Source organism: Nasonia vitripennis (genome assembly GCF_009193385.2).
Source record: "Nasonia vitripennis strain AsymCx chromosome 3 unlocalized genomic scaffold, Nvit_psr_1.1 chr3_random0010, whole genome shotgun sequence".
Taxonomy (NCBI): Eukaryota; Metazoa; Arthropoda; class Insecta; order Hymenoptera; family Pteromalidae; genus Nasonia; species Nasonia vitripennis.
In genome coordinates, this window is record NW_022279630.1 from 347,054 (window position 1) to 899,956 (window position 552,903).

The 552,903-nt window shown below is 37.3% G+C and overlaps 8 protein-coding genes across 13 annotated transcripts; 4 read left to right on the plus strand and 4 right to left on the minus strand.

Annotated features, from left to right (window-relative positions):
* Positions 1 to 8,950: 8,950 nt before the first annotated feature.
* LOC116416870 (probable kinetochore protein NUF2) lies at positions 8,951 to 448,061 on the minus strand. The gene is made up of 5 exons (XM_031927120.2): positions 447,816 to 448,061; positions 403,113 to 403,208; positions 245,301 to 245,432; positions 67,773 to 67,917; positions 8,951 to 10,400 (listed from the first exon to the last, which is right to left on the minus strand). The coding sequence occupies exons 1-5, from the start codon at positions 447,909 to 447,911 to the stop codon at positions 10,222 to 10,224; spliced, it is 648 nt and encodes a 215-aa protein (XP_031782980.1). The 5' UTR covers positions 447,912 to 448,061; the 3' UTR covers positions 8,951 to 10,221.
* On the minus strand, positions 149,106 to 152,627 carry LOC116416871. Its single transcript, XM_031927121.1, has 2 exons — positions 152,475 to 152,627; positions 149,106 to 149,531 (listed from the first exon to the last, which is right to left on the minus strand). Exons 1-2 carry the CDS (start codon positions 152,610 to 152,612, stop codon positions 149,121 to 149,123), a joined length of 549 nt encoding a protein of 182 aa, XP_031782981.1. The 5' UTR covers positions 152,613 to 152,627; the 3' UTR covers positions 149,106 to 149,120.
* Positions 208,643 to 211,282, plus strand: LOC116416872. Its single transcript, XM_031927123.2, has 2 exons — positions 208,643 to 208,967; positions 211,085 to 211,282. The coding sequence occupies exons 1-2, from the start codon at positions 208,670 to 208,672 to the stop codon at positions 211,231 to 211,233; spliced, it is 447 nt and encodes a 148-aa protein (XP_031782983.1). The 5' UTR covers positions 208,643 to 208,669; the 3' UTR covers positions 211,234 to 211,282.
* On the plus strand, positions 274,336 to 279,905 carry LOC116416869. The gene is made up of 4 exons (XM_031927116.2): positions 274,336 to 276,728; positions 277,003 to 277,429; positions 277,506 to 277,748; positions 277,826 to 279,905. The coding sequence occupies exons 1-2, from the start codon at positions 275,573 to 275,575 to the stop codon at positions 277,041 to 277,043; spliced, it is 1,197 nt and encodes a 398-aa protein (XP_031782976.1). The 5' UTR covers positions 274,336 to 275,572; the 3' UTR covers positions 277,044 to 277,429; positions 277,506 to 277,748; positions 277,826 to 279,905.
* Positions 448,062 to 501,902: 53,841 nt separating the features above from the next.
* Positions 501,903 to 503,325, plus strand: LOC107981301 (uncharacterized protein F54H12.2-like). Its single transcript, XM_031927092.1, has 3 exons — positions 501,903 to 501,960; positions 502,293 to 502,771; positions 502,843 to 503,325. The coding sequence occupies exons 1-3, from the start codon at positions 501,903 to 501,905 to the stop codon at positions 503,323 to 503,325; spliced, it is 1,020 nt and encodes a 339-aa protein (XP_031782952.1).
* A 5,749-nt stretch (positions 503,326 to 509,074) lies between these two features.
* On the minus strand, positions 509,075 to 535,788 carry LOC100680162 (serine/arginine repetitive matrix protein 1). 6 transcript variants are annotated; one of them, XM_031927115.2, is made up of 6 exons: positions 534,281 to 535,788; positions 533,479 to 533,570; positions 533,184 to 533,243; positions 532,172 to 533,105; positions 531,861 to 532,012; positions 509,075 to 509,617 (listed from the first exon to the last, which is right to left on the minus strand). In XM_031927115.2, the coding sequence occupies exons 4-6, from the start codon at positions 533,102 to 533,104 to the stop codon at positions 509,209 to 509,211; spliced, it is 1,494 nt and encodes a 497-aa protein (XP_031782975.1). In that variant the 5' UTR covers position 533,105; positions 533,184 to 533,243; positions 533,479 to 533,570; positions 534,281 to 535,788; the 3' UTR covers positions 509,075 to 509,208. The 6 variants fall into 6 exon arrangements, with proteins under 6 accessions (XP_031782975.1, XP_032457748.1, XP_031782973.1 ...); XM_032601857.1 differs by having other exon boundaries at positions 533,885 to 535,788; XM_031927113.2 differs by having other exon boundaries at positions 533,808 to 535,788.
* Positions 535,789 to 540,180: 4,392 nt separating this feature from the next.
* Positions 540,181 to 542,603, plus strand: LOC116416868 (ras-interacting protein RIP3-like). The gene is made up of 4 exons (XM_031927096.1): positions 540,181 to 541,359; positions 541,447 to 541,887; positions 541,973 to 542,062; positions 542,149 to 542,603. The coding sequence occupies exons 1-4, from the start codon at positions 541,317 to 541,319 to the stop codon at positions 542,382 to 542,384; spliced, it is 810 nt and encodes a 269-aa protein (XP_031782956.1). The 5' UTR covers positions 540,181 to 541,316; the 3' UTR covers positions 542,385 to 542,603.
* Positions 542,604 to 542,868: 265 nt separating this feature from the next.
* LOC116416862 lies at positions 542,869 to 544,147 on the minus strand. Its single transcript, XM_031927086.1, has 2 exons — positions 543,147 to 544,147; positions 542,869 to 543,067 (listed from the first exon to the last, which is right to left on the minus strand). Exons 1-2 carry the CDS (start codon positions 543,536 to 543,538, stop codon positions 542,869 to 542,871), a joined length of 591 nt encoding a protein of 196 aa, XP_031782946.1. The 5' UTR covers positions 543,539 to 544,147.
* Between the last annotated feature and the right edge of the window lie 8,756 nt (positions 544,148 to 552,903).

Genomic DNA, 552,903 nt, shown 5'->3' on the forward strand with positions numbered 1-552,903 from the left:
GTTTATCATGATAATCTTTGAGGTGGTAAGTTACTGGATCTGTTTTTACAACTCGCGTTATTGTGAAAATTTCCGTAGACCAGTTAGGCGTGTAACCTTTTTCAAAAACATTTTTTATCCTACTTATTCGTACTTTATCTCCTACTTTGAATTTCGGTTTTTTCACTGGTGACTTTTCAGTAGGAAAACGTCTCTTGACTTCTCGCTCATTTGCCTGTGTAACATTTTCAGGCTCGATTCCTGTCGTCCGATGTTTTCTCGAATTGTATGCTTTGAGCAAGTTAGGTAAAATATCCATCCATTTATAGCTTCCTTGTTTGCTGAATTCTAACCACATTGCATTTTTTAACGTTCTATTGAATCGTTCGCATATGCTTGCATGAAGATTACTATGTGAAGAGTATAAGTGTATATTGTGCTTCTTCATAAGTTTTTGAAAAATTGAATTGTAAAATTCTTTTCCTTGGTCAGTTTGTAGATTCTTCGGTACTCGACCTTCTTTCAGTATTGACTTCATAGCTGCAGTAACATCCTGACCACTCTTCGACTTGACTGGCACGGCCCACGCGTACTTTGAAAATACGTCTATGACAGTGAGTAAGTAGCGGAAATCTTTGTTCTCGCTAGCGTAAGGAATCATTTCCACAAGATCACCTTGCCAAGTCTCATCTATTCCGCGTATATCATATTTTCTTCGCTTGTACCTGCGGCGTGCAGCTTTATGCAGCTCTTCAGCTACTTTTTGCTTTTCCATCTTCTTTGATTATAAAATTATTCAATTGATCAATAATATATTCAACGCTTGCGAAATTACGTTGAGAAATATCATTAAGATATTTTAATTTTTTGTCCACTTCAGATTTAAGGCTTTCAACTTGCTCCCTATATTGGTCTATAAGTTCACCAATTCCAGTAATTTTAGAAGATATATAATTTACTTCCGTCTGCAGGATAACTTGCAGTGAATGCAAAGTGATTGCATCTTTTGGATTGCGTGGCTCTCCGAGATTACAAAGTCGCTTCTCTTCTAAGTCAAAATCGCCGTCTGATGTAAAATTAAAACCATTTCCTGGAGGTCCGCGACTCACTTGCTGCGAGCTCCCAAGTTTTCTTCCGAACACATCGAGACTCATTTTACTACTGATACAAATAAGCAATTTGTGTGTGTTAATATATACGCCCAGCTTCACGCAATTCTTCAATAATTGAATGAATTTCGTTCCTGTGATTGTTATTTCCAGCAGATCGTTCGGCAATCAATAATCGAAGTCGTTCGACAAGCTCATTTGGATCGTCCCAGTAGACAAGATCTATGGAAGAATTTTTCTTAGCTATTTTATATTTAGGTACAAGTCCTCCTCCACTGCTGTTGTTCTTTTTATTTGGAGTGCTGCGGAACATGGGTGCTAAGATATTTTTATATTTATTACTTCTCGACATTCTTATAGATTCATCTTTGCTGAATTTTTTCCGATGAGCATTTGATGCTTCGAGAATCTTGCGATAATTTTCACGATCTGCTGAACTCAGAAGAACATCATCCGGATATTTTTTAAATAGCAATTCCATCAGTCCATTCGTTTTAGGATAACTTTCATTTCTGACTTTGACATATTTATCATCAAACTCTATTTCTGAATCACCAATCATATACACTCCATCAACCTTTCGCACTCCGTATATATTGTCAATTGTTCTACGGCTTTTATCTAACAATGATAAAAAGTCTTCAGCTGATTCATTTTTTCCACTCGCAGATTTAAATGTAGAATTGGTTATTGTGTCAAAAGCATCATCTTCATCATCATCATCATAATCATAAACAGTATAATCCAATAAACTTGTTTTATTATTATTTTGATCGTTGAGCAAACTTGATCGATCGATTCTTGTTCGTTTTTTCATTTTCTTACTGCTGTTTTTAACAAAACTGTGATTGGATGGTTGCTGCAGTGGACTTTCACTTTTCATCTCAACAAGTTTTTCAAGTGGTGTGACGACTGGTTTTAGAGTATCGCCGATGACTTTTTCAAAATCATCTTTCTCCTGTTTTAATAAAGTGTATTTTTTTTTAATAGCCTCACGAGCTCGCAAGAGCTCACTAAGAACATACTTCTCTTTCTTGAAGTCTGACATGCTGACGTGGCGATGTCTACAACTGAACTGTAAGTTTGAGACTCATAATTCCTTTTTTATTGCAAAACAGTCAAATCCTTTTCTGTATCTACCCTCATTCATCGGTCTATCTTTGTCAATAACGATGAATCCATATCTATCATTCTTCCAACATTCAGAACAAAGATTCCGAAATTCATTGAAAGTTAAATCGGTATTCACATGATCTTCATAGATATGTTTAAGATTTACATCATCTTGTCGATAAATCACCAACAAATTAACATTATCCCTAATGAGATGTTTACCTATATGAGCATACGATTGACATAGATAGAAACTGTCTACACTTTTGTGTCTCCCCATGCAGAAAAATGCTCTGACGTTATCCTGCTTCTCACAAGCAACATCGTCAAATATCATAATTGAATTTGGAAGGGCTTCATCTGGAGATACTACGGACTCATGCTCACTGAATGGAAGATATGATACTCCTTCAATCGGCTCCAAGACATTTTTGAGAAACTGATACTTTGGCTGATTCAAGGATTTTGAGTATACATACAAATTCTCGAACCTAAGACCATTGGGATATGTAATTAAAGCCAACAAACTATTTGTTTTTCCACAGTTTGATGGACCACAGAATACTACAGAATACACTGCTCGTATACTATCTGGTAGTAATTCCAGCTTATTTCTCTTCTCTTTTCCAAAATCGAAATTCGTCACGGGAAGTTTGATGTTCTGCTCGGTAAAATCCATGTTCACGTAGCAGAGTCAGATTCAACATTGAGCTCAAGAAATATAAACGCTCGTTTTATACCATGCACGTCAGTTGTGAATCAACACTCGAAGAGAGATGATCATACACAAATCTCAGAAACAGCCGAAAGGCAATGGACTGCTTGATAAAGTGATCAATAACTTACCTGTTGAAATGCATCTTCCTGGATATCAATACTGCGGTCCCGGAACCAAATTGAAAAAGCGAATGAAAAGAGGAGATCCTGGTATTAATCCGCTTGATCAGGCATGTAAAAAACATGACATAGCTTACTCTGATAAAAACGGGGATCGTAAAGCTGCTGACAAGAAGCTTGCTGAGGAAGCTATGCAACGTGTCAGAGCCAAGGATGCGAGTCTTGGTGAAAAAGCGTTTGCTTTTGCTGTTAGCAATGCTATGAAATTAAAAGAAAAAACTGGAATGGGACTGAAATTTAATAAGTTAGTGACTGTAGCTAAAAAATCAATGACAGCAAGTAAACATTCTCGCAAGGTTATTCAATCAGCGTTGAAGGGTGCACGTCAGGCTGTTAAAAGTGTAGGTGGAAAGAAAAAAGTTATCATTCCACGTGTTCTGCCGCTTCCAGCAAAAATTGGTGGAGTTCTTCCTTTTCTCATTCCATTGTTCGCAGGACTAAGTGCCACCGGTGCTCTAGCAGGAGGTGCTGCTGGAATAGCTAAAGCAGTAAATGATGCCAAGGCGGCACAGAAAAATCTTGAAGAAAGTAAGAGGCATAATAAGACCATGGAAGCTATTGCTTTAGGGAAAGGTCTCTATCTCAAACCATATAAAACTGGAATGGGATTATTCATGAAACCTCATGTTGGGAGTGGTCAAGTTATTAGAAAAAAAAAACTTCGATTTAACTTTGCCAAATCGTCCATTGACTGACTATGATCTCATGAAATACGCTCGTATGCTGCAAATCCCATATTTCCGTGGTGTTTTTATGAGGAATAATCTGCCCTCTGATGGTCCGTGGTGTAATGAATCCGCTATTGTCAACTTGGATGATTTTCAGAATAGAGGCTCTCACTGGGTATGTTTTCAAAAACGAGGCAACGCAGTCATTTATTTTGATAGTTTCGGTGATCTGAAACCTCCCATAGATCTCATGATATATTTTAACGTGAAAGAAGTGAAATATAACTATACAAGATATCAGTCTTTCGACTCATTCATTTGTGGGCATCTTTGTCTACAATTCTTGGCTGGATCACTATAAAACAGGAGCTCACCAGACAAACAAATCATTCTCTTCCAATCAGTCATGGAAGACAGTTTCACGCTGAGTCTAACGGGAAAATCTTCTGTTCTAGAAGCACAATATTTCCCTTCAATCGAACTACCAGAGCATAAAAATTTTGTTTTGGGCTTAGTTGAACTTTTAACATTCAACTCTATTCCAAACGTTGACTCATCAAACAATAAAGTTCATTTGAATGGTGAATTTATTACTATTCCAACGAGATTGATGCTCTTGATCAATTTTTACAAGCAGCTTTGAAAGCTAAAGGAATTAATTTTTCCTTGAAAGCTAACAACAATACTCTCAGAAGTGAAATTACTTGCAGTCATCCCTTAGATTTCAGACCACACGATTCAATAGGTCGTCTCCTTGGCTTCACTCCTCGTATTCTCAAAGTTAAAGATCTTCACAGCTCTGATTTACCTGTCAAAATATTGAAAATCAACGCACTGCGAGTAGAGTGCAACATCACTGCAGGTGCTTACATCAATGACAAAAGAGTTCACACAATCCATGAGTTCTTTCCCCGCGTGCCTCCAGGATATAAAATCATAGAAGTTCCGTCTCATGTCATATATCTACCGCTCAGCGTCAAGTGCATAGATCATCTACAAATTTGGCGTTGCTAGAGGAATTACGTAGGCGGGGTTTCATTCTGGCTGCAGGACATTGAGATGACCTTCAGTGCCGCAACCGAACATACCATTCTGAACGTAAAATTTACCGCTCTTTCCATTCCCGCAATAAAAGAATGGGGTTCCTATTTAAAAATCCAAAGTTGACCTTCAAATGACTACAACTTTGGTCTCTACCATTTTTTCGATTGTGGCTGTCCCTGACGAGTTATGAGCGGTGCCCGTTTAAATTGGGTCACCCTGTATAAGTCAGCCATCATGTCAACCAGTCATCAGTCGACCGAAGAAACTCAAACCGTTAACACGCAAGAGCATTCAGTTTCTGAAAAGCCTAGGAGTTCGTGGAAAAAATTCACGTGTGTAATTCTTTGCTGCTTCCAGAAAAATGGACGAAATTCTAAGCATTCAATCAGGTGTCGTATTCGATGAGTCTATTGCTCATTACGAGGTACACGCCCATCAACCATACTCATCATTAAGCTTTGATAATAGTGATGAAATTCGTATTTCTATACAACATCAAGATCTATGTCTCCTGCCATCACGTAGTTCTATCCATGTATGTGGAAAATTGAAACTCAAAACTGGTTCAACAGCTCCAGCTAAAACTACATTCGTGAACAATGGCATTTGTCATCTGTTTGATGAAATTCGTTATGAAATTAATGCTGTGGAGATAGATAAAAGTAAAAATGTTGGTTTGAGCAGTCTTATGAAAGGATGGACTTCATTTAATTCGAATCAGAATAATATGCTAGAAAATGCAGGCTGGCTTGGCAATGAAGAAAACGACAAATCGTTTGTCGATGAAAAGGGAAACTTTGACGTTGCGATTCCGCTGAGTATGATCATGGGCTTTGCAGAAGACTATAAAAAGAGATGTTAAGAAGCTTGTCTAAGCTGCACCGGAAAAATGGAGTATGCAGTAGACATGACTGGTTTCAAGCAAACCGAAGAAGATTATATTCTAAAGGAATTAGCAATCATACTTCTCAAGGAAAATAGTGCAGATCCTATTGTTCTAATATTTAAAAATCCCTTCCCCTGGAAAAAACTCTCAGACAAAATGCAAAGGGAAAACAACTGGCTTAAACATAATCATCATGGCATGAACTGGAAAACCGATGGACATGACTACTCTCAAATTGGAAACTTGCTTCGTGACGCTTTACACGATGCATCAAAAATTTTTGTCATCGGTGCATTAAAACAGAAATGGCTTCAACGATTGAAATTTCCCGTCTACAACATTCAACAATATGGCTATCCATCAAAACCATCTTTCAAGTGCGTCACAGTATGCATCAACCATAATCCAATCTACAAGACTGCCTGCGCACTTCACACTGTCAAACTTATAAAATTATTCTATCAGTCATGCAAACATTTGTAAGAAAAAAATAAAAAAATAAATAAATAAATAAAAAAATAGTAGAGAACACTATAGGCATACTGACTCATTTACGGTTTCTGGCTCACTTTGAGAAAGGTGGTGAGCCAGAATTCGTACGCATTCTGACTCACATTGAGAGAGGAGGGGGTGAGCCAGAATCCGCATAAGCCAGTATGCCTATAGCCTATCTACTCAAATGCAGTACGCGTTTGCTACAGCGCACTATTCGACTGGCTAACTCAAGTGGACGCAGAGTTTTAGAGGGAATGTCTTGCACAATTAGTTTAAAATTTAATTTTCACTCGTTTTTTCTATCAAACGTATCATTAAAAAAATTTTTACAATAACATACATCTTATGATATTCATTAAAAATGCGGTCACTTATAATTTTTTCACTACACTTTCATTCACACATCACAAAAATTATTACAATGAGATAAACAAATCACGATCACGCGTGCGCGTAGGCGCGCTCCGTACAACTTATATACGCAAGTTCAAGGTTAGTGCACACATAAAAGAGGGATCACGGCCTTGATTGCGCGCGCATTTGATTCACGCGAAAAGAGGGGGAGGTGGCGCGCGGCCTTCACCATGTACGAACGCTGGAGGTGGCGGATGACGCGAGAGCGAGGAGCCGTGAGTGATCTCGGATGTGTGCGTGAGTAGGAGATGGCGGGTGACCTCGCACGAGAGCGGGAGGTGTCCTTCACTGCGCGCGCATAAGATTCGCGAACGGGTGAGATTGACCTTCGTCTCGGCCTATAAAATCGGCTGCAGACCGCCAGTGTGCACACTCGATTTTGTGCGTTCAGTGAATTCTCTTTTGTGATATATAAAGTGTAAGTGTTTAATTCTATATGTGCAGTTATAGTGAATAAAATAAAATTAATTGTTTCATACAATTATATATTCTTTTTACAGATCAACACAACCATGGATGTATTAAATCAGGCTGGAAAAACTCCAAGTTACCTTCCAACTAAGAAATTAAGAGACTTGGAAGTTAAAAAATCGTATTTGATTACAGACGTGAAAAAAGTTGCTACTAGGTTTGGCATGAAAATTGTGTTACAGCTAGATTCTTTGTTTGATGTTTTCTTACCAACTAGAGTTAACGCTATACTCGTTGAAAAAGAAGAGGCGTACAATAATTTTAACGAAGATACTAAAAAAAGAGAAGTTAGATTAAAATATCTAGGCAATTGTCTAATTGAATTTATTTGATGGACGTTTAAAAAGAATAAAAAAAACAGCTTAGTGAATTTAAGACATTTTATAAAAGAATACTGATAATTTTATAATTTTTGTTTAAATATATGTATTAATCTTACTTGCAAATTTTATTTATTTAACCTATACTCCTCTTCATTCCAAATTCAGTTGATGAATTATTCGTTATATTATATAAAACAGTGTTATTTTATAATTAATATAAAGTGAATATAAAAAAAGTGATCGTGAAAGTGGGGAGCTAGCCTCGCAAAAAAATTCAGTGATTAATATTTTAATAAACATCAAGTTTGTAGTGAGATTCGGCCCACGGACAACAGCCTGTAATCGTGAAGAAAAATTCGGGACGCGGGATTCGGGCATCGGGCCTATGGATGAAAAAAATATATAAGCAGCGAGTTACAGACGTCGGCATGGCAGGAATAATCGTTATAGATCATCGATTTTTTTTACTTAGGGAACGCGGGCTGCTGAAAATGCAGGGTGCCGCTGGACGCGAGATGACACAGGGAAGGGGGCCGATAAGGCAGAACTGCCATACCAACAGTTACCGACGTCGGTATGGTAGAAATGCCAGATCGGATGGTAAGTGACGCAGAACCCGTATAGCCCCTACTACTTTTACGGTTTGAAAAAAAGGTTATTCTACAAAAATAGCAATGACAGCGTCAATGAGTTTAATGAATAAACTATTTGAAGAACTTTGGCTTGCAGTTCAGAAACTTTAGCAATATTGTTGAAAGGGAAACATCTTTTGATGCTGTCACTACACCATCTTCAGTCTCTATTTTCATTTCTAAAAAAATGAAAGAATTATTAAGTTCAGATAACATTGATTTAGACGAAATCATCAGATCATGGAATAGCTAAATTATATGCTATAAGTTTCTGAACTGTAAGCCAAAATTCTAAATAGTTTATTTATTAAACTAATTGACGCTGTCATTGCTATTTTTGTATAATAACCTTTTTTTCAATCCGTAAAGTAATATGTTACATTTCAATTAGCAACTAGTTGTTTATTTTTTATTATCTATTATTAATATTATAAGGATATCCTAAGCATCCCTTTGGACGAACCCAAAAAGCACGTCGACCAAAGGGAAAAGGCTGCAGGGACGACGACAACCACCAAACGGGCCAAGGCTGACAGCAACTCACACGTCAGCACCAAACGGCCGACTACCGAAACACCAATGGTCAGACCGCCATGTCGGTAATCAGCCGTAAGGACCACGCGGGGCCGGTATATAAGCGCGCGGGCAATTCAAACAAACCAGTGACAAATCAACTGCTCTAGTGAACAGAGCTTCCTCACATAAATATTAATAGTGGTACAGGCTCGTTAACGCTGAGCGTGATTGAGCTCCGCATTAACAACGCGATACTTTGTTAAAACTAATTAATCTATAAATGTACAGTTTATTAATTATTGATCAGAAGTGTTCTCCATAATCGACCTTGCTTTAATATTCCTGAATAAGTAATATCTGTCGCAGCAGCCATTATCGAAGACATTCTATTATAAATTATATTAAGCATGAACACTTTTTCTCCGGTTCTTCGGTCCGTCAGGGTCACACTATCTATATTTTTTAATTATATCAGTATTAGAGTGACCTCTTTGTAATTCGCATCTCATTTGAACCTCTTTTATAGTGCGTTTACTTATGTAATTATATTATATTCTCCGGTCCTTCAGGGTGACGCTTTCTATATTTCTTAATTTTATTACTATATATTAGAGTGACCTCTTTGTAATTTGCATCTCATTTGAACCTCTTTTACAGTGCAATTACTTATGTAATTATCTTATATTATTATACATACATTATATTAAGTATGAACACTTTTTCCCCGGTTCTCCGGTCCTTCAGGGTCACACTATCTATATTTCTTAATTTTATTAGTATTAGAGTGACCTCTTTGTAATTCGTATCTTATTTAAACTTCTTTTACAGTGCGTATATTTATATAAATATATATTCAAATAACTTATACAATGTAGATATACAACGTTTATAACATCTTGAATGATTCAATTTAAAAAATGCATTACTTTTTTTTGTCTAATCAATCTGCCTGGTATTTAACATCATTCAAAATTTTCTTTTCTTAAAACATTAATTTTAAATGTATGCTACTGTTTAATTAAATTTAAAAATACAGATTAAAAAAATTTAATTAAAGATTCATTTTACAATTGTTAAAATATATCTGTTCCCTTGCAGAATCTTATGACACAAAATTTACAATATTTTTAAAATATCAACTTTCATATAATTGAAAATTCAAATCCTAAGAAATTTATTTTAAATGCACTTATTTATAATGTACATGTTGAAATAAATCTCCATTGAAACACAATCGAGCGAGCGTTAGCGTGCGAGATGATTATTGCTAGTACTTCAATTAATTAATTAATAAACAAGTTTTTCTGCTTGTACGTAACAAGCAGGTGGCGACCGTAATTAAGGGTACGAAGAACTTAAGTAGACAATCACTAACATCGCACTTCACACGGAAAGTGCTTGAGTTGCATCGATTGTCCGCTTACAATATATTTGTTGATATATCCCCCAATAACACATTTAACGTTCAAAACGAGTTTTCTCGCGGCAATGATAATACGAGATTTGAATTTCGCGCCACGAAGTCTGTTCGTGGTTTTCCCAGCTCAAAGTACAAAATTTTAAAGACAGGATACTAGTGCCACGTTACAAATCTCGAAATTGACAAGCGATGTTGCTATTCAGTTTGAAACGTTCTTTGAGAATAATCTACCACCGAATGTATGTGTTTTGAATTCATACCAAAATATTGTCTTGATTTTCTTTTAAGATTTCATGTATTCGTTCCTTGATTGCATTTTCATTAGATTCTACATATCTATTAGGACAGCTTATAAGACTTGCAAGGGATTCCTGTAGTTGGTTTAATTCATTTAGAAGCTCTTGTATTTTTTCATCACGATTTCTCAACTCATCTGAAACAAAGAAAATAAATGTTATGTTATTACAATTATAAAAGTGATCTTGTACTTCCTTTGTCAAGAAGTTCAAGTATTATCAAATAGTTCACAATTTAAATTTAGCTGTTTCCTGATAATAGTATATTTCGATCCAAGTGCCGCAAAATTAACTTGACGCAAGTTTAAGATGTTGTAACAAGGTACGAAATCGGATAGATTCGCGCATCGTTCAAACGCGACGTTTCGCAAGAGCAAGGCGAAATTCGGGGCCTTGCATATGAGTCGTAGTCTGATGGACAGACAGATAGCTTCCGGCCATAGATACGAACGCGTCACCTATATATCATCGTCACCTATAAACTGCTACTTTAGGGAAGGACGACCCTGCATATCGATCAGCGACCGAACGAGGGGACGTCGCACAGTGGAGCCAAATAAAAAAAATGAACAAAAATCTGCTTCACTTCTGGTTGCGACCAAAATAACTTCTACAGCAGTGAAAATGTACGTTTTTAAGTATATTTTAAGAATCTTTTTCCCCGCAGTAAATCCTATTGATTTGAAAAAGTTTCACAGACGCTGAAAATCGTTAGAATTTTATCAATTTTACCCAATTTGCAGAAAAATAAACTAAAACGCGCTTCGACCGTGGTTGCGACTAAAATAACATCTACCCGGTAAAAATGTTCATTTTTAAGTATATTTTATGAATCTTTGTCCCCCGGAGTGATTAATTCTAATCATTATCATCATCATCATCAATTATTATGAATTTTACCTAATTGGCATAAATATGAACTCTTCGAGCGGGGGAGCAACCAAAATAACATCTACCGTGGTAAAAATGTTCGTTTTTAAGTATATTTTATAAATATTTCCCCCCCCCCCCCGCAGTCATTCCTATCGATTTGAAAAAGTTTCAGAGACGCTGAAAATCGTTAGAATTTTATACATTTTACCGAATTCGCAGAAAAATGAACTAAAACGCGCTTCGAGCGTGGTTGCGGCCAAAATAACATCTACCGCAGTGAAAATGTTCGTTATCAAGTATATTTTATATGTTATTTTGGTCGCAACCACGCTCGAAGCGCATTTTAGTTCATGTTTTTGCAAATTAGGTAAAATTGATGAAAATCTAAAGGTTTCCAACGTCCGTGTAATTTTTTCAAATCAATAGGAATGACTGCGGGGAAAAAAGATTCATAAAATATACTTAAAAACGTATTTTCTCCGCAGTAGAAGTTATTTTGGTCGCAACCAGAAGTGAAGCAGATTTTTGTTCATTTTTTTCCATTTGGCCCCACTGTGCGTCGGCTTCTGCAAGTGAGCCATCAACATCACCAGCGCAGAGTGTGTGTGAGTGTGTGATGCGCACCTACCAAGAACGGCGACTGAGCCCTATTGCGTCAGATGTATCAGCAGCTATAGCTTTGCGACTTGGTGTAGCAGCAAAGTTTTCAAGTTCCAATTTCGGATTTAGTTAGCATTCTGTCGTCTCTTGATCTTCCTCTTTAGGCTAGTTATAAAATCAGTTAGTTTCATAGGTACTAAGGTTCAAACATTTTTTTGCTCACTCGGTATACTCTGTATAACTAAAAACTTCATCGCTTAGTTCAATAACTAATAAGTACATTTAAAATATTTTTTTTATAATTTGAATCTTTAATTATAACCATTTGTACACTTGGAATCCTACGGATAGTGAAAAAATTCACAAAACATTTCACCGAGTGTCACAATGTGCCAGCAGGGATAATTAAGGTTTTAGCAGAGAATTGTGTATCAATAGCTGCCATCTGCCCATCAGGCAGGCTGTGTATGCTAAACCATTACTTAATAGTAAGCCTAAGTTTTACACTAACCCAAGATATTGTTATTGACTAATCCTGTACCCTGCCACGTTCGCGGACTGCTCATTCTGTCCTCGTATTTTAAAGCGAGAAGGTCGATGAATATTGTAAAAATGTTGAATCATAAAGATTTGAAACACAAAAATTATGCATTGATATATAATGGATGGTAAAATTTTAAAACTTGAATTAAAGAAAATTGAATTAATAAACTAGAATAGTTGAAAAAATAAATTTTTAATTCTAAATTAAAAATAAAACTACTCTAAACTCTTGTTATTTTCTATTTCATAATATTTCAATTCAATATTTTTGTTTCAGAAATTGTTGAATTTCATAATTTCAGTTTTATAATGTTTGCCTATCATGCTTTAATCCTTTATAATTTTAATTTTTGCAGATTTTTACCGCCAAATTAAAATGATTATTTATTCACTGATTATCATAAATATGAAGATGCTAAAATTTTAGTAAACAAATAGAAAAATATGATATCTCATTATTATCTAGTAAGCGACGTCAAATTTTTATATTATTAAAAAAGTTATTTATGTGTATATAGTTATTTATCTCTCTAATTTTCTTCGTCCATTTGTCACTGTCGATTTTACATTTGTTTGAGAAAGAGGACAAAAAATTTACGCTGCAAATCACGTAAACCAATTAATTAGTGCAGAAATACATAATGAAAATGAAAATGAAAATGAAAAATAAATTATTTGCCGTTGAACGACAATTTATGATACATGTGTTAAGTCGCCTAAACACATGTTCGCTATGCATCATGGCGGTTCAGCGGTAGCCCCTCGGGCAGCCGGAAGTCGGATGGAGAGACCGCTCTAATAGAATTCGGCCCTCGGCACCAGGAGCTATTTTCTCCGTCGACCTCGGTAGTGGTTGGCGTGAGCCTCCACAGTTACTCTTATAAAACTCCACCAGTGGCGAGTGTGGGCTACAGGAGAAACGATACCAAACATTGTTGATGCCTGTTGAGGGGATGCTTCTGGCTTGACTAGTCTGGCTGGTGTGACGAGGCAGGCGCTGATGTTGGCGCGGCCTGCGCCGGGGAGGGCTGTAGGATGGGCAGCGTAGGCTGCTGGCGGATCGGCGAAGGACCAGGCGGGTCTGCTGATGTTGGAGCGGCCTGCACCTGGGCTGGCTGTGATGCGGGTAGCGTAGGCTGCTGGGGAGTTGACGAAGGCCCAGGTGGGCCTGCTGGTGATGGTGCGGCCTGCGCCTGGAGCGGCTGCGAGGCGGGCAGTGGTGGGCAGGCTTAAGAGATGTGGTGGAAATGGCTTTGGATGCGCCATTTATTTCAATGCGGTACACTTGGTCGTTCAGGAGCTTCAGCACCCTGTATAGTCCTGTGAACGGTGGCCGCAGCGTTGTCTTCACCGCCTTGACTCGCCTAAAAACATGAGAACAGGTACGAAGGTCTGGATGAAAAAAGGGAGCGGGGGATGTGGAGTGTCTGAAACCAGGGACGGCACGAAATTGCTGCATCAGTCATCTCAGCTCGACGACTGAAGCCAAAGCGTTAGCATCTGGGTGGCTGCTCGGTACGAAGAAGTTACCAGGGATTTTCAGCGTTGTGCCGAACAGTATCCCCGCGGGCGAAGCTTGGAGATCCTCCTTGTACGTTGTACGTAGAACTACCGCTGGGAGGGCGATCGACCAGAGCTGCTTTGAGTGTTTAATGCATGCGCTCCACCATACCGTTAGACTGCGGGTGATACGGCGTCGTGCGGACCCGGTTTGCTGCGATGATTTTGGAGAGTGTTGAGAAGAGTTCTGCCTCTATCAAATAAATCTCTGGCGGTGGTAGCTGCTTGCTCGTCTGGGATAAGGATGGCTTCAGGCCACCTCGAGAAGCGATCTATAATGGTTAGACAATACTGTAATCCGGAGTTAAGCGGCAATTTTATCAAATCGAGGTAAATGTGGTTGAAGCGTGCGTCTGGTGCCTCATTCCAGTGCCGAATTCTCCCAGAGCTAAGCGGTTATGATGATGCACCTTCGATTGCTGGCATGGCACACAGCTGCGTGCCCAGCGCGCGACGTCTTTCCGCATACTCGGCTAGAAGTACTTCTGTGCGGTCTGACGGATTGTTGCTCGTACGCTCGGGTATGAAAGGCCGCGTGTGACGTCGAACATAGCCCTCTCAAGCTGCCGAGGTACGTATGGCCGGACCTGATTGTCGTCGACTGCGCAGTAGAGCGTCGCATCGCCGATTTAAGTGTGTGCAGGGCGAGCGCTGGCGAAGGCGAGGCCAGGATGTGTGGCAAGTCTTCCTGCTGCTGCTGAGCCAGGGTGGCGAGATCGCTGTTGGCTGGCATGTCGATGGCCTCGACCCTGGAGAGAGAGAGAGCGTCCGCTGTCGTGTTGTCTGGGCCTTTCGTGTATGCTAGGGTGATCTGAAATTGTAAAATATAGTCGAGTTGTCGAGACTGACGCGGTAAGACCTTTTCTGGGGCCTGGTGCGCCGCGTAGGTGAGCGGTTTATGATCCGTGAGTAATGTGAATGGGCGCCTTTGAGAATACCCTTGAAGTATTTGACTGCTACGAAAGTGGCGAGAAGCTTTCGATCGTAGGTGCTGTAGTTTCGTTCTGCAGCCGACAGCTTTCTTGAGAAGAATTGAAGGGGCCTCCATGAGCCATCAGATTCCAGAGCAGTGCCTATAGCGTGGTCCAATGCGTCGGTTAACAGACGTCTGGGCGCGTCATCGCGCAGAAAGGTGGTGCTGGCGGCCTCTGCGGCGGAGTTTTATGAGCGTCTTCGGGAGCTATGGGTACCTGGTAGAATGTCTCCTTGAGGTCAATGACCGAAAATATACTTCCTCTTAGGCTGAGCAGCAGGTCGTCTATTATTGGCAGCGGATAGCGATCTGGGATCGTGCGACTGTTGAGCTGCCTCTAGTCTCCGGTTATTCGATACGTGCCGTCTGGTTTAAGAACTAGGCAGAGCGGGCTGGCCCAGTTGCTGTCAGAGGGGCGCACGATGCCCAGCTCCAAAAGGACACGGAATTCTGCCTTAGATGCTTTAAGATGGGAGCCCAGGAGACGACGGGATTTGGCTGCTGCAGGCGGTCCGGTTGTCTGGATATGATGATGCGTGTCGAGGCCTGGCAGAGCGATAACTGAGCTTTCTGGGGATGCAAGGTCGCTGTATTGCCATAGAAAATCTGCGAAGATGCCCTCTGCTACGTCAGCGGAGATGATGACCTCGATGGAGTGCACTTCTGCTGGTCTCATGGAGCCGTCAGCATGGAGCGAGATGTCAGCGTCTATGATGCGTCGTCGCTGCATATCTACGATGAGGCCAACGTGTGCAAGGAAATCAGTGCCCAGGATTGGGTGGCTGACGTCTGCTACTACGAACTTCTAGGCGAACGAGCGTCGTAGCCGCAAGTCCAAGTTTATACGATTTGAACCGTACATACCGATGGACGTGGCGTTGGCTGCGCTGAGCTTGAGTAGAGCGCGCTGTGAAGGTCACTTGATGTATGAGCGAGGCAGCAGGGAGACAGCCGAATCCGTGTCAACCAGGAAGCTGAGCCCGGATCCCTTATCGGTGACGTGCAGCCGTTGCTCTTGAGGGGCACCAACCGCGTCTGCCTACAGGAGCGGTGGCGCTGCTAGTTTCCGTGCGCCGGGAAAACGCAGGTCGTGACTGACTGCTGCTGTAGCATCGTTGTGATCTGGGCGAGACCAAGCCGCAGCGAGACGAATTCTTGCGTTGAGATGGGCGACGCAGTGCCTGAAGAAATGCCACTAAATATTGTAACTAAGCTGACGAGCTGGGGCGTAAGACTGCGCTGACCGTGATGCCTGGTGACACAAGTTTATCTGCCAGGGTTTCGAGCTCGTCCAGGGAGGTCGCTCTTAGCACCCTGCATATATGGCTAGCTGGAGCTGGCAGTTGGTCGAGCCACTTGCCCCGCAGAGCTTTGTTCGTGATGACCGTCCCGGCGAGGCGCTGCATGTAGCGTAGGTTTGCGGTTGCCTAGCAGGACCTCGTTAAGGAGTTGGTGCAGCTTGTCAAAAATTTTTCAATTATTTATACGCTCATCATTTTACACTGTATACAGATCACAAGCTATTGACACAGATTTTTCATCCTGAAAAATCACTTCCCATTCTTTGTACCAGTCGAATGGCTAATTATGCTGATTACTTAGCTCATTTCAACTACGATATTAAGTTCAAACCAACTAAATGCAGATTATTGTTCACGTGCTCCACTTCCTTCAACGGTTTGTAAAGACCGTACTAGATAGTAGGACGGGCTCGGGAGCCTGTTCTGTTACTAGAGTTACACGCGGACTGAATTGAGTATGTCCCGCTGTACTAGTCTGTGTGGACACGTATTTGCGTGCGGTGTTCTGTCCGAGACAACGTTTGGCGGATGTGGGAGTGTCCGCTGTACTTACGATCGTTGTAGGCAAGTCGCTTCTGAAACTTCAGTGTCCTGCGGACTCCGCGTTATGTCCGCTTAACTCATCTTGTGTGTGGACGCTGATGGTTAGTCCACAAGTAAAGTACTCTTACCTGAACGTCGTGACTGCGAAGCTGATTCGAATTTATTTGTTCTGATTGAGGTTTAGTTATTATTATCAATTTAGTAAACAATGGTTTTATTTATATTGATTGTTATGTTTTATTGGCCCAGAGCACTTCACAGACGTTCAGTTTACAGAGTTGACGGAGATTCGCATTTAGCTTAGGATGTTGTCGTTTTACAGTTGTATTTAGTAAGTTTAGTTTTATTTATTTATTAATTGTAAAGTACCTATGATTTATCTTAACAACTTACTATTATTATAATCCTGCGCACTCTAGATGGTTCTAATCACCCTTCGTGGCAGATACTGACTGTATTATCTACACGCGTTCACGTGGCAATTTAAAATGGGGATGATCAACTGCTCTTGCTAACGCCGAGGATTCCACTCGACGGACCTTAGCTTGTACTTCTCTCTGTGTCACTGATCTGTATTCAAAGGGCTCTCCGGTGTATGATATGCCAAGGGACGGATTTAGCACGCTCCCAAGGTGTTGGACGGATTTAGCATGCTCCAAACATTAACACTAGCGAACACCGCCGCTTCACCTTAGAATCGGTTGTAGCCGCTAGTGAGTAAGTCACTACGCAAAAAGGCCCTGCGTGGATTGGCTTAGGGGTTTTTAAAGTCTCGGTACCGATTCACGCAGTTATGAAATTTAGATGACAAAGATCGCGGTAGTCCAATCAGCATTCGCCACAAAGGATCGACGCGTACGCCTTGTAGTCGTATTTCCCGCGCACGAGGAGTGCTGACACAGAGGTCAGAGCACTCGCTCCGATTTTCGGCTCTCAGTTGTGTAATGTCGCAGTCGGATGCACCTACGATCCATATGCCTCTCTACGTGCTCACACGGTTGCCGGTTCGCAGGATGTACAAATATATAATTTAAGAGTATAAACGCGGGACATTACACGCTAATCGAAAGACGCTATTGAAGAAATGACCAAACTTGATTCTTTTGACACATTTATTATCAACAAGAACAATTAGTTTCCTGTACGTGCAGAGCAGATTGCAAAGAAAACTCGTAAAGATTCTAACCTAAGTAAAATTATTCAACTACTCGAAGTTGGTCAAGATCTATCTCGTCATGGATACAAAGCGCCTGAATCTTCTTATGATCTATCTTCAAAATTGCTTGATTTTTGAACATCGAGTTGTGATTCCATCATCTCTTCGTCAAGCAATTTTAAACGACATTGAATCAGCACATTTGAGCATTGTCAAAACGAAAGGTTTGGCACGACTTTTTGTTTACTGGCCAGGAATTGATGCAGGTATTAAACTTATTGCTAACTCTTGTGCTAAGTGTGCCAAACATGCTCATGCTCCACCCAAATGCAACACATATCATTGGAAATGTCCTAAAGGCCCATGGGAACGTATTCATATAGACTACGCTGGACCAGTAGCTGGTAAGGTGCTTCTAGTTATCACTGATGTTTATAGTAAATGGCTTGAAGTCAAGTCACCAGTTCCAGTACTAGCACTGCTACAATCGATATTCTTGATCAGTTATTAGCTACTTATGTTGTACCTAGCATTGTTGTTTCAGATAATGACTGTCAATTTGTTTCAGATAAGTTTTAAACATTCCTCAAGATAAGTGGAGTGAAATATCACAAACTTACTGCTTCTTATCACCGTTCGACAAATTGTCAAGCAGAAAAATGTGTGGGTACAACAAAAAGAGCCTTACTCAAAATGGATACGACAAAAGGTTCATTGCAACAGAACTTGAATAAGTTCTTGAGACAATATATTATTTATTTATGTATTCATTAAGAAATTTAACGGTCGAAATGCCCTTTACAAAAATACTACAGGTAATAAATACAAGTTTAGAGAAAGAGAAAACAAATGATAAATACTTCATTAAATGCGAATGTACAAAAATAATTCGGAAATACATACATCTGGCTAGTAGGCCAGGGATAACGAGCGGATAGAGGACTTAAATTGAACAATAGACTCATTACTTTGGACGTTATTCGGGATAGAATTCCATTGGCATTTCATTTGGTTAATAGAGCTGTAGAACCCGAGATTAGAGGAGAAGTTGCTTTCACGAAGATCACGAAAGTTACTTAACGGATACGCAACCGTTCGACTAACGTAGAAATTACTCAGTCTCTCAGAGTTAGTTAGACCACGAAGAATCTTTAAGGTCATAACGCAGTCATGGAGATAAAACGTTGAGTCCACCGTTGGGATGTCGCACCCCTCTGCAATTTCTGAGTAGTCGTGACAAAATCTATGTAAGGGTTTACCCATTTTAAACGCAATATAGCTAAGGAAAGAATGACGTACCGATTCAAGTTTATAAATTAGATATTGAGAGTGTGGTCGCCAAATCTCTGGACAGTATAGTAAGTGAGGGAGTACCAGAGTCTTATATAAATAAATGATCGCAGAGGAGTCCGAAAAATTAACAGTGGAACTCTTAATGATGCCCAGTATTTGGAGGGATCTGGACACGACTGCGTCAATTTGCTGTGTATAAACGTCAATGATGATTCAAAGATCACACCTAGATCCTTGACTGCATCAACTCTCTGCAGCCTAGATCCATTAATGCAATAATCAAAGAAAAGCAACGACTTGGAAAATTAAATCACCGAGCATTTATTGGCATTCAAAGATAGGCCGTTCTCAACTGACCAAGCTACCAGTGTATCCAAATCCCTCTGATGCTTCACGGGTCATCCCAGGTGGGAACCTTGCGGAACTCCGGATGGTACGTCCACGGGAGACGACACTGCCTTGTTTACTCTTACCGCTTGCGAACGGTTCGTTAAATAGGATCTCAGAAGATCCAACAATTTCCCGCGTATACCAATATTGAAAAGTTTCGAAATAAGACTGCTGTGATTGATGGAGTTAAACGCTTTTGACATATCGGTATAAACGGCATCAGTTTGCTCGTGGTTACAATGAGATTCTGACAGGAAAACGTTAAATACAAGGAGATTAGTAAGCGTGGAGCGCCTGCTGATAAAGCCGTACTGCTGTTGAGCGAATTTAGATAGAAGAGAGTTGGACAGTTCTGATGCCAGATAGGCATCAAGAATCTTGGGAATGCAGCTTAACGTGGATATTGGTCGATAATTTGCTACGCTATGCCTATCTCCATTTTTATAAATAGGTACGACAAAAGAGTATTTCTAAAAGGTAGGGAAATAACCAGAGCGAAGCATGGACTCAAAAATATGAACAATTGGACGCTCCAATAATGACCAACATCTCTTTATCAAGTACGGTAGAATACCATCAGGGCCGCCATTGATGTTGTCGTCCAAATTGACTACTATACTACGTAAGGTTTCTATGGACAGTACGATGTTGGGTAAACTAATCAGAGGCTCGTTATTGGACTCAATCTCATGCAGAGAATCCGTTCTATAAACGGAGCAAAAATACCCAGAAAAAAGATTGGACACTTCAACATCACTGGCGGCCCCAGTGGATCCATGGTACATTTTGGACGAAATACTTGAATTGTTTCTTAAGTTTTTAATGAAGGACCAAAATGCCCGCATATTACGCTTCAAGCCTAATTCAACCGAAGAGATATACTCACGATACTTAGATCTAGATAACCTCACACACACTGCTCGCAACCTTTTAAATTTGATGTCGTCCCGCTTGGAATTCGACGATTTCCATGTGGTATAAGCGATTTTCTTTTTACAAATATCGTTGATCAATTCCGAGTCGTACCATTTCGGATACGAGCTGAGAGACTGATTTGTGATAGGTACGTGCTGTTCAATTACACTGTTAAGAATTTCATAAATCTGGCAACACCAGCGTCAGGATCATGTGAGAACAAATTCAAAACAGTTGCCGAGTCCTTCTCCGAAAGACGAGCCCTTATTGCCTCAAAATCTGCAGAGTAAAATTTTCACTTACAAAACGTAAGCTTACAGGACGCAGACGGCGCTACACTAATATTACACAAAATAATGCCGGGAACGTGGTGATCATCGCAGAGCAGAATGTCTTCATTGAAGTCTATCGGTGAGATGAAATACTTCTGGGCAAAGAGCAAGTCCAAAGAGTATCCTTTCTTCGGATGATGCTTGAAGTGCTGGATCAAATCCATGGAAGTGTAGTAGCCACTGATGATATTTGCTACTGACCTCAATGCTGGGCTGAGGTAGGCCATCAGTGAGTAAGCCGAACTGTCTGAGATCCAGGTGATGTGATGTAAATTGAAGTCCCCTAGCAGTACCATACGGTGGTCAGGAAATTTGATGTTTGCATCTTAAAGGTTAGATACATGGCTGGAGAACACCTATACAGAAGAGTCAGGGCATAAATAAGAGGCTGCAACAATAAGTTTATGAGAGAAAAGAGATATTCGAATAATGAGTTGCTCAATCACATTATCAACATGGACAAGTTCAGACTGTAGGAACTTCTTTACTCTAATCAGGACTTCTCCACCCCTCTCGACTCCATACGATGACAGGTCACGGTCACACCTGAACACATCGAACTGATGCATTCCGAGCTCAGAAGACAAGACACAATCCTGGAGCATAACACAATCCGGCAACATAGAGAGTTGAAACAGTTTTGCCTTAAAGAGATGAAGCTTACCGTACATAGAACAGGCGTTTAGTAGTGAAGCATCAATTTGTTGACTGGCTTTAAGATGCCTGCAAGTTTTTTGAAGGTTGCTCGCTGAGCGGAGCCGTAAGGGCTCTCCTAAGATCCACCAGGGTTGGCGTGCCCTTGACATAGATGACCTTTTTGAGACTGTCAGGATGGGAGGTGTTGTGTAATGAAGCCTTTAGCTTCAATTTTTTGTATATATCCCTCTGATAAGCTGTGTGGTCTGCAGTGGCCTCGACTGAATTGGGTGAGCATAAATATTTTGAAAAATAAAAATTAGAAAAGGTAAAGATTAACAATTTAAAACTTATATACTGAGATTCTAGAGGTGAGAGCAGAACTAATTTTTCACACTATTTTTACATATTTTCACGCATGCGCAGAAGTCATTGACAGACAACAGGAAAGTATTTATATAAACTCAACCTGCGTTGTTTTCCAAACGTTTAGTCTGCCTCTGATACTGCAATAAATTCGTGAGAATAACTATAAAAGTATATTTTAGACAATTTTAATAATTAAAATAATGGGATTCACCGATGTTACTGCTTTCAGAGGTCAGAGCAGAATGAGCACTGGAACTAATTATTCACGATATTTATACATATTTTTGTGCATGAGCAGACTTCATTGATAATCAAGATAAAAGTATTTATATAAACTTAACCGGCGCTGTCTTCCAAACGTTTAGTCTGCCTCTGATACTGCAATAAATTGAAGCGAATAACTATAACAGTATATTTCAGACAGTTCCAATAATAAAAAGAAAAGGATTCACCGATATTACCGCTTCTAGAGGTCAGAGCAGAATGAGCAGGAGAACCAATTTTTCACGCTATTTATACACATTTTCGCGCATGCGCAGATGTCATTGATAAACAACAGGGAAGAAAGTTTATATACTCAACATGCGCAGCCTTTTGAACGTTTAGTCTGCTTCTGATACTGCAATAAATTCGTGTAAATAACTATAAAGTGTCTTCCAGATAATATTTATAATCAAAATAATAGAATTAGTAGATGTTACCGCTTCGACAGGTCAGAGCAGAATGAGCACTGGGTCTAATTTTTCACGCTATTTATACATATTCTCTCGCATGCAAAGACTTAATTGATAAACAACAGGATAGTATGTATATAAGTTCAAAATGCGCAGCCTTATTGAATAAAATACTATGATCAAATTATCTTAGTGCTTTGAAAGGTTAGAGCAGAATGAGCACTGAAACCAATTGCTTATGCTATTTACTTATATTTTTTTGCATGAGCAGACATCATTGATGAAAAACAAGAATGTATTTATATAAACTTAACCTGCGCAGCCTTTCAAACGTTTAGTCTGCCTATAATTCTATTCCATATAGTTTGACTTACCTATTTATAAGTATAAACAAATTTTCATTGTTGGTGTCTCGTAGAAGGTTGTGATGTCCGATATTCTTGCAATATATAAGAAAAGAAATAATCGAAAATAATGTTCTTTATCCTTTCAACGTTACCCAACTTTATTATGTTGTTACCCGACTTTCACGGCGAGGATGTGCTGGTAAGGTATATTTTCCGAAAATTAAATATATTTTTTTCGTTCATTTTATTAATTTTCAGTGCATCTATTTATTTAAATTCTGCAGCCGTTCTATGAAAATTTTTATTATGGTTTTTGCGGATAAAAACAATTTGCAGACTATATTTACAGCAATGTTAAAAAATGCAAAGTATATTTGTACATAAATCCTTTAATCTATGTAGATATATTGTTAATTTCAAACATATACATGAAATGTAAATATAAAATTAAAAAAAATAAATGCTTTATTACTATTTAGTGTTCTAAATTAAAATAAATCGAATGTATATTGAAACATATTCAATGTTTTTTTCCTGAAAGTATTATTAAAAGTAGATATGTTTAAAAAAACTCTTAAAAATTATAACATAAATTATACACTCGATCATAATATTTTAAAGTCAGTGGATAAGTAAGTTAATTTTTGTAAGAGATATAATATATTCACGATTTCTCGACTCTGGTAAGAATATTTGTAACAATAAAATTAAGTTCTATGATTATTTTGGCGATGATCCAAGTGACGCAATTTATTTCTATAAGCAAACATGTATTTAAATAATTCGTCACTAAGCTTTGAATTTTTAGTTAATGATGGACATTGAGGAACAATTTTCTCCTACGGTGACTTTCCTAATTTTGTTGTTTGCTACCTCTGTGGTTTTTTTAGGAATGCTTTAAGCAATTCCTAATCTGTGTTACAGGCTTTAAATATGAATTTTAATCATTTTAGCACGAATTTATGAATATCTTTATTTTTAGCTGAAGATACAGGGTCTCTGCCATTCTGGGGCCCATACAGGAACTTTGCACTATAAAAAGGTATCTCCATTAATTATTTTGTGATCGTAGTCCGGATCAAACTCTTACTTTCACCAATATTAAGGTTTAAATGGCTTATAAGATAGGTATAACATATATATGACTTTAAGGATATTTTTATTGAAAAGGTGAGAACATTTTACAAAAAAAAAATGTATCCATGTCTATAGTGAAAAATTCTTTCCTGAGGAGCTATGAATTAATTAATTTGTGCTGAAAACCCAAAAATTGCCAAAATTGACTTCTTTGGCTCCCTACCATTTTAGTAAAAAGTAATTTAAACATTTTAAAAAATTCAGGTGCATTGGGAACTGTTTCTGAAACATATTTACCGTGGGTTGAAAAAAGAAAAATATTTCTGATCTTCGATTTGACAGAGAACCATATATATATATATATATATATATATATATATATATATATATATATATATATATATATGTATGGGTGGTTCTCTGTGAAATCAAAGATAAAAATTTTATTTTTTGTCTAAACTGTATTTATATGTTCTATGTGTTGTACCTGACTCCCAAAAAAAATTTCAACGCGATTCCTTTATTTAGCTTCGGGTTCTAGCTGGTCAAAGGTAAGGTTCCAAGCAATTTTTGCATTTTTTACCTATTTTGAATGATTTGTAGCTTATAAAGGATGCATTTTTAACTAAAACTACCTAAATACTTTTTTTGTGAAATTTTCTGAATTTTTTAATAAAAATACTTTATCAGCCCTATATATATATATATATATATATATATATATATATATATATATATCTTCCTATATTATATAGATGCATGTGTAAATTTATGTCAATAACCCCTCCGCCCCCCTCCGCACCCCCTCCGCATCCCCTCCGTTGGTCCCTGTTAAATCAATTTTATTAATATTAAAATGATTATTATAAAACTTAATCAAAAAGATTTCAAAAGTTCCATTTTTTTAATAATGGTACAATGATGTTTTATAATCAAATTAAGAAGATCGACAAAATTTCCTTTGTTGGAAAAATGGTATAACGTTGGGTTAAAGTTTAAATTGAGAAGATAATAACGACAGATTTCCACACCACCTAAGAGGTACTGTCAGAAGCACATTATAATATGGATATACAATGTGTTTCAGGCGCGTTGATTTTTTTTGTTTTTCTTAAATTATTATTTAAAAAATTCGCCAATTATTTTACGTAATTATATGACATGATATAATTATATAAAATAAAGGCTACTATGAACAATAGTTTCATTTAGTAAATAAAATTATACTATTGATTTGGATATATATCAAGTTAGAAATTATCTATTGTCGTTTCAAAAAAATTCCTATTGAATCAAAACTTTGGCCTTGTGATTTATTTATCGTTATGGCAAACGCTAATATGATTGGGAATTGTTTTCTAAAAAGAGTAAATGGAAACGAAGATGAATTTTCGATGTTTAGTGTTATTCTTGGTATAAAAACTTTCTGTCCAATGTTTTCGCCTGTAATTATTTCTGCTTCAATGTTATACTCATATAATTTGGTAATCTTTAAACGAGTGCCATTACATAAACCATCTGTAATACTTAAATTTCTAATTAACATCACTATTGCATTTACTTTCAAATTAAGTTTATGTGGTGGAAGACCTTCTCTGATATTATTCAACATTTCAACTGGATAATTTAAATGAATATTTTCCTCTGTTTGATCTACTCCTTTATGTGTTGCATAATCTACACTATAATATGTCTTTGATTCGCCATGTAATAATTTTAGAACTTTGTTATTTAAAATTTTGATGTCTTCATTATGAGGAGCTAAGATCACGCTACTAACGGAAGCACCTAAATTAATATTTTTATAAATTTCATTGCAAACATCGGTAGCTTTCCATTTTTGAGGAATTTCAAATGTATCGACTTTACCTTCTCCTATTTCTAACAAAAAAGAGGAAAATTCTACATTATTCGAACGTATATTTTTATTGAGCTTCAAGATTTTAAAAAGAGGCCACAAAGTTGAATATTTAATTGTTTCTTCTATGATAGAGTTTCGGTATCCATGTTTAATTACTGGAAGAATTTGTCTGAAATCTCCTCCTAATACTATTAATTTTCCCGCAAAAGGAATATCGTTACGACATACATCTTGTACGATTAATAATTTCTAAAGCTTTTTTAGGTATCATCCCAAATTATTAAATCTGCCTCTCTTAATCTTTTTTTGTCAGATTCTAATTTCAAAAAAGCACTTTCAATATTATTTAAATCTAAAGGCAATCTGAAGGTTCGATGACTTGTCAATCCCCTAGGTAACAAAATAGATGCGATACCAGTCCATGCCATTAATAAAACTTTTTTGTTTAATGACATGTAATAATAAATTAATGTTTTATATAAAAACGTTTTTCCCGAACCTCCAGGTCCATCAATGAAATAAATTTTGTATTCATTGTCAACTAACTTTTCAAAAATTGCCTTTTGATCATCGGTCAATTGATCAAACGTACATTTAAAGATATCGGTACTTTGTAAGACATTATCTATAGATGTTGCATCATCATTAATAATACTATTTGGTTCTGGTAAACTGAAATCTTTGCAAGATTTTTCTTCATTCTCTAATATAATTTGAATATGAGATAGAGCATTATTTTCTTTATTTGTCTTAAAATCTTCTGTGAAATAATTTTTAAATTTGTTCCAAATTGTATTACCCTGTATGTTTTCTGCTAAAATAAACCATGCAAAAAATTTACGTAATTGAAATGGTAACATGATGTGACAAGCTTCTTCAAAAATAATAAAAATATGTGAATCATCTTCTATTAAGCCCATTGCAAGTGCTGCGTCTTTATATGTTTGATACTCTATATCTTTATGATTTTTCAAATCTTCAAATGAAGTTGGACCTCTTGCTCGATTTAGTATCAATTTAAAAAAAAATCTCTCAGTATCTTTTGGTGATACGATATTAAGTCGAGCAATAGTATTGTATTGAGAAGAACGTGAACGTTTTATCCAAGATTTTGATTTTTTATTAAATCTATAATATTCAGGCAGTTCAACATATTTAAGTGTTTTTGCAAAATCATCAATTTTATTTAATTTAAACCATGCTGTTAAAGTAGTTTCTTTATTGTTTAAGGCTTGCAATTCTTTATTTTCTTCGTAAACTATATGTTGTTGATCTTTTGTATGGATTCCTAAACGTTCTACAGCGGGTATTTTATCACAAAGAGGATATCCTTGTAGACGCCAAGCAGCTTCCATTGGGCTTAAATATCTACCATCTACATACTGAGTGAGTTCATCATGTACTATGGGAGTTTCTTCGCTAGAATTATTTGGATTTTCAATCTTACATAATGCTCTATCTCCACCTTTGTGAATATAATCGAATATGTATTTAATACTTTGAATTGATGCACAATATTCGACATTAATATGACACTTATACTTTTTCAATAAAAAGTTATTATAAGGAACAACCATTGTGTTGTCAACTGGAATAATTTTTCTAAATTTTTTAATTCGATAAGTATAGTTTTGTGAAATGTTATTTCTTCTTCGATATTCAGGATAACCATTTTCTTTAAGAATGGTGATATCGCGGAATGGTTTTGAAAATTTTTTTTTTTACAAATAGTATTATTTTTGATGATGCAATGAGATTTATCTGTATGTGGTCCATGTAACATATGTTTAATTACTAATTTTTGTAAACCTTTATCTGAATTATCAGGAATTTCAGCATAAATGTATTTGTCAATAGATTGAGGTGTCATGAGCTTGTTTTTTGGATGTAGCGTAACTACAATATGAGCGTGTGGTAATCCTCTCTTTTGAAATTCTATTGTAAAGACATAAGTTATTACTTTTTATCATAAAGATAACATTTTTAAATCATCTATTATAAAATATTTTGGTTATTAAGTAAAAAAATGAATTTCTATTTGAATACCAAATTGATTTATTTACATTAATTTCAGAATATATCAGACAATAAAAACGAGAGTTAAAATATGATTTCAAGATTAAATTCCAAAAAAAATCTACTATCTAAATTGACTATCTACAGATGAACTGTCCTTTTTTAATTATTTACAATACTTTTATATAAATAAATATTTACATTTTTTATACTCAATTTATTATTTACCAATACAATAAAATAAAAACCAAAATTTGGGGGTTGGCGAGCGGAGCGAGCAGGGGGGTACCCCCCTAGTATATATATATATATATATATATATATATATATATATATATATATATATATATGGGACGTTTCACGTCAACCGGACCATCAGTGCACCCAAAATTTGGGTTAACCTAACAAGACGTTAGAGGTCTCAAAATGATCGTCTGGTCAAAGGCTTTTGAAAAAGTTCTGGCCTTGTCAAAAATCCAATGTGGCGCATAAAATATGGAGCCTGAAACCCGCGTTTTCATAGCACATTCAACAAAAACAATAGTAAAAATGTTCTAATTTGTGAAATATCCCACCAAAAACCATGTACAACTCATGATAGGACATATTATTGACAATGCTGACGGAATTCCAAAATCAAAAATGGCGGAATCAAAATGGTGTACATTATACCTCCACCAAACCCATTTTACCGCAACAAATGATTTTTGATCAGTTTAAAGTATCGATATGGGAGTTTTCAGGGTCACTGAATGTTATTTTAACTTCGACATTTCAAAATTCGAAATGGTGGATCCAAAATGGCAGACATTATACCACCACCAAACCAATTTTACCGCAACAAATGATTTTAGATCAGTTTAAAGTATCGATATGGGGGTTTTCGGGGTCACTGAATCTTAGCTTGACCTCGAAATTTCAAAATTATAAATGGTGAATCCAAAATGGCGGACATTATACCGCCACTAAACCAATTTTACTGCAACAAATGATTTTAGATCAATTTAAAGTATCGGTATGGAAGTTTAAGGGGCCGCTGAATCTTATTTTAACCTCGAAATTTCAAAATTCAATATGGCCAATATAAACTGGCGGATATTTGTCATAACCCACCCGCAGGTTCTCTCGCGAAAAGACCCTGCTAACGCGCAACCCGCCGAACACGCCACGCACGCTGCAGCGCTTACCACCGCGGCGCCAGTACCGCGGCGCGCCGCTAGGCGGCTGCGCATTACCCACAAGTGAAGTAGCATCGCGGAGGGCACATAAGGAGGCTGGGTCCAGCGCTGTACCTTGCCCCTCTTCCAACAGCCTAATGCTGCAAGTACACGGTTCGTGTCCAATGACAACTTGTGCAACGACTTCAGCAAATAAAACTGTTTTGTGGCAAAGCAATTTATTGCTTTCAAGTGATTTATTTCATCCCTCTTTTTTACCTACACCCCCAACCCCTTCCCACGTTTAGCAACCCATAGAAAGGAATATTTTCTTCAAGGAATGCTTTTTTCATCGGCGACTTTTTCTCCAACAGTCTTTTTCAGGATAGTTGGTGAGCAAGTCCATCAGAGGCTTTATTCATAGGCAACTTTTTCTCCAACAGTCCTTTTTAGGATAGTTAATAAGTACATTAATAGATACATTGGCGACTTCTTCTTCAACATTCTTTTTAAGGCAGTTGTTGAGTAAGTCTTACTTTATCGGCAACTCCTTGTTCAACTGTAATAGCCGTAATTTTGTTATTTCTAACATTTTTTTTGTTTTGGTTGTGCTTTCTCATATCCTACAACAATGTCTTCTCCTGCGAAAAAATATCGTATCGATAGATGCGTTAATCCATTTGATATTAATACAGGACACAGCAAATCTCTTAGGAAGATCTCCAAAGAATTTCAAGATGTCTATCCTGATTATCCAACATCTTCACTGATTTGTGATACATGTAGAAAATCCTTTTACAAACTACATGATTTGTCATCTCCAAACGTCAGTATGAGTGTTGATTTTGAATCAGAGACTGACTCACCTTCGGTTTCAAACACGGATGCACCTATGCAAGATGATCTTACGGATATTTTAACTGGACTTAAAAAGAAATTCCAATCCCTGCCGGAGAACGATCCATTACGTGTCAGTATTCTTACTATTTTGCCCGAACACTGGGCAATACGTAAAATTATGAACCAATTTGGTGTGTTTCACAGAATGGCTCGTAAAGCCAAACAGTTAAGAGAATCAGATGGAGTTTTGGCTTCTCCTGTTGCGAAACGTGGAAAAATATTACCTGCAGAAACTACTCAGAAACAATAAAATAAAAAAATAAAATAAAATAAAACAATAAAAAAGATACCGTCAGTATTTATTTATATGGTGAAAAAATAAAAGTGCAGAAAAGATTATTACTTACTGATATTAAGAACCTTCATTTCAATCAATTTAAAGAACAGTTTCCTGAACATCCGATTGGGCTCACCAACTATCCTGAAAAAGACTGTTGGAGAAAAAGTCGCCGATGAAAAAAGCATTGGTTGGGCACGTGGGAAGGGGTTGGGGGTGTAGGTAAAAAAGAGGGATGAAATAAATCACTTGAAAGCAATAAATTGCTTTGCCACAAAACAGTTTTATTTGCTGAAGTCTTTGCACAAGTTGTCATTGGACACGAACCGTGTACTTGCAGCATTAGGCTGTTGAAAGAGGGGCAAGGTACAGCGCTGGACTTGGCCTCCTTATGTGCCCTCCGCGACGCTACTTCACTTGTGGGTAATACGCAGCCGCCTAGCGGCGCGCCGCGGTACTGGCGCCATGGTGATAAGCGCTGCAGCGTGCGTGGCGTGTTCGGCGGGTTGCGCGTTAGCAGGGTCTTTTCGCGAGAGAACCTGCGGGTGGGTTATGACAAATATCCGCCAGTTTATATTGGCCATATTGAATTTTGAAATTTCGAGGTTAAAATAAGATTCAGCGGCCCCTTAAACTTCCATACCGATACTTTAAATTGATCTAAAATCATTTGTTGCGGTAAAATTGGTTTAGTGGCGGTATAATGTCCGCCATTTTGGATACACCATTTCGAATTTTGAAATGTCGAGGTTAAAATAACATTCAGTGACCCTGAAAACCCCCATATCGATACTTTAAACTGATCAAAAATCATTTGTTGCGGTAAAATGGGTTTGGTGGAGGTATAATATCCACCATTTTGATTCCGCCATTTTTGATTTTGGAATTCCGTCAGCATTGTCAATAATATGTCCTATCATGAGTTGTACATGGTTTTTGGTGGGATATTTCACAAATTAGAACATTTTTACTATTGTTTTTGTTGAATGTGCTATGAAAACGTGGGTTTCAGGCTCCATATTTTATGCGCCACATTAGATTTTTGAAAAGGCCAGAACTTTTTCAAAAGCCCTTGACCAGAGGATCATTTTGAGACCTCAAACGTCTTGTTAGGTTAACCCAAATTTTCGGTGCACTGATGGTCCGGTTGACGTGAAACGTCCCATATATATATATATATATATATATGCACGTTAAGGCAACCTCATTTGCATTTTAAACCTCAAAATATGAAAATCTAAATGTTTGATCCAGACTCCGACAACCTCAATACAGTAAAAAGATACCTTTTTATAGTAAAAAAGTAGCTGTAAAGTTTTATAATGGGCCTGACCTTCTACTAGAAGATATGTAGAAAACAAACATAATATGATGGCTAATAAGTGGTTTTACATGCAAATTTGACACTTATAACCTAGTACATTTCATGACTACTGATACCAACATGTGTTTGTATCGGTAGATGTTATGTATCCAGAAAATTCCAGATTAGGTTAGAGTACATACGCATACGTACTCTCGTGCATGCACTTGTACACACACGCGCGCGCGCGCACACACACACACACTCTCTATTTGCTCAATTTCCCTGATTTTCGTTTTCACGTATACTATTGTTCATATCACGTGGCCTCTGACGGACCAACCAGCGGCACACGCGTAGACACCCGTCTTTCCTCGCATAGCGGCGCGAGGTTGCGACGTTCTATTCTCCACGGATCGTCCAGCGCAACACACTAGAACCCCTACCTCGCGTATACTTCGTTGAATAATCGAGTGCTTTATCCAACAAAGTTTCTTTACAAAGCAAGTGGGAAGAAGTCATATCTCGATCATATGATCCTCAAAACCCTCCGAAATTTGATAAGCTGATCGAATTTATGAAAAGCGAAAGGCTATCTGCCATTCAAGCGCCAAACAGAGACAATGTTTGAATAGTTTTAACTTCCAAGATAGTGAATCAGATCGTACCAACAGCAAAGTCGCTGTAAAATCTAAATCCACTAATATCGCACAAACCATTCAAAGTATTTCATCGTGTAGCCTTTGCAAAGGTACACATTTCATGATAAATTATGAGACTTTCAAAGCTAAATCGCCGTATGAGAGAAAACAATACGCAGTTAAGAAAAAATTGTGCTTCAATTGTTTAGGAAAGCACAATGCACAATATTGTAAAAATAGCAAAAGATGTAAGCAATGTTCGGGCATACATCATTCGCTATTGTATTTCGACAATAATAGGAAATGAGATAATCCGCCTATTAAGGATTCGGTTAACTTTGATAAGTCAAATTCTTCGAGCGCTCATCATTTATCACTCAAACCTTCGAACATCGAACCTGTACTCAGCGAAATAAACATGCACAACACTGATTCAGTGTTACTTGCTACGGCTTGGATTCAAGTTCAATCGGTTGATGGTGTTAGATATCTAAGTCGAACGCTTATTGATTAAGGTGCTCAGTCCTCTTTCATAACGGATTCATAATGTCAGTCTTTAAATCTCAAAAGAATATCGGTCAGAGTCTCGATAACAGGTATAGGCGGTGATAGAGAACGCTTGTGTAAAAACACCGTAGAGTTAAAGGTGCAACCACACTTTGAATCTAATTTTTCTTATTACGTAAAGGCGCATGTGATACCGAAAATAACAACATACAAACCTCTTACAGATTCATCAACGGACTGGCAACATCTCAAAGGCCTCACACTAACTGATCCCAACTTCGGGGGATCAGAGCAGATCGATGTTTTACTTGGAGCACAAGTACATGCACAAATCGTCGAAGAAGGCATCAAGAAGGGCAGCTGTTCAGCACCAATCGCGATGAAAACATCACTAGGCTGGATAGTCTCTGGGTCGACATTAACAATTCTCCAAAATCGCCACGCGATTTCCATCAACATTTCTAACGCGAAAGTCGAACTCAACAAAGCACTACGCAGTTTTTGGGAAGTAGAAGAAGTTCCACGCAAAAGGTATATCACGGCAGACGAACAATTCTGCGAAGAGTTGCACGAGGCTACAACCAAGCGAACTGAAGAGAATAAATACGAGGTCAGACTGCCGAAGAAGCCTGACACACCGAAAAATTGTAATAATTCCTACCCATTAGCTGTCAACGCATTATTGAGTACAGAAAGAAGATTCATGAACAACACTAAGTTAAAAAAGTCGTATGTAGACTGCATGCACGACTGTATCATAAAAGGACACTTGAAGCTCATATCAAATCAAATCATAGATTTGGATCGTTGTTATTTTTCTCCGCATCGTGCAATCTTCAAAGAAAGCAGCACAACTACTTAATTCCGTATCGTCTACAACGCATCGAAAAAGTCAAACCTTGGGTTGTCAGCCAACGATTGTCTCTACACAGGACCGAATCTATTACCCGAGATTATTGTCATACTCACTAGATGGAGAATGTATCGAGTTGTTTTTGTAGCGAATTTAGAGAAAATGTTCCGACGAATCTGGGTCAACGAAGAAGATCAGCATCTCCAAGCTATTGTTTAGAGAGACTAAACGGATCAAGAAATACAGACTTATTTCTTAGCAACGGTAACTTTTGGCTTTACGTCATCACCCTACCTAGCTAATCGTACAATCAAGCAATTGAGTCGAGATGAAGAGTCAAACTACCCACTAGCAGCTGAAGTACTAAGGAACGAGATCTATATGGACGATGTTTTATCCGGTGGCCAAAACAAACAAGAAGCCAATTTTAGAAAATGGATGTCAAATGAAAAATCATTGATCGAGTCGCTTCCACAAGAACTACGAGCATCAGCTGCCTCATTAAAAATTGTTTTTCGGTCTTAAGGATTGCTTGGGATCCGGACCACGATTGTTTCTATTTCAATATTGCCCTCGGAAAATTGGTTGGTCACGAAACAAAAAGGTCGGCTCTGGCTAAAATAGCAAAATTGTACGATCCATTAGGATGGATCGCGCCAGTAATCGTAGCGTTGAAAATATTTATGCAGTCACTATGGATGTTGACTAGAGAATGGGACTCAAGATTACCCGAGGAGTATGAATCACAGTGGAGAGAACTGTATTCTTCTTTACTTCCAATTGCAAATATTCGGATAAAGCGATGGATTGACGAAAGTTCTTCAAATCAAAGATACGAGTTTCATGGTTTTGCTGATGCATCTAAATTAGCTTATGCTGATGTAGTATACCTCAGGGTGTTAGGAGAAAATACAGGTTTTCATTCTAGGAGCTAAAACAAAAGTAGTCCCTACTAAAACTCTTTCTATTCCTCGACTGAAATTAAGAGCTGCTTAGCTTGTTATGAAGCTGACTAAACACTACGTAGATACTCTACAATTAACAGGTTCCATTCATTTATGGTTGGATTCGAGAGATGTTCTATACTGGTTGAGAGATATACCTTCTAAGTGGCCAACGTTTATAGCAAACAGGTGCTCGGACATCACTACGACATTACCTGACGCATATTGGCATCACATAAATTCATCTGATAATCCAGCAAATATTGCTTCATGGGGATCGGCAGCTAGTGACATAATCAACAATTCTTTATGGTGGAATGGTCCTAAACGGTTATTGGAGAGCAGTCTCGATTGGTCGCAAGTTCACGATATTGAACCTCGATCAGACAAAAGATACAACTTGCTACGCTTTTAGCAATAACAGTATCGATTTTAGTTGCTTCTCCAAAAACTCAAGAAAATTGGGAACTCTTGGACAAATACTCTTCCATACACAAATTATTACGTGTCACATCATATCTATTAAGATTCGTCAGCTGCACGATAAGAAATACATCATTCAAGAACAGAGTTTCTCATTGCTTACAACTATCGTACGTTCCATCCTCAATTAATTTGACAGCAATCGAATTAAGAAATGCAGAACTAGTCTGGAGTCAATTGAATTAATCGGCTTGCTATGCAAATCAAGTGAGAATTCTTCAACGGGGGGAGGAACTCGGTAAATCAGATCAACTAAAAAGCCTCAATTCGACGCTCAGAAATGGATTGCTCAGGGTTAGCGGTAGGCTAAAGAACGCTCTACTGATCGAAGATAAAAAATTTCCAATTACTTTACCAGCTGATCATAGATTCACGGATTTAGTCATCACGCAAGCACATCAACAGACGTTACACGGTGGAACACTGTTGACTTTAACACACATTAGAAGAAGATATTGGATCATTAAAGCTAGGTTAAAGGTCAAAACTCTCATTCACAACTGCATAACTTGCAAAAGCAAGAAAGCTAAAAAATAGGCGATCTACCTACGAAGAGAGTTCAGCCTGCACGACTATTCGCCAACTCAGGAATGGACTATGCAGGGCCATATTTATTACGAACATCGAGACATCGAGGGTAAAAATCATTCAAAGGGTATTTTGCTTTATTTATTTGCTTTAGCACTAAATCTGTTCATCTCGAAGCTGTCTCGTCTTACGACACTGAGTCATTCCTAGCTGCGTTCAAAAGGTTTATCGCTAGAAGGGGCCCTTGTGTCAGTCTCCGAAGTGATCAAGGTACAAACTTTATCAGGGCTGATGCTGAATTAAGAAAAATGTTTAAAAAGGGTTCGGATCACTCTCACACAATTCAATCTGCATTGAGTAAACTTGGTTCCACCTGGTCCTTTAATCTACCAGGATCTCCTCACTTTGGAGGAATATGGAAGCAGCAGTTAAATCTGTCAAACGTCATTTAAAACGGGTTGTTGGAGATACAATTCTTACCTTTAAAGAATTCTCCACTATTCTTTTCGAATTGAGGCATGTCTCAATTCTCATTCAATCATTCCACTCACGGATGATGCGTCAAAACTTTTTGTTTTAATTCCAGCACATTTTTTAATTGGCGAATCGTCACTATTAATTACAGAGCCTGACGTCAGTGACGAAAAGGTTGGTCCAATGCAGAGATGGAGGAGAACCACACAACTAGTACAGAGGTTTTGGCATCATTGGTTGCATGAGTACCTACACCAACTGCAGAGACGATCAAAATGTAAAGAACAACAACCCTGGCTCAAAGTCGGCGATGTGATGCTCTTACGTCACGAAACAACATCTCCAACGCGCTGGCCTCTAGCTTAAGTAAAGGAAATCATCACAGGAAAAGACGGCTTGGTTCGTGTCGCCACAGTGAGAACAGCAACTGCTCTTCTTCGCCGCCCCATCGTCAAGTTGATTAAACTCCTGGATAGTTCGTCAATCGAAGGGTGAAGATTAAGTAGTTAATTTGGTACAATTCGAGTCTGTATTTTTAAGCTCTAGGAATATTATTTTGAGATATTTTTTTTTTTTTGATCATTTTTTTGTAACGTCGTATCGACCGTTAGGTTTCGAAGATTGTTACACGTCGAATTTGAATATCTGTAAATGATGTTACTGCTTTACTGTATGTAAAGTCGAAATAGCTAAATTAGGCAAAAACTAATTACGGTTAATTCTTTTTTACAAAGATTCTTAGTTTATTAATTTTAAATGCTTGCTTGCTATATTTAAGTTGGCAATTTGAAGTGGATTATTTGGTTTAGCGTAATATACACTTCGGTTGGAATCAATGTGTATCCTTATTGTTTTGGGTTTATGGATCTTGCGTCAGATACAATTAATCCTAAAGCGCACTTCATTTTGTAAAATTTCGATCTTTTTAATACGTTAAAACATGGTGGGCGGAATATTATGTATCCAGAAAATTCCAGATTAGCTTAGAGCACATACGCATACGTACTCTCGTACATACACTCGCACACACACACACACTCTATTCGCTCACTTTCCCTGATTTTCGTTCGCACGTATACTATTGTTAATATCACGTGGCCTCTGACGGACCAATCAGCGGCACACGCGTTGACACTTGTCTCTCCTCGCCTACCGGCATAAGATCGCGACATTCTATTCTCCGCGGATCGTCCAGCGTAACACAAATACACCTTTAACACGAGAACCCCCACCTCGCGTATACTTCGTTGAATAAATGAGTGCTTTATCCAACATAGTTTAGACTTTCTTTTCTCTAAGTCCCTAAATCCACCACCTTACATCCCTACTAAACAGTAGACATGAAATTTACTAGGTTATAAGTATCAAATTTGCATGTAAAACCACTTATTAGCCATTATATCATGTTTGTTTTGTACATAACTTCTAGTAAAAAGTCAGGCCCATTCTGAAACTTTACAGCTAATTTTTGTACTATAAAAAGGTATCTTTTTACTGTATTGAGGTTGTCGGAGTCCAGATCAAACATTCAGATTTTTATAGTTTAAGGTTTAAAATGCAAATAAGGTAGCCTTAACATATATAGGACTTTAAAGTATTTTTATTAAAAAATTCTGAAAATTTCACAAAAAAAGTATTCAGGTAGTTTTAGTTAGAAATGCATCCCTTATAAGCTACAACTCATTGAAAATAGGTAAAAAATGCAAAAATTGCTTGAAACCTCAACTTTGACCAGGTAGAACCCGAAGCCAAATGAAGGAACCGGGCTGAAACATTTTTGGGGGTCAGGTACAACATATAGAACATATACATATATACAGTTTGAGCAAAAAATAAAATTTTCATCTTCGATTTCACAGAGAACCACCCATATATGTGTATATATATATATATATATATATATATATATATGTATATAGTGTGAAAAAAAAATGGATAGCAGCGTTCGTATTCTATAATAAAAAAACAGAGGGGTCTGCAAGCTTTTGGACAATCAATCATCCGAAACTTATATATTAAATTATGTATCAAAAACCGCCTTATACATTAGCAGGCAGATATACTGTATATTAAAACAATATTTAATTTATTACACCTATAAATTTAGTTGGAGGAAGCTATATGCCAATGAATTGGCAGCGGTTTTTTTTAACTGTCATAGTTTTTTAATATTTTTAGCTTTAAAATTATATCTTGCATCATAAATCAATGCGCTGTGTTCAATGTTTGGTGTTCTACATCTTTATTGGTTAAAATTTTTACTTAAACCCTTATAACGAGTCGACAGTAGGAAAAAAGATCTCAACAAGACTTGAATTTTATCATTATTGGAATATGTTTTAACCGAGCGACGTGAAAGTTAAATTCCCATAAGAGAATGTAAACAAGTAAAAAAGTTTGGCAAGCGATCGGCGATGCATGCGGGCATTTTCTCACTCCAGACGTCCCAAAGAACCAAAAAAAGTTTGTCTGGTAGGTGTGCCCTCAATTTAAAATTTTTAACTTCTAACACCTGAGTTGTTTCCACTCGCTCGTGGATTTGCTCATATAAGGATATAGAATATGATTTTGTCTAAAATTATATAATTTTCCATACTTATATTTATCCTTAGTGGAACAAAAATTCTGCACATAACAGTTTCCACCTGAAGATTTCAGACTAAAACAGAAGATAACTCAACAAAACAGAAATTTTTAGCAGAATAATGTCGGAATTGAGACAAAGACAACAGTTATTTACAGGTATTATTAGTTTTTTTCCCGGTTTTTTTTTAGTTTACTGCAAATGTTACCAGATTTCAACAGTTTTCAACAGTTACGTTAATTAGATTTCATTTGTTATTAAAGGCGTGTTTTTAAAAAAGTTAAGAAAAATGTGTAGAAATTCGAAGATAGTTGTTTTGATTGGGAAAAAACTAGTGAATGTAGAAGACAACAATTATAAAATAAACAAAACTGTTTTGAACTATGAAAAAACTGTTGTCTTCACTTATTAATAGTTACTGTCTGTTGTATTTTTTTTTATTTATTTTAAAAATCGTAAAATTTCATACCTAAAAAAAATAAATCTAGCTGAAGAATCTAGCAAACTTAACAAAACTGAAGACAAAAAAATATTACTGTTGTCTCTGTCTCAATTCCGATATTTTTCTGCAAACAATCGCAGTTCATGACTTTTTTTCAGTTGTTTTCATTTGAGCGGCGATGGCTCAGTAGGCAGAGTGTCGGGATAGTAATCCGAAGGTTCTGGGTTCAAGCCTGACTCTCGGCTTTTCGGACATCGGGATACCTCTATTTTTAGATACGTCTGTATATTATATACATAAGTGTCTTAGAACGGCAAAGCTCCAGTGGTTTGGATCATTATATCTGGCCGGTACCATTGTATGGTATAGGGCAAAGGGAAGAGCCATATAAGACTTTAAGAGGACTTAAAAAGGCTATAATATAACAAAAAGTTGTTTTCATTCTTCTTTCTCGCTAGGGATTTCAAATATTGTTATCATTTAATATAAAAGTAAATATCGTATTATGTATAACATTATAGTACAGAATATAAATGTTATGATTGTTATAATCTCACAATTTACATTATGTTATAAAAGTAAATAAAAAAAAAATTGTTAACTAATATTATTTTATTGTTAGATTTTGTTAATATAATTAATACTGTCATCAATTAACTACAAAGAGTTTGAAAACATTTTTGAATATTCAAAATTTATTTCTATTTTATTCTATAATTTTAAAACCGCCCTGTGTACTTGTAGCTATAACTACTTTTATAAAATGTTGGCTGTATTGAATATATACATTTATACTCGACGGTAATTAATTCTCGTAAAACGTTTTTGAAATCGTGCTTTTGATTGGTTTCAATTTATCAATCTGGCCAATCTGGCAAAAGATTGGAGCATTTCAAAAACGTTCCACAAAAATCAACTACCATCGAGTGTACATCCAATATTTAACAATATATTCAATCATGATATGTCAAATAATTAAATATCATTTTAATTGATTTGTAAATCGCGAGAAAAGCTCGTAAAAAATTGCTAATAATCAAGTGGCGCGGTAGCACCACGAAGGCGAGTTTGAGAAGCCTGCGGCGACCGCGACACTATTTACTTCTATATTAGGTTTTCAAATTTTCAATTCAATAAATACAAATATTTACATTATTGTATCTAACTTTTTTGGCGTATAATCATATTTGTATGCTTAACTACGATTTCCAATTTAAATATTGACAAGAAAGCAGCTTTTTTTACAATAAACAAGCATGTCTCAACAAAAATGCTAAAATCCGTTAGAGATTCTTCAGCCCAACATGTTCAGACCATGAAGTTGGCCGCACACGGCTAGTGTTAAGACCGTGAATTTAGCCGCACATATTGCTTTCCCACATACTTATACAGACCAGTGGGATTACTGATGTGATCACACATATACCGACCAGCAGGACTATGGATATGATTTCATTTTTTTTTATTGTTTGATATCAAGTGGCGCGGTAGCGGTAGCCAGGGTAACTGCGATGACGACCTCTAGGTGGAGTGCACTGTGGTTTTTTTATGTCTAGGTGTACAGGGTGACCGATGACGTGGTCAAGGTGGAGTGCACCATGGTTTTTTTTTGTCTAGGTGTAAAAATCTTTCGTGGGCGATGTCTAGGTGTACAGGGTGGTCAATGACGAAGTCTAGGTGGTGCGCTTTGTAGTTTTTTGTGTCTTAGTGTAATAATAATATTCGTTGACAGCAAAAATTTACATTTATCCAAATTTTTTCAACATACATTATCAATCATAGCCACTATACTAATATTTTGTTACAAAACAATCAGTGTTTTCATGTTAATAAAAAAAATGTTACAAAAAAAAACCATGATCAAAAGGTGCTGAAGATGCTTATATTTTATTCTTAGGACAAATATGAAATATGCAAAAAAATTTACTTAAAAGGACTGAAATCTCTAAAAAAAATTGAATTTTACAAAAGTAAAAGGTTTGGCGAGTTTGACATATTCTGCAACGAAATTACAGATAAAGAATAACTAAGATTAATCGAACAAAGTCAAATTTAATCATCATAAAGCAGAAAAATAGTCTTGTTTAATCAAGGGCTTACTTAACTTAAAGTTAAGTTATATGTTGATCCATTAGAAACAACTCTCAAGATACTTACTACGTAACTTGCCATGGCCGTTTTATTTTGTTTATTGTTGAACAACTAAAATTTTCTTTTCATGTATAAGAACGTGATGCAAACACCACAAGTACAATAAAAAGGGAATGGCAAGTTACGTAGTAAGTATCTTGAGAGTTGTTTCTAATGGATCAACATATAACTTAACTTTAAGTTAAGTAAACCCTTGAATGAACAAGACCATTTTTATGACTTATTATGATTAAATATAATAAACTTGACTTTGTTCGATTGATCTCAGTTATTTTTTATCTGTAATTTCGTTGCAGAATATGTCAAACTCGCCTAACCTTCTACTTTTTTAAAAGTCAATTTTTTTTTAGATTGAATTACTAGCAATAATCACCTCGTTCGCTAACGCTCGCTCGGTTGTATTTCGATGGAGATTTATTTCAAAATAAGTACATTTGAAATACATTTTTTAGGATTTGAATTTTTAATTATATAAAAGTTGACATTTTCAAAATATTGTAAATTTAATGTTATAAGATTCTGTAAAGGAACAGATATATTTTAACAATTGTAAAATGAACCATTTAATTGAATTTTTATAATCTTTTTTTTTAATTTTAATAAAACAGTAGCATAAATTTAATATTAATGTTTTAAGAAACGAACATTTTTAATGGTGTGAAATACCAGACATATCGATTAGACACAATTACACGTGTCGACAAAATGCCGGCGGTTTTTCTGATGCTCTATTTTTTGTATAAGTAATACATTCTTATAAATTAAAAGATTTGAGATGCTGTAAACTTTGTATATATACATTGAATAAGTTATTTGAATTGAGGGACGCGGTAGCGCCTCGATGGCAAAAATAAGTTTTTATACACTGTGCCGTCGGGAGCACGCTGCGACCCATTATACTTTGAATTTACTAAATAACCTATTTACGTTTGACGAATTCTGTATATATTGTGACGTGTCGTTAGAATAAAGACACGCGTTTACAACACAAATTCGCAACTAGTTGTTTTTCGGATGTATTTGCGATGAATGCATCGGAGAATCACCAACATTACACATGTATTTTCTGCTGTCCTGTGCGCCGGTAGCTCCTAACCTCACCTGTCAGCGCCCGGAGCCAGAGGTAGCTCTCCGGTGCTGACAGGAAGAGCATTACCCGTAACAATAACGCCAATGCGGCCCAGTAGAAACCCTGGGTCGCTGCTATATCAGCAGAACTGTTGTGCCTGCTGCTAATGGCCCCTAATAGCACATAATATTTTAAAAGATTTGTATATTTTAAAATATTTTAGAAACATTTTTAAAACAATTTAAAACTGTAAAATAAACATTTTTGTAAAATATATGACCCACAGATTTATAAAATATTTGTAAATATATGATTGTAAATATTGTGAGGGAAATATTGAAAAATATGTAAGGAATATTTTTTTTAAATATATTTTCGTATAATTTGGGTATCATTTGTGAAAAATATTTTATAATTTTGCACAAATATTTTATCAAAATATTTGCATAAATCGCTATAAAATATATCTAAAACATATTTTTAAATATTTTGTAAATATTGCTAAGAACATTTTAATCTCGTTCACAAAAAATATTGAAATGAAATATTATAAAAAGGGTTGAAAACATTTTAAAATAATGTTTTGTAAAAATATTTCAAAAGGTTAGTAAAAAATATTTAACTACAAGAGTTTGATACAATTTCTTTCAAAGATTTTATAATGTTGCATTCATATTTTATTCAAATATGTACATAAATCGTTATAAAATGTATCAAAACACATTTTAAAATATTTTATAAATATTTATAAGAAACATTTTAATTTGGTTCACAAAAACATATAGGAATAAAATATTATAGAAAATGCTAAAAACATTTTAAAATTATGATTTTTAGACAAATTCGAAAAGCTAGTAAAATATTTTGAATAAATATGAAGCTACGAGATTAAGATAGATTTTCTTTTCAGAATTTTAAAATATTTTTTTTATACAGTGTGCGTTAAATCGTATTTTCAACCCCCTGCATAAAAAATAACGTTCGATATACGTGCGGAAAGTTGATTCTACTCTCGTGAGATTGTCACCCTCGCTTTGCTCGGGTGACAAACCTCCCACTCGTGTAGAATTAACTTTTGCACACTTGTATCGAAATATACTAATAAATATTACACAGATACTTTTTTTATTTGGGAGTGGCAACATATATTGATAAAATATTTTGATATATTTTTATAATCTTTCCAAGTCATATTACTCAGTATTATTTTACAATATTCATAAAACTATTTTTAGGAAAAATCGTTTAAGTAGGTAAACTATGAGAGTTCTGGATTATGAGAGTTCTGTATCACGAGAGTTCTGGATCACCCGAGAGTTCTGTATCACGAGAGTTCTGGATCACCCGAGAGTTCTGGCTCACCCGAGAGTTACAGCCCACGATAGTTCTGCCCCCCCCCCGCGAGAAACTGCGCGCCAAAACGTCCGATCTGCGCGCGCTTATCTGTGTACGAGCTTGACGAGTCGCGACGGCGGTGTCCGATCCCCGCCCCGACTTGTTCCAGCGCGCTCTATAGCTTCGTATGCGGAGCCCTCTCTAGCGAGCAAGCGTGGAGAGCGCGCGTTTGTCTATGCGAAACTTGCAACGGCGCCCGATCCCCGATGCCCGATCCTCTATGCAATAAGTATTTATAGTTTTAGAAGGATCAGAGCCCCATCCACCGCTCTCATCTGTGAGATGCATCATCGTGCATAGATCACCTCTCCATTGACTTCCTCAAACTTTTTTTTTTATGATTCTTTATCGATGGATCGAACTAGCACGTCTCTCTCGATCTTGACTTATTTTATTTCTCTCTTTAGCGTAGAACTCTAGTCGTCTGGGAGTAAGGATTGCTCTACTCTTCGCATCTGTATATGTCACAAGCATTTCTCCTCGAGGATGTTGAGATCTGTCTTCCAAACGAATAATCGCAGCGATGTCCTGTTGTAAACGGTGTCTAACCGGTAGTTGCTCTAGATTTTGCAGTGGTTGCCATTTCTTATCTCTCCGAATCAATTTCTCTTGCTGTTTAGCCTTTTCTTGTTTTTATCGCTCCAGACATTTTGCGTTCAGATATTTGGTAATACTCCATTCTTCATTGCAAGAGTAAGTAGTGATTGCTAGTAACTCCATTTGAAGTTTAGAATGATGCTAACTACCTCTAGAACATCCACATCAAAACTACTGAACTGACTGAGACCTATACGTCTAATTATACTAGTACCCGCACCACCACTATCACCACCAACGCTGCTCTATTTGCTTCTGTACAACTCAGTACTAGCTCTTCAGATAACTTCTTTCTACTCCCACTCCATGGCGAAAGTCGCATATGATCTCTTTAGAGGTATATGACTCTCCTTGAAAAACTTTTTCATAAGTCTAACGTTGTGAAGCGCACAGCTGGCTTTGTAAGCTCCATTGTGATGAGGACAAACCGTTGCAATTTTTATTCTATCCAGTGGTGGATATCCCATTTCCAAAGAATCCTCAACGTTAAACTTAAAACGATTCAACCACTCTTACTTCAATGAACCCATCACTATCACTTTCCCGACATCATGCATAGCTTCTCAAAGTATGTTGCCGATTTCTGTGTAGACCAACCAGAACTCCATTGTAGTCCATGATAACAATTTTCCAACCACAGGTTCTCCTTTTTATACTTATCGTTGAGTCTTCTCCAAGGAAAGGGTTCTCTTCAAAGACACCAGAGGTTCGCTGTTGTCTGCTATTGAAAATATAGCTAGCTCTTTGAGAATAAAGTCATTGCCCGACTGCTTAAAGCCTTGCATGTCTACTATGTACTCCATCTCGAAGAGGAATGATTCTATGATTATTCATAGACGTTCCTTTATACTGATATGCCCACTACTACAACCACCACCACTACCACTACCACCATTTCCACCTTGAAAAGTTTAAACAAGTTTAAACAAGTTTAAACTAACTTCACATCTCCATTCATAAGATTGTATTGAACAACTCGATCATGCAGAATTAAGCAGATGTTCCAGCCGGGATTAAATCTCTTGATTCGAATTCCAGTCGAACATCTACTAGTGCATTTTTCAAAGACTCGTTTTGCTTCGAGCAATCGATAACGACCATTGGTATGTGAGTGAAGTAGTGTGACTTTTTCAGCATAGGCTCAATACTTTTTCCATAGTATGCACTCTGAAAGTTCGCATATATGTCGTAAAGCAAAGCATACTGATTACGATCAATATCAAGATTGAGATTTCTGTAAGGATAGTACTGCGAGTTCAGGAATAGTTTCACATTACTTAAGTTGCAATGATCGAAACGACTAGCATTGACAACTTTCCAATTCTTTCGATTTGTTTGGAATCCTAATATAATGAAACGAGGCTTCTCCAACTGATTTGATGTTTTGACTGTCCAAACATGTATTGAAGTAGCTGGAAGCAGAGAATACTCGTACAACTCCCAACTTCGGAAACTCATATCTATCGAACTACCCTTTTGAATATAACTCAACATTCGTATTTTGTGTGGGTTGGATAACAAGACATATGGCATGAACCATTCGATTTTTGTCAACTGAATCTTGACCTTTTCGTATACTGCTGGAGTAGTTTCAGTTACAGCTCTGGTAGATGTCTGTATAACAGCATTCAAATCGTTTCTCGCTCTGGTGAGTATAAGTTCATGCTTGACATAGACTAAAATTTTACGATAGTCTTCAGCGAAGCCTAGAATCATACTCAGAGGTATAGAAATATCAAAGTAGCCGTCAGTGTTTGTCAGCTGAGTTGTCTCTTTAACGTCTAACCATCCAGCATTTTCAATAATCAAACTTTGACTAGGATTGATAGATGTCCAACCTTTCATGAGTGTAGTCAAACCAACATTTTTGCATTTATCAATCTCTATAGCGTTTATATTATATCTGATTTCATGAAACATATGACAGATTGCATTATTGACTAGCTTCGTATGTGTGTGAGCTGAATCACCTGCTTTATTTGAGAGTCTACCACATATGCGAAGTGAAATTCGAGATGGTAAAAGACACAAGTCTTGGTGTTGAATAGCAATACAAATTTCATCACTATTGTTGTACGATGAAGCGTTTAAGTTTGATGAGCGTGCATCTCATAATGAGCTACAGACTCATCGTAAGTTACAGGTGACTGTATGTTTAGAATCTTTTCCATTCTTTTGATAACAGCAAAAGAAAATGCAAGTTACTTTCCACCAGGGGGTACGACTTTTAGGCCGTAGCTTTTTAGAAACTGAATGTTTTGTGGTGTTAGCGCTCTTAATGCTCGCTGGCGACTGATGACTGGTCGACATTTTGGGTTTCTTATATACCCTCTACTAGCACTACCACTACCACCACCACCATAGACAATATCATCTCGCTTGCTTGAGATGTAATCTAATCGTAATAATCTCTCCTCGAAAATTAACTAGATTTCCGTCTTGATCAACTATGGGTAGTTATAAGTGATCTATTCTCTTGACAGTTATTGGTAGATAAATAATACTTTTTGGAATTTCAATGATCTTATATCCTGGTTCCACTGCTGGAAAGAACTCGTGTATTGTATGCACAAGCTGACCGTTTATATAGGCACCAGTAGTGATACTACACTCAACTTGTAAAGTGTTAACTTTGAGAATAGATGCAGGTAGATCTGAACTATGAGTAATATTTGCAGGAAGAAGTTTTTCAGTAAAACCCAACAATTGACCAATAGAGCCCTGAGGTCTGAAATCAATACTATGACTACACTTTATCACACTGCGAAGTGTATTATTGTTTGGCTTGAGACTTATGGATATACCTTTTGAATTTAACGAATCGTAAAGGTAGTTCTCTATATCTTCAATTTCGTAACTGCCCGTTGGTAGATTGACTTCTTCCCTACCGATGTAAAACTTTTTTTCACCTATATCAATATTTGGAATAGAATTGAAGGTTAAAAGTTCAACTAAACCGAGAACGTAGTTCTTATGAGGGGACAGTTTGATAGCTGGGAAATTGAGCTTCAAGTATAGATGATTTACCGGAAAGAGTTAAGGTAAATGAATCAGCCATGATAGTTTTACTAGTAATGACTTAACTCCCAGTAGTCAACTTCCTTATATAGTCTAGAGCTTTCTGCTCAAGAATTTTAGACATAGTTGACCACAGTTGAATGTGTCGAAGTCTTGATATCTTTCAGGGTTGTATTTTATCTGATCAACTCCTAAATCCATCATTAGCTCAATAGATGGCTGAAGATCACCAAAACTATCGAAATAAACTACATCACTGGCACGTTTACGATATGCTACCCAATGTGTTCCGGGTCCACTTGCACCATCAAAGTTTACTATAGCCGATTCTCGATAACGAGGCCCACTAGCTGGTAACGCGTTTCGCATGAATACACCTCGGAAATTCGAAATTTTTAAGATTTTAGCATACTTTATTAGATCAGTATCTGAGAGTGCTCTTTGAGGCAATCTTACTTTGAGGATCTTTTTTTTAGACCTCTGTAAGGCTTGAGACGAAGACCTAAGCCAGTTTTATATGGTTTCAAATATAGACCTTTACCTAACGCTATATCTTCCATGTTTCTATTATGCCTGCTACTCTCTTCCAATTGTCGCTTTGCAGCGCTCGCATCGTTGACAGCTTTCGCTATACCTGCAGCACCACCTGCTACAGCTCCTGCAGCGCCTAAACCAGCAAATATTGGTACAAGGAATGGTAAGAAACCACCTACTTTTGCGGGTACTGGTAAAAGTCGGGGAATTATCACATTCTTTTTACCACCTGCTTTTTTAACAGCCTTCCGAGCACCCTTTAATGCCTAAAGAATGACTTTACGACCATTCTTACTAGGAACAATCGACTTAGAAGCAGCCTTCACTATCTGATTAAATGTAGTACGAGACCACTTTAAGCCCATTCCATACTTTGACTTGGTCTTTCTACTCTTCCTTCGCCTCATCCTCACGCTTCTCTTTCCCTTAACACCCATTCCAAACATAGACTTTAACCTCATAGCTTTAGATACTGCGTAAGCTGCTACTTTTTCACCAATGTCAGCGTCTTTCGTTGAAACTCTTTGTGAAGCTTTATTAGCTAAAACTTTATCAGCGACGTTTCTTATGGCAACGTTTTCGCGATTCTGCGAGTAATATATATCGTGTTCTTTGTAGGTCAAGTAAAGAGGATTGATTCCTGGATCACCACGAGCTAAACCTTTAGTTAATTTAGTACCTGGTCCACAATACTGATATCCCGGTAAGTGAAGTTCAACTGGTAGCTTATTGATTAATTTGTTAAGAAACCCACGTCCTTGACGACGACGACGTTTGTAAATGATCATACAACTTACGGGTTGTTATTAATATTTGTAGTAGTCGTAATAAAACGATCGCCTCGCTTTGGCTTACGCTGACGTATGAATGTTGTGCCGGTTCGAACACGCCTTATCCCCCAAAACGCGACCGATACGCATAGTGCGACAAATGCACGGGATTCGGAAAGATTTTCCGTCTGCGTCTGCTCTCGACATAGGCGTTCAAGACACGCTCTTAATTCCGAGCTCGCTCGCTAGGTGGCTACAGAACTCTCGTGATACAGAACTCTCGGGTGATCCAGAACTCTCAGGTGATCCAGAACTCTCATAGTTTACCTACTCGTTTATTTTTGTGTTGTTAGGGGACGGTACCAGGAGGCTTTTGCGACGTCCTCGAGAATACGAGAGGATCTGCGCGCGAGAGCCACATGGCCGCAACTGACCGTTGCGCATTCTCTGAGCGCCGAGCCGCGAGCATAGCAGCCGCGGTAACGTATAGTCGAGGAGCGAGACAGCGATAGCCGCGGAGAGAGAGAAACGCGCGCGAGACTTGGTGAGAGAGAGAGAGAGAAAGAAAGTCGCACAGCTGACTGTACTCGCGTACAGTAGGCGTAAAGGCGCATCGACACTTGCGAGCGCTACTGGAAAATATGGTGCGTCCCCACTAGTATTTTCCGTGCTACGCATCATCGTCGCGAATGCCCGAGTTATATGACGCCGAAATTAGACAATAGCGCCAATTCGTAATTGGCGCCGCGAGACGCCATTAATATTGATTTTGAATCGCGTTCCTTCACGCGGGAAAGATAATAATTGAGGGCGTTCTGAATGCGTCTTTTTCGGGACGCGCAGGACCTCGAGCCGCAAGGAAGCTTCCTCCTTGTTCACTTTGTCGTCGACCCTGAAGCCGAGCAGTTAGAGAAGTCGAAGTAGTAGTAAAGTCGTACGTTGTAGAGTTCGTCGAGTCGCGAGTTCAAAAGTATCGCGAGTGAGATCGCCTCGGTATTCTGGTGTTTTAAGAACCGCGCGAAATAAGCTCACGATTATTGTACGGTTCAGTAGATGACGCGATCGCGGAGTCTGGACGGACAGAGGTAAGACGAATGAAGCAAGTCGTGTATCGGATTGTTGGAATTTGTAAGTCGAGATTGCAAGATGGACTCGCATTTTGAGACGCGGAAGTAGGTAGCGACTTCGTAAAAGAGAAAACTCCTAAGTAGTGCCGGCACCAAGCCATTGTGACCGGGGATTCCCTCCTCCTATTATTGCGTCACAATAGGCCTCCTAGTCCTGGTTGTTCTCGCGATTTCAGGAAATCAAGGGAAGTGAGATCAAGGTCCACGGCTATAATCGTAGACGTCGCGTTTCCCAGGATTTCTTCCACAGACAAGTTGTCGATCGCCATCTTGGTCGAGTCGCTTCAGTTAGAGGGACGCCACCGCCATCTTAAATCAGTAAAGTGTGAATATCGCGGAGAAGTGCTGAATAAAGTGTTGAGTCGGTTGTTTCTTAGAATATCAAGAATTCGCGTATTATTAAAGGTCGTTCTTTGAATTTAAAAGTCGCGTGTTGAATCATTCATTGACAGATTCGCCTATTATTGAATGTAAAATGCGTCTTCGCGACGAATTGTGCCGTAAATTATGGAGTAATATCGACCGCTGTTTTGCGAGAACGCGGAAACCTAAAGTAATTCTCAACTGTGACAAATCTTTGACCCGTGGGAGACATTGTAATCATATCGAATGCAACCGGGGGTTGAAGAATACATTATGACATCTAGTACAGTATAAACAATATTGAGTAACAAATTATTCAACCATCTGCCACGCCAGGCATTTATGTTCCTAAACCTACACGTTTGTCCCCCTCTGTAGATGTAAGTGTCTGAAGGAGGTAGATAGAAGTGAAATTGGTGTAAACTAACGGTTTGCTTAGCGACAATAAGATCATTCTAATTACCATATTATTTTGTTGAGAAAATTGCTCGTTTGTAAAATAATTAAGTTTAAAAATTAATTTTGCGAAAAAAAAATTAATTTTACGCCTCTCCGATTCTCTTTTTTGCTTTCTCCTAGAGGAAGCTTTGTAATAGTAAAATTTTGAGTTTCGTCAAAACTTATAGAAAATACTTTTTGGTGTGTTAGAAGTTCAAATCAAGTGTTTTTAGAAAATGTCCGTATGGATGTGTGTATGTATACCGTAATATTTCTGGAACTACTCCGCCAATATGAATAAAATTTGACATGCACATCTATTTTTGTATGAGTTCGGGAAAAACAGTTATTTTTTATTTACTTTTTTATGTCCATTTTTTGATTTTTGAAAAACACTGTTTTTGCGTTTTTTTCAATCATCTCATTGTTACAAACAATTCGGCTTAAATGTATTTAAAAGAGAATAAAATTACCTACTTTTCCTCGTTTGGTCCTCGGGATCTACCGCTCTGTTCGACAGATAAAATGAAAAAGGTGATTTTTTTTAAATTCATATCTCTGAAACTAAACATTATAACCTTACGAAAAAAATCATTTTAATATGTCACGTGTCAAACTATATTCCATTAAAATTTTAAGTGATTTAGCAACTTATTTTTTCAGAAATAAATCAAAAACTGAAAAAAATGAGTTTTTTTGTGCCTTGATTACGGACGTAAAAAGACCGTATTGCACTGGAGATTTTGGGAAAAGGTAGATATTTTATGTGGTTTGGCTAAGTTCATTGCGCAGTTTTTAAATCCCTATGGTTCTTAAGATATCAAGGTTTAAATTTTTTTTTGAAAATTTTTTGATTTCTTATATCTCTAAAACGATGTAGTCAAATGCTTAAAAATTTTATTTTGTGATACATCATAAAAAAAGCTATCTGCTGTTAAAATTTTAAATGATTTTGTTAAGCGGTTCTCAAGGAAAGAGCTGAAATGTAATAACCAATTTTTCTCAAAAAGTTTTCTTTCTCTTATAGGGGTGTCGTTGCACGTCGTTAAAGTACCTCCCTATGAATTTATGTCATACTGATATAATAGCCCAGACAATTACAAAATGCATGAAAACATCTTATATTAGAACAATATATTACATATAGAGACCATAAATTAATTTGGAAGAAGCTACTCGCCAATGAATTGGCAGCGGTTTTCTTCTTTCAGTCAGTTGTAGCTATAGGTATACATAGATTATTTTTAATTATTACAACAACAAAGTAGTAGATATTACCAAGGCTACTTAATTTAAATCATTATTATAGACATAAAGAAGCTTGATCGCTGTACACGGGCCAACGGTAATAAGTTTGAACCACCACGCCATGTCTTATCAAGTTAAGTTAATTGATCAGCTTATACGAGTAAATACTCTGCGCCGAGCACGAGTGCTCGAGTTTTTTTTGTATCTTACGGCTCGCCGATGTTTCTTTATCACTGCAAGGGTCGAATACAACTTTTCCACCAAATGCAAATGGAACTGACTACCCTGCCAGAAGATGATGCCCAACGAGCTGGCATCGGATGCAATTATACTCAGAGGGAAAAACCTACTCGTTCACGATGGTACTGGGGTTCCCTTTGGTAAAAACTGCAATAACAATGTGTACACATGCAATGTGAAGGACAGTGAGATGCATATTATTCCTGTAACCGGTGAGCTGGCAATTTCGCAATATGTACAGGCTGTGATCTGTTATAGACATTATTTATATACTGTTGGTGGCACAACTTATTTGGAATACACATGCGACATTCACGGATTCGATCTAAAAAACCAAGTGTGGAAATCAGTTTACATATTTGTTGGCAGAGACTAGTGTGAACCTAATTATTTTTACTAAACTACTTATTATTATCCCTAGGTGGAATGTCTGGACTGCAAGATATGATGAAACAACTGCGATTGTGCTGCTAGGCTGCAGAGATGGCTCCTCCGAGAATACTCCGAGTCAGACTTTTGGGAGATGACGTCTCAACGAAAGCTGCGAAAGTCGTTCATCGAGAAAACGGCAGAACAAGTATAATCACGCTAGATTTATATGGGCGATTATGACGCCTATCAGCCACACCCTCTGAAGCTGTTGCAACAAGCGATTGAGGCCAGTAGAGTCGTGATGACACCGGCAATCGAGTTGAATTACGGTTAATCGGCGCAAGGATTAGGTCAGCCGACAGGACCTAGTCTACAACTGCTAAACGCAATGGGAATGAGAGACGCGTTTGCAGAAATGCCAGTCACCGACGAGGACAGACAGACACAGGCGCTAGAGTCGACGCCGGAAAACCAGGACAGGTTACTGGCGTAGGAGGCGCAAAGTCGAGACCAGAATAGAGCCATTGCGACGGAGGTGCTGACAGGAAATCTGGTCACGACCACTACCACGACAACGACGACAAAGGCGACAACGACAACGGTATAAACTCGTCTTCGTGTAAAGGTCACTACGCCAGGCGCAGACAGAGGCGCAGCAGCAGCGACTAACGGATGGGATAACAGATCTAATCAAAAGACTGTACCAACAGGTAACTGACCGCAAAACAGCGGATACAGGGAAGGCGAGCGTTGGAGTGCACAATATGCCCAACGTCATGATATATCAGCGCAAAACTTGGTAGCTCAGAAAGAGTAGCTCAGCCAGTCGATAGCTGAGAATACCGCAGTGATGAGGAGGCCTATGTGCAAGATGGGGGCCATGATGTCACAATGGCCAAAAAACATAGCGTCCAGTACAAGGGTGGAGCCACCAGCGGGCAAGAGTTCCATCCACGCGCGGTGGCTGGTGGAGCCTCGAACACTTGGATCACGACGATTCGCAACCCCTAGTAGTTGCTAGGGGGGAGGGGAGGGGGAGGAATGCGAACGCGACGAACGCGTATACGCAAGCGTTGAATGACAGTAGCAACTACGATGGGTCGCAAAGGCAGAATAATAGACCCATCGGTCCTGCGGTAAACAAACGGGGGATTAAGTTAACCGGGGACTCCTCGTTAAGCGTCAAGAACTTCTTGCAACGCATAAAAGGACACAAAAGGTTGGACGACCTGTCCGATGCGCAAATGCTAGCGTCATTACAAGAGGTACTGACGGATAATGCGTACGAGCTGTTACAGAACCGACTCTCTGAACAAGGAGAATGGTCCAGCTGGGGCGATTTCTGTGAGTGAATTAAACGATGATACGGGCAGAAGCAAGGCTACCAGCAGAAGTTGCTAAGCGAAGTAATTTCGACAACGCAGGAGCCTGGCGAACGCGTACAGGTGTACGTAAGCAACCTGCAAGGTATAATGCGGAGGATAGATCCCCGACCAGACGCTAGCCAGAAATTGAATCGGATTTTAAACGTGGGCTCCAGCGGAAAGATTTATCGTCCGTGGAGCAACTGCTCGAGGCTGCAGTCGAAGTTGAGGTCGCTCTAGCCCGCGAAGCCTTATACAGAGCACCTCCGAAGCCCAGCGTAGCAATCGTTCCCGAATATGCCTTTAAGGGCGAAACGCCAAAGACTGGCAGTAAAACGCCGGTAGCTGCCGTAGGATTTACGGAGCAAACCTACGGCAGTTACCTTATTGATTGACGCTACAAGCAAGCTTCTCGATTCGAAGTTTGCGGCTATGTTGCAATAGGCGAAACAAGCCAACGCTGATGGGAGCAGCAAAAAGTCAGCCCCTTAGCGAGGACGCTTCGGACCTAGAAAAGAGGGAGGCAAGTCTCCTACGAAGCGCAAAAGCCAGAAGCCAGGCGATAGTTCCGGAAAGGCAGACCGGAAAAAGCCAAAGAAGCCAATAGAGTGCTTCAACTGCCGCGGAAAAGGGCACCTTGCCCGACAATGCCCTTCGGATAAGGAAAACGGCAAAAAAGGGGGAGTAGGTGAGGTCACTACTCCTCTTGAACAGTCGCGCGAGGAGTCTCAGAGGGCTTAGCCGATACCTCGCGCGAAACCTCAGGCTTTAGATCGCATGGTCGCACTGCTGTCCAGCGAATCTAGCCAGCCGGCGATATCACTGAATGAAGATGAGTCGCACTGGTGGGTACAAGTGGGCATTGGAGGGTTTAGAGTAAGAGCTCTCTACAACCCAGGCGCCGCTATGACAGTGATGGGGTCATTGAGACTCCAAATTGCTAGCGCCTACGGTCGACCTTTGCGATAACGCGATGGCCGTCGAGCACAGTGTGAAAATGGTCAGACGTCGCCGATCGTCGGATACATGGACTTGCCATTCGACGTTGCAGGAGTACAACGCGACGTAACTGTGCCAATCATGCTTGAAGCGACCAACGAGTGTTTGGATGGAACGAATTTGGGCGCCTGTTCGGTGCAGTCCACGATCCAAACGTAAAGATCCTGTATCTGAAGAAGGAGCGTAAAATCGTCCAACTTCAGGTGGGTACGATAGCTACTGCAGGGGCGGTAGAAATTGCCGCTTTTGGGCTCGCGTACGTTAGTGACGACGAGCGCGAGCAGATTCGCATAATGCTAGACAGCACTCTGCCTAAATCCAACCGCACGATGAAACGGGCTCAGTTGATCAAGCACGGGATAGACGTTGGATCGGCCAAGCCAATAAAACAGTGATATTATCTCGTGTCACTAAAGATAGAGGAGGAGATGTACCAACAAGTACGAGAGTTACTTGCTGCAGGCGTAATTGAGCCCTCTGATAGTGCTTCGTCAAGCCTGGTAGTGATGCGCTGTCAAAGGCTACCGCATATTGTAGCTGCTAACGGAGCAGTATCGCGCTCGAAGTTTGCACTTTTATTTAAATTTAATAAAACTTATAAAAATAAAATTTAAACTAATCAGAAAATATATTAGAATAAAACAAAATGATTAAATTACTAACGAAGGAAAAAACTCAAAATAAAACTCGGGAAATAATAAGGAAAAATTATTATTCAGCGGAAAATTCTACAAGAGAAGCTTTCGGCTCCGAATCTCATTCGAGACTGACCCTGATGAGCACGCGAAGCGACGCTCGTCCCCGCTAAGTCCCCGAAAACGGTCTCCCTTCCCCAGGTCCTTATTTTCATCGTCCGCTGGTCTGGATCACCAGATGCCGATGTATCCGATATCCGAAAGTTTTTCCCTCCGCGAAAAGCTATCAAAAAATTCGGACGCGACACCGCGCTTGGGGCGCGCTCAGCGCTGAGTAAACACGGTGACGCGCTCGCTCTCATAAAGTAATAAATCCGGTCCCAATGCCGCGCTTGACGTTGAGCTAAAACATATTATGCGCACGCTCTCGCTGTACCGAAAACTGACCCCGGGCTTAACCTAGAGCGCGGGTGCCAAGCCATAAAGCCCCTTGACGCGAAAAAGAACCATTTCTTTTCGATCGCGCATGTGCTCGTCAGTCGGAGCCGTGATTCCGGATTCACTCGGGATTTCGCTCGCGACGCATGGAAAAACTCTTTAGAGGAAAACCTATGCCAGGAACAGAGCTCATACATAAAAAATTTCTTAGTTTAAGCACGCACACAACTCGTCGTTGACCATAAATCTAATACTGAAGCTCCCATCCGCACGCCCGCTCGACCGAAGCTACTTAAGTATACTCAAGTGGCCACACATGCCACGAGGCCTACGCGACATTTTGCATGACGCGCTGGTGCATTTGTCCGCCGATCTTTACTCTCGCTCTGATCCATGCTCGTACGTCGGGAACACATATCCATTACTTAACATGGATAATATCCTTCGTAAGCTGCAGCAGAGATGAGAGGAGAGATTGCCGATGAGCATGGGCGAAAGCGTGCCGTGCGATATGCAGTCGTAAGCTAGCGCCGCCCTGCGGTTTTCGCTCCGAACTATACGCATCTAGAAGCAGCGGAGGAGAAGTAGGGGCGGCCGTACGCAACTAGCTTCCCCACCAGCAACAGCGGCGAAGAGGGAAGTAGAGAGTACACAATCACATCGAGGCGCGGCAGAGCAAAGAGGAGAAATAATATAAGCGGCGGTAACTGTCAAGGATTCGGGCTTACGCGGTGAATATGATTCATAAACAATGATATATTTATAAACAATCACCGATAAACTCTATTACAGACTAAACTCTAAGCCCTTAATGTCAGTGGCCATGATCGTCTTTATGAAATCAACCCTCATAATTAAAAACTTTAATTTTTTAGACGGATTATGGTTAAACCAACACAAACACGTTAAGCTTAAGCTTAAACAAAGCTAAATTAAACTAATAAGCCACCCCAGCCTCCCGATAAACATACGCTACTTTCAGTTTTCATATGCCAACGATGATTGTGGTGGCGCGGTCTACGTTGTTGCTTGGTATTCTTATGCACTCGGGTTCGAGTCCACTTCTCAGCAATTTTTTTTTTTCTACTTGCTGATAAAATATACAGTATACAATAATAAGGCAATATGCCATTCTGCTTCTGCAATTATATTTCAATAATAATATTTCACTCCAACATTTTATTTATAATGTCCCCTACCGTTTCTCTGTCATTTATTGAAATTGGGTAAGGTGGCACAAAAAATTGTGAATCGTCCTTTATCTTGATTCGATATTTGTAACCTTTTAATAAACTCGGTTTTTTATTGAATACCTTTTTGTGCTTCCAGATAAACTCTCTTAGTTTGACTAGTGTAGTTAGATTTTTACAACACTAGTCAGGTGCAGTCTTTTAATTTTTTGTCTACTTCCTGAACTGTAATGTCATACTTATTGTTGTTTTCTATTGACTCTGAATTTCCTTGAAACTTTTCTTCTCGGAACGTTTGTTCGTTTGGAAATTCCATAGGCACTTCTGAGAGACAACGAAAGTCTTTACTTTTATCGTATTTACACTCCTCTGGAATCCATTGATCTTTACGTCATCTTCATAGTCAGCGATCGCTTCAATGAGATGATGATTAGTTTCTTCAGGTTTGATTTTTTTATTCGTATAGAATAAGATTTCTTCATCCTTCTGTCTCTCTCTCTCTCTCTCTCTCTCTCTCTCTCTCTCTCTCTCTCTCTCTCTCTCTCTCTCTCTCTCTCTCTCTCTCTCTCTCTCTCTCAATTCGATGATTCCCATATTGAAATGTATTAATATTTCAAATTCTTGTAGAGCGTCCATTCTAATGATGCACTCTCTTGATAGACGAGGAATTAAAATGAAATTGAGATTTTTCTTTGTTGCCTCCATTTGTACTTCAGCTTGGAATTGCAACTTTAATCTGACTGATTGAGCACCAACTTCTCCCTTTATTATCTGTCCAACAATTGAATGGGTTGGGCAATTTTTTAGTTTCTCCAAGTGTGTGCTGTAAAATTCTTCAGACACGCACATTACCGGACTTCCTGTATCTATCAGAGCACAAACATTAATTTTTTCCAATAAAATCTCAATCTCGAGACAATTTGCTACTCGTTTTGATTAAATAGTCTTGTCATCTGAATTGTCGAATAATGCACCTCTCGGGTCTTCAAAAATTGTCTGGACCAATTTATTTTTCAAAGTCGCATCATAACTCTCTTCTTTTGAGATTTCATCCGTGGCACATGCTGCGACTGAAGTTAGTTTCCCAACGTTAATCCACATGCTTCTTAAGGATTGTATATGATTTCTTGATTTAAAGCGTGAATGTTGTTATTGTTCTTTGGTTTGGTTCATGTACCCTGGTGACCAAAATTACTTAATGCGGGATTGATTGTCTGATGCGGGGCCACTGACCAATTTCCTTAGTTTTTTTTTGCTCCTGTTGTTGCAAATAACTGTTAACTTCATTATTTGGCCAAACGTCCAAAAGTTTTTTGTGGATTTTGTGAGAATTTTGGCTGCCCTGTACTCTTCGCTTCTTTGGACGCATCCTCATCTTTACAACTCAATAATTGTAGCAGCTCGAATTTCTTTTCAATCTTATAAGTAAAAGCTGCGAACTTGATGTCAAAGTCATGATGTGCTACTAATTTTCTGACCAGTTCTTTCTCGGTCAAGCCCCCAACGTCTATTGCTTGACTTATCAGTTCGGTCTTGTAGTCTACTCGGCTTTTTCATATTTGGATCATATTTTCTTAATTCGATCTTTGTTTTTATTTGATCTGTGATCTTGGAATTCCAGAATCTCTCCCGAAATTCTTCCTCGAATTTCTCATACGAGGTTATCGAACTCTCGATCATATCCCACCAACTAGTGGCTGAGCCTCGCAAGGATCTCGCTAGCAAATATTTTATACTTTCGAGTGCTGTTTTGTCGGGATTTGCGTAACTTTGCATTTCTCTGAGATATTTAATTGGTTTCTCGTGCAATTCACCCTTGAAAATTAATATGATGATTAAGTGAGAAAACGTGCTTTCTGCTGGAAATTTGCTATTAACTAAAGTCACACCAGAAAAACGACTCCTCCAATATTTTCTAAGTGGCGGGTCCTTTTATGTGTTGATGTCCTCCTAATTAGAGATGGTGACGAGCTGCTCGATGATCTTTTTCAAGTGGATGCTCTTATATGCCTCATATCCACAGATTTATTAAAATGAACCGAGCCAGCTCTGTTTTTTCTGCTGGATTTGGCTGAACGTTCAATACTCCCGGGTTTTTTTTTTTTTTTTAACAATAAGGCATCAATTTCATGAGCATTTTCCACTTTCTTTGAAATTCTTGACCATTCTTGCTGGATCAACTAAATTATTCTCATGCTTGTCTAATTTATTCTCGACTTTTCCCATCCTGCTGTCCAAAGTATTAATGCTTTGAGTGAGGTCGAGCTTGGAGATCCTTAAATCTTTTTGTTGGATTGATAGTTAATTTCAGCTTCTTCAATACTTTTGTGCACTTCTGTCTTCACTTTCTCGTTTTTCACATTGCATGTTTTTATGCAATTGTTCACTGAAGCCGATTGCTTCAGGGTCCAGTGATGACTCATTTTCGGCATTTCCTTTTAGTTTGACAAGGGACTGTTTGATTTCGTTTTGTCGTTCTGTCATTTTATCGGCTGCTAGTTCTAATTATTTCTTCTTACGCGTTTTCACTTTGCTTTTATATTTATCTATCTAGTATGCACAGTATCAAAATCACTACTGATTGCAATTATGATTTGCAAGTACGTAGCAATTTAGATAGCATATGTAGAGAGCTAAGGTGTGGCTCTCTAGACGCTTCATATAGTCGTAAGTTTTTACATGCGGGCTACGCACTAGGCTTTCCCACATGGCCTCCTCACAACTCCGGGAGCACCTTTCGCCGTTAGGCTCCGGTACTAGGCACTTGGCGCTGGTTTTCGGTATTCGTCCACGGCCTCTCGACATTCATAATTCTCCTTCTTCTACAAGCAGTCGGGCTGGGCGGGCCATCACATTTATACGCGGCTCGATAAGCCGTAAACTTTTCCTACTCACCAACGCCGCCTACCTCTCCCTTCGCTTCGCAGCTTCTAGTGCATCCGTTCGATTGCTTGAGCATGGACCAAGATACGCTCGGATCAATGCAGCATCCGGGTCCCGGGCCCGTGTTCCGCTTCGTCACCCGGTATCCTACTGATTCGTGCTCGTTAAGTGTGGAAACTTACACCCGCTCAGTGGGCGGCGGGACCAATCCAATCCCTGCGCGCTCTGTTAGGCACATACCCAAGCCGTCGCATACTATGCAGCTACTCACGACCTCGAGCTCCTCTCAGGCATTACTTGGGCCTATGCCTGGCTAAGGATCTTAGGTCCACCACGAATCCGTTAACCTGTCGGGATAGGTTCGAAGCCCTGCGGCTCCCCGACCCCGTAACCCGAAACGATCCACCGGGAGGGCCGCACCTCCGCGGAGTTCATCCGTTCTAGATGCTCCAGCGCCAACTGCCGATTACAGATCATATAGGCCAGTCGTTAATTCATTTCGACGCTGATTCCCAAACCGCCGTGCGAATGTCTCCTGCTCTCTCTCCCCACGCACTCTCTAGACGTTCGCAAAAGTCTTCACTCTCCTCACTTCATACTCCTTCTCTTTCTCATCATGCGAACGCATTCCTTCTCCTCTCTTCTCTCCCTTACTCTTTCTATCTCTCGCACTCCTACATACATATGTCACACTTATTAGCTCGCGTCTCTCACTATCTGCGCACGCATTTCATATGATTTAAATCGAATAGTAGCGGTCCGTTACGATTTGAGAAAATATAAGAATTAAATAAAAAAGTTAAAATTTTTGGTACAACCCCGCCTTAAGCATCAAAAAATAATAAAAATTGTTTTCCTGGTCAAGATTAGAACCTGGGTTTTCTGGATGGGGATTCGCTATCCTACTACCTGAGCTATTTTTGCACTTATAGGTGATATCGAGTTTTTATTTGACTTATATCCTGAAATACATAAGATAACGTATATTTCATTTATTGAAGTTATTTTTCCCAAATTGTTTAAAGAATAAATTAAACTATTTAATATATTTAGGTATAATGTAAGGAACATAAAACCATGTTTATATATGCCATATTAGTAATAAATTTTAAGTTAATATCCAGACAACTTTTTTAAATAATATTTCTTTGTAAAACCCCACACTTACCTGGAAACTATATGTGTTTGGAGCATATCTATTAAAATAAAAGTGCCCCCCAAATCTTAAGTAAGTCTGCAATAGCTGAAAAATGAAAATTCTGAATTTTGGCCTTTGGAGAAATGTCATTCCTGATAATATAGCATATATAAACATGGTTTTATGTTTCTTACATTATACCTGAATATATTTAATAGTTTAATTCATTTTTTAAACAATTTGGGAAAAATATAAACAAACAATTGAATTTGTCATTTTTTGACCATTTAAGGTGTATCCGTCCCCTTAACATCAATGAACTGCTTCCCCCGGACATCCACGAGCTTCGTTCGAAGGCTAGGCTAGCGGCCAAGAAAAGGCCGAACCTACGTAAGGGATGGGAAACTGTACATGCGCTGCAATGATAACAGCAAGCGCGCCACCGCCCTCACCACCGACGTCGAGCTAAATGCTTTTTTGCTTGGATTCCGCCAGCTGTCATCACCATTAAACACTGAAGATTCACCGTACACGTATCATTCCACTACATCCACCATCAAGCTCATCTGCCATGTCTTCGTCTAATTCTAAGGTATCTCTGTCTAAAGGTCTAAGGGTCTGCCATTTTCATGCAAACTCTCTTATGGGTCACATTAAGATGGTCAGACTCTTTTTGTCCACTAGATCTTTGTTTCACGTAGTAGCTGCCACTGAAACCTGGCTAAACGACAAAATAACATCCATCCCTTCACTGGATGATTACTTACTGTACAGACGAGACAGAAATAGGAACGGAGGAGGTATAGCTCTCTTTATACATAAATCACTAACAGTAAGCGTTATTTTGTCATCTGTTGGTGACTGGTCGGGCAAGCCAGGCAGGCCTGAATACCTTTTCTGTGAGGTATCGGCAAAGGGAGTTTTACACATCTTTGTGGTGGTTGTTTATCGTCCACTCCTTTCTTTTAAGGCTCTAATTTTATTGACCACTAACAACCGGGATGCACAATTACTCAACAATAATCATAATGGGTGACTCCAACTCAGACTAACTATCTTCATCTGAAGACACTAATTTCATTAGGGCCTTTATTAATAAAAATTCCCTCTCATCGGTTCCCTATAGTGCTACCCACCACAAACAGGGTACTGATACTTAACTTGACCTATGCCTAATTGATGAGCAGAATCGCCTGCTATGTTACTGGAAAACAGACTCACCTTTCATCAATGGACAAGACGTTATCACAGTTACTCCCGACATACAGATTCCACTCCACGCACCTAACACATACTCTTACAAAAAATGTGGCTGTCTCGGGGACAGCCGATAAAAATAAATACTTAAATAGATGGTCTGGAATTTTGGAAAATTTTGAATAATTTCGTTACCAAAGAATCAAACGTATACGAAGTGAGAAATGTACTAGTCTTCGCAGCGGGACTGCAAATGTACTTTATAGTCTTCGACGCAAGAGTTTAAAATATATATACTATATTCTTCGCGGCAAAACTGAAATGAATTAGTCTTCGACGCAAATTAAATGCGTCTTCATTGAGTGCAAAGTAGTAATCTACGAGGATAGATTTAATTGTGACTTTTTTGATAAATTTTTATAATTTTTTGATTAAGTTATTTTGATGCGTAAATCGACGCCATTTTCTTATTTTTCCAACTTAATCGCAACTTTGACAAAGGTGTAAACATTTTAGTTGAAGTAATCATTGAGCAACTAGTAAATATAGGATAGGCAAAATATAATACGAATAAAGAAAATATAATAAGAATAATAGTATCGTACGATATTTTATGACACAACGTGCGTAAACCGAGATTTAGCGAGTGCATTTTTGCATGAGCGTGTGGTAAATCGAGGTTTACGCCACGGCGTGTCATAAAGTAATAATGTTTACCAGCAAACGTTTCGCGCATATTAAAAAGGTCACGTCGTCTAGTTGACGCAAAAAATTTGAAGCGCCATAAAAGGCACCGCTATATTAGCGCGTCAGGAGCCTGAAATCCAGCGGAAAAAAACAAGAAAACCCGATAGCCGCTTGCAGCGTGTGTAAATAAGTGCGGCTGATATGTGCAAATCCAGAAAAAACCGGACACTTCAGGGGGTCTGAGTGAACAAATTTGAAATTTGGGAACACACCTACCCGACCACTTTTTTCGTTCTTTAGGTCATATAGAACCTCAAAAACCTTGGGTTCCCAAGATTAAAAAATACCTATTTTTTTGCCAGATAGTTGAAATTCTCTTATGGGAATTTAACACGGGGAAAATGACCGAAAATCAGAAAATTGCCACTTTTTTTCTGGAGGCGCAATCCAAAAATGTGTTTTAATAGAATCAAAGTATTAAAAAAAAATCAATTTGAGGGCTGGTAAGTTAAAAATGACTGCCTAGGTCAAAAGTTGTCTAGACTTGAAAATAACAAAAAATCACCAATTTCTCGATTTTTTACGAAAATCAGCGATTTTTCTTATTTTCAAAATCCTAATAACTTTTGATCTGAGCAGTCAATTTCGACGATCTCGGGCTCGAATTGTAGCTCTTTTCTTCCCCTTTCGGTTTGAAAATTTAGGTTACATTTTTATTTTATGATCAGCTATATATGACGATGAAAACGGCCAAAAAACGGCCATAATTGATAGGCACACACACACACACACACACACACACACACACACACACACACATATATATATATATATATATATATAACATCTTACTCTCCGTGACTTTTTACTATTTTCAAGCCTAGACAACTATTTACCCAGGTAACCATTTTGAACTCACTAGCCTTTAAATTCAAGCTCTCTTTTAATACTTCTATCGTAGCAATACACATTTTTGAATTGCGCCTTTATACACTGAGTAGGTAAAGTTGAATCGTGGCTTGTTTTTGATAATTTTCCCCGTGTTAAATTCCCATAAGAGAATTTAAACTGCCCGGCAAAAAAATAGGTATTGTTTAATCTTGGAAACCTAAGGTTTTCCGGGTTCTATATGACCTAAAGAACCCAAAAGTTGGTCGGGTAGGTGTGCTCTCAAATTTCAAATTTGTTCACTCATACCTCCTGAAGTGTCCGGTTTTTTTCTGGATTTGCACATATGTAAGGGGAGAGCTGAGCTGTGCGAGTATGCTAATATGCGCGGCGAAGAGGACCGGTAGGAGGAGAGAGCTGCCGCTGCTTTTGTGACGATCGGTCTGTCGCACTGCCGTATCACTCCCTAGTAAAATGTATACCCGGCGAGCCTATAGATGTATTCACTTCAAAACTATAAAGGAATCAGCGCCGAGAAACTAAGGGACTTACTTAGCGCATGTAACTGGTCACTCACTATTTCATCACTAGACAAATGCAATGCTTAACGTTAACCTAACGAACGCCATTAACCATCTTGCCCCATAACGGACCGTGACACCAAGACGGAAGCGTCACCCATGGTTTACCACGGCTCTTCGTGACCTCGTATCGGAAAAGGATAGACTTTACAGGTCTTTCAAGGATTCTAGGCTCGATTCTGATCTTCGAATCTATAGACTAGCTAAAGACAACGCTCACAGACAGGTCGAGAAAGCCAGGCTGAATTATTATTATTTACGTCTGTCAATCTTGACTGATGTTGCAGAGAGTTGGAAAAATTTGGAATGCCTCTAAGGCCCCCTCGCCATCACGCTTTTCTTAAGATGACCTCAACAAGCACTTTAGCTCAATTTCCAATGACCCGCTTGCTCCTGGTGTTAAGGATTATCTGCACACCCTGAAAAGTCTAGACCTCCCTGAACATTTCAAGTTCAGCACTATAACTGAATTGGACGCGTTAGCTGCGGTATCACATTTCGACACTCAGGCCAGGGGGAGTGACAGCATTCCGCAGGTTATTATTTCTAAGGTATTGCCAGTACTACTTCCACCAGTCCGATTTTTCTCCTCTGCTTGTTCTCCAAGGCCCTGGAGTAGCTGGTGCACAGGCAAGCCTTGAAATACCTTGAATCAAGGATCCTGCTCGACAATCTGAAAACACTCAGTCTAGCTTAAGCGGATGTGGGAGCTAAAAAACATGGTTTTTCTGGTCCATGGAACTTTTTAAATAAAGCGTGCAATGAAAAATTAAGATCAGAGCGCAATAGTGTTTTATTCAAATCATTTTATCGAAAGAAATTGTCAATTGTACAAGTTTTTCTAACAAGTTTTGAAATACGAATGGGTGTTTACACGATCTTAGCGCGATCTCAGCGCTAACCTTGAAACTAAGTAGTACCAATAAACTTTTTATTATTTTAATTTCTATCAATATAACTAGCACAGCGCCATTCTATTAAGTTTAATTAATCATTCTACCAAAAGAAAAAGTTAATTAGACTTTTACTTTTTTTGGCATTTAAAATACGAAATACCTTGTGGCGTATTTTGGAAGCTTTAGCTCCCACAGCCCCTTAATTAAGCTAACTGATAATGTCAGAACCGGGATTAACAAAAAGAAAGTCACTTTCCTTCTTCTTTTCGATTTCAGCAAGGCGTTTGACACTGTGTGTCACGTCAGGCTTCTGAGAAAGCTATCCACTTTTAGCTTCTCAAAGCAAGTCATTCGCTGGTTTGCCTCCTATCTTACTGGAACAGAGCGAGCCATCGTTTGTGACAATAGCGAACGTTCTTCACCTCGGCACCTTAACATTGTCGTTCCGCAGGGTTCTGTCCTGGATCCTTTGCTGTTTACATTGTACATCAACGACATCAGTTTCTGCCTAGATTTCGATGTCTCCCATCTGATCTATGCGGATGACCTGTAAATTTACTGCCAATGCCACCTTGAGGAGCTCGATTCTTGCTCTAACAAGATGAGTGCTAACGTTGAGAGGATACTGGGCTGGGATGCACAAAACCGTTTAAAACTTAACGTTATTAAAACTCAAGCAATCTTCCTGGCCTTCCTCCACTATATTAACGCTTTACCTTTAGCAGCTAACACTTTCATTAATATTGGGGGTGCCTGAGTTAAGTTTGAATCTTCTGTGCATAATCTGGGATTGGTGCTTGATTCTAAACTCACGTGAAAAGAGCATGTCACAAATGTGTAAGCGTGCTGACTCACTAATGTACAGGCTTTGTCCTTAGAAAGAGTACCAATCTGAGACTGCGCAAGCATCTTGTGCAAGCCTTCCTTTTTCCAACAATCGATAACTGCTTATCTGTGTACTGTGGCCTCTTTCAAGAACTTTACATCTATTACAAATTGATCTGTTACATCTATGGTGTAAGAAGAGACGAGCACATCCCCCCGTACAGGTGGGAGTTGCAATGGCTGACCAAAGCTCGACGCAGGAAGTACTTTCCTGCGTAAAATGTTTGACTCGTCTGTGCCATCATATCGTTGATCCCCGAAGAGTAGTACGGTTCAGATTTGCTACGAAGACAAGGACGGTTCAGATTTTCCGCGAAGACTAGTACATTTCAGATCTTTCCCACATGAAAAAATCTAATTGTTTTGGAGAAAAACAAATAGTTATTTTGGTTAAAACTAATAGTCTTCGCCGGCAAATCTGAACCGTACTACTCTTCGTAGGGACCGACGATATGTACTGTTCTACTTTGATTTCCGCGTAGCATTCTGACCTGTCAGGGGGAGATGACACCCCTAGATATCCCTATTTTCACAACGAAGACGCTGAGGAACTCGTTTCATATCAGCGACTCATATCTCTGGAATAATCTACAATTACACATTCGCAACACAGCATCCATCACTGGCTTCAAGAAACTTGCTAACGAACATTTTATCACACTCGAAAATCTGTAAACATCTTCCACACTCTCACACATATACACACACCCATGCTCATTCTGGCTTACTCCATTGTCTCATCTTACAGATTCTCACTAAACACAAACTCTAAGAGATGCACTTCTACTTATTTTATTTATTATACTTTATCCATTTATATCTTTACTATTATATTCTACAACATAATGTACTTGAATAAAAATACTATCTAATTTAATCTAATCTTTTTGGTCCATGCAGTATAAGATCTGTGCTTTCCTCTGAAACCAATTGTCAAAGAAACTTTTTAAATAGTCTTCGTCGGGGATGACGTTGATTTCCTTCTCCAAGGCCTTCAGGACCTTCTTGCCAAAGTTTTCGCTAAAGCGCTTTTCTGGGTAACTGGTTGAAACGATGGCCAGTTACCAAGATGATTGGTGATGCTTCTGTAGATATTTATCAGTTACTTGATGCCTAGGATGGGTCAAGGTATGGAACGTTTATATGAGTAGGTCGTCATTAGACTAAAAAAGATCAACTGAAATCAAAACACTTAAAGTGATTAAAATGAAATTCTAGATTGGTGAAAAGACAATATGGCAGAAAGGGAACAATATTGGGATCTAATTCAAATATCAGGCGATTCGAACATTGAAAATAGCAATTCCCCGCAACCTAGTTAATGACGCCGCGAATTTTATGATTTTTATTGGTCAGAGTTTGATAGCTATTGTGAAATGACGTATTTTTGTTGAAATATGGTACATTTATATTGTACATTGCCAAGTTGAAGCCAAATTCAATATATATTGTCAAGTTCAGACCCAGTTTAGTATGTATAGTATAGAGCGCGCGATAATGAGTGAGCGCGCTAATGAGTGTGGGAGGGGACGCACACCTGTAAGCCTCCCCTCTCCTCGGCATGTGCATGTGAATCACGTGACTGCAAGAGATGCCAAAATCATGCGACGCTACGCGACTACGACTAAGTCTGCTCGTTACTCTACGCTCTAGCAGAGCACACGCATGCTTGGCATGTTTTGTATATGTCCACTACAATAAACTTCATTGTTATAAACAATCCTCCCGTCTACCTCACTCATTATTCTATAAATTTTTAACAAAGACAAGTTACAATTCCGTTATTGTAAAGATCGAGATGTTATTTAAAACCTTATCTTAACAATATGATACAAATATAATATTTTGTCAAACCTTTCAACTGACAAATAAGAACATCCTGCAAATTTATGGTTGACGATAAATTATCAATTTTTCTCTTATAATTAACTATTTTATCCCGAAATTCAGTAACTTCTCGTTCAGAAACTTTGTATTGCATTTCCAAACATTCTTTTTCCTAAAACAGAAAAAAAATTATTTTTACATTGAATTTATGTAAAGAGACGACAATTAATGTACTGAAAATCATTTTTTATTTGTACAAGAAGGGTACCGCCCTGCTCGCTCTGCTGGATACACTGCTGGGAACCACATGTGTAGAATTAGTGCCAGAACGCTTAAAGAATGATTTATGTACAAGTAAAGTTATAAACATACAAACATATAAAATATTTTATTTAATTATATGCGGTGAAAAGGAGTAAATAAGCTTTGCTTGCCAACCCCGTGTGTAAAAGAAATTTCAAGAGGCAAATCTGCCTAAGAGTTTAAATAATTGTTGAAAAATTTTATAAAATTGTTACAAATTTAAAAATTGGTAGTGTAAAAAAAACATCTAACTTACTCCTGCTTTATAGCCATAAAAATGGAAAAATGCATGCATGCGTCGCAAAAGCTATGGTGTGCATCAAATGCTAAGTAGACGTTAATAAAGCTAAGCGTTAAATGGGCTTTTTCAAAAGCCCACTTTGAGCCCTTAAAACACGACTAGCACAAAACGCTTGCTCCGGTCGCGGTTAACATATGTCAGTTGTTATATTTTATTGTAGACTATGTTTGGGAAGAAAAAAGTAGTCGAAAATGATATTTGTTCGTATAAAATATCTTAATATAATGTCATCATTTTAATGCAGTCTATACTGAAATTAAATGAAAAAATTTCTTCTCAATATATTACCATCATCAATCAAATATTTAAATTAATTTATGATAACAGTTGTTACAAGGCGAATACGCCGAGAGATCGTAAGATGCTCTCTTTGGCAGCCGACCTTAAACAATAAAGCGGGACAACGGAAGTAAGTTCTATGTTAATATTCGATTGCACTGAAAAGGGCAAATTAGTAAATCGTGGTAGTCAGAGAGCGTGAATGACAAGCCGTTGCTTGCCGAGTCGTGGCTGTAGGAAGCCTACGTTAGATGGGGGGGAGGTGAAAGAACTGTATGTGAAAGATGAAGAAATGTCGTGAATGTGGAGTGGTGATGACCTTGAACTCTAGTCCGCAGACACGATTGCCAAGAGGTAGGGAGGTCTACACCGGGCCGAAGCCGGCAGATGACTGATGCTCGCGTTCTTTTTTTTCTTGATGGACCGAGGAGGGGAAGCTTCTAAAGATACCCAAGAGAGTGTAGTGTCGGATTCACCTTGCGGCGCCTACCGACTAAACCACCTCCTCGTTGGTTACCAACCTGGAGGTTATAAAGCTTGAGCAAAATAAGAAGGAGAAGCTAAAAAGCGTATTTAGAGATCGTTTGTGTAACGGTCTTTTGCGCTATGGGATGAATGAGAGGGTAGATAGAAGGGAAGAAAGGGGGGAATTCAGTTTTTTGTTTGAGAGCATGGTCTGAGGACCCTGTCTCTAGGTAAACTGACGATAGTGGCCAGGGTTTTAATCGTTGGATTTTTGTGGTTTGCGCACGAGTTTCTGAGATTGTTAGCGTACGTAAGAGACGCTTCGTGAAGGGAAGGGAACCCTGTTTCTTTCAGGATTTGTGTGTTTCTAATGTACCACGGGATGTTGAGAAATCCACGGAGGATTCTCATGTAAGTGCTGTTGAGTTTAGACAGTCTTTTGGCAGTGCGCCATACAGGGATGGCATAGGTGCATATATTTCTAACGATTCCGTTAAGAGTGCGCACTTTCGTTTGTGAGGAGACTTTTCTTGTTCGCGAAGAAAGGTTTGAGAGATCTATGAACGCCCATAAACTATCTATAAAGCGCTCGAGCGCGCCCCATACTTATAGGCGAGCAGCGCCGATACGCTAGTAGGAATGGGGGTACTTGCGCGCAAGGGACTGTGGGAGAGAGAGAATCGGGTATGGAAGCAACTGCGCGCGGCAGTCGTTGAGAGGGGGGGTATTACAGTTTAGTTAACTTTTACATAGTTTTATTAAATCACTATTTCTACCAATATTATATATGTATTTATTTTGGAGATACCCCCCTCCCTCAACCCCCTGCAGCCCCTCCCCACTAAATAACGTAAAAATTATTTATTTTTACGTAATTTTTAAAATATGAGAGCCCCCTGCAGCCCCTCCCCCGCAACCCCCACACTCCTCCGCAGCCCCCCACAGCTTCACACCTTTTACCGATTGATACAACAGTACTCATAAATTATGACAGTTTCTACAGTTACGGAACAGTAAAGTATGATAACAACTACATTCTGTATAGATTTCGAAAATGTTTTATATTAAAATTTTATATTAAATAAATGTACTTAATTAAATTACAAAGTCTAGGTAAATGCATCATTCGAGGGCGGTGTCTTGGTGTACGGGGTGGCCGATTACAAGGTCTAGGTGGTGCGCTTGGTGGTTTTTTGTGTCTGAGTGTAGAAAGAATTCGAGGGTGGCGTCTAGGTGTACAGGGTGGCCGATGACGAGGTCTAGGTAGTGCGCTCCGTGGTTTTTGGTGTCTAGGTGTAGAAATCATTCGAGGGTTGTGCATCAGAACAACCAATGATTTCATTTCCTAGTGGTAAAAATGTTACAAAAAAGTCATGGTCGAAAAGTGCTTATATTTTATTTTCAGGAAAAATATGAAATTCTCAAAAAAAAAATTCCTGAAAAGGACTGAGATCTCTAAAAAAAATTAACTTTTAAAAAAGTAAAAGGTTAATCGAGTTTAATATATTCCGCAACGAAATAACAGATAAAAAAGAACTGAAATCAATCAACCTAAGTCAAGTTTATTATATTTAATCATAATGAAGCAACTAAATTTTTTTTGGTCAACAAAGGACTTACTTAACATAAAGTTATATAATGATCAATTATGAACAACTCTCAACTCTCTACTACGTAACTTGCCATGACCGTTTCTTTTTGTTTATTAGTGAACAACTAAAATTTTCTTTTCGTGTATTAGAATGTTATAAGTAAGCCCTTCATTGACAAAAAAAAAATTTGTTGCTTCATTATGATTAAATATAATAAGCTTGACTTTAGTTGATTGATCTCAGTTCTTTTTTATCTGTTATTTCGTTGCGGATAATATATCAAACTCGCCTAACCTTTTAATTTTTTATAACCATATACTTGTAACAGCATTTCAAAATTTTACTTTATTTCTGATATGCAATCTACAGTTAATTTTCAGAGGTTGTCTAATATTCAACCTATTGATAGACATAAAGAATGTATTCAAATAGTTTTTTCGGAATACATATATTGACTTTATGCGCCCAAATTGTACAGACGTTCGATTTGATATAACTACTAAAATTTTCGCAATATTACGAGTCGCCAAAGTGCATACAAAATTTCGATACACTTTAATGTGTGTGTATATATATATATCTTCCTATATTATATAGTCATTTTGGCAAGACTCCCCCCCACCACCCCCCCACTACCCCCCCCCCCACCACCCCCCCACCACCCCCCCACCACCCCTCCACCACCCCCCCACCTTGGCCCCCCCACCAAAACACGTAAAATTCTTTCATTTTTCTGTTATTTTCGAAAATCTCAAAACCCCCCCCCCACCGCCCCCCCATCGCCCCCCACCACCCCCCCCCACCAAATAACATGACTGCTCTCTGCGTTATCGGGCTTGAGACCGTCATACTTTCACAACGCTATTGCGTAGTAAAATAAGGCCGCATTAACAGTCCAATTAAATACAAATTTATAACATATTATGATTAAATAGATTTAAATTGGATAATATTAAATAGAATTAAGGTTTAGGTTAAGGTAAGAAGTATCAGTTCCAAGAGAACCAGATATTGAAGATCTCTAATTTTATTTAAGTTATAAGATTAAAGTTAATTATTAATAACGTGTAAATAAGTTAGGGAATAATTGAGTTCAAAGAACTCAAAGAACCATCATAAAGTATAATCATTATAGATGATTCACTGATTGAATAAACAACAAAATGGACAAGATAAGCGAGATCAAAGACCTCGATGAATTTTCAGGTAATATGAGTAGTCAGACAGAACTAGAGAGACAGAATAAAGAGACAGTTTTCCAAATAATTTAATTTTCAGGATCACCTCACGTCTCCCAATGGCGCGCAACTCGAAAAGTCTATCATTTTATAGATGCCTTTTGCGGCACAAAGATTTAAACATTAAGAACATTAAAAAAAATTAAAATTAATTTAAAAAAAATATATATATATAAATTCAAATGATGAATTTCAAGCGTCAGAAAACTTCAAAAACTAGCTAAAACTATTTTAAATGCCATTAATAGTAGAAGTTCAATGTTAAACAATACTTTTACTTCCAGTAACAGGTTTTCTTATACAATAAGATCGATCATTTTCAACCATCCAGAACATAATTATCAGTTCATGAAAATAAAATTTTGAAGATAAAATCACACAGAAACTACAATAGGGGGTTGGCGAGCGAAGCGAGCAGGGGGGCGGAGCCCCACTAGTATATATATATATATATATATATATGTCTGTTATTAGCCGGTTTTGGCGACTTTTTTGTATATACTTGATCGGTTTTGACGACTTTTACCCATTTCGGCGACGTCGCCAAACTGCTTTTGCTCTTTGAAGCGGAGAGGTCGGTAAAACATCCGTTATAAACTATAGCAGACTGAACATTAACAAGTCAGTTCAAACTATACCTATTTCCATATTCCATACATAATTTAGTTGTATACTGTTTTACATTTGATTCGTCTTCCAGTGCTACAAACTTGTTGTTACTGGGACGACTTTATGGGTTTCAGTGGAGGGGCGTGGTTCGCTTCGGCGATCTGTGAGACGAATTTAAACCGGTTATCTTTCAGTCGATATTGTTAGATAAGTAATCACACTGTAAAAGATGTTTGAAGGAGATGCGAATTACAATGAGGTCACTCTAATACTAATAAAATCAAGAAATATAGACAGTGTGATCCTGAAGGACTGGAGAACCGGAGAACCGGAGAACCGTAGAACTGAAGAAAAAGTGTTCATGCTTAATATCCCCATAGAAAAAAGTCATGATCGGATGTTGTGAAGCCGAGATAGACGTTTTGTGATTGACTCATGTAGTGCGCATGCGTCTAAGTCAGGAAGTCTAAACGTCCTTTAGGTTAGGGTGCGCGGAGCGCGCTGTTCAAGCTCTAGTAATGTATAATATTTGACACCACGCCTAGACTAAGTTTTCGAAATAATAAACTTTTCCACACTTTTTGTATTAACCTTTAAATTTGAACTTAGTAAACATTTACTCTTAAGTGAACCAAACACTTAAACTTATAGTATATAATAGTTTATGTCGTCCACAAAATTTGTGCTGCAATTGGTGAACTTTTTATCATACTCTTGCGTTTACAAACACGTATCCCTATATGTATAGATATGCAGAACAAACATATACAACCGCATAGAAACACAAAGTCTAAAATGATAAAACTTTAATCTTGCTTGCATTGAACGTAACACTATGCCTCATGATTATAAAAAATACAAATGTAAATCGTTAACTCAATGATATATGATTACTGCATCACAAAATCGACTTTTCAAACAAATATTGAACAAGGTACTTTTACAAAATTATAATTTATACATTGATTAAATTGTAAATATATTATGCATAGTAAATTATAACAACCATAAATAACAATCATTATTGCATTAAAAAATTAATAATAATAATAATAAAAATTAAAATAAGAACAATATTTGAATAATAATTTTGACCGTAAACAAATTTTTACTCAATTTTTTATTATAATGAAATATTAATGACATTATACTTAGCAATAAAATGCAACAAAATTATTTGTATACAAGGTAAATAATAATTTCAATAAATTAAAAATAATATACTTTACTCGTCAAAAGGCTGATAGAAAAATTCATCTGCTACAAACATCATAAACATTAAAGAACCGGCAACAATGGAATAAATTCCACAAAGTAAATGCTTAATACAAAAAGTTCTAAACAATAATTTTTGTTATTAATTTATAATAAATCACTTATCTTATAATTCTATTGAAGTACTTTATTAAAGTCAGGATACACATACATGGAACACTTGTGCAATTTGACAAATCATATACATTGTCACGGGTCAACTGGGCTTTAGCGCAACAGCCGCGAAGATGCTCTCGCGTCAACGAGGGGGATTACTCACTCTTTTATCTCCGCACGGCTATCCCTCGATGATGCTGAAGTCGGCGACGGACGTTAGCCGTCGGTGCAATGCCGACTCCGTACTATGCAGCCGGGTTGCCTCGGTGTACAACTGCGCGTCGTACGAAGCTCGCCGCGCTTTCTTCCCGTATAGAGTCTCCGTCCAGGCGCGCGCTCTGCAGCCGCGCCGCGATGTAACCGGCTTTACTCTACCGGGTTCGTCGGAAGGACGCAATAGGTTTACGGAAGAAACAGACATGCGTTCGTGTTCAAAAGTAAGATGTCTATATTCACTCAAGATGTTAATACAATGTAACACGTGTCGCGAGAGGACGAGTTCGCACTCGCGGCTCGCACTGGAGACGAGCCGACGACTCGGTGGCAGTGAGCCTCGGCCTCGGTGTTTGCAGCCGATTCGGTGATCTATAAATCGCGCAGTAGTTAATGTTACGGACTTACAGTTTCGACGCGCGCGTTGGTTACTCGGTCGCCGCGTATCCGTCGGCTGCCGACGGGGAAAAATTCGTGGATGGCCGGGAGGCGTCCCTCCTGGCTGAAACAGTGACGTGCTGGGGTACCCCGGGTGCTCAAGGTGATGGTGGCTCGGGTGTTCTCCTGCAGCGGATGATCCTGGTCGTCACTGCTCTCTCTCTCGTCTCGGAGGCACGGAAAATCGTGGTCTCCGAGTTGTTGAGATAAGTAAGAGACTACATTCAGGAAATGCATGTTTTATTTGCTTCCTACCTTAGGAAGCCTTGTAATAGTTATTTCTAGAGTTTATGTAAACACATTCAAGAAGTGTGTTTGTAGAATGTGTAAAATTCCGTACGATCATGTGTGTGTGTATGTGTAAGACAATGTCTGTGTTTTCGTTTGCAAACGCCTACTATATCTCAGCTTCTACTCATCAGTGGATTTTAATCCACGAAGTGTAATTTTCTTTGTTTTTCACTGTAGCATAATGAAAAAACAGTGCGTTTTGCTTTCTCAAAGAAAAAGCTTTGTAACGGTACAAATTTTCGAATCGAAGATTTTGATGAATTTCGATATTTTTGAGGTTCCAGAGTCCGAAAAATTCGGTTAAAAAAATGTATGTATGTATGAATGTACGTATGTATTGTAACGGGGTACTATTTCTGCAGAAAACTCTGTGATATTCGACGGATCACAATCCCTCGGTGCGGCGGAGAACTCTCTCAACGCCTGTGACTTATCCGCGTTGCAACGCAGCTCGCTGCGAGAGCTGCTTCGCGAACGTGGTGTGCGCAGGTGTGTTATTCCTCCACACTCCCCTGTACGGAGCCGGCTTCTCAGTTTTGCGTTGCAACCGCTCGTTGTAACGCCCACGGAGGCGGTTGTATTCGCGATGAGGACATAGGGAACGGGATAGACCAACTCGGGAAAATGAATCTAGTCCCGATTGAAATAAAATAACAAAATCATATATTGTGCGGCCAATATTGTCTCTTTAGAAATGTGCGTCGAGTCACCTCAATGTCGACTCAGCGTGGAGAGTATCTCACGAAGCTTACGCGCGAACGAAAAGACCGTTACTTGGTGCCGCTGCACCAAGTCGCAAAGCTGTAGTTGCTGCTACTGCTGACGCGATACAGGTGAAAGGGCTCAGCCTTACTTACTCGCTGTAGCCGTGAACACACTTTGCGCCGGTGGTGTTGCTGGCTCACTCGCAGGAGCTGACATCCTCTCGTTCGGTCGCTAGTCGACAGGCCAAGTCGTCCTTTCTTCTCGTAGCAGGAGTTGGCTTGGACGTCTTCTTCTCACGATTACACACACACTCTCACTTTCTCGCATGCTATCGGTCGTCGCTCGATGCAGTCGGTCTCACACACAAGAGCTGACGCGTTCGTACCTATGGCCGGAAGCCATCTATCTGTCCGACGGACCACGACTTATACGCGAGGACCCGAATCTTGCCTCGCGCTTGTGCAACGTCGCGTTTCAACAATGCGCAAATATACCTAATTTTGCACCTCGTTACAGTATGTATATATGTACGTATGTATGTATGTATGTATGTACGTATCCGTTTACTAAATTTTGTCCTCATTATAACTCTGAAACGGATTGATATAATAAGCTAAAATTTTGCATGATATTTAACTACGTCTCAACTTAGAACTGATCAAATTTTGAAGTTAAACGACTGACTCGTTTCGATTTTTTATAATTACCGATTATCTACATTTCATAATCTTTGAAAAAGCATACTGCTAATTTAGTTACCAGCGGTTTTTACATTTTGATAACACGTTTATTTTTATAAAGATTTTTTATTGTTCGGATTTTAGTTTGTAGGCACGACCGGGACACGGAAGTGCATTATAGTTTTGTCATCGAAAAATGTGAGATGCGTGAGATGCAATATCTCACGCAATTTTCGACCGATCGGGCTGAAATTTTAGGAGGAGTCTCCTCTCGCACAAACCTAAAAAGTAATTTTTTTTATACCGATTGTCTACGTTTTTTTAAAATGCGGGCACAATTTGTTCAATTTTGACGTGTTTTTTGAATACAAATTTTGATGTTACACGATTATCTCTGACGGATTTAATCAATCAGGCTAAACATTTGTGTACGAACTCCTCTCTTAATTGTAAGGTGCCAAATTTATTTTGGGCTTGATCCTGCACAAATGCACAGATCTTAAAGTAATTCGCCAATATGCAGGAGAAAGTACCAGAAGCTACAGACTACGCGTTCAAACATTGCACAATCGATTGTTAAACATCTATGACGCAAGCCGCGACATGCGCAACTGGGAGAGAGCTACCTATAAAAATAACGTCGATAAGAAGACCCTAGATGAATTTTTATTCGGGCTAAATGGAGAATTACAACACCAAGTTCGTTCTAAAAATCCATTATGTCTCAGAGAAGCTATTACGGAGGCCGTAGCATTTGAACACCGTACTAGCGGACCACACATACAGTCAGCGACCGGATCCGATTCGCGAAGACAGCACTAAAATTCCGTCGTGGGTATCCGAGCTTATGAGTATCGCAAATACAGCATATGAACCGAAGGCCACGATAGTAGCCAGCGAAGCCGTCAGATACACTAAGGGTATGAGCGTTTACAACTATTGTCGGCAACAGGGACACATAGAGAAAGATTAATGATAACAACAATAACGGGCACAATAATCGAGACGATAATAGGAATTATAACAATAATAATGGGTACAATATTCAAGACAATGACAGGAATTATAACAACAATAGGTACAACAATGATCGAGATAATAATCAAAATTATAATCGGCGCGACGATGGGGGATACGACAACAGGCGTAATGACCATGGGTTTAAAAATCGTCGAAACAACCGGGATTTTGATAATCGGCGAAATGACAGAGGATTTGACAATAGGCGCAACGACGGTAAAAGCAACAATAATAACAATCATTACAAAGACCAGAATAACGGCAATTATAACAATGATCGTAATAGACAAAATAACAGAAATGCCAGAAATCAGTCTGGAGATTCCTTAAACTACCAGGATGCTCGTTACCAGTCGGGAATATCGGGCAATCAATAAGCAACAATCAACCGAATCCGAAACCGACGCCAACACAAGAAAAGAAAGTAGAGGGACAAATCAGTAAAAAGCAGGAGAAAATCGAAAATTCAAAGGGGCAAATAAAGGAGATAGCCGTGCAGTTTAAAAAGTTAAAAGAACAGTCAGAACAGGAGAAAGAAGCCAATGTGTAGGAGAAAATTAATAATCGGAAGTACTTAATAAGATTTGCTACATCAGGACGTAAACCACCGATCATAGAACTTACGAGCAACAAGTTAGAGGGGAGGAAAGCGAGTAATGTCACTAGTAGGACGATAATTGATAAACAGTACGTAATTGTCATTAACGGAGTTACACCGGGCAAATGTTTAAGTTTAGGTAGGATAAATATGAGTTAAGAGGGATTAGAGTGCAACCTGCACGTGGTTCCTAACGAATTTCCCATTGATACCGATGGAATCTTAGAATGGGATGTGTTTTCAAAATACGGTGGAAAGGTCAACGCTGCGGACAAATGTATAGAATTTGGACAAATTATTATACCATTTATCCGAAACGAAAGATTTATTATACCTACACGTACGAGACAAGTGATTTAAGCAAGAGCAAGCGATATATCAGAGCAAGTAAGATTTGCCCCTTTACAAAATTTAGGAGAAGGGTTATACTTTGAAAATTTTATTGGTATTAACCAAGAAGGCAAAATATACGCCTTATGCGTTAATACTACAGAACATGAGGTAGAGTTAAATCCACGACGCCGGACAAACTCTACACAAAAATAACACTACACGCTACACAAAATAATCCTACACAGGAAATTACTACACGGACAAATTCTACACAGATATTTACTGCACGGAAACTTCCGACACACATTTTCGATAATTTTACTACACCGCACACTAAAACTCTGCACAATCGTATAAGTTATTGTTGTCAACAATGTATAACAATAGGTTATATGATTGAGTATAGTTTTGCGGTGTAGTAAAATTACCGAAAATGTGTGTAGGAAATTTCCGTACAGTAAATATCTGTGCAGAATTTTTCCGTGTAGTTATGTACAATGGAGTACTTATGCAAGAGCTATGCAAAGGGGCAACGGTTGTAGGGTTTGCAGATGACATTGCAGTAGTAGTGTTAGTAGCAAAGCAAAAGGAAGAGGTGACGGAAATCGCTAACGAGGCAGTAGGTATAATCGACGATTGGCTAGATCAGACAGGACTTGAGTTTGCTAGTCATAAAACGGAGGCTATCCTAATATCTAGTAGGAAGAAAATAGAGACAATAACGCAGTCAGTGGAAGGACACGAAATAGACTCTCAGCCGAGCATTAGGTACCTGAAAATCAGCATGGACGCCAAACTAACGTTTAAGCAGCATCTCGAGAGGGTGAGCAATAAGGCAGCAAAAGTCAGTGCTGCACTATCGCGACTAATGCCAAACTTAGGTGGGCCAACACAGGGCCGAAGGTTACTCCTAGCCAGTGTAACTACATCAATTATGTTATACGGTGCCCCAATATGGGCGGACGCTATGTTGGTGAAGTCCTATGCACGAAAGCTGCCAACAGTTTATAGGAGAAGTGCATTGCCGGTCGCTTCTGCCAACCGAACAGTATCAGAAGATGCAGTGTGCGTTATTTCAAGTATGCCGCCTATTGACCTTCTAGGAACAGAACGAAAGAATATATACAAAGAAAGCCGGCGTGGTGACAATACTCAAAAAGAAGTTAGGAAATCCGCAAAGGAACAAACCCTAGCTGAGTGGCAAAGACGATGGGACTCCAGTAGAAAGGGACGATGGACGTACTGCCTCATACCACGTATTGTTGGCTGGACCAATAGACGACACGGGGAAGTGAATTATTACCTTACGCAGTTTTTGAGCGGACTTGGGTGCATTTGAGTCTACCTACACCGCTTCAAAATAGAGGATAATCCCAATTGCCTAGTATGTTTGGAAGCTGCTCGAAGTAGACGACTGGACGATGCAGAATGAAGAAGACGGCAGGACGATGCAGAATGAAGAAGACGAGTTTGATCTTGAACCCCTAATCACCTTGGTGGATGGGGGATGTATGGAAATGTCAAACTTCAAAGGAAAAGCCAAAAAAGGCTAGTTAACGGGCCCCACGGAAGTACTGTTCAACGATAGTACCTGTGGGGATCCGGTATCGGAGGGCCACTTATGCAGAGCTTGCTCTGCCTACACCACATAAGAAAAAAACACACACGCACAATCACAAACACAAACACACACTGACACACGCACATATTTACGCTAACACGTGCACATACTTACACATACACAGGCGCACGCACAGATTACATTTTATTAATGTGAACACAGATACGATACAATAATTTTATGTACATATGTGATTTATTGTCATTTATTTTGATGTTTTTATGTACATACCTGTATTTATTTGGTTATTGATAAAACGTATTTTTGTGTATGTCCCTACTGAAAAAAGGCAGATGACAATGGCGGTCTTAGCGATGTCTTCCTCGGTGACCAGGATGTGGTTGTACGCTCAAACTTAGTCGATTTCGGAGAAGATCTGTTTACCTCGGAGCGTTTGGGCGAAATCGCGGATGTTTAGCACGGGGTAACGGTACGGTATAGTGAGCGACTTAAGTCCCCAGTAATTGCGGCACGGCCGTTGGTCTTCCTCGCCTTTTGTTGGCGTGTGCAGAGGCGCCGCCCATTTGCATTTGCCTCGTCTCGCCGTGCTTAGCTGCACCATAAAAATGAACTTTTTTTTTTTAGATTAGAAGTCTTAGACTCAGTCTCAGCTAGTATTTCTCTTCTCATTTCTTCAGTAGCCTTAGATTTAATCTGAGCAATTAATATCCTTGCTGGTTCAGTCAGGCTTTTCTCCTCAATATTAGAGGTTATGTTCTTCTCAGTGTGTTCGGGGCAAATGTTTCCGCAAGTGTTTGTAATTGTCCGATATCTGGTACAAAGAATACCTTACACTTATTTTAACAAGATTAATGATCGCATGAAGCAGCAAGAATTAAAACTGACAGATGATACTAAGATATTTATCCATCTATACATTAAGATATATAGATGGATAGTTTTTAATATTATAAATATTTTTGGATAAAATTAATAAAAACTCCAAAAATTGAAGTACATATAACTTTTTGTAAATAATTTAAGGTGTCGAAATACTTCTTTAACCTGAATAAATGAATGATTTTTGTTTTTAGATGTTGTAACGAGCGGTCGCGGATTTGTATTGGCTCGGCAGGCGGGCGCGGCGTTGCCAAGTCGTGCGAGAAGACGCGCGCGAGATTATTGTTACTGTTGATAGAATTTATACACGAATCTTTATATCCCATAAGTGTTCGCGTTTTGGTCTCTCGAACCCCGTTCTTTCGACCTTCCGTTCGCGGACTCGACACGGTTTGACCGGAAAAGAGCCGTGGCATCGTCGTCGCCACCGGCAGTCGAGAAACCCTGTGTGCGTAGAAAGAGTTTTACACGCCGTGCATTTTTTATTCGCGGGCAACCCAGCTGCATTGCACGGAGTCGCTATCGCAGCGACGGCTAACGTCCGTTGGCAGCTCCAGCGTCATCAAGGGAGAGCGGTGGCATAGTCGATTATTTAATTTATAAATCGCTTGGTGACACCGCGGCATCTTCGCGGCTGCCATGCACAAATCGTAGCGTCGCAACAGCACTCATAGCGAACAACGGCGAGAGGACGGCAGTGAGCAAGCATCACGGACATAAACAGCGTTTGTTTAGTCTAGTAGTAGTTTTCATTATGCAACTAGAAAGTCTGTAAAATAACGCGTCAACGCTGAGAAGTCGCACACGCGAGTCAGACTAAAAACGCCGGCAGAAAGGTAGTGTAGAGGCGCGCGACAATACAGAGTCGCGCGCGGTTGACAACAGCTGCGCTATCGTCTAAAAGTCAAACTTGTTGCTCTGAGCAGCGAGCTTAACAGAAACTGCCTGCCTGCCTGACGATCGAAGCGAGTCGGTTGTGTTTTATTTTTTCTAACGTAATAATTTTAAAACATTATTATTTTTTATCATTGTATTTCCGGCTTTATTGTTAAATTACTCCTTTTTTGATTTAATCAAGATTTTTAATAGTTTTATTTTTTGTTACAAAACGACCAGAGTCACGAACGATAACGATTAACTAGCTAGGAACTGCGAAAAGTGAACGCACGCACGTGATCTTGCAAAGCGTTAATTGTTGTTCTGCGTGCGGCAAAGAAGAAACCCAGATAATGTTTAACGAGAAAGAAGGCCCTGTCGAGCCCTCGTCTAAGACAAGACGGGAGCTATGAAAACAGAGTAATGCGCCTGCACAAATGGCTGATGTGAGAATACAAGCCAGTCAATTTTATATCGTCTGAAGAACAAAATCCAGGCAAGGTAAAAGAGGAGCGCATGGAAGCGCGACAAAGTTTTATCGAGACATCAGGAGGGCAGGCGGGGGGGGGGGGGCGAATACACCAGCATGCACCTGTTAGCAGGCATTATAAAAGACGAGGTAGTAGCGACGCGACTGCAATGGATGCTAAACGTACCAGCTCATTTAGCAGGAAATCAAGGCACGCCGCAAGGATCGGAGGCGGCTGAGGTCGATAAAGTAGTTGTAAACGATAGGCTCATCGCACCAGATGGCACAGTATACAAGCTGCCGCCTGAAATAGCTGATTACCTCGAGAAAATGCATTAGACAGTCAAAGAACTGCAAGAACAAACAGGCCAAATCAAGGACAAGTGCGAGGAGGCACTCGGATAGATCAGGGAACGGGGCAGGCGCCCGCAAATGTTAACTCATTCTTGGCTTCACTTCATCCGGTCATGACTTTTTTATATAGGGATAATCCCTTCGACGAATAAAAGAATGTTTTGCTTTATCTTTATTATGACTACATATAATAAACTTGACTTTGTTTAATTGATCTCAGTTATTTTTTATCTGTTACTTAGTTGCTACAAGTCACAATTAATTTTGACAGATAGAAGAATTGTTGTAATCAATCAATTCCCACCAAACTCGCCTTACTTTTTACTTTTTTAAAAGTTAATTTTTTTCAGAGATTTTAGATAATTGTAGTGAATTTTTTTTCAAGTGTTTTATATTGCGCAACATCTAAACTTCGCCATCAGCCACCCCGTATGCCAAGATACTACCCTCGAATAACTTTTACACCTTGACATTAGAAACCACCAAGCGCCCCACCTAGACCTCGACATCGGCCACTCTGTACACCTAGATAGCGTCCTCGAATGATTTTTACACCTAGACACCAAAAACCACAGTACGAACTACCTAGACCTCGTCATCGGCCACCCTGTATATTTAGACACCACCCTCGAATAATTTTTACACCTAAAACCACGGTGCGAATTACCTAGACCTCGTCATCGTCTACCCTGTACACCACTTGATATAGAACAAAGATTTAGAATACTCTAGCGACTTCACGACACACGGCCCTCTGTATGAGTACGTAGAAAACTGTGGGAAAGCAATACCCAACTATATTACACACATAGCTTGTGCGGCTAACTTTACGGTCCTACCACTTTCGGTCTAAAGAAGAAAATTTGATATGAGAATATACGCATTCTTGAATTACACAGTCGTTTATTCTGACAAAAAAGGGCTTTCTTGTAAATATTTTTATTGGAAATCATAGTTTAGCATTAAAACATGCTAATAAGTCAAAATAACTTACAAAGCGATAATTATTTTTTTTGTAAATCAAAAATCCGAACACCAATATAGAAGTAAATAGTGACGTGGGCGCCGCTGCTCCGTCTGCTTCTCAAACTCGCCTTCGTGGTGCTACCACGCCACTTGATGTTGACTTCAAGGTTGTTTTAGACTCAACGACGTCAAAACTATATTTTAAGAAAAATAAAGAGCATATCGACGTTGAGTTAGCCGGCATGAAAGGAGGCGTGCTAAAGTTGGTTTTGGTGGGATTTAGCGAACGTAGAGGATGGGCAGTGAGAAGTTCTTTGAACACTTCTCTACAAAATCATAGGCCCGGACTCAGAAAAGATCGGCTGCACGACGTGGGCAGGTGCAGACAACCAGGCCGATCAAGCGAAAATATTTCCCAGTATCGAGGAGAATCGAGGAGGAAATGTACGAACAGATGCGAGCTTTGCTTGCAGCGGAAATAATTGAGCCCTCGAACAGCGCTTTTACGAGCTCAGTGGTTATGGCAAGAAAGGCGAACGAAATATCAATTTTCCGTGGATTTTAGGAAAGTGAACGCGATCACACGTAGTGACGCGTATCCACTGCCGCAAATAAACGCGATATTGAGTAAATTACAGCAGACACGCTACATTTCGACGATAGACCTAAGTATCGCGATTCCGCTCAGCGAAGATGGCAAGCAGTACACGGCTTTTACGGTGCCCGGAATAAGGCTATTTCAATTTAAGCGCCTAGCTTTCGACTTGTCTGAAGAATTAGAAGCCAGCCACACGCATTCTCATATTTAGACGACATCATAGTAGCAACGGAAACGTTCGAGAATCACGTCAAAGTCCTCGAGCGCGTGTTACAACGCATTAAAGAAGCGGGTTTAACTGTCAACAAGGAAAAGAGCATAATTTGCAAGGAGAGGTAAAATACCTCGGCGCGTTATTCAACAAAGATGGCTTCGACAACCGAGAAACGATGGCAGGTATTGCAAGAGTGCCACGATCAGCCGACGGCAGGGCAGCTTTGAAATAACATACAGAAGAGCACTCGAGAAATACTTTCGGCCAAGAGTATACCGGGATGTAGCGAAGTATGTTCAACGCTGTCAGCTCTATCAGCTGAGCAAAGTAGAATAGCGCGCGCCACTAGATTTCATGGGAAAACACATGGTGCAAAAGCTATGGCAATGGGTAGCCGGAGATATCATATGTTCCTTGCGGAAGTCAGTTTGCTGAGTATCTGCAAAAGAAGAGGGAGAAAAAACCGCGGTGCTACGTCTGTGGTCACCCGGGTGTAAAGTGATCGCACCAAAGCCCGGAGCAGGCCACACATAAGAAGATCTTGGTTCAAATTCCATGGAACCGTAAGAAGAACTTGGGGCGGAAAGAAGATGGAGGAGAGATAATTGCTGGAGGGAATAAAGAGTACCTCGTTTCCCCTATAGCCTGTATGTAATCCGCTATTAAATTTTAAAATTCAAAACTGCGGAACCAAAACTGCGGACCTGAATTTTGAAAAATAGTAATTTTTTTTTAAATTCGGTATATAAAGGATTTTGAGGTCGCTGATTACGAATCCGCTATAAAAATTTCATAATTCATGGTACTTTAATTTTTTTGCGTTAACTAGACGACGTGACGACGTGACATAAATATGCGCAAAACGTTTGCAGGTAAACATTATTGACTTATTGCGTTAAACATTATCACTGTACAACACGCCCTGGCGTAAACCTCGATTTACCGCACGCTTGTGCAATAATGCACTCTGTAAATCTCGGATTACGCACGTTGTGTCATAGAATATTGTACGATACTTTATTCTTATTATATTTTTTTATTCGTATTATATTTTGCCTATCCTAAATTTACTAGTTGATCAATGATTACTTCACTTAAGATTTTTTACATCTCTGTCAAAGTTACGATTAAGTTGGAAAAATAAGAAAATGGCGGCGATTTACGCATTAAAATCACTAAATCAAAAAATTTTTTAAATTTATCAATAAGGTCACAATTAAATGTATCCTTGTAGATTAGTACTTTATTCTTAACGAAGATGCATTTAAATTTGCGTCAAAGAATAATTCATTTCAGTTTTGCCGCGAAGACTATAGTATATATACTTTGAACTCTTGCGTCAAAGACTATAAAGTACATTTGCAGTCGCGCTGCGAAGACTAGTACATTTCTCACTTCGTATACGTTTGATTCTCTGGCAACGAAACTATTCAAAATTTTCTAAAATTCCACACCGTCTATTTAAGTATTCACTTCTATCGGCTGTCCCCGAGACTGCCACGTTTTTATTTTATTATAGAATACGAATGCTGCCGTCAATTTTCTTCACAGAATATATATATATATATATATATATATATATATATATATATATTATATCAGTATGACATGAATTCATAGGGATGGACTGCAACGACGTGCAACGACACCCCTATAAGAGGAAGCAAAAGTTTTGAGAAAAATCGGTTTTTACATTTTAGCCCTGTTGAAAATAATGACGTCATTTAATGACGTCAGTCAATGACAAATACGGACATTTTCTACTAACAAATTATTGTACATATGCACGAAAATACTTATAACTCGAGTTTACAGCCCAAAATCGATTTTTTACAGCTAAAAACCAATTATTTGCCATAAAACATTACGGATTTACGTTTTACATGAAAATGTTAAATGTAAAAGTTGTAGAGATCTTTGAAAAATACAACTTTTTTCTATTGACATCAAATCATGAAAATGCTTATAACTCAAGTTTACAGCCCAAAATCGATTTTTTACAGCTAAAAACCTATTATTTGCCATAAAACATTACGGATTTACGTTTTACATGAAAATATTAAATATAAAAGTTATAAACATTTTCAAAATACAACTTTTTACCGTGGCAAACATTTTTTTGAACACTTTTTGACATACACAACCCTAAAAGCGATTTTTTGATACATAAATTCAATAATAACTTCGGTGCAACATGCCCCATCCAACCCAATTATTTTCAGCAATTTTCCTATATTATTAAAAGCTGAAAGTTATATTTTGGCCTTTATCTCATACATATATACAAAATTAAACCACTTCTTTAATTAAATTATAAAAAATGCATAATTTAGGAAATACGTAATCGCCGAATACAATCCGTGTAACTTGGCATCATATAACGACGTACGCTATATTAATTAAATCTTTTAAGCTGAATCAGTACAATTCACTTTCAAAATTTGATATCACGTGTATATACTGAACTAGAAAAACCTAAACTCAATAAAGAAAATTGCTTAGATTGAAGAAAAGCTTTAAGTAGCTTACTACATCCCTCTAAACTATGCTAAATACCTAAAGAATCAATTTTCTAATATTCTAATTGAAATCCTACAAACGAAATATCATCCTTTTGTTTACTTCCTCTTGAAAACTACGATACAAAAGTGTTGTATTATTTATCTGAAATTACAATAGAATAAAATTAAAATAAGATATATTTTAAGAATATCTACAATCAAAAATAAATAATTGATACAAATACAAATTATCTGCCCAAACCACGAGGATGTCAACCTAACCTCAAATGTAACTCAAGATGTGCTAAGCAAAGAAGTGAAAACCGTATTAGCTCAACTTAAGAAAACTACAATAAGTGAAATTAAGAATCAAATACTAAATGAATTCAATGATAGTAAAGATGGGAATGAATCTGAAAGTGAGGATGAAAAACTAAGAATGGAAAATGCATTACTAAAAGAACTAATCAGCGAATTAAAAGAGAAGAACCAACTCTTAAGAGAAAAGATTAATACGGAGAAATCTATCATTCCAACGCTAAGAACAAAAAGTTTTGCTGAAATGACAGCAGCTAATGAAACGACGCTTTAGAATCTGATATCAATACTAGAAATTTCAACGAAATGAAGAAAAAGAGTTCAGTCCTATACACATACAAAAATCCTAGAACTGACCTCCAAACGCTCATCCTAGAGGTAACCGATGAAATCTACAAGAACATCAGAGAAAACAATAACAGAGTTTTCATAGGGCATCAAAGCTGCAGAGTCTTTGATCACATTAGTGTAAAACCTTGTTTTAAGTGTGGCAGATACGGTCATAAAGGAACAAAGTGACGGAATGAAGTAACATGCCTAAAATATTCTGGAAACCACCAATCAAATGAGTGTCAAACAAATAACTATAAATGCCCAAACTGTCTACATAGTAATAACAACTATAATACAAAATACAATACAGAACACTTGGCATTTGACAGTCACGAACGCGAAGTGTTATAATCTAAAATAAGGAAAATGATTGAAACAACTGACTACAGTGTATTCCCTATCATTCCAAGATACCTCGGTAAAATAGAACAACAACATTACCAGACCACGACAACACTATCAGCTGGATTATCGACTACAAGTCTGCATAGCATAAACTCAGGAATAGTGAGCAAAAGGAACAATAAAGCGCATAATGGAAGACATTGACTTTATTGAAATAAGTAATAGTGAAATAGAATATAATAACATACGGACCCTCAATAAAAGTCTTAATGATGATAACACTGAAAACTTAATATTATGTATAAATGTAAGAAGTCTAAATGCAAATTTTGAGAAATTTTAGACTTTTATTGAGCGACTAGCTAGGAAGCCAGTGATTGTAGTGTGCACGGAGAAATGGAAGCTAAAACATCCAGAGTACTTTCACCTAGGTGGTTATAAGAGTTATTACAATAATAGTGTAATCAATAAATCTGACGGGGTAATGCTTTATATAAAGAATAACATATTTGAAAGTACTAGTATAGATGAAATAGATAGACTAAAGATAATAAGCACAAATATAAAATTAATAACTGGTGAAGCCTTTAAAGTCTCCGCGATCTACTGATCACATGACTTACCAAAAACAGAATTTATCCATAGCATTAAAAAATTCATGTTATCACAGAGAAAGATAAAAAAACCATTGTATAGTGGGTGATTTCAATGTGGATATACTGGACGGTAATTTTAGTACAAAAGACATATGCGAAAAAACATTTAGCCAGGAATATATAAATAATTTTTTGGAATTCAAATATAGTCCTTGTTTCACAACGATAACTAGACCCTCCACCAACAATGATGGGGGTACATGCATAGATAACTTCTTTGTTAAGTCAAATAATATTTTAATAGATTCATACAAGTTAACAAATCCTTTCAATGATCACTACCCTCTGATGATAAATATTAAATAAGAAACTGCACAGATAAATGGCCATAAGTTTCGAAACGTATTTCTAACAAAAAACTAAGGAGAGAGGCTAGTATAATTGATTGGAACTCTATCTTGAGCATAGATAACCCAGATTGTGCTATAGAATCTTTAATAGAAATAATACAACACTGTATTGATAAAGCTACTATTACAAACAAAGCAAACAAAAACAAAAAGAAAGATTCTGTACCACGCAAAAACTGGATAACAAGTGCGATATTAATCTCTTGCAAAACAAAAGAAAACTTGTATAATTTAATGAAGAGCAAACCAACGTGTTAAATTTTGAAACAGGACTATATTAATTATTCAAAAATATTAAATAAAGTCATCAAAGATGCTAAGTTAAAATACGATCGCGAAACCATAGAGCGAAACAGTGATAATCCAAAGAAACTGTGGAAAACAATTAAGGCTAAGTTAGGTAAATAAACTGTACAAAAAAAAGGAACAAATAAAATATATATATATATATATATATATATATATATATATATATATGACAATAACGTAAAGTTTGAAAATAAGGCGGAAATAGCAAACACTTTGAATGAGTATTTCTGTACAATAGGAGTAACATTAAGTAATCATATTGTCGTACCGGACGAAAATGAGGTAAAACTTCTAATCAGTAATAATCAATCAATGTTCATCAGACCTACGAATGCGATAGATATACATGAAGTAATATGCTCCATGAAAAAAAAGCAGGTGGAGTGGATGATATAAGTGTAGCTACCCTTCAAACTATAGCAGATTACATTCTTTCAGATTACATTCACCATTGGAATACATCTATAAATTATGCATTGAGAAATCAGTATGGCCTTCAGCCCTCAAGAGGGCTGAAGTTATACCTATTTATAAAGCTGGGGTTAAGACTCTGATGTCTAACTACCGGCCGATATCCCTCATTTCAAACATTGCGAAAATCCTTGAAAGAATAATTTTTATTAGGCTCTACAATTTTATGGAAATACATAATATAATATCAGACAAACAATTTGGTTTTGTTAGTAATAAAGGCACCACAGATTGTCTAAATTATATAACAAACTTAATTTACAACAATTTGGATAAAAGCAAACCTCTGATAACTGCTTTTTTAGACCTATCCAAGGCTTTTGATAAGGTAAAGCACAAAATTCTGCTGAAAAAATTAGAACGATATGGCGTAAGAGGGGCTGTTTTAGATTTGTTTATCAGCTATCTCGACAGTAGGAAACAAAGAGTAAAAATTCCTAATTGTATGAGTGAAGATAAAACCGTAACAACTGGAGTTCCTCAAGGAACTATACTAGGACCGTTACTATTTATAATATACGTGAATGATCTACTGAGAGATATGCCAAATGATTCTATCCTGTCCTACGCTGATGACACCATCGTCATCTCGAGTGACGATACGTGGGCTAAGGCAGAGGAAAGGATGAATGAATATTTAAAAACCGTAGCGAAATGGCTAGCAGTAAATAAATTGTCTTTAAATGTAGAGAAAACGGTTGTCATGACATTTGGAAATTACTGTGATAGTGTGCCATTAATAGTTGATATAAGGCTAGATAGCAAATCATTAAAAAGAGTTGAATTCCATAAATATTTAGGATTAATCTTCGATTTTAATATGAAATGGGATAAACACGTTGATTATATTATAAAAAAAACAAATATTTGATATTTATATTTGCTAAAATTAAGAACATCATGGACACTAAAACACTACTTACTATTTACTACGCTTTCTTTCACAGCATAATTAATTATGGAATAATTGCATGGGGCGGAGCTTATGGTACTTGCATTAAACTAATTCAAGGAGTACAAAATAAAATCATGAAAATTATTTGTAAAAGCAAATTTATAAAAGAAAAATACCCGCTAAACGTAAAACAATTATTCCTTTATCAATCAATCTTGTACCATCATAAAAATCTAAGACAAAAATATATTAACTCGACGAGCAAAACAAGAAACAAAAATATTCAAATACCTAAAATATCTAAGACAATAGCTACAAAGAATAGTTACTATGTAGCAATTAAAATTTTTAACAACTTAACAAGTGATCTGAAAGAATTATGTGGTAGTAAGCTAAAAGTTAAAACAAAACTCAAAGAATATATAAAAAAAAATGAATGCAATATATTATGGTAAAACTCTTAAATTTTAAGTACTAGTATTTTACAATTAACCACCGTAATGTAAGAGATCTCAAATAGACATTTTATGTAAATAAGTACTTTTGAAAGTTATAGTATAAACTATATAGAAATGTATTATTAATAAGTATTTTGTTAAACATTGAAAAGTTTTATCATCGTTATTTGGGTATTCAAATTCAATACTTTATTCAATTACGTGTATTTTTGCAATGAATATTAGTAGCTAGAAAAGACAAATAAACACAATCATGAGTATCAAATTGTACAACAACAGTATGAAAGGGCTGGAAAGGTGGGGAGAACAACGAGTATGCAAAGTACATATTTGTTTTGTTTTTCTACTTTTCTTTCTTGTTTTAGTTTTAGGTTAGCTTTTAAGCTTTTCTTTATACCATTTCCTATGTACAGGTCATTTTATTTACCTCTATAGGATGCCTTCTAAAGGCATTGTAAGTGGTTTGATAAATAAATAAATAAAAATAAGATACTAATTTTCCAGTAGTTTTGATGAGAGTGTTGATGACCGCCAGAAGAATACCAATCAAAACTTTGACAACAATATTGCAAAAAAACAGGATAATACTGTATAAGCACCGATAGGCATTACGAACGCAAAGCGCGAGCGTAGGGCGGCATGGGGCGCGAGGCGCGAGGTCATGCCTTATGCACAAAACGCTTCGCGATGCAAGGCGGCAAGCCAACGCGGCCGTAAGGCTGCGTCCAGAATTGAACGTATACATTAGGGTTTACGTAGAACATAACGTTTTTGGCAGTACTGCCAATCCACTGTAGCAGACTGCAGTTGAAACGAAGGAACACACCTGCTCAAAATTTAACCTATAAAAATGTTTAAATTTGAATTTTGGGCTAAGTTGTATAAAACATGCTCTAATCTAAAATAATAAACACAAATATTTTATTTACTGACTTAAAAAACTACTGCTGCTATAATAAAAATTATCTACCTAAATGTGTAGTCTAATAAATGATCTGCATAAGGTAAAAAATAAAGAGTTTTTGCTGGTAACTCGCATGCAGCACAAAGATTAGAGCATATTTTATACAACTTAGCTCAAAGTTTTAGCATGAGCAAAATTTCAAGTTATTTTAAAATAAAATATGATTCGTCTTTCAGTTTGAAGCTATTAATCGCCTACTTATACAATGAAGAACATAATCATACAATCATTTCCTATGCTATTTAACTAATTATAATAATAAAATTTTCATTTGGAAATGTGCGTTATTTTTTATTTTCCTTTCCTTTTTTGAAACAGTGGTAGACCTTTTTTTTAATCAGAAACTAATTTATTATAATATATTCTCTTACAAAATTTTATAATTTTATTTGAAAAAAGAATTTTACAATTTATTGCCATACAATTCAAATTTAAACATTTTTATAGGTTAAATTTTGAGCAGTGTGTTCCTTCGTTTCAACTGCAGCCTGTTACAGTGGATTGGCAGTACTGCCCAAAACGTTATGTTCTACGTAAACCCTAACGTATACGCTCAATTCTGGATGCAGCCTAAGGCCACGCGGGGCGCGCTAGTTATGCGTGTGTGTGTGTATATGTATGTATGTATATTAGGGTGTCCGTTATTTTCCGACTTTAAAATTATTAGAAGCTCGGTAGTTATCTCGGTTCTAGGACCCTAAAAACGAGCTTTCCCCAAGTTTAAGCCCGATTTGTTGAAAATTTGCGCTTTTCATTGGCTTTTAGAAGAGATTTACTATCGCTTTTGAATAATTTAAATTCGTTGAATTCAGCCCGAGATAGACGCATTTGATTTTTTTTTAAATTGGCTAATTTTTCGAAATTTCATGTTTTGAGCAAATCGGTATTAATTTGAATGTTTTATTGTATGCACAATGTACACTCGGGGGACAAAATAACTTTGAATATTCCGGTTCGTCCAACGTGGCCCGCCATGACACTTTTGCCCGATATGTTAGCTGGGTTGTGGCGCGCGCAGCCGGACGCGCAGCAGCTGCTCTTTTTTGCGTGCCTTTTGACTCGTCGCGCGAGCTCGGGAGAGAGAAAGTGTCTGTCGCGCAGTGCTGGGGTGACAGTGACCCGCTTGCTGGACTCGCTCGCGAAAACGGAGACCTGCTGCTGCTGCTGCTGCGCGGGCGGCACGCTGTCATCATTTTTCACTGCCGTCTGTCGTGTAGTGCTGTGGTGACCCGTGTTCTGGAGTCGGTCGCGCAAACGGAGACCTGCTGCTGCTGCTGCTGCTGCTCCGATAGAAGGTGCTCTCCAGTCCAGCTACTCCTCGACTGATATGCTGTGTGGGCATGAAGGTGGAATTCGCGAGTTATACTTTGAGGTTAAGTTAAGCATAACTCGCAGTATACGTGTGTAGCGGCGGCGCTTCTGCGAAAGCTGTGGGAAGACCAGTGCGCACTTATTTTGAATTGGAAAAACAAATGCAAGCTACTTACCAACTCCTGCTCAGCAACAGTGCATCGCTTGTCATTTCCATCGCAATCTTCGCAGCGTCGACACCTCCCAGTGGAAGGAAACGGGATCACCCCGAGTTTTATAGGCATGGCAGCATCTACTAAAATTTTTGGTAAGTAAAACTAAATCCTATTTCAACCGTGTTCGGCCTCATTGAACGTCAGCAAGATAATTTTATTGCATTCTAATTCAATGCGCAAATTTTGGCACTTCTTCATCACTATAACTGTTGTTTTGCTCCTTTTCTTTTCCAACTTTCAATTTATAATCTTTTTTACGTGGTTAGTTTTGCTCCACTTTCAATTGGTAACCTTCGTCACCATAAATTGCTAAGTTTTATTCCTTTTCCAATTTTCAATTTGTAATCTACTTAATTAATCATACTGAATCGCACGTTTACCTCTTATATTACAGACTACAAAATTGAAATGATGGACTTGGGGAACCAGGACGAGCAGGACATATGCGAGCTGCGACAAGTGATACCAATTTACATGGCCAGAGAAGTGAATCGTCTCCACGAGAGTGGCATTTACTTTGCAAGTCTCGTCTCAGAGGTTGAAGTGGATGCAATTTTTGGCAGAATCACAGCAGAACTGAACACCCGGCCATGTATTCCACTTACAAGTAAGTCTCTTTGTTTAAATCTCACATCTTGAGAGTTGAAAGCCGTTCAATCTTGTATTATGGTTATAATCATTCAGCATAACAAAAAATTTATTGGGAAATGTGCAAATTACAATAAAAATTAATCAAACTAAAATTTTAAATAGAAATAACGCCAAATAAACCTTAAGAAAACATAATAAAACATTACTAATAATTATAAACTCATTTTTTTGTTGTGCAGGCTTGCAGGTAAAAAGGATGTGGAACTTCATGAGGTCTCAATACATCAAAATAGCCAAATTTTTAAAAAGAGGACTCGTCAAGATCCAGCAGCTTGATCCAATTGACTGGGCCCTCTACAAGAATCTACGAGAACTTGCCATGCTGATATAGTAATTCCATCTATTTTTCAATTTGTTTCATTCAGTGATAGTGCGCACAATTCATTAACTATAAGTAAATCTAAAAATTGATTAAATCAATGTAAAACTGACTAGACTCGGTGATTAATTTTGTAAAGTAATACTATTATTGTAGAACGCTATAAAAATTGTAAAATTTACTAGATTGTAACTTGTAAAAATAACTATATTGCAAAATGTAATATGAACGATTAATTTAAAAAAATGATTCTATTGTAAAATGAGATTATAAGCGCTAATAAAATGTTAATGAAAAATGAAATGCAAAGATGTATTTTGTAAAAGTATTTATGTTGCATAAAATGAGATTATAATAAAAGTTAATAAAATTTAAATGAATAGAAATTGTAAAATGATAATATAATGTTTTAGATAAAGTCTTCGAATAAATAGATAGAAAATTAAAAAAAATAGATAACTTGATTAATTTTGAATAAATATGTTAAAATTGTACATTTTTAAAACTGTTTTCAAATAATACGAATCGAATGCATCCGGTTAGGGACTAGCTTGATTTTCAATTGTTTTCTTTATAGTTATACACTACTCGCACCGTGCTTCACACTTCATTTGTCAAAGTGTCAAGCAGTTTTTGGTGTGATTGCTCTTTTAATTAAAAGTTTAATTATGCTGTTTTGCCTGACAGACGCGAATTTAAATCAAATGCGCTCGTTGTGGAGTCGGGGAGAAAGCTTTTACGAAATGGCAGAATATTTTGATTGCACGGAGATGACTGTGCGTAAGTGGACTGAACGGTTTCGGGAAGAGGACATTGAGAATCCTGCGCACGATCTTCGCCATGACAACAGTGGCAGGCAATACAAAATCTCCGATGAAGAATTACAACAAGTTGAGGATGCTCTCCGGGTCAATCCTTTCGTTCCCGCTAATCGCCTACCAGATGCTCTGGACTTGGATGTTTCGCCGAAAACATTGCGTCGATCAATTAAAAAAAGGCTTAATTATAAGTGTCGGAAAGCAGCACGGAAGTCGCAAATACGAAATCCTATTGATTATGCAGTAAGACTTGCTTATGCAAATCAGCATCGATTTCGTTCCAAAGCAGACTGGAAGAGAACGGTTGCTGTCGATGAAAAAGTTTTTCCACCGCTAAGGATGGTAACGTAATTCATTTACGTTTTAACTTTTGCTATTTTTATTTGGAGTTAAATTTATACTGCAAGTATTTGACGGTCAGTGATATTGTCACCCGCGCGCAGTTTATCTACGGTGCCATGTGTCAGGTCTCTATGTGTGTTGTGCTCTCCTATAGTCTGCTACTATAACCTACAATTGTCGTCACCTGTTGCTCCAATGCTCCAAAACGTTTTTGTATAATTTCTGTTGTTTATTTTTTCTGTCAGTTTGGTAATGTTCAACATATATTTAAACTTGATAGGCAAGTCATTCATTTATTTATTTATTTATTTAACGATTACTCTGTGAATTGGATTTTTGACTAATAATTATTGATTTTTGACGAATATTATTCGCCTCGAGTCTAGACTTTAGTCATTTTGCCACTTAATCAGTTAATTTGTCAATTAATTTATTTTCTATTTTCAGGAAGACTGTGTGTTTGGCGACAGGACGGAACTCGGTATAATCCAGAGAATGTTATCCCAAAAAGACAAAATGGCAGATTTACCAAGTCTGATTGGGCATGGATTTCTGGCGATGGCCCAGGAAACTTGGTAAAAATTACCAGAAAATTGACGTCAAGGACTTATGTCCTCATATTGGATAACATTTTGCTTCCTGGTATCGAGAGACGATACCCTGGGGATGCTCCAGTTTACATCATAAAAGACAACAGCCCAATCCATACTGCACAAATCATCAGAGAATGGTATACAGCACATCCAAAGCTGATCAGACTGAATCATCCGCCAAGGTCACCAGGCCTTAATTACATTGAAAACATGTGGGCAAAAATGGTTAAGGACTGGATTCCACAGAATGCCAAAAATCAAGAAATGCTCGAAAGAAAAGTGACTCAAAGTTGGCGGGCATTGCATGCTGACCTACAGTTTTTTGAAAAACTTGCTACATCCATGCCAAAACGTTTATCTGCAGTGATCGACGCTAATGGAGGTTACATGAACTATTAAAAATAAGGTAAACATTGCTATAATTTAACTATTTGATAAGGTTATACATTTAAATAATGCTGATTTTATTTTTCTAGATGCAGCAATTGTAAATATTTTGTTCTTTGTCGTTGTTTTTTGTTCTACAAGTTTTTTGCTTTCTCAAAGAGAAAGCTTTTTTACATCATTATTCATTTTTGGATTGGTCTACTCTGGAGCCAAGCTGTTTGTAGCGAAAAATAGAAATCAGAATAATGAAAAAATATTGTAATGGATAGTGCGGATGGATTTGTTTTGACAAAAGCATTGTGAAATCTACACTTAGTAGAGATTATTCTCCATGCAGTGTCGACAGTTTTTGCAAGTGAGTATTGGGAATAATTACGTATATTATTGTTGACCAGTGGAAAATGTCTAAATAATGAATTTTGTTGCATTCAGGAAAATGGCATCGATCTTTCCCCAGTATACATGATTAGAAGTAAAGAAGTAGTGAAAGATCATGATGAACCCAGATGGGCGAAAAAGAAAACTCTTCCAGAGGTCACAAAATCTTGGTTACAACTATATGGTGAAGAAAGTTCTGCAGGGCTTCCAAGCAACTTGTTTACAAGTCTCTGAAAGTCATTATGATGAGAAGCGACGACAGGGCAGCTTCTACAAGATCTACAGTCTGCTGTTTGAATTGACTCTTAGTAAATCTAAATGTCTGAAAATCCATCGCGTGAAACTTATGATCAGTGTTATAAAGGCTCTAGTTTGGTGAATATCAATTATAAGTTCGACGAGTACAAAAACTGTACAGCTACATCTAGTTTTCACAAGCATCATGAATACAACAATCCTAGTTTTGTTATTAATGCCAGTAATGCGAGTGAAGAAATGTATGAGCTGTTGGATAACCATTGCAACATCGATCATTTGACAGTAGATGGTGAACTGAATAAAATGTCGAAGATTTCTTACGAGTGGGGCAAAGAATCAGCTGATCCATCGATTGTTGATAGCATTCAATTGAAGAGTATGAAAAATACAATGCGCATAAATCAGCTAAAAAATCATCAAGTGTGCAAAATACAGGAGTGAAAAACCTTTGTAAGCTTTGATCTTAATTAATATTAATAAGATTTAACTTTATTTTGTATTTTAATTCAAAGTTATTGACTTGTTTCAGATGTAAACGAATCATCACCTTTTGCCTCATTGGAATGGATCATTGACACCAGAAAATGACATTTTAGTTTTTGTTGGAGTGTAGTGACATTTGCCAATCGACACAAACAAAATACAGGTGCTTTTGGAAAACTACGATGCCCTGGTTTCTGCAAAAGTAGAGATTCTTGCAGTTCTCGGTATAGGGGAAGATGCAAATTGTAATGCAGCTAAGGGCTATTCATTAGGGTAACAGGCTTAGATCTGGTTAGTGGCTGTAAACATTCAGCTCCAAACATTCCTTTTACTTTTGAAGTGAATGATGATGTTTTTTTTTAATTTAAAAAATGTAACAAATCTCAAGTTTTTGTAAATAAATAAATAAAACTTTATTGTGAAACTTAAAAGTTATTATTTTAAAAAATTACAATTTTTGTAAGTGCAACGAAAGCTGTGACTGCAACGAAAGCTCTTCTAGGTTAGATTCCTAGGGAGCTGGTAATACCCTCCTTCTAGAGGAATTGGGATGTGTTTCCGCCCTGAGTCCGCTGAACCGATTCGGTTCAGCGGACCCAGGGCATCGACATCGACTTCAAATTTAAAAAAGAGTGGAAGTTGCATTAAATTATTGCGTTATTAAAAACAAGTTGCATTATTAAAAATCGATAAAAGTGAAAGTTTAACGTTCAAATATACTAAATTTTTATGTTTTTTTATTGGCTTATTTTTATGAAAATCTATCTAAATTTTTTTGCAATTTTTAGGCGAATCTAACTTTTGGTAATCTAAGGAAAAATGAGAAGTATGTAGTCACTCAAGAGGACACGAAACCTTTAAACTTTAAAAAAATCGATTTTTTTATTGCTTATTTTGACAGGAAATGTTCCGTAGAACATGCTCCTAAAACCCGTTTATCAAAAAAAATTTCCCGCAAAGTTACAAACAAAATACTAAAACAAAATTTTTATCGTTTTTTTTCGTAAAATTGCGCATTTTTCATTTTTTGTCTAATACGACTAATAATTTTAATTTTAAATTTTATAAATTCAATCGGAATAAAATTTTTATTGTAAATGTTAAAAATACTATTTTTTTACCGTAGTATACACGTATATTATGCTCCACATACCTACATATTTTAGTAAATAAATTAGTGCGTATCGATAAGATTTATTTGCGTTATTTTCAAAATAAATTTCTAGTTTCGCTTCTTATACAAGGCTCCAATGGATACGTAGGGACATTTATTTGAATTCAAATATCGCGCGCCTGCGCGCCACCTGTGGGCAGGTTAGAATCAATGTGTCTGAGAAGGGCAGAGCGACCGTTCTGCTGTTCTGCTAGTAGACAGCAAATATTTCAAAACACAGCTGATGTCTTAATACATAAAAAAGCTGATATTTCTTAAAAGTGTTTTTAAATTAATCTAAGTAATGTTTTTGGGATTATAGCTTACCCTCGTCAAAACGATCAACGTTGATTCAATGCTGATTTCAATATTGATTTCAGTCTGAAATCAGCGTTGATACAATATTGAATCCACGTTGAATCAACATTGAATTTGTCCGAAAACGCAACGTGGATTCAGCGTTGATTTCAGACTGAATTCAGTGCTAGATTTCAAAGTTCAATCAGGGTTGAAATAAATAATTGTAAAAAAAATATCGCTAAAACCTGGGCTCGAACCCAAAACTTTTTGATTAGTAGAGGAACGACTTGACCACTAAGCCATTTCGACACTTGCAATGTATATCTCATAATGTAACATACACGGAAACCTATAGGTGGTAAATAGTCTCGAATCTGGGTACCTTCCCGAGAGCACAGAGAGGTCCAGTTGAGGGTCCAGTTCAGTATTATTATAAAAATCATGATAGAGCAGGTTAATTTTCGGTTATTCTCTATAGGATTCCGTTTATGTTACATTATGAGATATAAATATAAGTATCGAAATGGCTAAGTGGTCAAGTCATTCGTCTACTATTCAAAAGGTCTCGGGTTCGAGCCCAGGTTTTAGCGATATTTTTTTTACAATTATTTATTTCAACTCTGATTGAACCCTGAAATCCAGCACTGAATTCAGTCTGAAATCAACGCTGAATCCACGTTGCGTTTTCGGACAAATTCAATGTTGATTCAATGTTGATTCAACGTGGATTCAATACTGAATCAACGCTAATTTCAGACTGAAATCAATATTGAAATCAGCATTGAATCAACGTTGATTGTTTTGACGAGAACAGTTTATAACCCTAAAAAGAAAAAAAGTGAAGTTTTTGTGTAAAAGCAGAGCAGTAAAGTTATTTAAAAAAGTGTGAAGTGTAGTGATTTTAAAAATATGTGTGATTATCGAGATGCCAAGGGGAGATTTGCGAGTATCTATCCTGACAAGAAGTACTCTGGAGGAAGAGGCAAGAAGCGGCCAAGAAGATTTCTTGGAGCAACACGCGAGGATGAATCTGCCAACAGGACAAGACTTTCAAGTTTAGCAAAAAAGATACAAACTCCAGCAGCGTAAGGAACCTCTGTGGTCAGGAATAGATTGATATCAACATTCTATTTCCTGCTCTGGAGGAACTTTTGATTTGCAAACAATGCCATGGTCAAGTTAAACTTGGCGAATCTGAAGCTCAAGGATTAGAATTCAAGATTGAAGTAGTGTGCATTAAGTGTGGTCAGCTGGCAGCAATCAAGTCATGTAGAAAAGTTGGCGTCTAGAACCATGCTTGGGAGCACAACAGAAGAGCAGTGGTTACTTTTCGTGCTCTTAGACTTGGACACGCTAGTCTATCAACATTTTGTGGGTTGATGGACTGCTTGAAACCCATGGCTTAATCTGCATATGATACAATCAACGAACAATTTAGTGAAGTATGTTAGAAAGTTGCCAAGGACTCTATGAAGACTGTAGCAATAGAAGAAAAAGCCAGTACAGAGACTGGAGCATCCGGAGCAAACATTTGGAGGTTAGACTAGTAATTTTCTGCAGTTTTAACTTGAAGATTCTACACAGTGACTAAAAGAAAAGAAAAGTATAGAGTGTTATTATTATAAAGGATAAAATCACCTTTTTATCACATTTTATAAAAATTCATAAAATGCTTTTTTTTTGGTTGCAGGTAAGAAAAGCTGTACAGAACCCAGAGGTATAAGTGACTATACCTCATAATTGCTGAGAGTCAAGGTCTATGTGTGTGAAACATAGAAAACTTGGTTTCAAAGGATTTGGTAAGCACTAATTTAAGTTACACTTTCAACAATTTTCATAAACTTTAAAGTTGATTTTCTCTAAATTTCGTTTTTACTGATTTCAGCTCACTATCCGTAGGATCCCAAGTGAACGCATGATTCTTTTGGGCTCAAACTCAAGGAGGATACTTTGTACACCTGTAGTTCTGCTATGAACGCAGGGATTTTGATTTTAATGTTTAGAAAATGTTTTATACAGAAAAAGGTGCCAGAATAAGCGAAAAAAAGAAAAAGAAAAAAATTGCAGTTTTTTCATCGCCAAATCATTTCTAAACATTCAAATTAAAATCCCTGCATTCATACTAAAACTACAAGTGTACAAAGTATCCTCCTTGAATTTGAGCCCAAAAGAACCATTCGTTCACTTGGAATCCTAAAGACAGTGAAAAAGTTCACAAATGCTTGCACCGAGTGTTACGATGGGCCAGCAGGAATAATGAAGGATTTAGCATGATTAAATTAAAGGTATTTATGCTAAATATATCTATAAACAATTTCAAATAATTTACTTAAAATTTATGAATTTTTCTCAGAGTTCTTTTTTTCAGGGTTTAAATGTGTTGTGTTCCCTTAAATAAAAGGTTTTAAGACCAGTTTTCATGTTCCTAGTAGACTTCCTAGTACATTGTGCATACAATAAAACATTCAAGTTAATACTGATTTGCTCAAAACATGAAATTTCGAAAAATTAGCCAAATTTAGAAAAAAATCAATTGCGTCTATCTCGGGCTGAATTTAACGAATTTTAATGATTTAAAATCGATAGTAAATTCTCTTCTAAAAGCAACAAAAAAAAAAGAAATTATTATGCCCTTGAACCACCAAAAATTTCCTAATGGATGTATGTTTGAAAATACCCAAAAAATAGCAAAAAGCTGATTTTTCAGAGCACAAATAGATTAAATACAATTAAATAACTTTACGAATGGGCCAAATAATTGTTCCTACATGTGAATATATCACTGTAGAATTGTATTTAACAGTTATTAAACGGATTGTCTGAATGAGTATTTTGTAATCCCAAAAATACCAAGAAAAATGTCCTTCTCCATTTAAATAACATGAAAAATGAAGTTTCGTGTGGCACGCGAATTTGCAACGAATCGGGCTGAAACTTGGGGAAAGCTTGTTTTTAGGGTCCTAGAACCAAGATAACTACCGAGCTTCTAATAATTTTAAAGTCGGGAAATAACGGACACCTTAATGTATACTGTTGGGCCGTGCGACTTCTAACACAATTCAGATTGTGATGGAGAAGAGAAAGAGACAACGAAATTTTACTATGAGATACTGAACGACTCTGCTTTTTCAAGCAGGCTGAAAAGAGCGTTATCGATGCACTGATTATAAAAAGCACGGTACACAACAAAAGGCAAATTGGCTTTATCAGATTTGGATGATGATTGAGCACGCGTGGAAGTTGAGGGCGCCGCACGCTCCCACTCGTGCTCAATCATCATTCTCGCTTGAAAAAGCCAACTCTCGCCCATAGTTGTGTATGTACTATTTCTTTTTTTTCAAAAACTAGGTTGAAATATAATTTTACGGCATAAAAATATTATCTAATAAATGGCTTTGAAGCGTTCGCCAACTGCAAAGCGTTATTTCCAAACATCGCAGATCCAGAGGGCGTGACATTAGAGGCGCTGGGCAACCGGATTAATCAAATATATATTTTTTAATGCACAGTAAGCTTACGAGGCGCTGTGTGATAATTGAAGCATTTTCATAGTTACGCAGAAATCTATAGAAGCGCACGTTTTTTAAAAAAAGCTCGCACAGAGGTTGATTTTTCACGTTCACTATTTGTTTGGCATATGGGGGGTGTGAAGGAGTGACTCATGTATCCGTAGGTCGGCAAGATGAAATAAACGATGCAGTTTAGAAGGAAGTTGTGGAAGAAATGGCGTTAAGCGGAGGTCCCAATGAAAATGGGAGATAGTGTTGATTCTGGAAAATTATGTAGAGGTTGATGTGAAAGAGTAGGATAATTATTAGGGTGTTTTTCGATGGTTACGGTTCGGCAAACGGCTAATGGGGTCATTAAAAGACCTACGAAAGAGTTAGTTAAATTCGTAGAGGTACAAACACGGTAGAGTTTGTACGGGGGGAGGATGTTTTCGACGTGCGTAGCAGATAGAAGCGAGCACAAAATCGGCGGATAAGTACTCTAGTGCGACATGCTAAATGTTGCGTAGGCCTCGTGGTATGTGTGGTCCCTTGAGTTTATTTCTCTTCCTCGGGTGGATACACCCGGTAATTGGACAGACCACGGGGCGAGGAAAAGCCGAGATTTTCCTGCGCGGACGCGAATGGGCTGAGAAAAAAGCGATGCTTGTTGGGAGTATCTTGTCCCGATCGACTACCATGAGAGATTAACTTGGGTCATTGTTCTGTGCTTTGGTCGAGCGAGCGTACGGGTGGGAATATTAGTGTAGATTTATGGTCGACAATGAGTTTCCGTGCGTTTAGAATAAGGAATTTTTATGTATAAGCACTGTTTCTGACGTACGTTTTCTCCTCAAGAGATTTTTCCTGCGTCGTAGGCAAAAGCCTGAGTAAATGCGGGAACAGTGCAGGGCTCGAAAATTTGAGGACGGCTACGACTGCGGAGCACGTGCGCGTTTGAAAAACAAGGTCTTTGTTCGCGTCCCGGCGTTTATGGGGTTCCGAGCGGCGAGAGCACGCGCGTCACCGTGTTGAATTTTATACTTCGAGATCTCAGATGTATCGGCATCTGGCGATGCAAATGAATCAGGCGAGAAAAACAGAGAGCCGGGAAGGGGAAGCCGAGTTTCGGGGACTTTGCGGGGGCGAGCGTCGCCCCACGTGCTCTGCGAGGTCAGTCTTGATCGCGACACGGAACTGAATGCTTCGCTTTGTAGATTTTCTGATTAATACATTTTTTTATTTTGCTCAATTCTTAGAGTTTCAATTTTAGTATTTTAGTTTTCCTTCCGATTATATTAGTTTTAATTAATTTGTTGTATTAGTTAAAATCGATTCTTTAACTTCAATTTGTTTTTGTTATTAGTTTAAATAAATTTTAATAATTTTAATTAGAGGTGCGAACTTCAAGCGCGACACTGCTTCGGTGAGCAGCCACATGAAGTCTTGGTACGACAAACGAGATCTCATCATCGAATATTTTCAAGGCCAAAAAGTTTGGTTCTTTAATCTTCAAAGAAGTAATGGAGAAGCGCCAAAAATCCAGTCAAATTGGGTAGGGCCTTAAGAAGTTGTGAAGAAAATCAATGACGTTGTTTACTGCATTTGTCGCTTACCAAGACATAAACCCAGGATAGTCAACATCAATTGTCTTCGAACTAATACTGAGAGAAACACCCTTTTGAGCTGTGGTTTTTCCTGTAGGCGTGAAGGTAAATACCGGAGCAGGGACTCGAGGAGAGATTCCACAGCATGTCATCTTCTTTCACGGCCTTAAGCCACGTATAGTTCTTTCACGGCCTTGAGTCGCTCTGCGACGGGGTAACCGTCTGTGTAGAAAAGTCCTCTCTCTCTTTTCCCCATGTTGCTCTCTATCCGAACTGCCCATGAGTTGATACTCATAATTATTGGTATGCATTTTAGATAGAAAAGAGCCGAGAAACAGCCGAGTAGCCGTAAGCCCGCACGGGAGAGAGAGAGAGAGAGAGAGAGAGATACCAGCCGTAGTCGCCGCCGGGAGGGGGAAAACCTCGCGCCAGGCCGCGGCAGCAGATACTATACTGCTACTTGTATGTGTGAGGCGTTGAGTGTGTGTAAAAAGAATATTCACCTATGTAACCTAAAGAATTATTTATTTGTAATGTATGACATGAGAGGTGGTATGATACAGTGTGAAAACCCAACGATCGCACGAGAAAACATATGTAAATCGCCAAATGTAACGGCACTAGACCGATAACTATGTATTGCGTTTGTGTGAGTACTCTAGGGAGGTGTACCGTCGCGCCTCGGCCAGAGAATTCGCCCACTTGAATTTTCGTCGCAGCCCAGAGAACATCCCTACGGTTTGACTATTCACTTTTAATTTAGAGTAGAGTCAAGTATAAGAGTGTGTTATTTTGTCGTGATTGTTATAAGAACGAGGGAGAGGTACGAGAGAGAACTTCAGCCGGAAGGTAGCGTTTAATGGTAATATTTATAATATATATTGAGAGTGAGAGGAATAAGCCGGACATTGCAAAAGTCGGAGCTTTACTGCCTCGTGGCAGCATTTTTGACGAGCCAAGATTTTGTAGCACCGGATAACTGTGTGAGCGTTGTGTGCGAAAACGGAAATTGGAACTAGTTGAAAATATCACCTTAGAGCCTCGCGTTTATTATATTACAGCCGGTTTTGTTTAAGTAAAAATTTGTGAAGTGATAAACAGCCGAGTGGTCTAAGCTTATTATTTCCTATTTTCCCGATCAAACTCCCTCGGAGAGTAGAGTCTCGTAACTAGCCGGAGACGCGACCCCAAAACGTTCACAGATAAATCGTCCGACCTGGCGCCTTCGAAATAAATACGGCCGGGCGTTAGTAGCTAATCATTGTTGCAAAGGAAAATAACGAGAGAAAATCAACCTCGTTACAGCTCTTATTTTATCAAGTGTCTTGCCATACCTGTTGCGTGCCGCCGTCGCCGACGCCGCGCTTCACGCAGTCGGCCATCTTGCCGACGCGCGTCGTCTCCCGCGCTTTTTTGCATTTCCACCCTCTCTGCCCTCCCGCGCGAGCGGCTATTTTGAAGGTAGTGTTGCGCGCGGCGTAGAGCCAGCGCTTCGACCATCGCGCGCGTTCCGCTGGGCTCCGCTGGGCTCCGCTACCGCCACGCGTGCCGCGCCAGGGCGCCACCCGTCATCCTTCGGCGGTACGCCGCGCACACAGCGTGCCGCGCCCGGGTTCTCGCATCTCTCAGCGCCTCGCCGCCCGCCGCGCACTTAATTTCGTGCACGCTGAAAACAGCGATATGGTGCTGCACACACCTACACAGCCGAACATCAGCACAGAAAATCGGAGCACGCTGGCTGATGCGAATGACTCTGGCGGTATACCACCTTCTCCGCCCTTGCCCACCAGCGGGCTGTTGACGTTCCCTCGGCCGTCAACAGAGGCCACGTGCTGCGAATTACATACATACTGGAATGCTAATCCAGCTTTGTGGCTCGCACAGGTTGATGCAGCGCTCAAGGCCAGCGGAGTACGCAGCGATCGCCACATGTTCAACCTGGTAGTGGCTGGCCTCCCGCAGGACGTCGCCCAGGAGCTGTTGGACATCATCCTGTATCCGCAAGTCGCCAACCGCTACTGGGCCCTCCGAGTCGCACTGCTGCAGCGCGTGGCCATCTCCGCCGACACGCAGCTACACCAGGTGCTGAACGAGGTGCGCCTTGACGATCGCACACCATCGCAGCTACTTCGTCACATGAGGCGCCTGGCCAACAACGCCATCTCCGATGAGGCCAGACGAATAAAACCCCACTCTCTGTTTCCCGTAAGAGCAAGAGGAGCGAACCCCAACGGCGGGTCTAAGGAGGGGGCAAGCTGGCGAGAGCGTTCTCATGGATGCCCAAAGAGCGAACCCGCTCACTATCACCTCTGATCACCCTTGAGTTGTTCCAAGAGTTCCGGGGTGCAGTCAGGAAGGATTTAGACCTCCAACCATCGAATACATGACCCAAATTCGACGCCTCCTACTGTAAGGAGGGGGCGTTAATCCTCGTAGCCAGCAATCCAGAGGCGGAGGAGTGGATGGCCAACAAGCTAGCCACTTTGGACTTAGCCTGGGGTGCTAGGCTCAAAATGGGGGGGAGGCAGAGCTGCTCCAACAAAGGATCAAGGTCGCCAGGTTTTCCTGGTCCGACAGAGAGGCCAGCAGTGATGTTGGAGAGGTTGGAGGGCTGCAACCCCTCCCTAAAGATGAAAGCGTGGAGGGTCGTCGAATCCAAGGTCGGGGAGGAGGGGGAGGCCGGCGCGCAAGACAGGCAGCTTCTGGTGCTAATCATCCCCGAATTCTACGCTGGGACGCTGGTGAAGATGGAGGACAGGCCCTGTTATGACCTCGGAAGGGTGCACATGGAAGTGCACCGCTGAAAGACGTAAGGAACCGTCGAGAGCGGGGTAGAGACTAAGGAGAAGGTGATGCAGACATAAATGGCTCCATCATCCCTCTCTATCTATCAGATTCACTTTCAGCACGGTGAAGACTCCTCAACTATCCTACTGAGTAGGATGACAGTGGCGCACACAGGCATAGCACTCATCCAGAAACCTTAGGTAGTGAAGAGTGCCATAAGGGGACTGGGTAATCTAGTATGTTTCAGGGACCGGAAGGGCAAAGGCCAAGGGCTTGCATAGTAACCAAGGGCATCAACGCGCTGCCACTGCCAAACCTTACCACAGGGGACCTCACCTCTACACCTTTACACCTCAACTCTATCGTGTTTGTACCTCTACGAATTTAACTTTTAATGACCCCATTGGCCGTTTGCTAAACCGTCACCACCGAAAAACACCCAATTAATTACCCTACTCTTTCACATAAACCTCTACATAATTTTCCAGAATCAACACTATCTTCCATTTTCATTGGAACCTCCGCTAAGCGTCATTTCTTTTACAATCCTTCTCAACATCGCATCATTTTCCCTCCTCGCGAACGCATTCATGTGTCACTCCTTCACTCCCCCCATATACCAAACAAATAATGAGTGTTAGAAAAACTATCGATCTCTGTGCGACCCTTTTTTTTCAAATAATCTGCGCCTCTGAAGATTCGTGCGTAACTAAAAATGCTTAAATTATCACACAGCGCCTCGTAAGCTTACTGTACATTTAAAAAATATATATTTAGTGAATCTGATTGCCCAGCGCCTCTAAAGCCTACTGTGCAACTCGATTACTGAACGAACCTACTTTTAATTTAATAATTTACAATAAAAAAAAAACAATAATAACTATCTGCGGAATAAACTTGTGTAAATTTTTGGCTTAATCGCACAGTGATCGATAATTTTCATATCCACACTTGCTCGAACTATGACAAGCACTGGGAATTCTAGGTTACGATATTTGCAAGAATATGTTTCTGTGCCTCGTTATAGACATATTGAGCAAGTTTTTATTAACCCGGCGTTCTCACATTTTTCCGTGCTTCAGCAACAGCATAATCAGTAAATTTATAAGCCATTGTACTACGTAATTTTTTAATCAACCGATCTACAAGTTCAGGGCTGTCTAAGTACCCCCGGCTATTCTTTAGTGATTTGATCGTCAAAACTGAATTTCTTCATTTAGTTGCAAATTCAATCAATCTTATCTTTCCGTTTTCTACACTTGGTAGTAATCTAATATCATCTAAAATCAAGTGGCGCGGTAGCGAACAGTAACGAAGCCACGGCGCCCGTGACACTATTTACTTCTATATTGGTGTTCGGATTTTTCATTATACAAAAAAAAAAAATTTATCATTACTGTTAGTAAGGTTTTTTGGCTTATAAAAATGTTTTCTGAGCTATACTAATCACGTTTTTCTTCTTCAGCCCGAAATGTGTTAAGACCGTTAAGTTAGCCGCACAGCTATATACAGATGTGAATTGCTTTCTCAAGAAAATATAATAATATATTACGATATTTAGAATTAAGAGGTTGCCGGTGCATACTCTGCATTCCGTAGCAGTAACAGTAACTAGCCGATGACAAGGTTCAGGTTGTTTTCGGTGTCTTGGTATAAAAATCATTCAAGTACGGTGTCTAGGTGTACAGGGTGCCGATGACGATGTCTAGGTAGTGCGCTCCATGGTTTCTGGTGTCAAGGTGTAAAAATCATTCGAGGAAGGTGTCTAGAGGTACAGGGTGGCCAATGACGACGTCTAGGTAGTTCGCCCCGTGGTTTTTAGTGTCTAGGTGTAGAAATAATTCGAGGGTGGTGTATATCAGAACAGAATCAGTGATTTCATGTTAGTAATAAGAATGTTACAAAATAGCTTTCGTCGAAAAGTGCTAAAGATGCTTATATTTTATTTTTACGACGTTGAATATAAAATGATCAAAAAAATTTACTAAAAAGGATTGAAATTTCTAAAAAAATTAACTTTTAAAAAAGTAAAAGGTTAGGCGAGTTTATTATATTCCGCAACGAAATTATAGATAGAAAAGAACTGAGATCAATCGAACAAAGTCAACTTTATTATATTTATTACATTACATTACATATTTATTATATTACAACTCTCAAGATAATTACTACGTAACTCGCCATGCCCGTTTTATTGTAATTATGGTGTTTGTATGTCGTTCTAATACATAAAAAGAACATTTTAGTTGTTCACCAATAAACAAAATAAAACGGGCATGGCGAGTTACGTAGTAATTATCTTGAGAGTTGTAATATAATAAATATGTAATGTAATGTAATAAATATAATAAAGTTGACTTTGTTCGATTGATCTCAGTTCTTTTCTATCTATAATTTCGTTGCGGAATATAATAAACTCGCCTAACCTTTTACTTTTATAAAAGTTAATTTTTTTTATCCTAATTACAATCAGTTTCAGATTACCAAATCGCATTTATAAAGTATCCATAATTTCTTTTGAACTATGACCTGTCATAGATAAAAGCTAAACTGACAGGCGAGCTTCGCGAGACAACGCGTCGAATAATCTTAACACATTTTCGCGGCCCGAATAATTTTCCAGTTTAGTAGCTAATTCTAAAGACTGCTTGAATCTACTCCAATCAAGTGGTTTCCCCCAATATGGCTGTAACTTTTTCACTGATGTCATTCTACTGACCAATGTCACATTGCCGCTTACAGTGCCTGTTTGCCAGGCTGACACAAGACCATTTCGAATAGCTTTCGCTAAACGTTCTTCCTAATTCGCATCCAATCGCTCACGATAAGCAGAATCAGAATTTCGGCTACTGCCATATCGTTCATCGTTAGTTAGCACAAGACCATTTCGAATAGCTTTCGCTAAACGTTCTTCCTAATTCGCATCCAATCGCTCACGATAAGCAGAATCAGAATTTCGGCTACTGCCATATCGTTCATCGTTAGTTAGTACTATTTAAACATCCGGAATTATGTAAACTTGAATTAAAATCATTAACGTATCTATCTCGAATTTATCGATTTGGTCGTTTGTTCCTAGCAAAATTTAAAGTTAAATCATCTGGAAGTCGGTCTCGAAAATACAGAGAAAGAGTTTTGCTTATTAAAACTGCTGATACTTCTACGTGTTCTTTTAAGAACGTCAACACCTCTCTTCCTACCGCTTGATGCAGTACCGCTTAAACTCTCTAAATTGTCCTCGTGCAACTCAATCTCACTACTAGATTCTAATTTTTTTCTGCTTACACTGTTTAACTTTCACGGAGAAGTCGCTGTTGAAGGTGGTGTGCTCGTAAGCACCACCACTTGATGTTGGAAAATCTTGAAGCTCGTTGATGTAGGCGGTGGCGTGCTTGTAATCATCACCGAACAGCGTATTGGCGCGTGATTTCTCATTGTTGATTTCCTTTGGAGCCGGGGAGTCAGCGTGCTCGAAAGCACTACTTGACGTTGAGTCTTGGCGTTTCCTTGCGCTGCCGGCTTCATTTGGACCTGGGGATTAGGCGTGCTCGAATGCACCACCTGACGTCAAGCCACTCATCGCGCTGCTGCTACCCACTCTCTCTGCTTGGCTGGGGACGGCGCGGGCGGCATGCTGCCAAGCACGGCTGCTGCAGATACAGGCGCCGCTCGCCTGCACTTGGCTGTAGATAGACTGCCTCGGCCAATCCTACTGATCGGCCGCTACCTGTCGTTGACCTCTTGCCCTTCGCACTTGATTGCTTTGGACCTTCAACAGGTAGATCAAAAGACGAATTCTCCCTTTTCTGCGAGCGCGTACGCCGACGATCATCAGCATACACTTTACCTAAATTTGCCATTATTGTTGGCTTCTAAAAAACTTCACTGCACAATCACATGCAAGGCACAACACTCCGACGCAGAAATGCGGGTCACAAAAAGTCCCGGGTTTCGGCACCAAAATGGGGAGCACTCTGATCACATACTTGGTCAGTAACCCTGTCAAGGAAGAACCCGAATAGGTAAGGAACCCTAGTGAAACAAACTGGGAAGGATATACGAAGAACGAGAAAGAAGCCATGCGCGAAATACCACTCGACATTCGGGATAGCACATCCCTGGATGAAGCAGCTGAGAGATTCGCCAGAGACATCACCCAAGCCTATGAGGGTAATTGCAAACCCAAACAGGTGAGGTCCAAAGGTGAAGTCAAATGGTTGAATCAAAGGCTAGAGCAACTAAAGATGAAAACACAAAGGGCCCTGGAAAGAGCCAGAAAACACGGTACACGCTCTCTCTAGATCCAATATAGAAACGTCTGCGAGAACATCAAAAAGGGCAAAGAGACAGCTCCGGAATGGGCATTACGCTACAACAGAGGAGGAGACGCTAAATCTCCTCGTACAAACGCATTTCTCTAGCTTCGTGGGGGCGGAAACGGGCGACCTGTAGGGCGGGGGATCTGGTCAGGGCCGCAGACCGACGTACACCGTGCTGAGCAAAAATGGACTGCTGGCCGGACGGATCGTCACGCCTGAGAGGGTAATGTGGGCTATAAGATCTTTCGAGCCATTTAAGTCACCGGGACCCGATAGCATTTTTCCGGCCCTGCTTTAAAAAGCGGAGGACGTTACCATCGGCCCACTGACATGAATGGCAAGAACAAACATCACGCTCGGCTTGGTCCCCACGGGGTGGCAAAGAACTAAGGTGGTATTTATCCCAAAACCGGGGAAAAATGGATACACATCCCCGAAAGCCTTTCAGCCAATCAGCCTGACCTCCTTTGTACTTAAGACCGTTGAACGAATAGTCGACAGGTACATTCGAGAGAAGGTTTTGGGTGACAAGGGACTACACAAAGAGCAATACCTCTACAGAGCAGGGAGATCCACGGAGACAGCACTCTTCAGGGTAGTATCCACGATCAATAAACAGCTGGAGGCCAAAGGATATGTTATAGGCGCACTATTGGATATCAAAGGGGCATTCAACCACGCATCGTGAGAGGAAAGGGCCATGAACAGGCTCGTGATCCCCTCCACAATAGCGGGATGGCTTGACCACATGTTGGGAAATCCCAATTTAGAAGCGAGCAAGGGCAGCACGACACTTAAAGGTACGGTGGGGTCTGGATGCCCTCAAGGCGGCCTTCTTACACCACTAATATGGTGCCTGGTAGTGGCAAGCTGCTAACTGAATTGAACAACACAGGCTGCACGGCAATAGGATACGCAGACGACATACTCCACCTTAAACATCCTTCTTGAACGGCTGAGGATGTAGAACATGTAGCTGCTTAATGTAGAACCACTCAGGCTGACGCTGGCTGTAGCGGATGCGCAAGCCCTGCACGGGATTACCAACTAGCTTAAGGAAGGCACTATGCAGAAGCTACTACAGCTCCCAAAAGGATTAGATTAAAAAAGGACTTTGCGGATGAACCCGGACGCCATAAACAAAGCCTTCATGTTTGACAACAAATATAGAGTAAGCATCATCTAAAGGAGAATTGGATGACGAAAGAATAAACATCCAAAATGATGGAGACCTGTGGTATACAGATGGATCCAAAAGGAAGGATGCTGGGAGGATCAACGACAGAGCGGCAAAGGAACAATCTTGCCGCTAGGTCGACACACCACCGTACTACAAGCGGAGCTGACAGCGATCATGTGGGCGGCGCAAGCGGCACTAGCTGAGAGCACGCGCCCGCGGATCTATAGCTGCTTCGACAGCGGAAGTGCTCTTCAAGCAGTCAACCACATTACCACCAAATCTAGGCTGGTATAAGACTGTTTTCAGTCCTTAAAAAGACTAGCACTCAAGGCCATGTTACACTACTATGGGTTCTGTGGCACTACGGGGTCGAGGGAAACATGATAGTAGGTGACCTGGCAAAGTTAGGCGTAAAGAGCAGCCTAATAGGGCCAGAGCCGACTGTCGGACTCTACTAAAGTATGATCAAGGGGAAGATCAGGCAATAGGTGGAGAGTAAAACAAGCCAAATCTGGAGTCAAATCGCCACGTGCGACAAAACCAAAGCCTTCGTGACGACTAAAAATGCAAAAAACTGGTCCAGAGTAATCCTTGGACTTAAAAGAGCAAAACCCAAGCTGCGTGTGAAGATCCTTACAAGACACGGCAGCCTAAATGCTCATAGGCATGTAATGGGACTAAGTAGGGACCCATTCTGTAGATTCTGCTGCACAGAGGAGAAGACACCCGAGCACCTTCTGTGTAACTTCCCCGCTATAGCGTTGAAGAGGTGATGCCACCTAGGTGCCCTTCTTTTAGAAACGGAAGAGGTTCAGACCAAGCACGCCCCCGAAATTTTCTCATTCTGGGAGGTGATTGACGCTTGAAATAGCGACTGAACTAATCTGAGGAACGCCGAGGGATTACCCATGCGTTCAGTGGTCTGAATAATCCCGACTCATATACAGTAATAATAATAATAATAATAATAATATAGCCAGGGAAATGACCAAAAACCTGGATAAGCAGAAGGGCGTGAACTCCAAGATTAAAGATGGATTACCCTTAATAGGATCCATGTTGATCGAAGCTTTCACGCTTCTTGACCAGATGGAAGATGTTGCGAAGAGGCAGTCCCCCCAACAAGCTAGGAAGGACAATGCAAAGTCCCAAAAAACGGCAATGTCTAAGAAGAGGGTACGGGCATCATCCAACGGAGGCGGCTGTAACCCCGCCAAAAAAGACAAAAATAATGCAAGTGCTCCCTCGACAAGTAGGGACAGCGAGGAAAACGGACAGACTTCTCATGGTCAGATACAATGGGACGTAGCTGCCAGCAGGAAGGCAAAAAAGAAACAAAAGGTCAAACCGGAACAGACCCAACCAAAGACGAGAGAAGAGGAGGCTCCACGTCAGAGGACGGACGCCATTCTGATAAAGCCGGAGAGTGGCAAGACCTATGCTGACATTTTGTCTCAGATGAAGGCACAGGTAAAGCCGGATGAGCTAAAGACGGTGGTTAAATTTGTTCGCAAAACAAGAGAAGGCGCCGTTCTGGTCGGGGTGGGCAAAAGCAATGACGAAATGAAGTCATTTCAAAAGGCCATCCAAGAGGCAATTGGACAAGCAGGCACAATTAAGGGCAAGATCTCCAAAACAATACTACAGATCAGAGATGTCGATGGACTTACGACGAAGGAAGAGGTTAACAGTGCTATCACAGCCGCACCAGGCTGCGGCAAATAAGATGCCAAAGTCCATCTGTTCGAGCCAAACACGGGAGAGCAGAGGATGGCTGTGGTCGAATTGGCATTCCTGCGGAAATGCTCAGGATCGTCGCGTCGCAACGGCCTGAGCTGCTCTTGGAGATGTACAACCAGTGCCTGGTGCAGGGAGTTTTTAGCTCGCGGTGGAAAAGAACGAGAATTGTACTGATTGAAAAACCGAAAAAAGAAGCGGGTACGGTTACTTCCTATAGGCCACTGAGTCTTTTAGACACAATGGGAAAGACGGTGGAAGGACTGGTTAAATCGCGAATACTAAGTGCTGTACGCGAAGCAGGAGACCTTTCCGATAAGCAGTATGGCTTTAGAAAAGGACGATCCACCATAGGGGCTGTTAGAGAGGTAACAGACACGGTAAAAAAAGTAGAGGAAGTTAGACACGCGACTAGAGACATTGTGATTCTGGTATGCTTATATCTCGAAATGCCGGGGGACGTGATGTTCGTTGGATACGCCGACGACGTAGCCAGGGTTATAACAGAACGGAATGTGGGCATCGCGCAAGCGAAGCTAAACGCGATCATGAGCAGAGTGCTATGGTGGATGGCGAACCACGGATTGACTTTAGCACTTGATAAGACCGAAATTGTCCTAATCACAGGAAAGCGGATACCGACCATCATACCCATGAAGATAGGCAGCGAGACTATAAAGACGAAACCATCAGCAAAGTATCTAGGGATAACTCTGGACACGAAGTTGAACTACGGAGAACATCTAAATCGCGTCTGTAAAAAAGCCACGACTAGAATAGCGCAACTTAGCCGAATCATGGCTAACGTCCGTGGGACTAGGCCAACAGTTAAGCGGCTACTCATGGCGACCACTAACTCTTTCCTGTTATATGGAGCAGAAGTGTGGGCCGACGCTATGACTATGAATAAGTATCGGAAAAAGATTATGGCGGTACAGCGAAGGGGGGCCCTTAGAATAGCATGCTCCTACCGGACGGTCGCGGCCGAGGCATCGATGGTAATCGCGGGGGTAATCCCCGTAGATCTTCTTGCGATTGAACGCAAGCGGATCTACGAGGCTCATTTAGCGTCGAATAGCACCTCGATTACCGCGGAAGAAAGAGAAATAACAATGCGCAATTGGCAGTCTAGGTGGACCGATTGTCCAAAGGCTAGATGGACTAGGACCCTTATAAAAGATGTGGGCCCGTGGGTGGACAGGAAAGGGGGGGGAGGTCAACTTTTACCTTACCCAGTTTTTCTCCGGTCACGGATACTTTAGGAGCTACCTGTTAACACCGGGGTGTAAGTACTGCGGTGACGAACGGAACGACGTGAGACACACGTTTTTTGACTGCCCTCACTGGGCTGAAAAGCGTGGAGCACTGGAGCTGACGATAGGGGCGTTCAAGCCCGAGACTAGTCGAAACGATGCTTGACAGCAAGCAGAACTGGGACGAGGTAACGACGTACGTGGAGACGGTTCTCCGTGCGAAAAACAATGACGGTTGTTTACAAGTCTAGTTGACGGCTAGCACAGCTTAAGACAGGCAACCCCCCGAAGGAATGTGAAAGCGGTTACCGGGGGGGTTTTCGCGCCCTATGAGAGGTGGAGTTTTAGTGAGTATGCCTGGCGTTGTCCCGCGTCAGGAGAGTCTCACACACGGCGAGCCTCGCACCGCTCCTGTGATGGTACATTAATCATTTCTCCAACTCTCCGGATAAAAAAAAATCCTAAAAAACTTTTAGTATTATAAACAACAAAATGGGAAAACAGAAAAACAGTAATACCAGAAGTTATATAAAGGTTAATGATGATAAAATTGCGGATAAAGTAGAGATAGCAAAGAAAATGAACAAATTTTTTTGTAATATTGAAACCAAATAATGTCAAATTTAAACAACCAGATACAAGGCCATATTCAATATTTCTTAAACCTTCAAGTACCAATGAGATAATAAATATAATCAACAACATGATGCTAAAAAGCGGTGGTGTTGATAAGATAAATAGTAAGACTTTAAAGATTCTTGGAAGTTGCATCTCGGTACCATTAACACATATTTTCAACATGTGTATTAAAATTGCGTTTAGGCCGGATGCTTTGAAAAAGGCTGAAATCGTAACAGTATATAAAGCAGGTGGGAAGCATAACATCAACGATTTTAAGCCAATTTCACTTATATCTAACATTGCAAAAATTTTCGTAAGAATAATTTACAATAGATTGTATGAATTTTTTCATAAAAATAATATTTTATCTCATCATCAAGTCGGATTTAGAAAGAATATTGGCTCTAGGAATGCGTTAAATTATATTACGGAAGTATTGTATAATAATTTGGATACCAATATACCAACAATTGTTACTTTCCTTGATCTGGCCAAGGCTTTCGATTCGGTTGATAATAAATTATTACTTAAAAAACTTTATTGTTTAGGCATTATGGATCAGGCTTTGGATCTTCTTTCAAGCTATATTAATAATAGATACCAGGCAGTTAAAATCGAGGAAAGTAAAAGTGATAATTTGTTAATAAACACAGGTGTCCCTCTGGGTACTATTCTGGGGCCACTACTATTTATAATATATATTAATGATGTCTTGAAGGAGATTCCCCTGGAATCTATGCTGTCCTATGCAGACGATACTGCCATAATAGCCACTGGCGACACTTGGTTAGAGGCGAAAAGTAATATGAATTCCTATTGGTGATAAATAACTAGCTGGCGATGAATAAATTATTACTGAATGTAGACAAAACAGTCTGCATGACTTTCGGAAGCTATTGTAATAGTATACCAACACACATTGAAGTTAAAATCCTGGATAGGATGTTGACTAGAGTAGAAAGCTGTATATAACATGGAATTATTTTTGACTATAATTTGAAATTGGATAAACATATTCAATATATAATTAAAAAAACGAAGTACTTAGTATCCATTTTTTATAAGCTAGCAAACCATGTCAACGGTAACACTAAGAATGATATATTATGCTCTTTTCCATAGCATAATAAGCTATGGAATCTTAGCCTAGGGTGGACTGTATAAAAATAATCGAGATCTGGTACAAAAATTGCAAAGTAAAATATTGAAGATAATTAATAAAAATAGTTTTAACGTACATGACAGCCCTCTAAATCTAGATCATGAAAGATTTTATTTTTTGCTCGAATTCAAATTTCTAATTCAAATAAAGGCTATAGCCGGGTTACTATGGTGAAATGGCCCCCTTGGAAAATGTATATATGTTATATACCATTCGATGGGGGATAAAAAAAAACTCCCATAGCCAAATTTTTAGCTCTCTGCCTAGTGCGCATGCGCAGTAACATCGATAAACGTGTTTTTTTGATTTTATTTTTTTCTGAAGTCCCTATAGGATAAAAATTTTTTTAAAAATTCACATTGGTGTATTTTTATGTCATGAATAAATGCAATTTTTTTGGGATTACATAACCTCAAATATCGGATCTAAAAAAATTATTAAAGTTTTCAATCGATATTTTGACCTCCTTGTTTTTGAGGTGCAACTTTTTAAGTAGACTTTTTTTGTGTACTTTTTCCCGTTCTTTACGATGGCACTAACGTTTTTTCCTTAAAAATGGTGGCACAACTCGATTTGAGCCAAAAACTGATATTTTGCCATTTTTTCACGTTTTTAGCTGGTTATGTTACAATTTAGTTACTAAAGTGACTCCTTTTGAGTAGTTTTGCATATCTTCCCATGAAAACATAATCAAATGAAATATTTTGTTCGCTCCAAGCCGTATTTTTTATATTATCTTACGTTTTCAATGATGGTCTTATCAGAATTGTGATATCACCTTATTATAAAACTGATGGCTAATGTTATGTTCTTTTTAAACGTTCTGTGATTGGTCGAAAGTATTGTCTCTGTCGCACTTTTTTGTTTATTGTTTATTTTTATTTATAATAAAAGGTTATGCTTGGCCGCGCGGTTGACGCGGCGACTGCAATGCAGACGATCTGCGTAGTGAATGGTCAATCATAAAATTAAGAATTATCAGGAGCATAAACAAATAAAGTATTTTGATTTCTTAATTAATTAAACGATGCGCAAACCAATGGCCAACATTGTTTTTTTCAAAACTAATTTTTTTTTTTCTTACAATTGTCTATATAAGGGAGAAAGTACAATACGTCCCGTCCCGTCCCGTACCGACCCCGGGACATACCGTCTGAAATAAGTCACTTTTATATTATTGGCTAATTCTGTTCGATAACCCAATCGACGGTACAGAATTAGCCAATCCCGTAAAAACAGCTTATTTCAGACGGTATGTCCCGAGGTCGGTACGGGAAGACGGATTCAATTGTACTTTCTCCATAATATACTAATACAAGTGAATGGTGAAAACGCTGTTAGTATAAGTTTATAACTTTTAAAGTAAATTAAAATCTAGCAAATAAAAATTGTTTCGATTTTTCTTTTTACTATTTCGGCTTTTGACTGATAATTGATAGAAATACTAGAAAAAATAATAAAGTAGTTAAGTATTTATTTTCAAATACATTGGAGTTAGTTGGAACCGAAGGCTGACGCGGCTACTTTAAATCTTTCTGCTGTTTACTTCAAAACTAACAATCTTGTATATTTAAAGTGAGTACTATATATTTTACATATCTTTTCAAAAAATGAAGATTTAACAAAGTTTTTCAAAAGTTTTGACATCACAGATTATATGCTTTGATATTAGGGTTATATGTATTTCTAATACATATTACACAATAAATTAATATTTTGTTAAATAACTTCTTTAAAATCAAAACCTATTATTAATATCTAAAATGTTATTTTTATGCCGACACTTTGAGTTTTGAAAAAAATACTGTAACCAACCTACTGATAAATAAAAAATCTCCCATGTATTTATAATAAATACACTTGTATTTTACCGGTATATGCAGAGTAAGACTTATTAATGGGTAGAAAAATAAAATTTTTATTATAAATTCTGTAGTATTAAGAGTAATTGTATCAAAAATAATGACAGATAATATAGTAATATAATAATATGATATAATAATATAATAATATGATATAATAATATAATAATATAATATAATAATATAATAATGTAATAATAATAACAGATAATTATTAGACCTTTTTATACGCTAAATAAGAAAAACATGTTGTGTACGTTATTAAATTCTTGCATAAAATCAAAAGTTTAAACCAACATTAAATTATAAACTGTTTTAGTACTCGCATAAAGATCCGATCTTATCCTAAAACAAAAATAGCAATCAGATTTTAAATCAATAAGCTAACAAAAAAGTAATTAATAAAAATGAATTTTCAATCCTATAGATATAGATATACGTACAATGCATGTAAGGGGAACGAGTCTTTATCTATTTAACTTAACCAATTTAGGCTAATCACATAAAGTAAAATGAGAAATTAGTTAAACATAAAGTTGTTGAAACTATTAACTAAATAAAATTAAGAAGGAAAAACATTTGAATAAAATATGACAATAAACTTTTGCTAGAAACGGATTTGACGATTGATGAGTTGCATGTTTTGATGTAATGCGGTATATTAATTATACAAGTATGATTAAATTGATAAAATATAGAAAGTCTTGAACAATAATTAATTTGTTTATGTATAAAATACTGTCAAATTAATAAAAAATGCACATAAATATCTGCATATGACTATATATGATGTGATTTTTACTATAGTTAATTATTATGAGATGAGAAAAAATATTTGGTTTTACATAAAAACAATACATGAGAAATAATAAAAATGAAAAATAGAACTAATAGGATGCGAACTTATTAATTGTCAATTAACTTTTAAGTTAAAAAAATGTAAAATGAATAAAGTAAACACAAGCTAACCTATGCTTTAAACACATACGTATATGAAACATCATTAAAAACAACATTATTTATTTATTTTAAAATACACTATTATTCATGTCTAGATACAAGAACATATTTTTACAAAAAAACAAATTGAATATAATAATTTCATAGGTTTGTTGATTTTATAAAATCACTAGGTGCAAGCACTTCAATACAGTTTTTATGACAAAAAAAAATTATTTGCTTAAAAAACTTATAAATGAAATACAACTTATTTCACTTTTACTAGGCAATATTATTTTTTTACTTTTCATGTAAAGCTACTGAGAAAACTGGATTATACAAGAACTTAGATTATAATATTTTTGTAATATTTATTATTCATTCTAGTTTTTAATTTAAAAAAAGGCAAACAATTTTTTTAGATTTTTAAAAACTAACTAACAGCATTTTTAAATGTATTGTAAAATATTTATATTTTATTATTTCAGAAGTGATCTTCTTGTCTAATGGTTAAATAAATATGGCATCTAATAGTAATGAAGAGTCAGATAACATCAGGAAACGCGATGATCGAAGATGTGCCATGTGTAATATTTATATTAGAAAATCAATTGGTCGAGAAAAGGAAATCGAATCTGAAGTTGAAATCGAATATGCTAAACAATTATCAAATAAAGATATTTACATCCATGATGTAATTTGTGATTCATGTAGAAAGCGATTAGCCAAATACATATCAAGCTCTAAACCTAAAAAGGTTAATGTTCCAGCAACTGCTTCGTCTCAAGATTCAAATGTTTCTGAATCATTTTCTCAGCTAACTGTCACTTCATCATCTCAGGAAAGTACACAATCATCTGTATACACAATAAAGGAACAAAAAGTACGAGCAACCACGGAATTACTTATTCAAAGGACGATTGCGGCACATAAATATTGCTTTGTTTGTGGGTACCAAAAACAGACTAATAATATATTAGTTCCTTTAGAGGCCCGAATTCAAGTTTATAGTAAAATGAATGTTTTTATTCCACATGGCAATAGATGCTGTTGCACACATTTAATTAAAAAAAGATTTTATGAAGATGAACTAAATAAAATTAATATTTTTTCCACTACAAGTACGGTATATATTGATGAATTACTACAATTTTTGAGTCAATTATCAATGAAAGCAGACGAAACTTTATTAGATACAGTAGCTGAATTTTCCATGCCTGAAAAAAAAATTGAAAGCTTTTACGGGATTAACGTGGGAAAATATTAATTATCTTAAAGATCAACTCACTTCTCTGAAGAATTCCTGTGTAAGGACAGCGACACAAGCCATTGTCGTATTTTTATTCAAAATGCGCTCTGGGAATTCTAACTCGCTCATCTCTACAATATTTGACATTGAAAGCGAACAACAAGTATCTCGTTTTTGTCAATCAGTATTATTATCTTTCGAAAAAGATTTACTACCAAAACACTTTGGATTAGAAAATGTAGACAGAAATGAATTGATTGAAAATCAAACTTCTAATATGGCAAAGAAATTACATCCTGGTAAACAACTTATTTTGATTGCTGATGGTACTTATATAAGGCATGAAAAAAACTCTAATAACGAGTACCAAAGAAAATCTTATTCAGGCCAAAAAAAAGTTCCTCTGACTAAACCATTTACTATATGTACTACTAATGGTTATGTTGTTGACCAGTTAGGTCCATATCTTGCAAATAAAAATGATGCTACAATACTGATTGAAATATTGGAAGAGAAGCAGAATATTTTACAGAAACTTCTTCGCCAAGGGGACATTTTTATACTGGATAGAGGTTTCAGGGACATTAAACAAAAATTAGAAAATATGGGTTATATTGTTTTGATGCCTGCACTCAAAGGTTCAAAATCTCAACTTTCTACGCAAGAATCAAATGAAACAATATTCACGACAAAACTGCGATGGGTTGTTGAAGCAGTGCACGGAGTTCAAAAGAAAAAATATAGGTTATTAGATCACAAACTTGATAATAAAATGGTGAAAAATACTGGATCTTATTGTAAAATTTCTTGCTACTTAAATAACTTGTTTGGCAAACGCCTAGATTCTGATGAAGACATGCAAGATGAAATATTTAGTGCTATGCAATCTAGAAAAAATGTTGAAAATACATTAGCAGTTTTAGTAGCAGACAAAAGATGGAGTCGTCGGAAACTACCATTTAAAATAATAACTTCGGATGATTTACCAGACTTTCCTGAATTAACAATAAAAGATTTGAAAATTCTGTTTACAGGAACATATCAGCTTAAACAGACAATATCTTACTTAGCGGAAATGCTTGACGCAGATAATAATTTGAAGATTGGATATTCAAAAGAGACTAACAATATTCTCAAACTTGAAGTTCAATCCAGGCATATTAACAGAAAACAATACAAATGTTTCGTTGAGTATAAACCAAATGGTATTGGTTATTCTAGCATCTTAAGACACTGTTGTGATTGTGCTAACGGTAACCGTACTATAGGATGTTGTGCGCATATTGCTGCCATAATCTATTATCTTTCACATGGAAGATATTTATCAAAAATCATACGACCAGCTGAAATTCTGTCTAAAATGTTTCTTAATGATCAAATTGAAGTGTGTATTGATGAAGATAGTGACAATGATGAGTGAATCATTTTTTTCTATTGTGAACATTCATTATTTTTAAAAAGCTACTTGTATACGTTCCATAATTTATTTTAAATAGCCTATGAAGATAATAAATTATACTTTGTACGAATTGAACATACTTAACTTCAATTCCTTTTTACCTGATAATTATTACTGTCAATAGATTTTGAATAATCAATTAAGTAGAGGCAGATAAGCCAAATATGGCCTTTTTAAGACCACAAGACGCCAAAAGTACCCTCAAACGATCGATTTCATGGCTATGTTTAGCTAAAAACAGGCTTTTTTGCGTGAAAACCCTTGCATTATGACATTTTTAGGTTAGTTTTGGGTTACATGGTACCAAAAATGGCCTTTTTCGGCGTTAAATCACTCAAATGAGGGCATTTTTAGGTTAAAGAGAAAAGCAGACACTGACAGCGGCGATATTCTTTTTATATATAGAGAGAAACCCTTTATTACCTCAAATTCTGATAAGACCATCATTGAAAACGTAAGATAATATAAAAAATACGGCTTGGAGCGAACAAAATATTTCATTTGATTATGTTTTATATTATTTATATATTTAAAAGTTGTCTATTTTTCATTGATCTCATTACCTTTTTGATCAATGGTTACAATTATTACATTTGCTTACAGCATTTATTAGGTCACAATAAGCTTTGACCAATATAAGAATTATTGTAATAAATATGTATGAAATGCTACGTGATTGTTATCTATAATAATTTTGCGGAATCAAACTGCCTTACCTTGTACTTTATTAAAAGTAAATTTTTTTTTACATATTTCAGTTCTTTTTAGTACATTTTTTTATTAAGTATTTACCACCCAGACTTCGTCATACCTAGACACCAAAAACCACGGAGCGCACCACCTAGACCTCGTCATACGCCACCTCATACATCTCGATACCGCTCTCAAATGATTTCTACACCAAGACACCGAAAACTACGAAGCGCACCACCTATACCTCGTCATCGTCCACCCTGTACACCTGGACACCGCGTTCGAATGAGTTTTACACCTAGACACCAAAAACCAACGTGTGAACCACCTGGACGTCGTCATCGGCCACCCAGTACGTCTAGACACCTTCCTTAAATGATTTTTACACCTAGACACAAAAAACCACGAAGCGCGCCACCTAGACCTCACCTCTACTCCGTGATCACACTATACAATGGCTCGACTGTAACAAAAAAACTTGAGAAAAACCTCGACGCCTGCGTCAAAGCTGCCCCTGCGTTAATCCGTACAGCCATAAAAACAATAATTTAACCCCGAGCCCAAACACCGCGCGCTTCTTAGCCGCAGACTCGACCGTAAAGGCCTTGTCCGTACGCTCGGCTCCGCACTGTAGCCAGATGTTTGCGCTGGACAATCGAATCCGAGCTGATACACTTTCTCCTAAGAAAGTCATATAATCTCCTCGGCATCTCATAGAGTCTCGCATTCATCTTCACGAAGCGAGACCCTTTTCCACACACGCAGTCAAAACGCACGACAAAGAAACAGATGATTCGACCATACGTGAATACAATCGATTAGAAAATTAAATAAAGAATCTCAGTTCTTATAAATTTAGTCTGTCCAGTGGAAAAAAACATTTGCGTTTCTTATGAAGTTACACAAACTCTTTTTGATGGCAAATGTTTAAATGTAATAGTGGGAAATAGAGCAACCAGTAGATATCCAATTTGTAAGATAACGTCTCATCAGTTTCGAGAATTTGGCAATAATTTCACCCCTGTTGCTGAATCACTGAAGTATGGTTTGGGATTATTGCACGCGGAAATTAATACATTTGAGCATCTCCTAAACATTTCTTATAGAATGCCATTCAAAACGTGGGATATTCGAGAACCGCCAAAAGGTGCATCTATAATAATTATGTGCATGATGTTTTATTTAGAGCCTTAAGCAACTACCTCATTAATCAATAAATGCTATTAATGTTTTTTATTAATTTATACATTCTACGATTTTCAGAGCGACATCAAATTCGAAAAAGAGATGTGCAGAAAAAAGTTTTCATTGATTTCGGAGTTAGAGTGAACCAAGTATTACAAGGCCATGGAACAACAAATACTGGAAATATAGCTCGTAGATGTTTTGAAGATCCGAAAAAATGTGCAAGGTCATTGGAAATTAATGAAGATTTGGTTCAAAATATTGTAACTATATTAACTTTATTTAAATGCAAAAAGGAGCTTAAATTAGACGAGTTAGAAAGGTTCTGTATAAATACATATCAACTATACTACAATACGTATCCATGGTGTCGAATGAATCCAACGCTTCATAAAATTTTAATGCATGGGTGTCAAATTGCCAGGCAATTTCCTATGCCTTTAGTATACTATGCCGAAGATGCTAATGAGTCTTGGCATAAGTTTTATTGCAGAAATATGACAGAACACTCCAGACAGACAAGTAGATTAGCACGAATTACGGATGTATTTAACAGAACAGTGCATATGAGTGACCCAAAACTATCTTACGAATTTTATTTTGTCATGAGCTCAGAATTATGATTTCATCCTCAATCTATTTTATAGGCATATTATGAACGAAGAAGAGTGGGAAGAAGAAAACCAGAACACAAGTGATGATGAAAGTAATATGACTTATGATAATTCTGATGAAGAATCTATAATGTAATTATTATGAAATAATAGAAGGTTATCATATTAATTGGAAATGGAATACTTATATCACATAGTTATTATTTCGTTGCTAATTGTTACTATATAACGTGTAAATACTATAGCGTTAACATGTAATGTAATGCCAGCTGCCCCTATAGACAGGGGGATCCGGGTGGTCGGACACATGCCGGGATGAAGAAAACTACTAAACATGGAGACCAATAACGAACATCAAGATAATACACAGGAAATCCTGGAATTGGAAACCCTAAGGATTCCAACAGCACAAGACGGTGGATATCCAATCCACAAAGCAAGCAGCAGTACCAGCATAACCAGCGCCATGAGCGCAGTAGAGTACCGGTTCGAGAAGAAGGCACCGGAAGATGAAGAGAGCCAAACCATAAAGGAATGGCTAAAAGATCATGCCAGCCTGCGAGACAAGCTACTGGAAATAAGGCGCACGATCAGAGAAATGATGAAAACTCTGGAGAAGCAGAAGAACGTGAATATTACGATTAAGGATGGATTACCTATTATAGGATCCACCATAATCGAAGCTCTCATGACCCTCGACAAGATGGAAGATGCTGCAAAGAGGCAGTCCCCCCAACAACCCAGAGCGGACAATCAAAAGCCTTAGAGGACGACAAAATCGAAGAAGAGGGAACGGGCATCATCCGACGGAGGAGATGGTACCCCCAGAATCACACTGGAAATTAGGGACATCGACTGTCTTACGACGCAGGACGATGTCCGCAGTGTTATCACAGCCGAGACGGGCGAAGAAGATGCCAAAGTCCATCTGTTCGAGCCGAACACGAGGGAGCAGAGGGTGGCAGTGGCCGAAATAGATCAGATTAAGGCCACCGCTCTGCTCAAAAAAGGGAAGATCCGTATCGGCTGGATAAACTGCCGAGTGAGGGTTCGCGCGAACCCCACGTGATGTTATCGCTGCCTCGGTTACGGACACGTAAAGGCGAGATGTAAAGGACCCGACAGGAGCGCCAACTGCTGGAAGTGTGGCGCGAGTGGGCACAAGGCAGCACTATGCACTGTGCCAACCCAACAAAGGAGGTGTTTCTTATACAAAGACGCTAAGATGGCCGAGGACAAGACGATGCATGCACCAGGCACCGGCACGTGCGCGGTCTTCCGGGCGGCCTTAAAAGCGGGAAAAACGCAAGGATAATGGCGCGGATACTTCAAGGCAACCTGCACAGAAGTAGGCTCGCCCACTATCTCCTACCGCAATTTGTCGCAGAGGAGAAAGCGGACATCCTCCTGATAAGCGAACGGATCGAGACACACCCGACTGGGTGTCCAACGATGCAAGGACCGCCGCAGTCTGGGTGCCCAGGCGCGGAATCGCAGAATCAGGGACGGGGGATGACTACGTACGGGTAAGGGTGGGCCGCATCACTTACTTCAGCGTATATATCTCACCGAACCTTACTGCGGCGGATTTCGCGATACGACTAGTGGTGCTAGAAGACGCAATAAGAGACGTATCCGGGGAACTCGTCATTGGGGGCGACTTCAACGCGAGGGCCACGGAATGGGGTATGACGACAACGAAATGCAGAGGCAGGGCCATCCTCGAGATGGCAGCTCAACTAAGCTTAGTGGTAGCAAACGAGGGAAACACCACTACCTATCGCAGACCAGGTGTTGGGGAATCCATACCGGACGTAACTTTCGCAAGCGAAACGACAATCCGCAAAATCAGGGATTGGCATGTCATGGAGGAATATACTGCAAGCGACCACCACTATATACTTTTTGACATCCAGAATGACCACAGAAACAGGACCAGAGAAAGAAAAAAGCAGACGCCATGGTGGAATACCCGGCGCATGAACCGGGACAGACTTGCTGAAGAGATGCAAAGGACGGAGCTCCCATCAATTGGGCTCCCCTGTGCCTGATACAGGGTGTATGCAGCTCGAGATGGAAAAGGTCAAGATTAGTCCTTATCGAAAAACCGAAAAAAGAAGCGGACGCGGACACTTCTTATAGACCATTAAGTCTATTGGATACGATAGGAAAGACGGAGGAAGCGCTGATTAAACCGCGAATACTTAGCGCCGTACGCGAAGCGGGAGACCTCTCTGATAAGCAGTATGGCTTTAGAAAAGGACGATCGACCATAGGGGCCATCAGAGAGGTAACAGACGCGGTTAAGAGGGTAGAAGAGGTTAAACATGCGTCTAGAGACATCGTGGTTTTGGTAACGTTAGATGTAAAAAACGCGTTTAACTCAGCAAGATGGACCGACATACTTGATGCCTTAGAGTCTTTCGGTGTGCTGCAATACATTATGCGTCTTACGGAAGATTATCTGAGAGATCGGGTTATAGAGTATGACACGAAGCAGGGACGTAGAAGAAGACCTATAACTGCAGGAGTAGCACAGGGTTCGATCTTAGGGCCGGACTTCTGGGGCATCTTGTACGACAGGCTTCTAAAACTCGAAATGCCGGGAGGCGTGATGCTTGTGGGATACGCAGACGACGTAGCCGCGGTTATAAGGGCACGTAACGTGGACATCGCGCAAGCGAAACTAAACGCGATTATGAGTAGAGTGCTATGGTGGATGTCGAAGCACGGTTTGACTTTAGCGCTTAATAAGACCGAAATAGTCCTCCTGACAGGAAAGCGCATACCTACCATCATACCGATGAAGGTAGGCGGCGAGACTATAACGACGAAACCATCAGCAAAGTATCTAGGGATAACTCTGGACACGAAGCTGAACTACGGAGAACATCTAAATCGCGTCTGTAAAAAAGCCATGACTAGGATAGGTCAGCTTAGCCGACTCATGGCCAACGTGCGCGGGCCTAGGCCAACAGTCAGGCGGCTACTCATGGCGACCACCAACTCTATCCTATTATACGGAGCAGAGGTGTGGGCCGACGCGATGAGTATGAATAAGTATCGGAACAAGATAACGGCTGTACAGCGAAGGGGGGCCCTTAGAATAGCATGCTCCTACCGGACGGTCGCGGCCGAGGCATCGATGGTAATCGCGGGGGTAATTCCCGTGGATCTTCTTGCGACTGAACGCAAGCGGATCTACGAGGCTCGCTTAGCTTCGAATAGCATATCGATCACCGCGGAAGAAAGAGAAAAAACAATGCGCAATTGGCAGACTAGGTGGACCGAATGTCCAAAGGCTAGGTGGACTAGGATCCTTATTAAAGATGTATGCCCGTGGGTGGACAGGAAGTGGGGGGAAGTTAACTTTTACCTTACCCAGTTTCTCTCCGGTCACGGATACTTTAGAAGCTACCTGTTCGCGATGAACAGGGTGGCATCACCGGGGTGTAAGTACTGCGGTGACGAACGGGACGACGTGAGACACACGTTTTTTGACTGCCCACGTTGGGCCGAGAAACGTAGAGTACTGGAACTGACGATAGGGGCGTTCACGCCCGAGACTGTAGCTGAAACGATGCTTGATAGTAAGCAGAACTGGGATGAGATAACGGCGTACGTGGAGACGGTTCTCCGCGCGAAGAACAATGGCGGTTGCTTGCAAGACTAGTTGTCGGCTAGAATAGCTTAAGACAGGCGACCCCTCGAAGGAATGCGAAAGCGACTACCGGAGGGGTTTTCGCGGCCTTCTGAGAGCGGGAGTTTTAGTAAGTATGCCTGGTGTTATCGCACACCAGGAGAGCCTCACACACGGGGAGTCTCGCACGGCTCCTGTCATGGTGCATTATGCATTCCTCCAACTCTCCGGATAAACAAAAAAAAAACATGTAATGTAATAGTCTAAGTTACATAATTATATATATATATATATATATATATATATATATATATATATATATATATATATATACATATATATATATATAACAATTTATGTACGTTATATGTGGTGAGAATAATAATATTTTATTTTATCAACAATTTTATGTGTGTTGTCTTTGAAATCTTTCATGCTACAGAATGAAACTTCTCAGATTTAAATTTCCTCTAGGTTAGAATACTTTAAAACAACATGTTTTCTTGTTTATATAGTGCCGTATTATTAGAATATAATATTCGAAGCTAATCAAATTAGAGGTCCGTGATTTATGATAATATTAAGTCCCGGATTCACGTTTCTTAGCACAATAGGTCGAAATAGATGAATTTTTAGGTTATGTAGGTAAAAAAAATCATTCATTAATTAAAAAAATAGTATATGATTGTCTTACAAATTCTCAATTATTTTAAAATACATTTTTATGGCGTATTAATGCATTAACATTGCTAACAAGTAGCTAAAATATAGTTTTCTTAAAATTTCGTACTTTTCATAGGTGCCCCGGCTCGACATCATCAGAAAACAATATTCTGATATTTTTCCCTATATGTGAGAAGTATAACCTTCATTTAAAAAAAAAATTAGGTCCCTAGCACTTTCCTGAGAGGCGCAATTTTATTTTGACAATACTTTTCCTGAAATCGCCCATAGTGCGACGGCGCTCACTTCTCAGTGTGCTCTTGAGAAGAAAGACACGTCCGCGCTAACTAGTTTTCTATATTTCTATTATTTAACAAGCTCGATCCGATCTAACTTACTTTTGTATAAATTTGCTGGAAGGTAAGCTCGACAAATAATAAACGGTATTATGATCACAACAAAATAGTGTACACTTTATTCTCTTAAGTCGCGCTAGGGTTAGCTAAGTCTCAACAGTTATACTCTGTACTATTTCTGAAATAAATGAAATATATAAATAAATGTAAGTAAATACTCATAAGAAAATAACCTGCAAACAAATCTACAGAACTTTTCACAAGCATTGTTGTATGCCAACATACAAGTAATGTGCAGAATTATGTGTAAGATAATGTACATGACCGTCTGTAGGTAGACCAGTTGATAGTTCAGCAGGATGACACGCAACAAACATGATACATATAATCCTAAAGAAAACCTACATGCAGTGTGCACGTTGGTTTATAAGCAACTTGCAAAATTCTGCAAAAATTCGCGAAATATTTGACATTCGCTTACGAAATAAATGTGTAGAAATTTTTGTAGTACTTCCTGCAGACCTCTTTGCATAGATATCTGCAGGAAATTTGGACGCAAGCAATATGAAAGAAACTCTAAGTTCCATAATAGTTTTTGATAATATATAACTTTTCATCATACGTGCACGAAAAAGGCCACTCTTTCCATGCATGTAAAATCAATGAAAAATCGAGTTTTTCTTAACAGCGGGAGTAGTTTTTTCCCCTTGGGAGGAAAAAACTTTTTTATAGTACGTGCATAAAAACGACCATTTTCGCTCCTCTCGCTATTTTTTACCATCTCCTTACTAAAGCTTTAAATCGTTAAAAACTTTTCAAAATTTATATATATATATATATATATATATATATATATATATATATATATATATATATATATATATATAAATTTTGAAAATTTTGAAGAATTTTATATATATACAGGGTGACCCAATTTAAACGGGCACCGCTCATAACTCGTCAGGGACAGCCACAATCGAAAAAATGGTAGAGACCAAAGTTGTAGGATATCGAAGGGGCAACCCGATGGTGACCTTGGATTTGACCTTGAACGCGTTTTTCAAGGTCATTTGAAGGTCAACTTTGGATTTTTAAATAGGAACCCCATTCTTTTATTGCGGGAATGGAAAGAGCGGTAAATTTTACGTTCAGAATGGTATGTTCGGTTGCGGCACTGAAGGTCATCGCAAGGTCATGCAGCCAGAATGAAACCCCGCCTACGTAATTCCTCTAGCAACGCCAAATTAAAAAAATTGGTAGAGATTAAAGTTGTAGGATATCGAGGGGACAACCCGATGGTGACCTTGGATTTGACCTTGAACGCGTTTTTTCAAGGTCATTTGAAGGTCAACTTTGGATTTTTAAATAGGAACCCCAATTCTTTTATTGCGGGAATGGAAAGAGCGGTAAATTTTACGTTCAGAATGGTATGTTCGGTTGCGGTACTGAAGGTCATCTCAATGTCCTGCAGCCAGAATGAAACCCCGCCTACGTAATTCCTCTAGCAACGCCAAATTAAAAAAAAGTGGTAGAGACCAAAGTTGTTGTATAGGGGGGGGGGGGGGGAGAATTGTGACCTCGAATTTGAGCCAGTCCTACAAGGTCATTTCAAGGTCAAATTATTTTTTTTCAAACTTTACTTTTACTTTGTATCCGAGATAAAATCCCTTCTTAGATGTTATCTGTCCAGCGGCCAAGACGCAAATGAGCCCTCGCTAGCGTCCAAACATAAGTCTCGCTATTCCCCGAATGATCCCTTCCGACGGTTAACTTGCGAATGACTCCTCTAGGTGGTCGCCACCTACCTACCCGAACTCCTGATGTGCGAAAAATAAAAATGGCTCCCGAAATAAGCCTTTTAAAATAAGTCCCGCGCTCAGTCTTGCCACCGCGACTCCGTCGAACCTTCCCCTACGACGCTTAACTCACGAATGATTTTCAAGCAGGCGCCCCGGCCCCGCGCCGTACCTGCCGCCCGAACTTTCGATTTGCAAAAATAAAAATAGCCTCCGAAAATTGTCGAAAGAGTCTCACACTCGGCCTTCCGCCAAAAATATTATTTTTTTAATTTGGCGTCGCTAGAGGAATTACGTAGGCGGGGTTTCATTCTGGCTGCAGGACATTGAGATGACCTTCAGTGCCGCAACCGAACATACCATTCTGAACGTAAAATTTACCGCTCTTTCCATTCCCGCAATAAAAGAATGGGGTTCCTATTTAAAAATCCAAAGTTGACCTTCAAATGACCTTGAAAAACGCGTTCAAGGTCAAATCCAAGGTCACCATCGGGTTGCCCCTTCGATATCCTACAACTTTGGTCTCTACCATTTTTTCGATTGTGGCTGTCCCTGACGAGTTATGAGCGGTGCCCGTTTAAATTGGGTCACCCTGTATGTGTATATATATATATATATATATATATATATATATATATATATATATATATATATATATATATGCATCTATACACGCACACCGTAGTGGACGACTCAAGAAACTATTCTCGATCTATTTCATAGGCGACAAAAATGGTCTTCCTTATACACTTGTTATAAAAAGTACGGTGAACAACGAGGGGCGAATGTGCTTTTCCAGATTCGGATGATGTTTGAGCACGAGTGGTAGTCGAGGGCGCCGTAGGCATCATCCTCGCTTGGAAAAGCCCATTTTCGCCCCTTTTTGTACAATGTACAATGTACTATTTCCTCCCAAGGGAGTAGTTTATTCCTCACTCTGCAACCTATCTGATGGATGTGTGTGTCTATATAAGTATTTTCAAAATTTTCGAAATTTTCAGTTTCAAAATTTTCAATATATCATTGTTCCACTTTGAAAAGTCCTCGAATTTCCCATTCTTTTCATATGCATGATAAGTGGCCTATTCGTGCACTTATCATAAAAAGTACGGTGTGCAACAAGGGGGAGTGGCTTTTTAAGACTCGCTAGACATCATAACATTCATATTCTGTACTGAAATGTAATACATGATACATTATTAACTTTTATATTAATTGATAACTATATCTTAAATCCCCAGCGAAAAAGAAAACTAAAAACAACTGAAGATAAAAGTTATTAACTGCAGATGATAGCAGAAGAATGTTGAAATTGAGACACAGGCAATAGTAACCTTTTGTTGTCTTTAGTTTCATTTAGATAGCTAGATAGTTCAGTTGGATTTATTTTTTTCAGGTATCAAATTTCAAACATTCTTTTGCTAAAAATTTCTGTTTTCTTTAGTTATCGTCTGTTTTAGTCTTTGGATGAAAACTATTGTGTGCAGAATTTTTTTCCACTAACAAGGAAAGGTACCCAACCCGAACTCACCGATTTTGATGATTTTCATATATGTTGTAGAACATAAAAAAATAAGAGACACGTATTTTTTTTATCGGCTAATTTTCACTTTTAAGGGGTAAAAACCTCCCCTAAAGTTAACCCCCAAAAAGCGTTTTTTTTAAATATCTCGGCTTCAAATTAATATTTTTCAATGAAACAAATTGGAGGTTATTTCTTACAAAAAGAGCAAGTATTTCATGGTGATTTGAAGAGTAAGAGTAGCATCCCCTATTTTTTAGGGGTTGAAAACATATATTTTTTGGCATAATTTTATAATAAAAATGTTTAAACCGACTAAAAAAAATTGGAAAAAATGTTTAAACATCCTTAATAACAAAATGTAGTTGACGTCTTTCGGTGTTTTCATAAATATTACCCCTAAGGGGGTAAACCACCCCTAACACAAAATAACTGTAAATATGTAATTCAATACATAATATTTCGAAGAAAGTTTGTATATAGAGGTTTTCGAGGTCGCTGATTACAAATCTGTTATCAGATTTTGAAAATTCAAAATGGCGGAACCAATAGGACGGAAATATCGAAAAAAAATTTTATATAATAAAAAAGTTTTAAACGACTAAAAAAATTGGAAAAAATTTGTAAACATCTATAATAAACAAATTAAGTTTTTCGATTTTTTCATAGATACTACCCTTTAGGGGGTAAACCACCCCTAACACAAAATAACTATAAGTATACTTCAATCCATAATATTTTGTAGAAGGTTTGTATATAAGGGTTTTCGAGATCGCTCTTTGCAAATCTGATATCAGATTTTGAAAATTCAAAATGGCGGAACCAATGTGGTGGACGAAAATGTCGAAAAAAAATTTTAACTTTCATAAAAACTTGTTATAAATGTGTTATCTTTGTAGCCTGTACATGTGAACTAAAGAGCCTTAAACCCTAAACCCCTAAAGAACAAATAGGCTAAATGGTTGTGCTTTTTAACCAAACCACCTCAAATTCCTAAATTCCTAAAACAAGAAAATTCTGTGTGTGAAGCAGTTTTATAATTTCCGTAGAAATTGTTATCAGAATGTTATTGAAATTCCTTTATTGTAAATTCAACATATAATGTATTTTTGTTTATAATATTAGAGTATAATAATAATCTACAATCTTTTATCTTTTGCCATAGTGCATTTTTTGTATTGAGCATAAAATATATTATTTTACGATGTTTTTACAATAATGGTAGTCCTCATAAAAGTGTTTAAAGCACAATGCTTTTTTGCACCAACCACATCGTACAATTGCAATGTTTGTGCACCCTTCTATTTCACAATGTGTTGCACAAGACTTTCCAAAACTGAAATCTATAGGATTATCAAATTTATCTGGTTTTTCATTGACGTAACCGCTTTTATACCAGGAATATTTAAACAAATCTATATATCTCGGTGAAGACAGTTGGTTGTGAACCAATGATTGAAGTTTAATTATATTATTTCTCACATGTAAATTCATATCATGATCCATTAACATTACATTATCAGAAAATGTTCGGACAAAGTTTTTCCAAATACGGAATCCATAGACATCAAGTGGTTGTATTTTTCCTGTGGTTCCAGTTGGAATTTTTTTATGTTAATAATTTTATTTTGTGGCATTGTTTCTTCTATAACTTTGTCACAATGACCACTCCAAGAATCAAGTAATAGTATTGAGTGATGGCCTACATAGGGATAAAATATTTTTTCCAACCAGATTTTGAAGTGATCTGCAATTAAACGACTTACTAATTAACTGATTAACGATATTACAATGTAAAAATTGTTATTAGTTCCCTTACTTGTTGTTAATTTTCCAGATTTGGATGCTTCCACGTACACGTTTTCTGGTCTAAATATGTTTTGTTCTACAATAGGGCCAAACTTGCCACTTGGTTCCTTTAAAACAAGAAATAGCGGTGACAACAGTTGTCCAGTAGCTGATATTAGTGGCTATATAGTATAACTATGCGTTGTTGCTGAAATTGACTGTACCAGACATTGCACTTGCTTTTCTCCTTCTACTGCTAATGTTCTTCCAGAATGCATTTCTAGCTGAAATCCGCTCTGATCTGTATTATACAAATTTTCGAGTCCAATCCTTGGTATACACGATTTAACGTCATCGATAAATGCTTCAGCTTTAGCCGTAAGTTCTGCACTACTTTCTAGTGTTTTTCTTGTTATGAACTTATTTATTTTCCTAGAAACTATTCGGTGTGCTTGCTTAAATTTGAGTAACCAATGTTTAGAAGCTTTGAATCTAATATCATCAAAACCAATTTCTTTTTTAGCTTGTAAGGCCCATCGAATTATATCTTCATCATGGATAATTGAACCACTGTCGAGAGCTGCTTGAAAATTATCCAGGGTATACTGACAAATTTGTGCTACTTTTTCTCTATACGTGCCACCTTTATTAATTGAATGAGCCCAACGACGTAGCTGACTAATAGATGATACTTTTTTGAATCTGTTTTGCACTGTTTTGAGACTTAAATTTTGCTTCGTTTTGCTACTTCTCCAAAATTCGACAGCTCTTTTTTTGTATTCAAAATCTAGTTCTTCATTATCTGCTGTACATTGATTTGTTGGTGCTATATCCGGATCAGGAAAATGATGTTGCACTTCATCTTCAATTATTTCCACATGATGGTCTTTATACTCTTCTTGAAAATCCAAAGAGTCATCAGTAATCATTTCTACATCGTTGAAATCATGTGTTGCATCTATTAAAATTTCTTTTATTTTTTCGGCCAACTCTGTTTCGTGATAATTCGTGACACTATCTGGTATGTTTAACGCTTGAAAGTATGCTAATAATAAGTTTAGAACGTTTAACGGATTAATTTTCATTTTTCAATCTAAAATGAAAACAAGCGGTAAAATTTATACAAGCTGTGCTTTTGCATGTAAGGCACGACTGCTACATTTCTACCAGAATAAAACGAGTGAATGTAAATTGAATCAAATCATTAATTTATGCATTGGAGAAGAATTCTCGTTCCACTTTGTGATGTTCGGAAAACTCTATTTTTGGTTTTATTCAACTTTTATTCACTTTGAAATTGAATAATGTAAATCTATATAAAATCACTAAAGAAAATTTTCTACAACTGTATGATACCACTGACAAACAAAAAAACGTACTATTCGTACTTTCCGGCATCGAACTAGAATACCCACAAAACTCACTCACTGCCTAAAAAATAACACAGGCAGCTGAGGTAAACACTCGATGAAAACAATCTAAAAAAAGAACATACTGATTCGCACATATTGTCAACAACTTTTATGAGTGAAAGACATTTATCTGTGGAATTATCATTGAATGTACGATAACATTCATTAAACTAATGAATGCATGTAAAATTCCCTTTCAATAACAACGTGTTCTTTAATTGCAAATGAAGTTCGAGTATTAATATTCTTTTATGTATTTTTACCAATAACAAAAATTATCATAGTAATATAATAATAATAATAAGAAGAAGAAGAATAAGCATAATTGCAATAGCAATAATAACAGTAATACTGATAATAGCAATGATAATGAAAAATAATAATAATAATTAGAATAATATTTATTATTAAATTTAGATTTTTTGATAAATTCATTAAATCGTATCAAATAGTATTATTATGGAATTCCAGACTGTAAATATTTTACTATAGATACAATAATCATTACTTCGAGAATTCATCTAAAAAACGTTTGGCTTACGAAATAATTGTAACAATGAAAAACTCCCAAGTTTGACAACATTAAATTTTATTACAAAACGCAAAAGAGTTTGATAAACTAATTTTATTAACCTATGTTTTTTCATTTGCAAAAAAGTGTGGACTTTTTGAATTTATAAAATTATATAATTATGCAATTTATGAAATACTTTATAATTTATGAAATTATTTTTGAAATTATGCTAATTTATAAAAGCAGAAAAATAAATAATCTTTGATTGAAACATAAAACGAGACGTTATTTGTTACATACAAAATGATAGAATAAAATATCGGTAATATGTCTATACTCGTGTCTACGGTAAAGCATAGGCCTTCGGCTTGTCTGGAGGTTAGGGGTTTGGAGTCGTTTGGTTAAAATGCACAACCATTTAGCCTATTTGTTCTTTAGGGGTTTAGGGTTTAAGGCTCTTTAGTTCACATGTACAGGCCACAAAGATCACACATTTGTAAACAAGTTTTTTTGAAAGTTAAAATTTTTTTTCGATATTTCCGTCCACCATATTGGATCCGCCATTTTGAATTTTCAAAATCTGATTTTGTAATCAGCGACCTCGAAAACCTCTATATACAAACCTTCTACAAAATATTATGGATTGAAGTATACTTATAGTTATTTTGTGTTAGGGGTGGTTTACCCCCCTAAGGGGAAGTATCTATGAAAAAACCGAAAAACTTAATTTGTTTATTATAGATGTTTACAAATTTTTTCCAAATTTTTTAGTCGTTTAAAACTTTTTTATTATATAAAATTTTTTTTCGATATTTCCGTCCGCCATATTGGATCCGCCATTTTGAATTTTCAAAATCTGATATATTTGTAATCAGCGACCTCGAAAACCTCTATATACAAACTTTCTACGAAATATTATGTATTGAATTACATATTTACAGTTATTTTGTGTTAGGGGTGGTTTACCCCCTTAGGGGTAATATTTATGAAAACACCGAAAGACGTCAACTAAATTTTGTTATTAAGGATGTTTAAACATTTTTTACAATTTTTTTTAGTCGGTTTAAACATTTTTATTATAAAATATTATGCCAAAAAATATATGTTTTCAACCCCTAAAAAATAGGGGATGCTACTCTTACTCTTCAAATCACCATGAAATACTTGCTCTTTTTGTAAGAAATAACCTCCAATTTGTTTCATTGAAAAATATTAATTTTAAGCCGAGATATTTAAAAAAAACGCTTTTTGGGGATTAACTTTAGGGGAGGTTTTTACCCCTTAAAAGTGAAAATTAGCCGATAAAAAAAAATACGTGTCTCTTATTTTTTTATGTTCTACAACATATATGAAAATCATCAAAATCGGTGAGTTCGGGTTGGGTACCTTTCCTTGTAAGAATCAATATAAGTATGGAAAATTATGTAATTTTATACAAAATAATATTTTATATCCTGAGATAAAAATAAATTAATTTCATTATAATTTTATTTAATACTTATCTGAATTATTAAATAAGTCAGTATTTAAAATATATTTCGATATAGCGTGCGTAAAATGCACTATTACGCACGCTCCGCGTGCGTTTAAGCACATTTTCTGCCCCCGTATCGGAAATTAACGTTTAATAAACATGCGAAAAGTTAATTTTTGGAATTTTATAAATAGATAAAATTCAGTTGTCAATAATCGAATAACACTTTATTGATTGCGGAATCACTATAAGTTTCTCACCTGAAATTTTCATGTCTAATATTTTAAAATCAAAATATTGTCTTAGAATGCTTAAATGCACCTATAATTGAATACTATTTTACTATTTAAAAAATAATTTTCAACTATAACAAATTTTATAAGAGTATTTAGAAGTAAACCTAATAGAGCAGTATACCTAATAGGAAAGATCGCATTTGAGATTTATCAATAGGGATGACTATAGATAATTAATAAAAACGTTAAAATATTAAAAATTCACATCAGCTTGTAGTGTGCAGTCGCACGACTCGCAGGAAAATATAAATTTGTATAACATATGTTTAAATATTATTGTAAACATATACATCAATCAAAGTATAATACATCAATCAAAGTATATAATTTATTGTAATGTTTGTTTAAAACATCTATTTGATTATAAGTTACGGTTCATGTAACGAAATTTATATTGTTTAATATTAATTTAACTTTCCTTACTGATAAACTCATGTAAGTGTTCTTTATATAGGGAAAATGATTACATGACGATTTTTGTCATTTCATATTCACAAACGCATAGCTTTAAAAAAAAAGTGCATCCCTGCACAAATAACTATTTGCAGCATCCCTTTAATCTGGACCAAATGTGCAGATTACATCTTGTGATATGCATGAATACATATAGCATTCGTTTTTCTTATATTCACAAACACATAGCTTCAAAAATAAAAGCTTCAAAAATAAAATTCATCTGACAATAGGTTAAGTGATTGTGTAAAGTTGTGCAGTGTAGTAAAATACTAAAAAATCGGTGTAGAATTTTCCCATGTAGGAAATTATGTTAGTGTAAAGTTTTATGTTTATAGTTTGTTCAATGTCAGTAAAATTATTAGCAGTATCCCTTTCATCTCGACCAAAACTGCAGATTTCATCTTCTGAGATGCATGTGTGTCATTTCATATTCAAAAACACAGAGCTCTAAAAAAAAGATCATATCTGCACAAATATTTAATCGCAGCATCCTTTTATCTAGACCAAATCTACTGATTACGTTATGACATGCATGAATACATAAAGCATTCGTTTTTACATATCCTCAAATAGATGGCTTAAAAAATAAACAGCATATCCACGCAAATAATTATTCGCAGCATCACTTTCATCTGAACTTATCTTAAAATAATCTTCATTTATCCATGTGTATGCATATATCATGCGTATACACACACACACACACACACATATATATATATGTGTGTGTGTGGGTGTGTGTGAAAAATATAAAAAAATACATTAATTACGTCCATTTTCTTTTCATTGTTTTCACAGCATCCAATTCACCCGGACCAAATCTTGAAAATATTTTTTAGTAGGATCGTATATTTTTATCATATGTACCTGTCTATAACATTTAATAGTTTTTTATTTATAAAATACATCAAGTTTTGTGCAATAAATGCAAACGAAAATCCGGATGGAGATTTTTTAAGTTCTCTTTTACTGCTCAAAACTATTTGAAATTTCATATATTTGACATTTTTTTCGGTAACCTAAATTATTGAAGTTCAAAGAAGATTTCTACCGTAAAAAATATTTAATTTTTTTTCTTACGATATTTGGAAGGTTTTCACCAAATCGACCAAATATAACATTTTATTGTAGTGTAGAAGATACATATCTTTATTGGTACTACGATCCGGATAGTAACACCAAAACTGTGGGCCTGAGCTCCAAAATTTTAATTTTTGATTAATTCAATTTAAACAACATATTTTTGTTAAAACTAAACATAATGAAAAATTAACATAAGACCTCATAGGTTTAATTATTCTTCTAGAGTCAAAAATTAAAGACAAAATTTTCCTTCTTTAATTACAGCTGTTTTAACCTTGGTGTGAGAGTGACTGATGTGACGCTATCTCAATCATTATCAACTCCTCGAACTCGATAATGCATCATATACATATCTTTAAAGCATCAGAGTTTGCCACAGCTGATAAGCGCCATAACGTTGACTGCCGGATACGCTACATGGCTCTAATGGCCAGCAAGCGACACTTCGCGTACAAGGCTAAGTAGACAGAGAAGTACGTGCTAAAGAAGAAGCGTAGCAGCTTTAAAGTATACCCGTAATACCCGACGGTAAATAAGCATTAAAATTATAATCTTAAAAAGTACAATCATCTTTATTTTCATAACTAATAGTCAGCAGATTCTATTTACCTGCGCTGACACAAATCATATCTTACTCCAAGAAAAAATAATCTTACTATAGATTAAAGATGAAAATTTGCTTTGTATTAAAATAATTATTCTATAGTTAACAGGAATTTGCTGGATTTTTTATATGGATGATTATACTCATATCTTTACACAAGATGATTTGGATGAGTTTTAGAAGATTCAGATTAGATGAAGGAAAATCATTAAACACAAAACGAATTTCCATCCTAAAGCTATAGTGATATAAATTCTTCTTGAAGTAATAAGAACCGATTGTTGTCAGCATGCTGATTTTTAACACTTGACATTTTTAGAACTGATTTCACTACATTCATTAGCGTGTATTAATAGAAATACAAAAAAAAAAATTGTAAATTGTACATTGGATTATTTTTTTAAGGATTTCATAACTTTTTGAAAGAAAAAATATGATTATAATACTAATATACAGATTGGTGAGGGTGACGCATAACTTACGGTTGCCAATTTTAAATAAAATAGGGTACCCATAACCTCATCACTCGATAAATATTGATGGAAATAAGTCCAGTTTTGTTAATCAGGAGTTTTTGGGGCCTCTAAACACAAATATCCTGACGGCAAAGGTCTCCATAGTACTTGGTCTTCAGGGTGGACAGTATTGTTATGTTATGCGTTTCACGACATATATTTTATCATCACATCATTTTCGCAAATCGCAGGTGTCTAAATTCAAACTTTTGAAAAAATGCATAGCAGTTCCTAAGGATTGACACGCTTTTCAGATTTATGACACCTTTAGCATCTACAGTTAAGATTTCTAAATCTGCATAACTAAAATTGAGAGTGTTAGGTACGAGAACTAATGAAAGGAATAGAGCCGCCACGCCGCTACATCATGTTATTTCCTTCCAGTAGCTCGGATGTAACAGAATCAATGTTGTCTCCAGGGATCATCTCAAGTATTACATCTTTTTTACCTTTAAATTTATAGTACATTACGATACATGTCACCTAAGTAACAGTTTTTGCACGGCGTGAGGTTAGAATTTGAGTGTAGCGAGAGTCCTCATTACACTATGCAGAAGTGTAACTTCTCGGTAGCTTTTAGCGTCTAGGTATGAATACAGTTTGAAAGCTGGGTATAGGCGTATAGGTTGGCTAATGACGAGGTCCAGGTCGTGCGCTCCTAGGCCAGTCAATAGAGATATTTTGTTTGACAAAAATACGTACAGCAATCCGCCTGTGCGATCATTTACAATACAGTCCGTAGATGTTTGCTGATGTGTTTCCAACTCACAACTCGCATTGCTAAATTTGTTATTAACAATTTAGTGAATAAAACGTGTTTTTTTTTAGTTTTTTTGCTTACAAAAGAAAAACTACTTGATCAATACGAATTGTGTAAATAGAAAAGTTGTAGAGTATTAAATTACGAAGAGAATAAGACGTCAAACAATCTGATCGGCTGATTTTAACTTGAAAAATTTCGAAAAATTTTGCATTTTTTTCGAAAATTCATAACTTTGTTATTTATACAGATTAAGAGCTAAAATTTGACACAGAAGTAGATAGTTATATTAACATTAAGTGTGCAAAAATCAGGCACTGTCGGACTAATAATTTTTGCGTAATTGCAATTTCAATTTTTTAATGCATTTTTTTGTCGGGAGCCTTCTTGCTCTACAAATGGTCAGATCGTGTGAAAGGGAAGTGACAGGGAGTTATAAAAACTACAAAAACGAGCGAAGCTGAATTCAAATATTTTATTTCTGTTCAGATGTAAAACTGTTATGCACGTCGTACAATCAGGCACGAGGTTAACAGCTTCGTGTCCTGAACAGAACTGAACGGTCGCTGCAGCCACCCTCGCCGAGCCGAGCCGCTGCTCGAATCTATCGTCGCCGATCGTTCTAAAAACACACACATCCCACTCCATACTTTCATGCATACAATGGCTTGATTGTACTAGAAAAACTCGGGAAAAACCCCGACGCCATGTCGGAGCTGTCCCCGCGCTGATCCGTACCACCATAAAAATCAAAACGCCGCTCGAGTCCAAACAACGCGCGCCATCCGCCCGATCCGGCCGTGCGGGCCTTGTCTGTATGCTCAAAACCGGACTACGCGCTGTCAGATGTCCGCACTCGAAATCCGAACTCGAGCCGATTTACTTTCCTCCGAGGAAAGTCATAAAATCGGCTCTAGAACTCGCCTCTACAGGGCGAGCCCTTTTCTCGGGCACACATGCAAGCCACTCACTCTCAATTCCGCTGTTGACACAAAAAATACAACGCGCTCTCTGTTCCCGCATTTGCCCAGGCCGAAGTCTGCGATGCAGGAAAAACTCTCGTTTTGATTCACGAGTAGAAAACCTGCGTCAGGAACATCGATTACATTTTTCGAATTTTAAAACTACGCGCGCGAGCCTTGCTGACCAACTTTTATACTCATTCAAACACACTGCTTTGTACTAAATACATGCACTTAGGCCGCTATCAAGCGTACCTATTTCGCAGATAGGACGCATCTGCGGCCCTCTAAGCACAAGAGCGACACTTCGCTTCTCCCCACACAGCATGAAAGATTTCAATGAAATATTTCGAAATATTTCAGTGAAATATCCACGGAATATTTCTGAAACCTTCCAGTAATATTCCATAGAAGAGCTATCAACCGACTCAATGGAAATATTTCGTGAAATATTTCAGAAATATTCCATAAATATTTTGTTGGAATCTATGAAATTCCTTTTTAAATATTTCAATATGTTCTTTAGGAAATCTTACATAAATATTTCATAAAATATTGCTCAGAATTATTTACTTAATAATACACTGAAATATTTTGCGGAAGATTTTTGGAATCTTTTTTAAACATTTCTTTGGAACTTTTGTAACGAATTTTTAAACATTTATCAAAAAATTTATGAAATATTCCATAGATATATCTTGTAAACTTTTATAATTATTTCTTCATTATTACAATGGAATATTTCTTAAAATATTTATGAAATAATTCTTTAATATTTTATTGGAACCTTTCAAATAAATTTTGGATATTTCTTGAAATATTTCAGGATTATTCCATACATATGTCTCGCAAACTATCATGTAATTATTCCGGAAATATTCCAATGGAACATTTCTTGAAATACTTATGAAATAATTCTTTAATATTTTATTGGAACTCTTAAAATAAATTTTAACTCTAGCTGCCTGCGCATGAATTCACACTGGATCAATGATGTGTTTGTACCTGCTGTCAAACTATGGAGTTATTCTTTATATTCAAAAACAAAAGGGGTTCGAATTAAGGAATTAACAGTTTATCCGCTTACATGATTTCAATTATTTTTCGTATAATTTGATCCAAAAGTTTAATATTACTAACATTAACTAGTTTACGAAAGCCGATGGCGTAAAAGCAAAGATACAAACTGTTTGTGTATTTACTATAATTATATATATATATAAAATAAGATATATTCACGGTGTCGTGGTACAGTCGCCGGACACAATAACTTTGCTTTACGCGCCACAACATGGCGGCGGGTCTCTTGTTGATTGGGCTTTCAGAACAAGGTGGCGCATCGGCTTCGCAGTCGCATAGACAGCGAACCACGGCCATAAAAAGAAGAAGAAGAAGAAGGTTAGTACGGTCATGACGTCAGATATCGCTTTCCTGACAGTCATGACCGATCTAAGGAGTCCAATTAACAAGAGACCCGCCACCATGTTGTGGCGCGTAAAGCAAAGTTATTGTGTCCGACGACTGTACCTTCAAGCAATTCGGGAACATTTGAAGAATATTTCACGGAAGATATGTGGAATATTTCTGAATTATTTCAGGTGAAATATTTTATTAAATTTTTCAGAAATATTTCTGAATCATCATTTCACTAGTAACTTATAGTGATTATTAAACTTAGAAACATTTCAGAAGTGTTTCTCAAATCTAGGAAAGAAATATTTTATGAAAGCATTCTTAAATATTCCGGAATTATTTTACTGCAAATTTTCCAGTAAATATTAAACACAGAAATAATTCTGAAAGAAATCAGAATTATTTTAAAGAAATATATTTTGGAAGCTTGCTTAAATATTCCAGAATTATTTCAAATACAAATTCCAGGAGACTACGGGCTAAGAAATAATTTTGAAATGTTGCTTAAATCTAGGAAAGAAATTTTTATGGAAGTTTTCTGGAATATTCCGGAATTATTATACTGAAAATTTTTAGATGAATATTGAACACTGAAATAATTCGGAAATAATTCCGAAATATTTTAAAGAAATTTTATGGAAGTTTTCTGGAATATTCCGGAATTATTATACTGAAAATTTTCAGGTGAATATTGAACACTGAAATAATTAGGAAATAATTCCGAAATATTTTAAAGAAATTTTATGGAAGTTTTCTGGAATGTTCCGGAATTATTTTACTGCAAATTTTCCAGTAAATATTAAACATTGAAATAATTCAGAAATAAATCAGTAATATTTTAAAGAAATATGTTACGGTAGCTTGCTTAAATATTCCAGAATTATTTCAAATATAAATCCCAGGAGACTGCGTGCCACAAAATAATTTAGAAACATTTCAGAAATATTTCAAGGAAATATTTCATGAGAGATTTGCAAGGCGGGGCATTTTATGAAATGATATTATTGCAGTAATATTTCTGAAATATTTCGTCGAAAGATTCCTGGAAGATTTCAAATATTTCGTTCCAATATTTCCGAAATATTTCGGAAATATTTCATGCTGTGTGGGTCTTGTCTTAGTGCTACATGGCCAGTGTAGCCTCTCCTGCTTATAAGTCATTTCAAGAGAAAGCAGCACACACACACACACACACACACACATATATATATACATATATATATATATATATACTAGTGGGGCTTGGCTCCCCTGCCCTGCTAACAATATGCGATTGAATTCGATTAAAATCGATTAACATTTAATCGAATTTAATCGTTTTAAATCCATTCAATCAACCAGCCAAATTTCGTCGATTAAATTCCTATCGATTCAAATCGTTTTTAATTACCATCGGTTTTAATACGAAAAATAAGTATTAAATTTAATATATTTTTATCGGTGTTTATGTAGTAATTATTTTAGTGCAGTTGAATTGTAATTTTTTTCACTAATTTTAATCGATTTTAAAATCTCTAATCATTACTAAATCGTCTATCGAACTTAATACTAGTTTTATGAATAGCTTTGAATATATTTTAATCGACTTTAATAACCAAAACAATTACTATTCTTGTTATATCATATAAATGTTATTTTGTCAATATATTTTAATCGATTTGAAAATCACTATTTATTACTAAATAGTTTATCGATCCCCAATACTAATTTTATGAATAGCTCTGAATAAAGTTTAATAGACTTTAATAACCGAAACGAATACTATTCGTGCAATATCATTTAATTGTTATTTTATCAGTATATATAAATCTGTTTGAATGGTACTTTATGAGTAAAATATTAAATCTATCCCAATCTATCTTTCAAGGATTAGCTTTTAATGTTACTTTAATCGATTAAAATGATCAAAACAATAATGATACTTTTAATATTTATTTGTAATTTTATCAACAAACTTGAATCTTTTTGAATGGTAATTTATAAGAATAATATTGAATCGACCCTAATCTTTGTTATTTAAGGATTGGTTTTAATATTACTTTAATTGATTCAAATAATAAAAATAATAATAATTTTTCTAATATTATTTGTTCGTGATTTTATCAATAAATTTGAATTAATAATTCGTTTATGTAATATTTAATCAACCTCGATACTTTTTTACGGTTAGATTCAATTATACTTCAATCAATTTAAATAATCAAAAAAAGAATCCCTGCTAAAAATACTAGATTGATTTAATCGACGTTTTAAATTATCGATGTGAATTGGTTTCAATCGCAAGTAGTAAGTAAGCCGGTATGGGGAGACATAACAAATGACGTTATCACTGGCGCATCCTTATCTTATCATGTAAACAAGTCATAAAGATAAGGTGTCATGTTTCTAAACAGGTAATTAAGATAAAGATATCATGTTTACATAAACAAAGAATATATCTTTACCACAATAATAAACAATGACGGTACTTTACAAGTAATAAAAGATAAGATAAGGTATCATGTTTATAAACAGTTAATTAAGATAAGGATATCTTGTTTATACGTGTGTAATTAAGATATCATGTTTACATATACAAAGAAGCTATCTTTACCGCAATAATAATCCATGATGATACTTTTTTTATTGTGAAAACAGGTAATAAAGATAAGGTATCGCCAACGTCTTAAGCATTTATCTTGTAAACAATTAAGATAAATATGGATTGTTACTGACGTCATGTACACCTCTTATGACGTCATAAGATAATGAGATTTTTATGTATGATGAGTTTGTAGTACGTTTATAGAAATATTGTGGTCCTAAAAAGGACCGATTTTAATTGATAAATAAAAGTCTTAGAATAAAACTTTATTGTTGCTATCCCCAATCAGTGTTGTTGTGTCCTTGATATTTGGAATCTTTATTTGCTTCCTTGTCAGGACAATAACTCCTGTACCCTTCTTTTTTCGGGAATGATCCAGTATTGGAAGAATATTGAGGTAGATACTTTTGGAATCCAGAAGCCGGTTTATATTTCACTTCCTCTCGACCTGAACCTTCGTTCTTCTTCTTCTCCATATTGTGTTTGTCTATATTACGATTATGACTCGTCAAGTGTACGCGAAGCAATGAGAACATACTTATGCACAGTTGATATTTATAGAGAGTCGTAAGGAGTGGCAGTAGGGTGGGAGGTTTAGATGATGTCACAAAAAGTGAATTTTAATATTTTCTGGTTTATTACAAGATAGAAAGACATATGTACAAAGCGTAATGACAAAAAATAACATGTATATTTATACTTTAATTATGGCAGTATAAATGTCTTTATATATATCAAACAATTGAAAAGCAGCTATTTCACATAAGATTATATTTAAAATTATTTCCTCAATAGTATCTTTAAACTTGTCGTGAATTATAATTTTAATATTTTCAGTGTATAAAGTATAATATTGTTGAAACATCTCATACGTCTTTAGTATAGAATTAGGGTCTTTCTCAATACCATCATTTTTAATACAGTCAATTATAAACTTCTTAATATGAGAAACAATTTCATTCACTTTATCAACACACTCTTCAAGTTTACTCATACGTTCGTCAATACACTGTGAGACAATTTTTAACCCGTTAAAAGTGACTTGCTGCATGCATATCGATGGTTGATGATAAGCTGTTTTTTGTTTCTTTGCTCGTGGTGGTTGATGACGTAGATTCTCACCAACAGTAACAGTAGCAGCAGCAGCACCACCACCACCACCACCAGTGTAGTCATTGAAATGGGAAGCACTAACTGTATGTAGTACATTATCGTTTTCTTCGTCAATCAAAAGATTTGGAAAGATTAATGTTCCGACAGGTCTTTCTTCTATCAATATGGATTTGGTATTGTATGAAGAAGTAAACATCAGATCATGATTTTCCATGTACACCTTCGTTGGTCGAGCTTATTCACTTTGGAATCTGTACGCATTTTGGAAATAGCAATTTATACGATCAAAGTAATTCTTGAAGACCTTCCAGCCAGATGCATCAAATTTGACGGATTTAAAACATGTTGTAGACGTTGAGAGTTTCACCACTGGTCGATAGCTTCCCTGGTAACTTTCTAAGCCAAGAGTAACGCGTTTCGAGTTTGACTTATTAATGGCGTAGGACGTGGAGAGCAGCATATTTGGCAGAACGTTCTGCACACGAGATGGAGCACTGACACTTGATTGGGCCATGGTACGAAAAACAAGAGGCACAATATACAGAGTTACACTTAGCAAAGGATCTCTCAAACTTTCACGAAAGAACTGATGGAGCTCCTCACTCTTCAATCTCTTTTATACATTTTACCCCCCACTACCTCAAAGTAAAATGATCGAATGCAGTGGGGAGAGATTTTCTGCGCGTGTATTCTCAGAACTTCACAAAGGAAATATCATATTCGTTAACCGTCAAAGGCTACGGTTACATTTCTCCGAGTTTTTAAGAACAGGATGTTTACTCTACTACTACTACAACCGTCAGTTTTATCAGCTTCTCTTTCTCTTACAGATAAAGATTGAAATGGAATATAAAACTAAGCAGTAAATATCACCGGATGTTAGTATTATAACCGTTAATAAATACCGATGTATATGTACTTAGAACTATACAGCGAGGTGTGATGCAACAGGAAAAAATATATCATAGTACTACAGTATGGAATTAAAGGAATGAGTAAGGCTCTATAAATGAAAACATTTTTTATATTATGAAAGATTACACTTTATTCATATTTTTTACTACATGATATCTGACAATTATTATTATTACTTTACATACATTCTCGAAGTACATGTTTGATTACAAAATCCTGAGCCGCGCGAGGCTTCACTTCCAAACCTTCTAACATCTTTCGAGCGTACACGATGATTATTATTTCGTAACAGCTTTTTATAGAACGATACAACTACGGCATCATTTTTTCGTGAATCTAGCGAGAACTTATGACAAAACGCGCGCAAGTTAGGTAGCCTAACCATATGGTAAAGGAACATAACACAATACTGGCCACACACCTGTGAATCAAAACTTTGCAACTTATTTTTATTCCACTGATACCGCTTGCAATTTCTTTTGAGTCGTTTAAGATGATGTTGGGACATTGGTGGTAGTCCGTAACTGTCAAAGTATGTTCCATAACCGTTTGAGTCTATGTAGATAGCAATCCAATGTGTTCCTTTTGCGACGTTGTACGTCGCAGCCGAGCAAATCGCGCTTTGCTGTTTGCGCGGCAACCTCACTCGATGCGAGGAAGAAAAGGCGATCGGTTCCAGCGAGGCCCGCGTTTTCTCGGACGCGAGCTACGTCCCGGGAATTCGTGGAATTCGCTGGCCGACGTACCCAAGGGGGGAGCTCGCCGGTTCGAGCTGGCGCGAAACGAGCAGCCAATTAGCACGTCTCGCGCCTCGCGCAGCCAATCGGGCTACGTTATCAGCCGGGCCCGACGGACGACGGCGAGACGCCGACCGCGCGCGGCGGAGCGGCTCGGCAGTTCCTTTCCGAGCCTTGTCGATAACACTTCGAAGTGACGAGAGCGCGCGAAAGGGAATCACGAAAAGAGTGAGAGTGAGAGATAGAGAGCAGCAGCGCCACGACCTGGACCATCGCCCCGAGGAAGAGATCCCTCCCCGGAGACGACTATCCAGCCGTTCAGCCAGAGGAAGGAAGCCGGAACGGGAGCCAGGCCTTCATTCCCCTGTCTGCAGAGAGAGAGAGAGAGAGAGGAGAGGAGAGAGAGAGAGGAGAGAGAGAGAGAGAGAGAGAGAGAGAGAGAGGAGAGAGAGAGAGAGAGAGAGAGAGAGAGAGAGAGAGAGGAGAGAGAGAGAGAGAGAGAGAGAGAGAGAGAGAGAGAGAGAGAGAGAGAGGAAGAGCGAGAGAGAAAGAGTACGGGAAGCCAGCACCTCCTGGGCTAGCGAGGCTTCCACTGAGGGACGAGAGACTGGTGTTCGTCTCTCCTACACCAGGTAAGAATTCTTGGGTTGCTCGGGATACTCTCGGTGCGAGCCATTAGGCCGCCGAGAGAAGCGAGAGAGAGAGAGAGAGAAAGTCGCGAGTGTGTACGAGAAAGAGTGAGTGAGACGAGAGAGCGGTGTACGGTGCGGGCGTACACCTCGACGTCGTCTACGCGGGGCATCGGGCCAGTGTACACGAGAGCGGGAAAAGAAGAGAACAGCGTAGCGTAGAAGGATCGCGGGAGAGTGTGTGTGTGCGAGAGCGAGAGAGAGAGAAGCATCGGGGCGTCCGAGAAGTCCTCGCTGCTCGGTAGCAGCAGGTCGGGCTTGCTGCCAACGCGCGGCAAAGTCGGTGCGCGCGAGCATCGAGAAGAGCGTGCGACGGGGTAACCGTCTGTGTAGAAAAGTCCTCTCTCTCTTTTCCCCATGTTGCTCTCTATCCGAACTGCCCATGAGTTGATACTCATAATTATTGGTATGCATTTTAGATAGAAAAGAGCCGAGAAACAGCCGAGTAGCCGTAAGCCCGCACGGGAGAGAGAGAGAGAGATACCAGCCGTAGTCGCCGCCGGGAGGGGGAAAACCTCGCGCCAGGCCGAGGCAGCACATACTATACTGTTACTTGTATGTGTGAAGCATTGAGAGTGTGTGGAAAGAATATTCACCAATGTAACTTAACGAATTAATTATTGTAACTTATGGCATGAGAGTTGGTATGCTATAGAGTGAAAACTCAACGATCGCACGAGAAAGTGTATGTAAAATCGTCAAAATAATAGCACTGAGCCATTGACTATGTAGTGCGCATGTGCGAGAAACTATGCGAGGCTTCACGTCGCGAGTCGGCGAGAAGACTCGCCCACTTGGATTGCGGACTCAGCCCAAAAAGCACGCTAGCTTTGGGGCTCACAAAAAGGTAGAGTTGTATGCGGTATGATAGAGACTTGTATTTCCGCAGTAGCCCAACAAGCAGTCCTCCGGGATTTTCGTAGTAATTTGAAAGGTCGTGATATAAGTTTAGTTTTTGCGTTGTGAGTACGAGAGAGAAGGACGAAAGAAAGTGTGGTTCAGTCTGCAAGCCGGAAGGTAGTACTTTGTACTAAATTACCACAATCCTTGTGATATTTTGTCTACTTAAGAAATAAAGTCGGAAGTCGTGAAAGTCGGAGTTTCTGCCCGTTGTAGTTAGCTGATCAGCCGAGATTAACATTACCGGAATTGTGAGAGTGTTATGAGAAAAGCAAGCTTAGCGAGTAGTGCTTAATTATTGCCATTGAGTTACGTTCCCGAATAATATTGACAGTCGAGATTACCGCCGGAGTTATTTCATTAAAAGTCGTAAAGTGTTATCAAAACGAGGGATTTGTACTTATTTTTCCTTATTTTTCCCACGACCGAATCTCCTCAGAGTACAAGAGTGCTCTAGTAGCCGCGGCAAAGCGGTTAAGAAGGTAAAGTAGTCCGACCTGGCGCCCCTTTTTCCTTCGTATAAATACGGTCGGACGTGAGTCAGTATTAATTAATTAACGTAAAATCTACCTCGTTACAAGCGGGAGAGAGTAGAGAAGGGAGGGGACAACCGATAGCTACGCCGGCGTCGGTTCAGGCATCGCCAGGCCGGGACCGCCGGCGCGAGCTGTTAGTGAGCGCGCCGATACGTGTGTGCGTGCTCGAGAGTAGAGAGGGGGGGCCGCGTTGGTTCGGCCGACAACGCTGCCGTGAGCGCGCGCTGTGCTCGCGAGTATCCGTGCGGGAGAGAGAGAGAGAGAGAACGAGAGAGAGAACGAGCGCGCCGGCCGTATCGCTACTCGAGCGGGTCGCGCCGAGCCGAAATTCGGGTGTGTGAGAGAGAGAGCGCAGACGGGTCAGACTGCGCGACGTCAGAGGCGAGAGACTCGAGGCGTGCGCGCGTATATGAGAGTAGAGGTGTGACGGCGAGCCCTGCGTGGCTATTGTGTGTGGGCGGCTACGGCCACCACGTTGTAAGGAAGGGCTGGGATAAATATACGTGCAATACAAGTTAATAAATTGTGTGATTACTTCCTCCTTCTTTCCTCCACGTTCTCCCAAACGTCGGCGATTACATTAAATCCCGAGATTAACGAAAAATCTTGGCGCGTACGAGGCGTCAAGTGTTGCGCACCTGTGTTGGGAGGCACAGCGTCGCACTTTCTTCGTGTGATCATCTGTATTAGCTATGATGGCCGCGGGGTATTCCAAAACGTTTGGAATTCTATCCGCAGCATACACGCCAACTGTCTTGACGGTTAACGGGTCAAGAGCTTTTAGTAATTCTTGTGTATTCATTCTATTATTATTATTATTTCAGCAATGATCGACTACGTCCTCTTCGTGTGTCGCGTAAATAGACGAAGAAGTAGCTGTACGTACCCGCGAGTTTAGTTTGCAGTACAATGCATCACTCAATTTCTGTGCAGAATCTCGCGTTATACCTTCAGCTATAGAGTGTAACCACTTTCGTAGCACATATGCATGATTGAGAGCACAATCGCGACTGGAGTTTATACCTTGAATGCCATGATTTAAACACATGAAGTTACCTGAATAATTTATTTTCAATTCGTCAAAATTCGGGGCATACATTTCTTCAACGTTCACAACTTCTCGACACATTACAGTCTCCAGGAATCTCCAATTGTCATGACCGCGTGTAAAAATACGTATAGCCACTTTTGCTATTTGTTGTAAATGAGACTGTAGTTGTTCAATGGTGATGTCACCTTCATGCCAACGAATTCCATGAAAATGATTAGAGATGTAGTCGTTAGTTCTTTTAAGTCCAGATGCAAGTTCTTCAAATCTATGGGGTTCCTTAACTATCCAATGTTGGACGACTCTGTGCTCTAAACCAAGTACACCAACTTCTTTAGGTGTAAACTTGTTGTTACGGTCTCTCAAACCCTGAATATTGATAACGTAATCCATGATACTATAAAAAATTGACACAGTCGATCCAAACTCGCTCACTTCTCAAACGTCACTGAGAGTATGACGTTTAGCTTTTTTGCTCATCTATAGCATAGAGGCGCTGCTATTGCTTCTTTCCCCATCCCTCTTCTCCTTCTCCACATCCACCTTCTCCTCTTACTTTTCCATCGCTTTAACGGTATTATGCATTAAAATCCGTTATTATTTGCCTACTTGAATCTATTTCCAAGACATTGTCGTATTCGGCGTAAATTATACAATTGATTGTAGATTCAAGTGCTCTTTCAAATTTTACCTCTACACGAACACTGCCGTGCTTGATTAAATTCCAATGAGAAACTGAATTTGCTGATAAATCAGGCGTTATATCAAAAGCAAATAATGTATACCCTTCATCGTAGTCCGATCGTGAGATAATTAATGCTTCGTTTAGAAAATGAATTCCAGTCTCAGAATATAGTGTATGAAACGAGTCGATAAATAATTGACTTTCACCCGTAAATCGAGGCTGCAATGGTTTGCTGGGAATCTGGACACCATCCACATAAAGAGAAATATAGTTTATATTAAAATGTTGGAAATTAAATGGATTAAACTTTCTATTTCCATTGAATGCCTTGTTATCCACAAATCCAATGATTATTCTTTTGGGTATTTGACCGAGAATAACGTTGTCCAGTGTATCTCCAAGAATACCTCTATGCATTGTAAATGCCTTCACCTCCATACGATTGAATGGGTATTTAGCAGTGGCTTTTGTAAGTGCATTAGCATGAGCTAGTATAACACCTGGACTTATTTTAACTCGACGCACAATCAGTGAAGCTTCTTTAATGCGTATAGTAAATTTATCATCATCTGTAAAATCCATCAAACAAAAAGCATCCTTACTCCTAACCAATCGTAATCGCAGTTCAACACCATTTAACAGAAAGGCTATAGCCGGGTTACTATGGTGAAATGGCCCCCTTGGAAAATGTATATATGTTATATACCATTCGATGGGGGATAAAAAAAAACTCCCATAGCCAAATTTTTAGCTCTCTGCCTAGTGCGCATGCGCAGTAACGTCGATAAACGTGTTTTTTTGATTTTATTTTTTTCTAAAGTCCCTATAGGATAAAAATTTTTTTAAAAATTCACATTGGTGTATTTTTATGTCATGAATAACTGCAATTTTTTTGGGATTACATAACCTCAAATATCGGATCTAAAAAAATTATTAAAGTTTTCAATCGATATTTTGACCCCCTTGTTTTTGAGGTGCAACTTTTTAAGTAGACTTTTTTTGTGTACTTTTTCCCGTTCTTTACGATGGCACTAACGTTTTTTCCTTAAAAATGGTGGCACAACTCGATTTGAGCCAAAAACTGATTTTTTTGCCATTTTTTCACGTTTTTAGCTGGTTATGTTACAATTTAGTTACTAAAGTGACTCCTTTTGAGTAGTTTTGCATATCTTCCCATGAAAACATAATCAAATGAAATATTTTGTTCGCTCCAAGCCGTATTTTTTATATTATCTTACGTTTTCAATGATGGTCTTATCAGAATTTGAGGTAATAAAGGGTTTCTCTCTATATATAAAAAGAATATCGCCGCTGTCAGTGTCTGCTTTTCTCTTTAACCTAAAAATGCCCTCATTTGAGTGATTTAACGCCGAAAAAGGCCATTTTTGGTACGATGTAACCCAAAACTAACCTAAAAATGTCATAATGCAAGGGTTTTCACGCAAAAAAGCCTGTTTTTAGCTAAACATAGCCTTGAAATCGATCGTTTGAGGGTACTTTTGGCGTCTTGTGGTCTTAAAAAGGCCATATTTGGCTTATCTGCCTCTACTTAATTGATTATTCAAAATCTATTGACAGTAATAATTATCAGGTAAAAAGGAATTGAAGTTAAGTATGTTCAATTCGTACAAAGTATAATTTATTATCTTCATAGGCTATTTAAAATAAATTATGGAACGTATACAAGTAGCTTTTTAAAAATAACGAATGTTCACAATAGAAAAAATGATTCACTCATCATTGTCACTATCTTCATCAATACACACTTCAATTTGATCATTAAGAAACATTTTAGACAGAATTTCAGCTGGTCGTATGATTTTTGATAAATATCTTCCATGTGAAAGATAATAGATTATGGCAGCAATATGCGCACAACATCCTATAGTACGGTTACCGTTAGCACAATCACAACAGTGTCTTAAGATGCTAGAATAACCAATACCATTTGGTTTATACTCAACGAAACATTTGTATTGTTTTCTGTTAATATGCCTGGATTGAACTTCAAGTTTGAGAATATTGTTAGTCTCTTTTGAATATCCAATCTTCAAATTATTATCTGCGTCAAGCATTTCCGCTAAGTAAGATATTGTCTGTTTAAGCTGATATGTTGCTGTAAACAGAATTTTCAAATCTTTTATTGTTAATTCAGGAAAGTCTGGTAAATCATCCGAAGTTATTATTTTAAATGGTAGTTTCCGACGACTCCATCTTTTGTCTGCTACTAAAACTGCTAATGTATTTTCAACATTTTTTCTAGATTGCATAGCACTAAATATTTCATCTTGCATGTCTTCATCAGAATCTAGGCGTTTGCCAAACAAGTTATTTAAGTAGCAAGAAATTTTACAATAAGATCCAGTATTTTTCACCATTTTATTATCAAGTTTGTGATCTAATAACCTATATTTTTTCTTTTGAACTCCGTGCACTGCTTCAACAACCCATCGCAGTTTTGTCGTGAATCTTGTTTCATTTGATTCTTGCGTAGAAAGTTGAGATTTTGAACCTTTGAGTGCAGGCATCAAAACAATATAACCCATATTTTCTAATTTTTGTTTAATGTCCCTGAAACCTCTATCCAGTATAAAAATGTCCCCTTGGCGAAGAAGTTTCTGTAAAATATTCTGCTTCTCTTCCAATATTTCAATCAGTATTGTAGCATCATTTTTATTTGCAAGATATGGACCTAACTGGTCAACAACATAACCATTAGTAGTACATATAGTAAATGGTTTAGTCAGAGGAACTTTTTTTTGGCCTGAATAAGATTTTCTTTGGTACTCGTTATTAGAGTTTTTTTCATGCCTTATATAAGTACCATCAGCAATCAAAATAAGTTGTTTACCAGGATGTAATTTCTTTGCCATATTAGAAGTTTGATTTTCAATCAATTCATTTCTGTCTACATTTTCTAATCCAAAGTGTTTTGGTAGTAAATCTTTTTCGAAAGATAATAATACTGATTGACAAAAACGAGATACTTGTTGTTCGCTTTCAATGTCAAATATTGTAGAGATGAGCGAGTTAGAATTCCCAGAGCGCATTTTGAATAAAAATACGACAATGGCTTGTGTCGCTGTCCTTACACAGGAATTCTTCAGAGAAGTGAATTGATCTTTAAGATAATTAATATTTTCCCACGTTAATCCCGTAAAAACTTTCAATTTTTTTCAGGCATGGAAAATTCAGCTACTGTATCTAATAAAGTTTCGTCTGCTTTCATTGATAATTGACTCAAAAATTGTAGTAATTCATCAATATATACCGTACTTGTAGTGGAAAAAATATTAATTTTATTTAGTTCATCTTCATAAAATCTTTTTTTAATTAAATGTGTGCAACAGCATCTATTGCCATGTGGAATAAAAACATTCATTTTACTATAAACTTGAATTCGGGCCTCTAAAGGAACTAATATATTATTAGTCTGTTTTTGGTATCCACAAACAAAGCAATATTTATGTGCCGCAATCGTCCTTTGAATAAGTAATTCCGTGGTTGCTCGTACTTTTTGTTCCTTTATTGTGTATACAGATGATTGTGTACTTTCCTGAGATGATGAAGTGACAGTTAGCTGAGAAAATGATTCAGAAACATTTGAATCTTGAGACGAAGCAGTTGCTGGAACATTAACCTTTTTAGGTTTAGAGCTTTATATGTATTTGGCTAATCGCTTTCTACATGAATCACAAATTACATCATGGATGTAAATATCTTTATTTGATAATTGTTTAGCATATTCGATTTCAACTTCAGATTCGATTTCCTTTTCTCGACCAATTGATTTTCTAATATAAATATTACACATGGCACATCTTCGATCATCGCGTTTCCTGATGTTATCTGACTCTTCATTACTATTAGATGCCATATTTATTTAACCATTAGACAAGAAGATCACTTCTGAAATAATAAAATATAAATATTTTACAATACATTTAAAAATGCTGTTAGTTAGTTTTTAAAAATCTAAAAAAATTGTTTGCCTTTTTTTAAATTAAAAACTAGAATGAATAATAAATATTACAAAAATATTATAATCTAAGTTCTTGTATAATCCAGTTTTCTCAGTAGCTTTACATGAAAAGTAAAAAAATAATATTGCCTAGTAAAAGTGAAATAAGTTGTATTTCATTTATAAGTTTTTTAAGCAAATAATTTTTTTTTGTCATAAAAACTGTATTGAAGTGCTTGCACCTAGTGATTTTATAAAATCAACAAACCTATGAAATTATTATATTCAATTTGTTTTTTTGTAAAAATATGTTCTTGTATCTAGACATGAATAATAGTGTATTTTAAAATAAATAAATAATGTTGTTTTTAATGATGTTTCATATACGTATGTGTTTAAAGCATAGGTTAGCTTGTGTTTACTTTATTCATTTTACATTTTTTTAACTTAAAAGTTAATTGACAATTAATAAGTTCGCATCCTATTAGTTCTATTTTTCATTTTTATTATTTCTCATGTATTGTTTTTATGTAAAACCAAATATTTTTTCTCATCTCATAATAATTAACTATAGTAAAAATCACATCATATATAGTCATATGCAGATATTTATGTGCATTTTTTATTAATTTGACAGTATTTTATACATAAACAAATTAATTATTGTTCAAGACTTTCTATATTTTATCAATTTAATCATACTTGTATAATTAATATACCGCATTACATCAAAACATGCAACTCATCAATCGTCAAATCCGTTTCTAGCAAAAGTTTATTGTCATATTTTATTCAAATGTTTTTCCTTCTTAATTTTATTTAGTTAATAGTTTCAACAACTTTATGTTTAACTAATTTCTCATTTTACTTTATGTGATTAGCCTAAATTGGTTAAGTTAAATAGATAAAGACTCGTTCCCCTTACATGCATTGTACGTATATCTATATCTATAGGATTGAAAATTCATTTTTATTAATTACTTTTTTGTTAGCTTATTGATTTAAAATCTGATTGCTATTTTTGTTTTAGGATAAGATCGGATCTTTATGCGAGTACTAAAACAGTTTATAATTTAATGTTGGTTTAAACTTTTGATTTTATGCAAGAATTTAATAACGTACACAACATGTTTTTCTTATTTAGCGTATAAAAAGGTCTAATAATTATCTGTTATTATTATTACATTATTATATTATTATATTATATTATTATATTATTATATCATATTATTATATTATTATATCATATTATTATATTACTATATTATCTGTCATTATTTTTGATACAATTACTCTTAATACTACAGAATTTATAATAAAAATTTTATTTTTCTACCCATTAATAAGTCTTACTCTGCATATACCGGTAAAATACAAGTGTATTTATTATAAATACATGGGAGATTTTTTATTTATCAGTAGGTTGGTTACAGTATTTTTTTCAAAACTCAAAGTGTCGGCATAAAAATAACATTTTAGATATTAATAATAGGTTTTGATTTTAAAGAAGTTATTTAACAAAATATTAATTTATTGTGTAATATGTATTAGAAATACATATAACCCTAATATCAAAGCATATAATCTGTGATGTCAAAACTTTTGAAAAACTTTGTTAAATCTTCATTTTTTTAAAAGATATGTAAAATATATAGTACTCACTTTAAATATACAAGATTGTTAGTTTTGAAGTAAACAGCAGAAAGATTTAAAGTAGCCGCGTCAGCCTTCGGTTCCAACTAACTCCAATGTATTTGAAAATAAATACTTAACTACTTTATTATTTTTTCTAGTATTGCTATCAATTATCAGTCAAAAGCCGAAATAGTAAAAAGAAAAATCGAAACAATTTTTATTTGCTAGATTTTAATTTACTTTAAAAGTTATAAACGTATACTAACAGCGTTTTCACCATTCACTTGTATTAGTATATTATGGAGAAAGTACAATTGAGTCCGTCGTCCCGTACCGACCTCGGGACATACCGTCTGAAATAAGCTGTTTTTACGGGATTGGCTAATTCTGTACCGTCGATTGGGTTATCGAACAAAATTAGCCAATAATATAAAAGTGACTTATTTCAGACGGTATGTCCCGGGGTCGGTACGGGACGGGACGGGACGTATTGTACTTTCTCCCTTATATAGACAATTGTAAGAAAAAAAAAATTAGTTTTGAAAAAAACAATGTTGGCCATTGGTTTGCGCATCGTTTAATTAATTAAGAAATCAAAATACTTTATTTGTTTATGCTCCTGATAATTCTTAATTTTATGATTGACCATTCACTACGCAGATCGTCTGCATTGCAGCCGCCGCGTCAACCGCGCGGCCAAGCATAACCTTTTATTATAAATAAAAATAAACAATAAACAAAAAAGTGCGACAGAGACAATACTTTCGACCAATCACAGAACGTTTAAAAAGAACATAACATTAGCCATCAGTTTTATAATAAGGTGATATCACAATTCTGATAAGACCATCATTGAAAACGTAAGATAATATAAAAAATACGGCTTGGAGCGAACAAAATATTTCATTTGATTATGTTTTCATGGGAAGATATGCAAAACTACTCAAAAGGAGTCACTTTAGTAACTAAATTGTAACATAACCAGCTAAAAACGTGAAAAAATGGCAAAAAAATCAGTTTTTGGCTCAAATCGAGTTGTGCCACCATTTTTAAGGAAAAAACGTTAGTGCCATCGTAAAGAACGGGAAAAAGTACACAAAAAAAGTCTACTTAAAAAGTTGCACCTCAAAAACAAGGGGGTCAAAATATCGATTGAAAACTTTAATAATTTTTTTAGATCCGATATTTGAGGTTATGTAATCCCAAAAAAATTGCAGTTATTCATGACATAAAAATACACCAATGTGAATTTTTTAAAAAATTTTTATCCTATAGGGACTTCAGAAAAAATAAAATCAAAAAAACACGTTTATCGACGTTACTGCGCATGCGCACTAGGCAGAGAGCTAAAAATTTGGCTATGGGAGTTTTTTTTTATCCCCCATCGAATGGTATATAACATATATACATTTTCCAAGGGGGCCATTTCACCATAGTAACCCGGCTATAGCCTTTAGTGTTACGGTCAACGTCCCGTACTCGAATGGTATATGATTCCCATTTTCATCTCTTATATCTATTATTATATTCTGAAATGTGTTATTTAACAAAGGTAGATAAATTCCCGGTGCAAATTGTTTGACCACTCTCGCACCAAATTTATATTTTGAATTATCGAGTGTTACTATGCGCAAAAGGGATGCTTGAACGTCACCGACTGTGTACGGAATACAAATATCTGAGTAAACGAAAAATTGATCAGCTATCGCTCTTGCCAAATAACCAGGTCTGTTTCCTACCAATGTTGCATTTTTTTTCAACTCTACAGATGGAATCATGGGTATAAATTTCTGATTTCTATATTTTTCATTCTCAAAGCCAAATATTCGTTTGACCTTTTCGCTCAAGCTGAAAAAATGAGTTTCCTTACATTCACACTTTTTATGTAAATTGTAATAACCACTTTTTTTCTTTGCCTGTTCAATACGTAAGTGAGATTCAGGTATATTGTTTATAGCTTCTGTGAGATTGTTGAGATTCTCGTAAACACCTGGTCGAAATATGGCATCGTTGTGTTTGTCGTTTGTCCAATCCGGTAAATATTCAGATATGTCTCTCTTTCTTGCAACTGCTATTCTACGTGCGTTAACAAACTTTATATTACATTCGTGTTTCTGAATATGCATCATCGTGCATGGTATGCTGATTTCCGTGAGAGCAACACTCCACTTACCATGCAGACGTACTTCGTGCGATAAGTGCGTGGTGAAGCAAGATGTTGTATTTTCAGAAAAATATTTCATACTACTGTTACTCGGTAATATCAAATAAAATTCGTCCTCAGCCATGTTTAAAGTGTAACGATTTCGCTTGCTTTAATCCACGAATTAAATTTATCAGGATAGCCAAGCCACTTTACAAAAACTTGTTTTTTAACACCACGTCCCCTACTCTTGATCACACGTTCCACTTTGAATTCCTTATTTTGTGACAAACGATCATCGCCAACTCGAGCTAGTTCTTCGGGATAAAAAAATCCGTCGATTATTTCACCTTCTAAATCAGTCAATTCATAGGTGAAGAGATTTTGACGACGTAAGACACGGGTAATCTTAAAGATCTCTTCACTGTAATTCTTTTCGTAACCTTTATCGAAGGTGCCTTTCAACCGACTGATGCGAACATGATCACCCACGCTGTATATATGTGCTCTAGACTTTTTTCTCTGACTAAGAGCTCTTTTTTCTAAATTTTTTCTTGCCACAACTGCATTACGAATATCTACCACTACTGGAACCATTTTAGTACCACTATGCATAGTGTGATTATACGCGTAAACGATATTTTCAATAACATCGATATACCTATGAGTATTTTTGTGAGTAAAATATCTAAACATACGTTCTTTGAGCGTGCGATTTAGACGCTCGACGACGGCTACTTTAACATCGGGATTACGTGCTACTCGAAAATTAATCTTGTGTTGTTTTATATAATTTTGAAAATCTGATCCGACAAACTCTTTGATCGATCAGTTTGTATAAGAATTGGGCGTCGCCCATCGGCTCTTTTTAAGATTTTGTCGAAAGCAGCTACAACACTTTTTGTACTTTTGTCACGTAAAGGCTCGACCCAAGCATATTTACTGAGAACATCTATGACTACAAGTAAATACGCAAAATTATCGTTATACGTTTTGAGAGATTGCATGTCACACAAATCCATTTCCCAACAATCATCCACATTAGTGACATTGTACATCAATCTAGGAAACTTTCATCTAGTAGGTTTGTGTAGTGTGTATGCATCTTGATTACTTAACCACTCATTAATCTCGCTTTTATTCTTCTTATTTTTACCATTGATTCGTAACAGATTACGTGCACCAGCGTATCCAGTCTCGTGTCTAGTGTCAAAGTATTGATTTTCATAAGACATGTTAAATTTTATAAGCCAGCCACTTGTTGTCTGCTTTTTGCGGTATGGATTTTTTCTTATTCAAACGTGCACTATAGCGTTGTGCGGCCGCGAGTCTAGTACCTTGTTCCAAAGTCTGAACGCTCTCGGAATTATTTCTCTTGGTTGAAGGAATTTTATTTAATGCACGTTTCAAACTTTCACTTATTTTTATCACCTCTGGATTACTTATTAATTTGGGTGGAGTGTCAGTTGTTGCTATAAAATTAGCTAATTGAAATCTTCCTACAGGTTCTTCAACAGGTCTACTCCGTACCACGTCTCCTAGTAAATCTATAATATTTGAGTGTGGTATAGCTTTATCATCAATGCTAACTGTACCTGAATTATCCCATTTAAAACGATGCGATGCTGATTTCCAATGTTGAAGCAATAAACGTGCTTTTCTCGCATAACCCTTGGAAATGCTTGCAAGTATCGCTTCATCGGACAATGGACTCGATATATCTTCATTTTCATGCTCTACATCAAGTATATTTGCATCTGATAAAAGTTCCTGACGTTCCAAATTTTTAAAATGAAGATATCTTCTTAAAATTTGTAAATATTTTTGACATTTTTCACGTTCATCGGTGATACTTTTTGAAAAAAGTATATCGTGCATCTCAGCATCGAGACGACTTAAATTATCACCCTTTGTCTGTATCGTTGGCTCTAAAGCATTACTCGACTCTTCTACTATATGTTGTTGTTGTTGTTGTTGTTGTTGTTGTTGATGCTGTTGCTTCGTTACTCTCTCGTATGTTTCCTCTGGTACAATGACCATTTTACGAGCGTGCTCCATATTTTAATTTCCAGAGACTCCAAATATTTTTGACACAAGTGCACCTATAATTGGTGCAAGTAACATTGGTAAAAAAGCACCACCGTTTTGAATAAGGACGCGTTTCTTTTTTTTCCACTCTTTTTCACTGTTACTACTACTGGATATTTTAATAATTTTCTCAAGACACTTTTATGTTTTTTTAACTTTGACTTGTGTGATTTTTTTTATTTTAATGACTCCGCGCAATACATTTAACACGCACTCGCATATGCTTTTAATGAGTTTTTTATCAGCTACACGTAACAGTGCTAAGCGCTGTTGGCTATCTGCATGACAAAGAGCATTCAATACTGCAACACACTTTTTTGTAAAATGCTTTGGTAGGCATCCACACCTTGTATCTTCTTCTTCTTCTTCTTCTTCAGTAGCAGCAGCAGCACCACCACCCCCACGCTGTCTTCTACGCTGTCTACGACTATCGGTTCTCGCAGACGCTCCTCTCCCTGCCATTGTTTCAATCAGACTGAAGCTTTAATCATAGAATACTCTACTTTTATCGGAATTTCTTATTCTTCTTCGGTACATATGCGTAACTCAATTTATCATCGGGAAAAACAGAGGTACGGAAACGAAATTCATCCTCGGTCGACTGTTTCAAATCCAGCAAAAGATAGCCATGAGAAGTTGACGTACTATCGAGATACGCTTCTTGTAAAAATTTTGGGTCTTCGGGATAGACTTGACGCGCTAGATATTGTATTTGCGAACGATCACGTGGATTTTTAAAAATAACGAGGTAATTTGCATTTAATGAGATATCGCGTTGACCAGCTCCTTTGTGAAAAAGATTTTGTGTAATAAAAATCACACTTAAATTCTTATGATGACTTCCCTTTGTAAATAAATCGAGAATAATGTTATTCGAAGATTCTCTCATTAAATCATCGATAATTAATAATTTATTCTTTTCATTGTCTTGAGAATAATCTGAAGGCTGAGGTAATCTCTAGTGAAATTCAACAATGTTTTTTCTACTCTCCCTACTTATGCCTCCTGGAACAAAGTCTGTCTCATACGTAGACTGCCACTCGGCATAATACCCGATCAAAAGTTACACTGCACATGAGTGGAAGATGTCGAAGAAACCTTTTGACAAAAACTGTTTTACCACATCCCGTGGGTCCGTTAACGATACACGTAAACGGATGTTTGAATCGCATATCCAATTCGCCGAGTACTCACACACACGCACGCACACACACACGAGAGATTTTCCTTAAAATAAGCTTATGGCACGCGGACGGTCGGCAGCGGCGGCGGCGGCGCGGCGCGGCACACGTAAAAATAAGCTAATTTTACGTGTGCTAACACAAGCTGTTATTACCGCTGCTTAAGCTGATGTTCGTGTCCAACAAGCTAAATAACACCGCGAGTAAGCTGAATTATGCGTTAAAATGAGCTAAATTTCCATAAGAAGCGTTCTCTTCGATGACAGAAGCTATACTGAGGTTATAAAAATGTGTTAGGGATCTTTTAAATGGAAAAATAGAAAATTATATAAAAATTTGTGTTTATTTTTATTTACAATAAATACATCCAAAAAGTTAATTATTCTTATATCCAAAAGGTAGAGACTTACGTGACGTAAGGTATCGTCGTTTTTTCAATACAACACAACATGTTTTCGATTCTTCACGCGTTACAACTTCATGCATTTTAGTTCTTCTGATAGCTTTGAATTTTAAGCGTATTTTACTACATTCATCATTCATTTTTTCAGATTCGTGATCTTCGTTTGCAAAGGCATCGTTAATCAAATTCTTAATGCTATCAAAATTAATTTTTACACCGTTTGAGAAGTTTAATGAGATACCTTTTACTTTACAACATTCAATTTTATCATCTTTATTGGGTGTTACAGCTGTGTAAGCGTAAAACTTTGGTCCTCCCGGAACAAAATTACTTATATACGTATTCTCACCATAACCACAAAGTTCATCTATCATATCACCTAGTTTAGAGCCAATAAAAGGTTTATACTCATCCGAAGCATCGTCATGCGAAACAAATATACAAGAATCTGTGTCATAACAAAGAACACGATCACCCAACCTTCTCAAGTAATTATATAGTTCTAAACGAGCTTGAGCAGTGGTGTAAGCCGCAATCACGACACTCGTATGCGGGGCAGGAGTGACAGCCTCATCCTTGTATTGCCAATTCACGTACAGTATCTCATCATTAATTGCTAGTATATCATTAACATCTCTTTCCGGACAAGTAAGAAGTTTTAAAAGAGATTCACGTGATTTTACAACTTCAGTTTGTTTCAAATTACTCCGTTGTCCAAACTTACCCCAAAACGAATTTAAGCAGAGCTTAGCAACAGCTCGTAACCCTGAATTTTTTTTGATATTATTTTTATCCAAAGTTATACCCTCATCGAGTCTATACTGTTCAATGTATTGTAATTTAGTTGCTTCATCAGTACACCATGAGGGACATCCGCTAGCCTCTTGCTTGACTTTTAAGAAAGTATTTACGTATTCAGCAAAAAGACCTCCGCTACCATCAATTTGATTATATTGTGTCATCTCATATTGCCAAATAATATAAATTTTCGAAATACTGTAACCGAGTTCAACAGCTTTACGCAACTCATCAGCAACCCAGGTGCCCGTGAATTCACGCATTTTTGGGTCTTCGTGATTGCAGTCATACTGCTGCATTTCTTCGCAGCATGAGCGGCAAAGAACAAAAAGAAGACGTCCGTGCATTTTAATTGGTAAGAGTGGAATGTGCAGGTCGCGCGGTGGTAAGATACTACATTTAACTAATCCTTCAATATTGTTGAGATTATTGTTATTCCCCTGCGTTAATTCGTTGCAGTCTTCACCAATTAAAATTCGCGGATGTCTCACGGGAAATCGACCTCTTTTACACACGTACGGATAAAGAGAGCATATATCTGTATATTGAATTTTTTCGTTATTTCCGATCGTATACTCAGTAACTATATTCTCCGTTCTACCTCCAAAAAAGCATCGCGCGCATTCAACGTTATACGACTCATAAGAGGATGCTGTGTTACATATTCGTAGATTTCGCGATTCTCTGCTTTTGTCCGATCAAAAGTACATTCCCATATCTCTCGAACTTCGTAACCCAGGGCTTTTATTTTTTGAATTTTCCGAAAAGTATTCTCGTACGACTCATCCATAGTTCGGCCATATGACATTATTTTATCTCGTCGTTTATTAAAGCAAATAGGGCAACCGTGTGTGTAACAGCCTTGATATTCAAAGACAATACCTTTATTTGCATTATCATTTTCCGGAGGTAAATAGCCATCTACAAGAAACCCTTCTGGAAGCATAAATTCACGTGCTCTACCCGCGTGTATGATTTCCCGACCAATCTCACGTTCACACTGTAACAGCCACTGTATTGACTTTTGCGAATGATTATCAGCACGTCGATATCCACCTGCTGGAATGATACCGATAGTTTTTTCGCGTAAGAAATTTTTTCTATACACAATGGAGCATGCAGAAGCTATGGTCGTTGCCTCTGTAAACGGACAAGTATTCCCGCACTTAATGAAAATTTTCCGAAAAGCCATGCATGCAAGTCTTAAAATTTCTACATCCATACGGCAATAATCGAGTATTTCACGTTGAAAATCAAACTCATAAGTATTTCGGTTCTCCTCATACCATACAATAAACTTTTCCCTCTCAGACGTCGACATGGCATTAGGCGCATAGAACGATGCTTCGGGTAAAGCCCCGTATAATAATTTTGATTATCTAAAGTATTGAATAGATGAGGAAAATATCCTTTTTTGCTAGCTGGCGGTAGAGAAAAGGTTTGTGGTAAAGCACTTAATTTCATGTGAAAATAGTTTAAGCTATCAATAAATTTTGTTCGCCCGCATTGAAGCATAATTATATTTTGTCCATTCAATATTACGTTCGGTACTATTGAGGTATTTTCAACGATTTCTCTCAAAATAAATTGCGCATCAAACCCACGAGAGTTATGAGCAATACAAATTATTTGACCGAAGGTAGTTTTCTCGCGTACTCTCAAACCTATTAATTGTTTAACTGGATCATCGCGAAATATATGCTCTCTTACACCACACGTATGGCATAGTATATTTATATTTTCATCATCCATGCAATCATCGCAAGCCTGTTGTACAACACATAGATTTGGAATGTGTATTTTTATCTCTGTATGTTCACGGTAAGCAGAATCTTGACGCGTCTTAAAGTAATAAAAAATAAATAAGTTTTTCTTTGGGGATTTACGATTAATCTGTGCGTTAACATTACGTCCAATGGGTTGAATATAACAGAGCTGATTTACATCATGTTTTTCGCGACATAAGTTGCACCAATTGATTCCACACTCGTGCTTTGACTTGTAGATATTAATTCGTTTGCAACACATATTACACACTTTTACTACATCGCATATTTTTTTATTATTTTTTTTGTATGACCCATCTATTTTGTGACGGTCGAAACATATTTATCCGTAAAATTCTCGGTTACATTCTACACACTTTATAATATCTATATTAGAATTACACGTTGGCGCACAAAAACACCTGTCACATTTGGCTGTGCATCTATGCTCATCTACGTATCTATAGCTTTTATTACAATGTTCGCAGAAAAAACGATTGTATGCAGCACCGGTTAGATTTAATATTGTATCGAAATGACGCCTTCGCGCGTCGTACAAAAGATTTATAACGTCAAAAGAATTTGAATTTAACAGAGGTCTTCCATCGTAAAAGGGCGGTTCTCTACTTCCAAAAGATAAACTATCGTATATTACAATAGCGATATTTTTTGCAACATAATACCGCTGATACGTCTCTATTTCTCGTATACCGCACCCGTTTGCAGGAATTACGACGTTTGCACTAATAGTAAGGAGATTTGCGCGCTCTTTTTGAATACCACGCCTGCTATCTCTGACAATATTCCAAGTATCAATGGCTTCGTTTGAAAAGAATTTTTTATACATCATAAAAGCCTCCCCGACAATTAAAGCTCTTGGCAAGCATAAATTATCGTTATTTCTTATAGATACAACCGATCTCTGAGATAAGCTATCAACACTCATCCTCTTTCTACTTCCACCTCGGCCACCATTAGGTATATTAACAAGGGTTAATGTTAGAATAAAGCTCTCATCTATTTGAAAATCCTCATTACTCTGAGCTAATCCGCTTATTAAATTCCATAAATCATTGTAAAAAAAATTATTTACTAATCGTAAAGATAACCCACCCGGGCCTCGTGCAAAATTTAAACTTCTAACGGAGACGCCAATCATGTCGTTTACATTACATAATGAAATTATATAAGAATAAATATCGCGAATAACTAACTCCAACCAAACTATCGGTTTATAGATCCATCCTTCGGTGGAGATCTTATTTTTAGCACAATACGTCTACCTTCTATTTTATACTTAGATATATAATGCGAATTTTGTTGGAAAATATCAAAACGATTACCAGGAGACTGGATATCCTCATCCTCTTTTTCCTCATCGACTCCTTGATAATTCATATTATCGTCTGTTTCGCTTCTCTCCTCATCCTCCTCGCTGATCTCCTCCTCCGCCTCCCCATTCTCCTCACTGGGCTGATTATCCTCTTGTTCGTAGTCAGACAAATCATCATTATTGCTGCTTGAATTTTCAATTCTTCTTCTTTGTCCTCTACCAACTTGAATAGAAAAATTACTTTCATCGACCTCGTAATCCTGCGATTCTACAGAAGTATTGGTGTTCGAAGATGATGTAGATAAGGGAAAAATGGTTGTAGAAGAAGAACAAGATGAATCGTCAGAGTGATTATGTTCTGAAAAAATTTATTGAATACAAAATATTTGAATACCCTATTTTACACTTTCTTATTTTTAAATTATTCTTCTGGTGGTCCTGAAAAACTCTGTCCCAGGCGATTAAACACTTCAGGTAAATTTTCAGTGTCTAACAGTATGGAATTTTTATCTTTACAAGCATTGAAAAACCAACGTATTTCTTGTGCTCTTCGAACATACATGATACGCATGATATCTTGTTTCAAAGCCCTGGGGTACTTTGCAAATCTTTCGAGACCACGTCGAATAACTTAAATAATATTTAAAAATAAGAATTTATTTCAAGAAAAATGTATATTTAAATACAGCATAATACTCACGTTCATTAATTTGACGATCGCATGCTATGTAATATGACAGATGTAAGAAGCTAATATCCCTAGCGCTGAAGTAGACGACTTGAAAACACTAGGCGTCATACGTAGCAGTCGATGCGTTCTACGTCAAGAGCAGACGACACTGCGTTACGAATGTGTGTATGCGCGCGCGAGCGCGAGTGAATGAAACAGAGCTTGTAGCAGCAGTAGCAGACGACGCTATCAGCTGTGGCACCGTTTACCTCGTTGCCAAGTACAAGTGCTGTTTGATTTTTATTAATGACAACGCGATATAGTGCAGAAAAATTGCAATCAATAAAAATGTACTCACCATTCTTCTCCTCGAATGCTGTCATTAACCGCGTCAACATAGGTAAATGCGCAAAATTTTGTTGCATACAAAATTCTGCTGCGCATCGCACAGCTAAGTTGCATTTTTTAAAAAAGTGTCTATGAAGCTGTACAATTTTCCGTGGCCCACAGCATCGTAAAAGACATGAAAACTCGCGGCATAATTGGCACGCTACCATGCGTTTCACGCGTAGACACCAGCTTCTTGTACACCTGCGTCTAACAACACTATTCTAATAACACTATGCTTGAAGATTGCCCGCGATGCGAAGCACTACACTGCGTAAAGACTCCTCGGCTAAGTTATACATGCTTGCGAGCTCTTGATTTAATGCAACTACTCTGATGACTACTGAGCTCCTGAGGTCAACGTAGGGTTTATATAGTATAAAAAATCTCTTTTGCTAGTGGGGGGATGTGTGGACTCGCGCAACAGTATAAAGCACAAAAAATAACATCCTGTGATAAGTTTTGCCTCAGCTTTATCATTCGCGAGTATCAAAATTTCGCCGAATGTCACTTACACGGTAAGAGGATCGACTGATTAATAGGTATTATATTACCTACGCTCTCACGGGTCCAAGATGCATAACAATCTGAAATAATGATACCGTCGACGATTCTCGCACGATACAAGGCGGCTGAAAGCAATGCTCTATCACATTTAATAGCATTCGACTTCCTGTGCAAGCGATGACCATAGCGATTCTCATACAAGCAGTATCAAATATACGGCTCCGAGAATCCACGTGTTAATTACATTTGAGATTACTCTGAACCGTCGTTTTGTCACACTGATCCATTTTTTCCGCGCATAGGTATCGACTGTAAAGACTCTTGCCGCCGAGTAGATACTAAAAATATCAAGTTCACGCTTAGAGCAGTCGAGAGTCAAAGATCATGCTCTCTCTCTCTCTCTCACACACACACACACACACAATCGTAAAAAAAGTATCCCGTGTTCGTCGAGCAGCAAGCAGTATCAAACATGTATAGTTGTTTTGTCACACTAATTCATCTCCGCTGTATAGGTATCGCCTGCTAAGACTCGTGGCAACAAGTGGATACTAAAAAATATCAACTTCCTGCGAAGAGCACTTGAGAGTCAAAGGTTATGCTCTCTCGCGCTCGTAAAAAGTATCCCGTATCCGTCAAGCATTTCGCTGCAGAACGCGTCAGCCAGCTCGTTCGGGTATCGCGTGTACGAGCACACGTGCGGTATCGAACAATAATCAGTACAAGTCTAAATTTTTCTCCTTCGTCCCTCCTTCTCCTCCTAGGCCCTACAGATGGCTGCTTCGACTAAAGTCGTCAGTTCCAAGTTGATCGTAGTTCCACTAGGATGTCTGTAAAAAGTGTTGTTTTACGTCAGTTGGAGGAGAAAAGCTCTCTCCTAAAATCATGGATGGAGCGTACGTCGCGGCTCATACAGCAGCACCGCGACACGTATGCTGAGCTGTATGAGGAGCGTGAAGAAATCAAACGCACGCTGCACATCATGAAAAGTTCACCTTCCAACGGCCCCGTCATTTACTACAAGCGGAGGAAGTGGAGGTGGAGGCCGTGGACGATGCCGCCATGCAAGATATAGGAGAAGAATTTTTTCAGTTCGACTCGCCTGCATCTCCCGACAACATAGCTGACAGGGGAAAGCTTGTCATCGTGAAAATAGAGGCGAGTGCTGAAGAAGAGACAATCGACGTCGTATCGTGAAATTTTGTGTTTATGTGCGTGAGTGTATAGTGAACGCGTAAGTTTTATCATTAATTATATTTACCCGTGTATGTGTGTGTGTGCCTAGATTAGTAATTAAGAGTAAGGACTGTGTGCGTAAGAGAGAGAGAGAGAGAGAGAGAGAAGTAAAGCTTGTGCGTGAGAGAGAAAGAGAGAGAGCGAGCGTGTGCGTAAGAGAGAAAGATAAGTAAAGCTTGTGCGTGAGAGAGAAGGAGAGATGGAGAGAGAGCGTGTGTGTAGGAGAGAGGGAGAGAGAGGAAGAGCGTGTGCGTAAGAGAGAGAGAAAGAAAGCTTGTGCGTGAGAGATAGAAGAAGAGAGGGAGAAAGGAGAGCTGGAGAGAGAGTGTGTGCGTGAGAGAGAGAGAGAGAGAGAGAGAGAGAGAGAGAGAGAAAAGGAAAGCTTGTGCGTGAGAGAGAAAGAGATAGGAAGAAAAAAGAGAGCGTGTGCGTAAGAAAGAGTGTGTGCGTGTGAGTAAGAGAGAGAGAGAGAGAGAGAGAGAGAGAGAGAGAGAGAGAGAGAGAGAGAGAGAGAGAGAGAGCGCAGTGTAAGAAGCTAGTGTCCCGTGTGTGTGTGTGTGCGTGCGTGTGCTCGCGTAAGTGTACGTATGTGTACACATGTGTGATTGGATTTATATTGTTTATGATAATTCGAATAATAATATTTTTTATAATAAAAACCATTATACATTGTAAGAAATGATTTTTTTATTTACTAACTTGGTGTGTGGAGACAAATGACATCATTACTATTGTATCCTTATCTTATCAATGTAAACAAATAATTTAGTTAAGGTATTGTTTGTTTACATAAATAATTAATTAAAATTATCTATATTACATGTAATAAAGATAATTTTAATTACTTGTTTGTATAAACATGATACCTTATCTTTATTACTTGTTTACATTGATAAGATAAGGATGCGCCAGTGATGACGTCATTTGTTATGTCTCCCTATACCGGCTTACTTACTACTATCGCAATCTGAATATTAAAATGAAGATATTTTTATCGACTTTTATGCGATGATTATTTTAATGCAGTTCAATTGGGATTCTTTTAATAAATATGAATCAAATTATTAGTCGATATTAAATCGGTTTAATTTTACAAATAATTTTGATAACCGTTTATGTGACCTTAATGATCAAAGTTTTGTAATATCCCTTATGAGAAAAAAACTTTTATATTTCGATTAGAATCGATTAAATTGATTGCGAAACTAGTCGATTTTAATCGACCCTATGTTTCTTAATATAACCGCTTGGTGTCGCTTCAAATGTTCATACTCGCAAGTGACAAGATTTCTTCTCCGTTACTATATAAGAAAGTTCAAATGCAGTAGAAGACAGAATAGATTTATTAACTACAATCTATTTGAATTGAAACTTTATTAAAATCGATTGACTTTATTAAACGACACATGATTAAAAAAAATTCATGTTAATTCAAATCGATTAACACCGCGATACACACATCGATTGCATAGTTGACTACAGTACGATTGAACAATATCAAATGTTATTCTAGATATAATAAATCATTAAAACCATTTTTCTAGTAAACACAGATACAATGGTTCCGATTTAAATAAGCATTGAATCGATTAAGTGAATATCCTATTACTTATGTATTCTAATCCGGTTTAATCGATATAATATTATCGTTTTAAACCGATTTTAATACCATCAATATATTGCACACGCAGCAGCCTGAATATAATCTCTTTTAAATGTAAAACGCAGGATAAAGATATAGACTGGAAATCGATTCATTTTTTGTCCATCGATGTCAATCGCATATTTTTAGCAGGGTGTTCTCTTGCTCGCCAACCCCCCATTTTAGTTTCTGTGTGATTTTTATTTTGAAAATATTATCTTCATGATCTAATGATTATGTTCTAGTTGGCTAAGAACGATCTTATTGTATTATATAAAATTTGTAAATCATAAAAAAGTCAAGAATTTAATGTTGGTCGAAATAGAGAAAATCAATAGAAAAAAAGTGAGAGTACTGAATTAACGTTGAACTTCTACTGCTAATAGCATTTAAAATATACAGATTTTTTCCATTTTTTCGGAAATTGTTTTAAAATTAATTTTGATTCTTCTTATTTTTGATTATATGTTACAATTATAAATAAATCTAGTCCGCCACTCTTTCTTATAATAACCATTGCGGCTTTGTTGTATGACCTGTGGGACATGTTGTTTATCATGCACATAAGGATTGTGCACTTAATGATTGTGCACAGAAATTAATGACTTCATTTATTTAAAATCGAGTATTCAAATACTGTTAAGACGCGACTATTATTTTAATTTTATTGTTAAAGGTCCTACTTTCAGAAACGTTGAGTTTTTTATATAAATATTTGCAATTTAATTTTTTATTTCAAGTGTTTCACAATACGTACACTCCGATTTGAAATGTCCGTATTTATGAAACGCGGAACAGACTGTTCCATAATCCAGGGACATTCGTGTGCACGTGAACGGCTTTATGAGACGGAGGTGTTTAGTGCTACTTATTTGTTTAAATAATTCCATTAAATTAAAATAACCACTATTTTTGACTTGCAACTATTAAATACTCGTGGATGTTTACGATTATTTAAAAATTTGTATTCAGGTAAGAGTTTGTGACGTTATATGGGTCAATTTCGAAATCTAACCTCAAATTTTGCATAAGTTTGCTCAAAAATTTAATAAAATAATTATTTCAGCCTGATTTGTTAAGTAATCCGAGATGCCAAAGAGGAAAAAGAGGATAGCTGATAAAAAAAATTCTAAATGGAATTCAAGAAATTGTGCTGAGCAGAAGCCAAAGAGGAGCAATGTAAGACGGCAATCTGCAGTGGCTATTGGTGGCAAAGAAGTTAAAAGAAAAAAATTGAAAAAATAGTTGTACACCTCTGAAGCTCTGAAGAATGCTATCCAAGCATACAGTGCAAGCCAATCGTCTTTACGAGCCGTTGCAAGGACCTACGGTGTCCCCCCCGCAACGCTGGCAAGAAAAGTGAAAGATCCTTCGATTCAGGACAAAAGAAGTGGTCCCTCAACAGTCCTTGATGCTGCTGAAGAAGAAGACATTGTACAATGGATATTTGACAGGGCAAAGATGGGCTTGCCCGTGTCAAAAGATGACTTGATAGATGCAGTTGAAACGTATGTGTCATCATCCACAAACAAACCCAATCCTTTTATTGCCAATCGTCCGGGCAGACATTGGTATGAAGGTTTTAAGAGGCGATTTGACATCCTTTGACGATCCTTTGGCGATTTGACATCCTGATTTGACCATCAGAACTCCACAACATCTAAGCCACAAGAGAGCTGACGTCACCCAAGAAGATCTACAAGATTGGTTTGAAGAGCAGAAAAACTATTTAAGCTGTAAAAACTTGCTAGATATCAGCCCTACTCGTGTTTTCAACTGCGATGAAACCAACGTAGCCCTTTGTCCAAAATCGAATAAAATTTTGACGAAGAAAGGAAGTCTGACAGCGTACAAGATAACAGATGATGAAAACTAGGTATCACAGTATTATTTATGTACAGTGCATCAGGGAAACGAGCTCCTCCAATGATCTTGTTTCCGTATAAAGAAAAGCTACCAAGAAATATAATAGCTAAAATTCCAACTGGCTGGGGTGTTGGAATTTCAGATAATGGTTGGATGACCTTGGAGTTATTCTACGAGTACATGACAAATGTATTCTATCCCTGGTTATTGCAAGAAGAAATCGAATTCCCTGTTGTGCTGTACCTGGATAACCACTCGTCTCATCTTACAATGCCATTGGTGAAATTTTGTAGAGAGAAGAAAATAGAAATTATTGGCTTGTACCCGAACTCTACTCATATCATGCAGCCACTTGACATCGCCTTCTTTCATCCCTTTAAAGAGGATTGGATGAAAACTGTAACTAGATGGAAAACGGAGAAGAATATGAAAGAGTTAAAAAAGGAAGATGTAGGTACAGTTTTAAAACAAACGCTCGAGTCAATGCAAGAAGAAGACATCATAAAGAATGGCTTTAGAGCAACAGGCTTGGTACCGTTCAATTCCAATGCAATGGATTACGATATCCTTAACAAGAAAAAAGAAAAATCAAAACAACCAGTCTCTGCCAGTCATGGAGAATCCATAGATTTACACCTACAAAAGTTTCAAGATAACCTGAGTGAAGTATCACCTGGTTTATTACATAGATTTGAAAAAGATTTACTTACTGGCTCGTGGACAGGAAATTTGGAGAACAAAGCTTTGTTTGAGTATTGGTATCGGTTGAAGTCTTCGAAAACTGGTTAGAACTATTATTTTTACCTTTTTACTTTTTAAATTGACTAAATATTTAAATTTTGATTTTTATTTATATATACAATCAATCCTTATACAATTGATAATGAATTGAATTGATTTTCTATGAATTTTGGAGCAAATTTTGGAATTTACAAAAACACTTGTTTTTAATGCTTTTAAATCAATTTTTAATCAATCTATTGCGTATTTTATAATCATCCATTTATTATATTCTTTTAATAGTAACTGTAGTTATTAGATACCTTTATTATATATCTAGATTCGTGTAATTTAAAAAAAAAAACCTACGATCAAGAGTGATATCCTGCTAGGTGATAAATACACTATAGTAAAACCTGGTGATACAGTGAATGCTAGAAGTAAGTCTACAGTAGAAAATCATGAACTTGTTACGTAGTCTAATGAACTGGACTTTTCAAGTACGTGTGATGATACTGGAAATGCAAGAAGCCACTCTACCTTAGAAAATCATGAACTTGTAACTAAAAATGAGCTGGACTCATCAGTTACTTGTGACAACGGATCAGCTGTGTGTACAGAAGAAAACAATAATGTAACAAAAAGTATTGAGCCTTTTGAAGAAAATGTACAAGTCGAATTTCCAGACGATATAGATTTATCTCGTGCTATAATATTCTGTTTACCTATCGTTATATTTTATACAAGTTATATTGTATAAGTATGTTTTTAAAGTTATATGTATTATTTGTACATAAATAAGAATACCATTTAAAAGAATTCATTCAAGTTTCACGATCCTAAAATTATCTTTTTTACGAATCAGAAAAAAAATTAATTCATAAATTATAATTTTAAAATCATTCGCCTATAATATACCTATGTCTATCTCTGATGTCTATATATGTAATAAAAGCCCGCGTGCGTACAGTAAGTACACGGAATCACCGCCAGGTGGCGACTTACGTAATACATCCTACCAAGGAAATAATCCACTAGTAAATCATCGCCTCAGACTGTATATAGCCAGCTGGTTTTAATTTATGTCAGGACATTGTCTAAGTTAATTAAACCATTATTATATTTAAATATGTATTTTGAACATTTATTAGCGAACGAACTGTGGTATGTAATAACCGACGATATCCTTCCCCTGGTATCGAAGTTTTTTGCATAGTTACTGTACCTTGGCAGAAGACCGTCAAAAGCATAATTAGGGAAGAGAACGACTGTTGATCAAAAGGTTTCGTTTCCTAGGTATACGTTTTAAGCTTCTCCGATAACAGTTCCTTTTCTCGTTTCGATTACCACTGTTTAATTTATTCCTAACTACGGCAAACGACCTCAAATCGAATGAGCCCTTTTATGGATCTCTAAGCGATTTTTGCGTATGCATGAGCTTGGATCCATCTGATCTGTTTCAATGTATATGATGACGAATAACACATGTACACGTTATATATTTTATCTATATATGTATTTATTAACAGTATGTCGATACGTTTAAGTAGATTACTATATAAAAATGGATGTCGGTGAATATGACCATTGCGAAAACATTGTGAGCTTAACATACCTAGATTTACTTGTGTTACAAAAACCATAATGGAGCAGGATAAACAGGTCAATATCATACATCATTGGCGAATTTTATCAAATGTAATGAGAAGAATGAATACTTTTAAGGTAAGTAAATGGTAATGTGAATTTATATTTGCATATTTATTAAATTGTATATTTACTTTATTACTTCAAAAATTTCTTAACAATACTAAAATATCTTAAAAAATAATTTCTTTTAACAAACATGAAATATATTTCTCTTACGTATGCGAGTAAGGAGAAAAATTCGACATTTAGAACACACTTATAAACAAATGTAATAGTATTCGGTACCAAATGATAAAGAATTCTATGTATATTTATAATTTAAGATCTAAAAATAAATTCGAGGTTAAGCAAAGTAGAACATTTCAAACAATCAGCGTGGCTCTGATACGCTCTTAATGCCTCAGGGAATTAAATAGTAAAAATAAACGAAAAGTATCCATTGTTCAAAATGATTGTATACTTTATTCACTGACAAAAAAATTATTATACAATATTAGGAAAAGTCGTAGACGTAAAAAAACTATAGTAAACATAGATTCTCAACTGAATATTCATACGCATTTAATACAGCGGAAAATCTTGAACTTCTCTTATTTCTTTACAAAAAACAATGATTTTTAAAATTTAAAAACTTTCTTCTCAATATACACGGATAGAAATAGTATGGTAAATTTTATCATACTATTTGGCAAACCTATCACAGACCTGCCAAAAACACAAAAATTATCATACTGTCTTGTAAATTTTAAAAGCTAAAACTATAAAATTTCCTATAAAGTTTGGCAAGTTTTTGACTTTTGGCAGCTTTGTGATCAGTATACCGACCAGTATCGTAAAATTTTCTATATTATTTCGCTCATTGTATATGATTACCTTATTGTTTTATCGTACGATTATCATCTGTGGTAATAGATGTGGTAATCAGTTACAGCTGTTACGTGCAATCGTTCATTATCTCTTTCTTTCTCTATTCGAACTGTCAGAAAGCGCGGGTGGCAGCGGAACCGCCGCAGGACCAAACATTCAAGACTTGGATAAGACACGTTCACGTGAATCTATAGAGACCCTAGCGCCGACGCCCAACTATCCCCACTATACCGGCCCCTCTCTCGCGTACAGTGGCCATCGAGTCTTCACGAGAGAAATTTCTCCCGCCTGCATACGTAGATCTCGAAATTGTTACGCGAATAATATTACATTATCAAGACAGCCCCTCGCCTAGGAAGAAGAGGCAGCGAGAGAGAGAGAGAGAGAGAGAGAGAGAGAGAGAGAGAGAGAGAGAGAGAAAACTGTTTGTTTCCGACGATCCTTGGGCTTGTGGTGCAAAAGTTTTACTGGATTGCCAACATTTTTTTGCGGCGAGCAAGCCAGCAAGCAGCGGCTTTGTGTGGTTGTATTTTCTCTGGGGAGGATCATCACTACTTCCACGGTAAATTTTAAGTTGTTTTTGAAGTGTTATAATAGTGCGCATGCATAAATAATGTTTGATGTCTTGCCGGGAAAGTGGGCACAGTTGTCTACGTGACAGTTGAAATCAATCATAAATCGTTGTTTCTAGTACAGTTGCAATTCTAGAATTTTTTTTTTTTTTTGCGTTTTACGTAGAGTCAAAACAGTGCGCGATTATAAATAAAGTTCAATCTCTTGCCGCGAAAGAAAACACGATGCGTCAGTTAAATTAAATCAGTGTTCGTTGTTACTAGAAAAGTCACGATAATCAAATTTTTTGTAAATTTAAAAACGGGTGAATCAAATTAATTTTTTTATCAAAGCTAGAAGATGCATTGTTTCAAAATAAGTTTTAATAAGTTTATCTGTATAAGTACAAGTCTTTGGAAAAAGCTAAAAATTTTATGACGTTTGATTTTCATAGTTCGAAGTTTACTGCATAGTCAGATGATTTCTTTTTTTTTCGATTATTTTACGACTACGATTTTTTACAACATGGCCGAGCCTTTGCGAAGGTCCAAAGCGTGCACGAGCATATTCCCTACATTGTGAAAAATATTTTGTTTAAACATAAGCATCGCCAGACGACAAGTCGTCAACATGCTTATACGCGCCGCACCTATAGTCGGACGGCAGATTCTCAGAATTCGTCGTTCGTTCGTTCTCTCTCTCTCTCTCTCTCTCGCTCGAGCTGTCAGAAAGCGCGCGTAAGCGGCGCCGATGCCGCCGGCTTATTCCTCAGCTTCTAGAGACATGTTTGCACGCATCCATACAGACCCTAGCGCCGACGTACAAATATCCCTACCATACCGGCCATAGTAGACATAGTAGATATGCAAGACGTTTTTTTTATAGTGTAGAAGAAAAGGAAGCTCTGGCTTAATCTGTATTTTTATGTATCAGTATAGATTAATAGAAAATTCGCCGTAAAATAACGTATATGCGAAACCAAAATGCTTATTTTTCCCGATTTTGTTATAAAAAAAAATGAAAAAACTTACCTAGGTAGATTAAAATCCATTAAATACAAGCTGAGATATAAGCAATGCAGTTTTCAGGTATACAGAGTATACAGGGTGAGAACAAAAATTTTGAATTTTAATATCTTTAAAACTATCTGGTCTCATAAACAGCTTATAGAAAGTTATGAAGATGCTGTATAATGCTAACTAAATGCTTAGTTTAAACTTGATTATTGGCCTTTCTACTTCAGATATCGCGCCCCATATAATATTTCTGGGTTGTAATTGTATATTAAAATAATGTTTTATATATTTGTACAATACATTTGATTGGAGGAAGCTACGTGCCAATGAATTGGCAGCAGTTTTTTAACGAAGCACTACGTTCGATTCAAATTAAAAATACTACTAACTCGTTTAATGTTTATTACTACCTCAAAATAATTTTTATAATAAATAAGGTAAAATCTCCAGTACTTGTACAGATATTTAGAGAAAATCTGAAGATCATTGATTTCGTATGGATAAATTGCATAATATCAAAAACTTTTAACACCAATGTTTAGCCAACACAATTAGCTTTAAATTAAAAAAACTGAACCTTCAACAATTAGTCTTTATATTAAAAATAAATTTTAATGTTTTGCATAAAAAGACCGTATAGTTGGACGTCATTTGACATGATTGGACCAGTACATGGACGCGATTTTAACCCAGTAGTTGGAAATTGTAATTAAATATGTCCGACTACTGGTTTAAGGAAATCGTGTGTTCGGTAAAGTTGGAAAATAGTGAACAAATTTTCTGTTATGGGTCTCAAGTTCAAATTTTAAGTCATCCTTATGAATTAATTTTTGTTAAAAAGTAATCAAAATCATTAGTTTATTATTAGTAATGATGTTTACAATGCTGATACACTTTAGTTTTTGATGTAATGTTTTTAAATTTATCACAATAGCAAATACTTGAGTGTCCAAATATACGTCTAAATTTTCATTTTGTCCAAATACTGGACATTTTACGTTATTGTGTGAAGGAAAAAAATAATTGTTTTCATTTTAAAATCGTAATGTGTGTCAAGTTAATATTTTACTACAGTTACTTCTACAATAATTTTGATTAAAATGATTTATTACAATCTATTGTCAATTCATATTTGCTACACGAAAAAAATTACATACAGATATTTACTACAAACAAATACTCCACACGCATTTTCGGTTATTTTACTACACCGTAAAACTCTTACACAATCGTATACCTTATTGTTATCCATTGTTGCAACAATAGATTATACGATTGTGTAGACTTTTGCGGTGTAGTAAAATAATCAAAAATGCGTGTAGGGTATTTGTGTGCAGAAAATATTTGTGTAGAGTTTATTCGTGTAGCAAATATGTGTGTAGAGTTATTTTGTGTAGGGTGTAGGGTTATTTTTGTGTACAGTTTGTTCAGCGTCTAGATACAGTATGTTTATGATTTATTTTAGATATGTTACTTAAGAGGGTCCCATAGTTATTTAAAAATTTTAATTTCACGCTACAAAATTGCAAACGAAGAAACGACTAATTTAATTACGAAAAAAATAGGAGCAATATGTCCTCGAGAAAACCTTGAAAAATGCGATTTTTTATATTTTTCAAGGTTTTCTCGGCAATATATTGTTATAATAACTTGAAACTTTGTTAAATGATAGATAATTACATAACGGAGGGCAACTAACTCCTGGTTTTTCGTAATTTTGTTTTTATCAATTGTTATAAGTAAATTAGTTGTTTTTTCGTCTGCTATTTTGTAGCGCGAAATTAAAATTTTTAATTGACTGTGAGCCCCCCTCTATTATCTGAAACAAACTTTACTATTCGCACCTCCTAGTACCGTATAAGGGTGCTGAAACAAACCTATTAAGTTATACTTGGTCACGACATATTCCTTGGCAATTATGATCTTCGAATAAAAAATATCAAAAATTTGTAAATCTTTACACTCTAGGAAAAGTATGACACACAAATATAAGTTTATTCCATTTTACTATTGCCTATACTATACTTTTAATTGGTTTTATTTTTAACTATGGTTTGTTTACGGTATAACAGCAGTACCGAGCTAGTTGAGCTGCTAGGTGTGCCACTTTTGCTTGTACGTGCGAATAGCTAATATGAAAAGTTTTTTTCCAAACTGAAATAAAACTTTTATATTAAAAGATTTTGATTTATTTTGCATTAGATAATCGTTTATTTATTGACATTTATTTATGCAATGCGGTGAATGAAGTTGATTATTTCAAACATCTTTTTATTATACTTTGCTTATTTTCTTAAAGAGATGTCGGAGCCACACTAATTGTTTTAAATTTACTAATAAGTACCTTAATTCATTAGGTAATTAATAATAAATATGGATATTTGTTTATTGCCCATTAATACAGGTTTTCGAGATACTTATCATAAAAATGTATGTTCGGAGACTGTAATATATATATATATATATATATTGTAACGGACGGAGAGGAGACGAGTCGGAAAGCGAAAAAGAGTAGACGCGGGCTTGAACCGCGGACCCCGAGATTAACAAGCGGGAGCTCTAACCACTGAGCTAACGTCTACGATACAAGCGCATGCTATGCATCGTAGGGCGGACTCTTATCGCTGACTCGTCTCGCAGCTCGTGTTGCAGACGTGTGCGTCTGTGACAATATATATATATATATATATATATATATATATATATATATATATATATATATATATATATATATATATATATATATATATATATATATATATATATATATATATATATATATATATATATATATATATATATATATATATATATATATATATATATTATATATATATATATATATATATATATATATATATATATATATATATATATATATATATAATATATATATATATATATATATATATATATATATATATATATATATATATATATATATATATATATATATATATATATATATATATATATATATATATATATATATATATATATATATATATATTACTACGAATGAAGGCGCGCATCGCGCGCTCCTTATTGTATTGTATATCTCTGTCTAATAACCCTGATAGGAAATTCACCATAAGAACACTAAATTCTGCCCATATTTTTTTATAAGCATATAATCTTTTACCATATTCTGTAATAGTTTATAATAAATATTTTAATATTGTTATAAATATATTGTCTCCAGGTCCAAAGTCGTCGTTGGTAAGGTGCGAGAAGTAAATTTGAAGAAAAGTACAGTTAATCCGAAGACTGGAGTGACTATTTTAGGTCCCCTCAATATTATGACTGTTCTTTATGTTTTGAAGGGGTGAGGGTTCCGAATTTCTTGGTTATCAAGCCCGTCGTTGGTCCAGTTTTTTGTTATAAACAAATTACAGATTTGCAATCAACAAAATATCACTATTTGCAATTTAAAAAAAATTGTGTTACATTCTTTACGTAATTCTTAATTGAAAGTGTTCTTACACATTTTTTCGTGAATTCTATAACATTTGAGTAAAAAATCCATGTTTATTCTGATTCACTGCAGTCATTAAAGATGAAAATTTTCTGATTTTTTACTAAAATTGTATACATGTTACAAAAAAAATTTTTAAGAACACTTTCGATTTAAAATTACCTAAAGAATGTAATACATGTTCTTATACTGCAAATAGTGGTATTTTGTTTATTGCCAATCAGTAATTTGTTTATAACAAAAAATTGGACCAAGTACGGGCTTGGTAACCAAGAAATAGTTCTGATTCCTCGCCCAAAAAAAGATAAAGAACCGTCATAATATTGAGGGGACCTGAAATGGACACTCAGACCCAGTCAGCCCCCGGATTAAGTGTAATAACAGTCAGTGAGTCAAAGCCTATCATTACAATGCCATCCATTTGCATTGTAAAAAAGCTAGACAACTGAAATTTTAAATAGATACTGCTATGTTACCTAAAAATATGTAACCTCGATGATTTTCATTTAACTGTTTTCGTTCATGTTTTTACAGCGAAACCCATGTGAATTTTTACATTTGGCGGGTCAAATTTTGCTTATAGACAGTTATACAGAAATTAATATCTCTACCATACTGTCTTTCTGGATTTCGATAAATATTTTTCATTTTTTTTTTGTCAAGGCATTAATTATAATTTTGACTGTTAACAGTTGTGAGAGATTTTGAGACGTATGCCTATTTTTCATTTTTGCATTTGCTCTTATTCGAAAACTAAAAGGTTTAGAGAACTCATTTTTGACCTTAACTGAAAGACTTTTGATTTCGACTCCAACACCCATGATACTTATTTAGTCGTATAGCATAAGTTATTTACATCAGTGTTGGAATCGAAATTAAAAGTATGAGTTAACGTCAATTCAGCGTTGTATTTTGTTTCATTTACACAAAAGACATCTATATGCAAAATATGAGCTCTCAAGATCTGTCAGTTTTTGAGTGAGAGCACATGCAAAAATGGAAAAACAGGCATCGGCCTCAAAATCTCTCACAACTGTTAAAAGTCAAAATTCTAATTAATGCATTGACAAAAAAGGCAACATATTTACCGCTTTCTTCATGTAAAAATACACTGGAAACCACATACTCATACAATTGAAAATACAATGTGCTAGAGTAGTAGTTTCTGCGTAACTGCCTATAAGCAAAATTTGACACGCCAAATTAAATGATTCACGTAAGCCTCGATGTGAAAATATGAACGAAAACAGTTAAATCAAAATCATCTAGGTTCCATATTTCTAGGTACCATAACGAAACTATGTCCAATTTTAGTTTTCTAGCCTTTTTACAATTCAAAGGGCATTGTAATGATAGACTTAAACGCACTGACTCGGATACTGAAGTTTTCTTCAAATTCACTTTTTAAATCTCACCGAGGGTGATTCGGCACAGAGATAAAATTTTTATACTTTTTATTCTTTTAATTGCACTTCTCATTGACATAAAAAAAAAAAATTAACATACACACACTTAAATTATTACTACTTTAAATAGGGTTATAGGTTGCCAATTTTCTATATGCATGTTTTAATACTATACTCTTGGTAATGATTATTATACCAAGGTTTCTTACTAGTAGTATTACATATATTTTTTCTGGGGGGATTGGGAATGGGATATTTAATCTCATTTCATTTTAAACACCTCAAATATTTTCTACCAGGGTTATGGCTGTTATGAGGGTTATGTATTTAAAGCGCGGTTCTGATCTCGTTACCTACGCAACGAACCAGCAACCAATCAGAATCACGTATTAAATGCTTCACAACAAAGCCCATCTTTTTTTAGAGAGTATTACAAAATTTGAACAAACAATGAGTTACGACACGAGGTGATATCATCGATAAAACAAAGAGATGGTAACGCGATCAGTTTTACTTCCGTTTTCTTACAATATATTTAAATAAAAAAAAAAACATTTTTTTTTAACGCACGCGTGACTTCTGGGTTTTTTTAAAACCATTAAGCAGAGCTATACTGATCCATTCACAATTGAGAATGCCCGCAATAAATACTAACCCTTTTTTCCTTTTAATAATCAAAAATACGCTGCAGCCGTGTCAGAAACTAACAAAATTTGTCCAGCTTTTCATGTTTTTTGTCTTTAAAAAAGTGATGACTGATTTTTTTAATTTAGTTAATAAAGCGATTTGATTGGTTAAGAAACAAATATCCGGTCTGAATGTAGTTAAGATTTTTAACTTCTAACCCCAAAAAATGTTGCTCGCGAAGCGATATAATTATAATAAAAAAGAACTTATTTAACGTGTCAGAAAACGGTCACAACAGCCCCCATCAATGTGCCACAAAAAACGCCTTAATCAATATAGTGGTCACCACAGTTAGGGTTCGTTCCCATGTCCCTTTATGAAAAATGAAACTTAACGCTTTTTTCTTATCTTAGTTTTATTTATATAATATCTAATAATATTTTGATGATTTTTTTGGAGATGATACGTTTACGAGGAAAGCAATCAAATACTGCTAAGTACTATTTTGATGGTTATATCTATTACCACGATGGCAGAGGAAGTAGTACCATCTTTCGCTGCAAAGAAAAAAATTGTTCTGGCTGTGTAGCAAGGGTCTATGTAAAACATTTTAATATAATTTGGATCACGCAGTTGTTTATGAGCACAACCATGATAGAGATGATAATGTATTGTTAAAAGAAGATTTTAAGGGAGAACTAGAAATGTTGGCTCGAACTACATTCGACGATTTCAGAGATATTTTTGATACAGTTCGTAGAAAAGAACAGTAAGTATAATCTGAATATTATAATGTATTTGTTGTATTATTTTATAATAGTGGTATAATATGTATCGTATATTTTGTCTAACCATCCCTCATGGAAATGTCGCCATAAAATATGGCCGTACTTACTAACATATGACCATATTTTATGGAGTTGTGCAAAATTTCCCTAAAAGTATATTTAATCTATTTGTACAATAAACAATGACTTGGGATTATTTAACACATCTTATTAGTCAAATGACCTTTGGTGCATAAGTTTTTATTGAAAATTGCGCTTTGCCTTAAGTGAAATATATCTATTAATCCAGCAGCTTCAATAGTGGTTCGTCTCACTTTCATGTGGCCGCCTACACCAAACTTTTTTTTATGTATTTTGACCCGCTGAATCGAAATAAGTTGGGTGTTTTTGCCGCAAGTGGTCACATTAATAGTTATTAACAATGTTTATAAACAAATTGCTAATTTCGAAATTTGAACCTGGGAATAACATTTCTAAATTAATTGGCACATTCTAAACAAAATAATCAGAGAAATTTTTTCTTAAAATGCTTATTTTTCTAGATATTTTGTTAGTCAAACAAACCGTATGAGTGCTAATTATATTCTTTGTTTGTATAAATGGTGGAATTGAAGGACTTCTCCTGAACTCCTTAGCTTTCGTATTATATACATGTAAATGTAAATGTATTAGCAATGGATGAATGTAATTCACCAATTAAAATTCAGGTTTTCCTGTACAATAAAAACCGATTTTTCGTTTAGTCGATATTTTTGACAGCAATTTTTAGATTTTGGTAATTTTGTTTTTCACGTGTTTTTCCTTAATATACTCGATAAAATTAATTCAATGAATATGCATTCAAAAGAATATAAAATTACATATTTTTGTATATGGAAAATTGCTGATGATAACACGCTTATTAACAGTCCTTTAATAGCTCAGCGTTTAACATAGACGCATTTGGCCCATATTTTATTAGGCCGAAATTATTTTATAAATTTATTAATTATGGAAGTTCTGAACCTACTGCGCTAGTCAAAATCGGTGCATTTTTTACTTTTTATTTGTTCTCAAAATATGCAATGTTGATGAAGCTGTATGGGTAAACCAACAACAAATAACAATTTTTCGTGTAAAGTAAATCTCCCAAAAAAACTTTTTTCAAAAGTGAAAACCTTGGCCAGAAAAAGATCTATAAAACTAGTGAAATTTCTAAATATAAAAATGTCAATGTTTTTTTGCTATACGCATTAAAATATATTTCTTTGGGAAAACTAATTTTAACTTTAATTTTATCTTAATGCTTATATCAAAAAAACATTTACTTGACATTTTTATATTTAGAGATTTCACTACTTTTATTAGTCTTTTACTTGCCAAGGTTTTCACTTTTGAAAAAAGTTTGTTTGCGAGATTTCACATCTTTTACAAAGCATATTCTCCTTGCTATTGCACTTCATGAAATCTTGATCTATTCGATAGACCACAAGCTACTGTTGCTTCAGACATTGATCGCATCACGTATAGAATCGTATTATATATATGTGTGTGTGTGTGTGTGTCTATATATATATATATATATATATATATTAAACCAAGATAATAGCTTACATAGTATACCTTAAGAATACGCATACCAGCAAGCCTTGTAGAGGTAAACTAAGTTACCTGTGTACAAGCTTGGTATATAACAGAAAAATAAAAAACTTAAAACTAGTACTTAAGACTAAAGATAGTTACATTATCAAAATCATTTCAACAACAATAAACACTATTTACATTTTCTTTTCTTAGAATTGAACAAATTTAACAATTTAAAACTATCTGGAAAACTAAGTATTGGTTTTAATCCAATACTTAATTTTACTTTTTGCGGCGGTTTTGCTTATATCTAATTCCTTGAGCTCATTTGGTAGTGCATTGTAAATTATAATAGCATTATTATAACTGCTTTTATCACTGACTCGTTTTTTGCTCTTAAGTATAATTAAACTTTTCTTTCGAGTAATACTTGTTGACATTTGGAATTGAGTTTTGAGATCTTGATAATGGATTTTAAGGGATTCGAAATTAAATAGTTGCTCTAGGTTTAATGGACTATTTTGTATACTAAAAGTATTTTTGTTGATAATCTTGAGAATTTTTCTCTGTAAACTTTGTAATAAATCACGGTCATTTCTATATGCACCACTCCAGGCTACTATTCCATAGCTAATTATGCTGTGGAAGAAAGCATAATATATCATTCTTAAAGTTTCTGTTGACATAGTGTGTGATAGTTTGTGAAAAATATAGACTAGATACTTTGCCTTTTTTATTATATATTGGATGTGTTTATCCCATTTCAGATTGTAGTCAATGACAATTCCCAAGTATTTGTAATACTCAACTCTAGCTATCTTTCTATTTTGAATTCTTACATCAATAAGTTTCGGTACACTGTCGCAGTAACTTCCAAATGTCATACAAACTGTTTTATCCACATTCAAAGATAACTTATTTACCGCTAACCATTTGTGTATCACAGTAAGAAACTCATTCATACTTTTTTGCGCCTCTATCCATGTATTGCCTGTTGCTATACTTGCAGTATCATCTGCGTACGATAGAATTGATTCTAGTGGAATCTCCTTTAGCATATCATTTATATATATATATATATATATATATATATATATATATATATATATATATATATATATATATATATATATAATAAATAGAAATGGACCCAGTATCGTACCCTGTGGAACACCCATACTTATTAGTAAACTATCACTTTCTACACCATCAATTTTAACAGTTTGATATCTGTTATTCAAATAGCTTCGAAGGAGATCCAATGTCTGACCTCTAATACCAATACAATACAGTTTATTTAATAACAACTTATGGTCGACTGTATCAAAAGCTTTAGCCAAGTCGAGAAAAGTGACTATTGTTGGTATCGTTTTATCTACGTTATTGTACAAAATTTGTGTGATATAGTTTAAAGCATTTTTTGAGCCAATATTTTTCATAAAACCAAATTGGTGTTTTGATATTATGTTATTTTTTTGGATAAAATCATATAGCCTGTTATAGATTATTCTTTCGAAAATTTTAGCAACATTGGATATAAGTGAGATGGGCCTATAATTGGTAATGTTACGTTTTTCGCCTGCTTTATATATCGGAATGATTTCGGCCTTTTTTAGTGCATCGGGCCATATAGCTTTTCCAATGCACAAATTAAAAATATGCGTCAATGGTACCGCAATACAATTACTAATTACTTTCAAGGACTTAGCGTTTATTTTGCCCACACCACCATTTTTTATTTTCAATGTATTGATTATGTTTTCTACTTCATTTATATTTGTGGGTTTTAGAAAGATTGAATTAGTATTATTATCCGGTAGTCTGATTTCAGTATTATTGGGTTGCACGATACCATTACTCAATTTGGCCGATCTCACAAAAAAACTTGTTCATGTTTCTCGCTATCTCAACTTTCTCTGTAACTTTAATATCGTTTATCTTTATACAACTTATGGTTTCATTAGACTTTTTTTTGCCCAGTTTATTGTTTATAATTTCCCATAGTTTTTTGGGGTTATTTGCATTTTTTTCGACTAATTTTTTATCATATCTAATTTTGGCGTCTTTGATAACTTTCTCTAAAATGTTGCAATAGGTCTTGTATTCAATTTTAAGTTGCTCATTATTTATATCCAACTTACATAAGTTATACAAAAATTCTTTGGTTTCGCACGATTTAATTATCGCATCAGTGATCCAATTTTTCCTTCCTATCTGTCTAATCCTTTTTTGATTCATTTTGGATAACTCTATACATTGTTTAATCTCATACAACAACTTATCTGTTGCTAAATTAGGATCCTGAATTGTGATAATTTCATTCCAGTTTCTTGTTTCAGCACTATTTTTTAATTTTTTATAATTTAAAACTATTGTTGGTTTGTTATATGTACTATTTTCATTTTATTGAGAGCTATAAATATAGGGTAATGGTCTGTTATTAATAGTTTGAGTTTGTAAGTAATTGTATGTATGTTATCAGTTTTTATGAAAATATTATCAATGCAGGATCCCTTAGTAATGCCCACAGGTGGCCTTGTAATTCCAACAAATCCAGGAATATATCCTTTATCGAAAAAATTACACAGGAATTCTTGGCTCAAATGATCGCAATGCAATAAATCAATATTGAATATATATATATATATATATATATATATATATATCTTCCTATATTATATAGTCATTTTGGCAAGACTCCCCCCCACCACCCCCCCACTACCCCCCCACCACCCCCCCCACCACCCCTCCACCACCCCCCCACCTTGGCCCCCCCACCAAAACACGTAAAATTCTTTCATTTTTCTGTTATTTTCGAAAATCTCAAAAACCCCCCCACCACCCCCCCACCGCCCCCCCCCACCACCCCCCCATCGCCCCTCCACCACCCCCCCGCCTGGCCCCCCCACCACCCCCCACCACCCCCCCACCAAATAACATGACTGCTCTCTGCGTTATCGGGCTTGAGACCGTCATACTTTCACAACGCTATTGCGTAGTAAAATAAGGCCGCATTAACAGTCCAATTAAATACAAATTTATAACATATTATGATAGATTTAAATTGGATAATATTAAATAGAATTAAGGTTTAGGTTAAGGTAAGAAGTATCAGTTCCAAGAGAACCAGATATTGAAGATCTCTAGTTTTATTTAAGTTATAAGATTAAAGTTAATTATTAATAACGTGTAAATAAGTTAGGGAATAATTGAGTTCAAAGAACTCAAAGAACCATCAGAAAGTATAATCATTATAGATGATTCACTGATTGAATAAACAACAAAATGGACAAGATAAGCGAGATCAAAGACCTCGATGAATTTTCAGGTAATATGAGTAGTCAGACAGAACTAGAGAGACAGAATAAAGAGACAGTTTTCCAAATAATTTAATTTTCAGGATCACCTCACGTCTCCCAATGGCGCGCAACTCGAAAAGTCTATCATTTTATAGATGCCTTTTGCGGCACAAAGATTTAAACATTAAGAACATTAAAAAAAATTAAAATTAATTTTAAAAAAAATATATATATAAATTCAAATGATGAATTTCAAGCGTCAGAAAACTTCAAAAACTAGCTAAAACTATTTTAAATGCCATTAATAGTAGAAGTTCAATGTTAAACAATACTTTTACTTCCAGTAACAGGTTTTCTTATACAATAAGATCGATCATTTTCAACCATCCAGAACATAATTATCAGTTCATGAAAATAAAATTTTGAAGATAAAATCACACAGAAACTACAATAGGGGGTTGGCGAGCGAAGCGAGCAGGGGGGCGGAGCCCCACTAGTATATATATATATATATATATATATATATATATACACATATACACACACACAAAATCACGCGTCGCCGAGTAGCATACGATTGTCGGTCAAGTAGATTATCTATACTGTAACCACTGGTATTATAATTATATACCTAATATACTCACCGGAAGTCACGTGACCGGAGGAGACGAAAAATATCGAGAGAGGATGGAAACTCTGAACGAAAAGGATTATAACGAGCAAATTTTCAACTTGCAATATTAAGTTAATATTTTTGGATGAATCTTTTTAATAATGAAAGATTAGGTTAATATATTCAAGTACATACCAACAGATTGCGCATACGCGCAATAGTAATGATTTAAATGTAATCGAGATTTTTTTGAAAGTTAGGAAACCCAAATTTCAAAGTATATAGGGTTGCGCCGTCGACAAATCGTACTTTTTCTTGCCAACGCGGCGCTGTCGCACCCCTTGATTATGATATTTGTCTTGATTAACAATAAAAATTTCCCAGCAGAAGCTGATTAGACTAAATTTTTGAGGTTAAATGTGCGTTTTTGGCTTCCAGGTATTCAATGGGAATTTTTAAGTGCTCTAATTGTTCATCAGATATTTGACTTGTTGACAATTTTTTTCACAAAAATTTTACCGTCAAATACTATGCAAACTTATCCCTTCTTCGCTTGTTATTCCCTACAATATGAAGTTTTACAAATTAGTGTGCTTATTTAAGTGGACAAAACACTTTTAAAACCGCAAAAAAAGAATGATTTTTAAATTTTCATGGATGACTTCGATTAATTTAAAAATTTTTACACTGAAATAACTTCACTTTACCTACATTTTAAGATTTTTGCAAGTCCTTTTTGGGCCTACGGTAGCCCGATAACAAATAAAACACTGATAAAAATCCTTCAGCATATGCAAAAAAAGTCATTAAACTTAAATTTTGGGAAATTATAGATAATTACATTACGTAGGGCAACTATGTCGTGGTTTATCGTAGGTTTGCTTTTATTTTTTGTTATTGGGAGTTTCAAATAAGGTTCGCGGGCAAAGATGGCGGCGCTCTACCTATATAATAAGTTAATTTACATCCGATTTTTATGAAGTTAGCTGAATAATTGTTAAATTTTAAAATTTGAATTGAAAGAAAATATTAATATAATAATTTAATAATTCTCCAGCTAAATTCATACAAATCATATGTAATATGTATGTAGGTAGCAGAGCGCCACTATTTATTTTAAATTCCCAATAAGCAATTCAGCTCATTTTTTTTCCTATTTTCAGACGCGAAATTGTAATTTGTAATTGACTTTCAGACCCCCTTCAGTATTAAGCTGGCACCACCATAGCTGTGAATTTCAATCTAATCGACCGTTTTAAACGATTCAGACGTCAAAACGTGTTGTTAATTTTTTTACTAAAAGATTTAGAAAATTAACCGGCATCCAGTACAAACATAATCCGAAGCCGTTAATTTTTCTTTGCTGCTCTAAAAGCTACGGCCGAATATACCATTTCAATGCTTTTTATTGCTGCAAAAGTTAATTTCTACAGCTCACTCCTTTTTCCCAACTAACGTGATGTGCTGATACTATTTTTTTTTTTCAAAGTCGAGATCCATATGAGTAAATCTACAACTCGTAAAATTTTTAATTTGCTCTATACGCATATCACCTAAACGCTATAAAATATATATATATATATATATATATATATATATATATCGTCCAGTACAGCACACATGATGCATGAAGTATATCCTTTTTCAAAACTAAACTATAACTTTATTTAATTTTTTATAGCATCATTTTTAATATAATTTAACATAATTATAATTAATTTTTAAATCAACATCATTTATTTCACGTCATATGTGATGAATCATCATTTTGAAATATATACTTTCTGCGTATTGTTCGCTATTAATCTACTTAACAAACAGATTCACACATGCTATATTTTTTATAAATCAACTGGAAAGTTCATCGCCTCATCTACGCCAGCTCTCCATGCCACCATCTCCTGCGCTGCCTCCATCCACAGTGTACCCTCCCTCCTAATTTCTGCCAGATCCGTTTTTATGTTGTCTTCCCACCTACGTATGGGTCTGCCAAAAAGTCGCTTTACCTTTGATTTTAATGTTAATATTAGCCGACGCGTACAAATTGTGCAACTCGTGGTAGTGTAGTTTCCTCGGTCTCCTCGTCTTTCTTTGGTCCGTATGTATTTCGCAGTACCTTATTTTCGAATACTCTGAAGCGGTTTTCCTCTACCTTAGTAAGAGTCCATGTTTTGCACCCGTATAAAACTACTGGCAGTATTATAGTTCTATAGATCCTTACTTTGACGAAGTGCTAAGATACTCCCACTCCGGACACCTCACTCCACTACCTCCACTACACAGATAAAAAGAATCATTTCAGCCAAATACCCTATTTCTTAGTAGTTAATGCTCGAAGTTAAATACTATTTTTGAGATGCAATTGCAATTTTCAATGTGCCACAATATGTACAAATGTAAATAAATGTATCACTAATATAACCCTATACTTTAAATGCAGCCGTACAATTTGTAAAATTAAAAGATTGTCATGTAAAAAAAAAATAGTTTAAAAGACCCATTTGAAGAAAAAGCAATTTTTGATTAAATAATTTACTCAATCAGAAGGCCTTGATTTATGGTAGTAAACGTAATATTAACATTTGGAAGTTGTATTCGAGTGAATTACTAATGTTGCAATACTTACAATACTCTATGACACGGTGACTTGTATCAAATACATATTCATTAACTGTTAAGTCGGCGACTTTATGCCAAAGAATTCTTTTTATCTGTGTACCTATTCCCCCTCCCGGCATAGAAGTGCTATGATACTGCCACCTATCCCACTATACGCATGGAACAATAATATCTGCTGTGAGTGGGTGCCTATCACCACGTAGCGCGTACTCAATCTGCAAATAGAGGAACGGCCTTTGGAGAAAAGGTTAGCTGCGAATAAATTGAATAAGCAACCGTGGACAGCCGATAGGCCCAGTCGTGAGTGTGATGAGCTCACACTGGCTAACGTACTAGAAACAATACGCAAGCACCACCACTCGTACACTCTCTATATATCTCCACTACAAAACACCACAAACTGGGCCAAAAATCGTGGCCCTATAAGGTAGTTGGCCAAATTCTCGATAACGTAAGAAGATGATCGACTTATTACGCATTTTAATGATTAATGTTTTCAAAATAAGTAACAAATAATGTTTGTAGTATTTTATTAGGGTCTTTCTAAATAAAATTTAAAAAAAATGAATGCAAACGAGCTAATATTTAATTAGTAAATGGAATTTGAAAAAAATATCGCGATGTAGCAATTGTCGATAGTGATGTTAAGGTTGGGAGCAATTGTCGATAGCTGTGAGACCCAATTGTCGATAGACGAAAATCATTAATGTTGAGCATTATTATTTCACACACAACCAAAATTTGAGTATTATTAGGCCTTAATAACAGGAAAGAAAGTTCAAATTGGGTTTGGATACGAAAAAACATTTTAAAACTTACAAATTATTTCTAAAGACGACAGAGAGCTCGCATTTGAGGTTAGGGAGAGGTTAAGTTTTATGTTACGTTAAAAGACACGTACTTTTACTGTCGTAAATACAAAAGGGTGCGTTAAAAGTTGACATAACTACTTTTAAAAGTTGAAGAGAGACTGAGAGAGGCATTTGGTGAAAAATATGTACGAATTTTGTACACAATTGTTAATTATCGACAATTGATTCCTATACGCATAACGGAGACGGTATTCTCGATAGTCTAATTAAGACGATCAAAATAAAAATATCACAAATTGTACATAAAATGTTGCTTCATTTGTGTAATATGAAGTTGATTAAGGCTTTAATGTTCCATAAAATATTTATTTTATGAATGAAAACGCAATTTCAATGTTATCTGTCAGATGCGCTCGTAGATAAGCAGACCTCAACAAATTCATTGGATCTGACTTAGACATATCGTATGGATGATTATTAAAAAAATAACGCTATTTTAGCATTTATAAGTAAAGCTATGTTTTCGTTGATGATGTACGAATGTATTTTATGTATTTTTGTGAAGCAAATTAATTCAAAACAACTCAAAAACGTATAATTTCTTGAAGTTATCCACAATTGGGTCGCTATCGAGAATTGGGCTAACTACCTTATACTTTGAAATTTGGTTTTCTAACCTCAAGAAAAATTTTGCGAATGCATTTATATTATTATTATTGCACTTATGCCTGTTCTCCTGATATCTGTTTGAAAGCTATTAACCTAATCTTTCTTGACAAAAAAAGATTCATCTTAAAAGATTACTTTATTAGCGAAATATTGCGGGTTGAAATTTATCTCGGTATATTTCTTTTCGCTTAGAGCGTTACTTCTCTCCCCTGAAATCAGATCCTATCCGGTCATGTGACTTCCGATCATTGATAGCGTGAACATTTGAATGAAATTAAAACGGAGATGTATTCGTGCAGATATTATTTGAATTTGTAAAAAGCAATTTTTTTTATTTGATGTGGACTACGGACTAGGCCTTTACTAGACCATTACTCTATAAAATTGGTGAAATCTTCTATAAAAATAACCTTTTCAAAAGGTGAAACGTTGGCGAAAAAAAATTTCTTTATAAAAGTTGTAGTCCGAGAGCTAGGGTGGTTTTCGTAGCCGATGGGGTTCCACGGCAACACCAAATTTTTTCTTATGTACTTTTGCCCGTTGAACACGAATTTCGAGGTTGCTCAGCCGGAAAATGCGCAGGATAATTTTGACGGCCGATTTTCCGGCTCCCTGTCTGCAGCACACCACGCGGCGAGAGCAGCCGTACCACCGAGGACGAGGCTCAGCATTAGAGCATCACGGTGGCGCGGACCAACGCACCAGGGTCCCAGCCGGGAGGTGTCTTCAACATCGGCGGATCAACACCGGCCGAGCAGCAGTCTAGCGGCAGCGCGGCGTCCACATCTCATCATCACCATCGGCAGCGTCCGGCGGCAGTACCAACACAGCAGGTTTTTCCGCTCCGCAACAGGTTAATGCAGCTTTTGAGGCCGGAGGAGTGCGGAACGAGCGCCACAAATTCAACACCGTGGTGGCGCGGCTTCCCCAGGACATCGCAGAGAAGCTGTCGGACCTGATTTTCCAGCCTCCAGCCGTCAACCGCTACGCAGCCCTCTGCCAGGCGGTACTACGTCGCCTCTCCACCCCAGCCGACACCCAGCTTCACCAGGTCCTGAATGAGGTGCGCCTGGAGGACCGCACTCCCTCTCAGCTGCTGCGTCACATGAGACGTCTCGCCAACGACGCGATTTCTGATGAGGCCTTGAAGGTCAAGTGGCTTGATCTCCTGCCGCCGCACACCGGCCGGCTCTGCCGAGTCCTGCAGACCAGCTCTCTCGAGGAACTGGCCCACCTGGCTGACCTCGCCATGGTTCCGGAGCCGCAGGTCCACGCCGTCGCCTCTCGACTCTCAACACCTTCGTCGAGCGGCGTCTCGTCTCGTACGGCGTCGCCCCAGCCGGATTCGGACATGGCCACGCTGCAGGCCACGCTGGCGCAGCTCCTCACCACCTCGCAGAAGCAGAGCAAGCTGCTCGAAACCCTCGTGCGCAACAACACCAGCAATAACACCAGCAACAACATCAGCAATAGCAGCAGCAACAGCAGAGGCATGGTACCACCGGAAATTCGGCCAGCAGGCCGTACAGTGCAAGCAGCCTTGCTCCTTCACCCCGGGCTCGGGAAACTAAAGGCGCCGCCGCCCCTGCAAGCCGAAGCGGTAGGCGTAGTCACGGAGAGACGCTTGCACATCACCGACCAGTCAACAAAGCTCAGGTTCCTGGTGGATACCGGCTCGGCCGTCTCACTGCTGCCTCTCGCACACTTCAAAGAGACAAGACGACGTAGCCCTCTCACACTCAGTGCAGCCAACGCCTCAGCGATTGCTACCTACGGCACTCACTCGCTGACGTTGGACCTCGCTCTAGCCAAACCTCTCAACTGGAAGTTCATCGTAGCCGATGTCAGTGATCCCATCCTAGGCGCGGATTTTCTGGCACATTTCGGCCTCGCTGTCGACCTTCACCACAGACAGCTCATCGATGCCGACCACTCACACCATACCACCGGTGCAGTCCTTCCAGCGCGAGTCTTCTCCGTTGCAGTCAACATCACGGCCGACGTCGCTGAGGGTGTGTTTGCTGACCTGTTGAGGGACTACCAAGATCTAGCTACTCCAGGCAGCACCACCATGGTACTACCGAATCTCTCCGCCCTCCACCACATCGCGACGAACGGGCCACCAGCTGCAGCACGGCCACGCCGGCTCCACAGGGAGCGCCTCGAGGCGGCGCGCGCGGGTTTTCGAGCGCTTTTGGAGATGGGCATCGTCCGCCTATCAGACAGCTCCTGGGCGAGCCCTCTACAGCTGGTCAGGAAGGCCGATGGCTCATACCGCATCACGGGCGACTATCGCCAACTCAACAGTCGCACCGTCCCGGACAGATACCCGCTTCCAGTGATAGAGGACCTCTTACTGGAATTACAAGGCGACACCTTCTCGGTCGTGGATTTGAAGAAGGCCTTCTACCAAGTCCCTATCGCTCCCGAAGACGCACACAAGACGGCAATTACAACCCCCTTTGGGCTCTTCGAGTTCACCCGCTCTTCGATGGGGCTCCGCAACGCAGCACAATCTCTCCAGCGCGCAATGGACCACCTTCTGCGCGACCTGCCGTTCGCGCGAGCATATCTGGACGACATAGTCGTTGCCTCCTGGGGTCGAGAGCAGCATTTGGAGCACCTCCGGGTCCTTTTCGCCACGCTACGCAGGGCACGCATCAAAATCAATCAGGACAAGTGCGTCCTGGCCAAGGAGTCAGTCAACTATCTCGGGTACTGCATCTCTAAAGATGGCTGTAGTCCACCACCAGGCAAGGTCGAGGCTATCCAGGTTTTTCCGCAGCCGGCCGACACTTCACAACTTCGTCGTTTCTTGGGGCTGGTCAACTACTACAGGCGATGCATCCCTGGCGCTGCACGCCTCCTCGCACCCCTCAACGATCTGCTGATGCTCTTGCCGCAGTGCAAGAAACCGTCGCCTCTCGCCTGGACGAAGGAAGCCCGAGATGCATTCGAGAAAACGAAGCGGGCGCTCGCAGACGCAGTCACCACCACCTTTCTGCGTCGCGAGGCCCCTCTACGGCTCTACACCGACTCCTCCGACGTCGCCATCGGTGCTGCCCTGGAGCAGTTCGAGAAGGAGGACATCTGGCGTCCACTAGGCTTCTTTTCCATAAAGCTCTCGGACACCGAGAGGCGATACAGCACTTACGATAGAGAGCTTCTCGCCGCATTCGCCTCGGTTAAGCACTTCAGCAGCATCCTCGAGGGGCGCCCTTTCACCCTGTTCACGGACCACAAGCCGCTGTCCCTCGCAGCTCAGCAGCCTCCGGAAAAAGCATCGCCTCGCCGGTCCAGACAGCTGGACTACATATTCCAGTTCCCGATCAAGCTGGCGTACGTCAAGGGCCCCAACAACATCGTCGCAGACGCCTTGTCGAGAGTTAACTCCATCAAGATGCCGGCTTGCCTGGACCTCACCACCCTCGACCGGCAGCAAGCGAGCGACCAAGACCTGCCGCACTTGCTCGACGCCGGAGACGGAAAACTTCAGCCCCTCAACATCGAGGGTTCCTCCCTGTATTGCGCAGTGGACGGAAACGTAATACGGCCGTACATCCCCAAGGAGCTGAGGAAGACCGTCTTCGAGGCACTGCATGGGCTCTCCCACCCAGGTATCTGCTCCACGACGAGGACGATCGCCCAGAAATACTTCTGGCCACACATGCGGAAGGAGATTGCGCGCTGGGCGCGCTCCTGCGAGCCATGCCAGCTCTCCAAGGTCCACCGGCACAACCGAGCAGCTCTGGGAGACTTCGCGGCCCCGGATGCGCGTTTCGACCACCTGCACCTGGACCTAATCAAGCTCCCGTCGTGCTCGGGTTTCCAGTACTGCCTCACCATAGTCGACAGGTTCTCCAGGTGGCCGCACGCCATCCTTCTTCCGGATCAGCAGGCAGACACGGTCGCGCGAGCCTTCCTCGAGCACTGGATCAGCTCGTTCGGGACGCCACTTACCATCACCACGGACCAGGGCCCGCAATTCGAGGCGCGCCTTTTCGCCGCCCTCGCCAACGTCATCGGCGCAGCCCGGGTGCACACAACACCTTACCACCCGCAGGCCAATGGGCTGGTGGAAAGGATGCATCGCACTCTCAAGGCGGCCCTCATGTGCTGCGCTCCAACACCATGGCCGCAGGCCCTTCCAGCCGTCCTGCTTGGTCTCAGAATGACCTTCAAGGAGGATCTACAGGCTTCCCCTGCCGAGATGCTCTTCGGCACAACTCTCCGAGTCCTAGGAGACTTCTTTGTTTCAGACAGTCATCCAGGGGCTAACGCCCCGGCTTTCGTCGCCGAGTTGCGTGGTCTCATCGGCCGGTTGCGGGCAGCCCCGGGGTCTAGGCACCTTCCGCCTCGCACGCCGTTCTTCCACGGCGACTTGCGAACCTGCACGCACGTCTTCAGGCGTGTCGACACGGTCCGCACGACGCTGCAGCCGCCCTACACGGGGCCACACAGGGTGCTGCGACGCCTCGATGACCAGCGATACGTGGTCGAGGTGAGCGGCGAGGCCAAGACTCTCTCGACCAGCTCCCTCAAGCCGGCGTACCTGGAGGTAGCCGATCAGCCACCTGCCAACGCCCCGCTCTCTGCGCGGGGCTCACCAGCTGCAGCGGTTCCGGCTCCTCCACCTGCCGCGCCATCGGCGCAGGCAGCTCCACCAGCCGCGCCATCGGCGCTGGCAGCAACATCATCAGCGTCCGAGGCACGGCCACTCTCACTGGGTCATCCAGCTGGGCCATCCACACAGGCGCATCCAGCGCCCACGCCGTCCACCCAGCCGCAGCCACCTGTGTCTCCGCCTGTCCCGGCGCCTTCAACATCGCCGCCGCCGCCGCCGCCCTCCGCCAGTCCATCCCTCAACAGGCCAAGAAGAACGGTGTCGTTCCGGACGCAGGACACGTCCGGCACTGGCGGGGGAGTAGCTGTGGCGCCACGCGCTGGACAGCGTCGGCGCCGGCGTAAGCAGACGCTGCAGCCGAGGCCTGACTTCGACTAGCGGGGTACCGCCGGAGTCAGCCTCAAGATGTCGTCCGCCCGACGCTACGCTGTGGCGAGCGGGGAGGACGGAACCGGTCGCCATTCTGGGACTGGCCGCCAGACTGAGCACTCGCTCAGATTTCCTTCAGTATTACTAAGTTAAATAAAGTCTTCAGAGTAGAGTAACAGTACATCAGAGTGTGCATCTTTTCCTCCTGTACCCTCCTGTGCCCACGCGACTCGCGTTCAACAGTAAAGTTCTTAACCTCTAAATATATTTTAACTCGTAAGCATACATTTCTTCCTATAATTAATTATTTAATCAATATAGGATTACAAAAATGTTGATGATCGTAGAAAGCCATACAAGGAAAACATTTTGTTTTTGGATTTTCATTTTGTCTTATTTTATCAAAACTTACAGGCAGAATGGTTATCTAATTCAAATATCATGCTACATTAATGTTTCTTTCAAATTTTCATCCCTCGTAGAAATGTTCACCATTTATTCGCCAATCGTTGTTCAGTTTCATCTGTGTTGGACAACGGATTCAGCATTCATTCGTCAATAAACCCCCTTATTACGTCACGTTTTTACGTATCCGTTGGTAAGCAGTCGGACAATTTTAAAAATCGTACAAAAAGAAGATAAATCATTATTGTCAGCACAAATAATTTATTTATAAGATTTCATTATTAATAAACAAGCATAGGATCGAAAAAAGATACGCTTTCGAGATCGTAGACTTAAATTACATGTATGTAAACTTTGCTCTATTTTGGGGTTATGTTTGAAGGTATACGCAGGAGTAGACTATTGCGCCAGCTATTTAGTGCGCATGCCCGGCCACATGTTTACTAGCAGGCTCACACTAGACTTGCAATGCATAGATTTAGTTTACCACAAAAATAATGTATGACCATACTTGACGGACACGTTTGTTTAAAGTTTGTAGGTGAACTATACCAAGTAAGAAACAAGAACGTATATTAACTCATTTATAACTATTAATATATATTGACATTAAATTGTTATAAACTGGTAATTTTGCTTCCTCCTAGAGGAAGCTTTGTAATAGTAAAATTTTGAGTTACGTCAAAACTTCTAGAAAATACTTTTTGGTGTGTTAGAAATGACCGTATGGATGTGTGTGTGTGTATGTGTGTGTATGTATACCGTAATATTTCTGGAACTACTCGGTCAATATCAATAAAATTTGACATGCATGTATATTTTTGGATTCTAAATTCGGGAAAAACATTTATTTTTTATTTTTCAAACTATTTTTTATTTTATGGCCAATTTTTGATTTTTGAAAAACACTATTTTTCATTTTTTTTCAATCATCCCATCATTACAAACAATTCAGCTAATATGCATTTGAAATAGAATAAAATTACCTACTTTTCCCCATTTGGTCCTCGGGATCGACCGCTTTGTTCGGCAGATAAAATAAAAAAGGTGATTTTTTTTTTTTTAAATTCATATCTCTGAAACGAAACATCATAACGTTACGAAGAAAATCATGTCGATGGGTCACGTGTCAAACTATATCCCATTAAAATTTCAAGTGATTTGACTACTTATTTTTTCAGTAATTGTGCCTCGATTAAGGAAGTAAAAAGGCTTTATTGCACTTGAGATTTTGGGAAAAAGTAGATATTTTATGTGTCTTGGCTAAGTTCATTGCGCAGCTTTCAAATCCCTATGGTTCTTAAGATATCAAGGTTTCAATATTTTTTTGAAATTTTTTTGATTCCTCATATCTCTAAAACAATGCAGTCAAATACTTCAAAATTTTAGTTGGTGATTGACCATAAAAAAAGCTTTTTTCTAATAAAATTTTAAACGATTTCGTCGAGCGGTTCTCAAGTAAAGAACTAAAATGTAAAAACTGATTTTTCTAAAATCTTTTTCTTCCTCTTACAGGGGTGTCGTAGCACGTCGTTAAAGTCCCTCCCTATTAATTTATGTCAAAATGATATGTATATATATATATATATATATATACACACACACATCAGTATGACATATAGTACATGAGTACTGCCAATCCTTAGGCAGATGGCTTGTTGAAACGCATTCCAACTTATTCAGATCCACAATATTTTGTATTATTTTTTATTTTTTTATATTTAAATAATATTTTATCTATTGGAACTATACAGTTAGTTGCACGCAGCATAAACCTTAAACAAACCTGTCCGTCCAGTATGCTCATACATTATTGTTATACAAATATACAGATACCAACAAAGAATACACTTTTCAGAAGCTAAATTTCCATTACTAACATTTTTTTGTGTCATAATAAACTAATAGCAATAATGATAATAATACAACTCGACAATTTTGTAACTGATTTCACAACTTTCTTTGATTTGAATTAGTAATAATATAAAACTTGTAATATTGGAAAAATTGTCATGGTTTAATACAAAGTTGAAAAGCTACACATAACATGTTCTCCACCTTTTTGTTAAACTACAAGAATTTATTTATATATTTATATTATTAAAATGTTAATCAGCTTATATAGTAATAATTATTCTGTAGCGATAATATGAAACTTATACTCGCCAAGTTTTTACCTTTCAGAAAGGTTTATTACAGATATATAGTCTTATATAGTGACTGCCAAAATAAGCATGACTGCATTAAGGGGACAAAACACTTTTAAAACCTTAAAAAAAGAATCATTTTTAAATGTTCATGCTTAATTGCGATTGATTTGAAATTTGTTAAACTTAAATAACTTAACTTTACCTAAATTGTAAGATTTTTGCAAGTCTTTTTGGGCCTAGTGCACCCCGATAAAAAAATTAAACACTGATAAAACTTTTTTAGCACTGTCCTCACGATTCCTGAACAAGGCATGGATGAAATAGGATGAAAATTTGTTAACATACTTCTGAAGCCATTAGTTTCGAGATGAATGATCAGGAAATTTAATTTAAACGATTTGTCTGGGAATCGTGTGGACAGTGCTAAAAAGGTTTTATCAGTGCTTCATGTTTTATCGGAGTGCATTAGGCCCAAAATGACTTTAAAAAATCTTAAAATATACACTGATAATAAAGTTAAGTAAAAATTACAATACTGCCGAGTAAAACAGCCATAGACTTTAAAAAAAGTATCAAAATTCCTAGACCACCATATAAATTTTATTTTTTAGTATTGTAATTTTTGTACAACTGGAATTTTTACAATACTAGGAAATTTAAGTGCGCTTCGCGCACTCCCTATCATGTCATACTTACCATTTAAATTTTGCTGCCTGCTTAGCGCTAACAGCTTGAAGCGTTTGTAGGTTATGTAATAAAATCCGTGTTTCTGATTCACGTTCCTTAATTCTTGTACCAGGCGACCGATTCTCAATTAAATGCTTCACAACAAAGCCCATCACTTTTTTAAGGGAGGATCACTTTTTTAAGAGAGGACTTATCATGTCATAATTAACATTTAAATTTTGCTGCCTGGTTAGCGCCAACAGTTTGAAGCGTTTGAAGGTTATGTAATAAAATCCGCATTTCTGATTCATGTTCCTTAATTCTTGTACCAGGCGACCGATTCTCAATTAAATGCTTCACAACAAAGCCCATCACTTTTTTAAGAGAGGACTGCATATGAGTTTTCGCCCTAACTAAATAGGTCTGTTCCTTTATTAATATATAAGGACAATTCGAATTATTCGACACAAGTGAATCGGTGGCGCAGTCGGTAAAGGCTTTGCCTATAAAACCAAAGGTCGCCCGTTCGATCCCAAGTCAAGTCAGATTTTTTCAGAATAAAGAATTAAAATATAGGTAATTCTAGAAACATCCCAACAAAAACACTGGCAGTTGACTAATAATAATTAGCTAGGAATTAATCATTTTTCGGCATTTTAAAAAATACATAAAAATTACTTCACAAAAAATTACAATACTGATTTGTAAAATTTACTTGACCTTTTTCTCAGTGTAGGTAAAGTTAAGTTATTGAAGGGTAAAAAATTTCAAATCAATCGGAATTATGCGTGAAAATTTAAAAATGATTCTTTTTTTTCAGGTTTTAAAAGTGTTTTGTCATCTTAAACAAATTATTATTCCTCCGGGCCTTCGGCAGACGGACGGTTGAATTCGACTCGAATTACGTGTTTTTGTATATGAAGGGTATTTACGCCCGTGTAGCAGACGAAATTGTTTCTCTGTCGCTCACTCGATAAAGTCAGTCGGTTCACATGACTGTTTTATCGCGTCTAACCTAACATTAATCCCACCGAAAGTCGCGTGACCGGATGAAGGTAGAGGATGATAATACTAGGGTTACCCTGGGTCCGGAATATATAGTTTATAAACTTTTGGAAACGTAGAATAATTGCCCGCAATTTGCCCGATCCAAATATATCATGGTTTATATAATTTTCTTGATAATAATGTTGATAACAAATAATTATGTTATTTGCAATAATCCTAGTGACATTTGTCTAGTGACTTAAGTTCGTATGCGTTTGAGGTTAGAAAATATTCAACTAAAGGAATGAACAGATAATATAAATATCATTGCTTTATATTATTTATAATGTTTATACTACTCTAAAGCAATTATATTCATAATATTAGCTCATTGCTTTAGTTGAATATTTTCTAACCTAAACGCATACGAACTTAAGTCACTAGACAAAAGTCACTAGGATTATTGCAAATAACATAATTATTTGTTATCAACATTATTATCAAGAAAATTATATAAACCATGATATATTTGGATCGGGCAAATTGCGGAAAAAATTGCTAGCCCTATACAATTTAGAAATGCAATGTCAAAGCTGTGATAATCTCGGAAAATCAAAATGCATATTTAATTTAACACTTCTACTTGCAAAATATCGCTATTAAAGTAATCTCTTAGGATCAATCTTTTTCTTCAAGAAAGATTAGATCAATAGCTTTCAATTAGGTAGCGATATTACCAACATAGGGGCAGTCATAATGATATGAATGCATTTGGAAATTTTTGTTGAGGTTACAGAACCCAATTTGAAGTATATAAGAGTCGCGATCCGCGCCGTTGTCGTGTCGTACATACTTCGTATACTTTTACTCGCCAGCGCGGCACTGTCGCACCCCTTGATTAGACATTTTATGTTTACTAGAGCATTTTATTGTTTATTGCCTTCGATTTTATTTATCGCTGTTTATTATTTTTTACTTTTCTCCATGTAATAATTTGTGATAATAACTATTGTTTAATGAACTTAGATATGCCCCGATACGTGTCGAAGTGAAGTATTCGACTTACCAACCCAGAATGCGGACCGAACGATTAAATAACGTACCACCCGTTCCTCGAACTTTGGCAGGATTAGCTAATGTTTTGGCAGATTATCCACCCGTGAGAAACTATTATAGAGGATGTGCACGGGGAACAGATGGTTCGATTGGTCTCGTTTTTATTCACGATAGTATGCTTGAGCCCCTATCAAGGTGCAGACAATTATACGCTGATGGGACCTTTAAAGTAAAAGTTTATACTAATGTTTATTACACTAATATGCAATTTATAACAATTTATAAATTATAGATAAGGCCAAGGAACCCCCACTGTGCGCAGGTGTTTATCGTTCACTTTCGAAAGATGAATACAGTAAGTTAATAAATAATTGTTTAAAAATGACTGGTATATATACTCGGTGACAGTTGATTCTCGTGGAACGTTTTTGAAATCGTACTTTTTGATGTTAGGGTTTGTAAATCCACCAATCTGATTGGAGCATTTCAAAAATATTTCATGAGAATTAACTACCGCCGACTGTACGTGATACATGGAGAAAAATATTTCCATAAATGTTAATATCCTATTCTAAGAAACGGAAGAGCATTGTACATGAATGTGTGTAGTGTAAGGGACCCATTCGGCATTTAATTGCGAATAACTTTAAGTATCTTTATCGTCTAAGCAAATTACTAATTCAAAATAGCAATCGCTACCTCTTTTGCTACTTATTTCTCGACACAATAGAAAAGCATGATATATATTACACTAATTTTGCTTATTATGATTCAAGTGCATCTTGTATTTATGTTAAAAAATGTTATTCGTAGGGATTTCCTGCCATTTATGTTCTTGCGAGTTCAAGAACCACTGCCATGTACAATGCTATATGGGATAAAGTTTTTGAAATCGTTCCCAACTTAAGAAGAAATGTCCTATCTGTAATGGCTGATTTTGAAAGATCTCACATAAACAGTGGTCGTGAGAAATTTCCAACTGCAACTATTTCCGGTTGTGAATTTCACTATAAGCAAGGTGATTATTTATTTATTTCCAGTAGGACAAATTTTTAAAATGATTTCTCTGTAAAAATATCGAGATTTTTGCTATTAAATTCAAAATTTCATTAAGGAAGTTCTATAGGTACTGCTCTAATTAAAATGTGTGCCCTTTTTATTTATGGTTTATTCGTGTGATCTACTTTGCTAAAAAGCTGCACATATTAACTATCATAAAATAATGATTAATTCCATTTATACAATTCTATGTATCCTAATTATTTATGAAAAATTTCCTACCGGCGTTGATTTGACTCATTTTTTTTTTTTTAGGTTAAATGTACGTTTTTTGTATTCAATAAATTTTTACTATAACTTTGTCACTTAGAGCCCATGAACGATACTTTGTAGAAGTAAATAATAACTTTAGAAAAATAAAATCTTTAATAACTTCTATTATATGCCATGTGCCTTCTGAAATTTATATGGATGTTTTTGAGATATATACCAACTTGTAAACGAAATTCTAAATATATCGTTATGTTAATTCCATTACCGATAGAACCTCCTTAAATATACAAATTTATGACAGACTTCACAAAAATTCACAAGTTGCAAGAATAGGAAAAAAATTCTAAATTATATGGTTCTACTTAGCATTTTTATGTTATCTTGAAATTAATAGCGAATATAATTTGGCTTTAGCGGTACTGATGTGCTACTGAGAGGAGGGCAGGTCACGTCGAGATCCGTATGATTCGTCTGCATTTAATTCGTTCTTATTTTCAAAAAAAAAAAGGATTTTGTACCAAAAAAATTTTTTTTTTCATCACTCATTAAAAATTCAATCCAAGTGGTTAAAGTATAAAACATAAAGTACGGTTTTTTCAATAGCCAAGATAAAAATACATCTTAAAAAACCAATCACGCCCCATTGGTGGGACGTAATGGGTTTCACAGTAGAGCATGATAGGTTTTTGATATATCAAACAATAAACAGAATATAGTTATATTTTTATGAATGTAATTTGAATGTATACGAATTTGAAGAAAAGATAAATTTTATAAAAGTTATCGACATCTCAAAATAATTGGGTAAAAAGGCGAGGTTAAATCTGTTTATATTTTGCTCTTAAAAATGTAATTTTCTTCATTTTTTGCATTATATCATGCAATTACAGTTTAATATAAAATACTATTAACAAAACAAGTTATTTAAATTTCTATTCTATCATCTTGTTTTCAGTGATTATTTATTGCTTAATAATCCACGCGCAACAGGCTAAAAATTTTATCTGCAAATTTCAATACTTCAAACGATTTTGAATGCTCATGGCGATAAAGGAAGGATATATTGTATCCTTATATTCCAATCCGTTAAAGAATTTGCAAGTCAAAAGTCCTTTATGTTTAAATAAATCGAAAACTCATTCCACCCGGCAATCCCGTCGGCCCTGCCGTCCCCTATTAAGTCGAACAGTTAAACTCTTTTATTTCATACCAGATTGTATTGGTTGTCTTAAAAATATTATAATAATGTAAAAATAAATATTATTTATTAAGGCTTTAGCAAAATCTTGGAACGAAAATATCCTTATGGAATTCGAGTACATCCAGGAGAGGGCTTATGCGGTAGCACATTTGCCTCCAGACAAAGTTGGAGAAGGATTTATCACTAGCCATGTTGATAATGTAGCAAATGGAAATGGCGTTAATCCAGCTATACTACAAAAGCTGCAAGATTTTGTAGCTTACCTAAGAAGATATTGGCTACCACTTTCTGACGTATTGTCAGTCTTCCAAAAACCCGTTAGGTCCAATAATACTTGTGAGAATTTTCACTTGTATGCAGCAAAGAAAATGGGAATACGTTCCAACGTTTATAGAATGTTAGGTAAATACAATAATTATTGATATACTGAAAACAATATTATATTACGGAAGTATTTTCTTTTTATTGAAATGCTTATTAAATAATTTATTGAACAAAATCCTAGTTTATTAAAGGTTGAGTTTTAGTTTGTTATCAAACTTTAATTTATTAAGATTTTCTTAAAGTTTGCCTACTTATTTTTATACGAAACTCCTGGTTAAAAATTTCCAATATCTTGTAGACGGTAATATACAAGCCCGATAGATTCGTTTTTTCACAAGAAAGTATAACAAATTCTACTTGGAATCTCGATATCGTGTATAACAAATATATTAGCACACACATTAGTTTGCTTACAGCATAGTACACTACATTTGACTATAATTGCAGCTAATAAATCAGTCGAATCCATTATTATTAATTTGTTTTATTTTAAAATGATTCTAATAAACAATATTTAAAACAATTGTGCGATACTCTTCATTTCACTTAAATGAACCATCAATCTCAATTTACTAATCTATAGCTCAAAAAAAATATTATTGATAAACTGTACCATTATATACTAGAGCAAATGTCTCATTTATCAAGTATAAACTTAATATGAACATATTAAATCATTTATTGTGGCTATCCGATTACTTGAAATAATTTCAAATTTTGCTTGGTATCGGTCATTGGACAAAATATCAAATCCACTAATTACAATGACAATATCCTAAATTTTATTTAAACTTTTTCATGAACTTCGTACGTTGCCAAATAACGTAATAATGAGTAACTATTGATTTATACTTACAAGCTAATAAAAAATCAACAAAATTTAAACCATCGTGACGTAATTCTTGATTTTGGAGGATTTCAATTTTTGAATAGCTTCTGAAGTATAAATAAAAATTTACTTATTATTACTCTTTTTGAAAATGCCAAAAGTTAATGAATATGTTTAAAGAAAATGTATGGCATTATCATTGTAATTAAATTGATAGATATTTTGGGGTCCAATATTTAAAATTTTTATATAAAATAATCGGAAAGCTATAATGAATGTTGTAAAAGGTTTATATTAAGTTTATTCTTGTTATTTAAGACATTTGCATTATTATAATGGTAAAGTTTATAAATAATATTGAGTTTTTGGCTAAAGATATCATAAGTAATAAATTGAAATTGATGACTCGGTCCAGTTAAGAAAAATGAAGAGTATAACATAATTGTCATTGTAAAGATTGTCGTTATAGAGTCGTAAATAAAACAAAAAGGGGATGTCGTAGCTAAAAACACCTTTTTTAACACAGGCTGCGCGAAATCGCGTGCGTTCAATCGCATTTCGCGCCGCCTGTGTTAAAAAATAATGATCGATACTCGTGCGATAACTCTTTGGCACTAGTATCGAAATGTACTATTTTCTGTTCCCTATAACTTTTTGAATAAAGCTTGCAATGGAAAACTGACTCTGTATCGCTATAGGATTTGGTTTAATAAATCATTCTACCCAATGAAATTTCGATCGGACTTTTAGTTTTTCTAAAATCTTGGCGATACGAGCGGATGTTTATGCGTGTTCACGCGATTGCAGCGCCAACCTTAAAATCTAATTTTACTACTAACTTCTGAAATAAAGCTTGCAATGAAAAACCAAGCCTGTAGCGCCGTAGTATTAAGTTTAATAAATCATTCTACCAAAAGAAATTTCGATCGGACTTTTAGTTTTTCTAAAATCTTGGAAATACTAAATACCTAGCGGCGGATTTACGAAGCTATCGCTTCGACATCCCCTTAAGCTGTCAGCAAACCAATGTGTATGCTAATCTTAAACTCAAATTTATATATGTATTCCTTGTAAAAACTATGTATTAGATGGAATATTACCAAATTGTTGGCTCACTCGCAAAACCCGTATCCCAATCTTCTAATCTGAAAAAAGTTATATCCAAAAATTTATTCCACTAATAGAGTTTCTGTCGAGAAACCTTCAGTAGAATACGTTAACAAATCTCAGTGAATTCCGGGGATATTACCGGGAACGTTTTTTACCAGGGAACCACATAAGTCAAAACAATTATCATGTTCAATTTTGAGTCCATCAATTTAAAATTAATTTTAATTAATTAAAAAAAAAAAAAAAAAATTCGTAGACGGAATGGGGGCTCAAATGGATAAGACAGCAGCGAATTATGAAATGGCTGAACGAGGTCTTATAGTAACAGCTCAGCGACCAGCGCGTCTCGTAGAAGCTGACTTGGCTATACAGCGAACTGAAAATGAATTTCTATTGGGGCGGTAACTGATATTTTTGATCATACATTATCACTTATCTCTATGTAAATGTAAAAAGGTCCTTTTTATGCATAAAAACCAAAAATTAGCATAAGAATTTAGAAAATTACGATTTTTAAAAATATAAAAATATAGAAATTATAAAACATTATGACGAAAGTTTTGTTTAAAATTTAAAAAGGAATTTTGAAAATACATGAAAATATCTGACTACTGCAGTATACTAGTTCTGTCCTATGTTTTTCATTTGTTTTCATTTCATAAAAAAGGATCTGTCTCAATATTTTTATTAAAACAAAAATAATAAAATAACTAATAAGAAAAGAGAAGCTCGCGATTTGAGTATTTATGTTCGTTTTGAGCACATTAGATGACCTAGAATACAGCTAAAGCAACCTTGCTAGAAAAATATTATTTTCTCCCTTGATTGCACAATATACTATTTGACTTAAAGAAGGTTTCGGCATTTGGTATCGTATTAAATAAGGGTCACTGTGGGGACACGGATTACATGAATGGTCATCGCTGCTAATTTTTTTAACTGCACTATTAAAGTTATATACAAGTAGAGTAATAGAAAATCGCGAAAATGTCGCCAGGAAATAGCAGAAAGCATGCGGTAAATAGGATGACATGTCAGTAACAATAGCTGTAACAATAAAATATAACTTCATATTGTACACTTCTCGCATTTTTTGCGTGATTGAAAGTATTTATATATATGGATGGTTCTCTGTGAAATCGACCGGTCAAAGAATAAATATCGATATAACTCTGGGAATATCTTCTATAGGTTGCTAAAGGATCCTATGCATTTTTTCACATTTTTTTAATCTATATTCTTCGAGTCACAGGGGGTCAAAGTAGGTGAACCCAGCATTATTTTGGTTTTTTGCTATATTGATTCATTTATAGCTCCTCAGAGAAACATTTTTCACTGTAGACATAGATGTATTTTTTTTTTATACAATTTTATTACCTTTTCAATAAAAATAATTTTAAACTCATAGTAACTCATAGTAACTCATTGCATTGCGTAAACTCAAGTTTACGCAATGCAATAAATAAAAATAATTACATAGAATTATGCTATCTTTGCTTTGAATATCGAAAGCAGCTTTGATATCTGTCTTCACGTGTAAATATAAATAACAACAGATCATTTTTTTTTTTGGTAAAATTAAAAATTTATACCATACGTCTACGAAATGAGAAATAATAATAATAATATTGTTATTTATCATAGTTATGATGTGGAAGAGTATCTAAAGCACATTGCTGGTTTGAAGCGTTATCATTTTGCAAGAGGTTGGTAAAATTATTAATAGTAATGTAGATTATATAAAATTTTAAGAACAAACAAAAATACTTCCTAGTAGAAATATTGGCAATATCTGTACTTACAGAGATTTGCTACTTATAATGAATTGACTAGTTATAGTAAATTTCTGTAACTCATATGTTAATTTATTCCATAAAAACAATGGACTTTCTCAGCTTCAAAATATTGATCGATACATTGTTTTATTTTTGTAACCCACCTGAACTAGTTAGTATCTAAAAAATGTCAGAAAAAGCAGCGTTTTTGGTGTATTTATTAACACATATTAGCAACCAAAAAAAATTAATTTTTATAAAATAAGATTATTTACTAAATCACATTGTTAAGTCACTACTCCGATCTATAATTATTTACTGAATTTTACTTACTTGTGTTTAACTGCTTGGGCTGGAAACTCTGCTGCTGTACTGTAGTCAGGCTTATACAGGATGGATTTATTTAAATGAAAATACTTGTAATTAATTGACGTTCACGATTTATTCAAGATAAAGTTTTATAAGTATCGGAATCGCGACTTAAACCTGGATAACTCTTGTCGACGGATAGGAGCGTCGTAGAAGAGTCCAGATCGAGTGTAAAATTACAACTGTTCGCTCGACGTATTCGGGGGATACTCATTAACCTCGCTGATCTACTTATTAATCTGAGTCGTCAGTTTTTCGGCTTCGTAACGACACCGCTGATATTGCTTAAATGCAATATGTCGCAGGACGTCACACCCCAACAACTAGCTGGTTGCCCATTGATACAATGGCAACTTTATTGTAATATTAACTAAAATTAACTAGCGGTTTAATTTTATCCTTAAAATTCTAACATATTTTAACAATAATTTTATTCACTTAAAATTCCAACTCATTTACTTTAAAATTTCAAGAATAGTTTTCTTTTATTAATTATCATTTCTACTGTTTTATATTTAAATTACTAAATATGCTGGAATTTTATTTACATACTCAAATATCTTAAAGATATCATTTTACATAACATTCATTAAAAACATCAGTTTATTTTAACACATATATGCAGAATAATATAATCGGAGCTTTAACATTTGTCTTAAATATCTATAAACTACCAATATTCATAAAATATAAATTTTGTATACCTATTTTGTTGTATACGTAGAATAACATTATAGGGATTTTATATAATAGATTTTTTTTTATAATGGTGTTAATGAAAATAATGATATACTATCCTTAGATTGTGTCTGAATTTTCGGTGCTGTGATCTTGCTTGTATAGGTATTTGTATGTGGTGGGCGTAAAGGAATAGGTGGTGGCATTGGGTCGGATATTGGAGCGGTAATCTTTATTTCTTGTAATTCTGTTTCTTCATAAACTCTGTTCTTTCTTTTATTCATATGAATTTGCTCTGTTATGCTGCTTGTATTTTCCAGTGTTGTCAATAAATGCGTTACTGAGCTGAAAATGGCTCCACATAGATGTATTAACCATCCAAAAATCGTGTGTAACGTGTAGCCTCTAATAATGGTATCGATGATCAGTTTTCCAATATGCAGGATTATAAGTATCATGATAAACACAGATGAAAACGACCCACATGTGATCAGTTTTTCAATAAGCATGTGCCATGTACTTTCGGCTAAATTTCTTATTGTATTATCAGAAAATATGTTTTCAGATGTTTTCTCTCCCGCCATTTCTCTTGCAATCACATTTAAAAGTGATGCCTTCTCCATTGGAAACATTAATTGCTGTTGTAATTGGTCCAACTCTTCTTGAGAATATACTGCACTCGTTGCCAGTGTTTCAACAGACTCAAATGTCCATCCAATCTTCGTGTTTGGTTTCAAAATATGCGGTGATACTGTTTTAGTTGGTGTTGGTGTGAATTTTATCCATTCCTCCGAAATTCTGTAGTATGTGGGTACTATTGAGTTACAATTTACTTGAACTCCCTTTTTCACGAGGATATGCGTTTTTGGCGTTAAGAACCAGGTTTCATTTCCTGATGAAACTGGTAACTGATTGTAGCATTCATTTAGATGCAAAATTTTTACTGTTTTTGGTACATATTTTATTAAATGTACCACTTCTCCTGCAATTCTTGCTATGTATCCAGGTTTTTTCATAATACTGTAGGCAAATTCATCCGGGGAAAGAGAGGCAATGGCTAAGGAATTTTGGATTACTTTTCTTTCAATTTCACATTTTTCCGTTATTAAATTAAAATATAAATTATTTAGCTGCTTCCCTAAATGCTTTTCTACATATACAAATTTCGAATTAACATATGTAAATAAATCTAAGTTTACACTATTTATATTACTAATTTTATCGTTTTGAAAATGATACGCATTTAAATAACTACTTTTTTCTATGATTAGTAATTTTGGATGTTCTGTACGTATAAATTCTCTATTACAACGCATGATTTTATCCTTAGTAGCTAAAGCGAACGTTATTTCATTTGAATTTAATGCGTAAACAATTTCATGATTTGTATCGCTAAAATATTTTGTGGCTATTCCTTTGAAAAGAATATCAAAAGAGTTTCTAAAACACTCCCCTTGCGGTAAAACTTCCCAAAAAGTGTGTCCGCCTTCCATATCTATACAATGTTTTTCTGAAAATTTGCACACCGTTCCTAAGCTTAATCTTAATTTATCATTTTTTAAACTAACCTTAGCACTATTTTGAATTAATGTTATTTTAATTAAGCCATGAACAAATACATTATTCCATGATCCAAAACTATCAGCGTAAGATGCGCCTGAGCACGAGTTACCCTCTGCACTTCCGGCAAAATCTACTCCTTTTGTAATTGTTGAATTTACCTTTAAATTTGCTATTGTGTGAATATTATCATACTTAAAAATTCCTGTATCATGAATAAGTTTACATTGTTCATGACTTATTTCGTAAATATATTCTTGCTCTCCATTTTCTGTAGGAATAAGATGTCCGAAGATTCCACAGCTTGATACTGTTCGGTGGATTTCTATTTTACATTGTATTACCGTGACTTCTCGGAATTCAGCGACTTGTATTAGCTCGATGTTGACGCTTGTTGAATTTACTTGTGTATTGTGAAAGTCGCATTCTCCTGAGTCCAGTAGAGAGAATGTTGTTATGTTTGGTGTTGTTGTGCCGCAGTCGTATCCTATTATAGCGTGATTATTTCGAAAAAGCGTAAAAATTATAATCATTTGAGTAATCATATTGTCCATATTCCTAGAAAGAGAAATATTTTAGTGTCAAGTTTTGCAACGACTTAATTTATTTGTATGAACTGTTTTTGGTTTTCCATTGTAATTGATAGTTACATTACTATTTTCATGTACTTTCAAGATCTCATATGGACCCAAATTATGGTTTTTCTCTAATTTTCCTGGTTTTGGTTCTTTTATTAACCAGACCTTTTCACCAATTTTTAAGTCGATTGGGTTTATAAATCGATCATAATATGCTTTTGATTTTAATTTTGAATCTATCAAATTTTCTCGAGCTAATTTTGCCATCTCTTGCATTTTTGATACAAGATTTTCTAAATATCCATTAAACGTTGGCAATTGCTCTGATTTTTTTAATGTTTCGCTTGATGGAAGTCTAGCTGGATAACCAAAAACTAGTTCATGTGGTGTGAACTTATGGCTTGTATGAACGCTCCTGTTATAATGAAATTGTGCGAACTCTAGCAACTCATCCCATTCGATTTTCTTTGATGTAAAATTTTTTATATATTCGCACAGCGGGTGATGCGCTCTCTCTAAAGAACCATTCGATTGGGGTGAAAATGCCGTAGTTTCAATTTTTGTAAATTTAAATCTACGCGCTACTTGTTTTAATAGTTTACTTGTAAAATTTGCCCCTCTATCTGTTAGTACAAGCTTTGGTGACCCAAAAATACATATAAATTTCTTAACTAACGCGTCAGCTACGGATTCGGCCGTTTGATCTGACATAGATGCTATAATTATAAATTTAGTTAGTTGATCCTGTATTGAAAGTATATATTTATTATTATTTCTAGTAACATTAAATGGACCTACTACATCCATAAAGATTTTGTCAAAAGTTTTTAAAGGTGTATCCGTAATTACCATAGGTTGTTTAATTTTTATTCTTTTTAGCTTATTTCTCTGGCAATCCTCGCATGAATTTACTCTGTTTTGAATATCTACCTTAAGATTTTCCCAATAATACTTATCTTTTATTCTATTATATGTTCTATTTATACCCGAATGTCCTCCTATTTTAGTAGAGTGTAGCATTTCAAATATTTTATCTCTTTGATTTTCCTCTACATAAACTATATTATTTAGACAGATCACAACCTTTATATTTGAACCTTCAAATATAGTTTTCAAGATTTTCTCAATTTCCTCCCAACTTATATTATTTATTCTTATATCATTCGAGATGCTAAATATTAAATAATTTTTTTGCAAAAATATTGTTTTTAATAACTGAAATAACTTAATGATATTAGCTTTAACCGTAAATACTGATTCGGCTGTATTTAAACATAAAACAAAAATTTTATTTTTACCCTTATTTAATACTTCAATTTCATTATTACCCAAGTTTTTATTGCAATGAATATTTTCCTTTTTTAATAGTTCCCCTATATTGTCATCTAATGACTCTCCTTTATTATTAACTGTATGAATAATATTATTATTGCGAAATTGTATCGTATTCTTGGAATATACTATATTTTTCTGCTTATCATGTGGTTTTTCCTCCTCCAGTATACTTCTCTTTCTCAACTTTTGTACCTTAGCCCTTTTGCGTTTTTTTATCTGTAACTTCTTATTATGAAGTTTCGATCTTTGTTCATTAATAATTTTTATCTTCTCATCATTCGTCAAATCTTGCGACATCTGATTTTCTTCTCGCCTTTTCTGGGCTCTTGTTACTACGCATGTATCCATTGTTGTTACAGGATTTCTCGATAATGCATCCGCATTTGTATTTTGTTTTCCAGCTTTATACACAATTTCATAATCATAATCTGCTAGTTTTAATCTCCATCTCTGAACTCTTTCGTTATTATCCGCAGATTTCAACCATAATAGTGGTCTATGGTCGGTTACCATTACAAATTTATTTCCATAAATATAATTTTTAAATGTTTTTATAGCATAGATAATACCGAGAGCTTCTTTTTCATAGGTTGCATATCTAAGTTCCGCAGGCTGCAGTACTCTTGATGTATAGGCTATTGGTCTATCTTTACCTTTTTCACCTTGAGAAATTACACAACCTAACGCATATTGACTTGCGTCCGTCGTTATTATAAACGGTTTATCGAATTGCGGATATTGCAAGACCGGTGCTGAACATAATGATTCTATGAGTTTGTCAAATGCCGTTTGTTGCTCCAATCCCCACAAAAATGGCCTATCCTTTTGTAGTAATATTGTTAGTGGCTTGGTAATTTCTGCTAAATTTTTAATAAACCTTCTATAATAATTTACAAAACCTAAAAACTGTCTAAATTTTTTAACGTTATTGGGAATTGGGAATTTCTTTACTGCCTGTATTTTGTTTTCATCTGGGTTTATACCTGCTTCGCTAATAACATGGCCTAAGAAACACACTTCTGTTTTGCTGAATTCACATTTTTCCGGCTCTAGTTTGAGCCCTGCTTCTATTAATGCTTGAGCTATGAAGCCGAATCTTTCCTCTAATTCTTCAATCGTGTCACCGAAAATAATGATGATATCGTCAATATAATTAAAACATATTTTATCAATATTTTTGGCTAAAACTTTATTTATAACCCGTTGAAAAGTCCGGGCTGAGTTTTTAAGATCGAACGGTAGGACGACAAATTCAAATCTTCCTAATGGATGTAGGCTAAATGCAGTTTTGTGAATATCCGAAGGTCTCATCTTTACCTGATGAAAGCCAGATTTTAAATCTAATACATCAAAATATTTTCTCTTTCCAATTAAGTCTAAAATTTCATTAATATTGGGAAGCAAATATGGATCGGCTATAGTCACCTCATTCAAGGCTCTATAATCTATCACCAATCTATATCTTTTCTCTCCAGGAATTAGCTCTTTCTTCGGCACTACTAACGCTGGCGCATTGAACGCACTTTTAGTTTCTCTGATTGCTTTCTTTTCTTGTAATTTGCCCATTTCTTTTAAAGCTATTCCCTTAGATTTGTGTGCTAATGGATACTGCTTTACGTATATTGGCTTGTCTGAAGTTAAGTTGATTTCATGTTGTTCCACGTTACATGTACCTAATTTATCGCCCTCTATCCAAAAAACATCCGGATATTGATTTATCATTCGCTCGATTCTTTCGTTGTTTCTTTTACCTCCGTTTTTTAATTGCAACTTCTTTCGCAATATTTCCTTCCGACTCGGTTTTCTGGTTTTATTATCTTGGTTTTTATTTAAAAATTCAGTTTCTATATTTAGAATTAATTTCTCATCAATATTAAGTTCTTCTACTACTTGAGCCCCTTCTGGTATATAATCGACGTCTATTGAAACGTATTGATATTTCTTATCTTCAAAAATTATTTTTTTATCCGCTTTAGATAGTTTTATATTATTTTCCTTCATAATAGTTAATATCTTCTTATAATTCAGCTTTTTGGTTTGGATTGGCGTTTTTTCAGGCGTTACTTGCTCTTGCAATACTGTATTTACGTCAAGTATAAAATTTTCTATATTTTTATCATCATTTTTCAAAAAAATTTTCAAGTTACTAGGCTTGTTTTCATTTATCTTTTTTTGTTCTAAACTCTGTAATTCTGATTTGTCATTTATTTCGTGGATTTCCGATATTGTGTTTAAAATGGTACAAACATCATTATTAAATGTGTACTCTGTGTCACTATTATTTTCTAGTAATGGTTCTGCCTCATTTATCTCAGTATTCTGGTTTTCATGCCATTGTTCATTTTGCTTTAACTCATCCTCTATGTTACTGATTTTGCTAGTCCTACTCTCTTCAAAAATCTCTTGATTTGCTTCATCCTGCATTCTGATTTTATCAATATTATTTTCAGGATCCATTTCTTTTAAAATATTTTGTTGTTCGAGATTATATGCATCATTGTCACGAATAATTTCTTTTAAAATTATATTCAGAGTTTCTTTTTGGCTTAACTTCATTCCGGTTTTTGTAATCGGACCTCTCTGCAATTTTAATTTTATGTTATTGACCTCTAAGTACCCTTCATCTAAACGTAGTTTATTTCCTCTTAACAATTTAGTTCCTAATATTCCATCATATGGAATCACAAAATCATTAGGTGCTACGTGAAAATCAAAATATTTGCCATTTATCGGTAGTTCTACTATACCTAATGTTTTTATAGAATTATTTGCGATGCCGGATAGTAATATTTTTTTATCTAGCAGTTGTGTTCCTATAGGAATTTGATTTTGCTTTATTATATTTATTTGTGCTCCGCTATCGACAAGTAAATTGCATAAATTTTTAGAATAGGGATTTATTATTTCAACATATTCTAATAAATCATCCAATTTTAAATGATATATTTCTAGTTCGATTTCTTTTTCTTCGAGCGGTTGAACCTCCTGTTGATCGTGATCTTCATAATTTTCCCTGTTTTGATTTTGAGGCGCTATTATAAAATTTGTTTTGACCGTGTTTTCTATATTGCTGAGTGGATTTGTGTTGTAACTTCTCGGCCACTCGGTCCGAGAAGGCTTTATTCGTTTCCCGACTCTACGCTTTGCTGGTTTTGTAATCGAAAACATTCTCCTGCCATATGGTTTGTATATTTACAGAGACTGCAAAATTTGCTCGCGCGCATTTCCAATGATTTTACTTCGGTACAATTTTTTATGTTATGACCGCTTTTGTTACAATATGTGCAGTTTTCCTCTCTTCTAGCAATATTTTCTAAATTCTTCAATTTTCTACACTTATATACGGGGTGACCACGCATTTCGCAATAATCACACTTTATTTGGCTATTATTTGTATTTTGCAAATTAGTATTTTGATTGTTATAATTGCTATATTTTCTAAAGTTATTACTTCTAAAGTTACTAAAATTTTGATATTTACTGTTTGAATTATTAAAACTTTGCTGTTTATTACCTATTTGAGGACAGTTTTTAGCTGAGTGGCCTTTTTCATCACAGACTTGACATTGAATATTTGTTTGAAACGATTTTGTCTTGTGTTGCGCTACTAATATTTTGACTTGTTCACATTCTATGGCTTCATGGTCTTCTGCATTACAAATTGAGCACATTATATATCTGTTATTTGCAATCGGACTTCTCACTAACGGGCAGTACCTTATTGGATGTCCAAGTTGATTACATCCTTTGCATATAACTTCTGGGCATGCTTTTACCGTATGACCCGCGCTATTGCAAAATTCACATGAATTGCTAACATCTGCCTTTTTTGTACAGGCAGTTGGATCATGCCCACTTTCCTTACACTTCCAACACAATTCATATTCTATTATAAATGGGCATTGAGTTACTGTATGGCCCATAACTTGGCAATATTGGCAATGATTGCCTTTAATTTTATTCATTTTACACGCGTCTATAGAATGTCCTTGATTATTGCAAAATTTACAAATTAATTCAATTTTATCTTTAACTTTTCTGCAGTTGTTCGACAGAACAACGCTTCATGGCCATAACTGTCACAGATTTGACACGCGTATATAGTAGCATTACTTGTATTGTGATTATTTGAATTGCTATATATATTATTTATTTTATTGGATAAAATTCCTCTTTTATTGAATTTCGATTCTATTTCTATCGCTTTTTTAGTGGCTTCTGTTAAATCGGTTATTGCTCCCAATTCTATTCTGATTTCTTGCTTTAATCCTTCCTTAAAACCTTTAAAAGCATCATTATTTATTTTAGTTTCAAACGCGGCCTTATCTGCTGCTGTAAGACCTTGAACTTCTTTGCTGTCCTTAATCTTCAGCACTAACTCTTGCAATCTATTGGCAAAACTAAGAACCGATTCATCTGGTTTTTGCAAAATTTCTTCAATTTGCCCATACAACAAGTGCATATTCTCCGTAGATGGGTATATCTGTCGTATTGCTTTTATGAAATCTTCAATATTATTGACTGTTACATTCAACATTCCCTTGTAAGTTTCCCCTTTTAATTTAATTTTCAAAATTGGAATTAAATTAGTTTGATCTGCTGTTGACAACATATTCTTGGCATGTTTCAATTTTTCGATATATTCTTTTACCGAAATATTTTTTCCATCAAATTCTGGAACCAAATTAGCATATTATACATATTATACAGCAAATATTACATATTTTAACGATAAGCGTAGCGGATTCTCTGCCATGTTGATATCGTTGGCAGGATTGCCGTTCAACAGATTATCGAAATCAAAAGTAAAATTAAATTTTGAATTACTTGGGTTTCCAATTAAGCTAGGCTGGTCACTAATACCTTCTATATCTATTAGCGATGTCTCATCAACTCCTTGTAGAAATTTGGTGTTATTAACTGTTCTGTCTAGGCCTATTGGAATCGCTGTGGCTGGTGTTATAGGTGAAAATATTGAATGATCTGGCTTTTCCTCTGATTCGAATTCTTTTTGTTTTAAAGGTGTTATCGGTAAATTTAGGCTTAGATGGTTTTTATTAAACTGCTTGATTTGCTTTTTGATTGCTCCGGTAGTTCGCCCTGGTGTTGTATTTTCTTGCTTAAAATCCTGATTCTCTTTCAAAATTTCTTGAACTTCTTGATTCTGTTTACTTTGCTGATCTGTATCGAGTGCTACTATTTGTTGGCTATCTTCTAGCTTCTTATTATTTATATCAGATGATAGTACTTGCTGACTATCTCTTATCCATCCGCTGTATGTCGGCGGCGATCGAGTTATTTTCTTACTTTTCGTGAATGGGTTTTGGATTAGGGATTACTATGTCCTTTATTAATGCTGGATTTTCACGAAGAGCGTTTCTAGTTAATCTTGGCCTCTGTGTGTCGTTTTTATTTACTTCTTTCTTATTATCACTCATTTGATACTCTCATTTTTGTTAACTTTTTATTTATTACAAAATCTTATTTAGTCCGAATTTTAGAATTTCAAATCGCATACAAACAATTCAAACGAAATTTTACTATCCTACTTATATTTCAACACGCGACCTACTTTTTACGTTTTGCAAATTATGCACAGTCAGTTCGATTACTGTGGCTATACGCGTAACACCGAAATTTTAGTCGACTCTGCGATATAAGTATTCTTTAAACGGTTTTAGGATTCTACATATGATTCTACGATTTAAACTTATTTATTTTTATTCAATTCAGTAATAGCAAAATTAAACAACTCCTCAAATTTGTTACCGATTTCTATTTGAAACTCTGATCGTTCTACTTGTTTGTTTATTATTTTTGGCTGTCTAATTTCTTGCGATCGAAAAACTGAATCTATTTTCTTATTTAATTTCCTTAATTCTTCTATTAATTTAGATTTTTCATTTAATAGTTTTCGTAAAAATATCTTTTTACCGCCTCTTTTATGATTTTTTTTTACCGTACTTCCTACATTAATATTATCTTTCATTGAATAAAAATGACGCGTTTATATCGATTAATGAACCACTAATTACACGACAGATTGGGCATGCGCGTAATTAATTTCTTCACATATGTTTTGAATATTTTCGATTGACCTAGTGACACAAGCGCTACCGATTTGAAACGCTTCGTTCAATCGTCTTGCTGACACTGCAACGTAAGGTGAGCGCGATCACCGATGAGCGCAAGCAGGTCACTCACCCAATTTTTCTTTGAATTTGCGATTTTATATTTCTGTTTTAGTGATTGATTTTCTAATCCAACTACAGTTTTATTTGCAAATTTTATATATTTTTTTTTATTTATCTCTGTTTATTCAGATATAATTTTATAGTTTACTAAGTGAATTTCCCGACTTATATGGTTTTCGTTCGGATATTGATTTATGGAAAAGAGTAATCGCTATTTAAGCGATCAAAGGATAAGTCGCTTTTCTGCGTCTTTAGGATAGGTTTTTGCACAAAATTCTAGCACATACTTTTTTTAACACTTTGACTTACTATTGGGGTATGCATATTTATATACGTAATTTATATTTGTTTAAATTTACAAATGCAACTGTAATTTGATTAATTTGTTAAAATTTTTCTTTATTTTATATGTAACTTCTCTTTTAAGACTCTATAATTCGATTTGTATCGGAACCAATGTTAAGTAACTACTCCGATCTATAATTATTTACTGAATTTTACTTACTTGTGTTTAACTGCTTGGGCTGGAAACTCTGCTGCTGTACTGTAGTCAGGCTTATACAGGATGGATTTATTTAAATGAAAATACTTGTAATTAATTGACGTTCACGATTTATTCAAGATAAAGTTTTATAAGTATCGGAATCGCGACTTAAACCTGGATAACTCTTGTCGACGGATAGGAGCGTCGTACATTGATTTACCATTGAGTCCAGATCGAGTGTAAAATTACAACTGTTCGCTCGACGTATTCGGGGGATACTCATTAACCTCGCTGATCTACTTATTAATCTGAGTCGTCAGTTTTTCGGCTTCGTAACGACACCGCTGATATTGCTTAAATGCAATACGTCGCAGGACGTCACAACATCATGCTTTGCAAAAAATGACAACTTACTTTCGATTAATGGGATAGTCATTCTAGTAATACCTTAGAAGAACAAACGATTTAAATATACAAGAAAATGATTTCTTTTATTTAGTATACGAATACAATGAGCGGATTCGACGGCCTCAACGAAGAGCGAATGAAGAACATGAAGAAGACGAAGAAGAAGAAGAAGAAGACGAAGAAGATGAACAAGAAGGCAACGAAGATAATGTACACTTTGAGATAAATGACATCGCATATCTGAGAAACGAACTGAATCCTGACGCTGGACCTGGTAAAGACATACTTGTTATATGTATACTAGCAAAATCAAGCGCGCTTCGCGCGCTTAATATTGTACGATGCGCTTCTTTCGTCCATTCTAAAAAGCACTCGAACTTTAACAAATATTTTCACACTCTATACAAATATGGGGAATTCCTCAGAACTTTTAAACTCCTACGTAAGTGGATAAAAATTTTATTTACATTTACAATTTCATGTCGAATAAACGGTATTTTCATGTAAGAGTATGAAATATAGATGTCTATGAAGAATCAACCTCATAGGTGCCAGCTTAAAATGATTCTCAGAGGATATATAGACTAAAATCTGTAGATTTGGTGTCTAATTTGAGTAAACTTGTCTATTCTTGACAGGTTTTCTCGGACGCCGTTAAAGATATCGATTTTTTTCCACGTTAAATAGTAAGCTTTTATTATTACACAACTTCATCTAAAAGGAAATTCGTGTGCGATACTCGGAAAAAAAAAATTTTTCTTGCGCTGTATCTGTGTAAGTACATTTTTGCATTTTTTTTATTGTCACAAAGTTGAATAGTAAACATGCGCGCCGTCTTTTTAAATCTTAATCTAACTACATAGGATAATAGTTTCATATCAAAAGGAACATTGAGCCGAAGTCAGATTCATGTGCTGTAAATATCCTTGATATGGGAGCACTTGAAAGATTGATTTTTGAGACGTAACTCGTGTAAAAAAAAACAGTTTTTTTGTGTAGCACATGTACAGTATCATGTATATAGGCCAAGTTGTAGTTGTAATCGTTTTCTGGACTCTTTTTACTAAGGAAAAAAATATTCGCGTTTATAATATATTTATATTTAAAGTTCTAAAGGCTTAACTGAAGTTGAAGTTTAAATGTATGAATGTACGTTACAATTATATTTCAAAAACGGCTCAGCCAATCAATCTTAAACTTGGATGCTGCATTGCATTACTCTCAACGAAGGTAAATAGTCGAGTTACAGTGATATATATATATATATATATATATATATATATATATATTACAATTTTATAAAATTAACTATATGTTGAGAATGACTTGGCTAAACAATACAAACCTTAAATAATTATTATTCTCAACAAAGGTAAATAGTCGAGTTAAAGTGTTATATATCAGTATATTCATGTAATCAATATATTTTGATATCTAATATATCATGTAATTTTCCCGCCGTTTACTATAAATGAATTACGTCCACGGATTATCAGTACTAGTAGTCACCTGAACCTGTCTATCAAAAGAAAAAACTGTGCTCGCAAGTTTAAAAAGTTAGAATTTTTTTGCCTAAATGAAAAGTTCTGTGGAATTCCCCATATGTATTTGGTCAGGTATATTCTTCTTTCTAAAAATCACTCTATACAATAGGTTATGTGGTCTTCAAGTTTGAAGGTTAAATAATATATTTCATGGCATATAATTAATAATTAATACGAACCAATCAAAAAATGTAAAGCAATACAAAACTCAATACTATTGTTTTTATTAAACTCTTTATCATTGAAACTCAAATATTGAATTTGAAATGTTAGCGTAAACCGGATTTCTAATTCGCATTCCTACATTCCTAAACCAGAGGTCCAAACACGGCATTAACTAGCTTCACAACATCCGGCGATCACTTTTTGAAGAGATGAATGTCAATGAGACTTTAGTATAGTATTCTATTCTATACTTCCGTGTGTGTGTGTGTGTGTGTGTGTATATGCATAGGGTTAGGTTCCACTTTTTAATACACATATTTTAAAACTACTCTTGGTAATGATTAATATACGAAGGTCTCTTGCTAGTAATATTTCACATATATTTTCTGAATGTGCCATCCAACTTTTCATGTTCTTTAACCTTATTTTATTTTAAACACGCTAATTCTGGGTAAATAATCATCCTCAAAAATTTATACCAGTGTTATGGATTCAAAGCGCAGTCTGTGCGTGGTCCTGCTCTCGTTACCTAGGCAACCAACCAACAATCAATCAGAATCACTTAGCAACCAATCAGAATAACGTATGAAAGGGTTCAAATCAATTTCAATCAAGTCCATCATTTTTTTAAGTGAGGATAAAAAGTATTTATTCTCGTTTTTTTTAATCTTTACTTTTTGTTAGAATACAATATTTTTTAAAGTTTAGAAATTTCACTTTTGAAGGTTAGAAATTTAAACGTAAATATAGATCGCGTGCTAAAACAAATACTGAATCAGATTAAATAGAAATGTTGTAGAATGGCGCCATGCATTTTTTTTAGGTTGGATACTAACAACGTTAAATATACGCTCCCGTCTTCTCCCAACTTCTAGAAAAACAATTGCTTTCTCGACTCACAAAATTCACATACAGCATTCGCGAATAGGAACATGAAAAATAGATATATAATATAAAGATAAGATAAAATGTATTATTAAATTTAAAATTTTAGGAGGAGAATTTGAAAACGACCTGGTGGTGCGTCGACGACGAAGATTGCATCCCAGTAAGTTTAGAATATTCGTATAATTATATTGTAAGCAACCTGCTACAAATGATTTACTGTCATGCAGTCAGAGATAGAGAGCAGTTACCAGAACCCATAGATGAACGTATCGTGGCAGTTGGACGTCGACGTCGTCGGGCCGATGCTGCAGCAGTTCAGCCAGAACAGCGTGTTCGACTAGGCGCGCAACTAGGTTATGTAATAATATGGCAACCGTGAACCTATCCTCAAATTTCACAAGGAACAAAATGAACTACATTACGTTGCGATTGAACCAAAAATATACATTTGCATATTAGTTTCATGTTAGTGAAGTTTAATTGTTGATATCTGGGCTATTCAGCTGTCATTTCGTATTGAAAAAAATTTTCCTTAATTCATAAGTCTCTCCTCATTCAAATACAATTAATCCGGGTCCTTCATATATGAAAGACAAAATGTAAAAATTAATTTCAAAAATCCTTATTTTTTCCGGTGAAAGTCCTTAAAAATTTGAAAAATATCCATTCCTATTATTTTTTTGTATGAATTTGAACGAAAAATCGCAATATTTCACTAAACATTTTTATTCGTATATTGCGGATGATACCAACATTGGAGTCTCCAGGCTTCCAAATCTCGAATGTCGACTTTTTCGCATTGATACGCAAAGGCAAAAATACTACTTTTAGAGATTCCATAATTGTAGAACTTGCAAATTTATTGTTTAATAACAACGGTGCGAAATGCTGCTAATGCAAAATTGTGCGTAGATAACTAATTTGACAGAGCTGTAAATGAAATCCCAGAGCTGTAAATCTTAAAGAGATAAACAGACCTGAAATTGTCAAAAAAATGAAGTTAAATTATTTGTGTTTATATTCATCTTAAATTGTTTTAAGAAAGAATTAAATGGTGCTATATATTCAGGTACGGCGTAGAAGACAATATACATGTATAAATATATATGGTAGATATACAATTATAGCATGTCTGCAAAGGCTGAAATTCATCATTCTTATATTTGAACTCATCGCAGGCTTACTTTGGTTCTGGGGATCAAAAAGCAATTAAACATATGTAGGTCTGCTTAAAAACACGTTATGTTATGAAGTTAAAATTAAGTTGTGAAGCCAATGTGGAGATTTAAAACTAAATTTTATTTAAAAATGTTGTTTAGAATTTAACATTAAAAAATTGATATTATGTTAATTTCTAGACAACTTTATTAAATAACATTTATTATCACATCTTCACATTGATTGCATAACTGCATGTTTTTTAAGCAAATCTAGAAACGTAGAAGTGCTCCTGGATGTCAAGAACTAAAGTAAGCCTGTGGTGTATGACAAAATGAGAATAATGAATTTTGACCTTCGCAGGCATATTATAACATATATACCATATACGAAAATTATTTTGTTTTTCACAGTGTTCCTGAATACAATATATAGCACTATTTAATTCTATTTTTAAACAATTTAAGATGAATAAAAAATATATTTGTCATGTTTTGACAGTTTAAAATGTATCCATCTCCTTAAGATTGTTTAACTACAAGCATTTTAAGTGAAAAATGTCATATTGTTTACTGCATTTATTTTTCGAGTAGCTTCATGAAATGTTGTCGAATTTTTTCAATGTAGGTTGTTCGTTATAAAGTTACCTAGAAAAAAGTCAGTCATAGCTACTCTAATTACAATGGTTTGTTTACAGTATGGCCTTGAAGTAGGTACTCTAATTGCGCAAGTACAATTGAAAGCCACATTGTAAACAAAGTATCGCAAGCACCCATTAACTTTCACGTAAATAATGTAATGACGAACAACCTATAATAACAAAATGTTAATTACGACAATATTTAATGAAGCTACTGGAAAACGAGACAAAAAATGCAGTAAACTATATGAATTTTTTCACTTCAAATGCTTGTAGTGAAATAACCTTAAGATCTGCAGCTCTAGGATGTGAAAATTCTTGATCTGCACACAAATTTGTATTACATTGTTGTTAGTAAAAAAAGAGCGTTACATTTTTTTCTGTTCCGAATCAATGCGAGACAACCGACATTGGAGGTTTGACGGTCTAGAGACTCTATTAATGGTATCTCGAACCGAGAATATCGCAGTTCTCGACAAAACGATTTAGATTCAATATTATATAGTTTATCAAGTTCAGCATATACGAGGTTTTAAAATAATTTCATAATTTATAATTTTATAATTTATACGTATGTTTGTTAGTATATTTTATAGAAAATTTTCAAAAAGGTATTCTCATCTTATATAAATTATTTTATGTTTCTGCATTTATGAATATTAAAATAGAACATTATGCAATTAGTGAACAAAAAGATGATTCTCGCACTAGTCAAGTTTGTTGCAAAAATATATGCAACGCGTGCACATAAATGTATTCCGCACTCGTCTTTTGACAATAAGAGGAGTGTTAAGACATGTACGCGCACGTATTGCATATAATATTTTTTCTAACAAACTCCGCAAAATTCCCTTCGTTAAAAAAAGGAATTAAAAATACAATAAACTAAAAATCTATAAATAAATTAAAATGAAAGAAATTTAAAAAATGAAAAAAAAATTATAAATCAAGAAAACTACTATCAAAACTACAAAGAAATTTTAAAAAACAGATAACGTGACAAACAAAATTAAAATTAAAAATAAATAAATCAATCAACCCTAAATTAAAATATTAAACTCCAACTAAGAAAACTATAATGTTATAAGATTGCATAATTTTGAAAGATTTACTCTTGATGAAAAATACAACAAGGGAATATTCTATTTTGCGCGCAAGTGCGGGAATATACTATTTTGCACACTCATTTACAGTTTTCTAGACCTACATTACGATACGAGTGCGTAAACATAATGAGCGAGTGTGGGTACATCTACGCAGTGCACGTGTATCGTATATTATTAATTATTCTACCTCTTACGCGGCACAGCGTTAAATTTTGCGTACGCATTTGCCTGTAATGTTCCACTATCGCATACGCTGAAAAGAGTCAGTGTAGAAGTAGCTGAGCGTGCGTGAATGTATAAGAGTATGCGTGCACACACTGTTATACATTCCCGCACGCTCAGCTACTTTCCCACACGCTCTTGTATGCGTGTGAAAAATGGCACATTGCCAATGCAAAGGCGTTCGCTAAATCGAACTTTGCGCACGTGTAGGAAAAGTTCTATTATATTAACAGATAATGAAAATATTTCTTTTTAATGTATATAATATAAGTAACAGGGACAGACTATGTTTCGACAACCTTCAAAGGCTTACCGCTTACCAAAAATTGTGTGACTGTTCGCGAATATGAGAAACTAGTATTTATTAATTTTTATTTTGAGATGTGCCTAATTGAAACAATTAATTTTAATCAACGCGATACGCGTCATTATCCGGCGATCAAAATACAAGAGAAAGAAGTTATAAGTTATGACAAATATTAATTTCTATATATTTTGAGCTAAATAAGTCCTTGTCGTGTCCAATATTTACTAAGTTTACATTTACATATATTGTTCTTTCAATAAAATTAAAAAAAAGTGTAGTAGATTTTTTTAATGTTTAAATCAAGTTTATGATGCAAAAGAGTTATCATTTCTATAAGTACGTTAATCAGTGAAATTTGAGTGCTGACTAGCACCGATTTTTGCTGGTCTTCGAATTTCATGACTGTAGATTCAATATTCATCGATTTAAAAAATTACAAATTTAATACTTTCCTACACTGTGAGATTACATAAAACAATTGTACTAAATAACAATTGATCAACACGGTATTTTTGTCGAATTTCAGTAAAATAGCTTAATTGTTGGTTTTATCATGTTTGCGTTCTCACAATCGCGACCATTAGTGAAGAAGAGTGCCGACTGGCACCACTTTGATTGATATTAGCGATGTGTTAGGAAATAGTTACAAAAGCGTTGATCAGTAAAATTTGAGTGCTGACTAGCACCATATTTTGCTAATCTTCACATTTTATGACTGTTGAATAACATGAGTGCGAATAAACGCAAAAGTTTGTCAGTAATACGAGCGACATTTGAAATGAGTTTAGATTGAAAATAGTTTAAACGTAACAAGCAAAAATATAATATATTAAATATGTATAAATTGTCTGTAGATTGGCGGATCCGGATATTTGAAGTTAACTGAAGAAATGTTAGTGTAAACTTAGTAAATATAAGTGAAGACATATATTCGGTATAGTTCCAATATTTATTTGGAATTTGTAGTTGAATTTTTTTATTTCAGTTTGTAAAAACTATTTTTACATTTATCCAGAACGGAAACAAATGAAGTACAACTTGATTCAGAATCATAGAATTGTTAGATTTTGCCCACGAGATAAAGTCCTTTTTCTTAGCGTTGTGCATTTTTTTTAATAATAAAAAATTTACATTGTTGATGCATACATCTATTAATCAAATGAAATAAGATATAGTGCACAAAAATAAGATTAATTCAAATACATTAAACAATTTTGTAAAATAATAGAAAAACAGCTACATCGTTTTCCATGATTATTATGGTAGTTACTGTCGTGACCATACGTGAAAGCAAGTGCTGACTGGCACCTCTTTTACTGATGTTTGCGATATGTAAGGATGAGTTATCACGTCTATAAATACGTTGATCAGTAAAATTTGAGTGCTGACTAGCACCGTTTTCTGCTGATTTTCGAATTTCATGACTGTGCACTCAATATTACCTAAAACAATTGTACTAAATAATAATTTATCTAAGAGCAGCACGGTATTTTGTTAAGTTTCAATAGAATAGCTTTATCGTTTTTTTACGGTTTCGTGTTCTCTCAATCGCGACGATTAGTGAAGAAGAGTGCCGACTGGCGCCACTTTTACTGATATTCGCGATGTGTGAGAAAACAGTTCTTATCATGTCTATAATTACGTTGATCAGTGAAATTTGAGTGCTGACTAGCACCGATTTTTGCTGGTCTTCGAATTTGATGACTATAGACTCAATATTACCTAAAACAATTGTACTAAATAATAATTTATCTAAGAGCAGCACGGTATTTTTTTAAGTTTCAATATAATAGCTTTATCGTTTTTTTACGTTTTCGTGTTCTCGCAATCGCGACAATTAGTGAAGAAGAGTGCCGACTGGCACCACTTTTACTGATATTTGCGATGTGTGAGAAAACAGTTGTTATCATGTCTATAATTACGTTGATCAGTGAAATTTGAGTGCTGACTAGCACCGATTTTTGCTGGTCTTCGAATTTTATGACTATAGACTCAATATTCAGGGGTTACAATTATTAACATCACTTTAGCAATACATAACTATTATAAAGACTTGTGATTGCAAGTTTGCTCAATTGTTAACATTTATAATTATGATTCAGTAAATGTATGCTATCAATACGTAGATAACTGATTTCTAATCATAACTAATAGATTTACGCTACGTTATCAGCAAAATACTAAATTTTGTAAAAGCTATTACAAGTAAAATGGTGGCATTAAGTAAGCACCTGAGGGTTACGAAACTGAAACATTGCATTTTCAAGATGAGATATTCAATCTTTTCAAGGATGGGTAAAGACGAAAATTATTTTTTTTCTTTAACGCTTAGATGGCCAATACCATCTTTGTTAAAAATTGAAAACCTGTTTTATTGTTTTATTTCTTACTTCACTAAATATAAAATACAATCATCTTTAATGTTATATGAAAACCGAACAATAAAAGATATTCTCATTTTCTGTAAAAGTGGCATTGTCTATCAAAACCTTAAAGGAAAAAGACTCGTTATTTTTTTCCTTACCCTAGGCTAGAGAGAATCGATAGTCTGATCTTAAAGATGTAGTCAAAACTAAAATACCGAATGATAACGTCGTTTAAAAGAGAAAATTAGTTTTTCTTTAAATTGTTAAGAACTAATTATAATTAATTGCCTATTAAAATTACGACATAAAGTCATGTTAAATGATTGCTTTAATTATTTCTTATTTAGGATATATAATAATTACTGTAATTCTGTAATAAAATAGACGAATTAATAATTTCAATGAGATATGCAGTATATCTAATATACTTTTTTTCTGCAAGTGTGCAATGTATGCTACTCGAAGGAGCATCTGCATAAACTGCTAACCTGCCCTCACAGTATCTGCAACAATTGCGTACGGAATCTGATCAAAAGGGGATGTCCAAACTGTAGAACACCTATAACAACTTATTTACCTGAACATATGATGGGAGGCGAGGTATGGAATCAAAACATCCCGGCACAACTCCAGCACGAGTTCTATGAACAATTATTGAGAGATATTAAAGAGATGGATTCCAATTCTGACATAGATCTTTCTGATATAAATGATGTATGTCGATTATATAAATAAGTTTTATAAATCCGAATGTTTTTAAATGATTTTATTTCAATTATTCTTCATCTTTTTTAGTGAAAAATGAATGAAGAAGAAGAGGACTTACAGGACATCATGAACAACAAATAAATCCAGGATATCACGGACGTGTAGGAAACCCAGGACATGAAGGACATCCAGGAGATCCAGGCTATTAAGGACATCGAGGAGATCGAAAACAGGACATCAAGGACATCCAGAAGGAGATCCAGGGGATTAAGGACGTCGAGGACATCGGAGACAACATATAGGACATCAATGCCAGAGACGAATCGCTATTATCCGGAAGTGGCTGCCAAGATAGCGGCCTATCTTGGCAGCCACTTCCGGATACCTGTCACAAACATGTACATACATGCATGCACACGAACGCACGCACGCACACGCTCACACACACACACGATCAGACATACACACACACACATACATGTTCACATGCGCGAGCGCACGCTCCCAAGCATATACATGAGCGCTCATACTCACACGCGCTTACACATACACACACACACATTCTCACATGTACACGCACACACGCAGTCATGTAAAAACACAAACATGTTTTGATGCGCGCGCCCACGCTCACACACACATATATGACCGCACATCCATACATACACGCACGCACACACTCACACACATGCACATGCGCACTCATACACACACACATACGTACGCACGCGCGCGCGTAAACAGACACACACGCACATGTACACATACGCACGCACACATACGCGAGTGCACATACACACACAAGCGCACACGTAGACACATATACACACATGTATACGTAACACACACGCGCGTACACAGGGCTATTATACATCATTCCTTATATGTAGTATACGTGTGTATAAACTGTCAGGCGAAAAGTCAGTGGGGCCAATGTAAGGATTGTAAGTGACTGATGCAGGGAAGAGAAACGAAGTTGCAATACCTAATCTTCCGGATGTAAACAATGAAGGTATGCTTTCTGCAATTTCAAGTTATTGGAGTCGTTAGGTATAATTATTCAACAACTCCAAGAACTTGAAATTGCAAAGCAGAAGGCACACGTTTACTGTTTTCATCGTGGAAGGTTAGGTACTGCAAGCCTGTTCGTTTCTCTACCCTGCATCCATCACTAACAGTTTGTACGTTGGCCGCATTGATTTCCATCCCGTACGTTTACGTATGCGTATTATGCATACCGAACGATCTGGAATGGCCGACACAGACATATACGCCCATGCACACATGTCGCGCGCAGATACACAAGCACACTGTGGATTAGGCCTATACCTTGTTGAAATTTAATAGAATATTTTAAATAATTCAGTTTAATACATTTCTTTTTTGCACCCTTTTCGTTAGTTTCTTTAATTAAATTATGATTAAGATTTCATTTAAAATAAATAATTTCAGTAAGGCAAGGGATACCACATAAAAAAAAACGCGCCTATCTATTTACCTCACGGGTGGTGTGGAAAAGATAGAATAACACTTTAAAGCACACTTTGTATATTACAGTTTTGGTTATGTTTGTATAGAATCGTTTCAACTTCAAATGCTATGCTCATTATAAAATTACCCTAAAATAGTTCTTGAAAGTGTTAATGTTAACAAATCACATTACACATATCTATTTAAAATTGTAATTACAAAATTCATATTTATTAAAATGAAGTTGTTTGTAGCTCTGTAAAAGAAGAATATAATGATAAGTCTCGATGACTAATTTTTATAGTAATATCTTTCGTTTGTTGATTATATTAGTGAGAAATTGTGTACGACACGACCAATACCTTATTTAAGCTACTAATACAAATATTTCGTAAAATATACATTATTCAAATATACATTGTTGTAAATGAATAAAAATAATCCATTAAATTATAAACTTACGTTACTTTTACTTGCCTCATTTTTTCCTCTGTTCCTTTCCCCTTCCATTATTATTATTATCATAGAAACATTTTTTGTACTCATGTACTACCATTTCAAATTTCAATATTAATAAATGTTACTTAAACGTTAACTTAAATTAATTTTTGGATTTTTCAAGCGAGATAAAAAAAAATTAATAAGTATCTCAATTTTCATAAATAGCACATTTCCGTCTTGAATCATTAATTATACAAAATTGATAAATTAAGATATATAAAATAAATTGAAAGCTTAAAAATGATTTTGAATTAAGCTTAGCAATACAGTGATGAAAATCAAAAATAGGTATTTAGGGCGTCTAGAAAGAAGTCAAATCAAGTACAATCGAAAACTTTTAAGAGGTTGTCATTTCACGTGATTTGATTGTGCAATATTTATTACTATGGTTATCTAGTAAATAAATAAAATTTAATAAATGTGTACTCATTTATCACTAGTTACCTACCAGCTTGTTACCGACTCGCTTCTAAACTCAATTTTTTCTGTGTGACACGCTCTTAAATTAAGCAACTACATAAGTGTATGATCTTCATTCTTAAACTAATTTTTTAATAAAACGCAATGCGAAACGTGTAAGTAGCGCCCTCTATGAATGTTTGTAATAATTATTATAATAAAATATATGTTGTGCACAATAAAATATATTTTGTGCACAATCAAAAAAACTGTTGTGCACGATAATTTTATTATGTGCACAACAAATATACTAAATAGAAAAGTGTGCACAAAGATCTTGAACAGAATTGTTTACTTCAATTATTGGTTCTGTGCACAATATTTTGTGTACAATATACGAACTTACAATATCTAATTAAAGTTATGTGTATAATAAATTGGTTTGTACTTTGTGCACAATAGTTGACTCGAATAATTTACATTGTGCACGATACTTTGTGTACAATATAATACATTGACAGTTTAGTGTTGATATTATGTGCATAATAATTATATTTTAGTTTTTTAATGCAACTTAAAATAGTGTGCACAATTAAAAATGTATTGTGCATAAAATTTAAGTCATTAATTTCTGTGCACAATCATTAAGTGCACAATTCTTATGTGCATGATAAACAACATGTCACCTGTGGCCTCTAATATATGTTGATGATCGATCTTTTTGTTTTTACGTAGCATAATAAGGAGAAAAATCTGTTTTTCATTTTATTAATGTATTTTGGTTTCATAGCGATTCTTTGATTTACTTTTTTTGTGATAATTTTATCGAAAAAGTTAATAAAAATAGTAAATGTGTACCTAAAAGTGAATAATATTTCCTATCTTTTCATGGCGGATAATTTAGATTATCGTTTATCGTTCTTTTGTTATGCACCAAAAGTGAAATTTTTTTAAACCGTTATAACTCGATCACTACATAAGTTTTACGAAATCATGATTGTTATAAATGGTGCTTACCGCGTAAATATCAAGTTATTTCACTAATTATTTCCTGAAAAAAAACTCAATTATTAAAAAATAAAGATTTGTTTCCTAGCTATGGAAACTTTGCATTTTACAGACCAAGTAAATTAAAGAAAGAAGGCATAAATCATATCAAAAATTTTTTATACTTAAAAAATCTTTACTTGTAGCTGCTTATTAGCTGTATTCGATTTATTTTTTGTCAATATTTTTTCGAAAACTAGAGGTTAAATCTTACACCAAAAGTACATGAGTTACGATTTTTACTCCAATATTTTTCAAGTGATATTGTTTTGTAAATTCGGTTTTATTAATGATACATTTAAACAATTGAGAGCTCACTTAATCAATATGGCGGCACAAAATATAAAAATACATATAGATGTATAAATGCATATAAACTTTAATACATAACATATAACCCCTTTTATTTTTTCCAAAATCATAATACAGATTAATGAGAGAGACAATGATTCAAAATAAAAATAGATTCATGATGAGTAAATTGATGTACTTAAATGCCCGCTGGTTAGATCTTGATACTTCAAGCCGCCATGCATATTAAAAAACTTCCGTTTTAATAACTACTTAAACATTAAATTTTCAATTAATCATATTAACCCATTAAAGCCCATGCTAAGACTGGTTGAGATAGCGACAAACAAACTGTGCTATCCTTTGCATAAGTGAAAAATAAAATATACGTATTTTTTCTTATGTCATTTGCAATTGTTTATAACAAATTATTTAAACAAATTACAAAAAAATGCATAATTTTCAAAATCTGAATGCGGGAATCGATTCTGGAGGTAAAATCGAGACGAAAACCTATATTACACTTTTATGTCAGAGTTCAATTTGTTAGTGTAATGTAGGAATAAACAATTGCATGTTGGGGAGAAAAAGTGACCATGTCAAGTCCCAAGCAAAATCTATCTGGAATAGCAAAAAACAAACTGTGCCATCCTTTGCATAGCTGAAAAATAAAATATACGTATATTTTCTTATGTTATTTGCAATTGTTTATAACTAATTATTTAAACAAATTACAAAAAAATTCATAATTTTCAAAATCTGAATGCGGAAATCGATTCTGGGGGTAATATTGAGACGAAAACCTATATAACACTTTTTTGTCACCATATTTACAATATATTGTCAACATATTTACAATAATTCATGTGAATATTGATGGATAAATACAATAATTAGCTTCATTCTATATGATTTTTTGAAACACTCTCAGGAGGCCGAATGTTTCTTCCTACATTACAATAACTAATTGGCCTCTGACAGAAAAGTGTTATATGGGTTTTCGTCTCAATATTGCCCCCAGAATCGATTTCCGCATTCAGATTTTGAACATTATGAATTTTTTTGTAATTTGTTTAAATAATTTGTTATAAACAATTGCAAATGACATAAGAAAAAATACGTATATTTTATTTTTCAGCTATGCAAAGGATGGCATAGTTTGTTTTTTGCTATTCCAGATAGATTTTGCTTGGGACTTGACATGGTCACTTTTTCTCCCCAACATGCAATTGTTTATTCCTACATTACACTAACAAATTGAACTCTGACAAAAAAGTGTTATATAGGTTTTCGTCTCGATTTTACCTCCAGAATCGATTCCCGCATTCAGATTTTGAAAATTATGCATTTTTTTGTAATTTGTTTAAATAATTTGTTATAAACAATTGCAAATGACATAAGAACAAATACGTATATTTTATTTTTCACTTATGCAAAGGATAGCAGTTTGTTTGTCGTTATCTCAACCAGTCTTAGCATGGGCTTTAATGGGTTAAGGCCTAGAGACTTACCCTACTGGAAAAAAAATGTAATGAATTGTAATAAATTGTAATAAAACGTAAAGAAATGTAAGAAAATGTAAGAAACTGTACCTTTTTGTTGGAATTTGGACCTTTTTTCACCTACGTTTTTGTACACTTTCTTACATTTTCAGATTTGTTAACTTTTTTTTACATTTTATCAAGTGGCGCGGTAGCGCCACGAAAGCGAGTTTGAGAAGCAGACGAAGCCGCGGCGCCCGTGACACTATTTACTTCTATTTTGGTGTTCGGGTTTTTCATGATACTGAAAAAAATGCTTATTGTTACTGTTCGTAAGATTTTTTGGTTTATTAGTATGTTTTCTGAGCTAAACTATGATTTCCAACAAAAATATTAGTGAAAAGGCTGCTTATTTTTATAATATGTGAGTGTATAATCCACAAATGCTAAAATTACGTTTTTCTTCTTCAGCCCGAAATGTGAAAGGACCGTTAAGTTAGCCGCAAGAAGTGTTATGACCGTGAAGTTGGCCGTAAAGCTATATAGAGATGAGAATTGCCTTCTCAAGAAAATATAATAATATATTACGATATTTTGAATTAAGAGGTTGCCAGTGCATACTCTGCATTCCGGAGCTGTAACAGTAACTAGCTTGCCAGGGTAGCCGATGACAAGGTCTAGGTGGCGCACTCCGTGGTTTTTTGTGTCTAGGTGTAAAAATCATTCGAGGAAGGTGTCTAGAGGTACATGGTGGCCGATAACGACGTCTAGGTAGTTCGCACCGTGGTTTTTGGTGTCTAGGTGTAGAAATAATTCGAGGGTGATGTGTATTAGAACAATCAGTGATTTCATCTTACAAGGAAAGGTACCCAACCCGAACTCACCGATTTTGATGATTTTAATATATGTTGTAGAACATAAAAAAATAAGAGACACGTATTTTTTTTATCGGCTAATTTTCACTTTTAAGGGGTAAAAACCTCCCCTAAAGTTAACCCCCAAAAAGCATTTGTTTTTAAATATCTCGGCTTAAAATTAATATTTTTCAATGAAACAAATTGGAGGTTATTTCTTACAAAAAGAGCAAGTATTTCATGGTGATTTGAAGAGTAAGGGTAGCATCCCCTATTGTTTAGGGGTTGAAAACATATATTTTTTGGCATAATTTTATAATAAAAATGTTTAAACCGACTAAAAAAAATTGGAAAAAATGTTTAAACATCCTTAATAACAAAATTTAGTTGACGTCTTTCGGTGTTTTCATAAATATTACCCCTAAGGGGGTAAACCACCCCTAACACAAAATAACTGTAAATATGTAATTCAATACATAATATTTCGTAGAAAGTTTGTATATAGAGGTTTTCGAGGTCGCTGATTACAAATCGGTATCAGATTTTGAAAATTCAAAATGGCGGATCCAATATGGCGGACGGAAATATCGAAAAAAAATTTTATATAATAAAAAAGTTTTAAACGACTAAAAAATTTGGAAAAAATTTGTAAACATCTATAATAAACAAATTAAGTTTTTCGATTTTTTCATAGATACTACCCTTTAGGGGGTAAACCACCCCTAACACAAAATAACTATAAGTATACTTCAATCCATAATATTTTGTAGAAGGTTTGTATATAAGGGTTTTCGAGATCGCTCTTTGCAAATCTGATATCAGATTTTGAAAATTCAAAATGGCGGAAACAATGTGGTAGACGAAAATGTCGAAAAAAAATTTTAACTTTCACAAAAACTTGTTATAAATGTGTTATCTTTGTAGCCTGTACATGTGAACTAAAGAGCCTTAAACCCTAAACCCCTAAAGAACAAATAGGCTAAATGGTTGTGCTTTTTAACCAAACCACCTCAAATTCCTAAATTTGTAAACAAGAAAATTCTGTGTGTGAAGCAGTTTTATAATTTCCGTAGAAATTGTTATCAGAATGTTATTGAAATTCCTTTATTGTAAATTCAACTTATAATGTATTTTTGTTTATAATATTAGAGTATAATAATAATCTACAATCTTTTATCTTTTGCCATAGTGCATTTTTTGTATTGAGCATAAAATATATTATTTTACGATGTTTTTACAATAATGGTAGTTCTCATAAAAGTGTTTAAAGCACAATGCTTTTTTGCACCAACCACATCGTACAATTGCAATGTTTGTGCACCCTTCTATTTCACAATGTGTTGCACAAGACTTTCCAAAACTGAAATCTATAGGATTATCAAATTTATCTGGTTTTTCATTGACGTAACCGCTTTTATACCAGGAATATTTAAATAAATCTATATATCTCGGTGAAGACAGTTGGTTGTGAACCAATGATTGAAGTTTAATTATATTATTTCTCACATGTAAATTCATATCATGATCCATTAACATTACATTATCAGAAAATGTTCGGACAAAGTTTTTCCAAATACGGAATCCATAGACATCAAGTGGTTGTATTTTTCCTGTGGTTCCAGTTGGAATTTTTTTTATGTTAATAATTTCATTTTGTGGCATTGTTTCTTCTATAACTTTGTCACAATGACCACTCCAAGAATCAAGTAATAGTATTGAGTGATGGCCTACATAGGGATAAAATATTTTTTCCAACCAGATTTTGAAGTGATCTGCAATTAAACGACTTACTAATTAACTGATCAACGATATTACAATGTAAAAATTGTTATTAGTTCCCTTACTTGTTGTTAATTTTCCAGATTTGGATGCTTCCACGTACACGTTTTCTGGTCTAAATATGTTTTGTTCTACAATAGGGCCAAACTTGCCACTTGGTTCCTTCAAAACAAGAAATAGCGGCGACAACAGTTGTCCAGTAGCTGATATTAGTGGCTGTATAGTATAACTATGCGTTGTTGCTGAAATTGACTGTACCAGACATTGCACTTGCTTTTCTCCTTCTACTGCTAATGTTCTTCCAGAATGCATTTCTAGCTGAAATCCGCTCTGATCTGTATTATACAAATTTTCGAGTCCAATCCTTGGTATACACGATTTAACGTCATCGATAAATGCTTCAGCTTTAGCCGTAAGTTCTGCACTACGTTCTAGTGTTTTTCTTGTTATGAACTTATTTATTTTCCTAGAAACTATTCGGTGTGCTTGCTTAAATTTGAGTAACCAATGTTTAGAAGCTTTGAATCTAATATCATCAAAACCAATTTCTTTTTTAGCTTGTAAGGCCCATCGAATTATATCTTCATCATGGATAATTGAACCACTGTCGAGAGCTGCTTGAAAATTATCCAGGGTATACTGACAAATTTGTGCTACTTTTTCTCTATACGTGCCACCTTTATTAATTGAATGAGCCCAACGACGTAGCTGACTAATAGATGATACTTTTTTGAATCTGTTTTGCACTGTTTTGAGACTTAAATTTTGCTTCGTTTTGCTACTTCTCCAAAATTCTACAGCTCTTTTTTTGTATTCAAAATCTAGTTCTTCATTATCTGCTGTACATTGATTTGTTGGTGCTATATCCGGATCAGGAAAATGATGTTGCACGTCATCTTCAATTATTTCCACATTATGGTCTTTATACTCTTCTTGAAAATCCAAAGAGTCATCAGTAATCATTTCTACATCGTTGAAATCATGTGTTGCATCTATTAAAATTTCTTTTATTTTTTCGGCCAACTCTGTTTCGTGATAATTCGTGACACTATCTGGTATGTTTAACGCTTGAAAGTATGCTAATAATAAGTTTAGAACGTTTAACGGATTAATTTTCATTTTTCAATCTAAAATGAAAACAAGCGGTAAAATTTATACAAGCTGTGTTTTTGCATGTAAGGCACGACTGCTACATTTCTACCAGAATAAAACGAGTGAATGTAAATTGAATCAAATCATTAATTTATGCATTGGAGAAGAATTCTCGTTCCACTTTGTGATGTTCGGAAAACTCTATTTTTGGTTTTATTCAACTTTTATTCACTTTGAAATGGAATAATGTAAATCTATATAAAATCACTAAAGAAAATTTTCTACAACTGTATGATACCACTGACAAACAAAAAGACGTACTATTCGTACTTGCCAGCATCGAACTAGAATACCCACAAAACTCACTCACTGCCTAAAAAATAACACAGGCAGCTGAGGTAAACACTCGATGAAAACAATCTAAAAAAAGAACATACTGATTCGCACATATTGTCAACAACTTTTATGAGTGAAAGACATTTATCTGTGGAATTATCATTGAATGTACGATAACATTCATTAAACTAATGAATGCATATAAAATTCCCTTTCAATAACAACGCGTTCTTTAATTGCAAATGAAGTTCGAGTATTAATATTCTTTTATGTATTTTTACCAATAACAAAAATTATCATAGTAATATAATAATAATAAGAAGAAGAAGAAGAATAAGCATAATTGCAATAGCAATAATAACAGTAATACTGATAATAGCAATGATAATGAAAAATAATAATAATAATTAGAATAATATTTATTATTAAATTTAGATTTTTTGATAAATTCATTAAATCGTATCAAATAGTATTATTATGGAATTCCAGACTGTAAATATTTTACTATAGATACAATAATCATTACTTCGAGAATTCATCTAAAAAACGTTTGGCTTACGAAATAATTGTAACAATGAAAAACTCCCAAGTTTGACAACATTAAATTTTATTACAAAACGCAAAAGAGTTTGATAAACTAATTTTATTAACCTATGTTTTTTCATTTGCAAAAAAGTGTGGACTTTTTGAATTTATAAAATTATATAATTATGCAATTTATGAAATACTTTATAATTTATGAAATTACTTTTGAAATTATGCTAATTTATAAAAGCAGAAAAATAAATAATCTTTGATTGAAACATAAAACGAGACGTTATTTGTTACATACAAAATGATAGAATAAAATATCGGTAATATGTCTATACTCGTGTCTACGGTAAAGCATAGGCCTTCGGCTTGTCTGGAGGTTAGGGGTTTGGAGTCGTTTGGTTAAAATGCACAACCATTTAGCCTATTTGTTCTTTAGGGGTTTAGGGTTTAAGGCTCTTTAGTTCACATGTACAGGCTACAAAGATCACACATTTGTAAACAAGTTTTTTTGAAAGTTAAAATTTTTTTTCGATATTTCCGTCCACCATATTGGATCCGCCATTTTGAATTTTCAAAATCTGATAACAGATTTGTAATCAGCGACCTCGAAAACCTCTATATACAAACCTTCTACAAAATATTATGGATTGAAGTATACTTATAGTTATTTTGTGTTAGGGGTGGTTTACCCCCCTAAGGGGAAGTATCTATGAAAAAACCGAAAAACTTAATTTGTTTATTATAGATGTTTACAAATTTTTTCCAAATTTTTTAGTCGTTTAAAACTTTTTTATTATATAAAATTTTTTTTCGATATTTCCGTCCGCCATATTGGATCCGCCATTTTGAATTTTCAAAATCTGATACCGATTTGTAATCAGCGACCTCGAAAACCTCTATATACAAACCTTCTACAAAATATTATGGATTGAAGTATACTTATAGTTATTTTGTGTTAGGGGTGGTTTACCCCCCTAAGGGGAAGTATCTATGAAAAAACCGAAAAACTTAATTTGTTTATTATAGATGTTTACAAATTTTTTCCAAATTTTTTAGTCATTTAAAACTTTTTTATTATATAAAATTTTTTTTCGATATTTCCGTCCGCCATATTGGATCCGCCATTTTGAATTTTCAAAATCTGATACCGATTTGTAATCAGCGACCTCGAAAACCTCTATATACAAACTTTCTACGAAATATTATGTATTGAATTACATATTTACAGTTATTTTGTGTTAGGGGTGGTTTACCCCCTTAGGGGTAATATTTATGAAAACACCGAAAGACGTCAACTAAATTTTGTTATTAAGGATGTTTAAACATTTTTTCCAATTTTTTTTAGTCGGTTTAAACATTTTTATTATAAAATTATGCCAAAAAATATATGTTTTCAACCCCTAAACAATAGGGGATGCTACCCTTACTCTTCAAATCACCATGAAATACTTGCTCTTTTTGTAAGAAATAACCTCCAATTTGTTTCATTGAAAAATATTAATTTTAAGCCGAGATATTTAAAAAAAACGCTTTTTGGGGGTTAACTTTAGGGGAGGTTTTTACCCCTTAAAAGTGAAAATTAGCCGATAAAAAAAAGTAAATATTTTCATGGTCATTGTCACATTGGGTTTGAATATTCATCATAAAAGTACATTAACTACGATTATTCTATCAGAAAATGCGATTAAATAGTATTTCTTAACATTTGACCTTGAAATGACCTTGTGAAGGTCATGAAAAAAATTTTGAAATACCGTTTCGGGCGTAAAATTTCCTGTTCTTTCCGAATCTGCTATCAAAAATAGGGGTTCCTATTAAAAAAAAAAAATTTGACCTTCAAATGACCTTGAAATTTGAGTTCAAGGTCAAAACTAATTGCACAAAAAGATGTCCCCCTTGATCCTGGACAACTTTCATCTGAACAATTTTTCTGTTGATGGCTTAATTTAGGAGTTATTAGACTGGTTTGATTAAAATGGCCCACCCTGTATATAGCAATCTTACATGAAAAAATGATTTGCGAAAAATACTGAAATATTCAAAGAAATTCTCATGTTACCAGGCTCCTCAAAGTTTTCGCATCACGCATCTTAACACGTACTTACCCACTAAACGCGCCATTAAAAGTTTCACGTCAAAAGTCAGTACAATTTTTGTTCTGTATTTCATTATTAACAGTTTAATCATAATTGAAACAATATACCTGTATCTGTTTTTTAAAACTGCAAAGTACTGCATTTTGTCTTACAGCTTGTTCCCGCAAGTAATCAATTTCTTCTTGAAGTTGAGTGATTTCTGAATCTCGCAATCTTAGTTTGCTTTTTATTTCTTGAATCTAAAACATTATTGTATCACAGTAAAGGTTTTAAAAACAAGAAAACAGAATTCGTACATGAATACAGTGTCAATTAATTGACTACCAGAAAACGCTCGTTTCGCTTAGACATATATGTATATTATGTTATCTATTATATTTATTTGTAGAGCATATTTTAGAGGAATAAAATATTCGAAAATAACAATATATATAAAATATGTTAATATATAACCAGCAATGATAATATAACCCTGATCCCTGACGCTCACTCGGTTGTTATTTAATCCTGACTGTCGTAACGAGGTAGACTTTCTCAACAGAAAGTCATCACTAGGCAACGAGATCGCAATCTCGCGATGCGGCAAAGAATATTCTCAACGTCTGCAAAAACTCACGTTAGTAGAATACCCCTCGCTATGGACAAGATAAACAATACGCCCACCACCTGCGCAGAGGTGGTGGTGTGATAGATGTCTGGTGCCACAGCGAGGAGTGACGTCATGTGATAGTGGGGGAAGGCGCTTCTTTCCCCTCCCCGTTCCCTCTCTCCAATTGACGTCATACGGTAGTGGGGAGAAGTCACCGCCTTCTTTCCACCTCCCCGTTCCCTCTCGCCAATTTATCTCTCTATTTATTTACTTATTTTTTTTTACGAATGTTTCTATGAACAATGTAATATAACTAGATATTTTCTACTATGGGAATGGGCAAGAAAAGATAGCAATAAATTTACAACAAGTATAGTAGTAAAATTAATAAAAGAAAACAGACATAATTAATCACCTATTTCATTTAATATATCGACAAATCTATGGAGATGATGAGATACAAGTTGGTAAAATATATCAACAATATCATTACGACTGAGCCGAATTTGATCTTTCACATCGCACGGGTCTGCCCAGTTGTTGTGACACCATTTATCATCAATAAGATTAATAATTGCTTTTACAAGAGTTATCGTATAAATACCAAATTGTCTTACTGGTATATTGTCTGGATTAACACTCTTAATGTATTCTATAGTCTCTCTAGCAACACAACTTACACTACCCGCTACAAACTTAAGATATTCTAGACGATTATTGACCCGTCATCGCTGCTGCTGCTACTGTGGTCGCAAAGATACATGAAAAAGTCGTTGAAACACTTTGTGAATTGCAACCACTGATCGTGGGTAAAAGTAATTCCTTTCGAGTCATCGCCTAATAGTCGCACAGCTGGTCTGTAGTACTCGTCTTACAAGTTGCTTTATTCCAGGCTGACAATGATTTCCGTTGTGTACGACTTGTTCAAAGTTTGCAGAATGCTTAGGAGTTGAATTAGACGAAGTTTGTTTTCCTCCTGGTACGCCATTGTGTAAGTCTTTCACGATCACCACCGCCACCTTCGAACGACTAACTCTGACTCTTAGCACGAAGTCTAAAGATGGGAAAATATGGTGGGGATAAGGATTGTGGTAGTAGTGACTGTGGTGGTAGTAGAATCAGCCACGTGTGAGATAGATACGGTATCATTATCTCCTCAGGTTACAATAACGACATCTTAAATCTACAGCTTTGTATGCACCTGGCAATGCAACCGCCATTTCCAATGAAATCATCGTCATCGCCTTTTTTTTTTTTTTTTGTTTGTTTACAGCAGACATATCGTCTTAGCACGTCATCATTTTTTTGCAGATTTTCTGAAAAATTTTCGAGAAATTTCTTGAATCCCAGACCATTACTCATGTTATGCAAAAACATGATGCAATATTGCCTGCAAACATCGGAAGAACGCTCTGTAGCCGAATATTATTCCAGCGAAAATGTTTACAATTTTTTCTCAATCGATTAATATAATCGGGAATAAATGGGGATAATCCTAAACTATCTAAGTAAAAAGCGTTACAAGATTCGTTCGCATATACGGTGACTCAATGCATAGCCGATCACGTATGATCATCCGTATTTACAACAGACGCTGTCGGTTTCGTCCACACTCTCGGTATCTGATCGGCTGGAAAATCACCGATAGTATGCGAGCTAATTTTCGATAGATTCTTTAGTATCTGAAGACTGTCCATTGCATAGATCGCTTAAAGTGTTCCGAATTTCGGCTTTTTTGGAAGCACGCACAGACAGCCACGATTTTAACCTGTAAGCGTTATTCAAAGCGCATCGATAATTACTATGACAAGTTTTAACAGCGTGATGCATACAGTATATATCAGACGATAATTTAGCGAAAGACGGACATTCCTGATCACACTCAAGATTAAAAATTCGACGAGGTATTATTTTGCGTAACAATATCCATTTATCATTACCTCTAACATATATTTTTCGCACACTTTTTTAAAGTTCTCTTAAAATTTTGTTCACTGATTTAAACGACACCTTGCCATCAAAGTAATCCAGACCATGATGATATTGGGTCAGCCAATCGTTCTCGTTTCGTGTATCTTTACTCAGATGATCAAGCGCTATGTCAGTATTTAATGACTACTAAAGTTCCCATCAACGGCCACAACGGCAACCTCTTTTGACACATTCCGATGTTTGCCGCCCTTGAAGAACTGCATGTCAATGATCACATCCATGATTAAGTGAAGCGTATATGACATTGCTGGATTGTCCAAAATCAGAGAAAGAGACTGACTGTAGAAGTCACATGCACGGCGTTTATATGCACAGTAGAGAGTAACGACATCTGTGTGCATCACGGATGCATTCTAAATTATTTATTTCCTCAACCAGAGTGAGAATATTTGTATAATTTCCCGGACGAATCAATAAATCAGTGATTGTAAAATTTTTCTCTCTCGTCTCATTCATCTCGTCTTGTGGGTGGTATTTGTTTTAGGGAAATTTTTCTCTCCTCTTTTTTAGATGGCACGTGTTGGAATGTCAGAGGTATTTGAACTTCAGTGAGCGCGACCAACCATGAACCTTGTAATTTGATCTGCTGCGGCAACTGTGTAATATAATGCGTTGTAGTGTTCTCCGAGAAATAATTCATGCTGCTGTTGCTAGGCAAAATAATGTAAAATTGATCTTCCATATTTGCGAAAGTTGGCTAGCCTTGGTCCAGGAATTGAACTTTTTTTGATAACCGTTCCAGCTGACGTAATACTCCTTCGAACGACCCTTACCTCTGCTGCGCAAAATATTTTTTATTTCAAAAGATGCACCTTCCAAATCCTTTCGAACTATGCTCAATTTCTCAGCGTAAAAACAACCGTCTATGTCTTCACCCGACAGATCTTGCAAATGATAGACAGGTGGCTGCCGTGTCAGAGAAATCCGTGCGACTTTAAATAGCTCCAGTGTCCAGCCTCTCTCGTTACCTTTGTCAAAGACAGATCTTGCCTGACTGACGCGAACCAACTCACCGACTTTGAATTTAGGTCTCATCACCTCATGCTCATTCTTATCGTAAAGACGCTGTAAACAGTTGTACACAGTCACAGATGCCGGTGTCATCTTTGTCACCGAGTGCTTACTGTCGGTTGTACGCCGCTATTATGTTCTGCAACACATTGATGTATTTCCGTGTATTTTTGTGGGTAAAATATCGCCAAATTCGCTTCTTGACAGTTCGTATCAGTCTCTCTGCAATAGCTGATTTGTATCCGGGCTGCGTGCCACTCTGTGAACAATGTCGTTGTCGCGCAACTTGCTGTGTCTCACGACCAATGAATTCTTTGCCCTTATCTGTCTGGAGGCATATTGGTTGACGCCCATTGCTTCTCGACAACACACGTGAGAAAGCCTCAGCGACGTTCTTCGAAGGATTTTCCTTGATCAACTCCAACCAACTAAATTTACTGACGACGTCGATCGCCGTCAGAATGTAACTATAGCCGCCATTGTAAGTTTTGAGAGATCTTAAATCCATCAGATCAGCATCCCACACATTATCTAAATTTCGCACATTGTAACTACGTTGTGCAAATCGCCGTCTAACGCGTCAATGTAGATTAAACGCATCTTCACTCTCGAGCCACTCCACAACTCTTTCACGATGAAATTTTTCTTTTAGCGTGTAGTTTGAAAAAGTTTTTTATCACTGGCGTACGCTGCTAAGTGTGGAGGTGCGTAATAAATGTTCTCAAATTTTTTTCCCCCTCATCTCACTACTCATTGTGCACCTTTTTTCTTTTTTTAATTTTTGTTTTTTATGCTCTTTAACTGTTTTCAACGATGCTTCAACTTTGCTAATATATTTCTTCTTTATTTTCTTGTCATTCTTTTTTTCTCCTTATTTGCAAGCATTCGCGAAAATGCGTATTCAGCTTAGACTAAATCATGCTGACAACATGCCTCATTCAACGGATTGATGCCGACTTCACCACGTTCAAAACGTTCTGTTCAGTTCGTTTTATTCGTTCAAGTAGTGTCGGTGTAAATTTAGGCTTTTTGATTTTCGCGCCGCTGCTCGCTCTCCGTTGCGACGTTGAGAGCGCGCGCGCATGCGTCGAGTTGCGCGTCGCCGGCCCCGCTTGCGAGCGTGCGAAGGGCCCGCGCGCGCGGATTCCTGTTCGGACTGCCTAGCGCTTCGCACGTTTGGCTTCCTTACGCTTTTCGATTTTTTTGTCTTCTGACGGTGAGCCAGTGACTTGTTCTTCTCAGAGCTATCACTGTTCACCTCGTTCTGCGCCGTATTGGTAGTGTTTAGCGGAAAATTCGCGATCGCGTCGTTCGCGTGTGTGTATTTGTGCGAGTGTGTGAGTGTGCCTCGAGGCGATAGTCTTAAGGTTTGTTGGCGAAGGTGTCCACGTGTTGTACGTGACTCCTTCGGGGCGAGCGAACAGCGGCAACACCCCTTGTTGCCCTCGTGCCAAGCGTCTGGCTCCCCGAGACGTCGGGGCGCGCTTGGTGCACGGTTGCGGACCATCCTTTCGCTCCCCAGGCCCGGCTTCCAGACCTCCAGGACCAGGACGGAAGTAGCGGCGGACTACGACGAGGCCTGCTCAACGCCCTCTTCAGCGGCGGTTTTTGCGTTCGTCTTTGCGGTAAGAGAGCTCTCTCTGCGTGCGGAAAAGGTACCTCGCGTCTTTGCGTTTGCGTGCGTTCTTTCACTTGAGTTTTTTCTCTTTTAGAGTCACTGTTCTCTTTCTTTTATTTGTATAGTTTCCCTTCCCTTATTTTCAATAAAGCTTACACTTGCTGAGGCTTTTCCCTCTAAACCGTGAGGGTTTTTACGCCAAAGCAAGTGCTTTTTGTGTACCGCGAAATCGTGTGTGTTAATTAAAAAGAACCCTTCACTCACTCAACCCTTTCCTTTTGTCGGAACTCACTCTGAGTTCTTTCACTCGTTCCAAGATTAATATTCACGTTCCGCTAGTTTTGTACCTGGACCACATAATCTGTATCCGGGCACGTGCATTTCAAACCATAGTAGATCGATCAATTCATCTAGTGCACTATTTTTTACACTTGCTCGTTCTTGCTCTTATTCTTCGTCTTCTGTGATTTTGGTCTCTTGCTCGGGCTGAATCACCCGCTGAAACGTCGCCATGTTGTAACTTCAGAAGTGGATACTGCTACTTTTTTTCGCACTCGCTTGACCGGCGACTGTTTCATTTTTCGCTTGAGTGCTCGCGCTGCTACCGTACCACTACTCCTTTCGTCTGCTTCGCTACTGTCAATAGCACTGCTATTTGCGCGACCACCACTCTCAGCACGAAGAGGTGCTGGTGTTCTAAATAGATGATTGATGCCCTCTGGTGTCAAAACCCGTCGTGGAATAACACCGCTAGCACCACCTAGTGGCACTAGTGTAGAATTCCCAGGTGATGTACCAGCCATCATATTCTTCATCTCATTACCGATGAATTCGCGCGATATAAATGATTCACGGAGAGCGACGACGAATAGCGTATGTCCAAATAATGGTGGACATTTTTTATTTATCAGATCAATCATGTTGGCGCGGTGTATACGCACACTACCTATTGTCACACCAACGTTTGCATCCCAAGTGATATTAACACTTACTCGTAATTTACGCAATACATGGCCGGCTTTACGTTTGTACTTTAGAGGTACACTCTCTATGATACTCGCATCGATCCGATCCTCTTCTTCAATGCGCTGTATATCATTGTCATCGTTATTGTAATTGTCACCAGCGCCTTCGTCGAAGTCGTTGTCATTCTTTTTCTTTATCTGTTGCTGCTCTTTATCCTTCTCCTCCTTTTTCATGACCTTAGCATAGCTATCAACATCTTTGAATTGAAGAAGCGTTGTAGTACCGATCGATATTGACTCTATTTTACTCGCTTACATTTGCAAGTAGACGAATTCAGTATATTGCTCATTTTAGCATCCAACCCGTCATTACGTTACCCAGTCTCTGAACTGTCTTTAGTATAGACCTAATATTATTATCGCACACACCACTTGCTAACACACTCTGGAGACGTTCAACGTTCTCGTGAGGTACAAGAACCATCTTTTTGGCGTGTTCCATATTATCTACTTACAAATGATACTAGCCAACAGCGTGCCGATAATCAGTGCTAATAATGCAGGCGAGAAAACACTACGCTGTACAATAATTTTTTTCTTTTTTGATAGACTCACACAAGTTTCGGCTAGTTTTCGCAAAGTTTTTGCGTACCTGCGTAAACGTGACTTGTGAGACTTCTCCAGTGGAACGTTATCAATTATCACATTTATGACGCACCAGTTTTGAATCAGCCGTCTGCAAGAGATCCTTTCGCTGATTATTATTTAAATAGAAAAGCGCCTTCAGAATGACAGCATCCTTGCGAGTAAAAGGATGTCGCTTCTTAGCCGAACCCAACACAGGGAGGCGATTGGTACAAGGTTCAATGTATCACCACCTTTTATCTTTTTATTGCGTGACACATAGACGTAGTGCACCTCATCGTCTGGAAATATACAGGTGCGAAATCTGCAGTTGTCCGGTGTATTTTGCTTCAAATCCAGCAGAAGATAACCGTAGGGTCTCGAGGTGGTGTCCCAGTAGGCTTCTTGCAAGAATCGTGGATCCTCCGGACACAACTGACGCGATAAATGTAGTATCTGAGATCTGTCGCGCGAATTCCTGAAAATCACAATGTATTGAGCGTTCAGAGATATGTTGCGTTGTTCTTTACCCGATAGAAGACGTTCTGCGTGATGAATATCACCGAGAGCGAGTGATGATGGGACGCTTTAGAGAATATATCGACTATACTACCACTGGATAACGATTCACGTATCATATCATCAATGATAACAAGTTTAGGTCTAGAATCAGCAGCCCAGTTACTAGTCTGTGGCAAACCCTCGCAAAATTCCACTTTTCTGCTCTATTGCTCCTTGTAGCTTGGCTGCCACTCTGCATAGTAGATAATCACACGCTCGATTGTTGTATCGCACAGACGATCGAGATCCTTGAGAAACTTTTTGACAGATGACCGTTTTACCACAACCTGTGGGGCCGCACAGCATAGAGGTAAATGGATGTTTCCATCGTGTGTCCATAATTGCTACTGACGACTATCAATCACAGCACTTCTACTTCTACTACTACTACTACTATTTTTCTCCCAACAAACACCTTATAGAATGCGAATAATACAGGATAATCAAATGGACCGATCAGCTTACATGAAAAGCAACGCCATCTATGGGTTCAGGAATTAAACTAAGGTCGAAATACACAACACTTTTTTTTCGTATTTATTTTTGTCGTGTTCTCTTTACAATCATTCTCAAATTGTTGTAAATTTAATTGCATTTTTTTCTTTATAAGTTAAAAATAATTGTAGTTTGTTCAGCCAGACTATTAAAGAGCTTCTCGTCTTTAAGCAGTGCAACAGATAATCTTGACGGGAGAAAAATTTGGAACTCGTCGAGAATGCCGATGATTTTTGAACCGAAACGGGTCTTAACCTCTTGAAACGACAGCACAATACGATGATGGTCAACCTCCATTTCGGCGACTTTCTTGGTGGGTAGGTATCCCCCACTAGCAATCTTGTTGAGAGCCTCTAAATTTATCTGGAAAATATAACAACGGTATTAATTATAATAATAGTAGATTACACAACACTAATAACAATTATAAATATACATACTTTTATTTATTGAAGAAGAAACTTGTAGTTATCGTTGTTAATGTCTCTCGTTCTCGAGAACCAGTGACTAGTCCTCAGATAACTTTTTTGCGCTCGCCGGACACCTTATATACTCTTTCCAGATCTTCCCACCTCCATCGCTACTGCTATCCCCGCCGCCACATCCACTACTGTCACCGGCGTTTTTCAGAGAGGTGAAGTCAGCATTACTTCAAACAGCCAATCAGGTTACATTATTGGTGTGGCAAACGACCAATCAGTTTCATGATGATAACACCACCAGGAGCGTCCAATGAGAAGCATGTCTTATAACGCCATCTGTGCTTTGACTTTCGCTACATACCCATCTTATACCCATATCGGTAACTTTTGTCGAGCGCTACAAATCTTCTTTTGTTATATACGGGTTTGCATGTCTTTGTCTCTTCCTGGGTTATTGCATCAGGAGATACCGTTCTACGTATAGCGGTATTATTCATTACTATTTCCAAATTTGAAGAAGTGATCATCTCTCGAATTGAATAAAAATTGACTAGCTGACTATTTGCATAGTTCAATCGAATACCTTTTACTTTACACACACACTCCTCTTGGCCATTTTGATTTCTACACTTGTACGCATAAAACTTTGGACCGCCTGACAAAAAGGTCGTTATATAGGTTCCAGGACCCTTGTCGACTAGCTCATCCATCAGACTACCCAGTGATGTGCTGATCGGTAGCTCGTACTCGCCGTTTTCACCTTTACAAACATAAAATACCGAATCAGTGTCGTAGTAGAGAACTCGAGGATCCAAAGCATGCAGATAGTCAAATAGTTTGAGTCGTGCTTGTGCCATTGTAAATGCAGCCAGGACAACGTTTGTAATTGATGACGCTACTGAGGATGTCAGAGCCTTATCTCTGTAGCACCAATTGATGAAGGGCGTATCGTCATTAACAGGTAAAATACCATTAACCTCCACCTCTGCACTGGTAAGTAAATTTATCAATGTCTCTCGATTTTTTACAAGTGTTCTTGTCAAGTTCTTGCGTTGACCAAACTTTTCCCACAGAATATTAAGACAGAGTTTGGCTACCAATCGTAGTCCCGCATTGAAAAATATATCATGTTTATTCAAGCTGATGTGAGCTCACAGTGGCAGAAGGAGGCAGCAATGTGTCGGGATGTAGGTTAGGATTTTACGGTGGCACCGGGAGTCGTCCACGTGCGCTCACGTAGACGAGGCTCGATGTCGTTCGGATGTTTTGGGTTGCGTCGTGTGCTCACGATGGCAATTCGGAGTTTCGAGTTTCAGTTCGTCTACTAAATCGTCACGTGGGCTCACGAGACGATTTCGTCAGCGTGCGTCTATCTCTCGCTTTCCTTGTAGTAATGTGTGCGCACGGATTGGAGCTCGAGTAGAACTGCCAGTTCCGCTGCGCGGTCCGCCTTATGAAGACTCGCGGCGCGGATGTGGATAGGTGTGTTCACGGCACGCCGCGTGCGTCGCCGCTGAGTTGCTCGCCAGCTGCCGCGCTCCGCGCTCGTGTGGACTAGCCTTGCGAATGTTGCGCGCACGCGCGCTCAACCCGCGTCGTGCGGATTTGCCTTTCGTTCGTCACGGGCGCATGCTCGCTGCACATGCCGCGTCTATTGCGGCCGCCTTCAAACGTGTTTACATGTGCGAGATTCATGTCTCGTCACAATGTCATCTTGTACTGCCAAATTTTATGCACAAACTTGACAACGTAGCCCAATGTAACAGCCGCTTTCACCTCCTCCGATACTCACGTCCCCCGCAATACGCGCTCTTCCACATCCTCATGAGGACAGTCATCTTGAGTCAACTGTTCACAACACGTTCGACATAATGGAAATATTAATTTACCGTGCATTTTTACGTGCATTAATGGGTTATATAGATTTTGTGATGGTAATATATCGCACGAAATTAATCCATTTACTTGTGAAATGTCGTTGTTGATACCTATCAGCTGTCAACAATCCTCTTCACCAACAAAAATTTTTTGAATGATCCATGGGATACTTGCCATGTTTGCAAATGAACGGATACAGAGAACAAACATTAACATACTTGATTTTCTCCTGTTCTTAGCAATCAAACTCTTCGACCGTGTTTCCAGTGTAACCACCAAAAAACGCATCTCGTGGATAAAGCAGTTTTCTCTTGTGCGTCAAATCCTTGTGCATTGTGTGCTATGCATATAACTTGTTGAAATTGTTCCCTTGGAGCTATTGCAAGCTCGACGAATTGTTTCACTGGTTCGTCATCAAACACATCTTCGCGAATACCACATTTTTCACACCTTATTATAATGTATTCAATTTCTATGCAATATGTGTAGACCTGTTGTACAACACACAAATTTGGAACATGCACCTTTTTCTCTTTATCCCCTAGCACAGGTAGCGATTGCTGCGTTTCAAAATCGTAAAACAAAAATAGGACTAGATTTGTAGAATTCAAACTCTTGATCGGCTGTACATGACATAGGTGTCTAATGGGTACCCGTGACATGCACGTTATGCAAAATGATATACCATACTCGTGCGGATCTTTCCGGTTTATTTGAATTATTTTACAACAATTTTGACAGAATTTCACTTTGCTACACACACTACTGTTTCTATTGTACGTTCCTTTTTTCATATGATTTGCTCAACAATTATCGCCAGAAAATAATCTTAAACAGTCGTTGCATTTTTTAAGTACCTCTGTCACACTACAGAGAGGTGACGACATACATTTCTGTCACACTACAGAAAGGCGGCGACATACGACGAGCTCGAGTCGAGTACCGGGTCGAGTCAAGTTACTCGAATATTTCGAACTACTCGAATTTTTCAAGCTACTCGAATTTTCCGAGCTACTTGAATTTTCCGAGTTATTCGAATTTTTCGGGTTACTCGAATCTTTTGAGTTACTCGAGTTTCTCGCACTACTCGAGATTATTTTTTAACCATGTATTTATCAAATCACTCGAAATTTTATAATTATATTTACGCATGGCTTTAAGACAGTCTCAGTAAAGCAGCAAGCAATGAAAGTGAGAGCTCATAAGGCTTATACAAGCGAATTGCTTTTCGTTCATATATAAACTAAGCAATAAGCTTATAGGTTAAGCTGGTCGTGTTCAAGCCCTATAGAAGTCGCAAAAAAACGCACTGCTCTGACTGTTCTCGTAACTGCAGTTGTGAATCCCAGTTAGAAAACGCGCTAGAAAACCATTAGTCACTCGCTGTTTTTACTGAAAAGTCGCTACTGTTGCGACACTCGCTAAAACTGCCGTGTTCTACAGCAGAAATGGCTGTGTTTCTTTTTTAGTGTATGACTACTGGTATTACTAGTATTACTACTGCTGCTACTTGCGCTATTGGTACGGCTACGTATCTCTGAAACTAAAGTATTAGACGTTCCATATAATGTTGGAAAAATAAAATTCGCATTACAATGACAAGTGTAATACTTACGAGAATCCGGAGATGACGATGATTTTCTCGATGAATTTTCGATCCTTGACAGTCCAGCTTCTGAAATGTAGAGTGAGTCAGGTGACATAAATGTGTAAACATAACAAATTTTATTTCTTACTGTAAGAAAACGCCGTGAGTCCGAGGTGAAGAGTTCGTAGAATGCTAACAACGCAGATAGCGACGCCAGCGATACCAACGACGACGGCGGCGGCGGCAATGATGATAAACTTGAAACTGCGCGACAAAGAAACAGTCTGCAAGGTCAGCTGCACTTGTCAATGAGTCATCATCCCCAACTCGAAAGTTGGTGAAACGAGAACAATTTTACAAATATCACAAATGTGCAACTGTGTTGTATAACATAAGTGCATAAGTTTGTATAACAATAATAAGAAGCAAACTAATAAATAATAGCATATGTATGTATATTAACAACGACGCAGAAAAGTATTGATTGTCACATATTAATAAAACTAAGGTAAAATACCAACGCAAGTATCACAATAAAAAATCACATAATTAAAATATAGATAAGGTAAGATACCATAGCAACTATCATAGTTAAATATCACAATAGACTTTCTCTAAGTGGTACAGATCAAGGTTGGTCATAGACCTATCTACATTGCACATATGCTCGAGTTATACGACCGAGTTACTCTGTATAGTAAAATAGCCTCAAAGTAGAGCCTTCTCGAATTGATGCGAAGCCATTCAAGACGCCTCCGGTAGGGACTGATGTGTTACGTTGTTCGTTCGACGCGTCCAGGATGGTCACAGTACAGTTATCAATGTGTAGTTGTATCAGTGTCTCGACCAGCCTTCTGCGGAGGGCCTCGGTAGTGTAGCCCCTGATAAACCGCAGGCTGTACAGGGCTTTGTTGACTTTTTTCGTGATAGCATCCACCTGCGGTTTCCAAGTAAGTTTGCTATCCAATACAACACCGAGGCTTATGACTGTCTGATCGAATGAGACGATCACTCCGTCCGGAAACAAAACCCCAGGCAAGTTCCATGATTAAATATTATTAACGTTCTTTATGGACTCGAAAAATGTGGACTTGATTTTGACGGAGTTGAGAAAATGTTTAATTGTGGTACCGTCAAGTATGGTTTGCAGATCATTGACATAGAGACTGAATAGCAGGGGTCCCAGGACAGGACCCTGTGGAACTCCCAGATTGGATTCCAGCCACTCTGAGTTTCCGTTTTTATTCGAAATAGCCATCTGAGATCGCCCTTGTAAATATGATTTAATCCACAGGAGAGCTGCCCTAGAGAACCCCAGCTGTCTCAGTTTAGATAGTAATTTAGAAGGTGAGATGGTGTCAAAGGCCTTGCTGAAGTCAAACAGCAGCATAAGCGTCACCTTCTTTGTGCCAATTGACACGCGTATGTCGTTGGTCAATTTTAATAACGCTGTTTGTGTACTGTGCGCGCGGGGGAAAGAGAAATAGAAATAGAAATAGAAATAATTTTTATTTTCGTGGTTGAAAAAACAAAATATACATAGTATTATGCACAGTATTACAGTTTGTACCGTCCGATTAGCATTAGAATAGCTGATTAACGCAGCAGTACTTTGCATGCTTATCATTTCTTATTATAATATTAATATCACGTTTTATTACACTTATTTAATTACGTCATTACAATTAAAATCACAGTCGACAATAAATAAGATCGCAATTGTCGCAAAGCTCGCTTAAATCCGGCCAGCGAAGGCAAAGTTCGCACATCCTGCGGAAGGGAGTTCCATAGACACACACCATACACTGCAAACGAATGCAGTCCCGTATCAGTACGCAACCGCGAAACCGAAATATTCCTGGACACCCTACTGGAAATCCTGTACTGTTTTTTTTTAAAAAGGACCGCGTGGTACGGTAGTGCTTTATACTAGTACTGCTGCAAAATATGCCCTTCTTTCCTTAGTATCCAACTAGCCCAGTTTGTTCCTATAAGGAGTAATAAGCTCACGCCTCCCGGCACCACAAATGTAGCACGCACATGCATTCTGCAATCTCTGCAATCGTGTTTGGAGTCCATGACCACACTAAGGTTAGTAACTGTGTCGACAAATGGGACAAAGATGCCATCCTGCACCTCAACACCAGGCAAATTCAACCCCTGCAGTTGATTTATGTTATATTTCGACCCAAAAATTATCGCTTTAGTCTTGCCAGTATTAAGATGCAAAGCATTATCTGAGGCCCACTCCGACACAGCTCTCGCCACAGCCGACAGATGATCCATGCCGTCACGAAGATTGTCTCTCGTGCATTGAGTGTAGTTTTGCAGATCGTTCGCGTATAGCAAATGCGCAACACTATTCGTCGACAGTTCCCCCGGTCTCACTGATCTCTCAAAGTCTGTCGGTACGTCTCCGAGATCATTAATGTAAAAGCTGGACAGGAGAGGTCCCAGAATAGAGCCCTATGGGACGCCAAGGTTGGTAGTTAGCCAATCTGATTCTCCGTTTGTTTTAGTAACCACTCGCTGGTTACGTCCTGTAATGAATGACTTGACCTACAGGACAAGAGAAAAGAGAAGCTCTAGAGAATCCCATCCCAATCAGCTTACGGAGTAGATTTGAAGGGGATATCGTGTCAAACGCCTTGCTAAAGTCAAAAAGCAGTAAGATGATCAGCAACTGTTTGTCACTGTCAATCCATGTCTTTATGTCTTCTGTCAGCTTTAGTAGAGCTGTCTGAGTTGAGTTGTTACTCAGAGAGAGAGAGAGAGAGAGAGAGAGAGAGAGAGAGAGAGAGAGAGAGAGAGAGAGAGAGAGAGAGAGCGAGATAGATAGATAGATAGATTGTTTATTGAAGGGCTAAGGTCTCGGGGACCTTGATAGCCTTAGACATAATAATACAATAATAATACATAGTTATAATAAAAGCTTCGAATCAAGGGTGCGCTAACCCTCTATACATAATTTTCAAAAGGAAAATAACATAAATAAATCCTATAGGGAAAATAGAACTAATATAATTAAATAAATTTCTATAAAAACAAAACAAGAAGAAAAATAGCTTGAATCATATCTCACCTTCTCGATTAGCACTCCATCTGGCTTCGAGAGTATCAAGTCTCTGGCCCTGTCAATAACTTACCACTCACTACTATCCTACAACATTCTCTACGTTATGGACTGCCAGTAAGTTGTCGACGGAGACTCAACATCATTAAAAATGAGCGGAAATGGTGAGAAGAACGCTGAATCGCTCGTCATGTGTGCTCACTGCAGAAAAACTACAAGAAGAAAAATGAAGAGTTGCGAGCTGTGTGACCAACAATTCCACACCATATGTATCGCATGCAGATCTACAATGGTGAGAAATGTTGCCACACTTGCCTGTGCTGCTTGTGCGGATGAGTACGCCACCGGCACGCCCAAGTCCGTGCAGACGAGGGCAAAATCAGCGGCAGCAGCAGCAAATACATCTGCCAAGGGCACGCTTAAAACGGTTGTGCCGAAAAAGAACAAATCGGCACCCGCATCGCTCGCTGGCTCCAGGACTCAATCGCCTGCGAGGACACAGACGACGTCTATCGAGACGTCCCTGAAGGATATTTTCGCAGCGCTGGATGACATCTGGAAAATCTAGAATGGGGCCCTTCAGGCACAAAACGCCGTGTCTGAAAGGGTCTCTCGAATTGCGAAAAGGCTTGGCCCTCTCAAAAATCGCCTGAAATCCCTTGAAGACCTGCCTGCGCTCAAGATTCGACTAAACAATGTCGAGTCCTCCATCTCTAAACTGTAGGCACAATATCAAGAGCTGTCGTCAAGGAGCCCCGTAGAGCAGCAGAACAGCAGCATTGGCATCCGTCAGGACCATAAAACTTGATGCGACTACCACCAACGCGCAAGGTGACAGCAGATTCCCACCTTTATCTGTCACTCTCTTCCAGTGCGCTGGCCCGCTCCATCATCGTGGCCAAAGCCAGGAAACGCAAGCTTGACACTACTGAACTGGATGCTGCCCTACTGGAGGAAGCGAGAGCTCTCTGCCCAAACTATCAGGGACTTATTAACATCAATGAGCTGCTTCCTCTAGACATCCACAAGCTGCGCATCAAGGCCAGGCTGGAGGCAAAGAAGAAAAGGGAAGGCCACTCCGGGACGGAAGGATCTAATTCCACACTGGCGAAGACAGCGAACAGGCCACCATCATCTCTACTGATGCAGAACTTGAGGCTTCTTTAGCCCGTACGCCGCCAATAGCCAACACGGACATCGCACACTAGAACACACTCTTATCATCCCACCAAAACCACCATCTAAATGATCTAATTCATCCATATCTGCTTCTAAAGCGTCTCTGTCTGAGGGTATAAAAGTCTGTTACTTCAATGCGAATTCCCTTACAGGTCACATTGAGATGGTTAGGCTCTTCTTGTCCACTCGTGCCCCCTTTCACGTAATAGCTGTGACTGAGACCTGGCTAAGCGACAAGATAACATACATCCCTTCACTAGATGATTACATACTGCACAGACGGGACAGAAACAGAAATGGTAGAGGTGTGGCCCTCTACATACATCATTCATTGACAGCCAGCGTTATCTCGTCATCTGACGGCGAATGGTCGGGCAAGCCAGGTAAACCTAAGTATCTGTTCAGCTAAGGGAGTATCGCCCATCTTCGTAGGGGTTGTGTATCGCCCTCCGCACTCATCCTTTATCCAGGAATCTAATTTCATTGAACAACTAACAACGCATATGTGCAAATCCACGACCGACAGTACACAACTTGGGTGTTGGAAGTTGCAAATTTCAAATTGAGGACACGCTTACCAGACCAACTTTTTTTGGTTCTTTGGGTCACCTAGAGTGAGAAAATTCCCGCGTGCATCTCTGATCGCTTGCCAAACTTTTTTCGGCGCAGTTGAAGTTCTCTTATGGGGATTCAACATTGAGAAAAAACTAATCACGATTAAAATTCACCCACACAGTGTCTGAAAGCGTAATCCAAAAATCTACGTTCTACTAGGATCGGGGCATCTGAAAAGAGCTTCATTTTCAGGGGTGGTGGGTTAAAAATGGTCGCCTAGGTCAAAAGTTGTCTAGGCTTGAAAATAGTACAAAATCATAGAGAGCAAGACTTTTTACTAAAATCAGCGATTTTTTGTCTTTTTTTGTTTAAATTGTTATAACTTTCGATCCGATCAGTCAATTTTACCCACTCGGGGCTCCAATTGAAGCTCTTTTCTTCTACTTTTGTTTTAAAAATTTGGATTAACATTTTAATTTTACAATCAGCTACGTATATGCCTATCAATCATGGCCGTTTTTTTACCATTTCCATCGTCATATATATAGCTGATCTTAAAATAAAAGTGTGAGTTCGGTCACGCTTTTCTGACAACAAAAGTCTCTGCTTCTTCCACCGCAAATACGGTACAGAGGCAAAGAACTGCCAACTTCCCTGCACCTGGAAGCGCGCTCCTGGTCTGGACTACAGGGTGAAGAACCCTAAGAATCCTACAAATCAGGGAAACTAAATAATCCTGCTGTAACGGAGACTCACAGCTGGTCACATTTTGCCGCACGTCTCCACTCGAGAGATTTAATCTCAAATGCAGTGTTCCTAATAGATACTGGGGCAGACTTCTCGATGATTCCCAAACCAGCTAACTGGCAAGGCAAGGCAGCCGATTTTCAACTCTATGCTGTCAACGGCTCGACCATTGACATCACGGCTCAAATGTCTCGAATTAGACGTAGGCTTACCTTACAAGCTTGCTTGGAATCTCACGATCGCAGATGTTCCACACTCGATCATAGGAGTCGATCTCCTAAAGCATTACCATTTACTGTCAGATCTCAAGCTCAAGAGACTAGTAGATAGCAATCAATTCGCACACGCACCTAGCTTTACCAAGTCAGTGCAACCTGTGCAGATATCTTTCGTGGCACCGAGCCATAAATACGTTCAAATAGTAAACAAATACCCTCAAGTTTTTGGTCCTGATCAATTCCGATTGACAAAAAAACGAGGAGTACCTCGCAAAGAGCTCGTCCTTTTTCGCCTGCCAAACTCAAGGCAGCCAAGAAAGAGTTTTGCAAATGGTGCGAGCAGGGCATCTGCCACCATTCAGACAGCTCTTGGGACAGCCCATTACACATGGTACCTAAAAAAAATGAGGAATGGCGTTCATGCGGCGACTACTGCAAACTAAATCTGGTCACGATCCCAGATCGCTACTCCATACCTCACATGCACGATTGCATGACCTTTTGCCACGGCAAAAAAAATGTTCACAGCGCTAGACTTACGCCAGGCCTATCACCAGATACCGGTAGCTCCTGAAGACGTACCCAAGACGGCGATCATCACTTCATTCGGACTCTACGAGTTCCTAGTGATGACGTTCGGATTTCGCAACGCTTCTCGGACTTACCACCGCTACATCAAATCAGCGCTTGGAGATCTTGACTTTGTCTTTGTCTACTTAGACGACATTCTCATCGCCTCCACATCTGAGGACGAACATTAAAAATACCTTGACATAGTTCTAAGTCGCCTCAACGAATACGAGCTGCTAGGCCAGATGCTAGCCCAGCTGACTTAGTTATCGGCAAGCCCATGAGAATCCCTGGTGATTTCTCACCTTCCACCAACGAAGAACCAAACATTCGAATATTCTACAATGAATTTCGCAACTTCATGCATCAACTGAGGCCAGTTCCAGTTACGCATAAAAATGCAAGCAAGCCATTCCTACACCAGAACATGAAGACTTGCACTTACGTTTGGTTACAGGAGAAACCAATAAAACCAGCATTGACACGGCCGTACACCGGCCCGCACAAGGTCACCTCTCGCAACATAGAGAATCAGACCTTAATTATCGAAGTCAAGGGCCCACAGAAGAGAGTGTCTTTGCAACGCGTAAAGCCTGCTTACATTCTGCAAGAGGATTCTGACGGCGCTAAGGATAATACTAGACCTGAAACGACCAAGATTCCTCCATCAACCGATGTCAACCGCGTTCAACCAGCACCCAGTACCTCCAAACTACGCAGCTTCCATCAGATGACATTAAACCGGCACCTCCTACCCGTCCTACCGCAGATCCACCGCATCAACCGTCTCCTACTCCCCAACCTCCGGTCCCTAAACGCATTAGATTCGTTCCGAACATTCTTAAACAGAAAAAGAACGTTGACTCAGTTTAGTTACGCAAACGTGCTTGTAAAAAACGCAACTCTTGTGCGGGGTGCAGTGCCTAATAATACCTTCTACTCTTTACCAACTTTGTAATTTTGCTACCTATCTAACTAATGTATCATTTATTGTAAGAGGGTTTAACCCGTTTAGTCCGACTAGCAATTTTTTTTTCTTTTGCGTCTAATCTAGTTTTTAACTTTACTATTGTATTACGTACTATCTTTGCGTCATAGCTCCTCAGCTAGCAAATTATGGAGTCAGATGAAGCAGAACCATCAATACAAACATTGTATCATATTATATTACAAGAAACTACTTGTACCATCATCACACTGTGATTCTAGTTCTAGTACTATTGCAATACAAAGCGCAAATATTTCACATGTACGAACAACTAGCTCTAAGCAAAATGTAAACCATTGTAAATACTCTCCAGACCTGACAACTTTCATTTATAACATTTTGTAACACTTCGTTAAATTTTGTAAACTCTTCTCTCTTGCAACTTTACTTAAGTTTCTAAATTAACAAAAAAAAAAATGCTTCTCATTTTTTTTTCTTTCTTCGGGGGGAGTACTGTAGGTACCCCACCAACAGGTGGCGTACGTCCGACCGCAGAGAGGGGAGAGCGGCTTACGCCGCGAGCGAGCGCCGCTGGCGCAACGGCTCAGTTCCGTACATTTCATGACTAGCGATACCAACATGTGTTTGTATTGGTAGCCATGAAATTTACTATATTATAAGTGCAAATTTGCATGTAAAACCACTTATTAGCCATTATATCATGTTTGTTTTCTACATAACTTCTAGTAGAAGGTCAGGCCTATTCTGAAAATTTACAGCTACTTTTTTACTATAAAAAGGTATCTTTTCACTGTATTGAGGTTGTTGAAGTCCGAATCAAACAATCAGATTTTTACATTTTGAGGTTTAAAATGCAAAGAAGGTAGCCTTAATATGTATATAGAGCTTTGAAAGTATTTAATTAAAAAAATCAAAAAATTTCAAAAAAAATTATAAAAATATTATAGAACATATATATATATATATATATATATATATATATATATATATATATATATATATATATATATATATATATATATATATATATATATATATATATATATATATATATATATATATATATATATATATATTATATATATATATATATATATATATATATATATATATATATATATATATATATATATATATATATATATATATATATATATATATATATATATATATATACAGGGTGACCCAATTTAAACGGGCACCGCTCATAACTCGTCAGGGACAGCCACAATCGAAAAAATGGTAGAGACCAAAGTGGTAGGATATCGAAGGGGCAACCCGATGGTGACCTTGGATTTGACCTTGAACGCGTTTTTCAAGGTCATTTGAAGGTCAACTTTGGATTTTTAAATAGGAACCCCATTCTTTTATTGCGGGAATGGAGAGAGCGGTAAATTTTACGTTCAGAATGGTATGTTCGGTTGCGGCACTGAAGGTCATCGCAAGGTCATGCAGCCAGAATGAAACCCCGCCTACGTAATTCCTCTAGCAACGCCAAATTAAAAAAATTGGTAGAGATTAAAGTTGTAGGATATCGAGGGGACAACCCGATGGTGACCTTGGATTTGACCTTGAACGCGTTTTTCAAGGTCATTTGAAGGTTAACTTTGGATTTTTAAATAGGAACCCCATTCTTTTATTGCGGGAATGGAAAGAGCGGTAAATTTTACGTTCAGAATGGTATGTTCGGTTGCGGCACTGAAGGTCATCTCAATGTCCTGCAGCCAGAATGAAACCCCGCCTACGTAATTCCTCTAGCAACGCCAAATTAAAAAAATAATATTTATACAGTTGAGGCAAAAATTAAAATTTTCATATCTTAGATTTCACAGAGAACCACGCATATATATTTATTTATTTTATTTATTTATTAAACCAAGATAATATCTTACACAGTATACATTAACAGTACGCATACTATCAAGCCTTGTAGAGGTAAACTAAGTTACCTGTGCACAAGCTTGTTATGTAACCAAAGAAACTTAAAACTAGTACTTAAAACTAAAAGGTAATTTCCTTATCAGATCTTTACAACAACACTATTTACATTTTCTTTTCTTAAACTTTAACAAATTTAACAAATTAAAAACTATTTGAAAAACTAAGTTTTGGTTTTAGTCCAAAACTTAAGTTTACTTTTTGCCGCGGTTTGGCTTACATCTAATTCCTTCAGCTCATTTGGTAGTGAATTATAAGTTATAATGGTAGTATTATAACTGTTTTTATCACTTACTCGTTTTTTGCTCTTTGATACAATTAAGCTTTTTTTCCTAGTAACACTTGTAGACATTTGGAACTGAGTTTTGAGATCATTATAATGGATTTTAAGGGATTCAAAATTAAAAAGTTGCTCTAGGTTTAATGGACTATCTTGTATACTAAAAGTATTTTTATTGATAATCTTAGGAATTTTTCACTGTAAACTTTGCAATAAATCACGGTTATTTCTATAGGCACCACCCCAGGCTACTATTTCATAGATGATTATGCTATGGAAGAATTCATAGTATATCATTCTTAAAGTTTCGGTTGACATAGTGTGTGACAATTTGTAAAACATATAGGCTAGATACTTTGTTTTTTTTTCATTATATATTAGATGTGTTTATCCAATTTTAGATTGAAATCTATGACAATGCCCCAAGTATTTGTAATTCTCAACTCTAGCTATCTTTTTATTCTGAATTTTTACATCAATATACCTCGGTACACTGTCGCAATAGCTTCCCAATGTCATACAAACTGTTTTATCCACGGTTAGAGATAACTTATTTACCACCAAACATTTGTATGTCACAGTTAGAAAATCATTCATATTTTTTGCGCCTCTATCCACGTATTGTCTGTTGCTATTATTGTAGTATTATCTGCGTACGATAGAATTGATTCTAGTGGAATCTCCTTTAGAACATCATTCATATATAAAATAAATAGGAGTTGACCCAGTATCGTACCCTGTGAAACACCCATACTTATTAGTAAACTATCACTTTCTTCACCGTCAATTTTAACAGTTTGATATCTGTTATTCAAATAGCTTCGAAGAAGATCCAACGCCTGTCCACTAATACCAATACAATACAGTTTATCTAATAACAACTTATGGTCGACTGTATCAAAAGCTTTAGCCAAGTCGAGAAAAGTGACTATTGTTGGTATCGATTTATGGTATCGTTATTGTACAATATTTGCGTGAAATAGTTTAAAGCATTTTTTGAACCAATATTTTTTATAAAACCAAATTGGTGTTTGGAGATTATGTCATTATTTTGGATAAAATCATATAGCCTGTTATAGATAATTCTTTCGAAAATTTTAGCATTAGATATGAGTGAGATGGACCTATAATTGGTAATGTTTTTCCCCTACTTTATATATTCGAACTATCTCGGCCTTTTTTAGTGCCTTTTATCTAGCCATATAGCTTTTTCAATGCACAAATTAAAAATATGCGTTAAAGGTATCGCAATATAATTACAAATCACTTTTAAGGACTTGGCATTTATTTTGTCCACTCCACCATTTTTTATTTTCAATGTATTGATTATGTTTTTTACTTCATTCGTGTTTGTAGGTTTCATAAAAATTGAATTTGCATTAATATCCGGTAGTTTAAATTCAGCATTATTGGGTTGCGCGATATCATTACTCAATTTCTGGCCGATATCACAGAAAAACTTGTTCATGTTTCTAGCTATCTCAACTTTCTCTGTAACTTTATTAGCTTTATATAACTCATAGTTTCATTAGATCTTTTTTGACAAGTTTATTGTTAATGATTTCCCAAAGTTTTTTGGGTTTATTTGCATTTCTTTCGACTAGTTTGTTATCATATCTAAATTTAGCGTCTTTAATAACTTTCTCTAAGATTTTGGAATAGGTTCTGTATTCAGCTTCAAGATGTTCATTATTGATATCCAACTTCCACAAGTTATATAAGAATGCTTTGGTTTGGCACGATTTAATTAACGCATCAGTGATCCAATTCTTCCTCCCCACATATACATGTATGTGTGTGTATATATATATATGTATGGGACATTCCACGTCAAACGTAACAAAGCTCTGTCCAAAATTCCTTTTGATCTAAAAATTTTTTCAAATATTGAAAATTTAGCATTTTTTATGTACTTTCAATTAGTGAGGGGGGTTTTTTAAAATTTTATTCACAGACGGAGCTACGCGTTCCCTAACCTTAAAAAATTACTACTTTACGATATGATCAAGCTGTCAGAAATCAGAGGGGCTCAGAAAAATTCTAAGCAACGACTATTTTCATGTATTATGAGCTGCTGAACAAGAATCCGACGGTATTTTTTACCGATACCTCAAGCGTTCGTCCCTAACCTCAAAAAACACCCCCCAAAATTGCTTTTTACGCAGTTGAGAGGTTTATCCTGTGATCGACGGGAGGAAAATTATTGACAGAGAGTATTTTTATGTATTTTGTGCTGCTGAACACAAAACCGGACGTCTTTTTTACCGATACCTCAAGCGCTCGACCCTAACCTCAAAAAACCATCCAAAATGTATTTGTTACGCGGTTAAGAAATTTACATCTAGAGGAAAATCATTGACGAAGGCTATTTTTATGAATTTTGGTCCACTGAATTTGATCACGAAGCTAAATTTTATTTTTTACTTTTACTTCAGTGCACTTAAATAATGTAACAGATTACTGATAATATGGTTTATACTGTGTAATTTTTTTATTGGTTCCTATGAAAGCTCTCTGTTTTATAGGGTTGAGACTGTCTTTATTACAAAGCCCGCATTACTTTATTTTTTTAAGTATTTTAATTATTACTTTTATTTTTGTATATTTGTATTATTTTTTTTAACATATTTTAAATTCAACTATTAATATTGTACTATTGATAATGGACTTGGTGCATTAGAGTATCTAAACACAGTAATTTTTTTGTCGGGAGAAACTAAAAACGCATGTCCTTCTGAAATTTGTGTAACAGACGGTGCAGCCGAGAATCTTTCTTTAGTGATCTTGAAGTTTTTTTGTAATCTTTTTTGGAATAGTGAAAGAATGTTATTGTTTGGAACTTTTGTCTCGCCCAGTCATAAAGTTGTTTTGAATTTAAAATCGCTTCAGTAGCTTTGGCCTGCAAGCTGGTACGAGTAGCTTCTCTTTTTAACACGGCTCCTACTCAGTCACACGAACCCTTTCCATGAGCAGTAGCATGGAAATGCCAATCTGCCATTATTTGGAAATATGACTCATGATTAACCAAGTTCATCATTTGATATCTATTTTTATAGTGCTGCTTTGCACTATCTGTGACGTATATAATCTTATTCATTTTTGGAAATCTTTACTTTATTTCAGAAATAATTTCTTTTCTTGTAAAATATAAACTGTGGCCGTATCATGAGTAGTACATTCAGAAAGTGCTATAAAACTACAATGCCTTGTTTCATTATCTTCTCTGTAATATAGTACTGCAACATTTATTGTACAATGATCATTCTCTACTATTTTTCGTATAATTTTATAGCTAAACAGCTAATTTTCTTTTTTATTTTGGTAATTTTTAGAATATTCCAACTAAGGCTTTTCAGAATAAATTCAATTACAACGCGGGCTTTGTTCTGATTACTTTTGAAGTTTAGTAATATTTGGTCATTATGAACGCCTTATGGAATTAGCGTAATCGAGTTAATTAAATCGATAAATTTTCTAAAATGACAGGTATTTCAATCATTTTCCAAAAGGAATCAGTCCATTTCATCTATTTATTTTTTTTGAATCCATGAATCAGTATACACGATCAAAAATGTTTTTAACAAGTATAAAGTAAAGGTGCGTCCATCTAATTATTTAGTTTTTAAAGGCATTTGGTTTTAATCGAATGTAGTTAACTAATAGAAACCAAAAGAAATAAGCTTCGTGTTCAAAATCAGTGGCTCAGAATTGATAAAAATAGCCTTCGTCAATAATTTTCCTCTAGACGGGTGATTTTGGGTGGTTTTTTGAGGTTAGGGACAAGCGCTTGAGGTATCGGTAAAAAAGACGGCCGGTTTCGTGTTCAGCAGCACAAAATACATAAAAATACTCTCTGTCAATAATTTTCCTCCCGTCGATCACAGGATAATCCTCTCAACTGCATGAAAAAGCAATTTTGGGGGGTGTTTTTTGAGGTTAGGGACGAACGCTTGAGGTATCGGTAAAAAATACCGTCGGATTCTTGTTCAGCAGCTCAAAATACATGAAAATGGTCGTTGCTTAGAATTTTTCTGAGCTCCTCTGATTTCTGACAGCTTGATCATTTCGTAAAGTAGTAATTTTTTAAGGTTAGGGAACGCGTAGCTCCGTCTGTGAACAAAATTTTAAAAAACGCTCCTCACTAATTGAAAGTACATAAAAAATGCTAAATTTTCCGTATTTTTAAAAATTTTTAGATCAAAAGGAATTTTGGGCAGAGCTTTGTTTCGTTTGACGTGGAATGTCCCATATATATATATATATATATATATATATATATATATATATATATATATATATATATATATATATATATATATATATATATATATAGTGTATTGATCAAATAATTAAATAAACATTGTAGTATTCGTATTGCTTTTTACTTATTGTTATTTATAAATTAATATTTAAACTTACAAAATTATAAATAGTCAAGCATATTTAAAACATAATTTTATAATGGTCTTTAATTGAAGAAGGCAAAACAACCGATCGAAATGTAATAATATAATATTTTTTAAGTACGACTTGAATATATATTAGAATTTGGGAGATCAAAAGCAGTAAATTATGGTCATCTTTCATGAAATTATCATTAAATGAGAATTTAAGATTACAAAATAAAAATTACGAATTTAATAATTGGCTTCTTGATGTAGAGGAAATAAAAATACAAAAGATTTGAATTAGAAAATAATGTTAAAAGAATCCCACAAGAATTGATCTGTAATAATGATCTGACCACAGAAATTTTTTGTCATAAAATTGATACAAATGATTCATCATTAAAAAACGAACTAATTTTATCTCCTTTAAATTTCAATATATTAAAAATTGATGAAAATATAGTTATAAAAATGGAAAAAGCTTTGTCTTTTATAGTGATGATAAAATTAAAAGTGAAAATGATGACATCTTATAAACGCAATACCAACTAAATTTCTCAATTCGTTGTCACCAAATGGTTTACCACCACATAAATCAATTTCGAAAAAAGGGGCAATAGTTAGTTGTTTAAGAAATTTAGATATCGATGGCGGTCTTTGTAATGGAACATTTTTATTAAAAATATTAAAAAATATTTATTAGTTGGAGAAATCATAACGAAGTATTCTGGTAAAATCGTTTTATTGCCACGAATCAATCTAAGTCCATCATGAAATACCGTTTCATATGATAACAGGACAATTTACGATAAGATTCAGTTTTATCTTAAGGTTAATTTTTTGACAAAGTTGGAATCTATTTATGAATTCCAGTATTTAGTCATGGTCAATTATATGTTGCGTCATGAAGAGTGGCATCAAGAATTAACTTTAAATTATTTCTAAGTAAAAAGTTTATTAATGAATACAATGACAATTTATTAGACGATAAAAAAACAAACAAAATAAGATATTAATACGAAAATATATACAAGAAACATAGAGTATTCGAACATTTTTTCAAAACAATTAAATTTTTCAAAAATAAAAAGAATTAAATAAATTTTATGTATACTGGTAATTGTTTGTCTGAATTATCACTATTATAAAGTCTAAATATATAATACTAATATACAAATTGATTGGTTGACTTATCGTTATTATAAAGTCTAAATATATAATACCAATATAAAAATGGTTTGGCTTAGTTATCACAATTATTGATTTTAAATATATACTATAACAACAAGTTAATTATTTTTTTTGGCTGAATTATTACTATTGTCATTTTTTTATATAACAATATGATAACCGCTTAATAAAGATATATAAAAATGTATTACATATGATAGTTATGATACTGGCTGTATTATTATGATCATAAATTTTATTATTATTATTCAAGTGCGATGTTTCAACTATTTTTTGTATTATTTCCAATTATAAATTATGATATTTATAGTAAAAAATATTTAAACAGTATATATAATCACAGTACATATAATCGACAGATCCATTATTATATTTGTTTGATTTAAATATGTAATGATAGTGCATAGCATATAAAAAACATATTCATATTGTTTAATATATATCAAAACACTTAAATATTTCATTAACTTATTTTATTGAAAAATATAATATAATTTATAATATCACATTATTTCAAAAAGTGTTTCACATTAAAATTTAGTGAACAAAACAGATAATTCACCAGTAAAACTACCGTTTTTTACGTCAATTGTTTATTTAAAATATAGCACACGGAATTATGAATCAATTAATTAGTATAATACAAAAATTAAAATAAGGGGGTTCTTATTAGAACATCTATATCTAATAATTACGACAGTCTCAACCCTGTCATACCCAGAGAGCAAGTTTTATTTTTTGTAACGGGGTGAGACTTGACTTGAGAAGAGAAAATCACAAAAGGAGACGCCGGAACCGAGAATCGATCCGGCGCTCCCGAGATCTCTAGGCGCGCGTGCTACCACTTGAGCCAACGCCGCCCTATTTCGTCACTCTCTATCCTGCCTCGATTACCGGCGTGGCGAGGGACATTCTTCCTCGTTACATTATACTACAATCCAAAATTTATCACGAATTATTATAGTTTGAAAAAAATATATACTTTGGGTCCAAAAAGACCCTCACGATGACGGGATGTCAACTACAAATGAGTACAACAGATATTGATCGAAATTACCGTCAAATATCGTCACATCTCGTAGACGATGTCCGGGTACCAGGATGACTTCCTAAACAACGGGACGTCGTTTACAAGGAGGAACATCGCATATAAAAGCATCAGATATAACCCCAAATATACCAAAAAAACTTCTACATATATCATATAGTTTGAACAGTCCTTATCATGATTATCCTCAGCATCATTTGATATAGACCACATCCGGAAATTTTCATTTAGCATTTTTAAACATCTCAACTTGTACTATTAGTCTATAAAAAAAATTACGATTTTCTTTTTTAAATAAAAGATAAGTATGTACGCTACTTTGCTAATGTTTATTGTCAATGTTTGCAAAAACGAATTATTTAATAATTACATTTTTTGAGATGAATTTAGGCGTTTATATGCAAAGATTACAATCAATGTTGAAAAATTAATTTTTTCAGAATATTTTTACGAAATATAGGGATGTTTATAGATAACATCGTTTTCCAAAATAAAGAATTTTAATATTATGTAGATGAATGTTATAATATATTAGTTTTCATTTATTTCAGATTTGAACAATGGAATGAAAGACATAAATGCGCCAAGCTTATAAAAATGGTTAATTAAATACAAAAAAATACTTAGCGTATCTGTGAGTATGCTAAATATACAAGACATTACCAATTTTTCAGCAAATGCTAATTATCAACTTCCTCAAACTAGAAGATCAAACATATTGTATCAAATGTATGGTGTGAAAGAAGATAAAGACATTGAACCATGAATAGTCAAAAAATTGAACAATACTTTGTGGTTTAATCGAAATGAAATCTGCAATGAAATCAACGCAAAATCTCTAATAGTTCCTTAAATATTCATAATGAGAACCAAGAAGATTTTTGTGGATTCTCAGTAAAAGAAATAAGTATTGCAATTGCCAGCAGAAATATTTTAGATTCTGTTACAAATAAACGATAAATCCAAAACTATACCAGAGAAGATTAATAATATCAATAAAACCATTCAAGAAGCAGTACTAATACCTGACATATTAACCAATAAGACTAAATATTATTTAAAAAAGAAGATGCGTATAGAAGATCAGGTAAATTTGAACATATTTTATAAATAGATATACAATATGTGTTTAAAAAAAATAACTAAATTCAAATCTTCTTATAATATTTTGCAGTTAATTGTTTTGAAAAAGTATCTGAGGATGTACTTAAATTTTTTGTAACAGAAGGTTGAGTATTGAAAATGTTAAACGTATTGAAAATTTCGAAATATATTACAAACATTTAATAATTTTAAATTAACCATATGTACAAGTGATCAGCTTGAATTATTTAAAAATATGGTTATTTTGCATATGCATTCAAAGAATAATAAGGTAAAAGGCCCTATTATGAGGCAGCGTCCCCATTTATGAGACAGACAATTTAATATGTAAATTAAACCTAAAAAACAATATAATTAATACCCAAATCAACTTTTTTATAATTGTTAATATTAATATTTAATTTATAATATAGAATAGATAAGAGGTAATGTATATTTATAGAAAATAATTCGGTATACTTATACAGCCTCTGATCCTATAAGTACTTAAGCGGGTCTCATTATGGGACAACAAGGCGGACATTCATGATACACTTCATTTATTTAAAATCGAGTATTCAAATACTGTTAAGACGCGACTATTATTTTAATTTTATTGTTAAAGGTCCTACTTTCAAAAACGTTGAGTTTTTTATATAAATATTTGCAATTTAATTTTTTATTTCAAGTGTTTCACAATACGTACACTCCGATTTGAAATGTCCGTATTTATGAAACGCGGAACAGACTGTTCCATAATCCAGGGACATCCATGTGCACGTGTACGGCTTTATGAGACGGAGGTGTTTAGTGCTACTTATTTGTTTAAATAATTCCATTAAATTAAAATAACCACTATTTTTGACTTGCAACTATTAAATACTCGTGGATGTTTACAATTATTTAAAAATTTGTATTCAGGTAAGAGTTTTTGACGTTATATGGGTCAATTTCGAAATCTAACCTCAAATTTTGCATAAGTTTGCTCCAAAATTTAATAAAATAATTATTTCAGCCTGATTTATTAAGTAATCCGAGATGCCAAAGAGGAAAAAGAAGACAGCTTATAAAAAGAAAATTCTAAATGGAATTCAAGAAATTGTGCTGAGCAGAAGCCAAAGAGGAGCAATGTGAGACGACAATCTGCAGTGGCTATTGGTGGCAAAGAAGTTAAAAGAAAAAAATTGAAAAAAATGTTGTACACCTCTGAAGCTCTGAAGAATGCTATCCAAGCATACAGTGCAAGCCAATCGTCTTTACGAGCCGTTGCAAGGACCTACGGTGTCCCCCACCCCCCGCAACGCTGGCAAGAAAAGTGAAAGATCCTTCGACTCAGGACAAAAGAAGTGGTCCCTCAACAGTCCTTGATGCTGCTGAAGAAGAAGACATTGTACAATGGATATTTGACAGGGCAAAGATGGGCTTGCCCGTGTCAAAAGATGACTTGATAGATGCAGTTGAAACGTATGTGTCATCATCCACAAAGAAACCCAATCCTTTTATTGCCAATCGTCCGGGCAGGCATTGGTATGAAGGTTTTAAGAGGCGACATCCTGATTTGACCATCAGAACTCCACAACATCTAAGCCACAAGAGAGCTGACGTCACCCAAGAAGATCTACAAGATTGGTTTGAAGAGCAGAAAAACTATTTAAGCTGTAAAAACTTGCTAGATATCAGCCCTACTCGTGTTTTCAACTGCGATGAAACCAACGTAGCCCTTTGTCCAAAATCTAATAAAATTTTGACGAAGAAAGGAAGTCTGACAGCGTACAAGATAACAGATGATATAAAACTAGGTATCACAGTATTATTTATGTACAGTGCATCAGGGAAACGAGCTCCTCCAGCCATCTTGTTTCCGTATAAAGAAAAGCTACCAAGAAATATAATAGCTAAAATTCCAACTGGCTGGGGTGTTGGAATTTCAGATAATGGTTGGATGACCTCAGAGTTATTCTACGAGTACATGACAAATGTATTCTATCCCTGGTTATTGCAAGAAGAAATCGAATTCCCTGTTGTGCTGTACCTGGATAACCACTCGTCTCACCTTACAATGCCATTGGTAAAATTTTATAGAGAGAAGAAAATAGAAATTATTGGCTTGTACCCGAACTCTACTCATATCATGCAGCCACTTGACATCGCCTTCTTTCATCCCTTTAAAGAGGTTTGGAAGAAAACTGTAACTAGATGGAAAACGGAGAAGAATATGAAAGAGTTAAAAAAGGAAGATGTAGGTACAGTTTTAAAACAAACGCTCGAGTCAATGCAAGAAGAAGACATCATAAAGAATGGCTTTAGAACAACAGGCTTGGTACCGTTCAATCCCAATGCAGTGGATTACGATATCCTTAACAAGAAAAAAGAAAAATCAAAACAACCAGTCTCTGCCAGTCATGGAGAATCCATAGATTTACACCTACAAAAGTTTCAAGATAACCTGAGTGAAGTATCACCTGGTTTATTACATAGATTGGAAAAAGATTTACCTACTGGCTCGTGGACAGGAAATTTGGAGAACAAAGCTTTGTTTGAGTATTGGTATCGGTTGAGGTCTTCGAAAACTGGTTAGAACTATTATTTTTACCTTTTTACTTTTTAAATTAACCAAATATTTAAATTTTGATTTTTATTTATATACACAATCAATCCTTATACAATTGATAATGAATTGAATTGATTTTCTATGAATTTTGGAGCAAATTTTGGAATTTACAAAAACACTTGTTTTTAATTCTTTTAAATCAATTTTTAATCAATCTATTGCGTATTTTAATCATCCATTTATTATATTCTTTTAATAGTAACTGTAGTTATTAGATACCTTTATTATATATCTAGATTCGTGTAATTTAAAAAAAAAAACCTACGATCAAGAGTGATGTCCTGCTAGTTGATAAATACACTATAGTAAAACCTGGTGATACAGTGAATGCTAGAAGTAAGTCTACAGTAGAAAATCATGAACTTGTTACGCAGTCTAATGAACTGGACTTTTCAAGTACGTGTGATGATACTGGAAATGCAAAAAGCCACTCTACCTTAGAAAATCATGAACTTGTAACTAAAAATGAGCTGGACTCATCAGTTACTTGTGACAACAGATCAGCTGTGTGTACAGAAGAAAACAATAATGTAACAAAAAGTATTGAGCCTTTTGAAGAAAATGTACAAGTCGAATTTCCAGACGATATAGATTTATCTCGTGCTATAATGAATGCTGAGATCGTGTATGTGGACAATGTATCAAAGGACTTGGCTAAAAATGGTAGGTTAATATTGTATCATCATAAATCTAAACATTTGTATACATTAATAATAACTATTTACATAAATATTTACAGACCATTCTCAGCAACCTGAAAGCCATTGGATATATTCATCTTCGAATGCACAAGAACAGGAGTACGACAACACATTGGCTCATGCAGATTCACCAGTAATCAAACAAACCAAAGAAAACTGCAGTGTTCAACCTCAAAAAGACTGGATAAATTCATCTTCGAATGCACCAGAACAAGAGAACCACAGCTAATTGGCTAATGTAGACTCACCAGTGCCCGAACAAACCAAAGAAATTAATGAAGGTACTACAATACATTTATTAATAATGACTTTTATGTATCCATGATATAAACTAATAATTATATAATATTTTTTTCAGCTAAGGACATAAAGATGGAAATATTTAAAAATGTTTTCACTCTTCCAACCGAGTACCTGCCAAAGAAAAAGAAAGTTAAAGTGGAAGCCTCCGGTAAACCCAAACTGCCAGCAGCTGGCACCTCTGATGCCTGGTTCGAATGGCAACTGGAAAAAGAAAGAAAACAGAAAGAGAAAGAAGAGAAATTGGTCAAAAAGAAACAACTACAAGAAGAAAAAAAGAAGCTAGCACAGGAAAAAAAAATTGCTGCAAGAAAAGATAAAAGAAATCCAAAAGAAGATAAAGCTAGAGACGAATCCGCACTAAGTCATGCTCGTATTATCATAATTTATTGTTTTTTTTTTTTAAATTATATCTTATTGTTCATGTTCTTTTGTACACAACAGTATGAGTTGTTATTTATATTTATAAGATTAGTGTAATTTATGCCTTGTTTTTATATGTCTCATAACAGGGACAATGTATATGAGACACACGGACAAGCCATTTTCACTCTGTTTCATAATAGGGACATCAAAACAGCTGTAATGTTTTATTTATTCATTTATTATATTAACTTCTTTTGAAATAAAAAAAATCGTACTTATTCATGAAACCCAAAGCCAAATATTTCTACAAAAACTTGTACACTATTCAATAACTAATAAATTTATAAAATCAAAAACCCTCTTCAACCTGTAAAACGCTGTCTCATAATAGGGCCGTTTACCTTACTGCTCTGAAAAAGTTTATGACTGGAACAACCAGGATTAGTCATGAAAATAAACAAATTATTTTAGAAAGTATAGCTGACAATGTATAAAAGATTTTTGGAATATTGGCGATATCGCGCGACATCGAGCCCTGTCCCATGGCGCCACAGTGCCCCAAGATGTTAAGCTGCCTCAACCATGTGATCCGCCGCTGAGCTCGGCGGCGCCCTCCGCTCGCTGCCTCACTGCTTGCCAGCTCCTCGAGCCAGCAATACGCTCTCCGCTCACATCACACATCTAAGCCCCGTTGTTCATTTCAACTTACAAAAAAGCCACGTTTAATAATCTTACTCCTGTTGTCAAGTGTTCTTAATTTGCGTATCACCTTATTCACACTCGCATCTAGAAAATCCTTATATACCGACAAAGATAGTTACTACTTATTATTGGATTTATTAAAGTCTAAGAGATACTTAATTAAACAGAAAGCGAATGAAATCAATAATTTATAAAAAATAAATAGTATAAATTTTGAAAAGGAATTTAAAGGCAAGACATTTTTTAGTGACATTGAACCAAAATTTTATGAAGATATGTAATTAGACACACTAGTTAAGATATTATCAAAATATTTTATAGCAATTATTTTATAGATTATTTATTTTGCAGTTCTTTAAAAAGTCAGTGGTAAAAGTGTCAACTGAAGGGTGTAAAAATATCTGGATAATGTTAGAAAGATAATTCTAACATTGTGCAGAAATGTAAAATACATCAATTCATGTTAAAAAAATTATGAGCATTAGTATTAACTTGCAGATACTAAATACTTTTGTAAATAAATAATGTTAACTATGAAAGTAAACCGATTTATCAAACTCAAATTACCATGTTGTAAAACTTATGTTTAACTGAATAAAAGGTTAAACAATACATTATATTTGTTAAATATCCTTTCATTAAAAAATTGTTGTATGTATACAATTCGCACACTTTTTAGTTCAACAGAACCGTTAATCGTTCATCATAGAATTCAGTTCCAACAAAAACCGAATGCAATATTTGATTTTTATATGAAACTTAATAAACAACCAAAATGTGAAAACATCTACTTACTTTGTATCGGCTTAAAATCCTCTGTTGAGGAGTCCATCATATGTATCCTTCATTGACATCCGAATAGACGTATCGTAAGTAACGTAATCGTCTTGATATTAAATTATATTTTATTACACTAAATATATGGGTCATGTAATATAACGTTCGATGAAAATTTCAACTTTTTAGTCAATATTAAAGTTTATGGATCAATCTCAACATTGATTGGATTCGTGATGATATCTGAAAAGCAGTCTACTAAATGTATGATTTGTTTTTTGTAAATCGAAAAATATATCTCAATGATTAAGTTAACTTTTATTTTGGTATGAAAATATGAATTTCACCTTTGAACTGTTTTCATCAATAAATTTGACATTTCCTACGCAGAGACGTAAAAAGCTTTATCTGAATCATATAATTTAAAGGCTAATAATAATTTTTTATAGATTTAGAGTAATATTTACTAAGAGTAAAGAAAATCTACGAAGCTATACGAAGTATGTGCGGATGCCATCCCTGTTGAAAATAATAACGTCATTTTATGACGTCATTGTCTGACGTAATTAAATGACATAAAATGACCTCATAAAAGGTTCCAATTTGTAGCGTCAAATGACGTCATATAATGACGTAATTTAACGTCATTTAATGACGTCAGTCAATGACGCCATGCTGCCGATGAATGTTGCCGATACCAAACTATATATGGATCAATGTCAATCAAACATATAATATATCAAATGTGCAGTCTACTAAATGTATAATTATTTCTCTTCGTTAATTAAAAATCATATTTCACATATTAAGTTGGCTTAGCTTTAATATTTAAATAATTTCAGTTGGTATGTATAGAACATTTAAACTTTTCAACATTTCTATGCCACACAAAAGCTATATTGCACAGAATCATGTAAATATAAATTTTTTTTTCTAAACTCAATTTATCAGATGTGTAATTTAACAGCTGATAGTAATTGTTCAGCGGTTTAGATTAGTATTTACCGAGCCCACAGAAAATCTACAAATATATGCGGATGCAATCTCGCCGATACTGGATAAAACTCAAGGTTAATCCGACTCATGATATCTAAATTAAATGTGGTCTACTAAATGTGTAATTATTTCTCTGCTTTAATACAAGAATAGATTTCATAGATTAAGTTAACTCAGTTTTAATACATAAATAATTGTAGTTAGTATGTAAAGACCGTACTTGACATAACGACGGGCTGCGTGAGTTTACAAATAATTATTTAAATTAAGAGAACTAGCCTTCGGCTTGAGTGCTTTCTGTTACTTGAGTTACACGCGGACTGTAAGAATAGAGTATGTCACACGATAGTCGTCTGCTCGGACGCGAATTTGTGCGTGGACGGTGTGCTGTTCGCGACTGTGTTTGGCAGACATAGGAGTGTCCGCTGTACTTACAGTCGTTGAGAAGATATGTCAAACTGGCTTTTTGAGCGACAAAAGTTCGTCCATATGGTTTTTTACCGTTCGTCCTGCCGAGGTACGCTGATCCAAAGCGGTAGCTAAAACATATCCGGGCAAGCCTTTCTACAGCTAACCTACCCAGAAATATGTTTTACTATCACCTGATTCTATCAATAGTTAATATATATATTGATAAAATATGGCAAAATGGCTTATTCGAACAACTTAAGTTCGTCTATATGGTTTTTTTACCGTTCCTCCTGCCGAGGTACGCTGAACGAAAGCGGTAGCTAAAACATATCCGGGCAAGCCTTTATACACCTAACCTACCCAGAAATATGTTTTACTATCACCTGATTATACCGACAGTTAATATATATTGATAAAATATGGCAAAATGGCTTTTTCGAGCGACAAAAGTACGTCTATATGGTTTTTTACCGTTCCTCCTGCCGAGGTCCGCTGATCGAAACCGGTAGCTAAAACATTTCCGGGCAAGCCTTTCTAAACCTAACCGACACAGAAATATGTTTTAGGATCACCTCTTACTACCGACAGTTAATATTTTTTGTTAAAATGTGGCAAAATGGCTTTTTGGAGCGACAAAAATTCGTATATATGGTTTTTTACCGGTCCTCCTGCCGAGGTACGCTGATAGAAAGCGGTAGCTAAAACATATCCAGGCGAGCCTTTTTACACCAAATGTACCCAAAAATATCTTTTAAGATTACCTCTTACTACCGACAGTTAATATTTATTGTTAAGATATGGCAAAATGGCTTTTTGGAGCGACAAAAGTGCCTCTATAGAGTTTTTTACCGTTCCTTCTGCCGAGGTCCGCTGATCGAAAGCGGTAGCTAAAACAAATCCGGGCGAGCCTTTATACAGCTAACCTACCCAGAAATATGTTTTAGGATCACCGCTAACTACCAACAGTTAATATTTATTGATAAAATATGGCAAAATGGCTTTTTCGATCGACAAAAGTTCGTCTATGTGGTTTTTGACCGTTCAACATGCCGAGGTCCGCTGATCGAAAGCGGTATCTAATACATATCCGGGCGAGCCTTTATACACCTAACCGACCCAGAAATATGTTTTACTATCACCTGATTATACCGACAGTTAATGTTTATTGATAAAATATGGCAAAATAGCTTTTTCGAACGACAAAAGTACGTCTATAAGATTTTTTACCGTTCATCCTGCCGAGTTACGCTGATCGAAAGCGGTAGCTAAAACATATCCAGGCGAGCCTTTTTACACCAAATGTACCCAATAATATCTTTTACGATTACGTCTTACTACCGACAGTTAGTATTTATTGTTAAAATATGGCAAAATGGCTTTTTGGAGCGACAAAAGTTCGTATATATGGTTATTTACCGTTCCTCCTGCCGAGGTACGCTGATCGAAGGCGGTAGCTAAAACATATCCAGGCGAGACTTTTTACACCAAATGCACCCAGAAATATCATTTACGATTACCTCTTACTACCGACAGTTAATATTTATTGTTAAGGTATGGCAAAATGGCTTTTTGGAGCGACAAAATTGCCTCTATAGAGTTTTTTACCGTTCCTTCTGCCGAGGTCCGCTGATCGAAAGCGGTAGCTAAAACATATCCGGGCAAGCCCTTCTACACCTAACGTAACCAGAAATATGTTTTACTATCACCTTTTACTACCGACAGTTAATATTTATTGTTAAGGTATGGCAAAATGGGTTTTGGAGCGACAAAAGTGCCTCTATAGAGTTTTTTACCGTTCCTCCTGCCGAGGTCCGCTGATCGAAAGCGGTAGCTAAAACATATCCGGGCAAGCCTTTCTACACCTAACCGACCCAGAAATATGTTTTAGGATCACCTCTTACTACCGGCAGTTAATATTTCTTGTTAAGGTATGGCAAAATGGGTTTTGGAGCGACAAAAGTGCCTCTATAGAGTTTTTTACCGTTCCTTCTGACGAGATCCGCTCATCGAAAGCGGTAGCTAAAACATATCCGGGCAAGCCTTTCTACACCTAACCGACCCAGAAATATGTTTTAGGGTCGCCTCTTACTACCGACAGTTAATATTTATTGTTAAGGTATGGCAAAATGGCTTTTTGGAGCGACAAAAGTTCGTCTATCTGGTTTTTTACCGTTCCACCTTCAGAGGTCCGCAGATCCAAAGCGGTAGCTAAAACATATCCGGGCAAGCCTTTCTACACCTAACCTACCCAGAAATATGTTTTACTATCACCTGATTCTATCAATAGTTAATATATATATTGATAAAATATGGCAAAATGGCTTATTCGAGGTACGCTGAACGAAAGCGGTAGCTAAAACATATCCGGGCAAGCCTTTATACACCTAACCTACCCAGAAATATGTTTTACTATCACCTGATTATACCGACAGTTAATATATATTGATAAAATATGGCAAAATGGCTTTTTCGAGCGACAAAAGTACGTCTATATGGTTTTTTACCGTTCCTCCTGCCGAGGTCCGCTGATCGAAACCGGTAGCTAAAACATTTCCGGGCAAGCCTTTCTAAACCTAACCGACACAGAAATATGTTTTAGGATCACCTCTTACTACCGACAGTTAATATTTTTTGTTAAAATGTGGCAAAATGGCTTTTTGGAGCGACAAAAATTCGTATATATGGTTTTTTACCGGTCCTCCTGCCGAGGTACGCTGATAGAAAGCGGTAGCTAAAACATATCCAGGCGAGCCTTTTTACACCAAATGTACCCAAAAATATCTTTTAAGATTACCTCTTACTACCGACAGTTAATATTTATTGTTAAGATATGGCAAAATGGCTTTTTGGAGCGACAAAAGTGCCTCTATAGAGTTTTTTACCGTTCCTTCTGCCGAGGTCCGCTGATCGAAAGCGGTAGCTAAAACAAATCCGGGCGAGCCTTTATACAGCTAACCTACCCAGAAATATGTTTTAGGATCACCGCTAACTACCAACAGTTAATATTTATTGATAAAATATGGCAAAATGGCTTTTTCGATCGACAAAAGTTCGTCTATGTGGTTTTTGACCGTTCAACATGCCGAGGTCCGCTGATCGAAAGCGGTATCTAATACATATCCGGGCGAGCCTTTATACACCTAACCGACCCAGAAATATGTTTTACTATCACCTGATTATACCGACAGTTAATGTTTATTGATAAAATATGGCAAAATAGCTTTTTCGAACGACAAAAGTACGTCTATAAGATTTTTTACCGTTCATCCTGCCGAGTTACGCTGATCGAAAGCGGTAGCTAAAACATATCCAGGCGAGCCTTTTTACACCAAATGTACCCAATAATATCTTTTACGATTACGTCTTACTACCGACAGTTAGTATTTATTGTTAAAATATGGCAAAATGGCTTTTTGGAGCGACAAAAGTTCGTATATATGGTTATTTACCGTTCCTCCTGCCGAGGTACGCTGATCGAAGGCGGTAGCTAAAACATATCCAGGCGAGACTTTTTACACCAAATGCACCCAGAAATATCATTTACGATTACCTCTTACTACCGACAGTTAATATTTATTGTTAAGGTATGGCAAAATGGCTTTTTGGAGCGACAAAATTGCCTCTATAGAGTTTTTTACCGTTCCTTCTGCCGAGGTCCGCTGATCGAAAGCGGTAGCTAAAACATATCCGGGCAAGCCCTTCTACACCTAACCTAACCAGAAATATGTTTTACTATCACCTTTTACTACCGACAGTTAATATTTATTGTTAAGGTATGGCAAAATGGGTTTTGGAGCGACAAAAGTGCCTCTATAGAGTTTTTTACCGTTCCTCCTGCCGAGGTCCGCTGATCGAAAGCGGTAGCTAAAACATATCCGGGCAAGCCTTTCTACACCTAACCGACCCAGAAATATGTTTTAGGATCACCTCTTACTACCGGCAGTTAATATTTCTTGTTAAGGTATGGCAAAATGGGTTTTGGAGCGACAAAAGTGCCTCTATAGAGCTTTTTACCGTTCCTTCTGACGAGATCCGCTCATCGAAAGCGGTAGCTAAAACATATCCGGGCAAGCCTTTATACACCTAACCTACCCAGAAATATGTTTTACTATCACCTGATTCTATCAATAGTTAATATATATTGATGAAATATGGCAAAATGGCTTATTCGATCGACAAAAGTTCGTCTATGTGGTTTTTGACCGTTCAACCTGCCGAGGTCCGCTGAACGAAAGCGGTAGCTAAAACATATCCGGGCAAGCCTTTATACACCTAACCTACCCAGAAATATGTTTTACTATCACCTGATTATACCGATAGTTAATATATATTGATAAAATATGGCAAAATTGCTTATTCGAACGACTTAAGTTCGTCTATATGGTTTTTTTACCGGTCCTCCTGCCGAGGTATGCTGATAGAAAGCGGTAGCTAAAACATATCCAGGCGAGCCTTTTTACACCAAATGTACCCAAAAATATCTTTTAAGATTACCTCTTACTACCGACAGTTAATATTTATTGTTAGGGTATGGCAAAATGGCTTTTTGGAGCGACAAAAGTGCCTCTATAGAGTTTTTTACCGTTCCTTCTGCCGAGGTCCGCTGATCGAAAGCGGTAGCTAAAACATATCCGGGCAAGCCTTTCTACACCTAACCGACCCAGAAATATGTTTTAGGATCACGTCTTACTACCGACAGTTAATATTTCTTGTTAAGGTATGGCAAAATGGCTTTTTGGAGCGACAAAAGTTCCTCTATAGAGTTTTTTACCGTTCCTTCTGCCGAGGTCCGCTGATCGAAAGCGGTAGCTAAAACAAATCCGGGCGAGCCTTTATACAGCTAACCTACCCAGAAATATGTTTTAGGATCACCGCTAACTACCAACAGTTAATATTTATTGATAAAATATGGCAAAATGGCTTTTTCGATCGACAAAAGTTCGTCTATGTGGTTTTTGACCGTTCAACCTGCCGAGGTCCGCTGATCGAAAGCGGTATCTAATACATATCCGGGCGAGCCTTTCTACACCTAACCGACCCAGAAATATGTTTTAGGATCGCCTCTTACTACCGACAGTTAATATTTATTGTTAAGGTATGGCAAAATGGCTTTTTGGAGCGACAAAAGTTCGTCTATCTGGTTTTTTACCGTTCCACCTTCCGAGGTCCGCAGATCCAAAGCGGTTGCTAAAACATATCCGGGCAAGCCTTTCTACACCTAACCTACCCAGAAATATGTTTTACTATCACCTGATTCTATCAATAGTTAATATATATTGATAAAATATGGCAAAATGGCTTATTCGAACGACTTAAGTTCGTCTATATGGTTTTTTTACCGTTCCTCCTGCCGAGGTACGCTGAACGAAAGCGGTAGCTAAAACATATCCGGGAAAGCCTTTATACACCTAACCTACCCAGAAATATGTTTTACTATCACCTGATTATACCGACAGTTAATATATATTGATAAAATAGGGCAAAATTGCTTATTCGAACGACTTAAGTTCGTCTATATGGTTTTTTTACCGGTCCTCCTGCCGAGGTATGCTGATAGAAAGCGGTAGCTAAAACATATCCAGGCGAGCCTTTTTACACCAAATGTACCCAAAAATATCTTTTAAGATTACCTCTTACTACCGACAGTTAATATTTATTGTTAAGGTATGGCAAAATGGCTTTTTTGAGCGACAAAAGTGCCTCTATAGAGTTTTTTACCGTTCCTTCTGCCGAGGTCCGCTGATCGAAAGCGGTAGCTAAAACATATCCGGGCAAGCCTTTCTACACCTAACCGACAAAAGTTCGTCTATCTGGTTATTTACCGTTCCTTCTGACGAGATCCGCTCATCGAAAGCGGTAGCTAAAACATATCCGGGCAAGCCTTTCTACACCTAACCGACCCAGAAATATGTTTTAGGATCGCCTCTTACTACCGACAGTTAATATTTATTGTTAAGGTATGGCAAAATGGCTTTTTGGAGCGACAAAATTGCCTCTATAGAGTTTTTTAGCGTTCCTTCTGCCGAGGTCCGCTCATCGAAAGCGGTAGCTAAAACATATCCGGGCAAGCCTTTCTACACCTAACCGACCCAGAAATATGTTTTAGGATCACCTCTTACTACCGACAGTTAATATTTATTGTTAAGGTATGGCAAAATGGCTTTTTGGAGCGACAAAAGTTCGTCTATCTGGTTATTTACCGTTCCTTCTGACGAGATCCGCTCATCGAAAGCGGTAGCTAAAACATATCCGGGCAAGCCTTTCTACACCTAACCGACCCAGAAATATGTTTTAGGATCGCCTCTTACTACCGACAGTTAATATTTATTGTTAAGGTATGGCAAAATGGCTTTTTGGAGCGACAAAAGTTCGTCTATCTGGTTTTTTACCGTTCCACCTTCCGAGGTCCGCAGATCCAAAGCGGTAGCTAAAACATATCCGGGCAAGCCTTTCTACACCTAACCTACCCAGAAATATGTTTGACTATCACCTGATTATACCGACAGTTAATATATATTGATAAAATATGGCAATATGGCTTTTTCGAGCGACAAAAGTACGTCTATATGGTTTTTTACCGTTCCTCCTGCCGAGGTCCGCTGATCGAAGGCGGTAGCTAAAACATATCCGGGCAAGCCTTTCTACACCTAACGGACCCAGAAATATGTTTTAGGATAACCTCTTACTACCGACAGTTAATATTTATTGTTAAGGTATGGCAAAATGGCTTTTTGGAGCGACAAAAGTTCGTCTATCTGGTTTTTTACCGTTCCTTCTGCCGAGATCCGCTCATCGAAAGCGGTAGCTAAAACATATCCGGGCAAGCCTTTCTACACCTAACCGACCCAGAAATATGTTTTAGGATCGCCTCTTACTACCGACAGTTAATATTTATTGTTAAGGTATGGCAAAATGGCTTTTTGGAGCGACAAAAGTTCGTCTATCTGGTTTTTTACCGTTCCACCTTCCGAGGTCCGCTGATCGAAAGCGGTAGCTAAAACATATCCGGGCAAACCTTTCTACACCTAACCGACCCAGAAATATGTTTTAGGATCGCCTGATTCTACCGACAGTTAATATATATTGATAAAATATGGCAAAATGGCTTTTTCGAGCGACAAAAGTACGTCTATATGGTTTTTTACCGTTCCTCCTGCCGAGGTCCACTGATCGAAGGCGGTAGCTAAAACATATCCGGGCAAGCCTTTCAACACCTAACGGACCCAGAAATATGTTTTAGGATAACCTCTTACTACCGACAGTTAATATTTATTGTTAAGTATGGCAAAATGGCTTTTTGGAGCGACAAAAGTTCGTCTATCTGGTTTTTTACCGTTCCTTCTGACGAGATCCGCTCATCGAAAGCGGTAGCTAAAACATATCCGGGCAAGCCTTTCTACACCTAACCGACCCAGAAATATGTTTTAGGATCGCCTCTTACTACCGACAGTTAATATTTATTCTTAAGGTATGGCAAAATGGCTTTTTGGAGCGACAAAAGTTCGTCTATCTGGTTTTTTACCGTTCCACCTTCCGAGGTCCGCAGATCCAAAGCGGTAGCTAAAACATATCCGGGCAAGCCTTTCTACACCTAACCTACCCAGAAATATGTTTTACTATCACCTGATTCTACCGACAGTTAATATATATTGATAAAATATGGCAAAATGGCTTTTTCGAGCGACAAAATTACGTCTATATGGTTTTTTACCGTTACTTCTGCCGAGGTCCGCAGATCCAAAGCGGTAGCTAAAACATATCCGGGCAAGCCTTTCTACACCTAACCTACCCAGAAATATGTTTTACTATCACCTGATTATACCGACAGTTAATATATATTGATAAAATATGGCAATATGGCTTTTTCGAGCGACAAAAGTACGTCTATATGGTTTTTTACCGTTCCTCCTGCCGAGGTCCGCTGATCGAAGGCGGTAGCTAAAACATATCCGGGCAAGCCTTTCTACACCTAACGGACCCAGAAATATGTTTTAGGATAACCTCTTACTACCGACAGTTAATATTTATTGTTAAGGTATGGCAAAATGGCTTTTTGGAGCGACAAAAGTTCGTCTATCTGGTTTTTTACCGTTCCTTCTGCCGAGATCCGCTCATCGAAAGCGGTAGCTAAAACATATCCGGGCAAGCCTTTCTACACCTAACCGACCCAGAAATATGTTTTAGGATCGCCTCTTACTACCGACAGTTAATATTTATTGTTAAGGTATGGCAAAATGGCTTTTTGGAGCGACAAAAGTTCGTCTATCTGGTTTTTTACCGTTCCACCTTCCGAGGTCCGCTGATCGAAAGCGGTAGCTAAAACATATCCGGGCAACCTTTCTACACCTAACCTACCCAGAAATATGTTTTAGGATCGCCTGATTCTACCGACAGTTAATATATATTGATAAAATATGGCAAAATGGCTTTTTCGAGCGACAAAAGTACGTCTATATGGTTTTTTACCGTTCCTCCTGCCGAGGTCCACTGATCGAAGGCGGTAGCTAAAACATATCCGGGCAAGCCTTTCAACACCTAACGGACCCAGAAATATGTTTTAGGATAACCTCTTACTACCGACAGTTAATATTTATTGTTAAGTATGGCAAAATGGCTTTTTGGAGCGACAAAAGTTCGTCTATCTGGTTTTTTACCGTTCCTTCTGACGAGATCCGCTCATCGAAAGCGGTAGCTAAAACATATCCGGGCAAGCCTTTCTACACCTAACCGACCCAGAAATATGTTTTAGGATCGCCTCTTACTACCGACAGTTAATATTTATTGTTAAGGTATGGCAAAATGGCTTTTTGGAGCGACAAAAGTTCGTCTATCTGGTTTTTTACCGTTCCACCTTCCGAGGTCCGCAGATCCAAAGCGGTAGCTAAAACATATCCGGGCAAGCCTTTCTACACCTAACCTACCCAGAAATATGTTTTACTATCACCTGATTCTACCGACAGTTAATATATATTGATAAAATATGGCAAAATGGCTTTTTCGAGCGACAAAATTACGTCTATATGGTTTTTTACCGTTACTTCTGCCGAGGTCCGCAGATCCAAAGCGGTAGCTAAAACATATCCGGGCAAGCCTTTCTACACCTAACCTACCCAGAAATATGTTTTACTATCACCTGATTATACCGACAGTTAATATTTATTGTTAAGGTATGGCAAAATGGCTTTTTGGAGCGACAAAATTGCCTCTACAGAGTTTTCACCGTTCCTCCTGCCGAGGTCCACTGATCGAAGGCGGTAGCTAAAACATATCCGGGCAAGCCTTTCTACACCTAACGGACCCAGAAATATGTTTTAGGATAACCTCTTACTACCGACAGTTAATATTTATTGTTAAGGTATGGCAAAATGGCTTTTTGGAGCGACAAAATTGCCTCTATAGAGTTTTTACCGTTCCTCCTGCCGAGGTCCGCTGATCGAAAGCGGTAGCTAAAACATATCCGGGCAAGCCTTTCTACACCTAACCGACACAGAAATATGTTTTAGGATCACCTCTTACTACCGACAGTTAATATTTCTTGTTAAGGTATGGCAAAATGGCTTTTTGGAGCGACAAAAGTGCATCTATAGAGTTTTTTACCGTTCCTTCTGCCGAGATCCGCTGATCGAAAGCGGTAGCTTAAACATATCCGGGCAAGCCTTTCTACACCTAACCGACCCAGAAATATGTTTTAGGATCGCCTCTTACTACCGACAGTTAATATTTATTGTTAAGGTATGGCAAAATTGCTGTTTTGAGCGACAAAAGTTCGTCTATGTGGTTTTTTACCGTTCCACCTTCCGAGGTCCGCTGATCGACAGCGGTAGCTAAAACATATCCGGGCAAGCCTTTCTACACCTAACCTACCCAGAAATATGTTTTAGGATCACCTCTTACTACCGACAGTTAATATTTTTTGTTAAAATGTGGCAAAATGGCTTTTTGAGCGAAAAAATTCGTATATATGGTTTTTTACCGGTCCTCCTGCCGAGGTACGCTGATGAAAGCGGTAGCTAAAACATATCCGGCGAGCCTTTTACACCAAATGTACCCAAAAATATCTTTTAAGATACCTCTTACTACCGACAGTTAATATTTATTGTTAAGGTATGGCAAAATGGCTTTTTGGAGCGACAAAAGTGCCTCTATAGAGTTTTTTACCGTTCCTTCTGCCGAGGTCCGCTGATCGAAAGCGGTAGCTAAAACAAATCCGGGCGAGCCTTTATACAGCTAACCTACCCAGAAATATGTTTAGGATCACCGCTAACTACCAACAGTTAATATTTATTGATAAAATATGGCAAAATGGCTTTTTCGATCGACAAAAGTTCGTCTATGTGGTTTTTGACCGTTCAACCTGCCGAGGTCCGCTGATCGAAAGCGGTATCTAATACATATCCGGGCGAGCCTTTATACACCTAACCGACCCAGAAATATGTTTTACTATCACCTGATTATACCGACAGTTAATGTTTATTGATAAAATATGGCAAAATAGCTTTTTCGATCGACAAAAGTACGTCTATAAGATTTTTTACCGTTCATCCTGCCGAGTTACGCTGATCGAAAGCGGTAGCTAAAACATATCCAGGCGAGCCTTTTTACACCAAATGTACCCAATAATATCTTTTACGATTACGTCTTACTACCGACAGTTAGTATTTATTGTTAAAATATGGCAAAATGGCTTTTTGGAGCGACAAAAGTTCGTATATATGGTTTTTTACCGTTCCTCCTGCCGAGGTACGCTGATCGAAGGCGGTAGCTAAAACATATCCAGGCGAGACTTTTTACACCAAATGCACCCAGAAATATCATTTACGATTACCTCTTACTACCGACAGTTAATATTTATTGTTAAGGTATGGCAAAATGGCTTTTTGGAGCGACAAAATTGCCTCTATAGAGTTTTTTACCGTTCCTTCTGCCGAGGTCCGCTGATCGAAAGCGGTAGCTAAAACATATCCGGGCAAGCCCTTCTACACCTAACCTAACCAGAAATATGTTTTACTATCACCTTTACTACCGACAGTTAATATTTATTGTTAAGGTATGGCAAAATGGTTTTGGAGCGACAAAAGTGCTCTATAGAGTTTTTTACCGTTCCTTCTGCCGAGGTCCGCTGATCGAAAGCGGTACTAAAACATATCCGGGCAAGCCTTTCTACACCTAACCGACCCAGAAATATGTTTTAGGATCACCTCTTACTACCGACAGTTAATATTTATTGTTAAGGTATGGCAAAATGGCTTTTTGGAGCGACAAAAGTGCCTCTATAGAGTTTTTTACCGTTCCTTCTGCGAGATCCGCTGATCGAAAGCGGTAGCTAAAACATATCCGGGCAAGCCTTTCTACACCTAACCTACCCAGAAATATGTTTTAGGATCGCCTCTTACTACCGACAGTTAATATTTATTGTTAAGGTATGGCAAAATGGCTTTTTGGAGCGACAAAAGTTCGTCTATCTGGTTTTTTACCGTTCCACCTTCCGAGGTCCGCTGATCGAAAGCGGTAGCTAAAACATATCCGGGCAAGCCTTTCTACACCTAACCTACCCAGAAATATGTTTTACTATCACCTGATTATACCGACAGTTAATATTATTGATAAAATATGGCAAAATGCTTTTTGACGACAAAAGTCGTCTATAGTTTTTTACCGTTCTCTGCCGAGTCCGCTGATCGAAAGCGGTAGCTAAAACATATCCGGCAGCCTTTTACACCAATGACCCAAAATATGTTTTACGATACCTCTTACTACCGACAGTTATATTTATTGTTAAATATGGCAAAATGGCTTTTTGGAGCGACAAAAGTTCGTCTATATGGTTTTTTACCGTTCCTCTGCCGAGGTCCGCTGATCGAAAGCGGTAGCTAAAACATATCCGGGCAAGCCTTTTACACCAACGACCCAGAAATATTTTTAGATACCTCTTACTACCGACAGTTAATATTTATTGTTAAGTATGGCAAAATGGCTTTTTGGAGCGACAAAATTGCTCTATAGGTTTTTTACCGTTCCTCTGCCGAGGTCCGCTGATCGAAAGCGGTAGCTAAAACATATCCGGGCAAGCCTTTCTACACCTAACCTACCAGAAATATGTTTTACATCACCTTTACTACCGACAGTTAATATTTATTGTTAAGGTATGGCAAAATGGCTTTTGGAGCGACAAAAGTGCCTCTATAGAGTTTTTTACCGTTCCTCTGCCGAGGTCCGCTGATCGAAAGCGGTAGCTAAAACATATCCGGGCAAGCCTTTCTACACCTAACCACCCAGAAATATGTTTTAGATCACCTCTTACTACCGACAGTTAATATTTATTGTTAAGGTATGGCAAAATGGCTTTTTGGAGCGACAAAATTGCTCTATAGGTTTTTTACCGTTCCTCTGCCGAGGTCCGCTGATCGAAAGCGGTAGCTAAAACATATCCGGGCAAGCCTTTCTACACCTAACCGACCCAGAAATATGTTTTAGGATCCCTCTTACTACCGACAGTTAATATTTATTGTTAAGGTATGGCAAAATGGCTTTTTGGAGCGACAAAAGTTCGTCTATTGGTTTTTTACCGTTCCACCTTCCGAGGTCCGCTGATCGAAAGCGGTAGCTAAAACATATCCGGCAAGCCTTTCTACACCTAACCACCCAGAAATATGTTTTAATCACCTCTTACTACCGACAGTTAATATTTATTGTTAATATGGCAAAATGGCTTTTTGGAGCGACAAAAGTTCGTCTATAAGGTTTTTTACCGTTCCTCCTGCCGAGGTCCGCTGATCGAAAGCGGTAGCTAAAACATATCCGGGCAAGCCTTTCTACACCTAACCTACCCAGAAATATGTTTTACTATCACCTGATTACTACCGACAGTTAATATTTATTGATAAATATGGCAAAATGGCTTTTTGGAGCGACAAAAGTTCGTCTATAGGTTTTTACCGTTCCCTGCCGAGGTCCGCTGATCGAAAGCGGTAGCTAAAACATATCCGGGCAAGCCTTTCTACACCTAACCGACCCAGAAATATGTTTTACTATCACCTGATTATACCGACAGTTAATTTATTGTAATATGGCAAATGCTTTTGACGACAAAAGTGTCTATATGGTTTTTTACCGTTCCTTCCGAGGTCCGCTGATCGAAATCACCTTTTACTACCGACAGTTAATATTTATTTTAAGGTATGGCAAAATGGCTTTTTGGAGCGACAAAATTGCTCTATAGAGTTTTTTACCGTTCCACCTGCCGAGGTCCGCTGATCGAAAGCGGTAGCTAAAACATATCCGGGCGAGCCTTTTTACACCAATGTACCCAAAATATTTTTACGATACCTCTTACTACCGACAGTTAATATTTATTGTTAAATATGGCAAAATGGCTTTTTGGAGCGACAAAAGTTCGTCTATATGGTTTTTTACCGTTCCTCCTGCCGAGGTCCGCTGATCGAAAGCGGTAGCTAAAACATATCCGGCGAGCCTTTTACACCTAACACCCAGAAATATGTTTACGATACCTCTTACTACCGACAGTTAATATTTATTGTTAAGGTATGGCAAAATGGCTTTTTGGAGCGACAAAATTGCTCTATAGAGTTTTTTACCGTTCCTTCTGCCGAGGTCCGCTGATCGAAAGCGGTAGCTAAAACATATCCGGGCAAGCCTTTCTACACCTAACCTACCCAGAAATATGTTTTACTATCACCTTTTACTACCGACAGTTAATATTTATTGTTAAGGTATGGCAAAATGGTTTTTGGAGCGACAAAAGTGCCTCTATAGAGTTTTTTACCGTTCCTTCTGCCGAGGTCCGCTGATCGAAAGCGGTAGCTAAAACATATCCGGGCAAGCCTTTCTACACCTAACCGACCCAGAAATATGTTTTAGGATCACCTCTTACTACCGACAGTTAATATTTATTGTTAAGGTATGGCAAAATTGCTTTTTTGAGCGACAAAAGTTCGTCTATGTGGTTTTTTACCGTTCCACCTTCCGAGGTCCGCTGATCGAAAGCGGTAGCTAAAACATATCCGGGCAAGCCTTTCTACACCTAACCTACCCAGAAATATGTTTTACTATCACCTGATTACTACCGACAGTTAATGTTTATTGATAAAATATGGCAAAATGGCTTTTTGGAGCGACAAAAGTTCGTCTATATGGTTTTTTACCGTTCCTCCTGCCGAGGTCCGCTGATCGAAAGCGGTAGCTAAAACATATCCGGGCAAGCCTTTCTACACCTAACCGACCCAGAAATATGTTTTAGGATCACCTCTTACTACCGACAGTTAATCTTTATTGTTAAGGTATGGCAAAATGGCTTTTTTGAGCGACAAAAGTTCGTCTATATGGTTTTTTACCGTTCCTCCTGCCGAGGTCCGCTGATCGAAAGCGGTAGCTAAAACATATCCGGCGAGCCTTTTACACCAAATGACCCAGAAATATCTTTTACGATCACCTCTTACTACCGACAGTTAATATTTATTGTTAAGGTATGGCAAAATGGCTTTTTGGAGCGACAAAAGTGCCTCTATAGAGTTTTTTACCGTTCCTTCTGCCGAGGTCCGCTGATCGAAAGCGGTAGCTAAAACATATCCGGGCAAGCCTTTCTACACCTAACCGACCCAGAAATATGTTTTAGGATCACCTCTTACTACCGACAGTTAATATTTATTGTTAAATATGGCAAAATGGCTTTTTGGAGCGACAAAAGTTCGTCTATATGGTTTTTTACCGTTCCCTGCCGAGGTCCGCTGATCGAAAGCGGTAGCTAAAACATATCCGGGCGAGCCTTTCTACACCTAACCGACCCAGAAATATGTTTTAGGATCACCTCTTACTACCGACAGTTAATATTTATTGTTAAGGTATGGCAAAATGGCTTTTTGGAGCGACAAAAGTTCGTCTATATGGTTTTTTACCGTTCCACCTTCCGAGGTCCGCTGATCGAAAGCGGTAGCTAAAACATATCCGGGCAAGCCTTTCTACACCTAACCTACCCAGAAATATGTTTTACTATCACCTGATTATACCGACAGTTAATATTATTGATAAAATATGGCAAAATGGCTTTTTGAGCGACAAAAGTTCGTCTATATGGTTTTTTACCGTTCCTCCTGCCGAGGTCCGCTGATCGAAGCGGTAGCTAAAACATATCCGGGCAAGCCTTTCTACACCTAACCGACCCAGAAATATGTTTTAGGATCACCTCTTACTACCGACAGTTAATATTTATTGTTAAGGTATGGCAAAATGGCTTTTTGGAGCGACAAAATTGCTCTATAGAGTTTTTTACCGTTCCTTCTGCCGAGGTCCGCTGATCGAAAGCGGTAGCTAAAACATATCCGGGCAAGCCTTTCTACACCTAACCTACCCAGAAATATGTTTTAGGATCACCTCTTACTACCGACAGTTAATATTTATTGTTAAGGTATGGCAAAATGGCTTTTTGGAGCGACAAAAGTTCGTCTATATGGTTTTTTACCGTTCCTCCTGCCGAGGTCCGCTGATCGAAAGCGGTAGCTAAAACATATCCGGGCAAGCCTTTCTACACCTAACCTACCCAGAAATATGTTTTACTATCACCTGATTACTACCGACAGTTAATATTTATTGATAAAATATGGCAAAATGGCTTTTTGGAGCGACAAAAGTTCGTCTATATGGTTTTTTACCGTTCCTCCTGCCGAGGTCCGCTGATCGAAAGCGGTAGCTAAAACATATCCGGGCAAGCCTTTATACACCTAACCTACCCAGAAATATGTTTTACTATCACCTGATTATACCGACAGTTAATATTTATTGATAAAATATGGCAAAATGGCTTTTTCGAGCGACAAAAGTTCGTCTATATGGTTTTTTACCGTTCCTCCTGCCGAGGTCCGCTGATCGAAAGCGGTAGCTAAAACATATCCGGGCAGCCTTTTACACCTAATGACCCAGAAATATTTTTAGATCACCTCTTACTACCGACAGTTAATATTTATTGTTAAGGTATGGCAAAATGGCTTTTTGGAGCGACAAAAGTGCTCTATAGGTTTTTTACCGTTCCTTCTGCCGAGGTCCGCTGATCGAAAGCGGTAGCTAAAACATATCCGGGCAGCCTTTTACACCTAACCTACCCAGAAATATGTTTTAGGATCACCTGCTTACTACCGACAGTTAATATTTATTGATAAAATATAGCAAAATGGCTTTTTGGAGCGACAAAAGTTCGTCTAAATGGTTTTTTACCGTTCCACCTTGTGCTGAGGTCCGCTGATCGAAAGCGGTAGCTAAAACATATCCGGGCGAGCCTTTATACACCTAACCGACCCAGAAATATGTTTTAGGATCACCTCTTACTACCGACAGTTAATCTTTATTGTTAAGGTATGGCAAAATGGCTTTTTGGAGCGACAAAAGTGCTCTATAGGTTTTTTACCGTTCCTTCTGCCGAGGTCCGCTGATCGAAAGCGGTAGCTAAAACATATCCGGGCGAGCCTTTTACACCTAACCTACCCAGAAATATGTTTTACGATCACCTCTTACTACCGACAGTTAATATTTATTGTTAAGGTATGGCAAAATGGCTTTTGGAGCGACAAAAGTGCTCTATAGAGTTTTTTACCGTTCCTTCTGCCGAGGTCCGCTGATCGAAAGCGGTAGCTAAAACATATCCGGGCAAGCCTTTCTACACCTAACCTACCCAGAAATATGTTTTAGGATCACCTGCTTACTACCGACAGTTAATATTTATTGATAAATATGGCAAAATGGCTTTTTCGAGCGACAAAAGTTCGTCTATTGGTTTTTTACCGTTCACCTGCCGAGGTCCGCTGATCGAAAGCGGTAGCTAAAACATATCCGGGCAGCCTTTTACACCTAACCGACCCAGAAATATGTTTTACTATCACCTGATTATACCGACAGTTAATATTTATTGATAAAATATGGCAAAATGCTTTTTCGACGACAAAAGTCGTCTATAGGTTTTTTACCGTTCTCCTGCCGAGTCCGCTGATCGAAAGCGGTAGCTAAAACATATCCGGGCAGCCTTTTACACCTAATGACCCAGAAATATGTTTTAGGATAACCTCTTACTACCGACAGTTAATATTTATTGTTAAGGTATGGCAAAATGGCTTTTTGGAGCGACAAAATTCGTCTATATGGTTTTTTACCGTTCCTCCTGCCGAGGTACGCTGATCGAAAGCGGTAGCTAAAACATATCCAGGCGAGCCTTTTTACACCAAATGTACCCAAAATATCTTTTACGATTACCTCTTACTACCGACAGTTAATATTTATTGTTAAGGTATGGCAAAATGGCTTTTTGGAGCGACAAAAGTGCCTCTATAGAGTTTTTTACCGTTCCTTCTGCCGAGGTCCGCTGATCGAAAGCGGTAGCTAAAACAATCCGGGCGAGCCTTTATACAGCTAACCTACCCAGAAATATGTTTTAGGATCACCCTAACTACCGACAGTTAATATTTATTGATAAAATATGGCAAAATGGCTTTTTCGACGACAAAAGTTCGTCTATGTGGTTTTTGACCGTTCAACCTGCCGAGGTCCGCTGATCGAAAGCGGTATCTAATACATATCCGGGCGAGCCTTTCTACACCTAACCGACCCAGAAATATGTTTTAGGATCGCCTCTTACTACCGACAGTTAATATTTATTGTTAAGGTATGGCAAAATGGCTTTTTGGAGCGACAAAAGTGCCTCTATAGAGTTTTTTACCGTTCCTTCTGCCGAGGTCCGCTGATCGAAAGCGGTAGCTAAAACAAATCCGGGCGAGCCTTTATACAGCTAACCTACCCAGAAATATGTTTTAGGATCACCGCTAACTACCAACAGTTAATATTTATTGATAAAATATGGCAAAATGGCTTTTTCGATCGACAAAAGTTGTCTATGTGGTTTTTGACCGTTCACCTGCCGAGGTCCGCTGATCGAAAGCGGTATCTAATACATATCCGGGCGAGCCTTTATACACCTAACCGACCCAGAAATATGTTTTACTATCACCTGATTATACCGACAGTTAATGTTTATTGATAAAATATGGCAAAATAGCTTTTTCGATCGACAAAAGTACGTCTATAAGATTTTTTACCGTTCATCCTGCCGAGTTACGCTGATCGAAAGCGGTAGCTAAAACATATCCAGGCGAGCCTTTTTACACCAAATGTACCCAATAATATCTTTTACGATTACGTCTTACTACCGACAGTTAGTATTTATTGTTAAAATATGGCAAAATGGCTTTTTGGAGCGACAAAAGTTCGTATATATGGTTTTTTACCGTTCCTCCTGCCGAGGTACGCTGATCGAAGGCGGTAGCTAAAACATATCCAGGCGAGACTTTTTACACCAAATGCACCCAGAAATATCATTTACGATTACCTCTTACTACCGACATTTAATATTTATTGTTAAGATATGGCAAAATGGCTTTTTGGAGCGACAAAATTGCCTCTATAGAGTTTTTTACCGTTCCTTCTGCCGAGGTCCGCTGATCGAAAGCGGTAGCTAAAACATATCCGGGCAAGCCCTTCTACACCTAACCTAACCAGAAATATGTTTTACTATCACCTTTTACTACCGACAGTTAATATTTATTGTTAAGGTATGGCAAAATGGGTTTTGGAGCGACAAAAGTGCCTCTATAGAGTTTTTTACCGTTACTTCTGCCGAGGTCCGCTGATCGAAAGCGGTAGCTAAAACATATCCGGGCAAGCCTTTCTACACCTACCGGACCCAGAAATATGTTTTAGGATCACCTCTTACTACCGACAGTTAATATTTATTGTTAAGGTATGGCAAAATGGCTTTTTGGAGCGACAAAATTGCCTCTATAGAGTTTTTTACCGTTCCTTCTGCCGAGGTCCGCTGATCGAAAGCGGTAGCTAAAACATATCCGGGCAAGCCTTTCTACACCTAACCGACCCAGAAATATGCTTTAGGATCGCCTCTTACTACCGACAGTTAATATTTATTGTTAAGGTATGGCAAAATGGCTTTTTGGAGCGACAAAAGTTCGTCTATCTGGTTTTTTACCGTTCCACCTTCCGAGGTCCGCAGATCCAAAGCGGTAGCTAAAACATATCCGGGCAAGCCTTTCTACACCTAACCGACCCAGAAATATGTTTTAGGATCGCCTCTTACTACCGACAGTTAATATTTATTGTTAAGGTATGGCAAAATGGCTTTTTGGAGCGACAAAAGTTCGTCTATCTGGTTTTTTACCGTTCCACCTTCCGAGGTCCGCAGATCCAAAGCGGTAGCTAAAACATATCCGGGCAAGCCTTTCTACACCTAACCTACCCAGAAATATGTTTTACTATCACCTGATTATACCGACAGTTAATATATATTGATAAAATATGGCAAAATGGCTTTTTCGATCGACAAAAGTTCGTCTATGTGGTTTTTGACCGTTCAACCTGCCGAGGTCCGCTGAACGAAACCGGTAGCTAAAACATTTCCGGGCAAGCCTTTATACACCTAACCGACCCAGAAATATGTTTTACTATCACCTGATTATACCGACAGTTAATGTTTATTGATAAAATATGGCAAAATAGCTTTTTCGAACGACAAAAGTACGTCTATATGGTTTTTTACCGTTCCTTCTGCCGAGGTCCGCTGATCGAAATCACCTTTTACTACCGACAGTTAATATTTATTTTTAAGGAATGGCAAAATGGCTTTTTGGAGCGACAAAATTGCCTCTATAGAGTTTTTACCGTTCCACCTTCCGAGGTCCGCTGATCGAAAGCGGCAGCTAAAACATTTCCGGGCGAGCCTTTTTACACCAAATGTACCCAATAATATCTTTTACGATTACGTCTTACTACCGACAGTTAGTATTTATTGTTAAAATATGGCAAAATGGCTTTTTGGAGCGACAAAAGTTCGTATATATGGTTTTTTACCGTTCCTCCTGCCGAGGTACGCTGATCGAAGGCGGTAGCTAAAACATATCCAGGCGAGACTTTTTACACCAAATGCACCCAGAAATATCATTTACGATTACCTCTTACTACCGACAGTTAATATTTATTGTTAAGGTATGGCAAAATGGCTTTTTGGAGCGACAAAATTGCCTCTATAGAGTTTTTTACCGTTCCTTCTGCCGAGGTCCGCTGATCGAAAGCGGTAGCTAAAACATATCCGGGCAAGCGCTTCTACACCTAACCTAACCAGAAATATGTTTTACTATCACCTTTTACTACCGACAGTTAATATTTATTGTTAAGGTATGGCAAAATGGGTTTTGGAGCGACAAAAGTGCCTCTATAGAGTTTTTTACCGTTCCTTCTGCCGAGGTCCGCTGATCGAAAGCGGTAGCTAAAACATATCCGGGCAAGCCTTTCTACACCTAACCGACCCAGAAATATGTTTTGGGATCACCTCTTACTACCGACAGTTAATATTTCTTGTTAAGGTATGGCAAAATGGCTTTTTGGAGCGACAAAAGTTCGTCTATCTGGTTTTTTACCGTTCCACCTTCCGAGGTCCGCAGATCCAAAGCGGTAGCTAAAACATATCCGGGCAAGCCTTTCTACACCTAACCTACCCAGAAATATGTTTTACTATCACCTGATTCTATCAATAGTTAATATATATATTGATAAAATATGGCAAAATGGCTTATTCGAACGACTTAAGTTCGTCTATATGGTTTTTTACCGTTCCTCCTGCCGAGGTCCGCTGATCGAAACCGGTAGCTAAAACATTTCCGGGCAAGCCTTTCTAAACCTAACCGACACAGAAATATGTTTTAGGATCACCTCTTACTACCGACAGTTAATATTTTTTGTTAAAATGTGGCGAAATGGCTTTTTGGAGCGACAAAAATTCGTATATATGGTTTTTTACCGGTCCTCCTGCTGATGTACGCTGATAGAAAGCGGTAGCTAAAACATATCCAGGCGAGCCTTTTTACACCAAATGTACCCAAAAATATCTTTTAAGATTACCTCTTACTACCGACAGTTAATATTTATTGTTAAGGTATGGCAAAATGGCTTTTTGGAGCGACAAAAGTGCCTCTATAGAGTTTTTTACCGTTCCTTCTGCCGAGGTCCGCTGATCGAAAGCGGTAGCTAAAACATATCCGGGCAAGCCTTTCTAAACCTAACCGACACAGAAATATGTTTTAGGATCACCTCTTACTACCGACAGTTAATATTTTTTGTTAAAATGTGGCGAAATGGCTTTTTCGGTCGACAAAAGTTCGTCTATGTGGTTTTTGACCGTTCAACCTGCCGAGGTCCGCTGATCGAAAGCGGTATCTAATACATATCCGGGCGAGCCTTTCTACACCTAACCGACCCAGAAATATGTTTTAGGATCGCCTCTTACTACCGACAGTTAATATTTATTGTTAAGGTATGGCAAAATGGCTTTTTGGAGCGACAAAAGTTCGTCTATCTGGTTTTTTACCGTTCCACCTTCCGAGGTCCGCAGATCCAAAGCGGTAGCTAAAACATATCCGGGCAAGACTTTCTACACCTAACCTACCCAGAAATATGTTTTACTATCACCTGATTATACCGACAGTTAATATATATTGATAAAATATGGGAATATGGATTTTTCGAGCGACAAAAGTACGTCTATATGGTTTTTTACCGTTCCTCCTGCCGAGGTCCGCTGATCGAAGGCGGTAGCTAAAACATATCCGGGCAAGCCTTTCTACACCTAACGGACCCAGAAATATGTTTTAGGATAACCTCTTACTACCGACAGTTAATATTTATTGTTAAGGTATGGCAAAATGGCTTTTTGGAGCGACAAAATTGCCTCTATAGAGTTTTTTACCGTTCCTTCTGCCGAGGTCCGCTGATCGAAAGCGGTAGCTAAAACATATCCGGGCAAGCCTTTCTACAGCTAACCTACCCAGAAATATGTTTTACTATCACCTGATTCTATCAATAGTTAATATATATTGATAAAATATGGCAAAATGGCTTATTCGAACGACTAAAGTTCGTCTATATGGTTTTTTTACCGTTCCTCCTGCCGAGGTACGCTGATCGAAAGCGGTAGCTAAAACATATCCGGGCAAGCCTTTTACACCTAACCTACCCAGAAATATGTTTACTATCACCTGATTATACCGACAGTTAATATATATTGATAAAATATGGCAAAATGGCTTTTCGACGACAAAGTTCGTCTATATGGTTTTTTACCGTCCTCCTGCCGAGGTCCGCTGATCGAAAGCGGTAGCTAAAACATATCCGGCGAGCCTTTTACACCAAATGACCCAAAATATTTTTAAGATACCTCTTACTACCGACAGTTAATATTTATTGTTAAGGTATGGCAAAATGGCTTTTTGGAGCGACAAAAGTGCCTCTATAGAGTTTTTTACCGTTCCTTCTGCCGAGGTCGCTGATCGAAAGCGGTAGCTAAAACATATCCGGGCAAGCCTTTCTACACCTAACCGACACAGAAATATGTTTTAGGATCACTCTTACTACCGACAGTTAATATTTCTTGTTAAGGTATGGCAAAATGGCTTTTTGGAGCGACAAAAGTGCATCTATAGAGTTTTTTACCGTTCATTCTGCCGAGATCCGCTGATCGAAAGCGGTAGCTAAAACATATCCGGGCAAGCCTTTCTACACCTAACCGACCCAGAAATATGTTTTAGGATCGCCTCTTACTACCGACAGTTAATATTTATTGTTAAGGTATGGCAAAATTGCTGTTTTGAGCGACAAAAGTTCGTCTATGTGGTTTTTTACCGTTCCACCTTCCGAGGTCCGCTGATCGACAGCGGTAGCTAAAACATTTCCGGGCAAGCCTTTCTACACCTAACCTACCCAGAAATATGTTTTAGGATCACCTCTTACTACCGACAGTTAATATTTTTTGTTAAAATGTGGCAAAATGGCTTTTTGGAGCGACAAAAATTCGTATATATGGTTTTTTACCGGTCCTCCTGCCGAGGTACGCTGATAGAAAGCGGTAGCTAAAACATATCCAGGCGAGCCTTTTTACACCAAATGTACCCAAAAATATCTTTTAAGATTACCTCTTACTACCGACAGTTAATATTTATTGTTAAGGTATGGCAAAATGGCTTTTTGGAGCGACAAAAGTGCCTCTATAGAGTTTTTTACCGTTCCTTCTGCCGAGGTCCGCTGATCGAAAGCGGTAGCTAAAACAAATCCGGGCGAGCCTTTATACAACTAACCTACCCAGAAATATGTTTTAGGATCACCGCTAACTACCAACAGTTAATATTTATTGATAAAATATGGCAAAATGGCTTTTTCGATCGACAAAAGTTCGTCTATGTGGTTTTTGACCGTTCAACCTGCCGAAGTCCGCTGATCGAAGCGGTATCTAATACATATCCGGGCGAGCCTTTATACACCTAACCGACCCAGAAATATGTTTTACTATCACCTGATTATACCGACAGTTAATGTTTATTGATAAAATATGGCAAAATAGCTTTTTCGAACGACAAAAGTACGTCTATAAGATTTTTTACCGTTCATCCTGCCGAGTTACGCTGATCGAAAGCGCTAGCTAAAACATATCCAGGCGAGCCTTTTTACACCAAATGTACCCAATAATATCTTTTACAATTACGTCTTACTACCGACAGTTAGTATTTATTGTTAAAATATGGCAAAATGGCTTTTTGGAGCGACAAAAGTTCGTATATATGGTTTTTTACCGTTCCTCCTGCCGAGGTACGCTGATCGAAGGCGGTAGCTAAAACATATCCAGGCGAGACTTTTTACACCAAATGCACCCAGAAATATCATTTACGATTACCTCTTACTACCGACAGTTAATATTTATTGTTAAGGTATGGCAAAATGGCTTTTTGGAGCGACAAAATTGCCTCTATAGAGTTTTTTACCGTTCCTTCTGCCGAGGTCCGCTGATCGAAAGCGGTAGCTAAAACATATTCGGGCAAGCCCTTCTACACCTAACCTAACCAGAAATATGTTTTACTATCACCTTTTACTACCGACAGTTAATATTTATTGTTAAGGTATGGCAAAATGGGTTTTGGAGCGACAAAAGTGCCTCTATAGAGTTTTTTACCGTTCCTTCTGCCGAGGTCCGCTGATCGAAAGCGGTAGCTAAAACATATCCGGGCAAGCCTTTCTACACCTAACCGACCCAGAAATATGTTTTGGGATCACCTCTTACTACCGACAGTTAATATTTCTTGTTAAGGTATGGCAAAATGGGTTTTGGAGCGACAAAAGTGCCTCTATAGAGTTTTTTACCGTTCCTTCTGACGAGATCCGCTCATCGAAAGCGGTAGCTAAAACATATCCGGGCAAGCCTTTCTACACCTAACCGACCCAGAAATATGTTTTAGGATCGCCTCTTACTACCGACAGTTAATATTTATTGTTAAGGTATGGCAAAATGGCTTTTTGGAGCGACAAAAGTTCGTCTATCTGGTTTTTTACCGTTCCACCTTCCGAGGTCCGCAGATCCAAAGCGGTAGCTAAAACATATCCGGGCAAGCCTTTCTACACCTAACCTACCCAGAAATATGTTTTACTATCACCTGATTCTACCGACAGTTAATATATATTGATAAAATATGGCAAAATGGCTTTTTCGAGCGACAAAAGTACGTCTATATGGTTTTTTACCGTTACTTCTGCCGAGATCCGCTCATCGAAAGCGGTAGCTAAAACATATCCGGGCAAGCCTTTCTACACCTAACCGACCCAGAAATATGTTTTAGGATCGCCTCTTACTACCGACAGTTAATATTTATTGTTAAGGTATGGCAAAATGGCTTTTTGGAGCGACAAAATTACCTCTATAGAGTTTTTTACCGTTCCTTCTGCCGAGGTCCGCTGATCGAAAGCGGTAGCTAAAACATATCCGGGCAAGCCTTTCTACACCTAACCTACCCAGAAATATGTTTTACTATCACCTGATTATACCGACAGTTATTATATATTGATAAAATATGGCAATATGGCTTTTTCGAGCGACAAAAGTACGTCTATATGGTTTTTTACCGTTCCTCCTGCCGAGGTCCGCTGATCGAAGGCGGTAGATAAAACATATCCGGGCAAGCCTTTCTACACCTACCGGACCCAGAAATATGTTTTAGGATAACCTCTTACTACCGACAGTTAATATTTATTGTTAAGGTATGGCAAAATGGCTTTTTGGAGCGACAAAATTGCCTCTATAGAGTTTTTTACCGTTCCTTCTGCCGAGGTCCGCTGATCGAAAGCGGTAGCTAAAACATATCCGGGCAAGCCTTTCTACACATAACCTACCCAGAAATATGTTTTAGGATCGCCTCTTACTACCGACAGTTAATATTTATTGTTAAGGTATGGCAAAATGGCTTTTTGGAGCGACAAAAGTTCGTCTATCTGGTTTTTTACCGTTCCACCTTCCGAGGTCCGCAGATCCAAAGCGGTAGCTAAAACATATCCGGGCAAGCCTTTCTACACCTAACCTACCCAGAAATATGTTTTACTATCACCTGATTATACCGACAGTTAATATATATTGATAAAATATGGCAATATGGCTTTTTCGAGCGACAAAAGTACGTCTATATGGTTTTTTACCGTTCCTCCTGCCGAGGTCCGCTGATCGAAGGCGGTAGCTAAAACATATCCGGGCAAGCCTTTCTACACCTAACGGACCCAGAAATATGTTTTAGGATAACCTCTTACTACCGACAGTTAATATTTATTGTTAAGGTATGGCAAAATGGCTTTTTGGAGCGACAAAAGTGCCTCTATAGAGTTTTTTACCGTTACTTCTGCCGAGGTCCGCTGATCGAAAGCGGTAGCTAAAACATATCCGGGCAAGCCTTTCTACACCTAACCGACCCAGAAATATGTTTTAGGATCACCTCTTACTACCGACAGTTAATATTTCTTGTTAAGGTATGGCAAAATGGGTTTTGGAGCGACAAAATTGCCTCTATAGAGTTTTTTACCCTTCCTTCTGACGAGATCCGCTCATCGAAAGCGGTAGCTAAAACATATCCGGGCAAGCCTTTCTACACCTAACCGACCCAGAAATATGCTTTAGGATCGCCTCTTACTACCGACAGTTAATATTTATTGTTAAGGTATGGCAAAATGGCTTTTTGGAGCGACAAAAGTGCCTCTATAGAGTTTTTTACCGTTCCACCTTCCGAGGTGCGCAGATCCAAAGCGGTAGCTAAAACATATCCAGGCGAGCCTTTTTACACCAAATGTACCCAAAAATATCTTTTAGATTACCTCTTACTACCGACAGTTAATATTTATTGTTAAGGTATGGCAAAATGGCTTTTTGGAGCGACAAAAGTGCCTCTATAGGTTTTTTACCGTTCCTTCTGCCGAGGTCCGCTGATCGAAAGCGGTAGCTAAAACATATCCGGGCAAGCCTTTCTACACCTAACCTACCCAGAAATATGTTTTAGGATCACCTCTTACTACCGACAGTTAATATTTATTGTTAAATATGGCAAAATGGCTTTTTGAGCGACAAAAGTTCGTCTATTGGTTTTTACCGTTCACCTGCCGAGGTCCGCTGATCGAAAGCGGTAGCTAAAACATATCCGGGCAAGCCTTTCTACACCTAACCTACCCAGAAATATGTTTTAGGATCACCTCTTACTACCGACAGTTAATATTTATTGTTAAGGTATGGCAAAATGGCTTTTTGGAGCGACAAAAGTGCCTCTATAGAGTTTTTTACCGTTCCTTCTGCCGAGGTCCGCTGATCGAAAGCGGTAGCTAAAACATATCCGGGCGAGCCTTTTACACCTAACGTACCCAGAAATATGTTTTAGGATTACCTCTTACTACCGACAGTTAATATTTATTGATAAATATGGCAAAATGGCTTTTTCGAGCGACAAAAGTTCGTCTATGTGGTTTTTACCGTTCACCTGCCGAGGTCCGCTGATCGAAAGCGGTATCTAAACATATCCGGGCGAGCCTTTTACACCTAACCGACCCAGAAATATGTTTTACTATCACCTGATTATACCGACAGTTAATATTTATTGATAAAATATGGCAAAATGCTTTTTCGAGCGACAAAAGTACGTCTATAAGTTTTTTACCGTTCATCCTGCCGAGTCCGCTGATCGAAAGCGGTAGCTAAAACATATCCGGCGAGCCTTTTACACCAATGACCCAAAATATTTTTACGATACGTCTTACTACCGACAGTTAATATTTATTGTTAAAATATGGCAAAATGGCTTTTTGGAGCGACAAAAGTTCGTCTATATGGTTTTTTACCGTTCCTCCTGCCGAGGTACGCTGATCGAAGCGGTAGCTAAAACATATCCGGCGAGCCTTTTACACCAAATGACCCAGAAATATGTTTACGATACCTCTTACTACCGACAGTTAATATTTATTGTTAAGATATGGCAAAATGGCTTTTTGGAGCGACAAAATTGCTCTATAGAGTTTTTTACCGTTCCTTCTGCCGAGGTCCGCTGATCGAAAGCGGTAGCTAAAACATATCCGGGCAAGCCTTTCTACACCTAACCTACCAGAAATATGTTTTACTATCACCTTTACTACCGACAGTTAATATTTATTGTTAAGGTATGGCAAAATGGTTTTGGAGCGACAAAAGTGCCTCTATAGAGTTTTTTACCGTTCCTTCTGCCGAGGTCCGCTGATCGAAAGCGGTAGCTAAAACATATCCGGGCAAGCCTTTCTACACCTAACCGACCCAGAAATATGTTTTAGGATCACCTCTTACTACCGACAGTTAATATTTATTGTTAAGGTATGGCAAAATGGCTTTTTGGAGCGACAAAATTGCCTCTATAGAGTTTTTTACCGTTCCTTCTGCCGAGGTCCGCTGATCGAAAGCGGTAGCTAAAACATATCCGGGCAAGCCTTTCTACACCTAACCGACCCAGAAATATGTTTTAGGATCGCCTCTTACTACCGACAGTTAATATTTATTGTTAAGGTATGGCAAAATGGCTTTTTGGAGCGACAAAAGTTCGTCTATCTGGTTTTTTACCGTTCCACCTTCCGAGGTCCGCAGATCCAAAGCGGTAGCTAAAACATATCCGGGCAAGCCTTTCTACACCTAACCGACCCAGAAATATGTTTTAGGATCGCCTCTTACTACCGACAGTTAATATTTATTGTTAAGGTATGGCAAAATGGCTTTTTGGAGCGACAAAAGTTCGTCTATCTGGTTTTTTACCGTTCCACCTTCCGAGGTCCGCAGATCCAAAGCGGTAGCTAAAACATATCCGGGCAAGCCTTTCTACACCTAACCTACCCAGAAATATGTTTTACTATCACCTGATTATACCGACAGTTAATATATATTGATAAAATATGGCAAAATGGCTTTTTCGATCGACAAAAGTTCGTCTATTGGTTTTTACCGTTCACCTGCCGAGGTCCGCTGAACGAAACCGGTAGCTAAAACATTTCCGGGCAAGCCTTTATACACCTAACCGACCCAGAAATATGTTTTACTATCACCTGATTATACCGACAGTTAATGTTTATTGATAAAATATGGCAAAATAGCTTTTTCGAACGACAAAAGTACGTCTATATGGTTTTTTACCGTTCCTTCTGCCGAGGTCCGCTGATCGAAATCACCTTTTACTACCGACAGTTAATATTTATTTTTAAGGAATGGCAAAATGGCTTTTTGGAGCGACAAAATTGCCTCTATAGAGTTTTTACCGTTCCACCTTCCGAGGTCCGCTGATCGAAAGCGGCAGCTAAAACATTTCCGGGCGAGCCTTTTTACACCAAATGTACCCAATAATATCTTTTACGATTACGTCTTACTACCGACAGTTAGTATTTATTGTTAAAATATGGCAAAATGGCTTTTTGGAGCGACAAAAGTTCGTATATATGGTTTTTTACCGTTCCTCCTGCCGAGGTACGCTGATCGAAGGCGGTAGCTAAAACATATCCAGGCGAGACTTTTTACACCAAATGCACCCAGAAATATCATTTACGATTACCTCTTACTACCGACAGTTAATATTTATTGTTAAGGTATGGCAAAATGGCTTTTTGGAGCGACAAAATTGCCTCTATAGAGTTTTTTACCGTTCCTTCTGCCGAGGTCCGCTGATCGAAAGCGGTAGCTAAAACATATCCGGGCAAGCGCTTCTACACCTAACCTAACCAGAAATATGTTTTACTATCACCTTTTACTACCGACAGTTAATATTTATTGTTAAGGTATGGCAAAATGGGTTTTGGAGCGACAAAAGTGCCTCTATAGAGTTTTTTACCGTTCCTTCTGCCGAGGTCCGCTGATCGAAAGCGGTAGCTAAAACATATCCGGGCAAGCCTTTCTACACCTAACCGACCCAGAAATATGTTTTGGGATCACCTCTTACTACCGACAGTTAATATTTCTTGTTAAGGTATGGCAAAATGGCTTTTTGGAGCGACAAAAGTTCGTCTATCTGGTTTTTTACCGTTCCACCTTCCGAGGTCCGCAGATCCAAAGCGGTAGCTAAAACATATCCGGGCAAGCCTTTCTACACCTAACCTACCCAGAAATATGTTTTACTATCACCTGATTCTATCAATAGTTAATATATATATTGATAAAATATGGCAAAATGGCTTATTCGAACGACTTAAGTTCGTCTATATGGTTTTTTACCGTTCCTCCTGCCGAGGTCCGCTGATCGAAACCGGTAGCTAAAACATTTCCGGGCAAGCCTTTCTAAACCTAACCGACACAGAAATATGTTTTAGGATCACCTCTTACTACCGACAGTTAATATTTTTTGTTAAAATGTGGCGAAATGGCTTTTTGGAGCGACAAAAATTCGTATATATGGTTTTTTACCGGTCCTCCTGCTGATGTACGCTGATAGAAAGCGGTAGCTAAAACATATCCAGGCGAGCCTTTTTACACCAAATGTACCCAAAAATATCTTTTAAGATTACCTCTTACTACCGACAGTTAATATTTATTGTTAAGGTATGGCAAAATGGCTTTTTGGAGCGACAAAAGTGCCTCTATAGAGTTTTTTACCGTTCCTTCTGCCGAGGTCCGCTGATCGAAACCGGTAGCTAAAACATTTCCGGGCAAGCCTTTCTAAACCTAACCGACACAGAAATATGTTTTAGGATCACCTCTTACTACCGACAGTTAATATTTTTTGTTAAAATGTGGCGAAATGGCTTTTTCGGTCGACAAAAGTTCGTCTATGTGGTTTTTGACCGTTCAACCTGCCGAGGTCCGCTGATCGAAAGCGGTATCTAATACATATCCGGGCGAGCCTTTCTACACCTAACCGACCCAGAAATATGTTTTAGGATCGCCTCTTACTACCGACAGTTAATATTTATTGTTAAGGTATGGCAAAATGGCTTTTTGGAGCGACAAAAGTTCGTCTATTGGTTTTTTACCGTTCCACCTTCCGAGGTCCGCGATCCAAAGCGGTAGCTAAAACATATCCGGGCAAGCTTTCTACACCTAACCTACCCAGAAATATGTTTTACTATCACCTGATTATACCGACAGTTAATATATATTGATAAAATATGGCAAAATGGCTTTTTCGAGCGACAAAAGTACGTCTATATGGTTTTTTACCGTTCCTCCTGCCGAGGTCCGCTGATCGAAAGCGGTAGCTAAAACATATCCGGGCAAGCCTTTCTACACCTAACGACCCAGAAATATGTTTTAGGATAACCTCTTACTACCGACAGTTAATATTTATTGTTAAGGTATGGCAAAATGGCTTTTTGGAGCGACAAAATTGCTCTATAGGTTTTTTACCGTTCCTTCTGCCGAGGTCCGCTGATCGAAAGCGGTAGCTAAAACATATCCGGGCAAGCCTTTCTACAGCTAACCTACCCAGAAATATGTTTTACTATCACCTGATTCTACAACAGTTAATATTATTGATAAAATATGGCAAAATGGCTTTTCGAGCGACAAAGTTCGTCTATATGGTTTTTTACCGTTCCTCCTGCCGAGGTCGCTGATCGAAAGCGGTAGCTAAAACATATCCGGGCAAGCCTTTTACACCTAACCTACCCAGAAATATGTTTACTATCACCTGATTATACCGACAGTTAATATTATTGATAAATATGGCAAAATGCTTTTCGAGCGACAAAGTTCGTCTATATGGTTTTTTACCGTTCCTCCTGCCGAGGTCCGCTGATCGAAAGCGGTAGCTAAAACATATCCGGCGAGCCTTTTTACACCTAATGTACCCAGAAATATCTTTTAGATACCTCTTACTACCGACAGTTAATATTTATTGTTAAGGTATGGCAAAATGGCTTTTTGGAGCGACAAAAGTGCTCTATATGGTTTTTTACCGTTCCTTCTGCCGAGGTCGCTGATCGAAAGCGGTAGCTAAAACATATCCGGGCAAGCCTTTCTACACCTAACCGACCCAGAAATATGTTTTAGGATCACCTCTTACTACCGACAGTTAATATTTATTGTAAGGTATGGCAAAATGGCTTTTTGGAGCGACAAAAGTCATCTATAGAGTTTTTTACCGTTCATTCTGCCGAGATCCGCTGATCGAAAGCGGTAGCTAAAACATATCCGGGCAAGCCTTTCTACACCTAACCGACCCAGAAATATGTTTTAGGATCGCCTCTTACTACCGACAGTTAATATTTATTGTTAAGTATGGCAAAATGCTTTTTGAGCGACAAAAGTTCGTCTATTGGTTTTTTACCGTTCCACCTTCCGAGGTCCGCTGATCGAAAGCGGTAGCTAAAACATTCCGGGCAAGCCTTTCTACACCTAACCTACCCAGAAATATGTTTTAGGATCACCTTTACTACCGACAGTTAATATTTTTGTTAAAATTGGCAAAATGGCTTTTTGGAGCGACAAAAATTCGTATATATGGTTTTTTACCGTCCTCCTGCCGAGGTACCGCTGATAGAAAGCGGTAGCTAAAACATATCCAGGGCGAGCCTTTTACACCAAATGTACCCAAAATATCTTTTAAGATTACCTCTTACTACCGACAGTTAATATTATTGTTAAGGTATGGCAAAATGGCTTTTTGGAGCGACAAAAGTGCCTCTATAGAGTTTTTTACCGTTCCTTCTGCCGAGGTCCGCTGATCGAAAGCGGTAGCTAAAACAAATCCGGCGAGCCTTTATACAACTAACCTACCCAGAAATATGTTTTAGGATCACCGCTAACTACCAACAGTTAATATTTATTGATAAAATATGGCAAAATGGCTTTTTCGATCGACAAAAGTTCGTCTATTGGTTTTTACCGTTCACCTGCCGAGGTCCGCTGATCGAAAGCGGTACTAATACATATCCGGGCGAGCCTTTATACACCTAACCGACCCAGAAATATGTTTTACTATCACCTGATTATACCGACAGTTAATATTTATTGATAAATATGGCAAAATAGCTTTTTCGAACGACAAAAGTTACGTCTATAAGATTTTTTTACCGTTCATCCTGCCGAGGTACGCTGATCGAAAGCGGTAGCTAAAACATATCCAGGCGAGCTTTTTACACCAAATGTACCCAATAATATCTTTTACGATTACGTCTTACTACCGACAGTTAGTTTATTGTTAAATATGGCAAAATGGCTTTTTGGAGCGACAAAAGTTCGTATATATGGTTTTTTACCGTTCCTCCTGCCGAGGTACGCTGATCGAAGGCGGTAGCTAAAACATATCCAGGCGAGCTTTTTACACCAATGACCCAGAAATATCTTTACATTACCTTTACTACCGACAGTTAATATTTATTGTTAAATATTGGCAAAATGGCTTTTTGGAGCGACAAAATTCTCTATAGAGTTTTTTACCGTTCCTTCTGCGAGGTCCGCTGATCGAAGCGGTAGCTAAAACATATTCGGGCAAGCTTTCTACACCTAACCTAACCAGAAATATGTTTTACTATCACCTTTACTACCGACAGTTAATATTTATTGTTAAGATATGGCAAAATGGCTTTTTGGAGCGACAAAAGTTCTCTATAGAGTTTTTTACCGTTCCTTCTGCCGAGGTCCGCTGATCGAAAGCGGTAGCTAAAACATATCCGGGCAAGCCTTTCTACACCTAACGCACCCAGAAATATGTTTTACGATCACCTCATTACTACCGACAGTTAATATTTTTGTTAAGGTATGCAAAATGGTTTTGGAGCGACAAAAGTGCCTCTATAGAGTTTTTTACCGTTCCTTCTGCCGAGGATCCGCTCATCGAAAAGCGGTAGCTAAAACATAACCGGGCAAGCCTTTCTACACCTAACCGACCCAGAAATATGTTTTAGGATCACCTCTTACTACCGACAGTTAATATTTATTGTTAAGTATGGCAAAATGGCTTTTTGGAGCGACAAAAGTTCTCTATTGGTTTTTTACCGTTCCACCTTCCGAGGTCCGCAGATCCAAAGCGGTAGCTAAACATATCCGGGCAAGCCTTTCTACATCTTCTGCAGAATATGTTTTACTATCACCTGATTACCGACGAAGTTAATTTTTATTGATAAAATGTAGCCAAAATGGCTTTTGGAGCGACAAAATTGCTCTATGAGATTTACCGTTCCTTCTGCCGGGGACCGCTGATCGAAAGCGGGAATTCAAAACTTATATCCGGGCAAACCTTTCTGCCTAACCGACCAGAAATATGTTTTAGGATCGCACTCTTGCCGACGGACAACTGTTGTTGGATTGTGGCAAAATTGCTTTTTGAGCGGCAAAGTGCGTCTATATTGTTTTACCGTTTCTACACCTGCAGAGGTCCGATGATCGACAGCGGTAGCTAAAAACCCATATCCGGGCAATTGTTATACCTAACCGACCCAGAAATAAGTTTTAGGATCACCCTCTGCCGACAGTTAATCTTTGTTGTTAAGGTGCGCCGAAATGGCTTTAGGCAACAAAAGTTCAATCCTATATAGTTTTCGTTTCCCCGCATAAGAGGTCGCTGATCGAAGCCGGTGGCTAAAGTAGCAGGCGTACTTTTACCAAATGTACCCAGAAATAACTTTTACGATCACCTCTTACTGCCAGGGTTAATGTTTGGTATTGTTAAGGTATGGCAAAATGGCTTTGGAGCGACAAAGGCGCTGCCTCTATAGAGTTTTACCGTTTCCTTCTGCCGAGGTCCGCTGATCAAAGCGGTAGCTAAAACATGCAGGCGTACCTTTTTACGCAAATATTGCCCAGAAATAACTTTGATCACACCTCTCTAACCTACTGAAAGTTAATGTTTTATTATTAAAATATAGCAAAATGGCTTTTTGGGTGACAAAAGTTCGTCTAAATGGTTTTTACCATTTACTCCTGCCGAGGTACGCTGAAAATCGAAAGAGGTGGCTAAAACCGGTAGTCAGGCCTTTATACAGCTAACCTGCCAGAAATATGTTTTTACTATCACCTGATTATACCGATAGTTAATATATATATTGATAAAATATAGCGACAACTTTCCAGAGCGATAAAAGTATTTCTATAGCGTTTTACCGTTTCCTTCTGCCAAGGTCCGCTGATCAATCACCTTTTACTACCGACGGTTAATATTTATTTTGGAATGGCAAAATGGCTTTTTTAGACGACAAATTGCCTCTATAGAGTTCACCGTTCCACCTTCCGGTCCGCTGATCAGAAAGCGGCGGCTAAAACTATTTCCGGGGCGACCTTTATACACCTAACCTACCCAGAAATATGTTTTACGATCACCTAGTTATACCGGCAGTTAACGTTTATTGATAAAATATATGCAAAATGCTTTTTGGAGCGACAAAATTGGCTCTATAGAGGTTTTTACCGTTCCTTCTGCCGAGGACCGCTGATCAGAAGCGGAATTCGACATATCCGGGCAAGCCTTTCGCCGGCCAAATATGTTTTAGGATCACCTCTTACTACCGACAGTTAATCTTTATTGTTGGATTATGGCAAAATTGCTTTTTGAGCGACAAAGTTCGTCTATATTGTTTTACCGTTCCACCTGCAGAGGTCCGATGATCGACAGCGGTAGCCTAAAAACTATGCCATATCCAGGCGAGCCTTTACGCCACACCTAACCGACCCAAATGTTTTAGGATCACCTCTACTACCGACAGTCAATGCTATTGACAAAATATGGCAAATGGCTTTTTCAGACGACAAAAGTTCGTCCTGTAATGGTTTTACCGTTCCACCTGCCGAGGAGTCCGCTTCAGTCGAAAGCGGTAGCTAAACAGCAGGCATACCTTTTTACACCAAATCGTACTAGAAATAGCTTTACGATCCTCTTACTGCCGAAAGTTAGTATTGTTAAAGGTATGAACAAATGAGCTTTTAGACGATAAAACCTACCTCTATAGAGTTTTACGTTCCTTCTGCCGAGGTCCGCTGATCAAAGCGTGAAAAATACATACCCAGGCGTACCTTTTTACGCAATGTAGAAATAACTTTTACGATCACACTCACCACTGCCGAAGAAGTTAATGTTTATTGTTAGAATAGCGAAATATTATTTTTGGAGCAACAAAGTTCGTCCTAAATGGTTTTACCGTTACTCCTGGTAGTGCGAAACTGATCGAAGAAGTGGCTAAAACAAATCCGGTCCCTCGAGGCCTTTCTTGGTAACCTGCAGAAATATGTTTTATATCACCACAGTTATACCGATAGTTAATATATTGATAAAATGTAATGAAATGGCTTTTCAGGCGACCAAAGTATTTCTATATCGTTTTGCCGTTCCTCTTACCGAGGTCCGGCGATCGAAAGCGGTAAGCTAAAACAATACCTCGCAAACCTTTCACACCTAAAATCGACCCAGAAATATGTTTTGGGATCACCTCTTACTACCGACAGTTAATATTTATTGATAAAATACTGCATAAAATATGCTATTTAGACATAAAAAGTTCGTCTATATATAGTTTTACCGTTCTATATACGGGGTCCGCTGATCGAAAGCGGTAGCTAAAACGCAGGCATTGCCTTTTTGCACCAAATGTACTTAGAAATAGCACTTGCGATCACCTCTTACTACCAAAGTTAATGTTTATTGTTAAAGGTAGCCAAAATATATAAACTGTTGGAGCGATAAAAAGTTCGTCTAAATCGTTATTTACCGTTCCCCATCTGCCGAAACGCTGATCAGAAAGAATTAAGCTAAAAACAAATCCGGTCAGGCCTTTATACAGCTAACCACAGAAATATGTTTATCACCTGATTATGCCGACAGTTGTGAATTTTATTGATGAAATATATGGCCAAAATGGGCTTTTTGGGCGACAAAATTGCCTCTATAGAGTTTTTACCGTTTTCCACCTGCCGGTCCGCTGATCGAAAACGGTAGCTAAAATTATAATCCGGGCAAGCCTTTTCTAAAACCTATTAGAAATATGTTTACTATCTACCGGATTCCACCGACAGTTAATGTTTATTGATAAAAATGTAAGCAAAATAGGCTTTTGCAGACGACAAAGAAGTTCGTCTATATCAGTTTTTTACCGTTCCTTCTGCCGAAGAGGTCCGCTGATCGAAATCACCTTTTACCTACCGACAGTTAATATTTATTTTTAAAGGTGTAGCGAAATGGCTTTTTGGAGAGAAAAATTGGCTCTATAGGGTTTTACCTTTCCTTCTGCCGGACCACTTCTGATCGAAAGCGGGGCTTCATATCCGGGCAAGTAACTTTCTGCACTAACAAGCCCAGAAATATGTTTAGGATCACCTCTTACACTACCGACGAAAGTTGAAAAGTCTTTGTTATTGGGGTGGCAAGCGAAATTGCTTTTGGGCGACAAAGTTCGTATATTGTTTTGTTCACCTGCCAGAAGTCGATGATCGATAGCCGTACTTCGTATATCAGGCGAACGCTATACTCTTTCCGGCCAGAAATATGTTTTAGGATCACCTCTGCAAACAGTCAATATTTATTGAAACCAATGAAAATGTATGAAATGGCTTTTTCGAAGACGACAAAAGTTCGTCTATCGGATTTTTGCCGTTCCTGCAGGGTCCAGCTGATCGAAGCGGTGGCTTCGAAACATATATCCTCATAAACCTTTCTACCTAATCGACCCAGAAATATGGTTTAGAGATCACCTCTTACTACCGACAGTTAATCTTATTGTTAAAATTATGGCAAAAATAAACTTTTGGAGCAGTAAAAGTTCGTCTATATGGTTTTACACCGTTCCACCTGCGGAAGGGTCCGCTGATCAAAAGCGGTACTTCAGCTTTTCTCACCAAGCGTACCTTACACGCCAAATGTGCCAGAAATAGCACTACGATCCGCCACCGAGAGGTTAATGTTTATTGTTGCAGGTATGGTGAAATGGCTTTGGGCGAACCGACGCTTCCAACCTCTATAGGTTTTACCGTTCCTTCTGCCGAGGTCCGGCTGATCAAAGCGGTAGCTAAATACCCAGACGTACTACCGATGTACCCAGAAATGGCACACGATCACCTCTTACTACCGAAAGTTAATGTTTATTGGTAAAATAGCCGAATGGCTTTTTGGAGCGACAAAAGTTCGTCCTAAATGGTTTTACCGTTACTCTGCCAGTACGGCAGTCGAAAGAGGTAAATAAAACAAATCGTTCGGCCTTTGTAATGCCTGCCAGAAATATGTTTTACTATCGCCTGATTATACTGATAGTTAATATATATTGATAAAATATGGCAAAATAGCTTTCGAGGCAGTCAAAAGTATTTTCTATATCGTTTTCGCCGTTTCCTCCTGCCGGGGTCCGCTGAAGAAAGCGGTAGCTAAATATAATATCGCAAACCTTTCTACCTAATCGATAGAGAATAAGTTTTAGGATCGCACATCTTACTACCGACGGTTAATATTTGTTATTTAGGTGGCAAAATTGCTTTTGGGCGACAAAATTATCTATACAGTTTTTACCGTTCACCTTCGAGGTCCCCACGCTGAGTCGAAGCGTAGGTAAAATGATGGGCGAGCCTTTATGCACCTAACCTGCCAGAATATGTTTTACTGATCACCACCTGGTTATGCCACCAGCGGTTAACGTTTATTGATAAAATGGTAAGATGGCTTTTTGAACAAAATTGCCTCTATGAAGTTTACCGTTCCTTCTACCGAGGACCGCTAGTCAGAAAGCGGTAAGCTAAAACTTATATCCAGGCAAGCCTTTCTACACCTAACCGACCCAGAGAAATATGTTTTAGGATCACCTCTTACTACCGACAGTTAATCATCTTTATTGTTAAGGTATGGCAAAGTTTAGCAGGCATTAAAGTTCGTCTATATATGGTTTTACCGTTTCTACGCAGAGGTCGATGATCGAATGGGGATGGCCTAAGAACAAATCAGACGGAATATACACCGCCCTACCAAAATATGTTTTACTATCTCCTGATTATACCGACAATTAATGTTTATTGATAAAATATGGCAAAATGGCTTTTTGGAGCGACAAAGTTCGTCTAAATGGTTTTACCGTTCCTCCACCGAGTACGCTGATCAAGAAAGAGGTAGCTAAAACAAATCCAGTCAATGAGCCTTTATACAGCTAACCCTCTGCAGAAATATGTTTACTATCACCTGAAGTTATACCGATAGTTAATATGTGATGATAAAAATATGGCAAAATAAACTTTCGAGCGATAAAGAAATGTTTCTATATCGTTTTTTACCGTTCCTCCTGCCGACGTCCACTGATCTATCGAAAGCAGTAGCTGGCTTATATCCTCGCAAACCTTTCTGCACTAATCGGCCCGAAGTATGTTTTCAGTCACCTCTTACCGACAGTTAATATTTATTGTTAAAGGTATGGCGAGCACAGCGCAATTTGGTAAAGTTCGTCTATATGGTTTTACCGTTTCCATACCTGGAGGGTCCATGATCAAGAATCATGGCTGAAACATATCGGGTGAGGCAACACCATGCACCTAATCGGCCAGAATATGTTTTAGAATACCTCTTACCGACGATCAATATTTATTATTATTCAAAATATGGCAAAATAGCTTTTGGACCGATAGAAATTCATTATATATGGTTTTGCTGATCCTCTCGTGACAAGTGCTTCCAGTCAAAGCGGTGCAATACAAAACATATCAGGCGGTACGCACCAAATCTACCCAAAGTATCTTTTACGATTACCTCTTACTATCGACAGTTAATGTTTATTGTTAAAATGTAGCCAGAAATGGCTTTGTTGAGCGACAAAACTGCCTCTATAAGAGTTTTTTACCGTTCATGCAACGAGGTCCTTGAGTCAAAAGCGGTGGCTAAAACCATACCGGAAAGCGTGCCTTTTACACCAAATGTGCCAAAATAACTTTTACGATCACCTCTTTGCACCACCGATAGTTAATGTTTATTGTTAAAATGTGAAAATAAAATGAAGCGCTTTGGAGCGACCGAAGTTCGTCTAAATGGTTTTACCGTTCATCCTGCCGAGGTACACTGATCAGAAAAGGAATTGGCTAAAACCGTCCGGTCGAGGCAGCGCATGCAGCTAACCTGCAGAGTATGTTTTACTATCACCTGATTATACCGGTATTTAATATAATATTGATAAAATATGGCAAAATGGCTTTTCAGGCGACAAAGTATTTCTATATCGTTTCCGTTTTCTCTGCCTGGGTCCCGTAATGATCCGAAGCGGTAAGCTGCGGACAAGCCTTTTCACTTCTTCGGCCAGAAATATGTTTTAGGATCTGCTCTTTGCCATGGTTAATCTTTATTGTTAAAATTAGCCAGAAATAGTTTTGAACGACAAAGAAGTTCGTCATATATGGTTTTACCGTTTCCACCTGCAGAGGTCCTTCAGTCGACAGCGGTAGCTAAAATATATCCGGGCGAGCATGCACCTAACCTACCCAGAAATATATTTTACTATCACCTGATTATACCGACAGTTAATGTTTTATTGATAAAATATGGCAAAATATAGCTTTTCGAGCGACAAACGTATTTCTATATCATTTTTACCACCACATCCTGCCAGGGTCCGCTGATCAGAAGGCGGTAGCTAAAACATATCAGGCAGGCAGCACATACACCTAACCGACCAGAAATATGTTTTGGATCACTATCTCCTGACAAGTTAATCACTTTATTGTTAAGTTATAGCAAATTACTTTTTGAGCGACAAAAGAAAGTTCGTCATATTGTTTTTACCCGCATTACAGAGGTCCGATGATCGACAGCGGTAGCTAAAAAACTTATATCAGGCGAGCCTTTATACCCTAACCGACCAGAAATATGTTTTGGATCACCTCTACTACCGACAGTCGTATTTATTGATAAAATATTAACAAAAATAAACTTTCAGACGACAAAAGTTCGTCTATGTAGTTTTTTACCGTTTCACCGCCGAGGTCCTCTGATCGAAAGCGGTGGCCTAAAACCTCCTCGCAAACCTTTCTACACCTAAATGTTAGAAATATAGTTCGGATCCCCACCTCTTACTACCGACAACGAAAGATTAATCTTTATTGTTAAGAGTGTAAAATGGCTTTGGAGCGTGGTTCGTCTGCTTCAATGGTTTTACCGTTTTCCACCTGCCGAGGGTCCGCTGATCGAAGCGGTGGCTAAAACATACCCAGGCGTACCTTTTACGCAAATGTGCCTAGAAATGCTTTTACGATCCTCTTGCTACCGAAGTTAAATGTTTTATTGTTGGGTATGTGGTAAAATGGCTTTGGAGCGACAAGGCGCTGCCTCTATAGGTTTTGCCGTTTCCTTCTGCCGAGGTCCATGATCAAAGCGGTAAATACAAACAGACGTACCTTTACACCAAATGTACTTAGAAATAATAACTTTACGATCACCTCTTACTACAGAAGGTTAATGTTTATTATTTAAAATATGGCAAAATGGCTTTGGAGCGACAAAGTTCGTCTAAATGGATTTTTACCTGCATTTACTCCTGACGGGTGCAGCTAATCCGAAGGGTGGCTAAAACCGTCCGGTCGAAGACATTGCCAGCTAACCTACAGAAATATGTTTTACTATCACCTGATTATACGATAGTTAATATATATTGATAAATGTCTCGCCAAAAATATGGCACTGGAAGCGGCTTCGAAAGTATTTCTATATCGTTTTACCGTTCCTCTACCGAGGTCCGCTAGTCAGCGGTAGCTAAAACAATACCTCCATAAACCTTTCTACCTAATCGGTGACCAAATATGTTTGGATCACCTCTTACCGAAGCAGTTAATATTTATTGATAAAATATAGCAAAATATGGCTACTGGAGCTGACAAAGTTCGTCTATATGGTTTTACCATTTCCACAGAGTCCGCTGATCGATCAAAAAGCGGTAAGCTAAAAACTATACCAGGCGTACTGCTTTACACAAATGTACCCAGAAATAACGCAATCACCTCTGCAGAAAGTTAATGTTTATTGTTAAAATTGGCAAAATGCACATTTGGGCGACAAAGTTCGTCTAAGTAGTTGTTACCGTTCATCACATAACGGGTAGCCTGATCAGAAAGAGGTGGCTAAAACAGATCCGGTCGAGCATACAGCTAAACTACCCGAAATATGTTTTACTATCACTTACCAGTTATACCGACAGTTAATTTTATTATTGATAAAATGTAAGCGAATGATGGCTTTTGGAGCGATAAAATTGCCTCTATATAGAGTTTTGCCGTTCCTGCTTGAGGGTCCGCTGATCGAAGCGGTAGCCTACCTGCAAAAACATATCCGGGCAAATGACTGCCCTGACCTAACCAGAAATATGTTTTTGCTATCACCGGATTCCGCCGACAGTTAAATGTTGATGAAAATGTGGTAGAGTAAACTTTGCGAACGACGGGATTCGTCTATATGGTTTTACCGTTTCAGCTTCTGCCGAGGTCCGCTGATCGAAATCACCTTTTACTACCGACAGTTGATATTTATTTTTAAAGGAATTGTAGCCAGAATGGCTTTTTGGAGAAAAATTGAAATATATGGAGTTTTACCTTTCCTTCTGCCGGGATGACCGCTAGTCGAAGTGGGAGGCTAAAAAACATATATCCAGGCATTTCTACACCTAACCGACCCAGAAATATATGTTTTAGGATCCACCTCTTACTACCGACGGATTAATCTTTATTGTTAGATTCTGCGTAAAATTACTTTTTGAGCGTAAAAGTTCGTCTATATTGTTTTTTACCGTTCCACCTGCAGAGGTCCGATGATCGACAGCGGTAGCTAAATCCATATCCGGGCAGGCAACACATGCACCTAACCGGCCAGAAGAAATATGTTTTGGATCACCTCTTACTACCGACAGTCAAAGTAGCCCCAATATTGACAAAATGTAGCAAAATGGCTTTCAGGCGATAAAAGTTCGTCCTATATGGTTTTACCCGTTCCACCTGCCGAGGTCCGCTGATCAATAGCTAAAATATATCCTCATATTACTACACCTAATCGGCCCAGAAATGGTTTGGATCACCTCTACTACCGACAGTTAATCTTTAACTAGGTAGCTGGCAAGGAAATGAAACTTTACTTGGAGCGACAAAGTTCATTAAATGGTTTTGCAAATTTATCTGCCGAGAATTGCCAGCTGATCCGAAGAGGTGGCAAAACCGTCCGTTTCGAGCCTTTATGCAATATGCAGAAATATGTTTTATCGCACCAGTTATACCCGATGGTTAATATATATTGATAAAATATTAATAATGAAATAGCTTTTTCCGAGCATTAAAAGTATTTCATGTCGTTTTTACCGTTCCTCCTGCGAGAGGTCCTAACTGATCGAAGCGGTGGCTAAAATATCCTCGCAAACCTTTCTGCCTAATCGATGACCCAGAAATGGTTTTAAGGATCGCCTCTTACCACCGACAGTTAATATTATTTAAGGAATTGTAGTAAAATTGCTTTTTGGACGACAAGAGGTGCCTCTCTATACGGTTTTACCGTTTCACCTTCGAAGGTCCGCTGATCCAAGCGGGTAAAACATTTCCGGGCGAACGGCAACCGCCTAAGCCTGCCAGAAATATGTTTTGATCACGCACAGTTATGCGCACTGGCGAGTTAACGTTTATTGATAAAATATGGCAAAATGGCTTTTTGGAATGACAAAATTATCTATAGGTTTGCCGTTTCCTTCTGCCGGGACCACAGTCAGAAGCGGTAGCTAAAACTTATATCGAACCAGCCTTTCTGCGCCTAACCAGGGGCCAGAATATGTTTTGCGGATGCCTCTTACTACCGACCGGTTGAAATCTTTATTGTTAAAGGTGTAGCTAGGGATTTGGCTTTTTGGGCGACAAAGTTCGTCTAATATGGTTTTACCGTTCCCACCTGCAGAGGTCCGATGATCAGATAAATTGCTTCATAAATCCGGGAACGACCTTTATACACCTAACCTGCAGAAATATGTTTACTATCTCCTGAATTATACCGACAGTTAATGTTTATTGATAAAATAATGGCAGGAAATGGCTTTGGAGCGACAAAGTTCGTCCTAAATGGTTTTACCGTTTCACCATCACCTGCCACGAGTACGCATGATCGAAAGAGGGTGGCTAAAATAAATCGGTCAGGCCTTTAGCTATACCTTGCCAGAATATGTTTTATCGCCTGATTATGCCGATAGTTAATATGTATTGATGGAAATGGCAAAATGGCTTTTCCGGGCGATAAAGTATTTTATATATCGTTTTACCGTTCCTCCTGCCGACGTCCGCTGATCAGAAAGCGGTAAGCTAAAACATATATCCCTCATAAGCCTTTCTCACCTCAAATCGACCCAGAAATATGTTTTAGGATCACCTCTTACTACCGACAGTTAATATTTATTGTTAAGGTATGGCAAAACTGGCTTTATTGAGCGGCAAAAGTTCGTCTATATGGTTTTACCGTTCCACCTGCAGAGGTCCTTGATCAAAATCTCTTAAATAAACATATCAGGCGAGCCTTTATACACCTAATCGGCCAAGTAATGTTTTAGAATCGCATCTTACCTGGCAATTCAATATTTATTGTTGAAATGTAATGAAATGAAAACTTTGGACCGACAAATTCGTATATGGTTTTATGATCCTCGTGACCGATTACGCTTTGATCCGTGGTGGCTTCAAGAACGCTATCCAGAGCGAGCCTTTTTACAAATGCTTAAAAAATATCTTTTACGATTACCTCTCTTACTATCGACAGTTAATGTTTATTGTTAAAAATGCCAAGCGATAAGCTGTTGAGCGACCGAAGCTGCCTCTATAGAGTTTTACCGTTCCTTCTACCCGAGGTCCGCTAGTCAAAGCGGTACTTCATACCCCAGCGTACCTTTTACAAATATTACCCAGAAATAACTTTACGATCACCTCTTTCTACCGATAGTTAATGTTTTATTGTTAAAATAAATAAACTTTAGACGACCAAAGAAGTTCGTACAAATGGTTTTACCGGTTCGCTCCTGCCGAGGTACGCTTTGAAGTCGAAGGTGGCTAAAGAATAAATCCGGTCGAGCCTTTATACCACAGCTAACCTGCAGAAATATGTTTTACTATCACCTGATTATGCCGATATTTAATGTAAATATTATTATTGATAAAATGTAATGAAATAGCTTTTCGAGAGCGACAAAGTATTTTCATATCGTTTTACCACCATCGCCTAAGGTCCGCTGATCGAAGCGGTGACTAAGAACATATCACGGACCTTTCTACTTTACTAACCGACCCAGGAAATATGTTTTTAGGATCGCCTCTTACTACCGACAGTTAGTCTTTTATTTATTTAAGGTAGCATGGCAAAATAGTTTTTGGGCGACAAAGTTCGTCTATGGTTTTCTGCCGTTCCGCCAGAGGTCCGCTGATCGACAGCGGTAGCTAAAACATATCGGCAGGCCTTTATGCACTAACCTGCCAGAAGTATGTTTTTGCTATCCTTACCAGTTATGCCGACGGTTAATTTTTATTATTGATAAAATGGCGAAATGAAGCGCTTTGGGCGACAAAATTGCCTCTATAGAGTTTTACCGTTTCAGCTATGCCGGGGATAAAGCTGATCCCGGCGGGGCTAAAACATATCCGGGCCAAGGCCTTTCTGCACCTAACCGACCAGAAATATGTTTGGATCCACCTCTTACCGACAGTTAACCTTTATTGTTCAAGTTGGCAAGAATTGCTTTTTGAGCGAAAACAAAAGTGCGTCTATATTGTTTTACCGTTTCCACCTGCAGAGAGGGTCGATGATCGACAGCGGTACTTCATATATCCAGGCAGGCGCTATACTAACCGACCAGAAATATGTTTTAGGATCACCTCTTAAGACAGTCAATATTTATTGTTAAAATATGGCCAAAATGCTTTTGGAGCGAGGCAAAGTTCGATCTAAATGGTTATTTACCGTTTCACTCCTGCCGAAATTACGCTGAATCGAAAAAGAATTGCTAAACAAATCCAGTCCAGGCCAACCTTTATACAGCTAACCACCAAATATGTTTACTATCACCTAGTTATACCGATAGTTAATATATATTGATAAAATATGGCAAAATAAGCTTTTCCAGTATTTCTATATCGTTTACCGTTTACTGCGGATATACTGATGAAAGCGACAAAACATACTAAGCGTATGCCTTTTTGCACCAAATGTACTTAGAAATAACTTTTACGATCGCATCTCTGCGCCGAAGTTAATGTTTATTGTTAAAAGATGGCAAAATGAAACTTTTGGAGCTGACAAAGTTCGTCTAAATGGTTTTACCGTTACTCCTTAACAAGGTCCGCTGATCAGAAGGGTGGCTAAAACAAGTCGGTCGGAGACTGTACAGCTAGCCTGCCAGAAATATGTTTTACTATCGCACAGTTATTACCGATAGTTAATATATATTGATAAAAGATGGCCAAACTTTTTCGAGCGATAAAGTATTTCTATATCGTTTTTTGCCGTTTCATCTGCCGAAGGGTCTGCTGGTCGACAGCGAGTAGCTAAACATATCCTCGCAAACCTTTCTACCTAAATCCACGACCCAAATATATTTTGGATCAACTCTACTACCGACAGTTAATATTTATTGATAAAATATAGCCGAGTGGCTTTTGGGCGGCAAAGTTCGTCTATATGGTTTTACCGTTCACCTGCAGAGGGTCCGCTGATCAAAGTGGTATACAAAATACCCAGACGTGCCTTTTACCGTGCCAGAAATGCTTACGATCACCTCTCTTACTACCGAGTTTGCACGTTATTGATAAGATAATGGCAAATGGCTTTTGGAGCGGCAAAATTGCCTCTATAGGGATTTTACTGCCGTTCGGCTACCGGGACGCTGATCAGCGGGAGCTAAAACATATCGGGCAAGCCTTTCTACACCGACCAGAAGTATGTTTTGCAGGATCGCCTCTTGCTGCCGACGAGTTAATCTTTATTGTTGTTCAGTTATGGCAAAATTGCTTTTGAGCGATAGAAGTTCGTCTATATTGTTTTACCGTTTCACGTGCCGGGGTCCCGATGATCGGCAGCCCGGTAGCTCTACGAAACATAATCCGGGCGAACTGCTTTATGCACCTAACCGACCAAATATGTTTTGGGATCACCTCTGCTACCCGACGGTCAATGTTGTGTGGTGACAAAATGTAGCCAAAATGAAGCTTTCCCGAAGAGACAAAGAAGTTCGTCTATGTGGTTTTACCGTTCACCTGCCGAGGTCATCTGATCCGAAGCGGTAGCTAAAACTTGTAATATCCTCATAGGCCTTTCTGCATGAAATCGGTAGAAATATGGTTTAGGGATCGCATCTTGCTACCGACGGTTAATCTTTTATTATTGTTAAAGGTGTACGAAATGAAAACTTTGAAGACAAAGTTCGTCTATATGGTTTTACCGTTTCGCACTGCAGAGGTCGCTGATCAGCGGTAGCCTAAAATACCCAGGCATTGCCTTTTTACCAAATGTACCCAGAAATAGCACGATCACCTCTTACTGCCGAAGATTAATGTTTTATTGTTAAAGATTTATGGCAGAAATGGCTTTTTGGGCGACGAGCTGCTCTATAGAGTTTTTACCGTTCCTTCTGCCGAGGTCCCGCTGATCAAAAGCGGTAGCTAAAACTATACCAGGCGTACCTTTTACCAAATGTACCCGATGCTTTGATCACCACCTCTTACTACCAAGTTAATGTTTATTAAAAGATGGCAAAATGGCTTTTGGAGCTGACAAAGTTCGTCTAAAATGGTTTTACTGCATTACTCTACCGAGGTACGCTGATCAAAGGTAAGCTAAAACAAATCCAGTCGAACTTAGCCTTTATACAGCCTAACCCTACCCAGAAATATGTTTACTATCACCTATTATACCGATAGTTAATATATATTGATAAAATATGGCAAAATAGCTTTCCCAGGCGATAAAGTATTTCCTATATCGTTTTACCGTTGCTCCTGCAAAGGTCTGCTGATCGACAGCGGTAGCTAAAACATATCCTCATAAACCTTTCTACACCTAATCGGCCCAGAATATGTTTTAGGATCACCTCTTACCGACAGTTAAATATTTATTGTTAGGGTATGGCAAAACTTTGAAAACATTGAAGACGACAAATGTTCGTCTATATGGTTTTACCGTTCTGCCGGGAATTGCGCTGGTCGAAGAGGTGGCTAAAGAGCTTAATATCAGGCAGGTAACGCACCAAATGTACCCAAAAAATATCTTTTACGATTACCTCTTACCTATCGGTTAATGTTTATTATTAAAATATGGCAAAATGGCACTGGAGCGATAAAAGTTCGTAATGATTGCCGTTTCACATCTATACCGAAGGGTACTGCGATTGATGATCGAAGGTAATAAAACAAATCCGGTCAGGCCTTTATGCAAGCTAACCTGCAGAATATGTTTTACTATCACTAGTTATACCGATAGTTAATATATGTGATAAAATTGTAATGATAAAGCTTTTTCCGGGCGACAAAGATGATTTTCACTATGTCGTTTTTACCGTTCCTCCTGTGGTCCTTCAGTCGAAAGCGGTAGCTAAAACAATACCTCTGAAACCTTTCACCTGATCGACCAGAATATGTTTAGGATCACTCTTACTGCCGACAGTTAATGTTGTGATAAAATGAAATTTCGTAAAGCGCACCTGGAGCGACAAAGTTCGTCTATATGGTTTTACCGTTTCCTGCAGAGGTCCGCTGATCGGCAGTGGCTAAAACCATACCCAGGCGTATTTTCTGCCGTCGCGAAATGCTTTTACGATCATCTTACTGCCGAGAAGTTAATGTTTATTGTTAGGTATGGCGAATGGCACTTTGGGTGACAAAACTGCCTCTATAGGTTTTTACCGTTTCGGCTACGCGAGGTCCGCTGATCCAAAGCGGTAGCTAAAATACCCAGGCGTACCTTTTACGCAATGCTTTTACGATCACCTCTTACTGCACCGAAGGATTAATGTTTATTGTTAAAGATGGCAAAGATATGGCTTTTGGAGCGACAAAGTTCGTCTAAATGGTTTTATATTACTCCATATACGAAATTGCACGCTGATCCGAAAGGTAGCTAAAACAAATCGGTCAGGCCTGACTATGCAAGAAGTATGTTTTACTATCGCACCAGTTATACCGATAGTTAATATATATTGATAAAAATATGGCAAGGAAAATAGCTTTTTCCGGGCGATAAAGATATTTCTATATCGTTTTACCGTTGCTCCTGCCGAGGTCTGCTGATCGACAACGGTGGCTAAAATTATATCCTCGCAAACCTTTCTGCACCTAATCTGACCAGGAAATATGTTTAGGATCACCTCTTACTACCGACAAGTTAATATTTATTGTTAGGAGTATACTTAAAACTGCTTTATTGAGCGACAAATGATGTTCGTCTATATGGTTTTACCGTTTCCACCTACCGAAAATTACTACACTGATCGAAAAGAATTGCTAAAATATATCAAACAACCTTTACACCAAATATACCCCATCTTTACGATTACCTCTTACTATCGACAGTTAATGTTTATTGACAAAATCTTCTTAAAATGGCTTTTAAGACGACAAAGTTCGTCTAAATGGTTATTGCCGTTTCACATCCTGCCGAGGAATTACGTTGATCAAGTAACAAAGAATGCGTCGGTCGAGCCTTTATGCAGTAACCTGCAGAAATATGTTTTACTATCGCACAGTTATACCGATGGTTAATGTATATTGATAAAATGGCCAAAATGCTTTTTCGGGCGGCAAAGTATTTCTATATCGTTTTCTGCCGTTCCTCACCGAGGGTCCGCTGATCGAAAGCGGTAAGCTAAAACAATATATCATGACCTTTCTGCACCTAGTCGATGAGAAGTATGTTTTAGGATCACTTATCTGCTACCGACAGTTAATATTTATTGATAAAATATGGCAAATGGCTTTTGGGCGACAAAGTTCTGCGTCTATATGGTTTTACCTTACGTTCCACTTACCAGGGGTCCTTGTTGAAGTCCAGAAAGCGGTAAGCTAAAACTATACCCAGGCGTACGGCACGCCGATGTACCAGTAGCACGATCGCCTCTTACTGCCGGTTAATGTTTATTGTTAAGGTATGGCGAAATGATAGCTTTGGAGCGACTAAGCTGCCTCTATATAGAGTTTTACCGTTTCCTTCTGCCGAGGATCCGCTGATAAAAGCGTTGGCTAAAATATGCCAGGCGTACCTTTTACCAAATGACGCGGTAACTTTTTACGATCGCATCTGCTACCGAAGAGTTAATGTTTATTGTTATTTAAAGATGGCGAAGAATGTTTTGGGCAAAGTTCGTCTAAATGGTTTTACCGTTGCTCGCCGAGGTACGCTGATCAGAAGAGGTACGGCTAAAACGCGTCAGTTGAGCCTTTATGCAGTAGCCTGCAGAAATGAGCGCACTATCACCTACGGATTATGCGCCGATAGTTAATATATATTGAGATGAAATATGGCAAAATAGCTTTTCGAACGACAAAAGTTCGTCATATAGTTTTACCGTTTCCTTATTACGGTCCGCTGGTCAGAAAGCGGTGGCTACACTTATATCGGGCGAGCGTTTATGCAGCTAACCTGCAAAATATGTTTACGATCACCCATAGTTATACCGGCAGTTAACGTTTATTGATAAAATATGGCAAAATGGCTTTTGGAGCAAAGTTCGTCTAAATGGTTTTGCCATTCCTCCTGCCGAAAGGTACGCCAGTCAGAAAGCGGCAATAAAACATTTCGGAGCGAGCCTTTATACACTAACCTGCAGAAATGTTTGCGATCACCTGATTAACCTTGGCGGTTAACGTTTATTGATAAATGGCAAAGTAAGCGCTTTTGGAGCGATAAAGAACTGCCTCTATGAGTTCAGCTATACCGGGAGTCCGCGGTCAAAAGCGGTAGTAAAACATACTTGAGCGTACCTTTTACTTTACCAAATGTAGAAATAACTTTACGATCACCTCTTACTACCGAAATATTTTATTGTTAAAAGATGGCAAAATATGTTTTGGAACACGACAAAAGTTCGTCCTAAATGGTTTTACCGTTACTCTGTAATTGCAGCAGCACAGTCGAAAAGAGAGGTAAAGCTAAATAAATCCAGTCGAGTAGCTTTATGCAGCTAGCCCTGCCAGAAATATGTTTTACTATCACCTGATTATACCGATAGTTAATATATATTATTGATAAAATGGCAAAATATGGCTTTTCGAGCGATAAAAGAGTATTTCCTATATCGTTTTTACCGTTGCTCCACCGGGTCATAACTGATCGGCAACGGTAGCTAAAACATATCCTCACTCAAACCTTTCCACTAATCGACCCAGAGAAATATGTTTAGGATCGCCTCTTACTGCCGACGGTTAATAATATTGTTGAGGTATGGCAAAACTGCTTTTATTGAGCAAATGTTTCGTCTATGGTTTTGCCGTTTCCATATGCCGAAGGTGCTGATCGAAAGAGGTAAGCTAAAACATATCCAGGCGAGCCTTTGCACCAAATGTTGCCAAGAAATGTCTTTTACGATTACCTCTTACTATCGACGGATTGGTACATTGTTAAAATGTGGCAAAATGGCTTTTTGGGGCGACAAAGTTCGTCTAGTGGTTACCGTTCTATCGCCAACAGGGTACGTTACGGTCGAAAAGGGTGGCTAAAAACCAAATCCGGTCCGAGCCTTTATACATTAACCTGCCAGAAATATGTTTTACTATCACCTAGTTATACCGATGGTTAATATATATTATTGATGAAATGTAACCAAGAATAGGCTTTTCCGAACGACAAAAGTATTTCTATATCGTTTTACCGTTCCTCCTGCCGAGGAGTCCGCTTCAGTCAGAAAGCGGTAAGCTAAAACAATACCCTCATAAACCTTTCCTACACTAATCGACCCAGAAATATGTTTGGATCACCTCTTACCTATAGGTAGTTAATCTTTTATTGTTAAGGTATGGCAAAATTGTTTTTGAGCGGCGAAAGTTCGTCTATATGGGTTTTACCGTTCACACTACCTACGGGAGGTCCGCTTCAGTCGATAGCGGTAAGCTCTAAAATATATCAGGCGAGCCTTTATACCTAACCCTGCCAGAAATATGTTTGCTATCGCCTGTTAATACCGACCAGTTAATTTTATTGATAAAATGGCAAAATGGCTTTTTGGACGACAAAGTACCTCATATAGAGTTTTTACCGTTCCGCCTGCCGGATCCGCTGATCGAAGCGGTATCATTTCTCCGGGCAAATATGCCACCTGACCTATAACCAGAATATGTTTTACTATCGCAGTTCCACCATTGGTTAATGTTTATTGATAAGAATATGAGCTTTGAACGACAAAGGATTCGTCTATATGGTTTTACCGTTCCTTCTGCCGGGTCCGGCTTGATCGAATCGCCTTTTACTACCGACGGATTCAATATTTATTTTTAGATTTAGCCGAAAATGGCTTTAGACGACAAAATTGCCTCTATAGAGGTTTTGCCGTTCCGCAGCACCGAGGTCGCTGATCGAAAGCGGCATTAAAACCCATTTCCGGGCAGGCAACGCCACTAACCTGCAAATATGTTTTACGATCACCTGATTATACCGGCAGTTAACGTTTATTGATAAAATGTGAAATGAAGCGCAGACGACAAAATTGCCTTTATCCTATAGAGTTTTTACCGTTTCGCCTGCCGGGACCGCTTCAGTCAGCAGAATAAAACATATCCATGAGCCTTTCACCTAAACCGACCAGAAGTATGTTTTAGGATCACCTCTTACTATGACAGTTAATCTTTATTGATAAGTTATGGCAAAATTGGCACTGAGCTAAAGTTCGTCATATATGGTTTTACCGTTCCACCGCCTGCAGGAGGTCGATGATCAGATGAGATTGCTTCACAAAACAAATCCGAGGTGACCTTTATGCACCTAACCTGCAGAATATGTTTTACTGTATCGCACCAGTTATACCTATATTTTAATAATGTATTGATAAAATATGGTAGAATAGCTTTCTCGAGCGATAAAGGAATATTTCTATATCGTTTTTACCGTTCCGCCTCGCAGGTCCGCTTTAGTCAGAAAGCGGTAGCTAAAATATCCGGGCGAGCCTTTATGCACCTGAAATCGGTAGAAATATGTTCCGGATCACCTCTTACTACCGACAGTCGATATTTAATGTTGAAATGTCATAGCCGAAATGGCTTTTTGGATGACAAAGGAATTCGTATGTATGGTTTTACCGATCCTCTGACGAGGTACGCTGATCCCAAAGCCCAATTTAGCTAAAACATATCCCGAAACCCGGAAGCGTACGCCATCTTAAAAGAAATATCTTTGCAGTGAATTACCTCTTACTATCGACAGTTAATCAATTTATTGTTAAAAAGATTGTAGCCGAGAATGGCTTTTGGAGCGACAAAGTGCCTCCTATAGAGTTTTTACCGTTCCTTCTGCCGAGTCCGCTGATCAAAGCGGGAGCTAAAAAGTATGCGCCCAGGGCGTACTTTTGCACCGATATTGCCAGAAATAGCGCACGATCCTCTTACCGAGGTTAATGTTTATTGTTAAAATATGGCAAAATGGCTTTTTGGGCGACAAAGTTCGTCTATGGTTTTACCGTTTCCCGCCTGCAGGGTCAGCTGATCGACGGCAGTGAAAATAAATTATGAGCAGCTTTATACCGCACGTAACCTGCAGAAATATGTTTTATCCGCCTGAAGTTATGCACCGACGAAGTTAATGTTTATTGATAAAAATGTAAAGCATAATGGCTTTGGAGCGACAAAATTTCATCCTAAATGGTTTCCCCACCGTTCTTCCTGCCGAAATTTACGCCTGATCAGAAAGAATTGGCTAAAACAAATCCCGGTCAGGCCTTTATGCAGCTAACCTGCCAGAAATATGTTTTACTATCACTGATTATGCGATAGTTAAATATATGTTATTGATAAATGTAGCAAAATAAAGCTTTGTCGAGCGGCAAAATTATTTCCTATATCGTTTTTACCGTTTCCTTCCTCCTGCCGAAGGGTCCAGCTGATCAATGGTGGCTAAAACGCTTTCGGGCAGACGACATACCTAATCATTAGAAATAACTTTCACGATCTAATATCGCCCGCTACCGAAGAAGTTAATGTTTATTATTTAGAATATGTAGAAATGGCTTTGGAGCTAAAGAAGTTCGTCTAAATGGTTTTACCGTTCTCCTACTGAATACTGATCAGAAAAGGTAGCTTCAAAATATATCAAACCATGCCTCCTCGCCAGCTAAAATATGTTTCTATCCTGAATTACCGACAAGTTATGTTTGTATTAATCAAATGTCATAAGCCCATCGCTTTTTTCGAGCGACAAAGAGAGTATTTCATCGTTTTGCACTTCCTCCTGCCGAGTCCGCTGATCAGAAGCGTACTATCAAACCGTATTCCTAACCGGCCCAAAGTATGTTTACTATCACCTGATTATACCGACAGTTAATGTTTATTGATTAAAATATGGCAAAATGGCTTTTGCGAACGACAAAAGTATTTCTATATCGTTTTTTACCGTTCCTCCTGCCGAGGTCCGCTGATCGAAGGCGGTAGCTAATACATATCCGGGCAAGCCTTTCTACACCTAACCGACCCAGAAATATGTTTTACTATCACCTGATTCTACCGACAGTTAATATATATTGATAAAATATGGCAAAATGGCTTTCTCGAGCGACAAAAGTACGTCTATGTGGTTTTTTACCGTTCCTCCTGCCGAGGTCCGCTGATCGAAAGCGGTAGCTAAAACATATCCGGGCGAGCCTTTATACACCTAACCGACCCAGAAATATGTTTTAGGATCACCTCTTACTACCGACAGTCAATATTTATTGACAAAATATGGCAAAATGGCTTTTTCGAACGACAAAAGTTCGTCTATGTGGTTTTTTTACCGTTCCACCTGCCGAGGTCCTCTGATCGAAAGCGGTAGCTAAAACATATCCTCGCAAACCTTTCTACACCTAATCGACCCAGAAATATGGTTTAGGATCACCTCTTACTACCGACAGTTAATCTTTATTGTTAAGGTATGGCAAAATGGCTTTTTGGAGCGACAAAAGTTCGTCTATATGGTTTTTTACCGTTCCACCTGCAGAGGTCCGCTGATCGAAAGCGGTAGCTAAAACATACCCAGGCGTACCTTTTTACACCAAATGTACCCAGAAATAACTTTTACGATCACCTCTTACTACCGAAAGTTAATGTTTATTGTTAAGGTATGGCAAAATGGCTTCTTGGAGCGACAAAACTGCCTCTATAGAGTTTTTTACCGTTCCTTCTGCCGAGGTCCGCTGATCAAAAGCGGTAGCTAAAACATACCCAGGCGTACCTTTTTACACCAAATGTACCCAGAAATAACTTTTACGATCACCTCTTACTACCGAAAGTTAATGTTTATTGTTAAAAGATGGCAAAATGGCTTTTTGGAGCGACAAAAGTTCGTCTAAATGGTTTTTTACCGTTACTCCTGCCGAGGTACGCTGATCGAAAGAGGTAGCTAAAACAAATCCGGTCGAGCCTTTATACAGCTAACCTACCCAGAAATATGTTTTACTATCACCTGATTATACCGATAGTTAATATATATTGATAAAATATGGCAAAATAGCTTTTTCGAGCGATAAAAGTATTTCTATATCGTTTTTTACCGTTCCTCCTGCCGAGGTCTGCTGATCGACAGCGGTAGCTAAAACATATCCTCGCAAACCTTTCTACACCTAATCGACCCAGAAATATGTTTTAGGATCACCTCTTACTACCGACAGTTAATATTTATTGTTAAGGTATGGCAAAATTGCTTTTTGGAGCGACAAAATTGCCTCTATACAGTTTTTTACCGTTCCACCTTCCGAGGTCCGCTGATCGAAAGCGGCAGCTAAAACATTTCCGGGCGAGCCTTTATACACCTAACCTACCCAGAAATATATTTTACGATCACCTGATTATACCGGCAGTTAACGTTTATTGATAAAATATGGCAAAATGGCTTTTTCGAACGACAAAAGTTCGTCTATGTGGTTTTTTTACCGTTCCACCTGCCGAGGTCCTCTGATCGAAAGCGGTAGCTAAAACATATCCTCGCAAACCTTTCTACACCTAATCGACCCAGAAATATGGTTTAGGATCACCTCTTACTACCGACAGTTAATATTTATTGTTAAGGTATGGCAAAACTGCTTTGTTGAGCGACAAATGTTCGTCTATATGGTTTTTTACCGTTCCACCTGCCGAGGTACGCTGATCGAAAGAGGTAGCTAAAACAAATCCGGTCGAGCCTTTATACAGCTAACCTAACCAGAAATGTGTTTTACTATCACCTGATTATACCGACAGTTAATGTTTATTGATAAAATATGGCAAAATAGCTTTTTCGAGCGACAAAAGTATTTCTACATCGTTTTTTACCGTTCCTCCTGCCGAGATCCGCTGATCGAAGGCGGTAGCTAAAACATATCCGGGCAAGCCATTCTACACCTAACCGACCCAGAAATATGTTTTACTATCACCTGATTATACCGACAGTTAATGTTTATTGATAAAATATGGCAAAATGGCTTTTGCGAACGACAAAAGTATTTCTATATCGTTTTTTACCGTTCCTCCTGCCGAGGTCCGCTGATCGAAATCACCTTTTACTACCGACAGTTAATATTTATTTTTAAGGTATGGCAAAATGGCTTTTTAGAGCGACAAAATCGCCTCTATAGAGTTTTTTACCGTTCCTTCTGCCGAGATCCGCTGATCGAAAGCGGTAGCTAAAACATATCCGGGCGAGCGTTTATACAGCTAACCGACCCAGAAATATGTTTTACTATCACCTGATTATACCGACAGCTAATGTTTATTGATAAAATATGGCAAAATAGCTTTTTCGAGCGACAAAAGTATTTCTACATCGTTTTTTACCGTTCCTCCTGCCGAGGTCCGCTGATCGAAGGCGGTAGCTAAAACATATCCGGGCAAGCCTTTCTACACCTAACCGACCCAGAAATATGTTTTACTATCACCTGATTATACCGACAGCTAATGTTTATTGATAAAATATGGCAAAATAGCTTTTTCGAGCGACAAAAGTATTTCTATATCGTTTTTTACCGATCCTCCTGACGAGGTACGCTGATCCAAAGCGGTAGCTAAAACATATCCAGGCGAGCCTTTTTACACCAAATGTACCCAAAAATATCTTTTACGATTACCTCTTACTATCGACAGTTAATATTTATTGTTAAGGTATGGCAAAATGGCTTTTTGGAGCGACAAAAGTGCCTCTATAGAGTTTTTTACCGTTCCTTCTGCCGAGGTCCGCTGATCAAAAGCGGTAGCTAAAACATACCCAGGCGTACCTTTTTACACCAAATGTACCCAGAAATAACTTTTAAGATCACCTCTTACTACCGAAAGTTAATGTTTATTGTTAAAATATGGCAAAATGGCTTTTTGGAGCGACAAAAGTTCGTCTATATGGTTTTTTACCGTTCCACCTGCAGAGGTCCGCTGATCGACAGCGGTAGCTAAAACATATCCGGGCGAGCCTTTATACACCTAACCTACCCAGAAATATGTTTTACTATCACCTGATTAAACCGACAGTTCATGTTTATTGATAAAATATGGCAAAATGGCTTTTGCGAACGACAAAAGTTCGTCTATATGGTTTGTTACCGTTCCTCCTGCCGAGGTCCGCTGATCGAAATCACCTTTTACTACCGACAGTTAATATTTATTTTTAAGGTATGGCAAAATGGCTTTTTAGAGCGACAAAATCGCCTCTATAGAGTTTTTTACCGTTCCTTCTGCCGAGATCCGCTGATCGAAAGCGGTAGCTAAAACATATCCGGGCGAGCGTTTATACAGCTAACCGACCCAGAAATATGTTTTACTATCACCTGATTATACCGACAGCTAATGTTTATTGATAAAATATGGCAAAATAGCTTTTTCGAGCGACAAAAGTATTTCTACATCGTTTTTTACCGTTCCTCCTGCCGAGGTCCGCTGATCGAAGGCGGTAGCTAAAACATATCCGGGCAGGCCTTTCTACACCTAACCGACCCAGAAATATGTTTTACTATCACCTGATTATACCGACAGCTAATGTTTATTGATAAAATATGGCAAAATAGCTTTTTCGAGAGACAAAAGTATTTCTATATCGTTTTTTACCGATCCTCCTGACGAGGTACGCTGATCCAAAGCGGTAGCTAAAATATATCCAGGCGAGCCTTTTTACACCAAATGTACCCAAAAATATCTTTTACGATTACCTCTTACTATCGACAGTTAATATTTATTGTTAAGGTATGGCAAAATGGCTTTTAGAGCGACAAAATCGCCTCTATAGAGTTTTTTACCGTTCCTTCTGCCGAGATCCGCTGATCGAAAGCGGTAGCTAAAACATATCCGGGCGAGCGTTTATACAGCTAACCTACCCAGAAATATGTTTTACTATCACCTGATTAAACCGACAGTTCATGTTTATTGATAAAATATGGCAAAATGGCTTTTGCGAACGACAAAAGTTCGTCTATATGGTTTGTTACCGTTCCTCCTGCCGAGGTCCGCTGATCGAAATCACCTTTTACTACCGACAGTTAATATTTATTTTTAAGGTATGGCAAAATGGCTTTTTAGAGCGACAAAATCGCCTCTATAGAGTTTTTTACCGTTCCTTCTGCCGAGATCCGCTGATCGAAAGCGGTAGCTAAAACATATCCGGGCGAGCGTTTATACAGCTAACCGACCCAGAAATATGTTTTACTATCACCTGATTATACCGACAGCTAATGTTTATTGATAAAATATGGCAAAATAGCTTTTTCGAGCGACAAAAGTATTTCTACATCGTTTTTTACCGTTCCTCCTGCCGAGGTCCGCTGATCGAAGGCGGTAGCTAAAACATATCCGGGCAAGCCTTTCTACACCTAACCGACCCAGAAATATGTTTTACTATCACCTGATTATACCGACAGCTAATGTTTATTGATAAAATATGGCAAAATAGCTTTTTCGAGCGACAAAAGTATTTCTATATCGTTTTTTACCGATCCTCCTGACGAGGTACGCTGATCCAAAGCGGTAGCTAAAACATATCCAGGCGAGCCTTTTTACACCAAATGTACCCAAAAATATCTTTTACGATTACCTCTTACTATCGACAGTTAATATTTATTGTTAAGGTATGGCAAAATGGCTTTTTCGAGCGACAAAAGTATTTCTATATCGTTTTTTACCGTTCCTCCTGCCGAGGTCCGCTGATCGAAGGCGGTAGCTAAAACATATCCGGGCAAGCCTTTCTACACCTAACCGACCCAGAAATATGTTTTACTATCACCTGATTATACCGACAGTTAATGTTTATTGATAAAATATGGCAAAATAGCTTTTTCGAGCGACAAAAGTATTTCTATATCGTTTTTTACCGATCCTCCTGACGAGGTACGCTGATCCAAAGCGGTAGCTAAAACATATCCAGGCGAGCCTTTTTACACCAAATGTACCCAAAAATATCTTTTACGATTACCTCTTACTATCGACAGTTAATATTTATTGTTAAGGTATGGCAAAATGGCTTTTTGGAGCGACAAAAGTGCCTCTATAGAGTTTTTTACCGTTCCTTCTGCCGAGGTCCGCTGATCAAAAGCGGTAGCTAAAACATACCCAGGCGTACCTTTTTACACCAAATGTACCCAGAAATAACTTTTACGATCACCTCTTACTACTGAAAGTTAATGTTTATTGTTAAATATGGCAAAATGGCTTTTTGGAGCGACAAAAGTTCGTCTATATGGTTTTTTACCGTTCCACCTGCAGAGGTCCGCTGATCGACAGCGGTAGCTAAAACATATCCGGGCGAGCCTTTATACACCTAACCTACCCAGAAATATGTTTTACTATCACCTGATTAAACCGACAGTTCATGTTTATTGATAAAATATGGCAAAATGGCTTTTGCGAACGACAAAAGTTCGTCTATATGGTTTGTTACCGTTCCTCCTGCCGAGGTCCGCTGATCGAAATCACCTTTTACTACCGACAGTTAATATTTATTTTTAAGGTATGGCAAAATGGCTTTTTAGAGCGACAAAATCGCCTCTATAGAGTTTTTTACCGTTCCTTCTGCCGAGATCCGCTGATCGAAAGCGGTAGCTAAAACATATCCGGGCGAGCGTTTATACAGCTAACCGACCCAGAAATATGTTTTACTATCACCTGATTATACCGACAGCTAATGTTTATTGATAAAATATGGCAAAATAGCTTTTTCGAGCGACAAAAGTATTTCTACATCGTTTTTTACCGTTCCTCCTGCCGAGGTCCGCTGATCGAAGGCGGTAGCTAAAACATATCCGGGCAAGCCTTTCTACACCTAACCGACCCAGAAATATGTTTTACTATCACCTGATTATACCGACAGCTAATGTTTATTGATAAAATATGGCAAAATAGCTTTTTCGAGCGACAAAAGTATTTCTATATCGTTTTTTACCGATCCTCCTGACGAGGTACGCTGATCCAAAGCGGTAGCTAAAATATATCCAGGCGAGCCTTTTTACACCAAATGTACCCAAAAATATCTTTTACGATTACCTCTTACTATCGACAGTTAATATTTATTGTTAAGGTATGGCAAAATGGCTTTTTAGAGCGACAAAATCGCCTCTATAGAGTTTTTTACCGTTCCTTCTGCCGAGATCCGCTGATCGAAAGCGGTAGCTAAAACATATCCGGGCGAGCGTTTATACAGCTAACCTACCCAGAAATATGTTTTACTATCACCTGATTAAACCGACAGTTCATGTTTATTGATAAAATATGGCAAAATGGCTTTTGCGAACGACAAAAGTTCGTCTATATGGTTTGTTACCGTTCCTCCTGCCGAGGTCCGCTGATCGAAATCACCTTTTACTACCGACAGTTAATATTTATTTTTAAGGTATGGCAAAATGGCTTTTTAGAGCGACAAAATCGCCTCTATAGAGTTTTTTACCGTTCCTTCTGCCGAGATCCGCTGATCGAAAGCGGTAGCTAAAACATATCCGGGCGAGCGTTTATACAGCTAACCGACCCAGAAATATGTTTTACTATCACCTGATTATACCGACAGCTAATGTTTATTGATAAAATATGGCAAAATAGCTTTTTCGAGCGACAAAAGTATTTCTACATCGTTTTTTACCGTTCCTCCTGCCGAGGTCCGCTGATCGAAGGCGGTAGCTAAAACATATCCGGGCAAGCCTTTCTACACCTAACCGACCCAGAAATATGTTTTACTATCACCTGATTATACCGACAGCTAATGTTTATTGATAAAATATGGCAAAATAGCTTTTTCGAGCGACAAAAGTATTTCTATATCGTTTTTTACCGTTCCTCCTGCCGAGGTCCGCTGATCGAAGGCGGTAGCTAAAACATATCCGGGCAAGCCTTTCTACACCTAACCGACCCAGAAATATGTTTTACTATCACCTGATTATACCGACAGTTAATGTTTATTGATAAAATATGGCAAAATAGCTTGTTCGAGCGACAAAAGTATTTCTATATCGTTTTTTACCGTTCCTCCTGCCGAGGTCCGCTGATCGAAGGCGGTAGCTAAAACATATCCGGGCAAGCCTTTCTACACCTAACCGACCCAGAAATATGTTTTTCTATCACCTGATTATACCGACAGTTAATGTTTATTGATAAAATATGGCAAAATAGCTTTTTCGAGCGACAAAAGTATTTCTATATCGTTTTTTACCGATCCTCCTGACGAGGTACGCTGATCCAAAGCGGTAGCTAAAACATATCCAGGCGAGCCTTTTTACACCAAATGTACCCAAAAATATCTTTTACGATTACCTCTTACTATCGACAGTTAATATTTATTGTTAAGGTATGGCAAAATGGCTTTTTGGAGCGACAAAAGTGCCTCTATAGAGTTTTTTACCGTTCCTTCTGCCGAGGTCCGCTGATCAAAAGCGGTAGCTAAAACATACCCAGGCGTACCTTTTTACACCAAATGTACCCAGAAATAACTTTTACGATCACCTCTTACTACCGAAAGTTAATGTTTATTGTTAAAATATGGCAAAATGGCTTTTTGGAGCGACAAAAGTTCGTCTATATGGTTTTTTACCGTTCCACCTGCAGAGGTCCGCTGATCGACAGCGGTAGCTAAAACATATCCGGGCGAGCCTTTATACACCTAACCTACCCAGAAATATGTTTTACTATCACCTGATTAAACCGACAGTTCATGTTTATTGATAAAATATGGCAAAATGGCTTTTGCGAACGACAAAAGTTCGTCTATATGGTTTGTTACCGTTCCTCCTGCCGAGGTCCGCTGATCGAAATCACCTTTTACTACCGACAGTTAATATTTATTTTTAAGGTATGGCAAAATGGCTTTTTAGAGCGACAAAATCGCCTCTATAGAGTTTTTTACCGTTCCTTCTGCCGAGATCCGCTGATCGAAAGCGGTAGCTAAAACATATCCGGGCGAGCGTTTATACAGCTAACCGACCCAGAAATATGTTTTACTATCACCTGATTATACCGACAGCTAATGTTTATTGATAAAATATGGCAAAATAGCTTTTTCGAGCGACAAAAGTATTTCTACATCGTTTTTTACCGTTCCTCCTGCCGAGGTCCGCTGATCGAAGGCGGTAGCTAAAACATATCCGGGCAAGCCTTTCTACACCTAACCGACCCAGAAATATGTTTTACTATCACCTGATTATACCGACAGCTAATGTTTATTGATAAAATATGGCAAAATAGCTTTTTCGAGCGACAAAAGTATTTCTATATCGTTTTTTACCGATCCTCCTGACGAGGTACGCTGATCCAAAGCGGTAGCTAAAATATATCCAGGCGAGCCTTTTTACACCAAATGTACCCAAAAATATCTTTTACGATTACCTCTTACTATCGACAGTTAATATTTATTGTTAAGGTATGGCAAAATGGCTTTTTAGAGCGACAAAATCGCCTCTATAGAGTTTTTTACCGTTCCTTCTGCCGAGATCCGCTGATCGAAAGCGGTAGCTAAAACATATCCGGGCGAGCGTTTATACAGCTAACCTACCCAGAAATATGTTTTACTATCACCTGATTAAACCGACAGTTCATGTTTATTGATAAAATATGGCAAAATGGCTTTTGCGAACGACAAAAGTTCGTCTATATGGTTTGTTACCGTTCCTCCTGCCGAGGTCCGCTGATCGAAATCACCTTTTACTACCGACAGTTAATATTTATTTTTAAGGTATGGCAAAATGGCTTTTTAGAGCGACAAAATCGCCTCTATAGAGTTTTTTACCGTTCCTTCTGCCGAGATCCGCTGATCGAAAGCGGTAGCTAAAACATATCCGGGCGAGCGTTTATACAGCTAACCGACCCAGAAATATGTTTTACTATCACCTGATTATACCGACAGCTAATGTTTATTGATAAAATATGGCAAAATAGCTTTTTCGAGCGACAAAAGTATTTCTACATCGTTTTTTACCGTTCCTCCTGCCGAGGTCCGCTGATCGAAAGAGGTAGCTAAAACAAATCCGAGCGAGCCTTTATACACCTAACCTACCCAGAAATATGTTTTACTATCACCTGATTATACCGACAGTTAATGTTTATTGATAAAATATGGCAAAATAGCTTTTTCGAGCGACAAAAGTATTTCTATATCGTTTTTTACCGTTCCTCCTGCCGAGGTCCGCTGATCGAAGGCGGTGGCTAAAACATATCCGGGCAAGCCTTTCTACACCTAACCGACCCAGAAATATGTTTTACTATCACCTGATTATACCGACAGTTAATGTTTATTGATAAAATATGGCAAAATAGCTTTTTCGAGCGACAAAAGTATTTCTATATCGTTTTTTACCGATCCTCCTGACGAGGTACGCTGATCCAAAGCGGTAGCTAAAACATATCCAGGCGAGCCTTTTTACACCAAATGTACCCAAAAATATCTTTTACGATTACCTCTTACTATCGACAGTTAATATTTATTGTTAAGGTATGGCAAAATGGCTTTTTGGAGCGACAAAAGTGCCTCTATAGAGTTTTTTACCGTTCCTTCTGCCGAGGTCCGCTGATCAAAAGCGGTAGCTAAAACATACCCAGGCGTACCTTTTTACACCAAATGTACCCAGAAATAACTTTTACGATCACCTCTTACTACCGAAAGTTAATGTTTATTGTTAAAATATGGCAAAATGGCTTTTTGGAGCGACAAAAGTTCGTCTATATGGTTTTTTACCGTTCCACCTGCAGAGGTCCGCTGATCGACAGCGGTAGCTAAAACATATCCGGGCGAGCCTTTATACACCTAACCTACCCAGAAATATGTTTTACTATCACCTGATTAAACCGACAGTTCATGTTTATTGATAAAATATGGCAAAATGGCTTTTGCGAACGACAAAAGTTCGTCTATATGGTTTTTTACCGATCCTCCTGACGAGGTACGCTGATCGAAATCACCTTTTACTACCGACAGTTAATATTTATTTTTAAGGTATGGCAAAATGGCTTTTTAGAGCGACAAAATCGCCTCTATAGAGTTTTTTACCGTTCCTTCTGCCGAGATCCGCTGATCGAAAGCGGTAGCTAAAACATATCCGGGCGAGCGTTTATACAGCTAACCTACCCAGAAATATGTTTTGCTATCACCTGATTATACCGACAGTTAATGTTTATTGATAAAATATGGCATAATGGCTTTTTGGAGCGACAAAATTTCGTCTAAATGGTTTTTTACCGTTCCTCCTGCCGAGGTACACTGATCGAAAGAGGTAGCTAAAACAAATCCGGTCGAGCCTTTATACAGCTAACCTACCCAGAAATATGTTTTACTATCACCTGATTATACCGATAGTTAATATATATTGATAAAATATGGCAAAATAGCTTTTTCGAGCGACAAAAGTATTTCTATATCGTTTTTTACCGTTCCTCCTGCCGAGGTCCGCTGATCGAAGGCGGTAGCTAAAACATATCCGGGCAAGCCTTTCTACACCTAACCGACCCAGAAATATGTTTTACTATCACCTGATTATACCGACAGTTAATGTTTATTGATAAAATATGGCAAAATAGCTTTTTCGAGCGACAAAAGTTCGTCTATATGGTTTTTTACCGTTCCTCCTGCCGAGGTCCGCTGATCGAAATCACCTTTTACTACCGACAGTTAATATTTATTTTTAAGGTATGGCAAAATGGCTTTTTAGAGCGACAAAATCGCCTCTATAGAGTTTTTTACCGTTCCTTCTGCCGAGATCCGCTGATCGAAAGCGGTAGCTAAAACATATCCGGGCGAGCGTTTATACAGCTAACCTACCCAGAAATATGTTTTACTATCACCTGATTATACCGACAGTTAATGTTTATTGATAAAATATGGCATAATGGCTTTTTGGAGCGACAAAATTTCGTCTAAATGGTTTTTTACCGTTCCTCCTGCCGAGGTACACTGATCGAAAGAGGTAGCTAAAACAAATCCGGTCGAGCCTTTATACAGCTAACCTACCCAGAAATATGTTTTACTATCACCTGATTATACCGATAGTTAATATATATTGATAAAATATGGCAAAATAGCTTTGTCGAGCGACAAAAGTATTTCTATATCGTTTTTTACCGTTCCTCCTGCCGAGGTCCGCTGATCGAAAGCGGTAGCTAAAACATATCCGGGCGAGCCTTTATACACCTAATCGACCCAGAAATATGTTTTAGGATCACCTCTTACTACCGACAGTCAATATTTATTGTTAAAATATGGCAAAATGGCTTTTTGGAGCGACAAAAGTGTCTCTATAGAGTTTTTTACCGTTCCTTCTGCCGAGGTCCGCTGATCGAAAGCGGTAGCTAAAACATATCCAGGCGTGCCTTTTTACACCAAATGTACCCAGAAATAACTTTTACGATAACCTCTTACTACCGAAAGTTAATGTTTATTGTTAAAATATGGCAAAATGGCTTTGTGGAGCTACAAAAGTTCGTCTAAATGGTTTTTTACCGTTCCTCCTGCCGAGGTACGCTGATCGAAAGAGGTAGCTAAAACATATCCGGGCAAGCCTTTCTACACCTAACCGACCCAGAAATATGTTTTACTATCACCTGATTATACCGACAGTTAATGTTTATTGATAAAATATGGCAAAATAGCTTTTTCGAGCGACAAAAGTATTTCTACATCGTTTTTTACCGTTCCTCCTGCCGAGGTCCGCTGATCGAAGGCGGTAGCTAAAACATATCCGGGCAAGCCATTCTACACCTAACCGACCCAGAAATATGTTTTACTATCACCTGATTATACCGACAGTTAATGTTTATTGATAAAATATGGCAAAATGGCTTTTGCGAACGACAAAAGTATTTCTATATCGTTTTTTACCGTTCCTCCTGCCGAGGTCCGCTGATCGAAGGCGGTAGCTAAAACATATCCGGGCAAGCCTTTCTACACCTAACCGACCCAGAAATATGTTTTACTATCACCTGATTATACCGACAGTTAATGTTTATTGATAAAATATGGCAAAATAGCTTTTTCGAGCGACAAACGTATTTCTATATCGTTTTTTACCGTTCCTCCTGCCGAGGTCCGCTGATCGAAAGCGGTAGCTAAAACATATCCTCGAAACCTTTCTACACCTAATCGACCCAGAAATATGTTTTAGGATCACCTCTTACTACCGACAGTTAATATTTATTGATAAAATATGGCAAAATGGCTTTTTGGAGCGACAAAAGTTCGTCTATATGGTTTTTTACCGTTCCACCTGCAGAGGTCCGCTGATCGAAAGCGGTAGCTAAAACATATTCGGGCGAGCCTTTATACACCTAATCGACCCAGAAATATGTTTTAGGATCACCTCTTACTACCGACAGTCAATATTTATTGTTAAAATATGGCAAAATGGCTTTTTGGAGCGACAAAATTTCGTCTATATGGTTTTTTACCGTTCCACCTGCCGAGGTCCGCTGATCGAAAGAGGTAGCTAAAACAAATCCGAGCGAGCCTTTATACACCTAACCTACCCAGAAATATGTTTTACTATCACCTGATTATACCGACAGTTAATGTTTATTGATAAAATATGGCAAAATGGCTTTTTGGAGCGACAAAAGTTCGTCTAAATGGTTTTTTACCGTTCCTCCTGCCGAGGTACACTGATCGAAAGAGGTAGCTAAAACAAATCAGGTCGAGCCTTTATACAGCTAACCTACCCAGAAATATGTTTTACTATCACCTGCTTATACCGATAGTTAATATATATATTGATAAAATATGGCAAAATAGCTTTTTCGAGAGACAAAAGTATTTCTACATCGTTTTTTACCGTTCCTCCTGCCGAGGTCCGCTGATCGAAGGCGGTAGCTAAAACATATCCGGGCAAGCCTTTCTACACCTAACCGACCCAGAAATATGTTTTACTATCACCTGATTATACCGACAGTTAATGTTTAGTGATAAAATATGGCAAAATGGCTTTTTGGAGCGACAAAAGTTCGTCTAAATGGTTTTTTACCGTTCCTCCTGCCGAGGTACACTGATCGAAAGAGGTAGCTAAAACAAATCCGGTCGAGCCTTTATACAGCTAACCTACCCAGAAATATGTTTTACTATCACCTGATTATACCGATAGTTAATATATATTGATAAAATATGGCAAAATAGCTTTTTCGAGCGACAAAAGTATTTCTATATCGTTTTTTACCGTTCCTCCTGCCGAGGTCCGCTGATCGAAAGCGGTAGCTAAAACATATCCTCGCCAACCTTTCTACACCTAATCGACCCAGAAATATGTTTTAGGATCACCTCTTACTACCGACAGTCAATATTTATTGTTAAAATATGGCAAAATGGCTTTTTGGAGCGACAAAATTGCCTCTATAGAGTTTTTTACCGTTCCTTCTGCCGAGGTCCGCTGATCGAAAGCGGTAGCTAAAACATATCCAGGCGTGCCTTTTTACACCAAATGTACCCAGAAATAACTTTTACGATAACCTCTTACTACCGAAAGGTAATGTTTATTGTTAAAATATGGCAAAATGGCTTTGTGGAGCTACAAAAGTTCGTCTAAATGGTTTTTTACCGTTCCTCCTGCCGAGGCACGCTGATCGAAAGAGGTAGCTAAAACAAATCCGGTCGAGCCTTTATACAGCTAACCTACCCTGAAATATGTTTTACTATCACCTGATTCTACCGACAGTTAATATATATTGATAAAATATGGCAAAATGGCTTTCTCGAGCGACAAAAGTACGTCTATGTGGTTTTTTACCGTTCCACCTTCCGAGGTCCGCTGATCGAATGAGGTAGCTAAATCAAATCCGGGCGAGCCTTTATACAGCTAACCTACCCAGAAATATGTTTTACTATCACCTGATTATACCGACAGTTAAAGTTTATTGATAAAATATGGCAAAATGGCTTTTTGGAGCGACAAAAGTTCGTCTAAATGGTTTTTTACCGTTCCTCCTGCCGAGGTACACTTATCGAAAGAGGTAGCTAAAACAAATCCGGTCGAGCCTTTATACAGCTAACCGCCCCAGAAATATGTTTTAGGATCACCTCTTACTACCGACAGTCGATCTTTATTGTTAAGGTATGGCAAAATGGCTTTTTAGAGCGACAAAATCGCCTCTATAGAGTTTTTTACCGTTCCTCCTGCCTAGGACCGCTGATCGAAAGCGGTAGCTAAAACATATCCGGACAAGCCTTTCTACACCTAACCGACCCAGAAATATGTTTTAGGATCACCTCTTACTACCGACAGTTAATCTTTATTGTTAAGGTATGGCAAAATAGCTTTTTTGAGCGACAAAAGTTCGTCTATATGGTTTTTTACCGTTCCACCTGCAGAGGTCCGCTGATCGACAGCGGTAGCTAAAACATATCCGGGCGAGCCTTTATACACCTAACCTACCCAGAAATATGTTTTACTATCACCTGATTATACCGACAGTTAATTTTTATTGATAAAATATGGCAAAATGGCTTTTTGGAGCGACAAAATTGCCTCTATAGAGATTTTTACCGTTCCTTCTGGCGAGGACCGCTGATCGAAGGCGGTAGCTATAACATATCCGGGCAAGCCATTCTACACCTAACCGACCCAGAAATATGTTTTACTATCACCTGATTATACCGACAGTTAATGTTTATTGATAAAATATGGCAAAATGGCTTTTGCGAACGACAAAAGTATTTCTATATCGTTTTTTACCGTTCCTCCTGCCGAGGTCCGCTGATCGAAGGCGGTAGCTAAAACATATCCGGGCAAGCCTTTCTACACCTAACCGACCCAGAAATATGTTTTACTATCACCTGATTATACCGACAGTTAATGTTTATTGATAAAATATGGCAAAATAGCTTTTTCGAGCGACAAACGTATTTCTATATCGTTTTTTACCGTTCCTCCTGCCGAGGTCCGCTGATCGAAGGCTGTAGCTAAAACATATCCGGGCAAGCCTTTCTACACCTAACCGACCCAGAAATATGTTTTACTATCACCTGATTATACCGACAGTTAATGTTTATTGATAAAATATGGCAAAATGGCTTTTGCGAACGACAAAAGTATTTCTATATCGTTTTTTACCGTTCCTCCTGCCGAGGTACACTGATCGAAAGAGGTAGCTAAAACAAATCCGGTCGAGCCTTTATACAGCTAACCTACCCAGAAATATGTTTTACTATCACCTGATTATACCGATAGTTAATATATATTGATAAAATATGGCAAAATAGCTTTTTCGAGCGACAAAAGTATTTCTATATCGTTTTTTACCGTTCCTCCTGCCGAGGTCCGCTGATCGAAAGCGGTAGCTAAAACATATCCTCGCCAACCTTTCTACACCTAATCGACCCAGAAATATGTTTTAGGATCACCTCTTACTACCGACAGTCAATATTTATTGTTAAAATATGGCAAAATGGCTTTTGCGAACGACAAAAGTTCGTCTATATGGTTTTTTACCGTTCCTTCTGCCGAGGTCCGCTGATCGAAATCACCTTTTACTACCGACAGTTAATATTTATTTTTAAGGAATGGCAAAATGGCTTTTTGGAGCGACAAAATTGCCTCTATAGAGTTTTTACCGTTCCACCTTCCGAGGTCCGCTGATCGAAAGCGGCAGCTAAAACATTTCCGGGCGAGCCTTTATACACCTAACCTACCCAGAAATATGTTTTACGATCACCTGATTATACCGGCAGTTAACGTTTATTGATAAAATATGGCAAAATGGCTTTTTGGAGCGACAAAATTGCCTCTATAGAGTTTTTTACCGTTCCTTCTGCCGAGGACCGCTGATCGAAAGCGGTAGCTAAAACATACCCAGGCGTACCTTTTTACACCAAATGTACCCAGAAATAACTTTTACGATCACCTCTTACTACCGAAAGTTAATGTTTATTGTTAAGGTATGGCAAAATGGCTTTTTGGAGCGACTAAACTGCCTCTATAGAGTTTTTTACCGTTCCTTCTGCCGAGGTCCGCTGATCAAAAGCGGTAGCTAAAACATACCCAGGCGTACCTTTTTACACCAAATGTACCCAGAAATAACTTTTACGATCACCTCTTACTACCGAAAGTTAATGTTTATTGTTAAAAGATGGCAAAATGGCTTTTTGGAGCGACAAAAGTTCGTCTAAATGGTTTTTTACCGTTACTCCTGCCGAGGTACGCTGATCGAAAGAGGTAGCTAAAACAAATCCGGTCGAGCCTTTATACAGCTAACCTACCCAGAAATATGTTTTACTATCACCTGATTCTACCGACAGTTAATATATATTGATAAAATATGGCAAAATGGCTTTCTCGAGCGACAAAAGTACGTCTATGTGGTTTTTTACCGTTCCACCTTCCGAGGTCCGCTGATCGAAAGAGGTAGCTAAATCAAATCCGGGCGAGCCTTTATACAGCTAACCTACCCAGAAATATGTTTTACTATCACCTGATTATACCGACAGTTAAAGTTTATTGATAAAATATGGCAAAATGGCTTTTTGGAGCGACAAAAGTTCGTCTAAATGGTTTTTTACCGTTCCTCCTGCCGAGGTACACTTATCGAAAGAGGTAGCTAAAACAAATCCGGTCGAGCCTTTATACAGCTAACCGCCCCAGAAATATGTTTTAGGATCACCTCTTACTACCGACAGTCGATCTTTATTGTTAAGGTATGGCAAAATGGCTTTTTAGAGCGACAAAATCGCCTCTATAGAGTTTTTTACCGTTCCTTCTGCCGAGATCCGCTGATCGAAAGCGGTAGCTAAAACATATCGGGGCGAGCGTTTATACAGCTAACCTACCCAGAAATATGTTTTACTATCACCTGATTCTATCAATAGTTTATATATATATTGATAAAATATGGCAAAATAGCTTTTTCGAGCGACAAAAGTATTTCTATATCGTTTTTTACCGTTCCTCCTGCCTAGGTCCGCTGATCGAAAGCGGTAGCTAAAACATATCCGGACAAGCCTTTCTACACCTAACCGACCCAGAAACATGTTTTAGGATCACCTCTTACTACCGACAGTTAATTTTTATTGATAAAATATGGCAAAATGGCTTTTTGGAGCGACAAAATTGCCTCTATAGAGATTTTTACCGTTCCTTCTGGCGAGGACCGCTGATCGAAGGCGGTAGCTATAACATATCCGGGCAAGCCATTCTACACCTAACCGACCCAGAAATATGTTTTACTATCACCTGATTATACCGACAGTTAATGTTTATTGATAAAATATGGCAAAATGGCTTTTGCGAACGACAAAAGTATTTCTATATCGTTTTTTACCGTTCCTCCTGCCGAGGTCCGCTGATCGAAAGCGGTAGCTAAAACATATCCGGGCGAGCCTTTATACACCTAATCGACCCAGAAATATGTTTTAGGATCACCTCTTACTACCGACAGTCAATATTTATTGTTAAGGTATGGCAAAATGGCTTTTTGGAGCGACAAAAGTGCCTCTATAGAGTTTTTTACCGTTCCTTCTGCCGAGGTCCGCTGATCAAAAGCGGTAGCTAAAACATACCCAGGCGTACCTTTTTACACCAAATGTACCCAGAAATAACTTTTACGATCACCTCTTACTACCGAAAGTTAATGTTTATTGTTAAAATATGGCAAAATGGCTTTTTGGAGCGACAAAAGTTCGTCTATATGGTTTTTTACCGTTCCACCTGCAGAGGTCCGCTGATCGACAGCGGTAGCTAAAACATATCCGGGCGAGCCTTTATACACCTAACCTACCCAGAAATATGTTTTACTATCACCTGATTAAACCGACAGTTCATGTTTATTGATAAAATATGGCAAAATGGCTTTTGCGAACGACAAAAGTTCGTCTATATGGTTTTTTACCGTTCCTCCTGCCGAGGTCCGCTGATCGAAATCACCTTTTACTACCGACAGTTAATATTTATTTTTAAGGTATGGCAAAATGGCTTTTTAGAGCGACAAAATCGCCTCTATAGAGTTTTTTACCGTTCCTTCTGCCGAGATCCGCTGATCGAAAGCGGTAGCTAAAACATATCCGGGCGAGCGTTTATACAGCTAACCTACCCAGAAATATGTTTTGCTATCACCTGATTATACCGACAGTTAATGTTTATTGATAAAATATGGCATAATGGCTTTTTGGAGCGACAAAATTTCGTCTAAATGGTTTTTTACCGTTCCTCCTGCCGAGGTACACTGATCGAAAGAGGTAGCTAAAACAAATCCGGTCGAGCCTTTATACAGCTAACCTACCCAGAAATATGTTTTACTATCACCTGATTATACCGATAGTTAATATATATTGATAAAATATGGCAAAATAGCTTTTTCGAGCGACAAAAGTATTTCTATATCGTTTTTTACCGTTCCTCCTGCCGAGGTCCGCTGATCGAAGGCGGTAGCTAAAACATATCCGGGCAAGCCTTTCTACACCTAACCGACCCAGAAATATGTTTTACTATCACCTGATTATACCGACAGTTAATGTTTATTGATAAAATATGGCAAAATAGCTTTTTCGAGCGACAAAAGTTCGTCTATATGGTTTTTTACCGTTCCTCCTGCCGAGGTCCGCTGATCGAAATCACCTTTTACTACCGACAGTTAATATTTATTTTTAAGGTATGGCAAAATGGCTTTTTAGAGCGACAAAATCGCCTCTATAGAGTTTTTTACCGTTCCTTCTGCCGAGATCCGCTGATCGAAAGCGGTAGCTAAAACATATCCGGGCGAGCGTTTATACAGCTAACCTACCCAGAAATATGTTTTACTATCACCTGATTATACCGACAGTTAATGTTTATTGATAAAATATGGCATAATGGCTTTTTGGAGCGACAAAATTTCGTCTAAATGGTTTTTTACCGTTCCTCCTGCCGAGGTACACTGATCGAAAGAGGTAGCTAAAACAAATCCGGTCGAGCCTTTATACAGCTAACCTACCCAGAAATATGTTTTACTATCACCTGATTATACCGATAGTTAATATATATTGATAAAATATGGCAAAATAGCTTTGTCGAGCGACAAAAGTATTTCTATATCGTTTTTTACCGTTCCTCCTGCCGAGGTCCGCTGATCGAAAGCGGTAGCTAAAACATATCCGGGCGAGCCTTTATACACCTAATCGACCCAGAAATATGTTTTAGGATCACCTCTTACTACCGACAGTCAATATTTATTGTTAAAATATGGCAAAATGGCTTTTTGGAGCGACAAAAGTGTCTCTATAGAGTTTTTTACCGTTCCTTCTGCCGAGGTCCGCTGATCGAAAGCGGTAGCTAAAACATATCCAGGCGTGCCTTTTTACACCAAATGTACCCAGAAATAACTTTTACGATAACCTCTTACTACCGAAAGTTAATGTTTATTGTTAAAATATGGCAAAATGGCTTTGTGGAGCTACAAAAGTTCGTCTAAATGGTTTTTTACCGTTCCTCCTGCCGAGGTACGCTGATCGAAAGAGGTAGCTAAAACATATCCGGGCAAGCCTTTCTACACCTAACCGACCCAGAAATATGTTTTACTATCACCTGATTATACCGACAGTTAATGTTTATTGATAAAATATGGCAAAATAGCTTTTTCGAGCGACAAAAGTATTTCTACATCGTTTTTTACCGTTCCTCCTGCCGAGGTCCGCTGATCGAAGGCGGTAGCTAAAACATATCCGGGCAAGCCATTCTACACCTAACCGACCCAGAAATATGTTTTACTATCACCTGATTATACCGACAGTTAATGTTTATTGATAAAATATGGCAAAATGGCTTTTGCGAACGACAAAAGTATTTCTATATCGTTTTTTACCGTTCCTCCTGCCGAGGTCCGCTGATCGAAGGCGGTAGCTAAAACATATCCGGGCAAGCCTTTCTACACCTAACCGACCCAGAAATATGTTTTACTATCACCTGATTATACCGACAGTTAATGTTTATTGATAAAATATGGCAAAATAGCTTTTTCGAGCGACAAACGTATTTCTATATCGTTTTTTACCGTTCCTCCTGCCGAGGTCCGCTGATCGAAGGCTGTAGCTAAAACATATCCGGGCAAGCCTTTCTACACCTAACCGACCCAGAAATATGTTTTACTATCACCTGATTATACCGACAGTTAATGTTTATTGATAAAATATGGCAAAATGGCTTTTGCGAACGACAAAAGTTCGTCTATATGGTTTTTTACCGTTCCTTCTGGCGAGGTCCGCTGATCGAAATCACCTTTTACTACCGACAGTTAATATTTATTTTTAAGGTATGGCAACATGGCTTTTTAGAGCGACAAAATCGCCTCTATAGAGTTTTTTACCGTTCCACCTGCAGAGGTCCGCTGATCGAAAGCGGTAGCTAAAACATATTCGGGCGAGCCTTTATACACCTAATCGACCCAGAAATATGTTTTAGGATCACCTCTTACTACCGACAGTCAATATTTATTGTTAAAATATGGCAAAATGGCTTTTTGGAGCGACAAAATTTCGTCTATATGGTTTTTTACCGTTCCACCTGCCGAGGTCCGCTGATCGAAAGAGGTAGCTAAAACAAATCCGAGCGAGCCTTTATACACCTAACCTACCCAGAAATATGTTTTACTATCACCTGATTATACCGACAGTTAATGTTTATTGATAAAATATGGCAAAATGGCTTTTTGGAGCGACAAAAGTTCGTCTAAATGGTTTTTTACCGTTCCTCCTGCCGAGGTACACTGATCGAAAGAGGTAGCTAAAACAAATCCGGTCATGCCTTTATACAGCTAACCTACCCAGAAATATGTTTTACTATCACCTGATTATACCGATAGTTAATATATATTGATAAAATATGGCAAAATAGCTTTTTCGAGCGACAAAAGTATTTCTATATCGTTTTTTACCGTTCCTCCTGCCGAGGTCCGCTGATCGAAAGCGGTAGCTAAAACATATCCTCGCCAACCTTTCTACACCTAATCGACCCAGAAATATGTTTTAGGATCACCTCTTACTACCGACAGTCAATATTTATTGTTAAAATATGGCAAAATGGCTTTTTGGAGCGACAAAATTGCCTCTATAGAGTTTTTTACCGTTCCTTCTGCCGAGGTCCGCTGATCGAAAGCGGTAGCTAAAACATATCCAGGCGTGCCTTTTTACACCAAATGTACCCAGAAATAACTTTTACGATAACCTCTTACTACCGAAAGGTAATGTTTATTGTTAAAATATGGCAAAATGGCTTTGTGGAGCTACAAAAGTTCGTCTAAATGGTTTTTTACCGTTCCTCCTGCCGAGGCACGCTGATCGAAAGAGGTAGCTAAAACAAATCCGGTCGAGCCTTTATACAGCTAACCGCCCCAGAAATATGTTTTAGGATCACCTCTTACTACCGACAGTCGATCTTTATTGTTAAGGTATGGCAAAATGGCTTTTTAGAGCGACAAAATCGCCTCTATAGAGTTTTTTACCGTTCCTTCTGCCGAGATCCGCTGATCGAAAGCGGTAGCTAAAACATATCCGGGCGAGCGTTTATACAGCTAACCTACCCAGAAATATGTTTTACTATCACCTGATTCTATCAATAGTTTATATATATATTGATAAAATATGGCAAAATAGCTTTTTCGAGCGACAAAAGTATTTCTATATCGTTTTTTACCGTTCCTCCTGCCTAGGACCGCTGATCGAAAGCGGTAGCTAAAACATATCCGGACAAGCCTTTCTACACCTAACCGACCCAGAAATATGTTTTAGGATCACCTCTTACTACCGACAGTTAATCTTTATTGTTAAGGTATGGCAAAATAGTTTTTTTGAGCGACAAAAGTTCGTCTATATGGTTTTTTACCGTTCCACCTGCAGAGGTCCGCTGATCGACAGCGGTAGCTAAAACATATCCGGGCGAGCCTTTATACACCTAACCTACCCAGAAATATGTTTTACTATCACCTGATTATACCGACAGTTAATTTTTATTGATAAAATATGGCAAAATGGCTTTTTGGAGCGACAAAATTGCCTCTATAGAGATTTTTACCGTTCCTTCTGGCGAGGACCGCTGATCGAAGGCGGTAGCTATAACATATCCGGGCAAGCCATTCTACACCTAACCGACCCAGAAATATGTTTTACTATCACCTGATTATACCGACAGTTAATGTTTATTGATAAAATATGGCAAAATGGCTTTTGCGAACGACAAAAGTATTTCTATATCGTTTTTTACCGTTCCTCCTGCCGAGGTCCGCTGATCGAAGGCGGTAGCTAAAACATATCCGGGCAAGCCTTTCTACACCTAACCGACCCAGAAATATGTTTTACTATCACCTGATTATACCGACAGTTAATGTTTATTGATAAAATATGGCAAAATAGCTTTTTCGAGCGACAAACGTATTTCTATATCGTTTTTTACCGTTCCTCCTGCCGAGGTCCGCTGATCGAAGGCTGTAGCTAAAACATATCCGGGCAAGCCTTTCTACACCTAACCGACCCAGAAATATGTTTTACTATCACCTGATTATACCGACAGTTAATGTTTATTGATAAAATATGGCAAAATGGCTTTTGCGAACGACAAAAGTATTTCTATATCGTTTTTTACCGTTCCTCCTGCCGAGGTACACTGATCGAAAGAGGTAGCTAAAACAAATCCGGTCGAGCCTTTATACAGCTAACCTACCCAGAAATATGTTTTACTATCACCTGATTATACCGATAGTTAATATATATTGATAAAATATGGCAAAATAGCTTTTTCGAGCGACAAAAGTATTTCTATATCGTTTTTTACCGTTCCTCCTGCCGAGGTCCGCTGATCGAAAGCGGTAGCTAAAACATATCCTCGCCAACCTTTCTACACCTAATCGACCCAGAAATATGTTTTAGGATCACCTCTTACTACCGACAGTCAATATTTATTGTTAAAATATGGCAAAATGGCTTTTGCGAACGACAAAAGTTCGTCTATATGGTTTTTTACCGTTCCTTCTGCCGAGGTCCGCTGATCGAAATCACCTTTTACTACCGACAGTTAATATTTATTTTTAAGGAATGGCAAAATGGCTTTTTGGAGCGACAAAATTGCCTCTATAGAGTTTTTACCGTTCCACCTTCCGAGGTCCGCTGATCGAAAGCGGCAGCTAAAACATTTCCGGGCGAGCCTTTATACACCTAACCTACCCAGAAATATGTTTTACGATCACCTGATTATACCGGCAGTTAACGTTTATTGATAAAATATGGCAAAATGGCTTTTTGGAGCGACAAAATTGCCTCTATAGAGTTTTTTACCGTTCCTTCTGCCGAGGACCGCTGATCGAAAGCGGTAGCTAAAACATACCCAGGCGTACCTTTTTACACCAAATGTACCCAGAAATAACTTTTACGATCACCTCTTACTACCGAAAGTTAATGTTTATTGTTAAGGTATGGCAAAATGGCTTTTTGGAGCGACTAAACTGCCTCTATAGAGTTTTTTACCGTTCCTTCTGCCGAGGTCCGCTGATCAAAAGCGGTAGCTAAAACATACCCAGGCGTACCTTTTTACACCAAATGTACCCAGAAATAACTTTTACGATCACCTCTTACTACCGAAAGTTAATGTTTATTGTTAAAAGATGGCAAAATGGCTTTTTGGAGCGACAAAAGTTCGTCTAAATGGTTTTTTACCGTTACTCCTGCCGAGGTACGCTGATCGAAAGAGGTAGCTAAAACAAATCCGGTCGAGCCTTTATACAGCTAACCTACCCAGAAATATGTTTTACTATCACCTGATTATACCGATAGTTAATATATATTGATAAAATATGGCAAAATAGCTTTTTCGAGCGATAAAAGTATTTCTATATCGTTTTTTACCGTTCCTCCTGCCGAGGTCTGCTGATCGACAGCGGTAGCTAAAACATATCCTCGCAAACCTTTCTACACCTAATCGACCCAGAAATATGTTTTAGGATCACCTCTTACTACCGACAGTTAATATTTATTGTTAAGGTATGGCAAAATTGCTTTTTGGAGCGACAAAATTGCCTCTATATAGTTTTTTACCGTTCCACCTTCCGAGGTCCGCTGATCGAAAGCGGCAGATAAAACATTTCCGGGCGAGCCTTTATACACCTAACCTACCCAGAAATATGTTTTACGATCACCTGATTATACCGGCAGTTAACGTTTATTGATAAAATATGGCAAAATGGCTTTTCGGAGCGACAAAATTGCCTCTATAGAGTTTTTTACCGTTCCTTCTGCCGAGGACCGCTGATCGAAAGCGGTAGCTAAAACATATCCTCGCAAACCTTTCTACACCTAATCGACCCAGAAATATGTTTTAGGATCACCTCTTACTACCGACAGTTAATATTTATTGTTAAGGTATGGCAAAACTGCTTTGTTGAGCGACAAATGTTCGTCTATATGGTTTTTTACCGTTCCACCTGCCGAGGTACGCTGATCGAAAGAGGTAGCTAAAACAAATCCGGTCGAGCCTTTATACAGCTAACCTACCCAGAAATATGTTTTACTATCACCTGATTATACCGATAGTTAATATATATTGATAAAATATGGCAAAATAGCTTTTTCGAACGACAAAAGTTCGTCTATATGGTTTTTTACCGTTCCTTGTGCTGAGGTCCGCTGATTGAAAGCGGTAGCTAAAACATATCCGGGCGAGCGTTTATACAGCTAACCTACCCAGAAATATGTTTTACTATCACCTGATTATACCGACAGTTAATGCTTATTGATAAAATATGGCAAAATGGCTTTTTGGAGCGACAAAATTGCCTCTATAGAGTTTTTTACCGTTCCTTCTGCCGAGGACCGCTGATCGAAAGCGGTAGCTAAAACATATCCTCGCAAACCTTTCTACACCTAATCGACCCAGAAATATGTTTTAGGATCACCTCTTACTACCGACAGTTAATCTTTATTGTTAAGGTATGGCAAAATTGTTTTTTTGAGCGACAAAAGTTCGTCTATATGGGTTTTTACCGTTCCACCTGCAGAGGTCCGCTGATCGACAGCGGTAGCTAAAACATATCCGGGCGAGCCTTTATACACCTAACCTACCCAGAAATATGTTTTACTATCACCTGATTATACCGACAGTTAATTTTTATTGATAAAATATGGCAAAATGGCTTTTTGGAGCGACAAAATTGCCTCTATAGAGTTTTTTACCGTTCCACCTGCCGAGGTCCGCTGATCGAAAGCGGTAGCTAAAACATATCCGGGCAAGCCTTTCTACACCTGACCTAACCAGAAATATGTTTTACTATCACCGGATTCCACCGACAGTTAATGTTTATTGATAAAATATGGCAAAATGGCTTTTGCGAACGACAAAAGTTCGTCTATATGGTTTTTTACCGTTCCTTCTACCGAGGTCCGCTGATCGAAATCACCTTTTACTACCGACAGTTAATATTTATTTTTAAGGTATGGCAAAATGGCTTTTTGGAGCGACAAAATTGCCTCTATAGAGTTTTTTACCGTTCCACCTTCCGAGGTCCGCTGATCGAAAGCGGCAGCTAAAACATTTCCGGGCGAGCCTTTATACACCTAACCTACCCAGAAATATGTTTTACGATCACCTGATTATACCGATAGTTAATATATATTGATAAAATATGGCAAAATAGCTTTTTCGAGCGATAAAAGTATTTCTATATCGTTTTTTACCGTTCCTCCTGCCGAGGTCTGCTGATCGACAGCGGTAGCTAAAACATATCCTCGCAAACCTTTCTACACCTAATCGACCCAGAAATATGTTTTAGGATCACCTCTTACTACCGACAGTTAATATTTATTGTTAAGGTATGGCAAAATTGCTTTTTGGAGCGACAAAATTGCCTCTATACAGTTTTTTACCGTTCCACCTTCCGAGGTCCGCTGATCGAAAGCGGCAGCTAAAACATTTCCGGGCGAGCCTTTATACACCTAACCTACCCAGAAATATGTTTTACGATCACCTGATTATACCGGCAGTTAAGGTTTATTGATAAAATATGGCAAAATGGCTTTTTGGAGCGACAAAATTGCCTCTATAGAGTTTTTTACCGTTCCTTCTGCCGAGGACCGCTGATCGAAAGCGGTAGCTAAAACATATCCTCGCAAACCTTTCTACACCTAATCGACCCAGAAATATGTTTTAGGATCACCTCTTACTACCGACAGTTAATATTTATTGTTAAGGTATGGCAAAACTGCTTTGTTGAGCGACAAATGTTCGTCTATATGGTTTTTTACCGTTCCACCTGCCGAGGTACGCTGATCGAAAGAGGTAGCTAAAACAAATCCGGTCGAGCCTTTATACAGCTAACCTACCCAGAAATATGTTTTACTATCACCTGATTATACCGATAGTTAATATATATTGATAAAATATGGCAAAATAGCTTTTTCGAACGACAAAAGTTCGTCTATATGGTTTTTTACCGTTCCTTGTGCTGAGGTCCGCTGATCGAAAGCGGTAGCTAAAACATATCCGGGCGAGCGTTTATACAGCTAACCTACCCAGAAATATGTTTTACTATCACCTGATTATACCGACAGTTAATGCTTATTGATAAAATATGGCAAAATGTCTTTTTGGAGCGACAAAAGTTCGTCTAAATGGTTTTTTACCGTTCCTCCTGCCGAGGTACACTGATCGAAAGCGGCAGCTAAAACATTTCCGGGCGAGCCTTTATACACCTAACCTACCCAGAAATATGTTTTACGATCACCTGATTATACCGGCAGTTAACGTTTATTGATAAAATATGGCAAAATGGCTTTTTGGAGCGACAAAATTGCCTCTATAGAGTTTTTTACCGTTCCTTCTGCCGAGGACCGCTGATCGAAAGCGGTAGCTAAAACATATCCTCGCAAACCTTTCTACACCTAATCGACCCAGAAATATGTTTTAGGATCACCTCTTACTACCGACAGTTAATCTTTATTGTTAAGGTATGGCAAAATTGTTTTTTTGAGCGACAAAAGTTCGTCTATATGGGTTTTTACCGTTCCACCTGCAGAGGTCCGCTGATCGACAGCGGTAGCTAAAACATATCCGGGCGAGCCTTTATACACCTAACCTACCCAGAAATATGTTTTACTATCACCTGATTAAACCGACAGTTCATGTTTATTGATAAAATATGGCAAAATGGCTTTTGCGAACGACAAAAGTTCGTCTATATGGTTTTTTACCGTTCCTCCTGCCGAGGTCCGCTGATCGAAATCACCTTTTACTACCGACAGTTAATATTTATTTTTAAGGTATGGCAAAATGGCTTTTTAGAGCGACAAAATCGCCTCTATAGAGTTTATTACCGTTCCTTCTGCCGAGATCCGCTGATCGAAAGCGGTAGCTAAAACATATCCGGGCGAGCGTTTATACAGCTAACCTACCCAGAAATATGTTTTACTATCACCTGATTATACCGACAGTTAATGTTTATTGTTAAAATATGGCAAAATGGCTTTTTGGAGCGACAAAAGTTCGTCTAAATGGTTTTTTACCGTTCCTCCTGCCGAGGCACGCTGATCGAAAGAGGTAGCTAAAACAAATCCGGTCGAGCCTTTATACAGCTAACCGCCCCAGAAATATGTTTTAGGATCACCTCTTACTACCGACAGTTAATTTTATTGTTAAGGTATGGCAAAATGGCTTTTTGAGCGACAAAATCGTCTATAGAGTTTTTTACCGTTCCTTCTGCCGAGTCCGCTGATCGAAAGCGGTAGCTAAAACATATCCGGGCGAGCCTTTATACAGCTAACCTACCCAGAAATATGTTTTACTATCACCTGATTATACCGATAGTTAATATATATTGATAAAATATGGCAAAATAGCTTTTTCGAGCGACAAAAGTATTTCTATATCGTTTTTTACCGTTCCTCCTGCCGAGGTCCGCTGATCGAAAGCGGTAGCTAAAACATATCCGGGCAAGCCTTTCTACACCTAACCGACCCAGAAATATGTTTTAGGATCACCTCTTACTACCGACAGTTAATCTTTATTGTTAAGGTATGGCAAAATTGCTTTTTTGAGCGACAAAAGTTCGTCTATATGGTTTTTTACCGTTCCACCTGCAGAGGTCCGCTGATCGACAGCGGTAGCTAAAACATATCCGGGCGAGCCTTTATACACCTAACCTACCCAGAAATATGTTTTACTATCACCTGATTATACCGACAGTTAATTTTTATTGATAAAATATGGCAAAATGGCTTTTTGGAGCGACAAAATTGCCTCTATAGAGTTTTTTACCGTTCCTTCTGCCGAGGACCGCTGATCGAAAGCGGGAGCTAAAACATATCCGGGCAAGCCTTTCTACACCTAACCGACCCAGAAATATGTTTTACTATCACCTGATTATACCGACAGTTAATTTTTATTGATAAAATATGGCAAAATGGCTTTTGCGACGACAAAAGTATTTCTATATCGTTTTTTACCGTTCCTCCTGCCGAGGTCCGCTGATCGAAGCGGTAGCTAAAACATATCCGGGCAAGCCTTTCTACACCTAACCGACCCAGAAATATGTTTTACTATCACCTGATTATACCGACAGTTAATGTTTATTGATAAAATATGGCAAAATAGCTTTTTCGAGCGACAAAAGTATTTCTATATCGTTTTTTACCGTTCCTCCTGCCGAGGTCCGCTGATCGAAGGCGTAGCTAAAACATATCCGGGCAAGCCTTTCTACACCTAACCGACCCAGAAATATGTTTTACTATCACCTGATTATACCGACAGTTAATGTTTATTGATAAAATATGGCAAAATGGCTTTTGCGAACGACAAAAGTATTTCTATATCGTTTTTTACCGTTCCTCCTGCCGAGGTACACTGATCGAAAGAGGTAGCTAAAACAAATCCGGTCGAGCCTTTATACAGCTAACCTACCCAGAAATATGTTTTACTATCACCTGATTATACCGATAGTTAATATATATTGATAAAATATGGCAAAATAGCTTTTTCGAGCGACAAAAGTATTTCTATATCGTTTTTTACCGTTCCTCCTGCCGAGGTCCGCTGATCGAAAGCGGTAGCTAAAACATATCCCGCAACCTTTCTACACCTAATCGACCCAGAAATATGTTTTAGGATCACCTCTTACTACCGACAGTCAATATTTATTGTTAAAATATGGCAAAATGGCTTTTGCGAACGACAAAAGTTCGTCTATATGGTTTTTTACCGTTCCTTCTGCCGAGGTCCGCTGATCGAAATCACCTTTTACTACCGACAGTTAATATTTATTTTTAAGGAATGGCAAAATGGCTTTTTGGAGCGACAAAATTGCCTCTATAGAGTTTTTACCGTTCCACCTTCCGAGGTCCGCTGATCGAAAGCGGCAGCTAAAACATTTCCGGGCGAGCCTTTATACACCTAACCTACCCAGAAATATGTTTTACGATCACCTGATTATACCGGCAGTTAACGTTTATTGATAAAATATGGCAAAATGGCTTTTTGGAGCGACAAAATTGCCTCTATAGAGTTTTTTACCGTTCCTTCTGCCGAGGACCGCTGATCGAAAGCGGTAGCTAAAACATACCCAGGCGTACCTTTTTACACCAAATGTACCCAGAAATAACTTTTACGATCACCTCTTACTACCGAAAGTTAATGTTTATTGTTAAGGTATGGCAAAATGGCTTTTTGGAGCGACAAAACTGCCTCTATAGAGTTTTTTACCGTTCCTTCTGCCGAGGTCCGCTGATCAAAAGCGGTAGCTAAAACATACCCAGGCGTACCTTTTTACACCAAATGTACCCAGAAATAACTTTTACGATCACCTCTTACTACCGAAAGTTAATGTTTATTGTTAAAAGATGGCAAAATGGCTTTTTGGAGCGACAAAAGTTCGTCTAAATGGTTTTTTACCGTTACTCCTGCCGAGGTACGCTGATCGAAAGAGGTAGCTAAAACAAATCCGGTCGAGCCTTTATACAGCTAACCTACCCAGAAATATGTTTTACTATCACCTGATTATACCGATAGTTAATATATATTGATAAAATATGGCAAAATAGCTTTTTCGAGCGATAAAAGTATTTCTATATCGTTTTTTACCGTTCCTCCTGCCGAGGTCTGCTGATCGACAGCGGTAGCTAAAACATATCCTCGCAAACCTTTCTACACCTAATCGACCCAGAAATATGTTTTAGGATCACCTCTTACTACCGACAGTTAATATTTATTGTTAAGGTATGGCAAAATTGCTTTTTGGAGCGACAAAATTGCCTCTATATAGTTTTTTACCGTTCCACCTTCCGAGGTCCGCTGATCGAAAGCGGCAGATAAAACATTTCCGGGCGAGCCTTTATACACCTAACCTACCCAGAAATATGTTTTACGATCACCTGATTATACCGGCAGTTAACGTTTATTGATAAAATATGGCAAAATGGCTTTTTCGGAGCGACAAAATTGCCTCTATAGAGTTTTTTACCGTTCCTTCTGCCGAGGACCGCTGATCGAAAGCGGTAGCTAAAACATATCCTCGCAAACCTTTCTACACCTAATCGACCCAGAAATATGTTTTAGGATCACCTCTTACTACCGACAGTTAATATTTATTGTTAAGGTATGGCAAAACTGCTTTGTTGAGCGACAAATGTTCGTCTATATGGTTTTTTACCGTTCCACCTGCCGAGGTACGCTGATCGAAAGAGGTAGCTAAAACAAATCCGGTCGAGCCTTTATACAGCTAACCTACCCAGAAATATGTTTTACTATCACCTGATTATACCGATAGTTAATATATATTGATAAAATATGGCAAAATAGCTTTTTCGAACGACAAAAGTTCGTCTATATGGTTTTTTACCGTTCCTTGTGCTGAGGTCCGCTGATTGAAAGCGGTAGCTAAAACATATCCGGGCGAGCGTTTATACAGCTAACCTACCCAGAAATATGTTTTACTATCACCTGATTATACCGACAGTTAATGCTTATTGATAAAATATGGCAAAATGGCTTTTTGGAGCGACAAAATTGCCTCTATAGAGTTTTTTACCGTTCCTTCTGCCGAGGACCGCTGATCGAAAGCGGTAGCTAAAACATATCCTCGCAAACCTTTCTACACCTAATCGACCCAGAAATATGTTTTAGGATCACCTCTTACTACCGACAGTTAATCTTTATTGTTAAGGTATGGCAAAATTGTTTTTTTGAGCGACAAAAGTTCGTCTATATGGGTTTTTACCGTTCCACCTGCAGAGGTCCGCTGATCGACAGCGGTAGCTAAAACATATCCGGGCGAGCCTTTATACACCTAACCTACCCAGAAATATGTTTTACTATCACCTGATTATACCGACAGTTAATTTTTATTGATAAAATATGGCAAAATGGCTTTTTGGAGCGACAAAATTGCCTCTATAGAGTTTTTTTACCGTTCCACCTGCCGAGGTCCGCTGATCGAAAGCGGTAGCTAAAACATATCCGGGCAAGCCTTTCTACACCTGACCTAACCAGAAATATGTTTTACTATCACCGGATTCCACCGACAGTTAATGTTTATTGATAAAATATGGCAAAATGGCTTTTGCGAACGACAAAAGTTCGTCTATATGGTTTTTTACCGTTCCTTCTGCCGAGGTCCGCTGATCGAAATCACCTTTTACTACCGACAGTTAATATTTATTTTTAAGGTATGGCAAAATGGCTTTTTGGAGCGACAAAATTGCCTCTATAGAGTTTTTTACCGTTCCACCTTCCGAGGTCCGCTGATCGAAAGCGGCAGCTAAAACATTTCCGGGCGAGCCTTTATACACCTAACCTACCCAGAAATATGTTTTACGATCACCTGATTATACCGATAGTTAATATATATTGATAAAATATGGCAAAATAGCTTTTTCGAGCGATAAAAGTATTTCTATATCGTTTTTTACCGTTCCTCCTGCCGAGGTCTGCTGATCGACAGCGGTAGCTAAAACATATCCTCGCAAACCTTTCTACACCTAATCGACCCAGAAATATGTTTTAGGATCACCTCTTACTACCGACAGTTAATATTTATTGTTAAGGTATGGCAAAATTGCTTTTTGGAGCGACAAAATTGCCTCTATACAGTTTTTTACCGTTCCACCTTCCGAGGTCCGCTGATCGAAAGCGGCAGCTAAAACATTTCCGGGCGAGCCTTTATACACCTAACCTACCCAGAAATATGTTTTACGATCACCTGATTATACCGGCAGTTAACGTTTATTGATAAAATATGGCAAAATGGCTTTTTGGAGCGACAAAATTGCCTCTATAGAGTTTTTTACCGTTCCTTCTGCCGAGGACCGCTGATCGAAAGCGGTAGCTAAAACATATCCTCGCAAACCTTTCTACACCTAATCGACCCAGAAATATGTTTTAGGATCACCTCTTACTACCGACAGTTAATATTTATTGTTAAGGTATGGCAAAACTGCTTTGTTGAGCGACAAATGTTCGTCTATATGGTTTTTTACCGTTCCACCTGCCGAGGTACGCTGATCGAAAGAGGTAGCTAAAACAAATCCGGTCGAGCCTTTATACAGCTAACCTACCCAGAAATATGTTTTACTATCACCTGATTATACCGATAGTTAATATATATTGATAAAATATGGCAAAATGGCTTTTTGGAGCGACAAAATTGCCTCTATAGAGTTTTTTACCGTTCCTCCTGCCGAGGACCGCTGATCGAAAGCGGTAGCTAAAACATATCCGGGCAAGCCTTTCTACACCTAACCGACCCAGAAATATGTTTTAGGATCACCTCTTACTACCGACAGTTAATCTTTATTGTTAAGGTATGGCAAAATTGCTTTTTTGAGCGACAAAAGTTCGTCTATATGGTTTTTTACCGTTCCACCTGCAGAGGTCCGATGATCGACAGCGGTAGCTAAAACATATCCGGGCGAGCCTTTATACACCTAACCTACCCAGAAATATGTTTTACTATCACCTGATTATACCGACAGTTAATTTTTATTGATAAAATATGGCAAAATGGCTTTTTGGAGCGACAAAATTGCCTCTATAGAGATTTTTACCGTTCCTTCTGGCGAGGACCGCTGATCGAAGGCGGTAGCTATAACATATCCGGGCAAGCCATTCTACACCTAACCGACCCAGAAATATGTTTTACTATCACCTGATTATACCGACAGTTAATGTTTATTGATAAAATATGGCAAAATGGCTTTTGCGAACGACAAAAGTATTTCTATATCGTTTTTTACCGTTCCTCCTGCCGAGGTCCGCTGATCGAAGGCGGTAGCTAAAACATATCCGGGCAAGCCTTTCTACACCTAACCGACCCAGAAATATGTTTTACTATCACCTGATTATACCGACAGTTAATGTTTATTGATAAAATATGGCAAAATAGCTTTTTCGAGCGACAAACGTATTTCTATATCGTTTTTTACCGTTCCTCCTGCCGAGGTCCGCTGATCGAAGGCTGTAGCTAAAACATATCCGGGCAAGCCTTTCTACACCTAACCGACCCAGAAATATGTTTTACTATCACCTGATTATACCGACAGTTAATGTTTATTGATAAAATATGGCAAAATGGCTTTTGCGAACGACAAAAGTATTTCTATATCGTTTTTTACCGTTCCTCCTGCCGAGGTACGCTGATCGAAAGAGGTAGCTAAAACAAATCCGGTCGAGCCTTTATACAGCTAACCTACCCAGAAATATGTTTTACTATCACCTGATTATACCGATAGTTAATATATATTGATAAAATATGGCAAAATAGCTTTTTCGAGCGACAAAAGTATTTCTATATCGTTTTTTACCGTTCCTCCTGCCGAGGTCCGCTGATCGAAAGCGGTAGCTAAAACATATCCTCGCCAACCTTTCTACACCTAATCGACCCAGAAATATGTTTTAGGATCACCTCTTACTACCGACAGTCAATATTTATTGTTAAAATATGGCAAAATGGCTTTTGCGAACGACAAAAGTTCGTCTATATGGTTTTTTACCGTTCCTTCTGCCGAGGTCCGCTGATCGAAATCACCTTTTACTACCGACAGTTAATATTTATTTTTAAGGAATGGCAAAATGGCTTTTTGGAGCGACAAAATTGCCTCTATAGAGTTTTTACCGTTCCACCTTCCGAGGTCCGCTGATCGAAAGCGGCAGCTAAAACATTTCCGGGCGAGCCTTTATACACCTAACCTACCCAGAAATATGTTTTACGATCACCTGATTATACCGGCAGTTAACGTTTATTGATAAAATATGGCAAAATGGCTTTTTGGAGCGACAAAATTGCCTCTATAGAGTTTTTTACCGTTCCTTCTGCCGAGGACCGCTGATCGAAAGCGGTAGCTAAAACATACCCAGGCGTACCTTTTTACACCAAATGTACCCAGAAATAACTTTTACGATCACCTCTTACTACCGAAAGTTAATGTTTATTGTTAAGGTATGGCAAAATGGCTTTTTGGAGCGACTAAACTGCCTCTATAGAGTTTTTTACCGTTCCTTCTGCCGAGGTCCGCTGATCAAAAGCGGTAGCTAAAACATACCCAGGCGTACCTTTTTACACCAAATGTACCCAGAAATAACTTTTACGATCACCTCTTACTACCGAAAGTTAATGTTTATTGTTAAAAGATGGCAAAATGGCTTTTTGGAGCGACAAAAGTTCGTCTAAATGGTTTTTTACCGTTACTCCTGCCGAGGTACGCTGATCGAAAGAGGTAGCTAAAACAAATCCGGTCGAGCCTTTATACAGCTAACCTACCCAGAAATATGTTTTACTATCACCTGATTCTACCGACAGTTAATATATATTGATAAAATATGGCAAAATGGCTTTCTCGAGCGACAAAAGTACGTCTATGTGGTTTTTTACCGTTCCACCTTCCGAGGTCCGCTGATCGAAAGAGGTAGCTAAATCAAATCCGGGCGAGCCTTTATACAGCTAACCTACCCAGAAATATGTTTTACTATCACCTGATTATACCGACAGTTAAAGTTTATTGATAAAATATGGCAAAATGGCTTTTTGGAGCGACAAAAGTTCGTCTAAATGGTTTTTTACCGTTCCTCCTGCCGAGGTACACTTATCGAAAGAGGTAGCTAAAACAAATCCGGTCGAGCCTTTATACAGCTAACCGCCCCAGAAATATGTTTTAGGATCACCTCTTACTACCGACAGTCGATCTTTATTGTTAAGGTATGGCAAAATGGCTTTTTAGAGCGACAAAATCGCCTCTATAGAGTTTTTTACCGTTCCTTCTGCCGAGATCCGCTGATCGAAAGCGGTAGCTAAAACATATCGGGGCGAGCGTTTATACAGCTAACCTACCCAGAAATATGTTTTACTATCACCTGATTCTATCAATAGTTTATATATATATTGATAAAATATGGCAAAATAGCTTTTTCGAGCGACAAAAGTATTTCTATATCGTTTTTTACCGTTCCTCCTGCCTAGGTCCGCTGATCGAAAGCGGTAGCTAAAACATATCCGGACAAGCCTTTCTACACCTAACCGACCCAGAAACATGTTTTAGGATCACCTCTTACTACCGACAGTTAATTTTTATTGATAAAATATGGCAAAATGGCTTTTTGGAGCGACAAAATTGCCTCTATAGAGATTTTTACCGTTCCTTCTGGCGAGGACCGCTGATCGAAGGCGGTAGCTATAACATATCCGGGCAAGCCATTCTACACCTAACCGACCCAGAAATATGTTTTACTATCACCTGATTATACCGACAGTTAATGTTTATTGATAAAATATGGCAAAATGGCTTTTGCGAACGACAAAAGTATTTCTATATCGTTTTTTACCGTTCCTCCTGCCGAGGTCCGCTGATCGAAAGCGGTAGCTAAAACATATCCGGGCGAGCCTTTATACACCTAATCGACCCAGAAATATGTTTTAGGATCACCTCTTACTACCGACAGTCAATATTTATTGTTAAGGTATGGCAAAATGGCTTTTTGGAGCGACAAAAGTGCCTCTATAGAGTTTTTTACCGTTCCTTCTGCCGAGGTCCGCTGATCAAAAGCGGTAGCTAAAACATACCCAGGCGTACCTTTTTACACCAAATGTACCCAGAAATAACTTTTACGATCACCTCTTACTACCGAAAGTTAATGTTTATTGTTAAAATATGGCAAAATGGCTTTTTGGAGCGACAAAAGTTCGTCTATATGGTTTTTTACCGTTCCACCTGCAGAGGTCCGCTGATCGACAGCGGTAGCTAAAACATATCCGGGCGAGCCTTTATACACCTAACCTACCCAGAAATATGTTTTACTATCACCTGATTAAACCGACAGTTCATGTTTATTGATAAAATATGGCAAAATGGCTTTTGCGAACGACAAAAGTTCGTCTATATGGTTTTTTACCGTTCCTCCTGCCGAGGTCCGCTGATCGAAATCACCTTTTACTACCGACAGTTAATATTTATTTTTAAGGTATGGCAAAATGGCTTTTTAGAGCGACAAAATCGCCTCTATAGAGTTTTTTACCGTTCCTTCTGCCGAGATCCGCTGATCGAAAGCGGTAGCTAAAACATATCCGGGCGAGCGTTTATACAGCTAACCTACCCAGAAATATGTTTTGCTATCACCTGATTATACCGACAGTTAATGTTTATTGATAAAATATGGCATAATGGCTTTTTGGAGCGACAAAATTTCGTCTAAATGGTTTTTTACCGTTCCTCCTGCCGAGGTACACTGATCGAAAGAGGTACTAAAACATATCCGGGCAAGCCTTTCTACACCTAACCGACCCAGAAATATGTTTTACTATCACCTGATTATACCGACAGTTAATGTTTATTGATAAAATATGGCAAAATAGCTTTTTCGAGCGACAAACGATTTCTATATCGTCTTTTACCGTTTCCTCCTGCCGAGGTCCGCTGATCGAGGCTGTAGCTAAACTATCCGGCAGCCTTTCTACCTAACCGACCCAGAAATATGTTTTACTATACCTGATTATACCGACAGTTAATGTTTATTGATAAAATATGGCAAAATGGCTTTTGCGAACGACAAAAGTTCGTCTATATGGTTTTTTACCGTTCCTTCTGGCGAGGTCCGCTGATCGAAATCACCTTTTACTACCGACAGTTAATATTTAATTTTTAAGGTATGGCAACATGGCTTTTTAGAGCGACAAATCGCCTCTATAGAGTTTTTTACCGTTCCTTCTGCCGAGATCCGCTGATCGAAAGCGGTAGCTAAAACATATCCGGGCGAGCGTTATACAGCTAACCTACCCAGAAATATCTTTACTATCACCTGATTATACCGATAGTTAATATATATTGATAAAATATGGCAAAATAGCTTTTTCGAGCGACAAAAGTATTTCTACATCGTTTTTTACCGTTCCTCCTGCCGAGGTCCTCTGATCGAAAGCGGTAGCTAAAACATATCCTCGCAAACCTTTCTACACCTAATCGACCCAGAAATATGTTTTAGGATCACCTCTTACTACCGACAGTTAATATTTATTGATAAATATGGCAAAATGGCTTTTTGGAGCGACAAAAGTTCGTCTATATGGTTTTTTACCGTTCCACCTGCAGAGGTCCGCTGATCGAAAGCGGTTGCTAAAACATATCGGCGAGCCTTTATACACCTAATCGACCCAGAAATATGTTTTAGGATCACCTCTTACTACCGACAGTCAATATTTATTGTTAAAATATGGCAAAATGGCTTTTTGGAGCGACAAAATTTCGTCTATATGTTTTTTACCGTTCCACCTGCCGAGGTCCGCTGATCGAAAGAGGTAGCTAAAACAAATCCGAGCGAGCCTTTATACACCTAACCTACCCAGAAATATGTTTTACTATCACCTGATTATACCGACAGTTAATGTTTATTGATAAAATATGGCAAAATGGCTTTTTGGAGCGACAAAAGTTCGTCTAAATGGTTTTTTACCGTTCCTCCTGCCGAGGTACACTGATCGAAAGAGGTAGCTAAAACAAATCAGGTCGAGCCTTTATACAGCTAACCTACCCAGAAATATGTTTTACTATCACCTGCTTATACCGATAGTTAATATATATTGATAAATATGGCAAAATAGCTTTTTCGAGCGACAAAAGTATTTCTACATCGTTTTTTACCGTTCCTCCTGCCGAGGTCCGCTGATCGAAGGCGGTAGCTAAAACATATCCGGGCAAGCCTTTCTACACCTAACCGACCCAGAAATATGTTTTACTATCACCTAATTATACCGACAGTTAATGTTTATTGATAAAATATGGCAAAATAGCTTTTTCGAGCGACAAAAGTATTTCTATATCGTTTTTTACCGTTCCTCCTGCCGAGGTCCGCTGATCGAAGGCGGTAGCTAAAACATATCCGGGCAAGCCTTTTTACACCTAACCGACCCAGAAATATGTTTTACTATCACCTGATTATACCGACAGTTAATGTTTAGTGATAAAATATGGCAAAATGGCTTTTTGGAGCGACAAAAGTTCGTCTAAATGGTTTTTTACCGTTCCTCCTGCCGAGGTACACTGATCGAAAGAGGTAGCTAAAACAAATCCGGTCGAGCCTTTATACAGCTAACCTACCCAGAAATATGTTTTACTATCACCTGATTATACCGATAGTTAATATATATTGGTAAAATATGGCAAAATGGCTTTTGCGAACGACAAAAGTTCGTCTATATGGTTTTTTACCGTTCCTTCTGCCGAGGTCCGCTGATCGAAATCACCTCTTACTACCGACAGTTAATCTTTATTGTTAAGTTATGGCAAAATTGCTTTTTTGAGCGACTAAAGTTCGTCTATATGGTTTTTTACCATTCCACCTGCAGAGGTCCGATGATTGAATGAGGTAGCTAAAACAAATCCGGTCGAGTCTTTATACAGCTAACCTACCCAGAAATATGTTTTACTATCACCTGATTATACCGATAGTTAATATGTATTGATAAAATATGGCAAAATAGCTTTTTCGAGCGATAAAAGTATTTCTATATCGTTTTTTACCGTTCCACCTGCAGAGGTCCGCTGATCGAAAGCGGTAGCTAAAACATATCCGGGCGAGCCTTTATACACCTAATCGACCCAGAAATATGTTTTAGGATCACCTCTTACTACCGACAGTCAATATTTATTGTTAAAATATGGCAAAATGGCTTTTTGGACCGACAAAATTCGTATATATGGTTTTTTACCGATCCTCCTGACGAGGTACGCTGATCCAAAGCGGTAGCTAAAACATATCCAGGCGAGCCTTTTTACACCAAATGTACCCAAAAATATCTTTTACGATTACCTCTTACTATCGACAGTTAATATTTATTGTTAAGGTATGGCAAAATGGCTTTTTGGAGCGACAAAAGTGCCTCTATAGAGTTTTTTACCGTTCCTTCTGCCGAGGTCCGCTGATCAAAAGCGGTAGCTAAAACATACCCAGGCGTACCTTTTTACACCAAATGTACCCAGCAATAACTGTTACGATCACCTCTTACTACCGAAAGTTAATGTTTATTGTTAAAATATGGCAAAATGGCTTTTTGGAGCGACAAATGTTCGTCTATATGGTTTTTTACCGTTCCACCTGCAGAGGTCCGCTGATCGACAGCGGTAGCTAAAACATATCCGGGCGAGCCTTTATACACCTAACCTACCCAGAAATATGTTTTACTATCACCTGATTAAACCGACAGTTCATGTTTATTGATAAAATATGGCAAAATGGCTTTTGCGAACGACAAAAGTTCGTCTATATGGTTTTTTACCGTTCCTCCTGCCGAGGTCCGCTGATCGAAATCACCTTTTACTACCGACAGTTAATATTTATTTTTAAGGTATGGCAAAATGGCTTTTTAGAGCGACAAAATCGCCTCTATAGAGTTTTTTACCGTTCCTTCTGCCGAGATCCGCTGATCGAAAGCGGTAGCTAAAACATATCCGGGCGAGCGTTTATACAGCTAACCGACCCAGAAATATGTTTTACTATCACCTGATTATACCGACAGCTAATGTTTATTGATAAAATATGGCAAAATAGCTTTTTCGAGCGACAAAAGTATTTCTACATCGTTTTTTACCGTTCCTCCTGCCGAGGTCCGCTGATCGAAGGCGGTAGCTAAAACATATCCGGGCAAGCCTTTCTACACCTAACCGACCCAGAAATATGTTTTACTATCACCTGATTATACCGACAGCTAATGTTTATTGATAAAATATGGCAAAATAGCTTTTTCGAGCGACAAAAGTATTTCTATATCGTTTTTTACCGTTCCTCCTGCCGAGGTCCGCTGATCGAAGGCGGTAGCTAAAACATATCCGGGCAAGCCTTTCTACACCTAACCGACCCAGAAATATGTTTTACTATCACCTGATTATACCGACAGTTAATGTTTATTGATAAAATATGGCAAAATAGCTTTTTCGAGCGACAAAAGTATTTCTATATCGTTTTTTACCGTTCCTCCTGCCGAGGTCCGCTGATCGAAGGCGGTAGCTAAAACATATCCGGGCAAGCCTTTCTACACCTAACCGACCCAGAAATATGTTTTACTATCACCTGATTATACCGACAGTTAATGTTTATTGATAAAATATGGCAAAATAGCTTTTTCGAGCGACAAAAGTATTTCTATATCGTTTTTTACCGATCCTCCTGACGAGGTACGCTGATCCAAAGCGGTAGCTAAAACATATCCAGGCGAGCCTTTTTACACCAAATGTACCCAAAAATATCTTTTACGATTACCTCTTACTATCGACAGTTAATATTTATTGTTAAGGTATGGCAAAATGGCTTTTTGGAGCGACAAAAGTGCCTCTATAGAGTTTTTTACCGTTCCTTCTGCCGAGGTCCGCTGATCAAAAGCGGTAGCTAAAACATACCCAGGCGTACCTTTTTACACCAAATGTACCCAGAAATAACTTTTACGATCACCTCTTACTACCGAAAGTTAATGTTTATTGTTAAAATATGGCAAAATGGCTTTTTGGAGCGACAAAAGTTCGTCTATATGGTTTTTTACCGTTCCACCTGCAGGGGTCCGCTGATCGACAGCGGTAGCTAAAATATATCCGGGCGAGCCTTTATACACCTAACCTACCCAGAAATATGTTTTACTATCACCTGATTAAACCGACAGTTCATGTTTATTGATAAAATATGGCAAAATGGCTTTTGCGAACGACAAAAGTTCGTCTATATGGTTTTTTACCGTTCCTCCTGCCGAGGTCCGCTGATCGAAATCACCTTTTACTACCGACAGTTAATATTTATTTTTAAGGTATGGCAAAATGGCTTTTTAGAGCGACAAAATCGCCTCTATAGAGTTTTTTACCGTTCCTTCTGCCGAGATCCGCTGATCGAAAGCGGTAGCTAAAACATATCCGGGCGAGCGTTTATACAGCTAACCTACCCAGAAATATGTTTTACTATCACCTGATTATACCGACAGTTAATGTTTATTGATAAAATATGGCATAATGGCTTTTTGGAGCGACAAAATTTCGTCTAAATGGTTTTTTACCGTTCCTCCTGCCGAGGTACACTGATCGAAAGAGGTAGCTAAAACAAATCCGGTCGAGCCTTTATACAGCTAACCTACCCAGAAATATGTTTTACTATCACCTGATTATACCGATAGTTAATATATATTGATAAAATATGGCAAAATAGCTTTGTCGAGCGACAAAAGTATTTCTATATCGTTTTTTACCGTTCCTCCTGCCGAGGTCCGCTGATCGAAGGCGGTAGCTAAAACATATCCGGGCAAGCCATTCTACACCTAACCGACCCAGAAATATGTTTTACTATCACCTGATTATACCGACAGTTAATGTTTATTGATAAAATATGGCAAAATAGCTTTTTCGAGCGACAAACGTATTTCTATATCGTCTTTTACCGTTCCTCCTGCCGAGGTCCGCTGATCGAAGGCTGTAGCTAAAACATATCCGGGCAAGCCTTTCTACACCTAACCGACCCAGAAATATGTTTTACTATCACCTGATTATACCGACAGTTAATGTTTATTGATAAAATATGGCAAAATGGCTTTTGCGAACGACAAAAGTTCGTCTATATGGTTTTTTACCGTTCCTTCTGGCGAGGTCCGCTGATCGAAATCACCTTTTACTACCGACAGTTAATATTTATTTTTAAGGTATGGCAACATGGCTTTTTAGAGCGACAAAATCGCCTCTATAGAGTTTTTTACCGTTCCTTCTGCCGAGATCCGCTGATCGAAAGCGGTAGCTAAAACATATCCGGGCGAGCGTTTATACAGCTAACCTACCCAGAAATATCTTTTACTATCACCTGATTATACCGATAGTTAATATATATTGATAAAATATGGCAAAATAGCTTTTTCGAGCGACAAAAGTATTTCTATATCGTTTTTTACCGTTCCTCCTGCCGAGGTCCGCTGATCGAAAGCGGTAGCTAAAACATATCCTCGAAACCTTTCTACACCTAATCGACCCAGAAATATGTTTTAGGATCACCTCTTACTACCGACAGTTAATATTTATTGATAAAATATGGCAAAATGGCTTTTTGGAGCGACAAAAGTTCGTCTATATGGTTTTTTACCGTTCCACCTGCAGAGGTCCGCTGATCGAAAGCGGTTGCTAAAACATATTCGGGCGAGCCTTTATACACCTAATCGACCCAGAAATATGTTTTAGGATCACCTCTTACTACCGACAGTCAATATTTATTGTTAAAATATGGCAAAATGGCTTTTTGGAGCGACAAAATTTCGTCTATATTGTTTTTTACCGTTCCACCTGCCGAGGTCCGCTGATCGAAAGAGGTAGCTAAAACAAATCCGAGCGAGCCTTTATACACCTAACCTACCCAGAAATATGTTTTACTATCACCTGATTATACCGACAGTTAATGTTTATTGATAAAATATGGCAAAATGGCTTTTTGGAGCGACAAAAGTTCGTCTAAATGGTTTTTTACCGTTCCTCCTGCCGAGGTACACTGATCGAAAGAGGTAGCTAAAACAAATCAGGTCGAGCCTTTATACAGCTAACCTACCCAGAAATATGTTTTACTATCACCTGCTTATACCGATAGTTAATATATATTGATAAAATATGGCAAAATAGCTTTTTCGAGCGACAAAAGTATTTCTACATCGTTTTTTACCGTTCCTCCTGCCGAGGTCCGCTGATCGAAGGCGGTAGCTAAAACATATCCGGGCAAGCCTTTCTACACCTAACCGACCCAGAAATATGTTTTACTATCACCTAATTATACCGACAGTTAATGTTTATTGATAAAATATGGCAAAATAGCTTTTTCGAGCGACAAAAGTATTTCTATATCGTTTTTTACCGTTCCTCCTGCCGAGGTCCGCTGATCGAAGGCGGTAGCTAAAACATATCCGGGCAAGCCTTTTTACACCTAACCGACCCAGAAATATGTTTTACTATCACCTGATTATACCGACAGTTAATGTTTAGTGATAAAATATGGCAAAATGGCTTTTTGGAGCGACAAAAGTTCGTCTAAATGGTTTTTTACCGTTCCTCCTGCCGAGGTACACTGATCGAAAGAGGTAGCTAAAACAAATCCGGTCGAGCCTTTATACAGCTAACCTACCCAGAAATATGTTTTACTATCACCTGATTATACCGATAGTTAATATATATTGGTAAAATATGGCAAAATGGCTTTTGCGAACGACAAAAGTTCGTCTATATGGTTTTTTACCGTTCCTTCTGCCGAGGTCCGCTGATCGAAATCACCTCTTACTACCGACAGTTAATCTTTATTGTTAAGTTATGGCAAAATTGCTTTTTTGAGCGACTAAAGTTCGTCTATATGGTTTTTTACCATTCCACCTGCAGAGGTCCGATGATTGAATGAGGTAGCTAAAACAAATCCGGTCGAGTCTTTATACAGCTAACCTACCCAGAAATATGTTTTACTATCACCTGATTATACCGATAGTTAATATGTATTGATAAAATATGGCAAAATAGCTTTTTCGAGCGATAAAAGTATTTCTATATCGTTTTTTACCGTTCCACCTGCAGAGGTCCGCTGATCGAAAGCGGTAGCTAAAACATATCCGGGCGAGCCTTTATACACCTAATCGACCCAGAAATATGTTTTAGGATCACCTCTTACTACCGACAGTCAATATTTATTGTTAAAATATGGCAAAATGGCTTTTTGGACCGACAAAATTCGTATATATGGTTTTTTACCGATCCTCCTGACGAGGTACGCTGATCCAAAGCGGTAGCTAAAACATATCCAGGCGAGCCTTTTTACACCAAATGTACCCAAAAATATCTTTTACGATTACCTCTTACTATCGACAGTTAATATTTATTGTTAAGGTATGGCAAAATGGCTTTTTGGAGCGACAAAAGTGCCTCTATAGAGTTTTTTACCGTTCCTTCTGCCGAGGTCCGCTGATCAAAAGCGGTAGCTAAAACATACCCAGGCGTACCTTTTTACACCAAATGTACCCAGCAATAACTGTTACGATCACCTCTTACTACCGAAAGTTAATGTTTATTGTTAAAATATGGCAAAATGGCTTTTTGGAGCGACAAATGTTCGTCTATATGGTTTTTACCGTTCCACCTGCAGAGGTCCGCTGATCGACAGCGGTAGCTAAAACATATCCGGGCGAGCCTTTATACACCTAACCTACCCAGAAATATGTTTTACTATCACCTGATTAAACCGACAGTTCATGTTTATTGATAAAATATGGCAAAATGGCTTTTGCGAACGACAAAAGTTCGTCTATATGGTTTTTTACCGTTCCTCCTGCCGAGGTCCGCTGATCGAAATCACCTTTTACTACCGACAGTTAATATTTATTTTTAAGGTATGGCAAAATGGCTTTTTAGAGCGACAAAATCGCCTCTATAGAGTTTTTTACCGTTCCTTCTGCCGAGATCCGCTGATCGAAAGCGGTAGCTAAAACATATCCGGGCGAGCGTTTATTCAGCTAACCGACCCAGAAATATGTTTTACTATCACCTGATTATACCGACAGCTAATGTTTATTGATAAAATATGGCAAAATAGCTTTTTCGAGCGACAAAAGTATTTCTACATCGTTTTTTACCGTTCCTCCTGCCGAGGTCCGCTGATCGAAGGCGGTAGCTAAAACATATCCGGGCAAGCCTTTCTACACCTAACCGACCCAGAAATATGTTTTACTATCACCTGATTATACCGACAGCTAATGTTTATTGATAAAATATGGCAAAATAGCTTTTTCGAGCGACAAAAGTATTTCTATATCGTTTTTTACCGTTCCTCCTGCCGAGGTCCGCTGATCGAAGGCGGTAGCTAAAACATATCCGGGCAAGCCTTTCTACACCTAACCGACCCAGAAATATGTTTTACTATCACCTGATTATACCGACAGTTAATGTTTATTGATAAAATATGGCAAAATAGCTTTTTCGAGCGACAAAAGTATTTCTATATCGTTTTTTACCGTTCCTCCTGCCGAGGTCCGCTGATCGAAGGCGGTAGCTAAAACATATCCGGGCAAGCCTTTCTACACCTAACCGACCCAGAAATATGTTTTACTATCACCTGATTATACCGACAGTTAATGTTTATTGATAAAATATGGCAAAATAGCTTCTTCGAGCGACAAAAGTATTTCTATATCGTTTTTTACCGATCCTCCTGACGAGGTACGCTGATCGAAATCACCTTTTACTACCGACAGTTAATATTTATTTTTAAGGTATGGCAAAATGGCTTTTTAGAGCGACAAAATCGCCTCTATAGAGTTTTTTACCGTTCCTTCTGCCGAGATCCGCTGATCGAAAGCGGTAGCTAAAACATATCCGGGCGAGCGTTTATTCAGCTAACCGACCCAGAAATATGTTTTACTATCACCTGATTATACCGACAGCTAATGTTTATTGATAAAATATGGCAAAATAGCTTTTTCGAGCGACAAAAGTATTTCTACATCGTTTTTTACCGTTCCTCCTGCCGAGGTCCGCTGATCGAAGGCGGTAGCTAAAACATATCCGGGCAAGCCTTTCTACACCTAACCGACCCAGAAATATGTTTTACTATCACCTGATTATACCGACAGCTAATGTTTATTGATAAAATATGGCAAAATAGCTTTTTCGAGCGACAAAAGTATTTCTATATCGTTTTTTACCGTTCCTCCTGCCGAGGTCCGCTGATCGAAGGCGGTAGCTAAAACATATCCGGGCAAGCCTTTCTACACCTAACCGACCCAGAAATATGTTTTACTATCACCTGATTATACCGACAGTTAATGTTTATTGATAAAATATGGCAAAATAGCTTTTTCGAGCGACAAAAGTATTTCTATATCGTTTTTTACCGTTCCTCCTGCCGAGGTCCGCTGATCGAAGGCGGTAGCTAAAACATATCCGGGCAAGCCTTTCTACACCTAACCGACCCAGAAATATGTTTTACTATCAGCTGATTATACCGACAGTTAATGTTATTGATAAAATATGGCAAAATAGCTTTTTCGAGCGACAAAAGTATTTCTATATCGTTTTTACCGATCCTCCTGACGAGGTACGCTGATCCAAAGCGGTAGCTAAAACATATCGAGGCGAGCCTTTTTACACCAAATGTACCCAAAAATATCTTTTACGATTACCTCTTACTATCGACAGTTAATATTTATTGTTAAGGTATGGCAAAATGGCTTTTTGGAGCGACAAAAGTGCCTCTATAGAGTTTTTTACCGTTCCTTCTGCCGAGGTCCGCTGATCAAAAGCGGTAGCTAAAACATACCCAGGCGTACCTTTTTACACCAAATGTACCCAGAAATAACTTTTACGATCACCTCTTACTACCGAAAGTTAATGTTTATTGTTAAAATATGGCAAAATGGCTTTTTGGAGCGACAAAAGTTCGTCTATATGGTTTTTTACCGTTCCACCTGCAGGGGTCCGCTGATCGACAGCGGTAGCTAAAATATATCCGGGCGAGCCTTTATACACCTAACCTACCCAGAAATATGTTTTACTATCACCTGATTAAACCGACAGTTCATGTTTATTGATAAAATATGGCAAAATGGCTTTTGCGAACGACAAAAGTTCGTCTATATGGTTTTTTACCGTTCCTCCTGCCGAGGTCCGCTGATCGAAATCACCTTATACTACCGACAGTTAATATTTATTTTTAAGGTATGGCAAAATGGCTTTTAGAGCGACAAAATCGCCTCTATAGAGTTTTTTACCGTTCCTTCTGCCGAGATCCGCTGATCGAAAGCGGTAGCTAAAACATATCCGGGCGAGCGTTTATACAGCTAACCTACCCAGAAATATGTTTTACTATCACCTGATTATACCGACAGTTAATGTTTATTGATAAAATATGGCATAATGGCTTTTTGGAGCGACAAAATTTCGTCTAAATGGTTTTTTACCGTTCCTCCTGCCGAGGTACACTGATCGAAAGAGGTAGCTAAAACAAATCCGGTCGAGCCTTTATACAGCTAACCTACCCAGAAATATGTTTTACTATCACCTGATTATACCGATAGTTAATATATATTGATAAAATATGGCAAAATAGCTTTGTCGAGCGACAAAAGTATTTCTATATCGTTTTTTACCGTTCCTCCTGCCGAGGTCCGCTGATCGAAGGCGGTAGCTAAAACATATCCGGGCAAGCCATTCTACACCTAACCGACCCAGAAATATGTTTTACTATCACCTGATTATACCGACAGTTAATGTTTATAGATAAAATATGGCAAAATGGCTTTTGCGAACGACAAAAGTATTTCTATATCGTTTTTTACCGTTCCTCCTGCCGAGGTCCGCTGATCGAAGGCGGTAGCTAAAACATATCCGGGCAAGCCTTTCTACACCTAACCGACCCAGAAATATGTTTTACTATCACCTGATTATACCGACAGTTAATGTTTATTGATAAAATATGGCAAAATAGCTTTTTCGAGCGACAAACGTATTTCTATATCGTTTTTTACCGTTCCTCCTGCCGAGGTCCGCTGATCGAAGGCTGTAGCTAAAACATATCCGGGCAAGCCTTTCTACACCTAACCGACCCAGAAATATGTTTTACTATCACCTGATTATACCGACAGTTAATGTTTATTGATAAAATATGGCAAAATGGCTTTTGCGAACGACAAAAGTTCGTCTATATGGTTTTTTACCGTTCCTTCTGGCGAGGTCCGCTGATCGAAATCACCTTTTACTACCGACAGTTAATATTTATTTTTAAGGTATGGCAACATGGCTTTTTAGAGCGACAAAATCGCCTCTATAGAGTTTTTTACCGTTCCTTCTGCCGAGATCCGCTGATCGAAAGCGGTAGCTAAAACATATCCGGGCGAGCGTTTATACAGCTAACCTACCCAGAAATATGTTTTACTATCACGTGATTATACCGACAGTTAATGTTTATTGATCAAATATGGCAAAATGGCTTTTTGGAGCGACAAAAGTTCGTCTAAATGGTTTTTTACCGTTCCTCCTGCCGAGGTACGCTGATCGAAAGAGGTATCTAAAACAAATCCGGTCGAGCCTTTATACAGCTAACCTACCCAGTAATATCTTTTACTATCACCTGATTATACCGATAGTTAATATATATTGATAAAATATGGCAAAATAGCTTTTTCGAGCGACAAAAGTATTTCTATATCGTTTTTTACCGTTCCTCCTGCCGAGGTCCGCTGATCGAAAGCGGTAGCTAAAACATATCCTCGAAACCTTTCTACACCTAATCGACCCAGAAATATGTTTTAGGATCACCTCTTACTACCGACAGTTAATATTTATTGATAAAATATGGCAAAATGGCTTTTTGGAGCGACAAAAGTTCGTCTATATGGTTTTTTACCGTTCCACCTGCAGAGGTCCGCTGATCGAAAGCGGTTGCTAAAACATATTCGGGCGAGCCTTTATACACCTAATCGACCCAGAAATATGTTTTAGGATCACCTCTTACTACCGACAGTCAATATTTATTGTTAAAATATGGCAAAATGGCTTTTTGGAGCGACAAAATTTCGTCTATATGGTTTTTTACCGTTCCACCTGCCGAGGTCCGCTGATCGAAAGAGGTAGCTAAAACAAATCCGAGCGAGCCTTTATACACCTAACCTACCCAGAAATATGTTTTACTATCACCTGATTATACCGACAGTTAATGTTTATTGATAAAATATGGCAAAATGGCTTTTTGGAGCGACAAAAGTTCGTCTAAATGGTTTTTTACCGTTCCTCCTGCCGAGGTACACTGATCGAAAGAGGTAGCTAAAACAAATCAGGTCGAGCCTTTATACAGCTAACCTACCCAGAAATATGTTTTACTATCACCTGCTTATACCGATAGTTAATATATATTGATAAAATATGGCAAAATAGCTTTTTCGAGCGACAAAAGTATTTCTACATCGTTTTTTACCGTTCCTCCTGCCGAGGTCCGCTGATCGAAGGCGGTAGCTAAAACATATCCGGGCAAGCCTTTCTACACCTAACCGACCCAGAAATATGTTTTACTATCACCTATTATACCGACAGTTAATGTTTATTGATAAATATGGCAAAATAGCTTTTTCGAGCGACAAAAGTATTTCTATATCGTTTTTTACCGTTCCTCCTGCCGAGGTCCGCTGATCGAAGCGGTAGCTAAAACATATCCGGGCAAGCCTTTTTACACCTAACCGACCCAGAAATATGTTTTACTATCACCTGATTATACCGACAGTTAATGTTTAGTGATAAAATATGGCAAAATGGCTTTTTGGAGCGACAAAAGTTCGTCTAAATGGTTTTTTACCGTTCCTCCTGCCGAGGTACACTGATCGAAAGAGGTAGCTAAAACAAATCCGGTCGAGCCTTTATACAGCTAACCTACCCAGAAATATGTTTTACTATCACCTGATTATACCGATAGTTAATATATATTGATAAAATATGGCAAAATAGCTTTTCGAGCGACAAAAGTATTTCTATATCGTTTTTTACCGTTCCTCCTGCCGAGGTCCGCTGATCGAAAGCGGTAGCTAAAACATATCCTCGCCAACCTTTCTACACCTAATCGACCCAGAAATATGTTTTAGGATCACCTCTTACTACCGACAGTCAATATTTATTGTTAAATATGGCAAAATGGCTTTTTGGAGCGACAAAATTGCCTCTATAGAGTTTTTTACCGTTCCTTCTGCCGAGGTCCGCTGATCGAAAGCGGTAGCTAAAACATATCCAGGCGCGCCTTTTTACACCAAATGTACCCAGAAATAACTTTTACGATAACCTCTTACTACCGAAAGGTAATGTTTATTGTTAAAATATGGCAAAATGGCTTTGTGGAGCTACAAAAGTTCGTCTAAATGGTTTTTTACCGTTCCTCCTGCCGAGGTACGCTGATCGAAAGAGGTAGCTAAAACAAATCCGGTCGAGCCTTTATACAGCTAACCTACCCTGAAATATGTTTTACTATCACCTGATTCTACCGACAGTTAATATATATTGATAAAATATGGCAAAATGGCTTTCTCGAGCGACAAAAGTACGTCTATGTGGTTTTTTACCGTTCCACCTTCCGAGGTCCGCTGATCGAAAGAGGTAGCTAAATCAAATCCGGGCGAGCCTTTATACAGCTAACCTACCCAGAAATATGTTTTACTATCACCTGATTATACCGACAGTTAAAGTTTATTGATAAAATATGGCAAAATGGCTTTTTGGAGCGACAAAAGTTCGTCTAAATGGTTTTTTACCGTTCCTCCTGCCGAGGTACACTTATCGAAAGAGGTAGCTAAAACAAATCCGGTCGAGCCTTTATACACCTAACCGCCCCAGAAATATGTTTTAGGATCACCTCTTACTACCGACAGTCGATCTTTATTGTTAAGGTATGGCAAAATGGCTTTTTAGAGCGACAAAATCGCCTCTATAGAGTTTTTTACCGTTCCTTCTGCCGAGATCCGCTGATCGAAAGCGGTAGCTAAAACATATCCGGGCGAGCGTTTATACAGCTAACCTACCCAGAAATATGTTTTACTATCACCTGATTATACCGACAGTTAATGTTTATTGATAAAATATGGCAAAATGGCTTTTTGGAGCGACAAAAGTTCGTCTAAATGGTTTTTTACCGTTCCTCCTGCCGAGGTACACTGATCGAAAGAGGTAGCTAAAACATATCCGGGCAAGCATTTCTACACCTAACCTACCCAGAAATATGTTTTACTATCACCTGATTATACCGACAGTTAATGTTTATTGATAAAATATGGCAAAATATCTTTTTCGAGCGACAAAAGTATTTCTACATCGTTTTTTACCGTTCCACCTTCCGAGGTCCGCTGATCGAAAGAGGTAGCTAAAACAAATCCGGGCGAGCCTTTATACAGCTAACCTACCCAGAAATATGTTTTACTATCACCTGATTATACCGACAGTCAATATTTATTGTTAAAATATGGCAAAATGGCTTTTTCGAACGACAAAAGTTCGTCTATATGGTTTTTTACCGTTCCACCTGCCGAGGTCCGCTGATCGAAAGAGGTAGCTAAATCAAATCCGAGCGAGCCTTTATACACCTAACCTACCCAGAAATATGTTTTACTATCACCTGATTATACCGACAGTTAATGTTTATTGATAAAATATGGCAAAATGGCTTTTTGGAGCGACAAAAGTTCGTCTAAATGGTTTTTTACCGTTCCTCCTGCCGAGGTACACTGATCGAAAGAGGTAGCTAAAACAAATCCGGTCGAGCCTTTATACAGCTAACCTACCCAGAAATATGTTTTACTATCACCTGATTATACCGATAGTTAATATATATTGATAAAATATGGCAAAATAGCTTTTTCGAGCTACAAAAGTATTTCTATATCGTTTTTTACCGTTCCTCCTGCCGAGGTCCGCTGATCGAAGGCGGTAGCTAAAACATATCCGGGCAAGCCTTTCTACACCTAACCGACCCAGAAATATGTTTTACTATCACCGGATTCCACCGACAGTTAATGTTTATTGATAAAATATGGCAAAATGGCTTTTTGGACCGACAAAATTCGTATATATGGTTTTTTACCGATCCTCCTGACGAGGTACGCTGATCCAAAGCGGTAGCTAAAACATATCCAGGCGAGCCTTTTTACACCAAATGTACCCAAAAATATCTTTTACGATTACCTCTTACTATCGACAGTTAATATTTATTGTTAAGGTATGGCAAAATGGCTTTTTGGAGCGACAAAAGTGCCTCTATAGAGTTTTTTACCGTTCCTTCTGCCGAGGTCCGCTGATCAAAAGCGGTAGCTAAAACATACCCAGGCGTACCTTTTTACACCAAATGTACCCAGAAAAAACTTTTACGATCACCTCTTACTACCGAAAGTTAATGTTTATTGTTAAAATATGGCAAAATGGCTTTTTGGAGCGACAAAAGTTCGTCTATATGGTTTTTTACCGTTCCACCTGCAGAGGTCCGCTGATCGACAGCGGTAGCTAAAACATATCCGGGCGAGCCTTTATACACCTAACCTACCCAGAAATATGTTTTACTATCACCTGATTAAACCGACAGTTCATGTTTATTGATAAAATATGGCAAAATGGCTTTTGCGAACGACAAAAGTTCGTCTATATGGTTTTTTACCGTTCCTCCTGCCGAGGTCCGCTGATCGAAATCACCTTTTACTACCGACAGTTAATATTTATTTTTAAGGTATGGCAAAATGGCTTTTTAGAGCGACAAAATCGCCTCTATAGAGTTTTTTACCGTTCCTTCTGCCGAGATCCGCTGATCGAAAGCGGTAGCTAAAACATATCCGGGCGAGCGTTTATACAGCTAACCTACCCAGAAATATGTTTTACTATCACCTGATTATACCGACAGTTAATGTTTATTGATAAAATATGGCATAATGGCTTTTTGGAGCGACAAAATTTCGTCTAAATGGTTTTTTACCGTTCCTCCTGCCGAGGTACACTGATCGAAAGAGGTAGCTAAAACAAATCCGGTCGAGCCTTTATACAGCTAACCTACCCAGAAATATGTTTTACTATCACCTGATTATACCGATAGTTAATATATATTGATAAAATATGGCAAAATAGCTTTGTCGAGCGACAAAAGTATTTCTATATCGTTTTTTACCGTTCCTCCTGCCGAGGTCCGCTGATCGAAAGCGGTAGCTAAAACATATCCGGGCGAGCCTTTATACACCTAATCGACCCAGAAATATGTTTTAGGATCACCTCTTACTACCGACAGTTAATGTTTATTGTTAAAATATGGCAAAATGGCTTTTTGGAGCGACAAAAGTGTCTCTATAGAGTTTTTTACCGTTCCTTCTGCCGAGGTCCGCTGATCGAAAGCGGTAGCTAAAACATATCCAGGCGTGCCTTTTTACACCAAATGTACCCAGAAATAACTTTTACGATAACCTCTTACTACCGAAAGTTAATGTTTATTGTTAAAATATGGCAAAATGGCTTTGTGGAGCTACAAAAGTTCGTCTAAATGGTTTTTTACCGTTCCTCCTGCCGAGGTACGCTGATCGAAAGAGGTAGCTAAAACATATCCGGGCAAGCCTTTCTACACCTAACCGACCCAGAAATATGTTTTACTATCACCTGATTATACCGACAGTTAATGTTTATTGATAAAATATGGCAAAATAGCTTTTTCGAGCGACAAAAGTATTTCTACATCGTTTTTTACCGTTCCTCCTGCCGAGGTCCGCTGATCGAAAGCGGTAGCTAAAACATATTCGGGCGAGCCTTTATACACCTAATCGACCCAGAAATATGTTTTAGGATCACCTCTTACTACCGACAGTCAATATTTATTGTTAAAATATGGCAAAATGGCTTTTTGGAGCGACAAAATTTCGTCTATATGGTTTTTTACCGTTCCACCTGCCGAGGTCCGCTGATCGAAAGAGGTAGCTAAAACAAATCCGAGCGAGCCTTTATACACCTAACCTACCCAGAAATATGTTTTACTATCACCTGATTATACCGACAGTTAATGTTTATTGATAAAATATGGCAAAATGGCTTTTTGGAGCGACAAAAGTTCGTCTAAATGGTTTTTTACCGTTCCTCCTGCCGAGGTACACTGATCGAAAGAGGTAGCTAAAACAAATCAGGTCGAGCCTTTATACAGCTAACCTACCCAGAAATATGTTTTACTATCACCTGCTTATACCGATAGTTAATATATATTGATAAAATATGGCAAAATAGCTTTTTCGAGCGACAAAAGTATTTCTACATCGTTTTTTACCGTTCCTCCTGCCGAGGTCCGCTGATCGAAGGCGGTAGCTAAAACATATCCGGGCAAGCCTTTCAACACCTAACCGACCCAGAAATATGTTTTACTATCACCTGATTATACCGACAGTTAATGTTTATTGATAAAATATGGCAAAATAGCTTTTTCGAGCGACAAAAGTATTTCTATATCGTTTTTTACCGTTCCTCCTGCCGAGGTCCGCTGATCGAAGGCGGTAGCTAAAACATATCCGGGCAAGCCTTTCTACACCTAACCGACCCAGAAATATGTTTTACTATCACCTGATTATACCGACAGTTAATGTTTAGTGATAAAATATGGCAAAATGGCTTTTCGGAGCGACAAAAGTTCGTCTAAATGGTTTTTTACCGTTCCTCCTGCCGAGGTACACTGATCGAAAGAGGTAGCTAAAACAAATCCGGTCGAGCCTTTATACAGCTAACCTACCCAGAAATATGTTTTACTATCACCTGATTATACCGATAGTTAATATATATTGATAAAATATGGCAAAATAGCTTTTTCGAGCGACAAAAGTATTTCTATATCGTTTTTTACCGTTCCTCCTGCCGAGGTCCGCTGATCGAAAGCGGTAGCTAAAACATATCCTCGCCAACCTTTCTACACCTAATCGACCCAGAAATATGTTTTAGGATCACCTCTTACTACCGACAGTCAATATTTATTGTTAAAATATGGCAAAATGGCTTTTTAGAGCGACAAAATCGCCTCTATAGAGTTTTTTACCGTTCCTTCTGCCGAGATCCGCTGATCGAAAGCGGTAGCTAAAACATATCCGGGCGAGCGTTTATACAGCTAACCTACCCAGAAATATGTTTTACTATCACCTGATTATACCGACAGTTAATGTTTATTGATAAAATATGGCATAATGGCTTTTTGGAGCGACAAAATTTCGTCTAAATGGTTTTTTACCGTTCCTCCTGCCGAGGTACACTGATCGAAAGAGGTAGCTAAAACAAATCCGGTCGAGCCTTTATACAGCTAACCTACCCAGAAATATGTTTTACTATCACCTGATTATACCGATAGTTAATATATATTGATAAAATATGGCAAAATAGCTTTGTCGAGCGACAAAAGTATTTCTATATCGTTTTTTACCGTTCCTCCTGCCGAGGTCCGCTGATCGAAAGCGGTAGCTAAAACATATCCGGGCGAGCCTTTATACACCTAATCGACCCAGAAATATGTTTTAGGATCACCTCTTACTACCGACAGTTAATGTTTATTGTTAAAATATGGCAAAATGGCTTTTTGGAGCGACAAAAGTGTCTCTATAGAGTTTTTTACCGTTCCTTCTGCCGAGGTCCGCTGATCGAAAGCGGTAGCTAAAACATATCCAGGCGTGCCTTTTTACACCAAATGTACCCAGAAATAACTTTTACGATAACCTCTTACTACCGAAAGTTAATGTTTATTGTTAAAATATGGCAAAATGGCTTTGTGGAGCTACAAAAGTTCGTCTAAATGGTTTTTTACCGTTCCTCCTGCCGAGGTACGCTGATCGAAAGAGGTAGCTAAAACATATCCGGGCAAGCCTTTCTACACCTAACCGACCCAGAAATATGTTTTACTATCACCTGATTATACCGACAGTTAATGTTTATTGATAAAATATGGCAAAATAGCTTTTTCGAGCGACAAAAGTATTTCTACATCGTTTTTTACCGTTCCTCCTGCCGAGGTCCGCTGATCGAAAGCGGTAGCTAAAACATATCCGGGCGAGCCTTTATACACCTAATCGACCCAGAAATATGTTTTAGGATCACCTCTTACTACCGACAGTCAATATTTATTGTTAAAATATGGCAAAATGGCTTTTTGGAGCGACAAAATTTCGTCTATATGGTTTTTTACCGTTCCACCTGCCGAGGTCCGCTGATCGAAAGAGGTAGCTAAAACAAATCCGAGCGAGCCTTTATACACCTAACCTACCCAGAAATATGTTTTACTATCACCTGATTATACCGACAGTTAATGTTTATTGATAAAATATGGCAAAATGGCTTTTTGGAGCGACAAAAGTTCGTCTAAATGGTTTTTTACCGTTCCTCCTGCCGAGGTACACTGATCGAAAGAGGTAGCTAAAACAAATCAGGTCGAGCCTTTATACAGCTAACCTACCCAGAAATATGTTTTACTATCACCTGCTTATACCGATAGTTAATATATATTGATAAAATATGGCAAAATAGCTTTTTCGAGCGACAAAAGTATTTCTACATCGTTTTTTACCGTTCCTCCTGCCGAGGTCCGCTGATCGAAGGCGGTAGCTAAAACATATCCGGGCAAGCCTTTCAACACCTAACCGACCCAGAAATATGTTTTACTATCACCTGATTATACCGACAGTTAATGTTTATTGATAAAATATGGCAAAATAGCTTTTTCGAGCGACAAAAGTATTTCTATATCGTTTTTTACCGTTCCTCCTGCCGAGGTCCGCTGATCGAAGGCGGTAGCTAAAACATATCCGGGCAAGCCTTTCTACACCTAACCGACCCAGAAATATGTTTTACTATCACCTGATTATACCGACAGTTAATGTTTAGTGATAAAATATGGCAAAATGGCTTTTCGGAGCGACAAAAGTTCGTCTAAATGGTTTTTTACCGTTCCTCCTGCCGAGGTACACTGATCGAAAGAGGTAGCTAAAACAAATCCGGTCGAGCCTTTATACAGCTAACCTACCCAGAAATATGTTTTACTATCACCTGATTATACCGATAGTTAATATATATTGATAAAATATGGCAAAATAGCTTTTTCGAGCGACAAAAGTATTTCTATATCGTTTTTTACCGTTCCTCCTGCCGAGGTCCGCTGATCGAAAGCGGTAGCTAAAACATATCCTCGCCAACCTTTCTACACCTAATCGACCCAGAAATATGTTTTAGGATCACCTCTTACTACCGACAGTCAATATTTATTGTTAAAATATGGCAAAATGGCTTTTTGGAGCGACAAAATTGCCTCTATAGAGTTTTTTACCGTTCCTTCTGCCGAGGTCCGCTGATCGAAAGCGGTAGCTAAAACATATCCAGGCGTGCCTTTTTACACCAAATGTACCCAAAAATATCTTTTACGATTACCTCTTACTATCGACAGTTAATATTTATTGTTAAGGTATGGCAAAATGGCTTTTTGGAGCGACAAAATTGCCTCTATAGAGTTTTTTACCGTTCCTTCTGCCGAGGTCCGCTGATCAAAAGCGGTAGCTAAAACATACCCAGGCGTACCTTTTTACACCAAATGTACCCAGAAATAACTTTTACGATCACCTCTTACTACCGAAAGTTAATGTTTATTGTTAAAATATGGCAAAATGGCTTTTTGGAGCGACAAAAGTTCGTCTATATGGTTTTTTACCGTTCCACCTGCAGAGGTCCGCTGATCGACAGCGGTAGCTAAAACATATCCGGGCGAGCCTTTATACACCTAACCTACCCAGAAATATGTTTTACTATCACCTGATTAAACCGACAGTTCATGTTTATTGATAAAATATGGCAAAATGGCTTTTGCGAACGACAAAAGTTCGTCTATATGGTTTTTTACCGTTCCTCCTGCCGAGGTCCGCTGATCGAAATCACCTTTTACTACCGACAGTTAATATTTATTTTTAAGGTATGGCAAAATGGCTTTTTAGAGCGACAAAATCGCCTCTATAGAGTTTTTTACCGTTCCTTCTGCCGAGATCCGCTGATCGAAAGCGGTAGCTAAAATATATCCGGGCGAGCGTTTATACAGCTAACCTACCCAGAAATATGTTTTACTATCACCTGATTATACCGACAGTTAATGTTTATTGATAAAATATGGCATAATGGCTTTTTGGAGCGACAAAATTTCGTCTAAATGGTTTTTTACCGTTCCTCCTGCCGAGGTACACTGATCGAAAGAGGTAGCTAAAACAAATCCGGTCGAGCCTTTATACAGCTAACCTACCCAGAAATATGTTTTACTATCACCTGATTATACCGATAGTTAATATATATTGATAAAATATGGCAAAATAGCTTTGTCGAGCGACAAAAGTATTTCTATATCGTTTTTTACCGTTCCTCCTGCCGAGGTCCGCTGATCGAAAGCGGTAGCTAAAACATATCCGGGCGAGCCTTTATACACCTAATCGACCCAGAAATATGTTTTAGGATCACCTCTTACTACCGACAGTCAATATTTATTGTTAAAATATGGCAAAATGGCTTTTTGGAGCGACAAAAGTGTCTCTATAGAGTTTTTTACCGTTCCTTCTGCCGAGGTCCGCTGATCGAAAGCGGTAGCTAAAACATATCCAGGCGTGCCTTTTTACACCAAATGTACCCAGAAATAACTTTTACGATAACCTCTTACTACCGAAAGTTAATGTTTATTGTTAAAATATGGCAAAATGGCTTTGTGGAGCTACAAAAGTTCGTCTAAATGGTTTTTTACCGTTCCTCCTGCCGAGGTACGCTGATCGAAAGAGGTAGCTAAAACATATCCGGGCAAGCCTTTCTACACCTAACCGACCCAGAAATATGTTTTACTATCACCTGATTATACCGACAGTTAATGTTTATTGATAAAATATGGCAAAATAGCTTTTTCGAGCGACAAAAGTATTTCTACATCGTTTTTTACCGTTCCTCCTGCCGAGGTCCGCTGATCGAAGGCGGTAGCTAAAACATATCCGGGCAAGCCATTCTACACCTAACCGACCCAGAAATATGTTTTACTATCACCTGATTATACCGACAGTTAATGTTTATTGATAAAATATGGCAAAATGGCTTTTGCGAACGACAAAAGTATTTCTATATCGTTTTTTACCGTTCCTCCTGCCGAGGTCCGCTGATCGAAGGCGGTAGCTAAAACATATCCGGGCAAGCCTTTCTACACCTAACCGACCCAGAAATATGTTTTACTATCACCTGATTATAACGACAGTTAATGTTTATTGATAAAATATGGCAAAATAGCTTTTTCGAGCGACAAACGTATTTCTATATCGTTTTTTACCGTTCCTCCTGCCGAGGTCCGCTGATCGAAGGCTGTAGCTAAAACATATCCGGGCAAGCCTTTCTACACCTAACCGACCCAGAAATATGTTTTACTATCACCTGATTATACCGACAGTTAATGTTTATTGATAAAATATGGCAAAATGGCTTTTGCGAACGACAAAAGTTCGTCTATATGGTTTTTTACCGTTCCTTCTGGCGAGGTCCGCTGATCGAAATCACCATTTACTACCGACAGTTAATATTTATTTTTAAGGTATGGCAACATGGCTTTTTAGAGCGACAAAATCGCCTCTATAGAGTTTTTTACCGTTCCTTCTGCCGAGATCCGCTGATCGAAAGCGGTAGCTAAAACATATCCGGGCGAGCGTTTATACAGCTAACCTACCCAGAAATATGTTTTACTATCACCTGATTATACCGACAGTTAATGTTTATTGATCAAATATGGCAAAATGGCTTTTTGGAGCGACAAAAGTTCGTCTAAATGGTTTTTTACCGTTCCTCCTGCCGAGGTACGCTGATCGAAAGAGGTATCTAAAACAAATCCGGTCGAGCCTTTATACAGCTAACCTACCCTGAAATATCTTTTACTATCACCTGATTATACCGATAGTTAATATATATTGATAAAATATGGCAAAATAGCTTTTTCGAGCGACAAAAGTATTTCTATATCGTTTTTTACCGTTCCTCCTGCCGAGGTCCGCTGATCGAAAGCGGTAGCTAAAACATATCCTCGAAACCTTTCTACACCTAATCGACCCAGAAATATGTTTTAGGATCACCTCTTACTACCGACAGTTAATATTTATTGATAAAATATGGCAAAATGGCTTTTTGGAGCGACAAAAGTTCGTCTATATGGTTTTTTACCGTTCCACCTGCAGAGGTCCGCTGATCGAAAGCGGTAGCTAAAACATATTCGGGCGAGCCTTTATACACCTAATCGACCCAGAAATATGTTTTAGGATCACCTCTTACTACCGACAGTCAATATTTATTGTTAAAATATGGCAAAATGGCTTTTTGGAGCGACAAAATTTCGTCTATATGGTTTTTTACCGTTCCTCCTGCCGAGGTACACTGATCGAAAGAGGTAGCTAAAACAAATCAGGTCGAGCCTTTATACAGCTAACCTACCCAGAAATATGTTTTACTATCACCTGCTTATACCGATAGTTAATATATATTGATAAAATATGGCAAAATAGCTTTTTCGAGCGACAAAAGTATTTCTACATCGTTTTTTACCGTTCCTCCTGCCGAGGTCCGCTGATCGAAGGCGGTAGCTAAAACATATCCGGGCAAGCCTTTCTACACCTAACCGACCCAGAAATATGTTTTACTATCACCTGATTATACCGACAGTTAATGTTTATTGATAAAATATGGCAAAATAGCTTTTTCGAGCGACAAAAGTATTTCTATATCGTTTTTTACCGTTCCTCCTGCGGAGGTCCGCTGATCGAAAGCGGTAGCTAAAACATATCCTCGCCAAACTTTCTACACCTAATCGACCCAGAAATATGTTTTAGGATCACCTCTTACTACCGACAGTCAATATTTATTGTTAAAATATGGCAAAATGGCTTTTTGGAGCGACAAAATTGCCTCTATAGAGTTTTTTACCGTTCCTTCTGCCGAGGTCCGCTGATCGAAAGCGGTAGCTAAAACATATCCAGGCGTGCCTTTTTACACCAAATGTACCCAGAAATAACTTTTACGATAACCTCTTACTACCGAAAGGTAATGTTTATTGTTAAAATATGGCAAAATGGCTTTGTGGAGCTACAAAAGTTCGTCTAAATGGTTTTTTACCGTTCCTCCTGCCGAGGTACGCTGATCGAAAGAGGTAGCTAAATCAAATCCGGGCGAGCCTTTATACAGCTAACCTACCCAGAAATATGTTTTACTATCACCTGATTATACCGACAGTTAAAGTTTATTGATAAAATATGGCAAAATGGCTTTTTGGAGCGACAAAAGTTCGTCTAAATGGTTTTTTACCGTTCCTCCTGCCGAGGTACACTTATCGAAAGAGGTAGCTAAAACAAATCCGGTCGAGCCTTTATACAGCTAACCGCCCCAGAAATATGTTTTAGGATCACCTCTTACTACCGACAGTCGATCTTTATTGTTAAGGTATGGCAAAATGGCTTTTTAGAGCGACAAAATCGCCTCTATAGAGTTTTTTACCGTTCCTTCTGCCGAGATCCGCTGATCGAAAGCGGTAGCTAAAACATATCCGGGCGAGCGTTTATACAGCTAACCTACCCAGAAATATGTTTTACTATCACCTGATTATACCGACAGTTAATGTTTATTGATAAAATATGGCAAAATGGCTTTTTGGAGCGACAAAAGTTCGTCTAAATGGTTTTTTACCGTTCCTCCTGCCGAGGTACACTGATCGAAAGAGGTAGCTAAAACATATCCGGGCAAGCATTTCTACACCTAACCTACCCAGAAATATGTTTTACTATCACCTGATTATACCGACAGTTAATGTTTATTGATAAAATATGGCAATATATCTTTTTCGAGCGACAAAAGTATTTCTACATCGTTTTTTACCGTTCCACCTTCCGAGGTCCGCTGATCGAAAGAGGTAGCTAAAACAAATCCGGGCGAGCCTTTATACAGCTAACCTACCCAGAAATATGTTTTAGGATCACCGCTAACTACCGACAGTCAATATTTATTGTTAAAATATGGCAAAATGGCTTTTTCGAACGACAAAAGTTCGTCTATATGGTTTTTTACCGTTCCACCTGCCGAGGTCCGCTGATCGAAAGAGGTAGCTAAATCAAATCCGAGCGAGCCTTTATACACCTAACCTACCCAGAAATATGTTTTACTATCACCTGATTATACCGACAGTTAATGTTTATTGATAAAATATGGCAAAATGGCTTTTTGGAGCGACAAAAGTTCGTCTAAATGGTTTTTTACCGTTCCTCCTGCCGAGGTACACTGATCGAAAGAGGTAGCTAAAACAAATCCGGTCGAGCCTTTATACAGCTAACCTACCCAGAAATATGTTTTACTATCACCTGATTATACCGATAGTTAATATATATTGATAAAATATGGCAAAATAGCTTTTTCGAGCTACAAAAGTATTTCTATATCGTTTTTTACCGTTCCTCCTGCCGAGGTCCGCTGATCGAAGGCGGTAGCTAAAACATATCCGGGCAAGCCTTTCTACACCTAACCGACCCAGAAATATGTTTTACTATCACCGGATTCCACCGACAGTTAATGTTTATTGATAAAATATGGCAAAATGGCTTTTTGGACCGACAAAATTCGTATATATGGTTTTTTACCGTTCCACCTTCCGAGGTCCGCAGATCCAAAGCGGTAGCTAAAACATATCCGGGCAAGCCTTTCTACACCTAACCTACCCAGAAATATGTTTTACTATCACCTGATTAAACCGACAGTTCATGTTTATTGATAAAATATGGCAAAATGGCTTTTGCGAACGACAAAAGTTCGTCTATATGGTTTTTTACCGTTCCTCCTGCCGAGGTCCGCTGATCGAAATCACCTTTTACTACCGACAGTTAATATTTATTGTTAAGGTATGGCAAAATGGCTTTTTGGAGCGACAATAGTGCCTCTATAGAGTTTTTTACCGTTTCTTCTGCCGAGTTCCGCTGATCGAAAGCGGTAGCTAAAACATATCCAGGCGTGCCTTTTTACACCAAATGTACCCAGAAATAACTTTAACGATCGCTAGTCATTTATCCCTCTCTCTCACTCTTCTAGAACTCAAATCCGAGTAACTCCGGGTTATTTTCTAGAAGATTTCTTTTCATTTCTATCCTTATTTTCACAAACATTTAAAGCACCCAGCTATTGCACGAAAGTGCAGGCTAAAGGTGTAAATTATTTTAAATAAGCGCTGTAGCATCGTTGGATGTTACAGCTCCATCCATTCCCTACTTGCCCACAAATCTTAAACTTTTCGTTGCATTTGTTAATACTTCTTTATCTAAATTCATTAGAATCCGTTTTATAGTATGTTCCATTTATTTCCAAGTATATTGTAAGTGTGGTTCCTTAATTTCTCATATGTTCGTTTTGTTAAATCTAAGTCCATAAACATCGCTAATACTTTATTTGAAGTTGTTTGTTCTTTTAATTTTAGTGCCAACGATAGCTCCTCTTTAGAAAGCTTTACAGAGATTTCACGAGCTCGTCTATTTTTTGTTTTTGAACATCCTTTGTCATAATTTATATGAGGTCGACCTATATTACGAACATTAGAAAATTTTTCAGAAGTACGTGAAGTATTACTAGTAAATAATGTTAAATCTTCATTATTCATAATTGATATTGAAGTATTCATATTTGATGTTGAAGTATTTATATTTGACGTTGAAGTTTCGTCATCAAGTAACTGAATCACAAAAGAATTTTCAAAAAATTCTTTGTGTTTCGATATAAAAACATCTTTCTTTCGAGGAACATCTTGCCATTTTAGTTTATATTTTGGAAAAAATGATTTGATTAGTTGGTTTCTTAGATGCTGTGTATGTCTTTCAGAAAGGGCATACTTTATTTTTACATCATTTACAACTATATCGAGAATACAATTTTGCTCATTAGGATAATTCCATATTAATTCACATAAATATGAGTGTTCTATATTGAGTAACATTATTTTAGGTCTTAAATAATTCTACATTGTAGTTATTTAATAAATTTTATACCTCTTCAGAAAATTATTATTGACAAAGTAAACACCATTTCGTTTTCACCTAAGTATTTATTTTATTAAGAAAATCAATATGATGTCTGTATCCATTATTTCTTTTCTAAATAAATCTTAAAAATCACTACTGCTGATATGAAATATAAGAAAAAAGTTAAGTAATTTTACATCCTCAATTAAAATTGAAATCCATGTGTTTATTAATGTAGAAACAGAAAATATGAAATAAAAGTTGATTGATTCTTTAGTCGCAGCTGTATTAATTAACAAAAGATAAGGCATACGTGCGTTCTGTTGATTCTAACTCTATGCATTTATTATGTGTAATATGTATTTATTATTCTAACTCTATACATAGAGTTAGAATCAACAGAACGCACGTATGCTTTATGTTATAACAGACGTAATAGAAAAAATTTTACTGAAGAGAAATATTCTTAGATTTGACGGAAGAAAACTTAATTTAAATTTAAACTAATTTTTTTGCAATATGATAAAATAAACATTTGTACGTATTATACTATAATCTAATAAATTCAAAAAGTAAACATTTAGCCATCGAAAAATCGTATGATCAATAGATTTAATTATATTTGTATGTCTTATACTATAGTCTAATAAATTCAAAAATAAACGTTTAACCATCAAACACTCGTATGATCAATAGATTGAATTATATTAAATTATACATAATGTAATAAATTCGAGAAATCTTCAAAAAATTCTGATAGAATTTCAACGTATTTTTTTATTTAATCTAAGAACTTTTTCTTCTGTAAATTTTTTTTCTAAAGTCTATCATTCTCAAGTAAAAAATTCTGGAAATTTTTCACGATTTTCCCGTGTTAGCCGCCATTTTATGTGCTTTTACCTTTTTTTTCAAAATTTAAACTGTGACACTGAAGTTTAAGTCTCGAGGACACGATATCTTCGCTCTAAACATTAAATCTTAAATGATTTCAATGTGAAAAATCGACATGAATAAAGATTTTTTTTAAACCATGTTTTATTGCTTGTGGTTTGGTAGGGGTGGTTTCTAGGGGTTAAGCGGGTTAGGGGTAAGTATTTAGGTGATTTGTTGGCTTCTGGTGTGTGGCTTAATTATTTTGAGAAAAAATAATGCGATTTAACTCGCTGTTCCCAGGGATAGATGAGTTAGACTGCTTGTGGTTTGGTAGGGGTGGCTTCTAGGGGTCGCATGGGTTTAGGGGAAGGTGATACAATAATTTCCGCACCTGTAGCTTAAACTTGATGCATTTTTAAAGTGTTTAAAAAAAATCATGGCTCTACGATTAAAAATGACGCGTGGCTCGAATTTTGTCCATTTTCTCCCACTGTGCGGCGGCAGTCCGAGATCGACCAGCTAACTGAGTGGATAAGTTTCGGAGTTTTTTAAAGAGTTTTAAACAAAATTATTTTGAATTTCGATTGAATTTATTTTCTTAAAATTTGCATTTTGTATTATGTGCGCTTCATTTGTGAAAATCTAAGAATATTCAGACTAATAATCAGATAGTAAAAGCAATAGATCGAGCCGGCTCCAGTTATTCCTTCTCTAATATTGGATTGAAAAACCTCAATAATCAATTGCATTTTCATCCCGGGAAACCAATAACATTATAATTAAGAAGAAAGGAGGCCACTACCCAAAATACAGTTCTATACTACTATTTTGAATAACAAGAAGGAGAATCCAATTTTAACACTATTTAAGTTTATTGCCTCATCTGAATTAATACAGAAAAAGCGCTGAGAGTGTCGCGCAAGTAGAAATTAGAGATAACGCAAATATCTCTCTATTTCGCTGCTTCTGTAGAGAACCATAATCACAATTGCCCCGCGAAATTCAATTTATTGATTTAAGGTAGGGTTCTGGTGAATTTTCTAACTTTTTATATCGTAGTCACATTTTTATAAATTTTGTACTCATATTCGGTACAAAAAAGAGGAAGATTTGTAAATTTTGAGCCATATATATATAGTATATTACTCAAATCATTGCAAAAAATAGTTAAAAATTGGGCTTACTTGCAAAGGTCTCTTGCGCACTCCTTTTCAACTAAAACCAAAATTCTTACGGCCAATGTTTGCATTTATTCGAGAATAAAATAGTGACCCGATTTTTAAAAAAGCCAATTAATAAAATTTGGCACCTAAAAAATCAGTTTTTGGATTAAAAATTGGAAGAACTTCTTGTCTAATAACCGATTTTTTACGTACTAAATTTTGTTAATAGTTTTTTTTTTAATCTGGTCACTATGAAATTTTAATTTTAAATAAATGCAAACATTGGCCTTAAAAATTTTGGTTTTAGTTGGAAAGGAGTGCGCAAGAGACCTTTGCAAGTAAGCCCAATTTTTAACTATTTTTTGCAATGATTTGAGTAATATACTATATATATATGGCTCAAAATTTACAAATCTTCCTCTTTTTTGTACCGAATATGAGTACAAAATTTATAAAAATGGTTTTGGTTATTGGAGACGATCCGGTTAACATCCTTAACTCCTATTTTGCTCACGGTATCTTTCTGGAAGCCTGGCGGAGAGCACAGCTCATCGCTCTGAAAAAGAACACAACATGATCAGACTCTTGTCTTATGGCTTTGCTGTGCTTTTCCAAGGTTCTCGAGAGGATTGCCTATTACCAGATCACGGAGTATCTTAATAAAAATGAACTCTTAGATCCACTCTAAGCCAGCTTTCGTGACACCACAGATAACATACGCATGACTGTTCAAAAGAGGAAAATTACTCTTCTTCTGCTGTTCGATTTCAGGAAGGCTTTCGATACTATCTCGCCATCGAGGCTTATCGGGAAAATTCAAGGGCTGGATTTCTCCGGAGCAGCTCTCCTGTGGATCAAATGATATTCACAAGTTTACTTCTACCTGGAGATAACGCGAAATAGCAGAAGCTCTGATTACCTGGAAACTAATCTAAAGGTTCCGCAGGGGTCTGTTCTGGGTCCCTTTCTTTTTTGCATCAATATGAATGATCTGCACAAGAAACTTGACGAACACGACGTTCAACATATTTTTTATGGAGACGACCTTCAAATTTATCTTAACATCACCAAAGACAAACTACAGGAGGATATATCTCGACTGTCTAATGCAGCACGACTGGTGGCTAGTGGGCTGGGGGCACGGACCTAAAACTCAATGCAGCCAAAACTAAAGTAATTTTTTCGAATTAAAGAATAATGTCAACGATCTCATCTCTTTGGGCCTTCCAGGAGTTAAGTTTAGGGAAGGTGTCCTTGTCCCATTCAGTAGCAAAGTGATGAGCCTCGGTGTCATCTTGGACAGTAAACTAACGTAGAGACCACAGATTAATAAAATAACCAAAAAAGTCAATAGTGTATTTTACAATCTACAGTTTATTCGGACCTGCACCAATGAGACGCTTCGCAAAAGGCTAGGTAAGACCTTAGTTCAACCACATCTTAACTACTGCTCATTAGTGTGTTTAGATGCGATAACAGCAAACGCGACTGCAAAGACTAAGCAATGGACGTGTGACGTATAATTATAAGGTTAGGCGGAATGAGAACATATCTCCCTTTCGGAGACGTCTCGGCCGGCTTGTGTCATACTCTTGCAAGCTGTACTTTATAGCCCTTCTTATGTATAAAATTGTTAATATGCTAGAGCCCTATCACCTTGCTGAATTGTTTACTAAGCGTAAGCACAGGTCCTCTGATAGGGGGATACCACAGGAACATAACATTCCTTGAGCGGGTGCTGGGACTTTTCAAATTCAGGGCACACGGCTCCGGAATTCTCTCCTTTTCCGCCCTTCGTTATCTGCCATCCTCAACTTTATTCCAAATTAGCTTAAGCTCTTAGCCTAATACTCATATTTTGAACTAACTGGATTAAAAAAAAAGAGAATCGGGTAGGCAGGAATTAAAAAAAAATCACAAAATAATTTTTAATCTTTATTATTTCGTTAAAAGAACAATTTTCTTAACAAAATAACGCGATAGTTAAAAAGATCTAATTAAAATCTTCAAAATCAGATGCTTCTACATACGCGTTAACAACGGATCAAATAAAATATAGGTAAAATCAGTGAGGCGCGAATAAGTTAAAAAGCAATTTTAAAGTTTATTGGGTCGCGGTTCTTCCGACGGCACAGTGATACGCTACTGCGCTCCTTGATAAAATTACATTAACATATTTTTTACTAATAATATTGATGTCTTACTTCTGTCGTGAGTTTATCTCGTTGGTATGTCAAAGCTGCTAATTCACTTTGTAAATTTGTAGTAATGCTATCAGTTTGGCAGTCATCAAAATTTATCTGCAGAATAGAAAAAATTAAATCGTGTTAAAGTATTATATGTTTAAGATAAATATGTTCAAGATGTGGAATATATGTAATTTATTCTAGTAAATTAATAAAAAAAGTCTACGTTGTTGAGGCTTTATCGAAGTACTGCCACCTTGACGTATACCCGTACGGGTTGGTGACGGTGGTAGGGATTTTTAGATTGCTAGTAAAACTGGGTCTTGGAAAAAGAATATGGATGAAATGATTCCCGTAAAAGCGTAAAAGTATTCTTTTGAAAATGTAGATCTCCGAACAGAGACAATTAATCGGCTAAGGGTATCTTGCACGGAAATAAATAATGAAGGCTAGGATTGCCAACATTTGGAAGTGTCACACTCTCACATACTGTTGAACTGTTATAATACTAAAATTGGACTGCCGGGGCACCAAATGTGACTGCGCGGCTTCAACGATCAATTGAAATGTGATGGGTCTAAAATTGTACTGCTACAATCGAAACTTGGTAGTGCGAGAGTTCAAACATTTTTGGAGCGGCTAAAACACCAAGGTGAGCACGCGGTGCTTCAACGATGGGATCGTCAGACTACCAAGGTTTGGATCGGCTATCAAATATTTTTTTTAAAATACTTCGGCACTTCGGAGAAAGTACAAGCAAATACGAAAATATATATTTAGAAAATACGAGAATCAACTCTGAAAACAAAAGCCCTGAACCCAGCTACCCTCTGAGTCGCCATTTTTAATAAGAGAATATTTATTCAAAGAATATCTCGGCACATCGGAGAAAGGCGAGCAAAACCAAGAATCAAATCTAAAAACAAAAGCTCTGAACCCTGTTACCCCACGCGCTGCGATTTTTCATATATTTTTATTTAATTAATACGTCGGCACATCAGAGGATAGTGAGCAAAGACAATAATAAAATCTAAAACAAAAATGCTTAAACCTCCCTGCCTCACGGGTCGCAATATATAATTAAATTATAAAAAAAAATACTTTGGCAATCGGAGGAAGGCGACCGAAGGCGAGGATAAAATCTAAAATAAAAATGCCTAAACCCACCTACCTTGTGCGATTCCAGTCTTATCAGAGAATACTTGTTAAATAAATGCGTCAGCAGATCGGAGAATTATTATTTTGTAAAAATGGAGGCGCATAGGGTAGGTGGGTGTAAGTGTTTTTGTTTTGGTTTTAATCTCTCGAACTCTCGTTCGCCTTACTCTGATTAGCCGACGCATTTTTTAACAGATATTCTCTGTCAAAAGTCAAGGCGCACAGGGTAGGTGGGTTAAAGTGATTGGTGTTTGTTTTCACCTTCCCCGCTTTTGCTCACCTGCCGCCGATTTACCAAAGCATTTTTTAAAATAAATGTTGAAAATAAAAATCAAGCAGGGTATAGCTTCTCACGGTGAATATATTTATTAATACAAAAAAAGAACAAGAAATTAATACGAGTATGACAGCGTAGTCAGATGTCAGTGAAGCGTTCGACTGGACAACTGCTCGCTTGCTCGATTCGATTAGAACTTATTCACCGTGAGAAGCTATACCCTGCTTGATTTTTATTTTCAACAGATTATGGGCCCAGCACGCTTCCACTGCGCGAGTGTATTATATTAAATTTAAAAAAAAAAATCCAAAGCTTGGCATCGTACGAGTACCGCGTCGGGTAGTCTCCTGTGCAAGTGTCGTTTTGCACAGTTCGTGTAAGTGCTAGCAGCACTTTCTTTAATCATGGCTGATAAAGAAAGTTTCGAGTTGAACAAGCTCAACGAAACAAATTACGAGTTGTGGAAGTATGGAGTTCGATTTTTGCTAGGAAGCAGAAACCTCGCTGGTCATATCGACGGTACTAAAGCAGAGCCCAACAAGACCGAAAAATCGGATGATTGGGAAAAATGGAATGCTGCCGCCGCGCAAGCAGCAACGATTTTATTAAGTTCGGTGGAAAAGAAGCTCCATCGCCACTTAATAAATTGCGAAACTCCCAAAAACATCTGGGATAAACTTCAAGAGTTGTACGGGGCATCAAGCAGCGATACCGTGGATAGTGCCTTCCAAGAATCTTACTTCCGCATCAAGGACGGCCAAGCAGTCGGAACACAGATTGAGGTGTTTGAAAATATCTGCAAACGACTTGAAGATGCAGGTGAGAAGCGGTCTGACAAGGATATGGTGTCACGACTTGTTGAATAGCCTACTGCAAAAGTTCTCTGCCTTCCGCATGGCGTGGGAGTGCACACCAAAATCCGAAAAGACGAAAAATGCCCTCGTTGTACGGCTTATACGCGAGGATAAGCGTCTCTGCGAGACAGATAATACTACAGCGTCCTTAGCTCTTCAAGTCGAAGCTCTGAAGTTGAACTTAGATAGCCAACAGCCCGCAGCATCGAAGTCTAACGCTAGACATGTTAAAGGGAAAAAGAGCATCGAAGATCTGAAGAAGTGCGCAGCTTGTAAGCAGAAGGGACATTGGGCGCGAGAGTGTCCAAACAAGAAAAGTAATGCGCAGCCAACAGCCTCATATATCGCAACAGCAAACGTCTGCGACGTAAGTGTGTTTTATTCTAAAACAAGTGACGTTTAGAAAGGATTTCTTCACGTCGCTGAATACCGTCAGTGAAATTCGTCTTGTAAAAATAGCTGACGATAAGCTCCTGCCTACGCAAGGATCAGGAACTATCGTTATTACCGAACTCGTAAGTAGAAAATTTGTAGAAAGAGAACTGCATGATGTGCTGTATGTCCCCGAGATGCGAAGAAATTTATTCTCAGTCGCTACAATTACGGACAAAAAGTTCTCATTTCACGCATACGAGAAGTTCTGCGAAGTACGCGACAAGAGCGGAAAATTATCATCAAGCGGCGTGAGACGCGGCAATCTTTTCAAAATGCTTTTTGAAGTTAAAATGCCCGAACAATGCAACGTCGCTGAACCCAAGCAGGGCACGCTAAAGCTCTGGCATGAGCGCATGGGACACATAAACGTGCGGGCTCTATTGAACACCAGCAAAGTGCTAAGTGACCGCGAAATAGTGCTAGAGAAAGATGAAGATTTTGTGTGTACAGCATGTATTATGGGAAAGCAAACGCGCAAGCCCCACTCATCGATTAAGCACGAGAAGAATTTCAAACCTGGAGAGAAAATCCACACGGACGTGTGTGGTCCGATCAACATCGAGTCTCCGCGAGGCTCGCGCTATTTTTTACTTTTCAAAGACGAATGCTCGAGTTTCAGAAAAGTATATTTTTTGAGGTACAAATCCGAAGTGTTTGAAAAGTTCAATCATTTTCAGAGTTTTGCGCAAACTCAAACTGACAACAAAATGAAAGTGCTGCGCTCCGATAACGGCCGAGAGTACACGTCCGAAGAATTCCTCAAGCACACGACGGACGCAGGCATCATTCACGAATTCTCATCGCCGTATATACATGAGCAGAATGGACGCGCCGAGCGAGAGATGCGGACCATCGTCGAAAGCGCAAGGACCATGCTCATTAGCAGTGGAGTTGATTTGAAACTCTGGCCTGAAGCAATTAACACTGCATGCTACACTTTAAATCGAGTAGCTATGCAGGGTCAGGAGAAAACTCCATATGAGAAGTGGTTTAAGCACAAACCAGAAATCAAGCACCTTCGAGTTTTTGGCATAGATGCTTACTTAAACATTCCGAAAGAAAAGCGTAAAAAGCTCCAATCAAAGAGCACGCCGCTAATCTTTTTCGGTTACGAAGGCGAATCGACAAATTATAGGCTCTGGGACAACAAATCGAGTAAAATGCACGTAAGTAGTGATGTAGATTTTGTTGAAAAGAGCACTAAAATGGCATAAGAACAAGCAGAGATCTACAGTTACGAAATCGATTTCGGACTGCTGGAAGAACGCGATCTCACGGCCGCCAACGAGGAAGCAGAGGCGAATCATCAATCAGCTATTGCTATCGCAGTTCTTAATCAACAGGCTATTGATGAAGTGGGAGAAGAAGAAAATATGCAAAATCTTGACATCGCGGTAGAGCCGGAACAAGAAGAAAATCAGCAAAATCGTAACATCGCGGTAGAGCCAGAGCGCCGACGCTTACGCGATAGATCGCAGCTAAAAGCCATAGATCGCTACGGAGTGCCGATAGCTTATATAGCGGAAACCTTACCGACAACTTACGCCGAAGCTATGGCGAGCCATGACACAGATAAGTGGAAGGAAGCGATGCAAGAAGAAATGAACGCGCTTCTTGGAAGCAAAACTTGGATTCTGCAAGAACTGCCTAAAGGCAAGCGCGCAATCGGGTGCAAATGGGTGTACACAATTAAGAAAAACCGCTCGATAACAGCATAAGATACAAAGCGCGATTTGTCGCTAAAGGCTACGCTCAGCGAGAAGGCATCGATTTTTTTGACACTTTTGCACCGGTTGTCCGTTACGAGTCGATCCGCATACTTCTAGCGATAGCGGCAAAAGAAGACCTTGAGATCGCGCAGTTTGACGTAAAGACTGCTTTTCTTTACGGCGATCTACAAGAGGAAATCTATCTACAGCAACCCGAAGGCTACACCACCGAAGAAGGCCGTGTCTGCAGATTACAACGTAGTCTTTACGGCCTAAAACATTCCCCACGCTGCTGGAATGAGAAGTTCGTCGGATTCCTCGAGAACTTCAACTTCAAGAGCATCGAGAGTGACAAATGCGTGTTCGTTGGTGAAGTGAAAAACTTTAAAGTTTATTTAGCGCTGTATGTCGATGATGGCTTAGTGATATGTAAAAGCCAAGACGCTATCGATGCAGTTCTCAGTTATTTAAAGAGTAATTTTCAAATAACTGTGAACGAAGCGAACGAATTCGTCGGTATGGAGATCAAGCGTGATCGACCAAATCATACAATTAAGATTAGCCAATCAAACTATATGGTAAAATAGTAAGTAAATTTTGTATGAATGACGCGTATGAAGTCAGCGTTCCTGCGGAACCTGGCGCTTTTTTAAGAAAAAATGTAAGTACAAGCGAATCAAGTAATAATATACCGTACCGCGAAGCGGTCGGCTCACTCCTATTTGCTGCTCGAGTGTGTCGACCAGATATTGAGTATGCAGTGAATTAGGCGAGTCAATTTTTAAACTGCTTTAATCAGGAGCACTGGAGAGCAGTCAAAAGAATTATCAGATACTTACTCGGTACGCGTGATCTTGGAATTATATTCGGAAACAGTGGGAGTCAACAAATTTCCGGTTATACTGACGCTGATTATGCCGGATGCTTAGATTCACGCGTATCGCGAAACGGTTTTGTTTTTCTAATGAATGGGGGGCCAATCTGTTGGTCTAGTCAAAAACAAAGCTCAGTAGCGTTATCAACAGCAGAAGCTGAGTATATCGCACTGGCCCACGGGGCGAAGGAGGCTATCTGGCTGCGCCAGATGTTAAGCCAATTAGAAATTTCCTTCGATTCGATCCCAGTTTTTGTTGATAATCAATCTGCTATTAGAATGGCAAATAATTCAGAGTTCCATAAGCGATCCAAACACATTGATGTTCGGTATCATTTCATTCGCGACGTTGTACATCGAAAAGAGATTGAGATTAGCTATGTGCAGTCCAAGCAGCAATTAGCCGACATTTTTACTAAACCTCTAGCGAGGCAGCAATTTTGTTTTTTGCGTGACAATTTAAATATTTCAAATTAAGTGGGAGTGTTGGATTTTTGCTAAAATCTGACATAGTTTTTAATTTAGAAATATGCGTAGCTCTAGGATAGTTTTATTTTACTATAGCTGGAAAAACCCAAGCGCAGACGCTGCACCGAGTTCGTCGCCGAATTCGGCAGCGTATCTGCTCTTTTATAACGATAAGCTTCTCGGAAACGCGGTCTGTTTGTTGCCTACGAAATATACGTGCGACAAACACGGCAATTAGGGATTAAGAAGGAGCGCGCACTTCGCTGAGTGCGCCCTTTTTATGATACCCAGGTTGGCGGCGGGGGCTATTAAGAAAGGTCCTTCCGCTTACGCTTCGACCGCGTCGTCGCGTACCTGGATATCGGCAGCGTCCCTCCTGCGATCAGCCGTAGGACCGCGTCACCGAGGTATTGTAATACCCTCAGCGGAGGATAGCAGTAAGTTCTAACCGAATCGAGCAAGCGAGCAGTTGTCCAGTCGAACGCTTTACTGACATCTGACTACGCTGTCATACTCGTATTAATTTCTTGTTCTTTTTTTGTATTAATAAATATATTCACCGTGAGAAGCTATACCCTGCTTGATTTTTATTTTCAACAATAAAGTTTTACATTTTCTAAACATCCAAATTAAAATCTCTGCATTCATACCATAACTACAGGTGTACAAAGTATCCTCCTGGAATTTGAGCCCAAAAGAACCATTTGTATACTTGGAATCCTACGGACAGTAAAAAAATTCACAAAACATTGCACCGAGTGCCACGATGGGCCAGCAGGGATAATTAAGGTTTTAGCACAATAAAGTTAGAGTTATACTAAATATCACTGAAAAAAATTTCAAATGATTTACTCTAATTTTGTCATTTTTACTCATAATTCTTTTTTTCAGGATTTAAAGGTATTGTATCCCCTTAAGGGGCTGTCAGAGGAGCAGCCGAACGGTGCCGCCGCAACATCCAAGTGGTGCTGCAGTCAGGTAGCAAAATTCCAATTGAACAACAAATACATCAAAACCGCGAACTTGAGAAAAAAATCGCTCTTTACCGCCCTTCCTTTTATCTGTAAGTAATAGTAACCGTAACCCGTGCAAAACATGGTATTAAGTGCATATTTCCGACGTAGTATTAGAATTACGATATGACCTACCAAGGTACGGCGACTGTATATAAATTCAAGATGGCTGCTTGTTCGGCTGCTCTGTTGCTGTAACGTAATTCCAATACTACGTCGAAAAGACGTACTTAATGCGATGTTTTGCACGAGTTACTTTTACTTTAGGTTAGGTTCTGTTGTATTTATTGTTTAATCGGGATTTTGCCACCTGACCGCAGCGCCACTTGGACGTTGCGGCGGCACCGGTCGGCTGCTCCTCTGACAGCCCCTTAAGGCGAACCCCAAACTGGAGATAATGGGGAAAAATATCAACAGACTACGCAGGACAGCGGCTGGAGATCGTCTACTACAACTTCAGCGCACCACGGAGCTTAAGGAAGCGGAACTTCGACAAACGGTGGAAATGGTCCAACAAGCCGGTGCCGAAGTAAGAACTCTGCGAGAGCAAGCGGTCTTTGAAATATAAATAAATCGATGCGACGGACATACAGTGGTACGCAGACCGCGGTTATTGAAATGTCAGTGAAAATGGCTAAACAGGTGATAGCAAAGTAGATAATCAAGAAAGAGGCGCAGAAAGGAAACTCTACCATGCATCTGGTAGCTACACATGCCCAATCTACAGAACTACAGTAGAGAAGTTGAAGAAACAAAGACAATGAAGATAGTGCAGCTAATTCTAAATCACGATAAGACATCACAGGACTTATTTATTCAGTACGTCCGTGAGACAGAGGTGGACATAGCCATTATATGTGAGCAGTACAGAGACTTGGACGAGCCATCATGGGAAACGGACAACATTGGCAGAGCGGCGATTTGGGCATGTGGGAACATTAGTCTCCAGAAAAAAATTTAGTCTCGTGATGAAAGTTTTGTCCACGCAAAGGTAGCAGGTATACATGTATAGAGCTTCTATGCCGCGCCTAATGCACCGATTGAACAGTTTAAGCGACAGCTAGATCGACTCGTGCAGGATGCTGCCGAAAGAAATCCAGTAATCATCACAGGCGATTTTAACGCATGGACCGTAGAATGGTGCAGTCAAAGGACTAATCGATTAGTTCAGGTGCTCTTGAAAACATTTGGTCTCCTAGACCTGGTGTTAGTTAACCAGGGTAGCATTTCCACCTTTAGACGAGGAGACACAGGATCTTTTGTAGACTTGACCTTTGTTAGTGGCTGTCTAATTGGCTTAATTGACACGTGGACCGTAAGTGAACACTAGCGCCAGTATAATGACCAAAGGAGTTAAAACGAAGGATTATGATAAGGGGATGTTTCTGCTGGCATTAAAAGAAATACAACTGCTAGAATCAGCAAACAGCAAGACTGAACAGGTGATGGAGAATATCATTCGAGCCTGTGACGCAGCCATGCCAATAAGAGTGCACAACTGCACTGGTACTACTGCAAGTATACTGGTGGGACAAGGAGCTTAAAAGTGCACTTAGCGTGTGCCCCTGGACCAGAAAACGAGAACAACGGGCAAGGGAAAAGTACTATACAACTAGAAAAACCCAAGAAATAGTAGATACCTGCGAAAAATAAATGAAGGACGCGAAAAGGGGCCTAAAGAGGAAAATCCGTGAAAACAAGGGACGATGACTCAGGGAATTACATAACAAGGTCGAAGAAGACCCGTGGGGTCGACCGTATAAAATAGTAATGAAAAAGATTAAAGAAAGCTCCGTGCCCCCTCCAAGATGCTCAAATCTATTACATTGGGTAGTGAATACAATGTTCCCCAGGCAACTGGAAGAACCAAGTGTCATCGAAAGAGGTGTGAATAAAGAGGCTATACCGTCGATCGATTAAGGAATTGTTAGCTGCTTGCAGAAGGGTAGGAAACAAAAAAGGCCCCAGGGCTGTGTGACGTTCCCAATATCGCATTAAAGCATGCCATTCACGCGCACCCAGAGGTCTTCGCAGACTTGTACAATTCATGTCTAGAAGAGGAAATATTTCTTACAAACTGGAAGAAACAGCGGCTCGTACCCCTGTTAAAAGGAGAATAGCCACCCTAGGCATTCACATCATACAGACCGCTCTACATGTTGGATACCTTGAACAAGACTCTGGAATGCATATTCTGTGTTTTGCAAAAGGAAAATGATAAGGTGGATTAGCGAAAAACCAATACGGCTTTCGGAAGAATCGTTCAACCCTGGATGAAGTTAGCCTAGTGATTGACACTGCACGAACAGCCATTGAGGGGAAAAAGTGGAAAGGAGGAAAAAAGGAGTACTGCGCCATAGTTACATTAGACGTCGAAAATGCAACTCGGCAAAATGGAGAAAAATACACGAGGCAATCCAGAATCAGGATGTGCCCTTTTATATAAGAAGGATTATGTCTGACTAGTAGAAGTACAGAATCATATTATATGACACTGAGGAGAATACCAAGATCTATGAAGTTACAGGAGGCATCCTTCAAGGGTCAGAACTTGGTCCACCGACTTGGAACATCATGTACAATAGGGTACTAAGACTGAAATTACCCAAAGGAGAAACAGTAGTAGACTTTGCTGACTATATTGCAGTAGCACAAAGAAGAAGTAAGGGACATAGCTTAGGTGTCTATCCATAAAATACACGAATAGCAAGCAGAGACAAGCCTAGAACTGGACAGCAAAAAAATCGAAGCTATCCTTATTTCTAGTAATAAGAAAATAGAAACAATAACACTGAAGGTGGGCGGACATGAGATTGTATCTCATCAGACTATCAAGTACCTTGGCCTCACTGTCGATGCAAGACTTAGGTTCAAACAACATCTTAAAGAAGTAAGTGATAAAGCAGCAAAAGTTGGCGTTACTTTATCAAGGTTGATGCCGAATGTAGGAGGACCAACGCAGAAACGAAGGTTACTCCTAGTCAGTGTAATCACATAGATTATTTGGTACGGGGCTCCATTATGGGCGGATGGCATGTTGGTGCAAAGTTATGCACGAAAAATATCGACAGTGTATATGTAGGAAAAGTGCACTAAGGGTCGCATCGACTTACCATACGGTATCGGGCAAGGCAGTCTGCATCATAGCAGGCATGCTTAGTGACCTTTTAGCAATAGAAAGGAAGAATATATTCAAGGCGAAGAGACGGATTAACGACAATACGCAGAATGAAATGTGGGACTCACGGAGGCAGACAATGACTGAGTGGCAAAAAAGATGAGATTCTAGTGATAAGAGACGATGGATACCAAGAATAGAGGACTGGATATAAAGAAGACATGAGGAGGCCAATCACTACCTCACAATTCACTACCTCCTAATATATTATATACTACATGATAATCAAGTATATGCATCTTTAGACATACTTTTGTGGACTAATAAAGGTAGAAACTGACATTTCTTCACTACACCTAGACAACATTTTGGAAAAAATAAACTTTTTACTCTTGCTTCCATCAAATACTTGTACAATAACTATATCTGTTCAATATACTATATTCTTAGCAATCACTAAGCATATGTATATCTATCTATCTATCTAATTATCCATATATATATATATATATATATATTCCTATATTATATAGATGCATGTGTAAATTTATGTCAAAAATCCCTTCGCGCCCCTCTGCACCCCCTCCGCTGGCCCCTCCACTAGCCCTTCCACACCCCCTCTGCAAGCCCCTCCGCATCCTCTCCGTTGGCCCCTCTTAAATCAATTTTATTAATATTAAAATGATTATTATAAAACTTAGTCAAAAAGATTTCAAAAGTTCCATTTTTTTAATAATGGTATAATGATGTGTTATAATCAAATTAAGAAGATCGACAAAATTTCCTTTATTGGAAAAATGGTATAATGATGGGTTAAAATTTAAATTGAGAAGATAATAACGATAGATTTCCACACCACCCAAGAGGTACTGTCAGAAGCACATCATAATATGGATATACAATGTGTTTCAGACGCGTTGAATTTTTCTTTGTTTTTCTTAAATTATTATTTAATTATTGTTTAATTATATGACATGATATAATTATATAAAATAAAGGCTACTAGTTAGAAAATGAAGTTAGAAATTATCTATTGTTAACAGTTTGAATTTTTTATATAATAATTTAATAAAAAACCGTGGAATCATCGCCTAGAGCCATATAACCACGGGAGTCTTAGATACCAGTCCTCCTCCCCTAAGACTCCACCTAATACCATCCTCCATCCTGCAGAAACATATTTACTTAAAAAAAGTTATCAAATCATATCATATAAAATTATTGAGTAAAAAATGAAACTAGAAGATCTGATTATTGGTTCTGAAATTTTTATCATAAAGGTAACATTTTTAAATCATCTATTATAAAATATTGTGGTTATTAAGTAAAAAAATGAATTTCTATTTGAATACCAAATTGATTTATTTACATTAATTTCAGAATATATCAGACAATAAAAACGAGAGTTAAAATATGATTTCAAGATTAAATTACAAAAAAAATCTACTATCTAAATTGACTATCTACAGATGAACTGTCCTTTTTTAATTATTTACAATACTTTTATATAAATAAATATTTACATTTTTTATACTCAATTTATTATTTATCAATACAATATAATAAAAACCAAAATTTGGGGGTTGGCGAGCGGAGCGAGCAGGGGAGTACCTCCCTAGTATATAAATATATATATATTAGTTTTAAATAAATAAATAAACATTTTAAATTTGTTTATAAATTGTGACTGGATGTAATGTTGCTTGAACACTACTAAAGTAATATGCTTGAATAAAATCTTGACAGATAAATGTGTAATTTTCTGCAAAATCCATAAGAACAATGCAACCCTGGCGAAAAAATCACGTGATTAATCATATGATTGATACCGTGATAAATCGTATGATTGATCCCGTGATAAATCATATGATTGATCCCGTGATAAATTATAGGATTGATCCCGTGATAAATCATATGATTGATCCCGTGATAAATCATATGATTGATCCCGTGATAAATCATATGATTGATCCCGTGATAAATCATATGATTGATCCCGTGATAAATCATATGATTGATCCCGTGATAAATCACTTGATTACTCACGTGATATATTACGTGATTTATCATAGTTTATATGGATACTGTAAGATACATAATGGAAATTTCCAAAGGGATTTCATTATTATTATTAATATATGCAGTATGCGTATAATCTATATAAAATGATAAATATTATTATATTTTTGTGTATGATTAGATTAGCTGTTTGAAACTTGCAACAGCACAAATAGCTCAGGTAGTAAGATATTGGATTGTCAAGTGGAGGACAGGGGTTCAAGTCTTGGTCAGGGAAATTTTTTTCTATTTTTTTGCGATTTATTTATTTGAATTATCAATATCATCAACTATTTTATAATTATTTAGATGGAAAATAAACAATTTATTTCAATCTAAACAAATACTTAAATTTTACGAGTGATATATTACGTGATAAATCACGCCAAACAATCATGCGATAAATCACGTGAGTAATCAAGTGATTTATCACGCGACTACTCATGCGATTAATCACGTGATTTTTTCGTTAGGGAAGTTATATATTGTAACGAGGAACAACGTCCCTCGCCACGCCGGTAATCGAGGCGGGATAGAGAGTGACGAAATAGGGCGGCGTTGGCTCAAGTGGTAGTACGCGCGCCTAGAGATCTCGGGAGCGCCGGATCGATTCTCGGTTCCGGCGTCTCCTTTTGTGATTTTCTCCTCTCACGTCAAGTCTCACCCCGTTACAATATATATATGGGCCGTTTCACGTCAACCGGACCATCAGTGCACCCAAAATTTGGGTTAACCTAACAAGACGTTTGAGGTCTCAAAATGATCGTCTGGTCAAGGGCTTTTGAAAAAGTTCCGGCCTTTTCAAAAATCCGTGGCGCATAAAATATGGAGCCTGAAACCCACGTTTTCATAGCACATTCAACAAAAACAATAGTAAAAATGTTCTAATTTGTGAAATATCCCATCAAAAAGCATGTACAACTCATGATAGGACATATTATTGACAATGCTGACGGAATTCCAAAATCAAAAATGGCGGAATCAAAATGGTGGACATTATACCTCCACCAAACCCATTTTACCGCAACAAATGATTTTTGATCAGTTTAAAGTATCGATATGGGTGTTTTCAGGGTCACTGAATCTTATTTTAACCTCGACATTTCAAAATTCGAAATGGTGGATCCAAAATGGCGGACATTATACCACCACGAAACCAATTTTACCGCAACAAATGATTTTAGATCACTTTAAAGTATCGATATGAGGGTTTTTGGGGCCACTGCACCTTATTTTAACCTCGAAATTTTAAAATCCAAAATGGCCGATCCAAAATGGCGGACATTATACAACCGCCAAAACTATTTTACCGCAATGAACGATTTTAAATCAGTTTAAAGTATCGGTATGGGAGTTTAAGGGGCCGCTGAATCTTATTTTAACCTCGAAATTTCAAAATTCAATATGGCCAATATAAACTGGCGGATATTTGTCATAACCCACCCGCAGGCTCTCTCGCGAAAAGCCCTTGCTAACGCGCAACCCGCCGCACACGCCACGCACGCTGCAGCGCTTATCACTGCGGCGCGCCGCTAGGCGGCTGCGCATTACCCACAAGTGAAGTAGCGTCGCGGAGGGCACATAAGGAGGCCGGGTCCAGCGCTGTACCTCGCCCCTCTTCCAACAGCCTAATGCTGCAAGTACACGGCTCGTGTCTAATGACAACTTGTGCAAAGACTTCAGCAAATAAAACTGTTTTGTGGCAAAGGAATTTATTGCTTTCAAGTGATTTATTTCATCCCTCTTTTTTACCTACACTCCCAACCCCTTCCCACGTTTAGCAACCCATAGAAAGGAATATTTTCTTCAAGGAATGCTTTCTTCATCGGCGACTTTTTCTCCAACAGTCTTTTTCAGGATAGTTGGTGAGCAAGTCCATCAGCGGCTTTATTGTGCTTTCTCATATCCTACAACAATGTCTTCTCCTGCGAAAAAATATCGTATCGATAGATGCGTTAATCCATTTGATATTAATACAGGACACAGCAAATCTTTTAGGAAGATCTCCAAAGAATTTCAAGATGTCTATCCTTATTATCCAACATCTTCTCTGATTTGTGATACATGTAGAAAATCCTTTTACAAACTACATGATTTGTCATCTCCAAACGTCAGTATGAGTGTTGATTTTGAATCAGAGACTGACTCACCTACGGTTTCAAACACGGATGCACTTATGCAAGATGATATTATAGATATTTTAACTTGACTTAAAAACAAATTCCAATCCCTGCCGGAGAACGATCCATTACGTGTCAGTATTCTTACTATTTTGCCCGAACACTGGGCAATACGTAAAATTATGAACCAATTTGGTGTGTCTCGCAGAATGGCTCGTAAAGCAAAACAGTTAAGAGAATCAGATGGAGTTTTGGCTTCTCCTGTTGCAAAACGTTAAATAACATTACCTGCAGAAACTACTCAGAAAGTTGAAGATTTTTACGAAAATGTTCTTAACAGCAAAATTATGCCAAATAAAAAAGATACCGTCAGTATTTATTTATATGGTGAAAAAATAAAAGTGCAGAAAAGATTATTACTTACTGATATTAAGAACCTTCATAATCAATTTAAAGAACAGTTTCCTGAACATCCGATTGGGCTTACCAAGTTTGCGGAACTGAGACCAAAATGTTGTCTTTGCAGGATCCTCTGGTACACACAATGTATGTGTATGTACGATACACCAAAATTTCAAGGCGATGGTTTATTAGCGGTATAATATCCGCCATTTTGGATCCACCTTTTAAAATTTTGAAATTTCGAGGTCAAGCTAAGATTCAATGACCCCGAAAACCCCCATATCGATACTTTAAACTGATCTAAAATCATTTGTTGCGGTAAAATTGGTTTAGTGGCGGTATAATGTCCGCCATTATGGATCCACCATTTAAAATTTTGAAATTTTGCGGTCAAGCTAAGATTCAATGACCCCGAAAACCCCCATATCGATACTTTAAACTGATCAAAAATCATTTGTTGCGGTAAAATGGGTTTGGTGGAGGTATAATGTCCACCATTTTGATTCCGCCATTTTTGATTTTGGAATTCCGTCAGCATTGTCAATAATATGTCCTATCATGAGTTGTACATGCTTTTTGATGGGATATTTCACAAATTAGAACATTTTTACTATTGTTTTTGTTGAATGTGCTATGAAAACGTGGGTTTCAGGCTCCATATTTTATGCGCCACATTGGATTTTTGAAAAGGCCGGAACTTTTTCAAAAGCCCTTGACCAGACGATCATTTTGAGACCTCAAACGTCTTGTTAGGTTAACCCAAATTTTGGGTGCACTGATGGTCCGGTTGACGTGAAACGTCCCATACATACACATATATATATATATATATATATATATATATATATATATATATATATATATATATATATATATATATATATATATACATATGGAGCATTCCGCGTCTACTGAGACAGAGCTGTACCCAACAATCCTTCTGACCTGTATATTTTTAAAAAAATCATAAAAGTTAGCATTTTATATCTACTTTCGATTACCGAGTAGCACTTTTTTAAATTTCGACCCTAGGAAGAGCTGTACGTCCCCTAACCTCAAAGAAAATACTGTATTGTGATTGAAATACTTATAACTTTTCACTGGAGCGGTCATTTTCAACCAGCCAGGAGTAGTATATGGGCTGGTATGGAGAGACTGGGCGTGGCCTAGAGTGCCGTCACCAGTCCCCTGTCCGGCGTCAGGTGTTTATGTAAACAGAAGTCTATATTTATGTAAACAGTAGCTAATAAGGTCAATCAACATGATTTACGACCACTACTGTCATAAACAAAAATTGTGTCATCGCCATTATGGGTGACCTACTTTTATTTATTTATAAATAATTTTAATAATTTTTTAACAAAAGCTGTATCATGCATCTATACGAGTCTTGCTATTGTAGCCCGGAGTCCTCTCCCCTTTTTTACTCCATTGGGGCACCCCCCTCCTTTTACACTAAAGTACCACCGAGCTCTGGCGCGGTGACTCCGCCGCTGTACAGGACTCGCTTCTCTCTCTCTTTCTCTCCCCTCTCTACGCCATACGAGCCCATACTCTCGCGCACGAGCGTTCTGTAAAGCAGGCATCTACCTGTCGCTCGCGTATACCTGCTGTTTGGCTTTTATTGCCCTAGCGCCGACTCTGATTCTTTCTGCGCTGTAAAGACAGAGATTGTTCGACGTGTATAATTTATATGGTGGCCCTGAAAAGGGCCGATTGTTTTTTAAAATATAGTAATTAGCGTTTAAGTAAAACGCATAGATTAAACGCATAGAAACGCATAGTTTTAAGTCAAACGCATAGATTTCTGTTAAAACTACATCTAAAACATCGACGCTTATAGTAGCAAAATTTAAGTTTGTCTTTACAATCTCGTCAATTTTATATATATGAAGGGCGTAAAATTGTTTGAACGTGTTTACATTTTTAAGAATTTCGCGACATAGTTCAGCCTCGTTTCTTATCACAGCGTCTTTTATACATATAATCTAAAATTGTGTCTACGCCGCAATTAACTAATCCTGAAAGTTCCTGGAGCTGTTTAAAACATAAATCTATGCACTCTTTTACCAGTCTTAAGCCAGCGAACGTTTGCTGATGCATAATTACACTAGGCGGACTCTTATACTTTTTCGGCTTCTTGCACGCTGGCTGTTCAGATGGATGCTGTTGTGTCTCCTCGTCATTGCCACCGCCGCCGGCGCTGTTGATGAATAGCTGAGCGTTGCGGGTTGACATTGCTGCTATAGGTGGTGATTTTTGTGTTGGCCTCTCGTCGATGCCGATCGCCCTTGCCCCGAAGTTGTTTGTGAATGTAACATCGTGATTGGGGAGAAGGATCTTGCTAGGATTTTCAAAATCCTAGTAGAACGTGAAGGAGTGATTCAGATAGGCATCCATAGCCTTCATCTGAACTTTGATCACTTTCCAGCTGTGTGTGTCGAGTGTGACATACTTGGCTGGCGATCCATTAACACAAATTTTTAACACTGCTCTGTAGTAGCCGCCGTAATACTCCAAGCCTATGGTTGCGTGCTTGCAGTTTGATTTCTTGAGCGCGTACGTCGTCGAGTATAGCAAGTTGCAGGTGATCGGCTTATTTTTTCAAGACTCGCCACTTGGTGCTGCTGCTGAATCCATTGTAAAGATTTTTACACACGAGGTCTACTTGTCGAGAGTGTTCGTACGACTGATGGCTGGCGACTGCGCCACGACTCCTTTATGAAGCATGGGGGCGAAAAATAGCAAGCGTCAACAAGTCACAGTTTTTTTCTAGAAACGACCGTTACAGTATTTACATTCCATATCAAAACGAGGCACGTTTGATATCGATAGAAGCTGTTTTATTTTAACGCACCCGTATTTGGTCTTGGCTGTGCTGATCTGAATACAGTAACCCAGTCCTGTAGAACTCGTGCGTGGGAATGCTTTGACTCGATGATGACGAGACGCATTGTTTTATTCTGCATTCTTCTCATGGACCTCGATAAAACTTAACGGCTAATGCGTCATTCTTGACAAAGTCTGATGGAAAAAACGTAGATATTTTCGCAGAGAAATGCCACTACACATGATACAGAAACATAATGCAGTGTTCGCCACATACTTTAGAGTCAACGCTCTGCACTTGTTTTTTATTCCGCTCGAATCGCACGCAGTTTTTTCCGAATCGATCAAGATGATGCTTTGATACGGGTGCAACTTTGTAGATGTCAAAGTAAATTCTGTATCCATTTTTATCTTTGAACATGGCAACTCAGTGTGATCTTGGCTGATCGGATGTGTCCAGATTCGTTACAATAGCTGTCGGTGTGGATAGCAATTTCGGCACGTGATAAGCAGCGTAAACTCCTACTGAATCGGCTTTTAATCCTCTAATAGTTGTGATTATTTGACGCGTATTCATGTTGATGGTGCATCTACGTACTCTTCTTCTACCGCACTGTCTTTTTCAATTTCGTCCACAATGTCGCGAGCACGAAATCTTTCGGGATAGTGATATCTCTCCATCCGCAGCTGATCGTAATCTAATATAGCTTGCTACATAACTTGGCCATTTATGTCGTACAGGTCGCTTCGAATATGACTGGCAACGAGTGAGTGTATCCACCGTCTGATTTAATAGGCTCGACGCAGTGCGCAAACATTTTTCTTATTCTCGAATTTCTTGATACCGTGACTGGTGCACAGCAAGACGTTCGGAAATCGCTGCGCGAGTTCGTCAAACAAAAGCGCACTGAAATCTTCTGAATTGATGATTCTTCGAGCCACTATTTTTCCAAAAACTTTGCTTTCGCATGGCCGCGAACGTATATACGGCACGCAAATTGTAACCATTTTTTTAATAAACACTAGTCAGCTGATCTTATCTCACCTGTTGAACTTTAATGCTTGATGCTTGACATATATAATATTGATTTGACTACATTCATTAGCGTATATTTATGTCCTGGTAGAAAACGGTAAACTGTTGGCTAAAGTGACGGTTTTAGTAGGTTCGTTGGCCAACCATAATCAACTGTTGGGTTATTTTCTGCCAGGGCGGAGAGCAAACTCATAGTTGCCAACATTTTACCTTGTAAAATGTGTTTTCCAAACCGATTTCATACCCGTTTAATGCGTTTAATTAAAGTTCAGAATTACTATGACTTTTTGAGAACCTTACTATCTTGCGTATCTTGTCTTTGAGCGCTAGGCTTGGATTTGTAGGCGGGTTTCTTCGATATGCTAAGCTTGAGGTTGGTCGGAGTTCCGACCTGCCGATCTACGGGGGCCGCGTCGGCTCCTCGTTGACGTCTATCGCCTCCTCCCTGTCCTGGAACTGGATCAAACGTTCCGTCGCAAAATCGTTCTCGTGCTCTCGTTGTCTAATGCGCCGTTTTTGGCTCGATGGTCTTAAACGCCAAATGTCATTTGCTGGTCGTCGGAGCAGCTCCGGCAGTCGTCGTTGCGGCGCTCGCCAATTGTGGCAAACTCTGCTGCACTAATATGTGAGGGCTGACCGAAACCGCTGTAACGGAAGAAAAAGGAAGACCTTGTCGTTCATTATCAACTCATTCCGAAGAAACAAGGGTATAAGGTGTTGGAGAGAGCATATAGTTTCCGTTGAGGAGACTGAAGTACGAGTCGAACAACCGTAGATGTGGAGGTTGGCATGGCAGGGGACGGGGTCGTCATCGCGCTCAAGTGGTGAGAGCTCGTGAAGTTGAAGACGAGCTCATAGACTTTCCGTGGATCACGGCGTCGATCTTGCTTTTCTTCGTTGTGGCAGTCCTGTATGTCCTGAAGCGATTGGCCGGTGCCCAGTTTCTAGTCCACCGATATGAACTAAGGGTCACAAGATGTTCGCTGATGTAGAGCACGCTGTTGTTTACTCTCTGGATTCACACGTCGTGTTTGTGATGATCCACGCGAGTGCTTGTTGTCCTGAAACACTACTGTTTTAGGCTATATTTATGTTTACACAAGGCCAGACGTACTCTGCTGCTGCGTGTGCCTCTGTTCTCTCAAACAAACACTGATGCACGTTTGTAAACGATGCAAGAGAAACTAGATAAAGACAACTTCTAGCTTGAAAAATCTAGTCCTCTTTCCTCAAAATCTTTGTGTAGATAGATGCTTACTCCGTGCGTTCGGCTCTCTGCAACTGCGATTCGTTTCGTAAAAGGCAGCGACGCTTAGCGGATACTTCTCTCACTCTTTTAATATTAGAGTTGCACATAATTAATATGTTCTGGAGACATTCGGGGCGTAGTATAGTATATTGCACTGATTACTGAAGATAACCTTATTGTTACCTATTATCATGACATGGCTTGTATTGTTGTACTTAAAAAGATCAGAATTGCACATGACCAAAATTTTAAGAAATTATTGCAAATTAATTTTTGATCATAATTATTTTGCTAAAAGAAAAATTTTTGAAGAAAGTTCTCATTAAAATCTTTAAGATACATTACTTAAACATAAGCATCTAAGACATATCAGACAAAAAATCATTGAAGATAATAAAACGCATTTAGGTTAAAAAGCAAATTGAAAGTATAATAGGGTCGCGCTGCTCCCCGACGGCACAGTGTATAAAAACTTATACTTGCCATCATGGCGCTACCGCGCCCCTTGATAATAAGCTCAGCTGATATAACAACTAAAAATTTCATTCATCAGTTTTAAAGAAACATACCGATGGATGTGCAAACAATGATATTGCGTATTAATCAAACCAAAATAGCAAACAAAACTTAATTAAAACGAAAATTTGATTAAAACAGTATAGTATCTAATAATAACTTCTTGATAATAAATCAATAGATACGATATTATAAAATACACAGATAATAGATCAATAGATAATTGGTTTTTTTATGGATAGCCCATATTTATTATTAAAATTTAACTGTCACATTAACGTTGAAACGTGTCCAACTGTATACTGCATTAAATATTTATTTAAATGTAAAGGCTATAGCCGGGTTACTATGGTGAAATGGCCCCCTTGGAAAATGTATATATGTTATATACCATTCGATGGGGGATAAAAAAAAACTCCCATAGCCAAATTTTTAGCTCTCTGCCTAGTGCGCATGCGCAGTAACGTCGATAAACGTGTTTTTTTGATTTTATTTTTTTCTGAAGTCCCTATAGGATAAAAATTTTTTTAAAAATTCACATTGGTGTATTTTTATGTCATGAATAACTGCAATTTTTTGGGATTACATAACCTCAAATATCGGATCTAAAAAAATTATTAAAGTTTTCAATCGATATTTTGACCCCCTTGTTTTTGAGGTGCAACTTTTTAAATAGACTTTTTTTGTGTACTTTTTCCCGTTCTTTACGATGGCACTAACGCTTTTTCCTTAAAAATGGTGGCACAACTCGATTTGAGCCAAAAACTGATTTTTTTGCCATTTTTTCACGTTTTTAGCTGGTTATGTTACAATTTAGTTACTAAAGTGACTCCTTTTGAGTAGTTTTGCATATCTTCCCATGAAAACATAATCAAATGAAATATTTTGTTCGCTCCAAGCCGTATTTTTTATATTATCTTACGTTTTCAATGATGGTCTTATCAGAATTGTGATATCACCTTATTATAAAACTGATGGCTAATGTTATGTTCTTTTTAAACGTTCTGTGATTGGTCGAAAGTATTGTCTCTGTCGCACTTTTTTGTTTATTGTTTATTTTTATTTATAATAAAAGGTTATGCTTGGCCGCGCGGTTGACGCGGCGGCTGCAATGCAGACGATCTGCGTAGTGAATGGTCAATCATAAAATTAAGAATTATCAGGAGCATAAACAAATAAAGTATTTTGATTTCTTAATTAATTAAACGATGCGCAAACCAATGGCCAACATTGTTTTTTTCAAAACTAATTTTTTTTTTTCTTACAATTGTCTATATAAGGGAGAAAGTACAATACGTCCCGTCCCGTCCCGTACCGACCCCGGGACATACCGTCTGAAATAAGTCACTTTTATATTATTGGCTAATTCTGTTCGATAACCCAATCGACGGTACAGAATTAGCCAATCCCGTAAAAACAGCTTATTTCAGACGGTATGTCCCGAGGTCGGTACGGGACGACGGACTCAATTGTACTTTCTCCATAATATACTAATACAAGTGAATGGTGAAAACGCTGTTAGTATAAGTTTATAACTTTTAAAGTAAATTAAAATCTAGCAAATAAAAATTGTTTCGATTTTTCTTTTTACTATTTCGGCTTTTGACTGATAATTGATAGCAATACTAGAAAAAATAATAAAGTAGTTAAGTATTTATTTTCAAATACATTGGAGTTAGTTGGAACCGAAGGCTGACGCGGCTACTTTAAATCTTTCTGCTGTTTACTTCAAAACTAACAATCTTGTATATTTAAAGTGAGTACTATATATTTTACATATCTTTTAAAAAAATGAAGATTTAACAAAGTTTTTCAAAAGTTTTGACATCACAGATTATATGCTTTGATATTAGGGTTATATGTATTTCTAATACATATTACACAATAAATTAATATTTTGTTAAATAACTTCTTTAAAATCAAAACCTATTATTAATATCTAAAATGTTATTTTTATGCCGACACTTTGAGTTTTGAAAAAAATACTGTAACCAACCTACTGATAAATAAAAAATCTCCCATGTATTTATAATAAATACACTTGTATTTTACCGGTATATGCAGAGTAAGACTTATTAATGGGTAGAAAAATAAAATTTTTATTATAAATTCTGTAGTATTAAGAGTAATTGTATCAAAAATAATGACAGATAATATAGTAATATAATAATATGATATAATAATATAATAATATGATATAATAATATAATAATATAATATAATAATATAATAATGTAATAATAATAACAGATAATTATTAGACCTTTTTATACGCTAAATAAGAAAAACATGTTGTGTACGTTATTAAATTCTTGCATAAAATCAAAAGTTTAAACCAACATTAAATTATAAACTGTTTTAGTACTCGCATAAAGATCCGATCTTATCCTAAAACAAAAATAGCAATCAGATTTTAAATCAATAAGCTAACAAAAAAGTAATTAATAAAAATGAATTTTCAATCCTATAGATATAGATATACGTACAATGCATGTAAGGGGAACGAGTCTTTATCTATTTAACTTAACCAATTTAGGCTAATCACATAAAGTAAAATGAGAAATTAGTTAAACATAAAGTTGTTGAAACTATTAACTAAATAAAATTAAGAAGGAAAAACATTTGAATAAAATATGACAATAAACTTTTGCTAGAAACGGATTTGACGATTGATGAGTTGCATGTTTTGATGTAATGCGGTATATTAATTATACAAGTATGATTAAATTGATAAAATATAGAAAGTCTTGAACAATAATTAATTTGTTTATGTATAAAATACTGTCAAATTAATAAAAAATGCACATAAATATCTGCATATGACTATATATGATGTGATTTTTACTATAGTTAATTATTATGAGATGAGAAAAAATATTTGGTTTTACATAAAAACAATACATGAGAAATAATAAAAATGAAAAATAGAACTAATAGGATGCGAACTTATTAATTGTCAATTAACTTTTAAGTTAAAAAAATGTAAAATGAATAAAGTAAACACAAGCTAACCTATGCTTTAAACACATACGTATATGAAACATCATTAAAAACAACATTATTTATTTATTTTAAAATACACTATTATTCATGTCTAGATACAAGAACATATTTTTACAAAAAAACAAATTGAATATAATAATTTCATAGGTTTGTTGATTTTATAAAATCACTAGGTGCAAGCACTTCAATACAGTTTTTATGACAAAAAAAAATTATTTGCTTAAAAAACTTATAAATGAAATACAACTTATTTCACTTTTACTAGGCAATATTATTTTTTTACTTTTCATGTAAAGCTACTGAGAAAACTGGATTATACAAGAACTTAGATTATAATATTTTTGTAATATTTATTATTCATTCTAGTTTTTAATTTAAAAAAAGGCAAACAATTTTTTTAGATTTTTAAAAACTAACTAACAGCATTTTTAAATGTATTGTAAAATATTTATATTTTATTATTTCAGAAGTGATCTTCTTGTCTAATGGTTAAATAAATATGGCATCTAATAGTAATGAAGAGTCAGATAACATCAGGAAACGCGATGATCGAAGATGTGCCATGTGTAATATTTATATTAGAAAATCAATTGGTCGAGAAAAGGAAATCGAATCTGAAGTTGAAATCGAATATGCTAAACAATTATCAAATAAAGATATTTACATCCATGATGTAATTTGTGATTCATGTAGAAAGCGATTAGCCAAATACATATCAAGCTCTAAACCTAAAAAGGTTAATGTTCCAGCAACTGCTTCGTCTCAAGATTCAAATGTTTCTGAATCATTTTCTCAGCTAACTGTCACTTCATCATCTCAGGAAAGTACACAATCATCTGTATACACAATAAAGGAACAAAAAGTACGAGCAACCACGGAATTACTTATTCAAAGGACGATTGCGGCACATAAATATTGCTTTGTTTGTGGGTACCAAAAACAGACTAATAATATATTAGTTCCTTTAGAGGCCCGAATTCAAGTTTATAGTAAAATGAATGTTTTTATTCCACATGGCAATAGATGCTGTTGCACACATTTAATTAAAAAAAGATTTTATGAAGATGAACTAAATAAAATTAATATTTTTTCCACTACAAGTACGGTATATATTGATGAATTACTACAATTTTTGAGTCAATTATCAATGAAAGCAGACGAAACTTTATTAGATACAGTAGCTGAATTTTCCATGCCTGAAAAAAAATTGAAAGTTTTTACGGGATTAACGTGGGAAAATATTAATTATCTTAAAGATCAACTCACTTCTCTGAAGAATTCCTGTGTAAGGACAGCGACACAAGCCATTGTCGTATTTTTATTCAAAATGCGCTCTGGGAATTCTAACTCGCTCATCTCTACAATATTTGACATTGAAAGCGAACAACAAGTATCTCGTTTTTGTCAATCAGTATTATTATCTTTCGAAAAAGATTTACTACCAAAACACTTTGGATTAGAAAATGTAGACAGAAATGAATTGATTGAAAATCAAACTTCTAATATGGCAAAGAAATTACATCCTGGTAAACAACTTATTTTGATTGCTGATGGTACTTATATAAGGCATGAAAAAAGCTCTAATAACGAGTACCAAAGAAAATCTTATTCAGGCCAAAAAAAAGTTCCTCTGACTAAACCATTTACTATATGTACTACTAATGGTTATGTTGTTGACCAGTTAGGTCCATATCTTGCAAATAAAAATGATGCTACAATACTGATTGAAATATTGGAAGAGAAGCAGAATATTTTACCGAAACTTCTTCGCCAAGGGGACATTTTTATACTGGATAGAGGTTTCAGGGACATTAAACAAAAATTAGAAAATATGGGTTATATTGTTTTGATGCCTGCACTCAAAGGTTCAAAATCTCAACTTTCTACGCAAGAATCAAATGAAACAAGATTCACGACAAAACTGCGATGGGTTGTTGAAGCAGTGCACGGAGTTCAAAAGAAAAAATATAGGTTATTAGATCACAAACTTGATAATAAAATGGTGAAAAATACTGGATCTTATTGTAAAATTTCTTGCTACTTAAATAACTTGTTTGGCAAACGCCTAGATTCTGATGAAGACATGCAAGATGAAATATTTAGTGCTATGCAATCTAGAAAAAATGTTGAAAATACATTAGCAGTTTTAGTAGCAGACAAAAGATGGAGTCGTCGGAAACTACCATTTAAAATAATAACTTCGGATGATTTACCAGACTTTCCTGAATTAACAATAAAAGATTTGAAAATTCTGTTTACAGGAACATATCAGCTTAAACAGACAATATCTTACTTAGCGGAAATGCTTGACGCAGATAATAATTTGAAGATTGGATATTCAAAAGAGACTAACAATATTCTCAAACTTGAAGTTCAATCCAGGCATATTAACAGAAAACAATACAAATGTTTCGTTGAGTATAAACCAAATGGTATTGGTTATTCTAGCATCTTAAGACACTGTTGTGATTGTGCTAACGGTAACCGTACTATAGGATGTTGTGCGCATATTGCTGCCATAATCTATTATCTTTCACATGGAAGATATTTATCAAAAATCATACGACCAGCTGAAATTCTGTCTAAAATGTTTCTTAATGATCAAATTGAAGTGTGTATTGATGAAGATAGTGACAATGATGAGTGAATCATTTTTTCTATTGTGAACATTCGTTATTTTTAAAAAGCTACTTGTATACGTTCCATAATTTATTTTAAATAGCCTATGAAGATAATAAATTATACTTTGTACGAATTGAACATACTTAACTTCAATTCCTTTTTACCTGATAATTATTACTGTCAATAGATTTTGAATAATCAATTAAGTAGAGGCAGATAAGCCAAATATGGCCTTTTTAAGACCACAAGACGCCAAAAGTACCCTCAAACGATCGATTTCAAGGCTATGTTTAGCTAAAAACAGGCTTTTTTGCGTGAAAACCCTTGCATTATGACATTTTTAGGTTAGTTTTGGGTTACATGGTACCAAAAATGGCCTTTTTCGGCGTTAAATCACTCAAATGAGGGCATTTTTAGGTTAAAGAGAAAAGCAGACACTGACAGCGGCGATATTCTTTTTATATATAAAGAGAAACCCTTTATTACCTCAAATTCTGATAAGACCATCATTGAAAACGTAAGATAATATAAAAAATACGGCTTGGAGCGAACAAAATATTTCATTTGATTATGTTTTCATGGGAAGATATGCAAAACTACTCAAAAGGAGTCACTTTAGTAACTAAATTGTAACATAACCAGCTAAAAACGTGAAAAAATGGCAAAAAAATCAGTTTTTGGCTCAAATCGAGTTGTGCCACCATTTTTAAGGAAAAAACGTTAGTGTCATCTTAAAGAACGGGAAAAAGTACACAAAAAAAGTCTACTTAAAAAGTTGCACCTCAAAAACAAGGGGGTCAAAATATCGATTGAAAACTTTAATAATTTTTTTAGATCCGATATTTGAGGTTATGTAATCCCAAAAAATTGCAGTTATTCATGACATAAAAATACACCAATGTGAATTTTTAAAAAAATTTTTATCCTATAGGGACTTCAGAAAAAAATAAAATCAAAAAAACACGTTTATCCACGTTACTGCGCATGCGCACTAGGCAGAGAGCTAAAAATTTGGCTATGGGAGTTTTTTTTTATCCCCCATCGAATGGTATATAACATATATACATTTTCCAAGGGGGCCATTTCACCATAGTAACCCGGCTATAGCCTTTACTTCTTCATCCTTACTTCTTTTCAAAAATAATTTAACTGTTTCAAATAAAGTCAAACTGTTTTGTGTGTTGCCGCTAGGGGGTGCACGGGAAATAAAACCCGCAAGCGGTAAGAAGTTAGCTCAGTTAGTATATAAGTCCGTTTAGCAACCTTGTTGTAACAATTGCGAGCGTATAAGCATATGTACTGCGAATTGCGAATATGTATAATAATTAAGTGTTTAGTTGTAGCAAATGTATCTAGGTTAGTTTAAGGTCTCTAAAAATCAACTGCGGCGAGTGAATTGAACATGTTCTCTGAATGAAGTGCGTTAGAAGAGTAACCCTCCATAACCATAAAAATTTAGAGCCATATAATAATTGAAAATAATTTTTCCACTATGTGCATTTTTATATTTAATTTAGTCAGGGTAAAAATTACTACTCAGTATAGTAAAATTTATAGTTTTATTATTAGACTGTCAGTCTGTGAGTGGATTGCCAAACTTTTTAGTAAAATTTACTATAATATATATATTCATAGGCGACTTTTTCTCCAACAGTCCTTTTTAGGATAGTTAATAGGTACATTAATAGATACATTGGCGACTTCTTCTTCAACATCCTTTTTAAGGCAGTTGTTGAGTAAGTCTTACTTTATCGGCAACTCCTTGTTCAACTGTACTAGCCGTAATTTTGTTATTTCTAACATTTTTTTTGTTTTGGTTGTGCTTTCTCATATCCTACAATGTCTTCTCCTGCGAAAAAATATCGTATCGATAGATGCGTTAATCCATTTGATATTAATACAGGACACAGCAAATCTCTTAGGAAGATCTCCAAAGAATTTCAAGATGTCTATCCTGATTATCCAACATCTTCACTGATTTGTGATACATGTAGAAAATCCTTTTACAAACTACGTGATTTGTCATCTCCAAACGTCAGTATGAGTGTTGATTTTGAATCAGAGACTGACTCACCTTCGGTATCAAACACGGATGCACCTATGCAAGATGATCTTACAGATATTTTAACTGGACTTAAAAACAAATTCCAATCCCTGCCGGAGAACGATCCATTACGTGTCAGTATTCTTACTACTTTGCCCGAACCCTGGGCAATACGTAAAATTATGAACCAATTTGGTGTGTCTCACAGAATGGCTCGTAAAGCAAAACAGTTAAGAGAATCAGATGGAGTTTTGGCTTCTCCTGTTGCAAAACGTGGAAAAACATTACCTGCAGAAACTACTCAGAAAATTGAAGATTTTTACGAAAATGATCTTAACAGCAGAATTATGCCAAATAAAAAAGATACCGTTAGTATTTATTTATATGGTGAAAAAAATAAAAGTGCAGAAAAGATTATTACTTACTGATATTAAGAACCTTCATAATCAATTTAAAGAACAGTTTCCTGAACATCCGATTGGGCTTACCAATTTTGCGGAATTGAGACCAAAATGTTATGTTTTTGCAGGATCCTCTGGTACACACAATGTATGTGTATGTTGCCTATGGTAAGTCTAACATTATCAACAAGTCGCTCTGCCTGTTTAACATCTTTTTAATGTGTTTTATCACTCGATTGAGTGATTTTTCGCAGCGAGAAGGATCCTCTAACCGGCTCGCACGCCAGCGCTAAAAAAAACCGCGGCTTTTCGTGTGTTTACGAGCCTGGAGGATTTTTTTTCGCAAGCTGGTGATAACATAACCTCATCTCAACCACTGAACGACTGCTGACGGCGAAGATACTCATGGCTGTTCCATCAGGAGGACATAACATCAGTGTTCAACATCGCTAAAAAGGAAAAAAAGGAAAATCACGTTTCTGTGATCATCAGCTCCAAATTCCACCGAACCGAGGTCTTCTTCAGAAATGTTTTGAGGTTAGAAACATATAGCTCTATCTCTCTCTAAAGAGCGCGAGATCAGTTGTCACCGTCGCTGCACGTCTAGTACCAATTTTCGCCACCAGAGTGCAACACCATCGACTCTGGAAAAACGTTGGCACCTATGACTGATCGGCCATGGTAATTTTGGCGCGTGTCTCAAGAATCTGCTAGAGCGGGAGTTTTGAAAATTGAAAACGGAAGGAAGGTTTCTTTCTTTTCTCTCGAAAATTTTGATAAGCATTACAAGCTGAAAAAACACATACGTTCTCACATGCCAAAATGACGCCGGGACGAAGCCCCTTGACAAGTGTCGCAGTAATTTTGCATGTTGCAAACAAAAACCTGCAACAACAGCAGTGTGCGTGATCTGTGATGAGGCATATCACCTTAGCTGCCTTAAGAACAAGAATGAAAACTTTAAATTCATTGGTAATAAACTTATAGTATGCTCTGAACACAGTGATCGGAACATAACCTAAAAAATTGATGAGGATGTCCTGAGTGAGTCAGCATCACTTTTAATTGCACAGATTAAACTAAAAAAATCAGAAGTTGTGAGGAATGACCTTCTGGCAGAAACTAGTAACAAGACTCAAGACTTGCAAGAAACTGATTCCATAGAAAGTGATCTTGAACTGCTGAAAACGGAAAACATGCTGTTAAGGAGATTAGTTAGTGAATTGACTGAGAAAAATGACCTCCTAAAAAAAATTACAAAACACCAGAAGTAAAACTGACAACAATGTCCTTACATACTCAGATGCCATGAAGTACTCTAGACCAATCCATAAAAAAATTCCTAAAATATCCGTAAGAAAAAACAACAACAGTAATATAGATGTTATGAAGTCAGTTATTGAATGTCTAACAGCTGAAAAAAACATCCAAACAAAGAGCATCTACGTAAATAAAAATGAAGAAGTCATTATAAGCTGTCTTAATGAGAATAGTGCGGTATTGACAGAGATAGTACTAAAGGAAAAACTAGAGGACCAATGTGATGTCATGAAAAATGAACTCAACAACCCGAAAATTAAGATAGTAGGTATAGATAATCACGCAAATATGGACATCAAGGATATTGAAAAGGGAGGATAAGTCCTACACATGTATAAGAATAATTATGATAGCTTGAGTACGGTCATAATGGAAGTCCCAGCTGACATCTACAAGTATATAAGAGAATATAATAACAAAGTTTGTTGGATATCAGCAATGCAAAGCCTATGATTTGGTTAACGTTTGCCCACGTTTCAAGTGCGGTAGATTTGGACTGAATTTTGGATTGAGTTTCTGTGTTTGAAGTGTTCCGGGAAGCATAATATGTGTAATTGTAATAAAGATTTGTTACTATAGTGATATATAAGTGTTACTATAGTGACATTTAATGCTAAGTGCATTAAATGTCACTATAGTAACACAAAATACAAGTCAAAGTTAGACACAAAACATCATACTTATGACTCTAACTTGTGCAGCATCTTGAACAGATATATTGACTCTATTGATCACCCGATAAAACCTACTCTCCCTGAAACTGAATCGATCTATCACAGCATAGAATTGGCAAACAGGCGTAAAGTATCCACAGAGGCTAATAATGTCGTAGATAGTGAACAACAGGAAAATGACACTCCACGCAACAAAACAAAGCCAGAAACTGAACACAACAGAAGACCAATCACAAGACGTGATCCACAAATTCCACTGAACCATCTAAAACCGCAATCCTCTGCATTGTCACCAGCCAACAAGAGTGATAAAAACAAGATCAAGAAATAGGTAAAAATGGATATTTTTGATTATTTGGATAGGTTTCAAAATGAATCGATGCAAAAAGAACGGACATGTGGTAATATTGAAAATTTTAACAAAGCTATAAACAATAAGAAGGACTTTATCATGCATGTAAACATTCGTAGTATGAATGCAAATTTTGATAAGCTGAAAATTTTAATAGAAAGTTTAGCTATCAAACCAGCGATTGTGATATGTTCAGAAGCTTTTGAGCAAGTTAATTATAATTTCTATCAACTGAATGGTTCAGATTATGAATATAAAACTTATTATACCGAAAGTAGGATAAACAGGAATGATGGAGTCTTTGTTTTTGTCAATAGCAATCTAGTCCAAAATACCAAAGTCATTGAAGCAGAGAGAATTAAAATAATAAATACTAGAATAACCTTAAATGATAAAAGCGGTCTTGAAATATCAGCCATGTATAGGTCACATGGGATACCGAAAACAGAATTTATACTAGATCTTAATAAGTACTTAATATATAAAAAAAATGTAAAGAATCACTTAGTCATAGGTGATTTTAATATTGACCTGCTAGACTGTGATTATTATAGCCAAGATTTTCTATGTAACTTCCTTGATAAGGGATTTATTCAGGGTTTTGTTGGTATTACAAAGCCAGCTATCGGTAGAGCTAAAGGATCATGTATCGACAACATTTTCATTAAATCTCACAACATTAACACAGCCACATGCAAGCTTAAGTATGATCTAACGGATCATTACCCGATTATCATAGCTGTAAATAAGCTAAAGACAGTAACAAAAAAACCGTATGTTTTCTTAAACTACAAAAAAATAATAAATAACGCTAATTCAAGAAACTGGGATGAAATTAGTTCGATACCTGATCCAAACTTGGCTGTAGAAAAATTGTTAAATGAAATCAAGCAATGCGTAGAATTGTCAAAAACAACAAAAAAGGCTAATAGACAAATAGGTAGAAAAAACTGGATTACCGACGCAATAATAAGATCATGTGAAACCAAAGAATTTTTGTATAATTTGTGGCAACTAGATGTACAGAATAAACAGCTTAAAATACAGTATAAAACGTATTCTAAAATTTTGGATAAGGTAATTACCGATGCCAAAATGAAATATGAATTGAATCTATTGCAGAATAATTACAACAACCCAAAAAAACTATGGGAAATAATAAATACAAAAATCGGTAAATTTAAAAAATATAATGATGCCATAAATTATATAAAGGTTAATGATAGGAAAATTACAGACAAAGTCGAAATAGCTCAAAACATGAATACTTTCTTATGCGAAATTGGGAGAAAATTAAGTGCAAATATCGTGAAACCTGTCAACGCAGAACTTAGGCTACCTGACATGAATCCTATGTCGATTTTCTTAAAGCCAACCAGTATGGCTGAAATAATAAGTATAATCAATACGCTAAAACTGAAAAATGGGGGATTTGATAAGATAAATGCCAAGACTTTAAAATTGCTATGTAATCATATAGCAGGGCCTCTGACCCATATTTTCAATAAGTGTATTAAAAAAGCGGTATGGCTTGATACTCTAAAGAGTGCTGAAGTAGTGCCGATTTATAAATCAGGCGAAAAACATAAGATCACGAATTACACCGGCACACAAAATAAAAAAAGTTGTCTGCGCGAGAAATCAGACCTATCTATCTTTATGTTTTTCGGGTTGCTGAATTCGAATATAAGGTCAGTTAGGCCCCATCACGTCAGGGTCAAGGTCAGTTGGAGGTCAAATTAAGAAGAAAAGTTTTAAAAGAAATAAAAATGCTATACATTTGTTTTTTTGGTCTTTGAATCTGAATCTGGAGTCAGTTTTACCTGATCACGTCAGGTTCAAGGTCAGTTCGAGGTCAAATTGGGAAGTAACGGTTAAAAAAATTAAAATGCTATATATTCATGTTTTTTTGGTCGCTGAATCCAAATCCGGAGTCAGTTTGGCCCCATCACGTCAGGGTCAAGGTCAGTTCAAGGTCAAACTGAGAAGAAACAGTTTAAACCGATTAAAATGTCATATCAAAACTTTCCAAAAATGGAAAAAGATACCGTAAAATTGTAAAAAATCTTATTTAATCACATAATATCTTCCTTGTGTACAGAGAAAAGTTGCTTTCGTTTATATTTTTTTCTTATTTTGCTTTTTTTCCACTAGCTTAGTAACTCTCGATGTCTTTCTTTACTCCTTTATTCTCTTGTAACGAACTCTTTTTAATTCAAATGACCTATGCAATGGGTTTCTTTTTCTCTTTTTGTTATTTGTTTTAATGTCTCTCTTCAGTGTCCAGCAAAAATCTGCCATCATGTTGACATTCCATCTTCCTTGGTATCGATTCTCCATTACACTTATATCTTGATGAAATCGTCCTCCCTGTTCTTCACTGACATCTCCTAGATTAAGAGAGAAGTAATCAAGATGGGAATGTAAGAAATGCATTTTATAACTCATCAAGCAACCCAAATTTTTGAAATTCTCCAACTATTTGTTCAACTAGCTCCTGATAGTTCTCACTCTTTTTATTTCCTAAAAAGTTCTCACGAACAGTTTTAAAACTTTGCCATGTAGCTTTTTCTGTGTCGTTTATTTTTGTGATAAATGTTTCGTCTTCCAATAGAGTACGAATTTGAGGACCATCAAAAATACCTTCTTTTAATTTAGCTTCACTTATTGCGGGAAACTTTTCTCCCAAATACTGGAAACAATCGCCATCTTTATCCAGAGCTTTGACGAACTGCTTCATGAGGCCAAGTTTGATATGAAGTGGTGGTAGCAGATTGATGATGGGTCAGAGTTTGATGGGTCAATCAATGGCGTACGTATAATGTTCCTCGATCCAGGTTCAAAATGTGTTCTAGTTGGCCATACTTTCTTAACGTAGTGATTTACCCTGTCTCTACTATCCCATAAACACAAGAAGCAGGGATTTTTAGTAAAACCTGATTGTTGTCCTAAGCTATGGGAATGGGAGAATCGATACCAAGGAAGATGGAATGTCAACATGATGGCAGATTTTTGCTGGACACTGAAGAGAGACATTAAAACAAATAACAAAAAGAGAAAAAGAAACCCATTGCATAGGTCATTTGAAGTAAAAAGAGTTTGTTACAAGAGAAAAAAGGAGTAAAGAAAGACATCGAGAGTTACTAAGCTAGTGGAAAAAAAGCAAAATAAGAAAAAAATATAAACGAAAGCAACTTTTCTCTGTACACAAGGAAGATATTATGTGATTAAATAAGATTTTTTACAATTTTTCGGTATCTTTTTCCATTTTTGGAAAGTTTTGATATGACATTTTAATCGATTTTAACTGTTTTTTCTCAGTTTGACCTTGAACTGACCTTGACCCTGACGAGATGGGGCCAAACTGATTCCGGATTTGGATTCAGCGACCAAATAAACATAAATATATGGCATTTTAATTTTTTTAACCGTTACTTCCCAATTTGACCTCGAACTGACCTTAAACCTGACGTGATCGGGTAAAACCGACCCCGGATTCGGATTCAGCGACCGAAAAAACATTAATGTATGGCATTTTTATTTCTTTTAATCATTTCTTCTCAGTTTGACCTTGAACTGACCTTGAACCTGACGAGATGGGGCCAAACTGATTCCGGATTTGGATTCAGCGACCAAAAAAACATAAATATGTGGCATTTTAATTTTTTTAAACCTTTTCTTCTTAATTTTACCTCCAACTGACCTTGACCCTTACGTGATGGGGCCTAACTGACCTTATATTCGAATTCAGCGACCCGAAAAACATAAAGATATATAGGTCTGATTTCTTGCGCAGACAACTTTTTTTATTTTGTGTGCCGGTGTTATTTATTGATTGATTTCCAATTTACCCTTTAGGAGTACTTCAGAAAATATACATCATTCTGGTCACTTCCTGTTCATTTTCGGTATATTTCTGGTTCGTTGCCGGTTATTTTTGGTCAGTTCCAGGTCATTTTGTATTTTTTCCAATTACTTCTGTTTCACTTCCAGTTCACTTCCGGTCGACTTCCTGTCGACTTCCGGCCTACTTCCGGTCACCTTCCGGTTTACCCCAACCCCTAAGGAGGGGTAGTTTTGGGAATGAAGTGAACTTTCAGCGGGAGACTACCGGACACATTTTAATATAATAGAGGATTTCACTGTTTTTAACTGCACATATCCAGAACAACATAAACATCTGTTAGAGTTCATACAAATGAGATTTTGCAACATTTTTCTCTGATGCGACGAGATCTAAATCAAAAACTGTTACTAGCAAAGTACTTATACTCTTCAACAAACTCAACAAAGTATTCTTATTTCTGGTACTATTTGAACTAGATCGTCGGCAATCCTTAGATTTAGATTGTGATCTGGATTTTATGATTTAGGGAAGACTATAGCTTATTTGCAAATTCGTTCTTCGCTTGTTTTGATATTCTTTCCTTGAACAAATAGCGTAACGTCATGCAAAGATTTTGCATTTAACGGGACGAATAACGTATTTTACAATATCGTTGATAGCCAAGAGAAATAGGGTTACACTAATTACGGAGCCTTTGGGAACTCCGTTCTCAATTTTAGCTGGTTGCGAAAGGACGTCATCTACTCGAACTTTTACAATTCTATCACTGAGGAAATTTTTGACAAAATTGTACATTGCCTGTTATTTGATTTTTAATAAGTAGTTTTAGAATTCTAGTTCGCCATACTAAGGTAGGCCTTCTCTAAGTATAAACGAACCGTCAAAATGTGTTGGTTTAAGTAAAAGGCATTACAAATGTTCGCTTGTAGTTATGCTTGGCAGTCAATAGTAGAAAAGTTTTCTCTAAACTCACTCTGTTCATTATTTAATATATTACTACCAATGGTCACTTCGCTCGCTGACGCTTGCTTGGTTGCATTTCGATGGATACTCAGTTCAACATGTACATTGTAAATAAGTACATTTGAAATAAATTTTTTTTAAATTTGAATTTTCATATAGTCCCCAATGTTTGGGCAATATTGCCCGAATGTTGAAACTCCAGATTAGATAGATTAGATAATATTTTGAAAGGATTATATAACCTTTATAAATTTTTAAGCAATATTGCTGAGGACTAAAATGTCCGTTTTTTTCATTGTAGCGTTTTTGCGAAAACCCCTACAGCATCCAATCTTGCCTTAATTTTGCATATCCAGATTGCATAACATTGAATATAATACTGCTGTAACCATCAGGCAATATTAATACAACATGTCACTAACATAGCTGCAATGTTGAAAACTTCTCGCATCAGTATAACAATATTTTATACTAATGCGAAAAATTTTCAATATTATTGCAATGTTAGTGAAACGTTGTTCAATCTAATAATAATGTTGCCTTATAGTTTCAGCATGATTATGTACAGTATTGCGCAATCTGGAAATGGAAGGATTATATAATCTGGAAATGGAAAGGATATATATAACCTTTATACATTTTTGAGCAATATTCCAAGTGGCGCAGAGGTGACTGGTCGTGTAAAGTGGTGCTCCGCAGTTTTCGCTAATTGTTAATAATAACCTTTATTTGTCAACGTAAATAAGTGCTCGACTGTATTCCTGACCCTCTCGGCTGTGATTGAAGACTACTTTCCGAGGTTTTCCGCCGAGGATCACCGCGATATCGGTAGATCCCTTTGGCGCCGGGTCTGGCCTCGTGTCGAGCGCCTACAGCAGAAGCTTCGTGGCTGATTACGTCACCCCGCCGCCGCTGAGCATTTGAGCCTACTCTTGTGGAAGTGGTGTTTCCTGGGTGCTGTGAGTGACCTGCTCTTTTTTTTCTCTTTCACCGGGAGGCAGTGGTGCGCTCTGGCCCATCATTTTGTGTGCAACGGTGTGGAGCGGTTGGACGCGGAAGCAGCTAGGAGCTATATTGTCATCGCGCGGGCTCTACTTTCTCGCTCGCTCCAGTACTGGCTACGGGTGCATGGTGCGGCCGAGGAGCTGCACTCTCGACTGGTCCAGTTTGCTGTGGTTTCGAGGCGCGAGGAGGCTGTGTCGTGGAGATTTCCAACGGGGCCGCTGTTGCCAGGTTCCTCTCTCGCCCTGAGTTGGCTGCTGTTCGCTACTGGCTCCGCGCGTTATCTGGGATGCTGCCGTGCCCAGTGCATATCGGGCCATTACCAGTCAACGCGTTATCTGAGCTGTGGCCGTGCCCAGTGCACATCGGGCCATTGTTTCAATCATCAGCTAGATTAGCCTACGCGTTATCGGGGCTGTAGCTGAGCCCAGTGCACACCGGACTTTTGAGTCATCGTCACTAGATTCAGCTTACGTGTTGTGGTGGTGCAGCGGTGAAGATGGATGCTGACATCTACCCCTACTGCAGTGTCCCTGTCCTGGACGGACTGCAGTGCTCGAGCTGCACGGCTGTATATCACGCATCGTCGCGCCTAATTGTAACAGCCTGTTGGGCCTTAAGCGTCGTAGCTGGAGAGAGTTGGATGCAGCAACCGTGAAGAGCATCTGCTTACCGGAGCCCAAGGATTTGAGTTCGCTGCAGGACAATCTGGCCTCTCTCATTAACTCTGGCACGGGTGATCTCCGGGATTCGATCTCCTCCCTGAAGCAACAACTGGGTGGCTTTAACAATCAGCTCGTAAATCACAGCTCCGAACTAGCCATTCTTAAAGGCAAAGTCAACTCCTGGGAGGCCAGGATTAAGATTGTTGAGGAGAAACTCGCTGGATCTGGTGAGGCTGTTGGAGATGTGGGTGCTGCCGGATCTAGCATTCCCTTGAACTCGTGCAGCGACGACTTTAATGCGGAAATTCAGGACCAGATGTACCGCTCCTTCAACCTCTTGCTGTATAACGTGCCTGCTAGTGACTCTGACCTTGATGAGGTTAAGAGAATTCTTTTCAAAATCCCCAACCTTGACCTGGGGAGGATCCAAGTGCGCAGATTTTCGAAGCCCACGGCACGCAGCGCAATTTCCCCAGTCATCGTCAGGTTCAGCACCAGCGCAGAGGTTATTAGGGCGGTAACCTTCAGGAGCGAGTTGCCCGTGGGGATCAATGCGGCGGCTGATCTCACACCAGCCCAGCGGGCTCGCCGCGCTCGGCTGCTAGAGGCGGCCAACCAGCACAATCGGGCGCACCTGGACCAGCCCAAGACGGTAAAATTCGTGAGGGGTAGTCTGGCTCTCGTTGATGCCAGGAGGCGACAGCAGCCATTTCGTGGCGGCAGTCAACAGCAGGGCCTTATCCAATAACACAGCGTCGAGGGAGGCCAGGCTCTGCGTTTACTACCAGTACGCTCACTCTCTGGTAAACAAGCTGTCTTATCTACGAGCCAACCTACTTCAACTTACTTGTTTACCAGACATTATCATCTTCACAGAGACCTGGCTGCAGCCCTCCGTGTTATCCAGCGAGTTGGGCCTGGCAGGATTCCGCATCTACAGACGGGACCGAGACTTGGAGGCCTCTGGTGTCTCTAGAGGCGGTGGTGTCCTGGTGGCGGTGAGAGACCATATCAATTCTACGATCTTGAATGTCGACACTTCACTGGAGCTTATTCTTATCAGAGTCTCTCTTCTAGGAACCAAGTTGCTGCTGGGTTCCGTTTACCTACGTCCCGACTGGGATCCCAGGCTCTACCAGGAGCTTGCGGACGTTATCGAGGCGGCTGTCGACGCCAATAGAGACTGTCAGCTCTTCATGGCGGGTGATTTCAACCTCCCGTCGGTTACGTGGAGCTTCGATCCACTCCGATTCACTCAAATAGGATATGTGGACCCTGCTCACAGGCTTAGCGCTGAAATTGTCAGGGACAGTTTCTTTATGCATGGCCTAACCCAGCATACACCGCCTCTCCCTGCCAAGGGCTACTCGCTGGACCTTATCTTCGCGCCCTCTGGACTTGTATCTCCGTTGGACCTGCAAGAGCAGCTGGTTGCTTCGGATGAACACCATGTGCCTCGATTTTATGAACTGAACGTGTCTAGTGTTTGTAACTTTGTTCCGGTTTCCAAGAGAAACTTTTACTCCGCAGACTATGATCTTATTGTTAACCGCCTCCGGGATGTGGACTGGGGCTCGGTCTTGGCAGACAATTGCTTGGACAGCAACGTGCACAATTTTTACGAGGTTTTAAATGATTGCATCGACAATTACGTGCCTCTGACAAGGTCTAGACCCTCTTCATATCCCGAGTGGTATGATCGGGAGTTAATTTTAGCTATTAGGGATAAAAAGCGTGCTCATATGACATGTAAGGAGATGCGTGAGTCACGAGATGAGATCGAATTTAAAAGGCTGAGGGCTACTTGTATTCGATTGTCGCGTAGTAAATATAAGGATTACGTTTGCTCTGTCGAGTCGGGACTCAAGCGTAATATGGGCCGTTTTTGGTATTTTGTGCACAGCCTCAACAAGGAATCAGGTATTCCGGCTGATACTTTCTTGGGTAACTGTAAAGCGACGGGTGAGTCGGAGACTGCTAATTTGTTCTCTTGCTATTTTGGTTCGGTCTTTGATGGCCAGGCGGCCGACCCGCTAGATCGTCTCTTGAGCCCTGAGGAGCTTATCTCCAGCGCGACTGTCACGGCGGCTGACCTGCGGTCCATTGTCAGTAGTATTAAGGATTCCGCAAACCCTGGGGCTGACGGGGTTCCCGCTCTATTCGTTAAGAGTTCCTGAGCAGCCCTGGAGGAGCCAGTATTGTGCTTGTTTAACAAAATGTTAAGTTCGGGTTATTTTCCGATAGCATGGAAACTCTCGAATGTTTTTCCGGTTTTTAAAGGGGGCAATAGGCACGATGTTAGTAATTATCGTCCTATTTCCCTCATCAGCAGCATTCCGAAGATCTTTGACGCGTTTTTAACTAATTACTTATCAGATAAATTACTTTTTATGATCTCGGACCGTCAACACGGCTTCTTGCCTGGTCGATCGACTCTCTCTAATTTAATCATCTTCAATGACTTTGTCTCTGAATCTCTGGAGAGTTCTATTCAGGTTGACTCTATTTATATCGATTTTTCTAAGGCCTTCGACCGGGTTGACCACGGCAGGTTGCTGTCTAAGCTTTGGAATGCTGGTGTTAGGGGCAGTGTGTTTGGGTTGCTGTCGTTGTACTTGACCGAGCGATTTCAGAGGGTTCGGATAAATAATTCTATCTCTCCGGCGGTTTTGGTGTCGTCGGGTGTGCCGCAGGGATCGCACCTTGGGCCTTTATTATTTTGCATCTATATTAATGACTTAGATTGTCGAATCCGATTTGCGAACATCCTGCTGTACGCCGACGATGTCAAGTTGTACGCGAATATTCGGTCCGAAAGTGACTCGGTGCTGCTCAATGCGGATATCGATGCTCTGAGCGATTGGGCGAGGGAGAATGACCTTGGGGTTAACAATTCCAAGTGCCATGTCATTTCATTTTTCAAGGGTAGATTGGCTGTACAGACTTCTTACTCGCTTGGTGGCTCTGACATCGACCGCGTTGATGTTGTCAGGGACTTGGGAGTCTTCTTCGACTCTCACATGACCTTCTCACATCACATTGAAACAGTGATCTCCAGGTGCAGTGGACTGATCGGCTTTGTAAAGCGTACCACTACTGACTTCTCTGACCTGTCAGCGATTATCTATTTGTATAAAACCTTGGTAATGCCACATTTCATGTACTGTTCACAAATAGGGTCACCTTGACTCAGGTGGCTTCATATTCTCTGGAAAAGGTCCAAAATAAATTCGTTCGATATCTAGCTTTTAAATCCGGTCAGCCCATGGCACCTGTTGATCACGACTACACGCCGATTGCATCGTCTTACGACATTCCGACCATTGCCTCCGTTCATCGGTACCACGACGGTTTACTGGCTTTTAAACTGTTGCATAAACTTATTTGTAATTCCGTCGTTGGACTCTTATCACTCAGACAGCTTAATTATAATTTACGTAATCATAGAGTTCTCCAGGAGAACCTTTGTCACTAGAACTTCGGTTTCTTCTCCACACTGCCCCGTCTGCGTCGCGCGTGGAACCTCCTACCGAAACGGAGTACCAGTATTGTCTCTCTTATGTCGTTCAAAGCTAGTCTTCGATCGCTGGTCACCACATACTAGTTTAGTCATTATCCTGCTTAGTCTTTTATTATTGTACGTACTTTCTTTATTCTGCGTTTACATTGGTTTTTATAATTTTTGTATATGACCTTCGGGTCGTGTAAAAAGGACAAGTTTGTCCGTTGAATGAATAAATAAATAAATAAATATTGCTGAGGACCAAAATGTTCGTTTTTTCATTTTATCGTTTTTGCGGGAACCTCTAAAGCATCCAATCTTATCTCAATATTTTAAGGTTATATAATCGTTCCACAATATTATCTAATCTGGCCAATCCAGAATTTCAACATTCGGGCAATATTGTCCAAAGATTGCGGGCTATATGGGCAATTATATAAAAATTCACATTTTTAAAATATTGTGACTTTTTTGTTCTAACATTCTTTAAGGCAATAGGGTAATGACTTTTATGTATTAGAACGTCATACAAACACCATAAGTACAATGAAACGGGCATGGCAAGTTACGTAGTAATTATCTTGAGAGTTGCTCCTTGCTTCATTACGATTAAATATGATAAAATTGACTTTGTTTGATTGATCTCAGTTCTTTTCTATCTGTAATTTCGTTGCGGAATCAAACTCGCCTAACCTTTTACTTTTTCAAAAGTTGATTTTTTTTAGAGATTTTAATCCTTTTTTGTAAATTTTTTTTAGTATTTCATATTTGACGTCGAAAAAATAAAATATAAGCATATTTAACCCTTTGACCACAGCTTTTTTATAACATTTTTATTACTAACATGAAATCACTAATTGTTCTGATATACACCCCTTTTGAATTATTTCTACACCTAGACACCAAAAACCACCTAGACCTCATCATCGGCCACCCTGTACACCTAGACACCGTGTTCAAATGATTTTTACACCTAGACACCAAAAACCATGGGGCGAACTACCTAGGCGTCGTCATCGGCCACCCTGTACACCTAGACACTGCTCTTGAATGACTTTCACACCTAGACACCAAAAACCACGGAGCGCTTCACCTAGACCTCGTCATCGGCTACCCTGTACACCTGGACACCGCGTTCAAATGATTTTTACACCTAAACAGGAAAAATCACAGAGCGAACTACCTAAACCTCATCACTGGCAACCTTGTACACCTAGACACCGCTCTTGAATGATCTGTATACCTATAATATAAACTCTTAATTTAATAGGACGCCGCAGTAATATTTTTTTTTTTTTTGTGTGTAACCCCGCAATGATACGAGGAATGTGAGGATATGTAAAAAAAGTGGAAAAGCTATTCCCTATCATTTCTGATGCGCAGCTAACGTCACCGTCCTTTCACACTGGAAGCGGCTAACTTCACCGTCCTTTCACACTGGAGAAAAAGATAATGATTTGAGCAAATCATATACAAGATTGTTTATATTATATAAATGACAGCGTTTTTTTTGACAACTTCTATTAAAAATCACTGATTAGCACACGAATGTAATAATATATAAAAATTACTTAGAAACAATTATGGAAATTATCGTTTTTCTTAAAAGTAAAATCTCGGATACCAATATAGAAGTAAATAGTGTCACGGGCGCCAAAGCTTCGTCTGCTTCTCAAACTCGCCTTCGTGGCGCTACCGCGCCACTTGATCTATGAAAATTCAATTTAATGACCAGATATTGTAGCTAAAGTATTTTAACAAAATGTGAAAGAATTTAAAGAATTAGTTATAAAAGATGAAAGTTCAGGAAGAAGTTTTGCCTATACTTAAGTTATCGAATTTCAAAAACGAGGTCTACCTCATATATGCATATGTTACTATTTTCAGATATACAAAATACAAACTCTACTAAATCGTCCATCAACAACTGTATCTTAACAAAACTCTGTAAAACCGAAAACAAATTTATACTTTGCCTATATTAGTATAATTCCTTTTATATTAACATTATTATTGTAACAAACAACGATTGCCTATGTATATATAAATTTAATGTTTATATCACATGTAAATAACATTTGTAATATATGTTCTTTCTTAAGTCACATTGTAAATCATTGTAAAAATCGCTAATACCTCAGGGGGAGTCGACCTTAAATAAATAAATTAAAAAATAAAAATTCAACAAAGTAGCTGTTGGAGACGTTGTAAATGTGAACTAATTAATATTCAACTTTTTAACTATTGATAAGATTTATATTTATTATATCGCTTATCGTAAAAGAATAAATCTTTTAAAGAAGAAATTTAGACATTTAAAAAACAATTGGGAGTTTAAAGTTGCAATGCGATACTAGCGGCAGCTTCGGGAATTAAGAAACATGGCGTCAACAAAGTCTCTATTTATATTGGTGGTATATGGGAGTCCAGTATTTTTAGTCAATTTTTGAATAACAATTATTGTAAATTGTATGTGAACTCATTAAATCAACTTCTAAAGTTGCTATTATCTAGGGCGAAATGTATTTTTGTACTGAATACAGAAAACTTACTAAAAAAAGAGTCTTCTACACTAATTCGTTCCTCAAGGACTGTAATTCTAAAATGCAAAAACTCTGTCATTGAGTTTTTACTCAGTACTGAGCAAAGGAACGATATTTACTACGAATTGACTTTAAAAAATTTATTTTGAGTATCTGAGCAAGAGTATGAACAGTCTATTTTTCAACTACCACTTCTACGTCATTTTTATCGTTTTCATTTTAGTAACAATATCTCTGTGACCAGATAAGGCTTAGATTTCAAAAAACTTGTTTGTAAAATGTCACAGACGCACACGTCTGCAACGCGAGGAGCGAGACAAGTCAACTATAAGAGTCGATCGAGCAGCTGAGTCGTACTGCGATGCATGCACTTCGGATGCATCGTAGACGTTAACTCAGTGGTTAGAGCACAGGCCTCTGGCTCTCGGATCCGCGAGTTTGAGTCCCGTCGTTTACTTTTTTCGGTTTCGACTCTGTCTCCTCTCCGGTTGTAACAAAAACTAATGAATATAGCTCAATTTTTTCTGGAGCTTTTACGGGGCACCACACATGTTAATCATGCCAGAATTTATAACGTTCTGGCCTTCTATCATGTTTCTTGACGACGGTGTAGCCTCACTCTATTCACACGGAGTGTGTAAGGATACTGACAAGATTTTTTATCGCGTAAAAGTTTATATATCTACATTTTTCAATGAAGCTCCATAAGAGCCCTGTGTATTTCGGAGACTTTCTGGTCGCCATCTTTGTTAACCTTCAAGCGCGCGAACCACGTTTAAACTCCCAATACTATGATTATATAAGTTGCTAATATTTCAACTTAAAAAATAAAAGTTTTGTTACTGAAAAGTAGAAAAGATTGTTATTGAAAAATATTATCTAACGATGCTTATTACTTAAAAATTGTTACTTGCAAGTATTGTGTAACTAATTATGTGCCCAAAATATACATAATTATTGTAATTATTGTTAAATTACTGCAAAGTCAATTATATTCAATAAAGTATTCAATTTAAAAAAATCAAATTTTCCTTAATTTTCTATACAGTCAAAATATTTTTATTAAATCTATTTAACTTTTAGCTGTAATTTCTGAAAAATAGCGTCGGGTCGTTAATTTACCATTATATTAGCAATTCGGTGCGAATTAGTATTAATACAGCACATTTGTAATTTTGTAACCGCAAAAACTCGCAAATCGTTAAAAGCTGTAGATTTACAACTCCATACTACTTCAACTATTTTAATAATTTATTTACTATACTGAGACTAGAATAGAAACTCACCGACTGTCAGTGTGATCATTTTACGTCAGGATTTTTTACAATGTAGAAAAAAATAGCAATGAAGGGCATACCATATGTCATTTCCGCCTATGTAAAATTTGTATACAGCTTTTAAATTTTATTGATAAAGAATGGTTTATATTATCATAATATCAACAAAAAACAAAACTGTGAAATTTCGAAAAAATACAGAACCTTGTAAAGAAAAATAATAAAAAATTGTGTTCCAATAATTATACAGTAAAACTAATTCAATAAATTATAAATACTCCTGTATGTAAGCACACATATATGTATGTATGTATGTATGTATGTATGTATATATATATATATATATATATATATATATATATATATATATATATATATATATATATAAACCTTATTATGCGATTGCATACGAAGTTTCTGCGAAATTTTCATATCTTCAGTACATTCTGACGCACAGGTTGTTGGTGTTTTAACTTCATTATCCATATTTTTGTGTTTTTCTAAGTAAGACCAAGAAATATATAGTATAAACTGTCTTAATAAATGTATAGTGTGTAGCAGTAACGAATTTCAAACAGAATTTGTCCTGTTCTGTGTTGAACCTAGAGACGAAAGATGTTATGAGAGCATATACTTGTTGCCACGGTTATCGTCATGGTTATGGTAATGAAATTACTAATTTGAAAAAGTAAAATCAATTTATCGACCTTTATAACATTTACTTGGACTTATGAAAACAACTGTAGATTTTATAAGTATTTACATGTATATTTCAAAAATTCTGAATTAAATTTCTTGGTCGTTAAAAGCAAAATCATTATATTTCCGAAAACAAATTTTATCATATACTATTAAAGAATAGGCTAAAAGTTATTGTAAATATTCAAACTTAATAATTTCAAAAAGGCAATTCAGGATTGTGTGTTTTTTAAGTTGTCAAATAGCTTCTGGATCATTAAGTCAATTTTATTGATCTTCAATGTTATATAAATAGAAACTGTTGTATCAACTATTATTCAAGTGGAAAGATTTATTTTCTAAAATAATATATCCACATACCCGAAAGATGAAAACAATTACTTGACATACCCGAAAGATGAAAACAATTACTTGACAATTATGTTTTAGAAATTTCACAAATTTTGCAAGGATTTCACAAATTTTAAGAATACATTTTACATTTCATAAAGGTGTTTATGTATGAATTTTAGGAAAAACGGATACCTGATACGTATCGTTAGACATGAAATGTACTAGGTTATAAGTATCAAATTTGCATGTAAAACCACTTATTAGCCATTATATCATGTTTATTTCTACATAACTTCTAGTAGAAGATCAGGCCCATTCTGAAACTTTATAGCTACTTTTTTACTATAAAAAGGTATCTTTATAGCCCAGTGTGGCTAAAATCCGCTGTTCAGTCACGCCTATCTGTGACTAAAGTAGTCCTTCTTTGCACCGTGTTTATCACACTCGCTACGCTTGTGCGCTAAGCTCACGGTGCAAATAAGAACTATTTTATTAGTCACAAATTGGCGAGACTTGCGGATTTTAGCAGTCTGTTCTATAAAATTTTATACGATACTCTTGATTTAAATGGTTCAGTTTTACACGGCGCTTAGCGCCCTCGCTATCGGATGCTAACTGCACCGTGTAAAAAAAAAATATTTAAGTCACACGTATCGTAACGAACTATTTTACTCTAGAGGTTGTCGGAGCCCGGATCAAACATTCAGATTTTCATATTTTAAGGTTAAAATGCAAATAAGGTAGCTTTAATATATATATATATATATATATATATATATATATATATATATACTAGGGGGGCTCCCCCTGCTCGCTCCGCTCGCCAACCCCCATTACTTTAACATTAATTTATAAGATATTTATTTGAATAATTAAAAAATAGGTAATAAATTAAGTACCCTTGTGGAAATGGATTGTGTGCCAAAGTGCGTCAAAGAGTGCCAAAGTGTGCCAAAGTGTGCCATAGTGTGCGATAATGTTCCAAAGTATTCAAATTCGGAAATTGAATATACTTTATCATACCTTGGTATACTTTGGCACACTCTGGCACACTTTGGCACATTTTGACACACATGGGTTTTTCGGAAATTGAGGACTTCGAACATTTTTGCACGAAATCTTGAAAACTTGTATTCCCGACGGAATCCTCTTGAGGCATGTTTTTACAACATTTACGGCGGACAGCAGCTTTAAGGCAATTACGGGCAATTGTTAATTAATATTGTAAAAGTATTAAGTATCTGAAGCTGCTTGAAGTACATGAGTTTAAATTTTTGTATTAACTGTAACGAGTACTTGTGGCTCAGTGGTAGACCTTCAGCTTACTAATCCAAAAGATCCGGGTTGAAGTCTTACCGACGCTAGAATTTTTTTTTTTTTTATTAAATTATTTATTGTTACGTTCTATAACTGGGACTTCAAGCTCCACGCGTGCCGTCGATATGACGGCATCGTGCAGTGGCAATGTTTTGGCGCGCGGGCGGCGGGATAGATCTCACTGTACCGAGTGTGCCAAAGTCTGCCAAAATGTGCTATAGTGTGCCAAAGTGTAATAAAGTGTGCCATGCTGTGCCATACCATGCCAAACTGTGCTATACTGTGCTATACTTTGTCAAAAAAGAGATATTTGTTTCCGAAAAACCCTGTGTGTCAAAGTGTGCCAAAATGCAGCAAATTTCCGAATTTGAACACTTTGGCACACTTTGGCACAGTATGGCACACTTTAGCACACTTTGGCACACTTTATATATGGCACTTTATAATGGCCTTTATTGCCCGCTAAAAAGTCTTTATTACCCGCAAAATTTTTTTGTAATTTAAAAAAAAAAGTTGATTTTGATAAATTTGCATTATTTATTTATTTTATATAATGTTTGAACAAGACAAGAGCACAGTTGCCGTGTCAAAAAATAGTCACATCAGTCCCTCTTAACACGTACGAAAAAACGCGAAAATACGTCCGCGCGTTACATAAAATATGGTGTGCACCAAGGGCTAAGTGGGTTTTTTGGCCTCGTGGATTTTGCACTCGTCTGCGGCTCGTAAACGTCCTCGCCTTCGGCTCGGGCTAACTCGCCTTGACTCGTACTGCAAAATCCACACTCGGCCTAAAAAAGCCCACTTTACGCCCTTGGTACACAATATACTATTTTTAAGTATTTTCAACTTTCGATATTGATATATGATGTATAATGTTTGTAATATTTAGTAGATATAATTTACGTATCTATTATCTTTTTTTCTAAGATTTTCGAACAACGAACTTGGATACGTTAAATTTAAAATTACATTAATTTCAGTAAAATGATATTAGGTACCAATGCTAATGACTCAAAGTATATAAATTGTTCGTAATTATTCTCATGTTCTTTAATCATGGTATTTAACTCTATTATTTAATTTTTTTCGTCTTCTTTAATCATATAATTAATATACTCATCGTTAACCGCTTCTTCTATTTGTCTATTTAATTCTTGTAAATATCTTGCATGATATTTACATCAACGTAAGCACCTATTCTCGGATCCCACTCCATTTTAAATAAATGAATTTTAAAAAGTAAACTTAAATATCTGGAAAAATAGTGAAAATAATACAATGGAAAATGACAATTTTATAATTTTATCAAAGTTAATTAATTGTTAAAAATTTCTTCCCAAACAATATTAGTAATTTCTTCTTTATCAGATAATTCATTTTGTATATATGTATATATTTTTTTTTAATTTTTACATCCTGATAAAGCAACGTATAAATTGTCCATGAGAAAATAATGGTTTTCTAATATATAAACCTACATAATCAAATCTTTGTCCTTGAGATTTATTAATTGTCATTGAAAAAGCTAAAATTAAGGGAAATTGTTTTCTATAAACAATAATGAATGGTAACGAAGATGATTCTCCAGTATTAAGTGTGATTCTAGGTATAAAAACTTTATTTCCGTTATTGCATTAATTTTCGAGTTTAATTTATGTGGCGAAAGACCTTCTCTAATTTGGTTTAATGTTTCTGGAGGAAAATTTAATTGAATATTTTCATCAGTTTGATCTACACATTTTTCAGTTGCATAATCTATACTATAATATGTTTTCATTTCACCATCAAGTAAATTTAGTATTTCATTATTAATATGATAAATATCTTCATTATGAGGAGCTAATATAACACAATTATCATTACAGTTAGAATCATTTATATTATTATAAATTTTTGAAGAATATACAGCTAGCGACCACCAGTATATTCTATTCAATATCAACGAAGACCGTCAGACCAGTACAAGGAGAAATCACAGTCGAGCGCCAAGATGGAACACCCGACGCATGAACCGAGAGACACTCGCGATGTTAATTCAAAGCGTGAACCTCCCATCCAACGGGATCCCGCACGAATTAGGCGGACGCCAAAGAGCAGAGACAATAATAGAGAAAACTACTAATCTGATAACTGAAATCTGCGATGCGACCATGCCCAGGGTGTCTACCAGCCACCAGAGAAGACCGGTGTACTGGTGGACAGATGACATTGCGGAGCTTAGGAAAGAAAATTTCTACTCTAGAAGAAGGGCTCAAAGAGCCTGGAAGCAGAAAAGACCTGAAGCCGGAGACCTTTCCAAAAGAAGTGTGGGCCGACGCTATGACTATGAATAAGTATCGGAAAAAGATTATGGCGGTACAGCGAAGAGGGGCCATTAGAATAGCATGCTCCTACCGGACGGTCGCGGCCGAGGCATCGATGGTAATCGCGGGGGTAATCCTCGTAGATCTTCTTGCGATTGAACGCAAGCGGATCTACGAGGCTCGTTTAGCGTCGAGTAGCACCTCGATTGCCGCGGAAGAAAGAGAAATAACAATGCGCAATTGGCAGACTAGGTAGGCCGATTGTCCAAAGGCTAGATGGACTAGGACCCTTATAAAAGATATGGGCCTGTGGGTGGACAGGAAATGGGGGAAGGTCAACTTTTACCTTACCCAATTTTTCTCCGGTCACGGATACGAACGGGACGACGTGAGACACACGTTTTTTGACTGCCCTCACTGGGCTGAAAAGCGTAGAGCACTGGAGCTGACGATAGGGGCGTTCACGCCCGAGACTGTAGTCGAAACGATGCTTGACAGCAAGCAGAACTGGGACGAGATAACGGCGTACGTGTAGACGGTTCTCCGCGCAAAAAACAATGACGGTTGTTTACAAGACTAGTTGACGGCTAGCACAGCTTAAGACAGGCGACCCCCCGAAGGAATGCGAAAGCGGTTACCGGGGGGGGGGGGGGGGTTTGCGGCCCTACGAGAGGTGGAGTTTTAGTGAGTATGCCTGGCGTTTTGCCGCGCCAGGAGAGTCTCACACACGGGGAGCCTCGCACGGCTCCTGTCATGGTGCATTAAGCATTTCTCCAACTCTCAGAATAAAAATTATAAATTTTTGAACATATATCATTTGTTTTCCATGAATCTGGTATTCTAAAAGGATTAATTTTTCCATCCCCAATTTCTAATAAAAACGATGAAAATTCTTTGTTTTCTGAGCGTATATTTTTGTGTAATTTCATTATACGGAATAGAGGCCAAAGTGTAGAATATTTTATTGTGTCTTTGATTATTGAAGTTCTAAAACCATGTTTCATTACTGGTAATATTTGTCGAAAATCACCTCCTAAAATAATTAATTTTCCGCCAAAGGGTGAATTATTATTATATACATCTCTCAAAGTATTATCAACTATCTTTAAAGCTTTGTTTGGAATCATTGAAGCTTCACCCCAAATAATTACACCTGCATCTCGTAATTTTCTTTTATCTGATTCTAATTTCAAAAATGCAATGTCTGTATTGTCTGAATCAATAGGAAGTCTGAAAGTTCTATGACTTGTCATACCTTTAGGTAATAAAATAGAAGTTATACCAGTTCAAGCCATTGATAATATATTTTTTTCTTTAGATGTAAAATAATATATTAATTTTATATAACAAGGTTTTACCAGAGCCACCTGGACCATCTATGAAATAAATTTTATTATTTTTATTAATAATTTCAAAAATATATTTTTGGTCCGAGTTTAACTGGTTATACATATTATCAAAAATATTTTTACTATTGAAGATAATATTTTCTGCATTTATATCATTATTTTTTAAGTTTAAGTCTGGTTCTGGTAATCCAAAATCTTTACAAAATCTTTCTTCCATTAATAACATGTTTTGTATACAAATCAAAGCATTATTCTCCTTATTTGTTTGAAAATCCTCACTAAAATAATTTTTATATTTTTCCCAAATTTTATCTCCTAGAATATTTTCAGACAAAAGAAACCAAGTAAAAAATTTCCTTAATTGATATGGTAACGTAATACTACATGCTTCTTCAAATATATTAAAAATTTGAGAATCATCTTCTACCAATCCCATAGCAGTAGCTGTTTCTTTATAAGTATTACATTTAATGTTTTCATGTCGTAACAAATCTTCAAAACTTGTAGAGCCTTTCACATGGTTTAAAATTAATTTAAAAAAAAATAGTTCACTATCTTTTGGTAAAACAATACATAATCTACCTATTGCATTATTTTTTTTATTGTTTTTTTTCGTTTTATCCAAGTTTTAATACTTTTATTAAACACATAAAATTATCTATTTTATTTCATTCAAACCATCAGGCAGTCAAAGTTGTTTTCCAATAATTTAAAGCTTCCTTTTCTTTATTTTCTTGGTAAACAATTTTATGTTGATTATGAGTATGAATGGCTAAACGTTCAACCATATTACTTCTACCGCAAATCTTTGTAATATCCATGCAGCTTCCATAGCGCTTAAATATCGTCCATCTACATATTCTGCTAATTCATCATACGTGATTTCATCATTTTTATCATTAATATCAGTATTTTTATCATCATTATCATTTACTTTTTTTAATTTACAATAAGGTCTATCATTACCTTTATGTAAATAATCATAAATATACTTAATACTTTGAATAGTTACTTTTTAGTAATAAAATTTTGTTATATGGTACACCCATAGAGTTATCCACAGGAATTATTTGATTTCTGTGTTTTTTTTTTAAATAAATATGATTGTCTTTTTTATTATCCCTTCTTCTATATAATGGATATCCATTATTTTGAAATGTTGTTTCTTGTTGTAAATGTTTAGGGAATTTTTTTGTACAAATATCATTTTTATAGCACACTGTATTTTTATCATGCGGTCCGTGCAACATATGTTTCAGAACTAATTTTTGTAATATTTTATCATCAGTGGGTATTTCAGCGCATATATATTTATCGATATCATTTGGTGTCATTATTTTATTGTTAGGATAAAGAGTTAAAAAAATATGTGCATGAGGTAAACTTTTCTGAAATTCAATTGTATATACGTAGGCTATAACTTTACCAAAAAGTTCATTTTTTGTAATATTATTTAAAATACTTAAAAATTTAGTATGGAATAATCTTACTGAGATATTTGGTATATCATTTGGTGTCGTACCTGACGGAAAATTCTTTAAAACTTGTTTTAATTCTTTCCATTTAGGATTTACATGTTACTGTGATAAACAAATCAGGTCTACCTTTATTTCTCATAATTGCCATTGCATCTTGGTAATGTTGTTGCATATATCTTGGACTACCCATATACGTTGCTGGTAAAATAAAAAGGTTACCTAATCTTTCTTGTTTTCAAATTTTTTTGTATCATTCGAAGCACTAGCAGTTACATGATCTAATAATCCTTGATAACATTCTATACGTAATAGTTTTTGATTCTGTCTAAAAAAATTCATTCTGTTACTCTCTATAATTACATAAACATGTATAAATAATTGTTGAGTCAACCTTCCAGAATATAATAATGGGTTAAATTTTTTTTCATGTGGTCTATACGTTAATCTATACGAATAGTATTGTAATAATGTGAGGTTTTTTCCAGTAGAATCCGGTTTTTTATTATAATAATATACCAATACTCCATCCTAAATCTCCAGATGGAAATAATAACGGGAAAACCATAGGATCAACATGATGCGATAATTTATTTAAATATGTATGCGTTTTTCCACTTTCTATATCATCATTTTTAGGATAAATAACAAATATCATAATTATCAGGCACTCCGGATTTTGATACTATTATAGCTCCACATTCAGATGTTAATGGTTTATTATAACAATGTTGATGTTTACTATTTTTTCGCATGAAATATAATTTATAATTAGGAAGATTTTGTAAATATGAAAGTTTATGCAAACATTCATAATTTTTGGCATAAGGATTTTATTCATTATATTATTAAAATTTCTAAATGACTTTTAATTAAATTTTTATGTGTTTTTAATCTTTTTTCAACCGCAATATTATCGTTATATATATATATATATATATATATATATATATATATATATATATATATATATATATATATATATATATATATATATATATATATATATATATATAATTGACCTCAAGAAGGTTTATTATTTTTCGGTACCAGAGTATTAGGTGTTATATGACAAACTTGACCTTGAATTTTCAAATTATATACACCTCTTTGCTTTAAATGTTTAACATTAGCACTAAATGTCGCAAATGTAAAAAGACTAATCATAATTCGAAAATCTTTGTCATTTAATAATAGATCTTTTAATTCATTATATTCACTTAAAGGTGATAAAAATATTTTTCCTTTGTTACAACAATTAGATGTCATTTGTTTTTCAATATTCTTCATTCAGGCCAATAAACAGCTGAACAAAATTTACATACATAACTCATTTCACCAAAATCAGATACATCAATATTATAACATTAGTATTTTCGGGTTCCGACAAATTTTTATCCATTTTTAGTTTTTTATTAACTTTTTTTACTTAAGCAAAAAATAACGCATTACCACGTTATATTATCCATTAATAAACGGTACATCGATAAATTATACACTTTACACAACAAAATTAGTTAATTGAACATGCATATGTCAGATTAGATTTTGGGGTTATGGAAGCACATGACAGCCGTGGCTCGAGCGCGCAGTACGCATGTGCCACGTCAGCAAATAGACCGAACAGACGCACACTTACACAAGGCGACTGACAGATTGCATCTGCGTTAAATATTGTTCGCGCATGCGCAAACGGCAGCATCATTATCCGAGTGAGGTAAATCGTGCGAGCGCCCGGCGTGCGAGCGTTGCGAGCTGCGGCATAGCGGTGGGAGCGCTAATATGCACAAGGGAGCACTATACGTCCCAACACGAAAGGACATCAGTCCCCCTGCGAAGAAAGCCTACGGTACCAGCAGAGGACAGCAGACGCGCCTATATTTTTCAGTGTAGCTCGAATCGACTTTGTAGAATATTTTCGTGAAACATGTATACAATTTGCAGATAGAATAGGGTTGGATGAGTAAATGAAAATAAAATTTAAGATATAGACAAAGGTTAAACAAGAGAAAAAATAGAAAGCTAGCAAAGGTAGAGATCGCGACAGACATACAAACAATTAAAATGCAATAATTTGTAGAGCTCTCGATTTAAATGAAACATTTTAGAAAGACAGATACAGAGATCGGAAATAGAGATGAAACCTGAAAAGAAAGATAGATATGCAATTCGGGATCAAGATGGTGATAAAGAGAATAATTAGAGATAGAGAAAAAGAATCAGATTAAAAGTTTGAGATAGAATTACAATCAGATTTCGGGATATCGATGGCTTTCGTGATCGACTCAGAGATAAAAGTAGAGATGGAGATGAGTAATAGGGATAAAGTATGAAATACTAAAGGCGTCCTTATAAAGTAAGAAATACAAAAGGCGTCCATACTTCCGAAGGTGCGCGTAAAAGTTTAGGTTACAGATAGAGATAAATTAGACCAATTAGAGAGGTTTGGGTAGCAATAAAGATAGAGCTACATATGTAGTGTTATCTTTATTGCTGCATTTCTAAAAGGGTAGAAATATACACGAGAAAAATTTCTGACATCAGCCGTCTTTAAGCAAGGACAGAGCACCTCTTACGTTTAAGATAAGGCTGCGGTTCCTGTTTCACAGGGTACGCAGCGCAGTCTCGGGGAACGGTGCTGTCTGTTTCTTAGTGGCAACCAGCAACTCGATCTGTACACATCAACTTTTATTATACCGCAGCGTCCCTTTACGGGCCGCAGCGTTCCCCGCCATCAATATCCGTAGCTACCATATACAGGGGCAACTGCTGTACCTGGCACTGAGCGCTACGGTCCCTCTCTACAAAGAGCATCGCGCTTTCAACGTTGTAGGTACAGCTGCGATTAGAAATTCTCCGTGTAGATCCACATAGAAAGTTTTAAAAAACATAGAGGCAATGGACCGGGTGTCGAAAAGAAATAGAAAATAAAGAAATAAAGACGAAAATTGGAATTCACACAGAGATAGTAATAGAGAAGAAGTCTCAAAAGATAACAAAATAATAAAAACATAGATTTCTATATAGATGAAGTTCAAGCTAGAAATGTTAGAATAATATTGAAGATGAGAATACAATTCACCATAAAGAAAAAAGGAGGACGGAAATATGGGTAAAGACGCGAATATGGGTAGAGATGTCGATCCCGACGAAAACTTAAAAAAAAAACGTAATGACGAAGATCGGAGATAGATAGGAAATCTGAGAATAAGGAGATAAAGACAGAAATCAGGATAACGATGAAATTCGTGATAGATCCGGAGTCGTAGATACATTTGTAGAGATATTGATGTAGTCAGAAATAACGATAACATTAGAAATACGTATGAAAAAGAGGACTGATACAGGAGTAGATAGACAAAGTTCAAGATAGAGATACAGGTAATGTCGCTAAAAGTTATAAAAATGTAGATCTACATAATAAGTTAAAGAAAGACAGAGAGCCAATTGAAAACGCAATACATACGGCATTAGAAATTAAACTAGAGATAAAGGTAACGATAGATTATCCCTGAGCGACAAATTAGTTTGAAAATGTATAGCAAGCAGACATTGAAATCGCGACAGAGATCAACATAGGTAAAAAAACAAAATCGAGAATGAAGATGCAATCTGTGAACAGAAAGATAGAGAAAAAATAGGGATGATAAAGCGAAAGGATCAAATGAAAAGCTCAAGATAGAAATACAATAAGAATTCGGGATAACGATGGCATTCGTGAAAGACTCGGAGATAAAAGTAGATATAGCCATAAAGATAGGAACAGAGTTGGTGTAGATTATAAGTGTAAAATATGAAATTTAGATATAAAGTACAAGAGAAAAATAAAGAAAGAGAATGGGATAGATTTTGGAGTTGTTAATGGATAGTCAGAGAGATGAACGAAGAAGTAAAATACTCATAAAGAGGTAGATTCATAGTTAAAGTTTAAAATAGAAATAGAGGATTATTAAAAGGATAGATATAAATAAAATTTAGGATAAAGATCGATGATCTGGATAGAGTTAGACATAAAAATAATATAAATTCAGATTAATATCAACAAAAGAATAGAGATGGTGATACAGATAATGATAACAATTGGATCAGTGATAGAGACAGAGAAAAATATGGAGTCAGGAATAAGAATAGTAATATAAATAAACTCAAATCAAATTAGACTAAGAGACATCAAGGTAAAGTCAGAGATAAAGACAGCGATAAAGACGGATACAAATATTATAAGGCGTAAAAGCTAATAAAAATCAGAATAAAGGTACAAGTAATTCAAATATGAAGTTACATATGGAGATACTGATTAACTAAATATAAAATTAAAAATATTTAAAAAATTGTATGTAATAGTTGTAAGCTTGAATTTTGACATAAATATTATATATTATGTTTAAAATTTTATCAACATTATAGCTTCATTTTCAAATAACATACAAAATTTCGATTATTACTCAAAATTTGCACTTGGGGGGTTGGCGAGCGAAGCAAGCAGGGGGGAACCCCCCCCCCCCCTAGTATATCATGTAAATTGTGAAATTATAACAATTATAACATTTATATTCTGTACTAAAATGTAATATATAATACCATATTTATTATAAATGAAAACAAGTAAAAATAACCGTTATGAACTGCAGATAATAGCAGAAAAATGTCGGAATTGAGACGCAGATAACAGTAATCTTTCGTTGTCTTTAGTTTTATTTAGTTTGCTAGATACTTTAGTTAAATTAATTTTTTTTCTGGTGTAATATTTTACAATTTAGAAAATAAATAAAAAAATCAATACAATAGACAATAACTATTGATAAGTGAAGACAACAATTTTTTCATAGTTCAAAACAGTTTCCTTCATTTTATAATTGCTGTCTTCTACGTTCACTAGTTTCATCCCAATCAAAACAGCTATCTTCGGATTTCTACAAATTTTTCTTAACTTTTTTAAAAACACGCCTTTAATAACATAAAAAAATTAAGTTTTAAAATAGTAAAAAATTAGGCGAGTTTGATAGATTCCGCAACGAAATAACAGATAAAAAAATATATATTATATTATATATCCGTTTTGAGCCGAGGTGAGAATCAGCCCCCCCCCCCCCCCCCCCTCGACCCCTCGCTCCTCCGCAGCCGCTCCACAGCCCCCCTCAAAATAACGTTAAATTGTTTCAAAAAACGTGTTATTTTTTACTTATAAGGACCTCCTGCGCCCCCTCTTTCCCCTCAGCCACCCTTAGTTAGGCTATCTTCATCAGTGATATTCATTAGTACATTAAAAGTTCTATTTTTTCCACACCACCTATGCGGTAAATAGAAAAGCGCGTTTTTGTTTTCTCTGATGACTAATATTTGAATATTTCTAATAGAATAGTATCTCATATTAATTTCAATAAGTAATGATGTATTTTATTCATAAATTTTTAATACATTATTTATACGCTATAAAAGAAATATGAGCGTTCGAAAACATTTATTGAAGCTTAAAAGAAAATCACAAAAATTTATAATTAAAAAAAATATATATATTGTATCAGAGCTGTGACTTTCCCTGTAGGCCTAATCCACAGAAAAGATTACTTGAGAATTTAATTTAGAATTTAATTTTTAACAGAAGAATATGAAAAATAAAATGTTTCTTCTCATAACAATTCCAATAAGTAGTGCATGTATTTTATCCTTAATACTTCAATCAATTTTCAATACTTTAATCATACGTTATTGAAATAATTGTGAGTGTATCCAACTAGTTTTTATTTAGTATGACTATAGTTGTTGAATAAACTATAAATATTTAGAACATTCCCTAGTGGAAATAATTGGGTGTGCCAAAGTGTGGCAAAATATGCTAAAGTGTGTTAAAGTGTGCCAAAGTGTTCAAATTCGGAAATTTGCTGCACTTTGGCACACTTTGACAAACATGAGTTTTTCGGAAACAAACATCTCTTTTTTGTGTCACAGACGCACACGTCTGCAACGCGAGCTGCGAGACGAGTCAGCGATAAGAGTCCGCAGAGCCGTACTACGATGCATAGCATGCGCTTGTATCGTAGACGTTAGCTCCTCAGTGGTTAGAGCTCCCGCTTGTTAATCTCGGGGTCCGCGGTTCCAGCCCGCGTCTATACTCTTTTTCGCTTTCCGACTCGTCTCCTTTCCGTCCGTTACATTTGACAAAGTATGGCACAGTATAGCACAGTTTGGCACGGTATGGCACAGCATGGCACACTTTATTACACTTTGGCACACTATCGCACATTTTGGCACATTTTGACACACTTTGGAACACTTTGGCACACTTTGGCACACTTCGGTACAGTAAGATATATCCCGCCGCCCGCGCGTCAAAACATTGCCACTGCACGATGCCGTCATATCGACGGCACGCGTGGAGAGTGAAGTCCCAGTTAAAGAACGTAACAATTAATAATTTAATAAGAAAACAAAAATTCTAGCGTCGGTAAGACTTGAACCCGGATCCTTTGGGTTAGTAAGCTGAAGGTCTACCACCGAGCCGCCAGTACTCGTTACAGTTAATACAAAAATTTAAACTCATGTACTTCAAGCAGCTTTAGATACTTAGTACTTTTACAATATTAATTAACAATTACCCGTAATTTTGGAAAAACATGCCTCAACAGGGGAATCCGTCGGGAATAAAAGTTTTCCAGATTTCGTACAAAAATTTTCTAAGTCCTCAATTTCCGAAAAACCCATGTGTGTCAAAATGTGCCAAAGTGTGTCAGAGTGTGCCAAAGTATACCAAGGTATGCCAAAGTGTAATAAATTTCCGAATTTGAATACTTTGGAACATTATCGCACACTATGGCATACTATGCCACACTTTGGCACACAATCCATTTCCATTAGGGTATGTATTACATTTTAGTACAGAATATAAATGTTATGATTGTTATAATCTCACAATTTACATTATTTTATAAATGCAAATAAAAAAAAAATTTTAATAATATTATTACATTGTTAGATTTTGTTAATATAATTAATACTGTCATCAAATAATTAAAAAGAGTTTAAAAACATTTTTTAATATTCAAAATTCATTTCTATTTTATTATATAATTTTTAAGCCGGTCCTGTGTACTAGTAGCTATAACTACTTTTATAGAATGTTGGCTGTATTGAATATATTCATTTAAAATCGACGGTAATTAATTCTTATGAAACGTTTCCAAAGTCGTGCTTTTGATTGGTTAGAATTTATCAATCTGGCAATCTTATTGGAGCATTTCAAAAACGTTCCACAAGAATTGACTACCATCGAGTGTACATCTAATATTTATCAGTATATTTAATAAGGACACTTTAAATAATTAGAGGGATGTCGGCGTAAAAGCTTCGTAAATCCACCACGGAGTATTTTGTATTTTCAAACTTTTAGAAAAACAGAAAGTCCAATCGCAATTTTCTTTTAATAGGACGATTCATTAAACTTAAGGTATTTCACTCAAAAATTATTATTCTTACAGATTGTTGCAATTTTGTAAATATATCCTATTAAGTGCCCTCTATAACGTTGTAAAATTTTGACCCCCTAAGCGGTATGATTTTTTAAGATATCGGGTCTTGAAGTTATGTATTTTAACATGGGAAGCATAGGCTAAGTCTACATTGAGTGTACATTTTTAAATTTGTTTAATTACAAAGAAGATAAATCTTACATCTTTTTGAAAAACTAGGTCATGACTTTTTGAAAAGTTACAGCAATCGAAAGTTTCAATTCTATGCTATCAGTATATCTATATATGGGCGCAGTGTTTCTCACTTTTCTGAGTTTTGAGGATATTTGATGCTCTAAACACTTTCTATCAATATTTTGATATACAAAACTAAAAATTCTAGAGTTTTCTGCTAGTAATTTTAATTAAAAAGTGAAGTGATGAAAATGAATATTCAACTTTTATACCTATGCCTATAAATTCGATTGTTTTATCCATATACCCATCACTATAAAAATAGTCTATAAAGATGTTTGCCGAAACTAGAAAACTATCTACATAATTCTCAATATGGCAGGGGACATACGTTTGTTGCAAAAAATAAGAATATCAATTATGGATACGCAATAATCTAGTATTGATATTTAAACTTTCTAGTCATCATACATTTTTAAATTTTAAATACTATCTTGCAGCACAACCAATTATTATTTTATACTTAAAAAAAACAATTGGAGACAAAAATATTAAGGTTTGTACAGATTATGTTATATACTGATATTATAACATGATATGTTGCTACGGGCTAAGCCCAGCTTTTGTTGTTTTTGAAGTTGTGAACTACTTGTTGCTTACTGCACTTTTACTACTTAAACTTGACCCTGTCGTTAAACAGGATCTTCAAGGGCATTTCAAGGTCAAGTTGATTTTTTGAAATGGAAACCCCTACTTTTAGCCCCATAAATGAAAAGAGAGTGACATGCGTTCAAAAATGAAAAAATTTTCAATATTTCCAGAAATTTTCAATATTTTCTAAAATTTTCGTAATTTTCAATATTTTCTAAAATTTTCGTAATTTTTTCAGTTTTCAAAAATTTTCAAAGTCATTCCATTATTTTGTATTAGTGTCAATTTTCAAAATTCTTGATGTAGTTAAGTCATTCCATTATTTTGTATTAGTGTCAATTTTTGAGAGTGAACTACTCTTAACAGTTATGTAGATAGCAAATTAGTGCAGAAAAGCTTAATCGTGTTTTTTACTTCTTGTAAATCGATAATTATTATTGAAAAAAATCTGTTTCCCTGTTTACTGGTCTGTAACAAATTATTTTGATTTTGATCATGGCTGATTATGGTCCCAACGAAATCGTTGATATGATCATGATTTTGGGAGAAAGTCGAAATAATTATGCAGCAGCTGCCAGACTTTATGCTGAACGCTATCCCAATAGGAGACACCCAAGTAATGTTACTATTCAAACCTTAACTCAGAGAGCTCGAAATGGAGCTTTTGTTCGTCAACGCCGTCATCATGAATACGACGAAAACGATCCTCGTGTTATTACCATTCTAGCGATTATTCATCTTGATCCTCACATTAGTACTCGACAAATAGAAAGAGAAATAGGTATACCTCAATCAACAGCATCCCGAATATTGAGAGTGAGAAGATATCATCCTTATCACATAACATTAACACAACAGTTAACTCCAAATGATATGATTTTGCGAGTACGTTTTTGTCGATGGGCAATACGAATGATTCAACAAGATCAAGACTTTTTCAGGCACGTTCTTTTTTCAGATGAATCAACATTCAGAAACACTGGAGAATTGAATAGACATAATTGCCATTATTGGTCAGATGAAAATCCTCATTGGTTCAGGCCCATAGACAATCAACACCGCTGGAGTGTTATGGTCTGGTGTGGAATCATCAATGGCTATTTGATTGGTCCTTATTTCTTTGAAGAGAACGTGAATGGGGTAAACTTTTTGAGATTACTTCAAGACATTTTACCTGAATTACTAGAAAATGTAGACCTAGCCACAAGGCTAAGAATGTGGATCCAATTAGATGGAGCACCACCACATTATGCACGCATTGTTCGTGATTATTTAAACACCCGCAATGGCAGGTGGATTGGGCGAGGTGGCCCAGTTGCCTGGCCCCCTCGTTCACCTGATTTAACCCCTCCCGATTTTTACTTATGGGGATATCTTAAGAATGTTGTTTATGCTCAACGGCCAACAACGCGAGATAATATGATCGAACGCATTCGTACAGCTTGTGCAGCAATCCCTCGAGATGTTCTACTTAGAACCATAAGACAATTCAGAGCTCGACTTGATCTTTGCATCCAACAAAACGGCGTTAATTTCGAACAATTAATCAATGGTTAACTCCAGTTAATATTCCATAAAAATACCAAAAAAATAACAAAAAGGGAAAAAACAAAAAAAAAAAACAAATAAAAAAAATAAAACAAAAAATGGGATGCTAAATCCTTTTGACAACCTCCTCGATGGTGCATCCTGGGTTCGGCTGATGTCAAAGGTAATTTCCGCACAAAAGATGATTTGTTTCCAAAATCACATGTTCGAACGTAAAATTTCCCGCTCTTTCCATTTCTGGTGCCAAAAGTAGGGATTTCTATTTGAAGAAATCGACTTGACCTTCAAATGACCTTGAAGGTCATGCTCAATGATATTGTCAAGGTCATCATCAGATAGGCAGGGAAAAATGCTAAAACTTTTACCCGAAACTTTTTTCGCTGGCATGCTTTGCCAACGAGATAATTGAGATTAAAGATTAAAATGACTCACCCTGTATATAGGGCTTTAAAAGTATTTTTATTAAAAATTTCAGAAAATTTTACAAAAAAAAAAAGTATTTGGGTAGTTTTAGTTAAAAAATGCATCCCTTATAAGCTACAAATCATTGAAAATAGGTAAAAAATGCAAAAATTGCTTGAAACCTCAACTTTGACCAGCTAGAACTCGAAGCCAAATGAAGGAATCGCTTTAAATTTTTTTTTGGGGGGTCAGGTACAACATATAGAACATATATATACCGTTTGGGCAAAGATTAAAATTTTCATCTTCGATTTCACAGAGAACCACCCATATACATATATAGGGAGAGCTCGCTGGGGTATATACCTCGGAGGGTAGAGCAAAAATAAAATATGCTCTGTGGACCAAATCAGGCCGCCGCGTTTGTCGTACGGTGCGACCCGTAAGCTGCAAAAAAAGACCCTGGATGGAGAGGCAATCTGAGGTTGCGAGCCAAAGTGACCTGAGCCAACTTTGGCTCCCGCTGACGGCAAGACGGAAGGCCGGTCACATAGCCAGTAACGGTCAATCGGCTAAGGCAAATGCGTGATATTGCTTGATATCTGCCAGAAACTCTCCAGAGAGCCAAGCACTTTGTTCGGGGTAGGAGTTTCGAGAGAGTGGAGGTGGGCTAAGGCAGTATTGCTTGATATATTCTAGTATGATGTTCCCAGTCTGGCATCGCTTACAGTCATGTGTTAAAGCCATGTTAGCTGCTTTCATAGACGGAGGCATCGACGGTGGTCGGACACATACCGGAATGAAGACTAATATTATCAAGCATGGAGAGAAAGCAGGAAAATCAGATCTCGAGATCTGGAATACAATCCGGGATGCTGAGCGAGAACGAGAAGGCATATGGGAGAAGATCCGAGACAGGCTAGACTCTATGGATAATGTTGTGTCAAACGCATCCAACATTCATAAGTCTGTTAAAAGCGATCTATCGGCGATTATGATCAAGATTAAGCGGCTTGAAAGAGGACAAGTGGCGCTGGAAAAGAGCAAGGAGAGCCTTGGATTGATGCTAAAAAAAGCGGAAATGTCACCGAACCAGCAGCATATTCAGAAGGAGGACAAGGCATCACAGACGATAGAAGTATCAAACGCGGTGACGACAAGAACGCTAAATAAGCGTAAGGCAATGTCACCAAGCCAGGTAGAAGATCGACAAAAAAACTATGCTAAAAGAACGAGGAAAAATAAGGAAGTAGTCTCTGTGGAAGTTGCATCAAAAATCCAATTACAGGTGTCTCCGGAAGAACAGGCAGACCCATCCTAGCAGGAGGTTACCAGAAAGAGAAAAAAGAAAGAAAAGAAGGAGAAAAAGGAGATGCGCGAAAGCACTGGTGCCAAGAACGATAATGGCTCTAGAAAACCTAGAGAGAGACTCACCAGGCCTGATGCACTTCTAATAAAGGCTGCTGAAGGAAATTCGTACGCTGATATTTTGAGGAAAATTAAAGCGGACCCTAATCTGACGTTGCTTGGTAACAGCGTAAATAAGATACGCAAAGTGGTGGCAGGAGATCTTCTTTTGGAGCTACGACGCACCAAAGAAGTGAAAACATAGGAACTTCAAGAAGCGGTTAAAGCGGTGCTGGTAAAAGGAACTACAATCAAGAAGCTTCAGCATGAAGTGGTCTTTGAATCAAAAGACCTGGATATGCTTACTTCTAAGCAGGGTATTATAGAAGCCCTGAGTAGAGAGTTTCCAGAAGAGAAGAAGGTAGTAGAGGAGACGTCCGTAAAGACTCTCCGGAAAAATTATAGAGATACGGAGACTGCCGTCGTACAGCTGCCTGCCCAAATTGCACAAAAGACGATCGCACGGGAAAAGTTCAAAGTAGGTTGGGTTAATTGCAGAATCAGGGAGGTTAGTCAAGGGACACGACCACCTAGATGCTATAAATGCCTGAGTTTTGGCCATATCGCAAAAAAGTGTACAGAGTCGTACGATAGAAGTAAATGCTGTTTTAAGTGCGGAACGGAATGACATGCATTCTCTGTAGGGAAAAGGATGAAGAATCAAAGAGTGACCATGCAGCTGGTAGCTATATATGCCCAGCCTACCGAGCTGCATTCAAAGTACTGAAGAACCAACGAAAAAGAAAATGAAGATAGTGCAGATAAATCTAAACCACTGTGAGATAGCACGGGACCTACTCCATCAGTATGTCCGCGAGAAAGAGGTAGACGTAGCTATTGTGTGCGAACAACATAAGGATCTAGACGAACCATCGTAGGAAATGGACACTACAGGTAAAGCAGCAATCTGGGAAACGTTGCTTTCTGTGAAAAAAATGAAGATCCATGAAGAAGGATTTATACGGTCTAAGGTAGCAGGTGTCACTGTTTACAGCTGCTACGCTTCACCTAACGCTTCAATCGAGCAGTTCAAACAACTACTAGATCGGCTCATACAAGACGCAGAGGGAGGAAACCAATACTAATCGCAGGCGACTTTAATGCGTGGCTGTGGAGTGGGGCAGGATAAAGACTAACCACAGAGGACGAGTACTCGTGGAAGCATTTGCTCTCCTGGATTTGATCCTAGTTAACCAAGGATGCTCCCACACATTCAGAAGAGGAGACGCAGGGTCTATTGTTGACCTGACATTTGTTAGTAACAGCCATATTGGCTCAGTTTATTCATGGACAGTAAGTGAGCACTACACACATAGTAATCATCAGGCCATAATAATGAAGGTGAGAATACCAAAAAGGGAACCTAGTGCGAGCACAACGACAAATAGAGTTAGTTGGAAAACGAAGGATTATGATAAGGAGATGTTCCTGTTAGCACTAGAAGAAATGCAACTGTCTGGAACAGCGAACAGCAAGGCGGAGCAGGTGACGGTGAACATCACCCGAGCATGTGACGCTGCAATGCTACCAAAAGTGGCATACAGTCAACGACCACCACTATACTGGTGGGACAAGGAGATTGCGAATGCACGTAGCAAGTGCCACTGGACCAGAAGACGAGAACAACGGGCGAGAAAGAAATATTACAAAACTGATATAGGCCAGGAAATAGTAGATGCTCGCGGACAAAAAATAAAGGACGCAAAAAGGAGCCTTAAAAAGAAAATCCGCGGAAACAAACGACAGTGCCTTAGGGAATTACAGGATGAGGTCGAACATGACCCTTGGGGTCGACCATACAAAATAGTAATGAAGAAGATTAAAGGAAGCTACGTGACCTCTCCAAAATGCCCGGAGCTAGTACGACCAGTAGTAACCACGCTGTTCCCCAGGCAACTGGAAGAGCCAAGTGTCATCGAAAGAGGTTTAAATGAAGAGGCTATCCCACCAATCACGATTGAGGAATTGTTAGCCTCCTGCAGAAGGATAGGAAACAACAAGGCCCCAGGGCCGGATGGCATTCCAAATATTGCGTTGAAGCATGCCATTCATGCTCATCCAGAGGTCTTCGTAAACTTGTACAATACATGTCAAGAAAAGGGAACATTTCCCACAAACTGGAAAAAACAGCGACTAGTGCTTCTGCCAAAAGGAAAGAAACCACCCGAGGAGTCCTTATCAAACAGACCACTCTGCATGCTGGATACCCCAGGGAAGATTCTGGAACGCATTATCTGCGTTAGAATGGGTTATTTTATCGAAGGAAAAGGTGGATTAGTGAAACACTAATATGGCTTTGGAAAGAAGCGTTTAACCTGGGACGTAGTTAGTCTAGTGATTGACACTGCACAAACAGCGATAGAGGGAAAAAGATGGAAAGGAGGAAAAAAGAAGTATTGCGCTATAGTTACATTTGATGTCAAAAATGCATTCAATTTGGCTAGATGGAGTGAAGTACACGAGGTACTCCGGAAGCAGAATGTGCCCTTATATATAAGAAGGATGATGTCCGACTACTTGAAGGACTTCTAATATATGACGAATTCTATTATATGACACTGAGGATGGTACCAAATCATGTAAAGTTACAGGAGGCGTCCCCCAAGGGTCAGCTTGGCCCACCAACTTGGAACATCATGTATGACGGGGTACTAATGCTACAATTACCTGAAGGAGCAGTAAGTGAACTAGTCAGTCACAAAATGGAAGTTATCCTTATTTTCAGTAAGAAGAAGATGGAGGAAATCATACTGACGGTAGAGGGACATGACATCGTTTCTCAACCAACTATCAAATACTTGGGCATCACTATCGATGCAAGACTAACTTTTAAACAACATCTGGAAATAGTCAGTGATAAAGCAGCAAAAGTTGGTGCTGCTCTATCGCGATTGATGCCAAATGTAGGAGGGCCAACTCAGAAGCGAAGGTTACTCTTAGCCAGTGTAACCACATCGATTATGCTATACGGAACCCCAATATGGGCAGATGCGATGCGGGTGAAATCGTATGCACGAAAGTTGACTACCATGTATAGGCGAAGTGCACTAACAGTGGCGTTCACTTATCGTACGGTATCCGACGATGCTGCCTGCATTATAGCAGGCATACCACCCATTGACCTTTTAGCGTTGGAAAGAAAAGACGTATTCGAAGCTAGGAGACGATTGAATGACAAATGTCAGAAGGAGATCTGGGATGCCGCAAGAAAGAAAACGATGACATTGTGAATAGGGCTGTATCGATGACCCCATAAACAAAGTCATGCTATGGCCATTCTAACATTTTCTCTAATACCTCTTTCTCCGAGAGAGAAAAAAAAATAAAAAAAATACATACATATATACATCCATACATACATATTTTAGTGTTAAAATATCAAAATATTTAAAATTATGTACAATTCTTACAAATATAACATATTTTCAAAACTGTTCATTTGAATAAATGTTCTACACAGAATACAGTTAAACACACTTCAATGTTAATGTGACAGTTAAATTTCAATAATATTATAATACGTATTTAATTTGAATTCAGCAAATTTTATTGCATGAGTAACATTTCTTATAATTAAAATTTAGCAATTCTTTCATAATAAATTTTATTTTTATAATCTTTTGATATTGGAAAAAACGATAAAGTTAATGTATTAAACATTTTAATCAAATGTTCTCGCATTTTACTAATATCAATATGAATATTGCATAGGCAAATATTAAATACTATAGCGACTCTAAATGATATAGCAAAAACACCGAAATCATAATTAGTCTGATACTGTACTTGTTCAAAAGATATGCGTAAATTATCTTTATTTGGAAACAGCTTATCAATAAAAATTGTATGATCATTATCAAGACATTTTTCTTTGATACTATCAAAATTACATTTCCTTTTTACCACAAACAAATCCAGTGTCCGTTTGTACTTAAACCAGAAAAAAGTATTTGAATATATTCTTTATGTCAATCAATAGGTTGAATATTAAACAACCTCTGGAAATTAACTGCAGATTGCGTATCAAAAATCGAGCGAAATATTGAAATGCTGTTGAATTCAAGTATATCGTTATCATTTAATTGACTTTTAAAATTAGAAAAATTTCTAATTCCTTTTAAAATAAGTACATCTATAGTATCATAAATGTGTAGTAAAACAGCAAATAATCTATTTTTCATTTTCATTTTTATCAGGTATTTCTGCGCTAATTAATTGGTTTAAGTGATTTGCAGCATAAATTTTTTTCCTCGTTTTTAAACAAATGTCACATCGAATTCTGAAATTATGAAATTAATCAATTTCTAAAACGAAAATGTTAAATTGAAATATTAGAAAATATAAAATAATAAGAGTTGAGAGTATTTTTGTTTTAAATTTAAAATTTATTTTTTCGACTTACAAGGAAAGGTACCCAACCCGAACTCACCGATTTTGATGATTTTCATATATGTTGTAGAACATAAAAAAATAAGAGACACGTATTTTTTTTATCGGCTAATTTTCACTTTTAAGGGGTAAAAACCTCCCCTAAAGTTAACCCCCAAAAAGCGTTTTTTTTAAATATCTCGGCTTAAAATTAATATTTTTCAATGAAACAAATTGGAGGTTATTTCTTACAAAAAGAGCAAATATTTCATGGTGATTTGAAGAGTAAGGGTAGCATCCCCTATTTTTTAGGGGTTGAAAACATATATATTTTGGCATAATTTTATAATAAAAATGTTTAAACCGACTAAAAAAAATTGGAAAAAATGTTTAAACATCCTTAATAACAAAATTTAGTTGACGTCTTTCGGTGTTTTCATAAATATTACCCCTAAGGGGGTAAACCACCCCTAACACAAAATAACTGTAAATATGTCATTCAATACATAATATTTCGTAGAAAGTTTGTATATAGAGGTTTTCGAGGTCGCTGATTACAAATCTGTTATCAGATTTTGAAAATTCAAAATGGCGGAACCAATAGGACGGAAATATCGAAAAAAAATTTTATATAATAAAAAAGTTTTAAACGACTAAAAAAATTGGAAAAAATTTGTAAATATCTATAATAAACAAATTAAGTTTTTCGATTTTTTCATAGATACTACCCTTTAGGGGGTAAACCACCCCTAACACAAAATAACTATAAGTATACTTCAATCCATAATATTTTGTAGAAGGTTTGTATATAAGGGTTTTCGAGATCGCTCTTTGCAAATCTGATATCAGATTTTGAAAATTCAAAATGGCGGAACCAATGTGGTGGACGAAAATGTCGAAAAAAAATTTTAACTTTCATAAAAACTTGTTATAAATGTGTTATCTTTGTAGCCTGTACATGTGAACTAAAGAGCCTTAAACCCTAAACCCCTAAAGAACAAATAGGCTAAATGGTTGTGCTTTTTAACCAAACCACCTCAAATTCCTAAATTTGTAAACAAGAAAATTCTGTGTGTGAAGCAGTTTTATAATTTCCGTAGAAATTGTTATCAGAATGTTATTGAAATTCCTTTATTGTAAATTCAACTTATAATGTATTTTTGTTTATAATATTAGAGTATAATAATAATCTACAATCATTTATCTTTTGCCATAGTGCATTTTTTGTATTGAGCATAAAATATATTATTTTACGATGTTTTTACAATAATGGTAGTCCTCATAAAAGTGTTTAAAGCACAATGCTTTTTTGCACCAACCACATCGTACAATTGCAATGTTTGTGCACCCTTCTATTTCACAATGTGTTGCACAAGACTTTCCAAAACTGAAATCTATAGGATTATCAAATTTATCTGGTTTTTCATTGACGTAACCGCTTTTATACCAGGAATATTTAAACAAATCTATATATCTCGGTGAAGACAGTTGGTTGTGAACCAATGATTGAAGTTTAATTATATTATTTCTCACATGTAAATTCATATCATGATCCATTAACATTACATTATCAGAAAATGTTCGGACAAAGTTTTTCCAAATACGGAATCCATAGACATCAAGTGGTTGTATTTTTCCTGTGGATCCAGTTGGAATTTTTTTATGTTAATAATTTTATTTTGTGGCATTGTTTCTTCTATAACTTTGTCACAATGACCACTCCAAGAATCAAGCAATAGTATTGAGTGATGGCCTACATAGGGATAAAATATTTTTTCCAACCAGATTTTGAAGTGATCTGCAATTAAACGACTTACCAATTAACTGATCAACGATATTACAATGTAAAAATTGTTATTAGTTCCCTTACTCGTTGTTAATTTTCCAGATTTGGATGCTTCCACGTACACGTTTTCTGGTTTAAATATGTTTTGTTCTACAATAGGGCCAAACTTGCCACTTGGTTCCTTTAAAACAAGAAATAGCGGTGACAACAGTTGTCCAGTAGCTAATATTAGTGGCTGTATAGCATAACTATGCGTTGTTGCTGAAATTGACTGTACCAGACATTGCACTTGCTTTTCTCCTTCTACTGCTAATGTTCTTCCAGAATGCATTTCTAGCTGAAATCCGCTCTGATCTGTATTATACAAATTTTCGAGTCCAATCCTTGGTATACACGATTTAACGTCATCGATAAATGCTTCAGCTTTAGCCGTAAGTTCTGCACTACTTTCTAGTGTTTTTCTTATTATGAACTTATTTATTTTCCTAGAATCTATTCGGTGTGCTTGCTTAAATTTGAGTAACCAATGTTTAGAAGCTTTGAATCTAATATCATCAAAACCAATTTCTTTTTTAGCTTGTAAGGCCCATCGAATTATATCTTCATCATGGATAATTGAACCACTGTCGAGAGCTGCTTGAAAATTATCCAGGGTATACTGACAAATTTGTGCTACTTTTTCTCTATACGTGCCACCTTTATTAATTGAATGAGCCCAACGACGTAGCTGACTAATAGATGATACTTTTTTGAATCTGTTTTGCACTGTTTTGAGACTTAAATTTTGCTTCGTTTTGCTACTTCTCCAAAATTCTACAGCTCTTTTTTTGTATTCAAAATCTAGTTCTTCATTATCTGCTGTACATTGATTTGTTGGTGCTATATCCGGATCAGGAAAATGATGTTGCACTTCATCTTCAATTATTTCCACATTATGGTCTTTATACTCTTCTTGAAAATCCAAAGAGTCATCAGTAATCATTTCTACATCGTTGAAATCATGTGTTGCATCTATTAAAATTTCTTTTATTTTTTCGGCCAACTCTGTTTCGTGATAATTCGTGACACTATCTGGTATGTTTAACGCTTGAAAGTATGCTAATAATAAGTTTAGAACGTTTAACGGATTAATTTTCATTTTTCAATCTAAAATGAAAACAAGCGGTAAAATTTATACAAGCTGTGTTTTTGCATGTAAGGCACGACTGCTACCAGAATAAAACGAGTGAATGTAAATTGAATCAAATCATTAATTTATGCATTGGAGAAGAATTCTCGTTCCACTTTGTGATGTTCGGAAAACTCTATTTTTGGTTTTATTCAACTTTTATTCACTTTGAAATTGAATAATGTAAATCTATATAAAATCACTAAAGAAAATTTTCTACAACTGTATGATACCACTGACAAACAAAAAGACGTACTATTCGTACTTTCCGGCATCGAACTAGAATACCCACAAAACTCACTCACTGCCTAAAAAATAACACAGGCAGCTGAGGTAAACACTCGATGAAAACAATCTAAAAAAAGAACATACTGATTCGCACATATTGTCAACAACTTTTATGAGTGAAAGACATTTATCTGTGGAATTATCATTGAATGTACGATAACATTCATTAAACTAATGAATGCATATAAAATTCCCTTTCAATAACAACGTGTTCTTTAATTGCAAATGAAGTTCGAGTATTAATATTCTTTTATGTATTTTTACCAATAACAAAAATTATCATAGTAATATAATAATAATAATAATAAGAAGAAGAATAAGCATAATTGCAATAGCAATAATAACAGTAATACTGATAATAGCAATGATAATGAAAAATAATAATAATAATTAGAATAATATTTATTATTAAATTTAGATTTTTTGATAAATTCATTAAATCGTATCAAATAGTATTATTATGGAATTCCAGACTGTAAATATTTTACTATAGATACAATAATCATTACTTCGAGAATTCATCTAAAAAACGTTTGGCTTACGAAATAATTGTAACAATGAAAAACTCCCAAGTTTGACAACATTATATTTTATTACAAAACGCAAAAGAGTTTGATAAACTAATTTTATTAACCTAGTGTGGACTTTTTGAATTTATAAATTTATATAATTATGCAATTTATGAAATACTTTATAATTTATTAATTACTTTTGAAATTATGCTAATTTATAAAAGCAGAAAAATAAATAATCTTTGATTGAAACATAAAAAGAGACGTTATTTGTTACATACAAAATGATAGAATAAAATATCGGTTATATGTCTATACTCTTGTGTACGGTAAAGCATAGGCCTTCGGCTTGTCTGGAGGTTAGGGGTTTGGAGTCGTTTGGTTAAAATGCACAACCATTTAGCCTATTTGTTCTTTAGGGGTTTAGGGTTTAAGGCTCTTTAGTTCACATGTACAGGCTACAAAGATCACACATTTGTAAACAAGTTTTTTTGAAAGTTAAAATTTTTTTTCGATATTTCCGTCCACCATACTGGATCCGCCATTTTGAATTTTCAAAATCTGATAACAGATTTGTAATCAGCGACCTCGAAAACCTCTATATACAAACCTTCTACAAAATATTATGGATTGAAGTATACTTATAGTTATTTTGTGTTAGGGGTGGTTTACCCCCCTAAGGGGAAGTATCTATGAAAAAACCGAAATTCTGGAAGAACATTAGCAGTAGAAGGAGAAAAGCAAGTGCAATGTCTGGTACAGTCAATTTCAGCAACAACGCATAGTTATGCTATACAGCCACTAATATTAGCTACTGGACAACTGTTGTCACCGCTATTTCTTGTTTTAAAGGAACCAAGTGGCAAGTTTGGCCCTATTGTAGAACAAAACATATTTAGACCAGAAAACGTGTACGTGGAAGCATCCAAATCTGGAAAATTAACAACAAGTAAGGGAACTAATAACAATTTTTACATTGTAATATCGTTGATCAGTTAATTAGTAAGTCGTTTAATTGCAGATCACTTCAAAATCTGGTTGGAAAAAATATTTTATCCCTATGTAGGCCATCACTCAATACTATTGCTTGATTCTTGGAGTGGTCATTGTGACAAAGTTATAGAAGAAACAATGCCACAAAATAAAATTATTAACATAAAAAAATTCCAACTGGATCCACAGGAAAAATACAACCACTTGATGTCTATGGATTCCGTATTTGGAAAAACTTTGTCCGAACATTTTCTGATAATGTAATGTTAATGGATCATGATATGAATTTACATGTGAGAAATAATATAATTAAACTTCAATCATTGGTTCACAACCAACTGTCTTCACCGAGATATATAGATTTGTTTAAATATTCCTGGTATAAAAGCGGTTACGTCAATGAAAAACCAGATAAATTTGATAATCCTATAGATTTCAGTTTTGGAAAGTCTTGTGCAACACATTGTGAAATAGAAGGGTGCACAAACATTGCAATTGTACGATGTGGTTGGTGCAAAAAAGCATTGTGCTTTAAACACTTTTATGAGGACTACCATTATTGTAAAAACATCGTAAAATAATATATTTTATGCTCAATACAAAAAATGCACTATGGCAAAAGATAAATGATTGTAGATTATTATTATACTCTAATATTATAAACAAAAATACATTATAAGTTGAATTTACAATAAAGGAATTTCAATAACATTCTGATAACAATTTCTACGGAAATTATAAAACTGCTTCACACACAGAATTTTCTTGTTTACAAATTTAGGAATTTGAGGTGGTTTGGTTAAAAAGCACAACCATTTAGCCTATTTGTTCTTTAGGGGTTTAGGGTTTAAGGCTCTTTAGTTCACATGTACAGGCTACAAAGATAACACATTTATAACAAGTTTTTATGAAAGTTAAAATTTTTTTTCGACATTTTCGTCCACCACATTGGTTCCGCCATTTTGAATTTTCAAAATCTGATATCAGATTTGCAAAGAGCGATCTCGAAAACCCTTATATACAAACCTTCTACAAAATATTATGGATTGAAGTATACTTATAGTTATTTTGTGTTAGGGGTGGTTTACCCCCTAAAGGGTAGTATCTATGAAAAAATCGAAAAACTTAATTTGTTTATTATAGATGTTTACAAATTTTTTCCAATTTTTTTAGTCGTTTAAAACTTTTTTATTATATAAAATTTTTTTTCGATATTTCCGTCCTATTGGTTCCGCCATTTTGAATTTTCAAAATCTGATAACAGATTTGTAATCAGCGACCTCGAAAACCTCTATATACAAACTTTCTACGAAATATTATGTATTGAATTACATATTTACAGTTATTTTGTGTTAGAGGTGGTTTACCCCCTTAGGGGTAATATTTATGAAAACACCGAAAGACGTCAACTAAATTTTGTTATTAAGGATGTTTAAACATTTTTTCCAATTTTTTTTAGTCGGTTTAAACATTTTTATTATAAAATTATGCCAAAAAATATATGTTTTCAACCCCTAAAAAATAGGGGATGCTACCCTTACTCTTCAAATCACCATGAAATACTTGCTCTTTTTGTAAGAAATAACCTCCAATTTGTTTCATTGAAAAATATTAATTTTAAGCCGAGATATTTAAAAAAAACGATTTTTGGGGGTTAACTTTAGGGGAGGTTTTTACCCCTTAAAAGTGAAAATTAGCCGATAACGTGTCTCTTATTTTTTTATGTTCTACAACATATATGAAAATCATCAAAATCGGTGAGTTCGGGTTGGGTACCTTTCCTTGTTAGTCATAGTTTTTCTAATATTTTCAGTTTCAAAATGTTACCTTCCATTAAAAATCAATGCGTAATCTCGTGTTTCAAATCTTTATTATTTAAAATTTTCTACTTCCACTCCTATTAGGAATTGATAGTAGGAAAAAAGATCTTAACAAAACTTAAATTCTATTACTATTGCAATATATATTTTAACCAAGCGACGTTAGTAGTGAGGTGAATTGCGCTAGTTTAATATTATTACAAAAATCTAAAGTAAAACTCAGACGAATAAAATTTGACAAGTCCATCTCCGACTGTGAAATATGTGTTTTAGCAAAAACGGAAAACTTATCTTTCTCAGAAGTCAGATTCAGAGCCACAAGACCATTAGAAAGGATACATACAGACACAGTGGGGCCAGTCAAGCCAGTCTCGTATCTAGGAGCAAAACAGTTCATTATAGTATTTGTAGACGATCACATACGATTCGCCAAAGCATACTCCACTAAACACAAAAGTGAAGCTGGAGATTGCCTAGAAAAGTTATTGATAACCACAAGAAACTTACTGGGTGAAAAAGAAAAAGTGTGCTTCATTATATCAAATAATGGCATTGAATTTACTGGAGAAAACATTCACCTTGACAAAATCAGACGTTTTGATCCATACCATTGATTCCAAGTGGGTGTTCAAAAAGAAAACTTCAGAAGCCGGGCAAACGACCTACAAAGGAAGATTAGTCATCAGAGGATTCAAGGATCGAAAAGAGTATGAACTTAGAGAGACTTACGTGCCAGTTTTTAGATTGCCAATAGTCAGAGCGACGTTTACAATCATTAATAAGTTCAATTTCAATTTAACGGCTTATCAGATGGATGTTAGGACAGTATTCCTAAATAGATCCCTTAAAGATGACATATTTATGGAGTTATCAGACGGTATCGAAATCGATCCAAAAATCAGAAGAAGGAAAGTATGCAAACTTAAAAAATCTTTATATGGTCTGAGAATAAGTCCCAAGCGATGGAACAAGCGGTTCTCAGAAGTTGCTTTGGAACTTAGACTAGAAAAAGATATAAATGAACCATGTATATTTACATGGCGATTACAAAATCAGATAGTAGTATTACTCCTATATGTAGACGACATCATACTAGCAGGCAACAAAAAAAAGTATGCTCTACATTTCAGATGCAAGACTTAGGAGAACCCAAAGTATTTTTGGGCATGAAAATTATTAGACACAGAGATCAGAATATATTAAGTCTATCTCAATCAGAGTACATAGAGAAATGTTTAGAACGTTTCAATGTGTAAGCCAGTAAACCACAGAAAACATCCATGGTCACAAGACAAGTTCGAAATAGAGAACTTAAAATCTCAGAAGGAAATCAAACGACAACTCAAGCACCATATAGAAAAGCGATTGGAAGCTTGCTCTACTTAGCAGGTGCAACCAGACCCGACATTGCATTCACAGTTAATTTCTTATCTAGAAGACAATTGTCACCAAGTGAAAGTGACTGGAAAGCTATAAAAAGGATCTTCAGATACCTCAGAGGAACTTCAGAGATAGGACTAACATTCAGAGCAAAATAAGATAACATGGAAACAATGATAGATGACGGCTTTAGAGACGGTAAAAATTCATTCTTAACAGGAGGATACATAATCAAACTCTATGGCGACACAATTATGTGGAGAAGTTCTAAACAGACCTGTGTTCCACTGTCTACTTGCCAGGCTGAATACTTAGCCATGAGCAACGCTTGTCAAGAAATAATTTCTTTAGACAAAGCTATAAGAGACATTACAGGAAAAACGCTATATTCTGTCACAATATGGTGTAATAATAAGTCTGCAAGAACTGCACTCAGATAGAAGGAAATCACAAATTGAAAAATTTTGATGAGGACCTAGAAAAAATTTAGAGAAAGTTGCAAAACAGAAATGACAGGAAGCAAAAGTCACATGGCAATGAATGCATGGCATCACATGGCATGGAAGGGCTGCCAGTCGACCGTCTTGCTCGACTGCGCGAGACGAACTGATGAGAAGGAGTCGGGGCCGGACCTATAGTCCGGGAGCGCGGACCTTAAAAACAATCCAGTGCTCTTCGCTGTCTAAGAGCGTAGGGTCTACACCAGGCCAAAGCCAGGAGACAACTGATCCTCGCGCCCACACGCGCCCCATACTTACAGGCGTTCGGCGCGCGGCGCCGACAAGTTAGTAGGAGTAGGGGTACTTGCGCGCAAGGGACTGTGGGAGAGAGAGAATCGGGCATGGAAGTAACTGCGCGCGGCTGTCGTTGAGAGGGGGGACATCAAATTATGGCATACGCTGACGATACAGCAATAGTAGCATCAAGGGAAAATTGGGAAGATGCCCAAAATAACATAAACAATTACCTAGGAGTTATATCTAAGTGGTTAGCACTAAATAAATCATCATTGAATGTTGATAAAACAGTATGTATGACTTACGGCAGTACGATAGTGTACCAGCGCAAACAAATATTAAATTAACAGATGAAACAATTAATAGGGTCGAAAGCGTTAAAAAATCGATTTTTTTATTGCTTATTCCGTAGGGGTAAGGGTAAAAATTTTGAAAAATAAAAATTAGAAAGGGTAAAGATAAGAAATTCAAAATTTATAAACTGTGATTTTGACAAAAATGTTGAATCGAAATATTGTGATATTTGTAGTTAAAACAATGCAGAATGCAATGCAAATTTAGATTTTCAAAATTATACCTTTCCAATTCTGGGACTTATAATTTTACCTTTCGTTATAAATCAATTCGTAATTTTTGCCTTTCAAATCTTTAGCGAGCACTCATCCAAAACACTTGTTGCCATTTCCTGATTATTCATAGTGACACACACACACACAATGAAGCACAAATAGAGAGAGAGTCGTGGACACACCGATTAGCTAGAGAGAGAGAGAGAGAGAGAGAGAGAGAGAGAGAGAGTTGCCTTATAACTGACAGCCCTAGACATTAATATCTTCAACGATGCAACGGCTTATCACCTCTTACCGTTGCGCTCGGGGTGGATTGCATTTCGCGAGAATGAACAAGCAAACAAACACTTATGTATGGGAGAAGACTTCATTAAGGTTCAAAAATAAACTGTGAAATCATTGTTGATCAGATCTAAAACAAAATTAACTTTTGAAAAAGTAAAAGGTTAGACGAGTTTGATATACTCCGCAACGAAACTACAGATAGAAAAGAACTGAGATCAATTTAACTTGCCATGCCCGTTTCACTTTGTTTATTGGTGGACAACTGAAATTTTCTTTTTATGTATTAGAACGTCATACAAACACCATAAGTACAATGAAACGGGCATGGAAAGTTATGTAGTAATTATCTTGAGAGTTGCCCCTTGTTTCATTACGATTAAATATGATAAACTTGACTTTGTTTGATTGATCTCAGTTCTTTTCTATCTGTAATTTCGTTGCGGAGTATATCAAACTCGTCTAACCTTTTACTTTTTCAAAAGTTAATTTTTTTTAGAGATTTTAATCCTTTTTTGTAAATTTTTTTGAGTATTTCATATTCGACGTCGTAAAAATAAAATATAAGCATCTTTAACCCTTTGACTTGCTTTTTTGTAACATTTTTATCACTAATATGAAATCACTAATTGTTCTGATATACACCCCTTTTGAAATATTTCTACACCCAGACACTAAAAACCACGGTGCAAACGACCTAGACCTCGCCATCGGCCACCCTGTACACCTAGACACTGCGTTCAAATGATTTTTACACCTAAACACCAAAAACTACGGGGCGAACTACCTACTGCGCCACTTGATATTATGACTTTATTGAAATCTCCTAGCGATCAGGTCCTTGTGTGACCTTCTCTCATAAGTTGTCGCCGAGAACTGACGCTCTACTCATTAAACGTCGCCGAAAACTCGGGCCCGTTAAAACAAAGACGCTTTCCCGAGGACTACCGAAGGGACTCGAAGCAGTGCGCGCGCTCCTCTATATCTATAGCTATACACACGCAGTCATGTGCCCGCGCGAACGCCTCCCGCTACTCGACTCTCTGGTCTGGCAGTCACAGATCGGCCCTTTAGCCTCTCCGCACTGAAAGTGACCTTAAAAATCCGTGGAGTAAACTCCCTAGTAGCAGAAATTCCAAGTTTCTCCAGCTCTCTCCAGATCTCGGCAAAATCAGTCAAGGTTGACAGGCGTGAATAGTAATAATTCAGCCTGGCTTTCTCGACCTGTTTGTGAGCATTGTCTCTAGCTAGTCTGTATAAGCGGAGATCTGAATCAAGCCTGGAACGCCTGTAAGGTCTCTCCCTCTCAGATACAAGGTCACGAAGAGCGTGGTGAACCACGGGTGACGTTGTTTTCTCGGTGTTACAGTCCGTAATGGGGCGAGATGATTAATGGCGTTAGTGAGGTTAGCGTTAAGTGTAGAGATGCATTCATCAAATGATGAAGCGGTGAGGGATGAGAGAGAGAGAGAGAGAGAGAGAGAGAGAGAGAGAGAGAGAGAGAGAGAGAGAGAGTGATAACATATTTATTAACGCCCTAGCCCAGAGGGCCGTGGGGCGAGGTAAGCAATACAGAGCAGGATTACAAAAAAGTATACTTTGGCGAACAATAGCGAAGCAATTACAATAGTTTATAGCATATATGGCCTTTGTTTTACTGACATTGAGATGGAGCCCATTTGTCTTGGGCCAGTTTTAAATATAGCTAGCATCGTCATTTAATTGAGCAATAGCTGCATCTAAATCGCGAGATGAACATTGAACATAAATTTGCAAGTCGTCAGCAAAGAGCATACACTTTGACTTACAGTGCTGCAAAATCGATAGTATCTCGTTGATATATATATCAGAAAGATAATAGAGCCTGGAGAATAACCTCGCGGAACTCCTGAAGTGCTTCGAAAAAAACTTGATAGCGTGCCGTCCGACCCAACTACTGCTTGCGAACGCCCAGACAAATATAAATGAAACCATATAATAGCCTCATTAGAAAAACCAATGAGTTTCAACATCTTCAGCAGTGTGGCATGATCAATAGTGTCAAATGCACGTTTAAAATCAAAGAGCAATAACAGCATAATTAATCCAGAATCTGCTCCTGATCTAATATCATACGTGACCTTCAAAAGTGCATTTTGGGTGCTATATTTGCTGCGAAACCCTGACTGATATGGTGTATTAATATTGTGTGTCTCGAGATATTTGACTACTTGACGAATCATCAATCCATCAAATACTTTTGCAAAATGAGGAATGTTTGCTACTGGACGCGTGTCACCAGGTGAACTGGGTACGGGTAACTTGTTTAGCGGCAGGATTACAGATTTCTTCCATGTAGATGGATAATAACCAGTAGAAATGGATTGATTAAACAAGATGGTTAAAAACGAAGCAAGTTGAGGAAGAACATCTTGAAAGTATGATAAAGATAAGCCGTCGCAACCACGACTTTTGGCCTTTGGTAGGTTTTCGTGCATAGCCTGCAGAACTTCTATGTGATTTAGGAGCTTATAATTAAATTCAGGTGTATCAAGTGATACACTTCGATTATCCTCAAGTATCGAACGCAATACACTGTCCACACAAGGGGGATGGGCGCAAGTCACAGATGAGTAAAACTCAATTAGCTCTTCCTTATCGAAGAAGTGCAGAGGCGATTTACTCTTGCACGGATTCGAACCATATTTGCGGAGAAATCCCAGCAATTTGCTTTATGTCGACAGCCATCTAATAGATAATTATTGCGTGCTTCCTTAATTGCATGTTTGACTTCCCGGCGAGCATTCTTGTAATTTATTTTGGTCGTAAGACTGCCAGATTGCTTAGCTATTCCGTGTAACCTATCCCTATGCTTGCATTTGACTTTAATGTCATGTATGAACCACGGTAGCGGTTTTCTGCGAAACTTTCTCGTAGTGAGGGGTGCTACAACATCCAGCGCTGTGCTAGTAATTGTCTGAAAACTTTTAAGACAAGAATCAACAGTCAAATTCAAATCAAGAGCTAACTCATTGAGTTTAGGCAATAACATATTTAAGAATACTGGAGAAGAGTAGCTACGAAAATCTCTTGAGGTGTAATCTACCTCTTGACGAGGCGGCAAATCGAAAGCAAAATCAATGAGAATGTAATCATGGCCATTTATAAATGGTGCATCAGATTCCTTATACGAGATAATCTTATCACTTGAATCAGATAGTATTATATCAAGTCATGTGTCTGAATCGTCAATATGATGAGTGGCTGCGAAAGACACAAGAAAGAAGTTGTGCTCGGCTATAAGCTTACGTAAATGCGTGCCATAATAGTCATTAGAGAGCAAGTCTGAGTTCAAATCACCTGCTAACACAATATTGGAATACAGATGCGAAATGTTAAGCACTGTGTTGGAGAAATTCGTAAGGGTGTGTCCCTTAGGCCTACGATAAATGGCACCAAGTAAAATTTTTGCGCCACAATTTATGCTTAGCAGTAGATATTCTGTTTTATTAATGTCCTGAATGTTTAAAGCCTCCACAATAGAGTATGGTAAATCCTCACGGATATAAAAAGCTATGCCGCCACCATTTATATATGACTGACTATTAATAGCATTTGTGTTACGATTTCGAAGTGAGAGTAATCCACGATCGTTCCTGACCAGATTGTAGCCAGTTATGGCGAAGAGTGAGGATTGCAAAAGAGGAGTAAACCAGGTCTCAGAAATAACAAGAACATCAATGTACTTATCCATCAAAAGAATTTCTATTTCATCTAAATGGACTTTGGCTGAGCTCGCATTTACGTGAGCGATCCGAATGCTCTTCGAAATTTTCGTAGATTGCGCATTAATACTCGGAGAAGGCATCACAACTGTAGCGTTAGAGTTACATGGCACAGAATGCGCTCAAGGTCAATGATTGTTATGATTTAAGATCCATCACTCTTCCGAACTAAAAACTTCTCATATCGATTTTTAGCCGCAAGACGCAGAATGTGCATATACGGTGATAACATTTCGTGCATTTCGATTATTGAATCACCTCCACTCGGGGAAATATTATTGAGTTTCAACGGTCCGTACTGACGCTTAGCTCGCAAGATATCATCACGCACGCAAATACTCTTAAATCTAATGCATAAGACGCGTGTTTGTACAGAACGCGCACGCTGTGCTTGTGACTGAGAGAGGTGAAGGAAAAGGAGAAGAAGAAAATCCTCGATTTATCATCGAAAGCGAGTCAACGCGTTTCTAGAGACGTTTTGGCTACAAAGGAAGAGAAATACGAGGGATTCTACCGAAACCACCCATGAATGCAGATTTCCACTCCTGGCTTAAGGGTTGTGTGCGAGACTTGCATCGACAACTTTGCGAAAGAGGTAGACCGAGCGATTTTATCGGTGTGACCATCAATTCGTAGCAGTTCAATCGTGGACCTCTTTGGCTATTCGACTTTGACGTTCAGACTGATTGGAAATTTCCTCATTGAAGATCTTTAGGGATTATTATACAGTGCTGTGCAAAATGCAAACGAGTTTAATGTGAACGAAAGATTATCAATTAATTGTGCTATTGATAAAGATATTGTGGGTAATGGACGAGTGCTTTTGACTGAAAAATCAGTGAATAAAAAGATGTGAAAAATATGGTATTCGTGAATATGTGTTTGAGGACGAGCCGGTGAAACAATTCGTCGAACTTGCAATAGCTCCAAGGGAACAATTTCGACAAGTTGTATGTATAGCACACAATTCACAAGGATTTGCGCAGAGTTTATATTCAAATATATTGTGGAAACATTCAATGAAGGTTGTGCCCTACCATCAGTAGTGATAAATGGATCAAAAATAATCCTGATGAAGGTGCTACAGGTAAAGTTTATCGACAGCTTGAATTACTTTCACATGTCTTTAGCCAGTTTGCCCAAAGCCTACGGATTGCCCGATATGGAGAAAGGTGTTTTTCCACACCTATTCAATACGGTGGAAAATCAGTCCTACGAAGGCCCACAACTACCTCTCGACTCATACGCAGCAGAATCCATGAGTGTAAGGGAACGAGAAATGTTTTTAAAATGGTATACCGATCAGCAACGAAGCGGATACGCGTTTGATTTTTAATCAGAAATCGTGAAATACTGCAAAACAAGATGTTAATATTTTGAGATTGGCTTGTTCAGCTTTTTGCAAGACGTTTTTGAAATACCATGTGGATCCTTTTGTCGAGTGCACACCCATAGCTTCTTCTGGTATAAGAGTATTTAGAAAGACATTTTTAAAAAAAGATCAAATAGGTATTATACCACCACGTGGCTAAAGAATAACTGACAATCAGTCTGAAATTGCCTTACACTGACTTGCTTGGATGAAGCAGCGAGTTCTTCACCGTTGCATCGAGCACGCGGGACTCGGTCAGGAGAAACAACTGACAAAAGGCATCGTAGTGGATGGTTACTGTGCACCACAAGAAAATGAGGATCACCGTGGTATTGTACTCCAGTTTCATGGCTGTTTTTGGCACGGTTGTCCTCGATGCTACAGGATAAACAGAGATATAGATTTGACAAGTGGTGAATCAATAGATGCGAGATACGAGAAGACATTGGCAATCAGTGACAGAGTAATGACAGCCAATTACCAACTTATTGAAAAATGGGAATGTCAATTTAATACTGAGATCTCACAAAACGAAGAACTACGCCGATTCGTTGATGAAAATAAAATAAAGATAGAGAGAAAACCGCTTGACCCACGAGATGCATTTTTTAGTAGTCGAACTGGAAATACTGTTAAAATCTTTGACTGTCAGGACCAAGAGAAGATCAAGTAAAGGCGAAAACGGTAAGTACGAGCTACCGATCGGTACATCGCTGGGTAGTCTGACAGATGAGCTAGCAGACAAGGACCCTGGGACCTATATAACGACCTTTTTGTTAGGCGGTCCAAAGTTTTATGCGTACAAGTGTAGAAAACCAAATGGCCAAGAGGAGTGTGTGTGTGTGTGTGTGTGTGTGTGTGTGTGTGTGTAAAGTAAAAGGTATTTGATTGATCTATGCAAATAGTCAGCTAGTCAATTTTGATTCAATTCGAGAGATGATCACTTCTCCAAGTTTGGAAATAGTAATGAATAATACCGCTAATCGTAGAACGGCATTTCATGATGTAATAACCCAGAAAGAGACAAAGACATGCAAACCTGTATATAACAAAAGAAGATTTATAGCATTGGACAAAAGTTACCCGTATGGTTATAAGATTGCTATGTAGCGAAACTCAGACCACAGATAGCGTTACAAGACATGCTTTTCATTGGACGCTCCTCATGAAACTGATTGGTTGTTTGCTACGCCATCAATGTAACCTGATTGGTTGTTTCAAGTACTGTTGACTTTACCTTTCTAGAAGCGGTGATGGTGGTAGTGGGGAGATGGTAGTAGCGAAGGAAGTGGAAAGATCCAAAAAGCGTATATAAGGCGTCCGACGAGCGCGACAAAGTTATCTGGATAGAGTGCAGTAATCGGGAGAACAAGACAACAACGACGATCTCTATTAGAAAGTATGTATATTCATAATTGTTATTAATGTGTTATCTATTATTATTTATTATTATTATTAATACCATTGTTATATTTTCCTGATGGATTTAGAGGGTCTCAATAAGATTGCCAGTGGGGGATACCTGCCCACCAAGAAAGTCGCCGAAATGGAGGTCAACCATCATCATATGTTAATGTCGTTCAAAGAGGTTAGGACGCGTTTTGGTTCAAAGATTATCGCTATCCTGGACGACGAATTCCTGAGTGAACAAGCCAATTAACTACAGTTATTTTTAACTTATAAAGGAAAAAGCGCAATCGAATTTACAACAACTTGAGAATTACTGTAAAAAGAAAACAAAAATAAATACAGAAAGAGAAAAAAGAAAGAAAAATAATGTGTTTTGTATTTCAAGCTTAGATTAATTCCCAAAATCATAGATGACGTTGCTTTACATGTAAGCTGATTGGTCAATTTGATAATCGTGTGTTATTCACAATCTATAAGGTGCTTTGTCGGGGAGCAGAGTAGTAGTAGTAGAAGGGGAGCTGTAATTGAAGAGACGTTAGTAGCAGTTATGGACACGCGATGGAAACATCCATTTACCTCTATGCTGTGCGGTCCCACGGGTTGTGGTAAAACAGTATTCGTCAAAAAGTTCCTCGAGGATCTCGATCGCCTGTGCGATACAACAATCGAGCGTGTGATCATCTACTACGCAGAGTGGCCGCCAAGCTACAAGGAGCTACAGAGTAAAAAAGTGGAATTTCGCGAGGGTTTGCCACTGACTAGTGACTGGGCTGCCGATCCTAGACCTAAACTTATTATCATTGATGATTTGATGCGTCAATCGTCATACATTGGTTGTATAGTCGATATATTCTCTAAAGCATCCCATCATCACTCGCTCTCGGTGATATTCATCACGCAGAACGTCTTCCATCAGGGAAAAGGACAACGCGACATATCTCTGAACGCGCAATACATTGTGATTTTTAGGAATTTGCGCTACAGCTTTCAGATACTACATTTATCGCGTCAGCTGTGTCCGGAGGATCCACGATTCTTGATAGAAGCCTACTGGGACGCCACCTCGAGACCCTACGGTTATCTTCTGCTGAATTTAAAGCAGAATACACCGGACAACTGCAAATTTCGCACCTGTATATTTTCGGACGATGAGTTGCACTACGTCTATGTGTCACGCAATAAAAAGATAAAAGGTGGTGGTACATTGAACCTTGTACCAATCGCCTCCCTGTGATGGGTTCGCCTAAGAAGCGACATCCCTATACTCGCAAGGACGCTGTCATTCTGAAAACACTTTTCCATTTAAATAATAATCAGCGAAAGGCTCTCTTGCAGACGGCTGATTCAGAACTAGTGCGCCCTGAATGTGCTAATTGGTAACGTTCCACTGGAGAAGTCTCACAAGTCACGTTTACGCAGGCACGCAAAAGCTTTGCGAAAACTAGCCGAACCTTGTGTGAGTCTGCCAAAAAAGAAGAAAATTATTGTGGTGGTTTCTTGCCTGCATTATTAGCACCGATTATCGGCACGCTGTTGGCTAGTATCATTTGTAAGTAGACAATATGGAACACGCCAAAAAGATAATTCTTGTACCTCTCGAGAACGTTGAACGTCTCCAGAGTGTGTTAGCAAGTGGTGTGCGCGATAATAATATTGGGTCTCTACTAAAGACAGTTCAGACTCCGGGTAACGTAATGACCAGGTTGGATACTGAAATGAGCAATATACTGAATTCGTCTACTTGCAAAAGTAAGCGAGAAAAATGGAGTCAATATCGATCGGTACTACAACGCTATCTTCAATTCAAAGATGTTGATAGCTATAATAAGGTCATGAAAAAGGAGGAGAAGGATAAAGAGCAGCAACAGGTAAAGAAAAAGAATGACAACGACTTCGACGAAGGCGCTGATGGCAATTACAATGATGATAACAATGATATACAGCGCGTCGAAGAAGAGGATCGGATCGATGCGAGTATCCTAGAGAGTATACCTCCAAAGTACAGACGTAAAGCCGGCTACGTATTGCGTAAATTACGAGTTAGTGGTAATATCACTTGGAAAGCAAGCGGTGGTGTGACAATAGGTGGTGTGGGTATATACCGCGATCTGATCTGATAAATGATACTATGAGAAATAGAAAATGTCCACCACCACTTGGACATACGCAATTCGTCGTCGATCTCTGTGAATTATTTATACCGCGCGAATTCATCAGTAATGAGATGAAGAATATAATGGCTGGTATATAACCTGGGAATTCTACACCGGTACCACCAGGTATTGCTAGCGGTGTTATTCCACGTCGGGTTTTGACACCAGAGGGCATCAATCGTCTATTTAGAACACCACCACCTCGTCGTGCTGAGACTGGTAGTCGTGCAAATAGCAGTGCTATTGACAGTAGCGAAGCAGACAAAAGCAGTAGTAGTACGGTAGCAGCGCGAGTACTCGCGGAAAAAAGCGAAAAAAAAATACAGTTGCCGGTCAAGCGAGTGCGAAAAAAAGTAGCAGTATCCTTCTGAAGTTACAACGTGGCGACGTTTGAGAGGGAGATTCAGCCCGAGCAAGAGACCAAAATAACAGAAGACAAAGAACAAGAGCAAGAACGAGCAAGTGTAAAAAATAGTGCACTAGATGAATTGATCGATCTACTGCCGTTTGAAATGCGCGTGCCCGGATACAGATTCTGTCGTCCAGGTACAAAACTAGCGGAACGTATTGAACGTGAAGTCGGCATCAATCCGCTGGATGAGGCATGTCGTCAGCAAGATTTAGTCTAGGGGGATAAGCAAGGCAATCGACGTAAAGCTGATCGCGTGCTAAAAAGAAGGTGCACAATGAGTAGCGGGATGAGGGGGAAAAAGAAAAATTTTAGAACATTTATTACGCACCTCCACACCCAGCAGCGTACGCCGGTGTTGAAAAACTTTTTCAAGGTACACGCAGACAAAAAAAAATAGTGGAAAAAAAGGTGAAAAAGAAAAATTTTATCGCAAGTGTTGTGGAGTGGCTCGAGAGTCAAGATGCGTATAGTCTACATCGACCCGTTAGACGACGATTTGCACGACGTAGTTACAATGTGCGAAATTTAGATGATGTGTGGGAGGCTAATCTAATGGATTTGAGATCTCTAAAAACTTACAATGACGGCTACAGTTACATTCTGACGGTGATCGACGTTGTCAGTAAAGGACCCCGCAATTTCCTTATGGAAACTGGCTTTCGGCCAAATTTTTTGTAATTTCGGGAAATAATAGTTCTGAACTAGTAGATCAAAAATGTCCATGGGCCCAAAGTCCAAATGTCAATAGTTTAACAGATACAGCTCTTCGAAGTTGAAGTTTTATCATGCCCATGCACTGTATGGCTTGTACGAACTTATGATGTTCTTGTTAAAGACAGCTCTGCATACATGTATATATATATATATATATATAAATATATATATATATATATATATATATATATATATATATATATAATATATACACACAGTGTATATATATGGGACGTTTCATGTCAACGGACCATCAGTGCACCCAAAATTTGGGTTAACCTAACAAGACGTTTGAGGTCTCAAAATGATCGTCTGGTCAAGGGCTTTTGAAAAAGTTCTGGCCTTTTCAAAAATCCAATGTGGCGCATAAAATATGGAGCCTGAAACCCACGTTTTCATAGCACATTCAACAAAAACAATAGTAAAAATGTTCTAATTTGTGAAATATCCCACCAAAAAGCATGTACAACTCATGATAGGACATATTATTGACAATGCTGACGGAATTCCAAAATCAAAAATGGCGGAATCAAAATGGTGGACATTATACCTCCACCAAACCCATTTTACCGCAACAAATGATTTTTGATCAGTTTAAAGTATCGATATGAGGGTTTTTGGGGCCACTGCACCTTATTTTAACCTCGAAATTTTTAAATTCAATATGGCCAATATAAACTGGCGGATATTTGTCATAACCCACCCGCAGGCTCTCTCGCGAAAAGCCCCTGCTAACGCGCAACCAGCCGAACACGCCACGCACGCTGCAGCGCTTATCACCGCGGCGCTAGTACCGCGGCGCGCCGCTAGGCGGCTGCGTATTACCCACAACTGAAGTAGCGTCGCGGAGGGCACATAAGGAGGCCAAGTCCAGCGCTGTACCTCGCCCCTCTTCCAACAGCCTAATGCTGCAAGTACACGGCTCGTGTCCAATGACAACTTGTGCAAAGACTTCAGCAAATAAAACTGTTTTGTGGCAAAGGAATTTATTGCTTTCAAGTGATTTATTTCATCCCTCTTTTTTACCTACACCCCCAACCCCTTCCCACGTTTAGCAACCCATAGAAAGGAATATTTTCTTCAAGGAATGCTTTCTTCATCGGCGACTTTTTCTCCAACAGTCTTTTTCAGGATAGTTGGTGAGCAAGTCCATCAGCGGCTTTATTCATAGGCGACTTTTTCTCCAACAGTCCTTTTTAGGATAGTTAATAGGTACATTAATAGATACATTGGCGACTTCTTCTTCAACATCCTTTTTAAGGCAGTTGTTGAGTAAGTCTTACTTTATCGGCAACTCCTTGTTCAACTGTACTAGCCGTAATTTTGTTATTTCTAACATTTTTTTTGTTTTGGTTGTGCTTTCTCATATCCTACAATGTCTTCTCCTGCGAAAAAATATCGTATCGATAGATGCGTTAATCCATTTGATATTAATACAGGACACAGCAAATCTCTTAGGAAGATCTCCAAAGAATTTCAAGATGTCTATCCTGATTATCCAACATCTTCACTGATTTGTGATACATGTAGAAAATCCTTTTACAAACTACGTGATTTGTCATCTCCAAACGTCAGTATGAGTGTTGATTTTGAATCAGAGACTGACTCACCTTCGGTATCAAACACGGATGCACCTATGCAAGATGATCTTACAGATATTTTAACTGGACTTAAAAACAAATTCCAATCCCTGCCGGAGAACGATCCATTACGTGTCAGTATTCTTACTACTTTGCCCGAACCCTGGGCAATACGTAAAATTATGAACCAATTTGGTGTGTCTCACAGAATGGCTCGTAAAGCAAAACAGTTAAGAGAATCAGATGGAGTTTTGGCTTCTCCTGTTGCAAAACGCGGAAAAACATTACCTGCAGAAACTACTCAGAAAATTGAAGATTTTTACGAAAATGATCTTAACAGCAGAATTATGCCAAATAAAAAAGATACCGTTAGTATTTATTTATATGGTGAAAAAAATAAAAGTGCAGAAAAGATTATTACTTACTGATATTAAGAACCTTCATAATCAATTTAAAGAACAGTTTCCTGAACATCCGATTGGGCTTACCAATTTTGCGGAATTGAGACCAAAATGTTATGTTTTTGCAGGATCCTCTGGTACACACAATGTATGTGTATGTTGCCTATGGTAAGTCTAACATTATCAACAAGTCGCTCTGCCTGTTTAACATCTTTTTAATGTGTTTTATCACTCGATTGAGTGATTTTTCGCAGCGAGAAGGATCCTCTAACCGGCTCGCACGCCAGCGCTAAAAAAAACCGCGGCTTTTCGTGTGTTTACGAGCCTGGAGGATTTTTTTTCGCAAGCTGGTGATAACATAACCTCATCTCAACCACTGAACGACTGCTGACGGCGAAGATACTCATGGCTGTTCCATCAGGAGGACATAACATCAGTGTTCAACATCGCTAAAAAGGAAAAAAAGGAAAATCACGTTTCTGTGATCATCAGCTCCAAATTCCACCGAACCGAGGTCTTCTTCAGAAATGTTTTGAGGTTAGAAACATATAGCTCTATCTCTCTCTAAAGAGCGCGAGATCAGTTGTCACCGTCGCTGCACGTCTAGTACCAATTTTCGCCACCAGAGTGCAACACCATCGACTCTGGAAAAACGTTGGCACCTATGACTGATCGGCCATGGTAATTTTGGCGCGTGTCTCAAGAATCTGCTAGAGCGGGAGTTTTGAAAATTGAAAACGGAAGGAAGGTTTCTTTCTTTTCTCTCGAAAATTTTGATAAGCATTACAAGCTGAAAAAACACATACGTTCTCACATGCCAAAATGACGCCGGGACGAAGCCCCTTGACAAGTGTCGCAGTAATTTTGCATGTTGCAAACAAAAACCTGCAACAACAGCAGTGTGCGTGATCTGTGATGAGGCATATCACCTTAGCTGCCTTAAGAACAAGAATGAAAACTTTAAATTCATTGGTAATAAACTTATAGTATGCTCTGAACACAGTGATCGGAACATAACCTAAAAAATTGATGAGGATGTCCTGAGTGAGTCAGCATCACTTTTAATTGCACAGATTAAACTAAAAAAATCAGAAGTTGTGAGGAATGACCTTCTGGCAGAAACTAGTAACAAGACTCAAGACTTGCAAGAAACTGATTCCATAGAAAGTGATCTTGAACTGCTGAAAACGGAAAACATGCTGTTAAGGAGATTAGTTAGTGAATTAACTGAGAAAAATGACCTCCTAAAAAAAAATTACAAAACACCAGAAGTAAAACTGACAACAATGTCCTTACATACTCAGATGCCATGAAGTACTCTAGACCAATCCATAAAAAAATTCCTAAAATATCCGTAAGAAAAAACAACAACAGTAATATAGATGTTATGAAGTCAGTTATTGAATGTCTAACAGCTGAAAAAAACATCCAAACAAAGAGCATCTACGTAAATAAAAATGAAGAAGTCATTATAAGCTGTCTTAATGAGAATAGTGCGGTATTGACAGAGATAGTACTAAAGGAAAAACTAGAGGACCAATGTGATGTCATGAAAAATGAACTCAACAACCCGAAAATTAAGATAGTAGGTATAGATAATCACGCAAATATGGACATCAAGGATATTGAAAAGGGAGGATAAGTCCTACACATGTATAAGAATAATTATGATAGCTTGAGTACGGTCATAATGGAAGTCCCAGCTGACATCTACAAGTATATAAGAGAATATAATAACAAAGTTTGTTGGATATCAGCAATGCAAAGCCTATGATTTGGTTAACGTTTGCCCACGTTTCAAGTGCGGTAGATTTGGACTGAATTTTGGATTGAGTTTCTGTGTTTGAAGTGTTCCGGGAAGCATAATATGTGTAATTGTAATAAAGATTTGTTACTATAGTGATATATAAGTGTTACTATAGTGACATTTAATGCTAAGTGCATTAAATGTCACTATAGTAACACAAAATACAAGTCAAAGTTAGACACAAAACATCATACTTATGACTCTAACTTGTGCAGCATCTTGAACAGATATATTGACTCTATTGATCACCCGATAAAACCTACTCTCCCTGAAACTGAATCGATCTATCACAGCATAGAATTGGCAAACAGGCGTAAAGTATCCACAGAGGCTAATAATGTCGTAGATAGTGAACAACAGGAAAATGACACTCCACGCAACAAAACAAAGCCAGAAACTGAACACAACAGAAGACCAATCACAAGACGTGATCCACAAATTCCACTGAACCATCTAAAACCGCAATCCTCTGCATTGTCACCAGCCAACAAGAGTGATAAAAACAAGATCAAGAAATAGGTAAAAATGGATATTTTTGATTATTTGGATAGGTTTCAAAATGAATCGATGCAAAAAGAACGGACATGTGGTAATATTGAAAATTTTAACAAAGCTATAAACAATAAGAAGGACTTTATCATGCATGTAAACATTCGTAGTATGAATGCAAATTTTGATAAGCTGAAAATTTTAATAGAAAGTTTAGCTATCAAACCAGCGATTGTGATATGTTCAGAAGCTTTTGAGCAAGTTAATTATAATTTCTATCAACTGAATGGTTCAGATTATGAATATAAAACTTATTATACCGAAAGTAGGATAAACAGGAATGATGGAGTCTTTGTTTTTGTCAATAGCAATCTAGTCCAAAATACCAAAGTCATTGAAGCAGAGAGAATTAAAATAATAAATACTAGAATAACCTTAAATGATAAAAGCGGTCTTGAAATATCAGCCATGTATAGGTCACATGGGATACCGAAAACAGAATTTATACTAGATCTTAATAAGTACTTAATATATAAAAAAAATGTAAAGAATCACTTAGTCATAGGTGATTTTAATATTGACCTGCTAGACTGTGATTATTATAGCCAAGATTTTCTATGTAACTTCCTTGATAAGGGATTTATTCAGGGTTTTGTTGGTATTACAAAGCCAGCTATCGGTAGAGCTAAAGGATCATGTATCGACAACATTTTCATTAAATCTCACAACATTAACACAGCCACATGCAAGCTTAAGTATGATCTAACGGATCATTACCCGATTATCATAGCTGTAAATAAGCTAAAGACAGTAACAAAAAAACCGTATGTTTTCTTAAACTACAAAAAAATAATAAATAACGCTAATTCAAGAAACTGGGATGAAATTATTTCGATACCTGATCCAAACTTGGCTGTAGAAAAATTGTTAAATGAAATCAAGCAATGCGTAGAATTGTCAAAAACAACAAAAAAGGCTAATAGACAAATAGGTAGAAAAAACTGGATTACCGACGCAATAATAAGATCATGTGAAACCAAAGAATTTTTGTATAATTTGTGGCAACTAGATGTACAGAATAAACAGCTTAAAATACAGTATAAAACGTATTCTAAAATTTTGGATAAGGTAATTACCGATGCCAAAATGAAATATGAATTGAATCTATTGCAGAATAATTACAACAACCCAAAAAAACTATGGGAAATAATAAATACAAAAATCGGTAAAGTTAAAAAATATAATGATGCCATAAATTATATAAAGGTTAATGATAGGAAAATTACAGACAAAGTCGAAATAGCTCAAAACATGAATACTTTCTTATGCGAAATTGGGAGAAAATTAAGTGCAAATATCGTGAAACCTGTCAACGCAGAACTTAGGCTACCTGACATGAATCCTATGTCGATTTTCTTAAAGCCAACCAGTATGGCTGAAATAATAAGTATAATCAATACGCTAAAACTGAAAAATGGGGGATTTGATAAGATAAATGCCAAGACTTTAAAATTGCTATGTAATCATATAGCAGGGCCTCTGACCCATATTTTCAATAAGTGTATTAAAAAAGCGGTATGGCTTGATACTCTAAAGAGTGCTGAAGTAGTGCCGATTTATAAATCAGGCGAAAAACATAAGATCACGAATTACACCGGCACACAAAATAAAAAAAGTTGTCTGCGCGAGAAATCAGACCTATCTATCTTTATGTTTTTCGGGTTGCTGAATTCGAATATAAGGTCAGTTAGGCCCCATCACGTCAGGGTCAAGGTCAGTTGGAGGTCAAATTAAGAAGAAAAGTTTTAAAAGAAATAAAAATGCTATACATTTGTTTTTTTGGTCTTTGAATCTGAATCTGGAGTCAGTTTTACCTGATCACGTCAGGTTCAAGGTCAGTTCGAGGTCAAATTGGGAAGTAACGGTTAAAAAAATTAAAATGCTATATATTCATGTTTTTTTGGTCGCTGAATCCAAATCCGGAGTCAGTTTGGCCCCATCACGTCAGGGTCAAGGTCAGTTCAAGGTCAAACTGAGAAGAAACAGTTTAAACCGATTAAAATGTCATATCAAAACTTTCCAAAACTGGAAAAAGATACCGAAAAATTGTAAAAAATCTTATTTAATCACATAATATCTTCCTTGTGTACAGAGAAAAGTTGCTTTCGTTTATATTTTTTTCTTATTTTGCTTTTTTCCACTAGCTTAGTAACTCTCGATGTCTTTCTTTACTCCTTTTTTCTCTTGTAACGAACTCTTTTTACTTCAAATGACCTATGCAATGGGTTTCTTTTTCTCTTTTTGTTATTTGTTTTAATGTCTCTCTTCAGTGTCCAGCAAAAATCTGCCATCATGTTGACATTCCATCTTCCTTGGTATCGATTCTCCATTACACTTATATCTTGATGAAATCGTTCTCCCTGTTCTTCACTGACATCTCCTAGATTAAGAGGGAAGTAATCAAGATGGGAATGTAAGAAATGCATTTTATAAATCATCAGCAACCCATATTTTTGAAATTCTCCAACATTTGTTCAACTAGTTCCTGATAGTTAAAAGAGAATTCCTTGGTATATTGTATAGATGTTCAAGGTATAGTCGATGCAATAAAACCGAATACGTATAAAGACGAGGAATGGAGACTTTTTATTGATTCGTCAAAACGAAGTCTGAAAGCTGTTCTGCTTCATAACGGAAACAGGTTTGCATCCATTCCCACAGCTCACTCGACTAAGCTGAAAGAGACTTATGAAAATTTAGAAATTTTATTGGAAAAAATAAAGTACTTGGAACATCAATGGAAAATTTGTGGTGATCTTAAAATTGCAACCATGATCTTAGGACACCAATCAGGTTTTACTAAAAATCCCTGCTTCTTGTGTTTAGGGGATAGTAGAGACAGGGTAAATCACTACGTTAAGAAAGTATGGCCAACTAGAACATATTTTGAACCAGGATCGAGGAACATTATACGTACGCCATTGATTAACCCATCAAACTATCTGCTACCACCACTTCATATCAAACTTGGCCTCATGAAGCAGTTCGTCAAAGCTCTGGATAAAGATGGCGATTATTTCCAGTATTTGGGAGAAAAGTTTCCCGCAATAAGTGAAGCTAAATTAAAAGAAGGTATTTTTGTTGGTCCTCAAATTCGTACTCTATTTGAAGACGAAACATTTATCACAAAAATAAACGACACAGAAAAAGCTGCATGGCAAAGTTTTAAAACTGTTCGTGAGAACTTTTTAGGAAATAAAAAGAGTGAGAACTATCAGGAACTAGTTGAACAAATGTTGGAGAATTTCAAAAATATGGGTTGCTGATGATTTATAAAATGCATTTCTTACATTCCCATCTTGATTACTTCCCTCTTAATCTAGGAGATGTCAGTGAAGAACAGGGAGAACGATTTCATCAAGATATAAGTGTAATGGAGAATCGATACCAAGGAAGATGAAATGTCAACATGATGGCAGATTTTTGCTGGACACTGAAGAGAGACATTAAAACAAATAACAAAAAGAGAAAAAGAAACCCATTGCATAGGTCATTTGAAGTAAAAAGAGTTCGTTACAAGAGAAAAAAGGAGTAAAGAAAGACATCGAGAGTTACTAAGCTAGTGGAAAAAAGCAAAATAAGAAAAAAATATAAACGAAAGCAACTTTTCTCTGTACACAAGGAAGATATTATGTGATTAAATAAGATTTTTTACAATTTTTCGGTATCTTTTTCCAGTTTTGGAAAGTTTTGATATGACATTTTAATCGGTTTAAACTGTTTCTTCTCAGTTTGACCTTGAACTGACCTTGACCCTGACGTGATGGGGCCAAACTGACTCCGGATTTGGATTCAGCGACCAAAAAAACATGAATATATAGCATTTTAATTTTTTTAACCGTTACTTCCCAATTTGACCTCGAACTGACCTTGAACCTGACGTGATCAGGTAAAACTGACTCCAGATTCAGATTCAAAGACCAAAAAAACAAATGTATAGCATTTTTATTTCTTTTAAAACTTTTCTTCTTAATTTGACCTCCAACTGACCTTGACCCTGAGGTGATGGGGCCTAACTGACCTTATATTCGAATTTAGCGACCCGAAAAACATAAAGATAGATAGGTCTGATTTCTCGCGCAGACAACTTTTTTTATTTTGTGTGCTGGTGTTATCGACCTATCTCTCTTATATCTAATGTTGCAAAAATTCTTGAGCGAATTATGTATAATAGAATAAATGATTTTGTAGAAAAGAGTAATATAATTTCTAAGCAACAATTTGGTTTTATGAGAGGGATTGGTACGAAGGATGCTCTGAACTACCTAACCAATGTATTATATAATAATATCGATAAGAGTAAGCCTACGATAATAACCTTTCTTGACCTGGCGAAAGCTTTTGATACTGTTGACCACAGTATACTACTGGCCAAATTATATCGTATTGGAATCAGGGGTCAAGCGTTGGATCTCCTTTCCAGCTATCTAAATGACAGATATCAAGTAGTCAAAATAGACGGTAATAAAAGTGATAGAACTTTAGTTAACACAGGAGTCCCGCAAGGAACGATATTAGGACCGCTACTATTTATCCTGTATATTAATGATGTCTTAAAGGAGATTCCCCCCGAGTCCATAATTTCTTATGCAGATGATACTGCTATTATAGCTACAGGTAAAGACTGGATAGAAGCTCAAGTAAACATGAACAATTTCTTAAGTGTAATTGCCGAGTGGCTGGCAGTAAACAAGTCGTCCTTAAATGTAGGAAAAACAGTGTGCATGACTTTTGGAAGTAATATTGGAAGCGTACCAGCTCAGATAAATATTAAAATTCTTGGGTGGAAAACTTTAAATATTTAGTTGTCTTTGATAGTAATCTAAAGTGGGATAACCACATGCAATATATAGTTGGAAAAACTAAATACCTAGTCTATATTTTTTATAAAATCTCTAAATCAATGCCCATAGAGACTCTCAGAATGATTTACTACGCTTTTTTTTCATAGTATTATAACTTATGGCACCATTGCTTGGGGCGGTGCATATAGGAATAGCCGAGACCAAGTTCAAAAATTACAAAACAAAATTTTAAAAATCATCAATAAAAATAACTTTTTGTTACAAGACAATCCATTAAATATAGGACAACTGTTTGCTTTCGAAGCTCTTAAACTACACTACTATGATCTCAAAGAAAAATTCTTAGCATCAGATAGTGTTACTAGGAATAGAAGTATTATTATACCAAAAACAAATAAGAGAATCAGCAATAAGAACAGCTATATGAAAGCAATTAATGTATATAATGAGCTTCCTAATCGACTAAAAGTATTAAATATAAATAAATACCCTCAAAAGAAAATCATAAAAGACTGGATACGATACAACTGTTAGAAAAATAATAAAAGACAAAATTGTTTCTGTATGCAATACACAAATTTGTTATTAGAAGCTAATGCCAAATGTATATATCTTAGTTTTAAGTTTTAATTTTAAGTTTTGTTTATATTGTTCTTTTTCCTTTGTAACCAGACTGCGAACAGGTAATTTTTTTTACCTCTGCAGGTTTCCAGGTATGAAATACATACCTTGTAAATTTCTTCTGGTAATAATAAATAAATAAATGTACGATACACCAAAATTTCAAGGCGATGATTGATGCATTAAATATAGAAAAAATTTTCAAACAATATTCTGAAGAATTATAAAGATTGTTTGAATTTCGTTCTATGTGAGGATCCCAAACCAAGTTGTTATTTGAATGAATGCAAATTTTGTCCGGACATTCAAAAGTTTTCTAATTACGTTGAGAACATTATGGATGAGCACAATATTGATCAAATCATCTTTAGCACGTGGCAATCAACCGATAGATACACTTTGATAAAACAATGCCTAACATCGCAAGAATTTATTGAAACTTTATGTTCTAGCCTAGAAAAGTTGATACCTCATCACTGCATCGCTAAGGAACAATCAAAGTTTATTTCTGGGAAGAAAAATAATCTTTCAGATGAAGAGGTTCTTGCTCAATTGGATTTTGCTGAGAACTATGCTTTTACAGCCCAAGATGCTGCACAGGCATTTCATTTTAATAATGATCAAAGTAGGATTTTTCCTGCTGTTGTTTATTATAAATCTGAAGGAAAGCTAAAGCATTTCAGTACAGTATCTATGTCCGACTGTACTACTCATGATGCCACAGCAGTATACATAATGCAGCAAAAGCTTATACCTGAAATTCGCAAGGTTTGTCCCACAGTAAAAAAGGTAATATATGCTACTGATGGTGCTAAACAGCATTTTAAAAATCGTTATCAAATGAGTAGTTTAATGAGTCATAAGAGAGATTTTGGCGATGATGCTGAATGGCACTGTTTTGCAACAGCATACGGAAAAGGTAGTTGCGATGGAGTTGGAGCGATAGTAAAGAGAGAAGCTACAAGAGCGAGCTTACAAGCTGCAAAAAATAAAGCAATTCTAGATGTTAAAGCTCTTTATTCATGGGCTAATGGGCGATCATTCAATATAAAATTGTTCTTATACACCAAAAAAGATCACGAACAAACTCGTCAATTCCTAACAAAGAGATTTAAAAACTGTCCACCTGTCACAAACATACAAATGGGGCATGGATTTATCCCCAAAAATAATGAAACGTTGAAAGTCATGCATTACTCAAATGCCAATGAACCTAGGAACAGAGTAATTTATGATATCGGCGAAAGCCATTTATCACCAGTAAAAACTCCACGAACGAGGAGCCAGAATTGATAAGAGTGCACAAAATGTCATTAAAGATTGATTCATTTGGCTAAATTATGTATTTTTTTCATCCACGCAGGCATATACATATACACAGAACAATAGAAAAATGTAAGTGCAAAAACAGCAGACAGATAATTCTAAATCTAATAGACCGGAAAAATATAAGATTCATGTGCACAAATACTGATTCCGATAATACATTTATAACCATTTACCTCACAAACCCCCATATCGATACTTTAAATTGATATAAAATCTTTTGTTGCGCTAAAATTGGTTTAGTGGCGGTATAATGTCCGCCATTTTACCGCGCTGCAGCGTGCGTGGCGTGTTCGGCGGGTTGCGCGTTAGCAGGGGCTTTTCGCGAGAGAGCCTGCGGGTGGGTTATGATAAATATCCGCCAGTTTATATTGGCCATATTGAATTTTGAAATTTCGAGGTTAAAATAAGATTCAGCGGCCCCTTCACCAGTGAAGGACTCTTTCCGCAATCGTGTGAGAGAATTTGGTGAAATTCTCAAGAAAAAAGCTGAGGATAAACTGGACAAGTTGATGGAGGGGTCATGATATAAAATGTCACGCTACGGAAATCCTGCTCAGTTGCAGTTGCTCGCTGGCCCTGTCACAGCACGTAGGAGAAAAAGAAGTGTTGGCCGGAGAAAGAAATGCAAGTCGAGGAGTGGTGGTGGTGTAAAGAAAATAAGTGCAACAAGAAAGATTAAGAGACAGAAGAAGAAGAAAATATCTCGAAATAAAAAACCTTCGTCTAGAAGGAGAAAAAGAAGCAGAACGACGACAGATATTTTTGACAGTTAAAGATGGCGTTCCTACATACCCATTCGTGCAAATGTTTAAAGTCGGAGCTGATATTGTTTGACATTCCACCGACCTAAACAACAATCGAAGGCTCGCATTGGGTTCAATATAAGTCTATATCGTCTTTGGCCGATGTTTCACCGATAGAATTTGTGATACCCGGAAACAGCGATGAATATCTCGATCCGGCTCATACAATGCTTAGTCTTCGTGTGAGTATAAAATCTAGTACAAGCGAAGAAGATGTGGCTGAGGCTGATCGAGCGGCTTATAGACTTTTAACAGCCCGGGTGGGACCAGTCAACAATATTATGCATTCACTATTCAATCAAGTGGATGTATTTTTCAATCGGAAACCCGTATCACCACCTACTAATGTTTATGTCTACAGAGCATACATAGAGACGCTGTTAAATTACAGACCTGCCGCCAAAACCTCTCACCTCTCGACTGTCTTGTGGTGTAACGATACGGCTGGAAAAATGAACAACACAGAAAACCTGAACGAGGGGTTTGTGGAAAGGCGAAATTTACTTGCTGCGAATAAACCTGTTAACCTAGTTGGACACCTCCATACAGATGTCTTTAATCAAGAGAAGCTACTGCTCAACGGCGTCGAAGTAAGGGTGCGTTTAGTGAAATCGCGCGATAACTTTTGCCTGATGGATCCTGCCACTCTTTTTCCGTACACATTAAGGAGGCCAATCTTCTAGGGAGACGTGTAAAAATCAGTCCCAGTATATTGCTTGCACATGCTCAATCGCTTTCACGAGCAACAGCTAAATATCCATTGACACGGGTGGAAGTCAAGGCAGTCAGTATGCACAGTGGTGTACACGGTGAAACATTGGACAATATTATATTGGGTCAGCTGCCGAAGAGAATCATCCTGGGTTTCGTCAATAACAAAGCTTTTAATGGCGATCGGCTGCTCAATCCCTTCAATTTTGAACATTTTAATATAAACTTTCTATGTTTGTACGTTGATAGGGTGCAGATGCCCTCAAAACCATTGCAACCGGACTTTACGACGAAAAATATATATGTAAATGCGTATCACACACTGTTCGGTACGGGAATACACTTCCTCAACAAGGGTAATCAAGTGACGCGCGAGAACTATCCTCACGGCTACTGTCTATTTGCTTTTGATTTGACTGACCGATTTATCGGCAAATGACTGCAGCCACTGTAATTCGATTAAACACGGTAGTGTTAGACTAGAAGTACGTTTTAGCAATGCATTAACAGAAACGGTCAATTGCATTCTGTACGCAGAGTATGATAATATTTTGGAAATTGATGTCTCACGTCAAGTGATCATAGATTTTAGCAGTTAAAAACAGTTTACTTCCCACAGATGTCGCTACTCTCTACTGTACATATAAACGCTGTGCATGCGACTTCTACAGTCAGTCTCTTCCTCTAATTTTCGACAATCCACCACTGTCATATATATACGCTTCACTCAATCATGGATGTGATCATTGACATACAGTTCTTCAAGGGCAGAAAACATCAGAATGTGCCAAAAGAGGTTGCCGTGGTGGCTGTTGATGAGAACTTTAGTAGTCATTGGATATTGACACCTGCGATAGTGCTTGATCATCTGAGTGAAGATATACGAAAGGAGAACGATTGGCTGACCCAATATCATCACGGTCTGGACTACTTTGACCGCGAGGTGTCATTTAAAACAGTGAAAAAATTTTTAAGAGAACTTTTAAAAAGTGTGCGAAAAATATATGTTAGACGTAATGATAAATGGCTATAATTACGCAAAATAATACCTCGCCGAATTATCAATCTTGAGTATGATCAGGAATGTCCGTCTTTCGCTAAATTATCGTCTGATGTATACTGTATGCATCACGCTATTGAAACTTGTCATGGTAATTATCGATGCGCTTTAAATAACACTTACCGCTTAAAATCGTGGCTGTCTGTGCGTGCTTCTAAAAAAGCCGAAATTCGGAACACTTTAAGCGATCTATGCGATGGACAGTCTTCAGATACTAAAGAATCTATCGAAAATTCGCTCGCATACTGTCGGTGTATTTCCAGCCGATCAGATACCGAAGGTGTGGACGAAACCGACAGCGTTTGTTGTAAATACGGATGATCATACGAGATCAGGTATACATTGGGTCGCCGTATATGCGGACAAACCTTCTAACTCTTTTTACTTTGATAGTTTCGGATTACCCCCATTTATATCCGATCATATTAATCGATTGAGAAAAAATTGTAAACATTTCCGCTCGCTGGAATAATATTCGACTACAGAGAGATTCTTCCGATGTTTGCAGACAATATTGCGCATCATGTTGCATCATGTTTTTGCATTACATGAGTAATGGTCTGGGCTTTTCTCGAAATTTCTTGAAAATTGTTCAGAAAATCTACAAAAAAATGATGAATTGGTAAGACGATATGTCTGCTGTAAACAAAGAAAAAAAGCCATGACGATGATTTCATTGGAAATGGCGGTTGCATTGGCAGGTGCTTACAAAGCTGTAGTTCTAAAATGTCATTATTGTAACCCGAGGAGATAATTATCCCCACCATACCTTCCCACCTTCAGACTTTGTGCTAAGAGTCAGAGTTAGTCGTTCAAAGGTAGCGGTGGTGATCGTGAGAGACTCGCACAATGGCGTACCAGGAGGAAAACAAACTTCGTCCATGTCAGCTCCTGAGCACTCTGTACACTTTGAACAAGTCGTACATAACGGAAATCATTGTCGGCCTGGAATACAGCAACTTGCAAGACGAGTTCTACAGACCAGCTGTGCGACTATTGGCGATGACCCAAAAGGAATTAGTTATACTCACGATCAGTGGTTGCAATTCACAAAGTGTTTCAATGACTTTTTCAAGTATCTTTGCGACCACAGGAGCAGCAGCGATTCTATGACAGGTCAGCAAATTGGCGGCACAGGTTAGACAGCAAGATTCACTCACAGTCATACAGACAAGGCTATCGAAATTGTGGATAGTAGCCCACCCAAGACATTTGCAATAGTGAGCAAACGGGATGATTTAACTATTATTTAAAAAAAAAATAAGTTTCTACGATTGTATAAGTATATTGTGAAATGCATTGATGCGCGTCTAGAATATCTTAAGTTTGTAGCGGGTAGTGTAAGGTGTGTTGCTAGAGAGACTGTAGAATACGTGTTATAATAAGTGTTAATCCAGACAATGTACCAGTAAGATAATTTGGTATTTATACGATAACTCTTGTAAAAGTAATTAATTATTTTATTGATGATAAATGGTTCGATAGTATCACAACAACTGTGCAGACGCGTGCGATGGAAATGAAAGATCAAATTCCGCTCAGTCGTTATGATATTGTCGATATATTTTACTAACTTATATCTCATCATCTCGATAGAATTGTCGATATATTAAATGAAATAGGTGATTAATTATGTCTGTTTTCTTTTATTAATTTTACTACTATACTTCTTGTAAATATTATCTTAGACAGGAAGAAAAAAAGTTACCAATTTACATCACAATGTGTATAATTATCTCATATTGAAATATGTATTGAATAAATAATCTATTGTTATAAAATATAAAATACTTATCTTGTATTATTTATTGCTATCCTTTCTTACCCATTCCCATAGTAGAAAATTATCTTAGAAATATAACGTTATATTACATTATTCATAAAAACATTCTTAAAAAAATAATAAGTAAATAAATGGAGAGATAAATTGACGAGAGGGAATGGGGAGGTGGAAAAAGGCGGTGCCTTACCCCCACTACCGCATGATGTCAATTGGAGAGAGGGTACGGGGAGGGGAGAAGGAGGGCCTTCCCCCCTACTATCGCATGACGTCACTCCTCGCTGTGGCGCCAGACGTCTTGCCCACCAACACCTCTGGGCAGGTGGTGGAGGTATTGTTTGTCTGGCCCATAGCGAGGGGTACTACTTATATCTCTAAAAAATTTCAAATGATTTACTTAAAATTTATGAATTTTTCTCGGAGTTCATTTTTTCCGGGTTTAAAGGTGTTGTGTCCCCTTAAATATTTAGGGATTGTCATCGATTACAATTTAAAATAGAACAAAATATCTGGTATATATATTTTATAAAATTGCAAAAACAATGACAGTTGAATCTCCGCGTATAATTTATTATGCTTTTTTTCATAGCATAATAAGTTATGGCATCGTAGCTTGGGGAGCAGCATATCAAAACAAATTTAATATTCTACAGAACTTAAAAAAAAAATAAAAATAGTAATGTCACGTGTGTACACACGTCACGGGTTTCTAATTACTATAAGAAGACGAGTAGAAGAGTGCAATGCGGTGGCGGCCGTGGCCCGACGACAGAACGTCTGCCTTGCAAGTCAGAGGATCTCGGTTCAACCCCCGGGTCCGTCACTTTTTCGTTGCACTCTTCACTCGTAACAGTAAATAAAAATAATTTGGTAGTTTAGGACAATCCCCTAAATATAGAACAAGTTTTTTACTTGGACGCGTTGAGACTACACTATGATGACTTTAAATCTGAATATCTTACGTCAGATAGTACAACAAGAAAACAAAAATATTATTATACCCAAAAACAAGAAAAGAATTAGTGATAAGAATAGTTTCAAGAAGGCCATAGTGATTTTCAATGCGCTTCCAAACTAATTAAAAACTTTAAATATAGAAATACATGCGCTAAATAATTAGATAAAAAGTTGGATAAAACTCAACTGTTAGTAGTGATAGTTAAAAGTGATCTCACAAACATACAGTTGTAAATTGTACTGTTATTACTTGTTAAAAATGAGATATTAATACAAATTGCTTTTTAAGTTTAAGTTTGTGAGAATTTAGTATATAATGTCACGGGGCAACTGGGCTTTAGCGCGGCAGCCGCGAAGGTGCTGTCGCGTCAACGAGGGGGATTACTCACTCTTTTATCTCCGCATGGCTATCCCTCGATGATGCTGAAGTCGGCGACGGACGTTAGCCGTCGGTGCAATGCCGCGTATAGAGTCTCCGGCCAGGCGCGCGCTCTTTAGCCGCGCCGCGATCTAACCGGCTTTACTCCGCCGGGTTCGTCGGAAGGACGCAATAGGTTTACGGAAGAAACAGACATGCGTTCGTGTTCAAAAGTAAGATGTCTATGTTCACTCAAGATGTTGATACAATGTAACGCGTGTCGCGAGAGGACGAGTTCGCACTCGCGGCTCGCACTGGAAACGAGCCGACGACTCGGTGGCAGCGAGCCTCGGCCTCGGCGTCTGCAGCCGATTCGGTGATCTATAAGTCGCGCAGTAGCTAATGTTACGGACTTACAGTTTCGACGCGCGCGTTGGTTGCTCGGTCGCCGCGTATCCGTCGGCTGCCGACGGGGAAAAGTCCTGGATGGCCGGGAGGCGTCCCTCCTGGCTGAAGCAGTGACGTGCTGGGGTACCCCGGGTGCTCAAGGTGATGGTGGCTCCGGTGTGCTCCTCCAGCGGATGGTCTGTGGTCGTCGATGCTCTCCCACGTCTCGTAGATACGGATAATCGCGGGTGGTATACCAATAAAAGTGTCGCACATCTGGACTGTACTAGCCCTTTTGCCTATCTGTCCCGCGCGCGCTTCCCGAGTACCGCCGAACTGGCAACGTCACCCTCACGCATGAAATGGTCGCGCGACGCGGCGAGCGCACAAAATACGAATTCGCGTTCGCTCGTCACAATAAGTAATTTTGTATGTATATATATTTTTATTTTTTTTATTATCTGTATACACCCTAGTCCTGCGATCAGGTAACAATGTTTACCTCTGTGGGTTTTTCGGGTATTAGTTATACTAATACTCTGTAAAATTACTGGTTTCAATAAATAAATAAATGAATATATTATTGAATTCATAAGCACGAATGTTGATAAATTTGCTTTTAAAAATAAAAACATTTCAGTTCCATGGATTTGTTCAACGAATTATCAAAATTTAGAATTGTTATTTTCTATTCATTTAATTATAATTTGAATGAATATGATGAAGAATACATGTATAAATAAAAAAACAAAAAGTACTTACTTTAACTAAATGTTGACTGTAAATATTTGCACTATCTAAGATATCTAGAGTAAAATGATGTTTGCTACAATCAAGCAATTCAAATTTTCTAACCTAACTAACTGAAAATTAATTTCAGAAATAATAAAACATAAAATAATTTGAAACTAAATTACTAGACTCTTAAAAAAGCGTATATTTACAATTTTGTGAATTCAAAAATAATTTGTGCAATATCCAGAGTTTATAATATCAAAATTACAATTCTCACGATTTTTTCGACAGATTCATTTATATCATTTTCCGTACATTTATAGCTCATTTGCAGAAGTTCTTTACGTATGTATACGTTATATAGAACGTAAAAAATGCTCTTGTAAGTTTTTTGTTGAATATGATCAAACAAAACAAATTATATTTAAAACAATTAACGCTTTTTTGGTAAATAGAGAAAGCTGTTCGATAGATATTGTCATATAATTTAAAATGTATAAATATTGTTAATTAATAAATAAAGTATGAAAAACGTTTTAAAAACAATGCAATCCTTTTTATTTTTCATTAGATTTCGACGAACTAAAACTTATCTTGCTAGTTAGATAATTCTAGAGGGACAGTCTTATCAATTGCATATAAGTAGTATCACTTATAATTTCTTTCACAGCTATTGCTATTAATAGACTACTGCATTTTAAATAACATAAAGCTATATGATGAAAACAACTACTGAACCGTACCATTTTGTTATTTATAAAGCAATTTTTTTTGTTCAAAACATATATATGCATGATTGTATGAACGGTGTACTCAGGGTCCATGGGTGCATGTAAGTGCTAATACTATATATATATAAATATATATATATATATATATATTTTATAACATTATTATTAATTTATTAAGTATATGATCAAATTATTTTATTTATGTTTTTTTTTTAAATATAACTGCATTATTTAGGTACATGAAAAATGTTTCAAAACAAAAGAAAATATTCAACAAAGATGAGTTTTCAAAAATTTGTGGATGAATAAGAGATTTAGTGACCAGCATTGTTTCGTCTACGTCTTTTGCGCCCACCACCAGCTGGACGATTAGCTGCTTGTGCAGCCCATTGTTCATAATAGCGTTCTGCTTCTAACCATTCTTGATATTTATACCACCATTCTTCCCATTTAACATAATCATCAAGAGTGAGATCTCGTAAATAACCTCTGGATTTATAGTAATCATATCTTACACGAACATCATCCCAACATTCTAACCCCCTTGGGCCTTGAGTTAGTAAAGATTCTGGATAATGCCCAGGCGGTGGAGAATCATAACCTAATCGAGCAATTCTTTCTTCACCTTCGATGACTACCTTCATTGTACTATTTCCCACTTTTGTAATACGCATATTTTCCATATCTCTTCTATCTACACTCCATTGGGCCATTTTTCCAAATCTATTAAAAGTACAATATAATAATTAATTATAAACACATATACATTTATAAATATATGGAGCTTAATATTAACACGACTTTTATCGTTGACTGACTTTAAAGGGGTACCATTACACTAATTTTCTTGCGGTAATTTACGCATGCTAGTATTCAAAATATTATAATGCGACTTTTGTTGTATGTTAACTTGATATCATATCTTTAATAGATTTATTACCTTGTTTAAAATTTTTATTCAAGGAGATCTCTCGTTAATTATTTGTGAGTATGATTTTGTAATAATTTGTTTGTATGCATGTCTATTTCATAGTTACTATATCGTAATATAATATTATACAGTAATAAACTTGACTTTTTTTATTGATCCCAGTTCTTTTTTAATCTGTAATTGTTTTCTAAACGAAAATATGTTATTGTGACATTATGTTATAGGCATACATGGTAGCACGGAATACGTTAAACTCGCCTAACCTTGTACTTTGGGTAAAAGTCCATTTTTTTATAGAGATTTCATCTCTTTTTGGGCAAATTTCTAGAAGTAATTCAAATTCGTTCTAAAAATAAAATATAAACATTTTTAGCACCGCTTGACCATTGTTGTTTTGAGTAATAGTTTTTACGAAAAACCATCCACTTGAAATAAGTAGATGAACTTACAAATAGTCAAATCAACTTGTTTATGTTAACAAGACTAGTTTTTAGGTAATTACGTTATGTTTACAGCGTACAGTATTGCTTTCCAACGCAGGAAATCGAACCGTATTGTATATATATATATATATATATATATATATATATATATATATATATATATATATATATATATATATATATATATATATATATATATATATATATATATATATATATATATATATATATATACAGCATTCGTTACTTTTTTAAGTTAAAAAAAATAAACATATTTAAATGCTCCACCTAGACATCGTCATCGGCCACCCTGTACACATAGATGCCGTCCCCGATTATTGTTTACACATAGACATCACAAGCAACGGAGCGCACCGCTTAGAACTTGTCACCGGATATCCTGTACACCTAGACACCGTCCGTAAGTAATTTTCTTTATATCAAGGGGATTCAAGGGGCACGGTAGTGCCCCCATGGCAAGTGTAAGTTTTATACACTGTGCCGTCGGGAGCACCACGACCTAATATACTTTTTTAAAACAAATTGCTTTTTAATTGTATTTTATTTGATCTATCGTTAACGAATATGAGTAAGCATCTGATTTTAAATATTTTAATCGGATCTTTATAATTATTGCGCTATTTTGTTAAGAAAATTTTCCCTTCATCAAAATAATTATGCTTGAAAATTATTGGTGAATAATTTTCTTATTTTCGCCTACCTGATTCTCTTTTTCCAAGTCAGCCAGTTCAAATTCAGGAAAAGTAGGTTATATGAGAGGTTAAATAGTATATACGACGCGAATATCCGGCATATTATTACGCTGCGAATAGAATCTCCAGAGCCTACCGCGCCTTCTCATACTCAAGTTGAAAATCCTGGATAAATACACACTTACTGGCGTGCTACTTGCTCAAGTTCGAGTCGAGTATTTTACTTTCTGTTACGGTGCCGCGGCCGCTTGAAATCAACAAGTTATTTTGATTTTTAATTATTTTTTAAGATGAATAGTATTAGACTACTAGTGCAAAAACAGTGTCGCTATTCAATTGTCGGAGCTGAGAAAGTGTAGTAATAGTAATAAACTTCGGTCTTCAGCAGATTTTTGAAAAGGGTGACAAAGAAATTTGGTCTTTCTGTTCTGGGAAGTGTACGTTTCCTTTATCGGCAGCGATCGTTGCGATATCATACAAAGAAGATACTCGTGGTATCGCTAGTGACCTATTATCCCTGCTGGCCCATTGTGGCACCCCGTGCTATTTTGTACACCTGCAGTTTTGGTATGAATACAGGGATTTTAATTTGAATGCTTAGAAATGGTTTGGTGAAAATACTAAATTTTGACAAAAATGAAAATACTAAATTTTTTCATTTTTTTGCTTATTATGCCACTTTTTTGTGTATAAAACAAGTTACACTTTTTAAAATTATTATTTTAATGCACCCTGGTCGACCCGTCGTCTCATGTTTTATTGATGTAAGACCCAAATTGTTAGTTTTATTTTTACCTTAAAGACTTTGCCACTAGCCTTTAATTGTAGAAGTTATTATACACGCATGAAAGTTTGTGGTAAAAAATCTCAAAGCTAAATTACTGCATTACATTTACTTTACTGTAGGTTTTTATTGCATTGCTTTGCTTTACTGCATTGTCTTGATAAAAAATAGATAAATTTTTTGATTAAAACTCTTAATAATGTGGCTTTTACCAAGTATGCTCTAAATTCATCGTTGAATATAAGACGACGGGACTGCCAGTGTGCATTAAAATAATAATAAAGTCGCTACTAGGCAGCAATTTGGATAGCATAGAGATAGAAAGCTGAGGCGTGGCTCTCTAGGTGCTTCAGCACCGACTGCCAATTACAAATCATATGGGCCAGTCGTTAATTCAGTTCGCCGCTGATTCTGGAACCGCCGCGCGAATGTCTCTCGCTCTCTCTTCCCATACACTCTCTAGACGTTCGCAGACGTCTTTCTTAAACGAGTCATCACCATCTCCACCGATGCCAAGCTGGAAGTTTTTTTAGCCCCGATGCCGCCAACACCCAACATAAACAACAGAAACTAAAACACACACCTATCATCCCACTAAAACCACCTTCTAAATCATCTAGAACGTCTACATCTGTTTCTAAAGTTACTCTGTCTAAAGGTCTGAGAGTGTGTCATTTCAATGCAAACTCTCTCACGGGTCACATTGAGATGATCAGGCTCTTCTTATTCACTCGTTTCCCCTTGCACGTAATAGCTGTAACTGAGACTTGGCTCAATGACAAGATAACATCTATTCCTTCGCTGGATGATTACAGATTACTATACAGATGTGACAGAAACAGATACGGCGGAAGAGTGGCCTTCTACATCCATCATTCGGTAAGAGCCAGCGTTATCTCGTCATCTGACGGCGAATAGTAAGGCAAGCTAGTTGAGCTAGAGTATCTGTTCTGTGAGATTACAGCTAAGGAAGTATCACCCATCTTTTTGGGAGTTGTGTATCGCCCATCGCATGCACCCTTTATCCAAAGCTCTCACTTTATTGAACAACTAACAACACATATGCACAATTACTCCACGAAGGTCATCATGGGTGATTTTAACTCTCATCAACTATACTCATCTAAAGACTCTAATTTCATCAGGGCCTTCATTGATAAAAACTCTCTTACTTCTATGCCATATGGTGCAACCCACCACAGACAGGACTCTGACACCTGGCTTGATCTATGCTTAATGGATGAGCAGGATCGCCTGCTATCACACTCGAAGACACTCCTTTCATCAACGGACATGACCTTAACACGGCCACACTCGACGTATAGATTCCACACCACGTATCCGCTACATACTCTAACAGAAGCTACAAAAGAATCTGTGCTAAAAAGCTAAGGGACTTCCTTAGCGCATGTGTCTGGTCATCTCTCGCCACGTCATCACTTGATGAATGCATCACCATTTTTAACGCTAACTTAACAAACGCCATAAATCATCTCGCCCCATTAAAGACTGTGACACCAGGAGGCAACGTCACCTGTGGTTCACCACGGCTCTTCGTGACCTTTTGATCGAACGGAACAGACTCCACAGACGATTTTGCCGGAAACGACTACCTTAGGATCTATACTTTTATAAAATTGCAAAGTGCAACGCTCACAGGCAGGTCGAGGAGGCTAGGCTGAATTATTACTATTTACGCTTGTCTACTTAGACCGATGTTGCTGAGATCTAAAGAGAACTTGAAAATCTTGGTATAACCACCTCCAAATCACCTTGACCTACTCGGTTCTCTTCAGACGATCTCAACAATCACTTCAGTTCCATCTTTAATGACCCTCACGCTCCATCAGTTTAGAAGTATCTGCAAACCCTGGAGAATCTGAACCTCCCTAGTCAGCTCTTCAATAGCTTCGACTGACTACCGTCCGATCTCTGTACTCTGTTATCTATCCAAGGCACTGGACTGGGTGGTGCGCAGGCAAGTCTCTGAGAAATTGGAAACAAGACTTTACCTTGACAATTTTCAAACAGGCTTCTGCACCGGCCATAGCACACAGTCCAGCTTAATTAAGAAGACTGATGATGTCAGGCTTGGAATAGATAAAAAGAAGGTCACTTTTCTACTTCTATTTGATTTCAGCAAGGCGTTTGATACTGTGTGTCACGTCAGGCTGCTCAGAAAGCTATTCTCTTTCGGCTTCTATAAGCAGGTTATCCGTTGGCTTGCATCTTACCTCACGGGAAGAGAACAGGCCGTCATTGGTGACAACAACGAACACTCCACCTTTCAACAACGAAACACCGGTGTCCCGCAGGGATCAGTTTTAGGTCCTCTGTTGTTCGCGTTTTACATCAATGATATTGGTTTTTGCCTATATTTAGAATCTACCCGGATGACATGCAAATATACAACCAATGCCACCTTAAGGAGCTCGATTTTTGTTCTGTCAAGATGAGTGCTAACGCCGAAAGGATAATAGGCTGGGCTGCACAAAATCACCTCAAACTAAATGTCCTTAAGACTAAGGCAATCGTCCTGGGCTCTCCCTACTACATAAATGCCTTACTTACTATCACTAACACTTACGCGTTAGAAAGCAATGCCGTACGCTGTAAACATAACGTAAATACCCAGAAAACTAGCCCTTGTTAATATACACAAGTTGATTTGACGATTTGTAAGTTCATTTACTCATTTAAGTGGATGGTTCTTTGTAAAAACTATTACTTAAAAAGCAATGGTCAAGCGGTGCTAAAAATGTTTGTATTCTATTTTTAAAACAAATTCGAAGTACTTCTAGGAGTTCGCCAAAAAAGAAATGGAATCTCTATAAGAACTGGACTTTCACCTAAAGTAAAAGGTTAGGCAAGTTTGATGTATTCCGTACTACTATGCATGCCAATAACATAATGTTATTTAATATAGTATATTGTGTACCAAGGGCGTAAAGAAGATTTTGTTTAAGCAGCAGTATATATATTTACTGCAATATCCACACAAGGTCAAAAAGACCGCTTAACCCTTAGTCCGCGTATTTTATACCTATAAGCGGAAGTAAGGTAACTTTTTTTGACACGGTAGCTCAAAGTATTTAGTTCTATATATGATACATACACCTATATTTATATATGTCTCAGTACATGTTATAATCATTTATGCCTGCTTTTTAAAAAATCATCTGCAAATCGCGGACATCGCGCATGTGTGAATATGTATGGAAAAAAGTCTTAAAAACTCAGAATTCGTGCACGTGTAATAAAATAGTATATTGTGTACCTAGGGCGTAAAGTGAACGTTTTTATACCGAGTGTGAAATTTACAGTTCAAGTCGGAAGCGATCTAGCACAAGCCGAAAGCGAGTGCGTTAGTGAGCCGAAGACCACATCAGGTAAAAAAGTCTATTGATTACTGCGTTTTTTATTAGGTCACCTTATTTGAACTGCTTTTCACTGTATCGTGTACACATTATTTTTAAAAGATACAAATTAAAAATACTATTACAATTAGACTGATCGCAAAGTAAGGTAAATATGATATATATATATATATATATATATGTGTGTGTGTGTGTGTGTGTGTCCGTACTTCGTCGCGTCCGCATAAGTACGGATACATACATAGAAAAGAAGCTTTTTCGTCGGCATAAGTCCCTTTTCGCTAAAGCAATCGTCACAAAATTATGCTGACGTTTGCAAAATTCTGCAAAAGTCAGCATAATTCCTCTTTCGTTTCCAATTTTGTTAGCATAAGTCCTGATCTCCTCGTTTATAGATACACACACACACACACCCGCGAGGGGATGCCGATATCCCGTATGTGGCGCGTCTCCTGGGTGGCGGATAAGGGAAAGCTCATCGGCGCGTCGAGGTCTCCTCAACCGGCTGAAGGGTAGAGCAGAAATAAAATATGCTCCACGGACCAAACAGGCTAGGAAAAGAAACCAAGAAGATAAATCAAACATGGATAGTGAGTTGATAACATTACTTCCCCAAGCGGATCAAGCCACCGTGCCCAATCCCGCCGTCGATTCCGATCGGGTAAAAGCCCCGGAGGTCGATGCTGGCCCCATAGATTTGGGGGGGGGGGGGGGGCAAACTCACCTAGAAGCCGCAAAGGTTTATCACCTGACCGCTGCTGCATGTAGAGACGCAGGTGATATGGAAATGGAGGTTGATGCAGACAGATATAAGAGAGCTGCATTCATAACGCAAAGGAATGCACACTTGGATCGCCTTGGCAGCAGAATCAATGAACTGATGAAGTATGTTAAGCCCGAACCATAAGAGCAAGCTATAAGGATCTCTGCATCGCAGAAGATAACTTACTGCAATGCCAGCGCCCGGGAACACAGGGGAGGGAAACTCAGACAACCCCAAAAAAAGTCAAAAAAAAAAAAGGAGAAAAAGGCAGGCAAAGAGGATAAAAGTGTCCCTGGCGTTGCAAACCAGAACAGGGCCAGCAAGAATGGACAAAAGCGGGCAAGACCTCCCAGACCGGATGCTTCCATCACCAAGGCTGCAGAAGGAAAGAGCTATGCAGACATTTTGTCCAAAATAAAAGCGGCTCCGTCACTAAACACACTTAAACGCACAAAAGAAGTCAAAACCTCGGACTTTCAAGAAGCAGTTAAAGCGGTACTAGTGGAAGGCGCCACAATAAAAGCACTCCAGGAAGAAGAAACCATTGCAGTAAGAGATCTGGACATGTTTACCTCCAAAGAAGAGGTACTAGAAGCACGACAGAAGGAAATTGGCGAGGAGAACATCATAGAAGTATCTACGATAAGATCTCTGCGAAAAACGTATGGTGACACGCAGATTGCAGTGATACGGATACCAGCTAAGATAGCGGCTAAGATCACTAAGCTACAGATGATCAGAATAGGATGGGTCAACTGTAGGATACGGGTGGCTAACCACAAAAACGAGACGCTTAGGTGTTGTAAATATCTAGGTTATGGCCATATTGGTAGAAAGTGCACAGTAACTGAAGACAGAAGTAAGCTTTGCTTTAAATGTGGAAAAGATGGGCACAAAGCAAAAAAGTGTAAGAACCAACCCAACTGTGTACTTTGCAAAGGAGGCACAGGGGGGAAGAGTGACCACGCAGCTGGTATCTATGCATGCCCAGTTTACCAAGCTGCAGTAGAAGCCACTGACAGACAAAGGAAATGAAAATAGTGCAGTTGAATATGAATCACTGCGCGACTGCACAGGACCTACTGAGCCAGTATGTCCACGAGACAGGAATCGACATAGCCATCGTCTGTGAACAATACAGAAACCTGGACAAACCATCGTGGGATATGGACAGTACTGGTAAAGCGGCGATATGGGCATGCGGAGACGCCACTTTCCAGAAAAAAATGACAAGACGTAATGAAGGATTCGTACGCGCTAAGGTCGCAGGCGTATACATTTACAGCTGCTATGCTTCACCGAACACGTCAATAGAACAATTCAGACAACTGTTTGACCAAATAGTACAGGATGCTGTAGGAAGAAAATAGGTACTGATAGCAGGCGATTTCAACGCCTGGGCAGTAGAGTGGGGCAGCCAAAGAACGAACGAAAGAAGATAATCCGCATAGTAGCACCTATATGGCCACTTATTTTAACAAATTAACAGTATTTAAGAGTATTTAGTAGTAAGTATTTAGAACTAAATATTTATGTAATTAAATAACGTACTAAAATAACGTAAAAATGTTTCGTGAAGCTGAAATATTTCAATTTCCCTACATAGTCATAAAATGATGTGATAAAACGTTCAAAATCAATACATAACAAACTGACGTCACGAATCATATATCAAAATTACGTTAAGAAATACATAATTTTAATACATCACAAAATCACGTCAATATTTTCACCAGGGACTAGAGGAAATGCAACTGTCTGAATCGGTGAACAGCAAGGCTGAGCAGGTGACGGTAAACATCACCCAAGCATGTGACGCTGCTATGCCTCAAAGAGTGGCATACAGTAGACCACCACCAGTATACTGGTGGGACAAGGAGATTGCGAGTGCACGTAGCGAGTGCCACTGGACCAGAAGACGAAAACAACGGGCGAGGAAGAAATACTATAAAACTGGTAGAGGCTAGAAAATAGTAGATGCCTGCGGACAAGAAATGAAGGACGCTAAAAAGAGTTTTAAGAAGAAAATCCGCGAAAACAAACGACAGTGCCTTAAGGAATTACAGGACGAGGTCGAACAAGACCCTTGGGGTCGACCGTATAAAATAGTAATAAAGAAGATTAAAGGAAGCTACGTGCCCCCACCAAAATGCCCAGAACTATTACACCGGATAGTGACGATACTGTTCCCCAAGCAACTGGAAGAGCCAAGTGTCATCGAAAGAAGTGTGAATGAAAAGGCTATTCCATCGATCACGATTGAGGAATTGTTAGCCACCTACAGAAGAGTAGGAAATAGCAAGGCCCCAGGGCCGGATGTTATTCCAAATATTGCATTGAAGTATGCCATTCACGCTTATCCAGAGATCTTCGTAGACCTGTACAATGCATGTCTAGAAGAAGAAACATTCCCCACAAACTGGAAGAAACAGCGACTCGAGCTTTTGCCAAAAGGAAAGCAATTACCCCACGAGTCCTCATCATACAGACGGCTCTGCATGCTTGATGTCCCGGGCAAGAGCCTGGAACGCATTATCTGCGTCAGAATGGGTCATTTTATAGAAGGAAAAGGTGGATTAGCGGAACACCAATATGGCTTCAGGATGAATCGTTCAACTCTGGACGCAGTTTGTCTAGTGATTGACATTGCACAAACAGCGATAGAAGGAAAAAGATGGAAGGGAGGAAAAAAGAAGTACTGCACCATAGTTACATTGGATGTCAAAAATGCATTCAATTTGGCCAGATGGAGTGAAATACACGAGGCACTCCGGAAGCAGGATGTGCCCTTATATATAAGAAGGATGATGTCCGACTACTTGAAGGACAGAATCTTATTATATGACACTGAGGACGGTACCAAGACCTATGAAGTTACAAACGGCGTCCCCTAAGGGTCAGTACTTAGCCCACTGACTTGAAACATCATGTACGACGTGGTACTAAAGTTACAATTACCTGAAACAGCAACAGTCGTGGGATTCACTGACAACATAAAGAAGAGGTGACAGACATAGCTGAAGAGTCAACCCGTACAACCCGTATAATACACGAACGGCTAACAGAGACTGGTCTGAAACTAGCCATTCACAAAACGAAAGTTATTCTCATTTCTAGTAGGAAAAAGATGGAGGAAATCACACTGACGGTGGATGGACATGAGATCGTTTCTCAACCGACCATTAAATACTTGAGCATCACCATCGATGCAAGACTAAGCTTTAAACAGCATCTGGAAGTAGTCAGAGATAAAGCAGAAAATTTGGCGCTGCTCTATCACGATTGATGCCAAATGTAGTAGGGCCATCTCAGAAGCGAAGGTTACTCTTAGCCAGTGTAACCACATCGATTATGCTATATGGAGCCCCAATATGGGCAGATGCGATGCGAGTGAAATCGTATATACGAAAGTTGACTACCGTGTACAGGCAAAGTGCACTAACAAGGAAAGGTACCCAACCCGAACTCACCGATTTTGATGATTTTCATATATGTTGTAGAACATAAAAAAATAAGAGACACGTATTTTTTTTTATCGGCTAATTTTCACTTTTAAGGGGTAAAAACCTCCCCTAAAGTTAACGCCCAAAAAGCGTTTTTTTTAAATATCTCGGCTTAAAATTAATATTTTTCAATGAAACAAATTGGAGGTTATTTCTTACAAAAAGAGCAAGTATTTCATGGTGATTTGAAGAGTAAGAGTAGCATCCCCTATTTTTTAGGGGTTGAAAACATATATTTTTTGGCATAATTTTATAATAAAAATGTTTAAACCGACTAAAAAAAATTGTAAAAAATGTTTAAACATCCTTAATAACAAAATTTAGTTGACGTCTTTCGGTGTTTTCATAAATATTACCCCTAAGGGGGTAAACCACCCCTAACACAAAATAACTGTAAATATGTCATTCAATACATAATATTTCGTAGAAAGTTTGTATATAGAGGTTTTCGAGGTCGCTGATTACAAATATATCAGATTTTGAAAATTCAAACTGGCGGATCCAATATGGCGGACGGAAATATCGAAAAAAAATTTTATATAATAAAAAAGTTTTAAACGACTAAAAAATTTGGAAAAAATTTGTAAACATCTATAATAAACAAATTAAGTTTTTCGGTTTTTTCATAGATACTTCCCCTTAGGGGGGTAAACCACCCCTAACACAAAATAACTATAAGTATACTTCAATCCATAATATTTTGTAGAAGGTTTGTATATAGAGGTTTTCGAGGTCGCTGATTACAAAATCAGATTTTGAAAATTCAAAATGGCGGATCCAATATGGTGGACGGAAATATCGAAAAAAAATTTTAACTTTCAAAAAAACTTGTTTACAAATGTGTGATCTTTGTAGCCTGTACATGTGAACTAAAGAGCCTTAAACCCTAAACCCCTAAAGAACAAATAGGCTAAATGGTTGTGCATTTTAACCAAACGACTCCAAACCCCTAACCTCCAGACAAGCCGAAGGCCTATGCTGTACCGTAGACACGAGTATAGACATATTACCGATATTTTATTCTATCATTTTGTATGTAACAAATAACGTCTCGTTTTATGTTTCAATCAAAGATTATTTATTTTTCTGCTTTTATAAATTAGCATAATTTCAAAAGTAATTTCATAAATTATAAAGTATTTCATAAATTGCATAATTATATAATTTTATAAATTCAAAAAGTCCACACTTTTTTGCAAATGAAAAAACATAGTTTAATAAAATTAGTTTATCAAACTCTTTTGCGTTTTGTAATAAAATTTAATGTTGTCAAACTTGGGAGTTTTTCATTGTTACAATTATTTCGTAAGCCAAACGTTTTTTAGATGAATTCTCGAAGTAATGATTATTGTATCTATAGTAAAATATTTACAGTCTGGAATTCCATAATAATACTATTTGATACGATTTAATGAATTTATCAAAAAATCTAAATTTAATAATAAATATTATTCTAATTATTATTATTATTTTTCATTATCATTGCTATTATCAGTATTACTGTTATTATTGCTATTGCAATTATGCTTATTCTTCTTCTTCTTATTATTATTATTATATTACTATGATAATTTTTGTTATTGGTAAAAATACATAAAAGAATATTAATACTCGAACTTCATTTGCAATTAAAGAACACGTTGTTATTGAAAGGGAATTTTACATGCATTCATTAGTTTAATGAATGTTATCGTACATTCAATGATAATTCCACAGATAAATGTCTTTCACTCATAAAAGTTGTTGACAATATGTGCGAATCAGTATGTTCTTTTTTTAGATTGTTTTCATCGAGTTTTTACCTCAGCTGCCTGTGTTATTTTTTAGGCAGTGAGTGAGTTTTGTGGGTATTCTAGTTCGATGCCGGAAAGTACGAATAGTACGTTATTTTGTTTGTCAGTGGTATCATACAGTTGTAGAAAATTTTCTTTAGTGATTTTATATAGATTTACATTATTCAATTTCAAAGTGAATAAAAGTTGAATAAAACCAAAAATAGAGTTTTCCGAACATCACAAAGTGGAACGAGAATTCTTCTCCAATGCATAAATTAATGATTTGATTCAATTTACATTCACTCGTTTTATTCTGGTAGAAATGTAGCAGTCGTGCCTTACATGCAAAAACACAGCTTGTATAAATTTTACCGCTTGTTTTCATTTTAGATTGAAAAATGAAAATTAATCCGTTAAACGTTCTAAACTTATTATTAGCATACTTTCAAGCGTTAAACATACCAGATAGTGTCACGAATTATCACGAAACAGAGTTGGCCGAAAAAATAAAAGAAATTTTAATAGATGCAACACATGATTTCAACGATGTAGAAATGATTACTGATGACTCTTTGGATTTTCAAGAAGAGTATAAAGACCATAATGTGGAAATAATTGAAGATGAAGTGCAACATCATTTTCCTGATCCGGATATAGCACCAACAAATCAATGTACAGCAGATAATGAAGAACTAGATTTTGAATACAAAAAAAGAGCTGTCGAATTTTGGAGAAGTAGCAAAACGAAGCAAAATTTAAGTCTCAAAACAGTGCAAAACAGATTCAAAAAAGTATCATCTATTAGTCAGCTACGTCGTTGGGCTCATTCAATTAATAAAGGTGGCACGTATAGAGAAAAAGTAGCACAAATTTGTCAGTATACCCTGGATAATTTTCAAGCAGCTCTCGACAGTGGTTCAATTATCTATGATGAAGATATAATTCGATGGGCCTTACAAGCTAAAAAAGAAATTGGTTTTGATGATATTAGATTTAAAGCTTCTAAACATTGGTTACTCAAATTTAAGCAAGCACACCGAATAGTTTCTAGGAAAATAAATAAGTTCATAACAAGAAAAACACTAGAAAGTAGTGCAGAACTTACGGCTAAAGCTGAAGCATTTATCGATGACGTTAAATCGTGTATACCAAGGATTGGACTCGAAAATTTGTATAATACAGATCAGAGCGGATTTCAGCTAGAAATGCATTCTGGAAGAACATTAGCAGTAGAAGGAGAAAAGCAAGTGCAATGTCTGGTACAGTCAATTTCAGCAACAACGCATAGTTATACTATACAGCCACTAATATCAGCTACTGGACAACTGTTGTCACCGCTATTTCTTGTTTTAAAGGAACCAAGTGGCAAGTTTGGCCCTATTGTAGAACAAAACATATTTAGACCAGAAAACGTGTACGTGGAAGCATCCAAATCTGGAAAATTAACAACAAGTAAGGGAACTAATAACAATTTTTACATTGTAATATCGTTAATCAGTTAATTAGTAAGTCGTTTAATTGCAGATCACTTCAAAATCTGGTTGGAAAAAATATTTTATCCCTATGTAGGCCATCACTCAATACTATTACTTGATTCTTGGAGTGGTCATTGTGACAAAGTTATAGAAGAAACAATGCCACAAAATAAAATTATTAACATAAAAAAATTCCAACTGGAACCACAGGAAAAATACAACCACTTGATGTCTATGGATTCCGTATTTGGAAAAACTTTGTCCGAACATTTTCTGATAATGTAATGTTAATGGATCATGATATGAATTTACATGTGAGAAATAATATAATTAAACTTCAATCATTGGTTCACAACCAACTGTCTTCACCGAGATATATAGATTTGTTTAAATATTCCTGGTATAAAAGCGGTTACGTCAATGAAAAACCAGATAAATTTGATAATCCTATAGATTTCAGTTTTGGAAAGTCTTGTGCAACACATTGTGAAATAGAAGGGTGCACAAACATTGCAATTGTACGATGTGGTTGGTGCAAAAAAGCATTGTGCTTTAAACACTTTTATGAGGACTACCATTATTGTAAAAACATCGTAAAATAATATATTTTATGCTCAATACAAAAAATGCACTATGGCGAAAGATAAAAGATTGTAGATTATTATTATACTCTAATATTATAAACAAAAATACATTATAAGTTGAATTTACAATAAAGGAATTTCAATAACATTCTGATAACAATTTCTACGGAAATTATAAAACTGCTTCACACACAGAATTTTCTTGTTTTAGGAATTTAGGAATTTGAGGTGGTTTGGTTAAAAAGCACAACCATTTAGCCTATTTGTTCTTTAGGGGTTTAGGGTTTAAGGCTCTTTAGTTCACATGTACAGGCTACAAAGATAACACATTTATAACAAGTTTTTATGAAAGTTAAAATTTTTTTTCGACATTTTCGTCCACCACATTGGTTCCGCCATTTTGAATTTTCAAAATCTGATATCAGATTTGCAAAGAGCGATCTCGAAAACCCTTATATACAAACCTTCTACAAAATATTATGGATTGAAGTATACTTATAGTTATTTTGTGTTAGGGGTGGTTTACCCCCTAAAGGGTAGTATCTATGAAAAAATCGAAAAACTTAATTTGTTTATTATAGATGTTTACAAATTTTTTCCAATTTTTTTAGTCGTTTAAAACTTTTTTATTATATAAAATTTTTTTTCGATATTTCCGTCCTATTGGTTCCGCCATTTTGAATTTTCAAAATCTGATAACAGATTTGTAATCAGCGACCTCGAAAACCTCTATATACAAACTTTCTACGAAATATTATGTATTGAATGACATATTTACAGTTATTTTGTGTTAGGGGTGGTTTACCCCCTTAGGGGTAATATTTATGAAAACACCGAAAGACGTCAACTAAATTTTGTTATTAAGGATGTTTAAACATTTTTTCCAATTTTTTTTAGTCGGTTTAAACATTTTTATTATAAAATTATGCCAAAAAATATATGTTTTCAACCCCTAAAAAATAGGGGATGCTACTCTTACTCTTCAAATCACCATGAAATACTTGCTCTTTTTGTAAGAAATAACCTCCAATTTGTTTCATTGAAAAATATTAATTTTAAGCCGAGATATTTAAAAAAAACGCTTTTTGGGCGTTAACTTTAGGGGAGGTTTTTACCCCTTAAAAGTGAAAATTAGCCGATAAAAAAAAATACGTGTCTCTTATTTTTTTATGTTCTACAACATATATGAAAATCATCAAAATCGGTGAGTTCGGGTTGGGTACCTTTCCTTGTAAGAGTAGCGTCCGCTTACCGTACGGTATCGGACGATGCTGTCTGCATTATAGCAAGGACTTATTCAAAGCTACGAGACGAACGAATGACAAAAGCCAGAAGGAGATCTGGGATGGGGGCAAGGGGCGATGGATTTATCGCCTTATACCAAGGATAGAAGACTGGATTGGAAGAAGACATGGGGAAGTTAACTACTACCTCACGCAATTTTTGACCGGGTACGGATGTTTCCAGGCGTACCTGCACCGGTTCAAATTAGACGGCTGTCCGAATTGGCCCATATGTTCCGATGCAACAGAATGTTGAGCACGTCTTTTGCGAGTGCTCACGATATCATCAGGAGCGAGAAGAACTTGAGAGTTATCTTTAGATCAGAGTAACTCCTCCTCCCTGGCGGCCATGCTGACTTCAGAGGATAAATAGTGCGCAGTCAGCAACTAAGCAGCAGACATTCTCAAGAAAGTCAGAAAAGACGAAGATGACAGAAGAAGATGAAGAGGCTGGGTATGTATGGGTGTGTATGTGTATGTGTGTGTATGTATGTGTGTGTGTGTGTGTGTGTGACGCAGAAAATGAAGGAATGAAGGATGATTATAGTGATGATGACCACATCAACCAGAAGCCGGCAAAAGCCTTACGCCCCCCCCCCCCCAGCGAAGAATTGCTTGATGGTGGAACCGCGGGGTTCAGAGGCATAGAAGATGGAGCTAGGTACCTTTACCGAGGGTCGATAAAGGCAAAGAGGGCGTTCTTTTTACGGCTGGGTGTTTTTTCACCTGGCCGTAAGGGGGATGGGTTTTGTTGGTGTGAATCCAACACATGGCTGACATTGTGGATGGGGCTGTTTCGACGACCCCATAAACAAAGTCATGCTAAGGTCTTTCTAAGAGTTTCCCTAATACCTTTTTCTCTAAGAGAAACAAAAAAACACACACCACGGGGGGAAGCCTGACACCCGTATGTGGCGCGTCCCCCAGGTGGCGGATGCCGGAGAGCTCGCTGGGGTATTAGCAACTGAACAATACTGAAGCGCCAAAACTCTATTTTATTTTCCATAAGGTGGCGAATTTTGGAAGCTGAAGAGATGTCGTCTTTGTTATATATAGATATAATATATGGGTAATATGGACGACATCTCTTCAGCTTCTGAATTTAATCCGCCAGGATCGTGGCAGTATCGTTCAGTTGCCAATATACCTCAGAGGGTAGAGCAGAAACAAAATATGCTCCGTGGACTAAATCAGGCCGCCGCGTTTGCCGTGCGGTGCGACCAGTAAGCTACCAAAAAGAGATCCTGGGTAAGGAGGCAATCTGAGGTTGCGAGCCAAAGTGACCTGAACCACCTCTGGCTCTTGCTGACGGCAAGACATGAGACAGGTCACATAGCCAGTACCGGTCAATCAACTAAGGCAAGTGCGTGATATTGCTTGATGTCTGCCTGAAACTCTCCAGAGAGCCAAGCACTTTGTTCGGGGTGGGAGGTTCAAGAGAGTGGAGGTGGGCTAGGGCAGTATCGCGTGCTATACTCTGGTAAGATGTTCACAGTTTGGCACCACTTACAGTCATGCGTTAGGGCCATGTCAGCTGCTTCCGTAGATATAAGGGGGATCGAGGGTGATCGGACACATACCGGGATGAAGACTATTATCGAGCATGGATAATTTAACCGAGCAAGGAGAGAAAGCATCAGGAAAAGGAGCTCTAAAGATCTAGAATACAATCCGGGATGCTGAGCGAGAACGAGAAAGCATATGGGAGAAGATCCGAGACAGGCTGGACGCATCTAACATTCATAAGTATGTTAAAAGCGATCTATCGGCGATTATGATCCAGGTTAAGCGACTTGACAAAGGACAAGAGACGCTGGAAAAGAGCAAGTGCCTTGGATTGATGCTAAGTAAAGCGGGAATGTTACCGAATCAGCAGCATATCCGGAAGGAGGACAAGGCATCACAGACGATAGAAGCATCAAACGCGGTGACGACAAGAACGCTAAATAAGCGTAAGGCAATGTCACCAAGCCAGGTAGAAGAGCGACAGGAAAACTACGTTAAGAGAACAAGGAAAGATAAGAAAGTAGTCTCTGTGGTAGTCACGTCAAAAATCCAATCACAGGAGTCTTCGGAAGAAAAGGCAGACCCACCCGGGCAGGAGGCTATCACCAGAAAGGAGAAAAAGAAAGAAAAGGAGGGATAAAAGGACATCCATGAAGGCGCCGGTACCAAGAACTAAACTGGCACTAGAAAATCGCAAGAGAGACCCACCAGGTCTGATGCACTTGTTATAAAAGCTGCTGAGAGAAATTCAAACGCTGATATTTTGAGGAAAATAAAAGCGGACCCCAATCTGACGGTGCTTGGTAACAACGTAAATAAAATACGCAAAACGGTGGCAGATCTTCTTTTGGAGTTACGACGCACCAAGGAAGTAAAAACGCAGGAACTTTAAGAAGAGGTTAAAGCAGTGCTGGTTGACCAAGCCACAATCAAGAGGCTTTATCATAAAGTGGTCTTTGAAATAAAATACCTTGACATGCTAACCTCTAAACAGGATATTCTAGAATTTCTGAGTAGAGAGTTTTCAAAAGAGAAGAAATTAGTAGAGGAGACGTCCGTAAAAACCCTATGGAGATACGCAGACTGCCCTCCTACAGCTACCCGCCCAGATTGCACAAAAGGCGATCGCATGGGGAAAGCTCAAAGTAAGTTGGGTTAATTGCAGAATGAGGGAGATTAGTCAAGAGATGCGACAACCTAGATGATATAAATGCCTGAGTTTTGGCCATATCGCAAAAAAGTATACAGAGACGTAAATTCTGAGACAGAAGTAAATTCTGTTTTAAGTGCGGAACAGAAGGACATGCAGCGAAAAGTTGCACGAATGAGCTGAGTTGCATTCTCTGCCGGGAAAAGGATAGAGAATTAAAGAGTGACCATGCAGCTGGTAGCTATACATGCCCAGCCTACCGAGCCGCATTAAAAGAACTAAAGAACCAACAAAAATGAAGATAGTGAAGTTAATGGAACGGATACACCTTAAATTGTCAAAAAATGAAAAATACAATTTTTTGTTTAAATTTTTCCAAAATTGTTAAAATAATGAATTAAACTATTAACTATATTCAGGTATAATGTAAGAAACATAAAACAATGTTTATATGTGCCATATTATCGGGTATGACATTTCTTCGAAGGCCAAAAATTCAGAATTTCCATTTTACAGCTACCGCAGACTTTTACAGAATAATTAACAATATATGTATTGATAATTAACAATTAAGAAACATATACATATAAAGGAGTAAAATTTTAGTTTTATTCATATTTGTGAAGCTGTACGGAACGATTTTTAATGGTAAATAAGAACGTGTTGTGTTAAACGAAACATCGCCATGAAATAAATGCACATGCAGGACTGAAAATCTTGTTTTTCGTGAATTAATAAAAAGAGAAACAGAAAAAACGAGCCTAGGTAGATTAAAATCCATTTAATAGAAGCTGAGATAAAAATTATGCAGTTTTCAGTTAAACAGATTATACAGAATGAAAAATCAAATTTTAACCTTGATATCTTCGAAAGTAACTGGTTTTGTAAACAGCTCAAAGTAAGGGATCATATAGTGCTGCACAATGCTAACTAAATTCAAAATTTGAACTTTAATATTATTATTGCCTTTTTACTCTAGTTGTTTCATAGAAAAACGATTTTTTTCAGTTTTTGGTGTTTTTCTACAAATCTGCTCCATGAAATGACTCAAAATTGAAGTAGTGTATAGTTCTAATGATCTTTAATAATCATGTAAATTTTTAGAAAGGTTTAAAGTTCAGTTTTCGAGTGAAAACGATAATAAAAGAACGACGAACGATAATATCAATTCATCTCTTTAAGGTATATATTAATCAATTTATTTTAATTAATTTTTTCGATAACCTTATCAGATAAACTTAACAAACAAAAAATTGGTTAGATGATATTTTGGCGTGAGATCTCACCTCAGAGAACCACCTATATATATCGTCACTCCCTACGAAGACTAGCACGTTTCAAATCCCTCTGGAAGAGAGAAAAAAAAGCCGTGAAGACTAGCACTTTTCACAATTTTGCCGCGAAGACTAGCACTTTTCACGAAAACACTAGCGGTTTCGGGGCTTTATGCTTAAAAAATTGATGATACTTATGAACGCCAAAGTGGTACATAGTAACGCACACATGCAAAGAGTCAGCTAGTACAAAAATTATTAAATTATCATGAGTTTTTCTCATACTTACTACAAAGAGCATTAGTTTGAGCCATGAAACGTACTACTTTTCGCGGCGATACTACTCTTCGTAAGGACCGACGATATGTCATAAAAATATTTTTTTCAAATTCTATATGAAATTTACAAAATAAGATGTCTCTATGTGTTTTTACCTAAAAAGCTTCTATCTTGCCTTAAAAAATCATTTTAGTTGGCTATACAAGCAAAAATTTAGAAAATCTCAGTTTTTGATATGGCCATAACTTTGCATGGAATAGACTTCGAGGTCTGAATTTTTTTTGTGTTCTTCTGGGGGTCTACTGTACTAGGTAACAAAGTTTGGCCGAAATTTGAAAAAGATCAGATGTTTTGAAGCCATTCACAAAGCAATCTGACTGGTCCTCTCTTAAAAAAATGATGGACTTGGTTGTGAAGCCTTTAATATGTGATTCTGATTGGTTGCTATGGTCGGTTGCCTAGGTAACAGATGAGAACCCGCACGCTTTAAATTCATAACCCTCATAACAGTCATAACCCTGGTAGAAATTTTTCAGGTGTTTAAAATAAAATGAAATGAGGTTAAATAGTATGAAATCTGAATAGCGGATTCAGAAAAAAATATATGCAATATTACCAACAAGAAATCTTGATAAATTAATCATTACCAAAAGTGTAGTATTGAAACATGTGCATTGAAAAGTGTCACCCTAACCCTATTTGAAGTAGGTAATAATGTGTGTGTGTGTGTGTGTATGTTATTTAGTTTTTTTTTAATATAAGTGAGAAGTGCAATTAAAAGAATAAAAAGTATAAAGATATATTGTGTCTCCGTGCCCAAAGTCGCCCACGGTGAGGTTTAAGAAGTGAATTTAAAGAAAAGTTCAGTATCCGAGTCAGTGAATTTGAGTTTATCACTACAATGCCCTTTAAATTTTAAAATATGTAATCTAGATAATTGAACTGTTTTCATTCATATTTTCACACCAACGGCAATGTGAATTTTTTAATTTAGCGGCTCACATTTTGCTTATAGACAGTCACGCAGTAACTACTATCTCTAGCACATTGTATTTCCGGTTTCCGTATTTTTACCTGGAGAAAATGATAAATATTTTGGCTTTTTTGTTAAGGCATTAATGAGAATATTTACTTTTAATAGTTGTGAGAGATTTTGAGATTTTTCCATTGCATTGCATTTGCTCTCATTTAAAAACTAATTTCTAGAGAGCTCATTTTTTGCATATATATTTCTGTTTTGGTTGTGAAAATATTTAAAGTTGAATTGACCTTAACTGAAATACTTTTGATTTCGACTTCAACACCCATGATAATTATTTAGTCGTATAAGTTATTCACATCAGTGTCGGAATCGAAATAAAAAGTATTTCAGTTAAGGTTAATTGAACTTTGTATATTGTTTCATTGACACAAAATAAATCTATATGTAAAATATGTGCTCTCTAGACCTGTTAGTTTTCGAATGAGAGCAAATGCAAAAATAGAGAAATAGGCATCGATCTCAAAATCTCTCACGACTGTTAAGAGTTAAAATTCTTATTAATGTCTTGACAAGAAAGGCAAAATATTTATCACTTTCTTCATGTAAAAATACACTGAAAACCAAAAATACAATGTGCTAGAGATAGTATTTACTGCGTAATTGCCTATAAGCAAAATGTGACCCGCCAAATTAAAAAATTCACATGTGCCTCAATGTGAAAATATGAATGAAAACAGTTAAATTAAAATCATCTGGATTACATGTTTTTATAGGTAGCATATCAAGTATCTGTGTAAAATTTCAATTGCCTAGCTTTTTTACAATGCAAATGAATAGGGTTGTAATAATAGGCTTATACTCACTGACTCTTCTACTGAACTTTTCTTCAAATTCACTTCTCAGACCTTAACGACAACGACTTTGGGCGTTGTTAATATATTTATATTAAAAGTATTACAGAATATGGTAACATATGGTAGGTAATATGGTAAAAATATTAGCAGAAATTAGTGTACCCAAAACTTATGTTGTTTTTTCTACCAGGGTTATTAGACATAGATAGAATAAGGAGCGCGCCTTCATTCCTAGTTGAGAAACAAATATTCAGTCTAAATATAGTTACGTTTTTAAATTTCTAACCTCAAAAAAATTGGGCGCGCGAAGAATGCGTTGAATTTAGCTAGTTAATAAAAAGTTGTACATAGAAGTTGATTTGACTTATTTCTTGAGGTTAAGGGGGGTGGCGGAGCCATGCTAATAGATACAAGTCTTACCTAACCTCAAAAATTGTTTCGATCATAAATAATAAATCAGTACATTTACTTATAGCGTCAAAATGCAGTTTTCTGCGGTCGCTGTTATAATAGTTTATATTAGACAAGTCTTATTTTTGTAATTATGCATAACTATTGAAAATAACAAAAACTACGGCGTGAAGTGAAAGCGGTGATATCAGTAAGATGACCAACTATCCATTCGATTTTTGATAGTACGAAGAATATTGAAAGCAAAGAACGTAAACTATGATTCAAGGTGGAGATCACAATTAGTCACATTAACTCCGACATCCCCTTAAGTGTATCATCTATTTTTATTAGTGCATAGTAACACTTACAAGCTCCAAATCTTTAGTAGCAAGTACTCAAATTATTATTTAGTTTTTTAACTGTCAAGTTGAGCAGATTCTGAACAGTCAGTCTTGCACAATTAAAATTTTAAGAAAGTAAGTAAATATCTTTTCGCATATGCGCTATCGGCCGCGGAGACAGACTCTTAAAGTAGAGTTAAAGTAATATCCACCAACAAAACTAAATTTCAAAAACATCTGAATGGTAAATTAATTTTTGGTAGCACTACCTTAAGAAGGTTTTATTGGTAATAGAACTAACATTATGATGATTGAAATTTTGTATATAGGTTGGGTTGTCTCACAAACACCCATATAAATTCTCAGAAGGCTAAACGGGATACAATCAAAGATATAAATGTTTTCATTTCATGTCAATTAACATAGACTTTTGCCCACTTATTAGCATTGAACATTACGATTTTTTTCAAATTTATTGTAGTTGAAAATTAATTCTTATAATAAGGTAATCTATAGACTATGTTTATGTGAAATAGTATTTTTTTTTAAATATTACCGTTCGGATAATGTCATCTTTGGAGGAGGTGCATGTGACGTAACAGATGAGCTATCACTGTCATCAGTACCAGATGATTCTGCAGGTGGGTGAATCATAGATACATCTGGGTGCATGTTATGTGTCTTCTCTAATTTGACATGTTTGTGCATCTAAATAATATTTTTAATTAATAAAATAAGTTATTTATTGCTTTATAAACTGTTGGTATTTTTACGAAAATAAACAGTTTATTCTAAACTCACCCAACAGTTTTGTTTTGCTTATTTTTATTACAAGACAATTATAAATTAAATAAAAAGATTAAATACCATTTGAACAGAATCTGGAACACGTGGATCATCAGCCAATTTATTACGATGGCTTTCCTTCTTCCTTGCTTTTAAATCCTTTGTGAGCTTGTTGTATTCTTTTGGGTGATGTGATGGAGGTTGAGGCATGGGTGGGGGAGTCTGCGGTCGAGGTATAGGCGGTGAACGTGGTCTAGATGTTTTAGAAGTACCTACTCTGGAAATCAATGAAGCAACTTCTTTTGTAGGAAGACGCTGTCTTGCAGGTGAAGATGATCTTGATTGTGATAATCGTCTATTAACAATTTGTCTATGATCCTTAGGAGAGCATACGGAACAAGAATGATCTGAACATGTACTTCCAGAACTTGGACTTTTGGTTATTCTTGATTGAGCATTATTTGCTTGATTTCTCGGAGTTTTTGGACTTCGTGGCTTTGGAGTATGTGATCTTCTTACTTTTGGACTTCGAGTTTTAGGAGTATTAGATCTTCTAATTATAGGACTTCTGGGTTTCAGGATAAATGAATTAGTAATTCTAGGACTTCTACGTCGTGGACTACGTGAATTTCTGTTTCTTGGAGTTCTAGATCTTGGCCTCAAAGGACTACGTATACGAGGACTTCTAGGACTTCGTGGACGTGGGCTTCTGGGATGTGGGCTACGATGTTTTGGACTACGTTGATGGAACTTAGAATTATTGGTAGAAATGCCTCCAATATACATTTCTTTATATCCGCTGTGGCGCCATCTGTTAGGATCTTTTTCTTCAACTTCTAATAATTTTTTATTCCAATAACTTGATTGAGATTCTCGAGCTTTGCGCATAACATTATCCAGTTCTTTACGTTTTGATGAACTGTCTCCATGTGATTTAGACTGAGATGAACTTGAATCCATTCGCAATTTTGTAGAACTACTACTACCTCCTCTTCTTCTATCATCTCGTGACATCCTAAAATAAATATTTATGTGTGCATAAAAATAATCTATTTGACCAATGATACAAAAAAAAGGTAGTATGTTTAAATACCTGGTAGATGAAGTTCTTTCTTAATATTGACCACGAGGCAGAAGAAATCAATCCGTTCTCCTGCGGGAGCAGTTAACAGGTGTGTTAGTAGTCATATTATGATGGAAATGCCAAAAGATTGATCAAATTAATTTTGATATGTCATCCGCAAGAGGAAGTAGTAGCGGTGCTGCTCTTGCCAATCCTGGCAATTTGGCTGCAGTATGAAAAAAGGTAGATCACGCGGTCGCGGTAAACAGTTCATAGCCCGAAGCACTCTTATTACATTACAACGAATATGAGTTTGACAGCTTACTGCTTCGATGTACGGAAGATGCATTGTCGCGACGCCGTGATGCACCTCAAAACACTCTGCAGTAGCTGTCATCTTTTAGTACCGCGGCTCTTCTATCACATAAAAGATTATCGAGATCAAGAATCAAAACTTGAATGATGAAACGTTAAAGCACAAAAAGGAATGAATTTATGTTAGGAATAAAACATGAGAACAATATATACATGTACACATATTGTTGAGAGAGAGAAAAATAAAAAGAGCGAGCTAGAGAGGGTAGATACAAGTATAAGAAACCACGAAGTTTACAGGAATGTTGCACCCACGCGCGATGCGCAACTTTTCCTTACCCGTTTCATTGACGCGAAGTCCAAACACGATGCATCGTCCTGTTTTGTCGTGCTAATCGCGTCATAAAAGTACTCACCGTCACCGTCCACTACACTGGTTTTCAAGCAACATTGCACAAAAACTTGACACAATTTTTGTCATATAGTCCAAAGGCCTACTTTATTTATTTACCAATTAAAATATTAAATGTGCCATTATTTAGCGAAACTTCATTTAATAATATTTCTATCTGTCACAATCCCGTATGCTTTTGTCTTCTTTGACGAATATTTTCTCTATAATATTGATTTATGAATTCGTCTTTTCAATTATCTCGAAATTCCGCGAGGCAATGTCTACTTATAAATTACTAGTTTTAATTTTGATTTGTTCTGCATTGACGTTTTCCATTTCGTTAGTCGATTCTTGTCAAACAAAACAAAGCCTGGTAGAACGCGAAACCTCATTGAAATGATTATCAAGCCTCACTCACTTTTTTGTATGACTGAATGATCATAAGGACGTATTTTTAATCTAACAAAACCTTCATACGAATTACATCAATATTTTTATTTCATTTTATTTAATGTAATTGTGTAATGTACGATATGCCTTTCTCTTTTGTTATCGATATTTTTTTTTGTACTAAAATAATAAGATATAATAAGATATGGAATACTATGCTTCAACTTATATCAAAAAGTTTTGAAATTGACAAAATATCGCCATCATAAAGCATAAACATTTCCATATCTGTTTTGTAAGGAAAACAAAAATTTTTTGACATTAAATTCTATAGCAGTTTTGGAATCAAACTGATGTCTAAAATGGTTAGCACAGGAGGAGTTTGATAAGTGCTGCACAGTCCCATACTCCCAAGACCCAAGTTCCCAGCTTTAATGCGTATGCACTCAATGCTAGTTCACGATTATTCGAAGGGATGCTCAAATGCCAACTTCAGGGGACACCGCGGTATGAACAAACCGCTTTGTCCTCTGAAGTCAGCCATTGGGCGTCTCTGCAACCAAGTAGCTATGATCGAAACAGTAATCTAGTGTAAAGTATTCGCTTATTTAAGGTAAGATGTTATACGAGTAGCACCTTTCGAGTGCCTTTCTAATTCCATAAAGGTCCATTGTACAACAAAAATTTCCTTATTGAAAAACCTCAGATGAGAATCTGATGAGAATCAAATTTACCGAAGTTGAATGTTATTTTGATTTGGATTTGTAAGGAATTTGTGAGGATTTGTAAGGTTAGTAAAAAACAAATTTCAATTAAAATTCAACAAAATAACATTTGGCTATCGGCAGATGACAATCGGAAAAGAATCAAATGAGAATCAGATAAGAATGTGAGAATCTAGTAAGAATCATATGAGACTCACTTAATTCTTATCTGATTCTAATCTGAGGTTTTTCAATAGGATAACCTTCTTAAATTAGCATGATCATGGTTTTCTTAATTTGTTCGGTGTCTTCCAACGTACACATTATCTGTCTAATGATTAATAGATTGCTAGTCTTTCTCGTTATTTTTCATAGTCCGAAGTAGATTGCTAGTCTCTCTCGATGTTATTTTTCATTGTCCGACCCTGCTGGAAAAAGTGAATAGAAATCGATTGAAATCGATTAGAATTCACCATTAAAGTCGATAAGATTTCAATTGACTTGAATAGTGAATCTTAATTCCATTTTAAAATCAATATAAATCGATAAAACTTAATATGAAAAATTACAATTGAAATTGATAGAATTTCAAGAAGATCATGGTCTATCGATTTCAATTGCAATTTTTCATATTGAGTATTATCGACTTATATCGATTTTTATCGTATTTTATCACTTTTTATCAAGTTCTAATGCAAAAAGTGAAATTAAGATTCACTATTCAAGTCGATAAGTGATCTAATCGACTTCTATCGACCTTTTCCAACAGGGGATTCTCCTCGTCTTTGTGCTGCCCAGGTAAGGTCCCCTTTTAACTTCTATTAATAGGTTTACCAGACTTTTTTTGAGTTATAATCCAGTCTGAAACGGTCCAGTTTATGTTAGCCGCGAACCGCGTGTGAGTTCTTAGTCCGAGTAGTTGTTAGAGAAGATATAAGCACACCCGACGAATGTAGCGAATGACCAAGAATGATCCAACACTACGGGTGATGATCAATGGTCTGCGGAATTAAGAGATGCTTTGAAAGGAACTACTATCTCACGTCGACATCTATGTATTACCGGCTTAGTCAAGGCAAGGATCAGCAGTCCTGTCCATAAAAGAGAAAGACGAAGGGGTGATAAAAGGTAAACATTTTATTTACAGAATATTCAACATTAAAATATCGCTAAAAGAGAAAAGCTTTGCTTTTCACATACGGCACTCGCCGATATTTAAAGGTTCGATGATGAACACACATCATTCCAGCTATAAGAAAACAGACTAAACTATCCCTGATAAATGCTGCACTACAGGATAATACTTATTCAACATAGTGGGTCAGTATTTATTTGTTTCTTCCCGGCTGAAAATAATCATATGATAATCATATGAGTGCTCATATGATAATCATATGAACATGCCATTATTTGAAGCTACAAATTGGAACCTTTATGACGTCATTATTTTGAGCAGGTTGTACTTCTAAATACTTAAACTCTTAAATACTTCAAAATTGATAAAATGGTTGCCTTTATAGGTGCTACCATCTGAATGGTAGTACGGGAAAAGGGAAGCTAATGCCAAAGAAATATTGTTTTTCGATTATTGTTTGTTTAGTAAAATTATTAAAAATTATTAATTTCTTGGACATTAGCCCCCATTTTCCGTACTACCATCCGGATGGTAGCACCTATATAGGCAACCATTTTATCAATTTTGAAGTATTTATAAGTATAAGTATTTAGAAGTACATCCTATTGAAAATAATAATCTGTAACTTCAAATGACGTCATGTTATGACGTCATTATTTCCAACAGGGTAATAAAAACACACCCGAGGTGGAATCGAACCCTGGTCGCCAGCATGCTAGTTGAACGTTTAACTGTCTGAGCAATTATTTTCTCATAGTGTTAGCATATCAATTTCTACTTTTTGAAGCTAATATGACTATTAATTTATAAAGAGTAGTTAATATAACTGTCAAACTGAATAAATGATTCTCAAGTCTCATAAATTTAAAATTATTTGTATTATAATGTTTAAGACTTCTTTTTAGCTACTCATTATAAATAATAAGGATGTGCCATAGCAACAATATGTCAAGCTGTGACAAACTGTGCCTAACTGTGCCATATTATGTCAGGTCGTGCCATACTATCCAAACTGTGCCAATTTATGCCAGATTGTGCCAGGATTCTTACATAACTCGTAAAAAATATTTTCATTATTTCGAAAAATTGATGGAAATTCGTGCGATATGTCCGAAATGGCATAAGTGTAGCACAACATGGCACAGTTTGGCACAGTGTGGCAAATTTTGTCACAATGTGGCACACTATAGCACAATTTCCATTTCCACTAGGGGTTATGCTAGCTAATTGTGTAAGGAGTGAAGTTGCCTTTGATTGCTGATAGCGTTATTCTAGTTATATTTATGTACTTAGTTTATGATTTAATATTGAAGTTTACACACCTTATTTAGTTAGTATTTTAGATTCTAGTTTGTTCTGACTTTTCAATTTAAAATTATAAATTGTATTGCATATATTGTTGGTGCACCATAATCTCTCTATATTATAAAAAAAGTTTCGCCGTCGCTGGTTCAGAAATTTCCCCCCCTAATTTTCCTTCCTAATTTTCCTCCCTGATTCCACCCCCCTAATTTCCCCCCCTAATTTTTCCTAGCGGCTTCGAAAGTTAAGTGCGCGCGTCCGCGTATAAACCAAATTATTATGATCTTTGTGTTTATCCGAAAACCTCCCAAAAAATAGCTCCAACTTCTTTTTTTAATAAATTATCTTTTCACACAGATCCTATGATTTTCCCTATAATGTTTTCTTACGGGAATATAAGATGGAATCCCATGTTTAAACAAAATCATAACAATGACAAAAATGTATCTCCTTTGCAATATTAATCATATCGATTAGCTTATAGGCTGTAAAAATGCCAGGATTATATTTGAAATATTTATATTTACATTTTTATTTTCTGAAACGTGACAATATAATAAGGAGGATATATTTGGTTCAGAATTTGCGACGGTAAGATCATCAAATAGTCATAAATTCATGCTCATACAATTTTCCACTCATACACACACACACACACACACACCGAGTAGGATTGATCATGCGATGATGATCGCTGTTAAATTAATATCATAGACGACTTTCTTAATAATTATGCGTTATACGCTCGTCAAATCTTGCGCGACGCTGGCAGCGCGGCCAAGTTATGATTACAATGAATCGACCTCGAATATTATTTTTATATTAAACATTTACTCACTGGCTGCTACGGAATTCACGTACTGTTTCGCACAGGAATCTAGTGGCTATATGTCTTGGTGTTTTGGATCTGATGCTTTCGTTCGCAGTTGGTCCTGGCGATGCTCTGTGCGATCTTCAGCATGCATTACACTGGTCAGTAGCGGGCACTGTCAAAGATATACTCGTGTGGTGCTCATCGTTACCAGGGTATGACCCGTCTATGATGTCGATAGAAGATTCGTTAGCTATGTCTCTGAGACCAACCGGTGTATCGCGTCGCTCTTATCCACAGGCTAAAGATTGACCTATGCTTACACACAAAAACTATCAAGGCGAACATTAGTCCCGAATCGTTACAGCTAAGACTCTAAAACTTACCCCTTCTCGGGTTTTTGTGATGTGTACGTCGTCTGGCTTTCTCTACAAATTTAATAGAGAACCCGAAGCGTCCTTCTGGGTCTCTCACAGCGTTCTGGCGACGCAGCGCGCAGATTTTCCTTAAACTAGTTCGCATCTCACACACACCATCATTCTTCTAACCAAATGCAAGTACATTAAAAATTATTAATATTATTGATATTATGAATATTAAAACATTTTTCAAGATTTTATTAATAACGTTACATATAATCTAAGTTAATTACCTATTATTTTTTTTTGTGTGCGATATACAGTCACAGCTTTTTTATTATATCTGATAAATGCCTAGTGTCATCTTCCTTGTAGATAATGTCACGTCGACCACAGGGTCATCCGGACACCTGGACATCGTTTACAGGGTGTCAAGAGTATTTCGCGGTACATTTATAGTTTATTTAATGTTCACCCTCGTAGACGATCTCTTGTCGATCCGAGGGCTATTTAGACACCTAGACAACCTGAACCTGCGGAAAAATCATGAAAAAAGATACAAATTTCTTGACTTCGAAAAATCCTGCAATTTTCATGATTTTTTCGCATTTTTAATTGTGCGTAACTTTTGACCAAATCAAGCATTTTCAACGCATTTTTTGTTAAATTAAAGCTCTTTTCCCGTTCTTTCATTATACCATAATACATTTTCTGTTTGTGCCCTTATGCATTAGGTACACACCGTTGAATAATGACTATTTTTCAACGAATTTAAGGGGCCTATAAAACAGTGTCACAAGGCACCTTTTCGGTGTTGGAACGTGGTTTTGCATTGTTCTAAACATGTACAATAAGAAAAAGAAAATTGCGGGCTTGTACCCCAACATTTGTTTTTTTTTCGGTTTCTGCAACCAGAAAAGAGCATTTTACTAGTAGAATTCCCCATATACATATGTTTACGGTAATTGCTAAATCACAGAAAAAAACTTATCTATCAAAATTAAATTTGGATTTTAAATTAAAAATATTTTGTCTTGATATTAACCAAGATGAGTTGTTTTCATTCCTGGATCAATAGATTTGTAATAAACTGTAATAAAACGTAACAAAATGTAATAAAATGTAGCAAACTGTAATAAAACGTAAAAAAGGTCCGAAATCCAAAAAAAAACGTACAAAATGGTACGATTTGTTACATTTTCTTATATTTTATTACATTTTTTATTTCTACTAGGGTAGACACCCTCTTGGGAAGCTAGAGCTTTGGTGGCTGCTCCGTGCTCTGGCTTGCAACATTTACACATATCTGACTCACATAAATGTGCTCAATCATTCATGCGCTTATACGCACCCTCGTACTCGTACAATTCTTGCAAGCTCCCAGCTTTGGAATTGGCTCATGCTCTGTCTTATTTTCGCTAATTCGTAACTCTTACAAAATCTTGCGTTTAAACTAGCTCTTACATATGTAAAAAAAATTTACCAATTTAGCACTCGTTCGCTCACATAGACATGTTCAAATTATTGTTCGTTTTTCAACACTTAGACCGCATGCAAGTAGATAGGCTATAGGCATACCAAAACATAGGCATACTAAAACACCCTCTCTCGTCTCAGTGTTTTAGTACCCGATGAGAGAGTGGGAGAGTATCCCCAGTCTACCCCCGTATGTATTTTTTTGAAAGCCTATAGCGTTCTTTCAATCCCTTCCCTTGCATGAGCGATTCAAAGTTTTCTCTCCGCCTACAAATGCTATTGGCTGCTTGTGGGACCACCCCTAATTTTAAGTCCCAATTAGCTTTCCCAGAAAAGCTAGGCAGTTTTCCTTCCAGAGATCCGCTTTTAGCGATTGACAAGTGACGTAGAGACAATGGTCACAAAAATGCACTTAGACCGATAGGCCAGCAGAGTGCCCGAAGATGAACATGAGCTGATAGGACTAGAGAACGACAAACAATACTTATAGTGATTGACGAGTAACCTAGAGGCATGCACCAAGACCGATGGGTCTCGTGATAGTCATTTTTGGCAGGAGATCCCTTATTTTGTTGCGCTACCTACAGAGAGCGCGGAGATTAACACGTCGTACTGACTTTGACGAGTTTCCTAGAGGCCTGCAGGAAATCCCCAAAAAGATGCAGAGGCACCGATAAGTTTTATGAAGATACCCCTCCCTTTTTTTTCGTTTCGCTAGCAGTGGACAAAAATGCGTGAGTGTCGCAGATGCCTGCAGAGATGAACGTTGTAAAGGCTTTTAGCGTTTGACGAGTGACCGAAGAGGGCCGCAGGAATCTAGAAACTATACCCGCTGGCAAGACCTTTCTTTTTGTTTCGCTACCCACGGTGAAAATCAATTATTTTTTGGAAAAGGTCTGCAAAAGTGCCCATAGATTATCTCACGAAGGCAAGTGACATTTTTATTTGACAGGGAGGAGCATGGTCAAGGGAGGTGTTTTTGAAATTAAGGGAGAAACATTTTTCTCCAATTAGAGGACTTTTCAGGAAAGTAGTGGGAAAAGAAGCTCAGCAAATCAGATGATTTTCGGCAAAATAATTAAAAGTGTGCTCCTGTTTTCGAGTATAAATAACCCCTCAAGATACACCGGAGTCAGTCACAGGTTTTCTTGCAAGCTGTCAAGAAAATGTCTTCGAAGAAAAGTTCACCAATGCAGCCTTCTCGGAGCCGATGAAGTCTACAGGATGCTCAGGAGCGTATACGTTGGCTGATCGCCAACGCACCGACTCTCCTGACGATGCTAGACTACGTGTCCTGGGCCATGGACATAGTAGAAACATGTAAGTTAATTTTCTTATTACTCCACTTTAAAGTCACGAATTTTTAAAGTTTTTAATTAATTTATTTGAATTTTTTTAACGTTGCAGTGCCGCAACCACCGAATGCTGCTTTGCAACAATTGGCGCCGCGACGATCGCCGGCAGCTGACCCGCCTCGTCGATCGCCGGCAGCTAACCCGCCTCGTCGATCTCCGGCGGCTGACCCACTGCGGCGATCCCCGGCTGCTGACCCGCCGCGGCGATCTCCGGCAGCTGACCCACCGCGGCGATCCCCGGCGGCTGACCCGCCGCAGCGATCCCCAGCTGCTAACTCGTCTGGACGATCCCCAATGGCTGAGCAGCCTCGGCGATCACCGACGACTGAGCAGCCTCGGCAATCCTCGGCGACCCGAAGAAGACGGTCTCGCTCGAGCTCCAGTTCAAGTGGAACATCATCCAGTTGCGCATCGTGCAAATCCGTTAAAAGTATACGTGATCTCAAGCGGATTCCTAAAGTTACATCCTCGAATATGAAGAGAAAAGCAAATGGTAAAAATATTAAATTTATTCTAAAAATGATATAACTTTATTTTAAATAAAATAATAATGCCAATTTGAATTCTTATTTTTACAGAACAAGAAGGCAACGAGCAGAAGAAGAAGAAGGCAGGAGAGAGAGAGAGAGAGACGTCACCAAAACCAGGAACATCTACAATGACTTCAGGTAAAAATGCTTTAACAGTAAATTAGTTTTATTTTGTATTATTTTTTATACAATAAATTTATTTTTTGTTCGTTTAATTTTTTCAGAGGTTACGAGGCCAGTACCGAGACGTGGTATTTTACAATTGAAAAGGACAGACAGTCAACAGCAGCAGCAACAGCAGCAACAGCAACAGCAGCAGCAGCAACAGCAGCTGCAACCACAACAACAGCAACAGCGACCACAGCAACAACAACGCAATTTACCGAGGATTATAGATGATAAGATAATAATAGATCATGTAAACGTAAATAAAATTTACAAAAATTATAAAAAAAAATAAATTTAAAGAACTGTGAACACCTCACCATTAATTAAAACTTTGAATTCCGGAAAATTCCCGCCAGCGCTGACCGTTGGTTAACTGAAGCTGATGCGCATGCGCGTCAGCTCCGGTTAACCTACGACGGACACTGGCGGGAGTTTTCCCAAATTCAAAGTTTTATATAACTATAGGTGTACGAAATTTTTAGAAAAGTTGAAAAAATTGTAAAATATTTAAGAAAATGTAGGTATGATTTTTAAATTGAATTACTCTATTCTTTGTCTTCGTTTTATTCTAAGTAAATAAATAAACTAGTCTAATAAATTGACTACGTATGAATAAGAGGTTATGACAAATTTCAATCCCTTTTCAAATTAATAATAAAAGTTTTCATATTTTTTTATAATAAAAAATAATAATAAATTTTATAACAACTGTGTATAAAATTTTAATTTTTCTAAAAAAAAATCATTTTATTCAATAATTTTGTTCATAGTACATTTCAATAATTATCAACTTCGTCCTGACTAAATTTTTCAGACAAATAATTTAATAACCATGCTCTTATTGAAAGAGCATTATGGACGACACATGATGGTTTTCTTCTAATAGAAAGATGATGGTACAAGCAAAAGTAATTTTTATTACTTTTTATGTTCTCGAGCGGAGGGCATCCAAGATCTTCGACATTACATATTAGACTGAAAAAAAATAATGTGGATAAATTGAATTATTAAAAGCATGCAAAAAAAAGAACTGAAAGAATGTATAAAAACTTACGTATTCGGCAAATAATTTTTCAACCACAGTGCTTTCTGTTCTCCCTTAACGAATATCTTTTTAACATCTCGTGTAAAGATTTGTAAGACATGTTGAAGTCGATGGTATGGAATGTCACCAGAATTCCATTCAATTCCATGGTGACTTTTTTCTAGCCAATGTATCATACATTTTTCTTCCTCGGTAAGTTCTTCCCACGGCATTGGAGATTTGAAGAGGTAAGCAGTTGGTAAAGCTGTTTTTCTTATGTTGAGAAAACTAATTTCCTTGAAAATGAAAGTATCCGCAGCAATTCTTTGAAATCCTTGTATGTCAACAATATAAACATTTTCTTCCGGATATTTCAGTATGGTATTTTGAAACATCTTTTTGTATTCACACATTGCAGTCATCTTGCAGCTTCGTAGAGTTAGTTCTATAAGACGAATTTATTGTAAATGAACAGATGAATTTTGTCAACCTGCTTATATAAGAAGAAACTCCACCTTGGTTGTCACACAATTGGTTGTCAAAAAGAAGCATAGACCTCATTGGTCTAAAAATAGAAAATTCATCCCCTCCCAAGAAAATATCCCTTCTCCTCGTCATGACTTACTCCTCAGCTTTGCAATGTCGAAGATGACCACTTCTCATTCGAGCAAAGATAGAAAATCCATCCCTTCCCAAGAAAATATCCCTTCTCCTTGTCAAACTTCCTATTCATTGGTAGTTTCTAAAATTTTCCTCCTTTTCTTTCGTGGTCTCATGTATATAGAGTTGTGCTATAAAGATAACGCAATTTTGCATTCACTTCCAATTGATGTTTTTCAACTTGTATTCTTCTATAACTTCACCATTTCAGTGAATGCAATGTGATTGCATCGTTCGGATGATTGGGCGGTCCTAGGTTGCAAAGTCGCTTGTTTTCTAAATCAAAATCACCGTCCGGTGTAAAATTGAAACCAATGCCTGGAGGACCACGACTCACTTGCGAGCCCTCAAGTTTTCTTCCAAACACATCGAGACTCATGGTAGTACTGATGCAAAGAAGAAAGTTGCGTATCAATATATATGCCCAGCTTCACGTAATTCCTCAATAATCGACTGGATTTCATTGTCGTGATTATTATTTCCAGCTGATCGTTCGGCAATCAATAGTCGAAGTCTCTCAGTAAGCTCGTTTGGATCATCCCAGTAGACGAGATCAATGGAAGAATTTTTCTTAGCTATTTTATATTTAGGTATGAGTCCTCCTCCGCTGCTACTGTTCTTTTTACGTGGAGTGCTGCTGAACATTGGTGCTAAAATATTCTTATATTTATTACTTCTCGACATTCATATAGATTCATCTTTGCTGAATTTTTTCCGATGAGCATTTGTTGCTTCCAGAATCTTGCGATAATTTGCACGATCTGATGAGCTCAGAAGAAGATCATCCGGATATTTTTTAAATAGCAATTCCATCAGTCCACTCGTTTTAGGATAACTTTCATTTCTGACTTTGACATATTTATCGTCAAATTCAATTTCTGAATCACCAATCATATACACTTCATCAACCTTTCGCACTCCGTATATATTATCAATCGTTCTACGGCTTTTATCTAGCAATGATAAAAAATCTTCAGCTGATCCATTTTTTCCACTCGCGGATCTAAATGTAGAATTGGTTATTGTGTCATAAACATCATCATCATCATCATCATAATCATAAACAGTATAATCCAATAAACTTGATTTATTGTTCTTATTTTGATCGTTGAGCAAACTCGATCGATCGATTCTCATTCGTTTTTTCATTTTTTTACTGTTGTTTTGATCCAAAATGTGATTGGATGGTTGCTGTAGTGGGCTTTCACTTTTCATCTCAACAAGTTTCTCAAGAGGTGTGATGACTGGTTTTAGAGTATCACCGATGACTTTTTCAAAATCATCTTTCTCCTGTTTTAATAAAGTGTATTTTTTTTTTAATAGCCTCACGAGCTCGCAAGAGCTCACTAAGAACATTCTTCTCTTTCTCGAAGTCTGAAATGCTGACGTAGCGATGTCTACAACGGAACTGTAACTTTGAGACTCATAATTCCTTTTTTATTGCAAAACAGTCAAATCCTTTTCTGTATCTACCCTCATTAACCGGCCTATCTTTGTCAATAACGATGAATCCATATCTATCATTCTTCCAACATTCAGAACAAAGATTCCGAAATTCGTTGAAAGTTAAATCGGTATTCACATGATCTTCATAGATATGTTTAAGATTTACATCATCTTGTCGATAAATTACTAACAAATTGACATTATCTCTAATGAGATGTTTTCCTATATGAGCATAAGATTGATATAGATAGAAGCTATCTACACTCTTATGTCTCCCCATACAGAAGAATGCTCTGACGTTATCCTGCTTCTCACATGCCACATCATCAAAAATCATTATTGAATTTGGAAGGGCTTCATCTGGAGATACTACAGATTCATGCTCACTGAACGGAAGATATGATACTCCTTCAATCGGATCCAAGACATTTTTGAGAAATTGATACTTTGGCTGATTCAAGGATTTAGAGTATACATACAAATTCTCAAACCTAAGACAATTGGGGTGTGTAATTAAAGCCAATAAACTATTTCTTTTTCCACAGTTTGATGGACCACAGAATACTGCTCGTATACTATCTGGTAGTAATTTCCCATGACGCTTCTTTCTCTTCTCTTTTCCAAAATCAAAATTTGTGACAGGGAGTTTGACGTTCTGCTCGGTAAAATCCATGTTCACTCAACAGAGTCAAATATAACATTGAGCTCTCGAAATATAAACGCTCGTTTTATACCATGAACGTCAGTTGTTAATCAACACTCGAAGAGAGTTGATCATACACAAATCTCAGAAACAGCCGAAAGGCTATGGATTGCTTGATAAAGTTATCAATAACTTACCTGTTGAAATGCATCTTCCTGGATATCAATACTGCGGTCCTGGAACTAAATTGAAAAAGCGAATGAAAAGAGGAGATCCTGGTATTAATCCACTTGATCAGGCTTGTAAAAAAACACGACATAGCTTACTCCGATAAAAACGGAGATCGTAAAGCTGCTGACAAGATGCTTGCTGAGGAAGCTATGCAACATGTCAAAGCTAAGGATGCTAGTCTTGGCGAAAAAGCTTTTGCTTTTGCTGTTAGCGATGCTATGAAATTAAAAGGAAAAACTGGAATGGGACTGAAATTTAATAAGTTAGTGACTGCGGCTAAAAAATCAATGTCAACAAGTAAAAGTTCTCGCAAGGTTATTCAATCAGCCTTGAAGGGTGCACGTCAAGCTGTTAAAAGTGTAGGTGTAAAGAAAAAAGTTATCATTCCACGTGTTCTGCCGCTTCCATCAAAACTTGGTGGAGTTCTTTCTTTTCTCATTCCATTGTTCGCAGGACTAAGTGCAACCGGTGCTCTAGCAGGAGGCGCTGCTGGAATAGCTAAAGCAGTTAATGATGCTAAAGCTGCGCAGAAAAATCATGAAGAAAGTAAGAGGCATAATAAGACCATGGAAGCTATTGCTTTAGGCAAAGGTCTTCATCTTAAGCCCTATAAAACTGGAATGGGATTATTTATGAAACCTCATATCGGTCGTGGTCATCAAGTCAGTAGAAAAAAAAACTTCGATTTAACTTTGCCAAATCATGCACTGACTGACTACGATCTAAAAAAATATACTCATATGATGAAAATCTCAGATTTCAGAGGTGTTTTCATGAGAAATAATCTACCACCCGATGGTCCATGGCATAATGAAACAGCAGTGGTAAACTTGGACGACTTTCAAAATAGAGGCACTCACTGGGTTTGCTATCGCAAACGTGGCCCTGAAGTGATTTATTTTGATAGTTTTGGCGATCTTAAACCTCCTAAAGATCTTATGTTGTATTTTAACGTGAAAGAAGTGAAATACAACTATAAAAGATATCAAAATTTTGACTCATTTATATGTAGCCATCTTTGTCTCTTTTCTTAGCTGGGAGGCTATAAAAGAGGTGCTCACTGACGAATAGAATCATTATCTTCCGATCAGTCATGGAAGATAGCTTCACTCTGAGTCTCTCAGGAAACTCATCTGTCTTAGAAGCGCAATATTTTCCTTCGATTGAACTACCGAAGCATAAAAATTTTGTCTTGGGTTTAGTTGAACTTTTATCATTTAACTCTATTCCCAATGTTGACTATTCAAATAATAAACTGCATTTAAACGGAGATATTATTATTAATATTCCTACTGGCAGTTATGAGATTGATGCTATTAATCAATTTTTACAAGCAAATTTGAAATCCAAAGGAATCGAATTCTCGTTGAAAGCTAATAACAATACTCTTAGAAGTGAAATTGTCTGCAGTCATCCGATAGATCTCACACCTCACGATTCCATAGGCCGTCTCCTTGGCTTTGCTCCTCGCACTCTCGAAGAAAACATTCAACGCAGCTCTGATTTACCAGTGAAAATATTGAGAATCAATGCACTCAGAGTTGAGTGCAATATTACTGGATGTGCTTATATCAATAATAAGAAAGTTCATACAATCCATGAGTTCTTTCCCAGGGTGCCTCCGGGATATAAAATCATAGAAGTTCCGTCACACGTCATATATCTACCGGTCAGTGTCAAGTGCATAGATCATCTACAAATTCAAATTGTTGATCAGGGTGGAAATTTAGTGAATTTTCGAGGAGAGGAAATAACTATTAGACTTCACATCAAATCTGTATAATGGGCATCGTTTACAATTCTGGATCATATATAAATCAGTCATCATGGCAACCAGTCATTAGTCGACCGAAGAAACTCAAACCGTTAACACGCAAGAGCATTCAGTTTCTGAAAAGTCTAGGACTAAAAGTTCGTGGAAAAAATTCACGTTTATAATTCTTTGCTGTTTCCAGAAAAATGGACGAAATTCTAAGCATTCGATCAGGTGTCGTATTCGATGAGTCTATTGCTCATTACGAAGTACACGCACATCAACCATACTCATCATTAAGCTTTGACAACAGTCATGAAATTCGTAATTCTATCCAACATCAAGATCTATTTCTCTTACCATCGCGCAGCTCTATCCATATATGTGGAAAGTTGCAAGTAAAAGGTGGATCAGCAGCACTTGCTAAAACTAAATTTGTCAACAATGGCATTTGTCATCTGTTTGATGAAATTCGTTATGAGATTAATGCTGTGGAGATAGATAAAAGTAAAAATGTTGGTCTGAGCAGTGTTATGAAAGGATTGATTTCATTTAATTTGAATCAGAATAATATGCTAGAGAATGCAGGCTGGCTTGGTATTCAAGACAATATCAAATCGGTCGTAGATGACAAGGGGAATTTTGACGTTGCGATTCCACTGAGTATGATTTTAGGTTTTGCAGAAGACTATAAAAAGATTATAGTTAATATGAAGCATGAGCTCATTCTCACAAGATCGAGAAGCGAATTGAACGTAATAATCCATGAATATTAATCTTGGAACGAGTGAAAGAACTCAGAGTGAGTTCCAACAAAAGGAAAGGGTTGAGTGAGTGAAGCGTTCTTTTTAATTAACACACACGATTTCGCGGTACACAAAAAGCACTTGCTTTGGCGTAAAAACCCTCACGGTTTAGAGGGAAAAGCCTCAGCAAGTGTAAGCTTTATTGAAAATAAGGAAAGGGAAACTATACAAATAAAAGAAAGAGAACAGTGACTCCAAAAGAGAAAAAACTCAAGTGAAAGAACGCACGCAAACGCAAAAACGCGAGGTACCTTTTCCGCACACAGAGAGAGCTCTCTTACCGCAAAGACGAACGCAAAAACCGCCGCTGAAGAGGGCGTTGAGCAGGCCTCGTCGTAGTCCGCCGCTGCTTCCGTCCTGGCCTGGAGGTCTGGAAGCCGGGCCTGGGGAGCGAAAGGATGGTCCGCAACCGTGCACCAAGCGCGCCCCGACGTCTCGGGGAGCCAAACGCTTGGCACGAGGGCAACAAGGGGTGTTGCCGCTGTTCGCTCGCCCCGAAGGAGTCACGTACAATACGTGGACACCTTCGCCAACAAACCTTAAGACTATCGCCTCGAGGCATACTCACACACTCGCACAAATACACACACGCGAACGACGCGATCGCGAATTTTCCGCTAAACACTACCAACACGGCGCAGAACGAGGTGAACAGTGATAGCTCTGAGAAGAACAAGTCACTGGCTCACCGTCAGAAGATAAAAAAATCGAAAAGCGTAAGGAAGCCAAACGTGCGAAGCGCTAGGCAGTCCGAACAGGAATCCGCGCGCGCGGGCCCTTCGCGCGCTCGCAAGCGGGGCCGGCGGCGCGCAACTCGACGCATGCGCGCGCGCTCTCAACGTCGCAACGGAGAGCGAGCAGCGGCGCGAAATTCAAAAAGCCTAAATTTACACCTACACTACTTGAACGAATAAAACGAACTGAACAATCCAGGAAGGTACTGTAGCATCTGGTCTAACTACTTATGTAGATTACGAAGTAAAAGTATCAAAGATAGACTGGTTGATGCCATATATTGTTGCATCTGATAAACAAAAAATCCAGCTATTGAATTTCATTGGTAAAGATAATCCTATCTCCATGTGTTTCCGTTCTTGGGAGTTATTTGAATATCCTCTTCTCCCAAGCACTACTAAACACGTCTGGACGGTGAAAACATCAAATCAATTGGAAAAACCTCGTTTTGTGATTCTTGGACTGCAAACAAAGAGAAAATCATTGAGAACTGCAAACGCCAGTCGATTTGACCTTTGTGAGTTGAGTAATGTGAAACTTTTCTTGAATTCACAATATTATCCATACAACAATATGAATCTCGACATAGCTAAAAATCAGTTTGACATTCTCTATGATATGTACGCTAATTTTCAAAAATCCTACTATGGAAGAGATCCGCAACCGCTGCTGACAAAGTCTTCGTTTCTCAACTTTGCACCACTCGTAGTTATTGACTGTTCACGACAAAACGAATCTCTCAAGAGCGCTCCTGTCGATGTACGTCTGGAGTTTGAGGCTAAATTAGATTTTCCTGCTAACACTTCAGCCTACTGTCTGATCTTACACGATCGCATCGTTCAGTACAATCGTATTAGTGGAGATGTCAAGAAGCTCGTCTAAGCTGCACCGGAAAATGGAGTATGCAGTAGACATGACTGGTTTCAAGCAAACTGAAGAAGATTATATTCTAAAGGAATTAGCAATCATACCTCTCAAGGAAATTAGTGCAGATCCTATTGTTCTAACATTCAAAAATCCCTTCTCATGGAAAAAACTCTTAGACAAAATGCAAAGGGAAAACAAATGGCTCAAACATAATTATCATGGCATCAGGTGGAAAACGGATGGACATGACTACTCTCAAATCGGAAACTTGCTTCGTGACGCTTTACATGATGCATCAAAAATTGTTGTCGTGGGTGCATTAAAACAGAAATGGCTTCAACGATTCAAATTTCCTGTTTACAATATTGAACAGTATGGCTATCCGTCAAAACCATCTTTTAAGTGCGTCACAGTATGCACAAATCATAATCCAAGCTATAAGACGACCTGTGCATTGCACAACGTCAAACTCATGAAATTGTTCTATCAGCATAAACTGTAAAGTAAAATAAAAAAATTAAAAAAAATGTAGAGAACGTTATAGGCATTCCAAAACATAATAGAGAGAGAGAGAGAGAGAGAGAGAGAGAGAGAGGAAAAATTATTCCCACTCTCATCGGGTACTAAAACACTCTGAGAGAGAGGGTGTTTTAGTATGCCTATGTTTTGGTATGCCTATAGCCTATCTACTCATGCACATGCATAATAGACAGCAATGCACAATCTATCGCAATTACGTATGTATGTATAGATGGATGAGTCTGGATGCTGGCGAACTGGATGATTTCCCTGCCCTAAACATCGAATATTTGAAAGAATTAACAGCCGGAATTTATCAAATAGAATTAGCCCCATCATACATCCAGGATACTTTACAGAGAGAAAATCACGACGAATTTCAGATTGAAATGTTGCAAGATGAATATAGATTACCTGAAACTGGTTTTTTGAGAGCAAGAATTTTTTCTCGATTTCCTAATCGGGTCAAATATCAATTATAGGTTCAGTACGTTCCACACGCACATATAGACGGCGATCCTATTAGGGGTTATTATTGTACCTGTCGAAGCGGGGCTCGAACTTTAGGCACCTGTGTGCACATCACAAGCGCGTTGTGGAACTTGGATTACGCAAGACTACAACTAAATGTGCGTTATCCATCGCATGCACTCATAAATAGGATTGATGATGCTGGTGATAGACCACCGCAAGTCAATCCAGTTTAAGAAAAATTTGAAAAAAATCCTAAACTCGAACCCACATTTATGATGTTAAATTTAGTACCTGCAAGCTTAAAGTCAAATATAATGTGAGCTTATTTGCATCAAGGATTTTATATATAATATCAATGCTATTCAAATTAATTAATATAAATGCGTTCATATCAATTATATTGATTAAAATTTGTTAATTTTTTCGAGTTATTTAATTTACTTGAGTTTAGCTATTTTTTATACATGCGCAACTAGAGAATTGACGGAGCAGTTCTCAGAACAAATGAAAGTTGTTTACATGAACCTCTAAATCTTTCGCTGCATCATTTACGTAGTATTGAAGATATCAACTAAGGAACAGGATGTATTCACTAGTTTTTGGTCGTCTGAAGCGAAGTAGAGTGTAGTTCTCTCGAAAAACGTACGCAACAAAGGGAGTCGTATTCAAGCTAAATAGCGCGAAAAATGGTATCCGGTGAACGTGCTAAAAACAAGCGGAACTTGTGGCCGGCATCGAAGTTGTGGGCTTTTCGGGTGTGTGTGTGTGTGTGTCTGCGTGTGTATGTTGCGAACCGGGCTTGGGGCCGGCCACAAGCTTTTTCTCGCGATAATCACACGCAGACACACGCAGATACACACCCGGAAAGCCAGAGCTTAGAGTCCGGTCACAAGCCTTGGCTTACGACATTTACACACAGACACACGCAGTCACACACGGAAAGCCAGAGCTTCGAGGCCGGTCCCGTTCTCTGGCTCGAAACATACACATGCAGACCCACACACACACACACACACACACCCAGAAAGCCTAAGCTTCGAGGCCGGCCCCGAGCTCAGGCTCGCGACATTCATACACGCAGACACACACTCGGAAAGCCTAAGCTTCGAGGCCGGCCTCGTACACGCCCAGATACGTAGCATTCGCCGTTCCACGCCAACTGAGCGTGTGCCTCTCTCCCGACAAAATGTCCGTTTGAATTTGTGAAAGATATAGATACTAGTGTGATAAAAAATATTGTTACACAGCCTACCTATAATTAATTAATGCTTGTTAAACGAAATATCGCCATGAAATTATCACACATGCAAGATTAAAAATCTTATTTTTCATAAATTAATAAAAAGAGAAACCAAAAAAACAAGCCTAGGTATATTAAAATTTATATTATAGAAGCTGATGTAGATAAAAAAGATAGATCATTTATTTAATACTTTAATTAATTTTATGGATAATTTTATCAGAAAAAAATGAACTTTCAAAACTCAAAAATCGCTACAATACGAGTATATACATACGCACATACATCCATACGGACATTTTACAAAAACACTATTTTTCGACCTAGAATACTTCAAAACACACTCCCAACATGTTTTTAGACAAATTCCGAAAATCACTATTACAAAGCTTCCTTAGGAAGGAAGCAAAATC

Excerpts from the sequence above, each read along its gene's own strand:
- LOC116416870 (XM_031927120.2), bottom strand. The coding sequence starts at position 447,911 with ATGGATAATGAAGTTAAAACACCAACAACCTGTGCGTCAGAATGTACT. Across the intron at positions 67,918-245,300 it reads GTTTTAAAAAACAGATACAG|GAAAAAGAATGTTTGGAAAT; the intron begins GTATATTGTTTC and ends TTTCTGTTTTAG. Across the intron at positions 10,401-67,772 it reads TCTTATTTGTCAGTTGAAAG|ATGAGTTGAGAAATCGTGAT; the intron begins GTTTGACAAAAT and ends TCTTTGTTTCAG.
- LOC116416868 (XM_031927096.1), top strand. The coding sequence starts at position 541,317 with ATGCTAGACTACGTGTCCTGGGCCATGGACATAGTAGAAACAT. Across the intron at positions 541,360-541,446 it reads CATGGACATAGTAGAAACAT|TGCCGCAACCACCGAATGCT; the intron begins GTAAGTTAATTT and ends TTAACGTTGCAG. Across the intron at positions 541,888-541,972 it reads TATGAAGAGAAAAGCAAATG|AACAAGAAGGCAACGAGCAG; the intron begins GTAAAAATATTA and ends TTATTTTTACAG.
- LOC116416862 (XM_031927086.1), bottom strand. The coding sequence starts at position 543,538 with ATGACTGCAATGTGTGAATACAAAAAGATGTTTCAAAATACCATACTG. Across the intron at positions 543,068-543,146 it reads AAAAATTATTTGCCGAATAC|TCTAATATGTAATGTCGAAG; the intron begins GTAAGTTTTTAT and ends ATTTTTTTTCAG.
- LOC107981301 (XM_031927092.1), top strand. The coding sequence starts at position 501,903 with ATGTCACGCTACGGAAATCCTGCTCAGTTGCAGTTGCTCGCTGGCCCT. Across the intron at positions 501,961-502,292 it reads CGCTGGCCCTGTCACAGCAC|AATTTGTGATACCCGGAAAC; the intron begins GTAGGAGAAAAA and ends TTTCACCGATAG. Across the intron at positions 502,772-502,842 it reads TCAACGGCGTCGAAGTAAGG|GAGGCCAATCTTCTAGGGAG; the intron begins GTGCGTTTAGTG and ends GTACACATTAAG.
- LOC116416871 (XM_031927121.1), bottom strand. The coding sequence starts at position 152,612 with ATGAATACACAAGAATTACTAAAAGCTCTTGACCCGTTAACCGTCAAG. Across the intron at positions 149,532-152,474 it reads CAGATGATCACACGAAGAAA|GGAACACATTGGATTGCTAT; the intron begins GTGCGACGCTGT and ends AACGTCGCAAAA.
- LOC116416872 (XM_031927123.2), top strand. The coding sequence starts at position 208,670 with ATGGAATTCGAGTACATCCAGGAGAGGGCTTATGCGGTAGCACATTTG. Across the intron at positions 208,968-211,084 it reads CAACGTTTATAGAATGTTAG|ACGGAATGGGGGCTCAAATG; the intron begins GTAAATACAATA and ends AAAAATTCGTAG.
- LOC116416869 (XM_031927116.2), top strand. The coding sequence starts at position 275,573 with ATGGGCTTGCCCGTGTCAAAAGATGACTTGATAGATGCAGTTGAAACG. Across the intron at positions 276,729-277,002 it reads GTTGAGGTCTTCGAAAACTG|ATTCGTGTAATTTAAAAAAA; the intron begins GTTAGAACTATT and ends TTATATATCTAG.
- LOC100680162 (XM_031927114.2), bottom strand. The coding sequence starts at position 533,104 with ATGTCACGAGATGATAGAAGAAGAGGAGGTAGTAGTAGTTCTACAAAA. Across the intron at positions 532,013-532,171 it reads TTCCAGATTCTGTTCAAATG|ATGCACAAACATGTCAAATT; the intron begins GTATTTAATCTT and ends AATATTATTTAG. Across the intron at positions 509,618-531,860 it reads AAGATGACATTATCCGAACG|ATTTGGAAAAATGGCCCAAT; the intron begins GTAATATTTAAA and ends TACTTTTAATAG.